The sequence below is a fragment of the Gorilla gorilla genome, chromosome 2 (assembly GCF_029281585.2).
Source record: "Gorilla gorilla gorilla isolate KB3781 chromosome 2, NHGRI_mGorGor1-v2.1_pri, whole genome shotgun sequence".
Lineage (NCBI taxonomy): Eukaryota > Metazoa > Chordata > Mammalia > Primates > Hominidae > Gorilla > Gorilla gorilla.
In genome coordinates this window covers 210,769,831-211,346,546 of record NC_086017.1, presented here as the reverse complement: position 1 = coordinate 211,346,546, position 576,716 = coordinate 210,769,831, and the positions used below count along the sequence as shown (strand labels likewise).

Genomic DNA, 576,716 nt, shown 5'->3' with positions numbered 1-576,716 from the left:
AGGAGCTGTGCGTTGACATGGATGCACCCCTCATGGGTGGCTTCACTTGGATGTTATCCCTGCCTCACATTTGCAGGCACATTCAGCTCTAGACAGCTACAGTTTTGATATATGAAAATTTAAAACTTGGGCAAAGCCGGCAGAAGCTTACTTATTCTCTACCTTCTCAACATTTAGGGAGAAAACAACTGCAGAAAACCCTAAACAGAGATACAATTTGTGAAAAAGAGCAGGTGACTATCAAACACCATATGGAGCCAGGAACATGGCAGGATATAAAATATGGCACGATAAAAAAGGGAAGACTGAGGTCAAGTATTTCCATCAGCGAGTGAGCCACTGGGATGCAGAAACAAATCTGAGCCATGGTTAAAGCTCCTAATGTCTTTAGTTTGCACTTTTCATAGTCAAACCTTTGAACTTTACATCAGAGGCAGAAACAATTTTTTAGGACCCTTTGCTGCAGGAGAGTAGATTCACATTTCACATGGGCTTCACGCTTCGCACTTCTCAGGAGCCCTCACTCTCAGGTGGTGTCAGTTGAGCATCTGAGGCTTCTTTAGGTACACTCATTTCCCCATTTTCCCAACACACTCTCTCTTTTTGTTTAATATTTTATGATTTAATGAAATCTGGGTGAAAGATGATTTATCACCTACATCATTGTGCATGATTTGATATTTCAGCTACGTGTAAAATGCTGATGTGACAAAGTCATAGTCTACTCTTGGTTCCTTCTTAGCAGATTCAAAGTGCTCTCAGATAGATTCAGGTTTAAGTGGAACTGAATGAACAAGTAGATACAAAATTTAGATTCAAAATAAAAGGCACTTCACGTTTCTAACGCACTGGACTGCTTACTTAGGTAGCATGCCTGGTCCATGCTTATGCTTCCTGGTAGAATGCCACTCAGGGAGGCAGCACCTGCTGTGTCCACTGCTGGAAGTCACGGAACTGGAAACGTCCGTGGCACCTTGTCAGTGCCAAGGAATATTGCTTAAATTAATGGCTGGTTCTTAAGGAGTATTTTGCTTGGTATTAAAACTGGCACACACAATAGTTTTGTTTTGTTTTATTTAATAGACACGTATAACACATGGTATATGCCAGGCATTGTTCTAAGGACATTGTATTCATTTAATAATAGTAATTTAAATATATATTATAATCTATATAGTTTACTTGTCTGATATTTAAATTTTTAATACACATTTTCTTTAAACATAATTTTTATTTTATCTTTAAATTATTTTTCACATTGTGACTAATTTTTCTTTTTTGGTTTTTTTGGTATATGTAATAACTGTACATATTTATGGGATACATGTGCTATTTTGAAATATGCACACAAAGTCTAATGATCAAATCAGGATAATTATGATATCCATTACTGTCAACATTTATCATTTCCAAATCTTCTAGGCATTTTGAAATACACAATAAATTATTAGCTATAGTCAACTTACAGTGCTATCAAACATTAGAACGTTTTTCTTCTCTCTCATATATTTATCCCCATTAGCCAACGTTTCTTCCTAAATTATGTAACTCACAGCATCTCTTAATACGTGTCTGGATTACCTATTTCCTTATTCCTTTATCTGGATGATGTTGTTAACAGCTTTTTATATAAAAGAATCTTTTTTTGCAATGATGAATAATATTGCTGCAGTTTACTCTTCAGTATTAAGTACACGCTTTCATTTCTCTTGGCTGATAGGGTTTTGACGCACAAAGACCTAGAGTCAGACATCCATGATGCTGACAGATACTGGGTTTGAACAATCAGATTTCACAGAGTATGCAGAACCTACCTTTTTTTTTTTTTGAATTTGATAATGCTGATCAGGAATAATGACAGTGTGGCTTTGCCATCATGGGTCTTGCACAAGGAAGCTGTGTTTCTGCACATGACTACTGAACTGAAATCTAATAAGTGCTATTTTTCCAGCTTTAAGTTCAGATCTGGGATGTATCACTGAAAACTTCTATAGGATATGTTTCATGAAATGGTGTTCATGTCAATGCCACAGGTGATATAAAATACATTTTCCCAGTTAGAATGGTTATTGTTTATTTATTTGTAGTGCATTTGTTTCTGACATTCTGTCAGATATCTGAGATTCTTAGAAAATTTCTAGAATACGTATGTACAACCATTTGGTCTCATTGCCCTCTTATTGCTTGAGAAAAAGCCATTGTCAAATGAAAATTCTTCTGCCACTCTCCACCCTGGACCATATTATTTAGAAGTCCCCACGTGACATGCTCTATCCTGCCAACTTTGGTTTTACTGCAGCATTTATCACATGATGCCTCTGAGGAAATTAGACTTGTGTGAACCTGGCCCGTAGCTTGGAATGCCTTTCCTCACTCCCCTCACTTGGCAAGTCTTGCGTCTTTCTGGTATCAGTGCGTATCATGAGCCTCCACTGACCCTCTGCTGACCCTCCATGCAGTCTCTGTGATGCTTTGCCATTCTCCTGGCACCTGCCTCCACCACAGCAGCTGGCCCTCTGCATTTTCACCACCTGCGTGCCCTCCTCCCCACTAGACCTTGAGCCCTCAGACAGGGCAGCAGGGGGTTTGGCATCCCCTGACTAAGACAATGCTGATGAAGAATCTTTCGTTAGTCATTAATGCATAATTGATTTATTTATTCACTTTACCAGTATGCTCAGAAGTTGTCAAGTCATGGAAAGACTGACCTACATCTATACAGTGTATATTTCTTCTAAAGTGAAGCATCATTTAAAATAAATAATCGACTGCAAATGGAGAACTCCTTTTTAGGTACTGAACATGCAGAGAGGTGACTCAGTCATTAGAATAATTAATTTGGTAAGGAATAAATGTAAGATACTTGAAAAATCATAAGAGATATTTCACACCATCACAAAACAGTCTCTCCACACAGTCCATCCTCCCTTGCAGAATCTGTCTGGTAAACAGGTTCTAGTGTCCGGAACCAGAGAAATTCCTTACCATAGTCAAGAGCATGAGGATTATTATGCTGTAGACTTTCTTCACTGCAGCTTCTCCCACATTCCCTACTTATTTTACAGTTTTTATTTAAACTCCTTTTGCCACCTCTTTGGTTTCTTATACATTTTCAGGGAGCTATAAAAGTTTTACAGGTTGGAAGAGTGCTAGGAAGCTGATTTAATCTGTTCTGCACTTACTTCATTTCATTTTTTTTATTTTTACTTCTACTTTTCTTTGTCTCTTTGAATTTTTAGTGGTACCTTGTTAAAGAAATTCTTGTATGATTAGATGTACCTCTCTGTGAAGTCAATATTCCATGCCTGTGTCTAACTTAGAACAGCTCCTCTTTCCTCTCTAATCAGCAGGGCTGGGTTCCTAAAAGGGCTCATGTTAGAACTGCAACTGAGGGATTTTCCATCATAAGGGGAAAGGATGGGGATGAGATGAGCCTGCTGGAGCCCATCTTTATATTCTCAATAAGATATCAACAAAAATAATACAACAAACAAATTATATGTAGATGGCATTTTGTACATCATAAATTAATCACAATGGGTATTGTGAAATTAATTCTCTTTTTTGCTTTTCTTGCTCACAAGCAGCTTGTCTTATCTCTTTCCTCCACACTTTCAATGAGAAGCTTCTATATTGTTTTCTTCTACTGCAAATGGGAAACAGGCTTAGTGGGAGTTTTATTTTTTGCCTTTGTTTTCTTCCTGTCTGGTCATCTAACCTTACATGATTAATGCATTTCTGATTTTAGTCTTTGCCCCATTCCTATCTTTTTTTAATCTCAGGGTGTTGTGTGGTCCCACGTAGGTAGAATAACATGCATAGCTGTGATGCTTTGAGCGCGTCTTATTAAAATTCCCATGTGGAGAAGCAGGCATTTCTCAGGCCTGATCTATGTTCATGCCAGGTGCCTCTTCTCCTTTGCAGATCCTCCTCCAGTAGCCCCATGCCTAAGGTGGCTGGGATAGTTCCAAAACCCAGAATGACCTTCCCCTGGAACTCATTCGCACTGTTGACCATTGCAGAGGCCACACTCCTTCTCCGACATCCCCTTTGTTTTTCTATTCTAAAACCCTCAGCTCCTTCCTTCTCAAATAATAACAAGCATCATTAGAAATTCACCAATGTGGCCAGAACTTCCAACACTATGTTGAATAGGAGTGGTGAGAGAGGGCATCCCTGTCTTGTGCCAGTTTGCAAAGGGAATGCTTCCAGTTTTTGCCCATTCAGTATGATATTGGCTATGGGTTTGTCATAGATAGCTCTTATTATTTTGAGATACGTCCCATCAATACCTAATTTATTGAGAGTTTTTAGCATGAAGGGTTGTTGAATTTTGTCACAGGCCTTTTCTGCATCTGTTGAAATAATCATGTGGTTTTTGTCTTTGGTTCTGCTTATATGCTGGATTACATTTATTGATTTGCATATGTTGAACCAGCCTTGCATCCCAGGGATGAAGCCCACTTGATCATGGTGGATAGGCTTTTTGATGTGCTGCTGGATTCGGTTTGCCAGTATTTTATTGAGGATTTTTGCATCTATGTTCATCAAGGATATTGGTCTAAAATTCTCTTTTTTGGTTGTGTCTCTGCCAGGCTTTGGTATCAGGATGATGCTGGCCTCATGAAATGAGTTAGGGAGGATTCCCTCTTTTTCTATTGATTGGAATAGTTTCAGAAGGAATGGTACCAGTTCCTCCTTGTACCTCTGGTAGAATTCAGCGGTGAATCCATCTGGTCCTGGACTCTTTTTGGTTGGTAAGCTGTTGATTATTGCCACAATTTCAGCTCCTGTTATTGGTCTATTCAGAGATTCAACTTCTTCCTGGTTTAGTCTTGGGAGAGTGTAGGTGTCGAGGAAATTATCCATTTCTTCTAGATTTTCTAGTTTATTTGCGTAGAGGTGTTTGTAGTATTCTCTGATGGCAGTTTGTATTTCTGTGGGACCAGTGGTGATATCCCCTTTATCATTTTTTATTGCGTCTATTTGATTCTTCTCTCTTTTTTTCTTTATTAGTCTTGTTAGCTCAGAAACTGGAGCTGGCTGTCAGCATCAAAACACTGCTCAGTGACAGGGGCTGTATGGCCTGGGGCAGTCCAAGAAAATCATCCAAGAGTAGAGGAAAAACTGTTCTGAAGCCTTCCGGCCTCCAGTGAAATTCCTTGGATGGGAAACCCTGGGGAGGGAGGGTCCCCATTCCCCCATCCCCACTCACCCCGACAAGGGACAGCTTCCCTGGGGACGTCCTCAGACCCGCCCTGCGTACTCAGATATTTAGAGGATGTTCTGATATTCAGTGATTTTCAGAGTCATGGTGTTAGAGTTACACACATATATGCAAAAATAAGAAAATAAACAAATTCCTATTCCTCCATCTAGAGAACACTACCCGTTTTACCTTTTTTGGTGTTTCTAAGTAAAATCTTCAAACGAGATCATGCTGTTCCTGCTATGTAGTTACTTTTAATTCTCTCAGCGATGTCTTAGAGCACCTTCCTATTTAAACGAGCGAGCGAGCCCGCGTTCACGGGCAGTTTTACAATGGGATGCCACAAATGCATTTCAAGGCACAAAACAGAGCTCCCCCGCACCCCGCGGGCAGGTGGATCTGAGTTTCCTCTGCTGCAGCGTTTGCTGAAACCGAGCTCCGCCGCACCCCGCGGGCAGGTGGATCTGATTTTCCTCTGCTGCAGCGTTTGCTGAAACCGAGCTCCGCCGCACCCCGCGGGCAGGTGGATCTGATTTTCCTGTGCTGCAGCGTTTGCTGAAACCGAGCTCCCCCGCACCCCGCGGGCAGGTGGATCTGATTTTCCTCTGCTGCAGCGTTTGCTGAAACCGAGCTCCCCCGCACCCCGCGGGCAGGTGGATCTGATTTTCCTCTGCTGCAGCGTTTACTGAAACCGAGCTCCGCCGCACCCCGCGGGCAGGTGGATCTGATTTTCCTCTGCTGCAGCGTTTGCTGAAACCGAGCTCCCCCGCACCCCGCGGGCAGGTGGATCTGATTTTCCTCTGCTGCAGCGTTTACTGAAACCGAGCTCCGCCGCACCCCGCGGGCAGGTGGATCTGATTTTCCTCTGCTGCAGCGTTTACTGAAACCGAGCTCCGCCGCACCCCGCGGGCAGGTGGATCTGATTTTCCTCTGCTGCAGCGTTTACTGAAACCGAGCTCCCCCGCACCCCGCGGGCAGGTGGATCTGATTTTCCTCTGCTGCAGCGTTTACTGAAACCGAGCTCCCCCGCACCCCGCGGGCAGGTGGATCTGATTTTCCTCTGCTGCAGCGTTTGCTGAAACCGAGCTCCGCCGCACCCCGCGGGCAGGTGGATCTGATTTTCCTGTGCTGCAGCGTTTGCTGAAACCGAGCTCCGCCGCACCCCGCGGGCAGGTGGATCTGATTTTCCTCTGCTGCAGCGTTTGCTGAAACCGAGCTCCCCCGCACCCCGCGGGCAGGTGGATCTGATTTTCCTCTGCTGCAGCGCTTACTGAAACCGAGCTCCGCCGCACCCCGCGGGCAGGTGGATCTGATTTTCCTCTGCTGCAGCGTCTGCTGAAACCGAGCTCCCCCGCACCCCGCGGGCAGGTGGATCTGATTTTCCTCTGCTGCAGCGCTTACTGAAACCGAGCTCCGCCGCACCCCGCGGGCAGGTGGATCTGATTTTCCTCTGCTGCAGCGCTTGCTGAAACCGAGCTCCCCCGCACCCCGCGGGCAGGTGGATCTGATTTTCCTGTGCTGCAGCGTTTGCTGAAACCGAGCTCCGCCGCACCCCGAGGGCAGGTGGATCTGATTTTCCTCTGCTGCAGCGTTTGCTGAAACCGAGCTCCGCCGCACCCCGCGGGCAGGTGGATCTGAGTTTCCTCTGCTGCAGCGCTTGCTGGGGGCCAAGGGTGAGAACCGCGGGGACGAACTCACGCGCGGCAGCGTCGGGAAACCCGGCCCACAGCGCCACCGTGTGGTCTCCGCGTCCCCCGTCCGGAGTCGCCCTGAGCCTGTTCCCTTCCTGCCGTCCCCAGGAGCCGACGCTCTTAGGGTTTGTTTTCAAACACTCCAGCTGCGCAAGCATCTTCTCAGGACGTCCTGCGCGCCGCCCACACTCTCCTGTGCATGGTCCCCCGGCTCCGGCCGAGTCCCTCCTGGGAGGGCTTCCCCGAGGCCTCCCTCCGTCCTGGGCAGTGGCGGGGCTTGCAGGAGGCCTCGGAGCTCTGTCGGGGCCGGACGGACCGCTGTCCTGGCCAGTGCGGGGACAGAAGGGAGGACGCCTTGGAAGGAGGTGGAGACCAGAGTCGTGAGCGGCCCTGAGGAAGCCGGCGAAGGCGCAGACATCCATCCCGCCAGCAGGAAGCCGCGCCCGGCGCGGTCGTGCTCGGCCTCAGTGATCCGGGCGGGAGAGACCGAGACAGATTCTTCTCACACCCACCAGGGCCCCGGGCCGTCTACACCCGGGCTTTCCTTCCCAGCTTCCCCGCTCTCAAATTCAGTTGAAAGTGGGTTTGTAAGAAATCACGTTTACAAGCAAAAGCCACCCTCCGACCTTCTGTCACAGCAGTTCTCATCGTGTGAGGTCTCCAGCCCCTGGCTCTCTGCGGCAGCAGCAGCCTTGCGCTTTCCGAGGTAATGGCACCCCCACCCTGCTGGGCGCCCGCCAGCGTCTCCCCGTCACTCGAAAGACAGTGTCCAAACCCCTGCCTGTTACCCCTGGCCCTGTGGGTCTATCCCGGCAGCTCGCCAGCTGTGGCCTCCTCAGACAGCCTCCTTTCCCCCAATCCCAGCCTCAGCCCCTCGGACGCTTCCAGGTGGGAAGGCCCTGGCAGGCTCCAGGAGGCTCAGGTAGAACTCGGGTGATCAGCCACCAGGCGTGGTGGCTCATGCCTGTAATCTCAGCACTGTGGGAATCCGAGGCGAGCAGATCACTTGTGATCAGGAGTTTGAGACCAGCCTGGCCGACGTGGCGAACCCTGTCTCTACCAAAAATACAAAAAAAAAAAAAAAAAAAAAAAAAATTAGCTGGGCGTGGTGGTCTGCGCCTGTAATCCCAGCTACTTGGGAGGCTGAGGCATGAGAATCACTTGAACCCAGGAGGCAGAGGTTGCAGTGAACTGAGATTGCACCACTGCACTCCAACCTGGGTGACAGACTGAGACTGTCTCAAAAATAAAAGGTGATCAGGAAGTCCTTGTTTTTCCTTTTTGTTTTTCCCCCTGTGGAACCCTTTGCTCTGCAAAAGAGAAGCGTTTCTGTGGTGGGGCCCTCAGCTCCCCCCATCCCCCCAGAACTGCTGATCCCACCGTCATGTGTGCATTCTTGAGGCGGCCTGAGACATGGCTTTGAAAAACACTGCTTGCGCCAGGTGCAGTGGCTCATCCTGTAATCCCAGCACTTTGGGAGGCCAAGGTGGGAGGATTACCTGAGGTCAGGAGTTCAAGACCAGCCTGGTCAACATGGTGGAACCTCGTCTCTACTAAAAAATACAAAATTAGCTGGGCGTTGTGGTGTATGCCTGTAATCCCAGCTACTTGGGAGGCTGAGGCAGGAGAATCGCTTGAACCCACGAGGCAAAGGTTGCCGTGAGCCAGGATTGCACCACTGCACTCCAGCCTGGGCAACAGAGTGAGACTCCGAAAGAAAGAGAGAAAGAGAGAGAGAGAGAGAAGGGAAGAAGGAAATAAGGAAGGAAAGAAAAAGAAAAAGAAAAGCACTGGTTGAAACAAGAAAGGAACACAAATATTAAAATCTTAGACTTTTCCGTATACCTGTTGGCCACTTGTATGTCTTCTGTTGAGAAATGATCTTTTGTCCACTTTCTATGGGATTACTTATATATTTTTTTCTGTTGTTTGATTTTCTTGTCTATTCTGGATATTGGCCCCAAAAAGCAAGCGAAAAAATGCTCAACATCATGAATCACTGGGGAAATGCAGATCAAAACCACAATGAGATATCATCTACCCCAGTTCAGATGGCTTTAATTAAAAAAAAAAAACCATAACAAATGCTGGCGAGGATGTGGAGAAAGGGGGCCCATGTACACTGTAGGTGGGAATGTAAATGAGTACAGCCGCTATGGACAACAGGATTGAGTTCTTAAGAAATTAAAAATAGAGCTACCCTATGATCCAGCAATCCCCGCTGATGGGTATTTATTCAAAGGAAAGGGAATCCTGTGTGAAAGGGAATCTGCGCCCCCTGTTTACTGCAGCACTGTTCACAATGGCAAAGATATGGAACCAACGTGGGTGCCTATCAATGGATGAATGGATACAGAACATTCATCTGTATCCATTCATACCACCAATGGATACAGTGGTATCTGTATGCGATGGAACACTCCGCAGCCATACACAAGAATGAAATCATGTCGTCTGCAACAACATGGATGGAATTGAAGGCTGTCATGTTAAGGGAAGTAAGCCGGGGTGGAAAGACAAATGTACCATGTTCTCACTCATTTGTGGGCACTGAAAGAGTGGCTCTCACAGAGGCAGAGAGTTGGCTGGTGGTTCCCAGAGGCTGGGCAGCGTGTGTGGGTGAGAGGCAGACATAAAGTGAGGCTGGTTACGAGGCACAAACATGCAGTCAGGTGAAGGAGTAAGTTCCAGTGTTCCATAGCACAGTTCACAGACCAAAGGCAACAATCAGTTACTGTATATTTTTCTTCTTTTTTTTTTTAGAGTCTCACTCTCGTCCGCCCCCCTCAGGCTGGTGTGCAGTGACGTGATCTCAGCTCACTGCAACCTCTGCCTCCTGGGTTCAAGAGATTCTCCTGTCAGCCTCCCGAGTAGCTGGGATTACAGGCACTTGCCACCACGCCCGGCTAATTTTTGTGTTTTCAGTAGAGACGGGGTTTACCATGTTGGCCAGGCTGGTCTCAAACTCCTGACCTCAGGTGATCCACCCACTTTGGCCTCCTAAAGCGCTGGGATTACAGGCGTGAGCCACCGCGCCTGGTCCACTGTATATTTCAAAATAGCTAGAAGAACTGGAATCTTCCCAACACAAAGAAATAGTAGATGTTCCAAGTGATGGATACACTATATACCCTGATTTGATCACTACGTGCTGTGTGCACAATCAAAACATCACAACTGCCCCATAAATATGTACAATTATGTATCAATAAACACTTTTCAAAAACATTTAGATTTGATTACAAAGACATTAAAACCCGTGACACTTCAAAAAACACCATAACAAAACAAGCAAAATCCAACAAAAACCGGAAGCACGCTGTGACAGTTTTGACATCTGATGTCCTCAGTGCCTAGAGGTCTTAGGGGAAGAAGGAAGGCGCAATCGAATGAAGTTAGATGTGGAAATAGAATCACAACAACCCAGGAAGATGCAATTTGAGTTTTAACAATGAGTTTAGCAACCTGCTTAAAATAGCAATAGTCAATGTTGGCAAATATTCAGCGGAATACACATTTTCAGATACTAGTAGCAAAAGTATCGATTAGTATAATTTTGTTCTGGAGAGGGATTTGGTAATATGCACCAGAAGCCTTCCAATTTGGCTGACCTAGTAATGCTGCCTTTAGGACGATAAACTGGCAAGTGGTCAAAATCTGCTCTTCGGCCTGTTGCTGCACGGCCAAGAGCTCGGAATGGTCCGTGGTTATGTTGGAAGGGCTGTGAAAACAATTAGTGAATAAGGAAGAGTGTGCGGTGGAGACCATCTTCCCCGTCCCCGCCCCCAGCACAATACTGACTCTCTAGCTCTCTGCAGAGCACGTTTGCAGACCCCTGATCTACGTGGAGGAGTAAACAAGTAAACAACAAAACGGTCCAGGTGTTCATTTTGCAGCATTTAGAAAATGTTGGTAAAAATAAAGAAGTAAAGGGCCTAAATGTCCATCTTTCCAACCTCATGGAAGTAGTTCAATCGATTCTGGCAAATGCAAATCCTGTCACGTTCGGCAGTCGCTACAGGTAGACAGTGCTGCCGAAGAACTTCCCGTAACATGAGAAAACACTCATGAGAGGGTCGTGCTAAGTGAGAGCATTGAGTTATACAGACAACTTTATTCCAATTTTAATTTGAAGGTGTATAAATAGAAATTGAAAGAAAGAAAATACTTGAATATCTTAATTACTGGGTGTTCATCCCGGGCGTGGGGAAGCAGGAGCTGCGGGTGAGGGTGATGTGGGGTGTGAGGGGTTTGCGGGGTGGTGGGAGGGGATCCCTAAAGTGACAGAGTCCTGGGAGCCCAGGGCTTTGACTCACCACCTGGCAGTGCAGCCATGGGATCCAGCTGGCCTCACTGGACACTGACATGCTGTGAGAGCTGGGGTGGGTCCCGGGGAGGGCAGGGCCAGAAAAAGGTGGGGCTGGGGAGGGTGGGGCCAGGGGAGGGCAGGGCTAGGAAGGGATGAGGCCTGGGAGGGGTGAGGCCTGGGGAGGGTGGGGCCAGGGGAGAGTGGGGGATGGGGAGGGGTGAGGCCTGGGGAGGGTGGGGCCAGGGGAGAGTGGGGGATGGGGAGGGGTGAGGCCTGGGGAAGGTGGGGCTGGGGAGGCGTGGGGCCAGAGAGGGCGGAGGTGGGGTAGGACAAGGTGAGGGAGGGATGACACCTGGGGAGGGGTGGCCTGGAAAGGCCAGGGCTGGGGAGGGTGAGGCTGGGGAGGGATGAGGTCTGGGGAGGGGTGGGGCTGGGGGAGGACCGGCCTGTGGGGCGGGGGCATGGGGCCTGGGTCCTCGGGGCCTGGGACAGTGTCACTCTTCCCTTCCTTGGCGCATCCTGTGATTGGCAGAACCTCTGCCAGGCCCTGGGCTCCTGCTGAGCTTCTGCTGAGAACAAGGCAGCCTGGTTTTTCTTTGACTTCCTGCCCCCAAGGTTGATGAGGGGATGGAGGGTCTGGAGCAATGGCCCAGACAGAGTGGAAGTTCCCTGGGGAAGAAGAGGGTGCCTGGAGTGGGTGGGTGGTCAGGGACCTTTCCAGAGGAGGGGTCTCAGGGTGAGGGCTCCTCAGGCCCCCGAGTGTGGGGCAGGGTGGGTGCACAAGCAGAGGCCGTGGGGGAGGTGCTGGGCCAGGGGAGGGCAGGGCCCATTCTTAGGAGGAGCCTGAGGGTGGAACAAGAACAGATAAATTCTCGGGAGGAATGGGGTCCCTCGCCATGGGGGGTCCTGGAACAATCCATGGAGGCCTGTTCCTCTCCCTTCTCCCACCCCAGTTCCGTGCTTCTCCAGAGGGCCAGGCTGGCCACGCTGTCCCTAACCCACTCCAGGGACCACATGAATGTAACGTGGATGTTGGAGAGAGCCAGGGCTTGGAAGTCCACAATCTGGCCGTGTGGCCTTGGGATCCGGCAACCTCGCAGGACGCTGTGAGGCGGGGCGAGGGCCGGGTGCAGGGAGGATGCTGTGGGTCCCCTAGGTGCCCTGTGCAGGACAGCAGCTGAGTGCTCCCAGGGGCCACCCTATGTCACACCCAGTGTGTGGGGCCCTGAGGGCAAAGGGTCCAGGGGAGGACATCAGGAGTGCCCTCCCTGTTGCAGGCTGGACTGGCCTTCCTTCCCCACAACTGGGTTTTAGGTTGGGGCAGGAGGGAGGGACTTAGGAATGAACACGATCAGAGTAGCCTCTGCTCCTTCTTCCCTTGGGTCCCCACCAGCCTGGTGACTTGCTGGGGGGACACGAGGAAGATGGGGCATGGCTGAGGCTTGGGCGGTGGGGAAGAACCAGCTTGGGCCGGGTGTCTCTCCGTGAGCGGAGGGACCCTGGCAGGCCACGCCGAGGCCTCACAAGGAACTTATGGTTGATGCTTTCCAAAACAGGCCCTTGGCATTTGGGCGACAGCCAGGCAGAGCTAGCCCTGTGGTGGAAGACACCCTGCAGCGCCAGTTTCCTGATGAAAACTTGACGTTCGTGTTTTGAGAGCTAGCTGGGGGACTGGGAGCAGGGTCCTCTCCGAGTGCCAGGTCAGCTGATGGTGTGTGGCCTCAAGTGTGGGGTGGGGTCTCCTGTCCAGGGGCCTGAGCTTCTCATGCCTCTGGGCCCTCCGTGCTCCAGCGTTCTCAGGTTCTCTTTTTTTGGGGGGACCTTGTGGGGGCCACACATCCCGCGTGACTCCCCAGAGGGCTGGACCTGGCTGCTGCCTCCCCCTCCCCGGGAAGCGGCTGGCCAGTGCATCAGGGAACACAGGTCTCTTTCCTCTGTCTTCCTCCATCAGGCTCCGGAAAGCTTTCCCCAGAGAAGACGCCCGACAGCAGGGGCTGCCTCCCGTGGCTTTTGTGACCCAGCCTGTTTCTCCATCCGAGCTGCAACCTCTGGGTGGGGGTGTCTGCACCTGGGGTGTGTGAGAGAGAGTGAGTGAGGGAGCGTGCCTGTGCCTGTGTGCGTGCATCTGTGTTCCTGCGGGCTGTGCCTCTCTGTGCACGTGTGTGCAGCCATGCATGCGTGTTCACACGTGTGGAGTGTGTGCGTGTGTCCGTGCCTGGGTGTTGCGGGTGGTGAGGCTGGCAGAGCGTCCTGACCCCTCGGGCCCCAGGCCTTGTCCCTCTTCTCCGTGTCCCAATCTTCCTTCAACCGCCCGCCCCGCCCCGCCCCTGCCTTTGGTGGCCTGGAGTCCCCACCAGCTCTGGGTACTAGGGCGCCGGGCAGCGCGGGAACTAACGGGCAGAGTCTGTTGGGTCAGGATGACTGAAAACAGGCCCTGTCTTCAGTTTAGGCTCAGGCGGAAACCCCCCGGGGGCCTCTGGGGGCTGCGGTCGGTGCCAGGGGTCCCGGGCAGCTGCCTGAACGCGCACAGCGGCTCCTGCTCTGCAGCCTCCGCCCCGTGCCCGTGTCCTCGGGCCGGCAGCGCCCCCTGGTGCCGCCTCGGGTCTGTGCAGGGCCGGGCGGGCAGCGCGGAGCACCTGCAGGCGCCTCCATGGGTGACAGAAGACAGAGGGGCTGACCAGGTCTTCTACAGGTCAATGGGCGATCAACAGCTGGACGCGTAGCAGGGGGCAGCCAGGTGGCCTAAGAGAATTCAGCAAGGCCGACTGCAGGCCGAGAGTCACCGGGAACTCACCTGGAAGGAGTGGATGTGGCCGCCCCAGGACCACCCTGTTCCAGGTGCCCGGCCCTGGCCGTGGAGCCCTTGGACGTATCTGTTTCTTTAGCTGCAGTGAGCGGGGTCCCGGTGCTGAGCAGAAGACCCTGTGCTGCGGTCCCTGTGCTCCCTGGCAGCTGTGGGAGGAACTCTGACCTTTGGGGCCCCTGGGCACCTATCCTGTTGGTTCCTGCTCTGGGCTGCCGAGGGCTGGGTGCTGTGCTGCGTAAAAGGCCATATGGACAGGGCTTCTGTGTCCCCTGAGTCACATACTGCACCCTTATGCTCCCCTCAGGGGCCACACCACCTGCAGTGGTCCCTGGAGAGCAGAGGAAAGGTCCCCCTGGGCCAGATGGGGGCAACTGGTGGGCATCCTGCCCACCGACTGGTTGGGGGGCCTGGCTCTGCAGGAACGGAGGGGGGGCAGGCCAGGGGCTTTCCCTCCAGGAGTGGTAACAGATCAAAGAACATCTACCCCAAACCAGACCAGACTCAGCACACACCTTACCCAGGGCTCCAAAGACACCATAGTGGGGAGTAGAGAGGGAAAGAGACCGACAGAGACAGAGAGAGATTCAGAGCAAGGCGGGGTGGGGTACGGAGGAGAGGAGGAGAGACCCCAGCCCTTCTCACCTCACAGACCGCTCGGGCTAACTTGGCCCCACCCCCACCATCCACCCTCCAACCCCACCCCCACCTGCCCCCAGGGCTGAGCAGAGACCTCTGGGACATGGTCACGCACACACAGAACCTGTCCCAGAAGGCAGGACCCCGTCCCTGCCCCAGCTTCCGGCTGGCAGGGCTGTGTCAATGACTTCTGGCCAAGCGACCCCAGGAAATGGCTTTCTGTGGAGTCAGGTGGCTCCTCAGTGCCTTTTCCCGGCTTTTCATGTAAAATCATGGCAGGCAGCATCGGGAAGTGTCCCACACCCCTACAAGCTCAGGGGGAGGCCACCTTTACCCACAGGGCCAAAACGTGGGCGCAGGCTCCCCTCTGGAGTGGACGCACTGAGGGCACACCCAGGCCCCGGCCCCCTCAGTGGCATCAGAGCAGCACACAGGGCCAGGTGAGGGTGGCCTCCACCCCTCCACCACACCAGGCACGGCTCGGAGCCAGGCCGGAGGGTGTCAGCTCTGCAGTGCATCCAGTAGTTTCCACCCTTGGCTGTGAAGAGCGGCGTTTCCCGACAGAAGTTTCTAGCACATGTGTGCTGGCAACGATGCGGTCGTCTACTTGCTGGGCACACACTGTGCCAGGCTGAGTGGAGGCCCCCAAACATGTGCAGCCCCGCAAACCTGTGAGTGCCGCCTCGGATGGCAACATGATGACAGGTCTGGAGCGGGGAGAGTCTCCCGGGTCACCCACCTGCACCCTGTGCTGGGCCAGGTAGTGCCCCCCACCCCACCAAGATTCACATCCCTTCTCCGGGGAAGACGTGCGTGATGTGACAGCCCGTGAGTCCGTCCATTCCGGGGACAGTATGGGGGTCACTGCGGGGGGCGGGTAAACAGAGGTGCTTCAGCCCACAGAAACAAGCTAATTGAGTTTTTCTGTTTGTTTGGTTTTGAGTGAAAACGTGAACATTTATCCAGCTGCTTTTTAGATTCAAGAGCAGGAGCAGCCAGCGCTGCTGAGGCAGTCACACGTATACAGCTTCACGGAGCAAGCACCCAGCCAGGGCCTTGCTGACTGTGGCTGCTAATAAAACAGCAGCAATTTATTTTCATAAAATTGCTAATAGTTTTCTTAAAATGCCATTGCACTTAAGCATACACAGGGACACCCCCATCGTCTCTGCCCTCCAGCAGGAGGATATGAAGCTGGAGACTGGAGACTGGCCAGGGACAGAGGCAACTACTCCCTGAAATGATGTCACCCTGTGCAAGCACCTTCCCCAGGCCAGGCCTCAACACCCCCCAGCACCTTCCCCAGGCCAGGCCAGGCCTCAACACTCCCCGGCACCTTCCCCAGGCCAGGCCTCAACACCCCCCAGCACCTCCCCCAGGCCAGGCCAGGCCTCAACACCCCCCAGCACCTCCCCTAGGCCAGGCCAGGCCTCAACACTCCCCAGCACCTCCCCCAGGTCAGGCCAGGCCTCAACACCCCCCAGCACCTTCCCCAGGCCAGGCCAGGCCTCAACACCCCCCAGCACCTCCCCTCAGGCCAGGCCACACACCCAGGGTCCAGGAGGCAGGAGTGGCAGTCTCATCACCATGCTGGAACAAGCAAGTGCCAGCCCATCTTTTCACTCATTGTCTTATTTCCTCAAGGTCCAAATTCTAGGGAATGAATTCAGACAATCTAGCTTGATCCATATGCCCAACCCTTGGTGATAGGTTTTAAAAAAACAATTGTTGGCCAGACAAGCGGCTCACACCTGTAATCCCAGCACTTTGGGAGGCTGAGGTGGGCAGATCACCTGAGGTCAGGAGTTCGAGACCATCCTGGCCAACATGGTGAAATCCCGTCTCTACTAAAAATACAAAAATTAGCCGTGTGTGATGGCGTGCACCTGTGGTCCCAGCTACTCAGGAAGGTGAGGCACAAGAATCGCTTGAACCCAGGAGGCGGAGGCTGCAGTGAGCCAAGATTGCTCCACTGTACTCCAGCCTGGGTGACAGAGCGAGACTGCGTTTCAAAAAAAAAAAAGTTTCTGATAAAGTGTTTCTGGGGAAAAATGCTATCTAAGGAGTAAAGAGAGGGCTTACTCTGTTCTCTGAGACTCGTGAGTTGACTGGGCACATTGTGGAAAGAATGCAGGCTAGGTAAATATTTCTGTTTGGCCGGTCACCTCTGCCTTTTCGGTTGTAAGACTTTACTTGTACTTGGGTTTGAAGAAGGGTGGCCATGGCCAGTACATGCTACTGAAGGAGTGACTCTGCTTACAGGTGCTTATGGCGGGAGCTCCAGGCCAGTCCATTAGTGCTGTTTGTAGTGTTTGGAATAGTTACAGTCTGGGAACCTTCTGCAAAAGTGTTCAGGTGGCCATTGGCTGAACCTTCCACTCTAAAACCTGACCTTCAAGAAGGCTTTTCCTGAGTCCTATGAGCCCTCTGCCTCCTACTCTTACTCCTGCCCCAGCCTTCCCGGAGACCCTGATGAGTATGAGCCTACCTTGGAAGCCACAGTTCCTCCAGGACTAAGGTAATGCTGAGAACCCTACAAATCAGGGACGAAAACCAAGGTCACGAAACCTGGATTTTCAGGGTTTATGGAAATTCTTAGGTGCCTTCTCCCTGTGTGCTGTCAGGGCAGTGGGGCTGACAGAGGCACCCATTTGCAGCAGAACTGGGGTGAGGCTGAGGGGATCAGAAAGGGAGGAGTAAGGGGTATTATCTGGGTCAACACGGGCCAGCTTATCTTGTGCAGAAGGATGTCTCGGGTATTTTAAAGCAGCCTTTATCTTGACTACCCTTCAATACAGATATACTTTTGTACATTCCCTCTGTATTTCAAGGAAAAGAATTTTTTTCTCAAAACACCTCTAAAATTAACTCTTTAATTTATGGAAAATGACTCATTTACAGCTAATTTAGTAAGCAGATAAGAGGAAAAAATACTCCACAATGCCACCATTCTAACAGAACCACACTAATTTTTATGTATGTTTTCCTTATGTATTTTTTCTAACCATATTTTTGCATAACTGTAATTATGATGTACATATGCTTTTTATATATGTAAACTTCTTAATCTGGAATAATTTTAGATCTGCAGTAAAGTTGCAAAGATAGTACAAATTTGTCACATAGCCCTCACCTGATTTCAGCTCTCCCTAATGTTACCATCTTACATTACTGTAGTACTGGACATTTCCCAAAACTAAGGAACCAACATTGGTACGTTACTTTTAACTAAACTCCAAATTGTATTCAGATTTTGCCAGTTTTTTCACTAATATCCTTTCTCCATTTCGGGATCCCACCCAGGATCCCACATGGCATTCAGTCATCGTTATCTGCTTAGTCTCCTCTCGTCCGTGACGGCATCTCTCTTTCCTTGTTTTCAAGACCTTGGCAGTTTTGAGTATGGTCAAGTGTTTTGTAGAAAGTTCCTCGAATTTTGCTCCTGTGTTTATGTTGTTTGTTGTTTTTCTCATGATTAGACTGAGGTTATGGGTTTCTGAAAGAACGTCAGGGAAGATGTACCCCTTTCATTGTATTAGTAGGTACATGACATCCAGTGACATCTTTGGAGATGTTAACGTTGATTACTTGGTTAAGGTCGTGTTAGCTCTCTTTACTGTAAAGTTGCTAATTTCCTCTTTCTATATCCTTTTATTAAAAAAAGTGAATCACTAATTCCAGTCCACCCTCAGTGGGAGAAGGAATTAAACTCCACCTCCTGGGAGAATTTACGTATTTTGTTTAGAATTCTTCTGTGAGAATTTATTTATTTGGTCATTTATTTATGTAAGTATGGACTAATAAATATATATTTGACATACACTTTTTCTAACTTCTTCTCACATAACATTGTGTTACAAGACTTTTTCCCCATGTTACTATCATAATTTATTTTTTTGTTTGAGACAGAGGCCTGCTCTGTCACCCAGGGTGGAGTGCAGTGGCGTGATCTCGGCTCACTGCAACCTCCGCCACCCGGGTTCAAGCAATTCTCCTGTCTAAACCTCCCAAGTAGCTGGGATTACAGGCGCCCGCCACCACGCCCAACTAGCTTTTGTATTTTTAGTAGAGACAAGGTTTCACCATGTTGGCCAGGATGGTCTCAATCTCTTGACCTCGTGATCCACCCGCCTCAGCCTCCCAAAGTGCTGGGATTACAGGCATGAGACACCATGTGCGGCTCACTATCATAATTTTTATAACTGTCATTTTGATGGTTGCATCAATTTTTTTATTTTCCATTAACTTTTTGCTCTCATAAATTATGCTGCAGTAAACATCTTTAAACAATATTCTGTGATTCTTTGTACTCTCAGCTCTGGCATGGTGTCTGGAACACAGAAGCATCTATAGATGTTTGGGATTGACGGATGATTGAATGAATAAATAAATGCTGGGCTGCCATTGTGAATCAATGGTCCTTGTTTTCCTCTTCAACAGTCTTTCCAATTTTGGAATATGATCATCTAAAATCTAAGTTAAATGTTGAGAACAGAAGTTTGGGAACTTACTGGAAATCAAGCTTTGGCTTCCTGTGAACTACACCAGTTTGTAACAATGAACAAAAGGGCCTTAGAACAAAGTGAAGGTTTTGTACTGTAAGCTATTTTCCTATCTCTAGTTGAAAAACATTTGAACATTTTATCAACTTCAGCAGTCTTTCACATGGCTTTTTCATTCTCCTCTCAGTTTAAATTGTAAATATGAAGATTTTTAAATATGTAGGGTGTGTTTACAGCATATAAATATCATCTTATCTCCTGGTTTAGTCCCTGGCAAGGAAAGAGCTGGCAGTTTAATAATAAAGTGACTGAAGGACATTTGGGATGTGTGTCCTCTGATGATGACTGCTGGACAAACACAACAGGAGCAGTTGCAGACAAAGTAGCTGAGGGAGAAGACAGGAGATGAGGACACGCTCACTACTGCAGAGACTTGGTGGGCACTAAGAGGGGAGGTAGAGGTGGTCACAATCCCGCCCCTCATGCCACAGTGTGCTGGTGCTTTTTTTGTTTGTTTTGTTTTGTTGAGACAGGGTTTCGCTCTTCACCCAGGCTGGAGTGCAATGGAGCAAGCTGGGCTCACTGCAGCCCTCGCCTTCCAGGTTCAAGTGATTCTCATGATTCAGCCTCCCGAGTAGCTGGGATTACAAGCACATGCCACCATGCCTGGCTAATTTTTATATTTTTGTAGAGATGAGGTTTTGTGATGTTGGCCAGGCTGGTCTTGAATTCCTGACCTCAGGTGATCCCCCTGCCTCGGTCTCTCAAAGTGCTGGATGACAGTCGTGAGCCACCATGCCCGGCTCCTCATCCCACGAGGTGCTCCTAATCATTGTTCCACTGAGGAGCAGGGAGGAAAATAATGTATGATCAAGAACACCTGAATTTGTGTGCTAGTCGCAGAAAAGTAATGAGAGATGTATGTTAGAGGAAAACATCCACAGAACTTGATGACAGGGAGTAGGAAGGAGACGATGCATGATGAGCTCAGTGTGCCACTTACAGAGGAAGTTGAAGACGATTAATTTTCAAACCTGGGTGACTAATGGTTAGGTTTTGGGAAATACGGAATTTATGCTGGTTTTAGACATGCTGGTTGGAGATCACATGGGAAATACGGAATTTATGCTGGTTTTAGACACGCTGGTTGGAGATGACACGGGAAACACAGTATTTATGCTGGTTTTAGACACACTGCTTGCAGATGACATGGGAAAGATGCGCATTTATGCTGGTTTTAGACACACTGGTTGGAGATGACAAGGGAAATACGGTATTTATGCTGGTTTTAGACACACTGGTTGGAGATGACAAGGGAAATACGGTATTTATGCTGGTTTTAGATACCCTGCTTGGAGATGACACAGGAAATACGGTATTGATGTTGGTTTTAGACACACTGGTTGGAGATGACACGGGAAACACAGTACTGATGCTGGTTTTAGACACACTGGTTGGAGATGACACGGGAAATATGGTATTTATGCTGGTTTTAGACACGCTGGTTGGAGATGACACGGGAAATACGGTATTTATGCTGGTTTTAGACACACTGGTTGGAGATGACATGGGAAACACAGTACTGATGCTGGTTTTAGACACACTGGTTGGAGATGACATGGGAAATATGGTATTTATGCTGGTTTTAGACACACTGGTTGGAGATGACACGGGAAATACGGTATTTATGCTGGTTTTAGACACACTGGTTGGAGATGACAAGGGAAATACGGTATTGATGCTGGTTTTAGACACGCTGGTTGGAGATGACACGGGAAATACGGTATTTATGCTGGTTTTAGACACACTGGTTGGAGATGACACGGGAAATACGGTATTTATGCTGGTTTTAGACACACTGCTTGCAGATGACAAGGGAAATACGGTATTTATGCTGGTTTTAGACACACTGGTTGGAGATGACACGGGAAATATGGTATTTATGCTGGTTTTAGACACACTGGTTGGAGATGACACGGGAAATACGGTATTTATGCTGGTTTTAGATACCCTGCTTGGAGATGACACGGGAAACACGGTATTTATGCTGGTTTTAGACACACTGGTTGGAGATGACACGGGAAATATGGTATTTATGCTGGTTTTAGACACACTGGTTGGAGATGACATGGGAAATACGGTATTTATGCTGGTTTTAGACACACTGGTTGGAGATGACATGGGAAATACGGTATTTATGCTGGTTTTAGACACACTGGTTGGAGATGACACGGGAAACACGGTATTGATGCTGGTTTTAGACACACTGGTTGGAGATGACACGGAAAACACGGTATTGATGCTGGTTTTAGACACACTGGTTGGAGATGACAAGGGGACATTTAAGGGGAAATGTTGAGAGAGTTGCAGCGTAGAGCTGGAGCTCCAGTGGGCCAGGAGCAGAAGAGAAAGATGCTAGCTGCTCACAGAAGTGGGAACTGAAGCATCTAAGGCAAGTCAGATGTTGCGGAGAGGAAGACACCTCATTTTAAGTGACAGTTACACCAAGGGTATGGGCATGGGCTCATGTCCCACGCACCAGAAACCCAGAGAAGTGAAGTGGTTCGCTCGAGGTCTCATGGCAAGTTAGTGACACAGCCACTCCACCTCACTTTCCTTGATGTGTGTGGTCCAGTTTGCTTTACATTATAACACAGAAACCTTCTCAATGTTCAGATATACCTGCTTTACAGTGGACACATGCCATTTCTTGACAGTCAAGGCAGGCTGACAAAAGACAGAATTTTATTTCCTTAGTTTATTAAAGATGACAATGAACTGCCAGGCTGCACAAGCACCACGGCAGGTGGAAACGCAGTTCAGAGCATGGGCTGCACACACGGGACATCTCTACTAAGACTCGCATTCCTTTTATGTTAATTCAACGAAAGCTCTAAATCCTTGGCAGAGAACGTCAAAAACAGCCTCATTTAAGTGGAAAATATTTGTCTTCCACTCTTCTGCTATGTCTTGAATCTTGTCTCCACCTGGTAAGCAAACTATGTTTTTTTTCTTTCCCTTTACTTACAGAAAGAACACTATCACCTGCCTTCATTTAGAAGGAATTCTCTTCAGTGCATTCAAAGCTTCTCCCCGCAACAGCAGGGGATTTTCAGATAGTGGTAAGTTGCAAAGTGCTTCCAAAACATCCCATCCTCTACCCACTTCCCCCCTCTTGAATAAATAACTGGGTATTTGGATGGTGATGACGGCATCGTGTCAGAGTCACTAAAACAGACGCACGATCTAAAGGGATGGGGTGCGGTTGAGGGAGCTGGGGAAAAATAAGTGACAAGTGAGGAGCCTATGAGACTGTTGGGTTCGGCTTCAGAAGCTGTCAGCATTGTCATCCTTTGATCCTATGCTGATGTGAAACGGGCAGGACAAGACAGCACATCTGTCCTCCAGTGCAATGACCTGGAGAAAGAGCTGGATGTGTGACAAGTGAGGAGCCTATGAGACTGTTGAGTTCGGCTTCAGAAGCTGTCAGCATTGTCATCCTTTGATCCTATGCTGATGTGAAACGGGCAGGACAAGACAGCACATCTGTCCTCCAGCGCAGTGACCTGGAGAAAGAGCTGGATGTGTCACCTTTTTGTTTTTTGAGACGGAGTCTCACTCTGTCACCCAGGCTGGAGTGCGGTGGCGCAATCTCGGCTCACTGCAACCTCTGCCTCCCAGGTTCAAGCGATTCTCCTGCCTCAGCCTCCCAAGTAGCTGGGATTACAGGCGTGTGCCACCACGCCCAGCTAATTTTTGTATTTTTGGAAGAGACAGGGTTTCACCACATTGGCCAGGCTGGTCTCAAACTCCTGACCTCATGATCCGCCCGCATCGGCCTCCCAAAGTGCTGGGATTACAGGCGTGAGCCACCGTGCCTGGCCTGGATGTGTAATTTAAACCAAAACTGGAAGTAGAGCTCATTTTTGTAAACCCCTGGGTCTGAATCTGGGACCTAACCCCTACTTAAACTTGAGTTCTGTGGGGTCATTCTTAAAGCTCCCTGAAGGACCTGGGCACTTCTAGTCACAGCCCTTCAGAACTTCTGGGACTTGGCTTTTTGAGTCTCACTATGAACAGAAGGGAAAACAGCCTCAGGGTCTTCTAGCCCTACATGGCTTTCAGATCCCAACTTTGAGGCAGAGGAATCAAGGGCAGGGGCCAGTTCCCACATGTTCCCTCTCACGCTGGTGGAGCCTCAGCCCTGGCCATCACCTTAATGCCTCTCCCACTTCCCTGGGAGACTCCTTCTTACCGCCAGCTCAAGCTCTCATCAGCTTCCACCAACCACAGGCAACTTTCCGTTCAGCTTCCGGGGCAGCACCCACGCCCATTTCTTTCCTACCAGCAAGCAACTATGAGAAGACATGCCCATGGGCAGAATTCAATCCCAGAACAAAAATGATGCAGGCTTTAGTTCACAGAGCTGCCAGCTCTTGGAGAAGCCACTCTGACCAGTGTTTTCACAGAGGTTAGAAGCTGCATCAACTTAAGGAACATCACAAACACACACATGGCCCCACCCAAGGACTTCACCATCAACCCACACATTAACGGGGGGAGGCAGCACACCAAAATCAGCATTATCAAAAGGACTTCACCATCAACCCACACATTAACGGCGGGGAGGGGGGCAGCACACTAAAATCAGCATTATCAAAAGGACTTCACCATCAACACACATTAACGGGGGGGAGGAGGGAGGCAGCACACCAAAATCAGCATTATCAAAAGGACTTCGCTGTCAACACACACATTAACGGGGGGAGGCAGCACACCAAAATCAGCATTATCAAAAGGACTTCACCATCAACCCACACATTAACGGGGGGGAGGGGGGCAGCACACTAAAATCAGCATTATCGAATGAACAGATAAACATTACCAGGCTACACAGAGTTAAGTGCGTAATTGGCATAAAGGCTCTTGTTACCCCAAGAACACAGGGACATTCACACTCACATCCACAAACCGTCAAGTTCTGTAACAGCACTAATAGCAGGAAGCTTTTCTCCAACTTTGACCAAAGAAGCTAAGGCAAGAGAGACTCGGCCACCAGGGAAGGACCCAGCTCTGCTGCAGGAAGGGGAGAGAACGGAGTCGGGTTGTACTTTTACTCAGAACCACAATGACCATCTAACAGAGGACAGAGTCATCAGGGACACGCTAAGAAGATGGTGGGTGAGGTTCCTGTCCTCACCTTAGGATGGCATCAGGGACCTGCCTGAGCTTCAAAGATCACACCTGCACCAAAAAGCCAGGTTAACTAAGAGACCTTAACACCAAGAGGGGGCCGACCGCTCCTCTGAGTAAGTGCTCCTTCAGCGACAGAGCTGTCGCCTCACGTATGCTTGCGGTGTAAGGCTACAGGTGAGCCTGGCCTAAGCATCAGTTCTGTTCTTTGCTTCAAGATCACCAGGGTAGATGAAGAAAGTCAGCTTGTGGCATCATCTATGCTTCAAATATTTCAAACAGGAAATCCCAGCAACACAGGGACATTCACAGCTGCCTCTGAAGTCTCTGAGGAGTCTAGGATAGTCATGATTGTTCTGTGGCCCCCAAAATACCCAAATAAGTGGACAAAATGCCCATGACGTAGTCCTATTCTCTGCTGCTTCTCCTCGGGGCACAGTCTGACCCCAGTCCAGGACAGGGAGAGGGAAAACGCCATCCCCGTTTCAGCAGCAGGAGGAGAGGTGGTTGAGAAAGGCCTGGCTCAGAAGCTCCAGAACTGAAACAAAGGAAAATTGGAAATGATACCTGACATGCAGGTGAAACCTAGAGGAGAAGGCCACAGATGCTGGAAGAACTTGGTCTTGCTGTCTCTTCCACTGACAGAGGCACTAGAAGCTTCACTGAAGGACCCGCATGTCAGTTCCGATGAAAACACCTGGGGCTTACAAATTATCTGTCACCACAGACTCTGGGCCCATCAACCTGCTGGCGGCTGACTGCACACAGACGTCAGACAAGTCAGTAAAAAAAAAAAAAAAAAAAAAAAAAGAAGCCCCAGGTGGGGCGAGTCCTTCAAAGAGTGGCTCAGTTCTGCAACAGGTGTGACCCGGCCCAGAGGGAGGGCTGCACGTGCTTTCTTCAGGTGGCCTCCAGGACGGTGGCTTCCAGGGCCAGCGCTTCCGCGGGCTCCTCCTCGTAGTCCGACAGGTAAGACTCCAGGCTCTGCCTGGCCAGTGCTTCCCGCCGGGCCTGCAGCCGCTCGCAGCGCGGACAGCTTCCAGACTTGAAGCAGGCTTTATGGTAACACGCTTTACACTCTACTCAGGTTGGGAAGGTGGGGGAGAGAAGAAAACAATTTGTATTATCTCCAGCTAGAGGTCAGTTGCTGCCACAGCCCCTTCTCGCCACCAAGGCATGGTGTCCCCTGGGGAGGCCCTGCAAGGTGCTGAGTGGCACCGAACTCTTGCTAACAGGGGTGGCTCCAGGGAATCAAGGAGCCCTGTGTTCAGGCTCACTTGCCCGATGCCTGCACCTGCCCTCACCTTCACAGGTCCGGCACTTATGGAGCTCAAAGGGAAAGATGATGTCATCCTCATTCTGACAGAACTCACAGATGAAGCCTTTGGCTTGGCAGAGCTGGGGAGGAAAAACACAGATGGCAAAATGAGGAGCGGCACATCAGGAACTGGCACGGGAGAGTGAACACCGAGGAGGGGAGTGGTCTACAGGGTTCTGCTGCCCACAGGGAGGAGGCCTGGGCTGGACTCAGAAGCATGAAAGCTAAACTAGGGCCAGGGCCAGGCAGCGTTAGACAAAGCTTTAGGCAGGGGATCAGACAGGCACCAGCCGGAGAAGCTCCGACCCCCAGCGCGGCTCTCCATGAAGAGAGGAGGAGGAAATGGCCACAAAGGGCTTCCTAAGCCGTGGCTCTCCATGAAGAGAGGAGAAGGAGGAAATGGCCACAAAGGGCTTCCTAAGCTGTGGCTCTCCATGAAGAGAGGAGGGGGAAATGGCCACAAAGGGCTTCCTAAGCCGACAGTCCCATCTGGGTCATGATTTTATTTCAGAATAAGAACCACAAGCAATTAAGATAAAATGTGGAGACAAGGCTGTTCCTCAAATACAGCTCCAAGCCTGGAGTCAGGTTGTAGTGAAGGATTTCCAGTTCCTCCCAGACACACAGGGTTTCCTACCTGTGCCCAGCTCGAATTCTGGGACGGTCACAAGAACATAAACTGGGCATAGGCTAAGACAGGAAGTTCTAAAAGTGTAATTTCTGCATTTTCAACATGTTGAGTAGATCACGACAATAACGACGTGCGTTTGAGGAATACATAAAGTATACAAAACGCTGTCATACAAATTACCCCATCAACCCCCAAAAATACTGAGAAGAAAGTAAATTATTCTCTTCATCTTAGAGCCAAGAAAATTGAGGCCTCAGAGGTGACAAAGTATTTATTTTGGTCATAATGACTGAGAACAACAAATGACGGCCAAGGGTAGACTCCCTCTCCAGATTCCAGTCCAGAGCTCTCCTCTCACATCATGACAACTGCCTTTTTTTTTTTCCACTCTTGTCGCTCAGGCTGGAGTGCAGTGGCACGATCTCGGCTCACTGCAACCTCCGCCTCCTGGGTTCAAGCAATTCTCCTGCCTCAGCCTCCCGAGTAGCTGGGACTACAGGCACCCGCCATCATGCCCGGCTAATTTCTGTATTTTAGTAGAGATGGGGTTTCATCATGTTCGTCAGGCTGGTCTTGAACTCCTGACCTCAGGTGACCCGCCCACCTCGGCCTCCCAAAGTGCTGGGATGAGAGGCCTGAGCCACCGTGCCCGGCCAACACTTCTTGAGTGAAAGTCTACTCGGTCTTGCCCAGAGCTACCCAGGACCACAGCCAGCACCAGCTCCTCCCCTCACTCGAGGTTCTTTAGATGGGGATGATTTGGCTGCTCTCCAGGCTAAGGAGCAGCAGCCCTTTCCAGTTCCTCTCCCAGTGCTGACTGGCCATTTCAACTTCCTCAAGCTAAGTGGCAAGAACCCCAGGTCCACCCCCCTCCCTGTATCCCTAAAAGCAAGGGCTCAGCTGCATGCTACAGTGAGACTTTCTCACCATGCATCTCTCCACATGGGTAGCCCCTGCCCTGGTGAGCTCAGCAAGCCGGGGCCCCAGCTCCCCCTTCCTGGTCGCAGTCAGGTCATTCAGTGAGTACAGGTGGAGGTCCTCTGTCAGGTGGCCTGGGACTGTGTCAAAGGAATCCAGAAGCCTACAGGGAGTGACAGGAAGCAGGGGAGGGAATGAACAGTGCATGTGCCACATCGTAGTAGAAGGATCCCTATCCAGAAACTGCAGAAAGTAATGAGGGTGGGCACCCATCAGCCAGCCCAGGGTTCCAGGCCGCTGCAGCCGTTCCACGCTACTAGGTGTCTGGATGGCACGAGTGACTTATTTATAGGCTCCTGCAGAGTGGTCCGTGTGAGACCCAGCCTGCGAAGAGAGGTGGCCTGTCCTGGATGGAATGACCACAGATCCCCTTCCAGAGAGAAGGACACAGATACAGTTACTGCTGTGGCCTCCTGTTTACCACTTTACATTTCTGCAAAATCTCTCTACTCTCCTTCGTTACATAACAAGAGCCAAGCGCTGGGATGTGTCCCTTTCGGAGACAGCAACATGGCCAGAGGGCTCTAGCTCCACAAAGGACTTACTCCTTGGCCAGTCGGCAAGTCTTGAACATGTTCTTCATGTGACACAGCTGGACCCGCAGCAGCTGAAAAGAAAGAGGTGGGGGCAGGTGTGGGAGGGAGATGTGAGGCGAGGAATCCAGTGTGGGAAGCCCAGGGCCTTTAAACCCTGGGGGTCTAGAAGCCTTGCATGCTGCACCCAGAGCAGACTGTCCTACGCTCTAACTCAACACCCGGCTTCAGAATGTCCTACGCTCTAACTCGACAACTGGCTTCAGACTGTCCTATGCTCTGACAACTGGCTTCAGAATGTCCTACGCTCTAACTGACAACTGGCTTCAGAGTGTCCTGTGCTCTAACTTGCTCTAACTTGCTCTGACAACAGGCTTCAGAGTGCCCTCTAGTCAGGGAAGGCCCCTCCACCAGCTCTGTCTGCCCGAGTCACATAAGCAGTCTGCGCAGAGGAGTGCTCCGAAATTCCAATTTCTTACTCGATACCCGATTCCTCATTCATTCACTAATGTTTTTAGTGAAGGAAGAAATTCTGCTTTTGCCCTCAAGTGCTATCTACAGCTTCCTAGCTGCCATTGCCACGTTTGAGGCTCCAACTAGACAGATAACCTGGGAAATGGGAAGAGATTAAGAAAGTACATAGTGAGGGCATGAATGGAGAGACGGTTATAGCTTTGACACTGCGATAACAAGAAGTGTGGTAATTGTGGGAAGCCCTATATAACCAGGCGAGGGGACAAGGGGAGGAGATGAGGGGAGGGGATGGGGGGAGGGGACAAGAGGAGGGGATGGGGGGAGGGGACAGGGGAGGGACGAGGGGAGGGGATGAGGGGAGGAGAAGGGCAAGACTCTAAGGTGGCCTTTTCCAAGGTCTTACCCGGACTTGATTGAGCAGCTTGACCTTCCTATAGAGGGCACTGTTTATGTCCTGCACGTTGAAGAGAGGATCATTCCAGATCTTAATGAGCAGGTCCTTGGAGAAGTTGCTGACGTAGTACTTGCTGAAGTCCCACTTGCGCAGAACCCGGCTGGGGATGGCCATCTGGGCATTCTCGTGGCAGCACTGGCAGAAGTACTTGCCCAGGTACTCACAGTACCGCAGTCGCTTGATATAATCTGGAAAAACCGGAAAGCCAGAAAGCCAGATGTAACTTTCCCATCTACAAGCTGGGAAGGCGGCTCTGCTGTTCCCTTGAAAGGGCAGAGAGGGACAGCCAATGGCCTCCAGCAACCTCTGTCTGAGTTCCCCAAAGCTTGCAGAAATCCACACAGTGGATCCTGGGGTGATAATGTCCTACCTTGGAGGCCCTGAGGAAATAAAACCAGCTGCAGATAGTAAGATCCAGCCTTACCAGCTAGCTGGAACTACCCAACTTTCCACAGGATACAATCCTGGCCATGTGCTCCCAGAAATCATTGCCCTCCGATTGCCAGCACTCTTGCCTACTACGAACCCTTCTTTCTCCTTCCCTACTTCTGCCACGCCACCTCCTGCTACCGCCTTTGACACGCCACCTCTCCCTACGTGTCGGGGAGGGTACAGAGCCTCTGGAGGCAGCATGGTGGGAAGGGAAGGCACTCACCAGGGTCAGTCCGGATGCCACATCCTGCACAGCGGTAATTCTGCTTGGCCACGGCAATTTTCCTCCTGAGGAAGGGTAAGGACAGGGCATTGGCATAGAGCAGCTGCGTGAGACCTTGGAGGTGTGAAGGAGTGAGCACACATACATACAGCTCCAGTTAAGTATGGGAAGAGAGGGGAATTCACCTATGTTTTAGTTGGGCAAAAATGAACCTATTGGGAGAGCTAACTCCATATAGGATTTAGGTCTAGGCAGTGACTCTGCCCAGTAATGAACCACACATTCTGTACAAATATAAGGAATGAGACGTGGTAAAGGAGAGAAAATGACAGGAGATAAATGCATCCATCCATCTTAGAAAGAGAGGAAAAACCAGCAAGCCCACACAACTACTGGGAGGAAAGCTACAGGTTGGGAATGCCAGCAAAACAAAACCCGCCTCGTTTCCAATTAGCTCCAGGAATTAAGAGTAAGAAACGAAGGACCAAATGGACGACGCCCCCCTCTGCCTTTAAATGAGAGAACCGTGTGGGAAGGACAGCTGGAGGCAGGGACAAGTGGGTGAGACGAAAACCCTGACAATCCAAAGAGGACGGATCTGTGCTCCAAAGGGCACAGACACTGGCCACTCACGTTGGGGCTGGATGAACATTAAAAATTATCTGAGGCCGGGGGGGGGCCCACTCCAAGTTGCCACGAACACGAATCCGCAGCTTGTAGATGTCAGCGTGCTGCCCGTCATCCGGTGAGATGGGCAGTGAGTCAGGAATGGGCAGGAGCTGCAGGAGAAAAGCACAGTTGGGGTAAGCTCGTGTCAGCGTGCTGCCCGTCATCTGGTGAGATGGGCAGTGAGTCAGGGATGGGCAGGAGAAAAACACAGTTGGGGTAAGTTCACACGGACGGGCTTGGGAAACACAAATGCAGGACCCTTTTGGCCATGACAGAGCATAATGAGTGAAAGACATTTCACGAACACCACAGGATAAGGGCTTCAGGGAACCTCAGAAACAACCAGGAGGCGCCAAGGTACTACAAGTGAGGGCCGTGGGTTCCAAGAAGCAAACAGAAACAGCCTACCAGGGCAGTGGCCCCACGGCTCATGCTGTCCCTGCACCCATCCCAGGACCCTTGCTGTGCCAGTGTGTTTCATGCCTTAAAGACAACTGCAGAGCAAAGAATCCAAGCGATTCACTTTTGCGTAGTGTCTCCGAGGTGGTCACAAACCAAACATGACTGAGTCTGGCGAGCAGTCATGTGAATAAGGACCGCGAACGCGCCGTCATCTCTGCTCTGACAAGGTGAGCAAGCATTCACTCGTTCATTTATCACTTGACACATTGTAATGAATGGCTTCCACGAGTAAGGGGGGAACACCCAGGCTCATTCCAGACTAGGGACATGACGAAGGAAAACAAGGTCACAGAGGCTCACGATGGTCCCTGGGTAGGAAGAAGAGCTAAGGACCTACCTTCTGAGGGGCATCATGCTCCGGGACAAGCCACTCCAGCTCCGAGGCGGCTGGAAGCTGCATCCCCTCAAACTGCTTCAGGAGCCCCATGGCCACCGCCTCAGCAGACGTGGAGTGCAGGAAGCAATGGGAGCTGGAAAGGGGAGAATCAAGGACGGCTGAACACAGGGAAAGGATGGGCAGATGGGAAGCTTCCCTTCATGATCTCATCCCCCACGCAGCAACTTCTGGGCTGGGAGAACACCCGCAGCACCCCAGCCTGCATCACCCTCACACATGGGACAGTGAAAGTCCACTAGTCTCACGATCCTAAGACTTCGGTTCAAGCCCCACTTCCTGCCACTGCACGGCACTGCTAATGAAGGACTCTGTCACTTCCTTTCTCTGAACTTCGGCTCCTCTAACAGCAAAATGGAGATTATAATGCCTGCTTACAAAACAAAGTGAGTAAAATTGCTTTGTGGACTACAAAGCGATTTTTCCTCCCAAATGAGCTACTGTTTCCCCTGGTTGGGTCTATGATGTGGAATCTGTTCAGTTTGATTTCATAACCAAAAACCATCATCACTGCTCTCTTTTGAGACCTTCTGAGGCCTCTGGTTATGATGAGAGTCAGCAGAGAAGGAATAACTCACTTCCAGCTTTGCCTCCACGAGAGCCCATCCCACTGGGACCAAACAGCTTCTGCTTTCTTCCTGTGGGCTCGGCACCATCAGCAAGCCCCTCCCTTTAACCTCGCCTCCTCTTACATCTGGATGGCTTTGCCCAGCCATACACCAAGAACTGGGTTTGTTTCTCTACATATCCTAAGGTTTTCTTTTCTTTTTTTTCGTAAAAAAACGTACTCACAAGGACTGGGAGGAAACGAAGGATTTGCTGCTTGAGGCTGTGTTCCTTCTGATGTCAGCATCTACATGGAAACCAGAGATAAGGGGAGCGCAATGGAAAGGAGGTGGGTAAGGGAACCTGGAATCTATTACAAGGTGCTCCCAGCTAAGCTCTCAGGGTAACAGCCAGGTGCCACACTCTATGCAGGAGAAAGGAGCAGGTGAAGCTCTAAACACAGGTTATAATTTGCCTCTATCCAAATCAAAACCAGGCTGAATTAGTAACATTATGCATAGCACTGAAAAGGTCAAAGTGTTACAAACTCAGGCAGAAAGACAAACTCAGCTTTGGTGAAAAACAGTGAATGAGAAGACGAGCATCCTAAGGCACACAGGGACACAACCCCTCATATGCACAAACACAAAACAAAGGACTCAGACCTCTCCCTCATTCTCCACATCTTAACCTTTCTCAAATGGTAAGCTCCCTTAGGCAGTAACTCTGTCTGGCTTATATATATATACATATATATATACACACACATACATATATATATACACACACATATATACACACATATATACATATATACACATATATATACATATATATACACACACATACATATATATACACACACATACATATATATATACACACACATATATACACACATATATACATATATACACATATATACATATATATACACACACATACATATATATACACACACATACATATATATATACACACACATACATATATATACACACACATATATACATATATACACACATATATATACATATATACACACACACATATATACATATATACACACATATATACATATATACACATATATATACATATATATACACACACATATGTGTATATATATATACACACACGTATATATACACATATATAAAAAACATTTAGTGCCTAACACATAACTGGGATCATAGAGGTTCTCATGAAATATATGTGAAATTGGAACTTTGCTTCTAATATTTCACCACTGTTGCCATTACTCCGAATGTTAGAAGTGTTTGCAATTTTGCCTCTAACATGTCATCACTGTTGCCATTTTACCCCTGAATGTTAGAAGTCTTCTATATCCTTAGAAAAGCTTCATGGAGGAAAACGAACTTCTCTATAGCTTTGCAGCTCTCTGGAGATGCCTGGTTACCAACACGTTTTGACAAAGATGGTCAACATGATCTCTGAGGCTAGTTATACAGGAAACTGTGGCAGACTTTCCGTAGCCTATTTCTGACAAAGGATTTAGAAGAGGATTTCTAATAATGATATGCTGAACCTCCAGAGACCTCAGAGACCTCATCTACCCAATACTTTTGATGGAGGGGGATGTGAAATACAGCAGTTATGTTCAAGCCAGGCAGACACAGCCTATCCAGGTCATGAAAACAAGACTGTTCTGATAAATACTCTCTCTCACGTCCTTCGCTGCCCAGCGAAAAGACCTTTCTTTCCTAATTAAGCCGACACAATGACCAATCTACCATGAGCACTCAGAAGGACACCAATCTTGTATGGCGTCTCTGTGCACTGGGCTGTGAGCAGCTCTACTGTTCCTCACGTTTCCTCTGTATGCAGATTTTTGTCTGGACAACTAGATTATAAAATCACCCTAATAAGAAATAAGATTGTGTCTTATTCTTCCCTTGGCTCTAAAATACTTAACACAGGGCTCATATACAAACATATACTCAAATAACATTGTTGACAAACTAATGTCTTCAAAGCTACATATATGAGTAAGATAACAGAAGTAAAATCTGTTGGTTTCCATATGTTCTCTAAGCACAGGACACGACATCGACACATTTTTGCTCGTAATTAGCATAGCCTATTTCACAACAAAGATGTACAAGAATACCATGTTTTCTGGCGGAATCTGTGCCACAAAACCCAGATCCCAGTGCACTGCTCGCTGTCTTATTTCTAGCTAGTTAGTGCTGGTAGAGAAAAGGAAAACAGTAGAGGCGACAGTAGGCCAGACCTTCACAGACTGTTCGGTTTGCAACATTTATTTGGGTAACACTTACACTGCCTTGGGCTGTACCTAAGTCTTGCCTTGCGCTAGGAGCCCTCAGAGTGCTTTGTACATAAAGGTTTTCAGAAAACATTTTCTGAATAAATGATTAATTGGCTAAAAGCAATTAACAGCTATTTCAAATTCCATCCTGTTTGGGAGTAACACAAAAGAAAAAAAAAAATCTTAGCTATCCCTGAATAAGGAGCTAACCAATTTTCTTATTTTCGTGCCAGGCTATTAAAGAAAATACTACATGCCAGAAAGAACAGACAGGTGGTAATTCACGGTTTCTAAGGAAACCATTGCCTTCATAAAACTATTTAGCAGTTCTTTATCCTCACAGAGAAGAAACCTTTTTTTTTCCTTTGAGAGAAAAAATCATTCTCTCTTCAGAAAATACAATTGAGTCACACTGTAACGTGTTTCTTCCTTTTACTAGAGGTAAAGTGAGGTCGGAGGTACATGCAGGGGCTTCCTAGGCAATCATGAATACGTCCAAGAGTGGGGAGGGGCCACCCAGCTTCGGAGGCAAGGCTCTGACCCCGGACTGGAGGGAGACAAGCACACTCATCAAAGGGGCCATGACCCCTGACCCCGGCCAAGGACCACGCAGCTCTGCGGGTCCTGGGCCTGCACTGCAGCCCTCATCACTCTCTGGTCGGTTCAAGCAGACAACTAAGTTGATGCGGGTGAAACCCTACTGAAGATCTGGATAAAAGCAGACCAAGGTCTAAGCCAGAGAACTGAGGAGTGAAGAGAGGGGGAGCTGCCTATCTGGATGGATTCAACGTGTCCCAAGTGAGAGCACTTAAGAAGGAGGTCTGAGACACTCAGCATCCAAGTGGAATTTAACATAATTCTGAAACTTTTTATTGATTTTTTTGTACAAAAACAAGTATTGTTTTGCAAGAGAACTGATTTCAGGTGCTTCTGATGCATCAGATATTAGGTTGAGTCATCGCAGTTTTTGCCATTACTTTTGCACCAACTTCATAGAATAAGGCCATTATTACTGACTGAAAAAAGTTTAAAAATATAAAAACAAGTAACAACAAAAACAATGACAAGTTATAAGGAGAAGAATTTGCCGCGTGTCCAGACACTGGTATTGAACGATCAGAGAAGAGCTGGTTAAAACCTTGGTACCTTAGCAAACTACGCAAATTTTTAAACGAAGTAAGTGAGTCACAAGAAGAGTCAACTTCAGAATGTACTGGCCAGTTTGATGCCGGTTTCCATCCTGCTTTCTTTCTAGAAGATAAGGTGATACCCAACGTATCTGGGAATCCAACTTCAACAAATTTTCTGTAATTGCTGACTCAAAAGGAAACACTTCAAAATGGAGAACCCAAAGTATTCTTGTTTTATAAAGAGAAAAAAAGTAATTAAAAAAGGGATGGGGGAGAAGGAACTGATTACCTTGACCTTGAATTGGATATAATTTTGAAACTTGTCAGAAAGTATAGCTCATCAACGTTCCTTTTTATCTATTATGCCAGCTATCAATTTATTGTCTTTCAACTCCAAATCTGCCCTTGTTTTTGCCTGCTCTGCAATAATGAAGCTGGACACAGAAACATTTCTCCTTTGCCAGCTGGCATGATGTGAGGTTTTGCGGTAGAGGGCACTGGAGGGGTGCTGGAGGCAGAAGGGGTTTCCCCGGCTGGCTCTGGTTGCTCCTCTAAGCTGACTCCGGGGGAAGCACACCTTGGGCAGCTTTGCAGCAGAGTGCCACGAGTGACGCCCTCATAAACAGCTCCCTCGGCACCTGCCAGAAGAGCTTCCCTGGAGAGCTTTACAGTGAGTGCCACTGGCCTACCACCTTCCCACAGAGGGCTTTCACCAGTACCCTTGGGCTCTGAGATAGCACCTCCCATGGGCACCCTCCCTCAGCACCCCAGGGAACAGTTTCCTGGTGACAGCTGCTGGCATGCCACCTCCCTGTGGAGAGCGTCCCCTGGCACCATCTCAGGGCAGCTCTGTGTTTCAGGGAACCCCACCATCCAGCAAGCCAGGACGTCTGGATCTCAGCCTTGGGGATGTATCACTCCTTCACATTTATTCCTACCCCAGATGCTCCATCTCAGCCCCAGGGGTAGTGACTGCTCCTCTCTCTGCTCCTTCTGTGCACCCCCCTTTTTTTTTGAGGTGAAGTTTCACTCTTGTCACCCAGGCGGGAGTGCAGTGGCATGATCTCGGCTCACTGCAACCTCCACCTCCCAGGTTCAAGCAATTCTCCTGCCTCAGCCTCCAGAGTGGCTGGGATTACAGGTGCACGCCACCACACCCGACTGATTTTTGTATTTTTAGCAGAGACAGGGTTTCACCATGTTGGCCATGCTGGTCTCAAACTCCTGACCTCAGGTGATCCACCCGCCTCGGCCTCCCAAAATTCCAGGATGACAGGCGTGAGCCACCGCTGATCTCAAACTCCTGACCTCAGGTGATCCGCCCACCTCGGCCTCCCAAAATTCCAGGATGACAGGCGTGAGCCACCGCTGGTCTCAAACTCCTGACCTCAGGTGATCCACCCACCTCGGCCTCCCAAAGTTTCGGGATGACAGGCGTGAGCCACCGCTGGTCTCAAACTCCTGACCTCGGGTGAGCCGCCCGCCTCGGCCTCCCAAAGTTCTGGGATGACAGGCGTGAGCCACCGCTGGTCTCAAACTCCTGACCTCAGGTGATCTGCCCACCTCGGCCTCCCAAAGTTCCGGGATGACAGGCTAAGCCACCACGTGCGGCTTCTCCTGTGCACTCTTGAGAGTCTTCTTTACTCCTCACGAGCCAGTTTTCCATTCCATGATTCCCACATTATAGTAGAAATAATTCTTTATATTAAACTTTCCCTATTCAAATTACTGTGTAGTTTCTGTCTCCTGATCGGACCCTGACTAGATACATCTATGCACAAGATGAAAATTCAGGAAGAATCTACAAAGGAAGATAAAGAAAAATTGATGCAGCTATAATAGAAGAAGATGGAGATGGGGAAAAAAAATAACAACAACAAAACTCTAAATCCAAAGAAGTTGAAAAGACTGTCTGAGATTGGGAGCTTATGAAAGATATCAAACCAACTTGGCAGACACCATCAGCAGAAGTAGATGACGTGAAAGACACAAAAGATGACGCATCACACATTGGATAATTCCATTTATACGAAGTGTCCAGAAAAGGCAAATCTACAGAGACAGAAAGACGAGCAGCTGAGTGGGGCTGGGAGTGGAGACAGGAATTCACCGTAAACTGACACAAGGGATACTACTGGGGCGATGCAATGTTTTCAGGCTGGATTATGGTGATGGCTGTACAACTTGGTAAATTTACCAACAATCGTTGAGTTGTACACTTGAAGTGGATGAATTCTTTTTTTTTTTTTGAAACAGGGTCTTGCTCTGTCACCCAGGATGAAGTGCAGTGGCATGATCATGGTTCACTGTAGCCTCGACCTCCCCAGATCAAGCAATCCTCCCACCTCAGCCTCCAGAGTGCTGGGATTACAGGCACGCACCACCACACACAGCTAATTCTAAAATATGTTTTTGTAGAGATGGGGTCTCACTATGTTTCCCAGGCTGGTCTCCAACTCTTGGCCTCAAGAAATCCTCCTACCTCAAGCCTCCCAGAGTGCTGGGATTACCGACATAAACAGTCAGTATGCCCAGCCTAAAAAGCAGCTTTTTAATTGAAAAACATTTCACATTCTTAGTGTAAAACCTGTCATGTGTATAAAAATTTTAAAGCCCCCAAAATGGGGAAAGGAAGCATGCTAGAAAGACCAAATCAAGGCCTGCCTGGTGGTGAGAGCAGATTGGACACGCTCTGAGGGAGAAGTGGCTGACACTCAACACACGCCCCCACAAAGGACTGGAGCTAAACACACCGGAAACCAGTTAGAAAGGGAGTCAGGATAACTCCTTCTCAGGCAGGGAAGACTCATGTTAGAATCAATGACAGTCGTTCAGGAGTAGGAAAAAAACAAACCTAATTACTTTTATTTCTCCAATCTTAAAAAAGTTAAGTTGATACCATAATATTTGTACATATTGATAGGGCACAAGTGATATTTTGATACATGCATACAATGTGTAATGGTCAAATCAGGGTATTTAGAATATCCATTGATTGAACATTTATCATTTCTCTGTGTTGGGAATACTTCCAATCTCTTCTAGCTATTTTGAAATGCACAATACGTCAACTACAGCCACGCTACTGTGCTACTGAACACTAGAACTCATCCCTTCTAACTGTATGGTTGAACCCACTAACCAACCTCTCTTTACGCCCCAACCCACCTCCTCCCCAGCCTCTGTAACTATCACTCTCTTCTCTATCTCCATGAGATCAACTTTTTTAGCTCCCACATATGAGTGAGAACACGGGGGCTCCTGTAATATTTGTTTTTATTTCTCTAAATCTTGATCTAATCTTACATAATTATTTCAAATTCTAATGCCCAACAATATTAAAAGTTTTAATAAAAAGTTCTGGGCCTGGCGTGGTGGCTCACTCCTGTAATTCCAGCATGTTGGGAGGCCGAGGCAGGCAGATGACGAGGTCACGAGTTTGAGACCAGCCTGGCCAACATGGTGAAACCCTGTCTTTACTAAAAATACAAAAATTAGCCAGGTGTGGTGGCAGCTGCCTATAGTCCCAGCTACTTGGGAGGCTGAGGCAGGAGAATTGCTTGAAACCGGAAGGCAGAGGTTGCAGTGAGCCGAGATTGCGCCATTGCACTCCAGCCTGGGCAACAAGAGCAAAACTCCGTCTCAAAAAAAATACAAAAGTTCTGAGTTTTGTTGTTTTTGTGTTTTAAAGCCATTCTGAGTAGAAAACTGCTACTTTCTTTCAATTAACCTCACCTACAGGAAACCTACTTGTTTGGATCACAAAGCAAGAACAAACATCTACAGCAGTAAATCCTACTTGTACACAAAGTACCCAGAAGAGATGGTACACAAAGTACCCAGAAGAGATGGCTTTCTAAAAGTTGGCTCTGCAAATTCAAAGTTCTAAAGAGACAGTAAGCTTCATACCATTCTATCCTACTTTTGCTGTCTGAATGTGTGGCAGGAGCTTAGGTATAGGTTTGAACTAAAATTCTTCATCTAACTATTCCTTTCTAAACTGTCCACTACCTCCATCAGTCACAATGGCCACTAAATCTAAATTTATCACCGTAGGGAAAGATCACCAAGGACAAACTTGTGAGGAAGATTGTTGGGGTCACATGAGGAAGAATCAGTGAGTATCTGAATTGTTCCTGGCTTGTTGTTCTGGCTTAGCTCCAGTTTCTTCCAACTAGTTCTCCAGCCCCTACAGTCCTCGTAACCTTGACAGTTATCACATGATTAAGTATATACGAAAGCTGGTGCAACATTCTCACACATGCATCTATAAGCACATCCACGCTTGCAAAGTAGGCTACCTGAGAACATCGAGGCCAGTGACACTGACAGTCCGTTCTTTGATATGTGAGTCAGGTTAGATCCTTCGCTACCATCTGTGTAATAATGATGATAAAAGGGGGCCCTTAGTATTCCAGCAGGAAATAAACTAATATTCTATACCATATGTTCCTGGAATCAAAACTTGCCATTTGCTCCCAAACATGAAATGGCGTTTAGGAACTTGCATCCTTGGGTAGGTGCTCACTCTAGCTTGGAGGAGAGTTACCGCTACTTCCTACGCCAAGCCCAGCCTCAAGGACCTCCTACGACAGTGGTTCTCAGCCATGGGTGATTATGGCAATGACGGAGGCATTTCTGATTGTCTTGATACTGGGGAGGGGTTACCACTGGCATCTAGTAGGTAGAGGCTAAGAATGACGCTAAACATCTTACAGTCCACAGCCCAATCCGTCACAGCAAAGAATGATCCGGCCCACGTGTTGGGAAACCCCGGCCTAAGGTCTTTTACTTTAAGGATTTCTGTTCTGAAACAACTAGAGAATTAGCTGATTGAACATCTCCTCAGGGCCTACAACCACAGCAACAGTTTCTAACAGGAGTGCGCTTTGGGCCTCTCTCTCGGCAGGCTCCTTACAGACTGCACAGCTTCCTGGATCCCTGCTTTGCTGCAGGAAACAGATGTGGTAGTCAAGTGGATGGATCTGAATTTACCTCACTATTCTCCTCCTGAAATTCTGACTGCTGATCCTGGGAGTGAGGTCAGACCCTCTTTCTTTTTTTTAATTAGGAGATGAAGTCAATCACAGACTATGGTATAACAGTAAATAGATATTTTGTCTTTGTCTCCAGTTCCTGGTGAGAATTCCTAAAATTCTTGGAATTTCTTGAATCATTCAAGAAATTATTCAAAAGACGCCCCTTTCAATCATACCTGAGTTTATGCTAATGAGGAGACTCCTGGCAGGCCCCTAGATAGATAGCTTCACATTGGGGCAATTGGGGGCTATCGAAAGAACCAACCACGTCATTAGAGGGTTGGAGCTTTTACTCCCCCATCACCTCCAGGGAGCGGAGAGGGATCGAAGACTCAGCCCAGTCACCAGTGGCCGATGACTTAATCGATGGTGCCTATATAATGAAACTTCAATAAAAATTTGAACAATGATGTCCAGGCTTCCTGGTTGGTGAACACATCAATGCACCTGGGAGGGTGGTGCCCCAGACACCACGGGGGCAGGAGGAGTTCCTGTGCTCGTGATCTCTTCCTTAGTCCCTGTGTACTTCTTCATGTGGCTGCTCATTTGGATCCTTTACAACAGGCTATAATCATAAGCTTTCCCAAGTTCTGGGCATCATTCAAGCAAATTATCCTGCTTTGGGGAAGGGGGTCGTGGGAATCTCTGAATTTGTAGTCAGCCTACAAGCAGAAGGGCAGGTAGCTTGGTGACCTGTGTCTGGCATCTGAAGCAGAATTAATCTCACCGGACTGTAGCTGCAGGATCCGTGCTAACTCCAGGTAGTCAGTGCCAGAGCTAAATTGTAAGTCACCCAGTTGATGGTAGAGAATTGGAGAGGAGTTGGAAAATCACATACAAACAACCAAACACACAAAAGGAGTTTTAAATGACTACCTATTGTTGTCATACATAGAAATCAGAGACATTAAGGAGAACATAGAAGGAAGACTTCCTGAATACCTCGAAAATGTGTGAAAAAACGGAGTTTCTGAATGGGAAGAAACGTGTGGTTCCTCCATCTGGAGGCCTGTGCAGGCGAATGGGCTCTCTAGATTGTGTAAACAGGAAATCAAAGCCTCTTGCAACACAAGACCTATCTGTCATCACATTATGTTATAATGGAGAATTATAGATACAGTTCACCTCTGTCTACATACACAATGTTGTAACAGAGAATTATAGATACCATTCACTTCAGTAAGGAAACTACTCTTAGTTTCACCCATGAAGGAAGAGCGTTTGTCCCTGAACTGTTTTTTTGTTTGTGTGTTTGTTGTGCTGATGGGAACTTGAAGAGATCTATGATTTGCAGGAGTGGGACATTAACCTGATTTAACACAACTGCCTTCCCAGACTGGAACCCCACTGTTCCTCTATGCTGATACTCCCACCCCCACCAATAAAAACAGTCTGTGACTGTGCTGAGCAGTGAGCACCGACCGCAAGGGCAGAAATTCAAGCTCTACTTTGTAAACCTGATGTTTTTCCTTTTGTCCCCCTGCCCCCAATGATTCTTTTTGTCCTTTTCTCTTTTGAACACTCTGAAACAATTTCAGTTGTGTTATGGAACCCAAGAGAATAGGATTCTAATTTCAAGTGGTATGGACCAGCCCTACAAGCTGAAAGGAGGAGTCAGAGTGGGAACCCAGGAGAAAGACATCACTGAGGAGGACGTGTCAGGGTGACATCAACGAGCAGCCACTCCACCTGGAACACCTGCTTCCAGTGTTCTTCCCTACTGAAACTGTGAAGGGGTTTTGTTTTTAGCAGAAGGCTGTCCCTTACAATAGCTAACAACAATCCATAATGAAGATCTTCTACTTAGGAAACACTTCGCAGCTTATCATTCTAAATGGAAAGAAACGGAATAAAAGTTCCCTTGTAACAAAGTGTCACTTCTTACCTTGGATTTCAAATTCATCAACCTCATCAGCAGAGCCAGAGTCAGAGAGCTGTGCCGAATCACGTGAGCTGAACTGGGAGCTGCTGGAGGTGACCCGAAAGCCTGTTATGTTTAAAAACAAAAAGGAATAAACAGGGCAGAAAGAGGTCTTCTTGTCCTTCCAGTGTCACAATATAAGGGACCTGATATGACCTCAACAGAGAGAAATGGAAACTTTCCCTTTAGAAAGTTTCAAGTAAATAGAAGGTACTACTATCTGGGAAGCAAATCTGGGAGCAGTGTTCTTAGGTCTCCTCATATCAGAAAGCTATTCTGGAAGGGAGCTATTCCTTTATTTATATATATACATATATATATATTTAGAGCTGGGGTTTCACCATGTTGGCCAGGCAGGTCTCGAACTCCTGGCCTCAAGTGATCCACCCGCCTCAGCCTCCCAAAGTGCTGGGATTCCAGGCGTGAGCCACTCCGCCTGGCCTGGAAGGCAGGTATTTCTGATGCAGGAAACGGAGCGACTCTAGGATGAGTATTCCTAGCATGGTAGAAAAAAAGTACGACTACATAGAAATATCTGACAGCAGAGGAACCACTGGTTTGGGCACCAGGCCTTATGCTGAAGCTGGGAAAATGTGGGAACAGAAGCATCCACAGGCTCCACTGACTTCCGTGCTCAGCCTCCTGGTACATGGGGAGCAGGTTCTTGGTGCGGATTTGCTGGCGCCGAAGGCGGATCTTCTGCTTCAGCTCCTGGATCTCTCTATCACTGTCTTCCTCTTCCACTTCCTCCTCCTCTAGGCACTGGCTCATCATGTTGCACTTCATTAGCTCGATGGCAGCAATTAAGGACTCTGAGATGCTGAAGTGGGCATTCTCCTGGCGGAAGGAGAGCACCAAACAGGCAAAGGGTTAGAAGTATTGAATGACATACTCATTATAATGTGGAAAGGGGAGTTTCCAAGATAGGAACTGTTCCTGCCAAAAACACCCTGGAGAAATGGACATTTCTACTATGAGGAAAGCTGATGGCTGGAAAACCTATTCTAGGTTTTCTTCACTCTCTTACTTTGCCAAGCCTGTCCCTTCCTGTCTCATTTCTACATAAAAATATGATAGAGAAGAGGCCCAGGATTTCAATCAGGTTCTTTCCCAAAATCATACACCTGTACACAAAATATTAAGGTAAATGCTATGTCTCAAGATAAAAGTGCTTTGTAGTCTATAAAATGCTACACAGATGTCATTTATTGCTTATCTGAGCCTTAGAACAAAAGATAGAATTTGATTCTGGAAACAGAATTTACCTAAGGTGCCAGAGTCAAGGGAACCGCAATCATGCAGCAAAAACAATGCTGCCAGACGCAGCGGCTCACACCTGTGAATCCCAGCACTCTGGGAGGCCAAGCCCAGGAGTTCAAGACCCCAGACGCAGTGGCTCACACCTGTGAATCCCAGCACTCTGGGAGGCCAAGCCAAGGAGTTCAAGACCCCAGACACAGGGCTCACACCTGTTAATCCCAGCACTTTGGGAGGCCAAGCCCAGGAGTTCAAGACCAGCTTGGGCAACACAGGGAGACCTCCCCCATCTCTACAAAAAAATTTAAAAAATAGCCAGGTGTGGTGGTGCGTGTTTGTAGTCCCAGCTACTCGGGAGGCTGAGGCGGGAGGATTGCTCGAGCCCAGGAATTTGAGGCTGTAGTGAGCCATGACCGTGACACTGCACTCCAGCTTAGGTGACAGAGCAAGACTCTTGTCTCAAAAAAACAAAAACACACACACAAACTTGATGCTTCTCTGCCCAGGTTGGCTTCTAAGATAAAATCGCTAATAATTTGGACTCAGTGAGGGGCACATGCTCCCTGCAGAGTTCCTCAGAAACAGAACTTGCTGAGCTTCCCTTTACTGTGAACTTATTCTTTACTGTAATCTATACCCAAAACCTCATCAGAACAAATGGCACCACAGACCTTCAGACCCAATCTCCCAACTCACGAGCTCTTCATGAGGCCCTCAATTTCCCACCTTTTCCAGGTCGGCACAGCTGCCGAAGTCTTGCTCAGAGAGGTAGCTGATGAGGGACTGTCCTTCTGATGGTCTTCGGAACATGCCTTCCCCTGAGCACAGGTACCGACCACCTTCTGTGGGAAATGGAATGTGGATGAAACAGCCAGGCTTCTTCAGGAAGTCTTAAGCTTTTGTCATTAAAGATGCTCCCAAGTCTTCCCAGGTAACTGGGAATTAGAGGTTGGAAGAAGATGTCTACCTTCTAAAAGAATTCCTTGCACTTTGGGAGGCCAAGGCAGGCGGATCACAAGGTCAGGAGTTTGAGAGCAGCCTGGCCAACATGGCAAAACCCCATCTCTACTAAAAATACAAAAATTAGCTGGGCGTGGTGGCACATGCCTGTAATCCCAGCTACTCAGGAGGCTGAGGCAGGAGAATCATCTGAACCTGGGAGGCGGAGGTTGCAGTGAGCCAAGATTGCACCACTGCACTCCAGCCTGGGCAACAAGAGCAAAACTCTGTCTCAAAAAAAACAAACAAACAAACAAAAAAAGAATTTCTTGGAATCTTAGAATCCCAGAGCACTAAGCCTCTTGGTTGGAAAATGGTAGAATAAACAGAGAGAATCCTTCTGCCATCTAAAATTAAAGAGAACATGCTCTCCCTTGAACCATACAGTAAAGAAAAAACAAAATAAAAATGTAGAACTTTGGGCTGGGAGGCAGAAAAGGACACAAATGGCTTCCTCCTCTGCATGATTTCCACATAGAGTCTGTCTGCTGGTTACTAAGCCCAGATACTCCAAGGCCTCTTTTCAAGGTCCGTCTCATCCACTCAGAGAGCCATCCCATCTGGACCAGCCGACATACCCAGTGCCAACACCCAGCACGTAAGAGAGGGTGGGACCCCCAAGTCAGAGAGGAGCAAGAGAAATGGCAGAGCAGTGTGATTTCTAGCACGGGGGTTAAAAATGACAAAAGAGTGACTGAGACTGTAACGGTGTGTACCCTCTGGAGAGCTGAGATGAACCCCAAAACTCAGAGCTTAGCAGGCACAAGGGGTGAGCAGAGAAAATATACAATTTTAGCCCTGGCCTTCCTAGTACTCACCATATTCCATGTACAGAGAGCTGGGTGTGCTGACTTCACTGCTTTGACCAGAGTAGGGCAAAGGGCCTCTCAACTTCGCCTTATCATTGCAGGATTCTAATGATGATGACCACCAGCAAGTAAAAACACATACGAAATGAGCAACAGGTACATTCCCAACTCTGGAGTTTCAACATTTAACTGCACCCCTTCCCAAAGCCCTCCCAAGCAGGAGAGAGGCGGCACACCAACGGAACAGCCCAAGGGTACAGAAACACAGGGAGGGAAGGAGATGGCAGGTCAGTACATTCTAAGTGGAAAAGAAGAAACGTGATCCAGAATGGGGCAACATAAAGGAAAGAATCAAATCAAAATGGATTCATGGAATTTGCTTCTCTTTCCTTACATCTTTTAACCAAATATTACAGGAATATCAGCTGATTCCTATCCTCTTGACAAACCAATTTAGAAAAGTCTTTAGATGGTAAAACAAAGACAAGTGCATTGAAACTTTTCTGACATCTTGACATTAGGTTTTAAAGCAACATCAGAAGATTTACATTCACTAAGGAAATAAAATTCAGCAGCATCCTAAAAAGAAGCATCAAGGCAGTGCTGGAGAAGCCCAGGGAGAGGGCCCTGTAAGCAAAGGGCTCTGTTACGGGGCTCGGCCCAGCCTTACTGAAGAAGGGAGGGAGGGAAGGCTGGCGAGACAGACATTGCCTGGGACAGGAAGAGCGAGAGCTGGGAGGGAGAACAGTAGCAGGCAGGGTTTGCAGGAATGAGAAACTGATATTCTTCACAAGGAAACACAACATTTCCAGGACCACAGAAGGAAGAACAGGTGGAAAAGCAGGTGGGTGCTTGAAAATGAGCAGGATGCTGTGGGAGAGTGAATGACTGAGCTGCATCTAACCCATTTCCCTGACAGATGTTACCAACTTGCTCCTCTCACAAAAAATGCTACTCTGTGCAAGAGACAATTTTGTGTTCTTCTTGGGCCTCAAAGACTTCTGGTAGCCCTGGCCGTGGGCTCTGTTCCTTCCTACTGAACTGAGGACAAACTAGTAGTCGCCACGATGCCTTGGTAAAAAACCATGACATGACTTGGAAGGGACCTTCAAGATTCCCAAACAGCACACAACACAAACTCCACCACGACCTTAACCTCTTTGCAACATGTGGCCATTCAGCCTTTACTTACTGAGTTCACTACCTCCTAAGGCCACCATTTAACTAATTCTTAGAATTCCCTTACAGTCACTTGTTATCTGTCTTCTTACAATTTCTTATCTCCTTAAGAAGAACGCTATTCTAAATGACGGTCCTACAGACTTTATTCCTCTTTAACCATCTGTTTTCCAAGCTAACATACCCAATGGCCTCACCCACTTCCAGGAGGCCACGGCTTTCAGCCCTCTCTTACTACTCTGCCTTGCAGACACATTCCAGTGTTCATGTCCATGAATTATGGTACCCAGGATGGAACACAAATCTCAGTTTGAACACCACCATGAACACCAAGGAAACAGACTGAAATCAGTAGAAGAATCCTATGCAATAGCTGGAATGGGGTGCAGGGATTTATAGGGAAATGAAAACAGGTGAAAGAAAAAGGAAACAGAACTGCAGGAGAGGGAAAAAAAACAAAAAAACAAAAAACAAAAAAACCAAACATGCAAGTATATCTAAGACCACAGAAAGGGGATAAAATACATTCTGGTGTTAATTCAAGGAAAATAAAGTAATCCATAGGAAGTATTCAGTTATAAGAAAAATTCTGGGCCAGGTGTGGTGGATCACGCCTGTAATCCCAGCACTCGGGAGGCCAAGGCAGGAGGATCACTTGAAGCCAGGCGTTCAAGACCAACCTGGGCAACGCGGTGAAACCCTGTCTCTACAAAAAAAAAAAAAAAGTAAAAAAAATTTTAAAAAAGAAAAAAAAGTCTGCTACTGATTCATCATGATGCCTCAGACAAATAGCAGAGGCCTCAGTTTCACCTTTGGGCAAAACTGAATTGATAAGTCTTGACTCTGCCTCCCAGAAGCTGTTGAGAGACTGAACGAGGCATTTGGAATTGTGTATAGAAAACACATCATATGAAACACTGGTATCATTTTATAGACAGTTCCAAGCATCACAACAAGACCAGGCTAGCCAGACTTGATTTGACACCAGACTGAAGGAGGTTCTGAACTAAGAAAGGTGGTCACAGAACAGAACAAAGAGGAGGTGGAGGACCGATTCCCAAACCTGCAATGGGATCTTCAACTATAATGGTGATATTCCTGGGGCCTCCTGCCGGTAGACAGACAGGTGCAGAGGAGAGTCCAGATAGAGCAATGAGAATACAGAGAGAGAAAAAAAGTGTCCTAAATTTTACCCAGCAGAAGTGGGGATGGAACTCCCAAGAGGAAACCCCAGTTGTGAAGGACGGATGGCTTGTCCAAGAAGCTGCGCGTGACCCGTATTTCCTCAGATCCTTCCGCACACATTTTTGCTGGCTCCCTTTTTCCAAGGCAGGATTCCACTGGAATCCATATGGATTCAAGAGTGGGGCGGGAAAGTTTTACATGCTCAAAGGCCAGTGACTTGGAGTACGGCAGACATCAGGCCTGCAGCAGGAGATGTGAAGTGAGGGTCCAGCCCAGTCATCTTCACATCTAAGAAAGCTCATGGGAAGACAGGCTTTGATTTGGAGATTCTTCTCCTCAAGATTTCCAACAAGTTAAATCACATTCTTGAGGGAAAACAAAGACAAAAGTTTGTAATTCTGAAGGTTTCAGATGAGGGCCTTGGCTCTCACCTTTCCAGAAATTACAAAGAGAAAGCAACACTATCTCCAGTTGCTAAAGAAACCGCCCCCTCTTTTTTTTAGGTCCTTGAATTTTTCACATTTTATTTTTATATTTTATTTCTGGGGCTTTCCTGACCCAGAATGGCTTTGAGCACAAAGCTCCATGCTATACTTCCTCTTATGGAGATCCTACTACAAACAAAACCCAACCAAAGCCTGCCGGATACCACAAGCCGGGAAGGATGATGGCAGGGAGATGGCAAAAGCAAGGAGCCCCACCTTCCCCACGAGTAGGCTGCCCCTGCTATCAGCTGGTGTTTGGTGAGGGAGGTCCCAGCTGCCAGGGCCTCCTTATCTGACTGCCTCTCAGCCTGAATCAGTGATGCGGCCGTCAGCCCCACCGACTCAGTTGCTGGATCGCATCACCCTACGCTCACTATAGCCTTCGTTTTAATTAGAAACCCCATTATCTCTCTGCCTCTCTCACATTGGTATTATTACACCCTGGGCAAACTTCTAAGACGTCACAGGAAATGACAGAACTTAATGGGATTATTTTTAAAGCTCAATGATACTTTCCCCAATCCAAGAGATACTTTGAAAACTCGCGCTGTGATGAGTCACGCTATCCTCTGATGTTACCAAACTAGTAAAGAATCCAGGAAAACATTTAATATTAGCAACGTATAAAGAAACAAACATAAATAGACTTAGAGATTTTGAGTCTCGGTATTTCGTTATAAACTTCTTTCATTACAAAACAAGATGTCGTATCGTCAGAAACAGAACATCTCTTTCTGCCATCTGAAAAGTTCCCATAACAAGCCCTCTCTAACTCTCAATTCAGGGTCATCTTGCTAACTAGCAGCAGGTGTTCCTCATTACCTGGAGCTCCTCTGGAGGCAATGCTGGTATCCGAATGGGAGCGAATATGGCTTTTCTTTGCCCCACTGGTGACGGTGAGTGTCTGCCCCTCTGAGAAGCTGGACCTGCGGAGGACACTGGACAGCTGGCTCTCCCCACCTCCTTCTTGGTCCCCTAAGGAAGAGGCAGCAGAATCTGGCTTCTGGGAGCTGCTGGAGGAGAACAAATTGGAACTGCTGCTCTCGGCATTGCTGCTGTGACTCTGACAGCTGGCAGTCCGGCCTCGGGGGTCCAAGTTGCCAATGGCCAGGTACTCAGGCCCCTCACTGGCATCACCTGGGGAATCATTCTGGCTGCTGACCCAGGATGCCTCTATGGGGCTGGTCAGAGTACTGGAGCTCATTTCATTTGGGGTCAAAGGGGAATCCCTGGCTAGTGCAGAGACTGAAACTGGGGGGGCTTGGATGGTTTGATCCTCTGCTGGTGAGACGTGCCCTCTGCTTTCTTGAGGTTTCCGGGGAGGGCCAGAGAGTGAAAAGGAAGTAGATCTTCTCTCTAGAATATAAAAGGAAATGGTAAGGGGAGCAAGGGTGAGGTGGAATCCTGCAGTATGTATGAAGGACTGGGTGACCAGGACATACGATGTCACCTCAGAAACGGCAAGTCAAATAAAGTATAAAATTATTTAGAAGCAGCTAAGTCAAGAGTATGGGCTCCTGAGACAGTGCTTTATTGCTTATTAGTATGCATTCCTCATCTGAAAAATGAGCAGTAAGAGGACCGTTTGAAGGCTCAAATGGGATAACACATACAAACTGAACACAACAGAGCCTAGTACATGATTGGCAATCATTCGGTGTTAGCTAGTATTGAAATGCCTTCTTGGCAATGTGGATTAGAAACCAAGGGGACTCTACAAACATCTCTCTCTTCTGTTACTTCATGATTCTACTGAATTATTTCAAGCTAGTCACTATATAACTTGTAAAGATGTCCCTTAAGAAAAACTACCAACCCAAGTCTCAATTTTCCAAGCCTATGAGCAACCACAAAGTCTTCTTACTTTCCAGGGCTGGGGATAAATGTAATGACCACTTTTTCCTGTCCCCATACCTGAGCCATTGTTGGGCACGGATTGGTGGAGGCTAGAGAAGGACCCAAAGTAGGAATGCTGAGCATAGCTGTTTGGAGGGGTGTATGTGGAACTGGGCAGGGCTGTCAGGCTCTGGCTCTTTGTCACCAGCAGCGGGCTCTCATGCTTTCTGGCAAACTAAAAAGCAAAACAAAACCAAAAAATGTGTCAGAGTTAAGGACAAAGGGCCTCAGAGTGGGGGCAACGCAGTACTGCAGAAATGCCGTAGAAGCTACCTTTGCAGTAGGCCTGGACTTTAGCCAGAGCCTGTAGATACAGCAAGGCTACCTTCTACTACAGTATGTAATTTACAACTGTGAAACCACAGCATCTGCACTGGAATCCTTCCAGGTGTTAAACCAGGAGTACTTTATTACAGAGGCAGCACAACAAAGTGCTGATGTATGTGGAATCAGAAGTCAGACAGACTAGGGTTCAAATCCAGGCCCTGACACTTATCAGCTATTTGATCCAAACTTTGGACCACGTATCTACTCTGTGCCTCAGCAGCCTCCTTTATAAAATGAGATCAATGCCCACTCCACAGGGTTATGAAGATTCAATGAGATGATACATTTATCATACATAGCACCATGCCTGGCACATACAAAGTATTAAATGGATAGTAACCAACAATCAAAATTAAACGAATCAGGCCGGGCACACTGCCTCACACCTGTAATCCCAGCACTTCGGGAGGCCAAGGTGGGCAGATCACTTGAGATCAGGAGATCGAGACCAGCCTGGCCAACATGGTGAAACCCCGTCTCTACTAAAAATACAAAAATTAGCTGGGCGTGGTGGCGTGCACCTGTAATCCCAGCTACTCGGGAGGCTGAGACAGGAGAATCACTTGAACCTGGGAGGCGGAGGCTGCAGTGAGCCAAGATCATGCCACTGCATTCCAGCCCAGCCTGGACAACAAAGTAAAGACTCTGTCTCAAAATAATAATAATAATAATAATAATTAATTAAAAGAATCTGGAGAGATAGGGGATCTGCTTCTCTAAGAAGTGGGGACTCTGATTCCATTCTAGCTAAGGCACTGACTGGAGTATTAGTGATGGGATAAGTTAATTTTAGGCAACGAATTTTCTTTGTACTATAAAATTTTCTTTACATCAAAGAAAAAAACATGAAAAAACTGACCCCGTGTAACATTAAGCTATGCCAGGTCTGACACTAAACCCTACCCGATTCAGAACCATCCCTCTTTTCCCCAGATCTTTGTCAAGGCTTGGTATCCTCTGTCAAAAGATACCACAGGTTTAACAAAATCTACCTCCCCACTAGGTCTACTAAGCACACGACATAAGCCTAGACTTTCTACTTCAATAGGTACTTAACGGTACCTCCCCTCCTCCAAGCATTTTAAATGAAAGCCGGCCGGGCGCCGTGGCTCAGGCCTCTAATCCCAGCACTTTGGGAGGCCGAGGTGGGAGGATCACGAGGTCAGGAGATCGAGACCGTCCTGGCCAACATGGTGAAAGTCTGTCTCTGCTAAAAATACAAAAAAATAGCTGGGTGTGGTGGCGGGCGCCCGTAATCCCAGCTACTCGGGAGGCTGAGGCACAAGAATCGCCTGAACCCAGGAGATAGAGGTTGCAGTGAGCTGAGATTGCACCACTGCACTCCAGCCTGGGCAACAGAGTGAGACTCTGTCTCAGAAAAAAAAAAAAAAAATGCAAGCCTTTCAGCTCACAAAAATGGCTAAGTGAAAAAGTTTGCTGTAGAGGGCTACATCCTGCTGAGCTCCAGGGACCCAGCTTAGATGTGGATAATTCCTTGTCCCCCGTACCATGGACGCGTCGATCTGAGCCAGGAGGCGGGGGTTGTTCTGTTCCACTGCTTCCAGGCACTGCAGCATGGCCGTGACGTGAGCGTCACTTAGCAGGAAGGCAGCATCTGGGGAGAGAAAAGCTGCCACAGTGATAGAGCCCATCAGGGAGGCCTTGAGAGAAGCTTGAGGAAGCAGAAAGGGAGAGGTAAGGATGAATGAGGAGGAGGGTGAAGGCAGATCAGAAACAAAGTAGAGGAGAGGCTGAAGAACGCGAGGTGCAGCAAAATGGCCAGGGCAAGAGGCTTCAACGTCAGAAAAATCCAGATTTGAATCCTGGCTCTGAGTGACTTTGGCCAAGTCGCCTAACCTCCTGGAGCCCTGCGGATTGGAAACAGTAGCACCAATGCCCAACTCTCGGGGCTGCTGTGAAGATACTGGACAGCAGTGACGGGCACACAGGAAACTCGTGGTAAATGGTGGCTATTCTTACGGTTTGTGTGTGTGGCCGTAGGGGACGACCTTAACCTAAAGTTGGATTGTGTCTTACTTGGGAGGTGAGAGGTAAGTCTGGATATATGTTTCTGAGTAGAATCCCTATGGCATCAAGTGAAAAACAGGAAGCCCTGCTGGGCGCGGTGGTCATGCCTGTAATCCCAGCACTTTGGGAGGCCAAAGCAGGCAGATCACCTGAGGTTGGGAGTTCGAGACCTGCCTGACCAACATGGAGAAACCCCATCTCTACTAAAATTACAAAATTAGCCGGGCATGGTGGCACATGCCTGTAATCCCAGCTACTCAGGAGGCTGAGCCGGGAGAATCGCTTGAACCCAGGAGGCGGAGGTTGCAGTGAGCCGAGATCACGCCATTCCACTCCAGCCTGGGTGACAAGAGCGAAAGTCCATCTCAAAGAAAAAAAGAAAAATAGGAGGCCCTGGTACCAGAGGGGTAGAGGATAGTGAGGTGGGTGACAACGAGGAAGCACAGATGACAGTCCTAAGTGGCCTCTACCTACCTGTGTAGAATTTTCTGATATACTGTCTATCCCCGAGCAGGGGCCGGAGCTGGGCTGAGAGGCAGTGGTACTGCAGGCTGTGCTGCAGCCACAGCTCGGCAACAGCACGTTCACTGGCACCATCGGCACTGCTCTGGTCGTTCTCGTGCACGCTGATGAACTGGGAAGCAAAGGGGCATGAGTCAAAACACACATCCTGGTAGATACGGCAAGATTGAGGCCTAATGACCTGAGAACTAAATTGAGACAGGTAAGGGAAATGCTTTGAAAGGCTTCACCCTGGGTCCCATGTAGGCAGGCTTTTTTGAAAATAGCAAAACTTTTTTTCCCTTCCCCAGAGGAGAAAAAGTGGCCTGGACCAATGGGTTTGCATGTTTTTTTTTTAAGCAAATAAAGTCAGTCCCTACAGGGATAATTAATTTCCTTTCCTCAGCTGATAGGCAACTGGACATATTCCCTCCTTGGAGCCTAGAAGATTCTTCTGACAGAGCCTCAAACAGTGAAGACCCACAGCTCTGCCAGCACAGCCGCTCTGCTCTCACTCTTACCTTCTCCACGTGAAGGGCCGAGTGGGGACTGAGCCACCGGATGTCTTTCACGAACTGCCAGTAATCAGTCTGGTGGCGGCACGCCTGCGAAGGGAACACACGATGAGCAAATCACGACCATTCTGGACCAGATCTAGTTCTAGGGTTGGCATTCAAAGACAGGAAAAGGACCACAACCTTCCCTTGCCTCATCAAAGGTTCTTAGCAGCAATCAAAGGATACACACAGAGGCCAGGGGTGGTGGCTCACACCTGTAAACCCAGCACTTCAGGAGGACTGCTTGAGTCCAGGTAGACTGGCCCATCTCTACAAACAATTTAAAGCTTACCCCGAGTGGTGGGACATGCCTTAGTCCCAGCTACTCAGGAGGCTGAGGTGGGAGAATCACTTGAGCCTGGGAGGTCAAAGCTGCAGTGAGCCATGATTGTGCCACTGCACTCCTGCCCGGGCAACAGAGTGAGACCCTAACTCAGAAAAAAAAAAAAAAGGAATTTAAAAAAAAAAAGGAATACTACACTTGACATATGTTTACCCTTTTAAAGAATAATTGTTAAAGATTATTTTAATCATTCTTTTGAACAGGTAACATATGCATATGACATACAAGGTATACAGTAATAATAATGTTTTCTTTTTCTTTTTGTTTGAGACAGAGTCACTCTGTCGCCCAGGCTGGAGTGCAGTGGCGTGATCCAGCTCACTGCAACCTCCCCCTCCCATGCTGAAGCGATTCTCATGCCTCAGCCTCCCGAACAGCTAGAACTACAGGCACATGACATCACGCCTGGCTAATTTTTGTATTTTTAGTAGAGACGGGGTTTTACCATGTTGGCCAGGCTGGTCTCAAACTCTGAGCCTCAAGTGATCTGCCCGCCTTGGGTCACTCGTGTTGGGATTACAGGCATGAGCCACCGTACCTGGCTGAAAATAATGGTTTCTACTCCTTTCTCTCTACCGTTCTGTTTTCTAAAAAATAATTCTTAAAACTGGTAAAGAGCTATTTGTTAAAAGCCAGAGCTGGATGTCTTTAGCCCCTACTGCAAAAGCAAAATCAAATAAGGAAACATCTACTTTTCCACGCCACCCAGGTCAGGGAAGAGCTGTGGAGGCAAAGAAATGCCCAGACCAGATGAAATGGTCTCGCGCTGGGACAGGCCTCAACGTGCAAAATGTTTGTACCATAACAACCCAATTGTTGTTTTTCGATAACCTTTTCTGAGACTACTGGGTAGGGATTTAAACTAAAATCTAAATAATTAAAAATATATAGAGCTAGCACAAGTATCAAGAGACAGACCAGGCCAGGCACGATGGTTCATGCCTGTAATCTCAGCACTTTGGGGGGCCGAGGTGAGCAGATCACTTGAGCCCAGAGAACAGCCTGGGCAACATAGCGAGACCCCATCTCTACTAAAAAATCCAAAAAGTTAGCCAGGTGTGGTGGCATATGCCTGTAGTCCCAGCTGCTTGGGAGGCTGAGGTGGGAGGATCACAAGAGCCCAGGAGGCAGAGGTTGCAGTAAGCCGAGATCGTGCTACTACACTCCAGCCTGGATGACAGAGAGAGATCCTGTCTTAAAAAAACAAACAAAAAAAGAGACAAAGACCAATCAATGGAACAAAATAAATAGCCTGAAAGAGACCTTAAGATATATCAGAACTTAATACACAATCTAAAACCATCTCAACAGTCAGAGGTGCTTCTTTGTAAAAAGTCTTTCTTCTCGCCTCTATACTGGGAGGGTAGAAGTGAGAACCGGAAATGTCAGATGTGCAGGCTCTTTTGACAATAAACATCATGAAGACCTTCAGTATTCTGGTGGTAGTGTGGCAGGGACTGTGGTATCTGGCTGAGTGGATTTTAAGTGGCCAGCCAGGGTTGGGCAGCCGTGGGACATCAACTCCAGCATGTCTCTTGGTTACATCATTTTTAAGTGAAAAGCGTGTAAAATTGTGGCCGGGTGCGGTGGCTCACGCCTGTAATCCCAGCACTTTGGGAGGCTGAGGTGGGAGGATCACGAGGTCAGGAGATCAAGACCACAGTGAAACCCCGTCTCTACTAAAAATACAAAAAAATTAGCTGGGCGTGGTGGTGGGCGCCTGTAGTCCCAGCTACTCGGGAGGCTGAGGCAGGAGAATGGCATGAACCCGGGAGGCGGAGCTTGCAATGAGCTGAGATCGCGCCACTGCACTCCAGCCTGGGTGACAGAGCGAGACTCCGGTCTCAAAAAAAAGAAAAGCATGTAAAATTGGTTTCTTTTCTTCAGACAAAATTTTAAACTAACTTAAACCCTTAAATAAACTACTTTTTTGTTTGGGAAAAAAATGGAAAAAATTGATTATTCAAGAAATATTGTTGAGAAAATTGGCTGGCTAGAAGTAGACCAATTTAGGCATTCTCCTTAAATCATATAAAATAAATATGATTTATTTTATAAATTCCAGAATAAATTCCACCTGTATTGAAGAGTTAAAAAGGAAAAAGGAAACTACAAATCCACTAAAGAAAAGTAAGGATATTGGATTTCTATGCAGATAAAACTTTCATTGTTTAAAAGCAGAAGTGCAAATCAAGCCGGGTACAGGGGCTCACGTCTGTAATCCCAACACTTTGGGAGGCTGAGGTGGGAGGGTCACCTGAGTCAGGAGAAGTTCGAGACCAGCCTGGTCAACATGGTGAAACCCTGTCTCTACTAAAGATACAAAAATTAGCCGGGCATGGGGCACATGCCTGTAGTCCCAGCTACTCGGGAGGCTGAGGCAAGAGAATCACTTGAGCCTGGGAGGTGAAGGTTGCAGTGAGCTGAGATCAAGCCACTGCCCTCCAGCTTGGGCAATAGTGCAATACTCTGTCTCAAAAAAAAAAAATAATAATAATAATGCAAGTTCTGATTCAGCAGGTCTTTCCTTGCTACAAAAGTGCAAATCATAAAGGGAGAGGGATAAATTTTATTAATAAATTTCTTTACATAAAAAAAGAATGTTTAGCATTTTTTATAATAGCAAATAAAGAAAAATATGTAAACAATTTTTTTTTTTTTCCAAGACGGAGTCTTGCTCTGTCACCCAGGCTGGAGTGCAATGGTGCAATCTCGGCTCACTGAAACTTCTGCCTCCCAGGTTCAAGCGATTCTCCTGCCTCAGCCTCCCGAGTAGCGAGGATTACAGGTGTCTGCCACCACACCTGGCTAATTTTTGTATTTTTAGTAGAGATGGGGTTTCACCATGTTGGCCAAGCTGGTCTCGAACTCCTGAACTCAGGTGATCCACCCACCTCAGCCTCCCAAGGTGCTGGGATTACAGGCGTGAGCCACCACACCCGGCCTATATGTAAACAACTTGAACATTTATCAGTAGAGTACTGATTAAATTAGGGTACACTTGTAATATATACACATTAAAAGCAATGCTACAAAGAAAAAAAAAAGACTACAGTGGTAGACTCAAAAAAAAAAAAAAAAGAGCAGTGCTATATTCTTTGCTGAAAGAATGGCTTTCCAATTCTCCCAACCTTGACAAAGAAGCACTCAAGTTGGGTATAGATAATTCTCTAGAATAAACATGCACTTTTACTCCCACCAATTGAGTTGTGACTTACCAAGAATCAGTTATTTTTGTTCCCAAACCTATTCCTGTCAGTTGTACTTATTATAATTTCACATTTAAAGTAATGATTATGCACTTTGAGGAAATGACTGTATTTATAAACACTAGTATGCTCTGAAAAGCCTTTTCAATAAAGGTAAGTCACTATAAAGAGTTGATACCGAATTAGGTGGAGGCAAGACAATTTTCAGAAGTTAGGGGAAAAATGAAAAATGAAAATTTTATATTCATACTACAGGATTTTTTTAATTGCTGGCTCAGTATAAAAGAAATTGAAACTGGAAATTCTATCTGATGTATGAGGGGCATAGTTTATATAAGAAAGATGATACAGACTCCATCAGTGGGCCCATACTCACAGAATAGGCTTTGACCCAATATCCTAACATTGTTGAATAGATATAAATTTATGTTTTAAATTAAAATGTTTGAGTTACATATATTATCACTACTTGATTTCCCTCACTTCATCAATCAGTTAATGATCCAGATCATGCTGCATAAGTAGTTTTTTCCTGTTCTTATCGAAAAATGGTGCGGAGTTCACAGGGTAAATAAAAGAACAAATGTTTGCATGTTGAGGGAAAAACCACCACCATCACCACCACCACCAACAGATGCTGTAAGAATGAGGAACTACCCGCTACCATACTGAAAAGCTACTATGGGTTTTTTTTTTCTTTGAGACGGAGTTTCTCTCTGTTGCCCAAGCTGGAGTGCAATGGCGCGATCTCGGCTCGCCGCAACCTCCACCTACCAGATTCAAGAAATTCTCCTGCCTCAGCCTCCTGAGTAGCTGGGATTACAGGTATGCACCACCATGCCCGGCTAGTTTTGTATTTTTAGTAGAGACGGGGTTTCTCCATGTTGGTCAGGCTGGTCTCAAACTCCCCACCTCAGGTGATCCGCCTGCCTCGGCCTCCCAAAGTGCTGGGATTACAGGCGTGAGCCACCGCGCCCGGCCTGAAAAGCTACTATATTAAAACTGAGTGGTGATGGCAAATAAACAGAGAACAACACACCAGAATAGAAATCGAGAAGTTGATACAAATGCATAGGAAATTAAATACATTCCAAATAAATTACAGATGGAACAATTTGAATGTAAAAAACTAAGCCATAAAAGTAATAGACAAAACCATGGGAAAACACTCTTAATAACTGCAGAATAGGCTGGGTGTGGTGGCACACGCCCGTTTAATCCCAGCATTTTGGGAGGCAGAGTCAGGCGGATCACTTGAAGTCAGGAGTTCGAGACCAGCCTGGCCAATATGTGAAACCCTGTCTCTACTAAAAATACAAAAATTAGCCAGGTGTGGTGGCATGCACCTGTAATCCCAGCTCCTCGAGAAGCTGAGACGGGAGAATTGCTTGAACCCAGGAGGCGGAGGTTGCAGTGAGCTGAGATCGTGCCACTGCACTCCAGCCTGGGCAACAGAGTGAGACTCTGTCTCAAAAAAATAAAAATAAAAAATCACACAGTAGAAAAGCCCTTTCTAAGCACCACACAAAGCCCTAAGAGAAGTCATAAAAGAACTGATTAATTTGACTTACTAAAAGTCAGATATTTTGGCACAGTAAAAGCCACCATAAGAAATGTCAAAAGACGGCCGGGCGTGGTGGCTCATGCCTATAATCCCAGCACTTTGGGAGGCTGAGGTGGGTGGATCACCTGAGGTCAGGAGTTCAAGACCAGCCTGACCAACATGGTGAAACCCCATTTCTACTAAAAATACAAAATTAGCTGGGCATGGTGGCACATGCCTGTAAATCCCAGCTATTTGGAAGCCTGAGGCAGGAGAATCGCTTGAACCCCAGAGTCAGAGGCTGCGGTGAGCTGGGATTGTGCCATTGCACTCCAGCCTGGGTAACGAGTGAAACTCCATCTCAAAAAAAAAAAAAAAGAAAGAAATGTCAAAAGACAAACTAGGAAAAAATATTTGCAACTCCCATTACAAAGGACTAATTTCCTCAATAAATAAAGAATATCTATAAATCAGTAGGAAAAGACTAAATCTATTGAAAATAGGAATAAAATAGGAAAAAGTTCACAGGGAAAAAAAATTCAATGACACTTATAATATCTTTTCATGCTAAGAGAAGTGTAATCTTTTACTTTTTTTTTTTTTGAGATGGAGTCTTGCTCTGTCGCCCAGGCTGGAATGCAGTTGTGTGATCTTGGCTCACTGCAAACTCCGCCTCCCGAGTTCAAGTGATTCTCCTGCCTCAGCCTCCCAAGCAGCTGGGACTACAGGCACATGCCACTAAGCCCAGCTAATTTTTGTATTGTTAGTAGAGACAGGGTTTCACCATATTGGCCAGGCTGGTCTCGAACTCCTGACCTCGTGATCCACCTGCCTTGGCCTCCCAAAGTACTGGGATTCAGGTGTGAGCCACCACGCCTGGCCTCTGGTGAGGGTATTTATATACACAACTTCCTGGAGAGTAATTTAGCAATAGCTATCAAAATATCAAATGCACATGCCCTTTAAGAATTCTAGGAATTTATCCTATGGTAAAGGGCAAAATTATTTATACACAAGCACTGTTACTAATAGCAAATGATTGGAAACAATCTAAATATCCATTCACCAGGGGACTGGCTAAATAAGTGACGGTACATACGTACAATGGAATATTATAAAATGACAGCTGTAAGAAAGAATGAAGAAGCTCTCTATGTAATGATTTCAGATGAATTACAAAACATATTAAGTGAAAAAGGCAAGATACAAAATAGTTACTACAGTATGCTAGTATTTATATTTAAAAACTTGCAGGTATAGCAAAGAAAATCATTGGTAATTGCTTTTATAAGCATAAAAATTCTCTGGAAGGGCTGGGCATGGTGGCTCATGCCTGTAATCCCAGCACCTTGGGAGCCAAGCTGGGAGGCTGCCTGAGGCCAGGAGCTTGAGACCAGCCTGGGCAACATAGTGAGACCCTGTCTTTAAAAAAAATTTTTAATTAAAAAAAAAAAATTCTCTGTAAGGAAACTAGCAAATGGTAGTTTTTTATGTGATCAGAAGGGAGCAAGACTTTTCACTGTATATAGTTTTATACTTTTTTGATTATCTAGCTACGTAAAATAGTGTTCAAAAATTAAATATTTTTCAAGTTATAGAGTGATATATATAGTACAACCTTCATGTTTTTTTTAAAACACATAAATACATAGAAAAAAGCAGAAAATATACCTCAGTGTTAGAGTGGTGACTATCGCTTGGTGTTGGGATTATTGGTGATATTTACTTTCTTCTAAAGTCTTTTAGGTATTTTCTGAATTTTCAACAAAGAAAATATATTACCTACATTACATATTCAGAAAAAAACCACAGAGGTCTTTTTTTCATTATTGATTTTTTTTTTAATTGGACTATCTATGCTGCCAAGAACTAGTTTCTTCTTGATTGTGGCAAAAGGAGGAATCCTTTCACTTCTCCTATTCAGCTGAGCAATCTCAGGGGCTAAATGTCTCCACATTTCTAAGCAACAGAAAAGAGGCTATCAAATATGCCTTGCCTTCTGGAAGGACCAAAAAGGTAGCCCAGATGCAGCTGTCAAGAAAAATGAGATCCCTCTAAGAATACGATCATGATGTTACAGCTTTCCTAAGGCCCTGAGTGAATTTTTAAAAATACAATTCACATTCCATAACGCATCCTCCTGAAAGCCCAGAGGGGACATGAGCAGCATGAATCACTGTATCAGCCCCTCCTCCCGACGAGGGCACAACACCCAGAATAGCTCGGTGATGACACAGCAGCCTGAAACCTTTGAAAGCCCTCATCTTTCAGAGGGAGGAAATGAAAGGGAAAAACAAGTTCTTGACGCAGACTTTAATTCTCAGATCTTTACCAAGCAGAACAGAGCAGCAAGGAAACCGGCACGGATCTTTTGATTCTTCCCACTAGAGCCTGCAGTTGCTAAATGTGTGTGTGTCCATATGACAAATCTGCTGATTTGCTCTGCTTCTGATTACTAACACTACTGGGGTTCTCAGGATAGGAGGCATGTAAAAAAGGAGAGAGAAAGGATAAAATAAAAACAAATGAAAAAAATTAAAAATACTACTGCTATTTTGCAGATGATCATATGCTTTGATATTTTTCATTCTGATGACCAGATACTTTCACAGATATTATCACTTTTTTTTTTTTTTTTTTTCTGAGACGGAGTTTCGCTCTTGTCACCCAGGCTGGAGTGCAATGGTGCAATCTCAGCTCACTGCAACCTCCACCTCCCAGGTTCAAGCGATTCTCCTGCCTCAGCCTCCCGAGTAGCTGGGATTACAGGCATGCACCACCACGCCCGGCTAATTTTGTATTTTCAGTAGAGATGGGGTTTCACCATGTTGGTCAGGCTGGTCTTAAACTTCTGACCTCAGGTGATCTGCCCGCCTCAGTCTCCCAAAGTGCTGGGATTACAGGCATGAGCCACTGTGCCTAGCCAGATATTATCACTCTTAATAACTATAACAAGATATGTGAATAGTGTTTTGCATTTATCAAGCAGCTTTCATTTGAGATTCTCATTGATTTGACTTCCATTTCTCTTTCAGGCACAGATAGTGAAACTGTCTTGTAATATGGTTAAGTGATTACTCTAGATGACAGTTTAGTATTAGTAACAGGGCCAAGAGAAGAACCCATTTGCTATTAGGACACAAGTACCTGACCCATTGAGTGGCAGTGCCACTAATCCGGTAGCTATTTTGGTCAGCAGCCTGGGAAACTTGCACTGAGTTTCTGTAAAACACACTGGCAGGATTCCCAAGTTTCTGACTTGGGAGACTGAGTAGGTCAATGCCACAAATAGGAAGAAGGGCAATCTCATGAGAGAACATAAGTTTAGTTTTGGTCATGTTGTGCTCGGGCCTGAAAGACAGCCAGACAGTAAGGTACAGGAGACGGCTAATCTTCTGGATTTAGAGTTCAGCAGAGAGGTGAACCTGCTGAACCCTGAGGTGGGGGTCATCAATGGGTGAGTGATCGTGCAATGTGAGCGGATGAGACTGCTTCAGGAAAATACACAGAGTAAGAAGAGAGAAGGGCATACGGCAGAATTGCATTAAAAAAATTCCAGGCCAGGCACGGTGGCTCATGCCTGTAATCCCAGCACTTTGGGAGGCTGAGGTGGGCGAATCATGAGCTCAGGAGTTCGAGACCATCCTGGCTAACACGGTGAAACCCTGTCTCTACTAAAAATAGAAAAAAAAATTAGCCGGGCGTGGTGGCGGGCGCCGTAGTCCCAGCTACTCGGGAGGCTGAGGCAGGAGAATGGCGTAAACCCAGGAGGCAGAGCTTGCAGTGAGCTGAGATCACGCCACTGCACTCCAGCCTGGGCGACAGAGTGAGACTCTGTATCAAAAAAAAAAGAGAATACAAAGACAAAAGAGTTATATAATTTGCCCAGCACCACTCAGTTAATGGTGAAGCTGAGATTAAAATGTGAGCAGTCTGATTCAAAAGTCCGTAATTTTAACTGCTACGTCACTTTATTTCCCATGGATGTGAGCAATGAGTCTAGATTCTGATCTAGGTTCTAACTGATTCCAAAGACTTTTGTCAGTCTGTGATACAATGTTGCCTCCTCAGTCCTAGGATGGTGCTTTTTGCTGTTTTGGGTTTGCTTTTTTTGTTGAGACAGGGTCTCACTCTAGGCTGCAGTGGCACAATCACAGCTCACTGGAGCCTCAACCTCCCAGGCTTAAGCAATCTTCCCACCTCAGCCTCCGGAGTAGCTGAGTCTACAGGCATGCACCACCATGGCTGGCTAATTTTTAAAATTTTTTACAGAGATAGGGATCTTGCTGTGTTGCCCAGGCTGGTCTTGTATTCCTGGCCTCAAATTTCTAGTGATCTTCCTGCCTCAACTTCCCAAAGTGCTAGAATTATAGGCATGAACCACCACGCCCAGCCAAGTATACATACTTTAATACCAATTAGTTGATTAGCTCTTTTCCAATGTGATTGCTGGCTGAGAATAAATTCTGATAAAAAAGAAAGATGAGCTTAGAGTTCCAGGTAGTTACACTAGGCCCTGACAGGGGAGGACGTGAGCGAGAACACACAATTATGCCTGTATTTGTGAGGTCTGATTTTTTTTTTAAATAGGAGGATACTAAACCCCAGTGACTCACTTGACAACTTTATCCAGAACCAAAATGTATTTAAAACACTGCAAATGGAGTAACTGCCAAAGAGAAAGCAGAAACCTTTAAGTATTATTGGATTCTACTCATTTCAAAACTCAAAGCTGATTATAGAGTTTTTGAGGATATAAAGAAAAAGAAACTCGGCCAGGCGCAGTGGCTCACGCCTGTCATCCCAGCACTTTGGGAGGTCGAGGCAGGCGGATCACCTGAGGTCAGGAGTTCGAGACCAGCCTGACCAACATGGAGAAACCCTATCTCTACTAAAAATACAAAATTGGCTGGGCGTGGTGGTGCATGACTGTAATCCCAGCTACTTGGGAGGCTGAGGCAGGAGAATCGCTTGAACCCGGGAGGCAGAGGCTGTGGTGAGCCGAGATCGTGCCATTGCACCACAGCCTGGGCAACAAGAGCGAAACTCTATCTCGAAAAAAAAAAAAAGAAAAAGAAACTCAACATCAATAAAGTTTATATTTTAAAAATTTAAGCTACAATCAAACTACCATTCATAAGCATCAACAAGGTATCTATAAAGTAAGACTCAAAGGGTATTCTAAATATGACAATATTTTATAAATAGTTCTTGGATTGTCCTAGGATGCTAGGAGGAAAATTTAATGAGTCATTGTGTCCTCCTCCTCTTCCTCCTCATCATAGCACATACTAGGAGAGCTCTTCCTATTCTCTGAATGCTTTACATACCACACCAACCCTAGAGGTAGACAGATGCTACCTCATTTCACTGGTGAGGAAACTAAGGCACAAAGAGGTTAAGTATTTTGCCCAAGGTTACACAGCTAACACATGAAGGAGCTGAAAACTGAATCCAGGCAGTCTGGCTCTACCCTGAGCCACAGTACCTATTAACTACTCGTGTCGTAGTTAACATGAGTTAACTACTAACTCTTCTTTTCCCTAGTCACTTTTATGCCTGCTAGTTTTCACAGATACTTTGAGGATAAAGTCTCACTATCCTTACAAAAAAAGCACATTAATTCTTTCTTCCCATTATTAATTTGAAGTAAAGATAGTAATAACAAAAGTCTAAATTTAGGGAACAAGATGAAAATTCTAATTCAAAAAGAATCACAGGAAGAGCTGATTATTTTGTCTCAGGAAAGAGACGTTGATTCTAATTACACGAATCTTATCAAGCCTAAGCAATTAATTATCATTAGAACACACTGGCTTCTAGACAAAAGGATTTCCCACAGGGAAGTACTTTTAATGTAACTGAGCACATGGAGTTTCATCTTTTCACTCTTTTGTTGTTGTGAGATAGAGTCTCACCCTGTCGCTCAGGCTGGAGCGCGGTGGCGCGGTCTCGGCTCACTGCAGCCTCCACCTCCCGGGTTCAAGAGATTCTCCTGCCTCAGCCACCTGAGTAGCTGGGATTACAGGTGCGCGCCACCACGCCCAGCTAATTTTTGTAATTTTAGTAGACACAGAGTTTCACCATGTTGGCCAGGCTGGTCTTAAACTGATCTCAAGTGATCTGCCCCACTTGGTCTACCAAAGTGCTGGGATTACAGGCGTGAGCCACTGTGCCTGGCCACCTTCTCATTCTGTAGAAACATTTCATGCATGAAAGTCAGAAATAAGTGAACATATTTTTGCCTTAGCTGTTTTTCTTCCTTTATCCTACCTACTTCTGAAAAAAACCAGCATGGTTTTAAAACCAAAACTAAGATTCAGAAGAAAAAGCTTACTGGCTGTGGTTGGCTAAGACTGGTCCTCCAAGATGTCTACATTCTAATTCCTAGAACCTGGGAATGTTGCCTTTTATGACAAAAGTGACTTTGCAGGTGTGATTAAATTAAGGATTTTGAGATGGGCGATTATACTGGATTGTCCATGTGGGCCCAGTATAATTGTAAGAGTCCTTAAGAGGGAGGTAGGAAAGGTCATAAGGAGGAGGGGAGGCAGGAATGGTCCATAAGGAGAGAAAGGGATGTGAAAGCAGAGAGGGCTGGGCACGGTGGCTCCTGTCTATAATCTCAGCACTTTGGGAGGCTAAGGCAGGAGGGTCACTTGAGACCAGGAATTCAATACCAGCCTGGGCAACATGGTGAAATCCTGTCTCTACAAAAAACACAAAAATTAGCCAGGTGTGGTTGCGTGTGCCCGTAGCCCTAGCTACTTGGGAGGCTGAGGTGGAAGGATTGCTTGAACCCGGGAGGTCGAGGCTGCAGCGAGCCATGATTTTGTCATTGCATTCCAGCCTGGGTGACAGAGCGAGACCCCGTCTCAAAACACAAACAAACAAACAAAGGGGGCAGAAAGCTGGGTGCGGTGGCTCACGCCTGTAATCCCAGCACTTTGGGAGGCCAAGGTGGGCAGATCACAAGGTCAGGAGATTGAGACCACTGAGACCATCCTGGCTAACACGGTGAAACCCCATCTCTACTAAAAAATAGAAAAAATTAGCCGGGCCTGGTGGCAGGCGCCTGTAGTCCCAGCTACTCGGGAGGCTGAGCCAGGAGAATGGTGTGAACCCGGGAGGCAGTGCTTGCAGTGAGCCAAGATCGCACCACTGCACTCCAGCCTGGGTGACAGCGAGACTCCGTCTCAAAAAAAAAAAAAGCGGGGGGGGGGGGGGCAGAGAGAGATTTGAAGGTGCTATGCTGTTGGCTCTCAAGATGGAGGAAGTGGCCAAGAGCCAAAGAATGCAGGAAACCTAGAGAAGCTGGAAAAGGCAAGGAAGTAGATTCTCTGTGGAGCGTCCAGAGGGTGTGTGGCCCTGCAGACACCTTGGTTTCAGCCCTGTGAAACTCATTTTGGACTTCGATCTCAAGAACTGTTAAGATGATAAATCTGTGTTGTTTTAAGCCATTAAGTTTGTAGTTACTTGTTACAGCAACAATAGGAAAGTTTTAAGTTGACCTAATCTTTTGTTGCTGATTTGCTGTCCTACCCAGTGATTTATTCATTCCATCAACATCTATGGTCCATCAGACACGATGTGAAATGTTCTGTATATTAAAAAAATGAATTAAGTCACAGCTGCTCTCAGGAGTCCACAGACCAGTGGCCTTCATCTCCTCCCTGCCAATGCGACTGTTTCTTTTCAACAAGCGAGTCAGCCAATCTGGCAAAAAAAGGAGTTCTGCGTACCTGGTCACGGATAAGCCCGTGATAGAGGATGCTCTGCATGTCCCTGCAAAGCCGCTCCAAGCCACCATACTTAGACCAGACGTTGGGGCTGTTGGTTGATACCAAACCCTCCACCGTCGTCTTCAAATTACCCAGCAACTGCCAGTGCTCCCTCCTGCAAGGGCATCAGTTACACCAATGGTTAGTTACCTTTGCTGTACTTGATCCTGATCATATCAAAGAAAGTCTAAGCCGAGGAGCCTCCTGCCCCACATCCTAACATTCTCTCCCCTCTTAATTTTCACTTGGGCGCAAAACTCGACTCTGAGAGAATTAAAGTTGTGAACGATACTAATTTAAAGACAAAAAACAAAAAGCAAAAACCCTCACATTCAAATGGTACATTATGCTTTGTAAAGGGATTTTCATCTACTATCTCACTCAATCCTCACATAAGTAGCTTATAACCCTAACTTTATAGGGGTATAACCCATTCAGATCCATTTTTATTTTTTGAGACACTTAACTCTGTCACCCAGGCTGAAGTGTGGTGGCATGATCACAGCTCACTGTAGCCTCAACCTCCCAGGTAGAGGTGATCCTCCCACCTCAACTTCCCGAGTAGCTGGGAACTACAGATGTGCACCAACACACCCAGATAATTTTTAAATTTTTTGTAGAGATGGGGTCTCACTATGCTGCCCAACTCCTGGCCTCAAGTGATCCTCCCACCTCGGCCTCCCAAAGAGCTGGGATTACAGATGTAATCCACTGCACTCAGCCTAAGATCCATTTCTTAACAATGACAGTACCTGCACAATATACAAAAAGATGAAGGCATCCACACAGAACCAGACATCTTTTGCCAAACAAAAAAGGCCAAAAACAGCTTCTTATTTCCTATATTTCCAAGCGCTAACTACAGCATCATGAAGGACAGAAACTGTAGGACTAAGGCGGTCACTAAAATGTCATTTATGATTATACTGTAAGAAACGGCCATCGCAGAGGCCAATGGACTGCCAACTTTTGCCCAGTGACTCTGCATATCCTATGCCTCTTCCTCAGAGCAAACTAGCCTCTGATTTCTTAGTGACACAGTTTTCACATGTGCCAGCAGGTTACAATCTGGTCTCACAGGCCTGAGAATCAGTCTGACTCATGACGTGACTCTGCATACCTGTGTTCTGATTCATTCTGTACTGATCTTACAAGGTTAACTGTTAAAGAACATCATGGGGCTGGACGCAGTGGCTCACACCTGTAATCCCAGCAATTTGGGAGGCTGAGGCGGGTGGATCACCTGAGGTCGGTGGATCACCTGAGGTCAGGAGTTGGAAACCAGCCTGGCCAACATGGTGAAAACCCATCTCTACCAAAAAATACAAAAATTAGCCAGGCGTGGTGGCACATGCCTGTAATCCCAGCTACTCGGGAGACTGAGACAGGAGAATCGCTTGAACCTGGGAAGTGGAGGGTGCAGTGAGCTGAGATCACGCCATTGCACTCCAGCCTGGGCAACAAGTGTGAGATTGTCTCAAAAAAAAAAGAAAAAAAAAAAAAGAACATGATAAATCCCAAAAGCAAACATTAAGTACTCTATCATCCTAGGGCTTTGATTCCAAAATTACACAAAGAGCACTGACATCTTAGAAACTTTGAGCATTCAGATCTACCTATAATTTCCTCTGGACAAAGCTGAAGAATTTCCCTTCCTCACAGTGAAGTATCCCTAAGGTGCCAAAGCTACAAAAGAATGTGGCTTTTATTCTAAGATACGCCAAACAATCTATATTTGGTATCTGCTCATGTAGAAGAAAACTTCTGTAAAAATTTGATCTACATAGCTACCGTATTTAGTGTCACCTTTTTAAAAAATTTTGATTGATACATAATTATACATATTGATAGTATACAATGGATACATTGTGCATTGATCACAATAATTAGCATATCCATCACCTTAAATATTTATCATTTCCCTGTGATGAGAACATTCAAAAACCTCTCTTCCAGCTATTCTGAACTACACCATACACTGCTGTTAACCCTCGTCATCTTACTGTGCACCAGAACGTACTCCTTCTGTCTAACTGTCTGTCCCCTTGGCCCTGTTGACCGCTCTCTCTCCATGCCCTTCTCCCACCTTACTGTGCAACAGAGCACCAGAACGTACTCCTCCTGCCTAACTACAACCATGTACCTGTTGACTGATCTCTCTCCATGCCCTTCTCCCTCCTACCCTCCTCATCCTTTGGCAACCACTATTCCACTCTCTACCTCCATGAGAACAACTTTTTAGATTACCGAGTAATAGCATGTGACAGCTGTCTTTCTGTGCCTGGCTTACTGCCCTTAATGTAACATCCTCCAGGTTCACCCATGTTGCCAAAACTGAAAGAATTAAGGTTGAAGTGTATTCCATAGTGTATACACATCCCATTATCTTTAGCCATTAATCTGTTGATGGACATTTTTTTTTTTTAAGACAGAGTCTCACTCTGTCGCCCAGGCTGGAGTGCAGTGGCATAATCTTGGCTCACTGCAACCTCTGCCTCCCAGGTTCAAGTGATTCTCCTGCCTCAGCCTCCCGTGTAGCTGGGACTACAGGTGCAGGCTACCATGTCTGGCTAATTTTTGTATTTTTAGTTAGACGGGGTTTCTCCATGATGGCCAGACTGGTCTCAAACTCCTGGCCTCACGTGATCTGTGCACCTCGGCCTCCCAAAGTGCTGGGATTACAGGCGTGAGCCACCGCGCCTGGCTGTTGATGGACATTTAAGTTGATTTCATACCTTGGCTATCATGAATAGCACTGCAATAAATAGAGGAGTGCAGGTATCGCTTTGATACACCGATTGCGTTTCCCCTGGATATATACTCAGTATTGGGATTGCTTGATCACACAGTAGTTCTATTTTTAACTTTTGGAGGAACCTCCAGACTGTGTCGCATAATGGCTGTACTAACTTACATTCCCACCAGCAGCATGTAAGGGTTCCCTTTTCTCCCCATCCTCACCGACACCGGCTATCTTCTGATTTTTTTTTTTAATGTGCAGCGATTAGATTTGGTTTGCTAGTATTTTGTGAAAGATTTCTGTAGCTATACTCATCGGGGGTACTAGCCTGTATTTTTCCTCTTGTGCCCCTCTGTAGCTTTGGTATCAGGATAATGTTGGCCTTGTAGAATGAGTTTGGAGGAATTCTCTCTCCTTCGATTTTGTGGAATAATTTGGGAAGAACTGGTATTAGTTCTTCCTTGAAGGTGTGGTAGAATTCGGCAGTGACGACATCGGGCCCTGGGCTTCTCTTTGATAGGAGACTCATTACCGATTCCATCTCATTACTCATTATTGGTGTGTCCAGATTTTCTGTTTTGTCATGATTCAGTATCGGTAAGCTGTATGTGTCCACAAATTTCTTCATTTCTTCTAGGTTTTCCAATTTGTTAGCACAGTTACCCATAACAGCCTCTAGTGATTCTTCATAGTTCTGTGCTGTCAGTTGCAATGTCTCCTTTTTCTCTCTGATTTTATTGAGTCTTTTTTCCCCCTTGGTCTAGCTAAAGGTTTGTTAATTTTATCTTCTGAAACAAACAACTCTTTTGTTAATCTTTTATATATATATTTTTTCATTCTCTATTTCATTTATTTCTGCTCTGATCTTTATTATTTCTTTCCTTCTACTAATTCTGGGTTTGGTTTGTCCTGGTTTTCTAGTTTCTTGAGGTGCAACATTAGGTTGAGATCTTTCTGCTTTTTGATGTAGATGTTAATTGCTATTTTCTTCCCTCTTAGTACTACTTTTGCAGTATCCCACTGTTTTTGGTATGTTGTGTTTCCACTGTCATTTGTCTCAATAAATTTTCTAATTCCTTCTTAATTCTTCATTGACCAACTGGTTGTTCAGGAGCATGTTGTTTAATTTCCACATATTTGTATAGTTTCCTAAGTTGTTCTTGTTATTGATTTCTAGTTGTATTGCACTTAGTCACAAAAGATACTTGAATGGCCGGGTGCGGTGGCTCATGCCTGTAATCCCAGCACTTTGGGAGGCCGAGGTGGGCGGATCACTTGAGGTCAGGAGGTCAAGACCAGCCTGGTCAACATGGCGAAACCCCATCTCTACTAAAAATACAAAAAAAAAATTAGCCAGGTGTGGTGGTGCGTGCATGTAATCCCAGCTACACAGGAGGCTGAGGCAGGAGAATTGCTTGAACCCAGGAGGCAAAGGTGGAGCTGGGATTGCACCACTGCACTCCAGCCTGGGTGACAGAGTGAGACCCCATTTCAAAAAAAAAAAAGAAAGAAAAAAGAAAAAATACTTGGTATGATTTCAGTTTTTAAAAGTTTGTTGAGACCTGTTTTGTGGCCTACCATATGATATCATATATCCTGGAGATGGTTCCATGTGCTGCTGAGAAGAATGTGTATCCTGCAGCTATTGAGTAGAATCTTCTGTAGATGTCTGTTAGGTCCATTTAGTCTAGGATATAGTTTAACACTGCTGTTTCTTTGTTGATTTTCTGTCTGCATGATCTGTCCATTGCTGAAAGTGGGGTATCAGAGTTTTCTACTGTTACTGTATCAGACTTTCTCTCCCCATCTAGGTCTACTAATATTCACTTTATATATTTAAGGTGCTCCCATGTTGGATGCATGCATGCATATATACAGGCATCCAACATGGGAGCACCTTAATATATAAACACCACAAACACACACACACACACACACACACACACACACACACACAACTGTTATATCCTTTTGCTGAATTGACTCTTTATCATTACATAATGACATTGACTCTTTTCACAACTTTGGATTTGAAGTCTATTTTCTCTGATATAAGTATAGCTACTCCTGCTGTCTTTTGGTTTCCATTTGCATAGAGCATCTTTTTCCATTCCTTTAAGTCTATGTATGTCCTCACATGTGAAGTGAGATTCTTGGAAGCAGCATATGGTTGGGGCTTATTTGGAAGGTTTTTAAAAATTCATTGAGTCACTGTCTTTTATTTGGAGAATTTAACCCATTTACATTTAAGGTAATTATCGATAAGTAAGGTCTGTTACTTGTTTTCTAGTTTTTTTACAGTTCCTTTCTTTCCGTTACTGTCTTCTGTTGTGGCACTTGATTTTCTCTAGTAGTGTGCTTTGATTCCTTGCTTTTCAATTTTGCTGTGTCATAGGTTTTTGCTTTGTAGTCAGCATGAGGCTTACAAAACACATTTTGTAGTTATAAAAAGTTATTTTAATTATTTTTAATTTTCTTTTTTTTCTTGAGACATAGTCTCACTCTCACCCAGGCAGGACTGCAGTAGCATGATCTCGGCTCACGGCAACCACCATCTCCTGGGTTCACCCGATTCTCGTGCCTCAGCCTCCTGAGTAGTTGGAATTAGAGTTACAGGCACCTGCCACCACACCCAGCTAATATTTGTATTTTTAGTAGAGACGGGGTTTCACTATGTTGGCCAGGCCAGTCTCAAACTCTTGACCTCAAGTGACCTGCCCACCTCAGCCTCCCAAAGTGCTGGGATTACAGGTGTGAGCCACCATGCCAGGCCCATAAAAAGTTATTTTAAACTGACAGTGACTTAAGTTTGATCATAAAGACAGGAAAAGGAAGAAACAAACAAAACCTATACTTTAACTCCATTCCTCCCCAAATCTGGAATTTTTGAAGTCCCATTTTACATATTTTTATATTGCCTATCTCTTTAGTGTCTTCATCTTTTTAGGATCGTTTATCCTAATGATATAATTATCAATATCAGAGAGTTGAAATACTAAATTCAACTGAAGCTCATACACACTGGTTTGATTAAACCATTATGCCTGAATCTTAGATGCAAGTAAACAGATCACAATGGAGAAATAAAATATCCTTTCCCAGCCAGGTGCAGTGGCTCACGCCTGTAATCCCAGCACTTTGAGGGGCTGAGGCGGGCAGATCACCTGAGGTCAGGAGTTCGAGACCAACCTGACCAACATGGAAAAACCCCGTTCTCTACTAAAAAAATATAAAAATTAGCCAGGCGTGGTGGCACATGCCTGTAATCCCAGCTACTCGGGAGGCTGAGGCAGGAGAACTGCTTGAACCTGGGGGGCGGCCTAAGTGGCAAGGGAGAGTATAACCTATCCCTACATAAATAATTTTCATCAACTCACAACGAAGCCAATCTCAGAATAAAATCCCAACTACCTTCTTTTGGGAGGATCTTGACCACATCCCTCCTTTAAAGAGGAACAGAAATTGCTTAAGTGACCCAAATAAGTATATCTGGGGAAAAACAGTTTTCCTAGATGCCAACTCAGTCTTAAGCTCACCACGTTATAATAAGTATGTTATAATAAGTAACACTCAAGATTAAAGTAAAAAGCTACAAAACTCTGTAAAGTATTACACTATATAACTAATACATACCTAAAACATAATCACTAAAAATATATGACATGTGAGTATCTTATATGTGATATATATGAAATATATAATAAATAGTAAATAAGTGAAAGTACTATGCAATTGCAAAGTGTGATTCAAGGTAAGAAATAGATACTGGTCTATCTTCAATCCCCAAATACTCTTTTTAGTGGTAAAGGAAACAGCTTCAGCTTACTGGCATGTCCCTTCCACAGTGAGCTCTTTATCTGGGACAGGCCCATGGATCACAGCTGAAAGTCAGGTTGTCCCAAGTCAGGTAATGATTTGATCCCCAAAGTGGAGGAAGAAAGATGTGACATCCACATGATGGAATACCATGAAGAATGAAAACTTTTGACCAAAAAGTTTCTAAAGCTAATTATAGCATATTAAAGTATAAAAAGCAGAATGTAAAATTAGATTTACGATCTCAACATAAAAATATGAAAAGAAATAATACGTTAATAGTGGTTACCTTTAGTAATATGGGGGAACTGTAGAGAAGAGCAGAATTGTTTAGGGCTTTCCTGAGACTAGCAATTAATAAAGGATCAGTAGACTGGGTGTGGTGGCTCATGCCTGTAATCCCAGCACTTTGGGAGGCTGAGGCAGGTGCATTGCTTGAGCTCAGGAGTTCAAGACCAGCCTGGGCAACATGCAAAATCCCGTCTCTACAAAAAAAACTAAAAAAATCCCTCCCCACAAAAAAAGGATCAATAATCTGAACAAACCAGAAGCTGGAAAGTACCATAAAGGATTTTTAAAATACTCAGTATCAAGGGCTTCGAAGTTGGAAGACTGTGGTCAGGCAAGTGTCCCTGGGACTTTTAATGCCAGAAAGTACTTCCTGGAAAGAAGTAATGGGTTCCTCCTTCAGGTAGAAAAAAATATAATTAAGTGAAATAATTATTGGTAACACTGAGGTAGCGAGAGACTATCACATGTGTGTTTAATGTTTCTTCTTATCTGGCCATATATTTGCTGTTTTTAATTATCTAGTATTTAACTTGCAGGCTGTGTAGTTGAATGTGCTCCTTTTTACATAAATAATATGCTTTAAATAAATAACATGCTTATAGGAAAAACATACTTGACTCTCTTATATAGTCTCTCAGCTCTGGGGCACCTGGGAGAATGTAACCATCGGCCAGTCCCATACATTTCATGGCTGACAGGAGAATTTTTTTTTTTTTTTTTTTTTTTTGTAGAGACCAGAGTCTTACTATGTTACTGAGATTGGTCTCAAACTCTTGGGCTCAAGCAACCATCTGCCTCGGCCTCCTAAAGTGCTAGGATTACAGACGTGAGCCACTGCACGCAGCCAAAGGAGAATCTTAATGTACAGGAGGGAATAAGCAGTACCTGTAGGTATGCTTTGTAATTCGACACCTATTTAACACCTGAGTAACATCAAATGCATTGAATTTCAACAATCAGTGGATTTAACTCACGGACGAAAAATCCCTTATGTCAGAAACCTAACCACCAACAAACTCCTTAGCATGGAGGTGAAAAATTCTCCATCATTGGCCCCAATCTAAATACCAACTTTGCTGCCCAGTACTCCTCAGGTTAGGTACAGGGACCTCATCACACACTATTACAAACGTGCCAACCTCACTCTACTGCCATGATCTTATTCATGCAGAGCTCTCCACCTGGAACGCCTGTTCTCACCCCATTCAGGGACTCAGGTCCAGCTCTAATTCAACTTTCTCTCAAAAGGTTCTAAATAATCTGACCCACTATAGCTCCTTTATTAGAACTCCAAAAGCATATGATGTCGCTATACCATTCCTTCTAAAAATACTTTAAGACTGTTGTTTAATATTATATAGCTTGTTTCCTGAAGGAAAGGGACTATGTATCTTCTATTTCTTTTGTATTTTACTTTATTTTATTTTTTATTTTTATTTTTATTTTTTGAGATGGAGTCTCGCTCTGTCGCCCAGGCTGGAGTGCAGTGGCGTGATCTCGGTTCACTGCAAGCTCCGCCTCCTGGGTTCACACCATTCTCCTGCCTCAGCCTCCCGGGTAGCTGGGACTACAGGTGCCCGCCACCACGCCTGGCTAATTTTTTGTATTTTTAGTAGAGACAGGGTTTCACCGTGTTAGCCAGGATGGTCTCGATCTCCTGACCTCGTGATCCACCCGCCTCGACCTCCCAAAGTGCTGGGATTACAGGTGTGAGCCACTGCATCCGGCCTATTTTATTTCTGAGACAGAGTCTCGCTCTGTCACCCAGGCTGGAGGGCAGTGGTGCGATCTTGGCTCACTGCAACCTCTGCCTCCTGGGTTCAAGCGATTCTCCTGCCTCAGCCTCCTGAGTAGCTGGGGATTACAGGCACCCACCACCACACCCAGCTAATTTTTGTATTTTTTAGTAGAGACGGGGTTTCACCATGTTGGTCAAGCTGGTCTCAAACTCCTGACCTCATGATCCGCCCGCCTCAGCCTCCCAAAGTGCTGGGATTACAGATCTTTTGTATTTTAATAAGCAGGAAGAAAATGTCACCCAGTAGAAAGAAAATAGACACCACAGTCATTCAAACTGAATTTGAATTTGAATCTTAGCTGCTCACAAACTAGATGCACATTCTATTTTTTTTTTTTTTTTTTTTTTGAGACTGAGTTTTACTCTGTCGCGCAGGCTGGAGGGCAGTGGTGCGATCTCAGCTCACTGCAACCTCCACCTCCCGGGTTCAAATTGATTCTCCTGCCTCAGCCTCCCAAGTAGCTGAGATTACAGGTGCCTTACACCATGCCCAGCTAATTTTTGTATTTTTAGTAGAAATGGGGTTTCACCATGTTGGCCAGGCTGGTCTCGAACTCTTGACTTCAAGTGATCTGCCTGCCTCAGCCTCCCAAAGTGCTGGGATTACAGGTGTGAGCCACCTCACCTGGCCTAGATCCACATTCTTGACCAAGCCATTTAAACTCTTGAAGCTTCAATTCCCTCACTGTAAAATGGAGACAACAATTGCTTCACAGAGGAGGGTGTAACTGACAATCGAGGGGAAGCATTATCATAGAGCAGAGAATAATATTCTCTTTTCTCTGTCATTTTCCCCCTGTGAACTTCCATTGCATAAATCTAATAAATCCAACAAAATCAGGAAGGGTACCTAGAATAAAGCCTTCTTACCCATTCTGCTTAAAAAGAAAATTCTGCCAAAAATTGTAAAGGATTGGACAGTCTGCAGCATAATGAAGTTTGGTTACAGTGTTCCACATCCAAACAGTATCTCCACTGCGTTTAAGCCAAGGTCAGGTCTGCGGGTAAGCACGGATTGCAAGGCCCTGTTGATGCTGTTGGTCCTCTCACTGAAGTAGGAAAGCTAGGAAGGACTTCCTCAAATACTGGATATGACTTTTATATGGTAAAGACTTAAATCTGCTTGACGGAATGGAAGAAACTGTCAAGGTGTTACTGCGGCACAATAAGGCTGATTTCATGAGACATATAAGAAAGACAATCTTATTACTTCACCAGGCTCATGTTATACTGTCTAGGTAGCAGAATGCTTTACAAACAAGGTAAAGCAGGCACACAACACCACTTTAATAGCAATGGCACGGGAGGAAAGACAAAGTGTTTCCGTCTTTTCAGTTTCAGTTAGATGATTTAAAGGTAAAAGGCACGCTGGGCACAGCGGCACATGCCTGTAGTCCCAGCTCCTCAGGAGGCTGAAGCAGGAGGACTGCCTGACCTATGCTGGGCACAGCGGCACATGCCTGTAGTCCCAGCTCCTCAGGAGGCTGAAGCAGGAGGACTGCCTGACCTATGCTGGGCACAGCGGCACATGCCTGTAGTCCCAGCTCCTCAGGAGGCTGAGGCAGGAGGATTGCCTGACCTCAAAAGTTCAAGTCTAGCCTGGGCAACAATGTGAGAACCCTTCAAAAAACAAAAACAGCTGTGGGGAGAGGAAAAGCTTCAGGCTTAGAGTCCTTGCAGTCCCCTCCTGGGTTCTGACAACAGCAGCTTCCCCAAAAGCTTCAAGGGTATGTTTCTGTAATTTTTGTACTAAAAATCGAACTAGCAATTGCTAGTTTGCTTTAAAATCATGTGATCATCCTGCTTTGCTACTAGCTCTATGTAAACTGTTAACCCCTAGAATAATCAAAGAGGGACGGGAAAGAAAGAAAACAGGAAATATAAAAACGTGAAAAAGTGAAAATGAATAGGAGAAATGCGAAGAAAGTGGCACTTCCAATGACAACAGTTCCACTAGCATCTGCCCATCTGTAAGAGAGACGACCAGAACGTTAATGTCTTCATTCCTCAAACAAATATTCACTGAACACCAACTACATGTCAGGCACTGGGCTAGGCACTGGTGCTTAAAGAAGCGTTATAGCGGTTAAAGAGGAAGAGTCCCATCTGTCAGAGAATTCAGAACGTAATGGGGGAAATGGACACTTATATAACCATGCTATGAAGGGAGATGTCAGATGTGCTCTAACAGAGAGGGGTGCCTTCTAAAGGAGCGTCATTTAAGGGACGACTAAGAGCTCTCCAGGCAAAGAGGGAGGTATTGCAGTGAGTGTAGAAAAGCAAGAATGAGAACGGCGAGAAAGATGTGAGAGTGGGTGAATGTGCCATGGTTTTGTAATTGGAAACTTCATTAAGTACTAACAGAAAGATTCAGGCCGGGCGCGGTGGCTCACGCCTGTAATTCCAGCACTTTGGGAGGCCGAGGCGGGCGGAGCACGAGGTCAGGAGAATGGGGTGAACCCGGGAGGCGGAGCTTGCAGTGAGCCGAGACTGTGCTACTGCTTTCCGGCCTGGGCGACAGAGCGAGACTCCGTCTCAAACAAAAAAAAAAAAAAAAGATTCAATACCAGGGTGAGGAGTTTTGACATGGAAAATATTCTGTTTTCAATGGGAAAACCACTGAACATTGCTTTTGTTTTTTTTGTTTTGTTTTGTTTGTTGTTTTTGGGACGGAGTCTCGCTCTGTCACCCAGCCTGGAGTGCAGCGGCAGGATCTCGGCTCACTGCAAGTTCTGCCTCCCGGGCTCACGCCATTCTCCTGCCTCAGCCTCCCGAGTAGCTGGGACTACAGGCGCCCGCCACCACGCCCGGCTAATTTTTTTGTATTTTTAGTAGAGACGGGGTTTCACCATGTTGGCCAGGATGAGTCTTGATCTCCTGACCTCGTGATCCACCTGTGTCAGCCTCCCAAAGTGCTGGGATTACAGGCGTGAGCCACCGCGCCCGGCCCCTGCTTTTGTTTTGTTCTGTTTTTTGAGACAGTCTCGATCTGTTGCCCAGGGTGGAGTGCAGTGGCATCACCTGGGCTCACTGCAACTTCCGCCTCCCAGGTTCAAGCAATTCTCCTGCCTAGCCTCCTGAGTAGCTGGGATTACAGGCGTGCACAACCACATCTGGCTAATTTTTTGTATTTTTAGTAGAGACAGCATTTTACCATGTTGACCAGGCTGGTCTTGAGCTCCTGACCTCAGGTGACCCACCCACCTCAGCCTCCCAAAGTGCTGGGATGACAGGCATGAGCCACCAAATCCAGCCAATCTCTGAACATCCCTGAGTAAAATATTACAGTAGCTTTGTTTCTGAAAAATTAAACGAGTAGCAGGGTGAGGCTATCTGGAATTGGGACTAAATTCAGGTTGGAAGATTAGTTAAGAAGCTACTGAGGTAATCCCCAAGAAGAGATTATATGGGTCTACAGTGAATAAACTTCATATCTGCCCAGAATTTGTCCCTTTATTTTGGTCAGAGAACCCTGATTTTCCACAGAGGAACCACCTCTCTACTACTTACTCTGGTCCATGAGGTTCCAAGACCTCACCCTCCCTTAGGATCCAGGGTTGGGCACATAACTTAGGCCTGACTAAGCAGAATAGCCCATACCCTGACCACAAGAACAGAAACATAACTCAAGTCAGTCCAAAAAGAGTCAGCCCCGGGATTTTTGCTTTTGCTGGAGCTGCTGGGACTGCATCTTTCTTGCTGCTGGTATTGCTAAGCTTGGAGTTGCTATGGTAACCTGTAGAAGAGTCTACCTGAGAATGAAAACAACACACCTGGAAGCAGAGCCCAGAGACAGAGACAAATTCTTCATTTGAACACCCATATTTGGGCATTTCTGAAGCAACAGTACACCCTAGATTTTTTAGTACTATAAGCCATTATATTTGGAAACGGAGAGAAAAAGAAGGCTTCAAAAGAAAAATCAGGAACAGAATTTTAGACCCTGGTGACTGCTTAGATATGGGAAACAGAGAAGAGCGAAATGTCAAATGTCACTCTGACGCTCTGGCTTGTTGAGTGAGTGGAAGATGCTATTAACAGAGATCAGAGGAGGGGCAGGTTTTGGTCAGTGGAATAAGCTTAGTTTGGAGATGCTAAAATGGATCTTACTCCTTGAATTCTGACTGTATCTGGATCACGGTGCCAGGAGCACTGAGCAGTGCGTGTACCTGAACTGCAAGCTCAGCAGTAGACTGCATGGCCAAGGCAGTCTAGGGAGACAGTACACTGCATGGCCAAGGCGGTCTAGGGAGACAGAGCAATGCCAGAAAGACCATTCCTTTAGCAGTTTACCAGTCTAGTAGTTTGGGTATTTTTGAGACGAGTCTCACTCTGTCTCCCAGGCTGGAGTGCAGTGGCGCGATCTCGGCTCACTGCAAGCTCCGCCTCCCGGGTTCACGCCATTCTCCTGCCTCAACCTCCCCAGTAGCTGGGACTACAGGCGCCCGCCACCACGCCCGGCTAATTTTTTGTATTTTTAGTAGAGACGGGGTTTCACCGTGTTAGCCAGGATGGTCTCGATCTCCTGACCTTGTGATCCACCCATCTTGGCCTCCCAAAGTGTTGGGATTACAGGCATGAGCCACCGTGCCCAGCGTAGTGTAGTAGTTTTACCAGGCAACCTCAAAATAACTGGCATTTAGGAAACGGAGGGAAAGTGAAGTATCATCCCTAAGCCCCAGAGCATCTGGCTGGAGTGATAGCTAGACGGAAAACAATAGGGAAGCCCATCACATAAGCACACTACTGGGGGAAGTGGGAAGCTAAGCCAACACTCTAGGTCCCAATGCGTTCAACTCGGATGAAGGAGCCACTGAAAGAGGAAGAACAAGTGATACCCTTGCAAACAGTCACTTGTGGGGGAGACACTCGCCTTATTTCAAAAAAACTAGCAAGGGGTGGATTCGACATTTTTCCTACTTCCTACGTATCAGACTCTCAGGAGCTTTATGCACATTGTTTTATTGAATCCTCAGAACTTCTCAGGCAGGAAAGCATTATTCTTCCTACTCAGGCAGGTTACGTAAAGTAACTTGATCAAGTTAAGCCAAATTAATCCGTGAACTAGGATTCAAATGCAGGTCTGACTTTAAAGCTTATTCACATTTCATTATATCAACTACTTAAGGAAAATATACTGAAAAGTTTCATCCTTCATTTTTAAAATGACACTACCGGCTGGGCACAGTGGCTCATGCTTGTAATCCCAGTGCTCTGGGAGGCCAAAGCAGCAAGATCCCTTGAGGCCAGGAGTTTGAGACTAGCCTAGGCAATATGGTGAGACTCTGTCACTACAAAAAATCTGAAAAAATTAAAAATTAGCTGGGAGTGGTGGCACACACCTGTAGTCCTAGCTACTGAGGAGGCTGAGGTGGGAAGATCACCTGAGCCCAGGAGTTTGAGGCTGCAGTGAGCTATGATTGCACTATTGTACTCCAGCCTGAGTGACACAGTGAGACCCTATCTTTAAAATATATAAATAAATAAATAAATAAATAAATAAATAAATAAAAATGATGCTATCTCATCAAGAAGACTGTTTCTGAACTGGGTATTTCATTGGCCATAGAAAGGTTATGTTTGCAGTAACCCAGTCACAAAGCCTCAATTAATAGGCACAAGGAATGTGTATTTACCAGTTGTGTATCTGGAGCTAAGGAGGCCATCAGTACCATGAAGCCTCATTAAACAACGCATTCTGAATTAACCAGCCGCCAACACAGTATGCCTATAACAATGACGGGAGTGACTTTGTGAGGATAACCCCACTACTAAAATTAAGTTTTGATTAAAGTTTTTTGGTTAAGAGGCAATCATAAAAAGAATAAAAGACGGGAAAAGATTCTGCAAAGGAGCTATCCTACTGGCCTGAATGACAGGCACAGAATGCTGTGAAATTTATTCACTATCTTATACTTCCGTTGTTACTATTAGCATAGTGAGAGGCAGCATAGGGTGAGTATTAAAAGTACAGACTCAGGCCGGGCACGGTGGTTCACGCTTGTAATCCCAGCATTTTGGGAGGCGGAGGCTGGTAGATCCTCTGAGGTCAGGAGTTTGAGACCAGCCTGGCCAATATGGCGAAACCCCGTCTCTACTAAAAATACAAAAAATTAGCTGGGCGTGGTGGCGGGCACCTGTAATCCCAGCTACTTGGGAGGCTGAGGCAGGAGAATTGTTTGAACCCGGGAGGCAGAGGTTGTAGTGAACCAAGACGGTGCCACTGCACTCCAGCCTTGGCGACAGAGCAAGACTCTATCTCAAAAAAAAAAAAAAAAAAAAAAAGTACAGTCTCTTGGGCCGGCATGGTCGCTCATTCCTGTAACCTCAGCACTTTGAGAGGCCGAGGCTGGAGAATATCTTGAGCTCAGGAGTTTGAGACCAGCCTAGGCAACATAGTGAGACCCTGTCTCTAAAAAAAGAAAAAAAAATAAAGCGCAGACTCTGGTGCCGAACTGCCTGGGTTTTTTTAATCCAGTTCTGCCAGGGATTTGCTGTACAACCTTGGCAAGTTACTTACCCTGTCCATTTCTCAGCTTTCTCATCTGTGACATAGCGATAACAGTAGTACCGACCACATACAATAGTTATAGGGATTAAAGAAGTTAACGCAGTATTCATATCTTAATACCTTAAAACAATTCCTGGCATGTGGTAAATAGCGTTTGTTACATACATTAAAAAAATAACTAACCCAGCCTCCCTCACATGAAGTGGTAGAGGGAAATCAAAATAATCCTAAAACGTGTTTAGAATTTACATGGGACCTTTCACACGAAGCATGTCACAGACATCTGCACGAAGAATAAATAGTCAAATAGGCAAAGCAGAAACTGAAACATGGAAAAGGGAAGTAAGATGTTCAGTTTCACTTAGCACAAATCATTCTCAGATCTCAGGCAGGAGCCCCAAAATCCTGTCAGTCCAGGTTTTGTTCAACAGGCCACTTTGCACATAAAAGTAGAGTCACCCTTAAAAATAGCAAGTCTTCACCCAGGAACATCTCACACATCTTCCCTTGTTGATATTTTCTCAGAGGTAAATATTCTGCTTCTAGTTTTTGGATTCCAGTTGCTCCTGAGACCATCATTATATCTGAAACTGTTTCTAAATGTCAAGTGAGGTCAGGCCTGGTGGCTCATACCTGTAATTCCAGCACTTTGGGAGGCCGACGTGGCGGGGGAGAATCGCTTGAGCCCAAGAGTTAGAGACCAGCCTGGGCAATATGGTGAGACCCTGTCTCTACAAAAAAGTTTTTTAAATTATTCAGATGTGGTATCTGGCACCTATATCCCCAGCTACTTGGGAAGCTGAGCTAGTATAATCGCTTGAGCCCAAGAGTTGGAGGCTGCAGTGAGCCGCGTTCACGGCACTGCGCTCAGCCTGGGGGACAGGGTGAGACTGTGTCTCAAAAAATAAAATAATAAATGTCAAGTATGACTCCCTTAAGCCACATTCCTGCTCTCGCCTGTCAGCATTCCAGCCTCTTTAAAAGATTAAGACCAGAGTTATTAATGAAGCAAACCCTAAATATGGAAGGCATCTCTACAGACTCCGATTCATCATTTAGTCAAAGTAGTTCGGGGTTTCTTTGGCTTTTTGTTTTTTGAAGACAGGGTCTTCCTCTGTCATCCAGGCTGGAGTGCAGTGGTGCGATCTCGGCTCAATGCAGCCTCGACTTATTGGACTCAAGTGATCCTCTCGCCTCAGCCTCCCGAGTAGCTGGCACCACAGGTGAGCACCACCACGCCGAGCTAATTTTTGTATTTTTGTAGAGACGGGGATCTCCCTAGGTTACCCAGGCTGGTCTCAAACTCCTGGACTCAAGCGACCCGCCTCAGCCTCCTCCAAGATGCTGGAATTACAGGTGTGAGGCACCGCACCCGGTCCAAAGTAGTTTTTATATTTTAAATCCCCCAATTTCTAGAAGGTATGAGCTTTCTGACATGGTTCCATATAAATAAATGTGAACTTGCTTAGTTTGCATTGTGAGGAAGAAGTGACAGGTTTGAAGACGAAAAGGAAATGACGCAGAGGTCCTGCCACTCTCTGACAGGGATTCGGCAATGACAAAGTGCAGAGTTTCTGGTCTCATTAGCAGCCCCCGCCCCCACCGCACTGCCATGACACTCGCTCACTTTCTCCCCAGGCTCTCCTCGCCTTCATCCCCATGCTCATCTCTGCCTAAGCTTCTTCCGAGGCCACTCATAACGCTTCACCTCTGCTCCCAGGAATTCTTACATCCTCTTCGCGTTGGCCCCACTTGCTGTCACGGCAAGTTTCAGTCAGGGTGCTGCCCTGCCCCTATCTGTAGACTCTGGCCTGTAAAACCTCACTGCACCCCTCTGGCCTCTTCGCCCAGTCTCTCAGCAGCCACCTCCTCTCCAGCAGTCTTGGATCTGAGCTTCACCCTCCTCTGCTGCCCTTGCCCTCCGCAAATCCCACCCACCCTCCTCACCCTAAGCCCGTTCCTTCGTCCCATCCCCGCCCCGCCCGTCCCTCCTCTGCGAAATGCTTCCCAAACAAGCCCTCCGCAGCCGTCGTCCTCAAGACTCGTCGCGCCCGGCCCTTCTCTCCGTGACCCCGCGCCCTCCCAAGCCTCCCGGGGCTCCGGCGCCTGTCGCTGCCCCGACTCCGCGGCGGCTCCCAGCCCACCTGCTCTCCTCAGGCAGGCGCTCCTCGCCGCCTCCGAGCTCCATTCCCGCGCCCTCCGGCCGCATCCGGGGCGGTGAGGCCGCCTCTTCGCCCAAGAGAGGCGTCCCTGCCGCTTCGCCCTTCAGGGCTCCCGGGGCCCCCTGGGGCCGGAGGAGGCACCTGCGGCCGGTGGGCTCCGGGTGATGCGCTACACCCGGGCGGCGGCAGCAGGAGGGACTGCCGCCTGGGCTGCGGCTTCTATCCCGGCCACCCCCACTTCCGGCTCCGGGGACTACAGCTCCCGGCGAGCACTCCGAGGCTAGGCCGCTCCCGCAGGACGCGTCCTCCAATCCCAGGCCGCGCTCGCAGACCGCGCCCCTCCAACGCCAGGCCGCTCCCGCAAGCCGCGCCCTCCGATCCCAGGCCGCCCCCGCAGGCCGCGCCCTCCGATCCCAGGCCGCCCCCGCAGGCCGCGCCCTCCGATCCCAGGCCGCCGCCGCAGGCCGCGCCCTCCGATCCCAGGCCGCCCCCGCAGGCCGCGCCCTCCGATCCCAGGCCGCCGCCGCAGGCCGCGCCCTCCGATCCCAGGCCGCTCCCGCAGGCCGCGCCCTCCGATCCCAGGCCGCGCTCGTGGATTACTACGCACCCGGTGGTTGGCTGGGCCGGCTTGCAAGCGGCGGGGGACCTTGGTCTCAGGGATCCGTGCCGGGGCGGACCCTTATTCACCCCCGTGACATTACACGCTGGGGACCGAACTCAGTCCGAGATGTAGACTAGGCAATAACGCTAATCTAATCCCGGTACGATTAACCCCACTCAGCCCGCCCTGGCTTAATGTCCGCTGGTGGTGTTTGGAGACCTCGAGCATTTACATGAAGCGCTCACAAACAAGAGCACAGGTTGCTTTGGGATCATAAAAGAGCAGGAGAGAAAGGCTTCTGGGGGCTCTCGGAAGATGGATGTCAACGCACAGTTTTGAAGGCTGAGTACGGGTTAGCCAGGAGGAAGAAGAGAAGATGGAGAGAGCAACACGGCAGATACAAGGAAGGAAGTGCTGGCTTGGGAACTGCAGGTGCTGGATAGCCAGAGCTGGGAAGGAGTGAGCAGCAGCATGGTGTGGGCATTCTGGGGTGGGGAAACCAGATCATGAAATGCCATTTTAAGGAGTTTGGATTTTATCCTGAAAACAATCAGCAAATCAAGCATATGCAAATCAAGAAGTGATTTAATCGAATCTGATGGGAAAGCCACTTTTGACAATGTGGACAGGAGATGGGGCAGATATAATACTATATTGAGGTAACGGTGGAAGGATAGATAGGAGACTGGTCATCCTTATGGGGGATAACCAAGTAATGCTAAGAAGTGAAGCGAACCAGTTGAAAGAAACGTGGGCCTAGGGTTGCCAGATACTCTGGTTTCTCTTTTTTCTTTTTCAAAGACGGGGTCTCTCTCTGTCGCCCAGGCTGGGGTGCAGTGGCGCAATCATAGCTCCCTGCAGCCTGGAACTCCTGGGCTCAAGCAGTCCTCCTTCCTCAGCCTCCTGAATAGCTGGGACTACAGGTGCGAGCCACCACACCTAGCTATGATATTTTGATTTTTTAAAAGAAGCTAGGATCTGCATTTTTAAGCACAACTTCCAAATTTTTAAACGTTGGCAACAAATTTTTTAAACTTGCAACTTTGCACAGGCCAAACACAGCTTGTCTGTAGGCTGAAGGTGGCCCTTGAGTTGCTAGTTTGCAAACCCAGGCTTAAACTACAGCAGCGGTTGAAGAGAACAAGGAGGCTCAGATTACAGCAATGTGAAGGCAATAGAATCAGCACTACTCTATAAAGGACTGACTGTGGCAAGTGAGGGAGAAAGAGGGATCAAGAATAACTCCGTGAAAAACTAATGACTCTGATAAAATAATATATGGCTTTTAGGTATTTTCAAACTTGACAAAAGTGTTCTGGCAATTAAAAATGAAATGAAAGAGCCTCTTAAAGCCATTTATGATTTCATTTAGGTTAAAAAATACTCTCTTTCAAACTTTCTCATTTTCCTACTAAACGATTATACTTCTTTAAGAAAGGGGCAATATTACTCATTGGGATTTCTCTTCCTTCTGTGACTTTCTTCTCTTTTGGAGACGCAGTCTTGCTCTGTCACCCAGGCTGGGGTGCAGTGGTGCTACCACAGTTCACTGCAGCCTCAACCTCCTCAAGCGGATCCTCTCACCTCAGCTTCCCAAGTAGCTGGGACCACAGGCAGTGCCACTATGCCCAGCTAATTTGTTTTTTTGTTTTTTTTTTTAATTTTTGGTAGAGACAGGGTCTCACTAGGCTGCCTAAGCTGGTCTCAAATTCCTGGGCTCAAGCAGTCCTCCTGCCTCTGTCGCCCAAAAAGTATTGGGATTACAGGCATGAGGCACCATACCTGGCCTTACTTCTAGTTCTATAAATGTATGAACTTTATTTTTTGGCATACAGTATAATCCCAAATTAACACTATATTATTTATTTATTTATTTTTGAGACAGAGTTTCGCTCTTGTTGGCTAGACTGGAGTGCAATGGCGCGATCGGGTTCAAGCGATTCTCCTGCCTCAGCCTCCTGAGCAGATGGGATTACAGGCATCCGCCACCACGCCCGGCTAATTTTGTATTTTTTAGTAGGGACAAGGTTTCTCCATGTTGGTCAGGCCGGTCTTGAACTCCCGACCTCAGGTGATCCGCCGGCTTCGGCCTCCCAAAGTGCTGGGATTACAGGCGTACTAAAAAATACAAAAAAATTAGCCGGGCGTGGTGGCGGACGCCTGTAATCCCAGCTACTCAGGAGGCTGAGGCAGGAGAACGGCTTGAACCCAGGAGGCAGGGCTTGCAGTGAGCCGAGATCGTGCTACTGCACTCCAGCCTGGGCGATAAGAGCAAGACTTCGTCTGAAAAAAGAAAAAAAAAAAAGGCCGGGCGTGGTGGCTCATGCCCGTAATCCCAGCACTTTGGGAGGCCAAGGCGGGCAGATCACGAGGTCAGGAGATGGAGACTATCCTGGCTGACACGGTGAAACCCCGTCTCTACTAAAAATACAACAAAAAATTAGCCGGGCGTGGTGGCGGGCGCCTGTAGTCCCAGCTACTCCGGAGGCTGAGGCAGGAGAATGGCGTGAACCCGGGAGGCGGAGCTTGCAGTGAGCCGAGATCACACCACTGCACTCCAGCTTGGAAGACAGAGCGAGACCTGGGCGACAGAGGGAGACTCCGTCTCAAAAAAAAAAAAGGCAATCAGCTTTATCAGGAAATCCTAGGGGCCAGAAGCGGTGGCTCACGCCTGTGATCTCAACACTGGGAGGCCCAGGCAGGCGGGTCACTTGACACCAGGAGTTCGAAACCAGCCTGGCCAACATAGTGAAACCCTGTCTCTACTAAAAATACAAAGAAAAAATAGTCGGGTGTAGTGGCACACGCCTGTAATCCCAGCTACTTGGGTGGCTGAGGCATGAGAATCGTTTGAACCCGTGAGGTAGAGGTTGCAGTGAGCTGAGATTGTACCACTGCACTCCACCCTGGGTGACAGAGTGAGACTGTCTTGGGGAGAAAAAAAAGAAATCCTAAAACTAAAATTGTAGCAAAAAGGCTGGAAAATAGGCTTTTTCTCATATGTCCAAGTTCAAGTTACATGTACTGGATTTTCTTTAAAGCCATTAATAAACATGACAATAATCTGCACTAGCCATGCGTTCACCTATCCCATCCCTCTACTTTCCCTCATAATCCTGAACCCCTTCTTTTGTTTTTTTTTCTTTTGAGATGGAGTCTCGCTCTGTCACTCAGGCTGGATCATGGATCCACTGAAAATACAAAATACAAAAAATTAGCTGGGCATGGTGGCAGACGCCTGTAATCCCAGCTACTCGGGAGGCTGAGCCAGGAGAATCTCTTTAACCTGGGAGGCGGAGGTTGCAGTGAGCTGAGGTCATGCCATTGCACTCCAACCTGGGCAACAAGGCAAGACTCCGTCTTAAAAAAAAAAAAAGAAAAAGAAAAAAATTTTTTAGTATAATTGGCAAAATTTGAACATGAACCATAATTGGATGATAGTACTGCATCAATGTTAAATTTTCTAAACTTGGTAATTTTAGCATGGTTATGTTAAGGAATATCCCTAGAAATATATTCTCTTTTTTTTTTTTTTTTTTTTTTGAGACAGAGTCTTGCTGTGTTGCCCAGGCTGGAGTGCAGTGGCACAATCTCAGCTCACTGCAACCTGTGCCTCCTGGGTTCAAGCAATTCTCCTGCCTCAGCCTCCCGAGTAGCTGGGATTACAGGTGCCCAACACCACGCCCAGTTAGTTTTTATATTTTTAGTAGAGACGGGGTTTCATCATGTTGGCCAGGCTGGTCTCGAACTTCTGACCTCAAGTGACCTGCCCACCTCAGCCTCCCAAAGTGCTGGGATTACACATGTGAGCCACTGCACACAGCCCTTAGAAATAGATTCTAAAGAGTCATAATTCCTGCAACTTTCTCTCAAATTGTCTAACAACAACTAATATCTCTATACAGAGAGAAAGCAAATGTGGCAAAACATTAATTGGTGAAGTAGAGGATATATGGGTATTCATTGCGCTATTTTTGCAACTTTTCTCTACATTTGCCAAGTTTAAAAAATAGTCAAGGTTCTGCTTTCATGGGGACCTAAAAAAATAGTCAATGATCTTAGTATGGTTTTGTTTTCTTATGACTGTATCCTGCTAAATGTAACAAAAATTTTAGTGTTTCACATGGAAATTTTTAATCTTGTAATGATTAACTTTAAAGATAGTTTAAAATTAATTTATGTTTTCCCCATAGGTAGCATTTCTAAAAGTCTTTTAAGCCAATTTTGCCAAATGACCAATTCACTGACTTTACCAAATTTACTGATTTACCAAAATTCTTTTTCTGTTAGGCATATATAAAGCTTATAGTAGTTCATCTGATGAGATGATTTTAAAAGCTTTTGAAGAATTTTGCCAAGTTTTAATTACTTAGCTTTTATTCTGTCTTTACAGCAACATTTCCATCCCCTCTAAGCATTTAGTAGTGGTTCATTTATTCAATTATATAGGAACTGGCTGGGCGCAGTGGCTCATGCCTGTAATCCCAGCACCTTGGGAGGCCGAGGTGGGAGGATCACTTGAGGTCAGGAGTTCAAGAACAGCCTGGCTAACATGGTGAAATCCTGTCTCTACTAAAAATTCGCCAGGCATGGTGGTGGGCGCCTGTAATCCCAGCTACCTGGGAGGCTGAGGCAGGAGAATCCCTTGAACCCAGGAGGTGGACATTGCAGTGAGCTGAGATCGCACCACTGCGCTCCAGAGATTGCACCACTGCAACAGAGCAAGCCTCCGTCTCAAAAAAAAAAAAAACCCAAAAAACTATATAGGAACACTTTTGCCAGCCACGAACGGTGGATAAAAATGTGTGCTTTTTCTTTTTTTTTGAGACGGAGTCTCGCTTTGTCACCCAGGCTGGAGTGCAGTGGCGCGATCTTGGCTCACTGCAACCTCTGCCTCCCAGGTTCAAGCGATTCTCCTGCCTCAGCCTCCTGAGTAGCTAAAATTAGAGGCGCCTGCTGCCACCTGGCTAATTTTTTGTATTTTTAGTACAGACGGGGTTTCACTGTGTTAGCCAGGATGGTTTCGATCTCCTGACCTCGTGATCTGCCCGCCTTGGCCTCCCAAAGAAAATGTGCAATTTTTAATGTTAAAATGAAAATTTTAAAAATCTTATTTCTAAGCCGAGTGCAGTGGCTCACGCCTGTAATAGCAGCACTTTAGGAGGCCGAGGTGGGCAGATCACTTGAGGTCAGAAGTTCCAGGCCAGCCTGGCCAGCATGGTGAAACCCCATCTCTACTAAAAATACAAAAATCAGCTGGGCGTGGTGGCGGACGCCTGTAATCCCAGCCACTTGGGAGACTGAGGCAGGAGAATCACCTGAACCTGGGAAGCGGAGGTTTCAGTGAGCCGAGATCCCGCCACTGCACTCCAGCCTGGGTGACAAAGTGAGACTGTCTCAAAAAAAAAAAAAAATCTTATTTCTAGACTGAGCAAATCCTTAACATAGTTGACGAATGTTCGTTTTGTCCCTGCCCCAGCTTCCTGCAACTGTCGCTGAGTAATGCTGCACAGAAGGGACCCTCCACTGCATGAAGAGGGTCAGAGCTTGAGTGGCTGCTATGTGCAAGACGCTGTGCTTTAGTTAGTCTCCCCAAGCCTGGGCTCCGCATCCCAGAGCAGGGAACCTGCGGGGCACAGAGAGAAGAAGCCTGGGAGAAGGAGGAATGCCTGAAGACCTGCGACCCAAGAATCCTGGCTCCCTGAGCCTTCCTGGACTACAAATCCATCCAGTACAAATTGAGGATATCTTCAAAAAACAAACAGTTTTATGTAAATGGGGGGAATTTTGCACTTTATGTAAATTTGTTTAGCTTTGGAAAATGCCACAGTTGGTCATTCAGTGAGTCAATCTAGAACCCCTGGTGGTCAAGACTCCTGCCTTCCCTAGGGAGGGCAAGGCCTAATAAGCTGAGAGGTCCCACCCCTGAGTCCAGGAAGAATTCCCCTTCAAGTTCCCTTGTCCACCCAGAGCAGCTTCCCTAGTCACACAGAACTGATGCTCAGGGACTTAGTGGCCAGTAGTGCTCCTTTAAACTTGCTAGCTGAGGCGGGCAGGCTCTCCGGAGCTCTTGAGTTTCTTAAGGGCAGCAGCTACACCTGCAACCCCGTCTGTCATGTTCTCTGCGGTATCCCCAGCCTCTAGCACAGTGTCTTGAGTTTCTTAAGGGCAGCAGCTACGCCTGCAACCCCGTCTGTCATGTTCTCTGCGGTATCCCCAGCCTCTAGCACAGTGTCTTGAGTTTCTTAAGGGCAGCAGCTACGCCTGCAACCCCGTCTGTCATGTTCTCTGCGGTATCCCCAGCCTCTAGCAGTGTCTTGAGTTTCTTAAGGGCAGCAGCTACGCCTGCAACCCCGTCTGTCATGTTCTCTGCGGTATCCCCAGCCTCTAGCAGTGTCTTGAGTTTCTTAAGGGCAGCAGCTATGCCTGCAACCCCGTCTGTCATGTTCTCTGCGGTATCCCCAGCCTCTAGCAGTGTCTTAAGTTTCTTAAGGGCAGCAGCTATGCCTGCAACCCCGTCTGTCATGTTCTCTGTGGTATCCCCAGCCTCTAGCACAGTGTCTTGAGTTTCTTAAGGGCAGCAGCTATGCCTGCAACCCCGTCTGTCATGTTCTCTGCGGTATCCCCAGCCTCTAGCACAGTGTCTTGAGTTTCTTAAGGGCAGCAGCTATGCCTGCAACCCCGTCTGTCATGTTCTCTGCGGTATCCCCAGCCTCTAGCACAGTGTCTTGAGTTTAAGGGCAGCAGCTATGCCTGCAACCCCGTCTGTCATGTTCTCTGCAGTATCCCCAGCCTCTAGCACACTGTCTTGCACATAGGAGGACCTCGAACTCTGTTGAATGAACGAATAAATGAACAAACAAATTTTAAGATTAAAAGGGAGAAGACTAGAACAGGAAAAGTTTACAACAAAGGAAAAGGGCAACACAGAAGAGGGACAGAAAGCTACAGCAAAGTGGCAAAGAAAAGCTACTGCAGCAGAAGACAGTAGCAGACGGGTAGAATGGAAAAAATGGAACAGAAAAGAGAAGAGAACCTGTAGTGTATATATAAGTAGTTTAAGGGAGCTACGAATTAGCTATTGTTTATTAATAACTAATATTGGCCAGGCGTGGTGGCTCACGCCTGTAATCCCAAAACTTTGGGAGGCCGAGGTAGGTGGATCATGAGGTCAGGAGTTCAAGACCAGCCTGACCAACATGGTGAAACCCTGTCTCTACTAAAAATACAAAAATTAGCCAGGCGTGGTGGCGGGTGCCTGTAATCCCAGCTACTTGGGAGGCTGAGGCAGGAGAATTGCTTGAACCCGGGAGGCGGAGGTTGCAGTGAGTCAAGATTGCACCACTGGACTCCAGCCTGGGTGACAGAGTGAGACTCTGTCTAAAAAATAAATAAATAAAAAATAACTAATATTAGCTAATAATTAGTTATTATACCTAATACATATTATCTATATATCATATAATATAAATTATACCACACTCCTTTAATATACCAGTATAATACGTATTACATCAATATGATTTCTAGATATCCTCTTTTGAAAAGCAAAAGGGTTAACATAAGAAACAGACAAATGAATTACAAGAAAAGGAAATTACATACCAGTGTCACTCATGAAAAGACAAAATTCTTCGCAAAATATTAGCAAGTCAAATCCAACAACATGTAAAAAGGATAATATACCATGACCAAGTAGGTTTATCCCAAAAATGCAATATTTGGAACATCAACATTCAAAAACAAAATCAACATTCAAAATTTGATAGCCAATGTAATTCGCCATATTAATACATTTTGCAAGAAAAACCTTTTGATAATCTCTAGATACAGAAAAAGCATCAGATAAAACTCAGCATTTATTCATGATTAACTCTCAGCAAATCAGGAGTAGAAGGGAACTTCCTCAACCTAATAAAAGGCATTTTTAAAAATTAGCATCACACTTAATGTTGAAAGACTGAATGCTTTCCCTCTGGGGTTGGGAACAAGGCAAAGATGTTCACTTTCACTACTCCAATTAAACATGATACTAGAGTCCCTAGTCAGTGCAATAAGGCAAGAAAAAGAAAAGGCATACAAATAAAAAACAGTTATGCTATGTGACATAATCCAGTTAAAAAGTATATACTGTATGATTCCATTTATTAAAAATACCAGAAAATGCAAATTAATCTACAGCAACAGAAAACAGATCAGTAGTTGCCTAGATAGTAGGTGGGGGGTAAGGATTACAAAGGTGAGCAAGAAAACTTTAGAAAATAATGAATATATAATAATATTTATTCAGATTATCGTAGCGTTTTCACAGGTATATATCCTGTACACCTGTATAAACTGCATACTTTCAGTATGTGTCTTTTATTATCAAATATATCTCAAAACTAAGAAAAGGGGGATTTAGGCTGGGTGCAGTGGCTTCACGCCTGTAATCCCAGCACTTTGGGAGGCCGAGGTGGGCAGATCACGAAGTCAAGAGATCGAGACCATCCTGGCCAACATGGTGAAACCCCATCTCTATTAAAAATGTAAAATTTAGCCAGGCGTGGTGGCACGCACCTGTAGACCCAGCTACTCAGGAGGCTGAGGCAGGAGAATTGCTTGAATCCGGGAGGCGGAGGTTGCAGTGAGCCGAGATCACACCATTGCACTCCAGCCTGGGCGACAGAGAGAGACGCTGTCTCAAAAAAAAAAAAAAAGAAAGAAAAGAAAAGGAGGATTTAAAAGGCAAATCAAGCCAGGTGCAGTGGCTCACACCTGTAATCCCAGCACTTTGGGAGGCTGAGGCGGGCGGATCACCTGAGGTCGGGAGTTCGAGACCAGCCTGACCAACATGGTGAAACACTGTCTCTACTAAAAATACAAAATTAGCTCAGCATGGTGGCACATGCCTGAAATCCCAGCTACTTGGGAGGCTAAGGCAGGAGAATTTCTTGAATCCGGGAGGCAGAGGTTGCGGTGAGGTGAGATCATGCCACTGCACTCCAGCCTGGGCAACAAGAGCGAAACTCCACCTCAAAAAAAAAAAGGCAAATCAAACTGATAAAAAGTTAAGGGGTGAAGTGTGTAAGAGTTTACTACCTTTGAAGAAACGTAGATTTCTGTGCACATTATGAAAAAGGAGCCAGAAAGTGTTAACAGAAAACTATGAGGTTGAGCTGGGCGTGGTGGCTCACACCTGTAATGCCAGCACTTTGGGAGTCTGAGTCGGGTGGATCACCTGAGGTCAGGAGTTCGAGACCAGCCTGGCCAACGTAGTGAAACGCTGTCTCTACTAAAAATACAAAAATTAGCTGCGCATGGTGCCATGCACCTGTAATCTCAGCTATAGGGGAGGTTGAGGAAAAGAATAGCTTAAACCCGGGAGGCGGAGGTTGCAGTGAGATCGTGCCACTGCACTCCAGCCTGGGCAACAGAGTGAGACTCTGTCTGTAAAAAGGAAAGAAAGAAAGAAAAGTATGAGGTTGAGAAGGTTGCCAGATTTAGCAAATAAAATAAAAGACTCCCAGTTAAACCTGAATTTCAGTTAAACAAATGTCAACCTTCAATAATGAGATTCAGAAAATATGACTAAGTATAAAGTTTACTGCAGCACAAAGCTTGAGGATAGCCATCCAGAAACATGATTCCAAAGGAATGGGGTCAGTGCTCCAAAGTGAGGAGGCCAAGATTTCACTTATATAGGCAGAAACAGTTGTAACAATTTGATTAGTATAACTTGCTACATTCCAAGGAAGATTCCTTTAATATTCTGTGAGGAGGTGTAATGTTCTCAGGGGTCTTATCTCTGGCACGCCTCAATCATTCCAGATCACTCACAGGAAAAAGCAGAAGTTACAACTGCATGCTGCTTGACTCATGCCATATAGCCATGTCCCTCTCAAAGCTCAGAATAATTTAAAGTTTCAACAGCTTTAAGTTTGAATTTTTATTTCACACAATGAAATGATTCTCTGTTGTAAATATATCCTAAATATTACATGAAACTTACTGTAGTTAAAAAAAATCACTATCTGAAACGTGGGACATATTTGTACTAAACAATTGTCCGTTGTTTATCTGAAATTCAAATTTAGCTGGCCCTGCATTTTATCTGGCAATCCTGGAGGTTGTTTAATCTACATTGTGTGAAACGAAGTCTTTTAAAAGGGCAACTGCTTGGATCCCATGTTTATTTTGACTTAGGTGAAGCTGCAGAACTGCTGTACACCAACAAAGGCTGAATGCCCACATCCAGTCCAGGGCCTCGTTCACAGCAGGTGCTGAGATATTCTTTGCTCTTCAAGGTGTGTGAAGATAGGGTGTGCATCCGTCTTGCTCACTTTTTTTTTTTTTTAATCCCCAGGGCCTATTATAGTGCCTGACGCTCAATGAATATATGATTAAATGAATAGCTACCTCTCCTGCCCCAGAAAATTGCAGGGTTGACCTTTTAACCTTGGCCCTTGTGGTTGGCTGATGGACTTCTTGGACAGGACCCAGTTCCGATTTCTTGCCTTGTCTTCCTCTTTATTTTTACTGTGTGTGTCTCGGGTTGCTATTTTCTGTTTTGTGTATGAAAAGACCTGCCATTACCCACAATGCTTCACTCTTGCTTTCTTGCCTTTCCCTCTGGAATCTGGGGATGGCTCCTAGGCCCCAAGACTCTCAGCCCTTGGGGAAACCTGAAAGTCTGAAACACAACAGCTAGGACTGTTTAATCGAATGCTGCAGCATGGCCTTTTGCACTATAGAGACTGGGGATAAGGCTTTGGTTTGGGGGAGAAGATCAGGATAAAAGAGAATCTTTTTTTTTTTTTTAAGACAGGGTCTCACTATGTCGCCCAGGCTGGTCTCGTACTCCTGGGCTCAAGTGATCCACCTGCCTCGGCCTCCCAAAGTGCTGGGATTACAAGCGTGAGCCACCGCACCAGGTCGAGAATCTTTATTATATTAGTGGCAGGGAGGATTTTATACATTTGGGATTTTTATCTGTCCTATAAATACCTGAAGTACAAAATGCCTCCAAACTCTAATTGCATTAATTTTCTTCCATAAAATTAAGAACTTAACCTAAGGATCCTCTCTGTAGTTTACTCTCACAAATGAGCAGAGATGGTAGAAGTTATTTCTAGTGACAGAAGGTGAATGTGGAGAAAAATGACTTGTGCTTAGAGGATTTTAAATATACTTTTCATACTCACTATTCTTACTCCTTTTTCTGGTTTTGAAGATGGGTATGAGGTCCAGAGACTCTCCCAAAATCATACAGTGAATAACTAAAGTCAGTGAAAAAGTTATCACTCAATAAAACTCAGGTCTGGGCCCACAACCCAGTTTCTGTAGTTTTTTTTTTTTTTTTTTTTTTTTGAGATGGAGTCTTGCTGTGTCACCCAGGCTGGAGTGCAATGGCACGATCTCAGCTCACTGCAACCTCCGCCTCCCGGGTTCAAGCGATTCTCCTGCCTCAGCCTCCCAAGTAGCTGAGATTACAGGTGCCCACCATCATGCCCGGCTAATTTTTTTATTTTTATTTTTTTTATTTTTTAGTAAGGGTTTCACCATGTTGGTCAGGCTGGTCTCAAACTCCTGACCTCAGGTGATCCGCCCGCCTCGGCCTCCCAAAGTGCTGGGATGACAGGCGTGAGTCAGTTTCTCTAGTTTTTAGCAGTCCAGACAAATGAAGGGGCTTCAGGGTGAGACAGTAGTAAAATCAAGCACATTACGCTAAGGACATACATGATATTCTCCTTGACATGCCAAATATTGTTCTTGAGTTTCCGAGTCCAAACTTTCCTCCACTATTAAAGTTTCTTGTGCCCCTTGATAGGTGTGTGGTTCACTCTTCCTATATTGTTATGTCTTTGTCATGAGAAAAAAAAGAGACATCTTAACCTTTGAGAATAAGAAGTTATTTAGAATATTCCCAAAAGCCTAACAAAAATTATACATTTCCCCAAGATAAGACTACTAGGCTTACAAAAAAGTCATGGTTCTTTGATTTCAGCTGGAAACATAATCTGTGTGAAGACTCCTGGTTTTATCCATGCTACATATACAGGAAACGTTCGCATTTACTTTTATTGTTAAGGTGACCGCAAAATTGTCACTGCAAGCTTTGCTTTAAATTCAGGCCTGGAAAGGGGAGCTGGAACAGCTGGCTTTAATTTTTAAGTGTGACATGCATAAGAAATATTTTAAAACATGGGATCCCCAAGCAAAAAATAGTAAATGTGTCATTGGTGTTGAAGTTGGAAGCCACATGACATTGTGACATGACTAAATTAAGCACAGGCTATTGTGGTTTTGAGATGGCTCGTTTCCATGCTAAAGGAATTTTTGCATTTTATGAATTGGAGAGGAGAAAGGCGACAGAGATTTCTAGGTGGACAGAATGCATCTGGTATTGTCCTTAGATGTAAATATCCGAGATAGTTTTAAGCTGTATGAGGGTGATATAACCTAAATGCTTCCACATAAACACAGTTACTTCAGGGAAGGAGAATGAGGTAAGAAGAGAGGTAAATACCGTATGTTGTAAACGGAAAAAAGTTATCATGCAGGAATTCATCAAATATTAAATTGTTTTCCCGTAGGGATGATTAAAAAGTAAACGAACCCTTCCATCCATTCCCAATGCAAATGAATTAGAAGAAAATGCAGCTACATCAACAGAGGTACTTACCCCTCCCGAGGGAAGCTGAGGTCTTATTAGGGTAGTGAACACCGTGCCAAACGTTTTGAGAGTGCCGATTGAGAGAAGGTACAGACGCGGGAAACGTTAGCATTTACTTTGGATGTTAAGGTGACGCAGGAACCGTCACTGCAGCGTTTGCTTTGCGTTCGGATGCGGCAGCTCAGCGCAGCTGTAGGTGGAGGAGCGTGCCAGGGAGAGGGGAGCTGGGATGCAGCTGCAATCTACACTCGCAGGGGTCTGTCCTGCCTCCCGAGGCTGCATTGCAGTGGGCGCGAAAGGCTCGTGTGTACCGAAGTATAGGGGACCTGTGTGCAGCAGGAGGGACTCGAAGGACACGGAGGATTATGATATCACTGAAGGCATAAGATTCAGAGGTGCCCGCGGTCTACCATCCCCCAGTTTGGGCGGAAAGTCGAACTGCTCACAACGGTGGTCCTCGCGAGCGCCTAGCACAGCGGCTGCAATGCCTCGTCCGATCCTGCGAGGGCCGCTAGGAGCGAGTCACGGCGCGGGGCCGCTCTGGTCGCCCGCGAGTGTCGGTGGCCCCGCCCCGCCCACAGCCGCGGGTGGAGACCGAGGACGGCGCCGGCGCGTGCGCGCTCCCTCGGTGCGGCGGGCTGCGTGCGCGAGTGGGAGGTGGCAGGCCTGCGACTCCGGCCTTGCCCGCGCCCGCTCTCAGCGCGACGTCTCCAGCCATGAACCGGTTTGGTACCCGGTTGGTGGGAGCCACGGCGACTTCTTCGCCGCCGCCGAAGGCCCGCAGCAATGAAAACCTCGACAAAATAGATATGTCTTTGGGTGAGGGGCCGAGTTGGACCGAGTTGGAGTGCGGGGGAGGGCGCGGGTGGAACCCGGCGGCGCGGTTTGTGGGGGCAGGGGCGGTCGGCAGCAGTTGCCGGCGGAGTTTTCTCGCTGGTGGGCGGACCCGAGCGGAGGCCCCGAGGACAGCCGGGAGCGCAGGCTCGACGCCAGGTGCCCGGCTGGACCGCGAGGGACCCGGGCGTCCCCTCGGCCGCGGCTGTCGGAGGAGGGGCTGTGGAGGCGGGGGCCGGGGCGCTGCGGGCCCGAAGGTTCGCAGGGTCGCGGGGGGCGTCTCTTCTCCCCAGAGGGGCTACGGCTCGCCGCTCGCCGGCTCTTTGTGAGGAAAGATCTGCGGGTTTCCCCGGAGCGCGTTCGCGGTGGGCGTTATCGGGGAGCGAGGGGAATGGTCCGACCGAGCCGTTCTCTCTGAAGAAACGTCTTGGAGAGCCCGGCCGGGGCTGCGGTCGGTTAAACCAGCGCTTCCGGAGCTTTCCCTGGTCGCCGGGCGTTCCAGGCCGGCGCCGGCCATGGCTGCCGGGCGCGACTCTCGGGGCCACCTCCGGCCGCGGCCCCGGAGCGTCTGTCAGAAAGGAAGCAGCGTTCGGCCGCCTGTGGGATGTGGTTGTGTATTGAGCGCTGCCTAGAAAAGCACAGTCTCCCTCTCCAGGCCTCAGAGCTAGCTAATGGGGGAAAAAGCAAACATCTTTGAAGGAGAGCTGATCGCTGTGGCTCGCTGAGAAGCCAGGTAAAGCGTGGGGTTCTTGAGCGCATCCGAGAGGGTGGCGTGGTTTCTTGCCGATTATATAAAAACCGGGAGGTTGGTGATTCCATTAAAATCCAGCCCTGACACTACCGAGGCACCAGCCGCTGTGGTTAGCTTAGGTGGGCTAAAAGTACGAATATTTTTGTCGGGATTCAAGTGATGGCGTTGGGTGTAAGTCAGCTCTGCCAGGTGTTTGGCCGGCAGTTTTTCGGATATTTGAAAAGTACCTGACTAGTGGATTCCGAGGCGTAACTTTTCCCAGGACGGTCTTTAGAGTGATAACCGTCTTGGAAACCTTCTTTCGGTTTTCATTTCTTCCCATTTGTCTTGTGTGTCTTTTGTTGTGGTTTATCTGGAACATTTTTGGTTCCAGGTGAGATGGGAACTATTGATTTCTACGATTGCCACAGTCAGAATCCAGTATGTGAACTAAGCAAATGATCAGAAATAATAGGTTTGGCCTCAAGTCTTGCCTTGCTGCTGGTTAGTAGTGAGCTTGTAAGAAATGAGAAAGCCGGGGCTGGGCGCGGTGGCTCACGCCTGCAATCCCAGCCCTTTGAAGGCGGAGGCGGAGGCAGGCAGATGGCTTGAGCCCAGGAGTTCGAGACCAGCCCGGGCAACAAGGTGAAATCTCATGTCTACTAAAAATACTAAAATTAGCCGGGCGTGGTGGCCGCGCGCCTGTAATCCCAGCTAAGACATGAGAATAGCTGGAACCCGCGGGCGGATGTTGCAGTGAGCCAATTGCGCCACTGCACTCCAGCCTGGGCGGCAGAGCGAGACCCTGTCTCCCCCCGACCCCCCCCCCCCCCCAAAAAAGAGAGAAACCTTTTGAGGTAAGGCCAAGAAATAATGTAATAATGAATAGTTATTGAGTGCTTACTACCTACCAGGTCCTGTACTAAGCATTTTATATGTTAACTCAGTTTATCCTCATAATATCTCTGTGAGGATTCTAGCGATGGAGAGGCCGGAACCCAGAGCCACATTGTCTCAGTTCAGGTCCTGGACTAAGCATTAAATTAAATTAATTAATTAATTAATTGAGACGGAGTCTGGCTCTGTCGCCCAGGTTGGAGTGCAGTGGTGTGATCTCGGGTCGCTGCAACCTCCGCCTCCCGGGTTCCAGCAGTTCTCCTGCCTCAGCCTCCCGAGTAGCTGTGATTACAGGCACACGCCAGCACTGGTGGCCGGCTAATTTTCATATTTTTAGTAGAGACAGGGTTTCACCGTGTTGGCCAGGCTGGTCTCGAACTCCTGACCTCAGGTGATCTGCCTGCCTCGGCCTCCCCTACAGGCGTGAGCCGCCGCACCCGGCCAGCATTTTATATATTAACTCAGTTTATCCTCCTGATAAGTCTGTGAGGGTTGTACTCCTAGTGATTGACAGCATGGAATCCAGATCCACACTGTCTCCTTTCAGGTCCTGCCTCTGCCACTTTGTAACCATGTAACCGTGGGCAGATGATTTCCCAGTGCCTCATCTGTAGAAAGGTGACAGTAAGTAGTGTTTACCACATAGGGTTGCTGAAAACATTAAACGAGTCAGAAGGCATCTGTGAACTGCTTAGAACAGGACCTGGTACACAGCACTGTATTTTTCCACATACACTATATATATATGTGTATGTCTGTATGTATGCCTTTATTTTTATACATACACTATATGTAGTGTGTATGTCTGTATATATACCTTTATTTTTATACATAGACTATATGTGTGTATGTCTGTATATGTGGCTTTATTTTTCTACATACACTACATATATGTGTATGTATGTCTATGGCTTGGTTATTTTTATACATACACTATATATATGTGTGTATATGGCTTGGTTATTTTTATACATACACTATATATGTGTATGTATATATGGCTTGGTTATTTTTATACATATACTACATATATGTGTGTATGTCTGTATATATGGCTTTGTTATTTTTATACATACACTACATATATGTGTGTATGTCTATATATGGCTTGGTTGTTTTTATACATACACTATATCTATGTGTGTATGTCTGTATATATGCTTTTGTTATTTGTTGTTATTTCCATTTTACAGAAATCAGAGGCATAGAGAAATTAAGTAACTTGCTCGAAGTCATGCGAGGTAGTTAAGTGGTGGTGCCAGGATTTCAGTCTGATTCTAGAGCCTCAAGCTGTTTTACACCTAGATTTCTTACGTTTCTAGGTTTTCTGTTTACTTTTTTGTATGTGTTTTGTTTGATGATTAGTATGTTCAAGTGAAGAAAACTGATGGGTAGTTCTCTTGGAGGTAGCAATGAAGTGCTGTGGAGAGCTGAAACAGCTTGATATCTTTCTTTCCCCCAGGAACATACAGCAGTCCCTCTATTGCCTTTCTTTTGGTGAGAATTTTACAGAAATGGGATGAAGAGATCATCCCATTTCTATCCTAGACATCATCTATCCTAGGCAGTTATTATGCTTTGTGAATGTTTAATCTTACCAGGTTTGCAGAGGTTTTTTTGTTTTAAATCATGGCTTTGCCAGATGTATATGAATTTCACATAGAGTACCAAGTTTACCAATAGCTGGCCTCATGGTTCAATTCCTTGATTTGAAAATCGGTGTTACGATGATACTTATTTCATAGGATTGTTGTGAATTAAGTGAATACATGTCAGAACTGTTGGTACTAACATTGCTGATGCCTGTACTGTAGTACTTACCACCACCACTGCTGCTACTGCTGCTATTACTATTACCATGTATATTCCCCTAGTGCTATGGAAGAAACTTAAAATAGCTCATTGTAAGGAATTTTTTTTTTTAAATTCTGATACGTGTGTATCTATTCACTGGGCAGGAGAAAGCCATTTTCTTTTTTTAGATTGAAAGAATCCTCTCGGCCATGGTAGCTCATTTGACTTATTTGAAGATATAGGTAGTAAAATGTTGAAATGTGAAATGTAATTTTATATTTAATATGCTCTGCTACTTCTGATTTTTAGTTATATTTAGACTTTATATGCTGTATTTTATTTTATTTATTTATTTTGAGACAGAGTCTTGCTCTGTCGCCCAGGCTGGAGTGCAGTGGCACGATCTCGGCTTCCCAGGTTCACAACATTCTCCTGCCTCAGCCTCCCAAGTAGCTGGGACTACAGGTGCCCACGCCACACCCGGCTAATTTTTTGTATTTTTTGGTAGACACGGGGTTTCACCATGTTAGCCAGGATGGTCTCGATCTCCTGACCTCGTGATCCGCCCACTTTGGCCTCCCAAAGTGCTGGGATTACAGGTGTGAGCCACCGCACCCGGCCTATATGCTATATTTTAAGATTAACTTTGTTAGTCAGAATTGTACTTTGCCTCTTTTTTTTAATGCTCCCCAGACCAAATTCATTTTTTTTGGTTTACTCTCAAGGCTTGAGATTTTAGACTTTTGATGAAGAGTAAGTAGCACTTTGTTAAAGGAAAGTAGTGCCTCATAAATAGTGTCTTCCTTGGTATTCCCTTTATGCTTGTTGAGATACATGTTTATATATCTGATGTTGACCTTTTAATTTTTTACAAAAGTTTTTGAGTGCCCTTAACTTCGATGAACTTTTTCATAGTTGGACATTAATTTCAAGAAAACTAAATATTTTGGGGAGATTTGAGATATTTTGTGTGAATATTTGAGTGTAATTAAGAGTCTTAAAGATTAGAGATTGGTTAAGTAGAACAGTAATATGTTACAAAGGACCTTCAAGTTATATTTCCTTCTCTGACTTCTGGAAAGACTAATTATAGTGACAGAAAAATTGAGTTTGATTAGTTTCATAGAGTTTTATTAAGAATTTGTTGACTGTATGCAATTTCTTTGTTTTATTTGCTTTCTCAATTATGAAATAATACTGGAATTAGGACTATGGAGGAAATGTTTGTGGTTTTCTTTTTTCTTTTTTTTTTTTTTTCTGAGAGACAGTCTTGCTCTGTTGCCTAGGCTGGAGTGCGGTGGCGTGATTGTGGCTCACTGCAGCCTTGACCTCTTGAGCTCAAGGAATTCTCCCACCTCAGCCTCCTGGGTAGCTGGGACCATGGGCACGCACCACCATGCCTGGCTAATTTTTAAAAATTATTTGTGTAGATGAGGTTTTGCTGTGTTGCCCAGGTTGGTCTCGAACTCTTGGGCTGAAGCATTCTCCCATCTCACCTCTAAAAGTGCTGAGGTTACAGGCATGTGCCCAGCTGGATATTTTTTAAATGAGTATTTTTGGCTTCTAGTAACCTCTTTTAACAGATATAAATGGGAATCTGGAGTGCATTTAGTTTTCTGGTCTTCACCTTGTTCTGTTGTGTATTTTTGTTTGTGAATTACCTTGGGGCAGTTTGGAAGTATGTTTGGAAGTAACGAGGCTTAGATCAGTGTAGAAAGAAAAATAAGGTAGCCTTGAAGTACTTTGCTAGAGGTGAGTCATTAGTATTTTTTGTACTATGCCTTTATTATGGCACTTGTTTAATTTTGTATTTGCTATTCGCATGTCTGTTTCCATCAGTACTTTTAAACTTATTTAGAAAAGGGACCGTATTTTACTTTTGTTTCAGTTACAGCACAACCTGACACATATATTCGTTGCATGTAGTATATGCTCAATAAATATTTGCTGAATTTCAACATTTAGTATTTTAGTTGAATGGTTTAATTTTTGATTACCTATATATTGGAAGGTGGTCATCTTTTTTTACTTTTTCTTTTTTTTTTATGGAGTCTCGCTCTGTCACCCAGGCTGGAGTGCAGTGGTGCGATCTTGGCTCACTGCAACCTCTGCCTCCCGAGTTCAACCAATTCTTCTGCCTCAGACTCCCGAGTAGCTGGGATTACAGGCATGCACAACCATACCCGGCTTGCTTGCTTGCTTATTTATTTATTTATTTATTTATTTATTTGTATTTTTAGTAGAGACGGGGTTTCATCATGTTGGTCAGGCCAGTCCCAAACTCTTGACCTCAAATGATCCGCCCACCTCAGCCTCCCAAAGTGCTGGGATTATAGGTGTGAGCCACTGTGCCTGGCTGGAAGGGGGTCATCTTTAAAAAATGGAGGCTTCTGTGATTATGGGAAGTAAGTAGGAAAATGGAGGCTTCTGTGTTTTGGGGAAGTAAGTAGGAAAATGGAGGCTTCTGCGATTATGGGAAGTAGGTAGGAAAATGGAGGCTTCTGTGATTATGGGAAGTAGGTAGGAAAATGGAGGCTTCTGTGATTATGGGAAGTAGGTAGGAAATTGGAGGCTTCTGTGATTATGGGAAGTAGGTAGGAAAATGGAGGCTTCTGTGATTATGGGAAGTAGGTAGGAAAATGGAGGCTTCTGTGTTTATGGGAAGTAGGTAGGAAATTGGAGGCTTCTGTGTTTTTGGGAAGTAAGTAGGAAAATGGAGGCTTCTGCGATTATGGGAAGTAGGTAGGAAAATGGAGGCTTCTGTGATTATGGGAAGTAGGTAGGAAATAAGAGGCTTCTGTGATTATGGGAAGTAAGTAGGAAATTGGAGGCTTCTGTGATTATGGGAAGTAAGTAGGAATAACTTTTGTAAACAGGCTTCTGCTTGATTCATCAGGTAAAGAAATACTATGGCCAATAGCACTCTTCATTAATTGGTAGATCTGCTTTGGGCTATTGTAAAATGGCTGATTCTTGTTATTATCCTCTTATGGAAGTGCTTTCAAAGTAGAAAAGAAGTTAGGAACGTAGGACATCTATCAGCTAGAAAATGAAACTGAGTAATTGAGTTAAGTTAAAATGAAAATAATTGGCATTTCCTTTATCATAGATGATATCATCAAGTTGAATCGAAGGGAAGGGAAGAAGCAGAATTTTCCAAGACTAAATAGAAGACTCCTCCAGCAAAGTGGTGCCCAGCAATTCAGGATGAGAGTGCGATGGGGAATGCAACAGAATTCTGGTAAGTTTTGAAAGTAAGCTTTAATGGAAAGCTGTTATTTGTGTGTTTATAGTGTACTGTCTTTAGCATATGCTTAACGTGGAGGAAATGCGTCAGTACTCTTTGTGTTTTGTGTTTCCTCTGTGCCTAGGTTTTTGTTTAGATCTAAAACCTGGTAAAAATTTCAGTAGCCTTCAATAGGTGTAACACTGTTTCTTAAACATTGTAAGTCATTTAAAAGTAACTTCAGTTTATACACAGTCTAAATTATATTCAGAGTTTAGAATTGAAAAGGATCTTATGTATCATGAGCTCCTATCTCCATCCAAGTGAGATGTTCCTTTAACAGTCTGTCTAATGGATGACTAACTCCAGCTTAAATATATTCAGTGAAAGAGCATACTACCTCACAAGCATGAGCCACTGTGCCTGGCCTCTTAATTTGAATTAAAGCACGCCTATCACTTCGGTAAAGTTATAGAAAGCAAATTCTCTTTTGTATATGAGAACTCTTTAAGTATGTGGAGACTACTGTTACATTTTGCATAGAAAATGACCTCCAGACTCCTTATCTTATCATCCAAGAACTTTAGGATTTGTTAAATCTTCCAAAGTTGACACTCAGAAATGAATGCTTTAGATATAATGTGGAACTCTACACATTTAGTTATTTTTGATAATCTGGAAGCTTATTTATAACCATCTTGATTGAAGGCAGTGATTGAACACTAATATATATGGCTTGTTAACTTCTTTATCAGCAATATCAGAATTTTAGAATAAATATTTGTTGAAATAAAAGAACTAAATCTTTTTCAGATATGTAAAAATATGTTTGACAAACTAACTTCCAAATTGATTTTTATTCTATATGTTGAAAAACATAAAAATAATCTCCAGTAGGTTGAACATAATTAGTTCTGTGTTTACAGCTAATATCCCATTATATCCTCAAAATATGCATAACTGAAGCTGAGCACAGTGGCTCATGCCTGTAATCCCAGAACTTTGGGAGGATCAGTTGAATCCAGGAATCTGAGACCAGCTTGGGCAACACAGGAAGACCCTGTCTCCACAAAAAATTTAAACATTAGCCAGGCGTGGTGGTACCTCTTTCTGGTCCCAGCCACTCAGGAGTTTGAGGTGGGAAGATGGCTTGAGCCTGGGAGATCAAGACCACAGTGAGCCGTGATGGCACCACAGCACTCCAGCATGAGACTCTGTCTCAAGAAAAGTACATATAACTGAGATTGGGCCCTTAAAAAAAATTATTCATCTCTAATAATTTTTTGAATAGTTGAACCTAAGGGAGTAAATTTCATGACAGGTATTTAACTGTAGCAAATGAAGTTTAGTTCCAGTGATTTATATTTAAATTTATTTTTGAGACGGAGTTTTGCTCTTGTTGCTCAGGCTGGAGTGCAAAGGCACGATCTTGGCTCACTGCAGCCTCTGCCTCCCGGGTTCAAGCAATTCTCCTGCCTCTGCCTCCCAAGTAGCTGGGATTACAGGCATGCGCCACCATGCCCAGCTAATTTTGTATTTTTAGGAGAGACAGGGTTTCTCCACGTTGGTCAGGCTGGTCTCGAACTCCCAGCCTCAGGTGATCCACCTGCCTCAGCCTCCTGCCTCAGCCCCACAAAGTGCTGGGATTACAGGCGTGAGCTACTGTGCCTGGCCTAAATATTTCTTATAAATGTTATTGAATATACTATATATTTTTGTATTATTTGTTTTTAAAATAACTGTTGAGAGTTCATAGAACCAGAAATATATTTATTAATTAATGTTTATCAAATATTTAACATGAATATATTTCAGTGTTAAATACTTGATAGATACTGTAAACTGATTGGGTCCTAGGGGGTACATAAAGATGTGGTCTTCTACTTCAAGGAATTAATTTCCAGTGTTAGAGATAAGATGGAAAAGGTAGTGTGGGAGAAATGTTGTAAGAGAAATTCAAATAGTATTATAGGACTTTAGAGATTTTGTACTAAGAAGATCAGGAGTGATTTAATGGATAAGGTGAAATATGATCTGGTCCATGAAGTGTCAGAAAAGCTTTCCTTTTATGGATGTTATGATCTGAGCCTTGAAATAAATGATATCTAGGGGCAGCTTAGGATCTCATAAGATTGAGCTTGCCCTTGTGTGTTTATTGCTTACATGTGACACGGGCTAAAATAGAACAGCTGCCACTGTTACTGAATGTACAGAGATAGAGGATTGTCTTAAACTCTGATTGGCTAGGAAAAAGTTCAGATTTCCACGTTGTAATGTCAATGAGGATGTTAGCTTGAGGTAAGAGAAATAAGTAGGACAGGGGAGCTCTTTGCAGATCCGTGGTATGATTTCTGATGGCTGAACAAGTCAATGAATGAAATCTTTAACTTCGTGTGTGAAAAATAATTTAGGCACTCAGTAAATACTTGGAGAAACAACCCAAATGTTCTTCAGTGGTAGAACGTATAGAGTTGTTCTTCAGTGGTAGAAAGTATAGAGTTGTTCTTCAGTGGTAGAAAGTATAGAGTTGTTCTTCAGTGGTAGAATGTATAGAGTGTTCCTCAGTGGTGGAATGTATAGAGTTGTTCCTCAGTGGTAGAATGTATAGAGTTGTTCTTCAGTGGTAGAACATATAGAGTGTTCTTCAGTGGTAGAATGTATAGAATTGTTCTTCAGTGGTAGAATGTGTAGAGTGTTCTTCAGTGGTAGAACGTATAGAGTTGTTCTTCTGTGGTAGAATGTATGGAGTTGTTCTTCAGTGGTAGAATGTATAGAGTGTTCTTCAGTGGTGGAATGTATAGAGTTGTTCCTCAGTGGTAGAACGTATAGAGTTGTTCTTCAGTGGTAGAACATATAGAGTGTTCTTCAGTGGTAGAATGTATAGACTTGTTCTTCAGTGGTAGAATGTGTAGACTTGTTCTTCAGTGGTAGAATGTATAGAGTTGTTCTTCAGTGGTAGAACGTATAGAGTTGTTCTTCAGTGGTAGAACGTATGGAGTTGTTCTTCAGTGGTAGAATGTATAGAGTTGTTCCTCAGTGGTAGAATGTATAGAGTTGTTCTTCAGTGGTAGAACATATAGAGTGTTCTTCAGTGGTAGAATGTATAGAATTGTTCTTCAGTGGTAGAATGTGTAGAGTGTTCTTCAGTGGTAGAACGTATAGAGTTGTTCTTCTGTGGTAGAATGTATGGAGTTGTTCTTCAGTGGTAGACTGTAGACTGTATAGAGTGTTCTTCAGTGGTAGAATGTGTGGAGTTGTTCCTCAGTGGTAGAATGTATGGAGTTGTTCCTCAGTGGTAGAACGTATAGAGTTGTTCTTCAGTGGTAGAACATATAGAGTTGTTCTTCAGTGGTAGAACGTATAGAGTGTTCTTCAGTGGTAGAATGTATAGAGTTGTTCTTCAGTGGTAGAACGAATAGGGTGTTCTTCAGTGGTAGAACGAATAGGGTGTTCTTCAGTGGTAGAACGAATAGGGTGTTCTTCAGTGGTAGAACGTATAGAGTGTTCTTCAGTGGTAGAACGTATAGAGTGTTCTTCAGTGGTAGAACGTATAGAGTTGTTCTTCAGTGGTAGAACGTATAGAGTGTTCTTCAGTGGTAGAACGAATAGGGTGTTCTTCAGTGGTAGAACGTATAGGGTGTTCTTCAGTGGTAGAATGTATAGAGTGTTCTTCAGTGGTAGAATGTATAGAGTTGATCCTCAGTGGTAGAATGTATGGAGTTCTTCAGTGGTAGAACATATGGAGTTGTTCTTCAGTGGTAGAACGTATGGAGTTGTTCTTCCGTGGTAGAACGTATAGAGTTGTTCTTCAGTGGTAGAACGTATAGAATGTTCCTCAGTGGTAGAACGTATAGAGTGTTGCTCTGTGGTAGAACATATCGAGTTGTTCCTCAGTGGTAGAACATATCGAGTTGTTCCTCAGTGGTAGAACGTATCGAGTGTTCCTCAGTGGTAGAACATATAGAATTGTTCTTCAGTGGTAGAACGTATAGAGTTGTTCTTGAGTGGTAGAACGTATAGAGTTGTTCTTCAGTGGTAGAACGTATAGAGTGTTCTTCAGTGGTAGAAGGTATAGAGTTGTTCTTTAGCGGTAGAATGTATGGAGTGTTCTTCAGTGGTAGAATGTATAGAGTTGTTCTTCAGTGGTAGAATGTATAGAGTGTTCTTCAGTGGTAGAATGTATAGAGTTGTTCTTCAGCGGTAGAATGTATAGAGTTGTTCTTCAGGGGTAGAATGTATGAGTTCTTCAGGGGTCTTCAGGGGTAGAATGTATAGAGTTCTTCAGGGGTAGAATGTATAGAGTTGTTCTTCAGGGGTAGAATGTATAGAGTGTTTTTCAGTGGTAGAATGTATAGGGTTGTTCTTCTGTGGTAGAATGTATAGAGTTGTTCCTCAGTGGTAGAATGTGTACAGTTGTTCTTTAGTGGTAGAACGTATAGAGTTGTTCTTCAGTGGTAGAATGTATGGAGTTGTTCTTCAGTGGTAGAATGTATAGAGTGTTCTTCAGTGGTAGAATGTGTGGAGTTGTTCCTCAGTGGTAGAATGTATGTAGTTGTTCCTCAGTGGTAGAATGTATGGAGTTGTTCCTCAGTAGTACAATGTATAGAGTGTTCTTCAGTGGTAGAATGTATAGAATTGTTCTTCAGTGGTAGAACGTATAGAGTTGTTCTTCAGTGGTAGAACATATAGAGTTGTTCCTCAGCGGTAGAATGTATAGGGTTGTTCCTCAGCGGTAGAATGTATAGGGTGTTCTTCAGTGGTAGAATGTATAGAATTGTTCTTCAATGGTAGAATGTATAGAGTTATTCCTCAGTGGTAGAATGTATAGAGTGTTCTTCAGTGGTGGAATGTATAGAGTTGTTCTTCAGTGGTGGAATGTGTGGAGTTGTTCTTCCATGGTAGAATGTATAGAGTTTTTCCTCAGTGGTAGAATGTATAGAGTGTTCTTCAGTGGTAGAACGTATAGAGTTGTTCTTCAGTAGTAGAATTTATAGAGTTGTTCCTCAGTGGTAGAATGTATAGAGTGTTCTTCAGTGGTAGAATGTATAGAATTGTTCTTCAGTGGTAGAATGTATAGAGTTATTCTTCAATAGTAGAATGTATAGAGTTGTTCCTCAGTGGTGGAATGTATACCGTGTTCTTCAGTGGTAGAATATATAGAATTGTTCTTCAGTGGTAGAATGTATAGAGTTCTTCAGTGGTAGAACATATGGAGTTGTTCTTCAGTGGTAGAACGTATGGAGTTGTTCTTCCGTGGTAGAACGTATAGAGTTGTTCTTCAGTGGTAGAACGTATAGAATGTTCCTCAGTGGTAGAACGTATAGAGTGTTGCTCTGTGGTAGAACATATCGAGTTGTTCCTCAGTGGTAGAACATATCGAGTTGTTCCTCAGTGGTAGAACGTATCGAGTGTTCCTCAGTGGTAGAACATATAGAATTGTTCTTCAGTGGTAGAACGTATAGAGTTGTTCTTGAGTGGTAGAACGTATAGAGTTGTTCTTCAGTGGTAGAACGTATAGAGTGTTCTTCAGTGGTAGAAGGTATAGAGTTGTTCTTTAGCGGTAGAATGTATGGAGTGTTCTTCAGTGGTAGAATGTATAGAGTTGTTCTTCAATAGTAGAATGTATAGAGTTGTTCCTCAGTGGTGGAATGTATAGAGTTGTTCCTCAGTGGTAGAATGTATAGAGTGTTCTTCAGTGGTAGAATGTATAGAATTGTTCTTCAGTGGTAGAATGTATAGAGTTGTTCTTCAATAGTAGAATGTATAGAGTTTTTCCTCAGTGGTAGAATGTATAGAGTGTTCTTCAGTGGTAGAATGTATAGAGTTGTTCTTCAGTGGTAGAATGTATAGAGTTGTTCTTCAATAGTAGAATGTATAGAGTTGTTTCTCAGTGGTAGAATGTATAGAGTGTTCTTCAGTGGTAGAATGTATAGACTTGTTCTTCAGTGGTAGAATGTATAGAGTTGTTCTTCAATAGTAGAATGTATAGAGTTGTTCTTCAATAGTAGAATGTATAGAGTTGTTCCTCAGTGGTGGAATGTATAGAGTTGTTCCTCAGTGGTAGAATGTATAGAGTGTTCTTCAGTGGTAGAATGTATAGAATTGTTCTTCAGTGGTAGAATGTATAGAGTGTTCTTCAGTGGTACAATGTATAGAATTGTTCTTCAGTGGTAGAATGTATAGAGTTGTTCTTCAATAGTAGAATGTATAGAGTTGTTCCTCAGTGGTAGAATGTATAGAGTGTTCTTCAGTGGTAGAATGTATAGAGTTGTTCTTCAATAGTAGAATGTATAGAGTTGTTCCTCAGTGATGGAATGTATAGAGTGTTCTTCAGTGGTAGAATGTATAGAATTGTTCTTCAGTGGTAGAATGTATAGAGTTGTTCTTCAATAGTAGAATGTATAGAGTTGTTCCTCAGTGATGGAATGTATAGAGTTGTTCCTCAGTGGTAGAATGTATAGAATTGTTCTTCAGTGGTATAATGTATAGAGTTCTTCAGTGGTATAATGTATAGAGTTGTTCCTCAGTGGTAGAATGTATAGAGTGTTCTTCAGTGGTAGAATGTATAGAGTGTTCTTCAGTGGTAGAATGTATAGAATTGTTCTTCAGTGGTAGAATGTATAGAGTTGTTCTTCAGTGGTGGAATGGTATAGAGTTCTCAAAATGTCATCAGTGACCCTCGGGGATCCCTGAGACATGGGGGATCCACAAGATCAAAACTAATTTCATGTTAATACTAAGGCGTTAATTGTATTTTGACTCTTACTCTCTCAGGAATGTACGGTAGCCTTTCCCAGAGTCTACATGATGTCTGATAATTAAAGTAGATTGAATGCAAAAGCAGGATCTTAGTTCAGTGGGCTGTAACAAAGTACCATAGACTAGGTAGCTTATAAACAACAGAAGTTTATTTTGCACATTTTTGGAGATTAGCAGTTCAAGGTCAGGATGTCAGCAAGGTCAGGTTCTGGTGAGAGTTCTCTTCCAGGTTGCAGACTTTGGACTTCTTTTGATGTCCTTGTGTGGCAGAAAGAAGGCTAGAGAGCTCTCCAGGGTCACTTTTGTAAGGACACTAATCCCATTCATGACGGCTCCATCCTCATGACTTTACCTCCCAAAGCCCTCTCCTGTTAATACCATCACATTAAGTGTTAGTATTTCAACATGTGAATTTTGGAGAGTTACAAACATTCAGTCCTTAACAAGCAGTTGTGAGAATCTAGTTGTCTTCTATTAAGGCAGACACCAAAGAGATCCAAAAACAATATACCACTCTTCTTACTAAATATTTTTATTTGTTTTGGAAAATAAAAATAACTAGGCCAGGCGCGGTGGCTCACGCCTGTAATCCCAGCACTTTGGGAGGCTGAGACAGGCAGATCACAAGGTCAGGAGTTTGAGAGCAGCCTGGCCAATATGGTGAAACCTTGTCTCTACTAAAAATATAAAAATTAGCCGGGCATGGTGGCGGGCACCTGTAGTCCCAGCTACTCGGGAGGCTGAGGCAGGAGAATCGCTTGAACCTGGGAGGTGGAGATTGTAGTGAGCCGAGATCGCGTCACTGCACTCCACCCTGGGTGACAGAGTGAGACTCTGTCTCAAACATAAAAAAGGCCGGGCGCGGTGGCTCATGCCTGTAATCCCAGCACTTTGGGAGGCCGAGGCAGGCAGATCATGAGATCAGGAGATCGAGACCATCCTGGCTAACACAGTGAAACCCTGTCTCTACTAAAAATACAAAAAATTAGCTGGGCGTGGTGGCGGGCGTCTGTAGTCCCAGCTACTCGGGAGGCTGAGGCAGGAGAAAGGTGTGAACCTGGCAGGTGGAGCTTGCAGTGAGCCAAGATCGCAGGCCACTGCACTCCAGCCTGGGCGACAGAGTGAGACTCCGTCTCCAAAAAAAGAAAAAAAAAAAAACTAATGGATACTAGGCTTAATACCTCAGCGATGGAATAATCTGTACAGCAAACCCCCGTGATACATGTTTACCTGTGTAACAAACCTGCACATCCTGCACGTGTACCCCAACCTTAAAATAAAAGTTAAAATTTGTTCTTTTTCATTTAAAAAGAGATGTTTACCCTATGTGTAATGAGTTTATTATTATTTTTTAAGTGAAATGGTTTTTAACTATCTTAATAGTTTTTATTTTGGCCGGGCGTGGTGGCTCACCCGTGTAATCCCAGCACTTTGGGAGCCCGAGGTGGGTGGATCACCTGAAGTCAGGAGTTTGAGACCAGCCTGGCCAACATGGCAAAACCCTATCTCTACTAAAAATACAACAGTTAGCCGGGCGTGGTGGCACATACCTGTAATCCCAGCTCCTCGGGAGCCTGAGGCAGGAGAATCGCTTGAACTGGGGAGGCGGAGGTTGCGGTGAGCCGAGATCGCGCCATTGCACTCCAGCCTGGGCGACAGAATGAGACTCTTGTCTCAAAAAAAAAAAAAAAAGTTTTTATTTTAATTGCAGTAAATATAACCCACAGACACAAAAACTTTGGAGTCCTCAATTGTTAAGCGTATGAAGAGGTTCGTGCTTGTAATCCCAGCACTTTGGGAGGTGAGAGCAAGAGGATTGCTTAAGCCAAGGACTTCAGGACCAGCGTGGGCAACATAGGGAGACCCCGTCTCTACAAAAAAAAAAGAGTGTAAAGAGGTACTGAGACTAAAAAGTTTGAGAATGCTGTTCTTACTAGAGGTAGAAGAGTTGGGAATATTTGTATGTTGCTTTGGAAAGGAGCCAATAATATGATTACATATACTCTAGGATGTGACATTTCCCAGAAAATCCCTCAAATCTTTATTTAGATGATAAGGCTCCTGAAATTATTGGGACAGATGATGTATGTGGAAAGAAATTCATGAATAGATTAGTCTTGGGATTCAAGAGAAAGATGAAAATCTCTTTCTCTAGTTTCAGCTGTTATCAACCTTAGTTGCACCTGTGGAGCTTTATGAAATAGATGCTCTGGCGGTACTTTATTTCTACTGAACCAGGACCTGTAGAGGTAGGGCTTGGGGGATTTTTTTTAAGCTCCATGGATGATTCCGATACCTAACTGGTATTAAACTACTGCTCTGGTGGAGCTGAAAATGTAAAAGCGTCTTCATAAAGGGTGGTGGTTGAAGTACATGGAGAATGTGGGTACTCTGGAACTCTGCAGAGAGGCTCAATGAATGAAAACTAAGAAAAGACTGTTGCATTGGATGATGTCTTCAGTACCCCTTCATAGTGCTTTTTAGAATATAAGACGGTTTACAGAGCATAAGAGGGAAGGGGAGATAATTGGGGCAGTATGTATACGTTTTTCTTACTTTATGTAATGTGACAATGAAAGGGTAAAGAATATAATCATTGCTAAAACAGATACAGCTAATGAAGTTTGTTCAAAGGTAGAAAGGTGGGAGAACGAATCATATAGGCCTGATTAGAAAGCAGAGAAGGAGGCGGGGCCAAGTGGCTCATGCCAGTAATCCCAGCACTTTGGGAGGCCGAGGCGGGCAGATTACGAGGTCAGGAGTTCAAGACCGGCCTGGCCAACATAGTGAAACCCCGTCTCTACTAAAAATGCAAAAAATTAGCTGTGCATGGTGGTGGGCGCCTGTAGTCCCAGCTACTCAGGAGGCTGAGGCAGGAGAATGGCGTGAACCCGGGAGGCGGAGCTTGCAGTGAGCCGAGATCGTGCCGCTACACTCCAGCCTGGGTGACAGAGCGAGAGTCCATCCCAAAAAAAAAAAAAAAAAAAAAACAGGAGGCAACACCTTGGATAAGAGAAAAAAAAAAAACAGCAGAAAGATTGATAAGTATGGGACCAATGTACTGTACTATCGATAGAAATAGAAAGCGCCAAGGGATAGAGTTCTATTCCATACTTTTTTTTTTTTTTTGGGGGGGGATGGAGTCTTGCCCTGTCACCCAGGCTGGAGTGTGGTAGTGCGATCTTGGCTCGTTGCAACCTCTGCCTTCCAGGTCAAGCGATTCTCATGCCTCAGCCTCCCCAGTAGCTGGGATTACAGGTGTGCACCACCACGCCTGGTGGCTAATTTTTATATTTTTAGTAGAGACGAGGTTTCACCATGTTGGTCAGGCTGGTCTCGAACTCGTGACCTCAAATGATCCACCCGCCTCAGCCTCACTAAATGCTGGAATTACAGGCGTGAGCCACGGTGCCCAACCTTATTTCATACTTAAGATCTTGTTTTAATCCATTTGATTCCTATTTATGAGAGTTTCTTGTCAGTCTTTCTCATCTAGTCCTGAAATTTTGGTATAATAATGGGTTCCTCCTCCTTTTAATCTTTTCTTTTTGCCCTACAAACTCACTTATTCTTTTGGAATATTTTCCAGTTTCTTCCTTTCTCAAGGAAGATCGTTAGCATCAGTCTTATCAGATTATCATACAAATTATAGTACTCAGCACAGTGCCTAGCACAGTGAAGGGTAGCTGTTACATTATTTAACACAAATAGCAAGTCATTGTATGTTGGAATTAATTTTAATGTACAGTTTTTCCCAATATGGTTTAATCTTCATCTAGTTGCAATTTTAGAAGGAAACCACACATAGGGCAGCAATAATTTGATTTAAAAACTAAAGACTTTAAGCCAGCTGTGGTGGCTCACGCCTGTAACCCCAGCACTTTGGGAAGTTGAGGCAGGCAGATCACCTGAGGTCAGGAGTTTGAGACCAGCCTGGCCAACATGGTGAAACCCTGTCTGTACTCAAAATACAAAAATAGGCCGGGCGCAGTGGCTCACACCTGTAATCCAAGCACTCTGGGAGGCTGAGGTGGGCGGATCACAAGGTCAGGAGATCAAGACTATCCTGGCTAACACAGTGAAACCCTGTCTCTACTAAAAATATAAAAAATTAGCCGGGCGTCGTATTGGGCACCTGTAGTACCAGCTACTTGGGAGACTGAGGCAGGAGAATGGCATGAACCCGGGAGGCGGAGGTTGCAGTGAGCCGAGATCACACCACTGCACTCCAGCCTGGGCAACAGAGCAAGACTCCGTCTCAAAAAAATATATATATGTATAACCGGGTGTGGTGGCAGGCACCTGTAATCCCAGCTACTCAGGAGGCTGAGGCAGGAGAATTCTTTGAACCCAGGAGGTGGAGGTTGCAGTGAGCTGAGATCATGCCATTGCACTCCAGCCTGGGCGACAGAGCGAGACTCTGTCTCAAAAACAACAACAACAACAAAAAAAAACAGTTTGCTTTACTGTTTAACCTAGCATTTCACCTTCTAGGAACTCACATCTTCAAAAAATAATCATGGGTGTGTTTAAAAATATATCTGTGGTTCTATTGTGATATTATTTATAATTAGAACTAACTGAAATGATTAGTATAAAGTTGGTTTGGATCAAGTATGGCATATTAAAAAGTAATGCGATAAAAGGATGTCAAAAACATGGGATAATATTTTTGCGATATAGGTGTGTGTTGTGTTTGAGACTGGTGTGTGTGTGTGTGTGTGTGTGTGTGTGTGTGTGTGTGTGTTTGAGACAGGGTCTTGCTCTGTCACCCCAGCCTGGAGTACAGTGTGATCTTGGCTCACTGTAACCTCTGCTTCCCAGGCTCAAGTGATCCTCCTGCCTCAGCCTCCCTATTACCTGGGACTACAGGTGCGCGCCACTGCACCCGGCTAATTTTTGTATTTTTTCTAGAGATGGGGTGTCGCCATGTTGCCCAGGCTGGTCTCGAACTCCTGGGCTCAAGCAATCCATCCTCAGTCTCCCAAAGTGCTGGGATTATAGGCATGAGCCACCATGCCCAGCCTGCAGTACAGGATTAGTGTAGGGCTACAAAATAGAATGTAGAGTTGTGTAGTTGCCGAAAGATTGACTCAGTTCACCTTCTACTATAAAATTGAGGCACTACTATAAAATTGAGAATTACTACAGATGATAGTCTTGAGTTGCTTAAACATAGTTAAAACCAAAAATGTTAACTTTTAAAATATATGTATACAAGTAAAAGAAAGACTAGAAAGACAGAATGTCAGTGGTCATCTCTAGGTGGTAGGCTGATGGGTGATGTTTATTTTCTTATTTGTACTTTATGTGTTTCTAGGAATTCTGCAGTGAACATGTCTATTTTTAATTTACCCTTTTTCTATTTTTTTTTTTCTCACAGGCAGCCCCTGAACCAGAATAGGTTCAGAGACACTCCCAATTTATTTTTTATTTATTTACTTTTTTTGAGACGGAGTCTCGCTCTTCGCCCAGGCTGCAGTGCAGTGGCACGATCTCGGCTCACTGCAAGCTCCGCCTCCCAGTTCACACCATTCTCCTGCCTCAGCCTCCCGAGTAGCTGTGACTACAGGCACCCGCCACCACGCCCAGCTAATTTTTTGTATTTTTAGTAGAGATGGGGTTTCACTGTGTTTGCCAGGATGGTCTTGATCTCCTGACCTTGTGATCCACCTGCCTTGGCCTTCCAGAGTGCTGGGATTACAGGTGTGAGCCACTGCACCTGGCTGCTATTTTTTTTTTTTTTAACTAGAAAAAAGTATTTACTTATTTATTTATATATTTATTTATTTTTTAATCTATTTATTTTTTGGAGACAGGGTCTCACTCTTTTGCAGCCTAGAACTCCTGGGCTCAAGCAATCCTCTCACCCCAGCCTCCTGAGTAGCTGGGACTACAGGCATGTGCTACTATAGCCCAACTAATTTTTAGAGGCGAGGCCTCACTATGTTGCCCAGGCTGGTCTTAAACTCCTGAGCTCAAGGGATCTTCTTCCCTCGGCCTCCCAAGTGCTGGGATTACAGGCGTGAGCCACTGTGCCCAGCCTAAAAAAAGTATTTAAATAGGTAAGATATGTAATGGAAAACCAAAGTTGGTAATGTCACATGCCACAGATTAAAATGTGTCTATTAGCACTCACTGGCAACTTTAGCAAAAGCAATTTGAATGGAGTAGGGTTGAAAATGAAGCCAGATTGCAGTGTGCTGTCATAAGTAAATTCGAGATGAGATAGTGATTCCACTCTAGATCAGCACTGTTCAATAAAGATTGAGCACATATGAATATATTTTACTTAGCCCAATATCTTTAAAATATTTCACTATATAATTTATATGAAATCATCAGTGAAATATTTTACCTTGAAATACCTCGATTCAGACTAGTGCTTAACTTCAAGTACTCAGTAGCCACATATGGTTAGTATCTACCATAATGCACAGGTAAAGACTCGACAGACTGTCCTGTTTGTTGAGAAACTAATGACAAAAGAGTATGGCCAGAGGCAGCATGTGAGAATCCTCTAGTTATTTATAGTCCGGTATAGCCACAGAACCCTTCCCAATGCAGCAGATTGCCTTTTTAAAATGAAGTATTTTATGTAATTTAAAAAACATAAATAATAACATAATAAATGTTCATAAGTTCCCCCTTCCTTGGGAAATAGAGTATCCTGTGACCGTCCCAATTGAATTGTTAAATTGACATTTTCTTCTCTTTTTGCCCTCCTGTAGGTTTTGGTAAGACTAGTCTGAATCGTAGAGGACGAGTAATGCCTGGAAAGAGACGTCCTAATGGAGTTATCACTGGCCTTGCAGCTAGGAAAACAACTGGAATTCGAAAAGGAATTAGTCCTATGAATCGTCCACCTCTAAGTGACAAGGTAGGACGATGGCTTAATCCTGGATTAGATATCCTTTTCCTTTATTTGTACTAACATTTCTGTGAATAAGCTGAAGAGAGAATTTTATTTGTTTTTATGTAGTACTTTGGGACTGATATAAAAAAATTTAATATCTAAATAAAAATCATTGCCATTCATAAAGAATACCTAAATTTCCACATTCTCAAATATAAGTAAGTTTTTTGTTTGTTTGTTTGTTTTTGTTTTTTATATATAGAGTCTTGCTCTGTTACCCAGGCTGGAGTGCAGTGATGTGATCTTGGCTCACTGCAATGTCCACCTCCCAGGTTCAAGCAGTTCTCCTGCCTCAGCCTCCCAAGTAGCTGGGATTACAGGTGTGTGCCACCACTCCCAGCTAATTTTCATGTTGGCCAGGCTGGTCTCGAACTCCTGACCTCAAGTGATCTGCCCACCTTGGCCTCCCAAAGTGCTGGTATTACAGGCGTGAGCCACCGTGCCTTGCCGAAAATTAAGAGTTTTTGTTCATTTGTTTGTTTTTGTTTTTTCAAGACAGAGTCTCGCTCTGTCGCCCAGGCTGGAGTGCAGTGGTGCAATCTTGGCTCACTGCAACCTCTGCCTCCTGGTTTCAAGCAATTCTTCTGTCTCAGCCTTCCTAGTAGCTGGGACTACAGGTGCGTGCCACCATGCCTGGCTAATTTTTGTATTTTTAGTAGAGATGGGGTTTCACCATGCTGGCCAGGCTGGTCTCGAACTCCTGACCTCATGATCCATCCGCCTCAGCCTCCCAAAGTGTGGGGATTAAAGGCGTAAGCCACGGTGCCTGGCCAGATTAAGACTTTTTAATGTGATTTAGTCAATGGATATTTATAAAGTACTTCTCATATACTTAATAGAAGAATCCAGATAAAGTATAAGATAAGGTGCATATTTGTCAAGAACTTTAGAGAAGTCTTTATGGACAATATGGATATCTGAATTAGGCTTTAATGATGGATTTAATTTATACATGTGGAGGAAGAAAAAGGATGTTTCATGTGCTTTTGTTTTTTATGATACTTTTCGCCTCTAACCACGTCTACTCCAGCGTCTTTGCTGTCATAACTTCCCCGCTTTTTCTTTTTTTTGGCATGCATTTGTTTTGGAACTTCGCTTTTTTAAATCTATTAGTATCAAAAATCATGTTTATAGAAATTATTCCCTGATTTATATCTATGACTCTCTGATTCTTCTCTTGAGTTCCAGAGCTGCAATTCCCCATCACCTGTGGGTCCCCTGAGCACCTCACGTATTTTAAATATCTCTAGCTCTCTGATTCTTCTCTTGAGTTCCAGAGCCATGATTCCCCATCACCTGTGGGTCCCCCGAGTACCTCACATATTTTAAATATAATGTGGGGTTTTCATCTTTTCAGTCATGTAGACTGTACAGTTTCAAGTTGTTTGTTTCTCCGTCTCCCTTATCTACACATTCAAGCAGTTGTCAATCCTTGTTCATTCTGCATCTGAAATGTTTATTGTAGTAGAGTACATAGAAAAATGCAATTTGATTAACATAGTTTCTTGCCTTCTGATAGAATATAGAACAATATTTTCCAGTGTTAAAAAGGAAGGCAAACCTTCTGAGACAAAATGAAGGGCAGAGGAAACCAGTAGCAGTTCTCAAGAGACCTAGCCAGCTAAGCAGAAAGTAAGTGCTCAAAAATAATAATGTGTTATTTTGCATTAAAAACACTTCCTGCATTAAGTGGTAGGAAGAATGGATTTGCAGTGATTTTTTTAGTTATCTGGTCATTTTCAAGACAGATATTTGGGATGTCTATCTGAACATCCACATGGATGTATCCAGTAATAGCTTGTTTATTAGATGAATTCTTACTGATGAATTTAACCGATATAAGCTTTTTAAAAAGCATCACTCTGCTTCTTTACCTCTTTGACATATGGAATAAAATTGCAAAAGCTGATCACTTTAGTAGAACTCTCTTTTTTTTCTCCCTGTTTTTTGAGACAGGGCTTCTCGATCTGTTGCTGAGGCTGGAGTGCAGTGGCGCCATCACTGCTCCCTGGAGCCTTGGCCTGCCCTGGGCTCAAGCGATCCTCCCACATCAGCCTCCTGAGTAGCTGGGACCGCAGATACATGCCACCATGCCCTGCTAATTTTTTTTTTTTTAATAGAGACAGGGTCTCACCATGTTGTCCAGGCTGGTCTCAATTCCTGGCCTCAAGTGATCCTCCCACCTCAGCCTCCTAAAGTGCTGGGATTTACGGGCATGCGCCCCTGTGCCCAGCCCTAGTAGAACTCTTAACATCTCAGTGGGAATTATTCAAAATTGACAATTCTGAAATCTCAATTTGTTACTCAGTCTGGATGGCTCTTACTAGAACACTGAATCACAATGTATGTTATTTGTGGAAAAATCCAACTAGAAAGGGAGAATTCTTCATGAACACTTGTTAAACTGAAATTATTTTTATACTAAATTGAATAATAAAAACCAAAAATTATGGCCTGTGAGCTGGGTGCAGTGGCATGTGCCTGTGGTCCCAGCTACTTACGAGGCTGAGGCAGGAGGATCACATGAGCCCAGGATTCAGGGCTAATCTGGGCAACATAGTGAGACCCCCATCTCTGAAAAAGAAAGAAAAGAAAAATTGTGATCTGTTGTTATGGCATTCTGTTCTCTATAAGGACAAAGTAGATGAAGTTGATGAGGTGTGAAGTTTCCTTATTCAGTTTCAAGTATTATTTATTTATCTTTCGTGGAAGATAAGTCAGCAAAAAAAACCTGGAATGAGGTTTTTAAAAAATGCAGTGGCTGGGCACAGTGGCTCATGCCTGTATTCCCAGCACTTTGGGGGGCTAAAGCAGGCGGATCACCTGAGGTCAGGAGTTACGTGGCAAAACCCCATCTCTACTGAAGATGCGAAAATAAGCCCGATGTGGTGACCGGCGCATGCCAGCAATCCCAGCACTTTAGGAGGCCGCTGCGTGTGGATCACCTGAGGCCAGGAGTTCGAGACCAGCCTGGCAAACATGGTGAAACCGCATCTCTACTAAAAATACAAAAATTAGCTGGACGTGGTGGTGCATGCCTGTAGTTCCAGCTATCTGGGAGGCTGAGGCAGGAGAATCGCTTAAACCTGGGAGGCGGAGGTTGCAGTGAGTCAAGATGGTGCCATTGCACTCCAGCCTGGGTGACAGTGAGACTCTGTCTGAAAAAAATAAAAATAAAAAAACAAAAAATGGAATGGCTGGAATTGCAGTTTTAACCATCATCTTTTGGGAATCACTTGATAATACCTTTTGTGAAAGGGGACCTTCTCAAATAAGAACCCATCATTTACATGAGACTTACATGTTAATTGGGTTAGCTAGGGCAATTTTGAACTTGAATCTCTGAAAGATTGGAGGTAAGACTAGGGAATCTGTTAAACACTTGTTTATATAGTGTTTCATATTTATCAATACATCAGTTGAAGACATGGAATGTTAGAGGATTGAATATTTCATAGATAAATATGAAATTTTAATTTTTCATACTTCACTGACTTCCTATAGAAAACAAAAGAAATTAGGTGCCGCAAACCACCATGGCACATGTATAGCTACGTAAGAAACTTGCACGTTCAGCACGTGTCTCAGAACTTAAAATTAAAAAAAGAATTGGTGACAGTCATAATTAAGAGCATTGTTCTGTGCATGAAAGAACAAGAAATAGAAGAGTATAAGTTTTTCTGTGGTTTGTATATTTTTTGAGATGAAGTCTGTCGCTGGGCTGGAGTGCAGTGGCGTGATCTCGGCCCACAGCAACCTCTGCTTCCCTGATTCAAGCAATTCTCATGCTTCAGCCTCCTGAGTAGCTGGGACTACAGGCGTGTGCCACCAAGGCTGGCTAATTTTTGTGTTTTTAGTAGAGACGGGGTTTCACCATGTTACCCAGGCTGGTCTCAAACTCCTGACCTCAAGTGATCCACTCACCTCAACCTCCCAAAGTGCTGGGATTACAGGTGTGAGCCATAATGCCTGGCCTCTATGGTTTATGTTAATACATAACGGTTTCTGAGTGAGGAAGGAAGAGAAAGCTGGAGGAGGAGATGCTATTTTTCAAACCTTGCTCTTTATTTTTGGTCTTCAGTTTATTTTAGGTCTTCAGTTTGGCCTATGTGTGGTTTTTCTTTGTACTAATCCTGTAAATTGTAAAGTTATGTTTTCACCAAATATAGGAAATAGCACTAAAAATGTGATTATTAATGTCTTCAGAAGATATATGGGATATTAGAGGATTGAATATTTGGAAGATAAAGTGGTTTGAAATTAACAGGTGGTTATGTGATATGCTTCGGAGGGAGGTATTTGTTAATCAAATCTCAGTAGCTTCATGTTAATAAGGAAATAATTCAGAGTTGTTTCTTGCACCTCATGTTTGCAGCCTATGAATTTAACTATTTTTGCTTATTTTTCCTCAAGATGTTTGAAAGTAGTTAAATGGCTTAGCATGGCCTATGTGTTTTTGTTGCAGAAATAACATTCCAGCTAATTTTACCAGGAGTGGAAATAAATTAAATCATCAGAAAGATACTCGTCAGGCAACTTTTCTTTTCAGAAGAGGCCTGAAGGTATTTAAAAACTTTGGCAGTGTTTTTGTTTGTTTGTTTGTTTTTTCCCAAAGAGGATTCTGAGCAGCCACCTTTAGTAAGCCTCAGTCATAGGCAGCATTGGGTTCAGGATGTGAGGCACGTGGTAGTAGATTAGTTCTTTCTGTTGTATGTTTTTTATTTCCCATCTTTTCTTACCCTCAATAGCAATGTCTTATAAGAATTTAACTCGTTATTTGGGAATAAACCTGTATTTGCCACTCGTTCTCGTGTAGGAATTCCAACAGGGAACTGTTGCCAGAATAGCGTGGGCACCTCCGCTGCACTCACGCACACGCCCCACTGGGTTAGGAAGTTCTAGAATAGCGCGGGCCCCTCCGCTGCACTCACGCACAGGCCCCACTGGGTTAGGAAGTTCTAGAATAGCGCGGGCCCCTCCGCTGCACTCACGCACACGCCCCACTGGGTTAGGAAGTTCTGGAATAGCACGGGCCCCTCCGCTGCACTCACGCACACGCCCCACTGGGTTAGGAAGTTCTAGAATAGCACGGGCCCCTCTGCTGCACTCACGCACACGCCCCACTGGGTTAGGAAGTTCTGGAATAGCACGGACCCCTCCGCTGCACTCACGCACACGCCCCACTGGGTTAGGAAGTTCTAGAATAGCGCGGGCCCCTCCGCTGCACTCACGCACACGCCCCACTGGGTTAGGAAGTTCTAGAATAGCGCGGGCCCCTCCGCTGCACTCACGCACACGCCCCACTGGGTTAGGAAGTTCTAGAATAGCGCGGGCCTCTCCGCTGCACTCACGCACACGCCCCACTGGGTTAGGAAGTTCTAGAATAGCGCGGGCCACTCCGCTGCACTCACGCACACGCCCCACTGGGTTAGGAAGTTCTAGAATAGCGTGGGCACCTCCGCTGCACTGACGCACATGCCCCACTGGGTTAGGAAGTTCTAGAATAGCGCGGGCCCCTCCGCTGCACTCACGCACAGGCCCCACTGGGTTAGGAAGTTCTAGAATAGCGCGGGCCTCTCCGCTGCAGTCACGCACACGCCCCACTGGGTTAGGAAGTTCTAGAATAGCGCGGGCCACTCCGCTGCACTCACGCACACGCCCCACTGGGTTAGGAAGTTCTAGAATAGCGTGGGCACCTCCGCTGCACTCACGCACATGCCCCACTGGGTTAGGAAGTTCTAGAATAGCGCGGGCCCCTCCGCTGCACTCACGCACAGGCACACGCCCCACTGGGTTAGGAAGTTCTAGAATAGCGTGGGCCCCTCTGCTGCACTCACGCACGCGCCCCACTGGGTTAGGAAGTTCTAGAATAGCGCGGGCCCCTCCGCTGCATTCATGCACACGCCCCACTGGGTTAGGAAGTTGTAGAATAGCGCGGACCCCTCCGCTGCACTCATGCACACGTCCTACTGGGTTAGGAAGTTCCAGAGCAGGATCGCTCTTTGGATTCAAATCCTCTGCTTTCTGTGGTACCTACTGCTTTTTTTTCCCCTTCAGGTTCAGGCCCAGTTGAATACAGAACAACTGCTAGACGATGTAGTAGCAAAGAGAACTCGTCAGTAAGTTTCCATTTGTTTTTGAAGATGTTATTTCAAAACTCCCAGAATACTAACTACCCAAATTATCATGTACCTCAGTCCAGAAGAAATTAATTGAAACCCAAAATAAAATTCAGTCTGAAAGCTGGGCGTAGTGGTGCTACACACCTGTAATCCCAGCTAGTTGGGAGACTGAAGCAAGAGAACTGATGGAGCCCAAGAGTTCAAGGCTGTGAAGTGCCATAATCTCACCTGTGTATCGCCACTGCACACCAGCCTGAGCAGCATAGCTCGATGCCACTGCACACGAGCCTGAGCAGCATAGCTCGATCGCCAGTGCGCACCAGCCTGAGCAGCATAGCTCGATGACCAGTGCACACCAGCCTGAGCAGCATAGCTCGATCGCCAGTGCACAACAGCCTGAGCAGCATAGCTCGATGACCAGTGCACACCATCCTGAGCAGCATAGCTCGATGACCAGTGCACACCAGCCTGAGCAGCATAGCTCGATGACCAGTGCACACCAGCCTGAGCAGCATAGCTCGATGACCAGTGCACACCAGCCTGAGCAGCATAGCTCGATCGCCAGTGCACACCATCCTGAGCAGCATAGCTCGATGCCAGTGCGCACCAGCCTGAGCAGCATAGCTCGATCGCCAGTGCACACCAGCCTGAGCAGCGTAGCTCAATGACCAGTGCACACCAGCCTGAGCAGCATAGCTCGATGACCAGTGCACACCAGCCTGAGCAGCATAGCTCGATCGCCAGTGCACACCATCCTGAGCAGCATAGCTCAATGACCAGTGCACACCAGCCTGAGCAGCATAGCTCGATCGCCAGTGCACACCAGCCTGAGCAGCATAGCTCGGGCTATGGAGACTGTCTCCAAAAAAATTTTTAAACATTGAGGCTAAAATAAATAAATCTTGTTTTGTCCTTTGTTAATTTTCCCCAAAAACCTTTTGAGTTTTCATGTGTCGATATTGTAACAGTTTTAGTGCCACGTAGATTACTTCTTTTTTATTATTTTTATTTTTTATTGGCTATTCCATTTTAATGAAACAGCTTTTTCTTTTTCTTTTTTTTTGCTATAACTGCTTTCATACAAATGAACCTATTTAGGGAATGAATAGAATAAAATTCAGTAGAGCTTTTAGAAAATTTGTACAACTTTAAAAACAGTAGTTTTCCTTTTCACAGTCTTTTTTTCTTAGCCCTATAAAAAATCTTTTGAAAATCTATTTTATCCTGTTATAATCACACCTCCTAAGTGTGAGTTGTAACATACTAATTCCATCAGTGTGATTAGGTTTTGAGATTAAACTATTTAAAATTATGACTACTTTTTGGAAAACAAAATATATACACTTGGCCCTCTGTGTCTCAGGGGAATTGTTTCCAGGCCCATGGATGAGATTAAAATCCTCAGATACTCAAGTCCCTTTCAATCGGCCCTCCATATCCGTGGATTGTCTCCGTGTCTCAGGGGAATTGGTTCCAGGCCCACTGAAGAGATTAAAATCCTCAGATACTCAAGTCCCTTACAATCGACCCTCCATATCCGTGGATTGTTTTCATTCTGCGGTTGCAACTGATTGAATACATGGACGTAGAACCTGTGGGTACAGAGAGCTGGCTGTAAAACATGGTCAGGGTCCAGATATGGTGCCAACTGTGGGGCATGATTTTTAGCAATTGGAGTGTTAGGAAACTGTGAAACTGATACAGGTGGTATTCTTTAGCACAGGGGTCATGACATTAGAAACCATGGGGAAAGAAAGAATAATTGTAGCCTTTTTGCTTCTGCAATGAACAATATTTACATAATCGTGATCATATAAATGTTATTTGTTTTGGACTTTGAGAATCAACCTGTTAGACAAAGCACAAAATAGTTAATTTGAGAACAGAATATAATGTAAATGTCCGATTTTGACTAATGTGAATATAAAGGAAGAGCTGACAGAAAGTGAGAGGTACAAACAAAGGAGCAGAGGTGGAGGGAAGGAATAGAGGCACTATTATCCTTTCACATAAAGCTGGGGGTGGGGTCAAGAGATTCTACTGAAAGAAACAGAGATTTAAGTATTTTCAGTTACAAAGGCCTGGAAATAGTGATACAGCCATCAAAGTGTTTCATGGTGGGTAAGGAAACGAGGATAGTTTGACGAACTAAATCTTTATTCATCATAGCAATTTTTTTTTTTTTTTTGAGATGGAGTCTCGCTCTGTTGCCCAGGCTGGAGTGCAGTGGCGCAATCTCAGTTCACTGCAGCCTCCCCCTCCCGGGTTCAAGCAGTTCTCTGCCTCAGCCTCCTGAGTAGCTGGGATTACAGATACCCACCACCACACCCCACGCCCGGCTTAAATTTGTATTTTGGTTTTTTTTTTTTTTTTTGGTAGAGATGGGGTTTCACTATCTTAGCCAGGCTGGTCTTAAACTCCTGACCTCATGATCCACCTGCCTCTGCCTCCCAAAGTGCTGGGATTACAGGTGTGAGCCACCGTGCCCGGCTGCAGCAAGGTTTTTTTTTTACTATGTAAGCATCTTGTTTAGTGAATTGGAAGTAACCAGTAAGCAGTAAAAACATGTTAAAAGTGCTGCCTCTGGAGAGTAGGAATAGAAAGCAGGAGAATAGTGGGGTGAGGGACTGTTGCTTTTTATTAGAAGTTCTTTTGTACTATTTGATTTTTTTTAATTTGTATATATTTATTACACTGAAAAATATTTAATAAATTCAGATGCCCAGTTCCGCACCCAAGATGTTGATTCATTATATCATGGTGGGGTTTAGGTACTTATTTCTTACAAGCTAAGAGAAAGTAATGGCTACTTTTAATGTTCATTTTTATTTTGAGTATACATAGGGTTTATCCACTTACATTTAATGAATTTTTTTGATTTTTTTTGAAACTAGATGGCGGACTTCCACCACAAATGGAGGGATTTTGACTGTATCTATTGACAATCCTGGAGCAGTGCAATGCCCAGTGTAAGTTGTTTCTTTCTTTTTGCAAAAATTATAACCTCTCATTACATGAGATCATAAGAAAGTATTGGACTTCTGCTCAGAGAATGATGTCCAAGTTAGGATGAACCAGGAAGAAAGTAATACCTGTGATACAATATGGAAACAGTATATGGTATAAAGTAAAGTAAGAGCTTTCTTGATTCCTGATTCTGCAGCCCTAAATGACCACGTTTGGACAGTGTTTTTTATGTTTTAAAAATTATGTGTATGTATACTCTATGTACCCTTTTTTTGGAGGCAAGGTCTGGCTCTGTTACCCAGGCTGGAGTGCAGTGCCATGATCATGGCTTATTGCAGTCTTGACCTCCCAAGCTCAAGCGATCCTCCTGCCTCAGCCTCCCGAGTCCTGAGGAGTTGCAACGACAGTTGCCCACCACCATGTCTGGCTTTTTTGTTTGTTTGTTTGTGCCCAGACTGGTCTTGAACTCCTAGACTCAAGCAGTCCTCTTGCCTTGGCCTCCCAAAATGCTAAGGTTACAGGCGTGAGCCACTGCACCTGACCCAATATGTATATTTTTGTGTACAATAATAAACGAGATGATGGTATACATGCTGCTTCTCCCAATCCCTGTAATATTTTCGATGTCTTTATTTTTCAGACCATACAGACCTACGTTCTCTTTAAATTTATTGCTTTATAGACTTTGTCAATTTATGGAGCTTATGTTCTATTCAACCATCTCTTGATTTTTTTAAGAGATAACGTCTCACTCTGATGCCCAGGCTGGAGTGCAGTGGTGCCACCATAGCCTGCTGCCTCGAACTCCTGGGCTCCAATAATTCTCCTGCCTCAGCCTCCTGAGTAGCTGGGAACATAGGCATGCACCACCACACCCAGCTAATTTTTATTTTTTTGTACAGATGGGGTCTTGCTGTGTTCCTTAGGCTGGTCTCTAACCCCTGGCCTCAAGCGATCCTCCTGCCTTGGCCTCCCAAAGTACCGGGATTATAGGCCCGAGCCACAGTGCCTAGCCCTCCAGCCATCTTAATGATTGAAATGAAAAGAATGTAGGATGGGTACCTAGGACTTTAGAGGTTGCTTTATTTTAATGGAAGATCAAGAGTTAGGAATCACCAAACATTCCAACTTGTTGAAAAGTTTGTAGTTCTATTTGAAGAGATATTCTCTGAACAATTATATATTTTAGTCTAGAGTAGCCAGTGACACTTTTTTTTTGAGAACACAAATAAAATGGCCCTAATACATTTGAACATGTGTACAAGATGTCTTAAGTACCAAGTGAATTTATTTTTCTTTTTCATTGTTAAGCTGCTCTGATATTTTAATATTTTTCTAATAGAACTCAGAAACCACGATTAACTCGTACTGCTGTACCTTCATTTTTAACAAAGCGGGAGCAAAGTGACGTCAAGAAAGTTCCTAAAGGTGTTCCCCTACAGTTTGACATAAACAGTGTCGGAAAACAGGTAAAAAAACGTTTTCTGTATTTTCTTGGGTCATTTGCTGAGAATATTTTAATTAACAAAGTATTTATTATAATAGTGAATTATAAACAAGATATCCTAACTGCCCCCTGAAACCTAGGGAACCGCTAATCGGCTTTTGTCTGCCATTTGCCTATTTTGACATTTCATATAAATTAGCTCATACGGTGTATATTTGTGACTGAATTCTTTCACTTAGCATAATGTTTTGAAGGTTCATCTATATTGTATGTGTGTTTAATTTTGTTTTCCTGCTGAACAGTGTTCATCATATGTATATACCACATGTTATTTATTCCTTCATTACTGGATGGGTATTTGGGGTGTTTTCAGTCCTCGGATATTAGGAATAATACTGCTCTGAGCATTTGTGCAGAAGTTTTTGTGTGAGCATCTGTTTTCATTTCTCCCTGGTAAATACCTAGGAGTAGAATTGCTAGGTTTATGGTAACTGTGTATCTAACCTTTTGAGGAACTGCTGGACTGTTTTTTTCCTAGAAGAGTCTGTGCTACAGCTTTATATTCCCACCAGCATCTATGAGAGTTCTGAATTTCTCTACATCCTCACCAACACTCACTATTATCTGCTGTTCGACTATAGCCATCTAGCAAGATTACAGGATACAAGGTTAATAACAAAATTGTCAAAACCAACCAGGTGCGGTGGCTCACGCCTGTAATCCCAGCACTTTGGGAGGCCGAGGTGGGCAGATCACCTGAAGTCAGGAGTTCGAGACCAGCCTGGCCAACGTGGTGAAATCCTGTCTCTACTAAAAATACAAAAATTAGCCTGGTGTGGTGGCTCACGCCTGTAATCCCAGCTACTAAGGAGGCTGAGGCAGGAGAATTGCTTGAACCCAGGAGGCAGAGTTGGCAGGGAGCTGAGATCATGCCACTCACTCCAACCTGGGCAACAGAGCAATACTACATCTCAAAAAAAAAAGGTCAAAACCACATTGACAATTTTGTATTAACCATATTAAGCTTGTATCCTGTAATCTTGCTAAATTCACTTACTTTTGTATTGACTTTGTGGATTCCTTAGGACTTTTTTTTTTTTTTTTTTTTTTTATGAAACGGTCTCACTCTGTCACCAGGACTGGAATGCAGTGGCATAATCATAGCTCACTGTAGCTTTGACCTCCCAGGCTCAAACGATCCTTCCTCCCACCTCAGCCTCCTGGGTAGCTGGGGGTACAGGCACACACCACCACACCCAGGGATACAGGCACACACACCACCACACCTGGGGATACAGGCACACACACCACACCTGGGGATACAGGCACACACCACCACACTTAGGGATGCAGGCACACACACCACACCTGGAGATACAGGCACACACCACCACACCTGGGGATACAGGCACACACCACCACACTTGGGGATGCAGGCACACACCATAACTGGGGATGCAGGCACACACACCACACCTGGAGATACAGGCACACACCACCACACCTGGGGATACAGGCACACACCACCACACCTGTGGATATAGGCACACACCACCACACCTGGGGATGCAGGCACACACATCACACCTGGGGATACAGGCACACATATCACCACACCTGGGGATATAGGCACACACACCACCACACCTGGGGATATAGGCACACACACCACCACACCTGGGGATACAGGCACACACCCACACCTGGGGATACAGGCACACACATCATACCTGGGGATACAGGCACACACCACCACACCTCAGGATACAGGCACACACCACCACACCTGGGGATATAGGCACACACCACCACATCTGGGGATGCAGGCACACACATCACACCTGGGGATACAGGCACACATACCACCACACCTGGGGATATAGGCACACACCCACACCTGGGGATACAGGCACACACATCACACCTGGGGATACAGGCACACACACCACCACACCTGGGGATACAGGCACACACCCACACCTGGGGATACAGGCACACACATCACACCTGGGGATACAGGCACACACACCACCACACCTGGGGATACAGGCACACACCCACACCTGGGGATACAGGCACACACATCACACCTGGGGATACAGGCACACACACCACCACACCTGGGGATACAGGCACACACACCACCACACCTGGGGATATAGGCACACACACCACCACACCTGGGGATACAGGCACACACACCACACCTGGGGATACAGGCACACACACCACACCTGGGGATACAGGCACACACACCATACTTGGCTAATTTTTGTATTTTTTGTAGAGACAGGGTTTCAGATAGGGTTTCGCTACATTGCCCAGGCTGGTCTTGAACTCCTAAGCTCAAGCCACCGCCTGCCTTCTGTGGCTGGCCAGCTTAGGATTTTCTGTGTAAACAATCATTTCATTCTCCTAATTCCTTTCCAATCTTTAAACCTTTTCTTTTTCTTGCTTTGTTACAAAGGCTAGGACCTCCAGTCCAATGTTGAGTAGAAGTGGTAAGATGTATACTTGTATGCATGCCTTGTTCCAAAGCCTGAAGAGAAAGCATTAAATATGTCACCATTTAGTATGATATTAGGCATAGATTTTTTTTTTTTTTGAGATGGAGTCTTGCTCTGTAGCCCAGGCTGGAGTGCAGTGGCGTGATCTTGGCTGACTGCAACCTCTGCCTCCTGGGTTCAAGCAATTCTCCTGCCTTAGCCTCCTGAGTAGCTGGGATTACAGGCATGTGCCACCACACCCGGCTAATTTTACTGTATTTTTAGTAGAGACAGGGTTTCACCATATTGGCCAGGCTGGTCTCGAACTCTTGAACTTTTGATCCGCCTGCCTCGGCCTCCCAAAGTGCTGGGATTACAGGCGTGAGCCACCATGCCTGGCCCAGTTTATTTTTTTTATTTTTTATTTTTATAGATTCTCTTTGTCAGATTGAGGAAGCTCCCTTCTATTCCTGATATGCTGAGAATTTTTATCAAGAATGGGTATTCAATTTTGTCAAATGCTTTTTTGGTATTCCTTGAAATAATGTGAAATTGAAGATACAAAGGATGGATAGAAATTTGACCAAGTTGGCCTGGTGCAGTGGCTCACGCCTGTAATCCCAGCACTTTGGGAGGCCGACACAGGTGGATCACTTGGGGTCAGGAGTTTGAGACCAGCCTGGTCAACATGGAAAAACCCTGTCTCCCCTAAAAATAAAAAAATTAGCCGGGTGTGGTGGCACGTGCCTGTAATGCCAGCTACTCGGGAGGCTGAGGTGGGAGAATTGCTTCAACCCAGGAGGCGGAAGTTGCAATGAGCTCAGATTGTGCCACTGCACTCCAGCCTGGATGACAGCCAGATTGTCTCAATAAAAAAAAAAAAGAAGAAAAATTTGACCAAATTTGTTTTGCTTATTTTTATTTTGTTGCTATTATTGTTTTCCAGAAATGGTATAGTTTGTAGATGCTGTTGTTAATTAAAAAAAAAAACATTTTCATTTGAATTTGATTTGAATTTCTGTGTTGAACTCACCGTAATTCAAGAAAATTTGCTATAAAATATTTACAGGTCTGAAGAGTTCTTACTTTTATCAGTGACATCATGAGTTGGTGGCAGTGTTTACAGAGCCTGAAAATAATTCAGATAGGGGCTTTGGGTGTATGACTTCTAGGCATTATAGCATATGTGTGTTTTATATAGTATATAATGTAGGCTTTATATGAGGTCATATATGTAAATATTTAAGAAATTTTAGCTGTCATTACTTGTAATTAATCATAAGATCACATTATTGTTCCAGAGCAAATATGGCTTTCAGTAAAGTTGTTAATTGTTGATTTGTTGTTTTTGTTTTTTTCTTTTCTCCAGACAGGGATGACGTTGAATGAGCGGTTTGGGATCCTGAAGGAACAAAGAGCCACTCTCACATACAACAAAGGGGGAAGCCGCTTTGTCACCGTGGGATAGGTCCCATGTCAAAGGAACTTTTGAGTGATGACTCTGAGAAGTTGAATTGCTTGAAGAGTTCATCATGGAAATTCAAGAAACTTTACTTCAAAATATTCACAAGGCTAAATAACTCTTATTTTTATTTTTGAAGGTTTTTTTAAAAAAAAAAAGTATAAAATAATGCCCTGAAAGAATAATAGGGATTATACCTATCTGTTCTTAAAGATTTCATGGTTGGCTCAGACAGAACAATCATCTTTTTGACTTCTTTGGTTCCTCATGCAGCAGAAGGAAGACAGAAAGATAGAAATTGATTATTTTTATGATAGTGGTATTCAGGATCTCATCACCTTTGCCCGTGTTTTAGACTTTGTCATGGTAAATCCTGGTCTTCATAAACATGAGTAGGTCCCTTGGTTGCTGTCACTTGCCCTTTAATAGTGTTGATGTAGTCAGTGCCGTTGCCTTTTCTTCATTAGAGACACAGAACAATGTATTAGAATTTCCAGCTGTGGGTTTGAAGATTTAGGGGGACATCCAGAACGTGCTTCCTCTTTCAGACGGTGTAAAGTCCCCTGGAATTACACAGCTTTAGTGCTGAGCTTTTAACAGGAAATGTGGCCCTAGGTATTAGTCTTAGTTTAAAATGTTGGTGTTTAGAGACTGTAAATGCATATTCACAAAGTTATCTGATAGGGCCTTGGAGGAGAAGGTCCAGTTTTAAAAAATGACAGTTTGTGTTTAATAAATGAAGGCATGAGAGGAAGTAAGTAGCAAGTTGAAGGACAGGTAGTTGAGATGAAACACTTCAAAACCCTGGTTATAGGTGTACTGTTTGGATGTAGCATAGTCTTGAGTCTAGCGTCCACAAAGAATTATTCAAATAATATTTAGAAGAATTATAACTATTACATTGAATGGAGTCCCTTGGATATTTTGATTGTAAAATTAATAGCCATAAAGTCCTAGACTTCTTATTTGAAGTTAAAATTTCTTATTTGAAAAGTTGAAATTTATGAGCTTTGAAGATTGCTAAATTAAATAATTTATAGCTCCAAAAACAAAAATATACTTGTATATGTCACAGAGAGAAAAAATGCAAAATTTATAATAGAGTTACATTAACCTTGTTGTTTACCTTTCACTGATTTCTTATATGGTATAAATTAAAGTTCAGGCATTTATGGGGAGAAAAGGCCCTCCCCACCGACCCGCCACCTGCCACCTCTGACGGAGTGGGAGAAGTTAGTCTGTGCCAAGATAGTACTGAGTCCTCAGATGTTGTATACTGTAAATTACGGTATAATGCCAAATGCAGCAAAATCTTCTAGCTGTACGTTACAAGTTTGGTCATTTTGAAGCTTGACATTTTAGTTTGCCATTATGTTAAAAACATCTAAATAGGTGTTAGTTTCTCAGGAGTAGATTGTTAGTGTTGACTTTTCCTGTAAAGCAGACATCGTTCTTGGCCTGCCCTGCGTTGTATACTAGATTTCATTGTTGTCTCTCATGCTTCTTGAGTTGCTTCATGGTTTATGCTCGCCATGGAAAGCTATCAGTAACAGTTTCATGCTTATACCAAAGAATTAAATCTGATCTTTAATATCTGATATTTTCCTGGTACTTGTACTGATAAGGGATTATTGGAAGTCAGTCACAGAATTTGGAAATAAATTCTAGTCTCTCCTTAGCTATTTGATGCTTTTCATATAGGCCAAGAACTCATTGCAAAACATTTTTGCAAGGATGAATGCCTGTATTTGGTCTAGGAACAGTACATTTTAGTCTGATTTAGAATTACTGGTAGCTTATTTTAAAGCAAGGAAAAGCAGCTGAGCTCAAGTTTGCTGTCTTTAGAATGGTTTGTGAAAATATGGTATAAAGGTGTTTTCATTTTCCTGTTGTTACCTATATTGTATAGAGCTATTCATGCCATTTTTTGGGAAAACCTTAAAAATTGCCCCAAATACTGACATTGAGTGCATTAAATAACAAATTATCTTTGGTATATTAAACTTTTATTCTTCATGCATCTGTAATTTAAGTATAATGTTTTGCCTTTGGTACAACTAAATTAAAACTCTTGGTGGTCACATATTGTATATAAACAAAACAATATGCTTTGTTGAAGGAAAATTTTCTTTATTGGAATGTGGTTGTAATCCTTGTTCAGTTCTTAAGTTTCAGTTTTTTTAAAAAACAGGATGCAACTTAAACTTTTCTTTGCATCAAGGTATATGCAAAACATTGGTGCCGTGCATCACCAAATGAAAGTTTGTATTTAATGAGGAGGTGCTTTACACTGTACTTTTTGGTGTTTTTTGGAAAAGTTACATTTAGATCTATTCTGAAGCTGTTCATTTTTAACAAATAAAATGTTACAGGTTTCACATGATTTATTCTCAGCTCTAAAGATTGAGTTGTGGTTTTTAGATTGTTCTATGTTACGAAGAACTTTATAGTGGTTATCTATATTTGTAGTTTTTAGGGTGTAAAACCTTATCTACTAGCAAAATTGGTAAATCACTGTAGACTCTTCTATTAGCATCCCTCTCTCTTTTGATGATTTCATTTGTAGCTCCAACAAATGAATCTAAAAAGAAGAATCCAGGCTGGGCACGGTGGCTCACGCCTGTAATCCCAGAACTTTGGGAGGCCAAGGTGGGCGGATCACGAGGTCAGGAGCAAGACCAGCCTGGCTAACATAGGGAGACTCTATCTTTACTAAAAATACAGACATTAGCTGGTGTGGTGACATGCGCCTGTGGTCCCAGCTACGGGAGGCTGAGGCGGGAGAATTGCTTGAACCTAGGAAGCAGAGATTGCAGTGAGCCAAGACCACGCCATTGCACTCCAGCCTGGGTGACAGAGTGACACTCTGTCTTAAAAAAAAAAAAAAGAATCCAGTATACTTAGCAATGCAGAATATTGGGTTAGATGAGCCTTTAGAGACTAATCCAGTTTAACCCCTCCTTTTACACCTTAGTAAAGTGAGTCCCAGTGTTTTCAAGACTTGCGTGTGGCAGAGTTATTTTTTGAGCTCAGATCTTCTAATTCTTAATTGATAATAAACTGCTTCAGTGAATTAACACCCACAGAAAATAGTGAAATGATGTGTGGTTTTCAAATACCTAAGAATTGGTAATAGCCATGCTTTAGCATTTTTAGCATGGTAAGTAAATCTATTCTACCAGTGATGGTTATACTTTATTACTTTGCTATTCGGGTTAGGTAGACCTGTTAGAAAAGTCCAGTATTCCTAATCAGATATGCATTTTTTAAAAACAGGCATAAACTCTTCACCACAATTTTAATTACAGTCATCCTTCAGTATACACGGAGGATTGGTTCCAGGACCCTTGTATATACCCAACCCTGCACAATACTGAAGTCCCACACCTGTGTAAACGAAAAGTTGGCCCACTGTGTACATGGATTTTGCATTCCAAGATTTTTTTTGGTTCAAAACAATTTGCTTGTAAGTAGACCCAAGTAATTCAAAGCCATGTTGTCGAAGGGTTTAAGCCAATCATAAAATACTGTGTCTGAGGAAACAGGCCTCACTGCTCAGCAGTGAGTTTTTATTAGACTACATATGCATATCATTATTAATATTTTACTGTTAATAGCTTTGTAATTCCCACAAAATATACGGGCCCAGAGTAATTTTTGTTGATTTATTTTTACTATAAGGAGATAAGAGAAAAAATAGCTCACTTGGCAGCACAGAAAATGAATACCATATTGGCAATATTAAAGCAGAAAACCATTTCTGATCAGTAGTGCTTTCAATTTTCATCAGAATTATTATTATTATTTTGCCACTGTGAAAAAGCAGTTAAGCATGTAAAACTTCCCTTTAGAGAGGGTTCTTTTTGGATAGATCAATTTGGAACTAGCTTCTTTTTTTTTTTTTTTAAATGATACTTCAGTAAACACAGCATTTACAACAAGAATTGTGGACTATGGTGGACCATTAATAGGGATTTAAAGATTTACTTAGAAATTGTAGACTTCTAATATCTTTTATTTCCCTTCTCACCACAGTTTATTTTCTTTTTTCTTTTTTTTTTTTTTTTCTTTTTTTGAGATGGAGTTTCACTCTTGTTGCCCAGGTTGGAGTGCAATGGTGCGATCTCGGCTCACCGCAACCTCCGCCTCCCGGGTTCAAGCAATTCTCCTGCCTCAGCCTCCCGAGTGGCTGGGATTACAGGTGCCCACTACCACGCCCAGTTAATTTTGCATTTTTAGTAGAGACGGGGTTTCTCCATGTTGGTCAGGCTGGTCTCAAACTCCCGACTTCAGGTGATCTGCCTGCCTCGGCCTCCCAAAGTGCTGGGATTACAGGTGTGAGCCACCGCACCCAGCCTACAGCTTATTTTCTGCCTATGTTTAACAGGAAGCTTGATAACACAAGCAAATGTGATGCCATTCTGGGACTGAAATGTCTTATGAGTGTATTCAGATGAGGTATACCAGTGTTTAAAGATTAGTTGGAAGTTATTCTCCTAGTGTGCATATTTAATTTCTACTTACTCCATTTCCCTTTAATGAGAAAAGAATCATATTGTCTGAATTTTCCTGTATAAAGTTTAAAAAAGTTAATTATTAGGACTTCTTTTTAAAGGAGTAAGCAATGGAAGGATCAAATATTTATTAAATATATTCAGCAAATACTTAAATGTATTCAGCAAGGAAGAGAATGGGATTCATACTGCTTTGAGTTTATAAAAGCGGAGTTTTTTTATTTTTTGAGACGGAATACTCTGTCACCCAGGCTGCAGTGCAGTGGCACAGTCTCGGCTCACTGCAACCTCTGCCTCCCAGGATCCTTCCCGGGTTCAAGCAATTCTTGTCCCTCAGCCTCCTGAGTAGGTGGGATTACAAGCTTGAGCCACCACAGCCAACTAATTTTTGTGTTTTTAGTAGAAATGAGTTTTCACCATGTTGGCCAGGCTGGTCTCGAACTCCTACCCTCAGGAGATCTGCCTGCCTCAGCTTCCCAAAGTGCTGGGATTACAGGTGTGAGCCACCACGCCCGCCCTAAAAGTGGAGTGGTTTTTTTTTTTTTTTTTTTTTTTGGAGACAGTCTTGCTCTGTTGCCTAGGCTGGAGTGCAGTAGTGATCTTGGCTCACTGCAGCCTCTGCCTCCCGGGTTCAAGCGATTTTCCTGTCTCAACCTTCCAAGTATCTGGGATTACAGGCACGTGCCACTACACCCAGCTAATTTTGGTACTAAGACGAGGTTTCACCATATTGGCCAGTCTAGTCTCAAACTCCTGACCTCAGGTGATCTGCCCGCCTCTGACTCCCAAAGTGCTGGGATTACAGGCATGAGCTACGGAGCCCGGCCTAGAAGTGGAGTCTTAGAAGGAGTGACCATGATATGTTTCTACTGAGTAGAAGGGGGAAGGGAGGACATAACCTTTGCATGATACAGTGAAATGCAGAGCTGGAAAGAACTATTAAGATTTGAGTGAAACTTTTGCCCCCTGTGTTGAATGAGTTAACTTTCAGTCTGTAAAATAAACAGGAAGAAGCTGGGAAGTACACTGTATCAATTGCTAACACTGAATAACCTGCGCTGCCTGTTTTTTCAGCTTCTGCTCCCAGACCACAGACCAGTGGTGGAAGAAGTTACAGATCCTTGTAAGCCACTTTGCTCCTGGCCTTTGTACAACTATCTTTCATTATTTCTTTTATTCATCATTAGACTCTTTGGTGAACTCCCCACAAAGACTCCATTTCCTATATCTCTTTCTCATAAGACGCTGTCACCTACTTTATGGAGATGACTGAGAGAGTAGGGTAAGAATTCCCTCATAGTCTACCTTTACTTTGTAGCTGAAGCCTCAACTCCTTAGAAGTCACAGCGTTAACTGCTCAATCTATCTTTCCTCCCATCCTTCCTTTACCTAGGACTTGTTCTCATGTAATAGTATATATAGCATCTTCAGTTTCCCCCATATGCACAGGTCTTTCTTTTGGCTTTTTAAATATCTACATTTCTTTTTTCTTTTTATTTTTTGAGACAGAGTCTTGTTCTGTCGCCCAGGCTGGAGTGCAGTGGTGCGATCTCGGCTCACTGCAGCCTCCGCCTCCTGGGTTCAAGCAATTGTTGTGCCTCAGACTCCCGAGTAGCTGGGATTACAGGTGCCTGCCACCACGCCTGGCTAACTTTTATATTTTTAATAAAGCAGGGATCTACTGACTTGGGAACCCTGTTTTCCTTAAAAATTGTAATTCTCTCTTTTTTTTTTCTCTAGACGGAGTTTCCCTGTTGTTGCTCAGGCTGGAGTGCAATGGCATGATCTCGCCTCACTGCAACCTCCGCCTCCTGGGTTCAAGTGATTCTCCTGCCTCAGCCTCCTGAGTAGCTGGGATTACAGGCGTGCACCACCACACCCGGCTAATTTTGTATTTTTAGTAGAGAGGGGGTTTCTCCATGTTGGTCAGGCTGGTCTTGAACTCCCGACCTCAGGTGATCCGTCCACCTCGGACTCCCAAAGTGCTAGGATTACAGGTGTGAGCCACCACACCCAGCCCAAAAATTGTAATTCTTTTTCCTTTCCTCATAACCTCTCGTGTGTGTACATAGTCTATTTTGGTTTCTACTGCTTTCCACTCATTTTTATTATTTTTTAAAATTATTTTTCATTTTTAGGGATGGGATGTCATTCTCTCCTAGGCTAGAGTGCAGTGGCACAATCATAGCTTGCTGCAGCCTCAACTCCTGGCCTCAAGCAAACCTACCTCACCATCCCAAGTAGCTGGGACTACAGTCAGTCACCACCACGCCTAGCTAATTATTTTAAAAAATTTTAGAGACCAGGGGGTGGGAGGTGGGGTGCCCTATGTTGCTCAGGCTGGTCTCGAACTCCTGGCCTCAAGCAATCCTCTCACCTTACCCTCCCAAGTAGCTGGGATTACAGGCACAAGCAAGTGTTGACTAATTTTTTAACTCCTAAAAATATACTCAGTCCTAGGATAGCATAGAGTTTAATATATTAAGGACCTTAAAATCTTGTTGAATATTCAAGCATCAATCTATAAGCTTGGTCAGTTCAGGGCTAGCATAGTATGTTGCTATTACAATGGGATGTATTCATACATATAGATAGGAATGAGGCCTATTACAGAGAACTTGACAGAATTTAGTGTAGATGTGGAAGGTAATAAGCAATCAGATGACAATGGTGCATTTGAAAAGGTACATCTGGCAACTAATTCTACAGCGTTGTATCATTAGTGTGGAGTATATGAATAGATAATCAGTCATCGTAGTTGAAATCTCCCTAAAAAGTAAAAAAACTGCCCTTAAATAGCTTAATATCTTTCGAAGAATAACAGTTTTAGGAAGCCCAGGATAACAAAAACCTATATATGCATTGGATAAATGTTATTTGCTGGGGATGACAAATACGTCACCTGCCATTGTGACCCACGCTCATAACATGTATGAGCTCATAACATATGTATGGTTATGTATCATGGAACTTGTTGCCGAAGTAACTAGAATGTATTGAGAGTTTATAGAACAGCTCTCTGGGCAGCTGTTACTAATCAACTTTGGCACTGGGATTAAACATTTTTATACCTTCTAGCATTTAGCAATTCATGCCAATTGAGGTGTCATTGAAGAGTTGGGGCTTGAATGAGAGGATCTCTCCATCCTTATTTTTCTTTTGCTCTCTGACACGAACTTTCTGATCCTGTGGCCTTCGTATCCTCCACGTGTTACCACTTTAAGTCCTATCTGGATGTGTTCATGCTGATCCATCTTCTAGTCTCACCTTCCAGTTTGTCCTACTTTATAATCCTTCAGGTTTAATTCAAAACCTAATTTATCCATGATATAGCTTTCTTTTCTCTGAACTCATAAGTAAGCTCCATCACTCTTAGCCCTTTTTTGTGGGCCTGTCTGGGTTCCATAATTAGATTGTGATCCTCTAGGAAAGGATTGTACCTGACAGCCTCTTCTATTTCCCATAGTAAAACTAGTTGATTAATTGTTGGTAAAATTTACATCATATAGCAGAAATGGCTTCTTCAGTAAAACAGACTGAAGAGTATGCTAGAGACTGGCTGCAATATAAGTGAGGTCTAATTGGTTTTAAATGAAGTATTTTCCACTCTTTCATTACTTGAGTGGTTTCAATTTAGAGCATCTCTTCGGTTCTACCTTTAATTCCCACATTTAGATTACAGTCAGATCATTTTCTGTTCGATTTTGGTTCCAGACCAACATTTTAGATTTTAATACTACTCTAATCTTGCTTTATCCAACAATAAAATCTTGCCAAAAGTACAAGTACTATTGAAGATATTTGTTGTATTTTCATTAAGAAGAGCTATTTTATAAAAGGGATGGATGATATAAAATATTACGTTTTTAATGAGAATTTTGAGCCCAATTAGCACGTTTGTTTGTTTGTTTGTTTTCTCTCCAGCAACAATAGTAAGTCCACCAAACCTTGATTTAGATCATCTGGTAATACAATGAAGTTGGGAAACGGTTTAGGTCGTATCTCAGAGGGTCTTTTCCTCTCACTGTCCAAGTTTCTGCAGCAACAGTGTTAAGAAAGAATCCTTGCCGGGCGCGGTAGCTCACGCCTGTAATACCAGCACTTTGGGAGGCAGAGGCGGGCGGATCACTTGAGGTCAGGAGATCGAGACCATCCTGGCCAACATGGTGAAACCCCGTCTCTACTAAAAATACAAAAATTAACTGGGTGTGGTGGGGCGTGCCTGTAGTCCCAGCTACTCGGGAGGCTGAGGCAGGAGAATAGCTTGAACCCAGGAAGCAAAGGTTGCACTGAGCCGAGATCGCACCACTGCACTCCAGCCTGGGCGACACAGCGAGACTCTGTCTCAAAAAAAAAAAAAATTCTTAATTTAATGCTTAGTCGAATCATCCACTACTGAGGGAGCAAGGCGGAGAAGTTTTGATGCGGAGCGTTGCCTGAAAGATGTTTTTGTAGAGGCATTTTAGAAATGCCCCTGGGAGGTTAGAGTAGGGGGCTGCTCTGGATTTGTGAGGTCCGTTTTAATTTCCCTTGAAAAGCGCATCATGTGGGCGGGGGCAAGCGCCTGGCTGCGCCGGGGGGCACCACGGTGCTGCCCATCACGAGAACCGTCCGGGGTCGGTCCGTGAGCCCCTTTCTCCGCCCACCCAGCGGTCCGGCCGCGCATGCGCTGAGCTGGCGGGCCCGAGTGTTGTCGGCTGGGAAATGGCGGCCGCGGGCTTGGTCGCTGTGGCAGCGGCTGCCGAGTACTCTGGCACGGTAGCGTCGGGAGGTAACCTCCCTGGTGTTCACTGCGGCCCAAGCTCCGGGGCAGGCCCTGGTTTTGGCCCGGGTTCGTGGAGCCGCTCTCTCGATCGAGCCCTGGAGGAGGCGGCGGTCACTGGGGTGCTGAGCCTGAGCGGCCGGAAACTGAGGGAGTTTCCCCGGGGAGCGGCCAACCACGACCTGACGGACACCACCCGGGCGGGTGAGCGGGGCGGGGGGCGTCTCTGCCCGTGGGAGACCGGGCGCCGGGAGCCGCTCCGGCCGGGGGAGGCGGATGCGGGGGAGTTACAGCAGTTCGTCCCGTAGGCGCCGGGTCCGGACCCGGGTAACGGGGAGAAGCCGACGGCGCCAGCCCTCCGGGCCTGCGCCAGACCCAGAGCCTGGGGAGAGGCGGCGGGCGGCGGCATCTCTCGGGGAAGGGGGCTGGAGTGATTGATGGATGATTTTTTAGGCTTTCTGAGGAAAATCAGTTTGTGCCACGGCGGAGGTTTGCCCCGCCCCGGTTTCTGCAGGCCCTTTCGGATTTGGGGTGCCGAATGGACCTGCTAAGACGGGAACGTTAGCGCGAGCTCTTCACAGATCAGAGTAGCAGGGGTGTCTGGACGAGCTGCATTGTCAGGAAGGGTCGGTCTTCAGCCCTGGAGTTTTTTCGAAAGAAGTGTTGGGGAGCGTGTGTTTAAAGTGGACCCGAAAGAAGTGTTGGGGTGTGTGTTTAAAGTGGACCCGAAAGAAGTGTTGGGGTGTGTGTGTGTTTAAAGTGGACCCGAGAGAAGGGTTGGGGTGTGTGTGTTTAAAGTGAACCCCAAAGAAGTGTTGGGGTGTGTGTGAAGTGAACCCGAACGCTGGAACGTCTTTCTTCGCCTCCATCTAGTTGACTTACAAAATAAATACGCTTGTAAAAATAACTAGAGCCCACCTTCCGACTCCCATTAGTTTCCTCTTCCACTCCTCATGTCCTCCAAAAAAAAGTTGAAGCAAATTACTTAGAAAAGATAGTCTAACATATCTGTACTTGCTATTCCTTTTTAAAGCATTACTTCGTTTTATGTATGTTTTCGAACACAGGAAAGAGAATAAGAAAGTAGGTATTATTTGGCTTTCTTAGTTGTGGCGAACAGTGTCTGGTGCCCGAGTTGTTCATCATCATGTTTGCAGTGCCGTCATCACTGCTCACTGCAGCCTCGACCTCCCGGGCTCAGGTGATCCTCCCACCTCAGCCTCCTGAGTAGCTGGGACTACAGGCAGCCGCCACCACGCCCAGCTAATTTTATATATAAAATATACATATAAATATTATATATAAAATATATATATGTATTTTTTGAGACGGTATCTCGCTCTTGTCTCCCAGGCTGGAGTGGAATGACACAATCTCTGCTCATTGCAACCTCTGCCTCCCAGGCTCAGGTGATCCTCCCACCTCAGCCTCCCGAGTAGCTGGGACTACAGGCGCCCGCCACCACACCCGGCTAATTTTTGGATTTTTATTAGAGACGGGATTTCACCATTTTGGCCAGGCAGGTCTCGAACTCCTGACCTCAGGTGATTCGCCCGCCTCGGCCTCCCAAAGTGCTGGGATTACAGGCGTGAGCCACCGCGTCCGGCCAGTATTTTGTATTTTTTTGTAGAGACGGGGTTTTGCTGTGTTGCCCAGGCTGGTCTCCAACTCCTGGGCTCAAGCTATCCGCCGACCTCGGCCTTACAAAAGGTTGAGATTACAGGCGTGAGCCACTGCGGCTGGCAGTACTTGGTGTCTTATTTTATTTTAAAATCTTAGATTGAGCAGGCGTGAACCACTGCGGCTGGCAGTACTTTGTGTCTTATTTTATTTTAAAATCTTAGATTGAGCACATTTTCTATGCTTTGCAGTCATTAAAAGTTTATAAGTATTACATATGATTCACTCATTTTGGAAAAATAAACAGAACTGTTAAACTAAAGAAGCTATTCTTTCCAAAGAAACTTTTGCTGTAGTTTAAAATAGAAGAAATTAAATGCCTGCTTATTTAATCTCTTTTTGGAAACAGTTGAACTGAATATTTTTTAGTGATTTAAAGTTTCTTGCTAAGGTAAATAAGAGCAGCCACTTTCCTTTTGTGTGTGTTCTGGTAGACGGCATGTAAAATTATCATTCACACCCCAAATTTCCTGCTTCTGTTTAGGAGATGGCTATATGGTACAGTGATTTCATATTGGTGTGAGTCATTTCATTGTTACTACATCAAGCCTGAAGCTAAAGAACAAGTTGATTACAGGAGTCTGTCTAGCTCATTATCTCACCTGCTTTTCAGTAGTTCTAGGAGCACCGTGTTTAGTCCTTAAATATTTTATTGACTAAGAAAATCCAAGTGCATTTATGAAGAATAATAAGTAATACCAAAGAGGTTTTTCCTTACTGTGCTCTGAGTTTTTAAGTATGATGTTGCCTACACTTTAATAGTTTTGTATAGAAACCACATTTTTTGTTGGTTGATTTTTCATCTGGTCAAAACGTGTAAAAAGAAAATAAGATTACAAGGTATTTTATAAGCTATTAGACTAGATTCATTTCTAACATGTAGTAATATCACTTATGAAATATAAAAAAAAATCTTTGGCAGACCTTTCTCATTACCCAGTCTCTGAATTGTTTTAAACAGATAATTTAATGCCAATGACATCATTTATTGAGTGTTCACTATTTGTGATTCATTGTGTTAGATATTTTGAAATATACTGCCTTGTTAAATACACACAATAATTTGTGGATTAAATACTATCCCCACTTTACATGTGAGGGATCACCTAGAGAAAGTCCTATGGCTATCACCACTATGTAGTATCACTGGTGGGATTTTGGCCCAGGTTATAGCTATCACCACTATATAGTATCACTGGTAGGATTTTGGCCCAGGTTACAGCTATCACCACTATATAGTATCACTGGTAGGATTTTGGCCCAGGTTACAGCTATCACCACTATATAGTATCACTGGTAGGATTTTGGCCCAGGTTACAGCTATCACCACTATATAGTATCACTGGTAGGATTTTGGCCCAGGTTACAGCTATCACCACTATATAGTATCACTGGTAGGATTTTGGCCCAGGTTATAGCTATCACCACTATATAGTATCACTGGTAGGATTTTGGCCCAGGTTATAGCTATCACCACTATGTAGTATCAGTGGTAGGATTTTGGCCCAGGTTCATCTAACTCTGTTCTTTCCACTGTACCATGCAACCTCTTCATATAGAAGTAGGTGTTGCTGTTCCTGTTTTTACAGATGGTGGAAACCAGCATTTAGAGATGTTCACTAATTTGCTCAAAGATCTGTGGCTAAAGGACAGAGGAGAGGGTGCTAGCCAGGAGTTTAGTCTAGTTTGAGGTGACTCCAAAAGCCATAGTCTGTTTTTATGGCAGGTACTTTGATTAATTTGGGACCAACTTATGGTAGTTATTAGGTATGCTTAGACCTTATAGAAAATTTAAAGCCAAGTAAAATTAGTTGAATGCTAATATATAAAAGTTGCCTCGCATACTGTTTTTTCATAATGTGTAGCATGTACATGGTAGAGCTGTTGTCTACCATTCATATCCTAGGGAACAGCATATATTGCCCATATTTATAATTAGACATGATTTTGAACTTATTGGGAACGTTTTCTTGAGACTTTCTGTGCTGTTTATTTTGAAAGGTTAATCTGGTTGGGCCCGGTGGCTCTCACCTATAATCCCAGCACTTTGGGAGGCCAGGGCGGGCAGATCACCTGAGATCGGAAGTTCCAGACCAGCTTGGCTAACATGGTGAAACCCGGTCTCAACTAAAAATACAAAAATTAGCCAGGCGTGATGGCGGGTGCCTGTAATCCCAACTACTTGAGAGGCTGAGGCACGAGACTCGCTTGAACCCAGGAGGCGGAGGTTGCAGTGAGCTGAGATTGTGCCACTGCACTCCAGCCTGGGTGACAGAGTAAGTGCTGTCTCAAAAAAAAAAAAGAAAAAAGAAAAATATTAATCTTTTGGAAAAGGGGAATATTTATTTGGGAATGGGTGACTTGATCCAGTGGACAAGGAAAGTCTTAGAAGACATCACAGAAGACTTCTTGAAGCAGAAAGGATATAACTTGGATTTGGGCAAGCAGAAACAAGAAGGAAAGCTATTTTAGGCAGTGGTGGACAGCACGCAAAAAATGTTAAGAGTATAAGGGACATCAGTTAATTTTGCCAGTCCATCATTCAGTCCCTTCTGGTAACAGTACTCCAATTTTCCTAGGGAACCACCCCTCTCAGTTATATGAACCCCACCCTGGCATAGAGTATGCCAGTGACTCAGGCCTAGCTAATGGTCAGTCAGTATATAGTCCATTGCTCTGGCCATAGTGATGGTTCAGAGGTGGGCCCATTTTGCAATCAGCACACATGAGTAACTGAATTTTTTGTTGAACTATTGAGAAAGAGGCATGCTTTGAGCCCTGGGGTTGCTGAGAGAATAGGATGTGAGCCTGGAAGTTAGCAATAGGTGGGAAGCAGAGCCAAAAGATGGAAGTTCTGATGGCAGTGTTTGTACCTTTGGGTCAGCCGCCATGCCTAAAGTCAGTGCTATCTCTGTACCTTCAAATTATGTGAGCTAATAAATTCTTCTTTCTGCTTAAGGTGAATAAAAAAGTTTTTTTTTGTTTTGTTTTTGTTTATTTGTTTGTTTTTGAGATGGAGTCTCGCTCTGTCACCCAGGCTGGAGTGCAGTGGGATGATCTCGGCTCACCGCAACTTCTTTCTCCTGGGTTCAAGTGATTCTCCTGCCTCAGCCTCCTGAGTAGCTGGGACTACAGGCGCCCGCCACCACACCTGGCTAATTTTTATATATTTAGTAGAGATGAGGTTTCACCATATTGGCCAGGCTGGTCTCGATCTCCTGACCTTGTGATCCGCCCGCCTTGGCCTCTCAAAGTGCTGGGATTACAGGTGTGACCCACCGCACCCGGCCAGAATTTTTTGATGATAAAAAGGTCCTGACTAATACAGTGAAACTGCCCATGATGATATTGTGGTGAGACAAATTTGGTCAAAATAAATTATTGGATTAGAGAATATAAGAGCTGCCTTTCATATATGAGGAAGCTAGACAGCCAGTAGCTTTAGAGGTCAGCATTCATTCAACAGACATTTAGTGACTAAAGGACTTCGGCAGTTATCGGTGTATGTATGAAGAGGACCCAGACACTCCCTGCCCTGACAGAACTCAAGGGATCTACTGGGGAGATAGACGGGTGGAAGGATTGTTTGAATTGTGCAATAATAGCACAACTACTATGTTTTAGGCATTATGCTGGGTAATGTAGAGGAAACAAAAATGAGGCCTTACGGATATTTTTAAATCTAGTAATCTGGTTGGGTAGCTGCATAACAGAAAGCTGTGAGGGAATGAAATCCTGGTACACTGAGATCATACTGGAAAATGAAAATGTACAAATGCTGATTGAATTTATTTAAAAAAGGTTAGAAGGAGTCCAAGATAACTGTTAAACCCGTAAGACTAGAAAGATGGTAATGCTATTGCTTATAATAGTAGCTAACATTTATTGAGGTCTTAACGTATTCCAGGTATTGTGCTAAGCTGTGTGTGTGTGTGTGTCTATCTATAACATGAACAAAAACAACCATAGTAAGTCGTAAATACTATTTTTGACCCCATTTTACGTGTGAGAAAATTGAGGCTCAGGAGATTAAATAATTTGATCAAGGTCTCCCAGCTAATAAGTGACAAAACTAGGATTCAATTTCTGATACATTTGACCCTAAAATTTGTGTTATTGATCAATAATTATACCAACAAGTTGGGTTCCTGTAATTTCTTTGGTTTGCCCAATATCTTTGAAGGGTTGGTAGCACATCTAGTGAATCATGTGGGACAAATAGAAACTAGAGCTTTAGAATGTAGAGTGACACTTTAGGAGGCTGAGGTGGGTGGATCACGAGATCAGGAGTTCAAGACCAGCCTGGCCAACATGGTGAAACCCTGTCTCTACTAAAAATACAAAAAACTAGCTGGGCATGGTAGCACACGCCTGTAATCGCAGCACTTTTGGGGGCCGAGGTGGGCAGATCACCCGATGTCAGGAGTTCAAGACCAGCCTGGCCAACATGGTGAAACCCCATCTCTATTAAAAATACAAAAAATTAGCTGGGCGTGGTGGTGCATGGCTGTAATCGCAGCTACTTGGGAGGCTGAGGCAGGAGAATTTCTTGAACCCTGGAAGTGGAGGTTGCAGTGAGCTGAGATCACGCCATTGCACTCCAGACTGGGCAACGAGCAAAACTGTCTCAAAAAAAAAAAAAAAAAAAAAAGGATGTAGAGTGACGTTAATTAAGGCTATGGAATAAATTCAAGAGAGTCATAGTGAGAGTTTATAAGATTCTTGGAGGAAGGACGTAGAGAATGGAAAAGGTAGGCACTGTCAACTCAGGGAGATACCAGCATTTTAAAAGGTGGAAAGAGGAACCAGTCTGGGAAAAAACAAAAACAGAAAAAAGATTCAGTAACTAGGCCTGTACTAGAATTCATAGAATCCTAAAACTAGGCCCGGGCGCAGTGGCTCATGCCTGTAATCCCAGCACTTTGGGAGGCCGAGGCAGGTGGATCACCTGAGGTGAGGAGTTTGAGACCAGTCTGCCCAACATGGTGAAACCCACTAAAAATACAAAAAATAGCTGGGTGCCGTTGGCAGGCACCTATAATCCCAGCTACTCAGGAGACAGGCAGGGGAATCGCTTGTGCCGGGGAGGTGGAGGTTGCAGTGAGCTGAGATGGCGCCTCTGCACTCCAGCACGGGCAACACAGCGAGACTCCGTCTCAAAAAAACAAAAAAAACAAAACAAACAAACAAAAAAACAAAACCAGAAAAATCCTAAAACCAGAAGGAACCATAGTGACCTTCTAAGTTATTTCACAAATGAGAAGCAATCTGAAGCTGGGTGCAGTGGCTCACGCCTGTAACCCTAGCACTTTAACACTTTGGGAGGCTGAGGCGGGTGGATCACTTGAGCCCAGGAGATGGAGACCAGCCTGGGCAACATCGCAAACCTCGTCTCTTAAAAAAAATACAAAAATTAGACAGTTGTGGTGGAATGCATCTGTAGTCCCAGCTACTTGGGAAGCTGAGGTGGGAGAATCGCTTGAGTCTGGGAGATTGAGGCTGCAGTGAGCGGAGGTCGCGCCACTGCTCTCCAGTGTGGGCAACAGTGAGCCCTGTCTCAAAAAAAAAATAAAATAAATAAATAAATGAGAGAGAAGCAATCTCAGATTAAATGATATTCTTAAGGTTGTATAGTGAGGTGATACTGTTTTACACAAGGCAAATAAGAGTCATAGCTGAAGCCTGAAGAAAACTCTTGAATGAAATACAGAAAACGAGAAAGCAAAGACTCAGCGTTGGGGTAAAGCCTACAGGTGAGAGCAGGATGCTGTGGGCAGGTGGACTACGATTACACACAGAAAAAGGAAACATTGACATGTGGCGGGTGAGCCAAAGTAATGCAGTGTCATTGGAGCTATGAGAATTAAAATTTTCAAGAAATGAATACTTTCTAGGTAAGAAGAATGAGGACTGCTAAAATGCCATTTAATTTTCCAAGGAGGCAGTCTGTAACTCACAAAATTATGGTTTCATTAGTCTTGGAAATACGGACTAGAGTACCAGGTCTTAATTTGAGATTGTGTTTTTCTTGGATCCTTGTTTATGTCTATTTTGTAACAGTCACAGTATATGCACTATGAATTTTTCTAGAACTGTGCTGTGTAGTATGGTAGCAACTAGCCGTAAGTGGTTATTAAAATAGAAATTTAAAACTTGGTTCTTCATTTGCACCAGCCACATTTCAAGTGCTCAGTAGCCACATATGTCATTTTGGACAGCACCTTGGACCAACCTCCTCTCTGTCATACTGGACAGCACAGATAATAGAACTCTCTCATCACTGCAGGAAGTTAGGTTAGACTCCCCTGAGATTGGTCTTAAAAGGGAAGGGGAGGTAGTAGGATGGTTTCTTTAGGGGAGGCGAGAAGATGAACCATAGAGGACCACTGAACCAGTTTTGAGAGTACGGGAGTGGCAGCAGTGCTGGGGCCGAGGAGTTCCCAGGTTCCAGTTCCTTTTACAGTGGCTATACTTGGGAGCTGGATGGTTAACGTTACTTCATGTTAGAACATCAAGTATGACTTTAAGTGGTGTGGTTATATACATGTTTCGTGTTCTTTCCAGTTCCTCTGTAAAATATCCCAGGTGCGCTTGGGAAAAATGTATGGTCAGTGTGGTAATTCACACAAAGGAATATTATTTTGAATTCCTGAAGCAGCCGGCAATATCAAATGCAGTGTGACTAATTTTAGAATCAAACTAGTAGTAAAAATGTAAAGCATTTCCTTATTCACTTTTAACTTTCTTCTTTGCTCTTCACAATTTCTAAATTTTTATTGTTTGAAGGAAGTCTTAAACCTTGGATTTAAACGGTTTAACTGATTTCTTATTTAAAAACTGGGTAATAGATTTTCCCATTAAAAACAGGTTTTTGGCTAGGCGCGGTGGCTCATGCCTGTAATCCCAGCACTTTGTGAGGTTAAGGTGGGTGGATCACCTGAGATCAGGAGTTTGAGACCAACCTGACCAACATGGCGAAACCCCATCTCTACTAAAAATACAAAAAATTAGCTGGCTGTGGTGGCACGTGCCTGTAATCCCAGCTTCAGCTACTCGGGAGGCTGAGGCAGAGGAATTGCTTATCCCGGGAGGCAGAGGTTGCAGTGAGCCGAGATCACATCACTGCACTCCAGCCTGGGCAGCAGAGTGAGACTCCCTCTCAAAACAAAAACAAAAACAAAAAACAAAAGAACAGGCCGGGTGCAGTGGCTCATGCCTGTAATCCCAGCACTTTGGGAGGCCGAGGCAGGTGGATCATGAGGTCAGAAGTTCAAGACGAGCCTGGCCATGATGGTGAAACCCTGTCTCTACTAAAACTACAAAAAAAAAAAAATTAGCCAGGCGTGCTGGCAGGTGTTTGTAATCCCAGCTACTCGGGAGGCTGAGGCAGGAGAATCGCTTGAACCCCAGTGGTGGAGGTTGCAATGAGCCAAGATCACGCTGATCGCGCCACTATACTCCACTCCAGCCTAGGCGACAGAGTGAGACTCTGTCTCAAAAAAAAAAAAAAAAAACCCACAGTTTTTTAAAAATGATTTTCATATCATAGAGAGTGGGAAGGTAAGCCACAGTCTTCTTAAGATTTCCAATAAATGCAACAGATTAGATCCAGAATATTTAAGAATGTCTATACACAAGTAAGAAAAAGACAATCCAGTAGAAAACTGAGAAAACACTTGAACTAGTACTTTACTAAAGAGGAATTCCAAGTGGCCAATAAATATTTGAAAAGGTGCTGAACCTCATCAGTAATCAAGAGAATGAAAAATAAAACCACAGTGGGTACTACTTTACAAGTTGATGATTCCAAGTACTGGAAAGAACATGGAGCAGTGGAGACACTCATACGATGCTGTGGGAGCTTGTGGGAGTGTGAATTGGTGCCTCAACTTTGAAAATGCTCTGGAACGATCCAGGAAGATTTAAAATACACATATTCTGTGACTCAGAAATTCCACTCTTGAGATAAATCCCTCAGAGAAAGTTGTGTGTATGTGTACCAGGATATATAGTATGATAAGACTGTCCATAGCATTATTCATATTTGACAAAATAGAAACAACTTAAGTGATGATCACCAGTAGAATGGATAAATCAATTGTGTGAAAATGAGCTGGCCAAGTGCGGTGACTCACACCTGTAATCTCAGCACTTTGGGAGTTTAAGGTGGGTGGATCACAAGGTCAGGAGTTCGAGACCAGCCTGACCAACATGGTGAAACCCCGTCTCTACTAAAAATACAAAAAATTAGCCGGGTGTGGTGCTGGGCGCCTGTAATTTTAGCTACTCAGAAGGCTGAGACAGGAGAATCGCTTGAACCTGGGAGGCAGAGGTTGCAGTGAGCTGAGATCACACCACAGCACTCCAGCCTGGGCAACAGAGTGAGACTCCATCTCAAAAAAAAAAGACAAGAAAATGAATGAGCTATAACTATATGCAGTTGCAGGAATGAACCTTAGAAACATAATGTCGAGAAAGTGAAGTGTGAAGCATAATATATACAGTGCAAATATATTTAGTAAAGTTCAAAAACAAAAAATATAAGTGCTAAAAGTACAAAGAAAAGGAAATAATTGCCATAAAAATCAGGATAATGGTTACCTCTAGGGGAGAAGGAAAAAGCTGTGATTAGGAAAGGGGGCTTTGGGTTGGGAGTCAGGGATATATTTCTGAAGTACTGGAAATACTCTGTTTCATGACCTTGGTGGTGATTATATGGTTGTTCATGTTATACTTTTAAAAAATTGAATTGTACGTTTATGATTTATTCACTTTTCTTCATTTATGTTCTACTTTTGTTGAGGCTAACTTCTTCATTGTTAACTCATGTATTTCTCATGGCACCTCTTCTTTTTGGCCATCTCTTTTTAAATTCTCTTCCTTTCTCTCTACCATCCCTCCTCCCCAGTTAGGCACTTATTGTTTTCTTAATACCCTGTGCACATTTTTTTATTGTCACAGTAAACAATATCATCTTTTCTTCTACTAGATTGGCAGCTTCTTGAAGGAGGTATATTAGTTTTCTGTTGCTAAATAGCAAATTATTACAAATTTAGCAGCTTAAAACAGCATCCATTTACTATAGTTCTATAGGTTAGGAGTCTGGACTCAGCTGAACTCAAGGTTTCACAAGACTGAAATTAATGTGTTGTCAGGATGGGCTTTTATCTGGAGGCTTTGGGGAACAGTTTGCTTCCAAGCTCATTCGAGTTTTGGCAGAATTCAGTCTTTGTGGTTATAAAACTGAGGTTCTTATTTCCTTTCTGGTTGTCAGCCTCAGGCCACTCTCAGGTCCTGGATGCCACCTGTATTCTTACAACATGGCCCCCTCCATCCTCAAGCCAGCATTGGTGTGTCATCAAACACTTCTCATGCTTCCAGTTTCTCAGACTTCCTCTGCTGCTGCTGTCCAGAGGGTTGATGTGATGAGACTGGGTTTGCCAAGATTGTGCCTCTTTTGATTAATTCTAAAGTCAACTGATTAGTAGACTTCATTACATCTGCAAAATCCCCTCTTCCACATAAGGAAGATACTCAGGGTATGAGATCCTGTATTCACAGTTCCAGGGATTAGAGTGGTGTCTTAGTCCATTTTGTGCTGCTATAACAGCATACCACAGACTGAGTAATTTATGAGTAGAAATTTGTTGGCTCACAATTTTGGAGGTTGGAAAGACCAAGATCTAGGTGCTGCCATCTAGTGAGGGCCTTCTTGCTGTGTTATATTTTGTTGAAGATTTTTCCATGTGTGTTCATCAGTGATAGTGGCTTGTAATTTTATTTTTTGTGTCTAGCTTTGGTATCAGGGTAATGCTGGCCTCGTAAAATGCGTTTGGAAGTATTCCCTTCTCTTTAGTTTTTTTAAGAGTTCGAGAAGGATTGTTATTAGTTCTTCATATGCTTGGTAGAATTCAGCAGTGAAACCATGGCTTTTCTTTGGTGAGAGACTGTTACTGATTCAATCCTTACTCATTAATCTGTTCAGATTTTCTGTTTCTTCATGATTCAATCTTGGGAGGTTGTGTGTTCCTAGGAATTTATGCGTTTCTTCTGAGTTATCCAGTTTGTTGGCATATAACTTTTGAGTATTTGTTGAATGAATGGATGGGTGAATGATAAAGCGAAAAGAAGTGATTGAGAGCCTGTTCACTTTCATAGCTTCGGAACAGTGACACCTGCCTGCTGTATAAAGTAACTGGTTTCAGTGGGGACCCTGGGAATTTCAATCAGAACATTCTCAAGGATAATACTAGTGAGTATGCTTCTCTTTGGTGTGAAAAAGTCAAGCATTCAGAACTTTTAAAATTGGTGTCATAGAGGATAAGAGAAATGATGTTACATGTGCTAAGAGTTGTTTCCTCAAAATAAATGTCAACTTCTAGGTATTTGGGAACTTTCACAATGGATTCATTGATTATAATAAAAGGAATAAAAATGTTAAACCTTATATGTAGTGAAGGAGGCTTTCTCTGTTTATCCAGTGTTTTCAACTTTGGTAGTTATATGTCTCACTTGTGTAAGGAAAATCTTAGTCAGATAATGTGGTCATGCTTCTTTTAGCCTAGAAAATTTGTGGCTTCTGGCCATCTATTATCAAGTGACAAGCTGTAGCACATTGATTCTCAGGCTTTAGTGTTGTGCATAAAATCACCTGGGGCTCTTTTTAAAAAATACACATCCCTGGGTCTGATTACTAGAGAGATTCAGGAGATCTGGGGTGGAGTCCATTAAACTACATTTTTAACAAGCATCCTGATGGTACTAGGTGCAGGTAGTTAAGAACCACTTGAAAAACATTTCCTTAGAATTTGCTACTTTAGCCAGGTGTGGTGATTTGCGCCTGTAATCCCAGCTACTTGGGAGGCTGAGGCATGAGAATCACTTGAACCTGGGAGGTGGAGGTTGCAGTGAGCTGAGATTGCACCACTGCACTCTAGCGTAGGCCAAAGAGTGAGACTGTTTAAAAAAAAAAAAAAAAAAAGAATTTGCTCCTTTACTCTAAAAGTTATTTTGGAGGATAGTGGTTTTTCACATCTGGTTCTATGGCATGCCATAGAAGGTTCGCGGGACCTTGTGAGAAATGCAGAATTGCAGGCCTCATCTCGGAATAAGAATCTGCATTTGCATTTCAGCTTAAGGAGCACTGCTGTAACGTTAACCAGGTAATTCTTTTTCCAAAGGGTCTCAGTAAGTAAATAATTGGCCTTAGTTAATTTAACCCATATGACATGGGGCGACCAAATTGAATACTTTCAACATCAGTCTATTAAAAAATGAAAAGAGACCGGGTGTGGTGGCTCATGCCTGTAATCCCAATGCTTTGGGGGGCTGAGGCAGGTGGATCAGTTGAGGTCAGGAGTTCGAGACCAGCCTGACCAACATGGTGAAACCCCATCTCTACCAAAAAATACAAAAATTAGCCAGGCGTGGTGGCGTGCACCTCTAGTTAGTTCTAGGTACTAGGGAGGCTGAGGTGGGAGAATAGCTCAAACCCCAGAGGTGGAGGTTGCAGTGAGCCAAGATTGTGCCACTGCAGTGGGCGACAGAGTAAGACCCTGTCTCAAAAAAAGAAAAAAAAAAAAGACCCACTTTGTGGGTGGCAATAAGCAAAGAAGAAAGTTATGACACCAGTTGCCTTGTTCCTAGGATATGATGTGCTGAACATATCATGGATATGTACATGGCTAGAGTTTGATGTTAGCAAGTCCTTTTAGACTGTGCCTTGCCTCAGCTGCACCCCTCCTTAAGTTATACTGGAAAATAAAAAAACCTTCGTATGTCATCCTAGTAGGTATGGTAAGGATCCAGAGTGCAGAAATCCCATCGTGTATCCAGAGCTCAATTATCTTGTCCTCACTCCTATCCTGAGGACTGGGGCTTTCCACCCAAAATTGTTATACCAGAAACAGGGCTCTACTTCTCATTGGTGTATTTGTTTCTAGTACCTACTTTTAAAAGACTGTTACTTGCTCAGCTGCTTATCTTGCTTGTGAAGACAATGTTTAGTAACACGAGGAAAACTACAGACATTATCGTGGTCCAATCAACAGTGACCATCACAGATTTGTTAATTTTGCTGTTTTATCATAATACTTGCAGTTAGTAAACACTTCCTTATTTTCTAATGTAAGAATGACAAATAGAACTTAAAGACATTTCCAATAGAATTTATCTGTACCTCGATTATCCACTCCTTTTTTTTTTCTTTTTTATTTTTTTGAGACAGAGTCTTACTCTGTCACCTAGGCTGGAGTGCAGTGGTGTGATCTTGGCTCACTGCAACCTCTACCTCCCGGGTTCAAGTGATTCTCCTGCCTCAGCCTCCCGAGTAGCTGGGACTACAGGTGTGTGCCACCACACCTGGCTAATTTTATTTATTTATTTATTTATTTTGAGATGGAGTCTTGCCCTGTCACCCAGGCTGGAGTGCAATGGTGTGATCTCGGCTCACTGCAGCCTCCACCTTCCGGGTTCAGATGATTCACCTGCCAGATTCAGATGATTCACCTGCCAGGTTCAGATGATTCACCTGCCTCAGCCTCCCAAGTAGCTGGGATTACAGGCGCCTCCAACCACGCCCGGCTAATTTTTGTATTTTCAGTAGTGACAGGGTTTCACCATGTTGGCCAGGCTGGTCTCGAACTCCTGACCTAGTGATCCACCCACCTCAGCCTCCCAAAGCATTGGGATTACAGGCGTGAGCCACCACGCCCGGCTGCTAATTTTTGTATTCTTAGTAGAGATGGGGTTTCACAATGTTGACCAGGATGGTCTCGATATCTTGACCTAGTGATCCACCCGCCTTGGCCTCCCAAAGTGCTGGGATTACAGGTGTGAGCCACTGCGCCTGGCTTCCACTCCTTTTTTCACACAAGAAGGGGGATTTTTCATAATATGTATTGATTTTTTCATAGTACCCTGCATGTTACCTTTTTAGGATCTTTTTGAATCTGAGAGATTCAGAATGTTGACGACTGACTGCCTGCTGCATTCCATACTCACATATCATTGCTTAAACCATGTGTGGCAAAATTTCTTTCCCGCTCCAACGTTGATTACTACTGATAACCTGGAAATTATATTCCAAAAGCAAAACAATTTTCTAGGTTCATCTTGTTTTCCCCTCTCCTAACAAAGCAGTTATCTTTAAGGAGCCTTGGTTCCTTTTAGTGAGCAGTAGGACCCAGGACTGCAGCCTGTCTCCTGGAGCTCATTGTATAACATTCCACACAGAAACTGATACCAGATAACAATAAAGACTGTTTAGCTTATTTCATCTGAAGGAGCAGGAGCCTTTCAAAATCGTGAATATGGTCAATTTTAACCCCTATTTGACCAAATTCTTTTCTTATCCTAATATAGAAGCTTTTCGATTGATACTCATGTATGATCTGTGTTACCAACTTTTCCCATTTTCATTCCCAGCATAGACACATTTTATGTGCTGTGTTAGTATATATTATACCAAAATATATTTTGAATTAAAATACCATCAAAAGCTTTAGAAACATCAACATTTAAATGTCACCTTGTGATTGGTCATTTTTAATAAGTCTCCTTTTTGTGATGCCGCTGAGCCCATATATTGGAAGGTTCCTAAATTTTACTTACCTGCGTTTACTCAGTATAGTCAGCCTGATTTCCTGTCCATATTCAGCAGATAATTCAAGGCTACTTTCATCAAGGATGTATTTTCTTTCTTTAAACAAAGGATTACTTATGAAATATATGCATAATGACTTTCTAGCATAAACCTGATTTACTTAAACTAACATACTAGGTAACCTAACAGCCATTACTTAATTTCAAGGTAAAATAATTTTATCATTTAGAATACATAGTACTTAATTAGTTCACAGAACCTGTGCTTCTGTGAGCAACTGTGGTCTTTGCAGAATGCAGTGAATTTCTTGCTGTTACATTATGCTGCCGTGTCCAAAAGGCAGTTCTTTACGTTTCCTGAGGTCTTGGTGTGACCCGTAACTTTCCATTTTTCTTGTTATTTTATTAGAGTATGTATCAAAGGTTTGAAGTATTTTTATTCTCATATTTTTCTGGAGGAAGAAACCTTCCTGCAACTATATCACAGTTGCAACTTCTTAGTAATATTATGTTCAAGTTTCTTAGTACAATTTCCAAATGTGGGTCACAGAGACACACAGAGATCATTACACACACAATCATTTAGTTTCTTTCAGGAGGAAACAACTATTGCTCTTAGTTGTAAATATTCAAACCATTTTCTTGGACTAGAAATCTTGACCTCTTCTGCCAGTATACAGTTCTCTTGGGCACACGGTAGCTACCACAGAGCACTGTTCTGGAAGTGGTTCCCAGGCCAGCAGCAATGTCATCACCTAGGAAGTTTTTAGAGGTTTACATTATTGGATGTTACCTCAGACACGTGGTATCAGAAATTCCAGGGTAGGGCTGAGCAGTCTGTTTTAACAAGCCCTCCAGGTCAGTCTGACGCCTGCTGAAGCTGGACAGCCACTGCTGTGGAATGTAGAAAATCTCATGGTAATTATATAATTTATTCATAAAAATTCCCAACAAATTTAGTATAGTAATTACTTTTGACAGTTCACAGAGAAATTTATCTAAATTTTAGACTTCCAGTTTTGGAGGACTAGTATTTTAAGTCTTCATGGTTATAGCTTTGCATCTGGAAGTTCTAGTGCGTTGCTTTTTTGCTCTGTGGAAACTGTGATGCTTGGTTATATCATTCCCCCCAACCCATATTTTTTTGTTAAAAAAAACTGAAAAGCTTCCTGTTACTTTTTAGGAATCATTTTGGGGTGGGGGAGGGATAAAGTGCTGATCATAATATGAAAACATTTTATTAAAAACTTTATTGCTGGGTGTGGTGGCTCACGCCTGTAATCCCAGCACTTTGGGAGGCCGAGGCAGACGGATCACCTGAGGTCAGAAGTTCAAAACCAGCCTGGCCAACATGGCGAAACCCTGTCTCTACTAAAAATACAAAAATTAGCCGGGCATGGTGGGGGCGCCTGTAATCCCAGCTACTCGGGAGGCTGAGGCAGGAGAATGGCTTGAACCAGGGAGAGAGAGGTTGCAGTGAGATCGTGCCATTGCACTCCAGCCTGGGCCACAGAGCGAGACTTTGTCTGAAAAAAACAAACAAACAAAATGTTATTAAATACTTTAAAAAAAGTATAATGATCTCCCTACTGCTACCTCTACCCGTATACAAGAATAAAAATTCCAGGAGATATTGAAAGGTGGTAGGGCAGGGAGCCTGAGTGAGACTCAGAAAATAGCCCCCATTTCTTCCCATTGTATTTTTTTTTTTTTTTTGAGACGGAGTCTTGCTCTGTCACTCAGGCTGAAGTGCAGTGGCGTGATCTCAGCTCACTGCAACCTCCGCCTCCTGGGTTCAAGTGATTCTCCTGCTTCAGCCTCCTGAGTAGCTGGGATTGCAGGCGCCTGCCACCACGCCTGGCTAATTTTTGTATTTTTAGGAGGGACGGGGTTTCAGCATGCTGGCCAGGCTGGTGTCGAACTTCTGACCTCATGATCCACCCGCCTCGGCCTCCCAAAGTGCTGGGGGATTACAGGCGTGAGCCCTCGTGCCCAGCCCCCATTATAATTTTTTTAACTTTTCTCTCTTAAGATCTGAAGGAAAATCCAGTGCAGTGGCATGGCGGGGTGCAAGCATACCATAGTTAGCTAACCTATAATCTCTATGCATCCTAAAGGTAATATTAAGTAAGAATCTCAGTGTCTGAAGAGGTATTTTAATGATGGTATCTAATATTTGTGCTAAATGATATCTTTCAAAATCCCTGATTTTTACTAGGATAATGCAGCTGCCTATTAGTCACATACCTGTTTTTCAGCATTTTAAAATAATTTATAGTATAGTGCTTTGTACAAAAGACCTAGTATACTTATGCATGGGCTTTGAATTCAGAGAAATCTAGGTTTGCATATTGATTCAGTCTCTTACTAGCTTTGTGTGACTCATAGGAAAGTTTTCTAACCTTTGTAAATGGCAGTTTCCTCATCTGTGCAATGTCTACCTCATAAGGAGGTTTTGTAAATTAAATGAGATTATAGCCGTATGGAGCAATAAACAAAGGTTCCAGTGCATATACATGCTTAGCAAATGTTATTTAAAAATTTTCACCTTTCTTTTCCTTCCTCTGCTTGCTTCAATGCTGTATTTTTTTAGTTAGTAAAAATATATTCTCTGCCTGTGTTTCAGTCACTGTTCTAGGCATGGATATACCTTTTGAATTATGCTTTTTGAATGTTAAATAAACCAAGTCCAGTTTGTTATAAAATGTTTTTAGGCCAGGCATGGTGGCTCACACCTGTAATTCCAGCACTTTGGGAGGCCAAGGTGGGAGGATTGCTTGAGGTCAGCAGTTTGAACCAGCCTGGGCAACATAGTGAGACACTGGTTTCTACAAAAATTAAACAGAATTAGCTGGGCATGGTGGCATGCATCTGTAGTCCCAGCTACTTGGGAAGATGAGGCAGGAGGATGGCTTGAGCCCAGGAGTTTGAGCCTGCAGTGAGCTGTGATTGCATCACTGTACTCCACCCTGGGTGGCAGAGTGAGAGCTTATCTCAAAAAGTAGGGGGGTGGGGAGGGTGGAGAGGAAATAATATTAAAAAAAAAATAAAAGTTTTTAGTTTTGTTATTCTTATTTTACGTTTCGTTATGGTGTTGTAAAATATATATAACAGGATTAAATAGCTATATTGTAACTGCCATGATCCTAAACTGACATCTTCCTTCTAATATGAACAGTGAAGATAGTTGACTGGTTACTACTAGTAATTAGTATCATGTTTTCCTGGAGTTTTTTGCTGAAGTCATTTTTTGTAATGTATCATTTAGTTCCCTTCTGAATTGTACTTGAAGGATTTTGTTTTACCTTGAAATTTTTGGTTATCATTTTAAAGGTTTTCTTTTAAAACTTCTAGAGAAAGTCTTTATTGTAGTGATCTATAGCTTTTTTTAAATTTGAAGTGAGAAGTTACCAAATAATAATTTTATGTTTGGCAGCAAAGTTTTCATCATAATAATGCCTCATAAAACACCTTTTCATAGAACAGCTTTCATTTGTTTTTGTTACACAGTTTTTACATTTCACAATTAAGTGACGTTGACCTTGTCCCAGTCCAACATATGTCACCAATTAAGCAAGACTAGAACCAGGTTTATAGATTACAAGGAGAGTCTCTTAGCTAAATTAAATCTGAGTTTGATTTCATTTTTTATTTCTCTGGTTAAATTTCCTTATAAGTTTTCTCATAGCCGAGCTTTGGAAATATGTACCAAAATTTTATCAGCCTACTTACATTTTTCAGCATCCCACTCTCCTAGGGTATGTGGAAGACATAACTGGGGAAGAAAGCCCTTTTTTTTTTTTTTTTTGAGACAGAGTTTCGCTCTTGTTGCCTAGGCTGGAGTGCAACGATGCTATCTTGGCTCACCGCAACCTCCACCTCCCAGATTCAAGCGATTCTCCTGCCTCAGCCTCCTGAGTAGCTGGGATTACAGGTGCGTGCCACCACACCTGGCTAATTTTGTATTTTTGGTAGAGCCGGGGGTTTCACCATGTTGGTCAGGCTGGTCTCGAACTCCCGACCTCAGTGATCCACCCGCCTTGGCCTCCCAAAGTGCTGGGATTACAGGCGTGAGCCACCGCGCCTGGCCAAGAAAGCCATTTTTTCAAGTCATTCAGAATATGTGATTGCTTTTCCTGAGGGGCAAACTGATAAAACATGACATGTGGACTATCCTTGATAACTTTTCCAGTAGGACACATTTTTCTTAAGGGTCTTACCTCTGTCATATTTTTGAAGGAGAAGAACGTGCAACAGAAAAATCAAGGAGGCTTTTTCTTCAGAGGGCTGGGACTAAAACTGGGTCTGGATTTGGGTGTAGGCTTGCTAAAGAGGGGGACACGTCTCCAAATTGAAAACCTAATGACAACCGACATACAGAATGGTAAGATCTCTAGGCATCTCCCCTGCTTGGCTGATATACTCCTCTGATTATTGGAGTTTTTGGAGAAAATCTAGGGGAAAAGAGAAAAGATTTTAAGGTATCGGTACTTACAGAACCCAAATGAAACAGCCAGGTCCCTACACTGTACCTTACAGGGAAGTGTACATACAGAGCTTCCACCCAGAATTTCAATGTTACGGGTTTTTTTTGTTTTTGTTTCTGTGTTTTTGAGACGGAATTTCACTCTTGTTGCCTAGGCTGGAGTGTAATGGTGCGATCTCAGCTCACTGCGACGTCTGCCTCCCGGGTTCAAGCGATTCTCCTGTCTCAGCCTCCCGAGTAGCTGGGATTACAGGCATGCGCCACCACACCCGGCTAATTTTGTATTTTTAGTAGAGACGGGGTTTCTCCATATTGGTCAGGCTGGTCATGAACTCCCGACCTCTGGTGATCCACCTGCCTTGGCCTCCCAAAGTGCTGGGATTACAGGTGTGAGTCACTGCACCTGGCCTGTGTTTTTAAATATGAAAAGAAAACTAAATACTACTAGATAGTTGAAGAACATTTCTCTTTTTTCTTTTTTTTTAATTTTAGTAGAGACAGGGATCTTACTGTGTTGCCCAGGCTGGTCTCAAACTCCTGAGCTCAAATGATCCTCTCACCTCAGCCTCTCAGAGTGCTAGGATTACAGGCATGAGTGCCTGGCCTTGAAGAACATTTCTGACATCAAAGAGAAGAACATAACAAAAGAAACCCAGAGAAAACAGACAGTGCTGACAAAAGAAAAACTTCCAAAAATCTGGAATCAATATCCTAAAAGTCAGAAAAGAAGGTACTGCAGACATGAAATATAATAAGGGTCTCTAAGAAAAGGGCATAGGAATGCCGGACATGGTGGCTCACTCCTGTAATCCCAGCACTTTGGGAGACTGAGGCAGGTGCATCACCTGAGGTCAGGGGTTCAAGACCACCCTGGCTAACATGGTGAAACCCTGTCTCTACTAAAAATACAAAATTAGTTTGGTGTGGAGTTTCACCATGTTGTCCAGGCTGCCCTTGAACTCCTGACCTCAAGTGATCCACCCACCTCAGCCTCCCAAAGTGCTGGGATTACAGGTGTGAGCCACTGCATCCGGCCCCTGAGACCCCATTTTTACAAAAGATTTAAAAGAAAAATTAGCCCGACATGGTTCCACATTCCTGTGGTCCCAGCTACTCAGGAGGCTCAGGTCAGAGAATCACTTGAGCCCAGGAGTTCCAGGTTTCAGTGAGCTGTGATTGCACCACTGCACCCTAGCCTGGGCGACAGGGCAAGACCCTGTGTCAAAAAAAAAAAAAACAAACATGCATACACACATACAAGAGTTAAAAGTGATTGCTTTAGGGGAGCAGGTATTGGGAGTTAATGAGGAATTAGACCTCTCCTGTTTGGGTGCTAATTTTTACTTTCAGCCTATATCCTTCTACTTGAAGTGAGTTTCTTGTAAATAACATAGAGTTGCATTTTTTTTTTTTTTTTTTTTTTTTTGAGACGGAGTCTCGCTCTGTCGCCCGGGCTGGAGTGCAGTGGGGTGATCTCAGCTCTGCCAGCTCCGCCTCTCGGGTTCACACCATTCTCCTGCCTCAGCCTCCCGAGTAGCTGGGACTACAGGTGCCCGCCACCACGCCCGGCTCATTTTTTTGTATTTCTTTTTAGTAGAGACGGGGTTTCACCGTGTTAGCCAGGATGGTCTCGATCTCCTGACCCTGTGATCTGCCCGCCTTGGCCTCCCAAAGTGCTGGGATTACAGGTGTGAGCCACCATGCCCGGCCGCATCATGTTTTTAAATCCACTTTGCTAATCTCTGTATTTTGGTAATTTGATCTGTCTTTTAGATAATTTGTATTTCATATCATTGTTGATGTGTTAGGGCCTAAGTCTGCCATTTTGTTTGTTGTTCCTTTGTTTTCCTTTCTGTGTTCTTTTTCTTGCCTTCCTGTGGGGTTCGTGAACATTTTTTAGAATTCCATTTTTATTTCTCTGTAGTGTTTTTGAGCGTATCTCTTTGTGTAGCTCTCTTTGTTGCTGCCCTAGGTATTACATGAGAGAAGTCTAACTTGTCAGTCTATTGGTATCCTTATTTTATGAGTTTGAGTGACGTATAGAAACCTTACCCCCTTCACGTCCCTTTTCTTTCCCTGTTATAGTTGTCTTAAATATTTTCTCTATAAATATTTAGAATCACATCAAACAATCTTATAATTTTTGCTTCCAATATAATTGGAAAACTCAAGAGAAGGAAAGTCTTTTATATTTACCCATATTTTTGCTTAGTGTTATGTACTGAATTTTGTCCGTCACCCACAGATTCATACATTGAAGTCCTAACTCTCAGTAGCTGCGATTGTGTTTGGAGGTAGTACTTTTAAAGAGGTAATTAAGTTAAGATGGCATCATTTGGCTGGGCTGTAAGTCAATACAAGTGATGTCCCTGTAAGAGGAGATTAGGACAAAGACAAAGAGGAAAGATGATATGAAGACTCAGAGAGCAGACAGCATCTGCAAGCCAGTGAGAGAGACCTCAGAAGAAAGCAACCCTGCTAACACCTTCATCTCAGACTTCTAGCCTCCAGAATTTGAGAAAATACATTTGTATCGTTTCAGCTGCCCACTGTGTGGTATTTTATTGTGGCAGCTCTAGCAAACTCATACGCTGTGTCCTTTCTTGGTGTTTTAAGATTCCTTTCTTTCACCACTTACTTTCTATTTAGAGAACTTCCATTACTCATTCTTTTAGATTACATCTGCTGCTACAGACTCTCTCAGTTTTCATTCATCTGAGAATGTGTTGATCTCCTCTTGATTCCTGAAGGACATTTTGCTGGATATATATACAATTCTGGGTGTACAGTCTTTCCTTTAGTGATTGAAAGATATTGGGCCAGGCGCAGTGGCTCATGCCTGTAATTGAAACACTTTGGGAGGCCGAGATGAGCAGATCACTTGAGCCCAGGAGTTTCAAGACCAGCCTGGGCAATGTGGCGAAACCGCATCTCTCGAAAAATTAACTGGGCATGGTGGCACATGCCTGTAGTCTCAGCTACCTGGAAGGCTGAGGTGGGAGGATCACTTGAGCCCAGGAGATCAGAGCTGCAGTGAGCCGTGATCGTGCCACTGCACTCCAACCTGGGTGACAGTGAGACTGTCTCAGAAAAAAAAAAGGATGATGTTCTGCCACTTCTTTCTGGCTTCCGTGGTTTCCGATATGAAATCTACTGTCATTTCAATTGTCTCTCTCTTACTGCTTTCAAGATTTTTTTTTTCTTGGCCAGGCATGGTGGCTCATGCCTGTTATCCCAGCAGTTTGGGAGGCCATGGCAGGAGGATCACTTGAGGTCAGGAGTTCAGGACCAGCCTGGACAACATAGTGAGACGTCTTCTCTACAAAAAATACAAAAATTAGCCAGGAGTGGTAGTGTGTGCCTGTAGTCCCAGCTCCTCAGGAGGCTGAGGTGGGAGGATCTCTCGAGCCGTAGAGGTTGCAGTGAGCCATGATTGTGCCACTACACTCCAGCTGGGGTAACAGAGTGAGACCCTGTCTAAAAAAAGAAAAAAAAAAGGACTTTTTTTCTCTGTCTTCTGTTTTCAGAAGTTTGGCTATAGTGTGTCTTGTGGATGTCTTTGGGTTTATCCTCTTTGGGGTTTGCTCAGCTTCTTGAATCTACAGGTTCATGACTCTTGCCAAACTTAGGAAGCTTTCACTTCAGTTCATTTTTCAGCCCTGAGAAATGCTGAAGTATTCAGCCCTGACCTCCTTCTCTTTTGCCAGGATTCTGTTGACATGAGTGTTACATTATTGTTACAGTCCCATAAGTCCTTGCTCTGTTCAGTCTTTTTTTTTTTTTTTTTTCCCCAGTCTGTTTTCTCTCTGTTGTTCAGGCTGGGTAATTTCTGTTCTGTCTTGTAGCTCACTGATTCTTTCCTCTCTGCCCTCCACTCAGCTGTTGAACCCATCCATAGAGCTTTTTTTGTGTGTTTGTTTGTTTCCCCTTCATATCTTCTTTCTTGAGACCTTCTGTTTTTTTTGTTGTTGTTGTTGAGGCTTTCTGGTTTTCATTTGTTACAAGAGAGTCTGTAATTGCTCTCTGAAGCATTCTTAGGATGGTCTAGCATCTCTGTCATCTTAGTGTTGGCATTTATTGTTTTTTATTTGGTTTGAGATCTTCCTGGTCCTTAGTATTGTAAATGTTTTCAGTTGTGCATTTTGGGGATTATAAGAGTCATTACAGTCTGGCAAGGATGGAAATTTAGGCTCCCCACATAACCTTTGAGTAGGGGTGAGGCTACTCAAAGGTTGCACGGGAAGCCTGTTTTTTTCCAGCTTTTTTCTGAGATATTTGGGTGGAATAGAGCAGTTATTATCTAAAAGTTTTCTGTCTTGCTAAGCTACCCTTTCCTGGTGCTTTATTTTGTTATTTTTATTTTTTGAGATGGAGTTTCACTCCCAGGTTGGAGTTCAGTGGCACGATCTCGGCTCACTGCAGCCTCCGCCTCCTGGGTTCAAGGGATTCTCCTGCCTCAGTCTCCTGAGTAGCTGAGATTACAGGTGCCCACCACCACGCCCAGCTTATTTTTGTATTTTAGAAACGGGGTTTCACCATGTTGGCCAGGCTGGTCTCGAACTGCTGACCTTAGGTGATTCACCAGCCTCTGCCTCTGAAAGTGCTGGGATTACAGGCATGAGCTACTGTGCCTGGCTATTTTATTTTTAAACTTGGAGAGGTCAGCTCCAAGTCTGGGATGCATGAGGCAAAAAGAAAACCCAGGGAATTCATTGCTATTGTTCCTTGAGTCCTGAGGTTCCTAGCCATCTTCTCTCAACCTTATATCTGTTTTATGTATATTATCTCGGGTTTTTCGTTATAAATTAAAATTTTACATAATTTTAGAGATTTTTAAGGTACATGTCACTAACAAGAGGCAGATTACATTTCTACTTTGAGTATACACATTTAATTTTTTAAATTATTGTGGAGAAAAAAACAGAAAAAGGAAAAAGTACATTTGTTTCATCTTCCCAGAAGCGGAAGTCACTAAAATGGCATTTAAAGTTATATAAATATACTATTTTGATAAAAATAAAAGTTAACAGTTTTTAAAAGATAACCTAAAGTCAGGTAAAAAAAAATATGACTTTTGAATGAAAAGCATTAGAAAAACTATGTTTTGTGATCTCCCTGGGTTACATAATTAATATTAATAGCTAAAATGATTTTTATTGCATTATCTCAGTAAAATTTTCATGGGAATGGTAAGATGGTTGAAAACGAAAAGGAGAAATACCTAAGCAAGGAGTGTTTTTAAATGTGACGGATGTAAACAGAAAGTCTGAAAAGCGTAACCCACTCTCATGACTCATCACGGGGTCTTCAGTGACTGCGCTGCTGTCTATGTTCTTGGTGTTTAAACTTTGGTCTGTGGGACGCACCATGAACAGTATCATTGTGATTTGTTAAATAGCTATCAAATAATATTTTAAATTATTACTTTTATATAATTCTTTAGGGACTTTTTGAAAATAACTTTGCTTTTTAGTTTATTTCATATTGATTGTGTATTTCAGAAATTTTCATAGTTTGCATTTACCATTTCTTTATATGTTAAAGGATATTATTCCTATAATATTCTTTACAGTTTTACATTGCTCAGTGTTGAAAATCTCTTATACAGATTATTTGTCATTATCCCTGGCCATTTTCGCATTCATAGTAGTGTCTGTTCTCACAGAAAATGATGGTACTGTACATGTGGGTTTTGCATAATGGGCTGATTGGGTAAGGATGATGTCACTGCGTGGGACCGCCTGGAGGAGTTATTAGAAGAACACAAGACTTTTGACTGCTAGCATTTCTTAATAAATGCCATACTGTTGAAAACATTAATTTGTGTTTGGACTGGAATGAACCTTGGTTTTCCTGGCTTAGTTACTGAGATTTAAAGAAATAAGTCCTAATGTCGTAATTACATAGCCAAATAGAATGAAATATGAAGCATTTTTCTCCCTGGCAGAGAGAAATGGGGTTAAGAAGGAAAGAAGTTACTAACTGCCAGTCTCTGTTACACAGTTGTGAGACTAATTTTTGAGATTTGAAGTTCAGGAATACTTTGAAATTTTGTTTCTGTAATTTGTGTATTATTCATTTTATTGCTGAGACATAAGATACGGTTATTAGAAAAGTCCATAATTTTAGAGATTTTTAAGGTACATGTCACTAAGAAGAGGCAGATTACATTTCTTTTCTACTTTGAGTACTACGTTTGATTTTTTAAATTGTTGTGGTAAAATATGCCATTTTACCCATTTTTAAGCATCTGTTCAGTGGTATTAAGTACCTTCATACTGTTGTGCAGCTATCACCAACTAAATCCACTTCCAGAACTTTTTTCATTATCCCAGACTGCAACACTGTATGCGTTAAACACTAACTCCTCGTTACTTCCTGGTAATCATTCTGCTTTATGTCTTTTATGAATTTGGCTGTTCTAGGGACTTCATATAAATGAAATCATATTTATCCTTTGATGTCTGGCATATTTCACTCCATAATGTTTGCAAACTTCATGTTGTAGCATGTCAAAGAATTTTATTCCTTTTTGAATGTAGAATAATATTCCATTGTATGCGTATAACACATTTATGGAAATATCTGTTCACCCATTGGTAGACATTTGGTTTGTTTCCATCTTTTGACTGTTGTGAATAATGCTGATGTAAATATTGGCCTACAAATATCTGTTCAAGTCCCTGCTTTCAGTTTTTTTTTTTTTTTTTTTTTTTTAAGGTGGAGTCTCACTCTGTCGCCCAAGCTGGAGTGTAGTGGCGCCATCTCGGCTCACTGCAACCAAGCTGGATCATATGGTGGCTCTGTTTTTAGTTTTTTGAGAAACTTTCAAACAGCCTCCTGGGTTCAAGTGATTCTCCTGTCTCAGCCTCCCAAGTAGCTGAGATTACAGGCACATGCCACCATGCCTGGCTAATTTTGGTATTTTTTGTGGAGACGGGGTTTCGCCATGTTGGCCAGGCTGGTCTCGAACTCCTGACCTCAAGTGATCCACCCACCTCGGCCTGTCAAAGTGCTGGGATTACAGGCACAGGCCACCACACCCAACCAGTTCTTTTCATTCTATTCCCAGAAGTGGAATTGTTGGATTGTATGGATCATAAATATACTTCCGTGTTTGATTTTTTGAGGAACTGCCATATTCTTTTCCACAGTGGCTGTTTCTACCCAGCAAAGCGCAAAGGTTCCAATTTCTCCACATTCTTACCAACACCTGTTGTTTTTTCCTTTTTTAATAATAGTTATCTGAATGGGTATGAAGTGGTATCTTATAGTTTTTTAAATTTCTTTGAGTACGTAGTGGCTGCATATATTTATGGGGTCTGTGAGGTACTCTGATAGAGCCATACAATATGTAATAATCACATCAGGGTAAATGAAGTATCCATTACCCCAAGCATTGATGCTTTGTGTTACAAACAATCCAATTATACTCTTTTAGTTATTTCAAAATGTACAATAAATGATCGTTGACTGTAGTCATTCCCAACAGTGACTTTATGATTAAAAAGAGAAAACAGTGGTAAGCAAATGAATCTCACAGTAATTAATTAAATCAAATGGGTAATGATAGAGGGATGGTTTGTCATCATATTCCTTTGTCCTCTGCATTTTCTGAAAGTTTGCAAGTGATCCAGATGCTTAATCAGACTCAGGTTCTGTTCCTTTGGCAAGACCATAGGTAATGTTCTGTTCTTCTAATGGGAGGCATATAATTTCTTTTCTTTTTTTTTTTTTTTTGAGACGGAATCTCGCTCTCTTGCCCAGGCTGGAGTACAGTGGCTCCATCTCTGCTCACTGCAACCTCTGCCTCCCAGGTTCAAGCTATTCTCCTGCCTCAGCCTCCCGAGTAGCTGGGATTACAGGTGTGTGCCACCATGCCCTGCTAACTTCTGTATTTTTAGTAGAGATGGGGTTTCACCATGTTGGGCAGGCTGGTCTCAAACTCCTGACCTCAAGTGATCCACCCGCCTCAGCCTCCCAAAGTGCTGGGATTACAGGCGTGAGCCACCGCGCCTGGCCTGAGGCATGTAATTTCTGATTATCTTTTGTAAAGATAACAGTCATTGATGTTCAATTCTAGATCCATTAATTCATAGGGGTTTCAAAATTGTGATATTCTATCATTCTTTTTTATTCATAACTAGAATACTTTTATAGAGAGATGCTCCCATCCATCTATTGTTTACTCAGTGATATCTTTATATAGGGAAGGCAGGATAAATGTTTGATTTTTTTCTCTTTATTTCCTCAAATGTTTGATTTTTCCTTCAGTTGTATTAGTTCGTTTTCATGCTGCTGATAAAGACAGACCTGAAACTGGGAACAAAAGGAGGTTTAATGGAACTTAAAAGTTCCACATGGCTGGGAAGCCTCAGAATCATGGCGGGAGGCAAAAGGCACTTACTTACACGGCAGCGGCAGGAGAAAATGAGGCAGGAACAAAAGTGGAAACCCCTGATAAACCCGTAAGATCTCGTGAGACTTAGTCACTATCACGAGAATAACACGGAAAAACCGGCCTCCATGATTGAATTACCTCTCCACTGGGTCCCTCCCACAGCGTGCGGGAATTCTGGGGAATACAATTCACGTTGAGACTTGGATGGGGACACAGGCAAACCGTATCACCAGTTTACAAGATAGTGCATTAGTTCTCTGTCATCTTTTCTGGGTGTGTGTCATAAACTCATGTAGTTCAGTATATGTGATGAATTTCAGTCTACTGCAGTCATCTTTATCAAAGCTTGGATTTCCTCATCTTTGGCCATTGGGAACAAAGATGGTTCCTGAGTCTTTGTGACCTGACCTTGATCATCTTTGGTGAATAAAGGGACAGTGTTTTTTGTTTTGCTTTTCAAAAACCTCAGCATATTTTCTGTGCCTTTAGGAAGGTGGATTTTAGGGATCTATTTGTTTTAGGATATTTGGAACTGATTGATACGATCTTTGATATAATTTGTAAGCAGATATGCCTTAGAAGTTGTGTTACTTTTAAAGAATAATAGTTTTATTTTTTAGTTTATGTGGAAAATCAAAAGATTTCAATAAAATAAGTTCCAAGGACTGATTTTAAACCTAATTTAATTTTTCTTTTAGACCTGTCGCGAAATCGCCTTTCAGAAATTCCTATAGAAGCATGTCACTTTGTTTCTCTGGAAAATCTCAACTTGTACCAAAATTGTATTCGGTATATTCCAGAGGCAATTTTAAACCTACAAGCTCTAACATTCTTAAATATTAGGTAAGAATATTGTTTTCTTATTTTAAATTTTTGGTTTTATGTGATCTTTTCAATTTTCCCCTCTCTTTCCCTAAAATATTTACCTATATATGCTATCTATTCATATCAGCAGTTTCTGTATGTGCTCTTGGATATATTAACAGTATTTCCTATGTCCCTCCAGTTTCTCTCTTTATCTTTGGCTTTGCAGTACAGATGCTCCCTGACTTACTACAGTGGGATTACATCCCAGTAAACCCATCTAAGTTGAAAATGCATTTCCCACATAATCCACCGAACATTATAGCCTAGCCTAGCCTACTTTAAATGTGCTCAAAACACTTATCTTATGCTACAATTGGGCAAAATCTTCTAACACAAGGCCTATTTTATAATAAAGTATTGAATAGCTCATACAATTTACTAGATAGTGTAGTAAAGTGTGGTTTCTACCGAATGTGTATTGCTTTCCCACCATCATAAAGCCAAAAAATTTTAAGTCAGCTGTTGTTAGTTGGGGATGCCTGTAATTAACAAACCTTACTGAGCCATTTGCCTGAGGAGCTTGCAGCAGTCTTGTAGCAGTGCTTCTCCAATTACATTTCCTAATTAGCTTCATTAAATAAGAATAATAGATCTGAAATTACTTTGTTTCTTGTGACCATGTATTTTTGCATATTAAGTTCTGAATGTATGAATGCATTTATTCAACTAGTCTACTCCACTTTCACATCTTAAAATAACTCTTGTTGTTTTATTTCACTATAAAAGTTGCAAATGTTCATTGAATATAATGTGCAAATGTGGAAAAATATAAAGGAAATTCATCAAAATGTATCTTAATTTTATAAGTGATCTTTTCCTTCTGTTTTTCCAGGCTTTTAGTCAAATTTTCAAATGAGTTTTCCTCTTATCATGAAACATTCTTTAAAACTATTTTTGTATGTAATTATTTTGTTGTACAGTTTATATACTGTTGAAAATAAATTTTCCTCTGGGATCTTAGTTTCTTCCGGTTTTTCACCATGATAAAAATAATATTAGTAGAGAATTTTGTATGTAAATGTTTACTTTTCTCTTTCCTTAAGATAGATGACTGGGAGTGGAATTGTTACTGGATTAAAAAGTGTGGCTTATGATCTCAGTAAAAGATCTTACAAATGGGGAGGGAATTGGTCCTAAGGAATAAGAGGTTAAATTTACATATGTAAAGATCTAATTTTTTTTAATCTTGATAGATGTGGGGTTTTTTTTTTTTCTTTTTCTTTTGAGACAGGGTTTTACTCTCGTTGCCCGGGCTGGAGTGCAATGGTGCGATCTTGGCTCACCACAACCTCCATCTCCCGGGTTCAAGCCATTCTCCTGCCTCAGCCTCCCGAGTAGCTGGGATTACAGGCACATGCCTCCACGCCCGGCTAATTTTGTATTTTTAGTAGAGACGGGGTTTCGCCATGTTGGCCAGGCTGGTCTTGAACCCCCGACCTCCGGTGATCCACCTGCCTTGGCCTCCCAGAGTGCTGGGATTACAGATGTGAGCCACTGCGCCCAGCCGATAGATGTGTTTTATTATTTTACTTTTAGTTCTGGTTTGCATGTTTTTGTATAAATAAAAATTCTTTACCTGTAACTTAGTTGGTGTGATCTATGAAATCACAACTTACTGCTTTTTTTCCATAGAGCTACATTTTCACCATTTATGTGCATTTGATTATAATATTGTAATGATGAGGGAAGTAGATTACAAGTTTTGTTTATAAATCTTCAGAAGTAAGGAGGATGATATTATCCACCTTTTAAAAAATCTTTTCCTACATAAATGTTACTTTAATAAAATAATACAATGTTTATGTAGTACCTCATTATTTACAAAGGAGTTTTATTCTGCAAGAGCCCTGTAAGATAGGTAGGGAGATACTAAGATCTTCAGTTTACAGATGAGAAATCTCTGTAAGTTGCAGATTAAGTTCAACACTGTGCCTGTAACCATAAAGCTGACCACCAATAAAACGAAGGCTAGAACTCCAGTACCCTGTTTGTTTCTTGCAAGACTCATATTTGTTATTTTACTGAGTATAGCGTGAGAAAGAGAGAAAATTTTTCTTCAGTGGTGGACTCTGATTCTTCTCTCTTTCTACTTACCCATTTAGTCGGAACCAACTGTCAACATTGCCGGTACACTTGTGTAATTTGCCATTGAAAGTCTTAATTGCTAGTAATAACAAATTGGTGTCACTTCCAGAAGAAATTGGACACCTTAGACATTTGATGGAACTTGTAAGTTAATATTTTTGATTGTCCAATGTGTGTGTGTATGTATTGTGTGTGTGTGCGTGTGTGTGTGTGTATATATATATATGAAACCTTGGAGACAGATATGTATACAAAGTCATACCACAGTCTTTTATATGGCAAAGATTTATTATTGATATATGTTTTTGACTTATTTTCCAGTATTGGTAATGAATCATATACTGAATTTTCCGTACTCAAGTGGTTGGCACACAGAATTAAGAACGGAAAGTACAAGCCTAATTGGCCCACACAGATGGGAAAAGGCCATTAGAATTAGGTTCTAACCAATATTAAATGATTTCTGTGTCATTAAATTTTTGAGATATGTTAATATAATTGAATTTTTCAAAATAAATTTGTTTGTACCATCAATATTCTGATTTTTGATTAGCTCCTGTAGGGGAATGGCACTACAAAGGTCAGCTTTATTTTTTGCCTTACATTATATCTTTAGACCCTATCTCCCACTCTATAAAGTAAAATATACTTCATTGCCATGTTTGTTTGTTTGTTTTGAGACAGAGTGTTGCTCTGTCGCCCAGGCTGGAGTGCGGTGGCGCAATCTCGGCTCACTGCAAGCTCTGCCTCCCAGGTTCACGCCATTCTCCTGCCGCAGCCTCCTGAGTAGCTGGGACCACAGGCGCCCGCCACCATGCCTGGTTAATTTTTTTGTATTTTTAGTAGAGACAGGGTTTCACCGTGTCAGCCAGGATAGTCTTGATCTCCTGACCTTGTGATCTGCCCACCTCGGCCTCCCAAAGTGCTGGGATTACAGGCGTGAGCCACCGCGCCTGGCCCTGTTGCCCTGTATTTTCTAAGACACTTAATTGAACAACTCCTTCACCAAATCACTTCTTGAGTATTTACCTTCTGAGCATGGGAATAACAATTTTCTCATTTAATCACCATAATAATATTATGAATTGATTACTAAAATTATTTTCATTTTATAGCTGAGGAAGCTAGCACTCAAATAGGTTAAATAACTTGCCTAAGGTTATATAACAGAAATAGTGTTTGAAACCAGACTACCTTAACTCTTTCTGAAGTGGTCAAATACAATTATGTCCATTAGGATTTAGGGGTATGGTTTCGTGTAGGTTTATTAACAAAGATGGAAGATGGTTATCATAAATTAATACATATGTAATATAGTTGGATCACTTTTTCCAGGTAGATTATGAATATAAGAGGTTACATGGGAAAATCCACAAATATATTTAAACTAGAGTCTACATTCTAGACCACTATTTTTGGAGCCAGTTAGAACTAGGACATAAAGATCAGAATGTATGTTTATCAGCATCTCTTCAGAACTTGGGTTAAAAACATGAACTAGAAGTAAACTATAATTCAAATTCTTATTTTCAAATCATTTAAACATTTTGTTTCTACTTATTCAATCCTAAATACTTAAAAGATAGAGATGTGTTATAGAAGCTGCTTTTTGTTTTCTACAAAAGAGGTTAGTTGATGTCCTCAGTCATATAAGGAACTTGTGGCAGAATAAGAATTAGTGTCCCAGCCAGGCACGGTGGCTCACACTTGTAATCCTAGCACTTTGGGAGGCCGAGAGGGGCAGATCACCTGAGGTCTGGAGTTCGAGACCAGCCTGACCAACATGGTGAAACCCCATCTCTACTAAAAATACAAAAATTAGCCAGGCGTGGTGGCACGCACCTGTTATCCCAGCAACTTGGGAGGCCGAGGCAGGAGAATTGCTTGAACCTGGGAGGCAGAGGTTGCAGTGAGCCGAGATCACACCACTGCACTCCAGCGTGGGCAACAGAGTGAGATTCCGTCTGGAAAAAAAAAAAAAAAAAAAAAAGAATGAGTGTCCCTAAAGCTCTCCATTCCCATCTGATGGTCGTTCAGCAACATCCTTGTTGGCTTCGCTCTTTTTTTCCTCTTCATTAAGTGAAAGCAAACTGCTGTTTTCAACATACGTATTTTCTGAGAGATTATACATTGCTATTACCTTTTGGCTCAGACTCGATTTTTCTATGCTTTCAACTTTTTTTTTTTTTCTAGCTAGGATTTGAACCTATATCCTTTCAACTTCTTTTAGAACCATTTTAATGCCTAGAGCATTGGACTCAGAAGTCTAGCTTCTGGCCGGGCACGGTGACTCATGCCTGTAATCGCAGCACTTTGGGCGGCTGAGGCAGGTGGATCACCTGAGGTCAGGAGTTCGAGACCAGCCTGGTCAACATCATGAAACCCCATCTCTACTAAAAATACAAAAATTAGCTGGGTGTGGTGGTGGGTGCCTGTAATCCCAGCTACTTGGGAGGCTGAGGCAGGAGAATTGCTGGAACCCGAGAGACGGAGGTTACAGTGAGCTGAGATCGTGCTATTGCACTCCAGCTCGGGTGACAACAGTGAGACTCCATCTCAAAAAAAAGAAAAAAAAAGTCTAGCTTCTGATTCTACTTCAATTATTAATTGGTAGGAAAAGTAAAAATAGTATTTTCTCTAAGGATACTTTAAGGAAATTAACGTTTGAGGCTTATTGAAAAATTTGGCAAGCAGTCTCTTTTTATTCTTTTTTCTTTTTTAAAAAAAGAAAATAGAGACAAGGCCTTACCATGTTGCCCACGCTGGTCTGAAACTCCTGGGCTCACGTGATCCACCCACCTCGGCTTCCCAGAGTGCTGGGATTACTGGCATGAGCCACCATACTCGGCAGCAAGCGGCCTTTTCTAAATAGTAAATGTATTATTTTCTTTTAGTCATATTGGAAGAATTTTAAGTGTTAATGTGGCAGCTTCCCTCTGTTCATATAATGATGGGTTTACAAATTATTTTGGCTGATCTCAGAATTATGGTATTCTGAATTTATTAATCTTTGAACCTGTAGGTAGTCTCTTTTCAGAACCATTGAATTAAGCTATTAAGTGAGATACTAGAAGGTCTCCCAAACATATCTAATTTTATAGACAGTGTAAAGCAGACAAGTTTGTAATGTTAGGACAATCTTTATTTTGTATCTTTTCAAAATAGGATGTGAGCTGCAATGAAATTCAAACTATACCTTCCCAAATTGGTAACCTGGAGGCCTTGAGAGACCTTAATGTAAGAAGAAATCACCTAGTACATTTGCCTGAAGGTAAGAAACTATGAAATAAGAAACTATGAAATAATTGTTTTATTATTTTAAAGCTCTCTCAGACCAATCAAGACAAAAATGTATAAGGGTTACATCCAGGCTGGGCGCTGTGGCTCCTGCCTGTAATGCCAACACTTTGGGAGGCCGATGAGGGAGGATTGCTTGAACCCAGGAATTCGAGACCAGCCTGGGCAATATAGGGAGTCTGTCTCTACAAAAAATTAACAAATTAGCCCAGGGGGCTGGTGCACTCTTGTAGTCCCAGCTACTCAGGAAGCTGAGGTGGGAGGAGTCCCGGAGCCCAGGAGGCCAAGGCTGCAGTGAGCTGTGGTGGCGTCACTGCATTCTAGCCTGAGCACCAGAAAGAGACCGTGTTTAAAAAAACGGGGTGGGGAGAGAGAGAGAGAGTGTGTGTGTATCTGTGTGTGTTTGTGTGTGTGTGAGAAAGTATGTGTGTGTTACCTCCAGTGTTTGAAATCTAATGGTTTATTTAATAGTGTTATCTGTTCCATTGTGGATTTTAAAAGCCTCTTCAATGAAAAGGTTTGATAACTCTTGACCTTTGATTTTATTTTTAGATCTTGTCAACCGATGTAATTAATAACTCAGGGTAGGGTCCCTGGAAATTTCAGTAAGCATGACTGTTTGGGGGAAATGTAACATGTTTGGATAAGGGGATAGTGTAGTCTAATGAAAAACATTTCTGCAGTTAGCACTCACTTAAAAATGGACTTTGACCTGAACTTAACCGGTCACTGGAGATGTTCAAACAGAGGCTAATGAACCATGTGGAGGTGATGTGTAGAGTGAATGATAAATGGGGTGAGAGACTGCGCTAAGAGACGGGTTCTTTACTTAGGCTGACTACAAGCTCTGATATATGTTATTTGATTGATAAAAATGATTAAACATTAAAGAAGTCTAGTTTATCAATCTTTCACAAATTAATGAAACAGAATGCTAGAAAGGAAGATGAAAATGAGAGCTATTATTTTATGAGATCCAGAATATATATTTCTTCCTATATGTTTCTGTTCATCACCCAGCAGTAAGAGTCATCAGCTCATGGCAAGTCTTGTCTCAACTGTGCTCTCATTTACTTTCCCCTGCACTATTCTCTAGATTAATTTGAATCAAATACAGAAATTTATTGGTAAACATTCCAGAAAAACAAGGAATCTTCTCAAGGTATTTTCATGACAGTGCTTTTCTGGGTTCTTTGACAAAATATGACTTACAGTGTACAATCAATATTTTGTTTGTTTTGAGACAGGGTCTCACTCCCATTACTCAGGCTAGAGAGCAGTGGCACGAACATGGCTTACTGCAGCCTCGACCTCTCAGGTTTAAGTGATCCTCTCACCTCAGCCTCCCAGGTAGCTTAGATTACAGGCACTTGCAACCATGCCACCTACTTTTTGTATTTTTAGTAGAGACGGGGTTTTGCCCTGTTACCCAGGCTGGTCTCAAACTCTTGGGGTCAAGAGATCCACTTGCCTCAGCCTGTCAGAGTGCTGGGATTATAGGCGTGAGCCACTGCACCTGGCCACAATACATGTTGAATTAACTAATGATGTTTTCGCTTTCCCTGTGGAATTCAAATATTTATACCAATTTGATCCAGCATAATATTTAGTTCTAACATACTAGTGGAGCTTTGACATTTTGGATTCCAAGTAAATGTGTAAGAACGTGACCTTTTCAGTCCACTTTTCTATACTTACTGCAACCAAAACCTCGTGTGTCTTTCCTCTCACTTGGCTTGTCCAGGAACCTTCACACTTTTTATCCTCAGGGCCTTCCTTGTTTTCTCCTGGTTCTGTTTGCTACCAACTCAGGAATGTAAATGAAGGTTAGCAAAACCAAAATCATGACCTCTAGGACCTTATAACCCCAGATTTCTCTCTAGGGTTACCTCTGTACTCAGGACTCACCTACTGTGGTTGATCTTCAAAGACTTACTCCTGTAATAATACTTAGTGTGAAATCAGTTAATGAGAGTATTAGGGTTTTAATCAAAATGAAAATTGAGCATTTCAGATGACAATGGAAGCTTAATAGTTTTATCAGCTAATTTATTTCTGTATCTTATTTTGATTGTAGACTGCTGACAAAATGGTTTATCACACAAATAGTTTCAATTTTTTTTAACAGTTTATTTTATAATCTCAGCACATATAGTTGAACTGAGTTGGCAAGTGAAGCTTTATTCCAACAGCTACATTCGTTTGTGTGGAAGTTTGTGTTACTTGATTGGTAATTTCTAACATTGCAATTTGGTACATGTCATATATCTTTTGTTATATTGCCATTTTGATTTAAAATTAATTTTTACCAAATAATATGTTACATCATTCAAAAAATATTAAAAAATATTAAGAATCTTTTTTTTTTTTTCTTGAGACAGAGTCTCACTCTGTCACGCAGGCTGGAGTGCAGTGGCGTGCTCACTGCAAGCTCCACCTCCCGGGTTCATGCCATTCTCCTGCCTCAGCCTCCCAAGTAGCTGGCATTACAGGCACACACCACCACACCCAGCTAATTTTTGTATTTTTACTTCTTTTTTTTTTTTTTGAGACGGAGTCTCACACTGTCGCCCTGGCTGGAGTACAGTGGAGCAATCTTGGCTCACTGCAACCTCTGCCTCCCAGGTTCAAGGGATTCTCCTGCCTCAGCCTCCCAAGTAGCTGGGATTACAGGTGCCGGCCACCATGCCCAGCTAATTTTTTTTTTTTTTTTTTTTTTGTATTTTTAGTAGAGACGGGGTTTCATTATGTTGGCCAGGCTGGTCTCAAACTCCTGACCTCATGATCTGCCTGCCTCAGCCTCCCAAAGTGCTAGGATTACAGGCGTGAGCCACCGTGCCCGGCCTTTTTTGTATTTTTAGTAGAGACGGGGTTTCACCATGTTGCCCAGGAATGGTCTTGATCTCCTGACCTCGTGATCCGCCTGCCTCAGCCTCCCAAAATGCTGGGATTACAGTCGTGAGCCACTGTGCCCAGCCAAGAATCTTAAATAATGTTGTTCCCCTGCCTCAAACTTCCCTACACACCAATTTCAATGGCCAAAAGTATGTACCTTCATTAAACTCCTTTGACTCTTTTTTTTTTTTGAGATAGGGTCTCACTCTGTTGCCCAGGCTGGAGTGCATGGCGTGACCGGAGCTTACTGTAGCCTCGAACTCCGTGGGCTGAAGCCATCCTCCCATCTGAGCCTTCCAAGTAGCTGGGACTGCAGACATGCACCGTCACACCCAGAAATTTTTGTATTGTTTTGTAGAGACAAGGGTCTCACCATGTTGCCCTGGCTGGTCTCCTGGACTCAAGCAATCCGCCCACCTCAGCCTCCCAAAGTGCTGAGATTACAGGCATGAGCCACAGTGCCCAGACTGCTGACATATTTCTAATTGATATGTTTTTATAGCTATTGCTGGTTTGGGCAACTTTGACACTTATGTCAGCTTCCTATTGTGATGATAGATGAGGATTTAGTTTCCTTACACTGTCACCATACCATGCCTTTACTGCTTTCCTCCCGTCTTCCCAGTGTAGTTTTAGCACAACTTCTGATTAAATTGTTACTCAGTGTTCACATTACTGTAATTATGTAAACATTGTTCCCTGCCAATTCAAGTGATGTACTCTGATTTTATTTCCTTTCTTGTGCATGTTTTTTTCTTTCTTTTTTTTTTTTGAGACAGAGTCTTGCTCTATCACCCAGGCTGGAGTGTAGTGGCATGATCTCGGCTCACTGCCGCCTCCGCCTCTCGGGTTCAAGCAATTCTCCTGCCTCAGCCTCCTGAGTAGCTGGAATTACAGGCGCCCGCCACCATGCCCAGCTAATTTTTGTATTTGTAGTAGAGATGGGGTTTCACCATGTTGGTCAGGCTGGTCTCGAACCCCTGACCTCGTGATCCACCCGCCTCGGCCTCCCAAAGTGCTGGGATTATAGGCGTGAGCCACCACGCCCGGCTTTTTTTTTTTTCCTGGAGGTAATAGTTTCTTATCTTTTTATATGCTTATTTTTGTGTGTCTATGGCTAATTCCACCCTCTTTTTCCAGCAGGCTTTCTAGTCAGACCAGATTCTCTATCCCTTTTTTCCCTGCACTTCCACCTCACTGAGCCCTTTTTTTCTCTTCTGATATGGACTGGCTGTTCTCTAGTATTGCTGCCCAGCTTTTTTTTTTTTTTTTTTTTTTTGAGACAGTCTCACTCTGTCACCCAGGCTGGAGTACAGTGGCGCGATCTCGGCTCACGGTAACCTCTGCCTCCCCCTCCCAGGTTCAAGTGATTCTCTGCCTCAGCCTCCCAAGTAGCTGGGATTATAGGAGCCCGCCACCACGCCTGGCTAACTTTTGTATTTTTAGTAGAGATGGGGTTTTACCATCTTGGCCAGGCTGGTCTTGAACTTCTGACCTCGTGATTCATCCGCCTCGGCCTCCCAAAGTGCTGGGATGATAGGCGTGAGCCACTGCTCCTGGCCTGCTGCCCAGCTTGCTTTCTTCTGTGTTAAATACTCTGAGTCCTAGACTCTGGATCTTCCTCAGTTACTCCCTGTTTTGCAGGAGGACATCTCCTAGTAGCTTCCCAAGAACACGTCATGGGAGAACATATTTTTGAGGCTTCACTGGAAAATAAATGTCTTTATTCTGTGTCCCCCTTGATTGCTTGATTATAAATCCAGGTTGGAAGCTATTTTCTTTCAAGACTTCTAAGTGTTTTTTCACTTACCGCTTTCAGTGTTTAAAATTGATGGTTGAAAATCTGATGCCATTCATTCTTAATCCCAGTCTTTTGTGACCAGCTTTTGCTCTCTGGAAGATTTTAAGATGGTCCCTGTTTATCTGCTGCTCTGAAATTTTATGTTAATGTGCCATAGTATGAGTTGTTTTAATTTAATGTGCTGGATACTTGGTGGGCCCCTTTCCAAACCAGAGATCCATATCTTCCATTTTGGGAAATTGTTTTATATCTTTTTTTTAAAAATAATTTTCTTTCTTCTGGTTTCTCTGTCCCCTTTTTGAATTATTTTGAATTGGATGTTATTAGACCTCTTTGTTGATCCTCTTTGATTTTTTTTTTTTTTTTTTTTTTTTGAGACAGAGTCTCGCTCTGTCGCCCAGGCTGGAGTGCAGTGGTGCCATCTCGGCTCACTGCAAGCTCTGCCTCCCAGGTTCCCGCCATTCTCCTGTCTCAGCCTCCCGAGTGGCTGGGACTACAGGCGCCCGCCACCACGCCCGGCTAATTTTTTGTATTTTTAGTAGAGACGGGGTTTCACCGTGTTAGCCAGGATGGTCTCGATCTCCTGACCTCGTGATCCGCCCGCCTCGGCCTCCCAAAGTACTGGGATTACAGGCTTCAGCCACTGCGCCCAGCCGGTTTTTCATATATATATATATCTATATATATCTATATATATATATCTATATATATCTATATATATATATCTATATCTATATATATATATATATATATTTTTTTTCCGATTTCTCAATCTTTTCCCCACCTTTCCCACTTTTCTATTCCACAAAACCGCCATTGTCATCATGGCCCGTTCTCAATGAGCTGTTGGGTACACCTCCCAGACGGGGTGGTGGCCGGGCAGAGGGGCTCCTCACTTCCCTGTAGGGGCGGCCGGGCAGAGGCGCCCCCCACCTCCCGGATGGGGCGGCTGGCCGGGCGGGGGCTGACCCCCACCTCCCTCCCGGATGGGGTGGCTGCTGGGCGGAGACGCTCCTCACTCCCCAGACGGGGCGGCTGCTGGGCGGAGGGTCTCCTCACTTCTCGGACAGGGCGGCGGCCGGGCAGAGGCTGCAATCTCGGCACTTTGGGAGGCCAAGGCAGGCGGCTGGGAGGTGGAGGTTGTAGCGAGCCGAGATCACGCCACTGCACTCCAGCCTGGGCACCATTGAGCACTGAGTTAACGAGATTCCGTCTGCAATCCCGGCTCCTCGGGAGGCCGAGGCTGGCGGATCACTCGCGGTTAGGAGCTGGAGACCAGCCCGGCCAACACAGCGAAACCCCGTCTCCACCAAAAAAATACGAAAACCAGTCAGGCGTGGCGGCACGCGCCTGCAATCGCAGGCACTGGGCAGGCTGAGGCAGGAGAATCAGGCAGGGAGGTTGCAGTGAGCCGAGATGGCAGCAGTACCGTCCAGCTTTGGCTCGGCATCAGAGGGAGACCGTGGAGAGGAAGGGGGAGGGAGACCGTGGGGAGAGGGAGAGGGAGAGGGGGAGGGAGACTGTGGGGAGAGGGAGAGGGAGAGGGAGAGGGCTTTTCTTATATTTTTTGTTATTCATTTCTGTGTCATTTTGTGTTACCTTACAGTAAAATAGTTCCAACCATTCTTATGAATTTTTAATTGCTACCATTATATTTTTTCATTTCTACAAACTCATTCTGTGATTTTTAAAAAATATTCCTTTTATGTTTCAGTGATTAAAGACATTCTCTTTCTGAAACTAAAGATACTCTTTCAAAATTTTCTTCTGCTTTCTATAAAATACCTGTTTCTTCTGAGTTCCTTTTTTTGGTTAGTTAGTTGGTTTTGATGTTGGAGATGTCTAAATGTCTGTGGATCATATACTATCTTTATATGGCTGATTAGAAGTTCTCAGTATACTGGGCAGAAATTGTATAATGGTAATTAAACAACAAGCTGTGTATTTTATTAGAAGAAATTCTGTATCATTATATAAAGGCCTTTTATATGGGATTGTGAAGTTTATCCAGAGAAAGAAGCTCCATTTCTTCTTCATTATTGTGTATATTCTTAACTACAGCCATTCCTGGGATGAAGTAGGATAGGGTGGGGTGGGAAGGTGCTGAGGTCTTAAGTGTGTAGACTTTGACTTAACTCCTCCATTTTCAGCTGGCAACTCCTCCTGACTTTTGTCATCCTATTGTGCCTGGGATCCCTGAGTTCAGAGCATTTTTGATTCAATTTCACTAGAAAATAACTTGCTGATTCCTGGGAACATTGGAGAAGGATAGTGCCCCAGCTGTGTTAGTGGGGGCTGTGGACCCAGGCATTTAACTGTTCTTTATGTAGAGTGTTATCTAATCCTTTTGTTATCCTCACCTTCTTGTGGTATCAGGGCCTCCAGCTTCTGAGACTTTCTGTAGTTCTGAGCGGGTCAAAGCTGCTTTTTATTAGTAATCCTGTCTATAGGCAACTGGATCTCATTTTTACCACTTTGCTACCACTTTTCTCATTTTTACCACTTTGCTACCAGTTAATCACTAAAAGAGAATGGGAGTAAATATCTGTGTTAAAATCACATTTAACTAGAAGCTTTTGTAAAAATTCTCTAGTTGTAAAACATCATTAATTGTTCATTTCCATTTTACCTTCTTGCAGAGCTGGCGGAGTTGCCTTTGATACGGTTAGACTTCTCATGCAATAAAATTACCACAATCCCTGTTTGTTATCGGAACCTCAGGCACCTACAGACGATCACCCTAGATAACAATCCACTACAATCACCTCCTGCACAGGTAAACCACAGTGGAAGCATCAGGTAAACCACGGTGGAAGCATCAGGTAAACCACGGTGGAAGCATCAGGTAAACCACGGTGGAAGCATCAGGTAAACCACGGTGGAAGCATCAGGTAAACCACGGTGGAAGCATCAGGTAAACCGTGGTGGAAGCATCAGGTAAACCGTGGTGGAAGCATCAGGTAAACCGTGGTGGAAGCATCAGGCAAACCGTGGTGGAAGCATCAGGCAAACCGTGGTGGAAGCATCAGGCAAACCGTGGTGGAAGCATCAGGTAAACCGTGGTGGAAACATCAGGTAAACCATAGTGGAATCATCAGGTAAATCATAGTGGAAGCATGACATGGACTTTTTTTGGACAAAGGATGAAATTTAAAATTTTATGTACATTTATCATTCGGTTAGAAAATAATTTCTTTTAAAATAGATTCACATACATATGTATTTTTGAGAAGCCGTGAATTAATGGATTAGAAGGTAATGTTTCCAGAAGTATTTTTCCTTTCTCTAAATTGGTATTTCTTTTTAAATTGAAGAATTCTTCCCTAAATTTTTTTCTAATAAAATTTTAGTTAATTTCTTAATTTTTTCCTGTAAAATTTTAGTTAATTTCTTTATTTTTTTCTAGTAAAATTTGAGTGTAGACACCATAAATGCTAGAGACAGGCCAGGTGCGGTGGCTCATGCCTGTAATTCCAGCACTTTGGGAGGCTGAGGTGGGCAGATCATGAGGTCAGGAGATCGAGATCATCCTGGCCAACATGGTGAAACCTCGTCTCTACTAAAAATACAAAAATTAGCCGGGTGTGGTGGTGGGCGCCTGTAGTCCCAGCTACTCAGGAGGCTGAGGCAGGAAAATCACTTGAACCCAGGAGGTGGAGGCTGCAGTGAGCTGAGATGGCGCCACTGCACTCCAGCCTGGGCAACAGGGTGAGACTCCGTCTCAAAAAAAAAAAAAAAAATGCTAGAGACAGATAAAAATACTCAGCTTTCAGAGCTAAAAACTATCAGTACATTTGTTTTTCTGATCATTCTTATTATAACCTTCCTAATTCTAAAGTCACAAATTCCTACTTTAGACAGTTTGGTCATTTGTTTACCAGTGACTGAAATGAAACTATACAGTAATAAAGTAGCTTTACATGTAGATGCTGGACATCCTACAACCTAGAAATTTTTGCCAACTCATTATTTTCCCTCAGCTCTTTTATTTTTTTATTTTTTTGTGAGAAGGAGTCTCGCTCTGTTGCTCAGGCTGGAGTGCAGTGGCGCGATCTCGGCTCTCTGCAAGCTCCGCCTCCCGGGTTCACTCCATTCTTCTGCCTCAGCCTCCCAAGTAGCTCGGAGTACAGGTGCCCGCCACCATGCCTGGCTAATTTTTTGTATTTTTAGTAGAGACGGGGTTTCACCGTGTTAGCCAGAATGGTCTCAATCTCCTGACCTCATGATCCACCCGCCTCGGCCTCCCAAAGTGCTGGGATTACAGGTGTGAGCCACCGCGCCCGGCCCCCTTAGCTCTTTTTAACTTTGCAGTTTATTGACGATTTTGTACAAGCATATGTTACTCTTTTTTTTTTTTTTTGAGGTGAAGTTTTGCTCTTGTTGCCCAGGCCGGAGTGCAATGGTGTGATCTCGGCTTACTGCAGCCTCCGCCTCCTGGGTTCAAGCGATTCTCCTGCCTCAGCCTCCCGAGTAGCTGGGATTACAAGCGCCTGCCACCATGCCCGGCTAATTTTTTGTATTTTTAGTACAGACGGGATTTCACCATGTTGGTCAGGCTGGTCTTGAACTCGTGACCTCAGGTGATCCACCCACCTCAGACTCCCAAAGTGCTGCAATTACAGGCGTGAGCCACTGCGCCCGGCGGCATATGCTACTCTTTATGGCAACTATAAAACTTTATGAGTAAAATTCCTAACAATAGAAGGGTCTTATAAGCCTCAAGAATTTGTGTTTTGACTTCTGGGACAAGTAGCAACAGAAATATATGTAATGTTTCATGATTTCCTGCTCTTCTCTCTCAAAGCAGAATCAAAAACATAGTTGTATATGATTGTTGGATTCCTAAAAGTTGCTTCATGTAATCTAATGAGGAGAAATGCTTTAAATCTCTGACTGTGCAAACTAGTCAGTGTGCTAAGTTTACTTGGTATTTGAACAGTATAATCAAAAGTTATTTATTTATATATTACCGAAATTTATTAGTGACTAGAAAATGAAAACATATTTACCAGTTAAACACCTAAAATAACACTTAACCAAATAATATAATTTATTAGTTTTTAAATATTACTGTATGTACTTGATAGAAATGCCTCCCTTTCCCAATGTATGTTACATAAAATGTTGATATGATAAAAAGGAGCATACTTCAGATGAGTAATAATTTGGCTACATTTGTGTGACTTTATTTAGATATGTATAAAAGGCAAAGTCCACATATTTAAATACCTGAACATACAAGCTTGTAAGATTGCTCCAGATCTACCGGATTATGATAGGAGACCGTTGGGTTTTGGCTCCTGGTAAGTATATTCTGTCCCTTTATCTATCCTATTTTTTGTACAGGGAGTCAAATAAAATGGATACTTAAATTTGCCTGAATGTTTGACTAAAGGGAAATAACCTGTTTTAACACTGTTATTCTCAGAATGCTTGTATTGTAAGGTTGATTACCTAGATCTGGCAAAGTCTAGTTCTAAGGGTTTCTCAACCTTGGCACTGTTGACATTTTAGATCAGATAATTCTTTGTTGTGATGGGCTGTCCTGTACATTGTAAGACATTTAGCAGCATCCTTGGTGTCTGCCCATTAGATGCCAGTAGTACCCTCGCAAGGTGACAAACAAAAATGTCTCCAAATGTCACCTTGGGGCCCTCCAGTTGAAAACTACTGGTCTGAGTGACTTGAATGCTAACTTTAGCTCTGCTGCTGAGGTAATTAGCTGAAGGCAGGTCATTCCTGCTTTTTGAGTTTCATTTTTTCTATAAGGAGTCAAGAGTTGGATTTGTTGACCATTAACATCACTGCAGGATCTTTTAATCTATGAGTCCCTCAGCTACACAGCCTGTGACTTATAAGGTCATCTGCTTGGCAGTCGCAACCATCTGGAACAATCTCTTTTTTTTTGAAACAAGGTCTTACTATGTTGCCCAGCCTGGTCTCAAACTCCTGAGCTCAAGCATTCCTCCCACCTCAGCCTCCTGAGTATGGAGCAGTCTTAAGTAGCAAGAATTAAATTCTTAGGCCTTTAAACAAGCAGGATAGATGTTTCAGTGAAAGTGAAATAATGTTTATGGACTTTACTCAAAAGAGAACTCTCAGGCCTTCTCTTGAACCTCTCAAATTTTGCTTAAAAGCACAGTCCTAGTAAACTCGCCTCATTGGATGAACAAGAATTGCAGAGGTGTGATTGTTTTGAAGCTGGATAATAATGAGTACATGAGGTCTCATGCTATTCTGTTTGCTTTGTTTCTATTTGGAATTTTTCATATTAAAAAATTAAAGCCCATTTAGTTCTAATAGTTAAGTGACTGCCACATTTCTTGTTTTTTAGAAAATTGATCTGTTTAATTTCAAATTTTAATTGTTAAAATAACAAACTTTGCAGTAACAGAGTCTCTTTTCGGCAGCCATGAAGAACTGTACTCAGGTCGCCCTTATGGAGCCCTTGATTCAGGCTTCAATAGTGTGGACAGTGGTGATAAGAGATGGTCAGGGAATGAAGTAAGTGTTTTTTATATTCCGTGTGAGAAATATATTTATATTCCGTGAGAGAAAACAGAATGATGAAAATGAAAAGCGTCTTAACTGGATTCGGTTTCTCACTACATAAAATACAGAAAAGTCAAGGTGGAGGCAAGATTCCCACCCTCTCCAGCAGAACTGGCATTCTGCGTCCTTACCGGCTTTCTGTCACGTGGATTTCCGCCTGTTTCCTCATTGCCTCATGGAAATAGTTTCATATCATAGAAAGGCAAACAGGAGCTGAGCCAGTTGAAACTGAAGCCTACAATCTGAGGTGGGGGGTAATCTCGAGCAGAGGTGCTAGATGATGAGAAAACAAGTGGAACTTTGGGCTGATGGGTAGAGACAAGGACCTTAGTAAAGAGTATTCATGTGCTCAAGAGGAATAACTTCCTGGCTAATTCTGTCGTTTTTCTCGTTTTTAAATTATTGATATTATGTTTTCTGCTCTTAAAAATTACCGTGTCCACAGAGGTCTACAGAAGAAAAAAAGTAAAAAAAAAATAAAAATTACTAATGTGTAATATTTTAGCTATGCATTAAGTTATTAAGTAAACTTTTGTTAGCAAGACTGATAACCTACTATTTATAACATTGTTTTACTGTGGATTGAAACCAAATTAATTTTAGACCACATCCCATTTGAAATTTGGAATTACTTGTGTTTGTATGTCTTGGTGGGTGGGTTCATAAATGTGGCTGTATCAATACAGATATATATGTAGATATTTTAAATCTATATGTATAATTTATGGAGTCATGAATCTTTTTTATTTTTTGAGACAGAGTCTTGCTCCTTCACCCAGGCTGGAGTGCAGTGGCACGACCATGGCTCAAGCAGTCCTCCCACCTAAACGTCCTGAGTAGCTGGGACTACAGGCTTATGCCACCATGCCTGGCTAATTAAAAAAAATTTTTTTTTAGAGACGGGCTCTCCCTATATTGCCCAGGCTAGTCTCAAACTCCTGGGCTTGTCATTCCCACCTTGGTCTCCCAAAGTGTTGGGATTATAGGCATCAGCCACCACTCCAGGCCGGATTTTTATTTTTTTGAAATAGGATCTTGCTTTGTTGCACAGGCTGGAGTGCAGTGGTGGAATCCTATCTCATTGCAGCCTCGAACTCCTGGGCTGAAGCGATCGTCTCGCCTCAACATCCCAAGTATTAGGATTACAGGCATGTGTGAGCACACCTAGCTAATTTACTCCTGGCCTCAAGTGATCCTCCTGCTTTGGTCTCCCAAGGTGCATGGATTACAGGCATGATCTGCCAGGCTCTAAAATGACTGTTTTTAATGTTTCTGCTTCTTTTTTAAGCCTACAGATGAATTTTCAGATCTGCCTCTTCGAGTAGCAGAGATTACTAAAGAACAAAGACTACGAAGAGAAAGCCAGTACCAAGAGAACCGCGGCAGTTTAGTAGTAACAAACGGTGGAGGTAAACATAATTCCGGTGACAGCTAAAGTGTTTGCGATCATTTAACTTTTTAAAGTTGTCTTTTTCATACCCACTCCTTTTGTTGGTGTATCTATAGCTTCTTCACTCTTCTTTTAAAGACTTCTTTTCATATATGATTGAAAAATACTATTTTCCATTGGGATGAAACTATGATTTCTGGTTTCAGTCAGAGTTAAAATACAGTATTTCTCCCTTGTTTTTATTTTGGGAGGAAACTTTATTAGAGACAGTACACCTGGAGTAGATCTTTGTTAATCTGGATTTAACCACGACCTTTTGAAGTACCATTCTCCCTTTTTAAGATTCTTGCTGTGGTCATTATTTGATCTCTTTTAGGAATTTAGTGCTTTTTTTTTTTCAGTGTTTACCTTTTCTTCACCTGGAATTGTCAGATGCTCTTCAAGGTCATCTGAATCACAGTTTTCCTTATTCTGACATTAAAGAATTTGTAGTTCGTTAGCAAGCAGCACTCTCTATACTTGCTTATACTTCCGAAGCAGACTCTTGATTTTCGCATTCAATTCTGTATTGCTTGAATTGGTTTGAATTTAATGTTTAATGTTTAATTTCATATTTAAATTTTGAGGGCCAGTTATAATGGAAAATAACTTTGATTTTCCAGAAACCTATTGCTTACCCGAGGAGAGCTTTCATTTCTCAGCGACGATTTCAATTAAATGGTTTGCTGTCCTTTTCCTTACCATCTTAGATTCTTTACTCCTGTCGTTACCATTTCATTTACGTTTCAGTAGTTGTCTTTTAAGTGTTTCTCTCATATGAGGTATCTTTCTCCATCAGTTTATTTAAGACTTAAAATAATGTTGAGATCTGTGCCGGTATGATAGCCACTAGCCACATGTGATAATTATTGAGTATTTGAAATGTGTTTTTTTAGGCTGGGCGTGGTGGCTCACGCCTGTAATCCCAACACTTTGGGAGGTTGAGGTGGGTGGATCACTTGAGGTCAAGAGTTTGAGACCAGCCTGGCCAACATGGTGAAACCCCATCTCTACTAAAAACCAAAAAAAAAAAAAAAAAAGCAGGGCATAGTGGCATATATGCCTGTAATCCCAGCTACTCGGGAGGCTGAGGCAGGAGAATCACTTGAACTCGGGAGGCGGAGGTTGCAGTGAGCCAAGATCACGCCACTGCACTCCAGCCTAGGTGACAGAATGAGACTGTATCTCGAAAAAAAAATAAGAAATGTGGTTTTTCCAAATTGATATGTATTGTAAGTATAAAATACACATCAGATTTTGAAGACTTCATTTGAAAAAAAGCGTGTAAAATAGTAATATTTTGCATTGATTATATGTTGAAGTGATTTAGACATATTAGACAATGTAAAATATTAAAATTAATGCTGCCTCTTTTACTTTAAAAAATATGGCTACTAGAGAATTTCAAACGACGTATGTGGTTCACCTTCATGGCTTGTGTTATTTTTCTCTTTGGCCACACTGGTCTAGATTGCATGAAGAAGTAAAGTTACTTTCTTCAGAAATCATCTTAACATAAACCATTTATTAGTCAGAAAAGTTTTAGCACATTTAAAAAATGCATTTATGTACCTGGTTTCTAATGTGGATGTAAACTTAGAACCTTTTCATCTTTTTTAGCTATTAATAAAACTCTAATAACTCAAAATTCAATTTTATATTAATTGTATTCACAGAATTATTTATCAATAATTGAGTCAGAAGACTAAATTGAGAAATAGGCTTCCCCAAGTTCACTGTTCCAGCAACTGCGATTTTTAGGCAGCCTGTAGAACGTCATGAAGTAACGGGTTGTGGTTTAATGCATCTCTGGAAAAACTATCTTAGTAGGAAGTTTTTTTTTCTAGTGTGCCATTTTAAGTAGTTGTTTCATTACTTTTAAACTTAAAAATAATGGGGGATTCCCAAACTTAACAGATGAACAAGATGTGGCTAAAAATAATTTATATACGTCTCCTCACCCTAAAGCATTTTGAGAAGAAGAAACTCCTCAAATGAATCCCTTCCCATCCGTAAACTATTATAAAATATCTACATTGCTGACCTCTAGCAGATAGTTTTCCAAACAGGACAATCTTTGTTCTGATCTTTTTTGTTTCTGTTTAATTGACAACAATTACAGGAAGGGAGATAGTAGTCAGAAACTCTTTCTTTCTCAAGTCCAGTTTGCTCCTACCTTTTCTCTTTTTTGTGTGTGGCCTTTGACTTTCTCTTGAGTTGACTGTGTTCGGTTTCCCACCTGCCATCTCCTCACGGAGATATTAAGCCCCAGACCTAAAACACGAAAACACAAAGATGCACCTTTCAGTCTTTAAAAATTGGTCTTCGCTCTTTGTCTCACAAACTGAAACTACTGTGTTTAAAACAGTAAGGAGCTGTCCAAAGAAAAATGGTAGAGGTCTCTATTTCAGTAATTATCATCAATTGCTACATTCTTTAGTGAACTAGGACTAAGGTTTTCTGGAGCCTATTTTTGTGAGTGGCCATGAACTAAATAATAAACACTTGTGTGCCAGGCGTGTTGGCTGATGCCTGTAATCCCAGCACTTTGGGTGGCCACAGTGGGTGGATTGCTTCAGCACAGGAGTTGGAGACCAGTGTGGCCACCATGGTGAAACCCCGTCTCTACTAAAAATACAAAAATTAGCCAGGCGTGGTGGTGCACACCTGTAATCCTAGCTACTTGGGAGGCTGAGGCATGAGAATCGCTTGAACATGAGAAGCAGAGGTTGCAGTGAGCCAAGACTGCGCCACTGCACTGCAGCCTGGATGACAAAGGGAGACCCTGTCTCAAAAAAACAAAACAAAATAAAATATAAGTAAAATTAATTTAATTTTTTTTTTGTTTTTGAGACGGAGTCTCGCTATGTCACCCAAGCTGGAGTGCAGTGGTACGGTCTTGGCTCACCGTAACTTCCGTCTCCCGGGTTCAAGCAATTCTCTTGTCTCAGCCTCCCGAGTAGCTGGGACTACAGGCGTGCGCCACTAAGCCCAGCTAATTTTTGTATTTTTAGTAGAGATGGGATTTCAGCATATTGGTCAGGCTTGCCTTGAACTCCTGACTTCAGGTGATCCACTCACCACCTCCACCTCCCAAAGTGCTGGGATTACAGGCGTGAGCCACCAACCTTGGACATAAAATGGGTAAAAAAAAAAGACTTAAGTAATTTAAAGTTTTTATCATCCCTCCCACTTTCAAAATAGAAAATCATGGGGAAAAGGAAATAAGTAAATGTCTTTTATCGGCTATCTAATTTGAATGTTTTTTCTGCTCTGTGTGTGTGTGTGTGGGTGTGTGTGTGGTGTATACAGTGGAACATGATCTGGATCAGATTGACTACATAGACAGCTGCACCGCAGAGGAAGAGGAGGCCGAGGTGAGACAGCCCAAGGGACCAGACTCAGACAGCCTTAGTTCACAGTTTATGGCGTATATTGAACAGCGGCGAATCTCTCATGAGGTAGTACACAGATTGAAGCCTAAATATGTTGCTATCCCTTCATAAAAATAATTCATAATAGTATAAAGTTTTGTTATATCAGTGATTGGTTGACTGAAGCCTAATTGTTTTCATTATGTTCACTTGTGATTTCAGTCCTGAGTTTTTCAGATTTATTCAGAAAACTCAGACAGCAGCCTCAAGTAGGCTTTAGGTTTATTTTTCAAACAAGAAGAAAGATTTCAGAATTTTGCAGGAGGAATAAAAGAAGTCTAGGTACTGTTAAGGCCTTGGAAGAAAGTACAAAGAAAAATACAGTGATGCTTTTCATTGTTGTTTTTATTGCTTTTTTATTGTTACTAACTGATAAATCATAGTTTGGTCAGTAGTTAATTAACAGTTAAACCAAAAAGTTGACTTTTGTGGCAACATGCAGACTTAACCATAGAATTTTTATAATATGCTGAATTATATTGGAGCTTTTGTGCTAAGTCACACAGAACGTAAATTGTTTGCTATTAAAGTTCTTGGGTATCTCTTAAGTGGAGCATTGAATTGCCTTAGAAAACAAATGTGCATTCAGCCCACTACAGAATCTCTGCCAATTCCCCAAGGGTCTCAGATAGAATAGCATTCTTCAGTCTAGTCAGCATAATAAAATGGCTTCACTTTAGTGGATGTGATGTTGATGTCTGGAGCTGGTTTCAGGCTCTGAGCAGTGATTATTTGAGAAACACTTGGGCCCTTTTAGAGAATGATGTATTATCCGTCTAGAAATAGAGAAGAATCTCTTTGGTCTGAGACAGCTAAAAGGAAAGAAAAAAAAGAAATAGAGAATAATCATTTCAAGTGGGACATGTTGTAGAGTGATATTATCATTCTTTATTTAATGAAGCTGAGTCACTGTGTCGCCCAGGCTGGTGTGCCTTGGCACGATCTCGGCTTACTGCAGCCTCTGCCTCCCAGGTTCAAGTGATTGTCCTTCCTCAGCCTCCCGAGTAGCTGGGATTACAGGCACCTGCCACCATGCCCGGCTAATTTTTATATTTTTAGTAGAGACGGGGTTTCACCATGTTGGCCAGGCTGGTCTCAAACTCCTGACCTCGGGTGATCTGCCCGCCTCAGCCTCCCAAAGTGCTGGGATTACAGGTGTGAGCCACCGCACCCAGCCAGTATTATCATTCTTTTTTTTAAAAAAAAGGGCCTTGGTTTTTCCTATCTGAATACTTTTGAACACCGTATTTTTTGTTGGTAAAGAGACACTCTTGTATTTAAAGTTGGATAAAATTATATAAGTCAAAGTCCTACAGCCCAGAGATAGCAGTGTACTAGGTGACTGATGAAACTACTTGTTGAGGCTGCTGGAGCAAGGGGCAACTAACTATTTTGCAATAAAATTAACAATGACACATTATAATCCTTAAAGGTATTCATTTTCTTTTTTCCTGGTCTTTCTCTTTGATCATGTTATGGTTACTTAGGCTGTATAAATGGAGTATCTCTACTAAAAGTGAAAATGCCTATACTACTACTATAAAAAAATAGTATTTCTTTAATTCATTATATTGTTTTGTAATAATATTTTTAAAATTCTGGCTGCCTGTTACGTATGGTAGTCTTTATGACTTCTGTGTCATAAGCTTTCGTAAAAGTTAGCATCTGTGAAAATGTGATGAGGCAGCATTATTTTAGATGGTTTCACAACCAGTGAAGTATCTTTTTATTTTCCTGAACACTATCTAAAAATGGAATGTTAAAAACTAACGTATGTGAGGTGTTAAACACTCTACTATTATTTAATTTTATTATAATACTTGTCACATACATAGACCATTCCTGTCTGAACATGGTATGATTTTTTTTTTAATTAAACCAGTGTCACATTTTGTCATGAAAATTTCGTGTGCCTCTTAGAATAATTTTAGATAATTGCAGTATCATAAAACTAGGATGGGGCTGGACGTGGTGGCTCACACCTGTAATCCCAGCACTGTGGGAGGCCAAGGCAGGTGGATCACTTGAGGTCAGGAGTTTGAGACCAGACTGGCCAACATGAAGAAATGCTGTCTCTACTAAAAATATATATTAAAAAGAAAACTTAGCTGGGTGTCATGGCGGGTGCCTGTAATCCCAGCTACTCGGGATGCTGAGGCACGAGAGTCACTTGAACCTGGGCGGCGGACATTGCAGTGAGCCAAGATTGTGCCACTGCACTCCAGCCTAGGTGACAGAGCAAGATTCTGTATCCAAAAGAAAAAAAACTAGGATGGTAAGTCACTGATATAACGTCCTAGGAGAGATTTGTGTTTATTTTTTAAAGTGGTATAGCTTGGCCTGGTGGCTCATTCCTATAATCTCAGCCACTTGGGAGGCTGAAGTAGGAAGACTGCTTGAGCCCAGGAGTTTGAGACCAGCCTGAGCAACATAGTGACACTCTGTCTCTAAATAAACAAAAATTTTAAAATGGTGTATTCACTAAAATTAGAAAAATTATTTTTGCGTCAGAGTTGTAGAATTGTAGTTTATTATTTGGGATCTCATGTCCAGACTTTAAGACAGTCGGTTGTTAGCCCTTTGAGGTAACTCACCAAAAGTTTCTAGTGATGTGTGATATACCTGTTTCTTGGAGGTAGATGCTATTTCTTGGAAGTAGATGGTAAGTAGTTTTATGTTTCATTTGTAGATATCCTTTTTGGGAAAGTTGTTTTCTTATTTTTCCCTTGATGAATAACCATTTTGATGATTATTTTTGGTGTTGAAACAAGATTGTATTGCTTCTATAGGTTTTCCTTTGATAACCTTTAATCCTCTACCTTTGATTTATAATTTTATTTTTCAGTGCGTGGTCTGTATTTTAAACCAGTTTAATTTTCCTCAGTAATACTTTTTGAAAATGACCTTTTACTCTTTGGTTTGTAGATAAGTAAAATTGCCAATAATATTTTCCTTTTAAATACGGTATTTTACCATAAATAGAAATTACTTTTTGTTTTATCTTGATATTCACCAACACACTCAACACTGTTTGTATGAGTATGATAAGAGACAATTTGTTGTGATGGATAAATAAAGAAATGTAATCTGCCCAGTGAACTCACTATTACCAGAAATATTCAAGAGAAACTGAGCAAATGTCAGGATAGGGTAGGTGGGAATTTCTGTCCTAAATGGAAGTCTGTTAGTGACCTCTTCGGTTCCTTTCTAATTCTAACATCTTATTATTCAGTAAATATTACTGTGCTTGGTCACTGTAATGTATATAATACAGTGAGAAGGAAATCTACTTATAAAATAAAATAAATGTTTGTGGATTGTGAATGTTTTTGTTTATTAAAGCAGCAGTATAGCATATGATGCTTTTGAACTTAAAGTTTACATTTGAAGAGTCTATTAAAATATTTTTTAGTGTAATATATAAATTAAATGACAAATTGGATGTGAACTGTGTAATCGCAGTGTTCTGGATTAATATACTAAATTTATTTATTTCTGTCCTCTGGCCTAGGGTTCACCAGTAAAGCCAGTAGCCATTAGGGAGTTTCAAAAAACAGAAGATATGAGAAGATATTTACATCAAAACAGGTTTGAAAAACCAATTCTACTTAATTTGTTTCTGTCTTAATCATGAGAGCATAAAGTAATTTTGGCTTTATGCAGATCTGTATGTAATAAAGATGTTTACATGGCATGTATTTAGAACTGAGTGACGGTGTGCTTTTTTGTACTCGTGCCATAGAAAAGGTAAAAACTGATTTGATTCTAAATTGAGACCATCTAAATCATTACCTACATAGTTAATCGATCTGAAGATACTTAGTAGCAATGAGATTTTGTGGTGAAGCTATATGGATTCGTGCACAAAAAAGGCTAAAAGAATTTCAGGACTGGGCATAGTGGCTAACACTTGTAATCCCAACACTTTGGGAGGCCAAGGCGGGAGGCTTGCTTGAGCCCAGGAGTTTGAGACCAGTCTGAGCATCATTCTACCCCTCTACAAAAAGAAAAAAAAATAGCCTGGCATGGTGGTGCATGCCTGTGGTTCCAGCAACTCAGAGGCTGAAGTGGGAGGATTGCTCGAACTGGGAGGTTGAGACTGCAGTGAACCCCCAGTTTGTGCCATTGCAGTCCAACCTGGGCAACAGAGTGAGACCCTGTCTCAAAAAAAAAAATACAAAATACAAAAAACAAAAACAAAAAACGAATTTCGAGAGTTCTAATTTTTTTTTAACTTACATTTTTGACTGGATAACAGAGAGAAATAGTCAGAGACAGTGATATGTATCACCAGTCCTGTCTCCATTAATACACTCTTTCCACTGTACTTGGTGCCTCTCAGAATATTTTGAAAATTAGGCCCTGTGCGGTGGCTCATATCTGTAATGCCAGCACTTTGGGAGGCTGAGGCAGGTGGATCATTTGAGGTCAGGAGTTCGAGACCAGCCTGGCCAACGTGGTGAAACGCCGTCTCTACTAAAAATACAAAAAATAGCTGGGTGTGGTGGCACACGCCTGTAATTCCAGCTACAGGTGGCACACGCCTGTAATCTCCAGGCTGAGGCAGGAGAATCGCTTGAACCCAGGAGGCGGAGGTTGCAGTGAACCGAGATCGCACCACTGCCCTCCAGCCTGGGTGACAGACTGAGACTCCATCTCAAAAAAAAACAAAAAAAGAATATTTTGAAAATTAGCTTGATCATTTAGAGCACTGCTTCTCATTTTTGAATTCCAGAATGTTTCTTGCCATGAAGAATTTTACAGTAGTTGGAAATTTCAGCCTTTAGTTCTTTGCCTTCTGGTTTTATGAAGTCTTGGTACACCTATTCTTAAGTGACGGTGAATTTAGATAGTTCTTATACTTGACAAGGTATTAAAGGCAACTTGGGGGACTGAGCTATAGATGGAATAAATATGTAGGGAGAAAAAAGACAGACATCTCATCACTTTGACATTTATACTCTTATCACTTAACTCATGGAGATTTAATTAAATTTTTTATGCTTTGAAATTTATTTCAGAATGTCTTTTCAGTTGCCATGTGTCCTTTTATTGAGAGTATAGTCTTTTGAGATTCCAGTTTTATGCAGGAGTTTCCAGTTACATTCCCCACCTTGAGTGGGCCTGCATTTTGTATCTCCTGCCCCTCTCACGTCCTGCATCCATCATAGGTGAAGCTCAAGAGCTCCAGGATTTAGTAGAAACCCTCAAGGTAAAAGCTGGCTCTTTCACTCAGTTACCTTATGTGTTAGTTTTCTGTTGCTTGTGTTACAAAGTTAGCAGTTTAGAACAACACCTCTTTATTATATTATACTTCTGGAGGATAGATCCTGGGCAGGCCCCGCTGGGTTCTCTACTTAGAGGCCAAAGTCAGGGTATCGGCTGGCCTGGATTCTCATGTGGAGACTGTGGAGGAGAATTCATTTTCACGCTCCTACATCTTGGCAGAATTCAGTTTGATGCAGTTACGGGTCCCCATTACTGAGGTCCCCATTATTTTCCTGGCTGCCAGCTGGTGGCCATTCTTGGTGTTTAGAGCCCACTCACATTCCTTCTTCATGGCTCCCTCCATCTTCAAACCAGGAATGACAGGCCAAATCCTCCTTATGTTTGGAATCTTTCTCACTTCCCTTTCTGCCACATCTCGCAAATTCTTTTGCTTTTAAGGGCTCGTGATTATATTAGGTCAACCTGGATAATCTCCCCATTTTAAGGCCAGCTGATTAGTAACCTTAATTTCATCTGCAAAGCCTTTTTTTAATGTAATACAACAGCATTCACTAGAGTAAGGCCAGGGACCGAGATCATGGAAGCCAAAAGTCTGCCTACCGCATCTTAGTCCAGAGTTCCTGTTTTTACTTCTTTTTGAAAGTCTGTGGATTCTTTATTTTCATGGCACCTTAGCAATACATTTTAAAAGCTTGTTTTATTTTATTCAGCATTTTGGTTATTTCCATTGGAAGAGTCATTCAGGGTGTTTAGTCTGCCACAGTGCTGGAAACTAAAGCTAGGATTACATGTTTTGTTTTGTTTTGTTTTGTTTTGTTTTGTTTTGTGACAGGGTCTTGCTCTATTGCCTTAGGCTGGGGTGCAGTGTTGTGATCATGGTCACTGCAGCCTCTACCTCCCAGGCTCAAGCAATCCTCCCACCTCAGCCTCTGGAGTAGCTGCAACTTCAGGCGTGTGCTACATACTCAGCAAATTTTTTGTTATTTTTAGTAGAGACAGAAATCTCCCTATGTTGCCCAGGCCGGTCTCAGACTTCCAGATTGAAGTACTAACCCTCCTGCTTTGGCCTCCCAAAGCACTGGGATTACAGGTGTGAGCCACTGCACCCAGCCATGATTACTGTTTAACTCGGGGTTCCATAGCACGGTCCTTGGATAAGAACTCCATACTTGATACTAGTAACCAGTTAGGCTCTAGGATCAATATATACTTCATGTTTTTAATTAGCAGGTATTTGTGAAATATGTACTATGTGCCAAGTTCCTTTCCAGATGTTGGGATATAGCTATGAACTTAGTCAAAATTCCTGCCCTCCTGGAGCTTACATTCAAGTGAAATGTTGAATTCGAACCTAAAAAGACACAGTCGCCTCAGAATGACTGACAGCTCTCAGACCAGCAAGACTTGTCTCTAATCTGAATAACATGTTAACGAAAAGACTCTACCTCAGCAGTCTGTCAGTTACAGCAACTCAAAAACATTGAGTGAGCATAAGGAATCCTCTGCTAGTGAGCTGAAAAGGAAAGCTTGCTTACCCGTTTTTTTCTTCCAGTTCTTTTCCCCTACCCTCATCCACCACGTACATTTCTTCCCACCTACCACTCCCCTACCGCTACCCACATAGAGCCTACCCTACTGGGAGATCATAAACATAGGGAGATATAATAAATAAAAAGTGTGAATGTTTTGTAGTATTTGCCAAGATGGATTATGTAAATTTGAAATTGAAACTAGCAAAAATTATGTTTTAAAAAAATTGTTAAAATAATTTGTTATGGGCTGGGTGCAGTGGCTCATGTCTGTAATCCCAGCACTTTGGGAGTCCGAGGCCAGCAGATCACCTGAGCTCAGGAGTTCCAGACCAGCCTGGCCAACATGGTGAAACCTGATCTCTACTAAAAATACAAAAATTAGCCGGGTGTGGTAGCTTGCACCTATAGTCCTAGCTACTTGGGAGGCTGAGGCCGGAGAATTGCTTGAACCCTGGAGGTGGAGGTTGCAGTGAGCCGAGATTGCACGACTGCATTCCAGCCTGGGTGACAGAGCAAGACTCTGTCTTAAAAAAAAAAAAAAAAATTATAGGGCCTACTTATAATTTGAATAGCATTTTAGTTCAGGAGAGATGATAATACCAGACTAGGTTCTGTAAAGTGTGTTATAGCTTCTATAAGAAGCAATATAGAATTAACATTTAGATAAAACCTGGAAGTTTTTTTGTTTCATGTTATATAGACAAAGCCAGAAAAGCTACTCACATTAATTATGTGATTTTGTAAATAAAGAAAAACAGAGAAGGCAGTTTAGTCTGCCTTATACTGGCCGGGTGTAATACACCTGTAATCCCAGCACTATACTGGCCGGGTGTAATACACCTGTAATCCCAGCACTTTGGGAGGCCAAGGCAGGTGGATCCCCTAAGGTCAGGAATTCAAGACCAGCCTGGCCAACATGGCAAAACCCTGTCTCTACTAAAAATACAAAAAATTAGTTGGGCGTGGTGGCATGCACCTGTAATCCCAGCTACTTGGGAGGCTGAGGCAGGAGAATTGCTTGAACTTAGAAGGCAGAGGCTGCAGTGAGCTGAGATTGTGCCCCTGCACGCCAGCCTGGGCAGCAGATATGCCATCTCAAAAGAAAAAAAAAAAAGTCTGCCTTATAGAGATAAGAGTCTGGTTTACTTAGCTCAAGTAAGTTCAAGATTTAAAGGAGATACATACATGTTACCTGCATTTTTGTTTTTTATGTCTCAATATTCCACACTTTTTCGGGAGAGGGTGCTACTGTCATTCATTCAAGCAATATTTCTTAAGCACTACAGTGGTTCTGTCTCTGTTCCAAATCCCTGATATTTTAGAGTTACTTTTTAGTGGATGTAGACAAATATATGTGACAAGCATGTTTCAGGTACTGTTAGGTGCTATGAAGAAAAATAAAGCAGGATAAAAGAGATGGTAGGGTGAGGGAAGAGTGCAAGTAATGTTAGATGCCATGATAATATTTCAGTAGAAACCTGAAAAAGAGCAAACATTATGGCGGTCTAGGGGTGAAACATTCTAGGTAGAGGTTCTGAGGTAGGAACATGCTTTTGGTGTATTCAAGAAACACCCAGGAGTCTGAGTAAAGCAGGACAAATCTGGGATGTGAGATGAGAGTTCTGCTGTGGTTATGTTCTATTTCAGGTACCTACAAGACATCCAAGTGGAATTATCAAGTAAGCAGTTAGATTTATGAGTTTGGAGTAAGGTGGCAAGAATTGGGAGCTTGAACAACCAGAAAAACAAACTGAGCAGGGGTGGTCATGGGGATAGGAGAAAGAGGGTGGTGTCCTAGAGGCTAAATGAGAATGGTTGTTGTTTTTGTTTTTTTGAGACACGGTCTCTGTCACCCAGGCTGGAGTGCAGTGGTGTCATCATAGCTCATAAGCAGCCTTGATCTCCTGGACTCAAGATCCTCCCGCCTTGGCCTCCCAAAATGCTGGGATTAAAAGCATGAGCCGCTGTGCCTAGCCTTGAAAACAGTGTTTGAAGAAGTATAGAGAGGAATGAACAACATCACTTACTGCTCATCGGTTTTTTGTGTTTTTTTTTTTCCAGATGGAGCCTCACTCTGTCGCCAGGCTGGAGTGCAGTGGCGCGATCTTGACTCACTGCAACCTCCACCTCCCAGGTTCAAGCGATTCCCCTGCCTCAGCCTTTTGAGTAGCTGGGACTACAGGCGCGCCCCACCACTCCCGGCCAGTTTTTCGTATTTTTTTTAGTAGAGACGGGGTTTCACCATGTTGGCCAGGATGGTCTCGATCTCCTGACTTTGTGATCCGCCCGCCTCGGCCTCCCAAAGTGCTGGGATTACAGGCGTGAGCCACTGCACCCGGCCCTGCTTATAGGTTTAATAAGGGGAGGACTAAGAAATAGCTATTGGATTTGGGGATGTCAAGATCATTGACAAACTTGTGAGGTGAAAGAACAGTTTTATTGAAACTGAAAGGACGGGACGCAGATTGGATTGGGTGCAAAATACAGTAATGAGATAAAGTGGAAACAATGGGTTTGACTGGCTTTTTAAAGAAGTATTGTAAAAAGAGGGTAAATGAGTATGTACTTGTAATCCCAGCACTTTGAGAGGCCAAGGTGGGTGGTTTACTTGAGCCCAGGAGTTCGAGACCAGCCTGGGCAACATGGCGAAACCCCATCTCTACCAAAAATAGACAAAAATTAGCCAGGCATGGTGGTGCACACTTGTAGTTCCAGCTGCTTGGGAAGCTGAGGTAGGATTGCTTAACTCTAGGAGGTGGAGGTCTCAGCTGAGATCGCACCACTGCATTCAAGCCTGGACAACAGAGTGAGATGAGACTCTGTCAAAAAAAAAAATACAAAGAAAGAAAGAAACATAGGTAGAAAGAAGATTTAAAGGAGATACATACATGTTATCTGCATTTTTGTTTTTTATGTCTCAGTATTCCATGCTTTTTCGGGGGAGGGTGCTAGTGTCATTCATTCAAGCAATATTTCTTAAGCACTAGAAAGTGCTTAAGAAAGTAGAAAGAAGGTGTGTATTAAAAAATTGAAAAGCGGCTGGGCACGGTGGCTCACACCTGTAATCCCAGCACTTTGGGAGGCTGAGGTGAGTGGATCACCTGAGATCAGGAGTTCAAGACCAGCCTGGCCAGCATGGTGAAACCCCGTCTCTACTAAAAATACAAAAATTAGCCGAGTGTGGTGGCGCATGCCTGTAATCCCAGCTACTCAGGAGGCTGACGCAGAAGAATCTCTTGAACCTGGGAGGTGGAGGTTGTGGTGAGCGAGATCGTGCCACTGCACTCCAGCCTGGGTGACAGGGCAAGACTCTGTCTCAAAACAAAACAAAACAAAAATTGAAAAGCATTTTTAAAGTTTAGTGTTCAGGTTAGGGCACATAAACACACTTGAGTTGGTTTATTTGGTCCTTTCTATGTTTTGTTTCAGTTCATCTACAGATGGCCGCTAAAAGCTATGGGAAATTTTAACAGTGAAATTAGTAATCTAGGGAGAAAGTTGCAGTTAATTCCTGTTACTCTAAATGTGTAATCAGGGCGTGGCGCGGTGGCCCACACCCGTAATCCCAGCACTCGGAGGCCTCGGTGGGTGGATCACTTGAAAGCTCAGGAGTTTGAGAGCAACCTGGGTTAGCCTAGCAAAACCCCGTCTCTACAAAAACTGCAGAAATAAGCCTGGGTTGGTTGACACACACCTGTAGGCCAGCTGTTCGAAAGGCTGAGGCGATATTATCACTTGAGGCCAGGAGGTCGAATCTGCAGTGAGCCATGATCACGGCATTGCACTCCACCTTGGGCCACAAAAAAAAAAAAGGCTGGGCACAGTGGCTCACACGCCTGTATTCCAATTACTTTAGGAGGCTGAGGTGGGAGGATGGCTTGAGGGGCAGGAGTTTGAGACCAGCCTGGGCAACATAATAAGACCCTCATTGCCACAGAAAAATTAAAAAAAAAAAAAAAACAAAAACAAAGACAGCTGGGCGTGATGGCTGGAGCCCAGGAGGTCAAGACTGCAGTGAGCCATGATGACGGGTTTTTTTTTGTTCCCCTGATTAGCACACTGATTTCAGTGCCTGTAGATCAGCCTGATAGGCTAATCATCATAGTTTTGGAGGCCACGTCCTAAACGTCAGACAGTAACTAATCTTGCCAGTTTTAGTTTCAGACACAAAGATGAGTTACAGAGACTTGAGCAATGAAATCTGTTTCAGGAAAAGGATAAATAGTAAACTATAAGAATTAACACTGATAACAGTGAGAAGGAAGTACTACTTTTTTTTGTTTTTTTAAGCATTAAAAAGGGCTTTGTATTTTTCTTAAAAATAAAAAAAGCCAGAATCTTTATTTCTGTGTTAAAATTGCTTCATCGATTGAAAATAAGAGCAGATGTCCTTTATAAGTACAGTTACGAGGTTCTGTAGTTGATAAAAATGACTCTGTATGTAAAAGGATCTCAGTTTACATGTATCGTGTTTTAATCATGGTGGTAACGAAGATAATAGTTATTTGTGTTATAAAGAAATGATACTGTTTGCAAGGTGATCTCAATTAACTGTATTGTTGGTATTGGCTGACGTAGACAGTTGATACCACATGAAACGTGAGTTGGAGGCATCAGATTTTCCTCTGGTTTCACTTAATGACTTGGACTTAGGTTTACAAAATGCAGCTACTCCTTCAATGCTAACTAGGCAGTTTGCTACTGATTAATAGAAAGCTACATTTACAATAAAAATTTCATTTGTTTTTTATGTATCTGTTTGTCTTTTTATCAAAGAGTTTTTTTCTTTCTTTTTCTTTTTTGGGTCAGGGTTCCAGTTGAGCCATCTTCCCTCCTGTCACTATCAGCAAGTCACAATCAGGTAATGTTTAGTAGTTGTGTTTATTTTTGCTTTTTAAACTAAGATGATTTTTTTTTCTTTTATAATACTTAAATTGCCATTAATTGCCAGGTATATTTAAGCATTACTAGCTGTCTCAATCGATTAATATAACATATGTGCATGATACTTGCTAACAGTGTTTTTAGACACTAGATAGAAAATCTTTACCTTCGTGATGGCTTTGTAATATTAGTTTGGTGCAAAAGTAATTGCAGTTTCTCCCATCACTTTCAATGGCAGAAACTGCAATTACTTTTGCACCAACCTAATATATATAAGAACCGTGCAAAGATGGGAAAAGATTAGCAATAAACACATTTCAAGCAATGCTAGGTGACTTCAAAGCAAAAGTTGCATGGGTCAACAGTAGTTCCCTAAATTGATAGGGAATATTGGTAACGTGATCATCATTTTTACTTTCGTATGCACAATAACGCTTTGGTTCCAGCTGTCACACACAGACCCGGAACTTCATCGGAGAAGGGAGCAGTTAGTAGAGCGCACTCGGAGAGAGGCTCAGCTTGCTGCCCTGCAGTATGAGGAGGAGAAAATAAGGACCAAGCAGATCCAGAGAGATGCTGTCCTGGACTTTGTCAAAGTGAGTCGTTTGAATGATGCTGTTCAAGCTGCTGACTGGCTAAGTGCTTATTTGTTTGGTCAGGCCTGTTGGTTTTTATTGTCATTTTAATATTGACATTTAATATTGACAGACGTTTTAATAAATGTCGACCATTTTTCTCTCTGTAAGGAATCTTGACTAAATAGAGTGTCTCTTTTACTTGTGTCTATCTGCATGAGGACAGTACAAGTGATTATCTTATTAACGGTAAATCTGTCATTGGACATGTCACTTTACTATCCAGCTGCCATTTCCTCAATTTCTAGTGTCATAGTAAAGATCGGTAAGATGAAAGTGAAAGTGCTGTGTGAACCATAAAAGGCCCGTGCAGATGCAAACTGTTACTCAGACCTCTTCTCCAGCTTCCTCGCTTTCGTAAATAACAAAAGTTTGCTAGCCTCACAGGCTTAATCCTTTGCAGGAACTTTGATTTGTTCCTTTCTGCTCTCCACACACATTCAATTAACAACGCCATTAATATTTCTTAACGTTTTGCAGCCTCTATAGTAGTGCCTGAAACGTTGTCATTTTATTTTACCTGTATTACTTATCTTTTTGTTCTGAAATCATCATTTTTTCTTCATAATTAATTATTTGTAATTTTGTTTACTTAATATCTGTCTCTCATTTATCTGTAAACTCCATGAAGGTAAGAACCATGTCTGTTTTACTTACTGCTGTGTCCCTAGACCTTAGCAGGTCTTAGCTCATAGTAATGGTCAATAAGTATTTGTTCAATGATTAAATGAATTTTTCTTGTCCACTAAAGACTTTCCTGTATTTCATACTTTAACTAGAGACCATCTTCTTTAAGTACGATGCATATGTCTGTTTTACTGTTTTACCTGATAAACTCTTTTTTTCTGAATGTACCAGACCCTTGGTGATGATGTTTAACTCTCTTTCTCACCTGATTCCTCTTCATCCAACAAGTTCCCTTGTCTATTGTTTTCTATAAAAATGCAGGCAAATCTGGCCGGGTGTGGTGGCTCACGCCTGTAGTCCCGGCACTTTGAGAGGCCAGGGTGGGTGGATCAACTGAGGTCAGGAGTTTGAGACCAGCCTGGCCAACATGGCAAAACCCTGTCTCAAGTAAAAATAAAAAAATTAGCTGGGCGTGGTGGTGCATGCCTGTAATCCCAGCTAACCAGGAGGCTGAAGTGGAGGAATTGTCTGAGCCCGGGAGGCGGAGGTTGCAGTGAGCTGAGATCGCACCACTGCACTTCATGCAGCCTGGTTGACAGAGTGAGACTCCACCTCAAAAAAAAAAAAAAAAAGTAGGCAAATCTTTTGACCAATAGCAAAAATACTAAAATTAATATTCCTACAAGCAGAGGTTCACAAAGGTACCTCCCTCCCTCAAAACCTTGTCTGCCCTGAGATGTTTCTTCTTTTTGTGCCTTTTCAACCCTCATAAGAATTGTTAATGTACTAATGGCCATGTTCTCTTGTCCTCCTTTATCTCTGTCATTGTATTTTCACACAAGTCATCTAATACTATACATACTATATCTCCTAATTTGTCTAACCATTTCTCTTTCCCTTAAGTCCCTGCTTGATTTGTTACTACATACAAACTTTTTTATATAGTTCTCTTGAAACTAATGGAAGTACTTTATTGGTTTATTCTTAATAGGTCATTTGGAGGTGTTCAGGTTTCACAGATGAGGAAGCTGCAGGTCTAGGAAGATTAAGCAATGTGGTCATTTATAGTACATTTGTTTTCTTAATCAGGAGGCAAACCTAGACTTCTGAAAGCCTAACTTTGTTCATCCATTTGACTTGATAGACCTTTATGGAATGCTGGTTGTACAAGGAATATAAAGATGCATAAAATACAAGCCCTGCCCACCAGGCACAGCTTAGACCTTATCAGGGAAATAAACACAAATAAAACAAAATAAGGCAGCTTATAATGAAAGTGCTAGTTTTATATTCAAGGCAATAGAAGACTTAGAGAACAAGTATCATCAGAATTGACCTCAAAAAGAAAAGATAGGGACCCTGAAGAATGAGTAGGTAGGATTTAGCCAGGAAGAAAAGACTGGATGATGGTGTAAAGGGGGGTTCGTTCTAAGCTGAGGAAATCTAAACAGGATGGGAGCTGGGAACGGCCTTGTGTGATTTGTAGATTTAAAATAATGGCACTTGCAGGAAACACCAGCTGGCCTAGAGAGTTTGTATTGAAGACTTATGGGAAAAATGAATTATTGAGATGATGATAATCGTACTTAAAACTTACTGAATGCTTATTATGTAGTAGACACTATTTTAAGTACATTATATATATTTACTCATTTAATTCTCCCAACTCTCTTTAGGTACCATTTTTTCTTTTTTCTTTTTTTTTTTTTTCCTTTTAATTACATTTATTTTAATGCTGAATTTACTCCCGTGCCATAAGTTTTTGTTTCTTCAGTTTCTTCTGGGATATCTTTTTCTTCTGGGCAACCTCCTCTTCTGGTTTAGGAACAATCTGTTCCTTTTCCGTAAGGATCATCTCAATGTGACAGGGAGAGCTCATGTATGGGTTAATCCGACCATGAGCTCTGTAGGTCCGGCGGCGCATCTTAGGTGCTTTGTTCACTTGGAGATGCTCGATGACCAGAGAATCTACATCTAAACCCTTAAGTTCAGCGTTACTCTCTGCATTTTTAAGCATGTGCAGCAAAAACTCAGCACTCTTTCTGCACCACCGACCTTGTGTCCAGCCCCACTGCTTGGCCTGCGCACACCTGCCAACTCCACCATTGTAACGTCGGAATGGTACACGCTGTTTCTGTAAAGTGACATCTTTCAGATACTTCGTGGCTTTTCGTATATGCATACCCTTGGTGGCCTGAGCAGTTTCACGAGTGTTCTTAAAGTGAACACAAAGATTGGAACCTCTTGATTTGCATGATTTCGTGGGGTTCTCCGGGTCAAGTGAATAGCGAACCATTTTTCACAGATTACCTCAGGCTGCTTAGGGAAAGAGCCCATTTTTTCTTTTTATGAACAAGGAAACACGCTCAGAGAGAATAACAGTTTACTAAGATTAAATACTCAGGAAGTGGCAGGATTAAAATCCTGTGATTAGAACAAGGCAGGTTGGCTCTGAAGCCTATTCTGTGAGCACAGTCTGTGCTGCCTCTCGGTAATAATGGTTAACACTGAATCTTAAGTGCTGTTCTATGTGTTTTGCATAAATTAACTTAGTTTGCCTTCTGTAGAAGTCACACAGCCAGTAAGAGATAGTCAACTTGTAGAGAGTCTTGATTAAATGTCAAATTAGTGTTGGATCTTGATCTATTAAGTAAAAGAGAACACTGAGTTTCAAAGCAGGAAAAAACATGAGAAGAGAGAGACTTCTGAAAAACTAATTGACTTGCATTAGAATTGGTTAGGAAGAAAGAGACTAGAAAGAGGAAAATGAAGAAGGAAATTGCAGTAGTTAGACTGGGGTGCAAAATAAGGCATAAAAACCAGATGGTTTCTAAGGGTCCTAAGGGTTGGCAGTATTGCAGTGACAAGAGCCTAAATTCAGAAATCTCTGCATTTGAATCCAGCTTTGCCACTCGCTGTGCGCTTGACTTTCAGAAAGTTACTGAGCCATTTTATGCTGTTAGGTTCCTCCTGTGTGTGATATTTAACTATTAAATATTAACTATCTCAGAATTATTATGGATATACCTAATGCTTAATACTAGTATGGTAGATGCTATATCCCCTATTACTATAATAAAATGGATTTGCTGAATTACCTATAAGAGAGACGGTGAATAAATCACAGATGGTGAATAAATCACTGAAGAGGGTGAAAAAAAAGAAGCTCCCAAAGCGAGGTTTGGAGGCTGAAAGATGGTTTCAAATGAGGGTCTAGCATTGTGGAAAGAACGCAGGCTTTGCAGTCGGAAGGCAGGCGCAAACCAGTTATGCTGCTGACGAACTTGGAGACCTTGCACGTGCCGCATAACCTCTCTTCTCGATTTTCTCATCTCTAAATGAATATGATGATGATATTTTATCTCACACAGTAGAAGAATCACTGAAACACTGTGTACACAGTGAAATACAGTAGAGCACGTTGTAAAGCAGGGACCACACCAATGCTATAATGTTATTACTAGATTATTAGACATCACACGTTGGAGAAAATAGCCAGTTAGTATGGGACATTGTGAGTTTGTTTTTGAATGTGTCAGATATGAGGTGGAGTGGGGTTTCCAAGTAGAGAGTTTCCATAGACAGTTGAAAACACAAACCTGAGATTTGTTTCTAGCTAAAGTTATTAGCATTCGAGTGATACTAAAGCCATTAGAGGGAGAGAATAAGTTCATCGAGTAAGAGGTCAATATTCTGATTGTAAATGTGTTTGTGTAGATATATGTATAGTTTTAAAAATTTCTAACTAAACATTTTCTAACTAGTAAATCTAGAAAAATGCTATATACAAGAGGTAAAAAAATTAATGTGAGTGATTATTTTAGTAAATAGAATTTGTTATTTGCAGTGTTCCAGGCTCTAACCAACTTCCTTTTTTGGGGGGTTTTGGGATTATATAGCAAAAAGCATCACAAAGTCCACAAAAACAGCACCCGCTCCTAGATGGCGTAGATGGTGAGGTAAGTTGATGTAATCTCCTTTTCTTTGGAGTTGGTTATTTTTGCAATGGAAATGAAATGTTTACATGTAATTATCATGTTTTCAGTGCTCGGAATATTGCCATTTTTCTTTTTCCCCCTCACAAAATTCTCCTTATGAGGGAGATGATACAAGCCAAGGAGTTTACTAGAATCTATAGATCAAGGCTTTTTTCAGCTATACACATCCATCTAGAGATGATATTTCCCTCCCTGACCCCCACCAGAGGCACCGTCCCCCTCTCCTCCACCTCCACTTTTTTTTTTTTTTTTTTTTTTTTTTGAGACGGAGTCTTGCTCTGTCGCCCAGGCTGGAGTGCAGTGGCGCGATCTCGGCTCACTGCAAGCTCCGCCTCCTGGGTTCACGCTCTCCTCCACTTTTGAAGCGTTGTGTGTAGAGTCCCGGGAGCTTTACCTGGTACAGGAAAATGGAGCGGCCACTAAACAAAAAAAGACTCTTACATAGGATTTCAGATTCAGTGCTATCAATGATAACACTTATTTTATAATATCAAATAGTACTTTTTTTTACAGATTAACAGAAAATAAATCACTTAACCTTTTAAAAATCTACACACCTCTTTTGATCTGTTAAAATGAAGCTTACTAAATGTTTTTATTGTAGTCGGCTTTCTCATTAACCATTTTCCCTTTAAAAACCTACCAGTTTTTTCTTTTTCTTTTCTTTTTTTTTTTTGAGACAGAGTCTCACTTTGTCACCCAGGCTGGAGTGCAGTGGCGCGATACTGGCTCACTGCAACCTCTGACTCCCGGGTTCAAGTGATTCTCCTGCCTCAGCCTCCCGAGTAGCTGGGACTACAGGTGTGCACCACCACACCCGGCTAATTTTTGTATTTTCAGTAGAGACGGGGTTTCACTGTGTTGGTCAGGCTGGTCTCGAACTCCTGACCTCATAATCTGCCTGCCTCGGCCTCCCAAAGTGCTGGAATTACAGGCACTTAATTCCACTGCGCCTGACCCAGTTTGTTTCAATTTATTATCATTACCTCCTTGAAAAATGCATAAAAGCGTTGTTTCATGTGAATTTTGACTTTGCTTTTCATAAAATAAGTTATTTGAAAACCTAACATGTGGGGCTTTACAAGCAACAATTTTCAGTGTTTTTAAAGCACAAGAGTTTCTGGTATGGAAAAGTGTATTGTTTGAAATGTTTTCAATTGTCCATTAGAAAGGTTTTTAAAAAGTTTTATCAGACATAGAACTACTTCTGTTTTTTTATGTTAGAACATTATATATTTGTATAATACCTCAAAGATTGGCTCCAGCATGTTCACTTGTCTTTTCTTCACCTGGTAATAATTCTAACACATTTTCGACAACCAAAGTTTGATAAATTTAATGTGTGTTTTCTTTTTTACCCCAATATTTCCTTCTTGATGATTGTTTTCAAGTAATTCATTCTCAAGAAAACTAAAGCTCCACAGGAAAATAACATAAACAGTTCTAAAAATTGTAATTGTACTTTTCATTTTGCTTAAGAAAGAAAATGAAGAGATACTTAGACTAGAAATTATGACTCTGGGCTTCTTGTTTGTCACTGGCTCACTAAATGACCACAGGTTCTTTATGTTATTGTTACATCTCTCTCCAGCTTTCTGTTCCCTCCTTGCTTTGTAAGGTTTTAGGCAATAAGATCGTATTTGAAGTTGTTTAAACTCTGGGAGAAGATCAGTACTCAGAACCAACTTACTGACTATTATAATGCATGAATTCCAGATGATTGTGAATGTGGTCCTCTATGTCAGCGTCTTCGAAAGTATGTCTTAATATGTCTCTTCCCTTGTGTGTGTATTCGTGAAATACGTCACACGTGTGCGTAGTTTGTTTCTGACATGGCTTCATTTTTCTCCACCTCTCCAGTGCCCCTTCCCATCCAGAAGGTCTCAGCACACTGATGATAGTGCCTTGTGCATGGTAAGAGTTTTGCACAAAACGGAGTTTCGCATTTCTGTGTTTAGAGATTGTACTTTTTATTCAGAAACTATCTAAATACCATAAAACATGATGAGCATCATTACTAAATGCTTTATGAAGAACTAAACCATTTTCCCACATGACCATTTGTGATTGACCCAGTGTTTCAAAGTTCTGCAGCTCATATCTTTGTCAGTGCCACCGAAAGGAAAACGTTTGCCTTGAGAACCGTATTGGCTTTGTGTGTGCTGGCAATGGAGGCATAACATAATATTCATGTTTTAAATGTGTCTGATTCCAGGAGCACTTACTTTATTAATCATTAATTTGGCTTATGGGTCACCTGTATGTTAAGGTGACTCATGACACTGATTGCACAGCTGTATATTTGGCATCCAATTTTATGATGTATTTTCAGCTACTGAAAATCCTTCACTTTGGTTTTAAATACTTACAGCCCAAGATTATTCCTTCTTGTTCACTTTTTAAACCCAAGGAAACATTAACTGCTGATCGTGTTTAACACTGGCTTACTTTTATTGCCTGTTTCATCAGCTCAAAATAAGTATAAGATGGAAGGTTTATTTAAAGTCTTATTAGCCTTGTGAAAGAATTCTAACCATTTCTAGAATTTCTTTCCCCATCATGTTTTATGTGATTGTTTTCATAGTAGTATATTCAGAAGTCTAGTGCCTACAGTGCTAGTAACTGCTGCCAGGGTGCATCCTGCTGCGTGAGCTGCATGCCTCGGCATGACATTCCTGTTACATCAGCTTCCGTGGTCTGTTCACATTGCTGTGTATTCCACAACCTTCATTTCCTTTGAGATGGATAAAGCACCTTTTAACTGGACGGTCTTATAGGTGAATACAATCATCGCACTCTAGAGTTTTAGTTTAAGTGAATTGGCCTAAGAAGTGAATAATAAGTTAAAAATGTAGACAAATACTGAGAGCCTCCGACGATCCAAACGCTTACCAAAGTTATCTCATTTACTCCTCGCAGCAACCTTAAGAGTGAAGGTTAAACTTATCACCTTTTTACAAATGAGTACTGAGGCCCAGAATGTGACCTGTCCAAGGTCTCACAGACAGTAAGTGCAAGGCTGGGAAGCCACATCTGTCTGGCTGATAGGAGAACCTGCATTAAACACCATACTGAAACTGAAAACCGTTTAGGAAACCGAAGGTTTAATAACACATGGAATAAGTGGTATAAGTCTCAGTGCCAAGACTTTTTTGTCAACAAAACAGTGGAATTTAGAAAAACAACAGCAGCAAAATCCCCTTAGTGCATAACTTGAAATTCCCTTCGGCCGTTTGTCAAAACACACTCACTTAAGTTTTAGTTCTCAGTATTCATATCTGATCCTCCAAATTAGACGGCCTTTAAAACACATCTCACATTTCTTTGTCTGCCAAATAGTGCCCAACCAACACTGTGCAAAAAGAGTCGTATTTTAAATAAAACCTCATATTATCAAAACTGTGCTTCAGAAGGCTCACGTTGCTTAGAGTGAAGTCCGAACGTGGCCTCGAAGCTCCTTCGTGCTCTACTGCCTCCCTCTCCAGTCTCCTCTCTGGGCTTGTGCTATACCAGCATTGTTTCCAGCTCTTCAAATATCATAAGCCCTTTCCCATCTCAGACCTTTGCAAATGCTGTTTCTTTTACATAGAATGCCTTTCCCTCACTGCATGTACCCCTTGATTAATTCCTACTCATCTATCAGGTATTTGTTTAAATGTCCCATCTTTAACATGACTTTTCGGCAGCCCACTACCCTTAAATCAGCCCACAGTTTGACAGTTAAATAAACTGACAGGAGCTCCAGTACGTTTGATGAAAAGGAGGCCCAGGAAGTATACATAGTGTATTACTGTTGTCACGGTAATTTTTTTATCATGGTAGTTTTATTTGGGTGTTTATTATTTTATTTTTTATTTTTTAATTTAATTTTATTCTTTATTTTTATTTATTTATTTAATTATTTTGAGACAGAGTCTCCCTCTGTTGCCGAGGCTGGAGTGCAGTGGCATGAACATGGTTCCTTGAAGCATCAGCTTCTTGAGTAGCTGGGACTACAGGTGCATGCCCCACACGTGGCTAATTTTTTTATTTTTTTGTAGAGTCAGGGTCTCACTGTGTTGCCCAGGCTGGTCTCTAACTCCAGGGCTCAAACAGTCCTCCTGCCCCAGCCTCCCAAAGTGCTGAGATTACAGGCATGAGCCACTGTGCCCAGCTTGTTTATTCTTTTATTATCTCTTTTCTGTTGGACTACTAGACTATAAGCTTCATGAACACAAGGATATTCTATTTTGTCTTAATATACCTTAATACACTCCATCCCTACCACAGTTCCTGGGATATATTAGGTGCTCAATAAATATTTCCTGAATGAACATATAAATTCTGTGCATCTACTGATTATTAAATTGTTTCATGATGAAAAGGTCTGATGAACGATATCGTAAGGTAAATGCTGAATTTGATTTAAAGACCTTGAAACTTACAATTTGAAATAAAGATTTATAACAGCTAATATCAGTTTACACTGACATTGTCTTCGGGCTGCCCCTCAAGCTTCTATTAATATCAGTTTACACTGACATTCTCTTCGGGCTACCCCTCAAGCTCCTGTTAATATCAGTTACACTGACATTGTCTTCGGGCTACCCCTCAAGCTCCTGTTAACATCAGTTTACACTGACATTCTCTTCCGGCTACCTCTCAAGCTCCTGTTAATATCAGTTTACACTGACATTGTCTTCGGTCTGCCCCTCAAGCTCCTGCTAGTATCAGTTACACTGAGATTCTCTTCAGGCTACCCCTCAAGCTCCTGCTAGTTACACTGACATTCTCTTCGGGCTACCCCTCAAGCTCCTGTTAATATCAGTTACACTGACATTGTCTTCGGGCTACCCCTCAAGCTCCTGTTAACATCAGTTTACACTGACATTCTCTTTGGGCTACCCCTCAAGCTCCTGTTAATATCAGTTACACTGACATTGTCTTCGGGCTACCCCTCAAGCTCCTGTTAACATCAGTTTACACTGACATTCTCTTCGGGCTACCCCTCAAGCTCCTGTTAATATCAGTTACACTGAGATTCTCTTCAGGCTACCCCTCAAGCTCCTGTTGCTTTCGTCTATATCAGGTCTCATTTTAAAAGAATATGACATTGAATATATATTTCAATATATTTGACATTGAAAGTAGTTCCAATACCTTTGATTAAAAAGCAGGCCCAGGAAATCTAAACCCCAGAAGCATACACAGTGTATTACCATTGTCACAGTTTTGCTCTTTGGTATATTTTTATCTTCATTATTTGCTGCCTTAAGATAGATTTTGTGATACATGTAATACATTGTGTGTTACCTGCTTTTGTTAAATAAAAATATGTTAATTCTCATTAAAAATACAGTTGTATTTATTTTATTGACCATATACATACCTTTTCCTAAACACCCGTTTGTTTTCTTGTTCATTTATCTCATAGTTTAGAAATTTATGGTCCTAGTTTAAATTTTTAAAAATTACTTATAAAGACTTCACTATTTTTAAGCTCTTGGCATTTTGTTGTTTTAATAGGTAAAACCTTATCCAGGGCTCTTTGTGAAAGTATTGTCTTCTCTGATTTCCACTCTCCATGTGGCAAATGAGAAAAATTGTCATGTTTTGAGCACCTCTTATCTGTAATCAAAATTCTATGTAATACTTTAAATTTTTTTCTTTTTAATTGACAATAATTATATAGATACAATCTAACTATATCTCTAATACCGCTAACCAGTTGTTATGTTGGTTGGTGAAAGATAAAGGATTCGAAGAAAAGGGAAATTCCACCTTCCCCTCTTATAGTCATGAGGAGTTTCACAGAGGCAGAGATGAAATGCCGGTTCCTCCTTTAGGTTGATGCAGAATCCTTATGTCCTAATTATAATATATCTAATTTGGATTAATGTTGAAAAGATATTGTTTTTATTCATCCAGTTCTGCTTGGTTAAAATCCCTCATCACAGGAACAGGACTCATTAGTTTCAAGGCTACTATGCTAACAATGTTGATGTTCTGTTTTATTTCTGTGTAAAATCATTTTTCAGAAATCATGCCTCTTATTTCTTGATTAATGTGGCATGAGGTATTGAGACTATCCTGAATTATACAAGTGGAAAAACTGTGTCCATGGGTTTTTGTCCCCCAAATATTCTCTTCCTGCCCTGTCAGTAGCTTAGTAAACCATTTGAAAGATTGTCAGTGACCTTTCCTTTTCTCATGTCACTAGTCAGATCTGCCTGCCTGACATTTGCTAACATAAATGCTGCCTTCTGTTTCTTCTCTTTCTCATTTGAAATGTAGTCGCTGTCAGGGTTGAATCAAGTGGGCTGTGCTGCTACCCTGCCTCATTCTTCTGCCTTCACGCCTCTTAAGGTATCTCTTGTTATTGTAATTCACCAGGAAGTTTGGGGAGGAGGTGGATGTAAGGTCTTGAATTTTTCGGTGAATTGATCTAACAATCTGAAATATAGGATCGCATAAATATACCTGTTTATGAAACTATTTGTTTAACATTGATTTCCCTTGAAACTTTTTGAAAGTTTTATGATGCTAGAGATAGTCATAGAGCTCACATTAATTCTTCGTATTCAGATTCTGTTTGATGTGTCATTCTGATTTTTTTATCAAAGGTGTTTTTCTTGTGAGTTATTATTTCACTTTGGTTAGTATATAATATTGAATTAACTCTGTTGTCTAATGTGCATGCAAAATAATTTGAGTCCAAAAAAGCTATCACTACCAAAACCTTCTACAGTAGGGGTCAACCAACTATGGCCCCTAGGCCACCTGTTTATAAGTAAAGCTTTATTTTTACATAGCCAGTCCCTTTTGTTTATGCATTGCCTATGGCTGCTTGCACAGTAAACAGCTGAGGTGGGATAATTGTGACCAAGATCATATACCTATAAGCCTAAAACATGTACAGTCTGGCCCTATAAGAAAAAAAATCGCAAACCCCTGCTTTTTATCAGCAATAATGTCATAAGAGATGATACATTCCACCTTCTGGAAAAATTTAATCTAAACTCTAAAAATTAAGAACCTGTAGTATTTTATTTTTTGAAGGCCTCTAGGAGTGGTAATTCCATATTTGTTATCACTGGATATGTACAAAATGATCAGCAATTCTCACTGTCAAGAAGACCTTTGTCTAACTTACAACTGTCCTGCTGTGGTTTATACTTCTTTTCTTTCCAGAGTGGAGATTTTCTAGTTATTTAGCATTTTTTAATGTAAGAATCCTTTTTTTTTTTTTACACAAAATACAATATTTTTTAAATGTAAGAATTTAAAAACAATTACGATGCCATCCTTAGCTTCTTCCTAAATAAACTCAGATTCTTTTACATGCCTTTCCCAGACTGTTCATCTTTAATGAATTTTCATAAGTTCTGTGCCCTCCATTCTGGCTTCATGGTCCAAACTAGAAATACATCCCTCGTTAGAGCTTGCTCATTTAGGGTGATTTTTAAATTTTTGGTCTTCATTTTGCTCAGTATCCACTGCAATTCTCAAATGTTTTAGTTATACCTCTTTTATGTGTTGAGACAGGGTCTTGCTCTGTCTCCCAGGCTGGATCCTCCCACCCTAGCCTCCTGAGTAGCTGGGAATACAGATGCGCACCACCATGCCTGGCTAACTTTTTAAGTTTTTGTAGAAACAAGGTCTCACTATATTGCCCAGGCGGGTCTCAAACTCCTGGGCTCAAGAGATCATCCTGCCTCGGCCCCCCAAAGTGCTAGGTGTCAGCCACTGCGCCCAACCTCCTTCAACTTCTAAATGACAGTTACTTTCCACGTGTTGTATTCTTTATTTTTTCTTGAATATTTAATTTTGCTGTTTGAATATTTTTACTTGTCTCATGTACCAGAATACTTTCAAATTGTTGCATTGAGCCAGGCACACTGGCTCACACCTGTAATCCCAGTGTTGGTAGCCTGAGGGGGAATACAACTGAGGCCAGGAACTCAAGGCTGCAGTGAGCTGTGATCACACCACTGTACCTCAGCCTGGGACAGTGCAAGACTGTGTCTCTAAAAACATTAAAACCGAATTCTTGTATCATGCCCTTTTTTTTTTTAGTTTTTAATTTTTGTGGGTACATAGTAAGTGTGTATATGGGGTTCATGAGGTATTTTGATATAGGTATACAGTGCATAATAATTATATCAGGTAAATGGGCTATCCATCACCTCAAGCATTTATCCTTTGTGTTACAAACAATCCAGTTATACTCCTTTAGTTATTTTTAAATGTACAATTAAATTATTGACTGTGATGACCATTTTGTACTATCAAATGCTGAATCTTATTCTTTTAATTTTTTTTGGACCCATTAACTGTCCCCATTTCCTTCCCCCACCCTCCCACTACCCTTCCCAGCCTCCGGTAACCCTCAGTTTAGTCTGTCTGCATTGTGCTTTTTTAAATGCTGACCCCAACTTTTTTTTTTTTTTTTTTTTTTTGAGACGGGGTTTTGCTCTTGTTGCCCAGGTTAGAGTGCAATGGCACAATCTCGGCTCACTGCAACCTCTGCCTCTTGGGTTTAAAGCGATTCTCATGCCTCAGCCTCCCGAGTAGCTGGGATTACAGGTGCCCACCACCAAGCCCGGCTAATAACCTCAACTTTATAACAACTGTAAATCTGAGAAACCTCCTCTGGTTATTGTTGAACATGCCCTACATACCTGGATGCCTCCTGAAAAAACTTCATAATTCTCTTCCATGTGAACCCTTTGCTAGCCGTTCTCAACTGGGATCCTTATTGGAACAACACAGAAAATTATTTCAGCAACTTTTTTTCAAAATGATCTCAAGGAAGGTCCATAACTGGCACCATTCTAGATTTATGGGAGAGAAGTTAATTTGTTGTACTCCATGAACACCTTCGGGCATTGTGGCTTATTCAGAGTCATAACTGAGAGTTGTTTTGACTGTGCCAAAAGTTGTGTGGTCCAGACAGACCACAGTGTCTTGTTCTACAGTGACTGTCATATGAGATTAAATATAAAACTTCACTAGATTTAAGATAAATAAGTCTTTTTTTCTATCCGACCTGCTGTACTGTCAAATGATTATTTTAAAAGATTTATTCTTTATTTTTTAGTATCTCTATTACTTTCACAGCAATTATACATTATACTTACGAATTTATTTCTTTTATTGCTTAGCCAGGCTTAAAAGTTGAATTTATATCAGTTCTGGGTTTTTTTTTCTTTCCATTGCCTAAATTCTCTAGTGAGAGATTATTTCTTAACCTTTTTTTTGCTCTCCAGTTTTCCAAGAGTTCCCAAATGTAGTTAATGGCCTCACAGTGATTTAAGCTAATGATTTTTAGTATCCTAGAATGCAAGTCACTTAGATTTATAGCTTTAATAAAAATACATTTCAGAAACCATTTTTACAAGTCTCCTCTCTTCTGGCTTTGTTTTCGTCATAGCCAGTTGTATATTATCTGTTGCTGTTTCTTTCTTTTTTTTTTTTTTTTTTTCTCTTTTGAGACGGACTCTTGCTCTGTCGCTCAGGCTGGAGTGCAGTGGTGAGATCTCAGCTCACTACAAACCTCTGCCTCCCAGTTTCAAGTGATTCTCTTGCCTCAGCCTCCCGAGTAGCTGCGATTACAGGTGAATGCCACCACACCCAGCTAATTTTTGTATTTTTAGTAGAGATGGGATTTTACTGTGTTGGCCAGGCTGGTTTCAAACTCCTGACCTCAGGCAATCCGCCCACCTCTGCCTCCCGAAGTGTTGGGATTACAGGTGTGAGCCACTGCACCCGGCCTGTTGCTGTTTCAAACCGAAGGAGAGAACGTTCGCTGCCCTTCATTGTTGTTTCAGCTCTTCTCATCTCATAAAGTTGCCTGTTAACTTTCTCCTTTTATTCCTTAATACTTTTAAATTTCTAGTCTATGTCCTGTTAATAAGTGTTTTTTAAATTTCTAGTCTATGTCCTGTTAATAAGTGTTTTTTAAATTTTTGAAAATATTTTTTCCTCCATTGTCTAGAATAATCTCTACCTTGAATGTTTCTCTTTTTATATTATTGGTCCTTGAACATGTCTTTGTTTAACCAATTTTCTACTTATTCACAGCCCTGGAAAATAAACATAGTCTTTTACTTCCTTGTAAAGATATCTGGCTTTTGCCTCATTTACCTGTTCATTCCTTTTACCAGTTTCTGTTACTCTTGTTTGAATTAAATTTCTTATTTAAATTTCCGTTTTTTCTCAACACCCAGAACTTAGTTTACTTGCATCTATAAACCCGATGAACGTGTCTTTTCCACTTAAGATGTGAACACACTGCCTTATGAGCTCAGCTCACTGTTTAAATCTTAGTTCTCAACCTGTGATATCAAACTAAGGAATTGTTACCAGAAAATTGTCTCCAAGTGAGTCTTGAGAATTTTCTCAACATATGGCCTTGGTTTGTTTGTTTGTTTGTTTATTTATTTATTTATTTATTTATTTATTTATTTATTTTTAGCAGTTAAAATTATTTGTCCTCATTTATCTGACCCAACTGTAAGTAGCGATGTAAGAGTTCTGAAAATATTGAAACCGATGGTAGGGAAAGTATGGGAGCAGATTTGTATGTTTGTGTTAGTTTTAGAGTCATTATGTCCAGAAATGTGCCTTAGTCGTATCATAAAGTTATAATATATTTAGATTATATTTCAAGGCAATTAGATGTCAAGGCCTAAAAAACTATTAATGTTATTCTAGCTTTTCTTTTATTTATTTATTTATTTTGAGATGGAGTCTCACTCTGTTGCCCAGGCTGGAATGCAGTGGCGCCATCTCGGCTCACTGCAACCTCCGCCTCCATGTTCAAGTGATTCTCCTGCCTCAGCCTCCCAAGTAGCTGGGACTACAGGCACCCGCCACCATGCCCAGCTAATTTTTTTATTTTTAGTAGAGACGGGGTTTCACCATGTTGGCCAGGATGGTCTCAATCTCTTGACCACGTGATCCACCCACCTCAGCCTCCCAAAGTGTTGGGATTACAGATGTGGCCCATTGCGCCCGGCCTATTCTAGCTTTTCTTAATTGTACTCCCCTGCCAAGTCTTCAGCAGCTTTAACCTAGTCAACCAACATTTCTTTGTAAATTAGCTTAACTACATTTCCCTTTCTTTAGGTAAGCTTTGTAACTGTTTAGCTAGTTCTTCCTCCTTTTTACAGTTCTTTTGGTCAATGAATTGAAAATGTCTTGGACTCAAATACTAGTGTAGAAAATATATCTATCATCTCTTAAACATCTTCTTTCCTAACCGAAATTAGGAAACCTATATTACTTTTTAAAAATATTAAATTTTATTCTCCAGAGAAAAAAGTACTTTAGAAACTATTATGGAGAAATACTATTAGAAAATAAAATGTTGCTTTTTCTTTCTCATATATTTGCCAGTAACATTTTCTGTCTTAGGATGATCATTTTTCATAGTCTTAGGAAGAGCTTGTTAAATAATGGACTGTCTTTATATAAACACAACTAGGCCGGGCGTGGTGGCTCATGCCTATAATCCCAGCACTTTGGGAGGTCGAGGAAGGTGGATCATGCCTATAATCCCAGCACTTTGGGAGGTCGAGGCAGGTGGATCACCTGAGGGTCGGGAGTTTGAGACCAGCCTGACCAACATGGAGAAACCCTGTCTCTACTAAAAATACAAAATTAGCCGGGTGTGGTGGCACATGCCTGTAATCCCAGCTACTCGGGAGGCTGAGGCAGGAGAATCACTTGAACCCGAATGGCAGAGGTTGTGGTGAGCTGAGAGTGCTCTATTGCACTCTAGCCTGGGCAACAAGAGTGAGACTCCATCTCAAAAAAAAAAAAAAAAAAAAAAAAAAAGCCGGGCGTGGTGGCTCATGCCTGTAATCCCAGCACTTTGGGAGGCCGAGGCAGGCAAATCACCTGAGGTTGGGAGTTCGAGAACAGCCTGACTAACATAGAGAAACCCCATATCTACTAAAAATACAAAAAAAATTAGCTGGGTATGGTGGTGCATGCCTGTAATCCCAGCTACTTGGGAGGCTGAGGCAGGAGAATTGCTTGAACCCAGGAGGCGGAGGTTGTGGTGAGCTGAGATCGTGCCATTGCACTCCAGCCTGGGCAATAAGAGCTAAACTCCGTCTCAAAAAAAAAAAAAAACTTGGCTTTTAAAAATAACAGAATTAACTCATTTCACCAAATCCTCATTTCTTTTTCTTCTTCTTTTTTTTTTTTTTAAAGAGGGGGTCAGGCCAGGCACGGTAGCTCATGCCTATAATCCAGCACTTTGGGAGGCTGAGGCGGGTGCATCGCTTGAGCTCAGGAGGTTAAGACTAACCTGGCTAATATGGCAAGACACTGTCTCTACAAAAAATGCAAAAATTAACTGGGCATGGTGATGTGTGCCTATAGTCTCAACTACTTGGGAGGCTGAGGTAGAAGGATCACCTGAGCCTGGGAGATCATGCCATTGCAATCTAGCCTTGGCAACAAGAGTGAGACCCTGTCTCAAAAAAAGAGAGAGGGAGAGAGAGAGTCTCCCTCTGTCACCCAGGCTGGAGTGCAGTGGCACAATCATTACTCACTGCAGTCTTTAATTCCTAGGCTCAAGCAGCCCTCCCTCCTCAGCCTCTACAGGAGCACACCACCATGCCTGACCAATTTTTTTAGATGTTTTGTAGAGACAGGGTCTCACTATGTTGCCTAGGCTGGTCTCAACTCCTGCTCTCAAGTAATCCTCGCACCTCAGCCTCCCAAAGTACTGGGATTACAGGCATGAGCCACTGCACCTGACCCAAATTCTCATCTCTAGACTTAATCGTGAAGGAGAGTTACCTGTTTTTTGTCTTTTATAATTTCAAAATTACCATAAAAGTAGAAAGTATTTCTTCTTGAATAACAATTATTGATATATGTCTGTTTCTCCACAGAGTGATGACAGACCTAATGCTCTATTAAGTTCACCTGCAACAGAAACAGGTAATAGACGCAAAGGTGCAATTAACCACATCAAGATTATAATTCTTTATTTTTTTATTTAAAAAATAATAATAAATAGAGACGAGGCCTTTCTGTGTTGACCAGGGTGGTCTCAAACTCCTGGGCTCAAGGGATCCTCCTGCCTTGTTCTCCCAAAGTGGTGGGATTACAGATGTAAGCCACAGCACCCGGCTAAGATCATAATTTTTTACCAAGATTTTCCTAAATTACTTGTTAGAGAGCTGTGGCTGCTTTTTCTGAGATAGAAATCAGATACAGAATTGGAAACCACTGGGGTTTTTTTTTTTTTTTTTTCCCATTTTTAAATTAAATTGGTTGCTCAGCTAGTCAGCCATTTGATATGAATAAGTGAACAACAGCCGTAGGTCTGCGGGAGACTGTTCAATATGTTAACATTCATTCCACCTTTATTGATACACCAAAAATAACATGACAATGTAAAATACATACAAGCGGTCCTCCTGCTTTCATGATTATTTTCTGTACCAGACTTTTCATTATTAAATAGAATTATTTTATATCATTGCCATGTTTAATTTTATTTTTTACTTGTTACTTTTGTAACTTGTATGTCTGCTATTATATTTTCTTTTCATCTCCTTTAATCTCATTTTATTTTTCATGCTAATTTAGTTCATCATTCCCCTGCATATTCTTTTCCTGCTGCTATCCAGAGAAATCAGCCTCAGCGCCCTGAAAGCTTCGTTTTCCGAGCAGGTGTCAGGGCAGAAACCAACAAAGGTAGGTGGTGGTGATTTTAAAAGCCAGGGGCGAGGGGAGGTTTACACAATGACGCTAGCTGTTAGATGGATGCTTTTAAACTTCTGCATATAGTATGAAACAAAGCTATCAGCTCGGCAAAAGCATGTGTCTGTGATCTCACTGATACTAAAGCAGGAAAATCTTATCTGAATTTGTTTGGATTAGAAAGTTTCTTAGTGCCACCTAAAAGCAGGTTATAGAGTATTTGAACAAATAAAATGCGCTTTCAAGGCTTTAGAGAATGTTCTTTGTCTTAGTAATGAACTCTTTTTCACATTTTTCTATTGATAAAAGCTGTTTTCTTAAAACAATAATTGTTTTAAAATCTACTTTCAGTCTCATGTTCTTTTAGTTAATAATGACAAATTTCTCCCTGGTCCCCAAAGAAGTTACCTGGGAGTGGAAACAAACATTTCAAGTCAAAAATAACAACTTTTGTCATGGTGGTGTGTGCCTGTGGTCCCAGCTACTTGGGAAGCTGGCGGGGAGGATTGCTTGAGCCCAGGAGTTCAGGGTTACAATGAGTTATAATTAAAAGCACCACTGTTCTCCAGCTTGGCCAACAGAGCAAGACTCTGTCTCTTAAAACAAACAAACAAACGAAAATAAGGTCAGGCGTGGTGGCTCACGCCTGTGATCCCAGTGCTTTGGGAGGCCGAGGCAGGCAGATCACTTGAGGTCAGGAGTTCGAGATCAGCCTGGCTAACGTGGCGAAACCCTGTCTCTACTAAAAATACAAAAAATGGCTGGGCACGGTGGCTCACACTTGTAATCCCAGCACTTTGGGAGACCAAGGCGAGCAGATCACGTCAGTTCAGGAGTTCATGACCAGCCTGGCCAACATGACGAAACCCCGTCTCTACTGAAAAAATACAAAAATTAGCCGGGTGTGGCAGCAGACGCCTGTAATTCCTGCTACTCAGGAGGCTGAGGCAGGAGAATTGCTTGAACTTGGGAGGCAGAAGTTGCAGTGAGCCAAGATGGCGCCACTATACTCCAGTCTGGGCAGTAGAGTAACAAACTGGCCAGGCATGGTGGCAGGCGCCTGTAATCCCAGCTACTCGGGAGGCTGAGGCAGAGTCGCTTGAACCCAGGAGGTGGAGGTTGTAGTGAGCTGAGATTGCGCCACTGCACTCCAGCATGGATGACAGTGTGAAACTTATGTCTCAAAAAAAATTAAAAAATAGGCCAGGCGTGGTGGCACATGCCTGTAATCCTGGCACTTTGGGAGGCTGAGGTACATGGGGTCACTTGAGCTCAGGAGTTCGAGACCATCCTGTGCAACATGGCAAAACCCCATCTCTTAAAAAAATACAAAAAATTGGCTGGGCGCGGTGGCTCACACCTGTAATCCCAGCACTTTGGGAGGCTGAGGAAGGCAGATCACGAGGTCAGGAGATCGAGACCATCCTGGCTAACACAGTGAAACCCCACCTCTACTAAAAATACAAAAAAAATTAGCCAGGCATGGTGGCAGGCGCCTGTAGTCCCAGCTACTCGGGAGGCTGAGGCAGGAGAATGGTGTGAACCCGGGAGGTAGAGCTTGCAGTGAGCCAAGATCGCGCCACTGCACTCCAGCCTGGGCGACAGAGCGAGACTCCGTCTCAAAAACAAACAAACAAAAAAAGGCGTGGTGGTGCAGGCCTGTAGTCACAGCTACTTGGGGGGCTGAGGCGGGAGGATGGATTGAGCCCAGGAGGTTGAGGATGAAGTGAGTCAAGATTGCGCGATTGCACTCCAGCTTGGGTAACAAAGTGAAACCCTGTCTCAAAAAAACAAAAAAAAAACACAACTTACCTTCAATGGTACCAACAGATGGATTCACAGTAAGATTTAAAAGTCAAAGTACAGATGCACTGCTGGTGAGAGTGTAAGAAAGCATGGTAGACTGTTATCAGTCAGCCTCTGTACCCACAGATTCTGTATTTATGGATTCAACCAGTCATGGACAGAAAAGTCTTCAGAAACAAGACAACAATAATAAACAATGCCACAAGAAAGAAATAATACTAATTTTGAAATACAGTATAGTAACAATTTATATAGCATTTACATTGTATTAAGTATTGTAAGTAACAGAGATGATTTAAAGTATAGTATAAAGGAGGATATGCATAGTTTGTATGCAAATAATACTACATTTTATATGAGTGACTTGAGCATCCACAAAGTTTGGTATGAGAGGGGTGATTTCTGGAACTAATTTCCCCTGAATACTGACGGATGACTGTGTACCCTATGACCAGCAGTTTTACTTTTGAGAAATATGTACACACGTGTACCAAAAACGTGTACAAAAATATTCATAGCAGCATTATTCATAATAGCCTGAAACTGAATGTCCATCAAGAGAATGGATAAATGAATTGTGGTATATTTGTACAATGGAATACCATATAAGCAATGAAAATGAACCAATTCCTATATACAGCAACATGGATAAATCTCATAAACATACCATTGATCAAAGGAAGCCAGAAGCAAAAGAATACATACAATACAGCATAATTTATACAAAGTTCAAAAATGAACCAGACCAGCCTACAGTGTTAGAAGTCAGGGTGCGGTTTTGAGCATGTTGGGTACTTATGGGCAAGGAGCATGGAAGGGGCTCCTGGGATTGGTAAGATTGCATTAAAAACTTGATTGTGTTCACTTGGTGAGGAGAATTTATTGAGCACTGTGCTTACGATTTGTATATTTTTCTGTGTATTAATTTTCAATAAAAACATTTTTAAGTGGATGTAATCAAACAAAAGTAGTTGAGTCAACTGGGTAATGAACATTACATATTTTTCTATACTATTCTCTGTTGTGTATATTTGAAAATCTCCATAATAAAAACCCTTTTAAAAAGTCAATCCAGAAAGTGGAAAGCAATATACTGTACTTGCAGGAAGTAGAAACCAATATACTGTACCTGCAGGAAGTAGAAAGCAATGCACCGTACCTGCGGGAGGTAGAAAGCGGTGCACCGTACCTGCGGGAGGTAGAAAGCGGTGCACCGTAGCTGCGGGAGGTAGAAAGCGGTGCACCGTAGCTGCGGGAGGTAGGAAGCGGTGCACCGTAGCTGCGGGAGGTAGGAAGCGGTGCACCGTAGCTGCGGGAGGTAGGAAGCGGTGCACCGTAGCTGCGGGAGGTAGGAAGCGGTGCACCGTAGCTGCGGGAGGTAGGAAGCGGTGCACCGTAGCTGCGGGAGGTAGGAAGCGGTGCACCGTAGCTGCGGGAGGTAGGAAGCGGTGCACCGTAGCTGCGGGAGGTAGGAAGCGGTGCACCGTAGCTGCGGGAGGTAGGAAGCGGTGCACCGTAGCTGCGGGAGGTAGGAAGCGGTGCACCGTACCTGCGGGAGGTAGGAAGCGGTGCACCGTACCTGCGGGAGGTAGGAAGCGGTGCACCGTAGCTGCGGGAGGTAGGAAGCGGTGCACCGTAGCTGCGGGAGGTAGGAAGCGGTGCACCGTAGCTGCGGGAGGTAGGAAGCGGTGCACCGTAGCTGCGGGAGGTAGGAAGCGGTGCACCGTAGCTGCGGGAGGTAGGAAGCGGTGCACCGTAGCTGCGGGAGGTAGGAAGCGGTGCACCGTAGCTGCGGGAGGTAGGAAGCGGTGCACCGTAGCTGCGGGAGGTAGGAAGCGGTGCACCGTAGCTGCGGGAGGTAGGAAGCGGTGCACCGTAGCTGCGGGAGGTAGGAAGCGGTGCACCGTAGCTGCGGGAGGTAGGAAGCGGTGCACCGTAGCTGCGGGAGGTAGGAAGCGGTGCACCGTAGCTGCGGGAGGTAGGAAGCGGTGCACCGTAGCTGCGGGAGGTAGGAAGCGGTGCACCGTAGCTGCGGGAGGTAGGAAGCGGTGCACCGTAGCTGCGGGAGGTAGGAAGCGGTGCACCGTACCTGCGGGAGGTAGGAAGCGGTGCACCGTACCTGCGGGAGGTAGGAAGCGGTGCACCGTACCTGCGGGAGGTAGGAAGCGGTGCACCGTACCTGCGGGAGGTAGGAAGCGGTGCACCGTACCTGCTGCAGGAAGTAGAAAGCGGTGCACCGTGCCTGCAGGAGGTAGAAAGCGATGCACCGTACCTGCAGGAGGTAGAAAGCGATGCACCGTACCTGCAGGAGGTAGAAAGCGATGCACCGTACCTGCAGGAGGTAGAAAGCGGTGCACTGTACCTGCAGGAGGTAGGAAGCGGTGCACTGTACCTGCAGGAGGTAGAAAGCGATGCACTGTACCTGCGGGAGGTAGGAAGCGGTGCACTGTACCTGCGGGAGGTAGGAAGCGATGCACTGTACCTGCGGGAGGTAGAAAGCGATGCACTGTACCTGCTGCAGGAAGTAGAAAGCGATGCACTGTACCTGCAGGAGGTAGGAAGCGGTGCACTGTACCTGCAGGAGGTAGAAAGCGGTGCACTGTACCTGCAGGAGGTAGAAAGCGATGCACTGTACCTGCAGGAGGTAGAAAGCGATGCACTGTGCCTGCAGGAGGTAGAAAGCGATGCACTGTACCTGCAGGAGGTAGAAAGCGATGCACTGTTCCTGCTGCAGGAAGTAGAAAGCGATGCACTGTACCTGCTGCAGGAAGTAGAAAGCGATGCACTGTACCTGCAGGAGGTAGGAAGCGGTGCACTGTACCTGCAGGAGGTAGAAAGCGATGCACTGTGCCTGCAGGAGGTAGAAAGCGATGCACTGTACCTGCTGCAGGAAGTAGAAAGCGATGCACTGTACCTGCTGCAGGAGGTAGAAAGCGATGCACTGTACCTGCAGGAGGTAGGAAGCGGTGCACTGTACCTGCAGGAGGTAGAAAGCGATGCACTGTGCCTGCAGGAGGTAGAAAGCGATGCACTGTACCTGCAGGAGGTAGAAAGCGATGCACTGTACCTGCTGCAGGAAGTAGAAAGCGATGCACTGTGCCTGCAGGAGGTAGAAAGCGATGCAGTGTGCCTGCAGGAGGTAGGAAGCGGTGCACTGTACCTGCAGGAAGTAGCGATGCACTGTACCTGCTGCAGGAAGTAGAAAGCGGTGCACTGTACCTGCAGGAAGTAGCGATGCACTGTACCTGCTGCAGGAAGTAGAAAGCGATGCACTGTACCTGCAGGAGGTAGAAAGCGATGCAGTGTACCTGCAGGAGGTAGAAAGCGATGCAGTGTACCTGCAGGAAGTAGAAAGCGGTGCACTGTACCTGCAGGAAGTAGCGATGCACTGTACCTGCTGCAGGAAGTAGAAAGCGATGCACTGTACCTGCAGGGAAACTGATGAGGTAGAGCCAGATGTTCTCCTAGCACTGCCAGTTGCCTTTCTGTCTTACATATTAATATTTTTATAGGTCATGCTTCACCCCTTCCTCCATCTGCTGCACCTACCACTGATTCTACAGATTCCATAACAGGACAGAATTCAAGACAGAGAGAAGAAGAGCTGGAATTAATAGACCAACTGCGTAAAGTATGTACATTACCTTTGATTTACACTTTTTCAGTGTTACTGCTATAGATCATAATCCTGTGATCACGTCTTCATTTGACACATCATTTTTATTTATTTTTTTAGACGGAGTCTCACTCTGTCACCCAGGCTGGAGTTCAGTGGCATGATCCTGGCTCACTGCAGCCTATGCCTTGTGGGTTCAAGCAATTCTTCTGCCTCAGCCTCCTGAGTCACTGGGATTACAGGTGCCCATCACTGCACCCAGCTAATTTTTGTATTTTTAGTAGAGAAGGAGTTTCACCATGTTGGCCAGGCTGGTCTCGAACTCCTGACCTCAGGTGATCCATTGGCCTCGACCTCCCAAAGTGCTGGGATTATAGGCGTGAGCTTCCGTGCCCAGCTGTAATTTTTAACAGATTCAACGAGTGCCCATTGTGTGCCATGTTTTGTGATGAATGTAAACATTTTGCTATTAAGGAAATTCTTTTCAGCTATTTACTTAGAAAATGAGATAGATGGCTTATTCTATAAAGCTCAATTCCTAGCTCTACTCATTTAAATTTTTTCCTTTTTTCTACTTCCTGTTATAAAGAAATATTGTCAGAGTAATAATTTATATGTGTGTGCACACATATATAAATATCACACTTACACATATATAGTGAGTGATTGCCTCTTTATTTTATTTTGGAATTGAAGGAGAATCTAGGTTTTTTTTTTTAATCAGGAAGTTGTAAATGAATTTATGTTGTACTTTGTACCACTATGCCCTGGCTACCGTCCATATATATTAGATCTCCTTAAGTTAAACTTAGGATAGAGGGATAAAATGGATATTGTGGTACTTATTTCCTTTTTATCTTGATTTTTAATTAGATTTCATTATAACTCCCTTATGTCCTATATGTCAGTCTTTCTTCAATTAATCTATTACATGTTTTTTGTTCTTTCAGCATATTGAGTACCGGTTGAAAGTGTCTCTGCCTTGTGATCTCAGAGCAGCTCTAACTGACGGTGTTGTTCTTTGCCATTTGGCCAATCATGTGCGACCTCGATCTGTCCCAAGCATTCATGTTCCCTCACCAGCTGTAGTAAGTTGATAATCCTAAAAAGCCTTGGCTATTCATCAGACATTTGTTAAGCACAGTGGACAGACATTTCTTAAGCATTGTGCTAGATATTAAGGATACAGATATAAAGAGTCCAGTCTCTACCTTCCTGGTCTCACTTCTACTTGAGAAGAAATAGACATGTATACAGTCACTTACAGCAGTGCGATAAATGTAAGAAAGGCATGTACAGTGTGTGTTATAGGGATACAAAAAGGGGCCACTTAACTCCACCTGGAGAGTTCAGGGAAGCCTTCCCAGAACGGGCAAAATTTAAACTAATTCTTGAAGTTTAAGAAGGAATTTTCCAGCAGTACAGAGAGGGAAGGGGGCCTTCTAGGCATAGGGTTTCTAGATTCAGAAGCTAAGGAAAGTTTGGCTTTTACTTAAGGAATTGGTAAATTGCTCAGAATGGATCGTGCACAGGGTTGTAATACAAATGGTAAGGGGTAAGGCTAGAGACGTGAGCTGGGGCCGTGGTACAAAGGCCTTATGAACCGTGTCAAGGAAGTTTACCCTAGTACAGACAATGAGGATACACTGAATTAAAGAGGGAATACCATGATTATAATTGCAGTTTAGAATGATGAATCTAGGCTGGGCGCGGTGGCTCATGCTTATAATCTTTGCAATTTGGGAGGCCGAGGCAGACGGATTGCTTGAGCCCAGGAGTTTGAGACCAGCCAGGACAATATGGCAAAACCCCGTCTCTACCAAAAATACAAAAATCAGCTGGGTATGGTGGCATGCGCCTATAGTCCCAGCTACTCAGGAGGCTGATGTGGGAGGATCACTTGAGCCCAGGAGTTCGAGGCTGCAGTGAGCCGTGATTGTGCCAGTGCACTCCAGCCTAGGTGAGAGAGCAAGACCCTGTCTCAAAGAAAAAAAAAAAAAAAAAGGAATGATGAATCTAGGTGCTAAGTGAGAAATGGAAAAGTTAAAGGTGGTACACTAGAAAGATGCCCAAGCCAGGCTCAGTGGCTTGTGCCTGTAGTCCCAGCTACTTGGGAGTCTGAGGCATGAGGATCTTATGAGCCCAGGAGTTTGAGACCAGCTTGGGTGATCTTGTTTCTTAAAAGAAAAAGGAAAAGAGACTGGGTGCACTGGCTCACGCCAGAGCGTTTTGGGAGCCCGAGGCTGGTGGATCCCCTGAGGTCAGGAGTTCGAGACCAGCCTGGCCAACATGGTGAAACCCCATCTCTACTAAAAATACAAAATTAGCCAGGAGTGGTTCATACACCTGTAATCCCAGCTACTTGGGAGGCTGAGCCAGGAGAATCACTTGAACCCGGGAGGCAGAGCTTGCAGTGAGCTGAGATCGCAGCACTGCACTGCACTCCAGCCTGGGCAAGACAGAGCGAGACTCTGTCTCAAAAAAAAAGAGAGAAAAGAAAAGAAAGATGCCCCATTAAAAGGCTGTTGTATTAGTCCAGGCCAGGAAGATAACAAGCCGGGACTAAAGCCTGGACTAACTGGGCAGTGAGAGGGAAGATGGTTCAGAGGTAAAACTGACATGATCTGTGACCGACCTCAGGTGGAAGATGAGGGAGAAAATGCATTCAAGGTAACTGGCAGGTTCTCTTTGCACTGCTGGTCAGGTCTGGGCATCAGTTTCAGGATGGCAGTCCACAAAAGAACAGGCTTTGGGTTGACACACTCCTCCTCTGTTTTCCTCACATTTTTATCATGAAAAATTTCAACCTTCAGAAAAGTGGAAAGAATCCTACAACGAACACTATTAAAGTCTGCACCTAGATCTGACATTTCTTGCATTTTGCTGCACTTGCTTTATGTATCTATATTTGTATGTGTATTTTAACTACACCATCCAAAACTTACAGATGTAATATACTTTTCCCCCAGTGTGTTTCAGGGACCTGTCCTAGGCCACCTTGCTCTTCCCCTAAGCCCATAGCCAGTGACGGACAAGCATGGGGCTGAGCCCTCCTACCTCAAGGAGGGAGTGTCGTGTGAGCTCCCTGTGGGATCAAGCTGAAGCTGAGAAGGAGACAGGCAGGAGGATCACCTTTGGCTGGGAGTTTAAGACCAGCCTGGGCAATATAGTGAGATCCCATCTCTACAAAAATACTTAAAAAAAATTAGGCGTGCACCTACTACTCATGAAGCTGTGGCAGGAGGATCACTTGGGCCCAGGAGTTTGAGGCTGCAGTGAGCCACGATCATGCCACTGCACAACAACCTGGGCAACAGAGCGAGACCCTGACCCTAAAAAAGAAAGAAGGGGCCAGGCGCGGTGGCTCATGCCTGTAATCCCAGCACTTTGGGAGGCCCAGGTGGGCAGATCACGAGGTCAGGAGTTCGAGACCATCCTGGCCAACATGATGAAACCCCATCTCTACTAAAAATACAAAAATTAGCTGTGCATGGTGGTGCACACCTGTAGTCCCAGCTACTTGGGAGGCAGAAGCAGGAGAATCACTTGAGTCCAAGAGGCGGAGGTTGCAGTGAGCCGAGATAGCACCACCGCACTCCAGCCTGGCGACAGAGTGAGACTCTTGTCTCCAAAAAAAAAAAAAAAAAAATACTGAAAGGAAGTGAATCAAGTGTTGCAGTTACATTTAAATGATGAACTATGGGTAATTAATTTTTTTGGCTGTTCATCCAAGTTTTCTTTAGTGCAGGGGTCCCCAACCCCTGGGCCACAAATAGGTACCAGTCTGTGGCCTGTTAGGAACTGGGCTGCACAGCAGGAGGTGAACAGCAGGCCAGTGGGTGAAGCTTCATCTGTATTTACAGCCGCTCCCCATTACTCACATCACCACCCGAGCTCTGCCTCCTGTCAGATCAGCAACAGTATTAGATCCTCAGAGGAGCATGAACGCTGGTGTGAACTGTGCATGCGAGGAAGGGATCTAGGCCACGGGCTCCTTAAGAGAATCTAATGCCTGATGATCTGTCACTGTCTCCCATCATCCCCAGATGGGACTGTCTAGTTGCAGGTAAACAAGCTCAGGGCTCCCACTGACTCTACATTATGGTAGATTTCATTATGTATGATTATTTCATTATATATTACAATGTAATAATAGAAATAAAATACACAATAAATGTAATGTGCTTGAATCAGCCTGATACCATCCCCCCAACTCCAGCCCTGTCCATGGAAAAATTGTCTTCTGTGAAAGCAGTCCCTGGTGCCAAAAAGGTTGAGGACTGCTGCCTTAGTGTTACACTGTTTTAAAATGGAAAAAAAAGTTTGTAACTATTCGTTCAAAGTTTTTCTATTTAGTACTTGCCTTCCAAAATCAAAGCCAATGTCTCAAGTGTGGGGTGACAAAGTACTGCCCACAGGCCAGCACTTCTTGTTGTAAATAAAGTTTCACTGGAACCCAGTCACACTTTCTTGTTTGCGTATTGTCTATAGTTGCTTTCAAGCTCCTGGCAGACTCGAGTGGTTGCAACAGTTCTTTTTTTTTTTTTGAAACGGAGCTTTGTTCTTGTTGCCCAGGCAGGAGTGCAATGGTGCGATCTCGGCTCCCCACAACCTCTGCCTCCCGGGTTCCCGGGTTCAAGCGATTCTCGTGCCTCAGCCTCCTGCGTAGCTGGGATTACAGGCACCCACCACCACGCCTGGCTAATTTTTGTATTATTAGTAGAGACGGGGTTTCTCCACATTCGTCAGGCTGGTCTTGAACTCCCGACCTCAGGTGATCCGCCCACCTCAGCCTCCCAAAGTGCTCGGATTACGGCGTGAGCCACCGCACCTGGCGTTGCAACAGTTCTTATGGCCCTCAGAACTAACATTTATTATCTGATCCTTTAAAAAAAAGTTCGCTGACCCCCTAGTCTACAGCATTGAGAGTTATGAAGCGATTGCCAAGAGTATTTCTAAAGTTAGCAAATATTTTTTAATGTTGCTAGTAGGCTGGGCATTTAGCTCATGCCTCTGATCCCAGCACTTTGGGAGGCTGAGGCAGGCAGATTGCTTGAACTCAGGAATTCAAGACCAGCCTGGGCAACGTGGCGAACCCTGTCTCTACAAAAATTGCCCAGGTGTGATGGCATGCAACTATAGTCCCAGCTACTTGGGAGGCTGAGGTGGGAGGATCACCTGAGCCTGGGAGGTCAATGATAGAGCGAGCCAGGCTTGCGCCACTGCACTCCAGCCTGGGTGACAGCGAGACCCTGTCCCAGAAACAAAACTTCTCTAGTAACACATTTTCTTTTCCTCATTTCAGCCTAAATTAACAATGGCGAAATGCAGGCGAAATGTGGAAAATTTCCTAGAAGCTTGCAGAAAAATTGGTGTACCTCAGGTAATAAACTTATCATTTTTTATGTTGCTTAAATAGACTTGGTTGTCCTAAAATTTTAGAAATGCAAATCTCTAAAATCTTATAGGACTAGCTCTGAGCTAAGTCGATCATAATTAACATGACTTTGTGTTACAAGAGTCAGTATACTTTTGAACAGTTTTCCTTGATTATTTCCAAGGACCACACAAAGAAATTATAAATATATAGATTGAAATAAGTATAAGTAATTTGAAATAATTATTCTATTTTCCTAAACTTTCCCACTTGCTATTTGACAACTAAATATATCCTTCAAAAACTAAGTATATCTCAGATTGAGAATGCTGCAGTTGGCTTCAGTGTTCTAACACTTGCTTTGATACTTTTTAAAATGTTTTAGCCTTCCAGAAATGTTGGAAAAATAGCCTAGAGTTCCTTTGTATACTTCACTCAATTTTTTCTAATGTTAACTAACGACTAATACAAACATAGGACAGTGATTCAAACTAAGTAACATGAGAACAATACGATTAACTGAATTACAGGCTTTATTTGGATTTCATCAGTTTTTCCACGAAGCTCTGGTTCTTTGGAGTCTGGCATGCAACAGGCCATTTCTAAGCTGTTGTCCTGCTATGAGGATTTATTGCCTCCAGCTCAGTTATAACTTTATTGCCCTTTAATATTACAAATAGTTAAATTTATTTATAGATGCGATTAAGGGAAATGAACTTGATACAGTCTTATCCAATAACCCCTTTAAAAAGCAATTATATTAAACCAACTAAGTATTATACTATTAAGGAATATTATGTGGTATAAAGACAAATTTAAAGAAATAAATGACTTGGTGCCATGTGATACTTTTTCATTAACCACGACCATTACAAGTCTTGTTAACATATTTTGTCTATAGCCTGCAAGGAGGAAAACATGATTCTTCTCTATCACCTTCTAATTAGGTATCAGTAACTCAGGGGTGGCCCTGGGGCTCACCAACAGCTCCACCATTGCTCTCAGAATTTGGTTCCTGTTCCTGTAGCTTCCATGACAGTGATTCTCTTTACCCAATTCGCCGCACCTCTTTCTAACTAGCCAGGAGTTGAATAGGCCACAGCATCACATGTTACAAAGTGAAAGAGAGAGCGCCCAGCTCCACAGAGCATCTGCGTCAGCCAGCAGGATTCCCAGGATTGTTTTTCTCTTATGAAAGTAGATCATCATTCTATTATTTATTTCTTACTTTTTTCTTTTGCTGTTTTTTTTTTTAACTGAATTATACAAGAATGGAATTTACATGAAGTGGTAGTTAGCAAACACCTTTTTGATTCCTATGGACAAATTGAAAGCAAAATTTTCATTTTTATGTTATGTTGTTTTATAAAGGGTCATCTTTTAGAACAGACCTTTTTAAATATTTTGAGAGCACTGAATATGGCTTCTGAAGAAATAACATACATTCTTTTAAACAAGTTTATTCTAATAGTGCACATCAGCCTCCAGTTCTTCCCTTCTGCTTCCTAAAGAGGTTCTTGCTACACAAACATCCAGTGTCTGCTCTAGTTCCCTGCCACAGTGCCTTTAAGCAAAGAGAGTATGGCATGGGTTGGTGCAGAGAATGGGAACCGCAAAATCGATAGGAGAGTGCTGAAAATGGCCCCACTCAAGCAAGTCATGCTGACTTAACTGATGTCAAAACCTGTTGAAAGGTCATTAAGCCTGTCCGTGGGGCTTTCGGAAGCATCCTCTGAGGGTCTCTGAGATTTAAAGTCCGTACCTTGGAATTATTTCAGGATGTTCCCGCCATCAGCCAACAAAGTACAAAACAGTGTGCCTTGAAATACACATTGAAGTTGGTATTTGCATGCAGTGGTTGACCATGTTTGTTATGGGCCAGCCTGCCCCTGTTCCTACCAGAGCTGTGCTGTTGGAAGGCAAGTACGGAGAAAAAAAAATACAGTTTTAAAAGACTGGGTCTTTTTCCAGAGCGGTTAGGCTGAGGTTTTGATGCATCCTCCCTCCTTCTCTGTCACCAGAAAGAGGAAATGGACGTTCCCATAGGCTGCCCCTTCCTTCTCCCCTTCCGCCTCCCACCCACGTCCCCACCACAACCACTGCCAGTTTACACGGCTTCCTAGCATGCTGCTACTTCTGCTGAAAAATTAGTCATCTGTCTAGAACAAAGTGAAAGAAAATGAATAAACGCACAAACTCGTAGGTTCAAACTAGCCTTCTGAGGTCCCTCTGCCAGAGGAAGAGAAGAAACTTCTACCTCCTCGTCTTCCTTTTTCTCCTGGTCTCCAGGTCATTCTGGCCTTTACTTAAACATCCCCACTTTGCTCTGTGTGACTTGAACATTGGGAATGTAATAATGACCACTTTTGAAAATGTAAAACAGAAAACAATATTACAAATATTTTTGTCAGATTCTATACCCAGGTAAGATAGATAAAGACAAATAATTTCCCTTCTCTGTGTAACTTTTAAAGTGTTGTACAAGTTAAAGTATGAGTGAAATACTGAAGAACAAGGCAGTTATTAAAAACCTCTGATGACATTGGGCATGTGGGTATTTGCTTTATTTTTATGCTTCTATTCAATATGCTACATTCAAAAAAACTAATAGGTGATTAAAAACTTGTATCTGAGTCCAGTATCTTTTGTCCCAGAGTCGTCATGTTATGTGTTAAAGGATGTCTCCCTGTTGTCAAGTCCACTCTTGTTTGTATTTATTTAATGAATTTTGCAATCTGTAAAATGGAGGGTTTGGACGATCTCTGAGGCCCTTAACAGCTCTGCGTTCATTTTGAACACATTCTTGAGCTGGACTTGGTTAAAATAGACACCCCCTGGCCAGGCGTGGTAGCTCACGCCTGTAATCCCAGCACTTTGGGAGGCCGAGGCGGGCGGATCACAAGGTCAGGAGATCGAGACCATCCTGGCTAACACGGTGAAACCCCATCTCTACTAAAAATACAAAAAGTTAGCCAGGCGTGGTGGCGGGCGCCTGTAGTCCCAGCTACTCGGGAGGCTGAGGCAGGAGAATGGTGTGAACCCAGGAGGTAGAGCTTGCAGTGAGCTGAGATCAGCGAGACTCCGTCTAAAAAAAAAATAAAAAATAAAAAAATAAAATAAAATAGACACCCCCTGATTTTCAGAGGAATGCCAAGTCATTGAATGCATTTTGGCTTCTGGGTAGTAAATTACCCCCGGATCATGAGGCTTTCCTCAGTCTTTGAACCTTTTTGATGTACATGGCTTTCTCCAAAAACGTCCGTCTCCTCAGCCTCTGCAGTTTTCGTCCTTGCTTTCTGACCTACTTTTTTTTTTTTTTTTTTTTAAATAGAGAAGAATGAGTCAGGAAAGAGGTTGCTTCACACACACCTCACTACTTTCAGGCCTCACACGACCCTAAACCAACATCCACTTCTGTGTATTGTTTTTTTTTTTTTTTGAGACGGAGTCTCGCTCTGTCGCCCAGGCTGGAGTGCAGTGGCGCGATCTCGGCTCACTGCAAGCTCCGCCTCCCGGGTTCACACCATTCTCCTGCCTCAGCCTCCCGAGTAGCTGGGACTACAGGCGCCCGCCACCACGCCCGGCTAATTTTTTGTATTTTTAGTAGAGACGGGGTTTCACCGTGTTAGCCAGGATGGTCTCGATCTCCTGACCTCGTGATCCACCCGCCTTGACCTCCCAAAGTGCTGGGATTACAGGCGTGAGCCACCGCGCCCGGCCTGTGTATTGTATTCTTAATGTTCAGACCAGTCACCAACAAACGAATTTTATTCTGCTATTTAGTAGTAAGATCAGGCTCAGCATGGAGAAGATTCTTGTAGTTTTGGGTTTTCAGCGTTTTATTTTTGTTCCTCAATGTAAAAATGTTACAGGATGTGTATATGTGAATATGACTAAGATGATCTTATGAATTCTATACTCAAATCTGCATTTCTGATCCACTGACTTTGTTTTTCTGTTTTCCTTTCCTGCTTACACTTTGGACAGGACAATCTTTGTTCCCCTTCCGACATCCTTCAGCTAAACCTCAGCGTTAAAAGAACTGTTGAAACGCTCCTTTCTCTTGGGGCACACTCAGAAGAATCCAGTTTTGTCTGTCTCTCTCTGCAGCTTCTGGGTTTTGTGGCATTTTACTGTACTGTGATGTTAACTCTCTGTGTGCTTTATTACTGGCTCTTCCCCGCTCGCTGAAAGATTGCACTCCGGTGACTTTCTGCCTCATTCCTGTGCTTGGTAAAGGAGGTTTGTTTCTCATCCAGAATTATTTACATAAGTGCTTTTTCTCCCTGCTGGCCCTCAAAGAGCTAACCAGTAAAGGAGGTAAATCCTTTCTTTATATTTGCAGATGAGCACCCCCTCACATTAGTAAACATTTATGATTGCTAACAGAGTAAAAGACCAGCATTTTTTCTCCTGGTCATCCGTCCATTCTCCTGGCCTGTGGCCTTGTTTCTCTTACCATAAATGCTGAAGCATTTTTACTAATAGAATTCTGAACTTGTACTTCGAATATGACATGTAGAGCTTTATTTCCAAGTCACACAATACAACTCCCATCTGGCCGTTTTTCCGTGCCTCAGCACAATTGTTGAAATTGTGGAGTGACTGAACCTTTGCAGCAGCTGCTCATGAGGAGAACCGTCGTGCCTTTTCTGGTTTTGGCTGCACCCGGTCACTTAGATTTCTGCTTTGAACTGTGTCCTGAGATCCTGAATCCCCCCTTTGTCGGTAGGCACAACAGGTCCATCTAAGCATTTGCAGTCTGGACGTTTCAAAGGTATTGACCATAATTTTAATAATTTTAGTTTGGTCAGAATGTTCAGTTTGAAGATCACGCGGATTCCCTAGACTGCTCTTCTGAGCCCAGTCTATACGCTGTATGTGCTGCACACGAGCAGATGGGCTGGAGCTGGCCTCTCAGGGTGGGCACCTTCCAGATTGACTGTGTTTGTTATGTGTGACTGAGGTTCACTCCCAGCATTCTGTTTAAAATTGGAATTTATGTGATTTCTAACATATTCAAACCTTCTTAATAGTGAAACAGTAGCAGGAGAAGTATTAGGGCAGCAGTCCCTGTTCTGTGCTCAAGGCAGTGAATATTGTCTAGCTCTTTCAGAATGCATAGCACTTAGCTGCTAGACGTTAATGCTGGAAAGTATAATTGCGGTTAGATTCTAGTTTCATAAGTGGTGTTTCTGAATATTCAGGAACCTTCTGAACTCTGTTAACAAAATTGGGATAAAGGATGAACTCAAGTGTGAAGAGAGATTGTGAGGAGCATAATATCCGGTTGTAGAATTCAGCCTGAGGGGCTCACTGGTTTGGTTTTCTTCCAGAGGAAATGGGACAGCTATTTTCACAGGTCAAAAGACTGTTCACTATTAATGCTGAAACACTCAACACTGTGATGATGAAAACTTCAGTTTTCTGTGTTAGTAGGTGCCTTTCAGACTTTGGGGGATTGGGTTGGTTTTATTTTTAAGATGTCTCAGAGTTGAAACACCTGTTAAAAAACACATACAGGCTCTCATGTGGTTTAGGGGTTGTAATTGTACATTCTCTTGAGAACACACAGCACTCCCTCTAGTCCAGCTGGGAGGTGAGGGTGCTCCAGAAAGCACAGGTTTCTGAGTGTGAACACCGGCCGCGCAGGTCCTAGGGCGCTGCTGAGAGGAAGAGATCAGGGAATCAGCCTTGGAGAAAGCATGTCTCTTCCGACAGCAAAACACTGGGCAGGTTCATTTTAAATATCATTTATCTAGACTTGCAGTTGCACTCAAAGTATTTCTACAAAGTTGCTAGTTTATTAGATCAAAAGATTACAGTTACCTCATTTTATCAAAATAAGTATTAAATAAAAAGTAAGCACAAGTACCAATAACTGCCTCAAAAATAAATACTTGTTATATATTTTATTGTAACTGGTTTTATAAAATTTCCTAGTAATATTGTCTCAATGAAAAGCAAAAAAAAAAAAAAAAAAAACCAAAAAAAACCCAACTAGTTGTTTTAACAAACATGTATTATCTTTTTTTAGTGGCACCAGAATTCTATATTCTGTTCTTTGTAAGAGCAATCTCTTTTCTTTTGGAATATTTAATCTTAACAGAAAGCTAGTGATAAATGCTGTTCTTAAGATTTGCCTTTTTCTCTCACAAGAAAGGGTTAACCTAACAAATTAACGATGCACACATTAAGGAAGCGTTTAACTTCCCCAAGCAAACATTGTCAACACTTCTCACATGTTGGTAATCAACATGTTCCTGCCTAAGCTTACATAGTAGTTCCCTGGAATAATTCAGGCTGTTAAATACCAGGATATTAAATCCTTTACATTTTCAAATACTATTTTTAATTCTGCAATTCAGATTTTTAATTCAGACAGGCCCTTCCATGAATTATTCAAATTAGGGGGAAGTTTCTCAAGAGCTCAGGATACACTGAGTTTCTTGCTCTATCTGGTCTGGAAACCCTGGTTTTCACAGTCAGGATTATAATGCAGATAGCGTAGAACTCATGCAGGCTGAGTTATGTTTTCAAACTATCGTTCATTCTTGTGGTAGGGAACTTACCCTCAAGTGTAATATCTTTTACTCTTGAGCCATCTGGTAGCTTGGAATTGTTTTTCTATTTTTCACCTGCCTATTTTATAGACCTGTATTGACCTTTTATTCATCAGACATAAAGGATGTTGCTTTCACCCTGCGGTATTGTTTTCTCTCTGTTGTATGTATAGATATATGCTACTTGTCAATTTTCCAATTTTGAAAATGATCTGTATGTACTTTTAGTTGTATTAATAAAGTGACAGTGAGTGTCAGACACCATCTCTCTAACTCATATTTACACTGAGGTCAGTTTCCCAGGTACTAATTTTCATATCTAAGTTGATGATTGTGAAGGGGAGAAGTGCTTATTTTTTCCTTTCAGTTCTATGATATTCATCCGATTTTCTTTTTTGTTTGTTTTCATGTCACGTTGTCCCATTTCAGGAGCAATTATGTTTGCCTCTCCACATTTTAGAAGAGAAAGGTTTGAGCCAGGTTGCAGTGACGGTCCAGGCTCTCCTGGAACTTGCCCCACCCAAGCAACAGCAGCACCAGTTATCTGCTGTTTGAGGATCCCCAGGACCGTGGGCACTGGCCTGGCCAAAAGAAGGAACAGGACACCGTGATTGCTGCTGCCAGCTGTCTGCTTAAACAAAGCTCTTATGTGTTCTCAGAAGGGACCGTTCCCATGATTCCTAACAGGAATATTTTGCTTCATTTCTCCATTTTAGGGGAGGTTATTTCCATTTGCATTGAATTTTTTTACGAAGACACCATTGGTTTTCTCAGATGAAACTTCTCTTACTGAAAACCCAGCACCTAACCTGGCTGTGTTTTCCTGGAGAGCAGGCGTGTTTCACATGCCAGAAAGCACATCTTCTGTGTTAGGCACAAGCATGCTGTGCCATTGTTTTTACCTGGTCTCAAGACAACTGGTCTGCTGGTTTCTAAACTTGGTTGTTCATTAGACTCTCCTGGAGTATTTGTTAAAATACAGATTCACATTCAGTAGATCTGGGGTAAGGCCTAGGAATCTGCGTTTTCAACAACCATTGCACATGTTTTTGTTTTTGTTGGAGAAGGAGTTCTGCTCAGTCGCCCAGGCTAGAGTGCAGTGGCATAATCTCAGCTCACTGCAACCTCCGCCTCCCCGGCTCAAGCGATTCTCCTGCCTCAGCCTCCCGAGTAGCTGGGACAACAGGCACCTGCCACCATGCCTGGCTAATTTTTTTGTATTTTTAGTAGAGATGGGGTTTTGTCATGTTGGCCAGGCTGGTCTCAAACTCCTGACTTCAAGTGATCCACCTGCCTCAGCCTCCCAAAATGCTGGGATTACAGGCGTGAGCCACTGCGCCCGGCCTCCCAGAGTGCTGGGATTACAGGCGTGAGCCACTGTGCCCGGCCTCCGAGGGTACTGGGATTACAGGCGTGAGCCACTGCGCCCGGTGCCCGGCCCATTGCACGTGTTTTTCATGTAGTGGAACCACTGTTCAAAGCTAGATATTTGTATGTTTGCGGGGGAGGGTAATGGCCCCCTGCATTTTTCACCCACATTTAAAATCAAAAGCTATATTATGAGGAGTTGGACTGTTCTGTCAAAGGCAAAACAAAAATAATACAGAAGGCCTAGGTTTTGCATAGTCTTCTTTTTTTTAAGAGTTGGGGTCTTGCCGTATTGCCCAGGCTGGTCTGAAACTCCTGGGCTCAACTGATCCTCCCGCCTCAGCCTCCCAAAGTGCTGGGATTACTGGAGTGAGCCATCGGGCCTGGCCCAAATTTTGCATAGTAAAACAGTGAAACAGATACAGTTGTATTTAAGGTCAGTATTCTAGGCCTCCCTTCAACTGCAGTCATACCATCATAGAGGATAGTTCTATGTCATCCTGTTATCTGGACATTATAATAAACAACAAGCCCTCTATACACAGTTTCCAAATCCTGAAGCTGATAGCGCACTTGGTCTCACTGAGCCTCCCTCCCCGCCCTCCTGCTGCTCCTCGGACATCTGGGCCTGCAGACACATTGCAGTCACTGCACGTACACTTCTAGCTCGGAAAAGCCTAGTTTCTTGTATTTCTTTCAGGTAACTGCCAGTTTCTGTGGCTGAATTAAAGCACTTACAGCATCTTCCTAGCTGGGTGTGGTGGCTCACACCTGTAATCTCAGCACTTTGGGAGGCTGAGGCGGGCAGATCACCTGAAGTTGGGAGTTTGAGACCAGCCTGACCAACATGAGAAACCCCGTCTCTACTAAAAATACAAAATTAGCTGGGCGTGGTGGTGCATGCCTGTAATCCCAGCTACTCGGGAGGCTGAGGCAGGAGAATTGCTTGAACCCAGGAGGCGGAGGTTGTGGTGAGCCAAGATCATGCCATTGCACTCCAGCCTGGGCAACAAAAGTGAAATTCCATCTCAAAAAAAGAAAACGCGCCCCATCTCGCTCCACCACAAGCGCCTTTATATACTCGATGGGTGGAGGAAAAGGGCCCAAGGGCTCACACCTCACAGGAGCCTTTACTCAAGTTTCAGCTAGTTTTCCTTCCCCTGCATTTTGAACTCCTTTTAGTTGTTGGTGATATCCTTTGGTGTTCACTGCCTTTGTAAAGCAAGTAAATAAAGTAAGCTGAAGATATCTCTTTTGTTTCTGTAGTTGTTAACTGTTCTGGATTTTCTTTACAATGCATCCATTTGGGCATAATGTTATCCCTCTTTTTATCAGGTAAATGTAGCATCTAAAAGTAGCTTTGGATCAAATCATGTTGAGTACGTGGTCAAAGTAATGTTTTCTTCCTTGTTCTTGCAGAGAAACAAATTCATCAGAACATTACCACTTGACCAGGTTTAAAATTGTATAACAGGCTGGGCATGGTGGCCCATGCCTACAATCCGAGCACTTTGGGAGGCCGAGGCAAGAGGATCACTTGAGCCCAGGAGTTTGAGAGCAGCCTGGGCAACATAGCAAGACCCTGTCTCCCCAAAATTAAAAAAAAAAAAAAAACAACAACCAGGTGTGGTGGCAACTGCCTGTACTCCCAGCTACTCAGGAGGCTGGGGTGGGAGGATCACTTGAGCCTGGGAGGTTGAAGCTACAGTGAGCCATGGCTGCACCACTGCACTCCAGCCTGGGCAACAGAGTGAGACCCCATCTCTAAAAATAAATTGTATAACATAGAACATCTAAGTTCAATGCCCAATCTTATAGAACAAAAGTAAAATGTCTTTATGTAAGACCCCATTATATTTACAGTTCCCAACAGACCCACCAACTCTTATATACCCTTATATAACTTGTTTAGAATTTAGCCATGTGCATTTTTAAACTGTGTTTGTCAACATTAAGCCTCAGTACAGTCTCCAAATTATATGCCACCACAAATGAAATTCAGCAAAGGACAGGATTGTTTTTAACATACGCAAGCCAGCCTGGCCAAAATGGTGAAACCTTGTCTCTACTAAAAATACAAAAATTAGCTGGGCGTGGTGGTGGGCACCTGTAATCCCAGCTACTTGGGTGGCTGAGGCACAAGAATCGCTTCAACCTGGAAGCCGAAGGTTGCAGTGGGCTGAGATTGTGCCACTGCACTCCAGCCTGGGCAACAGAGCAACTCTGTCTTAAAAAAAAAAAAAAAAACCCCACCAAACCAAAAATATACTATGCAAGGAATAATTCTAGAAGACATTACATAATGCAATACTTGCAACATTTGCAACTAATTTTCCCATAGGGATAAATGGAAATTTCAACTTATTTCAAATTTTGCACATATTATGAAACCTTATTAATGTATTTTTATCAAACTAAATCAGATTTGTATTTGAATTGTTAGGAAAAACCACGTGCAGTTTTGGCTGATAATTGAAGGAAAAATATCAAATACTTTGAATTTTTTTTCTCTTTTTTCAAACCCTCTGCAGAGGTATGAAGGTATGAATTTTTTTATGTCAAGATGCAAAAATAAATCATGATGCTTTTGTTGGGAGAATTTTTGTATTCAGTATTTTGTATGTACCTTTTTTTTTTTTTTAAATTGGAAAGCACAATTCGGTTTAACATTTAGCTTTGCTTGACTCCAGTGTAAGATGAAGATGACCTTGTCACAGCTCCCCTGACCTGAAGCAGAGCCCTTCCCATCACTGACAGTGTCGGGGGCTGAGAGCCCCCCAGCAGAGCCCTTCCCATCACTGACAGTGTCGGGGGCTGAGAGCCCCCCAGCAGAGCCCTTCCCATCACTGACAGTGTCGGGTTGAGAGCCACCCCCAGCAGAGCCCTTGCCACCTACAGAGATTTTCTGTCAGCAGTTTCCCAGTATTTCAGACTCATAATCTGTGTTTAGCACTCCAGTGTTCTCTTGTAATAGCCAGGTCTGGAAACGACCCATGGAAAGAGGGGCCTTTGTATTCTGCTAGAACACAGAGCATAGTAGTAGCTCACTTTTCTGAAGAGCTTTTTAAAATACAGCTAATCAAGGAGTTTGCGATTTCTCTTACTTTCTACAGCTCAGCAGTGACTAATGATGTGTGACTATGCTAATGAGTTTGATCAATTCGTAAAAACTAAGCGCTTAAATGGTTATAGAAATGAAAACATGGATATTTAGAAGCCTTTCTATATACACAGTGCAGTGAGATGGCTTACAGCAAATTTCGTTTTATTTCTGAAAATGTTGTAAACATGTAATTAGTGAAAGATTTTGTAAAACATTGTCCTGTATTTTTATGTCTGTAAATATATTGCATAAGTTCTAAGTATAAATATGTCAATATCATGTATGTTATTTTAAATTGCCTGTACGCCACTTTATTCGTTGACATTCAAATAAAAGCCAACACTTCAGTGGCGTGTAATAAAAGCTGATTGGAGCGTGTTCATACCTGAGGTGTGGTTCCCTTGGCAAAGGTGAATCAAGGAAAGGGCATCTCATTTCCAGAGGGAATGTCAGTGGAAATGGGGGCTTCGGGACAAACTTTTGAGATCAAATTCATTTTTTAAGGAAGTACAGATATCAAGACTGAGCTTTATTTGGAGTGAGATAGAAGGCTTAATTCATGAAATGTATGTGCCACATTAGGACAACTTTGCTCTTGGAAACCTTTAGCATCCCAAGGCATTGTTTTGACTCATCAAGGCAAGCATGATCTGGTGGGTGCATTTTTTTTTTCCTAGGAGAAGAGGGAGAGTGACAGCTTTCCTATTTGCCAGGTACAAGTTAGATATTTTCACACCTGATTTCTTTTCATCTTAACACTCCATAAAGTGGGGATTGGTGGCTCCAGTGTTTCACTTGTCAAAAATATCTCCAAACTAACCTTCCAGAGAACCTGTGTCCCCATCTTTATAGTTTGTAAAGTTGTATATCCTAACATCCTATTTCTAGCTTGTATTTATAATTTGTATCCCTGTTTCCTAGAAAAGTTGCTGAAGCAGCTTATAACTGGATATGTATTCCATGCCATTTTCACCTGAATAAAAACACCAAAGTGACGATAAATCTAAAAGGCAGGCAGGAACCAACATTTATTAAAACTTTGCTGTGTATATATTATGCTGGACAGCTAATAACATTATATTGTAATTCCTACTGAATACTTTTGCTCATAAGAGTTTTTTCACTACAGACAATTTGGGTAAAATCAGAATCTGACATTACAGGAATTACTCAAGTTTTAATGCGTCACTGTAGCTAAGCCAGTGAACTCCTTTGTTCTGCTGAGAAAGAGCAAGAAGAATGAATCTTCACAGGACTACCAGAAACTTCTTCCCAGCAAGGTATGAGGAAGCCCTAAGTCAATGGTGTAATCCTAAATCAGGGTTTGAAAACCCACCTAACAGGTGAAATTAACAGGCCGAGTGACATTATCAGGCAGAGTGAAATTAACAGGCCCAGTGAAAGTATCAGGCGGAGTGAAATTAACGGCCCGAGTGAAATTAACAGGCAAAGTGAAATCAGGCTTCCCTGGGAAAGTCTCAACAGGAAACAACCTGTAGATGAGTCATCTTTGAGGTACCAGGTGTTTCTTAACTCTCTCCAAGTCCTTCCCACCTCCAGAATACCAGCAGAAAACACAGAAGAGAACTTGGTCACTTCTTCTTGCCTCTCCTCTTATCCTTGCCTTTACCTTTGCCTTTTGAATCCTTGCTATCAACTTTGTCTTTAGGCATCTTGAAACCACCAATTTCTCTCCGTATCATAGTGCCTCGCCACCAGGCCTGGAGCTGGAAGAGAAAAGGGGAGTGAGTACGACATATGCTATGCCTGACAAGCTGCATTCTTTCCACATAAAGGGACTGTTGAATAAAGTAACTTCTGTCTGACAAACAGTCTCTCTCCAGGACATGGAAGTAGCCAGGCACGTAATCACTTCAGCGATGCTCTCCTGTCGTGCAGGACCCGGAGCTTAAGCCATGGACTCAAGAGTGAAGTTCTCAAGTAAAAATAAAGAAAAGGAATCTGATTTGGCCTATTTTTTCTTTACCCTTAGAAATCTGACTTCCTTATACTGCTTTCCTTGAAGAAAGTCCAGGTTCCCCGTACTTAACAGCTATTTGAACCAAAAAGAATGTTAGTTACCTGGGCCAAGGGCAAAAGCACTCGGCCAAAAATGCACAGATAATGCCAGGTGCGGTGGCTCATGCCTGTAGTCCCAGCACTTGGGAGGCTGAGGTGGGCAGATCACTTTGAGCTCAAGGGTTTGAGACTAGCCTGGGCAACATGGCAAGACCCTTTCTCTACAGAAATACAAAAAAGAAAAAAAATTAGGCCTGGTGGCTTGTGCCTATAGTCCCAGCTGTTTGGGAGGCTGAGGCGGGAGGATCTCTTGAGCCCGGGAAGCAGAGGTTGCAGTGAGCAGAGATTGCGCCACTGCACTCCAGCCTGAGTGACAAAGTGAGATGCTGTCTCAAAAAAAAAAAAAAAAAAAGCACAGATAAGTCTAGATGACTTTTATAGGCTTGCTTGTGCATTTCATATCTTTAGTGATTGCTTAAAAGATCAGTTGTCCTAGTACTTTTAAAAAAGATTTAGTTAGCTTTCTTGAATATCTTGGTTTTTAGATAACAGTTGTTCTCAATACGGTCTCTACTGCTTTAAAGTCAGACTAAACCCTAAAGACTGGAAGCAAATCCACTAGTGAAAAGAAAGCAAACGTGCTCTTCAGCTCGTTCTTAACATGTTTGTTGTAAATTCAGGAATACTGACAAGTTTTATGGGGAAACACCATTGAAACTTGATAAATACTTGCTACTTACACATCTGACTCCTTATGGGAAGCTCAACTTTGGGTCTGGATACCTGGTCCAGAATGTGGTATAAAACTTAACTATTTTAGATCACCCTAATATACAACCCAAACTACAGTGTACCCACTAGGGCCTCGACCTTCAGAGAGAAGGGCCAGCTCCAGACAGGTGCCGTCCAGCTTTCAGTTTTTGCTTGCGAGTATTTCACGTGATCTGTGACCTGCCAGTTTCATCATCACTGAGACACACAAGTTCACATAAAACTAAAATATCTCTATTTTTTTCTAACTTGCTGCTTATCCTTCCCACCTAAGCAGCTTGTATCAGAACCCAGCAGATAGTCTGGGCTGATGTATAAGCAGGATTTTAAGAAGTAGGAGGATATTAAAAAGAATCATTCTGTCAAGAGCTGGTTTTGGCTAGACATAGTAATCTTATATTTCGTCTCTTGGCCTAGGTTTTGCTTCCGCTGCTAACCACCTCTTTTTCCCCAGATGAAGAGCTGGGGGCACGTCCTTTTCTATGTTAACTGTCTCCCTGCACCATGGACTGTTGGCAAATTCTAATAATAACAAAAGTCCTTGCTTCTTCTCAGATCTGCAGTTCCTTGGTATACTGAGATGTGTTTGATAATGAATTGGAAATGCTTTTGTGTTCCTCAGTGTTAAGCCAGCTGTGGCAAGATACTGATTATGGTTCTTTACCTTTATAACGCTCTTTAATTCCAAGAGATCCTGTTCTACCTTCTTCTTGCTCCTCTCCTTTTCTATACGATCTTCAATGATGACCTGTTCATACTCTCTTATCTGCAAAGATAGACATTCATCATTTATTATAGTACTCTATTGGCTAAGCTGTAGCCCAGCCAGCCCTGAACTTTTACTATAAAATTTCAAAATAAAACATGTTCAATCTAAAGATAAACCAAAGAAAAAAAATGTAATAGATTCCTAGATGGTAAATATTCACATATTAACTTTATAATTTTTCCCAAAACTTTTTCAGTTTTAATAATTCAAATTTAAGTTCTATCTTTTATAAAAAATGAAATATGAATTAATGTGTGATCAATGATCTCAAAATAATATGGATTGTTTTTTAAACTTTGGGAGAATGTACATACACAAATAGTCAGCTGTCTTTTTTGTTTGTTTGTTTGTTTTGAGACAGAGTCTCACTCTGTCTGTCACCCAGGCTGGAGTGCAGTGGCGCAGTGTTGGCTCACTGCAACCTCCGCCTCCTGGGTTCAAGTGATTCTTGTGCCTCAGCCTCCTGAATAGCTGGAATTACAGCCGCGTGCCATCATGCATGGCTAATTTTTGTATTTTTAGTAGAGATAGGGTTTTGCCATGTTACCCAGGCTGGTCTCAAACTCCTGATCTCTAGTGATCTGCTCGCCCCGGCCTCCCAAAGTGCTGGGATTATAGGCGTTAGCCACCATGCCCAGCAGTAGCTGACTTTTGAAAGAAATTTAGGAAGTTCTGCACTTATTCCATAATGAAACCATAATCATAAGCTTGTTAGAAATCATCACTGACTCTCTCCAGAGGTCATAAACTAAGAATAATCACAGTATCTGTCTCAAGGGGCTGCGTGGGTAGCACCTTGGACAGAGTAGGCACTATGTAAGTTAGCTACTGCAGCTGTCCCCGTCAGCAGCAGCAGCATCTAAAAAGAATCCTGGTGGTTTATAAGTGCACCTCTACTTTTGACCCCAAATAGCAATACCCAACTACTGTGGCTTATTTGCCACTCCCTCCTCGGTGAGCGCCCTGATTCCTTCCACTCCCTCCTCAGTGAGCGCCCTAATTCCTTCCTTACCATCTTTGCCAGGTCTTGAAGGTGTGCTAAGTCACTGGCCTTTGCGGCTTTGAGAGCATTTAGTTCATTCTGTTTCATTTCTGTGTCCTTATCATATTTCTCCATCCAGAACTCTAGCCTCTCCTCAAGTTTCTATTTGGAAAGAACATGAAAACATGGCATTCAGCAGACACAAAACGCTGTATACTGTATGATTCCACTTATACAAGTTTCAAGAATAAGCAGAATTTTCCATAGTGAGAGAAGGCAGAACAGTAGTTACTTACCTGGGTGGAGAGTTGGATTTCTGATTGGGAATGGGGGTGAGGGAGACTTTGGGATGCTGTAAATGTTCTCTGTATCTTTATCCAGGTGGTGGTTACATGAATGTGTATACATAACTGTTCATCAAACTATACACTAAGTACTTACACATTTTACTTGTATGTTAGTGAATTTTAAAATAGGGGGCCAGGCGCGGTGGCTCACGCCTGTAATCCCAGCACTTTGGGAGGCTGAGGTGGGTGGATCACCTGTGGTCAGGAATTCGAGACCAGTCTGACCAACGTGGAGAAGCCCCGTCTCTACTAAAAATACAAAATTAGCCGGGCATGGTGGCACATGCCTGTAATCCCAGCTACTAGGGAGGCTGAGGCAGGAGAATCACTTGAACCCAGGAGGCGGAGGTTGCGGTAAGCCCAGATTGCGCCATTGCACTCCAGCCTGGGCAATAAGAGCGAAACTCCGTCTCAAAAAAAAAAAAAAAAAAAAAAATAGGGGGAGAAGGGTAATCTAGATGTCTGGATAAGGGAAGTTGCAATGAAGAGGAAACAAAAGGTATGTAGAAAAGTCTGGAGGATAAGGAATAGCATCGGATCTCTCTTTGATTGACAGCACTAAATCCTAGTCAAGAAGGATACAATGTATTCAAAATTCTAAAAGAAAATGAATGTAGGGCCAGGCGCAGTGGCTCACGTCTGGAATCCCAGCACTTTGGGAGGCCGAGGTGGGCAGATCACAGAGTCAGGAGATCGAGACCATCCTGGCTAACACGCTGAAACCCTGCCTCTACTAAAACTACAAAAAAAAAAAAAAAAAAAGCCAGGCATGGTAGCGGGCACCTGTAATCCCAGCTACTTGGGAGGCTGAGGCAGGAGAATCTCTTGAACCCGGGAGACAGAGGTTGCAGTGAGCCAAGATTGCGCCACAGCACTCTAGCCTGGGTGACAGAGCGAGACTCCGTCTCAAAAAAAAAGAAAAAGAAAGAAAAGAAAATGAATGTGAATCAAAGATTCTACACATAGCCAACCCAGCATTCAAATGTAAAGGAAAGAAAGACTATACTCAATCTTTCTGAGAGAGTTATTCAAGGATGTACTACTGTAGCAAAATAAAATGAAAGAGATATATTAAGAAATGGAAGAGAACCAGTAAAACATGTATTTAAGCTATGTGATAGTTTTTAATCATAAATCATAATTCAGAATTAAAATCCCAAAGTAGGCAGGATAGTCTAGTTGAAAGAGCACAACTCTGGCACTGAAAGAAAGTTTTACTTAAATTCTCTAAGCTTCTGGTTCCCTCATATAAAATTCTATACCTAGCCAATAATACAGTACTATTTGTACTATTACAGTCATAGTACAAACCTCAGAGGGTTGTTGTGATGCTGAAATAATCCTTGTGAAGTCCACCCACAATGCGCATATATATACATAATATCTGCATATGTATTATCACTATATATATTTACATATAAAGTGAATGACTTCAACATGGGATGAAGAGAGAGAGAAGAGGTAAGTGAAGTCTCTTTGCCTTAATAAAGGCAAAAGAAGGTATAAACATTGACTAACTCTCAACAGAGAAATTTTAAAAGTATAAAAATATATGTTAACATTTTAAGAGTTGTGCTCACTTCAGTAACATATATACCAAAATTGGAACAATACAGAGATGATTAGCATGGCTCCTGCGCAAGAGTGACACACAAATCTGTGAAGCATTCCATATTTGTGTACTTTCTAGAAACAAAAAATTTAAAGGTTACCCCTAAAAGGACAGAAATGTGTAACTTTCAGACTCGGGTACAATGCACCTCAAGAGTGAAACACTGAGAAGTTCTTTAGGTGGCACATAGCATAGAATTTTTTAAAAACATGGCTATAGTCAATCATTGCGATTACACTGAGCGGGGTGGCTTGTGCCTGTAATCCCAGCGGTTTGGAAGGCAGAGGTGGGAGGACTGCTTGAGGCCAGGAGTTTGAGGCCACCCTGAGCAACATAGTGAGACCCCATCTCTACAAAAATGTTTTTAATTAGCCAGGTGTGGTGGCGCCTGTGGTCCCAGCTACTCAGGGCCGAGGCAGGGTGATTACTTCAGCCCAGGATTTGAGGGTGCAGTGAGCTATGATTATGCCACTGCACTCCAGCCTGGGCAATGGAATGAAGCCCAGTCTCTTAAAAAAAAAAATCTGATTATGTTAGAACAACATGTCAGTTTGGTGCTGTCACATCTCTTACATCTTCTCTTTCTTCCTCTTGTTAACACTTAAAACAAAACCAAAAAACAAACCAACAAACAAACAAAAACAAAGAGGGAACAGGCTCCAGACAGGCAAAAAGGTCTGGCTACAAGGTACTAACATCATTTGGTATTTTTTGCAATTCTATTTACATTATTTTATTTATTTATTTACTTTGAGATAAGGTCTGGATCTGTCACCTAGGCTGGAGTACAATGGCACAATCTTAGTTCACTGCAACCTCCACCTCCAGGGCTCAAGTCATCCTCCCATCTCAGCCTTCTCAGCAGCTGGGACTACAGGTGTGCAACACCATGTCCGGCTACTTTCTTGTATTTTTTGGTAGTGATGGGGTCTCATTATGTTGCCCAGGCTGATCTCAAACTCCCAAGCGATCCACCCACTTCAGCCTCCCAAATTGCTGGGATTACAAGTGTGAGGCACCATGCCCAGCCTATTTATACTAATTTCTATTTATGGAAGGTGATACTGGTTTTTCCTTTTATAGTAATGATATAAAAATCTTAATTTAAAATGAATTGATTTATCTGTTTAGGTGAGTATTTAGGTAGAAAATATTGACCGGGTGCCGTGGCTCACACTATAATCCCAGCCAGCAGTTTGGGAGGCCGAGCAGGTGGATTACTTGAGTCCAGGAGTTTGAGATCAGCCTTGGCAACATGGCAAAACCCCATCGCTACAAAACATAGGAAAATTAGCCAGGCACGGTAGCACGCATTTGTAGTTCCAGCTACTTGGGAGGCTGAGGCAAGAGGATCACTTGAGCCCAGGATGCGGAGGTTGCAGTGAACTGAGATTGCACCTTTGCACTCCAGCCTGGGCAACAGAACAAGACCCTGTCTCAAAAAAAAAAAAATTAAGTAATTACTGCAACTGGGATGCATTGTCGGAAAAAAAATGAAAAGTTAAAAAAAAAAAGGCTGGGCGCGGTGGCTCACACCTGTAATGCCAGCACTTTGGGAGGCCAAGGCGGGCAGATCACCTGAGGTTGGGAGTTTGAGACCAGCCTGACCAACATGGAGAAACCCCGTCTCTACTAAAATACAAAAAATTAGCTGGGCGTGGCAGCACATGCCTATAATCCCAGCTACTTTGGAGGCTGAGGCAGGAGAAATGCTTGAACCCAGGAGGCGGAGGTTGTGGTGAGCCAAGATCGCGCCATTGCACTCCAGCCTGGGCAACAAGAGCAAAACTCCGTCAAAAAAAAAAATTAATAAGTAACAGGTGGTAAACAGATATTACAAAACTATGAGAATGGCATGCAAATAACTAGAGTTTGGCAAAAAATTGAACAATAAAAATTCTATCAATCCAAGAAAAGAAGGAAACAAAATAAAGTATAAAAATTAATTACAAACAAATGAAAAATCACAATAAAAGTAAGCTGGGGTAAATCCTTTTGTCTTAGTCCATTCCAGCTGCTATAACAGAATGCCGGAGACTGGGCAGCTCATAAACAAATTGATTTGTCACAGTTCTGGAGGCTGGGAAGTCCCAAATGAAGGCACTGGCAAATCCCGTGTCTGGTGAGGGCCTGCTTCCTAGACTGCCATCTCTGTGCTGTAACTTCACTTGGCGGAATGGGAAAGGGATTTCTCTGAGGTCTCTTTTTTAAGGGCACTAATCTTATTCATTAGAGTTTCACCCTCTATCACCTTGGGAATTTGGATTTCAACATATGGATTTGGGTGACATAAAAATTGAGCCCACTGTACTACCCTCTGAAAGAAAAACTTCTTTCCCCTTCAAAAAAAATCCAGCTATGAACTACTTAGAGAACTACATGCCCTTGACATGTGGGGATTATTGCAATTCAAGGTGAGATTTGGGTGGGGACACTGAACCAAACCATGTCAGATGGTGTTTTTGTAAAGATCAATAAAATGGTCAAATCTTTAACAAGTTTCAGTAAGAAAAAAGGAAAGAAGACACATCTTTTTAAAAAGTTAATGAAAAAGATTTCATTACTACAGAAATAAAGGACTTTTTAAAATTGTAAAAAAAAGCTATACAGCATAGCTTTATGCTAATAAATTTGAAATCAGTGTTTAGATGAAATGGATTATCTTCTAGGAAGACATAAGTTACAAAAAAGACTCAAAAAGAGATAAAACAACCAGAGCAAAAGGAAAGCAGGTTTGACAATTAATATCTGGCAAAATATAAATCAATCAAGCCAAATATAATTAAGTGAGACAAGGGATATTTTATACTAATAAAAGACAAATTCTAGATATTACAATTATGAACCGCTATATTCTTTTTTTGGTTCTGTTTATTTATATTTGCCTCAGGCCCAAGATAGCTGCTGATGGAACTTTTATGTTGTAATAACATATTTTAGAATATATATAAAGCAAACATTATTAGAAATAATTTCTGTACAAGATATTAACAGATCCACAATCATCTTAGGAAACTATCACATGACTCTGAAATTAATAGGTCAGGTAAGCCAAAATAAGTAACAAAGTGAAAAATCTGACAGCTAGACTAATAGACATTTATAAAATGTTGTCTGTAACAGAGATTGCACACTGTTTCAAGTACCCATGGAATATTTATATAGTCTGACAATAACCATAAATCCAAATAAGAGCTTGACAAATTCCAACAAGCATAAACCTTTTTTTTTTTTTTTTTTTTGAGACAGAGTCTCGCTCTGTCACCCAGGCTGGAGTGCAGTGGCCCAATCTCTGCTCACTGCAAGCTCCGCCTCCCAGGTTCATGCCATTCTCCTGCCTCAGCCTCCCGAGTAGCTGGGACTACAGGCACCCGCCACCACGCCCAGCTAATTTTTTTTTTTTTTTTTTTTTGTATTTTTAGTAGAGACGAGCTTTCATCATATTAGCCAGGATGGTCTCGATCTCCTGACCTCGTGATCCACCCGCCTCGGCCTCCCAAAGTGCTGGGATCACAGGCATGAGCCACTGTGCCCGGCCAAGCATAAATCTTACACTTCACATTCTGAGACCACAATGCAAGACAGTAAGAATAGAACCTCCAGTGACAGGGCTGTTGTGAGGAATAGGAAGCCTACGCTCTTCCCTCACCTCCTCCAAGGACCCAGACATTTAAGAAACACCCTTTTAAATAATTCTTGAGTTACAAAGGAAATTACAAATTATAAACTAAAAATCATTTGGAAAGGAATGACAATGTAAGCATTATATATCAGATCCTGTAAATTACAGCCAAATAGTACTCAGAAAATATATTGGTTTACATGCATTTACTAGAAAATAAAAAAGTAGAAAATAAATGAACTGAACATTTAGGAAACTAGACAGATTAGCAACATAAACTCAAAGAAAGTGCAAGAAAATTACTCAAAACAAAAACCAGTGTGGTAGAAAAAAAGCAGATTTGCTCAAGAAAAGCAAAAGATGGTGTATTAGTCTGTTCTCATACTGCTGATAAAGGCATATCGGAGACTGGGTAATTTATAAAGGAAAGAGCTTTAACTGACTCACAGTTCAGCATGCCTGGAGAGGCCTCAGGAAACTTACAATCATGGCAGGAGAGAGAATGAGTGCCAAGCGAAGGAGGAAGCCCCTTATAAAGCCATCAGATCTTGTGAGAACTCACTCACTACCACGAGAACAGCATGAGGGAAACCAACCCATGATTCAGTGATCTCCACCTGGTCTCGCCCTTGACATGTGGGGATTATTACAATTCAAGGTGAGATTTTGGTGGGGACACAGAACCAAACCATATCAGATGGTGTTTTTGTAAAGATCAATAAAATGGCCAAACCTTCAACAAGTTTCAGTAAGAAAAAAGGAAAGAAGACACATCTTTTTAAAAAGTTAATGAAAATGATTTCATTACTACAGAAATAAAGGACTTTTTAAAATTGTAAAAAAAACTATAGGGCATAGCTTTATGCTAATAAATTTGAAATCAGTGTTTAGATGAAACAGATTATTTTCTAGGGAGATGTAAGTTACAAAAAAGACTCATAAAGAGATAAAAGATCAATAATCTTTTTTTTACAGTTGAAAAGGTAGCCAAATAGCTCCAATTAAATATAACCAGACAAAATTGTTTATGATTGAATTTTATCAAGCTTCAAGGAATAGATAATGTTTTCACTGAAGAAGGCATTAGCTAAAAAATAAAATCATAATAATAATCTGGTTTGTTTTATTTGTGTTTTTATGTTTCAGAGCATAAAAAGATGGAAAGCTTCCAATTCACGCTGCCAAGCATAACTCTGACAGCAATACAACAAAGCAGCACCAAAAAATACACCTACAGGTTAATCTCACTTGTGGAATATATAAACACAAAGTAAAAGTCTAGGCTGGCTGTGGCGGCAGTACCTAGAATCCCAGCTCCTTGGAGGCTGAGGTGGGAGGATTGCTTGAGCCCAGAAGTTCAAGACCAGCCTGGGCAACACAGTGAGAACCCCTGTCTCAAAGAAAAATTTTAAAAATCCATGGTATTGATCTTGTGTTTACCCAAGAATGCCACAAGACAACACAAAATAAGGGAGAGATAAGATATCAAAAGGAAAAAAAGAAAAATGAAAATCAGTAGAAAGAAAATGCAGCAGAGGCTGTGCAGAGTGAGAGGGCAAAATAGAAGCCTCCACTGATAGTTCCCCCCACCACCCAGAAACACTAAATTTGACAACTATCTGTACAAAAAAGCACCTTCATAAGAACCAAAAATCAGGTAACCAATCGCAGTACCTGGTTTTAACTTCGTTTTGCTGAAAGAGGCACTGAAGAGGGTAGGAAAGACGGCTTTGAATTGCTGACGACACTCTCCACCCCCTGGCAGCAGCCACACGGCACGGGTAGGATCTGAGCAGCTGTGGGAGGGCGGGCGCGGCACCTGAGATGTGCATTGAACTCAGTGCTGCCGTCAGTGGAAAAAGCAAAACCGGGTTGAGCTCGGGTGACACCCACCCATGGAGGCAGCACTGAGACCAGCCCCAGCCAGAGGAGAACCGCCCAGCCCCGTGGTGGGACCCGAGTCCCAGCAAGCCTCAGCATCTCGGGCTACGCCGCTCTGGGGTCCTCAATACACTTGAAAGGCGGTCCAGGCCAGGAGGACTACAACCCTCTACAACCCTTATGCAAGCCCTGGTCCTGGTGCCTGTGGACTTGGGGGACTTGGACCTAGTGAGACACCAGCCGTGGTGGTTAAGGGAGTGCTTGTGTCACCCATCCCCCAACCTCAGGCAGTGCAGCCTCTAAAAGAGACTTCCCCTTCTTCTGTTTGAGGAGAGGGAAGAGTACAGAGGACTTTGTCTTGCATCTTGGATACCAGCTCAGCCACAGCAGAATAGAGCACTGGGCAGAGGACACCAGCTCAGCCACAGCAGAATAGAGCACTGGGCAGAGGACACCAGCTCAGCCACAGCAGAACAAGGCACTGGGCAGAGGATACCAGCTCAGCCACAGCAGAACAAGGCACTGGGCAGAGGATACCAGCTCAGCCACAGCAGAATAGAGCACTCAGCAGAGGACACCAGCTCAGCCACAGTAGAATAGGGCACTGGGCAGAGGATACCAGCTCAGCCACAGTATAATAGGGCACTGGGCAGAGGATAGCAGCTCAGCCACAGCAGAACAGGGCACTCGGCAGAGGACACCAGCTCAGCCACAGTAGAATAGGGCACTGGGCAGAGGATACCAGCTCAGCCACAGCAGAACAAGGCTCTGGGCAGAGGATACCAGCTCAGCCGCAGTAGAATAGGGCACTGGGCAGAGGATACCAGCTCAGCCACAGTAGAATAGGGCACTGGGCAGAGGATACCAGCTCAGCCACAGCAGAATAGGGCTCTGGGCAGTCATGAGGCCCCCACTCCAGGCCTTAGCTCCTGGGTGGCCTTCCTAGACACACCTTGGGCCAGAAGGGAACCCGCTGCCTTGTAGGGGAGGGCCCAGTCCTGGCAGGATTCATCATCTACTGACGAAAGAGCCCCCGGGCCCTGAATAACCAGCAGGGGTCCACAGGGGTACACCATGGGCCTTGGGTGAGACTCTGAGATGTGCTGCCTTCGAAGACATGGTAGTGGCTATGGTGAGAGACCCCTGCTTGAGCAAAGCAGAGGAAAAAGTAAAAGGGGACTCTGTCTTACACCCTAGGTACCACCTCAACTACAATGGGGTAGAGTACCAAGAGGCTCTTGGAGTCCCCAGTTCAGGCCTTGACTCTTTTTTTTTAGATGGAGCCTCACTCTGTTACCCAGGCTGGAGTGCAGTGGCACGATCTTGGCTCACTGCAACCTCCACCTCTGGGGTTCAAGCGATTCTCCTGCCTCAGCCTCCAAGTAGCTGGCATTACAGGCACCTGCCACCATGCCTGGCTAATGTCTGTATTTTTAGTAGAGACCAGGTTTCACCATGTTAGCCAGGTTGGTCTCAAACTCACGACCCCAGGTGATCCACCCCCTCTCAGCCTCTCAAAGTGCTGGGATTATAGGCGTGAGCCACCGCCCCCGGCCCAAGGCCTTGACTCTTGGATGGCATTTCTGGTCCTGTTCTGGGTAAGAGGGTAGCCCACTCCCCTGAAGAGTAAGTCCCAGGCCTGGCAGCATTCACCACAAACTGACTGGAGAGTCCTTGGGCCTTAGCTGAACATCAGCAGTAGCCTGGCGGCACTCTCCATGGGCCTGTGGTAGTAGTGGCCATGAGCAGCAGCTCCTCCGCATGTGGAAAGCAGATGCAAGAGGAGGAAGGACTTTGTCTTGTGGCTTGAAGGCCAGCTTAGCTGCAGGAGTTTAGAGCACAAGGTAGACTTCTAAGGTTTTTGACTCCAGCTCTTGGCTCCCAGACAGCATCTCTGGACCTGCCCAGGGCCTGGGGGGACTAGCCACTCTGAAGGGAAGGATACAAGCCTGGCTGATTTCGCCACCTGCTGATTGTAGAGTCCTAGGGCCTTGAGCGAACATAGGCAGTAGCCAGGTAGTGGTTACCGCCTTGGGTGAGACCAGGTGCTGTGCTGGCTTCAGGTCTGACCTAGCACAGTCCCAGTGGTGGTGGTCACCAGGGGGCTTGTGTCACCCCATTCTCAGCTCCAGGTAGCTCGGCAAAGAGTTAGAGACTCTGGGAGAAAGTAAGGAAAAAGAACAAGAGTCTCTCCCTGGCAATCCAGAAAATTCTTCTGGATCTTATCTAAGACCACCAAGGTGATACCGCTACATGTCTGCATGAACCACAGAATTAGGGGCTTGGAGTGTTCCCTAATGAGGTACGGCTTAGACCACAACACTCAAGTCCCTTCGTATGCCTAGAAAGCCTTTGCAAGAAGGATGAGTACAAATAAACCCAGACTGCAAGGACTACAATAAATACGTAACTCGTCAATGCCCATATACCGATGAACATCCAGAAGCATCAAGACCATCCAGGAAAACATGACTTCACCAAACAAATGAAATAAAGCACCAGGGACTAATCGTGGAGAAACAAAGATATGTGACGTTTTAGACAGAGAATTCAAAATAGCCATTTTGAGGAAACTCAAAGAAATTCAAGATAACACAGGGAAACAATTCAGAAATCTATCAGATAAACTTAACAGAGATTGAAATAATTAAAAAGAAGCAGAAACTCTTGAGTCAAAAGATGCAACTGACATACAGAAGAAGGCATCAGAGTCTCAAGAGCAGAAGTGATCAAGCAGAAGAAGGAATTCGTGAGCCTGAAGACAGGCTATTTGAAAATACACAGGAAAGACAAAAGAAAAAAGGATAAAAGAAATGGAAAGATATTCCATGTTCATGGATTGGAAGAGTCAATATTGTTAAAATGTACATTACTACCCAAAGCAATCCACAGATTCAATGCACTCCCTATCAAAATACCAATGACATTCTTCACAGCAATAGAAAAACAATCCTAAAATTTATATGGAACCACAAAAGACCCAGAATAGCCAAAGCTATCCTGAGTAAAAATAAACTGGAAGAATCACATTACCTGATTTGAAATTATACTATAGAGCTATAGTAACCAAAACAGCATGGCACTGGAATAAAAACAGACACATAGACCAATGGAACAGAATAGAGAACCCAGAAGCAAATCAATAAATCTACACTGAATTCATTTTTGACAAAGGCACCAAGAACAAACACTGGGGAAAGGATAGTCCTTCAATGAATGGTGCTGGGAAAACTGAATATCCATATGCAGAAGAATGAAACTAGACAGCTATCTCTCACCATTTACAAAAATCAAATCAAAATTGGTTAAAGAGTTAAACTTAAGACCTCAAACTATGAAACTACTAAAAGAAAACACTGGGGAAACTCTCCAGGACATTGGACTGGGCGAAGATTTCTTGAGTAATACCCCAGAAGCATGAGCAACCAAAGCAAAAATGAACAAATGGATCATATCAAGTTAAAAAGCTTCTTCACAGGCCAGGTGTGGTGGCTCACACCTGTAATCCCAGCACTATGGGAGGCTGAGGCGGGTGGATCACTTGAGGCCAGGACTTCAAGGCCAGAGATGAAACCCCACCTCTACTAAAAATACAAAAATTAGCCGGGCATGGCAGTGCACTCCTGTAGTCCCAGCTACTTGGGAGGCTGAGGCACGAGAATCTCTTGAACCCAGGAGGCGGAGGTCGCAGTGAGCCAAGATTGTGCCACTACACTCCAGCTTGGGCGACAGAGCAAGACTCTGTCTCAATAAATAAATAAATAAAATATAAAAGGCTTCTGCATAGCAAACAAAACAATTAAAGTGAAAAGACAACCCACAGAACTGGAGAAAATATTTGCAAACTACCTATATGACAAGGGTTTAATAAACAGAATATATAAAGAGCTCAAACAAGTCTATAGGAAAAAATCTAATAATGTGAAAAATGGGCTAAAAGGGCCGAGTGTAGTCGCTCACACCTATAATCCCAGCACTTTGGGAGGCCTAGGCTGGAGGAGTGCTTGAGCTCGGAGTTCAAGGCCCGCCTGGGCAACAATAGTGAGATCTCGTCTCTCTCTCTCTCTTTCTATGTGTATAACATATACATACATACACACACACACACACACACACACACATATATATATACACACATACATATATATATATATATACACACATACACACACACACACACACACACATATATATATATATATTTTTTTTAAAGGGCCAAAGATCTGAATAGGCATTTCTGAAAAGAAGACACACAAACACCAGACATATAGAAAGGTGCTCAGCATCACAGATCATCGGAGAAATGCAAATGAAAACTACGAGACATCATCTCGCCCCAGTTAAAACGGTGTGTATCTAAAAGACAGGCAATAATGAATGCTAGCAAGGCTGTGGAGAAAAAGGAATCCTTGTACAGTATTGGTTGGTGGAAATGTAAATTAGCACAACCACTATGGAGAACAGTTTGGAGGATCTTCAAAAAAATAAAAATAGAGCTACCATATGATCCAGAAATTCCATTGCTAGGTATATACCCAAAAGAAAGGAAATCAGATGTTGAAGAGATGTCTGCACTTCTATGTTTATTGCAGCACTGTTCACAATAGCCAAGATTTGGAAGCAATGTAAGTGTCTACCAACAGATGAACAGATAAAGAAAAGGTGGGGCCGGGCGTGGTGGCTCATGCCTGTAATCCCAGCACTTTGGGAGGCCGAGGCGGATCACCTGAGGTCAGAAGTTTGAGAACAGCCTGGCCAATATGGAGAAACCCCATCTTTACTAAAATACAAAAATTAGCTGGGCATGGTGGCGCACACCTGTAGTCCCAGCTACTCGGGAGGCTGAGGCAGGAGAATTGCTTGAGCCTGGGAGGCAGAGATTGCAGTGAGCCGAGATCGTGGGCAACAGAGCAAGACTCCCTCTCAAAAAGGAGTAAATAAATAAATAAATTTAAAAAGGTGGGACATATAAACAATGGCGTACTATTCAGCCCAGAATGAGATTGTGTCATTTGCAACAATATAGATGGAACTGAGGTCATCATGTTAAGTGAAATAAACCAGGCAGGGGAAGACAAACTTCACATGTTCTTCTTTGTGAGAGCTAAAAATTAAAACAATTGAACTCATGGAGGTCGAGAGTAGAAGGGTGGTTACCAGAAGCTGGGAAGGTAGTGGGGGATGCGGAGGGTGTGGGGATGGTTAATGTGTACAAAAAGGTAGAAAGAATGAATAAGACCCAGCATTTGGTAGCAAAACAGGGCGACCATAGTCAATAATTTAATTGTAAATTTAAAAAGAACCAAACGCGTGTAATGAGATCATTTGTAGCACAAAGGATAAAGGCTCAAGGTGATGGAGACCCCATTTCCCCTGATGTGACTCCCACGTGTCGCACGCCTGTATCAAAGTACGTCATGCACTCCATAAGTATATACACCTACTATGTGCCCACAAAAATTAAAAATTAAAAAAGAGTTTAAAATAGAAACAATTTTAAGTCTATAAATCAGTTTTTCAGCAGTCTATTAAAAGGAATAACAGGCCGGGTGTGATGGCTCACACCTGTAATCCCAGCACTTCGGGAGGCTGAGGCGGGTGGATCACCTGAGGTCAGGAGTTTGAGACCAGCCTGACCAACATAAGAAACCCTGTCTCCACTAAAAAAATACAAAATTACCCAGGCATGGTGGCAGGCGCCTGTAATCCCAGCTACTCGGGAGGCTGAGGCAGGAGAATCACTTGAACTCAGGAGGCGGAGGCTGCGGTGAGCTGATATCGCGCCACTGGGCAACAAGAACAAAACTCCAATCTCAGAAGAAAAAAAAAAAGGAATAATGATCGAGTAAGGTTTATCCCAAGAATTTGAAGATGACTCAACATCAGCAAGTCTATTAATGTATTTCCCTTTATTAACATATTAAAGAAGAGAAAACAATATCATCTCAATTAATGAAAAAAAAATCCATCTCAAAATTGAGTACTCATCCTGATGAGAAGAAAAACTTTTAACAAGAACAAAAAGATACTTCCTGAAGTTGATAAAGCTTGTCTACCAGAAACCTACAGAGTAAATCTCACAGTTGATGATTAAAAAAAAAAAACTCATTTGTGGCAGTTACCAATTTACTGCCTGTCAGCTCCAAATCCACCTCTTTGCTTTGCGAAAGTGGATGCTTGCTGTGAACGTTTTTCTTGCCAGCTGACAAAATGCTAAGCTGTGTCAGTAGAGGGCGCTGGAGGCACACGACAGGAGGGCGTCTCACTGTCCGGTCACCAGAGCGCGGCTGCCAGCGGTGTGTGGGTGGGACACCCGGCCGCACTTGTCCACCCACACGTTTTACTGAGACCGCGCAGGAGGATTCCTGCTGGCCAAACACGTTATGACCTAGTAGGGTTTATCCCAGGAATTTAAAGATGACTCAAATCAGCAACTCTCTCAATGTATTCTACTTTTTTAACATATTAAAGGAGAAAAAATAACTCAATGGACAAAAAAACTGTTTTTCTTTCTTGTTTTTTTTTTCCCTAATTGAGTACGCATCCAGATTAGGAAAACAAAACAAAACAACAAAAAAAACTTTTAGTAAGGTCCACAGTTTCCTGCTTGCCAACCTTATCCTGCCAGCTGTGAGTCAGCTCTGGCCCAAGGCAACCCAGCAAACATCGCCGCCATCCAGCGGGCACAGCCGCACCCTCTCCAGTGAGGCCTGCATCTTACCCGCCGCCATCCAGGTGGCACAGCCGCACCCTCTGCAGTGAGGCCTGCATCTTACCCGCCGCCATCCAGCGGGCACAGCCGCACCCTCTCCAGTGAGGCCTGCATCTTACCCGCCGCCATCCAGCGGGCACAGCCGCACCCTCTCCAGTGAGGCCTGCATCTTACCCGCCGCCATCCAGCGGGCACAGCCGCACCCTCTCCAGTGAGGCCTGCATCTTACCCGCCGCCATCCAGCGGGCACAGCCGCACCCTCTCCAGTGAGGCCTGCATCTTACCCGCCGCCATCCAGCGGGCACAGCCGCACCCTCTCCAGTGAGGCCTGCATCTTACCCGCCGCCATCCAGGTGGCACAGCCGCACCCTCTGCAGTGAGGCCTGCATCTTACCCGCCGCCATCCAGGTGGCACAGCCGCACCCTCTCCAGTGAGGCCTGCATCTTACCCGCCGCCATCCAGCGGGCACAGCCGCACCCTCTCCAGTGACGCCTGCATCTTACCCGCCACCATCCAGGGGGTACAGCCGCACCCTCTCCAGTGAGGCCTGCATCTTACCCTGGGGAAGGATCCTTCCCCTTCCACCCCCAAGTATGTCTAGTCCAATAACAGCTTCAGTAACTGAGGAAACAATGACAGAGAGGGTCCACGGAACAGGTGGGCTCACAGTCAGACTAGTTAAGGCTCCATCTGTCACCTAACCACCATAATCTCCCATTTTGACTAGTGGCCATGCTGTCACTTTGGGTCCCCGTGCATGAACATCAATTCAGAGCCAATGCTTCAGTCATCTCAGAAGGCCTGGGTAGTTTGCTTTCCCCAGTGCACAGTCACTCTGTAAATAGCACAGGTCTTCTGAGTAGGGCCTAGAGGGAGACTTACAGTAGGTACTTGCAGCAGGGCTGCAGAGTTCATTCTTTGGGGGAAATCCCCCCACGCCCTCACACCCCAGTTCATAAAGGGGCCCTGGGGCTGTGAACTGACTCAGTCCTAAGAGCTAGGGGAGAGGCCGTGACTCTCTGCTGTGGTGATTCAAATCAGGTTTCTGGCTACCAGACCCAGAATTTTTTTCTGTTATACTTGAGTAGGCAGCCCATCAATTTTGTTCCTAGAGATACCATCATTCATTAGCCTTTGCCAAGAATCCCAGTGGCCAAAGGCATTCTGATTACGTCTCTGCCGCCCTTCGTGGTAAATGTGCCCACCTTATCTCTGACAATTAAGTGCTCCCAATTATCCGGAGGCACTTCAGGATCCCATCACCCCACTGATACCAGGAAGCTCATCTCAATGACAACATCCTTAGGGTCACACCTGCCTACATAGGAAAGCAAGCACAGAGCTTTTAGAGAGGCAGATGCTCCCCTCACTATTCTATTTCTCAATGTCTTAGTAAAGAAGTGTCTTCTGGGCCTTCTCATGGTTATGAATGGGTGCTTGGTGGTAGACGTGTAAGTCACACATGTTAAATCCACTGTGACATTCCTGTCTCCCTACATCTTTGGATTCTCTACCCCAAATCATAGCAGGGAAGCTCTGGCATCTCTACCTCATCAAATGTAGGCAAATGTTGAGTCACCTCCTGCTGCTCAAGCCAAACCATGAAATCCAGACTCTCTGGTAAGTGCATCTATATCAATGAATTAAACAAATGGAGTGTGATAGCCTACCCTGTTGGATCTAACACTCTTAGAATCAACTCGACATGTTTCCCAGGTTTCTTCCAATATTTATAAGCAAAATCTTACCATTCTTTTGGTGTGTAAGTGATTTCCTTCTGAGTTAGTTATCTGAGTTTTATGTCCCCCTGTAACATGCTAAGATTTGACCCTAGTTATGGATCCAGTGACAACAGGGGTGACTGTACCAGGTCTGAAGAGCGAGCCCTTGCCAAGGCATCCTCCCAGATGAAGTTATCACAGGGGTGACTGTACCAGGTCTGAAGAGTGAGCAACCCTTTCCAAGGCATCCTCTCAGATGAAGTTATCACAGGGGTGACTGTACCAGGTCTGAAGAGTGAGCCCTTTCCCAGGCATCCTCCCAGATGAAGTTATCACAGGGGTAGCTGTACCAGGTCTGAAGAGCGAGCCATTTCCAAGGCATCCTCCCAGATGAAGTTATCACAGGGGTAACTGTACCAGGTCTGAAGAGTGACCCCTTTCCCAGGCATCCTCCCAGATGAAGTTATCACAGGGGTGACTGTACCAGGTCTGAAGAGCGAGCCCTTTCCCAGGCATCCTCCCAGGTGAAGTTATCACAGGGGTGACTGTACTAGGTCTGAAGAGCGAGCCCTTTCCAAGGCATCCTCCCAGATGAAGTTATCACAGGGGTAACTGTACCAGGTCTGAAGAGCGAGCCCTTTCCAAGGCATCCTCCCAGATGAAGTTATCACAGGGGTGACTGTGCCCGGTCTGAAGAGCGAGCCCTTTCCAAGGCATCCTCCCAGATGAAGTTATCACAGGGGTGACTGTACCAGGTCTGAAGAGTGAGCCCTTTCCCAGGCATCCTCCCAGATGAAGTTATCACAGGGGTGACTGTACCAGGTCTGAAGAGCGAGCAACCCTTTCCAAGGCATCCTCCCAGGTGAAGTTATCACAGGGGTGACTGTACCAGGTCTGACGATTGAGCAACCCTTTCCAAGGCATCCTCCCAGATGAAGTTATCACAGGGGTGACTGTACCAGGTCTGAAGAGCGAGCCCTTTCCACGGTACCCTCCCAGATGAAGTTATCACAGGGGTGACTGTGCCAGGTCTGAAGAGCGAGCAACCCTTTCCAAGGCATCCTCCCAGATGAAGTTATCACAGGGGTGACTGTACCAGGTCTGAAGAGTGAGCCCTTTCCCAGGCATCCTCCCAGATGAAGTTATCACAGGGGTGACTGTACCAGGTCTGAAGAGTGAGCCCTTTCCCAGGCACCCTCCCAGATGAAGTTATCACAGGATCTTCAGGCAAAGGAAGTGCGGTGTCCTCAGACGCAGGAGGGCAGGGTACTTCCGCTGCCAAGGGGGCTTTAAAGTGATTTGCCAGTTTCATCCGAATCTGAGCAGGTGTTCCCATTCCAAGTTTCAGGGTCCTGTTCTTTCCCTGTGAGTGCTCTAACTTGCATATCAGAAACTTGGCGTGACTATGACAAATTCATGTGTAATCCTGACTAAAACACCAGAACAGTGGTGTTGTATTAACAACCAACAATAGAAAAAGGATGCCCCATTATCACTGCTACAACCAACAAGTACACTGGACTTTTTAGCTAGACAACAAGCCATGAAATGAAAACAGACATATAAATAATAAAAAGGAAAATATAAAATTGTTATTTGCATGCAGTAAGATTTTCCACCTAGGAAATCCAAATGAATCCACTGAAAAACCATTAGAGGGTTTAACAAATCCACAGCAATACACAAAAGAAATACCTTTCCACATACCATACACTTAGAGACAGAACCAAGAAGGTTTTGCAATGTTATCACAGAAAAACCTGGAAACAACCTAAATCTACTGACAGAATGGTTCACTAAATTTCAGTATATTCTGAGTGCGAGATATATTCTATCAATCAGCTGTATTGCTACAGAAAACATTAAAAACAAAGTAAATGTAAAAAGAAAACAACAGGCTCTGGAACACTATATATAGCATGATCCAATTTACTTAAGAAACAAATACTAGGCCGGGCGCAGTGGCTCACACCTGTAATCCCAGCACTTTGGGAGTCTGAGGCCAGCAGATCACTTGAGGGCAGGAGTTCAAGACCAGCCTGACCAACATGGTGAAACCCCGTCTCTACCAAAAATACAAAAATTAGCCAGGTGTGGTGGCAGGTGCATGTAATCCCAGCTACTCGGGAGGCTGACGCAGGAGAATCACTTGAACCTGGAGGCAGAGGTTGCAGTGAGCCGAGATCGTGCCATTGCACTCCAGCCTGGGCAACAGAGCAAGACTCCTCTCAAAAACAAAACAAAACAAAACAAAAAAACACCACTGAGAATAGGTATGTTTTTAGGTATAAGTATGTATATGAAAAGAAATACATGTGGAAGAAACTTCCCTTCAGAAAGGGGAGTAATTTAAGAGGGCTTTCACTTTCTTTAACCTACGTATTTCCGTCTGAAATTGTAGCTGGACGTGGTGGTGCACACCTCTAGTCCCAGCTACTCAGGAGGCTGAGGTGGGAGGATCACTTGGGCCCAGGAGTTTGAGGCTGCAGTGAGCTATGGTGGCACCACTGCACTGAAGCCTGGGAAACAGAGAAAGACCCTGTCCCTAAAAAATGAAAAATAAAAAAATATATACTTATGTATTGCTTGTGTTATTGGGCTGAAGATCTGGGAAACTCTGGCGTCATCCCTTCGTGATCCATTTATCCACCAACTCACTGATAAATATCCAACACCTGCCAGGTATCTCACACTTGAAACAGGTAACATGATACATAATTCTTAAAGTGCAAGGCTACAGAACCCTAATTCTAATAGCCTACCAGATATTTTTTTCAGTAAAGACCTGCAAGAGAGCATCTACAAATTCTCCTCTTTAACCACACATTTGGAATCCTTGACTGAAAACTCGTTAGCTTTTTCGAAAGGCAAGCTGTATTATAACTAAGCTGGAAAATTTTCTCTTTATTCATCCAACAGGGATATTTTGAAAGACTCCAGCTGGGGCTGGGCACGGTGGCTCACGCCTGTAATCCCAGCACTTTGGGAGGCTGAGGCAGGTGGATTACCTGAGGTCAGGAGTTCTAGACCAGCCTGGTCAACACGGTGAAACCCCGTCTCTACTAAAAATACAAAAATTAGCTGGGCGTGCGCCTGTAATCCCAGCTACTCAGGAGGCTGAGGCAGGCGAATCGCTTGAGCCCAGGAGGTCGAGGTTGCAGTGAGCCAAGATCACGCCACTGCACTCCAGCCCGGGCAGTAAAGCAAGACTGCATCTCAAAAAAAAAAAAAAAAAAAAAAAAAAGAAAGAAAGAAAGACTCCAGGTAGACTTAGACATAATTCTAACCTTAGATATATTATAGACCCAGCTTGGTTATTAGTATTGAAAATGCTCTTAAAACCACAGCGTCATATATATTTCACACAAGAAGAAATAAATTGAGTAAACATGTGGAAAAATGTTATGTTCACCTGTTAATAAGCAAAAATAAAAAATAAAACAACTCATTAAATTAGCAGACTTTGAAAAATATTGAAAATGGCTACTAATATTGAAGAGACCTTGAAATTACTGCCTGCAACACTGCTAACGGCAGCACAGATTCGAGAGTATTAGCAATGTTTATTAAAAGTCACATAATACCAGTCTCTGAAACAAAAATCTCATGACTGAGATTGACTTTTAGTAAATAGTTGCCATGAAGAAAAACAGTTCTTTGGGCAAAGCTTTAATGAGTGCATTATTTATAATAACAAACTTTAGAAACAATCTAAATATAAAAAAAAGTGTAACAAATAAACTGTGGCACAACCATTCAATGGAACATTAAACACAATTTTCAATTATTTTATAAAGAAACTGTAATAACATAAAAAATGAAAAGCAATGAGTAATTTTAAAAATCTCCACTCAACTGGGAATGTTATTTTTATAGTGTAAAAGATTAGTAAATTTTTTTTTTTTTTTGAGACAGATTCTTGCTCTGTTGCCCAGGCTGGAGTGAGTGGCATGATCTCGGCTCACTGTAACCTCTGCCTCCTGGGTTGAAGCGATTCTACTGCCTCAGCCTTCTGAGTAGCTGGGATTACAGGCGCCCGCCACCATGCCCGGCTAATTTTTGTACTTTTAGTAGAGACGGGGTTTCTCCATGTTGGCCAGGCTAGTCTCGAACTCCTGACCTCAGGTGATCCGCTGGCCTCTGCCTCCCAAAGTGCTGGGATTACAGTGTGAGCCACCATGTCCAGCCTCTATTTATTTTTCTTTTTTATTTATTGGCCACTATACTATTGGGAAAAATTTTTAAATATAGTCATAATTTAAAAATAATTAATTTAAAAATTATGTCTTTTTTTGGTTTTTGTTTTTGAGACGGGGTCTCGCTCTGTTGCCTAGGCTGGAGTACGGTGGCGTGATCTCAGCTCACTGCAGCCTCTGCCTCCCAGGTTCAAGCAATTCTCCCACCTCAGCCTCCTGAGTAGCTGGGATTACAGGCGTACCACCATGCCCGGCTAATTTTTGTATTTTTTAATAGAAACAGGGTTTCACCATGTTGGCCAGGCTGGTCCCAAACTCCTGAACTCAGGTAATCCACCCTCCCCGGCCTCCCAAAGTGCTGAGATGACAGGCGTGAGCCACTGTGCCCAGTCCATAATTGTAGGTCATAATTTGACTTAATAAATTTTAAGTCATAAATTAAGTCATAATTTGAAAATTATGAGTATACAGCAATATAGAAATCGAAAATTTTCTTATGTAAGCTCAATGATAAAAGCAGAAAACAAAATTTTACCTGTACTCTCTCAAATTACAGCTATATAAGATATCTATTCAGATGCATAACCCTGAAAGAAAACATGAGCTAAAGTTCATTAGGCTGAAAGAATGATGGTTGGTTTTTCTTCAAAATATTCTTTTTGTTTCCTCAGTATAAGCAGAGTACAAAAAAAAAAGTCAAAGCATAGAAAAGCTGTGGGGACCCACCTGTTGCTCCTTTCTAAGGAACATTTCAATCTCTGTGTGAGTCCGGGCCTCTTCTTCGGTTTTCATCCTGAGTTTCTGTAAGAACAATCAGATACCAGTACGTCTTCCCCGCCAGGCTGGGAATCAGAAGTTCTCAAGATGAGAGGAGCAGCTCGGTCGGTAGCTGAGGCTCCCTTTACCAGCTGGGATCCCGGGCATTCAGTTCCCTGCAACTCCTGTTCACCAACACTGCAGAGCCACGTGGCGCGGCACTGTCTGGACTGTGTGTGTCCCTAACGAGAGGAGCACAATCCCATGAGCTGAATAGAGGTGCCCACTGAAGGACAGAAACGGTGCTCCAAGGGCACAAGGCTGTGGGGCTTAAAAATGGGGAATTCCGGAGTGCCAGGAAGAGTGTTGACGTGGCCTTGAGCCACGTCAGTCTCAGAGCGAGGAGTCCTCCCACACACAAATTCCACGATCTAAGGACGTTTGTTCCTTCTTCCCTCTTCCCATCTGCCTGCTGCTCTTTCTTGTTTTCTTTTCTCTTTTTTTTTTTTGTGAGAAGGGAGTCTCCCTAGTTGAAGTCTGAATTTGCCCAGGCTGGCTTCAAACTCAAGGATCCTCCTGCCTCACTGCCTCACCTCCGATTAGCTGGGACTAGTGCCTGGCTTTGCGTGGGTGCGTGCGCGTGTGTGCGTGCGTGCGTGTGTGCGTGCGCGTGTGTGTGCGTGCGTGCGCGTGTGTGTGTGCGTGCGTGCGTGTGTGCCATTTAGCATTCCCCTCAAAGAAGATCTACCACTTCTTTCTTCCTCCTGGTATTTTTCACCGTGACTTCTCATCTCTATAAACTCAGGTTTGAACGAAGTTCAGCTCTCTCGATGCTGTATTTCTTACTGGAGGAGTGAAAGGTACTGGTTAGATGAAAGAAACAGCAGCAAAATCCTGCCATAACTAAGCACCTCGTTTTGCCCTCTCCCTATAATTAGTCAGAAAAATGGTGATTGGTTTGCCAAAATAAGAAGAAGTGACCAAGGAGAGAAAGTGCAGCCAATTTTCAAAGTCATTATGAGGCAGGAGATGGAGGCTACAGCCCACTGGAATCTCTGCTTGCGAACACGCATATCCTCATTTAGGCTTTTATTTCCAACCTCAAGTGGAGGGGCTGTTGCCGATAGAGATGGAGGGAAATCTTTGTCTCCCTCCTTTGTTAGCTGAGATGGGATCAGGAGTGACAGCTCAATTGCCATCTCCTGGGTTCTTGGCTAATGTCCCAGGGATTACCTCAATCTCTTCCAGCAAGAGTTCCTCTGTTCTGTTACACTTTTTCTGGGTCTGGGCAATCTGCAGCTCGGTATTGGTTTTCATGTAGCGATTCTCCAAGTTGGATTTTGCCTTCATCTCTTGCAGTTGGTCCTTGAGGTTAGCAATATACTCATTCTGACTCTGTAGTGGAAAGACCAGGTTTCTAAATTGAAAATACATTCTACCTCCATTCAGTTCAGTCAGCGGCTTACGGTTCCCTTTTATGCGTATAAATCAATAAGGAACTGGAACTGTTTTACCACTGTCATACAATGGGAAATTTAGCCAACAATCATGAAGAGTATAGATGAAAGTGAGTAACACAGCATTTCTAAGAATCAGGGCGCATCAGGGCTGTGAGATTAGTTCCCAGGCACATTATTGCTGTACTCCATATGTCCCACACAGCTTTCTCATTTTGGTAGGAAGAACACTGGTCAAAATGATCAAAAGAACTGACTTCCCACCCAGGCCTCCAGCTGTGTGAACTTGGCCAAGTCAAATCTCCAACTTTTTACTTTCTATAAAACAAACAAACACACAAACATACAAACACCCAACCTGCCTGAAGTATCTCAGAGAGTGATTATTAGGTTTCCTTGAGAACACGTGTGAAAACGCTTTCTTTTTGCAGGTCACCAAGTGCTTGGCAATTGTGAGGACTCAATAGTCATTAAGAAAAATATTTATTCAGCACCAGGCACTGAGCTAGGCTCTAGGAAAATTGTGGAGATCTAAACAGACATATTCCCTTCCCTCATAGAGCTTACAGTCTAATAGAAGAGAGGTGGTAAAAAAGAGACAAACACATGTGTAAACTTTCAAAATTGTGCAAAATGATAGAAAAGGAAAGCTGGACAGGCTGTGGGAGGAAATAACAAGGGAGGAGTACATTAGACTCTGGAAGGTCTGAGAAGGACTCTCTCAGGAAAGCGATGGCTCATTCGATACCTGAAGGACAGGTAAGACCACCACATGAAAAATAGGCTTGGCCAGGCACGGGGGCTCACGCCTGTAATCCCAGCACTTTGGGAGGCCGAGGCATGGCGACCACCTGAGGTCAGCAGTTTGAGACCAGCCTGGCCAACATGGTGAAACCCCGTCTCTACTAAAAATACAAAAAATAGCTGGGTGTGGTGGCGGGCGCCTGTAATCCCAGCTACTCGGGAGGCTGAGGCAGAAGAATCACTTGAACCCGGGAGGTGGAGGTTGAAGTGAGCTGAGATCATGCCACTGCAGTCCAGCCTGGGTGATAGAGCGAGACTCTGTCTCAAAAAAAAAAAAAAGAAAAAAAGAAAAAGAAAAAAAGAAAAGAAAGAAAAAGAAAAGAAAAATAGGGTTAAGGGAACTCTAAAAAAAAAATAAGAAAAAGTATATGCCCAAATCCTGAAGCAATCAAGACCTGGATACATTCCAGGAACTGAAAGAAAGCTCCGGAGGCTCTAGCCTAGTGAGGGTTGAGGGGAGGACAGGATGAGGTTGGAGGTCGGTAAGGGCACCACACAGGACCCTGGAGACCCAACTGAGAAATTCAGATTTTATTCCAACTGTCATGGGAATCCTTGGAAAGCTTTTAGTCAGGGAGGTAACATTTGTTTGAAAAGAACTGTTTGGGAAGAATCAGTGTGTGAGTAAGTCCACAGGGAGGTGACCTGACGGCACAGCAAACAAGCACACGACTAGCAACAAAAGTGCTTCAGCCCGAGACCTGCTCCTCTAGATACCAACCGCCTTTCTTCTCTTTTTACATTTTTTTTGAGACGGAGGCTCGCTCCTGTTGCCCAGGCTGGAGTGTAGTGGCGTGATCTTGGCTCACTGCAAGCTCCACCTCCTGGGTTCAAGCGATCCTCCTGCCTCAGCCTCCTGAGTAGCTGGGATTACAGGCGCTCACCACCACACCCAGCTAATTTTGTATTTTTAGTAGAGATGGGGTTTCTCTACATTGGTCAGGATTGTCTTGATCTCCCGACCTCAGGTGATCCACCTGCCTCGGCTTCCCAAAGTGCTGGGATTACAGGCATGAGCCACCACGCCCGGCCTCCAATTGCCTTTCATCTTAACCATGTAAGTAGGGTAGAATTAGTTCTTTTGTATTAAAAAAATTTTTTTGTTTAGAGACAGGATCTCCCTCTGTCACTCAGGCTGGAGTGTAATGGCTCGATCACAGCTCACTATAACCTCCAATTCCTGGGCTCAAGCGATCTTCCCAAGTAGCTAGTACTACAGGTGCATGTCACCATGCCTGGCTAACTTTTTAATATTTTTAGAGATGGGGGTCTCACTCTGTTGCCCAGGCTGGTCTCAAACTCTTGGTTTCAAGGGATCCTCCTGCCTTGGTCTCTCAAAGTGCTGGGATCACAGACATGAGCCACTGCGCCCGGCTTCTTTGTTGTTGTTGTTGTTGTTGTTGTTGTTTTTTTGAGACGGTCTTGTTCTGTCACTCAGGCTGAAGTGCAGTGGCATGATCATGGCTCACTGTAACTTTGACCTCCCAGGCTCAAGAAATCCTCCTGCCTCAGCCTACAGAGTAGTTGGGACTACAGGTGCATGACATCACACTCAGCTAATTATTATTATTATTGTAGAAACAGAGTCTCACTATGTTGCCCAGGCTGGCCTCGAAACCCTGGGCTCAAATGATCCTCCCACCTCAGCCTCCCAACGTGCTAGGATTACAGGCAGGAGCCACTGCTGCAGCCAGCCTCTTTTCTTTCTTGAGATAGGGTCCACCGTGTCCCCCAGGCTGTAGTGCAGTGTCACCAGCATAGCTCACTGTAGTCTTGAACTCCTAGACTCAAGGAATCCCCTCTCTTCAGCCTCCCAAGTACCTAGGGAATTAATTCTAAGTAACTATTGGAAGAAAAAACAAAGTGGTAATTGGACAAATCCTCTGTTAAGGAAAGCAAGCATAGGCAGCGGTGTCCAATCTTTTGGTTTCCCTGGGCCGCATTGGAAGAAGAAGAATTGTGTTGGGCCACACACAAAATACACCAATGATGAACTAAAAAAAAAAAAAAAATCACACAAAAAAATCTCTCATAATGTTTTAAGAAAGTTTACGAATTTGTGTTGGGCCCCAGTCAAAGCCATCCTGGGCCGCATGTGGCCTGTGGGCTACAGGTTGGACAAGCTTGACTTAAAGTATCATTAGGCCCCAACCTGGTGGGGTGGCTCACGCCTATAATTCCAATGCTTTGGGAAACCAAGGCAGGAGGCTCGCTTGAACCCAGGAGTTCAAGAGCAGCCTGGGCAACACAGTGAAAACCTGTCTCTACAAAAAATTTAAAAATTAGCTGGGCCTGGTGGCATGCACCTTTAGTCCCAGCTACTAGGAAGGCTGACGTGGTAGACTCCCTTGAGCCCCGGAGGCCGAGGCTGCAGTGAGCTATGCTCATGCCATTGCACTTTAGCCTGGGCAACAGAGCAAGACCCTGTCTCAAAAAGGTCCCTAAGATGAATCAGAATGGAATTCTTCAAGTTATTTTGTCTACTAGCTTCTTGATATAACTCTGCAGAATCATTCTAATTGTATGACAGTTATTCCAACTAGATCAGAATCATTCCTAAGAGACTGAGCATCTCTGGCACAGAATATGCTATAGGCCCTTTGAAAATATGTCTTAGTATTTCATATTCTCTTACAAGTTGTAGGATTGCAGGCAAATTACTGGACCTCACTAAGCCTATTTTCTCATCTGTAAAATCCTGCCCAGGCTGGAGTGCCTGGCACAACTTATATGCTCAATAAATGTTGATGAAATGAATTTTAAGAGATGTCTGCTTTTGGCTCACTGTTTTTCTTCCATTCTTTCTATACGCACTTCCCTTCTCCCCTGTCTTCCCCATTTCTCTTTTTTCTTTTTTTTTGAGACAGAGTCTCGCTGTGTTGCCCAGGCTAGAGTGCAGTGGTGCGATCTTGGCTCACTGCAACCTCTGCCTCCCGGGTTCAAGTGATTCTCCTGCATCAGCCTCCCAAGTAGCTGGGATTACAGGCACGTGCCACCACGCCTGGCTAATTTTTTTATTTCTTTTTAGTAGAGATGGGGTTTCACCATGTTGGCCAGGCTGGTCTCCAACTCCTGACCTCAGGGGATCTGCCCGCCTCAGCCTCCCAAAGTGCTGGGATTACAGGCATGAGCCACCACGCCCAGCCCATTTCTCCTCCTTCTTCCTCTTCCCTCCCTTCTATTTCCAAATTGTATGGCAGTCAGTGAATCTTTTTTTTTTTTTTTTTTTTTTTTGAGACAAGGTCTCTCTGTTGCCCAGGCTGGAGTGCAATGGTGCGATCTCGGCTCACTGCAACCTCTGCCTCCCACCTCAACCTCCCGAGTAGCTGGGCCTACATGTACATGCTACCACGCCACCACACCCAGCTAATTTTTTGCTTTTTTTTTTTTTTTTTTGGTAGAGATGGGGTTTTGCCATGTTGCCCAGGCTGGTCTTAAACTCCTGGTCTCAAACAATCCACCTGCCTCGGCCTCCCAATGTGCTGGGATTACAGGCATGAGCCACTGTGCCTGGTATAGGTTTGAATCTTTAGGAAGACTAGAGTTAAAGCAAAAATGTGATGGTTTTACTTCTTCATCAGCTGGAATCCTTTTACCTATATAATCCCTTAGATTTCCTTCAAGGTCCACCTTATATATCACTCAAGTAAATAAAGCCTTTTGCAGAAAACCTCAGCCCATATTGAACTGTAGTTTTGTTTCTCACAGAATCTAAATAGTGTTAGACAGGGATTTATTGAATAGTGTCCGTACATACAAAAATATACTTTTGAAAACTCAAGAGCATGTTCTGGTAATTTTTCTTTCTCAAATGGAATATTAAGACTTCAGAGTAACAGTCTGAAGATCAGAAATGCAGAGTTAAAAGTCTTTAGCTTATGCCCATGGTAAACAGAAGGTACTGCATCATGGAAGCGTTTTTTGTTGTTGTTGTTTTAGACCGAGTTTTGCTCTCATCATCCAGGCTGGAGTGCAGTGATGCAATCTTGGCTCATTGCAACTTCGGCCTCCCAGGTTCAAGCGATTCTCCTGCCTCGGCCTCCCAAGTAGCTGGGATTACAGGCACCCGCCACTACGCTGGGCTAATTTTGTATTTTTAGTAGAGACAGGGTTTCTCCATGTTAGTCAGGCTGGTCTCAAACTCCTGACCTCAGGTGATCCACCTGCCTCGGCCTCCCAAAGTGCTGGGATTATAGACATGAGCCACCATGCCCGGCCAATGTAAGTGTTTATAAGGACGTACAACATTGGCTGTGCCAAGCCAAAGGCATCTGGTTTTAATGCCATTGCCATGGGCCTCTGAGTACCCTGAGTTCCTTCCTGGATTGGTATTTTGCACAAACATTTTAATGGCCCTCCACGGTGACAGTGTGGAAACACAGAGGAAGATATAAAATCCTGACAGGCTATGATGGTAAAACCAAGATCGAGGCATACTAACAAGTGAGCGGAAGTGCTGTTCCGTGTCCTCTTCTCCCCAGTGTGCGAGAACAGCCAGCCTAGAAGCAGTGGGGTACAGGCTCCTTTTCAGAGTTTCACTAAGAAAAGATTTGCCTTCACTACAACCTCGAATCCGAGTTGTCCATGGTGTCGGGAACCTTCCTCGTGGTCAGGTCCATGGACTGATGCATCACAGTTTTGGGTTTTCATGGCAGACCAAACATTACTTCCAAATCCCAAAATTGCCTTCAGATCTGGCTCTGTGGACTTGTTATTCGAATTCAGAGAAGCATGATTTACTAATAAAAAGAGGCAGTCTACCAACTCAAGTTAATAAGGCTGTGATGGCTGCCATAATAACGTGAGCCAAGGGCTTTAATGGTAGTGTCTGCTTTCATAACTGTACAAAAAGTACAGAACGGAGTACTGGTTCCTGGAAGTTTGGAAGCTACTATCTGGGAAGTTGGCACTTGTCTTAGACCTCAGGTTTCCCCTCTGGTTGGGTAGCAAAAGGAAAATGGTAATGTTGTCTATTAAAGAGACAAAAGCCACAGGAAAAAAATAGTTCTCTATTAAATTAACATTTACAGCCAGGCACGGTGGCTCACGCCTTGTAATCCCAGCACTTTGGGAGGCTGAGGCGGGTGGATCACTTGAGGTCAAGAGTTCGAGACCAGCCTGGCTAACATGGTGAAACCCCATCTCTACTAAAAAAAAAAAAAATACAAAAATTAGCCAGGTGTGGTGGCATGCACCTGTAATCCCAGCTACTTGGGAGGGTGAGGCAGGAGAATCACTTGAACCCGGGAGGCAGAGGTTGTAGTGAGCTGAGATCGCGGCACTGCACTCCAGCCTAGGAGACAGAGTGAGATCACATCTCAAAAATAAAATAAAATAAAATAAATTAACATTGCTATTTGCTGTCTATGACTTAGAATACCGGCTGATACTATACGAGTCCATAGACTCAGAATAAACTCTGAGCTCCAGTAATCCTAGTTACTTGGGAAGCTGAGGTAGGAGGACTAGTTACTTGGGAAGCTTGAGGCCAGGAGTTCAAAACCAGCCTGGGCAACAAAGAGAGAACCCCCCCATCTCAATTAAAAAAAAAAAAAAAGGCCAGTCGTGATGGCTCACGCCTGTAATCCCAGCAGTTTGGGAGACTGAGGCAGGTGGATCACCTGAGGCCAGGAGTTTGCGACCAGCCTGGGCAACATGGCAAAACCCCGTCTCTACTAAAAACACAAACATTAGCTGGGCCTGGTGGCATGTGTTTTACTGTTGTTTTTGTTGCTGCTGTTAGATTCAATGCTAGGCATTGATAGTTTTGATGCTATTGTAAATAATATATATACATTTTCAATTTTCTATTCTAAATCTGTTGTTGATGTATAAAAGATAGATTTTTATACATGAATCTTGGTTTTTTTTTTCCCCAGGAGTTTCATTAAAGTGCTGATCCATTGTTATCTTGCTTTGGATGTTGATGTTCAGAAGTCTGACACTTTTTTTGCTTTGTGACTCTTTTTGCTGAGTATCTAAGGCAATTAATCCTACACATCTAAGCTACCACCAACACTTTCATATACAAAAACCTGCCATTCTTGTTGGCATCATTTTCTGACCCACAGTTCCCTAATGTGCATATACTTCCTATCTTCTTTTTTCCAACCTTGACCTGACTACTGGTTTTCAGTAACACCAGGGATTTAACCTGATTTCATCTTGGTCGACCCGACTACCGGTTTTCAGTAACTCTGGGGATTTCACCTGATTTCATCTTGGTCGACCTGACTACTGGTTTTCAGTAACTCCGGGGATTTAACCTGATTTCATCTTGGTCCACCCGACTACTGGTTTTCAGTAACTCTGGGGATTTCACCTGATTTCATCTTGGTCGACCCGACTACTGGTTTTCAGTAACTCCGGGGATGTAACCTGATTTCATCTTGGTCGACCCGACTACTGGTTTTCAGTAACTCCGGGGATGTAACCTGATTTCATCTTGGTCGACCCGACTACTGGTTTTCAGTAACTCCGGGGATTTAACCTGATTTCATCTTGGTCGACCCGACTACTGATTTCCAGTAACTCTGGGGATTTAACTTGGTTTCGTCTTGGTCGACCCGACTACTGGTTTTCAGTAACTCCGGGGATTTAACTTGATTTCGTCTTGGTTGACCCGACTACTGGTTTTCAGTAACTCTGTGGATTTAACTTGGTTTCGTCTTGGTCGACCCGACTACTGGTTTTCAGTAACTCTGGGATTTCACCTGATTTCATCTTGGTAGTTCTTTTTTGTTCCAAGGCTTGCCTTGGATCTTCTAGTCTTGGTTTCTTTCTTTCTTTCTTTCTTTTCTAAGACCCACTACTAAGCAGAATCTTGGTTTCTTAACCTATTTTTTTGCTGATGATCACAATATCTGAGTGATATTCTGCTTTAATTTTACTTTGGCTGAATGTAATGGCTGAGAATATAATTAAGAGGATACGTCTCAGGAGCAAGGGTTGTTGCTGTTAGGAAAATTCTACCATCAACAGGTGTGGTCCTTATGGTAGAATGGGAGTTAACTGGCAAAGTGCTAAATCTGAGGTTTCTTTTGACATTGCTTTGGAGGGCTTAAAAGGAGACTAATATAAATATCTTCTGGCCAGGCACAGTGGCTCACATCTGTAATCTCAGCACTTTGGGAGGCCGAGGTGGGTGGATCACCTGAGGTCAGAAGTTCAAGACCAGCCTGGCCAATATGGTGAAACCCCATCTCTACTAAAAACACATAAATTAGCCGGGTGTGGTGGCCTACACCTGTAATCCCAGCTACTTGGGAGGCTGAAGCAGGAGAATTGCTTGAACTCGGGAGGCGGAGGTCGCAGTGAGCCAAGATCGAGCTGCTGCACTCCAGCCTGGGCGACAGAGCTAGACTCCATCTCAAAAATAAAAATAAATAAATAAATAAATAAATATCTTCTATTTTAAAACATACTTAAAAGATACTTCTATAAGATAATGTCAAAAGATTCATGACTTTTAAAATAGAAGATATTTATATTAGTCTTTTTAAATTATGAGTGTTTTTCAGGGAAAAGAGTTAGGAAACCTCTGAAAAAGTCTATTCATTACAGAGAAAACTTAAACACAAACTAGTTTTCATGAAGTTTCCCAGAGAAGAAAAGTAGTTTTTAAAAAATATAAGCTACATGCAGAGGGTTAAGAGGGATAATGACATCAAGACCTAGAGCTACCTAAGGTGCTTTGTAATTGGCAAATACAAAATAAGAGAAGGCTTTAGGCAATTTGCTTGGAAGACTTACAGATAATATCTTTAAAAAAAGTCTAGTGACTTTGTTTTTGAGACGGTCTCACTCTGTCGCCCAGGCTGTAGTGCAGTGGGGAGACCATAGCTCACTGCAGCCTCAACCTCCTAGGCTCACGCAGTCCTCCTACCTTAGCCTCCCATGCAGTTAGGACTACAGATGTGTACTACCACATCCAGATAATTTTTTTACTTTTCCAGTTATTTTTATAATTTATTTATTTATAGAGACAGAGTCTTGCTATGTTGCCCAAGCTGGTCTCAAACCCCAGGCCTCAAGTGATCCTTCCACCTCCTAGTGACCTTTTAAAAACAATTCTTCCATATAAACTTACAATATTCTCAGGCCCAGTGCAGTGGTTCACACCTATCATCCTAGCATTATGTGGGGGGGCCAAGGCAGACAGATCACTTGAGCTCAGGAGTTCGAGATCAGCCTGGACAACATAGTGAAACCCTGTCTGTATCAAAAATTTAAGAAATTATCTGGGTGTGGTGGCAGGTGCCTGTAGTCCCAGCTACCTGGGGGCTGAGGCAGGAGAATCACTTGAGCCTGGGAGGCAGAGGTTGCAGTGAGCTGAGATCACTCCACTGCTCTCCAGCCTAGGTGACAAAGTGAGACCATGTCTCAAAAACAAAACAAAACAAAAAACAGTAAAAAATAAATAAATAAAAATATTCTCTCAGCTGGGCATGGCAGCTCATGCCTGTAATCCCAGTGCTTTGAGAGGCCAAGGAGGGAGAAACACTTGAGGCCAGGAGGCTGAGACCAGCCTGGGCAACAAAGCAAGACCCCACCTCTATGAACAATTAAACCGCAGCCTGGCGTGGTGGCACGTGCCTGTGGTCCCAGCTACTCAGGAGGCTGAGACCAGCCTGGGCAACAAAGCAAGACCCCACCTCTACGAACAATTAAACTGCAGCCTGGCGTGGTGGCACGTGCCTGTGGTCCCAGCTACTCAGGAGGCTGAGACCAGCCTGGGCAACAAAGCAAGACCCCATCTCTACGAACAATTAAACTGCAGCCTGGCGTAGTGGCATGTGCCTGTAGTCCCAGCTACTCAGGAGGCTGAGGTGGGAGAATTGCTTGAGTGCAGGATTGCAATGAACTATAATTGTGCCATTGCACTCCAGCCTGAGTGACAGAGTGAGATCCTGTGTCTACAATAAATAAATAGGCTGGGCACAGTGGCTCACACCTGTAATCTCAACATTTTGGGAGGACGAGATGGGCAGATCACCTGAGGTCAGGAGTTTGAGACCAGCCTGGTAAACATGGTGAAACCCTGTCTCTACTAAAAATATTTTAAAAATTAGCTGGGCATGGTGGTACATGCCTGTAGTCCCAGCTACTCGGGAGGCTGAGGCGGGAGAATCGCTTAAACCCAGGAGGCAGAGGTTTCAGTGAGCCGAAATCGTGCCACTGCACTCCAGCCTGGGTGATGGAGTGGACAGGGTGAGACTCCATCTCACTCCACCAAAAAATAAAAATAAAAATAAAATATATAAATAAAATAGTTTTCCAACGTCTATGTAGGAAATAACGAAAATTCCCTTCTGTGAAGCATAAACTTGTCCAAACAGCTGGTCAGTGAAAAGCTGATAACAGGCCATCCTCTGTAACTTTCTCTTTTCTTTTTTTGAGATGGAGTCTCGCTCTGTCACCAGGCTGGAGTGCAGTGGCACTGTCTTGGCTCACTGCAACCTCCGCCTCCCAGGTTCAAGCGATTCTCCTGCCTCAGCCTCCTGAATAGCTGGGACTACAGGTGCGCACCACCACACCCGGCTAATTTTTGTATTTTGAGTAGAAACGGGGTTTCAGCATGTTGGCCAGGATGGTCTCGATCTCTTAACCTCGTGATCCGCCCGTCTTGGCTTCCCAAAGTGCTGGGATTATAGGCGTGAGCCACCGCGCCCGGCCATCCTCTGTAACTTTCTAAACTGCTCCTAGAAAAGTTGTCAGTCATCCTAATACAGCTGGTTTCTAACTGCTTAGGTTGTAGCCCCAACTTTGTTTTGCAAGTCAGTTCCTTAAAACTTGGGATGCATTTTCTTATAAAAGTAAACTAGATACGAGGTTAGGTCCTAATGACCACAAAAGCTCGCAAATCCACTTTGTCCTCAAAATACAATACAAATAACATGATGAAGCCCAACCACTATGTATGAGAAGGTTCATAATGTGCTGAATGTCTTCTTTAGGAATATACTTTTCCATCTGGGATGTGAGAGTACAAGAGACTGCCTGAGACAAGGCCCCCTGTGGGGGAGGGTGGGGGTGTATGTGGGGTGGGATATGAGGATGGGCCGAGGTCATCCGTGGGGAGGGTGGGGGTGTATGTGGGGTGGGATATGAGGATGGGACGAGGTCATCTGTGGGGAGGGGTGGGGGTGTATGTGGGGTGGGATATGAGGATGGGACGAGGTCATCTATGGGGAGGGTGGGGGTGTATGTGGGGTGGGATATGAGGATGGGACGAGGTCATCTATGGGGAGGGTGGGGGTGTATGTGGGGTGGGATATGAGGATGGGCCGAGGTCATCCGTGGGGAGGGTGGGGGTGTATGTGGGGTGGGATATGAGGATGGGACGAGGTCATCTGTGGGGAGGGGTGGGGGTGTATGTGGGGTGGGATATGAGGATGGGACGAGGTCATCTGTGGGGAGGGGTGGGGGTGTATGTGGGGTGGGATATGAGGATGGGACGAGGTCATCTATGGGGAGGGTGGGGGTGTATGTGGGGTGGGATATGAGGATGGGACGAGGTCATCTGTGAGGAGGGTGGGGGTGTATGTGGGGTGGGATATGAGGATGGGATGAGGTCATCTGTGGGGAGGGTGGGGGTGTATGTGGGGTGGGATATGAGGATGGGACGAGGTCCCTGTGGGGCAGGGTGGGGGTGTATGTGGTGGGATACGAAGATGGGAACTAAGAGCTCCAGGGGGTTGGGGTCTCGCAGGGCTCTATATTCCAGACACACCTGTACGACCCAGGCCAGCTCTCTAGTTGCTATCTTTATATTTTCTGTTTTTTTTTTTTTTTTTTTTTTTTTCTGAGACGGAATCTCACTCTGTCACCCAGGCTGGAGTTCAATGGTGCAATCTTGGCTCACTGTAACCTCCCAGGGTTCAAGTGATTCTCCTGCCTCAGCCTCCCAAGTAGCTGGGATTATGGGCACCTGCCACCATACCCGGCTAATTTTTGTATTTTTAGTAGAGATGGGGTTTCACCATGTTGGCCAGGCTGGTCTCAAATTCCTGACTTCAGGAGATCCGCCCGCCTCAGCCTCCCAAAGTGCTGGGACTACAGGCGTGAGCCACCGCGCCCGGCTATGTTTTCAATAGTAAAGGAACGCCAGAGGAAACAACGATATTTTACGTGTAACTCTTCTCTGCTTGAGAAAGATGGCTTCCATATATTTAATAGCTGTGTTAGCTCAGTCACTTTTGGTGTTAAGCAGGTAATTCTTACCTGGACTTCAAATTGCCATTCCTTTTTGACATTAATTAGCTGTTTTTGAAGTGATATTATCTGCTTTCTTCCTTTTTCCTCCCTAGAAGATATAAGAATGATTTGTGTTTAGAGCAGTGCTTCTCAAACCTTACGTGCACAAGGACCACCCCGCACATAAGAAAACCAGACTCCTGGCCCCTTCCCCAGAGAATCTGACTCAGCAGGTCTGGGAGGGGCCTGAAGTGTGCATCTCTATCAAGTTCCCAAGCGATGCTAACAGGGCTGGTCCACGTCACATTTTCAATAACACGTTTTAAAAGACAGATTTGTTTTAATAGATTGGAGGAAGATTCTCTGGCTTGTCAGTGTTGAATCTAAAAATAGCTGCTGCTGAGAAAAAGGGAAGAAGAGAAGGACAGTAAGAGGAGAAAGAACAATCCTTTCTACTTTGGGCACTTTAATTACATATTCTAACCCTCACAATAGCCTGATTTCTATTTTACCAATGAGAAAATGCGGTGTAGACAGCTAAGGTAAGTTGATGTGCTGGATGTGAGAATGTGCCTCACCGATCTCCAACTACAGGGGGCGTAAGTCAGCAAGGGTCCCGGCTTCTAGGCTCTGCAATCCTCCTCTGTGTGTTCTGAGGCCACACTGCCCACAGACTGCTCCCATCCCATTATTAAGTGTGGCAGGAATCGCATGGGATGGGCCTTTCCTGGGGAGTCAGGGCGTCTCTGATGGTTGACTTTGGCTCAAGGACTCCTGATGACCTTGCCAAACACAGCCGTGTCTTCCAGCCTGTCCTTCACTGGGGGTCGGCCTTGCACTGGTTCTGAAGGTTCCCTCCCCATTTTCTCTCATGCAGATCTTTCCCCTGATAAAATCTTTGCATGAATAATTCCATCTCAGCATCCGTTTTTCAGAAGACCTGGACTAACACACTTGCCATGGTCACACAAACAGTAAATGGCAGAAAGGGGTTCAAACTCAGGACTGTCGGACACCAGAGCCTGTGAACTTAACTACTTTGTATGACTGTTCCTCAATCTACTCTGAGAAACAGCCTTCTGCTTCTCTCCAGCAATCCCATTATTTAGGTTTAAAACAAACAAAAAATAGCAAAACAATACCAGAATAAACAAAACAAAACAAAAGAAGACTTCTCAGTAAACTGCAGCTAGGCAAATATTTTTACTCAAGAATTTTTATTTTTATGTATTTATTTTTCTTTTTTTGAGACAGAGTCTCACTCTGTTCTCCAGGCTGGAGTGCAGTGGCACGATCTCGACTCATTGCAACCTCCGCCTCCCGGGTTCAAGCAATTCTTCTGCCTTGGCCTCCTGAGTAGCTGGGATTACAGGCATGTGCCACCACACTGGCTAATTTTTGTATTTTTAGTAGAGATGGGTTTTTACCATGTTGGCCAGGCTGGTCTCGAATTCCTGACGTCAGGTGATCCACCTGCCTTGGCCTCCCAAAGTGCTGGGATTACAGGTGTGAGCCACTGCACCCGGCCAGGAATTTTTAGAAAGCACATAGTTAATTAACTAGAATCTTGAGATTGTCATTGCCAAAACAAACTATAGATTATATACTTCCCACTCATAGATCACATAAAATAGATAAGAAAGCTACAGAATGAGTATTTTCCGTCTACTATTAATTCAATATCCCAAGGAAAGGTTTATTGAAACAAACAAATATCATTTACATGAGATTATAAAAGTGCCCATTTTACACATATACACCATGGAATACTATGCAACCATAAAAAAGGATGAGTTCATGTCCTTTGCAGGGACATGGATGAAGCTGGAAACCATCATTCTCAGCAAACTGTCACAAGGACAGAAAACCAAACACCGCATATTTTCATTCATAGGTGGGAATTGAACAGTGAGAACATATGGACACGGGGAGGGGAACATCACACACTGGGGCCTGTTGTGGGGTGGGGGGCTGGGGGAGGGAGAGCATTAGGAGAAATACCTAATGGTGATGACGGGCTGATGGGTGCAGAAAACCACCATGGCACGTGTATACCTATGTATCAAACCTGCACGTTTTGCATACGTGCCCTAGAACTTAAAGTATTAAATGCAAAGAAAGTATGAAGAGAAATAAAAATCACCCATAATCCCACTATCTGGAGTTAACTATCATTGAAATTTTATTATATTTCCTTCCAGTCAATACACACTATACTTTTTTTCTTACAAAACTAAGTTATATTATGAGTATTATTTTTATCCTAACTTTTTCACTTGACATAACTATGTGCTCTTTCTCATTTTATTTAGCAGGCAGACACATGCATTTATTTCTGTTCCCTCTTTTTTTTTGTTTTTTGTTTTTTTGAGGCAGAGTCTTGTTGTGTTGCCCAGGCTGGAGTGCAGTGGCGCGATCTCGGCTCACTGCAACCTCCACCTCTCGGGTTCAAGTGATTCTCCTGCCTCAGCTTCCTGAGTAGCTGGGGACTACAGGTGCGCACCACCATGCCCGGCTAATTTCTGCATTTTTGGTAGAGGTGGGGTGTCACCATGTTGGCCAGGCTGGTCTCGAACTCCTGACCTCAAATGATCCACCCACCTCATCTTCCCAAAGTGCTGGGATTACAGGCGTGAGCCACCATGCCCAGCCCTCTGTTCACTCTTGAAACAATACTAAAATAACAGGCAAGAAATAATGAAAGGTGTAAACCTATAAACACAAAGAGATTGGGAGAAGAAACGATGCAGCTGACAGACATCAGCAAAATTAAAGAAGATATAAAGCAGACAAGAGAAAAATGAGATCTAAATGTGTACAGAATGAAAAGCTAAGAAGAAGAAAACAGAATAAAGCTACAGGCCCCCAAGAAAAGCTCAGCACATGAAGGCACTACACATCTTCGAAGGCACAACTGTGCCACAGGGCTAAATCCAGGTGGAGCGATCAAAAGTCTGGCAAAGGAGCAGGATGACCTGATTCCCTTCCCCAGCCCTGTGGCCAGGCAGCTGCCTTTCCTCCTCTCGGGAGATCATGGGTGTTTGGTTAGTTTTGGCCAGGTTGCCTGGAATGGTTGAACCAAGGATTTGGACTTGCAGACGGACACCAGACACAGCTGGAGGTGGAGATGAAGGACCATGCTAAAAACAGGGGGACCAAAGAACATTCTGCTTAGTGGATGGTGAGTTTCCCCAGCCTTTCCCTGGCTAGCTCTCAACACATGGGTAGCCAGAGAATAACCACTGACGATAACCATTACTTCTTCACTGCTCCTCACTCCTCCCAGCAAAGATTGGTAGATTCTTCGAGAATGCTGACTACACCAAGGGAAAAGATGTACTTTTCTTTTCTGCCCAGCCATGCTACAGTGCAGTGTTGTCCACATGCACAGAGCAGAGCATCCATCAGCTTCTTGGCACTTCACTCTTAAATACAAACAGACAGCCAAAGATGACCAAACACAATTCCCCTAACATTAAAAACAGAGACTAGAGCCAGGTGCAGTGGCTCACACCTATAAGCCCAACAGTTTGGGAGGCCAAGGTGGAAGGATCACTTGAGGCCAGGAGTTGGAGACTAGCCTGGGCAACATGGCAAAACCCCATCTCTACAAAAAAACACATAAAATTAGCTGGGCATGCCTGGGTCCCCAGCGACTTGAGGGGGCTGAGGCAGGAGGATTGCTTGAGCCCAGGAAGTCGAGGCTGCCGTGAGCCAAGATCATGCCACTGAACTCTAGCATGAGTGACAAAAAAGAATACTATAAAAAATGAAAAACTCAGGGAAGAGCTCTTAGAAATCAATGTTAGCATAACATTTTGAAAAATTAAACACAAGAGTTGGAAGATAAGGCCAGTTGTGGTTGGGGTTACAGGCGTGATCCTAGCACTTTGATTACAGGCATGATCCCAGCACTTTGGGAGGCCGAGGCAGGTGGGTTGTTTGAGCCCACGATTTTGAGACCAGCCTGGTTAACACGGTGAGACTCTGACTTTACAAAAATAAAACAATTAGCCAGGCATGGTGGCACACACCTGTGGTCCCAGCTACTCGGGAGGCTACTCACTTGAGCCTGGGACCCAGGATGAGGCTGCAGTGAGCTGTGGATCGTGCCACTGCACTTCGGCCTGGGAGGCAGAGCGAGACTCAGTCTCAGAAAAAAAAAAAAAAAAAAGAAAAGAAAAGAAAAGAAAAGAAAAGAAAAGAAAAGAAAGAGCCTGTGTTCCCAGCACTTTGGGAGGCCAAGGTGGGCGGATTACGAGGTCAAGAGATCAAGACCATCCTGGCCAACATCGTGAAACACTGTCTCTACTAAAAATACAAAAATTAGCCAGGTGCAGTGGTGGGTGCCTGTAATCCCAGCTACTAGGGAGGTTGAGGCAGGAGAATCACTTGAACCCGGGAGGCGGAGGTTGCAGTGAGCCAAGATTGTGCCACTGCACTCCAGTCTGGTGACAGAGCGAGACTCCAGCTCAAAAAAAAAAAAAAAAAGAAAAAAAGAAAAGAAAAGAAAGAAAGAGTTGGAAGACAAAGTTAAGGAAATCTCTCTAAGAATAGAATAAAAACAATGCAGATGGTAAATGAGCGAAAAAGGACAAGAAAAATGCAGGATCAATCATTACAGGATCAACATCCAAAGGGAGTTCCAGGCCGAGCGCGGTGGCTCACGCCTGTAATCCCAGCACTTTGGGAGGCTGAGGTGGGTGGACCACTTGCAGTCAGGAGATCGAGACCAGCCTGGCCAACATGGTGAAACCCCATCTCTACTAAAAATACAAACATTAGCCAGGCGTGGTGGCAGGCGCCTGTAATCCCAGCTACTTCGGAGGCTGAGGCAGGGGAATCGCTTGAACCTGGGAAGCGGAGGTTGCAGTGAACTGAGATCGTGCCACTGTACTGCAACCTGGGTGACAGAGCAAGACTCCATCTCAAAAAAACAAAACAAACAAACAAACAAAAAAAAGAGTTCTAGACAGAATTCATAAATTGAAAGGTTCTGGAAAAGAAAAACTTTCCTTGGCATTCATTTGTTATTGTTCAGTGATTTTTAATGAATTCAATCTATTTTTTTTTTTTGAGACGGAGTCTTGCTCTGTCACCCAGGCTGGAGTGCAGTGGTGCGATCTCGGCTCACTACAAGCTCTGCCTCCCGTGTTCAGGCCATTCTCCTGCCTTGGCCTCCCAAGTAGCTAGGACTACAGGCGCCCGCCACCACGCCCAGCTAATTTTTTGTATTTTTTAGTAGAGATGGGGTTTCACCGTGTTAGCCAGGATGGTCTTGATCTCCTGACCTCGTGATCCGCCCACCTCAGCCTCCCAAAGTGCTGGGATTACAGGCGTGAACCACCGCGCCCGGCCAAATTCAATCTTAAGAAAGGTTACTAGAGAAGGAAGAATGGTCTTGATATATTGTAAATACAGATAATGAAGGCCTAGAAATCTGACTTATTGTCCCAGCAGAACTAGGAAGAAAACCCAAATTCTGACTTCTAGTTATCTTCCCTGGAAAGCACACGGTTGGTTTGCTTTAAAATTCAAGGATTTCCAGTAAGAGTGTTTTAGCACTTTAAAATACAGCAAAGCAAGTAAACCTAACATGACTCTGACCTGGCAATGATGTCATAGAAATGCATTTTGTTTTCCCTTTCTTTGCTCAAAGCTTGCAGGAGACTGTTGTAAGTGGCCGAATCTTGCAACTCCTTAATGGTATCTGCAATCACATCGCTGAGAAACTGCCTGTAAGGAGAAACAGACCAACAAAAAATGAGTTAATAAATTCTGTTTTCAGCCGGGCGTGGTGGCTCACCCCTGTAATCCCAGCACTTTGGGAGGCTGAGGCAGGCGGATCATGAGGTCAGGAGATCAAGACCATCCTGGCCAACATGGTAAAACCCCATCCCTACTAAAAATACAAAAAAATTAGCCAGGCGCGGTGGCAGGTGTCTGTAATCCCAGCTACTCGGAAGGCTGAGGCAGGAGAATTGCTGGAACCCGGGAGGTGGAGGTTGCGGTGAGCAGAAATCACCACTGCACTCCAGCCTGGCAACAGAGTGAGACTCTGTCTCAATAAATAAATAAATAAATAATATTTTCAGGCCAGGTGCAGTGGCATGTGCCCTAATTCCAGCTACTTGGGAGGCTGAGGTGGAAGAATTGCTTGAGCCCAGGAGTTTGAGATCAGCTGGGACTACACAGCAAGACCTGGTCTCAAAAAATATATATATGTATTATATATATATATATATGTATTTATACATGTATAATATATATGTATTATATATATAATATACATTATATATGTATAATATATGTATTATATATGTATTATATGCATATTATATATGTATAATATATATTATATATTATTATATATATTATATTATATTGTATTATATATTACATATTATATATTTATAATATATATTAATATAAAATAATATATATTATACATATATATATATATAAAATACATATATTATACATACGCAATTCCCTACATTCACAAAGGACTACAGAAGTCACACAAGTTAAGACCCAGGCCAGGTGCAGTGGCTCACGCCTGTAATCCCAGCACTTTGGGAGGCCAAGGCGGGTGGATCACTTGAGGTCAACATAGTGAAACCCCGTCTCTACTAAAAATACAAAAATTAGCCAGGTGTGGTGGTGCCCACCTGTAATCCCAGCTACTCGGGAGGCTGAGGCAGGAGAATCGCTTGAATCCAGAAGGCAGAGGTTACAGTGAGCTGAGATTGTGCCACTGCACTCCAGCCTGGGCAACACAGCCAGACTCTTGTCTCAAAAAAACATAAAAAAACAAAAAAAACGCAAAAGTTTGATTAGGTCTTTAAAAAAATTTTTTTAAATGATTTAACTTTTTCAAAATTATGAAGTATTTCAAAAATTCAGAAAGTATAAAGAATAAAATAATGAATATTTATGTACGTAACACCAAATTTAAATATTTTACCACGGTAGAGACTTGGTTTTTTTAAAGATTACATGTGTCAGATATATCTGAAGTCTCTAGTCCCAGTCCCTCAATCTTCCCCAGAGATAAACACTCTTCTGAATTTGGTGATTATTATTCTCTAGCATGTTGTGATACTTTTATTATGTTTGTGTGTTTTATTTAAATAATACATGTAGTTTTACATGTTATTATTTTTATTTCATTTTTTTTTGAGATGGAGACTCGCTCTGTTACCCAGGCTGGAGTGTGGTGGTGTGATCTTGGCTCACTGCAACCTCTGCCTCCTGGGTTCAAGCGACTCTCCCGCCTTAGCCTCCTGAGTGGCTGGGAGTACAGGCACGGGCCACCTCACCCAGCTAAAAAAAAAGAAGTTTTCTTTAATTTCTAGTTTGCTAAGAAGTTTTTAGTGTTGGTTTTTATATGTTGAATTTTGCCAAATGCCTTTTCTGCATCTATTGATCTTTCTATTTATTTATTTTTTTACATTTTCTAATGCTAAACTATTTTTGCATTCCTGGGATAATTCCAATTTTCATTATGATGTTCCTTCTGGGTCTTTTTTTTTTTTTTTTTTTTTGAGACAAGAATGTCGTTCTTGTCGCCCAGGCTGGAGTGCAGTGGCACGATCTCGGCTCACTGCAACCTCCACCTCCCAGGTTCAAGCGATTCTCCTGTCTCAGCCTCCCGAGGAGCTGGGATTACAGGCACGTGCCACCACAGCCAGCTAATTTTTGTATTTTTAGTAGAGACAGGGTTTCACCATGTTGACCAGGCTGGTGTGAAACTCCTGACCTCAAGTGATCTGCCCACCTCGGCCTCCCAAAGTGCTGGGATTACAGGCGTGAGCCACAGCACCCGGCCAAACGTTCACATTTTCGAGATGAGTAAACCAGGTTCAGGAAACATTCACATTTTTGAGATGAGTAAACCAGGTTCAGGAAAGTTAAGTGACTTGCCCGTGGTCACATACCTAGTTTGAGAAAGAGCTGGAGACATATAGCCCAGGTTTCCTAACGCGTAGTCTGCTGTTCTTCATGATCCTCTCCTAAGTGGAGCTGTTTAGGCCGGGCACAAGAGCTCACACCTGTAATCCCAGCATTTTGAGGGGCCGAGGCAGGAGGATCGCTTGAGTCCAGGAGTTCAAGACCAGTCTGGGCAACATAGTGAGACCCCCTCCCCCAACCCCATCTCACAAAAAATAAAAAAAAAAAGGCTGGTCATGGTGGCACGTGCCTGTAGTCCCCGCCACTTGGGAGGCTGAGGTGGGAGGGTCGTTTGAGGCTGTAGTGAGTCATGTTTGCACCACTGCACTCCTGCCTGAGTGACAGAGTGAGACCCTGTCTCAAAATAATAATAATAAAATAAAAATTAAAAACGGCTATTTAATGTTTTGACACAGTTGGCAAGAATTATAGTTACTATTTTACATAACAACTCAAGGGAGAGGGAGATTTAGAGAATAGCCAGTTTTAGCTGGTATGGTAAGGAAGTCCCCTTTGCTCTAATCTTTCCAAGAAAAGTAATTTTGTGGCCGGGCGCAGTGGCTCATGCCTGTAATCCCAGCACTTTGGGAGACTGAGGCGGGCGGATCACCTGAGGTCGGGAGTTCGAGATCAGCCTGGCTAACATGGTGAAACCCTGTCTCTACTAAAAATACAAAATTAACCAGGCGTGGTGACGCATGCCAGTAATCCCAGCTACTCGGGAGGCTGAGGCAAGAGAATCGCTTGAACCCAGGAGGCGGAGGTTGCATGAGCCGGGATTGCACCACTGCACTCCAGTCTGGGCGATAGAACGAGACTCTGTCTCCAAAAAAAAAAAAAAAGAAAGAAAAGTAAATTTGTGATTTTTTAAAATTGTTAATTAATTAATTAGAGACAGGGTCTCACCCTGTCACTCAGGCTGGAATGCAGTGGCATGATCGTAACTCACTGTAACCTCAACCTCCCCGGCTTGAGTGGTCCTCCCCCACCTCAGCCTCCTCAGTAGCTAGGACTAAAGCACGCCACCACGCCCAGCTAATTTTTTTTTCATTTTTGTGGAGATGAGGTCTCGCTATGTTGCCCAGGCTGGTCTTGAACTCCTAGCTTCAAGCACTCCTCCCACTTCAGCCTCCCAAAGTGCTGGGATCACAGGTGTGAGCCACCGCCTGCAGCCAGGAAAGTAACTTCAACATGACCATTCACGTTATAGTCTCTGTTTCTGCTTTCTTCAGCCCTTTCTGCCTGTAAAGCCAACCTCCTCTGCCCAGGTCATCAGAACAGTACTTCTACTTCATAGAATGAGGTGTTGCCTGATTTAGAATTGCAAATAAAAGCCAATTAAGATGTTTAGATTTGTGGCCGGGCGCGGTGGCTCACGTCTGTAATCCCAGCACTTTAGAAGGCTGAGACGGGCAGATCACCTGAGGTCAGGAGTTCAAGACCTGCCTGGCCAACATGGGGAAACCCCATCTCTATTAAAAATACAAAAAAATTAGCCGGGCGTGGTGGTGGGCACCTGTAATCCCACCTACTCGGGAGGCTGAGGCAGGAGAATCACTTGAACTCAGGAGGCGGAGGTTGCAGTGAGCCAGGATTGTACCATTGTACTCCAGCCTGGGCGACAGAGTAAGACTCTGTCTCAAAAAAAAAAAAAAAGATATTTAGATTTGTTGTAATTTTGTCTTTTGACAGTAGTATGTTATAAAATAATTATTAATTCAATGCAATAAGACAATAATGCATAAAGATGAGTACAGCAAGGAAAGCATACACAAGCTTCCTACAAATTCCCATTTTAAATTCATAAAGAGTTGTAGTTTTTTTGTTGTTGCTGTTTTGCTTTTTAAGTTTTTTTTTGAGATGGGGACTCACTGTCACCCACGCTGGAGTGCAGTGGCACAATCACGGCTCCCTGCAGCCTCAATTTCCTAGGCTCGGGTGATCCTCCCACCTCAGCCTCCAGAGTAGCTGGGACCACAGGCCTACCACCATGCCCAGCTACTTTTCTTGATTTTTAGTAGAGATGAGATTTCACTATGTTACCCAGCTGGTTTCAAACTCTTGGGCTCAAGCAATCCTCCCACCTTGGCCTCCCAAAGCATTCGGATCACAGGTGTGAGCTGCCACGCCTGGCCTGTTGTAGTTTTTATGTCCTTGATATTTTGATTTCCACTTGATTCTGGATAACTGATGGAGATGTACATTTTGTGAATATACCCTGGGTTTCAGATGGAATATAAATCTAAAACTAATCCCCTACAAATAATTGCGACTGGTATTTGGGTCTTTCAGGAAAAGATACGAGCCACACACTGAGAATGAAAAGGACATGAACCGGGCAATTTCTGTCCGATGCAGATCTGGGCCAGGGTGACTTTAGCAAGATCTTACCCTTGGTTAGGGTCGAATACCGAGGTCAGCAAACTTTTTCTGTAAAGAGGCACGTAGTAAATATTTGGCTTTGCAGGGCATAAGTTCTCTTTGGCAACGACTCAACTCTGCATTGTGGCATGAAAGCAGTCACAGGCAACGTATAAACAAATGGGCAATGCCGTATTCCAATAAAGCTTTTCAAAACCAGACTTCAGACTGGATTTAGCTAGTGGCCCTGGGTAATTGCAGTAAAAACTCTCATTTACCAAAAGTTCTTAACGTAATGTTACACCCTCTTAACAGGCTTATTTGTCATCGAGCCAGCTGACAACAAAAAATTATGAGACAATGGGAATTTAGACTGCCTTTAAGAAACCTTCAGGATAAAAACACAGTTTGGAATTTGGCTATATAGAATAATAATAGCTACATAGTAGCTATTAATGGATAAAGCATCACAATAGCTACCAAGCTGTGCCAGGTACTAAAGCCTTATTTCTAACCCTTACACTAAGGTTGCAAGGTTGCTATCACGGTCTTTTTTTTTTTTTTTTTTCAAGACAGAGTCTTGCTCTGTTACCCAGGCTGGAGTGCAGTGGTGCCATCTCAGCTCACTGTAACCTCCGCCTCCCGGGTTCAAGCAATTCTCCTGCCTCAGCCTCCTGAGTAGCTGGTGCCGAGGCACCTGAGATTACAGGTGTCCACCACCACGCCTGGCTAATTTTTGTATTTTTAGTAGAGACAGGGTTTCACTTTATTGGCCAGGCTGGTCTTGAACTCCTGACCTCGTGATCCACCAGCCTCTACCTCCCAAAGTGCCGGGATTACAGGTTGAGCCCCCGCGCCCAGCCCATTCTCATTTTTTTTTTTTTTTTTTTTTGAGACGGAGTCTCGCTCTGTCACCCAGCCTGGAGTGCAGTGGCACGATCTCCGCTCACTGCAAGCTCCGCCTCCCGGGTTCACGCCATTCTCCTGCCTCAGCCTCCCGAGTAGCTGGGACTACAGGCGCCCGCCACCACGCCCGGTTAATTTTTTTGTATTTTTAGTAGAGACGGGGTTTCACCATGTTAGCCAGGATGGTCTCGATCTCCTGACCTCGTGATCCGCCCACCTTGGCCTCCCAGAGTGCTGGGATTACAGGCGTGAGCCACCGTGCCCGGCCCCATTCTCATTTTTAATAATTGAAAACAGCCAGTGTGGCTGTAGTCCCAGCTATGTGAGAGGCTCACTGGAAGCCAGAAGCTTGAGGGCGGCAGTGCTCTATGATATCTCCAGTCAATAGCACTGGCTTCCAGCCTGGGCTACAGAGTGACCTCGTCTCTAAAAAATAAACAATCTGCAGGTATACAGCTGAAGGAAAAAGAAAAAAAGAAAAAAATTTAAAAAATAAATAAAATAAAAATTGGAAACAAAGACAAACGGCCGGGCGCGGTGGCTCACGCCTGTAATCCCAGCACTTTGGGAGGCCGAGGCGGGTGGATCACCTGAGGTCAGGAGTTCAAGACTAGCCTGGCCAACATGGTGAAACCCGTTGTCTACTAAAAAATACAAAAATTAGCCGGGCATGGTGGCGGGCACCTGTAATCCTGGCTCTTCAGGAGGCTGAGGCAGGAGAATTTCTTGAACCCGGGAGGCGGAGGCTGCCCTTCACCGAGATCAGGCCATTGCACTCCAGCCTTGGTGACAAGAGCAAAACTCCATCTCAAAAAAAAAAAAAGACTTAATAACTTATGCAATATCATATAGCTGCCTTGCTTTCCATTCATATCACCCTGCCTCTAGGCAGTCTTTAGCTAATTCTATTCTCAGCAGTCATTTTGCATACACAGTAATGACTAACCTGTAGACGAGAGCAGTCAGCCACCTGGGCGCCCCTTTGCTCATCTATGTGTAAATACATTATTCCACTGCCAAATGTCTTCCTTCCTTACCTATCAATCTGAATTTTCTTCAGTGTCTCCGTAGTCATGATGGTCTGCCTTGCAGGCTTTTTGAAGACATGATCCTGCATTTTGTTAAACTCCACAGCGAACCGGCCTCTGTGTCTGATTTCTGGCAAGTTGGGTCCTTCCTCAGTTATTAACGGACTGGGTATTTTTGTGATTGTTGAGGCCATTGGAAGTTTGTCTAGATTCGTTCCTTCTAGATTCATTTCTCTGCTTTTCTTTTAAAACAATAAACAATTAGAAAGAATTTTTTTAAAGAGACAATACAACAAGAAAGAGGCCTTTGTGTACATTTTTCAACATTATCTTCTCTGACTTCTACTCTATACTCCAAGAAAATGTGCCCCTTTCTTCAGCCACACCAAACCACACACGCCCTGCGGCTAACTTCACACAACATTCCTCTTCTCCGTCATTCCCCAACTTACCACCTGGTACACTCTGCTCAAAAGTAAAGTTCTTTGTGAAATATCTCTGTTAGCAGGCATTTCTCATATTGTAATTTTTTATAAAGTATCTCCATCAGGTCGTTGTTTCTAGGGTGGGGGGACAGTGTCTTAGAGATCTTGGTTCCACTTCAAGAAAATCTTTTTTTGAAGACTAGTCTCAAGTTATTTTTGGAACAAGATTGGATATTCAATAAATGTGGCCATCTTTGTAGTCCCATTGCTTAGAACAATGACTAGCATATAGCAGAGATGCAAATGTTCCTTGAACATATGAACTTGAAATACAAATTTAAAAAGGAGAAACATACTAAAAGCAGAGGTTGATAGTACATTTAGTGGTGTGGTGTAGACTTTGAGGATCATGGAGGGAAAAGCCAAAATAATTTTTTTCAGATCCAAACTTGAATATTAAGGGACGGCAGGAACGGCATATGCCTTTCAGCTGATGGCGCTGACTATTAAGGGACCGCAGGAACGGCCTATGCCTTTCAGCTGATGGCGCTGACTATTAAGGGACCGCAGGAACGGCCTATGCCTTTCAGCTGATGATGCTGACTATTAAGGGACCGCAGGAACGGCCTATGCCTTTCAGCTGATGGTGTAAACTAAACTGTGGCTAAAAGCTTGAGCCACTGAGGCACATGATGCAGCGACTACACATATGGATTCTGAAGCCATGTTTGAATCCTGCTCTGTCTCTCAACTGTATTGACCTTGGGCAACTAGTTAACATCTCTGTGTCCCCATTTTCCCACTGGTAAAATAAATGGTTATTATTTTAGATTTTGCCTAAGGCAATAAGGGGAAATGTAAGGTCTAGGAGGCTCCACTGTCTTTTTTTTTTTTTCTGAGACGGGGTCTTGCTCCGTCGCCCAGGCTGGAGTGCAGTGGCACAATCTCGGCTCACTGCGACCTCTGGGATGCCCCATTTTCTGAGTTCCCTAACCACTGTTCCTCTACCTTTATACTTGGACATCTGGAAAAGGAACCAAATGTGTCTCATGGCCTGATTTATTGATTACTAGAAAGAAATGTGAATTTTTAGAATAGAATTAAAGAAACGAGCTAAGTGTTCCAGTTGACGCACTAAAAAAAATTTTTTTTTGAGACAGAGTCTCACTGTGTCGCTCAGGCTGGATTACAGTGGCACCATCTCCACTCACTGCAACCTCTGCCTCCCGGGTTCAAGCGATTCTCCTGCCTCAGCCTTCCAAGTAGCTGGGATTACAGGCCCACACCATCATGCCCGGCTAATTTTTTTGTATTTTTAGTAGAGATGAGGTTTCGCCATTTTGGCCAGGCTGGTCTCAAACTCCTGACCTCAGGTGATCCACCTGCCTCGGCCTCCCAAAGTGCTGGGATGACAGGCATGAGCCACCGTGCCTGGCCTCTAAAAATTTACATATATATAAAATAATATATTTTATATTGCACGTGCTATGTACAAGATAGGGTTTTTTACCGTAAGGAAAAAGAGAAGAAAAACAGTATTCCCTGCAAGAAAACTCTTTCCAAACTTTGGTCAAATCACTCTCATTTCTGGCAGAACCACGTATATTAATATATTTTTCGTCCTTTCATTTCATAATTCTAATACATGAAAATGTATCTGGAGATGGCCTTAGCCGTAAAAACGGCTTTAAAAGAGGGAAAATGCTAACCTTTCCTCTCAAGGTTGTTAAAAGGCTCAAGGATGTCAAGCCTTTGGGAAAGGAAACATCCGTATACTAACATTTAAAAATATACAGCCTAGGCCCTACAGGGCAGCGGCATCTTCAAATTCATGAGTCAGAACAACTATAGTACCATGAAATACAAACCAAAAAATATTTTAAGAGATTCACAATTTTTAAAAGATATGAAGCTAACATATTGAGAAATGGGCTTTTAAATTGCTATTAATCAACATGATTAAAGTTACTATAATTATACATATTATATATTACTATTTACACTACAGTAAAATCACAAGGAGGGTTTCTGTTGAGTCAGAAAATTTTGTGGGTAAAAGATCACTATGATAAACCAGAAAAAAACAGCGCAAAAGTTTCATTCATTTACTGGAGTAGTGACCGCTGCTGAACACTGTGGATTAATTTAGGGTTTTCATTCGTGATATTCCATGATGGCAAATTACTCTTTTCAAAGGCTGACAGCAGGTAGCATTGAAAAGACTTCATTTATTAACTGAATGCCTTCCCATTTGTTTGTCCTTCCTTCCTTCCTTCCTTCCTTCCCTCCCTCTCTCCTTCCTCTCTCTCCTCTCTCTCTCCCCTCTCTCCCATGTCTCTTTCTTTCCCTTCCTTCCTCCCTCCCTTCCCTCTCCCTGCCCTCCCTTCCTACCTTCCTCTCTTCCTTTCTTTCTTTTCCTCCCTCCTTCCCTCCTTTCTTCCTTCCTTCCTCTCTCCTCTATCTCTTTCTTTCCCTTCCTTCCTTCCTCCCTCTCTCCCCTCCCTTCCCCCCTCCTCTCCCATCCCCCTCCCTCCTCTCCCTTCCCTCTCCCCCTTCCCCCTCCCTCCCTCCCTTCCTCCCTTCCTTCCTTCCTTCCTTTCTCTCTTTCTCTTTCTTTCTTTCCCTCCCTCCCTCCCTTCTTTCTTTCTTTCTTTCTTTCTTTCTCTTTCAACAAGGTCTCACTCTGTCACCCAGGTTGGCGTGCGGTGGTGTGACCTTGGCTTGCTGCAGCCTCAGTCTCATGGGCTCAAATGATCCTCCCATATCAGCCTCCTGAGTAGCTGGGACTACAGGCGTATGCCACCATTCCTGGCTAATTTTTGTATTTTCTTGGTAGAGACGGGGTCTTCTATGCTGCCCAGGCTGGTCTCAAACTCCTGGCCTCAAACATTTCTCCCACCTTGGCCTCCCAAAGCACCCATTTTATTTTTTATTCTTGCTGAAGGAGATAATAAATAGGAAGAATACACCAGTCTCTTCTGTACTATTTGTTAGCCAGCTTAAATTGTTAAGATTAGCCTCTTATTTTAAATGCAGTGGAAGATTTTGTTCTTAGATTCTTATCTGTTTGCCCTTCATAAGTTAACAAGGAAGTTAACTTACATTATACAATTCCTGTGATACTTACAGCATTTTAAAACTACCCCAAAACTCACAGAATGCCAGCTCTGGAAGGGATCTATAGGTCATTTAGGTAAAACTCCATTACAACTTACAAATGAGAAAACTTAGACCAAAAAAGTGAAATGATTGCTAACAGCACGTAACTATATCCCAAATGTCTCCTGACTCCAAATCCATTGTTCTATAAAATCTTATCTAAACTTTTTAAACTTTAATGAAAGCTTTAAGAACCCGGGCTGCTCGGGAGGCTGAGGCAGGAGAATGGCGTGAACCTGGGAGGCAGAGCTTGCAGTGAGCCAAGATCGTGCCACTGCACTCCAGCCTGGGCAACAGAGCAAGACTCTGTCTCACCAAAAAAAAAAAAAAAAAAAAAAAAAAGAACCCAGGCTGTATATATAACAATAATAATTTAGAAAATTTGAAATTTTAATGGAAAATTAAAGGGAAATTTAATTTTCTTCTCTTGATAAATATGGACTTCTTTACTGTTAGAAATGAAAAGCAAAAACAAAACAAACAAAACGAAAAAAAAAGCAATTTACCCTCTTATTTATATAGCAATTTTCAATGGTCATAGAATCAGACATAAGAATATCTTCTGGGCTGGGTGCGGTGGCTCACGCCTGTAATCCCAGCACTTTGGGAGGCCGAGGTGGGCAGACCACCTGAGGTCGGGAGTTCAAGACCAGCCTGACCAACATGGAGAAACTCCATCTCTACTAAAAGTACAAAATTAGCTGGGTGTGGTGGCGTAATCCCAGCACTTGGGACACTGAGGCAGGAGAACTGCTTGAACCCGGGAGGCGGAGGTTGCGGTGAGCCTAGACACTCCTGGGCAACAAGAGCGAAACTCCATCTCAAAAAAAAAAAAAAAGTATCTTCTGAACAAGTTATATAATGTTATTATTTATAACTTGATAAATGTGTACTTCTATTTATAAATTGTTTCCATTTTATATCTACAACCTAAGTTACTGAAATGTACAAGAGCTTAAAAATGCATAAAGACTTTGCTCACTACTAAGTTAATTTTCTGATAACTCAGTGCTGCTTCACAGAGGATTCATCAATGACAACAAAGTCATTTTAGATTAAAGCGTTAAGAGTGGAGTTGAATTTCCTCCCCCTAGTGTTCAGTTAGGTTGCAGCAGCTGAGAAATACAAGTTGGGTGGGACAACTCAGTAATTCCATCTCTTCAGTATATAGGTTGTATTTATACTGATTTCAGTAGAGGCCTTTTTGGGTAAAACCAATATACTGGAAAAGGATATTCTGTCTGGTAATATACCTTGAGTTATGGCAATTTCACTCCATCAGTTGAGAGTGCATATCTCAGATAGTTATTGTAGCCCCTTTATCTGAAATAAAGGTGCTATTTCCCACGTGATATTTAATGGCACCAGCCTGGACAACATAGTGAGATTCCATCTCTATAGAATTTTTATAAAAAATTAGCCGGGTTGTGGTAGTGCAGGCCTGTAGTCCCAGCTACCCAGGAGGCTGAGGTGGGAGGATCACTTGAGCCTGGGAGGTAGAGGCCGCAGTCAGCCATGATGGCACCACTACACTCCAGCTTAGGCCACAGAGTGAGACCCTGTCAAAAAAAAAAAAAAAGAAAGAAACAAAGAAGGAAAGAGAGAGAGAGAAAGAAAGAAAAATAAATACATTTAACGGGATAGGTACTATAAATGAGGGAGAAATAAAAAATAAAGCAAAATTAACTCATGGTGAGTGGGTCTATACCACGCAGATGCTCTGTCTCCCTTCGTACTGAACAGGCATGATGTAGTTCAGAATAGACAGCTGGTCTGTGGTGTCCTCCAGAACTGCCAAGATCCTCAGCACATCTGGAGGGGACAGTGGCTCTAGGGTTTCCGGGATTTCTGGGATGATTTCTATGTCTGTTTCTTTAGGCATTCCTTCTTCTTCTACGGTACTAGGTGGTTTGCCTGTCACTGACACCGTCATCTCAGAATGCCAAACTTTTGGAGGAAGGTTTGAGTCTTCCAGGCTGTCTCTAAGGAAAGAATAAAGAAAAAATAAGTCAGCAACCAATATTTAAACATTACTTTAACTCAAAAGCACAGGCAGCAATGTGCTGGGCTCCTGTGATATTCACGTTGTCATATAATAGAACCTAGATGAAAAAAAAGGAGGATTTGGCGTGTGATTCTGCTAAGTATCTTCCATTTTGACCAACCAAAGGCAAACAACTTACTCTTTTTTTTTTTTCTTTTTTTCAGACGGAGTTTCGCTCTTGTTGCCCAGGCTGGAGTGCAATGGTGCTATCTCAGCTCACCGCAACCTCTGCCTCCCAGGTTCAAGCGATTCTCCTGCCTCACCCTCCCGAGTAGCTGGGATTACAGGCATGTGCTACCACACCCGGCTAAGTTTGTGTTTTTATTTTATTTTATTTGTTTTTCTTTTTTTTGAGACAGAGTCTCGCTATGTTGCCCAGGCTGGAGTGCAGTGGCGCGATCTTGGCTCACTGCAACCTCTGCCTCCCGGGTTCACACCATTCTCCTGCCTCAGCCTCCCAAGTAGCTGGGACTACAGGCGTCCGGCAACACGCCTGGCTAATTTTTTGTATTTTTAGTAGAGACGTGGTTTCACCGTGTTAGCCAGGATGGTCTCGATCTCCTGACCTCGTGATCTGCCCACCTCGGCCTCCCAAAGTGCTAGGATTACAGGCGTGAGCCACCGCGCCCGGCCAGTTTGTGTTTTTAGTAGAGATCGGGTTTCTCCATGTTGGTCAGACTGGTCTTGAACTCCTGACCTCAGGTGATCTGCCCAACTCAGCCTCCCAAAGTGCTGGGATTACAGGCGTGAGCCACCGCGCCTGGCCTACTGTTTAATAAAGGTATGTAGTTCATGCAATTTGGCTATTCTGATCAATTTGAATTTGAGCCAAAATTAACTTTTTTTTCCCTAGGAGTATCTTTAGATGCTAACCAAAAGTATCTCATGATGAGTGAAAAACAGAATGTGGTATCCAGCCTCCAAGGCGGCCCAAATGATTCTCACTTTCTAGTGTTAACGCCTCTGTGTAGTCTACGCCACACCGAGTAGGACTAGCCTATGTAACCAGAAGGTTATGGTGGGAATGACGGAGTGTGACTTCCAAGGCTAGGTGATAAAAGACATTGCAGCTTCTGCCTCACTCTCTCAAATCTCTCACTGTGAGGGAAGACAGCTGCCTTGGTATGAGGACACTTCAGCAGCACTGTGGACACATCCATGAAGGTAAGGAACTAAGGCCTCTTGCCGGCAGCCTGCACCAACTTGCCAGCTCTGTCAATGAACCACCTTGGAAGTGGATACTCCAGCCCCCATCAAGTCTTCAGATCATTGCCACCCCTGGCCAACTTCAAGTTCAGGAGAGACCTCAAGCCAGCACCATCCAGCTAACCTGCTCCTAACCTTGGGACCCACAGAAACTGTGGGAAAGAATAAATGTTTATATTTTAAGTCACTAAGTTCTGGGGTAATCTGTTACACAGCAATAGATAAGGTATACACAGAAATTTAACAGAAGGCATAATTTAAATACATGTATACAAAAAACATTGGAATTTTAAACATACTCTTCCATTCTTCTGTAGCTTCGTTACCCTCCGTGGTATATTTATAATCTCACAAAAGTGCAGTTACCTAAAATGGGAAAGAAACACTGAGATTAGTTTATGGGCGTCTTGAATGATGTTTCAGTTATTTCTATACCATTTCATTAAGAGAAAATTAAATGACTACGGGAGCTGTGACTATCGCCTCTTTGTGCGGAGTGGAGCAGTCCCAGAGGCGAAAGAGCCTCCGACATCATGGAGTGCAGGTCTATGAAGAAGTCGACTGAGTTATTACTGCTCTACCAAACTCAAGACACATGCACTCTGTGAGCCTCTTCTTTAGGTAAACTAATGTTCAACTTGGTTTTAGTATGTTCTATTATATCACCGATTTTTAATTGGTAATCTCTATATACTTGATTTTTTCTATATTCTGATTACTGTAATATTTAATTAGGTCACTCAATTCATCTTCTCTGCCAGATAACAGAATTTGCTCCACATGGACTTGGAGGAATAAGTGAGATGACACTTAGAAAAACTGTATTAATTGGGGCCGGGTGCGGTGGCTCACGCCTGTAATCCCAGCACTTTGGGAGGCCAAGGTGGGCGGATCACGAGGTCAGGAGATTGAGACCATCCTGGCTAACACGGTGAAACCCCGTCTCTACTAAAAATACAAAAAATTAGTCGGGTGTGGTGGCGGGCGCCTGTAGTCCCAGCTACTCAGGAGCCTGAGGCAGGAGAATGGCGTGAACCCGGGAGGCAGAGCTTTCAGTGAGCCGAGATCGCGCCACTGCACTCCAGCCTGGGCGACAGAGTGAGACTCTGTCTCAAAAAAAAAAAAAAAAAAAAAAGGAAAACTGTATTAATCCTGGAAATCAGTTTAACACTGCTATCAAGATGTTACCCCTCCTCAGTAAACCAAAATCCTTTCTGCTTAAATGAGCTTTACAGTGAAAACCCCTATGGAGAAGTTTGCGTTGTACTGAATGGACAGTGAGTGGTGAGTTTCCAATGTAAATTTGTCCACAATAAAGTAACTCTGAGAGAGGTGGTGCAAATATGACTCTTGCAACAAAAATCTTACATGCAAAAATTCAAACACACAAAACAGAATCTTCATATAAATTTGAAAAAGTACTTCAGACTAGCCAAATGTCCTGATGCAGGGGCAGTTTTAGGAGGAAGTAGCACGGTATTAAGCAGAATATCTTTCTTTTTTTCTTTTCTTTCTTTTTTTTTTTTTTGAGATGGAGTTTTTCTCTTCTTGCCTAGGCTGCAGTACGATGGCGCGATCTTGGCTCACTGCAACCTCTGCCTCCCAGGTTCAAGTGATTTCCCTGCCTCAGCCTCCCGAGTAACTGGGATTACAGGCTCACACCACAATTTGTATTTTTAGTAGAGACGGGGTTTCACCATGTTGGCCAGGCTGGTCTCGAACTCTTGACCTCAGGTGATCCACCTGCTTCAGTCTCCCAAAGTGTTGAGATTACAGGCGTGAGCCAAGGCACCCAGGCGGATTTTACTTTCTATTTCCATATCTCCTAAGCTGGACCTAGTTGTTGCTGTGTTTGTTTGTTTGTTTGTTTCCTTGTTTTCTTTTTTGCTTGAACTACTCCAACAACCTCTAAATTGGAAGTGATCTTTTAATTTTTAAATTTTTTTTTTCTGATATCCTGACAGAAGGTTCAGGAAGTGATCTTTTTAAAATGAAAGGGTGATCTTTTAAAATGGAAAATCTGATCATGTCCTTCCCTAGAACCCTTCAATGGTTTCCCGTTGCCTTAGGACAAAGAACAAAATTCTTGACTTGGTCCACAAGGTCTGTATGATCTGGGCCCCTCTGTTCCTCTCTAGACCCAACTACAGCTGCGCTTTCCTTGCTCTCTGGGCTCCAGCCACAGTGGGCTTCTTTCAGTTCTTCTCTGGACTCATGCTCCCTTGCAACTCAGGGTCTTTGCACCTGCTATTCCTTCCAGTGGAGCCACTCTTCCCTCACCTCTTCACCGTGTAAAGTCCCACTGACCCATCACCAGCTTAAGACAGTGTCACTTTTCTAGGTGAAATCTCTAACATTTTCTGTGCTCTGGGAGATGGACCCGTATGGAGTATATCCAGGGGAGATTTCAGAAAGAGATTCAGTGTAGAGAAGTGAGATCAGACATTTATTCTCCCCGCTCCTTCTCTGCCAGAATATAATTGGTTGGTTATGTTCCTCTATCAAAGGTCATGGCTCCTGTCAGGCAATTCTCTCCAAACGTCTCTCTCTGGGCTTAGGTAACTATTTCTTTCCTAGGTCCCAGGAGACTCCATCATCCCTTGTAGTTTCATTCCTGCTTTACCTTTTTTTTTTTTTTGAGATGGTCTCACTCTGTCACCAAGGCTGGAGTGCAGTGGCAGGACCTCAGCTCACTGAAACCTCCCCCTACCAGTTTGAAGCGATTCTTGTACCTCAGCCTCCCAAGTAGCTGGGATGACAGGCACACACCACCACCCCTGGCTGATTTTTGTATTTTTAGTAGAGACAGGGTTTCACTATGTTGGCCAGGCTGCTCTCAAACTCCTGACCTCAAATGATCCACCCACCTCAGCCTCCCAAAGTGCTGGGATTACAGGCGTGGGCCACTGCGCCCGGCCCATACTTTGTTTTAAAAAGTATTCTTATCATGCTCTACTAATGGTCATCACCTGCAGTTTGAAAAATGCCTTAACTGACACTTGTCCAAGTGATCCTTTCGCTGACTCGTCAGGCCAGATCAGGCTTCTGGGCATTCATGCCACTACTTTCCCGCAGAGCTGTGTTCACAATTGGTTATGTTAGTGTCAGTTTCCCCCCACTAGACAACTGTTCCATGAAAGCAGCAACATGACAATGATGCTCACAGTTGTATCAGGTGCTAAGTCTCAGTGCTCAATAAGTATTTGTGGAACGAATAATACACGAGCAAACGAATGAAACTCACACTTAATGTGTTATTCCTCCCAGGAGGACTTCCATATAGAACTTTGACAAATTAATATCTAATAGTGAAATTTCTAGCACATTTCTTTCTGGGACAGGGAACACTGGGTGGGGTAGTAGGCTACAAGGTACAAGTTCTATCCTGTTGTATTTAAGAGAGGATCTGATTTTAAAAGTGACTTATATACATCTATTTCATACAACTTTGGAGTCATACTTTACTCTCTCTCATTCCTCATCCACCAGCAAATCTTGCCAGAATTTAAATATATTCAGAATTCCAGTACTCAATATCCTCTGTTTACACACCATCACCTGTCATCATAGTCACTACAGGAACCTATAATTATCTTCCTGCTGATACCCTTGCCTCCCTTCAGTTTCAACACAGTGACTTTGTCAATATAGAAGTCAGATAGAGTCACCCTTCTGTTCAGGACCCTTAAATAGTTCCCATCTCAAAGCAGGGATTTTACATACTTCCCATCTTCTTTTACATACTTCCCATCTCAAAGTGGGGAAAGCCTCTTTTACAGTGGCCTCTCTGCTTAATTTTCTCCACAGAAATTATCATCTTCTAACGTGTCATCTATTTTACTTGCTTATTGTCTTGCTCCGCCTCGTAGGATATAAGCTCCACGAGGGCATAGATTTGTTTACTGCCGTGTCATCCTACACAAACCTTGGTACAGGGTAGCCATTCATTAAACTATGTGTTAAATAAATGAATGAATCCATAGGGTAACCCAAATAAATATGCAATAATTCGGAAATGTGAATCTCTGGCGTCCACTAATCCACCTCTACAAGTATCTACGGAGGACCTACTAGGTGCGGACACGAGGCAGCTAAACGAGTTCTCCTAAAAGGGCGATAAAGCCTCCTGCAGGCAGTCCTCCTCATACCTCGGATCCAAAAAGAAGAATGGAAGTAAGAACTTAAGTCATTTCATTCATTTTTTTTTCTTTTGTAGAGGTTGGGAGAGGTGGTCTCACTATGTTGCCCAGGCTGGTCTCGAACTCCTGGCCTCAAGCGATCCTCCCGCCTCGGCTTCCCAAAGAGCTGGGTTTACAGGCGTGAGCCACTGTGCCCAGTCTCATTTCTTTAAAGAGATAAATAAGTAGAGGGGAGAAAAGAAGTATAGAAAAAGAAAACAGAGAAAGAAGAGGTCCTGCTGCCTTCGTGCTCCCGGCCTTTCTCTTCCATGCTAGGTTAGGATCCCAGAATTTCCGTTCTGTCTATTGCTGTGTGTATCGAGGGAAAAGCACCCCACTGTTGGCAAATCAATCTTACAGTCAATCATTCTTTAGGCAATGGGAACATCCTCCACTCAGGGTTCGCCTTTCCACCTACGGCGTCCGCGGACGCAGGAAGTAAACTAAGTTGTTTCTATGGCAACGCACAGCTTTGGCGGATTTAGCTAGCTACCATTTTGCCTTCCCTTGTTCCCAAGTAGTACATTTTGCAGCCTACCAAGATGAAAGGACTTAGGAAAATAATTGTAAGAGTGCTATTGAATGTGGCTTATTTCAGTGCGAAGCCGATTTCCGAGGATTGCTTTTCTGGCGTTTGGAGAAGACGCCTAAATTGAGGGCGGAGTCCAAAGATGTTTAATCCCACAAGGCCACGCGGCGGGGCCTCGTCCTTCTCTTCCCGCCATCTTGGCTCCTGTGGAGGTGAGTGAAGCGCCTGCTGCTTAAATTTGGGGGCAAATAACCGGAGTACGTTTGTTCCTGTACCTTGGCGAGTCGCCGGTGCGTATCGGAGTCTCTGCCAGCCATTGATTTCTACGGGTTTCAAGAAGAGGGAGAACAGGATGGAGGAGATGTTGGGCTGATGGTGCTTGGACCCCTGACACCCGGAGAACGGCTGCCCGGGTTATCCCAGTTAAATTCCTGGGCCTGAACGGAGTGAAACGAGGTTTTTGTTCGTCTGCAGTTGTCCGTGAGGCAGTGCTTCCTTCATCCGTTTCCTCCCAGTCCATACCTTCCTTGGCTTGTCTGACCAGTCTCTTTTCTCATCTTTTCTCCCCCAGCCATTGCATAAAAGTCTTACGTGTGTGTTTCTGTTTAAGTCTTCATTTCTTTTCGTGAGTGTTGCCTACTGATAACGGCATGCATTTTCTCAGGCTTTCTGAGAGTCATTTTTGTGACTCCTGTCCCTTAGTTTTGTCTTCATTCTGAAGTTTGCTTAGGTACCAGCTGTTCTCTGAGGTTTGAATGTCTTGCCGGACCCTGCGTTTCATATGGATGTTCTGGCATAGTTGTCCCCGAACTCTTACATGAAACTCCGATCCAAAAGGAATTGGCTTTAGGGGCTTAAACGAGAGGGGACGAGGTGGGAAACTTGTGTGGCTTGGTTTTAAACTAATCTTTTTGTTTGTTTTAAGGCCTGCTGGGAACGGGACTTCTAAAAGGAACTATGTCTGGAAGGTACGCGTTTTAAATATAGTTGTTTATTTTTGTGTGTTAGACGTGAACGTAAATGCGAGCTTAAAATTGGCAAGAAAAAACTTAGATGTTTGCTCTGAGTAACTTTTGGGTGGGGGTGATTACAAGTCAGATTGGTTTTTTGAAGCTTATGTTTCATGTTGTGTATCTTTTGTGTCTTAGACTGTGGTCCAAGGCCATTTTTGCTGGCTATAAGCGGGGTCTCCGGAACCAAAGGGAGCACACAGCTCTTCTTAAAATTGAAGGTGTTTACGCCCGAGATGAAACAGAATTCTATTTGGGCAAGAGATGCGCTTATGTATACAAAGCAAAGAAGTAAGTTTATGACACTGGTAGGTTTTGGGTTTTTATTTGAGATCTGCCTCATTTTCTTTTTTATATAACGGAGTCTTGCTCTGTTGCCGAGGCTGGAGTGCAGTGACTTGGTCTCCCTCACCGAAACCTCCGCCTCCCGGGTTCAAGCAAGTGTCTGTCCTGTCTCAGCCTCCCGAGTAGCTGGGATTACAGGCGCCGGCCACCACGCCCGGCTAGTTTTTGTATTATAAGTAGAGACAGGGTATTGCCATGTTGGCCAGGCTGGTCCCAAACTCCTGACCTTAGGTGATCCGCCCACCTCGGCCTCCCAAAGTGCTGAGATTACAGGCTTGAGCCACCGCGCCTGGCCTCATTATCCTATTGAAATAATAAACAAAAGATTTAGCTGAAGTACTTGGTAATAGTTTTTTTGTTTTTGTGACAAGAGTCTCTTGCCCAGGTTGGAGGGCAGTAGCGCTATTTTGGCTCACTGCAGCCTCTGCCTCCTGGCTCAAGCGATTCTCCTGCCTCAGCCTCCTGAGTAGCTGGGCTTACAGGGTTGTGCCACCACGCCCGGCTAATTTTTGTATTTTTACTAGAGAATGGGTTTCCCCATGTTGGCCAGGCTGGATTGGTATTGCTATGGCTTCTATTTTGCGTCATTAAGGAACTTAATGGGGAGTTTAGAAGGACGTTACTTCTGAGGGTGGTGTTGGATTTAGGTACCTTTTGCACTTGTAAGCAATAAAGGAGGTAATTCCTTACATTGTGATCCTTTTAAGGTTTCTAATTTTTTTTCTCGGCTCCTTTTGCCAGAATTTAAGGATTTTTAGAACACTTGTGCTTAATGCATTTTGTTAATGCCTTAAAATTATGGGTTTTTTTTTTTGGAGACGGAGTCTCACTGTCACCTAGGCTGGAGTGCAGTAGCACGATATCGGCTCACCGCAACCTCCGCCTCCCAGGTTCAAGGGATTCTCCTGCCTTAGCCTCCCGAGTAGCTGGGATTACAGGCGCCCGCCACCATGCCTGTCTAATTTTTGTATATTTAGTAGAGATGGGGTTTCACCATTTTGGCCAGGCTGGTCTTAAACTCCTGACCTTGTGAGCCACCCACCTCAGCCTCCCAAAGTGCTGGGATTACAGGCAGGAGCCACTGCGCCCTACCCCTTGTTTTTTCTTTTCTTTCTTTTCTTTTTTTCTTTCTTTTTTGAGACAGAGTTTTGCTCTTGTTGTCCAGGCTAAAGTGCAATGGCACGATCTCAGCTCACTGCAATCTCTGCTTCCCGGGTTCAAGCGATTATCCTGCCTCAGCCTCCGAGTTAGGTGGGATTACAGGCGTGTGCCACCACACCCAGCTAATTTTATGTTTTTAGTAGAAACGGGGTTTCACAGTGTTGGTCACTCTGGTCTTGAACTCCTGACCTCAAGTAATCCACCTGCCTCGGCCTCCCAGAGTGCTGGGATTATAGCGCAAGTCACTGCACCAGGCCAAAATTAGTTTTTATGCATGCCTAAAGATGTTTATGCTGTAGACTTTTTTTTTTTTTTTTTTTGAGACAAAGTCTTGCTCTGTTGCCCAGGCTGGAGTGCAGTGGTGTGATCTCGGCTCACTGCAACCTCAGCTTCCCCAGTAGCTGGGATTACAGGCGCACACCACCACACCCGGCTAACTTTTGTATTTTTAGTAGAGACAGGGTTTCACCATGTTGGCCAGGCTGGTCTCGAACTCCTGACCTCGTGATCCACCTGCCCCAGCCTCCCAGAGTGCTGGGATTACAGGTGTGAGCCATCGTGCCGTTACACTTTAGCCTGGACAACAAGAGCAAATCCTATTTTCTTCACCCACTCCAAGCCAATTAAAATCTCTGGGAAAGTGTTTTAATCATTGCCCCACCTTTTCTTCTACAGCCAATGTGTTCCTTTAAAATTTTAAGTCAGGTGCAGTGGCTCACACCTGTAGCCCCAGCATTTGAGAGCCCTCGGTGGGAGGATTGCTTGATGCCAGGAGATAGAGGCTGCAGTGAGCTATGATTGGGCCACTGTACTGCAGCCTGGGTGACAAGACAACCCCGTGGTCTTTAAAGGAAATATATATAAAGTCATATCCTTTGTACATTGCTCGAACCTCAGTAGTTTCTCATTCAGTAAAAGCCCGTCATTAAGAGCTCCATAATTCTCTTTATCTCAGCTGGGATTAACCCCTTGGTGTCTTCAGTCTTTCCTCCGGCCAGGACACACACTCCTTGGCCCCAGTGCCTGCGCTAGTCATCCCCTGATCACTTCATGGCATTCCCCCTCCCTTTCCAGTCTTTGTTCCATGGTCACCTCAGTGAGACCTTCCTTGGCTATTTAAAATGGCAGGTAATTCCTCCTTTCTGTACACACAAATATCCTCACACCTGTCCTTTTTTGCTATTTTTTCAATATTGCCTCTGTTATCATCTGACCTAAGTATTTTCCTTAAACTTATTTGGTTATCATGTGAAAGATTTTTGTTTTATAGCTGATGTATTTTACAGAAGGGCCTGGCATACAATCGTTACGCGATAAGTATCTGTTGAATGAATGGTGTTCTAGGCATTTAAAGTTTCTCAGGTGATGAAGTGGGTAACCAGGGTTGAGAGCCACTCGTGTAGAGGTCACCTTGAATTTGTATCCAACTATATCAGCTTGTATTCCTCTTCTTTCCCTTTTTAAAATCAGCAACACAGTCACTCCTGGCGGCAAACCAAACAAAACCAGAGTCATCTGGGGAAAAGTAACTCGGGCCCATGGAAACAGTGGCATGGTTCGTGCCAAATTCCGAAGCAATCTTCCTGCTAAGGCCATTGGACACAGAATCCGAGTGGTGAGTATGGTTTTTAGCAAAATGGACGTCTGATGAATCAGACTAAGTTCAAGGTGTTGCGCTTTGACTTCTGAGGACTTCTGTGGTTGTGAAATTGACACCAGTAAATTATGCTGCGAAATTTGTGTATTGCAGAACACTGGAGAGATAGTAATTGAAAGAATAGGTGTTTGGTGGTTTGTTTTTTTTTTTTTTTTTTTTTTTTTTGGGAGACAGGGTCTCACTTTGTCACCCAGGCTGGGGTGCAGTGGCATAATCACAGCTTATTGCAGCCTCGACCTCCTGGGCTCAAGCAATCCTCCCACCTCAGCCCCCCAAGTAGCTGGGACCATAGGCGTGTGCCACCACACCCAGCTAATTTTGGGGGTTTTTGTTGTGTTTTTTTGAGACAAGGTCTCACTTTGTCACGCAGGCTGGAGTGCAGTGGCATGATCTCAGCTTGCTGCTACCTTTGCTTCCAAAGTTCATGTGATTGTTGTGTCTCAGCCTCCCGAGTAACTGGAATTACAGGCGTATACCACCATGCCCAGATAATTTTTTGTATTTTTGTATTTTGTTTCTCCATGTTGCCCAGGCTGGTCTTGAACTCCTGAGCCCAAGTGATCTGCGTACCTTGGCCTCCCAGAGTGCTGGGATTGTATGCTTGAGCCACCACAGCCAGCCTTGAATAAATAGTTTTCTGGTGAAGATATTTATTGGGCACTGAAGTAATTGTTAGAAAGCAACAATTCAGCAGTTACGCCTGGCATAATTGTTAATATTTTGCCATTTCCATCATGTCAGTCTTGTTAGAACAGGTGTTAGTAGCTTTATTTTGTACATGAAGAAAACAGACTCTCACGTTCCTAGGTCTCAGGTCTTTGGTGCCAGCCTTGGACTCTAAATTTTTCTCAATTTTCTCCTGTAATTTTTCTCAAATAGTTCGTACTTTTTCTTTAGGGTCCATTTTGGAATGTAGACTGTATATTCTTGGGACCAAGAATATATGCATACCATGTATTCTTGGGGCCAGGGGGTACTGTTGAACCCTGCTAAGTGGTTCATTAGGGTTTATCAACAGAGGAGGCTTTTACTCTGTCTTTAGAAGAAGCAAAATTAAATGTACCTTCAGTACATGTTTTTCTTTTTCTTTTTCTTTTTTTTTTTTTTTTTTTTTTTTTTGAGACCAGTCTCATTCTGTCACCAGGCTGGAGTGCAGTGGCGGGATCTTGCCTCACTGCAAGCTCCCAGGTTCAAGCGATTCTCCTGCCTCAGCCTCCCGCGTAGCTGGGACTATAGGCATGCATCACCATGCCCAGCTGATTTTTGTATTTTTTAGTAGAGACAGGGTTTTACCATGTTGGCCAGGATGGTCTCTATCTCTTGACCTTGGGATCTGCCCGCCTAGGCCTCCCAAAGTGATGGGATTACAGGTGTCAGCCACAGCACCTGGCCAGTACATCTTTTTTTATGAGTGCTGGTTCTTACGGTATGTTCACGTAGAGACTGAAGGCTATAAAAACTTTCCTTACCACTAGAACATGTAATTGGTAGCCTTTCAGAGATTTATCCGTATTACGGTTCTTGATTTGTAGACGTATATATAACATTCACCTAATGTTTTATGTGTTCTTTTTTCCCCGCAGATGCTGTACCCCTCAAGAATTTAAACTAACGAAAAATCAATAAATAAACGTGGATTTGTGCTCTTGTATTTTTAAGTGGATTAAAAAACTTACTACCTTAAATTGATTTGCTACATGCTTAAAATGATGGAGGTTGCCCAGCATTTTTGGAGTACAAGGAGGTCAGAGAGACATGTGATGAAAATTACAGGGCGAGTACAGAGATTTAGAAGGGAACGGGTTTTAATGCGAGTATCTTTGACAGAGTCTTGCTCTGTTGCCCATGCTGGAGTGTAGTGGTGCTCACTGCAGCCTCACATTCAAAGGCTCAAGCAATCCTCCCTTGGCCTTTGAAGTAGCTGGGACCACAGGCTCATGCCACCATGCCTGGGTCATTTTTAAATTTTTTGTAGAGAGGGTCTGACTCTTGCCTATGCTGGCTTCAAACTCTTGGGCTCAAGCAATCCTCCTTCCTTGGCCTCCTGAAGTGCTGGGATACAGGTATGAGCCACCACACCTGCCAAGTGCTTTGTGATACTGTGCATTAGTTCAATACAGATTGGGAAACCTAAAATTTGAATGGACATTATGTTGATGGGCTTTGGCAGTTCATTTTGATAGACTGGGATGAGAAGCTCTTGGGACTTGTGACTGGACAAAGCATTCCAGTATATTAAAATAAAATTAAGCCATATTACTCCACTCATAAAAAGCAATCCTATGGTAGGTACATGGAGGTTGGGAATAGTGCACGGAAAGGTGGCAGCTTTCTTTGGCTTCATGTTTTAATCTGGTAAAGTGCAAGATTGCACTTTAAGCAGGCCTCCTAAATATTTTAGATTTCTTGGGGATATGCTAAAATAAAACAACTAAGGCATCAGTTTTGCAGTATGGTTTTTTTTTTTTTTTTTTTGGAGACAAGGTCTTGTTTTGTTGCTTGGGCTGGAGTGCAGTGGCGTGATTACAGCTTAATCACCTCAGTTGCAACTGAGCAGTACTTCAAGGCCGGAAGTTGGAAGTTGTATATTAGAATGCTAATGAAGTTGAACTTGGGAATTACGCAGTCAGCGGGAGGAAGTGCTGATCTTGGACACCCACTCCAAAAGGCCAACATAAGCTAAAAGCACCTACTGTGTTCATTGTGCCAGTTAAGTAGATGTGATCAGTAGTACTCGGGGTATTCAGAGATAGAGGCATGTAGGTATACTGGCTGCGTAACATAAAACCGTTAAGTGTAGAGGAAGAAATACGGCGGCATCTCAAAGAGGAAATGGCAGGAAGATTTTAAGAACACAAGTGGCTGACTGGAAAGTCCAGAAAACTAAAATGCCACATGAGAGGTCTCCTGTACTGTACTGAGGATCTTAGGCTTAAGATTGTTCTTGAGTGTAATACAATGTCACTGAATAGCTTGATTCACGGGAAATTTTAAAATTTACTTTGAGACAGGGTTTCTGTTGCCCAGCCTGTAGTGCAGTGGTGTGATCATAGCTCACTGCACCTTTGAACTTCTAGGCTCAGGCAATGCCCTGCCCACAACCTCGAGAGAATTTGGGACTACATGTGCATGCCAGGCACGTCCAGCCAATTAAAATTCTTTTTCGGGGTCCCAGGCTGGTCTCAATTCCTGGCCTCAAGTGATCCCCCTGCCTTGTTCTCCTAAAGTACTGGGATTACAGATGTGAGCCACCAGCTCAGATTATTTCAAATCCCAATGGCAGCCCAGCATAAACAAGGGAAAATTAGGTGGGCTTTTCAGTCTCAAATGGAGAATTCTAACATGTTGCTGGCTTTGGGGGCTGGATGGGTAATGGTGCATTTACAAAGTTGGGGAATCAGGAGATGGTTTTGTGGGAGGAGCTAAAGTTGAATTTGAGGAAGCTGTAAGATGTTAACCTGTGGACATATCCACGAAGACAGATGGGTATTTCAGGTCTGGGTCAGGCATATGGAGAAGTGGATGGTATTCTGAGTGAAACAGACGAGAGCAATGGAGGTGCTTACACGGTAAGTGGTAGGCATCTGAGCACAGCGGGGAAAACACGGTTGAGACTTTAACTTGAGTAACTTACATGTGCAATGGCAAATGAGACTCAAAAGCAAATACATGCTCTTCCTTACTGAGATGATGCAGCATTTGTAAATAATAAATGTATGTTTTTATGTTTTTCTGCTCCCATATGGAAATTAAGTCAAAAGTACTCAAGTCACCGTTGCCAAAGGAGGAGTCCCGTGGTTTACAGGAAAGGGCTTGCGTGGCTGGTAACTTGTCCACTACGCCATTGAAACAGCTTTGCCTCCTGGCTGGGCGCGGTGGCTCACGCCTGTAATCCCAACACTTTGGGAGGCGGAGGCGGGCGGATCACCTGAGGTCATGAGGTTGAGACCAGCCTGGCCAACGTGGTGAAACTACGTCTCTACTAAAAACATAAAAATTGGCCGGGCGTGGTGGCGGGTGCCTGTAATCCCGGCTACTCGGGAGGCTGAGGCAGGGGAATAGCTTGATCCCGGGAGGCAGAGGTTGCATTGAGCCGAGATTGTGTCACTGCACTCCAGCCTGGGCGACGAGTGAAACTCCGTCTCAAAAAAAAAAAAGAAACAGCCTTTCCTCAGCATAACACTATTGTTACAGCCAGGAGCTTAGGATGACTGGTTCCATTCTTTATTCACAATAGCAATTTATTTGTGGTATTGTAGTGGAAAGGGCACGTTTCCTAAGTTACAAATGTGGTTTGGAATCCCACCTTCCACTAGTTGTGGGATGATACACACATTTAGTGAGTATTGTAAAATGGTAATACTTAAAACACCACCCCATCGTATCTGAAGCTCCACCCATAGTTTGTAACTTGAGGTTTTCCTTCTTTCCTAATCCTTCATTTCCCAGTATAGTAGCTTACCTATTCAATTCCCGTTGAATGACTTCCAGCTCAGTGAGTTCGTAATTTTACTTCTTAGTGTCATGAGCCACTGGGATTTGTCCCAATTTCCCATTTTGTATAGTTCCTCACGGCTCAGTTTCGAAGGCAAGGTTTCCTTAATGGCCAGGATCCCTCTTATCTCAGGTGCAGTGGCAATTCTTGGCTGGAAACTAAAAGATGGAGTTGAGTAAAACAGTAAAGGGTGTATCATAGACTTTTATAGGAAATGGCGTTAGTTAAGTAATGGGCCTAAAGTTGGTGACTCAGGATAAGTAAATGAAAGTATTCCACTCACCTTTTCATACAGAGGACTACACTGAAAGATTTTGCAGAGGGTTGTATGTACGTCTGAACACCTGGCACCTAGTAGGTGCATGTCACTTTGGTAAATGAAAGAACTCAAAAACTGCCTCAAGACACCCACATACGGCCAACGCCCGCTAGCCTTTCTTCCTCCCACAGCCCCGCTCACGTGGGCCTCCAAACAGCATTTATTGGCCGGCTTCGCGCCACGAGACGCGATGGACGTGATCGCCGCCCTCATCTTCTGCGGCGAACTTCTAGCGGGTGACGCTGTCCAATCGCAAAGCGCCTTTCCGCCGGCTGGGCCCTCCGTCTGCCCCCAGCGGCGAGGGGCGGGGCCGGCGCGGGCGCAGAGGCGTCACGCACTCCATGGTAACGGCGCTCGGCCCGAAGATGGCTTCCGAATGGGGCGGAGGAGTGGGTTACTCGGGCTCAGGCCCGGGCCGGAGCCGGTGGCGCTGGAGCGGGTCTGTGTGGGTCCGAAGCGTTTTACTCCTGTTGGGCGGGCTCCGGGCCAGCGCCACATCTACTCCCGTCTCCTTGGGCAGTTCCCCTCCCTGCCGGCACCACGTCCCCTCTGACACTGAGGTAGGGCGACAGGGGCGGGAGCGGGCCCTCTCAGGGTAAAGTCACCCAGAAGGAGCAGGCGTAGGAGATAGTGACTGGGAGAAGGTGTCCTGGATGAGAAAGCGAAATTGGGGCAGAGCCTGAACTCTTACAGGCCTGGGACCCGCTCTCAGCTCCCTACACCCTGCAAGTTGGCTGTTAGGCGCTCAGAACAGTATCACTTCTGTGCGGAGGGTTGTGCTTGGCAGTAGCCCTCGAGGAGTGGTTTTCAAACTTGAGTGTGCATCACAGTCACCCGACGCACATGGTACAACACAGATTGCCGCCCTCAGTCCCCCACTTAATGACTCAGTAGGTCTGGGATGAGTCCCCAGAGTTGACAGTTTACGTTCCCAGCTGGTTGGTGAGATATGCTTGTCCGGGGACCACTTTAGGAACTGCTGACCTGAAGTTTCGGGAAGACATTGAACGGAGAGCCAGATAGAGGCGTTGGAGGGATGTTGGGGGCTCACTGGAGACAAAATTCAGGTTTCTTTTCACGTTATGTCGTCACTTTGTTTGCTTTACCCGGTTCCTCTGCTCTGGAAGTCCCTGCCCGCCTCCCATCCCATTTTTCTCCCTGCTTAAATTCTTTGTCTCATTTCAAATTCCCTAACCTCAAGGCAGCCTGCTGAAACCACCACAGCGCAATGTTCTTTTCAATAAAAAGTACATCGTGTCTGTACTCCCTCCTGGCATTTAACCAAGTACTGCTATGGGATAATGGCTTATTTTTTAGGCGTATCTTGCCTTTGCAGTTAGATTATAAGGTTCCGTGGGATAAGGTTTGTGTTTCATACTTTGATTCCTTCACAGTATTTAGGTCAGAGGTGGGTCCACGATAATCCATATTCTTTGAGAAAGGGAGAGTACCTGGGGCAGGGCTGCATGCTGATATACTTACACATGTTCAGTTCAGCCCAGAAATCTAAAGACACTCATGGTAATTTCCCAAAATGTTACATGCATACTCTTCATAACCAAGTGAGCCAAAATATTAACTTCGGAGTTTATAGCTTTTTTGCAGCTTTTGTCATGACACTGCATTTTGGCTGAATTCTTTAAAAAAAATTTCCCACAAAACCCTGCACTTCTGTCTTTTAATTTGGATTAAAATAAGAGAAAGAGTCCTGGTCCCTAATACGTTTCGCTAGTTCCTCATAGAGTATATAAATACCCTGTCGTCCTCACTATTCTCCTTGTTTTAACCTGGACACAGAGTATAGCCAGGAACTACAGTGTTCACTGTAGTTACGCTAATGACTATACCTCTGTTCAATGCTACAGGAAATCACATAACTTTTTTGGTTTTGGTGGTGTTGGGGAGCTACAAAACAGTTTTACTTTTTAACTGGTTCTCAACTAAAACCTGTAAGTTTTGTTTTTACCTTTTATTACGCCGGTACAAACAACATCAGAATAATTTAATGAACCCGCATGGACCCATCACCTAGCTTTAACACCTAGCTTTAAGGTTCTGCCATTCTTGTTTCATATACTTTCAGCCATTCCCCAACCCCCTACTTGAGTTACTGTTCTTTTGAAGTTTTTTGGTAAAATTTACATATATTGAAATGCCACAAATGTATCCATGCACATCCACATAAAGCATACAACACATCACAACATAGAACGTTCCCACATCTCCAGACGTTCCCTCCTGTCCTGTGCCAGTCTCCTGCCCACCCCAGGCAACTAGTTTTCTAATTGTTTTTCTTAAATACTAGATTAGTTTGGCCAATTCTAGAGCTTCGTGTATTGAATGGAATTATATGGTATGTACTCCTCTGTATTTGGCATCTGCTCAGCATTATGTCTGTGAGATTCGTGTTGTATGTGATAGTAATTTATTCCTTTGAATTGCTGAGTATTCCGTTGAATACTTACATCACAATTTGTTTTTCCATTATCTTGTTCAAAGATGGGTATTTTGGTTGCTTCCAGATTTTAGCTATTATAAATATAGCTGCTGTCAATATTCTTATACAGTAATTTTTGTGGATATATGTTTTCATTGTTCTTGGATAAATACCTAGGGGTGAAATTACTGGGTCAAGGGTAGGTGAATGTTTATAAAAAATACTAACCCTTTCTCCAAAATACTCTACCATTTTACACCCCCATCAACAAAATATTACTTATGGTTGCTGCATATCCTCACCAACAGATGTCCTTTCTAAGAAATCTTTAAATACCCCCTAGGTCATAAAAATATTCTCCTGTGTTCTAGAAGCCTTCACTTTTAGGATTATGATTCATCTGAAATTAATTTTTATATAGGATGTGAGATAGGGGATCAATATCCTTTTTTTTTGCACCATATGGGTATTCAGTTGCCTGGATTATGTACCTCTGTAATAAATATTGAAATCAGACAGTATTGTTATTGTAAGCATTCCTGCTTTGTTCTTCCTTTTCAAAATGATTTTGGCTATTTTAAGGCTTTTATATTTCCATATAAATTTATTTATTTTTTGGCAGGGGGAGGCTCAAAGACAGATCCATATAAATTTTAGAGTCAGCTTCTCAGTTTCTTCAAAAAAGCCTGATGGGTTTATGATTGGGATTGCATTTACTCTATAGATGATTTGGAGATAATTGACATCTAACAGTATCAAGTCTTTCAATCCATGAACATAATGTATGTTTCTCCATTTATTGAGGTGATGCATAATTTTTCTCTGCAACAATGTATAGATCTTGCATTTTTTCTTCTGTTTTCTTTTCTCTCTCTTTTTTTTTTGTTTTGTTTTGAGACAGTCTTTCTCTGTCACTCAGGCTGGAGTGCAGTGGCAGAATCATAGCTCACAGCAGGCTTGAACTACTGGGCTCAAATGATCCTTCTGCCTTAATCTCCCAAGTAGCTGGGACTCCCAAGTATGCGCCACTATACTTGGCTAATTTTTTATTTTTTGTTGAGACAGAGTCCAGGCGGGTCTTGAACTCCTGGCCTTAGGCGATCCTCCTGCCTCAACCTCCCAAAGTGCCAGGATTACAGGCATGAGCCGCCGTGCCCAGCCAGATCTTGCATGTGTTTTGTTAAATGTTTTCCTGAGTCTTTTATTTTTTGATGCCATTGTCAGTGGAATTATGGTTAAAGTTTTCCAATTGTTTGCTGCTAGTATGTAAAAATACACTGCTAGTAGGTAAAAATAATTTTTGTATATTAACCTTGTCTTCTGAGACCTAGCTAAACTTATTTATTCTACTAGGGTTTCCTCCCTTACAATTTTTGATGTTAGCAATGTATTAACTATAAATAGGAACAATTTTTGTTGTTGTAGTTTTGTATCATTTATGTATTTTTCCCCCTTATTGCTCTGGTGAGGACAGGCAGTTCCAGGCTGAGCAAAAGTGAGATAGCACGCCTCCTTGCCGTTTGTTCCTGATCTTAGGACCAGTCTCTGACCATTAAGTATGATGTTAACTTTACATTTTTTTGTAGTTCCCTTTATCAGATTGAGAAAGCTCCCTTTGGTTTCTGGTTTCCCGAGGGTTTTTATCCTGAATGGGGACAAATTTTGTCAAATGCTTTTTGTTTTTTCTGGTAATTATTGAGATAATCATATAGTTTCTCACTTTATGAACTGTTATGTGGTAGATTACATTGCATTTTCCAATAGTAAATCAACGTTGCTTTTTTGGGATAAACCTTACTTGGTCATGTTGGCTTTGGTAATTTTCTTTAATGTTTGTTTCTATTTCATTGTTTTCTGTTCTTTGTTATTTCCTTTTTCTACTTATTGTGGATTTAGTTTGCTTATATTGTTAGGCGGAAACTTAGATGACTGTTTTTTAACCTTTTTTTCCTTCTAATATAAACATTCAAAGATATAAATTTCTAAGTACAACTTTAGCTGCTCTTCACAAATTTTGACACTTTGCATTTTAATTATCATTTAGGTTAAAATTTTTTTTTTTGTTTTTTGTTTTTTTTTGAGACAGAGTCTTGCTCTGTTGCCCAGGCTGGAGTGCAGTGGCGCAATCTCAGCAGAGCAACCTTGGCTTCCCGGGTTCAAGCGATTACCCTGCCTCAGCCTCCTGAGTAGTTGGGACTACAGGTGCACGCCACCACACCCAGCTAATTTTTGTATTTTTAGTGGACATGGGGTTTCACCATGTTGGCCAGGATGGTCTTGATCTCTTGACCTTGTAATCTGCCTGCCCTGGCCTCCCAAAGTGCTGGGATTACAGGCGTGAGCCACCACGCCCGGCCTAAAAAAGTTTTTTAAGAGACAGGGTCTCGGTCAGGTGCAGTGGCTCATGCCTGTAATCCCAGCACTTTGGGAGGCCGAGGTGGGTGGATCACCTGAGGTCAGGAGTTTGAGACCAGCCTGGCCAACATGGCGAGACCTGTCTCTACTAAAAATACAAAAATTAACCAGGCATGGTGGTGGGCACTTTTAATCCCAGCTACTCTGGAGGCTGAGGCAGGAGAATTGCTTGAATTCAGGAGGTGGAGTTTGCAGTGAGCTGAGATTGTGCCACTGCACTCCAGCCTGGGCGACAAGAGCGAAACTCTGTCTCAAAAAAAAAAAAGAAAAAGAAAGAGACAAGGTGTCCCTCTGTCACCCAGGCTGGAGTGCAGTGATATATGATCGTAGCTCACTGCCACCTCGAACTCCTGTGTTCAAGCAGTCTCCCCGCCTCAACTTTATGAGTAGCTAGGACTTCAGCCACATGCCACCACACCTGGCTAATTTTTTATTTTTATTTTTGTAGAGACAGAGTCTTGCTGTGTTGCCCAGATTGGTCTTGAACTCCCAGTTTCAAGCAATCCTCCTGCTTCAGCCTCCCAAAGTGCTGGGATTACAAGCGTGAGCCACTGCACCTGGCTGAGATTATTTTATTTATGGTTTAGAATATGATCTATCCTGTTTAATTTTTCACGTGTACTTGTGAAGAATATATATTCTATAGTTTTTTTTTAATTTTATTGTTTTAGAGATGGGATCTCAGTATGTTGCCTGGGCTGGTCTTGAGCTCCTGGACTCAAGCAATCCTCCTGCCTTGGCCTCCCAAAGTGCCGGGATTATAGACATGAGTCACTGTACCTGGCCTATTCTGTAGTTATTGGATATAGATTTCTATACATGTTAATAAGCTGAGGTGATTGATACTTTACTTCAGATTTTCTCTATTAAAAACTATTGGCCAGGTACAGTCACTCATGCCTATAAGTCTAGCTCTTTTGGAGGCCGGGATGGCAAATCGCTTGAGCTCAGGAGTTCAAGACCAGCCTGGGCAACTTAGTGAAACCCCGTGTCTACAAAAAATAGAAAAATTAGCTGGGTGTGGTGTTGTGCACCTGTAGTCCCACCTACTTGACGGGGCTGAGGTGGGGGGATCAGTTGAGCCCAGGAGGTGAAGGCTGCAGTGAGCCAGGTTTGCACCACTGTATTCCAGCCTAATAAAGACTGTATTAATACAAGAGAAAATAGGTGTATTTAGCTTGCTTGTGGTTCAAGCTTACATGTGTATCTTTTCAGTTTCCTACATTTACCCGTGTGTATGTGTGTGTGCTTGTGCATTTTAGGCATTACAATATATATCTTTTGTTTACTGCATGTTTTTATTTTTGAGACAGAGTCTCTCTCCGTTGCCCAGGCTGGAGTGCAGTGACACAATCTTGGCTCACTGCAACCTCTGCCTCCTGGGTTCAAGCAATTCTCCTGCCTCAGCCTCCAGAGTAGCTGGGATTACAGGCGCCTGCCATCATGCCTGGCTAATTTTTGTATTTTTAGTAGAGACAAGTTTCGCCATGTTAGCCAGGCTGGTCTCAAACTCCTGACCTCAAGTGATCCACCCGCCTCAGCCTCCCAAAGTGTTGGGATTACAGGCATGAGCCACTGCACCTGGCCTATTACATCTTTAATGTTAATATTATCACACTGTCTGGGGCATGATGTTGAGTAAGAGTGGTGAGAATAGACATCCTTGTCTTGTTTCTGATCTTAGAGGGAAAACATTGTCTTCCACTATTAAAAATATTAATTGTGGAGTTTTTGGGTAGGTATGCTTTATAAAATTAAGAAAATTCCCTTCTATACCTAGTTTGCTGAGAGTGTTTTTTTTTTTTAATCATGGATGGATGTTGAATTTTGTTAACTGTCTTTCCTGCACCAGTTGATACAATCATGTGGCTTTTCTTCTTTACTCTGTTGATATTATGAGTTACATTGATTGATTTTTTTGAATGTCAAATCAGCCTTGCATTCTTGAGATAAACCTCACTTGGTGATGATTTATTACCCTTTTTACATTTTGCTGGGTTTGAGTTGCTAATATTTTGTTGATGATTTTACATCTATGTATTTTTATTTTTTTAGAGACAGGGTGTTACTCTGTCATCCAGGCTGGAGTATAGTGGCACAATCATAGCTCACTATACAGCCTTAAATGACTTGGCTTAAGCAGTCCTCCTGCCTCAGCCTCCCAGTTAGCTAGGATTACAGGTGAGAGCCACCACACCTGGTTCATTTATTTTCATGTTTAGTGGATATGGGGTCTTGCTGTGTTTCCCAGTCTCGTCTAGAGCCACTGGGCTCAAGGAGTCTTCCTACCTTGGCCTCCCAAAGCTCTGGGATTGTAAGTGTGAGCCACTGCACATTTACATCTATATTAATAAGGGATATTGGTCTGTAGTTTTTTTAATTTTATTTTTAAAATTTTATATTTATGGTTTTTTACCAACTACCTGCAAGGATATTGGTCTGTAGTTTTCTTTTCCTCTCTAATAATAACTTCAGGTTTATCGGGGGAACCTGCCCCCAATATTTCAATGTAGGTTCTTTCTATTTTCCCTAAGTGTCAGCCAGCTGAGAAATAAAGAGAAAGAGTACAAAGAGAGGAATTTTACAGCTGGGCCTCCAGGGATGACATCACCTATCAGTAGGACCGTGATGCCCGCCTGAGCCGCAAAACCAGGCTTTTATGAAGGACTTTAAAAGGGGAGGGGGCGTACGAAGAGGGAGTAGGTCACAAAGATCACATGCTTCAAAGGGCAAAAAGGAGAACAAAGATCACATGCTTCTGAGGCCAGTAAAGATCACAAGGCAAAGGGCAAAGCAAAGATCACAAGGCCAAGGGCGAAATCAAAAACTCCTGATAAGGGTCTGTGTTCAGCGGTGCACGTATTGTCTTGATAAACATCTTAAACAACAGAAAACAGGGTTTGAGAGCAGAGAACTGGTCTGACCTCAAATTCACCAGGGTGGGGTTTTTTCCCCACCCTAATAACCCTGAGGGTACTGCAGGAGGCCAGGGCATATTTCAGTCCTTATCTCAACCGCATAAGACAGACACTTCCAGAGTGGCCATTTATAGACCTCCCCTCAGGAATGCATTCCTTTCCCAGGGTCTTAAATATTCATTGCTGGGAAAAGAATTTAGCGATATCTTCCCTACTTGCACATCCATTTATAGACTCTCTGCAACAAGAAAAATATGGCTCTATTCTGCCCAACTCCTTAGGCAGTCAGACCTTATGGTTGTCTTCCCTTGTTCCCTAAAATTGCTGTTATTCTGTTCTTTTTCAAGGTGCACTGATTTCATATTGTTCAAACACACATGTTTTACAATCAGTTTATACAATTAGATACAATTATCACAGTGGTCCTGAGGTGACGTACATCCTCAGCTTACGAAGATAACAAGATTAAGAGATTAAAGTAAGACAGGCGTAAGAAGTTATAAGAGTACGCTGGGCGCGGTGGCTTACGCCTGTAATCCCAGCAATTTGGGAGGCTGAGGCGGGCGGATCACGAGGTCAGGAGATCGAAACCATCCTGGCTAACACGGTGAAACCCCATCTGTACTAAAAATACAAAAAAAAAATTAGCTGGGTGTGGTGGCAGGCACCTGTAGTCCCAGCTATTTGGGAGGCTGAGGCAGGAGAATGGCATGAGCTTGCAGTGAGCTGAGATTGCACCACTGTACCCCAGCCTGGGTAACAGAGCAAGACTCCATCTCAAAAAAAAAAAAAAAGAAAAGAAATTGTAAGAGTATTATTTGGGAACTGATAAATGTCCGTGAAATCTTCACAATTTATGTTCAGAGATTGCAGTAAAGATAGGCATACGAAATTATAAAAGTATTAATTTTGGGAACTTTATGTGTCCATATTAAAATGAAATCTTCACAATTTATGTTCCTCTGCCGTGCCTCCAGCCGGTCCCTCCGTTTGGGGTCCCTGACTTCCTGCAACACAGGTTTGGTATCAGGATAATGCTGGTCTCATAGCATGAGTTGGGACATGTCCCATTTTCTTCTATATTCAGGAAGAGTCTCTGTAGAATCAATGTTGTTTCTTCCTTAAATGTTTAGTAGAATTCACTAATTAAGCCATCTCAGTCTGGAATTTTCTTTTTTGAAAGTCATAAACTATGAACTCATATACTTTGATATTGGACTATTCAGGTTATTTATTTCTTAACAGTGTTTTATTAAGTTATGTCTCTCAAAGAATTTCACTTCATTTAAGTTGTCAAATTTATGGACATGAAGTTTTTCATAACATTCCTTTATGATCATCTCTAAATGGCTGGAAAGTCTGTAGTGATATCTTCTGTGTAGTTTCTGACATTGGTAGTTTGTATTCTCTGTCTTTTTTTTTTTTGAGATAGGGTCTCACTCTGTTGCCTAGGTTGAAGTGCAGTGGCACGATCACTGCTCACTGCAGCCTTGAACTCCTGAGCTCAAGCAGTCCTCCCACCTTAGCCTCCCAAAGTGCTGGGATTATAGGTATGAGCCACCGTGCCAGCCTTAGTGCTTTCTTTGAGTTTAATATATATATATTTTTTTTAGTATCTTAAGGTGGAACCTTAGATCATGAATTTGAGATCTTTTTTCTAAAATAGGCATTTAAAGCTATCAGTTTCCTCTAAATACTCCTTTAGCTGTATCCCACAAATATTAACTTGTAATTTTATTTTCATTTAGTTCTATTTTCTAATTTCCCTTGTAATTTTCTCTACTAACTAAGGGTTATTTAGAAGTTTGTTGTTTGATTTTTTCAAAAAGTATTTGGAGATTTCCCAGATATTGTTCTGAAATTGCATTCTAGTCGAATTTTGTTATTGATAGAGAGCATCCTTTTTACCAGTTCTTTTATGTCTTAAAGTTTGTTTTATGGCCCAAAATATGATCTAGCTAGGTGAATGTCCCACACGTACTGAAGCAGAATGTACAGCACAAAATATTGAGTGTTTGCTCCAGCGACTACAATATATGTAGTGTACTTATGATATCTATTTAAAATAGTCATGTTAAATATAGGACATTTTCAACAGCATAATTTCATTCATTTTGCTGTTGTCGTAATATAATATTATAAATATATTAATATATGACTTCTTTATATATTTTAAAGCTCACAATTAGGCCAGCACCATGGCTCATGCCTGTAATCCCAGCACTTTGGGAGGCCAAGGCTGGCGGATCACCTGAGGTCAGGAATTCAAGACCAGCCTGGCCAACGTGGTGAAACCCTGTCTCTACTAAAATTACAAAAGTACAAAAATTAGCTGGGCATGGTGGCAGGTGTCTGTAATCCCAGCTACTCAGGGGGCTGAGGCAGGAGAATTGTTTGAACCCAGGAGGCAGAGGTTGCAGTGAGCCAAGATTGTACCACTGCACTCCAGCCTGGGCAACAGAGAGAGACTGTCTCAAAAAAACCCAAAATAAATAAATAAAATAAATAAAAAAAATAAACTTCACAATTAAAAATTTTACAATTTTTGCTTTAAATTTTATTTGTCTCCAAAGAAATTAACAGAAGAAAAGAAGTGTGTATAATTGTGTTGAGGATTCCCAAGACCACTCCAGGTTTGGTGATTGCTAGGTGGCCTCGCTAGATTCAGCTTGTCGTCATACTCACAGCTGAGACTTATTACAGTGAAGGCATACAAAGTAAAATCAGCAAAGGGAAAAGGATCATGGGACAAAGACTAGAGGAAATTAGGCAAAAACTTCCAAGAGTCCTCTCCTAGTAGAGTCACTTAGGACCTGCTTAATTCCTTCAGCAGTGAGTTGTGACAGCGTGCACAAAGTGTGGTCTACCAGGGAAGATTACCTGATTCTTAGAGTCCAGGGTTTTTATTGGAGGCTGGTCATGTGGACAAAATTTCAGCCACTGAAATTTCAGACTCCAGAAGCAAGCAAATGTTCAACATAAACCATATTGTTTCTGCAAATAGTTTAGACACAATGAGCCATCCTTATAACCTAGTGAAGTTTTAAATTACACTTCCAGATGCCAGCAAAAGGTCAACCTTGCAAGCAGGACTTCCTACAGAGAGCAGCAATCTCTGACCTGCTGTGTTGACTCTTCTGCACAATAGTCTTTCATATCTATTCACATATTTACCATTTCCAGTAGCTTTTATTCCTTCTTACAGAAACAGGTTACCCTTTTGTGTTATTTCCATTCCCACGAATAACTTCTTTTAGCATTTCCTGTAGTGTAGGTCTGCTGGTGATGAATTTTCTCAGATGTATGTGAAATGTCTTTATTTCCTCTTCATTTTTTAAGGGTACTATCATTGGATATAGACTTCTGTGTTGAATTTCTTTATTTTAGCCCTTTCCTGTTTATTTCATTGTCTTATGTTCTTTATTGTTCTTCACAGAAAGTCAATGCCATTCGTACTTCTCTTCCCTTCCTATGTATAATGTTGTGTTAGTTCTCACACTGCTATAAAGATGCTACCTGAGACTGGGTAATTTATAAAGGAAAGTGGTTTACAGTTCCACATGGCTGGGGAGGCCTCAGAAAACTTACAATCATGGTGGAAGACGAAGGAGAAGCAAGGACCTTCTTTACATGGTGGCAGGAGAGAGAAGTACAAGCAGGGGAAATGCCAGAGGCTTGCTTATAAAACCATCAGATCTTGTGAGAACTCACTCACTGTCATGAGAACAGCATGTGGAAACACCCCCATGATCCAGTCACCTCCTTCCCTTGACACATGGGATTACAATTCAAGATGAAATTTGGCTGGGGATGCAGAGCCAAACCATATCAAATGTGTTGTTTTTCTCTCATTGCTTTCAATATTTTATCTTTATTTTTAGATGTCACAAGTTTGCCTATGATGTACCTGGTTGTTGTTTGTTTGTTTTTGGGGACAGAGTCTCACTCTGTTGCCCAGGCTGGAGTGCAGTGGCACGATCTTGGCTCACTGAAACCTCTGCCTCCTTGGTTCAAGTGATTCTCATGCCTCAGCTTCCTGAGTAGCTGGGATTACAGGCGTGAACCACTGCGCCCAGCCTTGTTTGTTTTTTGTCCTGCTTGAGGTTTACTGAACTTCTTGGATCTGTAAGTTGATGTCTTTCACCAAATTTGAAATTTTTTAGCTGTTATTTCTTTCAAGTATATATTCTGTCTCATATTTTCTCCTGTCCTTGTAGGACTCTAATTACATATCTGCTAGACTGCTTGGTACCCATTCTCTGAGGTTCTGTTCTTTTTTTTTTTTTTTTTAGTCTTTTTCATTTCTCTTCTTCGGATTGGATAATGTCTAGATCTATCTTCAAGTTCACTGATGCTTCTGCCATCTCCAATCTTCTTTTAATTCTTTCTAGTGAATTTTTTTTTTGAGACTGTCTCACTCTGTCACCCAGGCTGTAGGGTGATGGTGCAGTCTTGGCTCACCGCAACCACCATCTCCCGAGTTCAAGCAGTTCTCCTGCCTCAGCCTCTGGAGTGCTGGGATTACAGGTGTGCACCACCACGCCTGGCTAATTTTTGTATTTTTAGTGGAGACAGGGTCTCACCATGTTGGCCAGGCTGGTCTGGAACTCCTGACCTCAAGTGATCCACCCACCTCAGCCTCCCAAAGTGCTGGGATTACAGGCATGAGCTACCGTGTCCGGCCCCAATGAATTTTTCATTTTAGTTGTTATACTTTTAAGCTCTAGAATTTCCATTTGGCTCTTTTTTCTTTGGTTCTTTTCATAGTGTCTCTTCTGAGGTTCACTATCTGCTTACTCATTATGTATATGTTTTCTTTTAAGTTCCTGAACACATTTCAGCTGCATTAAACTAGTTGTTTAAATTCAGGTCATCTTAGGGTCTGTTTCTATTCCCTGCTTTTTCCCCCATTGTGGATCTCATGTTCCCATTTTGTTCTCATTGCTGCTGATTTTTTATTAAATAATGGACACCATAGATAACACATTGTAAAGTCTGGATTCTGTTATATTTCTCTGAAAATTTTTTTTTTTTTTTTGGAGCTGGCATTTAACTTAACTGTGTTCAAAATTCCAAACTCTTATCTCCTCTTGTTGGCAACATTTATTCTTTGCTGGGTTTTATCACATACATATGTAATTTCATTGTCAGCCAAGGAATTTAGTGGTCAGTCAAATATTTGACTGGGTTTCATATGCAGATTTTGTGGTACCTTCTGTGGCTTCTTCTCTTGCAAGATTTCCTCTCTAACTTCTAATTTTCTGGTGATACAAGTTCTGAACATTTTGCTGTAGCTCCTCAAGCCAGTGAGGCTCTGACTTCCTGTCACTACAAGAGACACAGATTAGGTAGTGCTCTCAAGCAAAAGTTAGACTTGCAAATCTCAGAGATATAATTCCTGTATTCCAAGAGTAGATTCTTCCAGATTCTGTCTTTCTCCCTCCCCCAAATACTGTCAGACAGTATATTTTGTCCGGACTTTGTAATGTGTTATCTGTGGGGAGGTTAGTCATGTAATGGGTTCCTAAAATGTACCATATCCATTTGCTGTGCTCAGACATTTCTGATTTTTTTTTTTTTTTGAGACGGAGTCTTGCTCTGTTGCCCAGGCTGGAGTGCAGTGGCAAAATCTCGGCTCACTGCAAGCTCCACCTCCTGGGTTCTAGCAATTCTCATGCCTCACCCTCCCAAGTAGCTGGGACTACAGGCACCTGCCACCATGCCCGGCTAATTTTTTTGTATTTTTAGTAGAGATGGGGTTTCACCATGTTAGCCAGGATGGTCTCAGTCTCCTGACCTTGTGATCTGCCTGCCTCAGCCTCCCAAAGTCCCAAAGTGCTGGGATTACAGGCGTGAGCCACCGTGTCTGGCCTCTGATGGTTTTTTAAGGGTGATAAAATAATCTGTTACCTGGAGATAGGTTGGAATGGAATGAGTAAAATACTGGAGGTAGGGTGTCAGGCCATCGTAGCAGAGCAGGCAATACGTATTGTGAAAATCTATGACTGTTACTATGTTATGTTAATAGATCAAACATGTAGTTTTCTACAAAATATAGAATTCTATTTTCTTGTATAAATCTGCGGAAATAGTATAAAAATAAAAATGTGGTTGTCCATTGCTGGAATTATATGAGTGAGATAGTATACAGCTTACTTTTAGTTAAGCTAACACAATTTTTTCTTTTGTACATCAAGAGTTTCCTAAAGTGTTGATACTGCTGAGACCTTTCTTGACTTCTTTTGTTCATCCCTGAAAAAATCATGTAAATAGTAAATGAGAACTGGAGAAAAAATTCAAAATGGAAACCTCTTTCATAAATAAATTTTTGTCCTCTTTTAAAGTAATTGAAGATACTTTTGGTCTCTTCCTGCCATTTTCTCAAGACTCAAAATTGGCTAAACTAGAAATTATACAAGAAACTACAAATAAGTGACAGAGAACCCTAAAAGCTTTTTGGCAGCTACTGTATCCATAATGATTTAGTCATGTGACTTGAATTTATGGTTCTTGCCTTCCAAATGGCAGCCCTTGCTTGGGAGAGCTTTGAGGTTCAAGAATGCTGACACGGTGGAATATGGGCCACAGAACTTTTTCTCTGGGTATTACACTTGAAATTTAGTTCATTAATTTTAAGTTTGGATCGCAGTGGGTTAATCTGTATGTCTTAAAAAGTTTTCAAATCCGTTTCCTTTTTTCAGGTCATAAATAAAGTTCATCTTAAGGCAAATCATGTGGTCAAGAGAGATGTTGATGAGCATTTAAGAATCAAGACTGTCTATGATAAAAGTGTTGAAGAGTAAGTACACCATTGTATTGTCATCTTTTTCATTATTAATCTAAATGTTAAAGATATTTTTGTCTGTTACCTGAAGTTCTAAGAATCCATAGATAAAACTTAAGGACTAGTGTAGCTTCAAAATGGAATTAAGCTGAAAATGCATTTTAGTCTGAAAATATGAAAGCCACGGGATATGATTAAAGTCTTTATGAATAATTTTCTTTTACCATCTTCCTTTCCTGGTCAGTCATGAATAATTTAAGCAGAACAAATGTGGATCTACTTGGACGTGGACAGTAACAGACCTGGAAGGTACTCTTCAATAAGTACTAGTGTTACCAGAAAGAGGTCTGGCCCAGACTCCAGGAGAGGGTTCTTGGATCTCTCATGAGAAAGAATTAGAAGCAAATCCATAGAGTAAAGTGAAAGCAAGGTTATTAGAAAAGTAAAGGAATAAAAGAATGGCTGCTCCATAGGCAGAGCAGGCCCAAGGCCTACTGGTTGCCCATTTTTATGGTTATTTCTTGATTACATGTGCTATGCCTCTGAGAGGTAATCCTTATGTTTTTATGTCATTATTTTCAGGTTGCTCCCTGAGAAAAAGAATCTTGTAAAGGTATGTAATAAATACTCATAACCTGAATTGGACACTTAAAATTTTATTGCATGGAAATTCTACTTCAGTAAAGAAAAATATATACATGACTTTTGTGACTGAGTGAAAGGTGTTGGTAGTGAAAGTGCTGATCATTTCACAAAAGGTGTCTTTGTGATGCTCTCATGAAAACTTTGTTGGTATTGGGCATTAAATTAGTCTTTTTTTATAATTTGATAATCAGTCTTCTCATTTTTCTGCTTGCTTTCTCAAGTTTTTGGGGAGCAAATCATGCAGAGAATAGGGTGAAAAACAATTTTTGAAACACATTGACAACACTTCTCTTGGTGGAAATGTTCATTTTCCTGAGGATTGATTGACCTGATAACCACATCAGATTTTTAACTGTATGGAGACACACACACACGCGTGTGTGCACACACACACACGCACACGTGCACACACGCACGCACGTGCATGCATGCACACACGCACACACACACACGCACACATGCACACACACAAAGCCAGTTCACTATGGGCGACAGAAATTGGTGACTTTAATTAAAGGTAAGATTTTCTTAACATAAACTATCTTAGTGTTGGAATCATCTAAGTCAGTCCATCATTCATAGTAATCTAGATTAATAGTTGAGATATATCGCAGTTTTGTTAAAGGTGTAGTATCGAAGGAAATTAATATTCAATTAAAAATAAAAAATAGTTGAGATATATGTTTTCTGGCTTTCTATTTAAATGGGGCTAGGGAAGGAAATTTCTGCCTAATGCTGTTTTCCCAAGCTGACCTAGAAAATGGGGGAAATTCTTTTCCTCCTAGACTTACTCTCTTCCTACCCCTTGCCATACAACCTTGACTAACTAGTATCTGTATTCCAGAATTATAAAGCTTTTTTTCATTACTATCCTGTGTTTGCTTCTTTTAAATATAATTTATCTCTTCCTTATAATTCTGTTTCTTTTTTTTTTAACTTTTATTTAGAACAAGCTTTTCCCACAAGCGATTTCTTATTTAGAGAAGACTTTTCAGGTCCGTCGACCTGCGGGCACTATCTTACTTAGCAGGTATGTCACATGGAACACAGATCATTTTCTTCAGCCGTTTAGTACTCTGCCTTTCTCGTTCTATGAACATGGCAAGGTACGAAACTTATACTAGAATTTTATTATGCTTGTTCTTAGGGACCTAACTGCAAGGTATTTAAAAAGAATAAAAAAGCACCTGCTGGATAATCATTCTTTCCCTGACCTTTCATTGTGAGATGGTCTACTGAATTTTTTCTGGGTGTAGTTGTCCCCTGTTCTCCAGATCACCTTTTTCCCTCTTTCATGTGGATACAGTGTTGGCTTTATGAAGTATTTGGGTGTTTAAAAACCCAAATCAAGAGGATTTCCTATAGAACCCAAATTCTTTCTTAGCTACTTTCCTGACTAAAATAGTAACATTGTTAATGAAGTAATATAGCAGCTACCAGTTGGTTTCCATGTTTTTAACTGCTATAAAATATTCTCTTTTTTGTATTTAAACTTTGATGTACAAATGGACTGAAGACAATGTGCAACAAACCAATACCTCCGGAAGGAAAACGATCCTCACAGGTACTGCACCGGGGAGTGTGCCGCACACACAAAGTGTGGCCCTGTCATTGTTCCTGAGGAACATCTCCAGGTATTTCACCCTGCTCTTGGCAGTGCTTTTACACCTGAGGAGATTTTGAATTTGTGAGTGTCACAAAATTTTTACAGATTCAAGTTCAAAGGCTTAGTAGCTTCCTTGGTCTACAAAAAGTAATCACAGATATGCTGATTTTATTCTTTCATTACCTTTCAAGTGAGTTTAATGGTATTTTCTTTCTTCACTCCTCCCCACAGGCCTCCCTGCCCCTGTTTATCTTGGTCTGCTGAATCAGTTTAGCTTAGAACATTATCTTGTCTTCCAAAATATCTTTTTAGCAAGGCATATATCTCAGTTTTTTAAAGGACAGTCTGACATCTCTTAAGATAAAAAATATGTATGCCTCAACCCAACCTAGAAATTTATTCCACAAAATACTAATGGCTACGTAATATATGTTTAAAGGTGTTCTTTGCAAAACTATAAATATGCCTATTTAGGGTATATTTATGTTAAGTTATGGTATACCCACGTAGTAGAATACTGTGCAGTTGTTAAAAAGTGAAGGAGATCTCTATGTACTGACTTGGAAAGATGTTTAAGCTCTTACCTGAAAAAAAGGTTGCGAATCAGTATGCAGTTAGCCCATTTTGTTTGAAAGTATAGAAACACAGACAATAAAAAATGATCAAACAATCTGGAAGTACACACGTTAAATCTGGATACATATAAAAATTATCAAACTATCTGGAAGTACACACGTTAAATCTGGGTACATATAAAATCATCAAACAATCTGGAAGTACACACATGTTAAACCTGCATACATAAAAAATTATCAAACAATGTGGAAGTACACACGTTAAATCTGGGTACATATAAAATCATCAAACAATCTGTAAGTACACACATGTTAAATCTGGATACATAAAAAATTATCAAACAATCTGGAAGTACACACACGTTAAATCTGGATACATATAAAAATCATCAAACAATCTGGAAGTATACACACGTTAAATCTGGATACATATAAAAATCATCAAACAATCTGGAAGTACACACGTTAAATCTGGATACATATAAAAATCATCAAACAATCTGGAAGTACACACACGTTAAATCTGGATATATATAAAAATCATCAAACAATCTGGAAGTACACACACGTTAAATCTGAATACATATAAAGATTATGAAACAATCTGGAAGTACACACGTTAAATCTGGATACATATAAAAATTATCAGACAACCTGGAAGTACACACGTTAAATCTGGATACATATAAAAATTACCAAACAATCTGGAAGTACACACACGTTAAATCTGGATACATATAAAAATCATCAGACAATCTGGAAGTATACACACGTTAAATCTGGATACATATAAAAATGATCAAACAATCTGGAAGTATACACACGTTAAATCTGGATACATATAAAAATCATCAAACAATCTGGAAGTACACACGTTAAATCTGGATACATATAAAAATCATCAATCTGGAAGTACACACGTTAAATCTGGATACATATAAAAATCATCAAACAATCTGGAAGTACACACGTTAAATCTGGATACATAAAAAATTATCAAACAATCTGTAAGTACACATGTTAAATCTGGATACATATAAAAATCATCAAACAACCTGGAAGTACACACGTTAAATCTGGATACATATAAAAATTACCAAACAATCTGGAAGTACACACACGTTAAATCTGGATACATATAAAAATTATCAAACAATCTGGAAGTACACACACGTTAAATCTGGATACATATAAAAATTACCAAACAATCTGGAAGTACACACACGTTAAATCTGGATACATATAAAAATTACCAAACAATCTGGAAGTACACACACGTTAAATCTGGATACATATAAAAATTACCAAACAATCTGGAAGTACACACACGTTAAATCTGGATACATATAAAAATTACCAAACAATCTGGAAGTACACACACGTTAAATCTGGATACATATAAAAATTACCAAACAATCTGGAAGTACACACATGTTAATTCTGGATACATATAAAAATCATCAAACAATCTGGAAGTACACACACGTTAAATCTGGATACATATAAAAATTACCAAACAATCTGGAAGTACACACACGTTAAATCTGGATACATATAAAAATTACCAAACAATCTGGAAGTACACACACGTTAATTCTGGATACATATAAAAATTACCAAACAATCTGGAAGTACACACACGTTAATTCTGGATACATATAAAAATCATCAAACAATCTGGAAGTACACACACGTTAAATCTGGATACATATAAAAATTACCAAACAATCTGGAAGTACACACACGTTAAATCTGGATACATATAAAAATTACCAAACAATCTGGAAGTACACACACGTTAAATCTGGATACATATAAAAATTACCAAACAATCTGGAAGTACACACACGTTAATTCTGGATACATATAAAAATTACCAAACAATCTGGAAGTACACACACGTTAAATCTGGATACATATAAAAATTACCAAACAATCTGGAAGTACACACACGTTAAATCTGGATACATATAAAAATTACCAAACAATCTGGAAGTACACACACGTTAAATCTGGATACATATAAAAATTACCAAACAATCTGGAAGTACACACACGTTAATTCTGGATACATATAAAAATCATCAAACAATCTGGAAGTACACACACGTTAAATCTGGATACATATAAAAATTACCAAACAATCTGGAAGTACACACACGTTAAATCTGGATACATATAAAAATTACCAAACAATCTGGAAGTACACACACGTTAAATCTGGATACATATAAAAATTACCAAACAATCTGGAAGTACACACACGTTAATTCTGGATACATATAAAAATCATCAAACAATCTGGAAGTACACACACGTTAAATCTGGATACATATAAAAATTACCAAACAATCTGGAAGTACACACACGTTAAATCTGGATACATATAAAAATTACCAAACAATCTGGAAGTACACACACGTTAATTCTGGATACATATAAAAATCATCAAACAATCTGGAAGTACACACACGTTAAATCTGGATACATATAAAAATGATCAAACAATCTGGAAGTACACACACGCTAAATCTGGATACATAAAAAATTATCCAACAGTCTGGAAGTATACATGTTAAATCTGGGTACATATAAAAATTATCAAACAATCTGGAAGTACACACGTTAAATCTGGATACATATAAAAATGATCAAACAATCTGGAAATATACACATGTTAAATCTGGATACATATAAAAATTATCAATCTGGAAGTTTACACACACGTTAAATCTGGATACCTAAAAAATTATCAAACAATCTGGAAGTACACACATGTTAAATCTGGATACATATAAAAATCATCAAACAATCTGGAAGTACACACACATTAAATCTGGATACATATAAAAATTATCAAACAATCTGGAAGTATACACATGTTAAATCTGGGTACATATAAAAATTGTCAAACAATCTGGAAGTATACACAGGTTAAATCTGGATACATATAAAAATTATCAAACAATCTGGAAGTATACACACGTTAAATCTGGATACATATAAAAATGTTAATCCTTTCTTTAAGAGATTGTTGGGGAAAGTGCTTTTCTTTCGTAAGTTATGGAGATTTTTGTGATGTTCTGAGTTTTCATATTGAACATCTATTACTTATATCAAAAAAATAAAAAATTTAGGCCGGGCACAGTAGCTTATACCTGTAGTCCCAGTACTTTGGGAGGCCGAGGCAGGCAGATTGCTTGACTCCAGGAGTTTAAGACTAGCCTTGGCAACATTGTGAAACCCTGTCTCTACAAAAATTACAAAAAGTTAGCCAGGAGTGGTGGCGTGCACCTGTGGTCCCAGCCACTTGGGAGGCTGTGGTGGGAGGATTGCCTGAGCTGGGGACGTGGAGGTTGCAGTAAGCTACGATCTTCCCACTGTACTCCAACCTGGGTGACAGAGTGAGACCCTGTCTCAAAAATAATTAGATAAATAATAATATCTCAGACTATGCCTAAGCTAAGCTATTGCTTAATAAAAAACTACAAGGTCAGGCACGGTGGCTTACGCCTGTAATCCCAGCACTTTAGGGGGCTGAGGTGGGTGGATCACCTGAGGTCAGGAGTTCAAGACCAGCCTGGCCAACACGGTGAAATCTTCTCTCTACTAAAAATACAAAAGTTAGCTGGGCATGGTGGTGGGTGCCTGTAGACCCAGTTCCTCAGGAGGCTGAGGCAGGAGAAGCTTGAACCCAGGAGGCGGAAGTTGCAGTGAGCCCAGGTCACACCACTGCACTCCAGCCTGGGCACCGAGCAAGACTCCGACTCTGGCTCAAAACAAAACTAAACTAAACTAAACTAACTAAATAAATAAGAATACAGCATATTGTCATTAACCATAGTCACTGTGCTTTACAATAGATCTCTTGAACTTATTCCTTCTAACTATAAACATGTATTCTTTGACCAACATCTCCTCAGCTCCCACTCCCTAAAGTAATTGATTTTAAAAATTATAAATGCATGTGTTAGAGAAGGAAGAATAAACAATGTGTATTTTCTATTAAATGAAATGAGAATTTGTTTTTTTCCCTCTACAAGCATTGCTTACACCTTAAAAATAATAATTTACTGATTTTTCTGTTTCTAATTTGGAGATTATGATTACTTGGGAATTCTGATAGAAGTAGCTTTCAAAAAAGCGACCATTACAGAGGCAAATAAGATTTGCTGGGCAAGGTGCGGTGACTCACGCCTGTAATCCCTAATCCCTGCACTTTGGGAGGCCAAGATGGGGGGATTGTTTGAGGCCAGGAGTTCGAGACCAGCCTGGTCAATATAGTGAGACCCCGTCTATATATATTAAAAAAATTTTTAGGCTGGGTGCGGTGGCTCATGCCTGTAATCCCAGCACTTTGGGAGGCCAAGACAGGCCGATCACAAGTTCAGGAGTTCGAGACCAGCCTGGCGTATATGGTGAAACCCTGTCTCTACTAAAAATATAAAAATTAGCTGGGCATGGTGGCAGGCACCTGTAATCCCAGCTACTTGGGGGGCTGAGGCAGGAGAGAGCCGAGATCACGCCACTGCATTCCAGCCTGGGTGACAGAGTGACTCCGCCTCAAAAAAAAGTTTGTTTTTAATAATAAAAGATTTGCTTAGAAGATTAGAAACAAGGGGATATGACTCATACCTTTATATTGTTTGAATTTTTAACAAGATGTGGATTACATTATAATAGGAAATATATTTCCATTAGGTAAGATTTTTTTTACCACTTAGTTTAGAATTAATTGTAGATTCAAAGAAAGTTGAAAAAAAAAGCTACTTTTAGGGAAATCCCTTCATCTAGTTTCAGAGTTTTAAAACCTTTTATATTTCTGTCTTTTCAGCATCCTGTTTGGTTGGCCTTCCTTTGTAAATAGGAATTATTTAATTGAGATATAGGTTTATGATCATTTTATGTAAAGTGGACATTTCATTAAAATAAATTCAGAGTTAGAGCTAGGTATTGAGTAGACAGGGAGGTACGGATTTTGATAAAAGTTTAGGGATAATAAAGATTAAATTGTGTTTATAGTGTAGATTTTACTATAAGATTAAATGCCACTACAGCTAACTTTGTCTCTGTTCTGGCTTTCTGATGTCTCCCGTGGGTGCAGCAATGCCGGGTCTACCGTGGGGGTAAGTGGCCTCATGGAGCAGTGGGTGTGCCAGACCAAGAAGGCATCTCAGATGCAGACTTTGTTCTTTACGTTGGTGCTCTGGCCACCGAGAGATGCAGCCATGAAAACATCATCTCTTATGCAGCCTATTGTCAGCAGGAAGCAAACATGGACAGGTAAACTTTCCTATGGGACTTGGTTTCCAAGATCTAATGTGGGAACTCTTAAAGCAAACTGTATTTTTAGTGTTAAGATTACAGGAATCTTGCATTTGCCAGATTGCCTCTGGTAGACAGGAATAGCATGCTGCCTGGATTTGGAGTGGGGTTAGGAGACCGTGATTAGACTGTTATTAATGTGATAACCCAAGTTTTTAATCAAAGTGAAAGAGAGAAAAGTGAAGCACTTCGTTTGACTTTTCTCCCTGCCGTTCCTCTTCCATTTTGATCCTATCGTTTTTGCCAAAATTCCAAAGAAAAAGTCTGCTGTCAAGTGGGCCAAGTGTGGTGGCTCACGCCTGTAATCCTAGCTCTTTGGGAGGCTGAGGTGGGAGGATCACGTCAGCCCAGGAGCTCGAGACCCGCTTGGGCAACATAGTGAGAACTCATCTTGACAAAAAATAAAATTGGCCAGGTGTGGTGGCACACACCCGTGGTCCCAGCTACTCAGGGGGCTGAGGTGGGAGGATTGCTTGAGCCTGAGAGGTTGAGGCTACAGTGAGCTGTGATCATGCCACTGCACTCCAGCCTGGGCACCAGAGTGAAACCTTGTCCCCCACAAAAAAGAAAAAACAAAATGGCTGGGTGCAGTGGCTCACACCTGTAATCCCACCTCTTTGTGAGGCTGAGGCGGGTGGATCATAGTGAAACTCTGTCTCTACAAAAAATGCAAAAATTAGCCAGGAGTGGTGGCGTGCGCCGGTAGTCCCAGCTGCTCAGGAGGCTGAGGTGGGAGGATTGCTTAAGCCTGGGAGGCGGAGCTTGCAGAGAGCTGTGATTATGCCACTGCACTCCAGCCTGGACCACAGAGCCAGACCCTGTGTCCAAAAAACAACAACAATAATAATAAGTCCACTGTCAAGAGAATTTTCTTTCCAGGTGACTCCTGCTCTAAGGAAACAATTTGAACTTTAATTTTAGGACTTCTGTGCTAAAACTGTGAAGAAAGGTGTTAATAATGACTGTTCATCTAATTGTCATGTAATTTGTTATATGTGATTCACTTAGCTAAACATCACTTAGACATTCAGAGTATGTAATTTGTTATATGTGATTCACTTAGCTAAACATCACTTAGACATTCAGAGTTCTCTTCCTTTACAAAAGATTTCAAAAATTTTTCCTGTGAAGCAGCTCAGCTTTGAAATGAAAAGTTATATATGCAGAAGATTGCCTGTCACACACCAGACAAATCAAGTAAAGGCAGTAGAAATTGCCATATGTCTCAGAATAGATTGTATGTAACATTCTCAGATCTAGGTGAGATTAGATTTGAGATTAGCGATTAGCTGACTTCAAAGGGAGTCAGCTAGTCTTTTTTTTTTTTTTTTGAGACAGAGTCTTGCTCTGTCACCCAGGCTGGAGTGCAGTGGCGTGATCTTGGCCCACTGCAACCTCTGCCTCCCGGGTTCAAGCGATTCTCCTGCCTCAGCTTCCCAAGTAGCTGGGACTACAGGTGTGCGCCACTGTGCCTGACTAATTTTTGTATTTTTAATAGAGACAGGGCTTTCACTATGTTGGCCAGGCTGGTCTTGAACCCCTGACCTCAGGTGATCTGCCTGCCTTGGCCTCCCAGAGTGTTAGGATTACAGGTGTGAGCCACTGTGCCTGGCCTCAGCTCGTGTTTTGACCGATAGATGGATGTTTAACACCTCAGCAGTGGTCCTTTTATGCACATGAATTAGTTAACTAACTTCTCCTAGATTTGTTAGAAGAAAAAGCAGTTACCTTCATTTTTTTTTTTTTTTGAGACGGTGTCTCACTCTGTTGCCCAGGCTGGAGTGCAATGGCATGATCTCGGCTCACTGCAGCCTGGACCTCCTGGGTTCAAGTGATTCTCCTGCCTTAGCCTCCTGAGTAGCGGTGACTACAGGTGCACACCACCACGCCTGGCTAATTTTTGTATTTTTAGTAGAGACAAGGTTTTGCCATGTTGGCCAGGCTGGTCTTGAACTCCTGACCTCTGGTGATCCACCTGCCTTGGCCTCCCAAAGTGCTGGGATGACAGGCCTGAGCCACCACGCCCGGCCTTAAGTTCTTCTTTTTCAAGGAAGTGAAACCTTCCTTCACAATTGCTATATAGCATTAATTCATTTCATGAATATTTGAGCGGCCAACAGATGAGGTAAACAAAGTATAGATGTGTATCTGCCTCATGGAACTTATGAATTGCAGAGGGAGACAGGTATTAAATATTCCTGCAAATAAATATGTGATTTCAAAGTATGATAAATACTTCATAGAAAATAAATAGAATGTTGTAACATAGAGGAGAATAAAAGAGGAAACACCTTGTAGATCAATTTAACAAGGAAGACCTCTTTGAAAAAGTGAAACGTTAGCTGCAACCTGAACATTGATAGGCTGTAGCCAAATAAAGAGATGTGGGGAGAGCTTGTGAAGGCAGAAGCCATGTGCACCTGTTGCTTCAGGAGCCCGTCAGTGGACACTGTCGGAGGACAGGTGCTTTGACAGGCAGACAGGATTGTTTTCTTCCAAGTGCTGCAGGAAGCCCCTGAAGAGTTTTAAGCCTGGAAGTGAAATCCATTTTATATTTTAGAGGTCACTGTGGCAATTTTTAAATAAAAGAATTGTTTTCATACTTTTTCTAATTCTATGTCTCTTGCTATTACCTATGAAGAAAATATAAAGTATTTAACAATTTAAATAAGATAAATGTACTTTATAAATAGGCAGTTATACTTTGATGAGGTTTGTGGTGTTTCTATGTAAGATGTTAAGATAGTGGTAGGAGAACTGAGCTTGGGGTTCCTCAGCATTGTTCATTGGCCACAGCTTTTGAAAGACAGGGAGGCGCATGGTGGAACTGAATTACTCTGGACTCTTGAGTCCTAGTCTGCCTTTGGACTTGCAGGTTCTAGGCACAGAGAGAGATGTAGAAGTGTGTAGATTCTAAAGGGTGTAGAATTTGGAAGAAGATGATGGGAAGGTAGAAATATTTATGTGAATGTAGGCAGTGTTGGAGCAGGAGAAAGGGAATAGCAAACAGATAAGAAGGGCCAGCGACTTTCAGCAATCTGAACCACTCATTTATTGCCCCATTTGATAACTGCTTTCCTCTCTACCTGCTTGTCTCTGTGCCCGTAGATATACTGAAATGCTGAAGTAAAATATGGATTTTGCAACTAAAATAGTGTTAGAATTTGAGCCTTTCAGTTCATTCTTTTTTGGGTATTATATTGATATATTTCAAAAATTCACATTAAAGTATAATCAAGTATGTCCTTTTGTGGAAACGGGGGTTGATTTTCCATGCCATAGGAAAGCAGAGGATACATATCTTAAAAGTAAGATAGTGATGGTACAAAATTGCATTGGATACTTTGCAAAGATTTTTCTGTCCTTGAGCAGTATTTGATGGAGAAGTAAATGTTAATAAATATTGTTCTGGATTGTAATTTAAAAATTCAATGTCTGTTTTGACAGGCCAATAGCAGGATATGCTAACCTGTGTCCAAATATGATCTCTACCCAGCCTCAGGAGTTTGTTGGGATGCTGTCCACAGTGAAACATGAGGTTATTCATGCCCTGGTAAATTGTAGCCTTACTGTTCTTTCCTTCATGCCTTGATTTTCTGCTTAGTATGTTCTCATTTTTATACATATATTCCACTTTAAGATGATGTGGATTCCTAGACTCATGTTCGTGCACATGTACCCTAAAACTTAAAGTATAATAATAATAAAAAAAAATTCAAAAATTAGCGGGGCATGGTGGTGTGCACCTGTCGTACCAGCTACTTGGGAGGCTGAGGTGGGAGGATGGCTTGAGCCCAGGGAGGTTGAGGCTGCAGTGAGCCAAGATTGTGCCACTGCACTCCAGCCTGGTGATAGAGGCCAACTTTGTATCAAACAAACAAACAGAAAGATTTATGAAGCTTTTTCCTCTTTTAAAATTCTAAGATTGAAAAATGAACAATACTGAAAGGCTTATGGAAATATATAGACACGGCAGAGCCCTGGGCTGCTGCTGCTGCTGCTGTTTGTTTGTTTTTTGAGGCCCCATGATGGCCCACTGCAGCCTCAGCCTCCTGGGCTCAAGTGATCCCACCTCAACCTCCAGAGTAGCTGGGACCACAGGCACGCACCACCATGCCCTGCTAATTTTTGTATTTTTAGCAGAGATGGGGGTCTCGCCATGTTGCCCAGGCAGGTCTTGAACCCCTGGGCTCAAGTGATCCCCCCGCCTCAGCCTCCAAAAGTGCTGGGATTACAGGCGTGAGCCACCGCGCCCAGCCCTTCTGCTGCCACTTCTGATAACCATGTGAAAATCCTTATAGGGAGAAAGTAGTAATGACTTGCCACTTCCTCAAATTAAAGGAAAGGAAAGTGTCAGCTAAATATTTTTTTACATGTTTATTTGAACACATACGAATGTTTATTTTCCCAGTAATTTTTAGTTAAATTTATTGTAAGCAAGTGTCAGTCTTGGCCACGTATCTCAGTGTCCAGCTTCCATCTTTTCAGCTCTGGTCCAGCTCTTGTTCAGAAGTGATACCTGATAGCTGATACCTTCTCAAAAAAGGAAGAAGGGCCGGGCGTGGTGGCTCTCGCCTGTAATCCCAGAACTTTGGGAGGATTCTTCTATATATATAAGAAGGCCAAAATAACTTTAAAACGCAGACAGACTTTCAAAACCATTTCATAATGTACACACACACACACACACACACAGAGCAAACAGGAATTAAAAACACAACAGCTGGTGTTCTTTATGGTTTTAAAATTCTAGTCGTGCTTGGAAATGTAATTATACGACAGTAATTAATGTTTGTAGTATTTCTACCGAATATAAATTTAAAATATATCATACATTTTAGAAAATTTCTTGTTAGAAATATTTACCTCAAGTAATCAGAATTTAAAATTTATAAATATGGAACACTTAATTGTTGTTCAATTCCAGCGTAGGAGAAGTTCCTACAGAAGCACTGGCGTGGTGCTTCTACGTTCCCGTTAGTATCAGTGCTCTCTTTTGATCGCAGGCCTGTAATCAGCCTTGATGTTTTTCACTTGAAGACATTTTGAACTTCTTCTTATAGGGTTTCTCTGCTGGGCTGTTTGCATTCTACCATGATAAAGATGGAAATCCTCTCACTTCAAGATTTGCAGATGGCCTCCCACCTTTTAATTATAGGTATTTTTGTTGTTGTTGTTCTTGTTCTCCTCTTTTAGGAGGGTGCTAAGACTAGAATCTGAGAATCACAGTATATTAGATGCCATAAATAATAATGTCTTCATGGCAAACCTAAGGAAATTGTAGATATTAAAACAAAATGGGATATAAGAGGCCATTTTATGAAAACATAACTTGTGAGATGTAAGTAAGGAGGAGAGAGATACCCACACACAAGAACCATTCGTAAGCTGATAATTTGCAGTGCTTCCTTGCATTGAGGATATTCCTCAAAAGCATCAAACCTTCTGGCCAGGCACAATGGCTCATGCCTGTAATCCTAGCACTTTGGGAGGCCAAGGTGGGCTGATTGCTTGAGCCCATGAGTTCAAAACCTGCCGGGCAGCGTGGCAAAACCCTATCTGTACAAAAAAATACAAAAATTAGCTAGGCATGGTTGCATGCGCCCGTAGTCCCAGCTACTTGGGGTGCTGAGCAGAAGGATCAATTCAGCTCAGGAGGCTGAGGCTGCAGTGAGCTGTGATCACGCATCTGCACTCCAGCCTGGGTGACAGAGCGACTGTCTCAAGAAAAAAAAGAGAAGCCTTCCAGTAAAAACGAAGATAATAGAGTAATAAATTTCAGTTGTTACAGATATAAAGAATTGGATTTTGCTTTAACTGTATTTGGGGAAACTGTTAATCTTGAAGTATGAATGATAAAGAGAGATTGGAGTGATTAATAAGGTAAAAACTTTATTTTCTGGCTGGCTTTGTTCACTACTTGTGTGTAAACATTGCCTTGCCATGGAAAAACAGGAATTAAAAACAACCTCTCTAAGGCATGGGTAGATGAACAGATACGTGATAACAAATACAACAAAATGTTAATTACAGAATCTAGGTGAGCTGGTTGATTATAAGGGTGTTTAGTAAACAATTAATGTTCTGTATGTTTGAAAATTTTTTTTCTTTTTCTTTTTTTTTTTTTTGAGACAGAGTCTCGCTCTGTCGTTCAGGCTGGAGTGCAGTGGTGTGATCTTGGCTCACTGCAAGCTCCGCCTCCAGGGTTCACGCCATTCTCCTGCCTCAGCCTCCCTAGTAGCTGGGGACTACAGGCACCTGCAACCATGCCCGGCTAATTTTTGTATTTTTAGTAGAGACGGGGTTTCACCATGTTGGCCAGGCTGGTCTCGAACTCCTGACCTCAGGTGATCTGCCCGCCTCGGCCTCCCAAAGTGTTGGGATTACAGGCATGAGCCACCGCACCCGGCCTATGTTTAATATGTTTGAAAATTTTTTTTTTTTTTTTTTTTTTGAGACAGAGTCTCGCTCTGTCGCCCAGGCTGGAGTGCAGTGGTGCAATCTCGGCTCAGTGCCAGCTCCGCCTCCCGGGTTCACGCCATTCTCCTGCCTCAGCCTCCCAAGTAGCTGTGACTACAGGCGCCTGCCAACATGCCCGGCTAAATTTTTGTGTTTTTAGTAGAGACAGGGTTTCACCATGTTAGCCAGGATGATCTCAATCTCCTGACCTCGTGATCCACCTGTCTCGGCCTCCCAAAGTGCTGGGATTACAGGCGTGAGCCACCACGCCCGGCCAAAATTTTTACAAAACAGTATTGGAAAAGAAAACCCTCTTTATATTTTCTGTTCTTTTACTGAGAATGAAAGATTTATAGGGAAAATGGTAGAAGTAGTCTAGGGAATAAGCCAGAAAAAAAATGACTTAGGTTACAGGGAAAAATAAAAATTGATATCCATCGTAATTTTCTATAATAGATAAATGTGTTACTTTTGTAGTAGTGCTTTTATTTATGCAGGGTAGATTTCCCAAACTGGGATTGCTGATTTAAAATCTGTTTACACTATAAATTTTAATAGAAACTGCCATGTTACGTTTTTTTTAAAAGGTATAGCAAAGCACATTCCCACCAGGTGTGTATGAGTGCTTTTGTTACCACTTTATCAGTATTGGATATTCTAGATCTTTTTTATTTTTAAGCCCAATTTGATGGATTAAAAGATGGTATCTCGTTGTATTTCCAGGACTATAGTGAGGTTTTAGCCATTTGCATTTTCTCTTTGTACACTGCCTATTTATTTTCCTTGTCCAGTCTTTTAGGTTAATTTTCCCTTTCTAATCACGTTGTAGGAGTTCTTTATAAATTAGAGATATTACTCCTTTTTCATGCTTATTATAACTATTTCTCCTAGTTTATCTTTTTATTTCATTTATCATGCTTTTGCCATGTATAGAAAAGTTTTTAAGTTTTTTATCATTAAATTCATCTATCTTTTTTTTTTTGAGATGGAGTCTCACTATATTGCCCAGGTGGGTCTCGAACTCCTGGGCTCAGGCAAGCTTCCTGCCTCTGTCTCTCAAGCAGCTGGGACTACGGTCACGTGCCACTGTACCCCGATGTTTTTTTCTTTGTTGCTTAAGGCCTCAAAAGATTATAAAAATATTCTCCTACATTTATTCTAGTAAATTATTATTCGATTTCTTTACATTTATAGCTTCAATGCATTTGAAATTTTTTTTGATTTATGTATTTTGGGATTCTTTGTAAGGTGCATATATGTTTATAATTGTTATATCTTTATGCTGGATTTACCCTTTTTTTTTTTTTTTTTTGAGGCAGGGTCTCACTCTGTTGCCCAGGCTGCAGTGCAGTGGCACAATCACGATCACGGCTTACTGCAGTGTTGATCTTCCCAGGCTCAGGTGATCTTCCCACCTCAGCCTCCTGAGTAGCTGGGACTACAGGAGTGTGCCACCATGCTCATCTAGTTTTTTATTTTTATTTTAAATTTATTTTATTATTTTTTGAGATGGAGTCTCACTCTGTTACCCAGGCTGGAGTGCTGTGGCGCGATCTCGGCTCACTGCAACCTCCATTTCCCAGGTTCAAGTGATTCTCCTGCCTCAGCCTCCCGAGTAGCTGGGATTACAGGCATGTGCCACCACACCTGGCTAATTTTTGTATTTTTAGTAGAGGTGGAATTTCACCATGTTTGCCAGGTTTGGTCTCATACTCCTGACCTCTAGTGATTTGCCCATCTCGGCCTCCCAAAGTGCTGGGATTACAGGTGTGAGCCACTGCACCTGGCCTGTGTAGTATATCTGTTTCTCCTTTTACTTTCCACGTATTTGTGTTCTTTAGTCTAAACTATGTCTCTTGTAGATATATAGTTAGAGCATGTTTTTAAATTCATTTTTCCAATTAACCCTGTTCTGCCTGCTACAGTGGCTGTCAGGTTGCTGGTTTTCACCATGATTGTGGGCTGTCGGTTTTCAAGGCTGCCCGAAAGCTGGAGAGAGGGCATGGAAACGCACCACACCGCTCCTGTTTCTACGGAGATTCGTCGATTTTTCATGAATAAATGCTCTCTGCATTGCTATAAATCTTTGATTAATTTCCAAAGTTTAAGAAGTTGATTTCACCAAGTTGGGTGGTTTTTTCATTGCTTTTTTCATAGAGGAGAGAATTTTGAGAGACTTTTACTCTGTCATTTTTGCTTCTGACTTTCTGGAATTTATTTTTGTATGTGGTGAAAAAGGGATTTAACCTTTTTTTTCTAAATGGATAATCAGCTTTACAGCACAGTTGTTAGATAAATTCTACTTTCCCACTAAATTAATATGGCATTTTGTTGGTTATGTTTCCTTATATACTTGGATATCTGTGAACTTGCTTTCATTTTATCCTGTACACTTCTCAAAAGGAAGTAATTCATCGTCATCTTAGCCAAGTGCTAGCTATGTGAACTTGAACAAGTTACTTCATCTCCCTGAACTTTTGTCTCTTTATCTGCAAAATAGTGATGATAATCTCATAGGGTTGTTGAAAAGATGAAATTTAAAACACTTATCAGGGCTAGGCCCAGTGGCTCACGCCTGTAATCCCAGAGTTTTGAAAGGCTGAGGTGGAAAGATGGCTTGAGGCCAGGAATTCGAGACCAGCTTTGGCAACATAGCAGATCTTGTCTCAACAAAAAATAAAAAATAAATTGAAAACAATTTTTTTGGACTGGATTTCATTCTGTCACCCAGGCTGGAGTGCGGCTGTGTGAACATAGCTCACTGCAGCCTTGAACTCCTGGGCTCAAGTGATCCTCTTGCCTCAGCCTCACGAGTAGCTGGGACTACAGGCACACACTACCATGCCTGGCTTATTTTATTTTATTTTATTTTATTTATTCTGTTTTTGAGACAGGGTTTTGCTCTGTCACCCAGTCTGGAGTGCAGTGGCACGAACATGGCTTACTGCAGCATCAACCTCCTGGGCTCAAGTGATTCTCCTGCCTCAGCCGCCTGTGTAGCTGGGACCACAGGCCTGCACTACTGCGCCCAGCTAATTTTTAAATTTTTTGTAGAGACAAGGTCTTCCTGTATTGCCTAGGCTGGTATCAAACTCCTGGGCTCAAGCAGTCTTCCCACCTCGGCCTGCTGAGGTGCTGGGATTACAGGTGTGAGCCACTGCACCCAACCAAAAAATTAAATTTAAAAAAATGTAGAAAGGAAAATACTTATCAAGTACTTTGTTTGGACTTGATACATAGGAGGTTCTCAAACATTTTAATTTCATATTGATATTTATAAAGACTTTTTACAGTAAATGTAAATATTTTTACATTTAAAATGGTGAATTTTCAGTAATAATTGTGTTTAATTCTATAATTACAGTCTGGGATTATATCAATGGAGTGATAAAGTAGTTCGAAAAGTGGAGAGATTATGGGATGTTCGAGATAATAAGATAGTTCGTCACACTGTGTATCTCCTGGTAACGCCTCGTGTTGTTGTAAGTATTATCAGACTTCACGTCTCATGAGCCATCTGTTCTTTTCCTTTACTGTGGTCCTTTCTTTACTCATCATTATTGTTTAAGAACTTATAATATTTTAGAGCCTATAGTAGGAAAAGTCATATAAAGGGAATGCAATGAAGCTACGGGCCACAAGAAATCTGAGGAAATGGAAACTTGGCAATGGCTCTCACGGCTCCTATCCCACCCAGTGCTTTAGGCCAGTGCCTCCCCTGTTGTGATGCCTCTTAGGACCACTGGTACTATTTCTATAATGACTGATCATTTTCTTTGGTGTCTGTATTAGTCAAGGTTCTCCAGAGAAACAGAACCAATAGGATGTGTGTATATATCTATACATCTGTATACACAAAGAAACAATACGAGAGAGGAGGGAAGGAAGAGATTTCTTTTTTTCTTTTATTTTCTTTCTTTCTTTCTTTTTTTTTTTTTTTGATACAGGGTCTCACTCTGTCACCCAGGCTAGAGTGTAGTGTTTTCGGCTCACTGCAACCTCTGTCTCCTGCGCCAAAGTGATCCTCCTACTTCTGCCTCCCAAGTGGCTGAGACTACAGGCACGCACCACCACGCCCAGCTAATTTTGTTTATTTTTTTGTAGTGATGAGGTCTCACTATGTTGCCCAGGCTGGTCTCGATCTCCTGGGCTCAAGCAGTCCTCCTGCCTCAGCCTCCCAAAGTGCTGGGATTACAGGCATGAGTCACCACACTTGGCCAAGAGGTAGCTTTTGAGGATTTGGCTCACATGACTGTGGAAGGTTGGCGAGTTCAAATCCGATGGGATAGGCCAGCAGGCTGGAGACTCAGGGGATTGTTGCCCTTGGAGTCCAAAGGCAGAATGACTTCTTATTCAGGGGAGGTCAGTCTTTGTTCTCTTCTGGCCTTCTCCTGATTGGGTGATGCCTACCCACATTATGGAAGGTGATCTTTACTTCAGAGTCCACTCATTGCAATGTTACTCTCATTCAAGAAAACACCTTCACAGAAACATCCAGAATATCTGAGCCAAATATTTGGGTACCATGGCTATTCTCCTTTCCCCTTTTCCTTGACTTTGTACAGCTCTCTGACTTCTAAAGTTCTGCACTGCTCTTGGGCTATTTCCCATCTCTGAAAATCTCTAACTAAAGGACAGATAGAACCCAATGATCAAGGTTTTATTCTACTGAGCAACTTTTTTTTTTTTTTTGAGACAGTTTCCCTCTTGTTGCCCAGGCTGGAGTGCAATGGCACGAGCTCGGCTCACTGCAACCTCTGCCTGCTGGGTTCAAGTGATTCTCCTGCCTCAGCCTCCCAAGTAGCTGGAATTACAGGCTCCCGCCACCATGCCTGGCTAATTTTTGTATTTTTAGTAGAGACGGGGGTTTCACCATGTTGGTCAGGGTGAGACCCTGTCTCAAAAAAAAAAAAGAAAAAAGGAAATTTCTTCCTCCCCTCATCTCATATTCTTTCTCTGTGTGTACATACATATAGATGTATACACACATCCTATTGGTTCTGTTTCTCCGGAGAACCTTGACTAATACAGACACCAAATGATCAGTCATTATAGAAATAGTACCACGGATCCTGAGGTATCACAACAGAGGGGGCACTGGTGACCTCAGGTGATCCGCGCGCCTTGGCCTCCTGAAGTGCTGGGATTACAGGCGTGAGCCACTGTGTCTGGCCAGAATAGATTTTTTGGACAGCTAAAAGTGACAAACCTTTAGTTAGACTAAGAAGATGCAAATAACATAAGAAATGAAAGAGGAGACATTACAGCTGATACCACAGAAACACAAAGGATCATGAGAGACTATTATAAACAATTATATACCAACAAACTGGATAACCTAGAAGGAATGAACAAATTCCTAGACAAATACAACTTATGAAGACTGAATCATGAAGAAATAAAAAATCTGAACAGGCTAATAACGAGTAATGAGATTGAATCAGTAATAAAAGTCTGCCATCAAAGAGAAGCCCAGGACCAGGTTCACTGCTGAATTTCACCAAATGTTTAAAGAAGAACTAATAATCCAGTCCTTCTCAAACTTTTCCAAAAAATTGAAGAGGAGGGATTACTTCCAGACTTTTTTTTAACAGGGCAGCAATACTCTAATAACAAATTTAGACAAGGCCATAAGAAAAGAAAATTACAGGCTAATATTCTTGGTGAGCATAAGTACAAAAATTTTCCAACAAGATACTAACAAGCTGAATTCTACAACACGTTAAATAGGTCATCCATCATGATCAAGTGAGATTTATCCCCAGGATGCAAGGATGGCTGAACATAGCAAATCAGTAAATGTGATCCATCTCACTGACAGAATGAAGGACAAAAACCATATGATCATCTCAATAGATGCAAAAAAATCATTTAGCAAAATTCAACATCTTTTTATGATAAAAAACTGACCAAATTAGGTACAAAAGGAAGATACCGCAGCACAATAAAGGCCATATAAGAGACACCCACAACCAATCTTATACCCATTAGTGAAAAATGGAAAGCCTTTCCTCCAAGATCTGGAACACTCTTACCACTTGTACATAGTATTGGAAGTCATCGCAAGAGCAGTCAGGCCATAGAAATAAATAAAAGGCATCCAGATAGGACCAGAAGAAGTGAAATAGTTGCTGTTTGCTGATGATCTTATATATAGAAAACCCTAGAGACTCCATCAAAAAATTATGAGGATTAATAAATACAGTAAAAGTTGCAGGGTACAAAATCAACACACAAAAATTAGTAGTTTTCTATATACTAACAGAAAACTACCTGAAAAAGAAATCAAGAAAACAATCTCATTTACAATAGCTACCAAAAAAAAAAATTCTTAGGAATAAATTTAACCAGGGAAGTAAAAGACCTGTACACTGAAAACTAGGTGAAAGAAATTGATGCAATAAATATAAAGGTATCCCATGTTCATGGAGTAGAAGAATTAGTATTGTTAAAATGTCCATACTACCCAAAACAGTCTACAGATTCAGTGCTATCCCTATCAAAATTCCAATGTCATTTTTCACAGAAGTAGAAAAAAAATCCTCAAATTCATATGGAACCACAAACACACCAAAAAAAAAGAAAAAGTAGCCAAAACAATCATGAGCAAAAAGAACAAAGCTGTTCAGGCAGTGTGATGCCTCCAGCTTTGCAGTATTTCAAACTGTACTGCAAAGGAATAGTAATTAAAATGTCATGGTCCTGGCATAAAAATAGGCACATTGATGAATGGAACAGAATAAATTATGATTAATTTATTGACTTGATTATGATTAACCAATTATGGTTAATTGATTTTTAATAAAGGTGCTAAGAATACACAATGGGAAAAAGTCTCTTCAATAAATGGTGTTGGGAGAACTGGATATCCATATGCAGAAGAATGAAATTTGACCTTTATCTCACACCATATATACAAAAACCAACTCCAAACATATTAAATAAACTTAAGACCAGAAACTGTAAAACTACTAGAAGAAAACATAAGGGGACAACTACATGACGGTTTGGGCAATGAGTTTTTGGATTGGACCCTCAAAGTGCAGGCAACAAAAATAAAAACGGACAAATGGGATTACATCAGACGCAGAAGCCTCTGCACAGCAAAGGAAACTAAAGTGTGAAGAGACAGCCTAGAAACTGAGAGAAAATATTTGCAAGCCATACATCAGAAAAGGCATTAATATCCAAAATACGCAAGAAATGCAAACAGCTGTGTACAAACAGCCCATTTAAAAAAATGGGCCAAAGACCTGAATAGACATTTCTCAAAAGAAGACATGCAAATTGTGAACAGGTACGTGAAAAAATGCTCAACATTACTAATCCTTAGGGAAATGAAAATTAAAAGCACAATGAGATGTCATTTTATGTCTATCAGATGACTGTTAGCAAAAAGACAAAAGAGCTCTCGCTTTGGCAGCACAAAGACTAAAATTGGAATGATACAGAGAAGATAAGCATGGCCCCAGTGCAAGGATGACATGCAAATTCATGAAGGATTCCATATTTTAAAAAGAAAAGAAAAGAAACAAAAGATAAGAAGTGTTGGTGAGGATGTGGAGATAGTATAAATTAGTACAGCCATTATGGAAAACTGGAAGTTCTTCAAAAAACTAAAAATAGAATTACCATATGATCCAACAATCCTTGTTCCGTGTTTACACAACAGATTTGAAATCAGTTTGTCAAAGAGATGTTTGCACTCCTGTGTTCACTGCAGCGCTATTTACAACAGCCACATTCCAGAATCAGCCTAAGTGTCCATCAGCAGATGAGTGGGTGAAGAAAGTGTGTTATACACAATTGACCCTTGAACAACATAGGTTGGAACTGCTCAGGTCCACTTATTTGTGGACTTTCTGTCACCTCTGCCACCCCTTAGCAAGACCAACCCCTCCTCTTCCTCCTCCTCAACGTGAAGACAAGGATGAAGACCTTTATGAGGACCCACTCCCACTTGATGAATAGTGAATATCGTTTTTCTTACTGACGATATTTTTTATAACATTTTATTTTCTCTAGCTTTATTGTAAGAATACATCACATAATACATAACATATACAATATATGTGAGAATTGACTGTGCAGTTACTGGTAAGGCTTCTAGTCCATGGTAGGCTATTAATAGTTAAGTTATGGGGAGATCAACAGTTATACACGGATATTGGACTGCACAGGAAGTTGACGCCACTAACACAATGGAATACTATTCAGCCTTAAAAAGGCAGGAAATTTTGTCATTTGTAAGAACATGGGTGAAACTGGAGAACTGATGCTAAAAAAGGAACAGAAAGACAAATACCTAATGTTTTCACATTTCACATGTGACATCTAAAACTATTGAACCCCGAAGCAGAGGGTAGTGGTTATAGAGGCTGGGGTGGGGGAAAATGGTAAGGTGATGGCCAAAGGGTACAAAATCACAGATGGGTGTAACACTTTTTTTTTCTTTTTTTTTGAGATCTGTTGCACAGTGTGGTGAATATGGTCAATAGTAGTGTATTGCACAGATTTAAATTACTGAGAGTAAATTTAAAATATTCTCACAAAAAATAAGTATTTGAAATGATGGCTATATTAGCTCGATATAATTATTTCACATTGTATTCATAAATCATAACATCACTCTGTACTCCATAAATATATATGGTTATAACTTGTCAATTTAAAATAAAATAAAAAATTTTAAATTGTTATTGACATGAGTTACAACTGTCAATCATCCTAGTCTATAACATTTTTTAGCTATATGTTACAAAAGTGAAAATCTTCAGAGAGAAGAAAAGATACTAAGAGAAGTAGTAATTTCCTAGCAAAGAAGAGTGTGACTGCATTAAAATATTTAGTTATATTAAAAACCATATTTTAAAAAGAAATTCTCCTTTCTCAACGAAGTAATTCTTTAATGTTAACTTATTATATTCATGTGATGAAAAGTTTGCCATTATCTTACGGTACTTTTGTACCATATTTGTTTCTGATTTTTTTTCTGGTTCTTAGGAGGAAGCACGAAAACATTTTGATTGTCCAGTTCTAGAGGGAATGGAACTTGAAAATCAGGGTGGTATGGGCACTGAGCTCAACCATTGGGAAAAAAGGTTATTAGAGGTCAGTTTGTTTTTAAGTTTTCCTAGACTTTATTTAATGAAAATAATTCATAATTATGGTAAAAGTTATTCAAGCAGGTTATAAACTGAAAAATGTTTACGTCCCTTTACCCCTTCAGCTCTCCAGATGCACTTTCCAGATACAACCACTCCTTAGTTTTTTTGTATATACTTTCATAAATGTTACATATGTATGTGTGTGCAAACACATGCTGAATTGTCTGTTTTTTCATTGGTTCACATATTTATGCAACTTTTTTCACTTTTTCCAAGGCACTATAGGTGCTTCTGCTGTAGTGCAATGTATGCTTTCCTGAAAAACCTTTTTCTTCACAATTGGACACTAAAAATAATAAGACTTGTGGGAAAAACAAGTAAACAGATCACTAACAGAAACAAATAAGTCATATAGAACTATGAGCTCCGTTTTAAAAAGACATCAGATTTTCAATAAATGAAGTCCTGTATCTACTCTAGTATTTTATTAAAATTTTTATATTTTTTAGAGACAGGGCCTCACTGTGTCATCCAGGCTGGAGTGCTACAGCTATTCACATGAATGATCATAGCACACTTACAGCCTCGAACTCTTTTGGGCTCAAGCAGTCCTCCTGCCTCAGCCTCCCAAGTAGCTGGGACCACAGGCAAACACCACTGCACCCAGCCTACTCTAGTCTGTGTGTTCATTCGTTTGTTCGTTCTTTTCTTTTGTTTTCTTTTTTCTTTTCTTTTCTTTTCTTTTCTTTCTTTCTTTCTTTCCTTCTTTCTTTCTCTCTTTCTTTTTCTTTTTCCTTTTCCTTTCCTTTTACTTTTCTTTTTCTTTTTCCTTTTCTTTTAACTTTCTTTTCTTTCTTTCTGTCTCACTCTTCTTGGTCAGGCTAGAGGACAGTGGCATGATTTCAGTTCACTGCAGCCTCAATCTCCTGGGCTCAAATGCTTCTCTCACCTCAGCCTACTGAGTAGCTAGGAATACAGGCAGGTGCCACCACACCCAGCTAATTTTCTTTTTGTTCTTTCAGTAGAGATGGGTTTCACCATGTTGCCCAGGCTGACCTCAAACTCATGGACTCAAGCAATTCACCCGCCTCAGCCTCCCAAAGTGTGGAGTTACGGGCATGCATTCCGCACCTGGCTACTCTAGCATTTCTTTACCTTCAACATCAGCAGTAATAATAACCCATGGTAGCTGGATGAGGGATTGTAAATCTGAGTATTGAGGACAGGGGTAAAATGTACATAGACTTGGGAGAACCATACAGTAAACACTTGCACGCAGAGCCGCTGGCTACACCGAGCAGCACATTATACACAGTACAGCATTTTTGTGTTGCTGTGTTTGGCTGTCTTAGTATACTTGGTGTTTAGGCCTCATCACAAAATAGTCATATGCAGGGAAAAATCAATGAACCAACGTGATTCCTTGTTATACTGATGCCATTCCCTTATTTACGAATTTCACATGAGTTCATTCACATCGCAGAAACACATGCTTTCACAGAATAAACTGTATACTTGGATCTACTCATTTTTTCTATATGAATGTAGCAAAATAGTTCTGTGTTAATGAACACAGTTCATGGTTTAAATTTTGTGTTTTAGAAAATGTAATGAGCAACTTATCTGTGATACCCAGGATGGGGTTTCAGGTGGTGTTTTTAGATTCAACTAAGCAGTCAAACTCACAGGACCTAATCAAGCCATGTTGAGAAAAGATTCCCTTCGAGAAGGATATTAGAAGGAATACACAGCGTGCCAGCGCAGTAGAGCCAGGCATTCCTCTTGGGCTCCACATAGCAGTGGAAGGGCTGTCATCTGTGCCTCTCTCCCTCCCCATGCAGCTCAAGTACCAGAGCACAAGACCACAATAGACAGATGGGAGGACCAGCCTGGCTTAGAAAGATCATGTCCCAAATAGGAACCAGTATCTTTTTATTTTTAGAGATCTTCTTAAATAGATAGTTGCAGCTTATATACATCATGCCTAAAGTTAATACAATTCTGGAAAGAATGAAATTAGTGCTTGTGATTACTGTTCTTGTCTAGGTGACCACAAAGTAACAATGATGGAAACTTATGGAAGGGACATACATTTATTCCTCCCATGGGAAGTGTGGTTTTTTTTTTCCTTAAGAAATGTTCTTAAGTGACTCCCTTTAGAAAGCTGTAGATTGGCCAGAAATGAAAATGTTTGTGCTTTTCAGCAGAAGCGCTGAGAGTAGTAATTTCATTAACTTCTGTCAAATCAACTTTGTGTCCTTGAACTATTTTTTTTTTTTAAAGCGTGGTATCACAGTACTTGAGATGGCCATCTGGTGTTCAGTGGAAATATTTAAAGAACACTCAGAACTGTCCAAAGATGAAATAAGCTCTGTAAGAGGCATTGAAGTCCTCATCATTAGGTGACCTCCTGATAGGAATTGTATGATGTGAATTAAAATATTGGGTAGATGGTAGAGCATGATGATATTTTAGACCTTTCAAGGAAATCCTTTTACCCCATGATTCTGTCCCACTTGTTTTGCATGTTACACATGTTTCTGTGATCACAGAGTTGAAGGTGATGAAAACATTTTCGGTGTAATTCAGACAGCTGTTCTCCCTGACCCCAAATTATCTGTGCATTTGCCTCAATCACCCACTTTGCTTTACCTGGAGAGTATAATATTTCTGTAGTATTTCTGTTTCCATATAGATTTATCTTCATTCATCACAGAGTTCTAAATGCCAGCTTCCTGCCATTCCAAGGGAATTGAACACAATGGAAGCACTTAGGGCAGAAAATAGATTTCACTTCAAGGTTCAGTCTAGTCATCTTAAAGGTTTATGTATTTCACCACTTTTAAGTGAATGTCTTGTCAGCCTCTCACAGTTGAAACATTTTAAATATGTATATCAGAGGAATTGCAGAAAATATTAGGAGTTGCAGAGAATCTAGTCTAATTAAACTCTGTTGGTGATTTTCAGAATGAAGCGATGACTGGTTCTCACACTCAGAATCGAGTACTCTCTCGAATCACTCTGGCATTAATGGAGGACACCGGGTAAGACAGCTGTGACAAGAGGATATGAATTGTTTATGAAAATGAAATTAATACTGAGCTTATAGCTTAAGAAAATGCTGACATTTTATGCTGAAGCAAAATATACTTATTAATTATTTGAATCTTGTACAGTTAGCTGTCCGTTATTCATACCAACTCCATTCATTCATTCATTCAATAAATACTTTTGTTGTTGGTTTTAAAATAGGGTCTCACTCCTGTTGCGCAGGCTGGAGTGCAGTGGCAATCTGGACTCACTAATCCTGGACTTCCCGGGCTCAAGCAATCCTCTCACCTCAGCTTCCTGAGTGGCTGGGACTACAGGCACGTGCCACCATGCCTGGCTAACTTTTTGTATTTTTAATAGAGTCGGGGTTTTGTCATGTTGCCCAGGTTCACAAACTTCTGGGCTCAAATGATCCACCCACCTTGGCCTCCCAAAGTGCTGGGATTACAGGCCTGAGCCACCTCACCTGGCCTCAATAAATGTTTGAGGCCCCGAGACATAGTAATAATTAGGACATATCCCTGATATGATTTGTTTTCGAATAAGCAGGGACTGAGCCCATATGAAGGAAAGAGTAAACAATTTTTAAATTATAAAGGAAAGACTAAACAATTTTTAAATTATGAAGGAAAGACTAAACAATTTTTAAATGACTGTTTTTTTATAAAACAGTGGAACTTTCAGGTAAAGCCATGAAATACTGTTTTGTTTATTTTTTTAAGTAGAGACAAGGTCTCACTCTATTGCCCAGGCTGGTCCCAAACTCCTGAGCTCAAGCAAGCCTCCTGCCTTGGCCTCCCAAAGTGCTGGGATTACAGGCAGGAGCCACCACGCCTGGCAGAAATACTGCTTTTAAATGAAATCTTTTATACAACCCCTACATATAAAAAAAATGAAAGCTGCTTTAGTAAAAGCATTGTTACCTCTTACTCTTTCTAAGACAGTCTGAGAGAAAATGAGAAAATTGAATCAAATTTGAAAATTAATGGTAGAGGTGCTGTTAAAACCATGAAAGTTGTTGACACTACCTTCACTGTTGAGAGGTGAAAGAGGTAAAAGCATTTAAACATATAGAGGTTATTCTTTTTTTTTTGAGACGGAGTGTTGCTCTGTCACCCAGGCTGGAGTGCAGTGGTGTGATCTTGGCTCACTGCAACCTCCACCTCTCAGGGTCAAGCGACTCTCCTGCCTCAGCCTCCTGAGTAGCTGGGACTACAGGCGTGCATCACCACACCCAGCTAATTTTTGTATTTTTAGTATAGATGGGGTTTCGCCATGTTGGCCAGGCTGGTCTGGAACTCCTGACCTCAGGTGATCTGCCCACCTCGGCCTCCCAAAGTGCTGGGATTACAGGCGTGAGCCACTGTGCCCAGCATATCTCATCGAGTTTTATGAGACTTAAATGAGTAAATATCTGTAAAGCTCTTAGTACAGCGCTTGGCACATTGTGAGTGCCAACTAAGTATAAGCATCATATAAAAACCTGAGCTAAGGCTTCATGAAACAATACTTACCCTGACCACCTACAGTGCAGCCCTTTATTGTATTGAGTTTTTATTTTTATTATTTTTTTTTATTTTTAGTTTTTAGTTTTTAAAGAGAGAGAAGGAAATGTTAATCAAGATCCGCTACGTTGGTTTCACAACTCACTAATACTCAGAAACTCTCTGTTTCTAATGCCCCCTCTACTCCCTCACTAGTGCTCATCCTTCTGAGTTGAGCTAAAGTTGCTTCCTCAGAAAAACCTTTCCGAATTCTTCAGACTAACATAGGTTTTTCTGTTACTGTGTTCCTGTTAGCATCATATACTTCTCCTTTGGAATATTCATCACACTTCAAGTGTTTTGTTTTAGTATCTGTCTTCCCTACTAGGTTATGATCTTCATGAGAGCAGGTTCTGTTTATTGATTCACTACTGTAGCCTTCATTTAACAAAGTGCCTACCATGCGACAAATGCTTAGGAACTGTTGACTGCTAACACAGAAAGAGCTGCAAAGAAACGGTTATCAGGAAGGTCTCATGATGTGTAGCTGGAGTGCCCACCTGGGGATGGAATAACAGCACTGATAAGATATTCTGTGCTCATCGACATGTACCTTCACAAAGGAGTCTACTTACTCCACATTTTATTCATAGGGCTAAGGGCTTCTGAACCTGAGCACTGCTAAAATAATTGCTAGTGCACAACATTAGGGGCACCTGTCACTATCTGGACAGTTTGACCTTGCTGTGATACCGAGTTAGCTAGTAACGTAACTCACATTGTAGTTGCAGAAGTTGCAGGCATTTTGGCATTGGAGCACCGCGACTCCTTCAGTTTCTGTCTGAGTGAGAGTTTTGTTCTTTGACAGGAGAGAAGTTTTGGAAGATGCTACATTACATTTGTTTGATTTTGTAGTAAGGTGGTATAAGTGGAGGGGATAATTCTTATCTCCCCAACTTTCAAGCCTATTTTTTTCAATATTATTATTTTTTATTATAGAGATGGGGTTTCGCCACGTTGCCCAGGCTGGTCTCAAACTCCTGAGCTAAAGTGATCCACCCACCTTGGCCTCACTAAGTACTGAGATTTCAGGCGTGAGCCACTGGGCCCAGCCCTGAGCCTATGTTTTTATTTACTGTTTTGATAATGCTAAAGGAACAAAATATAATACACACAGGTAAGAGACTATTTTGTATAATTTTATAACTTTTGCAAGCAAATCTTGTCTCTAAAAATAAATAAAAACTAAAACAAATTGATTGCTTTCAATTAAATTTGTCTGGAAACTCAATCAGTGCTTTCTTTTTTCTCTTACTAGAACTTTTTTTTTTGAGACAAGGTCTCACTCTATTTCCCAGGCTGGAGTGCAGTGGCATGATCCTGGGCTGAGGTGATCCTGCCACCTCAGCCTCTCAGGTAACAGACTATAAGTACACACCACTGCACACCTGGCTAACTTTTTGTATTTTTAGTAGAGACAGGGTCTCACCATGTTGGCCAGGCTGGTCTCGAACTCCCAACCTCAAATGGTCAACCGCCTCAGCCTCCCAGAGTGCTGGGGTTACAAGTGTGAGTCACTGCGCCCAGCTAGGACATTTAAAAAGTATTGGACATAGGCTGGGCACAGTGGCTCGTACCTGCAATCCAAGCACTTTGGCAGGCCAAGGCGGGTGGATCACCTGAGATGAGGAGTTTGAGACCAGTGTGGCAAACATAGTGAAACCCCGTCTCTACTAAAAATGCAAAAATTAGTCAGACATGGTGGTGCATGCCTGTAGTCCCAGCTAGTTGGGAGGCTGAGGAAGGAGAATCATCACTTGAACCCATGAGGCAGAGCTTGCAGTGAGCTGGGATCATGCCACTGCACTCCAGTCTGGGTGACAGAGCAAGGCCCTGTCTCAAAATAAAATAAAGTGAAAATTACAATAGAAATTTTATACTTATGTCAAAGTATAAAAGTATTTAATACCTCCATCATAAGCCTGGTTATGGAATCCCTGTGTAGCAGTCCCTGTGTGGCAAGAACGTTGTGAATGATCACTTACAGTGATGGCCTCTGGCCTCCAAAATCTTTCTTAAGGTCCTAATGTCCTCATTGTTGAGATTCTCAATTGTTATGCTAGAGTTGTTTTTAAAAGGACAGCAGTAAAAATTGCTTTGTTTGAATTATTCCACAGCTGGTATAAAGCAAATTACAGCATGGCTGAGAAGTTAGACTGGGGCCGAGGAATGGGCTGTGACTTTGTCAGGAAGAGCTGTAAATTCTGGATTGATCAGCAGAGACAAAAGTAAGAATGCATTTCCTCACAGCGTCACTGATTACACAGTTCCTTTCTGACTTTATTCTTTATCCTAAGCCTAAAATGCTATTTTCAAAATGTAGTCTAAGCAGTTCAATTTTAAAATATATAGAAAACCATCTATAGATGGTTGGTAATAATATAGTGAGAAGTGGCTGTAAGTGGTTTTTAATCATACACTAAAGGAATCCACAGTGAAGGGCCCAGAGCCATGAACATTTCTATTCAGCTTATTAGAACTCATAAATATATATATTTTACAAACCTTTTGTTTCCTCTGTCATTTGTGGTGTTTTCTTCAGAGAATGCACCTGTAAACATAGATGCAAATATTGATTCAGTTTCAAAAAAACGGCACTTTTGAATAGGGGTTTCCAAATCCAGATGCATATTATAATCACCTAGCAAGCTTTTAAAAAATACAGAGTAAATTTGACATCTATCTATATATCATCTATACAGATATATATCATACAGAGTAAGTTTGACATCTATATATCATCTATACAGATATACATCATACATAGTAAGTTTGACATCTATATATCATCTATACAGATACATATCATACAGAGTAAGTTTGACATCTATACAGATACATATCATACAAAGTTTGACATAGATATATATATAGATGATATATATCTATATATCATCTATACAGATATATATCATACATAGTAAGTTTTCCATCTATCTATATATCATCTATACAGATATATATCATACATAGTAAGTTTGACATCTATCTATATATCATCTATACAGATACATATCATACAGAGTAAGTTTGCCATCTATCTATATATCATCTATACAGATATATATCATACATAGTAAGTTTGACATCTATCTATATATCATCTATACAGATATATATCATACAGAGTAAGTTTGACATCTATATATCATCTATACAGATACATATCATACAGAGTAAATTTGACATCTATCTATATATCATCTATACAGATACATATACAGAGTAAGTTTGACATAGATATATATAGATGATATATATCTATATATCATCTATACAGATATATATCATACAGAGTAAGTTTGCCATCTATATATCATCTATACAGATATATATCATACATAGTAAGTTTGCCATCTATCTATATATCATCTATACAGATATATATCATACATAGTAAATTTGACATCTATCTATATATCATCTATACAGATATATATCATACATAGTAAGTTTGACATCTATCTATATATCATCTATGCAGATATATATCATACATGTATATATACAGTTGTTCTTTAACCATGGAGGATTGCTTCCAGGACCCCCCTAGATAACAAAATCCATAGATGCTTATGTAAAAGTTTCTTATATAAAATGGAATAGTATTTGCATATAACCTATGTATATCCTCCTGTATACTTTAAATTACTTCTGGGTTATTTATAATACACAATACAATATAAATGCTGTGGAAATAGTTGTTATACTATATTGTTTAGGGAAAAATGACAAAGAAGAAAAGTGCCCATGTTCAGTACAGATGCAACCATCATTTTTTCCCTGAATTTTTCTTTTCTTTTTCTTTTTCTTTTTTTTTTTTTGAGACAGAGTCTCACTCTGTTGCCCAGGCTGGAGTGCAGTGGCGCAGTCTCAGCTCACTGCAACCTCTACCTACTAGGTTCAAGCTATTCTCATGCCTCAGCCTCCTGAATAGCTGTGATTATAGGCGTGCGCCACCACTCCCGGCTAATTTTGTAATTTTAATAGAGATGGGATTTTTCCTTGTTGGCCAGGCTGGCTCACACCTGTAATCCCAGCACTTTGGGAGGCCGAGGCGGGTGGGTCACTTGAGGTCAGGAGTTCAAGACCAGCCTGGCCAACATAGTGAAACCCCATCTCTACTAAAAATATAAAAATTAGCCAGGCGTGGTGGTGGGTGCCTGTAACCCTAGCTACTCAGGAGGCTGAGGCAAGGAAACAGCTTGAATCCAGGAGGCAGGGGTTGCAGTGAGCCAAGATCGCGCCACTGTATTCCAGCCTGGGTGACAGAGTGAGGCTCTGTCTCAAAAAAGAGAAAGCAACAACAACAACAAAAATGTTACATGAATGAATTCATATTGTATGTGAACTTTTGAGCATGGCTTTTTTTACTCAGCATAATTCTCTGGAAATTCATCCAGGTTGTTGTATATATCAATAATTTCACTTTTTATGGCTGGTTAATATTCCGCAGTATGATACACCACAGTTTGTTTAAACATTCACACTTTGAAGGACATCTGGATTGTTTCCAGTTTTGGGCTATTATGAATGAAGTTGCTATGAACATTTATGTACAGGTTTATGTGTGAACATATATCTTTATTTCTCCAGGAAAAGTGCCAGGAATGCAGTTACCGGCTCATTAAGTAATTACAGGTTTAGTTTTGTAAGAAAATGCCAAACTTTTTAATTCCTGACAGTGACGTGTAAGTGATATAGTTTCTCCACATCTTTGCCAGCATTTGGCGTTGTCACAATTTTTTGTTTAATCGATTCTGATAGGAGCGTAGTGATATTTTATTTTGGTTTTAATTTGTGTTTCCCTAACGGCTAATGATGTTGAACCTCTTTTCATGTGCTTACTCACTGATAATATATCCTCTTTGGCAAATTGTCTCTTTGTCTTTTTTTTTTTTTTTTTCTGAGATGGAGTTTTGCTCCGTCACCCAGGCTGGAGTACAGTGGCGCGATCTTGGCTCACTGTAACCTCTGCCTCTCAGGTTCAAGCAATTCTTTTGCCTCAGCCTCCAGAGTAGCTGGGACTACAGGCACGTACCACTATGTCTGGCTAATTTTTGAATTTTTAGTAGAGATGGGGTTTTACCATGTTGGCCAGGCTGGTCTGGAACTCCTGACCTCGTGATCCACCTGCCTCAGCCTCCCAAAGTGCTGGGATTATAGGCGTGAGCCACTCTTAAGCCAATTTTTTAATTGGATTGTTTTTTACTGTTGAGTTTTGAGAGTTCTTCATGTATTTTGGGTATTTTGGGTAGTAGTCCTTTGTCAGATATGTGGTTTGCAAATATTTTCTCCCAGTTCATAGCTTGTCTTTTTGTCCTTTTAACAGGGGCTTTTGTAGGGCAAATGTTTTTAGTTTTGACGGAGTCCAGAATATCAGTTTGTCCTCTTACTGTGTCTTTGATGTCAAGTCTAAGAAGTGTTTGCCAAGCTCTAGATCTTGAAAGTTTTCTTATGTTTTTTTCAAAAGCTTTGTAGTTTACACTTTACATTTAAGTCCATGATTCATTTGAGTTAAGTTTTGTATAAGCTGGGAGACTTAGATCAAGGTTTGTTTCTTTGTGTACGGATAGGCAATTGCTTTAGCACCATTTGTTGAAAAGGCTATCTTTCCTTCATGGAATTGCTTTTGTGCCTTTGGCAGAAACCATCAGTTGGGTGTATTTGTGGTGATCTGTTTCTATCTGTTTCTGTGTTTTCCGTTCTGTTCTAGTGATCCATGTGTCTATGCCTTCACCAATAACACACAGTCCTTAATTACTGTAATTATTTAATAAGTCTTGAAATTGGGTAGACTGATTCTTTCCACTATTTTAAAATTGTTCTGGCTGTTTTGGTTCCTTTGCATTTCCATCTACGTTTTACAATTATCTCGTCTGTATCTGCCAAAAGACTTGCAGGGATTTTGCTAGGAGCTGCATTAACCCTGTGTGTCAGTTTGAGGAGAATTGACATTTTTACTGTGTTGAGTTTTCCAATCCATAAACATGGGAGAAAACATTCAGTCTTTCATTATGAAATATAATGTTAGCTGCAGATTTTTTATACATGTTCTTTATCAAGTTGAGAAAGTAGCTGTCTATCCCTGTGTTTCTGAGAGCTTTAATCATGAATGGATATTGCCTTCTGTCAAATGCTCTTTCTACTGTAGTTGCTATGCATAATCAAGTGATTTTTTTCACCTGTTAATATGGTGGATTTCATTGGTTGATTTTCAAATATTAAATCACCCTTGCATTCCTGGAGTAAACCCCACTTGGTCATGGCTTATAATTATTTCTGTATGTTGCTGAATTCTATGTACTATTATTTTGTTGTGGATTTTTGTTTCTATATTTATGATGAATATAGATCTGGAGTTTTCTCTTTTTTCCCCAATTATTTTACCTTTAATTAATCAGTATGGCTCTCAGAACAATTATATTATGTCAGTTAAACTTGATCTTTTTCAAATCTGACACATTTTGAAAAACAGGTATATCCTTCCAGTAAGAGAGATTTAAAAAATAATAGAAGAAATTTATGAAATACATAATAATTATTACTAAATGAGCAAATAATGGGCTCTCCTGTCATACTTAATATTGACTTGATTTAAATTATTATTTATGGCCAGACATGGTGGCTTACACTTGTAATCCTAGCACTTTGGGAGGCTGAGGCAGGCTGATTGCTTGAGCCCAGGAGTTCAAGACTAGCCTGGACAACATGGCGAAAGCCCATCTCTACAACAAAATACAAAAATGAGGTGGGCATGGTGGCACATGCCTGTAGTCCCAGCTACTCAGAAGGCTGAAGCAGGAGGATCACTTGAGCCCAGAAGCTCAAGGCTGCAGTGAGCTATGACTGCACCACTGCACTCCATCCTGGGCATCTCTACATAAATAAATGATTTATATAATACTCTGAAGAATAAATCCCAGTATATGATGAGGTGTTTATCATGTTTTATTTTTATTTTGATTCAGTTCAAAATATTTTTCTCTTTCTTTTAATTCAAAACTCTTGTGTCACTTCGAGTTCAAAATATTTTTAACTTTCTCTTGAGATTTCTTCTTTGACCACTGTATAATTTAAAAGTGCTTTGTTTAATTTCCAGCTATTTTGAGATGTTCCAGCTATCTTTCTGTTACTGATTTCTAGTTTAATTCCATTGTTGCAAGAGAGCAGAACATGGTATGATTTCTCTTTTACATTTGTTAAGGTGTGTTTCATGGCCCAGAATGTGGTCTGTCTTGGTGAATGCACTGTGTAAGCTTGAAAAAAATCTGTTGTCTGCTGTTTTTGGTTGAAGTAGTCTGTAGAGTCTGCTATATCCAGTTTGTTAATGGTGCTGTTGAACTCAACTATGTCCTTCCTGATTTTCTGCCTGCTGCATCTGTCCAGTTCTGAGAAATGGATATTCAAATCTGCATTGATAATAATGGATTCATCTATTTCATCTTGCAGTTCTATCCATTTTGACTTACATATTTTGACACTTTATAGTTAGGTGCACACATGTTTAGGATTGTTATATTTTCATAGAGTACTGATTCCTTTATCATTTTGTAATTCCTCTCTTATCTCTGATCATTTTCTTTGAAAAGAAAAAAGTTCTTTTTTGTACCATCTTTGTCTAGTTTTTGTATCAGAGTAATACTAGCTTTATAAAATGAACTAGGAAGTTTTTCCTCCTTTTCTATTTTTCTGGAAGAGATTGTATAAAATTGGTGTTAATTCTTCTCTAAGTGTTTCGTAGCATTCTCCAGTGAAACATCTGGGCCTGGAGATTTCTCTTTTGGAAGTCTTAAAATTGTGAATTATTGTGAATTAAACTTCTTTAATAGTTACAGGGCTATTCTTATCATCTGTTTCATAGTGCATGAATTGTGGTAACATGTTTTTTGAGGAATTGGTTCATTTTGTCTAAGTTATCAAGTTTATGTGTATAGGGTTTTTTGTAGTATTCCATTATTATTCTTTTGACATCTGTAGGGTCTGTTTTAATTTGTAATTTTTGTTGGTACATACTAGGTGTATATATTTATGGGGTAAATGAGATATTTTGATATAGGCATACACTGTGAAATAATCTCATCATGGAGGATGGGATATCCATCCTATGGGGTCTGTTGTGATATATCTTTTCAGTCCTGATATTGGTAATTTTGCATGTTCTCTTTATCTTTTTCTAGAGGTTTGCCAATTTTACTGATCTTAAAGAACGAGCTTTTTGTATTGTTGATGTCTTCTATTGTTTTTTTGTTTTCAAATTCATTGATTTCTGCTCCCTGCTATATCCTTCCCACTGCTTGTTTTTGGTTTATTTATTTAATTATTATGATGATGATGATTTTTTTAGATGGAGTCTCACTCTGTTGCCCAGGCTGGAGTGCAGTGGCACAGTCTTGGCTCACTGCAGCCTCCGCCTCCTGGGTTCAAACAATTCTCCTGCCTCAGCCTCCCAAGTAGCTGGGACTAAAGGTGCACACCACCACACCCCGCTAATTTTGTATTTTTTAGTAGGGATTTCACCATGTTGGCCAGGCTGGTCTTGAACTCCTGACCTCAAGTGATCTGCATGCCTTGGCCTCCCAAAGTGCTGGGATGACAGGTGTGAGTCACCATGCCCAGCTTTTTTTGTTTTGTTTTATTTTTAAAGACAAGGTCTGTTGCCCAGGCTTGAGTATAATGGGTGCGATCATGAGGCTCACTGCAGCCTTGACCTCCTGGGCTCAAGCAAACCTTTCTCCTCAGCCTTTCGAGTAGCTGGGACTACAGGCACACACCACCACACCCAGCTAAATTTTTGTATTTTTGTAGAGGCGGGGTTTCACTGTATTGCTCAGGCTAGTCTTGAACTCCTGGGCTCTAGCAATCGGCCCACCTCGGCCTCCCAAAGTGCTGGGATTATAGTCGTGAGCCACTGTGCCTGGCCTATTTTTCTCTTCTTTTTTTTTTTTTTTTTTTTAATTTTTTTTTTATTATACTTTAAGTTTTAGGGTACATGTGCACATTGTGCAGGTTAGTTACATATGTATACATGTGCCATTCTGGTGTGCTGCACCCACTAACTCGTCATCTAGCATTAGGTATATCTCCCAATGCTATCCCTCCCCCCTCCCCCCACCTCACAACAGTCCCCAGAGTGTGATATTCCCCTTCCTGTGTCCATGTGATCTCATTGTTCAATTCCCACCTATGAGTGAGAATATGCGGTGTTTGGTTTTTTGTTCTTGTGATAGTTTACTGAGAATGATGGTTTCCAGTTTCATCCATGTCCCTACAAAGGACATGAACTCATCATTTTTTATGGCTGCATAGTATTCCATGGTGTATATGTGCCACATTTTCTTAATCCAGTCTATCATTGTTGGACATTTGGGTTGGTTCCAAGTCTTTGCTATTGTGAATAATGCCGCAATAAACATACGTGTGCATGTGTCTTGAGATTATTGATTTGAGATATTTCCTGTTTCTAATGTAGCTATTTGTTGCTATAAATTTTCCTCTCAGCATTTCTTTAGCTTTGTCTCACAAATTCCAGTATGTTATATTTTTATTTTCATTCAGTTCAATGTATTTTTAAAAATTTTTCTTTGAGATTCTTCTTTGACCCATGGATTATTTAGAAGTGTGTTGTTTAGTATACAAATATTTGGAAATTTTTCTGTTATTTTTTGTTGTTGAATTGTATTTGGAGAATATATGCTGTATGATTTGAGTTCTTTTAAATTTGTTCAGGTTTGTTTTATGGCCCAAGATATGGTCTTATCTTGATATAAATTTTTTATTTTTTTTTATTATTATACTTTAAGTTTTAGGGTACATGTGCACAACGTGCAGGTTTGTTACATATGTATACATGTGCCATGTTGGTGTGCTGCACCCATTAACTCGTCATTTAGCATTAGGTATATCTCCTAATGCTATCCCTCCCCACTCCCCCGACCCCACAACAGGTCCTGGTGTGTGATGTTCCCCTTCCTGTGTCCATGTGTTCTCATTGTTCAATTCCCACCTATGAGTGAGAACATGCGGTGTTTGTTTTTTTGTCCTTGCAGTAGTTTGCTGAGAATGATGGTTTCCAGCTTCATCCATGTCCCTACAAAGGACATGAACTCATCATTTTTTATGGCTGCATAGTATTCCATGGTGTATATGTGCCACATTTTCTTAATCCAGTCTATCATTGTTGGACATTTGGGTTGCTTCCAAGTCTTTGCTATTGTGAATAGTGCCGCAATAAACATACGTGTGCATGTGTCTTTATAGCAGCATGATTTATAGTCCTTTGGGTATATACCCAGTAATGGGATGGCTGGGTCAAATGGTATTTCTAGTTCTAGATCCCTGAGGAATCGCCACACTGACTTCCACAATGGTTGAACTAGTTTACAGTCCCACCAACAGTGTAAAAGTGTTCCTATTTCTCCACATCCTCTCCAGCACCTGTTGTTTCCTGACTTCTTAATGATCGCCATTCTAACTGGTGTGAGATGGTACACCAAAAGCAATGGCAACAAAAGCCAAAATTGACAAATGGGATCTAATTAAACTAAAGAGCTTCTGCACAGAAAAAGAAACTACCATCAGAGTGAACAGGCAACCTACAGAATGGGAGAAAATTTTTGCAATCTACTCATCTGAAAAAGGGCTAATATCCAGAATCTACAATGAACTCAAACAAATTTACAAGAAAAAAACAAACAACCCCATCAAAAAGTGTTTTTTTATTTTTTAAATTTTTTCGAGATGGAGTTTCACTCTGCCACCCAGGCTGGAGTGCAGTGGTGCAATCTCGGCTCACTGCAGCCTCTGGTGCCGAGTTCAAGCTCTTCTCCTGCCTCAGCCTTCCAGGTAGCTGGGACTACAGGCACCCACCACCATGCCCGGCTAATTTTTTTATTTGTAGTAGAGACGGGGTTTCATTCTGTTGACCAGGCTGGTCTTGAACTCCTGACCTCAGCTGATCCGCCTGCCCTGGCTTCCCAATGTGTTGGGATTACAGGCGTGAGCCACCGTGCCCAGCCAATCTTGATGTGCATTTCATGGGCACTTGAAAAGAATGTACATTCGGACGTTGGGTGAAGTGTTGCATAAATGTCAATTACATCCTGTTGGTTGATGATGTTAAGTTCTTCTATATCCTTGCTGATTTCCTGCCTAGTTGGTCTATCAGTTGTTGAGAGAATTCACCACCATATCAGTCTTTGAGTCCTGAAGTCTCTAACTAGTCTGACTTCTCTGTACCCTTCAGAGTCCCCTAACTAGTCTGACTTCTCTCCACCCTTAAGAGTCCCCTAACTAGTCTGACTTCTCTGTACCCTTCAGAGTCCGCTAACTAGTCTGACTTCTCTGTACCCTTCAGAGTCCGCTAACTAGTCTGACTTCTCTGTACCCTTCAGAGTCCCCTAACTAGTCTGACTTCTCTCCACCCTTAAGAGTCCCCTAACTAGTCTGACTTCTCTGTACCCTTCAGAGTCCGCTAACTAGTCTGACTTCTCTCCACCCTTAAGAGTCCCCTAACTAGTCTGACTTCCCTCCACCCTTCAGAGTCCCCTAACTAGTCTGACTTCTCTGTACCCTTCAGAGTCCCCTAACTAGTCTGACTTCTCTGTACCCTTCAGAGTCCCCTAAGTAGTCTGACTTCCCTCCACCCTTCAGAGCCCCCTAACTAGTCTGACTTCCCTCCACCCTTCAGAGCCCCCTAACTAGTCTGACTTCCCTCCACCCTTCAGAGTCCCCTAACTAGTCTGACTTCTCTGTACCCTTCAGAGTCCCCTAACTAGTCTGACTTCTCTCCACCGTTCAGAGTCCCCTAACTAGTCTGACTTCTCTCCACCCTTCAGAGTCCCCTAACTAGTCTGACTTCCCTCTACCCTTCAGAGTCCCCTAACTAGTCTGACTTCTCTCCACCCTTCAGAGTCCCCTAACTAGTCTGACTTCCCTCCACCGTTCAGAGTCCCCTAACTAGTCTGACTTCTCTGTACCCTTCAGAGTCCCCTAACTAGTCTGACTTCCCTGCACCCTTCAGAGTCCCCTAACTAGTCTGACTTCTCTGTACCCTTCAGAGTCCCCTAACTAGTCTGACTTCTCTGTACCCTTCAGAGTCCCCTAACTAGTCTGACTTCTCTGTACCCTTCAGAGTCCCCTAACTAGTCTGACTTCTCTGTACCCTTCAGAGTCCCCTAACTAGTCTGACTTCTCTCCACCCTTCAGAGTCCCCTAAGTAGTCTGACTTCTCTCCACCCTTCAGAGTCCCCTAACTAGTCTGACTTCTCTCCACCCTTCAGAGTCCCCTAACTAGTCTGACTTCTCTGTACCCTTCAGAGTCCCCTAACTAGTCTGACTTCTCTCCACCCTTCAGAGTCCCCTAAGTAGTCTGACTTCTCTCCACCCTTCAGAGTCCCCTAACTAGTCTGACTTCTCTCCACCCTTCAGAGTCCCCTAACTAGTCTGACTTCTCTGCACCCTTCAGAGTCCCCTAACTAGTCTGACTTCCCTCCACCCTTCAGAGTCCCCTAACTAGTCTGACTTCCCTCCACCCTTCAGAGTCCCCTAACTAGTCTGACTTCTCTCCACCCTTCAGAGTCCCCTAACTAGTCTGACTTCCCTCCACCCTTCAGAGTCCCCTAACTAGTCTGACTTCTCTCCACCCTTCAGAGTCCCCTAACTAGTCTGACTTCCCTCCACCCTTCAGAGTCCCCTAACTAGTCTGACTTCTCTGCACCCTTCAGAGTCCCCTAACTAGTCTGACTTCTCTCCACCCTTCAGAGTCCCCTAACTAGTCTGACTTCTCTCCACCCTTCAGAGTCCCCTAACTAGTCTGACTTCCCTCCACCCTTCAGAGTCCCCTAACTAGTCTGACTTCTCTGTACCCTTCAGAGTCACCTAACTAGTCTGACTTCCCTCCACCCTTCAGAGTCCCCTAACTAGTCTGACTTCTCTGTACCCTTCAGAGTCCCCTAACTAGTCTGACTTCTCTGTACCCTTCAGAGTCCCCTAACTAGTCTGAGTTCTCTCCACCCTTCAGAGTCTTCTTTTGTTTCTTTAATTTACAGTGTCTGGGTTTTTAGTTGTACTTAGAAGGAGGAATAGAGAAAAGCACATCTAGTCCATCTTCCAGGAATTAGAAGTGGTACTTATATTTCTATTTTTATATTTAAAAAAAAAAATTCCCCAGGTGGGCCGGGTGTGGTGTGGTGGCTCATACCTGTAATCCCAGCAGTTTGGGAAGAGGGAAGATGGCTTGAGCCCAGGAGTTTGAGACCAGACTGGGCAACATGACCCGATCTCTACAAAGTAAAAAGATTAGGCTGGCTTGGTGGCATGGCCCTGCAGTCCCAGCTACTTGGGGGCTGTGGTGAGAGGATCCCTTGAGCCCAGGAGGTCACAGCTGTGGTGAGCTGTGAGCATGCCACTGCACTCCAGTGTGGGTGACAGCAAGACCCTGTTGCAAAAACAAAAAAAAAAAAAGGAAAAGGAAATACTATTCTCATCTTTTCTCACCCAGATTAGGCCATGAAGCAATTTAAATTACTTGTAGTTTCTACTAAGGAGTCTGACCTCTGAGTTGTAACCCTAATGTGAAGATAATAGGCAGTAGCCGGAAGTACCGGCAACCACTCTGGGTGTCCCCAACTTGTTACCCCTGCACTACAGCTTGACCTGCCAGTTCTCAAATTTTGCTGCTTATGAAAATCGTCTACAGAACTTGAAAAACTCTCCATACCCCGGTTACTAATTAAGTCATGACTGTGCTAAGAGCCGGGCACTGGCATTGTGTGAGTTTGTTTTAATAAATTCCCAAGTGATTTTATGTGTAATGGAGTTTGGGAACCACTGTTCTGGTGTGTCAGAGGAAGTATGTAACTCACACTGCAGCTGCAAGAGCTTAGGGAAGTTTTTATTTGTTCACTTTTCTGTTAACAGTTGCAACTCTGTTTATTCCCCTTTTGGTCCCAATTATAACATCACCTAAGACCAGAAACAGAAGGGACTTCTACTTCTTTATTCTTAAAAACTAAAACTGTGGGTCCCCTGAATTCTCTCCTGTCCTTTGATTCTTAAGCCACTGTCAGCAAGGTTTTTTTTTGAAGTCCAAATAGTAAATATTTTAGGTTTTGAGGGTTATTACAGTCTCTGTCACAACTACTTACCTCTACTTTTATACAGCAAGAGGCAAAACAAATGGGCATGGCCATGTTCCTGTCATCTTCCCCATCTCTACAGAAAGTAAATGAGCATGGTGGCACATGCTTATAGTCCCACTTGCTTGGGAGGCTGAGGTGGGAGGATTGCTTGAGCCAAGAAGATCAAGGCTGCAGTGAGCAATGGTTGTGCCACTGCACTCCAGCCTGGGCAACGAAACCCTGTCTCAAAAACAAAAAATCGACAAGGAAAAAAAAAACAGGTTGCGGTCAGGATTTGACCCAAGAGTTGAGTTTGCTGACCCCTGTCACAGTCATTCAAATGTCCCACTTGTGAGGCATTGAAGTTCAGAATCATTTACAGGATAGAAGCCATCTTCTGACATCACAGACCCAGTCCTCCTGTATGTATGTTAGAGATTCCAGTGTGGCTGTTCTTGAGCACAGGGGCTGATGCTTAACTTCTGGGCTTCGTCAATTGTGACTCTTCTCCCAGACCCAGTCTGCCTGTATGTATGTTAGAGATTCCAGTGTGGCTGTTCTCGAGCACTTCTGGGCTTCGTCATTTGTGACTCTTCTCCATTGTTGGGAAACCAGGGTGAGAAGGGATTGGTTGAGTGAGCGTAGGCAGAGCCATACTTCTTTGAATCACTTGAATCTACACCTACTTAAAATAAGGTTCTTTCTATGTTCGAAGCAACTAAAACTGATAAATCGCCCAACTCCTCTGCCTAGCTCATTTGGTGTTAATATTGGCTCTAGAGCTATAGTGTCTAATATGGTACCATTAGCCACATGTAGTTAAACTTATATTTAAATTAAAGTTAAATACCATTTAAAATTTAGTTCCTCAGGGCCGGGCATGGTGGCCCGTGACCGTAATCCCAGCACTTTGGGAGGCAGATGTGGGAGATCACGAGGTCCAGAGATTGAGACCATCCTGGCCAAGATGATGAAACCCGGTCTCTACTAAAAATACAAAAATTAGCTGGGTGTAGTGGCACACACCTGTAGTCTGAGCTACTTGGGAGGCTGAGGCAGGAGAATTGCTTGAACCCGGGAGGTGGAGCTTGCAGTGAGCCGAGATCGCACTACTGCACTCCAGCCTGGCGACAGAGCAAGACTCTGTCTCAAAATAAATAAATAAATAAGTTCCTCAGTTAACTAGCCACCTTTGAAGTGACATACATGATTAGTGGCTACCATATTGGGCAGCACAGATGTACACCTTTTCCCGCTCTCTTTGACAGTGCTTCTCTGGAATTTGTAAGCCATGAATCTTAGACAGCTCTAACTTTGGAATGTTTAAAATCACTAACTTTTAACTTCTTTTTTCCTCTTTATTCATTTAGCCAAAACTCATTTTATATAATTTAAAGTAAATATAATATGGCTTTTGGTTTTAGACAAAAAACAGAAATGACTTTCATGGTATCAAGAAAGTAACTGAGTAAGAACTATTGGAACATGAGCTTCCGTATTCATTGGAAGCTTTATCATGGGAAGTTAAAATATTGCCTTATATGAAGATTTTACGAAAATGGTATAAACAGCGGAAATCACATTTATCAAGTAGCCTGCATGTGCCAGGCACTGAGTGCTTTGTGGTTGAAGCTGAGGAAAGTTAAGTAAATTCCACAGAAGTGTGGCTGGTGCTGGTGTTTGAACCCAGACCTGTGTGACGACTTCAAAACCTTTGCTTTCCTGTTGCGCCGTGCTGCTTCCCATTTGCTGAAGACTGTGGCAAGTATTTTATGTGTTTCATCTTAGGAAGCTGTAACTCCCTAAAGATGTATGCTGAGACACCATGTTCATTTAAATAAGACAAGTCATCAATTTTCCTTAAAATAAGAAATATTTAATACAGGCTTTTTTTTCCTTAAGAAATATGTGGAGGAAGAGGAAAATTGTCAACAATTCGATTACAATTTGGTAGACCAGTATTAATAGGATTTCTATTATTTAGGAATACTGAGATTTTATCTATGAAGCTGCTATTGTGATATTAATATAATTTTTATATCGTCAACTGTCAGTTTGATGACTGCTAAGAATTACAGGTTTGTTTGAAGGTTATTTTTGCAAGACAGTGCAACAGACTCTGATATCTTTTGATAATTTACATGCCCTTTTTTCAAATTATACTTTCAAGATTACATTTAACGGACAGAACAAGTTGGTAACAATTAGGAATATTCACACAATCTTTATTTTGCACAGGAAAATAAGATTGTCTGGTGAAGGTGGTCAATTAAACAAACTGTCAGATTATTGAGCAGAGAAAATTCCACTCTTTGTAGCTGCAGGGCAGAGGGGACATTGCCTCCATCTCTTTCCGAGAATCCCATTTGTTAATTATGAAGGTTTGTATTTTCAGGCCAGGATCTGGAATTCCATTTGTTGGCTGTATAATGGACTTGCAGTATTTTCTTTAAAGTTTGATACCATGGTACTTCTCTTTGTTTGCAGGAGACAGATGCTGAGCCCTTACTGTGACACGCTCAGAAGTAACCCACTGCAGCTAACTTGCAGACAGGACCAGAGAGCAGTTGCCGTGTGTAATTTGCAGAAGTTCCCTAAGCCTTTACCGCAGGAATACCAGGTAAAATGGGGCTGGGGCACAGTTTCAGGAATCAGCTTTTCAAAAGTGGTCTCCATTTTAACTAAAAGAGTAAATTCTCTTAAGTTTCTTCATTTATAAGGCCTTGTTTGTTTTCTGTAGGTTAGAAAAAAATGTAATAATGCTTCCATTTCTTTACAACTAATGTCCTAATTGATAGCACTTAGTTAAAATCTAGCAGTGTCTTATAATAATGGCAAGAATAATTTGAATATTTGATCTGTTTTTACCTGTTTATGTTTTCTAATTGTTTCCAAAGCCTTGCTATTTAAATTCCTCTAATTTACACAGAATAAAAAATCTTTAAAGAAAATAACTTAAGTACTCTAATCCAGTTAATTAGAAGACTTGGAAACCCTGCTTTGGAAAAGATTTGATTCATGGGATCTGAAAGATTAAGGAAATGGTCCCACATATCTTGTCTGGATCTCTGATTTGACCTTTATGTTTCTTTTTATCTTTTATCTTTTTTTCCGAGACAGAGTCTCACTCTATCGCCCAGGCTGGAGTGCAGTGGTGAGATCTCAGCTCACTGCAGCCTCCCCTTTCCAGATTCAAGCGATTCTTGTGCCTCAGCCTCCCGAGTAGCTGGGTTTACAGCTGCAAGCCACCATGCCTGGCTAATTTTCATATTTTTAGTAGAGTTGGGGTTTTGCCATGTTGCCCAAGCTGGTCTTGAACTCCTGGCCTCAAGTGATCCATCTGCCTCGGCCTCCCAAAGCGCTGGGATTACAGGTGTGAGCCAACATGTCTGGCTACTTTTTGTATTTCTAATAGAGACAGGGCTTCACCATGTTGGCCAGGCTGGTCTCAAACTCCTGACCTCATGTGATCTTTCCGCCTCAGCCTCCCAAAGTGTTGGGATTACAGGCGTGAGCCACCATATGCCTGGCCATGACCTTTAAGTTTCTTGTTGCCAAAGCTATCTTTAAAAAGCCTCAACTTTACCTGCCATTTATAAAGGAACCTTTTGTCAGAAATGATGTCTCAGAAGCTAATTTAAAATAAAGCTGCTGAATTTTAAGCTTCCTACACATATTTATGAGCTCACTGAATGCTTCAGATACCATAAAATAGTAAATATATTCATAGGCATAGTGATATAACTCAATAAGTTGGTGGAAAATGTGACATCTTTAAAAATTCATCTGGTGCATCCAGGGGTGTGAAAACACATACAATTATTTTATTTTTATTTATTTATTTTTGGAGATGGAGTCTTGCTGTGTCACCAGGCTGGAGTGCAGTGGTGCAATCTCGGCTCACTTCAACCTCTGCCTCCCAGGTTCAAACTATTCTCCTGCCGCAGCTTCTCAAGTAGCTGGGACTACAGGTGTGCACCACCACACCAGCTAATTTTTGTTTTTTGTTTTTTTTTTTTTTTTGAACTCCTGACCTCAGGTGATCCGCCCACATCAGCCTCCCAAAGTGCTGGGATTACAGGCGTGATCCACCATGCCCGGCCATAAAATTAATTTTAAAAAAAAGGAACAATAAAATTTATCTGGTGCCTTGTACCTTTGGTATTCAAAGTATTTTATATATATGATCTCATTTATTTTCTCAGATTTTAATTTTTTCAAGTTTGTCAAAACAACGTATAAACTGCCTCCTAAAAACTCTTGAAAAATTTATTTAAAATGTAACTTTATGCATTAGTTCTGTGTTTTGTCAACCCTTAAAACTTCTTTTTGCTCAGTGTAATTAAAACTACATGCTGTTAAAACATTAGTCTAATTTAACATTATGATATATAACTTAAGACTCATTTACTTACCTTGCTTATTTGTAAAACTATAGCAACCTTTAACTACTCCTCTGGTGGTTTATTACTGTGTTCTTTATTTGATGCCATTGATGAAGAAAGGTACATTAGTATCTTGTGTTATGTGGCATTAAAGGATTGTGAGAAATTGCCTGTGCACTTCCTCAATTTTATACAGAATGTTTCTTACTTTCTTGTCTTCCCAATATTTTTTCTGCAGTACTTTGATGAACTCAGTGGAATACCTGCAGAAGATTTGCCTTATTATGGTGGCTCCGTGGAAATTGCTGACTACTGCCCTTTCAGTCAGGAATTCAGTTGGCATTTAAGTGGTGAATATCAGCGCAGCTCAGATTGTAGAATATTGGAAAATCAACCAGGTTAGTCGGCTAGTGAAATGAAGTATTATATACATATTAAAATTATGTATTAGCAATATAGAATCGTGGTTAAGGGCACAGACCCTAGAGCAGGACTGTCTGAATTTGCTTCATAGTTCAGCTGCTATCCGTATGTAAGAAGTGACTTAACTTTTCTCTGCCTGTTTCTTCATCTGTATGATGGAGGCAATACTTAGAGAGTTGTGAGAATTAAATGAATTAATGTAGTAAGTACTTACAATTGTGCCTGACCCATCGAAGGGATTATTCGCGTACGCATGCACACACGCTATATTTTGGTCATACCTTCTAGCTGCACGGCACTTTCCATTTGCAAAGCACTTTCATTCTTAACATTTTATTCTTCTGAAAACATGATGAGAAACATAAGGAAGATATTACTGTATTTCCCAGATAGGCGGATAGATACTAAGTGATATAGTTAATTTGTGTCAGTGCAAGATCCTCCAATGCCATCCTCTTTTTATTAAAATACCTCAGATAAGCTGCTTTTTCCTCTCGTGGGGAATGTGCATTTTATGTAAGATAGAAGCAACATGTCACTCTTCAGATAGCAAAACAATGTTCTTGTCTCATGGCCAGTAAGATATACCACCATATTATTTGTTTCTTCTTAATACATATAAATGAACAAGATATCAAAGGAATAAACAGTATGGCAATTGGGTATTCTGCAATAATAGTTACAGCTCATACTAATTACCTTTGTAAACAGAAATGTTCTCACATCTGATGTAAGAAAGAGCAGTAAGTAGTTTTTCTCTCTGTGTTCATCGGAAGTTTTAACCTAGTCTGCAAACCCCCACCCCATTCCATACTTTATTACAGACTAAGGCATTTACATTCTAAATTTTTGTATTCTTACCTTTTACTCTTAAACTTGGCAGATGTAACTGGATTCCTGCAGTCATTTTTCCCCATCATTCATCTATTTAATAAATGTCCTGGCCAGGCGCAGTGGCTCACGCCTGTAATCGCAGCACTTTGGGAGGCCAAGGCAGGTGAATTGCTTGAGCTCAGAAGTTTGAGGCCAGCAGAGCAACATAGTGAAACCCTGTCTGTATCAAAAATACAAAAAATTAGCCAGGTGTGATGGTGCACACCTGTGGTCCCAGCTATGGAGGAGAACGAGGCCAGAGGATTGCTTGAGCAGCCCAGGAGGCGGAGTTTGCAGTGAGTCGCGATCATGCCACTGCACTCCAGCCTGGGCAACAGTGAGACCCCATGTCACATAAAAATAATAAATAAATAAATATCCTAACAACTTATAACCACTCAGCAGTTCCGTATTAAAGCAAAAGAAATGCACAGATCTGTCAGTTATGGATTTGCCAGAGATGTACTATCACATGTTATTGTTTTAGAGCTGGAACTGGCAAACGTTTTTTGTTAATGGGGAAAATTATAAATATCTGGGGCTTTGTGGGTCATAAGGTCTCTAGCTTTCTGATTCAGCTCAGCCGTTACCGTCTGAAAGCAGTTACAGACAGTATGTACGTGAATGAATGTGCCAGGATTTGGCCTGAGGGTTGCAGTTTGCTGAATTCTGTTTTATTAGTATTATTATTATTTTTAGAGACAAGGTCTCACTCTGTCACCCAAGTTGGAGTGCAGTGACACCATCATAGCTCACTGTAACCTGTAACTCCTGGGCTCAAGTGATTCTCCTGCCTCAGACTCCCCGGAGCCAGGACTACAGGCATGCACCTCCACACCTAATTTTTAAAAATTTTTGTAGAGATGAGGCTTGCTATGTTACCCAGACTGGCCTCAAACTCCTGGCCTCAAGCGGTCCTTCCTCCTTGGCCTCCCAAAGTGGTGAAATTATAGGCTTGAGCCACCACATCCAGCCCTGAACCCCATTTTAGACACTGATCACTATAGTTTTGAAAGACTCTGATACTCAAAAGAAGTAAAGAATTCTGTTTTATTCTAATTTGCATTTTTTAGCTTATATAATTCAGATTTATCAAAACTGACATAAAACACTTATCTTTATAATATTTTAAAATGGGCTAATTGAACTCTCTACTTCCCCAAAGAAAACTTATTGTAAAGAGTCTAAAGAGAGCAAATTACTGCTCGGGTTTAAGAGCTTTGTCCCTTTGTCCATTAGAGGCCTTTCATTCCTCTGCAGGTTTGTGCTGAATGTGAGATTAGATCAGCATCTTACTAGGTTGGTGGAAGAGTAATTGTGGTTTTGCCGTTAAAGTAATGCGAAAACCTCAATTACTTCTGCACCAGCCTAATCTTTATGGACTTCCAGGAGGTGGCACAAGTTGAAGATATAAGGAAGTTTTCAAATGTTGCAACAGCCCCCAAAGTCTGCATTATATGAATCGCTTGGCCTCATCCTGTCCTGAGTAATTTGGAGGCGCCTCCTGTTTAGGCCACCAGCGAAGATGATTTTGTCTTGGTATCTCGTGGTCTAATGATTCTTAGTGCTACTTCTTCTATAGATTTAACCTAGGAAACGTTGGGCCCAGTTTTACTCCCTTGTGTCTGATGCAGTAATTTTCTCCCATTAATTCCTTTATTAAGAACCTAGTGTGAGTTTGGAATCCTGTGGATCCTAATTTTTTTTTTTTTTTTGAGATGGAGTCTCGCTCTGTCTCCCAGGCTGGAGTGCCGTGGCGCGATCTCGGCTCACTGCAAGCTCCGCCTCCCGGGTTCACGTCATTCTCCTGCCTCAGCCTCCCGAGTAGCTGGGACTACAGGCGCCGCCACCACACCCTGCTAATTTTTTGTATTTTTAGTAGAGACGGGGTTTCACCGTGTTAGCCAGGATGGTCTCCATCTCCTGACCTCGTGATCCACCCGCCTCAGCCTCCCAAAGTGCTGGGATTACAGGCGTGAGCCACCGTGCCCAGCCTACCCTAATTTTTTAAATTTAAAATTTCCATGAAACATGTCTGATTTTTAAAGCAACTTTTAATCATAAAAATGGAATGGTTCAGTTTCTTGTTCTTTGAGCCAAAAGTCAATTTTTAAGGAGACTTTTCTTCTTTGCCTCAGAAATTTTTAAGAACTATGGTGCTGAAAAGTATGGACCTCATTCCGTTTGTCTAATTCAGAAATCAGCATTCGTTATGGAGAAGTGTGAGAGGAAGCTGAGTTACCCAGACTGGGGAAGCGGATGCTATCAGGTAAGCTTATGTTTGTTATTAGTTGTGCCAAATATTATGTGATTTTATCTCTTTTATGGTTTTATATTTTAAATTATATTTTCATATTTTATGTCATTAATTTACTGATCAATACTTTATCTTGTTTATGTAAATATTAGTTTGGATGCTTATGTTTTATGAAAATATTGTCATTTCTTTAGAAAAAGTGCCTCTTAAAAATATATATGTAATTACTGTAATGTTACTTCTGGGCATATATTCTGAGGAAGTAATGGTAAATAGGTAATTTTGTTCTTGAGCAAATATTACTTTGTAGTGGAAAACATGTCAATTTTATTTCAAAAGGTCTGAGGACCTCATGGGTTATAAGAATTAGTAAATCAGGCTGGACGTGGTGGCTCACGCCTGTAATCCCAGCACTTTGGGAGGCTGAGCCAGGAGGGTTGCTTGAGCCCAGGATTCGAGACCATCCTAGGCAACAAAGCGAGACCCTGTCTCTAAAAAAATAAAAAAGAATTAATAAATCAGTTGCTGATTAATAATAGGGTGTTTTTTCCTTTGTAATTAGAAATCCAAAAAGGGCAAACTACAATTTTTTTTCCTTTTTCTTTTTCTTTTTTTTGAGACAAGGTCTTGCTCTCTCAGCTAGGCTGGAGTGCTGCTGCAGTCACGGCTCACTGTATCCTCTACCTCCTGGGTTCAAGCGACCTTCCCACCTCAGCCTCCTGAGGAGCTGGGACTACAGTGTGCACCACACACCCGCCTAAGTGTTTGATTTTTTGTAGAGAAGAGGTCTCACTATGTCGCCCAGGCTAGATTAGAACTTCGGGGCCCAAGCAATCCTCTTGCCTTGGCCTCCCAAAGTGCTGGGATTATAGATGGCGGCCGCCATGCCTCGCCTACTATTTTCTTAATTATCTTATTTGCACATCTGATATTATATGACATCACCTTATTAAGGACTTATAAAGATGTAGCCATTCTGTGACTTAGGAGCATCCAACGGAATGAATCTTCTGCACCCTACAGATGGATGTCAGGGAGGACAGCGTAAGCCTGAGAAATGCAGAATAAGCATTCCTGTGCCATTTCAGCTGCAAGAGCTAAACGGACCTTTATAACTGGAAATTTAATAACTCTTATCATTAGTTACTTATCAAATTAACTTTTTTTTTGGTAACTGCTTTTTTTCTTTTCTGTTTTTTTTTTTTGAGACAGGGTTTTGCTCTGTCACCCAGGCTAGAAACAATGGTGTGATCATGCTCACTGCAGCCACGAACTCCCAGGCTCAGGCGATTCTCCCACCTCAGCCATCTGAGAAGCTGGGACTACAGGTGCACACCACCACACCTGGCTGATTTTTCTTATTTTTTGTAGAGACAGGCTTTTGCCATGCTACTCAGGCTGGTCTTGAACTCCTGGGTTCATGTGATTCACCTGCCTTAGCCTCCCAAAGTGCTGGGACTGCAGACATGAGCCACTTTGCCTGACCTGGTAATAGCACTATCAAGATATATTTTACATACCATACAATTTATGTAAAATTAACTCTTTTTTTCATTTTTTCTCTTTTGAGACAGGGTCTTACTCTGTCACCCAGGCTGGAGTGCAGTGGTGCAATCTCAGCTCACTGCAACCTCCACCTCCCGGTTCCAGAGATTCTTGTGCCTCAGCCTCCTGCACAGCTGGAATCACAGGCGTGCGCCACCATACCCAGCTAATTTTTGTATTTTTAGTACAAAAATTGACCAGGCTGGTCTCAAACTCCTGGCCTAAACTGATCCTCCTGCCTCAGCCTCCCAAAGTGCTGGGATTATAGCATGAGCCACCACTCCTGGCCAAATATTTCTTTTCTTTCTGTAACAAGATATTCTAAGCTCACTTTGTTCTTTGTCTACCCCTGACGTGGAATTAACCATTTCTCCAAAGACCCCTAGTTACTTTTAATGGAGTGTGGTGTTTAGAGACTAAGATCTGGGCGCTAATTATACTGTTGGTTGCTTTTGATGGAGTGTGTGGTGTTAGAGACTAAGATCTGGGTGGTAATTGCACTGTTCATTGCTTTTAGTGGAGTGTGGTGTTTAGAGACTAAGATCTGGGTGGTAATTATACTGTTGATTGTCATTGATAATAACATTTGGGAATTGGGAATACCAGCTCATCAGGCCCTCTTAGTAAGGTAGGAAATATATGTATACATATCAGTACACTCTCCTGTGAGTGCGTGTGTGTGTGTGTAAGTAACCATGAGTTCGCATCAGTAAGGTTGGTTTGATTCCATCAGTTGGAGACCTTGTCTGATACCAAAGCATTTATTTTAGTTTTCCACCTTTTCATATGTGTACTTCCTTCACCAACAGTGAGAAGTCCAGCTGCTGTCATCTCAGCATGTTTACTCATCTGATCTATCCACATCCCGTCCACTTTCTCCCACTCCCATTACCCTCGTCACCCGGCCAACTCTGCGTGACCTCCCGGTCACACACCTCCCCCACCCCTCCAAACAGATCACCTACCTTGCCTCACTTAACGGCTTTAGACGTAATTGCTTTTGAGGAAGGGGAAAGGAGAAAGGGAGGGATCACTGAGCTTTTTTTTCTTAAAATTGTGGCAAAATATATATAACACAAACATTTCCATTTTAACTGTTTTTACGTGTACAGTTAAGTGGCACTAAATACATTCACGTTGTCGTGCACATTGCCACTGAGCGTCTCTGAAACTCTGTACTCACTAAACAATCCCTCCCTCTTCCTCCTCCCCCAGCCCTGACAGCCTCTATTCTACGTCCTCTCTCTGTGGATTTGCCTAATCTAGATAGTCCTTATAAATAGAATCATACCGTGTTTGTCCTTTTGTACCTGACTCCTTTTACTTAGCGTGGCATTCTCAGGGTTCATCCACCTTGTGCCATGTATCAGAACAGTATTCCTTACGGTGTTCCTTTATGTCTCAATAACACTCCATTGTATGGATCTGTCACGTTTTGAATCAGTTGATGGACACTTAGGTCGTTTGCGTCCACCTCTTGGCTATTGGAGTCTTGCTGCAGCGAACACTGGCTTCCGCGTATCTGTCTGAGTCCCTGTTTTCAGTCTACTCAGCAGTAGAATTGCTGTATCATATGGCAATTCTATGTTTAGCTTTTTTAGGAACTACCAAACTAGGTTTTTTGTTGTTGTTGTTGAGGGGTTTTTGGTGTTATTTTGAGGTTTCTTTTTTATTATTATTAATAGACTTTATTTTTTAGAGCAATTTTAGGTTCACAACAAATTTAAGCGGAAGGTACAGAGAGTTCCCATATACCCCTGCTCCACACACACGTGGCCTTCCGCACCGTCAGCATCCTGTACCACAGAGGCATTTTTGGTACAATCGATGAACCCACATCATCATCCAAAGTCCATGTTCACATTAGGGTTCACTCTGGGTGTTTTCGATGAACCGACATCATCATCCGAAGTCCATGTTCACATTAGGGTTCACTCTGGGTGTTTCGATGAACCGACATCATCATCTGAAGTCCATGTTCACATTAGGGTTCACTCTGGGTGTTCTACATTCTGTGGGCTTTGACACCTGTAGGATATTCGTCCATAAGATAAATGAGTTGTTGAAATGGACTTTGTTATAAGTGAAAGATTGGCTATCTGTGGCTAAATAATTGCTGAGACTAACATAAATAAGAAGAAATGAAATAAAAAGTGGGATGAAATACTTCAGGTGAAAGTTCAAAGGGAAACTGTATTATCTCTGTACAAAAGAGACCTTTAAGCGTGTGTTTTCATGTCAACCCTTTGTGTTCTTAACATGTTTTTCCCTGATGAAACTGAGATCATGGACCTTATCATATCACCTTTTGTGCTGATGGCACCTTTTAATATAAATTTTTAAGTAATTTATATATTGATTAAATAAGTCAGCAATTCACATGGTGAAAAATTCAAAAGATGCAAAAGAATGTACAGGGTACAGGAAAAGCCTTTCCCAGCCCCGTCTTTTAGTCACTCACTTCTCCCTTCGGAGGGAAGTAATATTACCAGTTTCTTGTGTCCTTCTAAAGATAAACTCTGTGCAGGCACAAATTTATATTTTTGTTTCATTTTTTACACCAATAGTATCAAGTTACACATACTGTTCTGTGCTGTGTATTAAATAAAGAGTCGTTCTTAGTATCATCTTACATCATTCCAGCCCCATGTCTGAACTGGCTGTGGAAGTCTCAAGTACATTTGGTTGTACTTTGATCATTCTGAATTCAGTTCCTCCAAAATCCAGTTTAGGAGCCCTCTCTCAACAACGCTGCATTTCGGCTGTGTTGCTTCCAGCACTGGTCCCAGTCTCTCTAATTAGAAACCAGAATGATCATTTTCTACTCTCTGTTCTATAAAGATGGATCAATACAGACCAAGTCTTTAGATTACTCTCCTATTGAAATCTCTTATATCTATTTTATTTTAGGTTTACCTTCATAGTTCAAGCCATTATCACTTGACAGTTTCCTAACTAATTTCCCTCCTCTCATCTTACTTCCACGACCACGTTGATCCTTTTAAAATTTTAGTTTTGATCAAACTTATACATGCAAATAGTTTGAAACAAATTTGTTGTCTTCTTCCAAAAAACTACAGCCTCAGGCCAGGCACTGTGACTCATGCCTATAATCCCAGCACTTTGGTTGGCTGAGGCTAACACTTGAGGTCAGGAGTTTGAGATCAGCCCAGGCAACATGGTGAAACCCTGTCTCTACTAAAAATACAAAAATTAGCCGGGCATGGTGGCCGCCTGCCTGTAATCCCAGCTATTCAGGTGGCTGAGGCATGAGAATCGCTTGAACCTGGGAGATGGAGGTTGCAGTGAGCCAAGATCGCACCACTGCACTCCAGCCTGGGCAATGGAGTGAGACTACATGTAAAAACAAACAAACAAACAAACAGAAAAACACACAAAAAACTAGAGCCTCTGTTATTACTTCCCTAATGTTTATTACTTCTTCCCAGAGTCTTCACTTTCAATTCTTAGTTGTTGTTTTGTTGGGGGTGGAGGAGTCAGGGGAGACTTACTATTTGCTTTCTTATTTTTTTTATTATTATTACTTTTTTGAGATGGATTCTTGTTCTGTCTCCCAGGCTGGAGTGCAGGTGGCATGATCCCTCGGCTCACTGCAACCTCCGCTTCCCAGGTTCAAGTGATTCTCCTGCCTCAGCCTCCCAAGTAGCTGGGATTATAGGCGCCCGCCACCATGCCTAGCTGGTTTTTTTTATTTTTAGTAGAGACAGGGTTTCACCATGTTGGCCAGGCTGGTCTCAAAATCCTGACCTCAAGTGGTCTGCCTGCCTGGGCCTCCAAAAGTGCTGGGATTACAGGCGTGAGCCACTGCACCTGGCCTGCTTTTTTATTTTTAAAAAGCTTATATTATTCTTTCATAAGGTTTGAATTTCAAATGTTAGCTGTTGACTTTGGAAAATAAGAATTTAGTTGGTTCGCCTTGTCCTCTTGCTGTGTTCACTTCGTCTTTCCCCATCGTACACTTCTTGTTTCCCATCCTCCCAGTGGTGATTATGGATAAATACGTATTCACTGTTTACATTACCAGGACTATGCAAACGTGGCGCCTGGTAGCATGCGATCATTACTTCCCCGTTTTCCCCAGTATTTCGTTTTCTCTGGATTTAAGATCTTGTTTTTTCATGCAATTAGTTTTCTTTGTATTTAGCACTAATTCAGTTCTAAGCTCTTCTCCCAGTTGGGCTCATCTCCTTTCAGTAGAACCAGATACCTGAGGTATTCTATCCATTTCATCTTGAGGAAATCTCTTCTGGACATTTCTGGCCTGTGCTAATCTCGACTATATAATCCTTATGTTGGCAGCATAGCTGGCATCTTGGGATCTCGAGTCAGGATCATCCTGGAGGTCCCTCTGGTCCCTCTGTCTCTCTCATATTGGATCCCCTCCTTCATGGATTTTGTGTCATATTCTTTTTTGGATTTTTTTTATTTTAATGGAACATATCTTCTAGTGGAGACTTGAGGAGTATGTGACGGAGAACAATGTTGAGACTTGCATGTCTGAAAGCATCACTGTTCCACCGTGACGCCTGCTGACAGCGTGGGAAGGTTCCACCGTGACACCTGCTGACAGAGTGGGAAGGCGGGACCTCACCTCTGCCCTCAGGGCCCTCAGCTAGGTTCCACCTTGATGTGCCGCTTGCTGACAGCGTGAGAAGGCGGGACCTCACCTCTGCCCTCAGGGCCCTCAGCTAGGTTCCACCTTGATGTGACGCTTGCTGACAGCGTGAGAAGGCGGGACCTCACCTCTGCCCTCAGGGTCTTCAGCTAGGCCTGAGAATGAAATAGGCATAAGCCCGATGAACAGGAGGAAAACATACACATTTATTTAATCTAAGTTTTACATGACACAGGAGCCCACATGAGTAAATGAAAACTCAAAGAAGTGTATAAAACCTATATACTTTTATACTACATTGAACAAAGGGAGACAGTTACAGAAAAGTAAAATGTATGTGGAGGCTAAAGGAAGATAAGAATTATTTTAAGAAGGTCTGTTTATACCAAATTCTTTGGCTTTGACTCCCCGTATTGGTGATAAAAATGTTTGTTTTCTCCTGGAAAAGGAAGGGTATTATTCATGTGGGAGTTGTGTCTTCTGCTTTCAGGAGGAAAGGGGATGTCAGAACAGTCTTGCTGGGTCTGCTGTGTTGAAGTCCCTTTAGCTGGAAACCTTCGTGCCAAAACAGCACATTTTGGGGTGGCGTGTTCTGCCATCCTTCAATAGCTTGGGTGGGTATAGCTTTATTTTTGAAAATTATTTTCCTAATGGATGATTGGGTGCAGGAAAAAAAGAAAGAAAATTATTTTCCATCAGAATTCTGAAAGCATTTTTCCTTTGTGTGCTGACTGTCAGTGTCATTCTGAGTTTCAATTGCCAGAATCTTTTTTCTTTCTTCTCTGGAAGCTGTAAATTCTTAATTTTAACTTCGCATACCACATCCTCACCTGCCACAAGCCCCAGTATTCCAAAATTTAATGGGTTGATTCTATGTTTGGTGATCATTAACAGCCTGTTCATATTCAAGAAGTGACTGGAGCCTGGCACAGTGGCTCACACCTGTAATCACAGCACTTTGGGAGCCCGAGACAGGCGGATCACTTGAGGTCAAGAGTTTGAAAGCAGCCTGGCCAACATGATGAAACCCCTCATCTACTAAAAATACAAAAATTAGCCCGGTGTGGTGGTGGGCGCCTGTAATTCCAGCTACACAGGAGGCTGAGGCATGAGAATCACTTGAACCCAGGAGGTGGAGGTTGCAGTGAGCTGAGATGACACTATTGTACCACAGCCTGGGCGACAGAGTGAGACTCTGACTCAAAAAAAAAAAAAAGAAAAGAAAAGTGCCTGGAAGCCAGTTTGGAAGCTCTGAGCACACACATAGGGCTTGTTGACTGTGGTCTCACTGTGGGGCTCCTTCCCTACAAAACCTTTGACGTCCGTCCTTTTGACGGGTCAGATTGGTCAGAGAAACTGCCAGTGACCTGCCTAAGTTTATATACTGTCAGAGTTCTAGGAAGGAAGTCGATTTTGAATGCTTTAACCTGTAAACTTCGAGTCCTTATTTTCATGATGGCATCCCAGCTCTCTGCTGTACTTAGTTTTCCCAAGAACAGAAAAACTCTGTTTTACCCTTTCCAAAAAATAAATCTCCAGTATGCTGGTGTATTAGTCCATTTTGCGTTGCTGTAAAGGAGTATCTGAGGCTGGGTAATTTATAAAGAAAAGAGGTTAATTTTGGCTTACAGTTCTGCAGACTACAGGAAGCATAAGTGCTGTCATCGGCTTCTGGTGACGGCTCAGGAAGCTTACAGTCATGGCAGAAGGCAGAGTGGGGGCAGGCTTATCACATAGAGTGGGAACGAGAGAGGAGGGAGCTCCCGACCTCTTGAACAAGCAGATCTCCAGGGAACTTATTCCTGTGGGGAGGGCACCAAGCTATTCATGAGGGATCCGTCCCCATGACCCAGACACCTCTCACTAGGCCCCACATCCAACACTGGGAATCATATTTCAACAGAAGAGTTGGACAAATACTCAAACTATATCAGCTGGGTTCGGAACGAACTGGTCCAGCTGCTCGCAGTGAGGGAGAGGAATGCTGGGGTCTGTTTCTGAAACAGACGTTTATCTAATCCTTTTGATTGTAGCTCTTACTTCTTGGTACCAGGTGTGGCTGTGGCAGTCCTGAGCCCTCTTTGTGTTCTGCAGATCAGTTTCTTCCTGGCTCTTCCTGTTGCTGGATTTTGATTCAGCTTTCCTGAGTCTGTTATGTCTGCTGCTACCTGTACATCTACCCTCCTGCCCACACTTAATTCCCAGAATTCCACAATGAGAATACTTCAACTTCAGCAAGGGAGTTTTCCTCTTGTCCTATCAACACTCTCATATCATTCTCATCTCTAAGCCATGTGCATTCTGCTTCCCAACCTGTAACATCTGCCCGGCAGTGATCCAAATCCTGTGTACATCCTTAGGATACAAATGCTGTCTTCCATGAAAGTTTCTAATATTTGTTCTTGTTTCTACCGTTTATTGACTCTTAATCATAAAATAGTCTGGTACTGTTCATTTTTTGCTTTTTCTTCTAATTTCAAAATAGTATTTTATAAAAAAATATTTATTATTATTTTTATTATCTTTTTTTTTTGAGATGGAGTCTCACTCTGTCACCCAGGCTGGAGTTCAGTGATGGGATCTCAGCTCACTGCAACCTCTGCCTCCTGGGTTCAAGTGATTCTTATGCCTCAGCCACTCGAGTAGCCCACCATTACGCCTGGCTAATTTTTGTATTTTTAGTAGAGACGGGGTTTCACCAGGTTGGCCAGGCTGGTCTCGAACTCCTGACCTCAGGTGATCCACCTGCCTTGGTGTCCCACAGTGCTGGGATTACAGGCATGAGCCACTGTGCCCGGCTGAAAAAAATTTTTATATCCTACTCCTCCTTCCTCAATTGAAACTGCTAGAGGGCAGGCACTGTATTGTGTACTTTTTTAGTGTCCTTTTCAGCGCCAAGCACGGCGCTTGATCAAGTCTCGCTTTAAAGAATAATGATGTTGCACTGTAGCTGTGGTGATGCTTACTTGATGTGGATCACGGAGTGACAGACTTAGAGAAGAGGTCACACTTCATTGTTTGTTTTTGTGATATCTTAAAACAAATTTTCAAAAGAGTGATATATTTCAACTTAACTGATGATAGAGTTATTTCAAAATGACTTCAAATATACTTTTGAACTCTTCTTTTGAAATTATCTTTAGTAGTTTAATAGTCACCTAAGGAAATCAATCTTAGTAATTTTGTGTCACACCTTGTCTTAACCAGGTTAGTCAACTACCTTTGCTGGACTTGCTTCTGGGCAACCTTGGGCTATTTCCAAAAATTATATCTACTTGCTACATAAAAATTTGCTACCATCAGACAGGTTCAGAAGCATGCACTGACTTTGAAGATAGGTCCAAGAGAGAAGTTTCAGAAGTGTTTAAAGGGAAGTAGCATAATTGAATGTGAAGTCTTTGTAGAAAACAACTTTGAGGTTGTTTTTTTAAATAGTTAAAATTTTTGGCTGGGTGCAGTGGCTCACGCCTGTAATCCTAGCACTTTGGGAGGCCGAGGCGGGCAGATCACCTGAGGTCAGGAGTTCAAGACCAGCCTGGCCAACATGGTGAAACCCCATCTCTACTAAAAATACAAAAATTTAGCTGGGTGTGGTATCACAGGCCTGTAGTCCCAGCTACTTGGGAGGCTGAGGCAGGAGAAGTCGCTTGAACCCGTGAGGCAGAGGTTGCAGTGAGCCGAGATCACGCCACTGCACTCCAGCCTGGGCGACAGAGTGAGACTTGGTCTAAAAAAAAAAATTAATTAAAAATTTAAAAAGTTACTATTTCTAAATGTTTTCAAAGTTAGCATTAATGTGTTTTCTTTTGCTTTTAAAAACTGATTTCATTAGCTATCACGTGCAAATGAGCTATGAGTCTTGCCTTTAAAGATAAAGTCTGGATAAAATTCCTGTGACTGAGCAGAGCATTCAGGGCAGGGAGAAAGAATGAAGAACTTTTGCTGTGTTGCGTTTCTATGCTGTATACATTCTTGTTTGTTTATAATAAACATTTTTATAATTTCAAACCCCAATTAAAATTTGACTTACGGCCAGGTGCAGTGGCTCACACCTTTAATCCCAACACTTTGGGAGGCCAGGGTGGGTGGATAACTTGAGTCCAGGAGTTCGAGACCAGCCTAGGCAACATGACAAAACCCAAACCCCATCTCTACAAGAAAATACAAAAATTAGCCAGGCACAGTGGCACATGCCTGTAGTCCCAGCTACTCAGGAGGCTGAGGTGGGGGGATCACCTGAGCCCAAGGTAGTCAAAGCTGCAGTGAGCCAAGATCGCCACTGTATTCCAGCCTGGGCAACAGAGCAAGACCCCATCTCAAAAAAAAAAAAAAGCTGTATGTGTGTGCCCCCTTGTAATTTTTGGGAAAAGTGTCCATAGCTTCCATCAGATTCTTAAAAAGGTGCTAGATTCAAAGTTTAAGAACTCCTGCCACACAGAGTGTAATTCTTTTAGGACCTAAATAACCCTCTTTTGTTTTTGTTTTTGTTTTTTTTTTTTTGACACGGAGTCTCGCTCTGTTGGCAGGCTGGAGCGCAGTGGCATGATCTCGGCTCACTGCAACCTCTGCCTCTCAAGATCAAGCGATTCTCCTGCCTCAGCCTCCTGAGTAGCTGGGACTACAGGTGCATGACACCACGCCCAGCTAGTTTTTGTATTTTTAGTAGAGACAGGGTTTCACCATGTTGGCCAGGATGATCTCGATCTCTTGACCTCATGATGTGCCCGCCTCAGCCTCCCAAAGTGCTGGGATTACAGGTGTGAGCCACCATGCCCGGCGAACTTAACTCTTTATATGAGGTTAAAGTTATGCCCACACTGCAAATTGTGCTTTATAGCCAATGTTTTTAGTAAGTTTTAATATATTTTCCTGAAGTTGAAGGAGAAATCTCTTAGAATCTTACTGACCTGATATTTATTATTTTTATATATCTATTTTTTTCCTGTTTGAAGGTTTCTTGTTCTCCTCAAGGTCTGAAAGTTTGGGTCCAAGATACTTCATATTTGTGTAGTCGGGCTGGGCAGGTCCTCCCCGTCAGTATCCAGATGAATGGCTGGATTCACGATGGAAACCTGCTCTGCCCATCATGTTGGGACTTCTGTGAGCTCTGTCCTCCAGAAACAGATCCTCCAGCCACTAACCTGACCCGAGCTCTGCCACTGGGTGAGTGCTCTCTATGGTTGGAATAAAGAGGGAAAAGTGAAGGGGGTGAACTTCTCTTATAAAATGTTGGCATTTCCCTTCAAGGAAGCTCTAAAACAAGTTGAGTTTCTTCTCTGCTGATTGCATTTTTATGGGAAGTTCCTCCTTCCCACCATTATCGGAAATCTAAGGTAGGTCAACTTGACACTTTTGAGTAAGAGCAAGGGTGAGGAACCTTTCTGGTGAAGAACCTCTGAGTTGCACAAAATTATTCATCAAAGATCACAAAAAGTGAACGTTGTATCCATTCATTTGGAAATTAAGGTTAAACAAAATTCTGCTCATTAAATACAAAAAGTAATTAAATATATTTTAGTCATATCATAATCAGCTGAAGTGAAAGTGAGGGAAAGACCTGGAAAAGATACCGAAAAAAGGAATTGGCATACCCACAAAGAGGAGAAAGATGCAATAACACACATGCGAAATGAGACAGAGAGATGTGGGCTGGCAAAGACCGGGGGGTTCATTGAGGAGTAGGACCGAGTGCTCGTTCTGTGAGACTCCAGAGAATGGAACTGGCAGCAAGAGATTGAAGTTATGAGGAGACAGATGCCAATTAAACCCTTTAGAAGCAGGAGGGGAATGCAGAAAACACCCTTGAGAAGAACGCCTTCCCCATGAAATTGACGGTGTTCAAACTGAGGCTGATAATGCTTTGCTGAGAGTATAAAAGCAGAATTCATCAATTCACAATTAAAATTTTGATTTAAATGACCTATGAGATTTTTATGGCAGTTTGACATTTCAGATTATGAACAATAAAAATCTTATGCAATGTTTCATTTTCTCAACTAGAGGTGTTTTTTAGGTGGAACTGCATTGCCCTTTGCCTAGTCCATGGTGTGATTGAAAATAGAGGGCCACACTCAGTTTTCAAGTCAAAGTTTCTCCACCTCTAAGATTAACTTCCCTTCTTTTCCAAATCCTGAGGACCTCATCCCCTACGGGCTGTAGGCAGAGGATGAGTTTTGGAAGATGAATACTTGTGTTGGGGGTCCCCAGGAGCACCTTAAATTTGTTGGTTCACCAGAAGGACTCACAGGACTCAGCTGCTCATCATAGTACTCATGGCTAAGATTTGTTAAAGTGAAATGATGCAGAGCAAAATCAGCAACGGGAAGAGGTGCGTGGGGCAAAGTTGTGAGGAAACCAGTTTCCAGCCACCAGCAAAGGCCCTCCTTGCATGCAGAACTTTCTAAAGATAGCAGTTTCAGGCCTGCTGTATTAACTCTGCTCTACACAGTACTCCAAGTGAGGCAGCTGAGTTTTCTGCAGTTACAATCATAATGACACAATGAATTTTATTTGATGTAAAATCTTAGGTCAAGGCAGGTGGATCACTTGAGGTCAGGAGTTCAAGATCAGCCTGGCCAACATGGTGAAAACCCATCTCTACTAAAAACACAAAAATCAGCCACATGTGGTGGTACGCATCTGTAATCCCAGCTACTCAGGAGGCTGAGGCAGGAGAATCACTTGAACCCGGGAGGCGGAGCCAAGATCACACCACTGCACTTCAGCCTGGGCAATAGAATGAGACTCTGTCTCAAAATAAATAAATAAAAGCTCATCTTTATTGTTTAAAATATTTAAAAGGACAACTCATCCTAAAATAAGGTCAGGTTGGCCTCATCTCCCTACTGCTATAAAAATATTTTCATTATGAGAACTGTTTTAACCTATGAGGACACCTCATGGCTGAATTAAAATATACCTCTAGTGCCCAAAATCTGTAGAATCTTCTGCTGTTTCAAAATCAAGTCTGATTGATTGGTGATATGAATGTATGGGTAGATATTTAGAAATAGGGGACCATATGTTCTGGTCTGCCTGAGACCATCCATATGCCTGTTGTCATTATTAATAGTCCTCTCCCTTGCATCCTCACAGTCCGTCTGCCTGTTGTCGTTATTGCTGGTCCTGTCCCTTGCCTCCTCACAGTCTGTCCGCCTGTTGTCGTTATTGATGGTCCTCTCCCTTGCCTCCTCACAGTCCGTCTGCCTGTTGTCGTTATTGATGGTCCTCTCCCTTGCCTCCTCACAGTCCGTCTGCCTGTTGTCATTATTGATGGTCCTCTCCCTTGCATCCTCACAGTCCGTCTGCCTGTTGTCATTATTAATAGTACTCACCCTTGCATTCTCAAAATGTACTAGTTTGGGTTGATAAATTATATGGTCACCCTACTTAGAAGGTACAAAGAAAGAATAAAAGAAGAAAGTTCTTCACCCCATCTCAGAATAACCAGGATCTTTATCTTTGCTGGGGTACTACCCCAAGGCAATTTTTTTTGGATACCATTTTTTAACCTTGACATAGTGGATACATCATTTCTTCCTCCATATATATTTTTCCTCCATTAAAAAAGAAACAAAAACTTTTTTATACCTGGGTTTTGCTCTTGATTTAGCTCTCAAGGTGGTCTTTGTTTACTTTTTAATAATCACTGCTCTTCATCTGTCAATATTTAATTGGTATGATTTATCCCAAAATTGTTTATAGAGAGTCAGTTTTTTGTTTTCAACTCTAGATCTTTGTTCCTGTTCCTCGAGCCTGGTGGTCACCCTCTGGCTTCTGCTAGGCAATCTGTTTCCTCTGCTGGCTGGATTTCTTCTGTGTATATGGCACTAGGAATGGAAAAGTGGATCTTCCAAGATATTCTTTTATGTTATGTTCTTGTGAACAAAGCACAAAGTTTGAGCGAGTGCCAACCTATGCAGATGGTAGAAGTGGCATTCCTGGCTTTGGCTTGGAAGAATTGACGACCATCAGACCTTGAAGCAGAACTTCACAGCAGCCTGTCCTCATCAGCAACCCAACCACCTTCATCAGCAACCCAACCACCTCATCAGCAACCCAACCACCTCGTCAGCAACCCAACCACCTCGTCAGCAACCCAGCCACCTTCATCAGCAACCCAACCACCTCATCAGCAACCCAGCCACCTTCATCAGCAACCCAACCACCTCATCAGCAACCCAACCACTTTCATCAGCAACTCAACACCTTCATCCGCAAGCCAACCACCTTCATCAGCAACCCAACCACCTCATCTTGGAGAAGGAGAAGGAACTGCAAGCCACCAAGTCTTCATTTTTCAGGGTTTGTAATCTTCCTAAAGTTTTCCTTTGAAAATAGGATAATGGGTGGAATTTTCAGAGTGATTACATACCTCAACATTTTTATTAACATACAACAATGGGAAAGTTCATCATCCATATACTGCAGTCACTTAAACAACAGCCAATTATTGCAAGATTAGAATTGGAGATCTTGTCCTCAAAAGTATAAATTGTCCTTTGATTTATAGAAAATAATGGAATTGGGATTTCTACATATCATTATTATACCTATTTTAAATTTAATGGCAGCCAGGCATGGTGGTGCCTGCCTGGAGTTCCAGCTATTTGGGAGGCTGAGGCAGGAGGATCGCTTGAGCCCAGGAGTTCAAGGCTGCAGTGAGCTATGATTGCACCACTGTATTCCAGCCTGCACAATAGAGTTAGACCCTGTATCTTAAAAAAAAAAAATTAATGGCTGGTATATAGTAAACTTAATTCACTGTTCCCATTGTTTGTTCTAAAGAATTTTTTAAAATAATGTTTCATTAAATCTTATGATTTAACCGTGCTTGCCCTTTTTGCCAGCTATGTGGCAGTTTACGGCAGAACTGCTGTCAGTGTGCTGGTAGCCCTCTGTATTCATCCCTCTTCAGAGCTCAGCTTCTGGTTGTATTCTCCATGAGTTTAATAATGACATGAAAAAATGTGGAAGCTGAGAGAGTAAAATACTCTGCTCTGTAAAAACATGGAAGACATGCAAACAGAAAAAAACATGATTGTATTGTTTTAGATAATACTTAAGACAACTGTGAAACAACAAAAACACAACTATTCCTTTGTGACCGATGAAGATAAAAAAAAATTCTGGTAAAGACAGGTATGCAGTTTTTTAAAATGGGTTAAGAAATTGTTGCAGAAGAATTTCTAACATCTGAAAATGGTTTTATGTTTAAGAAGGATGGTCTGAATTGTGTACTAATAGCAAGGTATAAGTTTGGTGTAGAGCCTATCCAGTAGCGTCCACTGTACCACTTTTAAGTAAGACTCAGTCCACAGAAGCTGGAAGATTGCCTTCGCTTTAAATATCCTTTACCTTCTGCATTTGACACTCCTCCTATTACTACATAGATTCCAGTCCCCAGAAGCAATTTTACACTGGTACTAGAGCTTACCAGCCCCATTTAGTAATTCCTATTTGAAATTTTTTAATGGCTAGATGAGGTTTAACAAGAATATGAAAAGAAAAAAGAAAAAATATATTCATGAATGATAGGCGATGCCCATTCTTTCTCTCAAGCTAATGAAGTCCTATGGCATTCTAACCACAACCCTCGGACAGACTCCTCATATTCCTCCATGGCATTGTAACCACAACCCTCGGACAGACTCCTTCTGTTCCTCCTTTCCTCGTCCTTCCCTGCTTTTCGTCCATTCAGCATATCCATTGAAGAAATTATGCTAAGTGAGCTAAGCAACATAATTACTAAGAATTAATTCTGATTATTTGGCACTAGAGCCAACAGCAACCCCAGCATAGAGGAAAGTCGCTTTTTTTTCAAATGCATAAATTTAAAGTATGTATTTGCATGCAGTTTTAAATGGGAGGTATTTGTCATTGTGAAAAGCTGGGAATCTCAAACATAGTCAACTTAACTAAAAAGAAGCTAATACAGGTTGAGCATTCCTAATCCAAAAATCCGGAATCCAAATTGCTCCAAAATCTGAAACTTTCTGAATGCTGACCTGATACTACAAGTAGAAAATTCCACATATAAGTACTTAACACAAACTTTCTTTCATGCACAAACTACTAAAAATATTGTATAAAATTACCTTCAGGCAGTGTGTGTAGTTATATATGAAACATGAATTTCATGTTTAGACTTGGGTCCATGCCCAAGATACCTCATTAGGTATCTGTAAATATCCAAAATCCAAAAAAAAGTCTGAAATCTGAAACACTTCTGGTCCCAAGCATTTCAGTAAGTGATGCTCAACCTGCGTAATGGTCTGCGGGCCAGTGCTCATTTTCTGCCTATGTTGTACATACTTTAAATTGTGCAAAGTCAAAGCAAAGAGTCTATTTTTAAAGAAACTTACAATAATCTAAACATATACTTCTTATGATTATGAATCATCCTGCAAAGCTGTATGAAGAATTTTACCAAAAATACAATGAATTAATCATATATTTGAGAGTCACAGTGATAGGTTCGACTATATTTTGACTGTTGTGTAGTGGCACCATTTAGGTAGTGTTGTTTCTGAGCATGGTGCTTTTTATACTTGAAATATATTTTTGCTTTATTTTTTATTGATATAATTATATTTGCACTAATGGCTTTCTGAAGAAAATATTATAGATGACATTTTTTGTATATATATTTATTAAGCTTGGGAACCTGGTCGCCCAGTGTTTTCTCTGGACAAATGTGAAACTGGATAAAGTATGGATAAAGTCTTGAGTTCCTCAGGGTAACTGTGTTGATGTCTCCCGTCCTCTTCAGTAAGGCTTGAATATGATTTTACTCATCATTGATTCTGCATAGTGTACCCAGCAAGACTTAGAAGGACACTGAACCTGTCAGAGATTTTAAGAGGCACATTTTAGTCACTTTGAATATGGTAGTGGCGGGCGTGGTGACCGAAGCCTGTAATCCCAGCACTTCGGGAGGCCAAGGCAAGCAGATCACGAGATCAGGAGTTTGAGGTTACAGTGAGCTGATCGCACCACTGCACTGCAGCCTGGATGACAGAGTGAGACTTTCTTGGGAAAAAAAAAAATGACAGTGAAGCAGACTTTTAGAATCCGAGATGTCATTGCAGAATTATTGGTATAAAATTCAGCTGCAAAGTGAAGAAATTGAAATGGCCCACACGTTGATATCCTGTGGCAGGTTATACCCTTCATGTTAGCAAAGACAAAGCCACGTCGCTGTGTTAAGAGGGACAGGCTGGGCCGGCTGCAGCTGTAGTGGAAGTGAGGGACACAGGGAAGGAATGGGGAGCAGCAATTTGGGGACAGTAGACTGGAGTCACTTTCTGACTCAAAAAGGGTCAAGTACTTATTAAAAACTGACTACCTTGGTTTTCTGTTCAGACTTAGGCTCATTTTGATCATTTTAAGGTCCCCAGTTGTCAAAAATATCAAGTGAATTTGTCTCAAGTTTTCAGAAACAAAATTTACAGGAAGGAAGCAAAAGCCATGTCAGTAGCCTTGAGCTGACAGCTTTAAAGAAACTGGCAAACAGGTAGGTTGTCCTCATATAGATCCTTCCAGTATTCTGAAAAACATCCTTTTATTTCTTAAAACCAGTAACCCTTACATTTTTCCTATAGGATACTTATTTTTGTTGAGATCAAATAGACATTCTATAAATGTTATAAATTATGCTTGCAGTTATTCAGCCTATCTAGGCTTAAGGTTTATCAGTATTTGAAGTTGAAACATCATTTTATGAGGTTTAGTTTTAGGAAGATAAATAAATATATCAAAGTATTTCATAAAGTTGTATCAATGTTCCTTCTAATATTAGAAGACTTACTGACTGAGGCCATCTGTGAACGACTAGGCGATCTCTCAGAATCCTTCCAGCTCTAATACCCTCTGACTAACACTCACCCAGAATTGCTGTCTGTGCTGGCTGTGATCTGCCTCCAGGAGCATACGCCATCCTGCGTGCTGTGTCTGTCACAGTGTCTGTGCTCGGTGCCTTACCACTGTCCGTGTCCTTGGACGCTGACTGGACAGAGAGGAGCCTGTCTCTTAGGGCACATGAGTCTTCGTGGCAGGAGGAGACGGGCCTCAGTCACAGCGTCACAGACCCTTGTCACAGTGGACACTAGTCATTCCTGCCATGTCCTTGCAGCCCAGGAGGACTAACAAGATTTTAATGAAGTCTGTGTTACTCATTCTGAAGAAAAGAACTTACCTGAGAGGAGTAATATTTTTTTAATATATATTGGGTCAGGGATGGGGAGGGAGTGGTTGTTTTATGTTTACATTTTTAATAAGTAAAATAGAAGATTTAAGAACTAATATTTATGGTATTGAACTTTAAGTGTAATATGTTCCTTAGAAAAACACAACTTTAATAAAAATGGAAACTAATTTGCATCCTGTCTTTATTTAACACCATCAGTTTTTTAAAAACCTGGATGAGGGCTGGTCACTGTGGCTCATGCCTGTAATCCCAGCACTTTGGGAGGCCAAGGTGGAAGGATCGCTTGAGCCCAGGAATTTGAGACCAGCGTCTCAAATTCAAATAGGGAGGCCGTGTCTCTACAAAAAATAAAAATAAAAAATTAGTCAGGTGTGGTAGAGCACACCTGTAGTCCCAGCCACTTGGGAGGCTGAGGTGGGAGGATCACTTGAGCCGGGGAGTTAGAGGCTGCAGTGAGCCAAGATCACACCACTGCATTCCAGCGTGGATGACAGAGCAAGATCCTGTCTCTAAAACAGTCATGGACTCTCTTTGGGGAAGACAAGGTGTTTATTACGAAATACAATCAGTTTCTACTTAAAGGTGAGTAAAATTGTCCTACTTAAAGAGTGGAGACAGGTCTAGTTAAGCAGGAAAGAGCAGACTAAAGCAATTCATAGACAATTTGGTCTATGCTGTGGGCCAGAAGGTTCGTTGCATGACCACCCTGGCACATTCAAGCACCACACTTGACACAGTGGCATCAAATAGGCTGTGGCTGTAGTCCTGGAGTGTGGTTCCTTCCCATAACCTGCATGTAGCACAAGAGAATGTCCCAGGAGGTCCCTTCCTCATGTGCATTTAGAGCCGTTCTGCCTGTGACTTGGAGCCAAGTGCTTTGTGAAATTGATCCAGTATCGTGTGCGTGACTTAATTGCTGGACTGAGATCTTTGTGGGGATTTTCTGATATGTTGTGTTTTTAAAGTTTTACAGGTTGCATATAAGTAGCTTAAACTATATACAATAAATTACCTCAGATAAATACAATATTATTTGCCCAGCATACTGAAGATAAAGCTATATCTCATATATTACTTTGTTTACACTACCTTTGGATATGTTCATAGAATATACTTTATTTTAGGGGGCATTACTACATAAGTCTTTTCTTCACAACCTCACCAGTAGATATGCAGAAATGGAGGAGTTTATTTAAATCACCTTTGTTGGGATCCCATTAGAAGTTCATTTTTTTAAATGTTCAAAATGAATTAGGGAGATGGGTCCAAATACGTGATCCAAATATTTGTCCAAATATTCTGATAGTTGATGCTCTTTCCATTTTATATTACAGAAATATTCTAATGCCTATAGATGTTATGTCTTAGATGCAAAATCATTTTAATTCTCAGTGCCACTCAATGTTTTCAATTTCAGTAGAGACATTAGTGACTCAACAACTTTCTGACGTTGCCTTATTCGGAAATACTCAAATCACAGTATCTGAACATCTGGCTTTCCCCCACATTAGGTGTCTCCTAGTGACGTTTCAAGAGTGTACAGGCAGATGAGAAGAGGGTTGCCATGTGTTCACACTCATGAGTGTTCATAAGTGGAGATTTGGATGTATTTGGTTGAAGATACAATGTAAGTGAGGTTGCCACAAAGAACATAAAGAATAGAGTAATTGCTTCTTCAGCACAGCTTGCCTGCTGTATGAGTCTGTTTTCATGCTGCTGATAAAGACACCCAAGACTGGGCCGTTTACAAGAGCAAGCGGTTTAATGGACTTCACATGTCTGCATGGCTGGGGAGGCCTCACCGTCATGGCAGGAGGTGAAAGGCACGTTTCACAGGGAAGCAGACAAGAGCAGAGAGCTTGTGCAGGGAAACTCCCCGTTTTAAACCCGTCGGATCTCATGAGACTTATTCAGTATCACAAGAACAGCACAGGAAACACCTGCCCCCCCACCCCCCAATTCAGTTGCCCCCCACTGGGTCCCTCCTGCAAACATGGGAATTCAAGATGAGATTTGGGTGGAGATGAAACCGCCTTCTCAAAATGATGACTGAGCCAGTGAAAGAGATCTAACTTAGCCGACTCCATCTTGCGTGTAACCTCCAAGCTGTCCTTGTTCATTCCTGGGCGAAGGCTGAACTAACTTGGGGGGGAAACTTAGTTTATAGTTTATAGTTTAAAACAAAGATGATAACAGCCCTCTCCCAAAGCAGACCTCCTTCTTGTCTGGGGACTAGACGACCTTTGTAGGACTAACATTAGTCACAAGATTAGAAATTATGGTTTAGGAGCCATGCAGCTGGAGGCTACAAGATTCTGACCCTCCCTACGCTGCTCCTAAGATCAGCGCTTGAAATATTTTGCAGACTCCACACTTGATGGATCAGCTGGCACCACCCAGATCGATAAACTGGCTCATCTGGTCTTGTGGCCCCGACCCAGGAACTGACTCAGCACAAGAAGACAGCTGACTCCCTGTGACCAATCAGCACTCCCAGCTCACTGGCTACCCCCACCCACCAAGCTGTCCTTAAAAACTCTGCTCCCCGAATGCTCCGGTAGACTGATTTGAATAATAATGAAACTCCAGCCTCCCGCACAGCTGCCTCTGTGTGAATTACTCGCTGTCTCTTGCAGTTCCCCTGCCTTGATAAATCAGGTCTGTCTGGGCAGCGGGCAGGGTAGAACCTCTTGGGTGGCTCCAGGGACACAGCCAAACCATATCATTCCACCCCTGGCCCCTCCCAAGTCTCACGTCCTCACATTTCAAAACCAATCATGCCCTCTCAACAGTCTCCCAAAGTCTTATCTCAGCATTAACTCAAAAGTCCAGTCCAAATTCTCATCCCAGACAAGGCAAGTCCCTTCTGCCTATGAGCCTGTAAAATCAAAAGCAAGTTAGTTACTTCCTAGATACAATGGGTGTATAAGCATTGGGTAAATACAGCCATTCCAAATGGTAGACATGGGTCAAAACAAAGGAGCTACAAGCCCCATGCACCTGTAATCTTAGCTACTCTAATAGCTGAGGTGGGAGAATCGCTTGAACCAGGAGGCGGAGGTTGCGGTGAGCCAAGATCGCGCCACTGTGCTCCAACCTGGGTGAGAGGGCGAGACTCTTGTCACAAAAACAAAACAAAGCAAAAAACCAATACCAATTACTTCAGCCACCTCTTTTGTTTATTCTTTCAATAGGAAAATGAGGCCAGGCGCAGTGGCTCACGCCTGTAATCCCAGCACTTTGGGAAGCCAAGGCAGGCGGATCACCTGAGGTCAGGTGTTTGAGACCAGCCTGGCCAACATGGCAAAACCCCATCTCTACTAAAAATACAAAAATTAGCCAGGTGTGGTGGCAGGCGCCTGTAATCCCAGCTACTCAGGAGGCTGAGGCAGGAGAACCGCTTGAACCCGGGAGGTGAAGATTGCAGGGAGCCAAGATTACGCCACTGCACTCCAGCCTGGGTGACAGAGTAAGACTGTCTAAAAAAAAAAAAAAAAAAAAAAATTGAGTTCTTACTATATTCCATGCATATTTTGCAACAACTCTGTCAGGCACTTTATTAGGGCATGGAAACACAGGAAACAGAGATCCTTGTCCTCCTGGAGCCGGTGAGGCAGGGGACAAGCACGCATTTACACTTGCATAGATGTAAAGTATACACTTGAATTAGATGGATAAACTTCATAGCATGTGATGAGAAGCAGTCAGCATGAGCAGCAAGGTTACAGATGCAGGAGACTGAGACACCCAATCATGCCAGGCTCTGAGAAAAAAGAAGCAGCTGGGACCCGAGCGTGGGGGCTGGACCGCCCCCCTCCCCCCCCCCCCCCAGCCCATCCACTGTAAGGTAGGACGCAGAGGGAAGGATGAACACATTTGTTAGGTTTAGTATTTGGGAGCTGGAAAGGAAGTCACCACTGTCTGCTGATCCGAAGAGTATTGAAGGCTGAAGACGGCGTCTGCAAAGAGACGTGTTTTGGTGGCAACTCTTTTGGGACCAGTGACTGTCCTGGAAGGCAGTATGTGCCTTTTCAGTCTACAGATTCACTACTTATTTTAAATACTTTTTTTTTTTTTTGAGACACTGTCACCCAGGCTGGAGTGCAATGGTGTGATCTCGGCTCACTGCAACCTCCGCCTCCGGGTTCAAGCGATTCTCCTGCCTCAGCCTCCAGAGTAGTTGGGACTACAGGCGCCTGCCACCACACCTGGCTAATTTTTTTTTTTTTTTTTTTTTGTATTTTTAGTAGAAACAGGTTTCACCCTGTTGGCCAGGCTGGTCTTGAACTCCTGACCTCAGGTGATTCACCTGCCTCGGCCTCCCAAAGTGCTGGGATTACAGGCATGAGCCATCACGCCTGGGTCAAATAGCTTTTCTTAAATTTGATCTTCAGTTACTGTTTCCAGGGTTCCTCTTCAGGAATGCCGGTTATGTATGTGCTGTCTTCAATTGCTGTCACTTTCCCTCTAGTCCTTAATTCTTTATTTCTATTTTAGTGTCTTTTTTCTCATGTCTGCCTCATGTCCTTTATGGTGTTTTCAATAACGTCTATTGTGCCAAGTGTCGTGGCTCACAGAAGTAGCTGGCACCTGTAGTCCCAGCTACTCGGAGGCTGAGGCAGGAGAATTGCTTGAACCCGGGAGGTGGAGCTTGCAATGAGCTGAGATCGCGCCACTGCACTCCAGCCTGGGCAACAGAGCGAGACTCCGTCTCAAAACAAAACAAAACAAAACAAAAGTCTATTGTCCCTTACACTCCCTTCATTTTGTCTCTTTTTGTTGCATGTTTTTCCTAAGCCCACACTATCTGTCAACATCCACGGAGCTGACGACTGGAACATTGGAACTCAGTATGGCTGCTGCTGGCTCCAAACACCTCAGTCTCTATCATCTTGGTTGCTAACAGCAACAGTGGCAGAAAAATGGAATATGCTTCATATCTGCCTTCTAAATATTGAGAGTGCATCTGATTGGCAGAACCTAATAGCCTTCGGAATCCTAGCTGCAAAGGGGTCTCAGAAATGCATACCCTTGGCTGGGCACAGCAGCTCCCTCCTGTAATCCCAGCAATTTGGGAGGCCGAGGCGGGAGGATCACCTGAGGTCAGGAGTTCGAGACCACCTTGGCCAACATGGCAAAACCCTCGTCTCTACTAAAAACACAAAAATTAGTCCAGTGTGGTGGGGGCACCTGTAATACCAGCTACTCGGGAAGCCGAGGCAGGAGAATCGCTTGAACCCGGGAGGTGGAGGTTGCAGTGGGCTGAGATCACCCATTTCATTTTTTTGTGTGTGTACTTTTTTTAAAAAATTCTATCAGCAGCATTTCCCATTTTTACACCGCCCAAAACAAGTTCTTGGCAGCTCCATTAGGCGAGATTGCAGGGTGCATCTGTGATTAGATGCGTGCAGCTTGGAGGTCGGTTCCGCACGCGGGAGGGTCCCGAAAGCCGGGTCTGTCCAGCATCTTGCTGCAGTGGTTGCAGGGGCTCAGCAAGCTCGCGCTGACAGCTTCAATATCGCTGACCAAATTCTGGGCCAGGAAGATCCTCAAAATCTGCAGCATTGCAGCGCCTACGAAAACACCAGCCATGGCCTTTCGGCCGCGCTGGTGAGCAGGACCCGCCGCGTGGGCCCGTGATCCGTGGACAGAGGACGGGCGCCGGGTCTGTGTTCCGCGCACGTGAAGCACCGTCAGGGATTTGGCCGAGCGGCGCGGCCACATCAAGGGCATCGGGAAGGGCATCATCCACAACCCGCCGCGGCTGCCCCTCGCCAAGGTGGTCTCCGGGATCCGCCGCGGCTTCAGAAGCAGACGCAGCCGCCGAGGGCTTCACAGGGGCCCGTTTGTGAGCCCAGCTCCACCTGGCAACGCGCGCCCTGTGGGCACCGCGCCCGAGGGTCCGCGTGCTGCCTGGAGGAGATGCCCGGAGACCGTGGCAAGCTGCGGGCATCGGGGAACGATGCCACCGTTATCTCCCCCAACCCCGAGATCCAGAGGACCGTGAGGAGCTGCCTCCGCCTCTTCAGCCAACAGAGCTTGGTTGCTGTGGTGGCTGGAGGTGGCCGCTCGGACAAACCCTCCTTGAAGGCTGCCGGGCCCACCGCAAATATGAGGCAAAGAGGAACCGCTGGCCACGAGGACGGGGAGTGGCCGTGAACCCTGCGGAGCATCCTTTCGGAGATGGCCGCCACCGGCACCTCAGGCGCCCCCCGCGATCCACAGAGAAGCCCCTGCTGGCCTCAAAGTGGGTCTCATTGCTGCCCCCCGGACTGGACGTCTCTGGGAACTAAGACTTCAGGAGAAAGAACTAGTGCTGACAGGCTCAGTAAAGTTTGTCTTTATGCAATAATAATAATAATAATAATAATAATAATAATAATAATAATAATGATGATGCCAGGCGCGGTGGCTCACGCCTGTAATCCCAGCACTTTGGGAGGCCGAGGCGGGTGGATCACCTGAGATCAGGAGTTCGAGACCATCCTGGCTAACACGGTGAAACCCCATCTCTACTAAAAATACAAAAAATTAGCCGGGCGTGGTGGCGGGCACTGGTTGTCCCAGCTACTCAGGAGGCTGAGGCAGGAGAATGGCGTGAACCTGGGAGGTGGAGCTTGCAGTGAACCGAGATTGCGCCACGGCACTCCAGCCTGGGTGACAGAGCCAGACTCCGCCTCAAAAAAAAAAAAAAAAAAAAAAAAAAAAAAGATTGAATTCATTGAAAATCCCTGAACAATAACAAATGAAGCAGACAGACGAGGCCCCTGCCATCCTGGTGCTCCTGTCTGACGAGGGAAGCTAACACGTTTTAAGACCAGGTCAGACGGTGCTGGTGATCAAAGCCATTAGCAAAGTGACATGAGCTAGGAAGACAGTGAGGGAGTTTCCAAACACAGTGACAGCAGAGACCCCTCCAAGAGGTGACTTTCGGGCAGAAACTTGAGAGATGTGGAGGGGGCCATGGAGAAGGACCAGCCCCTTAAGCCATTCCAGAAGTAAAGACCCAGCACCAGGAGGGCGATGGAATGTCCTGTCCTGACCTGTGCGTCCTTCATGCTTCCTTCCTCAGTGGTGCACAAACAGAAACATGGGGCAATTCCACGCAGGGTCCATGGAGGAAGCAGGAAGCAGCCGCACTGCAGAGCCGTGATGCAGATGAAATCTGGCCCAACAGTGAAGCTAGAAGCAGGTGCTGCTTACTGCTGACCACAACACAGGTCATGAAGCATAACCACCCCCTGAAGGCACGTCGAGGGCCAGACCAGCTGGCCGGGCTGCCAGCATCTTAGTAGAGATCCCAGGAGATCAGATGAGCTGGTTGGAGGGAGTGGCGGGGAAAACAGGAAAGCTTCAGAAAATTCCACAGGACCCATGACACTTAGCATGAACTTCCCCCAACTGGGATCTGTTTGGTGTTGCTGGTTCTAAAGAGTTGGTCCCACCACCCCCACCTGCCTGTTGCCCCATCAGGGGAAAACTCAGGGTGGGGTCCACAGAAACAATCCCCATGGAAGGGGAAAGGGTGTTTCTCATCCAAAACCAAGGGAGGAAACCCATAAAACATCACTCATAAGAAGCAGAGGGGCCTGCAGGGAGAAACAGGATTCTGCTGCTCATTTGGGTACCTGCTTTCCAGCGGGAAAGGGACCGTGCAGGATAGAGGGGCTAAGTGGACCCTGGGCTGTGGGGTTAGGGGAGCAGGTGCTGACTCACTGTTGGAGGTGAGACACAATAGGAGGCTTAGAACCCCTCCCTGCAGCCTCTCCAGTCTAAGAAGGAGATGGTAGTGTGGTCAGTGGGGGCATCTGGATGCAGTCAAAGGGCATAGGGAATGATGTCTCCTCTGGCCTCCTCTTTCAGCTGCAGATTCTCCCTCTGAGTTCCTGGAACAGCTTCTCTGTGGCCCCACCAGCCTGGGGGGTGGTGACATCCCAAACCAAGGGAGGAAACCCACAAAACACCACTCATAAGGAGAAGAGGGGCCTGCAGGACGAAACAGGATTCTGCTGCTCATGTGGGTACCTGCTTCCCAGCAGGAAAGGGACCATGCAGGATAGAGGGGCTAAGTGGACCCTGGGCTGTGGGGTTAGGGGAGCAGGTGCTGTAGCTGACCTCAGGGCCCTGGGCCATACCTTCTGGTTCCCCCTGGCCCTGTCCACACCTTTGTAAACAGCTCCTTCTTAATGACCCTTCAATCGCTTAGAGGTCCCTGCCAGCACCTGACTGCCACATTCCCCAAAGGGACCAGGGTCCTTGGCACAGGAGCTGAGGTTTCTATAGGCACAGGGAAAACACTGTCCCAACTGTTGGAATGGAGTCAGGAGTGGAAAAAGAGAATGTTTGTTCTCAATGCTTCCACTGATCAACTGTTTCCTTTTATCACATGAACCTGTGTGGCATTCTGAAGAATTCGTAATCTACATAATGACAAATTATGTTCTTAAAAGAAACTGCTCAGTGTGATGCCTGACACAAGATGGAACTCCTGAGGTGTGTGAGAAGCCAGGGTGCCATGATTACAAACAAGGACTCCAGGTGCAGACTGCTTGGTTCAAACCTGGACCAGCAGTATGAATTTTTGCAACTCTCTGTATTGCTCTTTGCCCCAGTTTTTTTCACCTAAAAACTAGAAGTAAAAACAAGGTTATTGTGAAAATTAAATGAAATAAAGTCAGCAAATTGCCTACAACAACACCCTCAGGCACACAGTCAGCACTGAACGTGTGTTTTTCATTATTACTCTTAATGAAGTAAGAGTGGCACCAGCCATGAGCCCGGGGTTTCTCTGGCACAGGCATCAGAGACCCTACCTTTAACATTCTCCTTTCATTCATTTGACCCTGATATGGGAGGAGTCTCACGGGAGAGGAGCAAGCATCCACCTTGGGGCCAGACGGTCCATGGTCAAAGTTGCACTCCACCACTGTTCAGTTGTGTGACTTTGGGCAAGTGACTTTCCTTCTCTGATCCTCATGTTCCTTTTTGGTAAAAACAGCACAATGACAGGGATTGGAAGAGCCAACAGAAAAATGTGTGTCTTAGTTTGGGCTTCCTGGAAGTAGAACCTGAGGCAAAGATTCAAATACAAAAATTTTATTTGGAGAGGACTCTAGGACAGTGATTCTAGTGCCAGTTCTTCCTTAGGGTGCTAATCCCAGGAAACACCAGTAGAGGAGTGAGGAACTGAGACAGGAAAGGAATGAAGCAGTTAAAGGGTCCTTCATCAAGAAAGTTTCCACTGTGGGCAGCCAGGACTCAGCCCGGCCGGGTACCTCTAAGACACAGCATAGAACATGTGCCTCAGAGTCATCCCACCCAGAGCAAGGAAGTTGGGGTATTTATCCACCAATACTCACCAGTCGCTCTTCAGGGCTCCTTCCAAGGGCACAATTCCTCCAGAATGCCCTGCCTGCACTGCAAGGGTCAGACCTGGTGTTGAGGGCAAGGTCCCTGACAGCACCTCCAGCAATAAGCAGACATGCATGCATGACTGTTGCCCACTTAGATCCTGGTGACTCCATGGAATAGACAATAAGGCAGGAATTGAGGGAAGAGCAAAATTAAGGAGAGTGAAGGTCTTGGGAACAAAATGCAAATTTAGGCAGAAAATCAAGGGGGAAGAGGAGTGGCTTGGACAGCAAATGCCTGCTGGATGGCACCTGCTCTACATACGCTGTCACTAATTCTCCAAGCAGGCTCGTGGGGTAGAAGAAATTCACCTCAATTTACAGATGGCAGAAATTTAGTTCAGAAAACAAAACTGATTTTACTAATGTCTCAGCAAGTTAGTGGGTGATAGACATGGATTCCCATATCTTTCTGTCCACAAAGCCTACAAGTTCTCCCCTTGTTAGGCAGGCTGGGTACAGGCCCTGCTTCTGGGCTCTGCTCCTTTTCCTGCTAGGCAATAATGGCAGAATTGACAAAAACGTTTTCCCCCTTCACCACCTGGAGCAGAGCCAATGAGAAGGGCTGGGGAACAGGCCATTAGGCCCCGCAGCCACCATCCAATGTCTTCAGGATTGTGGTCTCTCAGGACTCTTGCCCCACGTGCTGGCAGCACTCCCGGTGTCTGGGTGTCTTGTGAGGTTGTACAGGACCCAGTAGAGGCCACTGGCTATGCTGTCATATCCTAAGAGGCAGCCAGGCAGGCTTGTGTCTCTTGGCTGGCTCAGCACCAGAGGATGGACAGCGCCCATGCACTGAGGCCCTCGGGAGAATGGGAGGAGGGAAAGGAGGGGCAGAATGGAGTGATGCAGGGTCTATCCACCATGTCCCTGGATGGAGAGACCCCTGTTCCCGTAGTAGTGCCACATCGGGACCACCACCAGCACTCATGAAGATGCCAGCCTCCATTTATAAGTCCTCATCTGACAACTCCTTCCCATTTTCATTCTAGAGACAAGACCTCTGAACACACTAGCTCTGAGGGCACCTGAGTCTAACCTGAGACAGTCCCATATCTGAGTGTCCCCCTCCTTTATCCAGTACCTTCCATGGCTCCCCAGAGCCCTCCAGATTAAGTTCAAGTCCTTTGATCAGACACTTGATCTCAAGTTCCATTCTACTTCCTAAGACCCCAGAGCAGCTCACCTTGCTCGGCACAAGTGCATCACTGAAGTCCGAAGTCTTGAACGTGGCCTTGGCCTTGAGGAAGTCATCAACACCGTGGCTAGTGAGGGTGCAGTCCTGCTCCAGGATGATGGTGTCTGAAGTTGTCACCAAGTCATAGGCCCTGCAGAAGCATCCCTCCTCAGGAGTGAGGTAGTACAGAAAGCTCATGCACAGGCAGATCACTATGAGGGCACTGAGCTCCAAGATGGTGGCAATATATTCACTGGGATTCCTGCAGGGTGAGGCTGGGAAGAGGAAGCAGCTCCATAACACATATGAAACCCTGGAAGCACTTCCCAGCCAGAATCTCAGGACTACATTACACCCAGAAATGAAACAGGTGCCCTCTGAGTACACTTTTCTCTCTGCCTCCCACTCTGAGCTGCCTTCTGGCCCCACATGCCCCAGCCTGGCCCAGGGCTTGGAGCCCAGCAGGTCTTCAGTCCATGGTGTTGACTGCTCCCTGGACCAGGAGAGCCCTTGGTGGCTCTGTGACTCCTCCTGTTGAACTGCTGCCTCTGCCTTGGGATGTCCCAATTCCCATGGGAAACTCCCATAGCTACGGATTGCCCCACCTGCCCTGGGACCCTCCAGCCCCACAGGCCTTACTTGATTCCTTAGCCCTCCCAGAACATGACATGCCTCTTAGAATGTGGCTTGTGTCCAGAGCCACCTGTGGATGTTTGCTGGGGACCTCTTGCTGTTCTCCTTTATGGTCTGTATGGCAGGGCCAAGAGGAGGAACCAGCCCAACCTCAGAATGGACAAGAAGTTCACTGCCACAAATGGCAACCACCAAACAGTCAGCAATGCTTCTGGAAGGAAAGGAGGTTTCATTCTGCAAAAAGCTCCTTGTTTGACTTCTTTCCGAAGCCAGGGAAAAGCACCAAGCCCAGCTTACTTGTGGTGCCTACATTACCATCTGTGCATAGGATGTGCGACGGGCCCCTCCTCCCACTGCAGGGTTGACGTTCCTTCCAGCTGGAGACCTGGGCTCCCGGCACTGCCTGGCCTTTTTGTCTTGCTCTGGATGAGCATGGAAAGGCTGTACCTGGTATTTCCCTAGGTCCATGGTTTCCACCTTCAGACATCCAGCAGGAGTGACCATGCCCAGCTCCACATCTGAAAGTGGACTCCCTTGTAGATCAGCCGAGACATCGACAGATGGAAGAGAGCTTGGTGGGACAGCCTACAGAGGGACCCCGGGGAGGATCGGGGCCAGAGGATTCTGGAGGTTACCAGCCTTGGGCTCTGTGGTTCCTCAAAGAGGTTAGGTCTACCTAGGACCAGCCTTCCCTCCCATGATTCAAAGGCTCAACATCAGGAACTCTGATCTGGGCCTGCTTTTTCATTTAGGTCACCAAGAGATAACCCCTAACCCCTGAGCTAGGGATGGTCCAAGCTCTGGCATGAGATTCTCTTCTAGCAACATGATGCTTGCAGGGACAGGTAGAAAAGCTGATGACCAGGCCTGCTGTCCTCCGGGTAAGGACAGTGTGCCACCCATCCTCTGAGAGGCAGGTGGTGCCAGGCCACAGAACTGGGTGCCAGTACCCCTGGCTCTGCAGACTCCAGTCATAGAGGTCCTGCCCTCTCCACATTATTTTCTTGCTGCTCCTAGATTTCTTCTAGTCATTAAGCATTTTGAACTGTCTTTCTGTGCATCCAATCTGACATTTTTGCTCTCAGATAAAACACAATGAAGTAAGCTGGGCCGGCAGGATTCCTGGAGGGGACCTTGGATGCTGGGTCTCGGGTTCCATGGCCCTGATAGGACTGAACCAGATGGATCCAGGGAAGGACAAACCCTGGGGCTGAGGCCCTATGACCCAATGGCCATTGGTGGCCTGGCCTTATGGCCCCAAGACACCCTGTCCTCAGGCCACAGACACCATGGGCTTTGGTCAGGTCCCAACTTCCCAGTAGTGTTCTGACACTAGCGGGTGCTGACCGCTGAGCCACAACCACAGTTCTGGGTTTTGGGTTTGGTAAAACCACCTCAGGGACAGAGTTCTGGGGTTGGGTTTGGCAGAAACTATGGCACCTCCCAGGGATGGTGTGTCACTCCTGCTTGCCACCAAATGTGCACATAGGCTGTCCCCCTGTCCAGCCCATCCTGCTGCACAGATGGAGGAAGTCAGGAACAGACAGGGTGGACAGCTGGGGTGCAAGGAGAGGCAGGTGCATGCTGGGAGGTCAGACCCCGTGAGGGCTGTGGGGGCATCAGGTGGAGTGGACTCAGGTGCACCCTCAGTGCACTGGTCAGGTCTCAGGCCAGGCTCCCTGGACCCCAGCTGTGTGATGTGGTCACTCCCTGAGGGACTGCTGTCAGGCCCCAGTCACCCACCCTGGGCAGCACCGTCCCATCTCAGGGCTGGGCTTTCTGAGTCCTGAGACAGAACAGTACTGCCCAGGCCTGACAGACCGGGGGGCCCTGCCAAGTCCTCCATCCCTAGATCAGCCTCGCACACAGCACGGACAGTCTCAACTTCACCTTCAGGGCACTGACTGATCCTTCTCATTCTAAGGCAACCAAGGCAGAGCTGAGGACCTGCGCCAGGCTAGGAGCCAGTCCCCTCCCTAAGTGGGCCTGATGGAAGCACCATCCTTGTCCCAATCCACTGCAAGTTTCAGCCCAGGAGACACACAGGGAAGGGAGGACGGGGTCTCCCTGCTGGCTGTCACTGGAAAAGCAGGATCTGGGAGCAGAGGGAGCTCAGGGCTGGCAGGGGATGCTCAGGCCCATGGAGAGCCTAGGCTGCACCCCGGGGCTGCCCCTCCTGGGCTAGAGGCTGTGCCCTCTGCAGGATCTGAGAAAGTCCAGACCTGAGATGGGACAGTGCTGCCCAGGGTGGGTGGCTGGGGCCTGACAGCAGTCCCCCAGGGAGTGATCACATCACCCGGCCTGGGTCTAGGGAGCCTGGGCTGAGACCTGCCCAGTGCCCTGAGGGTTCACCTGGAGCCCACCCCACCTGACGCCCCCACAGCCCTTGCAGGGTCTGACTTCCCAGCATGCACCTGCCTCTCCCTGCACCCCAACTGCCCACATGCCTATTCCCTGGCTTCCTCCATCCTGTGCAGCACATAGACTGTGACCATCTCTCCAGCCACTCTGGCCTTTCCTTTAACTTTGTCCTGTCAGGATCTCTGAGCAAGATCCTCCAGGTCCATCCAAACACCTGCTTTGTCCACTTTTGACTGGGCTGTTGGGTGCCACTGGGCCATCCCAGCTGTCCACAGGGCCCTCAATAACATGCATTGCACCTGTGATCTCCCAGCAGCGCTCATCACCCCCTAATGACCAAGCCCCTGCTGGCCAGACCCCACACACCAGGTCCTCCCCGACCAAACCCTCACTGATTAGACCTCCATCAGGAGGTCCCACTAACCAGGCCTCTGCTGCCAGGCCCACAGTGACCAGGACTTCACTGACCAGGACCTTACTGACAAGGCCTCACTGACCAGGTTCCACTGATCATGACCCCATTGCCTGGCCCCACAGATGAGGCCCCACTGACCAGGCCTCCAGGGAACAGGCTGCCACTGACCAGGCCCCTACTAACCAGGACTGAGGTGACCAGATGCCCCTGACCATGACCCTAGTGAGTAGACCCCAATGAACAGGCACCCACTGCTGAGATCCCTGCTGACCAGGTCACCCCATAGACCAGTGCTACAAAAGCCACAACTGACCAAGTCTTCTCTGACCAGGCCCCCATTGATTAGGTTCCACTGACCAGGCTGCCCTGACCAGGACCCCACTGACAAGGGCCTCACTGATGAGGACACGCCCACCAGGCCGTGCTGACTATGTCCCTTGTGACCAGGCCTCCAATGAATAGCACCCCTTGACCTGGTCACCAGTGACCCAGCCCATGCTGACAATGCCACCACTAAGCCCCAGTTGACCAGGTCTCCACTGACCAAGCCCCACAGCCCAAGTTTGCACTGACCAGACACCAAACAACTGGCTGCCACTAGGTCTCCACTCACTAAGACCCCACTACTAGATCCCCCTAATGAGACCCTCTCCAAAGAGACCCCTGCTGACCATGCCCCCATTAAATAGGCCTCACTGACTAGGTCAGTCCCAACTGACTAGGTCCACTGACCAGGCCCACGCTGATCAGGCCCCTCCAAACCATACCAGAAGGCCAAGCGGCAATGAGACGTTTCATATGACAGGAGTAGGAGCAAGACAGAGAGAGGAAAGAGGAGCCACATCTTGTTATAAGACCAGATCTCAGGATAACTCACTATCAGGAGATCAGCATCAAGATTAACCATTGGTGAAGGATCCGCCACCCACACCACCGCCCACTGTTTCCAGGCAGAAGCCTCCCGCAGAGGCAGAGCCTCTTGGAAAACCTCTGCTAGGGCAGTGCAGAAGGAAACTATGGGCTTGGAGCCCCCACATAGGAGGCCACCATCCTCCAGAGCCCAGATTCATAGACAAACCAATGGCTCACACCCTCAGTATGGAAAAGCTACAGGCACTCCACACCAATCCAGCCCATGAGAGCAGCCATGGAGGCTAAAGCCTGCAAAGCCACAGGTGCACTGCCCTAGTAGAGGTTTTCCATGAGCCTCTGCCTCTGCAGCAGGTTACCCCGCTTCCTGCTACCCCCTACCCTCTCACCACCCTACTGCCAACATACTCCTCCCTACCCTACCCACTCCTTTTTCTTCCACCCCAACCCCCTCCTGTCATGATTAAATCACCTCCCACCAGGCCCCACCTCCAACATTCAGGATTATAATTCACTTGAGTTTTTCTAGGGAAACACAGACAAACCATATTATTCAAACCCTGAGCCCACTGAATCTCATGTCCTTCTCACAGAGCAAAATACAATCAAGCCTTTACAAAAGTTCCCAAAAGTCTTCAATCATTCCAGCATTAATGCAAATGTAAAAAGTTCCACATCTCATCTGAGACAAGGCTACAGTCCCTTTGCCTATGAGTCCCTGAATGTAAAAGGGAGTTCTCTTCTTTCAAGGTACGGTGATGGTACAGGCATTGGGTAAGCTTTCTCAATCCAAAGGGAATAAATTTCCCGGGAAAATAACACAAATGGGACCACAGGCCCAATGCAAGTCCAAACCCAGAAGCCCAGTATCCATTCAATCTCACAGCTCCAAAATCATGAAGATAACTCACTATCACAAGGACAGCAATAAGGAGATGGTGTTTAATCATTTGTGAAGGATCCACCCCCCCCACCGCTTTTCACCCCTCACCCCCACCATAATCCCCCATTTTCCCTATGCCCCCACCTTCCAACCCCCACTCTCCACCATGATTAAATCACCTTCCACCATGCCCCACCTTTAACAATCCCGATTACAATTCCACATGAGTTTTGGCAGGGACACAGAGCTAAATTTTATTATTCTGTCCCTGACTCCTAAAATCTCATGTCCTTCTAACATTGCAAAATACAATGATGCCTTCCCTACAGTCCCCTAAAGTCTTATATCATTCCAGCATTTATACAAATGTCCAAAGCTTAAAGTGTCATCTGACACAAGGCTACAGTCCCTTAGGCTCATGAGCCTCTGAAATATAAAGCAAGTTAACTACTTCCAAAGCACAGTACTTGCACAGGCAATGGGTAAGCATTCCCAGCCAAAAGGGAGGATTTTGCCAGAAAGAACAAAGCACAGATAGGACTTACAGTCTCCAAACCCAGAAGGCCAGTCATTCAATCCTACAGCTCCAAAATCACCCTTTTTGAAACCTTGTCCCACATCCAGGGCACAGGGCTGTGAGGGCTGGGCTCCCAAGGCCTTGGGCAGCTCTGCACCTGTGGCTTTGCAGAGTTTCCACCCCACGGCTGCCCTCATGGGCTGGGCTGGTATTGAGTGCCTGTAGCTTTTCCCCACTGATGGTACAAGCTGTTGGGGGGGGGGTGGTCTATAAATCTGGGGTCTGCATGATGGTAGCCTCCAGTGCGGGGGCTCCAACCCCATATTTTCCTTTCGCACTGCTCTAGTAGAGGTTTCTTATGAGGCTCTGCCTTTTGGGGATGCTTTTGTCTGGACACCCAGGCATTTCCATACATCTTCCAAAATCTATACAGAGGCTCCCAAGCCTCTAGTCTCATGCTCTGTCCACCTAGTGGCTTAACACTATGAGGAAGTTACCAAGGCTTCTAGCTCGCACCGTCTGAAGCAGTGACACAGGCTGTATCTGTGCATCTTTCAGCCATGGCTGGAGCTGGAGCTGGAGCTGCAGGGATGCAGGCAGCTGTGTCCTGAGGCTGCACATAGAGGGAGATCATGGGATTGGCCCAGGAAACCATACTTCTCTCCTGGGCCCCAGGGCCTGTGATAGCAAGGGCTGCTGTAAATGTCTCTGAAATGCCTTCAAGGCCTTTTTCCTATTGTCTTGGCTATTAGCACTGGACTCCTTTTTATGCACATTTCTGAACCCTTCCAGAATTTTCCCCCTGAAAATCAGCTTTTCTTTTTGACCAATTGGCCAGGCTGCAAATTTTCCAAACTTTTGAGTTTTGCTTCTCATTTAATATAAAAGTTGGGACTCCTTTAATATAAGTCCCAATCAGAGGTCATTTCCTCGGTCACACATACAAGCACAGGCTGTTCGATGCAGACAGGACACATCTTGAGCTTTGCTGCCTAGAAGGTCATTCCACCAGACATGCACTAAGTCATCACCCTCAAGTTCAAAGTTTCACAGTGTGGACGGCAAGTCATCCAGGTGCCTAGGCAAGAGACCGAGGGCACGAGCTGTTCCAGTATAATAAAATATATAAAACAACAAGAGTTATACTAGATCTAGATCATAGACATGATTATCTATGAATATCATTCATCATTAGTTTGTAGCAATGACTCTTTATTCCAATATTATAATAATCCTCGCTCTATAATCATAACCTAGGAAAAGCCAGCCTATACAGAGACAGGGGCTGAGGACACATAGTGAGAAGTGACCGAAGACAAGAGTGTGAGCTTTTCTGTCATGCCCGGACAGGGCCACCAGAGGGCTCCTTGGTCTAGCGGTGACGCCAGTGTCTGGGAAGATGCCCGTTGCCAAGTGGACCGTGGTCTAGCGGTAGCATCAGTGTCAAGGAAAAACACCCACTACTTAGCAGACCAGTAAAGGGAGTCTCCCTTTCTCCGGGGGAGTTTAGAGAAGACTCTACTCCTCCACCTCTTGTGGAGGGCCTGACATCAGTCAAGCCCGCCCGCAGTTATCCGGAGGCCTAACCGTCTCCCTGTGATGCTGTGCTTCAGTGGTCACGCTCCTAGTCCGCTTTCATTTTCCACCCTGTACACCTGGCTCTGCCTTTTAGATAACAGTAGCAAAATTAGTGAAAGTACTAAAAGTCTCTAATATGCAGAAATAATGGTGTAAGCTGTCTCTCTCTCTCCCCCTCTCTCTCTGCCTCGGCTGCCAGGCAGGAAAGGGCCCCCTGTCCAGTGGACACATGACCCACGTGACCTTACCTATCATTGGAGATGGCTCACACTCATTATCCTGCCCCTTTTGCTTTGTATCCAATAAATAACAGTGCAGCCAGGCATTCAGGGCCACTACCAGTCTCCGCATCTTGGTGGTAGTGGTCCCCTGGACCCAGCTGTCTTTTCTTTTATCTCTTTGTCTTGTATCTTCATTTCTACACTTTCTCGTCTCCACATACGGGAGAAAACCCACTGACCCTGTAGGCTGAAGCCTACATCACAGATCTCCAGGGCAGGGTCGCCGTGAAGCCATGTTCTTTGCTACAGCAAATCAAAAGTACCCTTGGCTTCTGTTCCTAGTAAGTTCCTCATTTTCATCTGAGACCTTCTAAGTCTGGCCTTTACTGTCCATTTTCCTGTCAGGCTTTTGATCACAAGTATTTAACAATTCTTTACAAAGATCCAAACTTTACCTCATCTTCCTGTCTTCAAAGCCCTCCAAACTCTCCTGACCTCTGTTTGCTAGCCCCTTCTGAACTTGCTTCTGCATTATCAGCTATCTTTGTTGCAGCCTGGCAATGTGGTAAAGGAAGACAAGTCCATTTTGAGGGGGAAAATTCAAGAAGCCTTCAGATACTTGAATGAAAAGAAGCTGAGTGCTGATTGTCAAGACAACAGGGAAAAGGCCTTGAAGACATTTGATAGATCCACTTTGCAGTACTAATATTCTCTATGATCATAAAGAAAAGAGGTTTAATCGGCTCATGATTCTGCAGGACTCAGGAAGCCACCCAATCATACCAGAATATCAAGGGGCAATGAGACGAAGGAGGTGGCACACCCTATTATACAACCAGATCTCATGAGAAAAAGGAAACAGGCAGTTTTAGAAAAAAAGGAAAGGGGCAGAGATATGTGTTGACTTAAAGACTTTGAAGAAGAGATCTAGAGATCTTTCCTGACAAAATGTCAACAAAATGAAAGATATGCAGAACCATGTAGAGAAAGGCAATGACAGAAAAATGTTCATTAGAATCAGAAAACCAACTTAAGTGCTCAGTAAATAAATAGAAAAATAGCTGTGTTCAGGGCTTCAAAGACACATTCCATTTAAAAAAAATCTGTGATCAAAACATGAATGCTCATTTTACTCTTTTTAAGTTATGCATATATTTATATATATATAAAATTTATTTCTGTAAGACAGAAGTTTAATAGCATGTATACTTCATGTATACAACAGAAGGGCCCATGTAAAATGAGTAAATTTCCATGATATGTTTTATATTTAAAAGAAAAAGAGGCAGAAACAAAATACAAGCTACATATCAAGATAAATTTTGATGTTAAAGAATGACATGAATAGGTCTCCTTTAAAGAATTTGAATGCAGCAGAGAAGGATACTGCAAAAGAAAGATGACCAAAGACAGCAAAAATATCTTCAGAAATTAAAATTGAAACAAGATAATGAAGAGTGCAGTTGACATTACATGTCCAAGGCTTTGTCATTATTGTTTTCAAAATCATTAAAGAATAAATGGCCGGGTGCAGTGGCTCACACCAACTTTTTGAGACCAAGGTGAGCAGATCACAAGGTCAGGAGTTCAAGACCAGCCTGACCAACATGGTGAAGCTCCGTCTCTACTAAAAATACAAAAATTAGCCAGGTGTGGTGGCACATGCCTGTAATCCCAGCTACTCAGGAGGCTGAGGCCAGAGGAATGCTTGAACCTAGGAGGTGGAGGTTGCAGTGAGCAGAGAATGCACCATTGCACTCCAGCCTGGATGACAGACTCAGACTCTGTCTCAAAAAAAAAAAAAAAAAAAGAAGTGTAGCATTTTGGCATTCAAAAAAAATTCAGATTGTGTTGTTTCTTTTTTAATATGTTTTTAATATACATTTTTCATCCCAACCTTGCCCCAGCAGCTCAGCTGACTCCCGCCCCCATGACGCGCATGCCTATAATGTTGTGCGTTTCCAAAATACATTTTAAAATAGATTTCATTTAATTATGAAAATGCAGACATAAAATGAATTTGTATCTAGGTTTTAATCAAGTAATATTAGAGTTAAGTCAATTAATAAATGATTAAAATGTTCTACAATATGAAAACCATACCCAGATGCCTCTTCCTCTAATTCATTATTTTTCTTCCTTATTTGATCCACATTATACTCCAGTGATGATATTAACTCAAAAAAAGTTTTCTTAATTCTTCATTTTCTTCTTCAGGTTTGAAAAAGAAAGTGTTGCAATAAACATGCACACCTATGTTTATTGCAACACTTTCTTTTTCAAGCCTGAAGAAGAAAATGAAGAATTAAGAAAACTTTTTGAGTTAATATCTTATTCACAATAGCAAAGACTTGGAACCAACACAAATGTCCAACAATGATAGACTGGATTAAGAAAATGTGGCACATATACACCATGGAATACTATGTAGCCATAAAAAGTGATGAGTTCATGTCCTTTGTAGGGACATGGATGAAGCTGGAAACCATCATTCTCAGCAAACTATCGCAAGGACAAAAAACCAAACACCGCATGTTCTCACTCATAGGTGGGAATTGAACAATGAGAACACATGGACACAGGAAGGGGAACATCACACTCTGGGGACTGTTGTGGGGTGGGGGAGGGGGGAGGGATAGCATTAGGAGATATACCTAATGCTAAATGATGAGTTAATGGGTACAGCACACCAACATGGCACATGTATACATATGTAACGAACCTGCACGTCGTGCACATGTACCCTAAAACTTAAAGTATAATAATAAAAAAATTTAAAAAAAGCCTTTTATTTGGCAATAGTTTTAGATTATTCTAGGCTGCAGATAGTACAGAGAGTTCTTGTATAACCCTCACCTGGTTTCCTCTAATGTTAACATTTTACGTAACAATGGTACATTTGTTGAAATTAACATTGGTACATTACTATTAACTAAACTCCAGACTTTATTCGGAAAAAAAAAGAAAAAAAAGAAAGTATTTAAAATTATTTTTGTAAAATCTAGAGACCCTGTTCTATCTTAAAAATGCTATTTCTCATAAGTTGATGAACAATATGTATTTAGGCAGGTGTATAAAGCACATTTTATAAACCTGATGCCAATAAGGACAGATTTCAAAAATAGACACTTTTCTTAGAACAGCTAAAAATGATTTATACTTTTATCATTATCTTTTCTGAAATTTAAGCTGCCAAAAATGAGGGTTAAAAGTGGGGGTTTTTACACATAAAATACTAAGGGTTAGTAAAAAAAAAAAAAGAGTAGTTATATTTACATTTTAGTTTTTAAAGATGCTTTAGAAACATTGTCATTAATAGTTAAAGATATTCCAAGTTTTGTTAAATTACATCTTACTAAGATGATTTTTAGAAAACTCTTATCTAGTTCCCATTACATTTTTGATCCTCATCTGTCTTCAGGCTGATCTACATATTCTCTGTTAGTATTCACCCATAGATTTCAGTTTTTTCCCTTTCTCTTAATCATTTCTCTTTAAATAAAGATTTTTTCTATAACAAAAACATAACTTTTGTCTACTTTTTGTAGATTTTCTATTATCCTGCTTCTCCCCTTCCACTGGACTCTATGACACATGGTCTCATCCAGAGATCTATTTTTCATCACTTATTGTGTTTTTTATACCGCAATCTGATTTTTAAATAATTCCAATAAAAAAGTGCAAGGGTCATGAAGGACTTTATCCTGCTTTACTCAGCAGCAACTGCGAGTAGACCAAATGCTCCCTCTGCTCCTCTGAACCCACTTTGTTTCTAAATGCAGCAACCTCTGATGTTCAGTCCTATCCCTTTCTATTCCTGTTTTTTTGTTTGTTTGTTTTGAGACGGAGTCTTGCACTGTTGTCCAGGCTGGAGTGCAGTGGCGTGATCTCCGCTCATTGCAACCTCTGCCACCCAGGTTCAAGCGATTCTCCTGCCTTGGCCTCCCACGTAGCTGGGATTACAGGTGCCCACCACCATGCCTGGCTAATTTTTTGTATTTTTAGTAGAGATGGGGTTTCACCATGTTGGCCAGGTTGGTCTTGAACTCCTGACCTCATGATCTTCCCACCTCAGCCTCCCAAAGTGCTGGGATTACAGGCATGAGCCACCACGCCCAGCCACTATTCCTCTTTTAAATTCTCTCAGGACTCCTGAAATCTCAAAATTTTGACCCAGATTCCCTAATCTACATTTCCAGCTCTGACCTTCTTCTTGAGGCCTCTTCTTTCTAGTACACATATTATAGACAATATTCTCAACCGCACACTCAGACATTGCCACTTGGTGCAGGTTACTTTTGTAGATAGTGAATCATGTCTATTTTATGTTGATTCTTATCGATGTTACTGTGCATATAGTGTTATTTTCTAACCTCGAAGGGGGATCGTCTCACCCTTAGGATATTGACCAGCATACTTTGTCCTTTTTTTTTCTTTTCTTTTTTTTGAGATGGAATCACACTGTGTCATCCAGGCTGGAGTGCAGTGGCAACATCTTAGCTCACTACAACTTCCACCTCTTGGGTTCAAGTAATTCTCCTGCCTCAGCCTCCCAAGTAGCTGGGACAGAGGTGCACACCATCATTCCTGGCTAATTTTTATATTTTTAGTAGAGACAGGGTTTCACCATATTGGCCAGGCTGTTCTTGAACTCCTGACCTCAGGTAATCCACCTACCTTGCCCTCCCAAAGTGCTGGGATTACAGGCTGAGCCACCACACCCGGCCCTTTTTTTCTTTTATAATGAAAACTTTCCCATGAGAATCAGATGGTCTATTATTTGCCTTTGTTTTCTTGTGAAGAATTTCCTTTCCATAGAGATATAGCATGATGAAAGTCTTGTTCTAAAGTTTCTTTTGGGGGACACTCAATGATATCACTGGGAAGCTCCAGTCAAGTAGAGGTCTCCCTTCTTCCCAATCGAGATTCTTCAACTCAAAATGGTGCCCACCAAATGTCTTAATCCAGGTAGTCTCTTGCTGAGAAAGTAATGAAATAAGAATCTTCTGAAGAAGTTAGAGGCTATTGACTGAGATGGTTTAGAGCTGTCCCTTATTAAATGTTTTACTCCCAAGGCAGAGATCAAAGTGGCTAATAATTCTGTGCCTGATGTCTAACTCACTTCTATGGGAATCTATACAAAACGTTTTATTTATGAGACAGAGTCTCACTCTGTTACCCAGGTGGCCTGACCACTGCTCACTGCAGCCTCAATATCCTGAGCTCAAGTGACCCTCCTACCACAGCTTCCCAATGTAGCTAGGACTATAGGCATGCACCCCTATGCCTCAGATAACTGTTAATTTTTTTTTTTTTTGGTACAGGCAAGGTCTCACTTATATTGTGCTGGCTGGTCTCAAATTCCTGGGCTCAAGCACTGTTCCTGCCTCAGCCTCTCAAAGTGCTAGGATTACTGGCATGAGCCATCTCACCCAACCAGGTGTTTCATGGAATGGTTTGAGAGGCAGTATCTACACAGAAGCCAGAAGGTCTGTGTCTGAATCCCAGCTCTACCAGATACTAGCTGTGTGACTTGAGCAAATTAACTTTCTGTGTCTCTGGTTCTTTATCTATGAAATGGAGAGAATAATACCATCTACTTCACTGGGATGTTGGGAAGATTAAACCAGGGACTGACATGAAGCACTTAGGAAAGTACATGTGCATGGAGAGCTACAGATAAGATTTGCTTAGAAGCACTTAGAAGAGTACATGGCACATAGTGAGCTACCGATAATATTTGCTATTAGCATAATAATTTTTACTGTTTTTTATATCTTGACAATTGTATGTGTTAGGCAGGTGGCATTCCAATGGAAGTGGTCTCCTATAGCTGCACTGAATCATTCTTCACACTACTGAAAACGGCAGCAAATGGGGAGGGGGAGCATATGATTTATAGCTTACTTTTCTCTCTGTATGACTCAGTGGGCAACAGTCACATATGTACTACAATGTAAATAGCACCTCCTGGATAGAGTAGTACATAACCGACATGACCAGCAGAGACAGGCTGAGCCACGGAGCTGAAAACCCTGGACTCTACTGCTAAAGCAAGGCTTCCGAATCAATTTCCTCCCAGCAGCTGTTGCTGTGGCACTGCTTTCACGAGCGCTCTGCTGAGCGCTAGGATTAAGGGGCTGTGCTGTCAATCGTCAGACAAGCTGCAGCCAGAAGTGTTCAGCTGACAAACGCAGCCATCCAGGAATACAGTTCCGTCTACACAGTGAAGGAAGGCAAATTTAGATTCCTTTTCCATACTGAGAAAAACATGAGCATTGGATTGAACAATTCTCCTCTATTAGACTAATTGGTTTTCATTTCATATTTAATTGCTAAAAACACACTTAGAACAAAAGATTTACTGTGTCAGTGTCTCAAAGAAGAAATAATTGGTATGGTACATTTTGTTCTATGCTGAAAGCTGCCAAGCTAAAATATTTTCAATTTATACAAGGATAGGTGACATGCATGTCATATATTATTTTCCCTTTAATCAAATTTATGATGAGACAAAATTATCTTCCATTAAAATTAAAGCCATGTAAAATCAAGGGCTAAGTTGTTCTGCAGACTGGACAACAAGCGCTGAGTCGTAAGGTGAATGAGAGTCAGAGCAGGCAGAGAAAGCTTCATGAAGAGGAAATTGCCTGCCAGGTCTGAATGAATGAGGCTAGATGAGCAGAAACTGAGAAGGCAGGAAGGACAGCATGGGTAAAACTGGTGCTGAAATCTGCTCAATTAACTCTGAGGATAAAGTACAGTGGCAGGGAATTAAAAACATATGTCCATATAATAACCTGTAAATGAATGTTCACAGCAGCTGTTTTCATAATAGCCAGAAAGTGGAAACAACCTAAAGGTCCATCAACTGATGAATGAATGGAAAACTGGTGTAGCCGTGAAATAGACTGTTATTTGACAATAAGAAGAAATAAACTACTGATATGTGCTACAACATGGATAAAATTCTGAAAACATTATGCTAAGTGAAAGAGCCAGTTAGAAAGGACTTCATATTGTATGACCCTATTTATGTAAAATATGCAGACGACGCAAATCTTTGGAGACAAAAGCAGATGGTGGTTGCCTGCAACTGGGGTAGGTGGAGAGACATGGAGAAGGGTTGCAATCATGGCTAAGAGATGTGGGGTTGCTTTTCAGAGTGGTGAAAATGTTCTAGCATTGATTGTGGTGATGGTTACACAATGCTGTGAATACACTAACAGACACTGAGATGTACATTTTAAATGGTTGAACTGTATGACATGTGAATTATCTCTCAGTGAAACTTTTTAAAATCCAATGGTAGGATCAAGGTAATTTTCTCAACTCTCTATTTTAGAGGTACATACTCTATCAGATCTGAATATTTCTATGCCATTACAGTATATTTTAAATGAAAGGGAGATGAAGGCAATGCCTAACTTTTCAAGTAGTTTGTAAATTAATCCAAAACATGTGCATTTCAAAGAACAGTATGATGGCCTTTCTGTACAAGTTAACCTAGAATCTATGAAATGAATAGGCACAGCTTCTGTGTCCATTCATGAAAGTGAAGAAATAAGATCAACTTTCTGGAACATTCCATTAAACACTCTCCTCTGACTTAATCTGGCTTGCCTCACCAAGGCAATAAGGAAATTATCTAAAAATACTGTTTAACAGGAAAAAAGCCAATTTTCTGTGAGGAATGATGTATAATTCTCAACTTTCCCAAAAGAAAATATTGTAAAACGTATGCAATTATTTTTCAAAATGGCAGAATAAAAGCCAGAGTTTAAGAAATAAGTACATTATAAAGGTAATAAAATGGTAATAATTAATTATAATAAAAATAAAAAATCAAGCTGTCCACTGAAATTAGTATCCTAAAACAGTTTATATTATTCAACCAGCTACAGATTAACTGTCGACATGTTAAATTCCATACATATTTGACTTCCTACTTGAAATATAATTTCTTCTTTGAAGCCCATGTCTCATCCAAATTAATATGACAATGTGATGTACCTTCCAGTGGAGACTCTGACATAGGAAATTTTTTAAGATGACTGGCCAGTTGTTCTTGAGGTTACCTTACAGTCTCCTGATAAAATATTTTTGTTATTAATTTTATAAATTGCATTATTAAATTATGTTAATATTTAACTCTAACATGCATACTTTGAAAATTATTACCACACACATAGATTAGCTTTCTTTTTCTCATATGTATACATTCTCCTCTATTACTGAATTCAGTGAGGAACATAGAAGGTGTTGTCTTCCTGCCAAATTGGTATTCTCTTACATGACAGATTGATTCAGCCCACTATTCATTCATCTCAGACCCTCAACTCAACCTGAGTTCCTCACACATTCAGTCACCTGTTCAAATCCTTCCAACAGATTCCTATCTCAGAATAAAAGTAAAATTCCAACGGCCTTCAAGTCCCTAGATAACATGGCCTCTACCTCCCTCCCTGAGCTCAGCTCCTACAACTCTGTCCCATACTCACTTCATTCCCACTCTACATGAACTCTGCCACCCCTCATTAGTCTGAAAATGGGGATTCAATGTCAAACTCACAAATCACAGACACCTACAAGTATCTTTGTACTGGACAAAGTTATATCCAAATGACAGTCATTGAGACTTGAAATGTAAATTATGAGCTAATTATTAATAAAAATATTCAAAGTAAATTATAAATACCTACCAGTGGGAACATTAAATCAAATATTTTTTGCTAAAATTTACCACATTTATTCCAAATTGTGATTTTATAACAAGTAGATGTCTTTAAAATATTAAGTGGTCAGAAAAATACATAATGTGAGACTGACATATTTTCAGACTTAAGTCACATTGATATGAATCAAAATAAAGTTATGCCAACTAAAATACATAAAAGAGCCACTGAAGGAAAAGCACCACAAGACAGAGCAACACACTTCAGTTCATCTGGGAAATCTAGAATTAAGTGTTAAAGTGGCTCACTTAATTGAATCTTAATTTCAAAATACTTATTTCAGGTACAAGATATCCATTTATCTGCTTCATTATGGTCTTAAATTGTGGCAACATAAAGACATTAAATTTATTATTTCAGCAGTATAAGACTACATACCTTATGAACATTACTCTGTAGCTACTAAAATTTCATAGGTGACATAATGTGTTTACTCAAAGGAAAGCATCTGTCAGCTCTACTTTTTATTTCCTGGAAACAAGGTATGTTTCCAAGCTGATACAGTAAACATATTTTTTTTTGGTTTTTTATTAAAACAGCTTTGCTAAAATATGATTTACATACTACAGAATTTATCTGTTTTAACATACAGTTCAAAGATTTTTAGTAAATTTACCAGTCGTGCAGTCATCTTTACAATCCAGCTTTAGAACATTTTCATCACTCCAGGATGATCCCTCATGCCCATCAGCAGTCACGACCCATTTCCAGCCCCAGCCCTACAGAAACATTCATCTTCTTTCTGTCCCTATACATGTCTTTTCTGGATGTTTCATGTTAATGGAATTATACAGTATGGTAAATACATTTTCATCTATTTATTATTATATTGAACTAGATTCAACATACAGCCACAATGAAATGTTTAAATTTTCTTTCTGGAAGGTTAAATATATTTATCTTTCTTCATACTTACTTCTCCTTCTCCTTCTTCTTTTACATACTGAAACAGTTTTTCTTTTATAGAATTATATTCATTCATTAGTTTCTTATTTTTCTCTTCTAGAAGATCTTTCCATTCTCAAGACAGCCTCCTTGGATATTAATTACTATCTCTTTCTTTATCATTGCCTTCCTTATGAGCACCCTCTAGTTGTCGTTTAAGCAAGAGACTTTCACATTCTAGTTGACATAGTCTCTCCTCTACACAGTTGTGCTTTCCGGTGGATCGACTCCTTTAGCTTCCTCGTTTGGATGAATCTGCTCCATTTCCTTTATTCGATGCTGTGCTTGCCTTTGGTCCATCTGTACACTTTCTAAAGCCAATGTCTTTTCCCTGAGAGCATCTCTTGTCTCATGGAGCTTACCTTTTAAGGTATTGAACTTCATCTGAGCTTTAGAAAATTGTTCAGTAAGCAATTCATTTTTATCTTTTAGTTGAGAAACAGTAGAACTTATTTTTTTATGTACAGAAAAATTATGTGCTCTCTGTAAAACAAGTTCTAGGTCTTTCGTTTCTAAACTTTCATTGTGCTCATTTATAGCAGCAGCCAGCCTAGAATGGAAGAATTCAACTTCAGCTTCCAGTCCATCTGTGTGGCATTCTTCCTTCTCCAATTTTGAATTCAGCCTTGTATTCTCAGCTTTGAGGCCATTAAGCTGTTGACAATACTGGGACATTGTTTTTGTTATCATTTCCTCATTGAGTCTTGCGCTTTTTTCAAAGTTAGCATTTATTTCTCCAATACTCTTAATTTCCTGAATATATTCCTTTTCCTTTTTGAGACTGTCATTTTTTATTGTGTATTATTCCCGTTTGAGTGTGGCAATATCTCCCTTCAATATGCAATTTGTATATATCACATCCTTCTTTTTTCTATAACTTTGAAAATCTTAAATAAAACAAAAGAAATTTTCAGCTAGCACTCAATAAAATAACATATCATGGTTATCTCTGAAGTGAAAGAACAACCTGTACATTCATGCAATTAAAAGTTGCTGTAAGTGGATATCCAACTGGAGAAAAAGTTGAAGAAAAACCTTGAACTTTAAAGAGCATAAATTTCAAAAAGTTCAAAACTTTATTTGAAGTCAATGAATCCATAAAACTAAAAACACACACATACACACTAGAGAACTGTTAAGAATATCAGAATTGGAAAAGCCTTTCTCTGAATTACAACAAACTCAAAGCATAAAGTAAAATATTAACAAATTTGACTAAATTAAAATATTGGAAAAAGGAAATTGCATTTATACTCTGATATCTAACCCAGATACCACCCTGTAGTAAGAGCTTTACCTCCACGTGTATTTGGACAGATAAAATTTCTCAAAGTTTTAGAAGTTCTGTTTCCCTGATAATATTCTATTGTGATTTGACTCAACATTTTTAGTCAAAGAATTTCATTTACTAAATCATAAATCTAGACATTGTACTAAGCACTTCTACGTACATACATTGATGAATTTATTATCACAATTCTTAAAAAGAGAGGTTAAAAATATAAGCAAGCTGCAGGATGTTCCCAGGGCTTCTGACTCTACTTCTAGTTCTCCACCAGATCACAGTTACTTCTGTGGTGTAAATATATCAACACAAAAACAGAGAAACAAAAAGACACAGACATAAAATGTGTCTTCTGTCTTTGTCACCTGGATTCTCCATGAAATAGCCAGATTGAGAGGAGGTGACCTTGTGGGGCTTCAGAAACAGAAAAGCAGCTTTCCCTGTTCTGCACTAAGCTGTTATTTTCCCCACTGCCTTTTATCCTTATTTTTTCACTTGGATCCTGGGATATCAAAAAAGTGAAGTTGCTCACTGAAATAGAGGAACCAAAGTTTACCACAACTCAAGGAGCAGAGTGACACTGCTGAGTTGCTAGTGCAGAATCCTAGAAAATGAGATGTTCCCCAAGTTTACATTCAATCACCACAAAAGTTTATAGCTGGAAGATATACAGAATAGTTGTCTACTCTAGCCCCATTATCTACTTGATAATAGAAGTAAAACCAAGAAATATTAAATAATTCACCCAAAGCTCCTAAGGTGGCATTACCTAGCACTTCATGGCACCAAAAGGGAAGATACAATTACTTATTGCTGCATTGCATAAATTACCAGATAAATATATCAAATTAGTCAGACAAATTAAAAGTGTGACTTTGGCAAAGCAATTTAATGCCTCAGAGGATGGCAGGAGGCCTCATCTGCTTTTAAGAAAATCTCTAGATTTTTGTCTATCTTTAGAACACAATGTACAGAACTCAGCTTTCTACTATAGAGTCAAATGATAAATATTTGGCTGAGAAGTTATGCTACTTACATGATAAAATCATACATGTCAAAACTTACCATATTTTATTAAACAACATAATGTAAAAGTGTGATTCAACAGAAACATTGGAGAGTGATTTTTTTTAAATATGCAAAAGTATATGTATTTGTTTCCAAAAATATTTAAAATGGCCATTATGGAATTATAAGTTTAAACAGCTTGAGTTAGACAAATAAACTTGCATGCATGAAAGCACATTAAACAGACGTCTTTGGCTGATAATATTTGTTACAAGTCTCCAGGCTAGATACATTTTCATGTCTCTTCTCAGTCATTGTTTCCCTCCCATCGTGTTACCATTTTATCATTTAAATAAATGTAATTCATCTTTAAATGAATACAGTAAGAAGAATCTAGAGCTTATTTCTTTAGCAATTTTCTTTATGTTTAGCTGATTCAGAAGGTCACATGGTATACGGCTAAATTATTTTCCCAGCCCATGTGCCACTTGGAAGACTGATAGTGAGACTCAGGTTGACTAATGAACAAAGATTATGAGAGTGTTTTCCAGAACTGTCATTTAGATAGCCGCACTGATCTACTTAGACACATAATTATGCATTTAGATAACCACACTGTAACTAGACACATGAGATTTTCTTGAGTAGAAAACCAGAATGAATCAGATAATTTATAAAAAGAGAAGCAGCAAGTGAACCTCTTTCTTTTTATAGTGGAGCTTCCTTTCTTCAAAGCCAGGAACTCTACTTGTAACATGCCCACCTCATTCTTAAGCCTTTGCAAATCTTGCTGTAAGTCTTCTTCTAGATATGCTTTTGATGTTCTGTCACTATGGGGTGGAGAATAACTCACATTTTCTCATGCAGGTTTCATGCTTTTATAGCTATTAGCAGTGGGACTGTCTTATGTGGCTCCCTGAAACATACTTGCCAGTCATCTTCTAAGCTTTAGAAGAGCTTCTAAGTTCCATATGGCTTGTGGAACAAGTGCTTACCGGATTTTTGTTTTTGTAAGTGTCTGTAACAGCAGAAATACTGTGGCTTTCTATCTGTATCACATGCTTCATTTCTTTGGAGTAAACAAACCACAAATCAAACAGACTTTTTGGATCTCTAGACTGAGGCCAATGTCTAATGTCTAATTTCCAATTAACGGTATTTTGGTTTATATTTTTTTTGTCATTTGCATATCAAACTCTTGGTCCTCTTTCATTTCAACCATAACTACTGGGTTCCCTAATTTTTCAATTTCTGTATCATTACAACAATTCTCTTCATCTCTGAGAAACAGGCTACATGTCTGGTTAGTTATAAGTTTTACAGTCTGATTTATTTTCATTTGAATAAAGCTTAGAAGATGACTGGCAGGTGTGTTTGAGGGACCCAGAGTATAAATACAATGAAAAGACAGGTTTGTGATGTTCTCCTTCTGTTCAGGCAATGCCTGGGATACTACAGAGTTCGACACTCCAAGATGCATCTGCTTCCTTGCAGTCAGGGATATGATTCATTGGGTTAGAGGGCACTTCCTTTAATTTTGTCCCTCTTTAGAGTTACTATGTAAGAGCTCTTCCTCAGGACAAACAGTAATTTTGGATTTTTCAAAACTTTCACCAATTTTCAGTTGAACTTTCTTGTAATTAATTTTAAAGGAAGCCCTGAATATACAGATAAACACTCTTTATCACAATTCCTACTCAGTTCTGGTTCTTGAGACATTTTTTGCAGGTGCAAAAGTGGAAAATTAATTTGCTTGTTTTGTTTCTCAGATGTCTTTTCTGTTAGGGTGCATGTTTTAAAATTAACTTTATTCTGAATTAAGTATGAATAAAAAATAGAAAATAATTAAAATGTAACTGTAAAACTTAATCTATGTTTTGCTATCCCTAAGTTACTGGATTATAACTAAGAAGTAAAAAATAGTTTGCCTTGGCTTAACATAGGAGAAAAACATGAACCAGCAAGCTTAACTCTCACTGTTAGTTTGGACTAAACTTAATTCATTACGAATTAAATCTGCCAGAAATGGGCTCACAGATGACATGTAGTATTCTAAAGGCTTTCTCTCTTAAAAGGATTTTGACCTCAGGATACCATAAATAGTGAACCCCTACAGTAAATTCATATTTCTGAAGATTAACTGGAGAGTAGGCAAATGCTAAACTATTAGAAGCCAAAATGAACACCAATCAGGAAGAGAATAAAATTTTTAGATTCTACTTCAAATGCTATACTGTAATATGAGTGTTATCTAGATAGATTATCCACTTATATCCAGTTCTAATATACTCTAAGTCCCACTAGTGACAATGGATTAAAAGATTTTAATAACATTTACTATTTATACTAAAATAAGAAGGTTATTGTTTGTACCCTGATACCAAAGTCCCATTCTGGAAGTCATAATTCTCTTAATAGGCAGCTGGGTTGATTTTATGACCCCATTCTCTCCCTGAACATAGACACTGAAGGCAACCAGAGACCAAAAAACAGAAGAAGTCTTTAACCTCAGCACTGGTGACTGGCAACATAAAACTGCAGAGTTTGAACCACTAGCAACGATGACTCCTTTAACACGAGTTGAACTCAGTGGCCATCACTGTTAAATTGTTCATAATTTCTCTTGCTTAGTAATACAACTCAATTTTTGATGTTACTTTCTTTATCATGAAGAAGCTTATAAAAGTAAAAGAGCAAAGAGACTTCTGGAAATTTCTGGCCTCAATTCCAAGGGTACAGATAGCTATGAGTTACTGCAGACTGTAAGGATATTTTAAATTTTATAACTGGCTAAAATGTTTTAAAATTAAGTAAGAAATTATGATCTGTCTGTTGGATTCTAAAAGGATAGTCTAAAAGGTCACTTCTTTTGGACTATGCTGTGTTATTAAAGAAAAACCAACCAACCAACCAACCAATATTAAACCAGAAATTTAAATTGTTACATACCTCTGGCTCTTTATTTTCACTTCTTTCAAGCGTTTCTTGCTTTTCCTGTGAAGCCACTTTTAAGTCGTGTTCTGCAGACAAATCCATATGTTTAGTTAAAATGAATGACTTAGAACACTTAGATAAAGACTATAATCTTTATAAAAATGGATACAAAATAACATATACTTTTATTTTATAAATGGAGAGTTTAAATGAAGCTTAATGTTTACTGGAATATTTACATTTTAAAGAAATACTTCTAATTATCTAAAACCTCAACAAACCACTTAAGGAGACACTAGATATCAGCAGGTCCAAGCCATGCAAAAGTCTCAGGGTCACCCACAAATTATTCCACGCAAAATAAATAAGCAAAACTGCTGGAAACAAAGTAAAATTTAAAAATATATTAAAAACATATAAAGTAATACTTTATTCTCTACTTCATAATAGTATCTTTTCAACAACATGCTAAGTGAGTTGTTATTTACTAATAATTTGCAAAATTTTGTTACCATTATACCTTTATTAGTGTATATCCTGATTTTTACATCTGAAATGTTTTCCTCTACTATTCTGACAAATTTATTTTCGTGTTTTAAGACTCTGAATGTAGGCTGGGCACAGTAGCTCACACCTGTAATCCCAGCACTTTGGAAGGCCCAGGAAGGAGAATTGCTCCAAGCCAAGAGTTTAAGAGCAGCCTGGAGACCATAGTGAAGCCCTGACTCTACAGAAAATTTGCCAGGCATGGTGGTGTGTGCCTGTAGTCCCAGCTACTCAAGAGGTTGAGGTGAGAGGATCCCTTAAGCCCAGGAGTTTGAGTTTGCAGTGAATCTCGATCATGCCATTGCACTCCACCCTGGGTGACAGAGTAAGAACTTGTTTCTAAAAACAGAAAAAGAAAAAAGAAAACATGACTCAGAATGCTATGTGAAGTCCTCCTTGAATCTGGCTCTCTTTCTCCACATACACAGGCGTCTCCTTCCTTGGGGCTCCCTTAGTACTTTGTCAAGTTTTCTAGTGTCACTCCACCATCTGAACTGCACATCATGTCTTTGCATGTCTATCCCCTTTGCTGCTAGACTGTAGCAATCATCTTCATATAAACAGTCTTGCTTTTACTAGATATTCATGGAGTTCCTGCTAACTGGTAGGCACTGGGGTTTAAAGAACGGGAATAAAAGCCATCGGGGATGGCTTTTCTAGAGACCATGCCTGAGCTGAGACTTAGACAGAGAGGCTCAACAGATTAAAGGAGGCAGAGGGCAGGAAAGGTAGAACATGCCAGGCAGCAGCAAGAGAGGGAGAGAAGCCTCCCAGAGTATATTTGTCTACATGAGAGGGATGGTGATGGGGGCATTACCAGCAGCTCAGTAATGCCAGAAAAAAGAGCAGACAGAGAAGGGGCTGCAGATGGAGATTTGGGCAGAAGCCAGTTTCTGAAAGCCTTATATAAACCAACTATTATTGTCATTTCTTAAATTTTTTAAAAAGCAAAATAAATTTAAAAAGCATAATTCCAAGAAAAAGACCAACACTTTATTTTATCTTTTCTTATTTGACTTTATTTTTATCAGAGATGGGGTCTCACTCTGCCACTCAGGCTACAGTGTAATGTTGCTATCATAGCTAGCTGCAGCCTCAAACTTCTAGGCTCAAGCAGTTCTCCTGCTTCAGCCTCCCAAGTAGCTGGGATTACAGGTGCAGAACACCACACCCAGCAACATTAAAAAAAAATAGACATGGGGTCTCGCTATGTTGCCCAGGCTACTGGACCTCCTGGCCTCAAGGGATCCTTCTGTCTCAGCCTCTAACACTGCTGGGATTACAGGCAGGAGCCACCATTCCCGGCAACACCAATATTTTCAAATGAATAAACTGGAGCTCCATCATTTTATTGTATCATGGATGGGTGAAAACCTTGTAATAAGACATATGTACTCCATGGATTTGTGACAAGGAAACTATAGCATTAATTATGGCTGAAGCTTCCCTTGTCTCCCAGTCGCTTTACATGGTTAAGAGTAGACACACATAAGTGTCTTACCTTTTGCACCTTCTTCTCCTTTTTACAAATTTGCAGGCTTCACAGCTGCTGTTTCTGTCAAACGTGCAAGTTGTTAGATATTCCTTCTGCAAAACATCACCCCTCTGCCTCCTTACATGGCAAAGTTTCACTCACTCTGCACGCTTACCCTAAATCCCATCCATGTTTCAGAAGCTTGTGCTCATCACCACAAATTTAAAGGTGGATGGCATCTCACGAACATAATAAATACCTAGTAAATAATAACTACACGCTCCCAGGTGACATCTGTCCTCCATCAATCCTCTACATAAGGGGTCAGTACACTGCAGACCACAGGCCAAATCCTGCCTACCATATGATTTTTCTCAATAAAGTTTTATGAGAGTACAGTTGGGCCTACTCACTGACATGCTACCTGTGACTGCTTTCACACACAATGGCAGGGTTGAGTAGCTACAACACAGACCACATGGCCTTCTGCTGCTTAAATCTTTCTTGAAAAGAGACAGAGAGAGACCACATGGTCTAAAATATTTCCTACTTGGCCCTTTACAGAAAAAGCATGCCAATCCTTGAACAGAATGCCCTAATTCTCAAATCTAATCTAATGCCTCCCCGGCTCACCATTTTCCAATGAATTTCTAGACCAAACACTGCTGGCTCCCTATCCAAGAGCAGTTCCTTATTGTTTCTTGCTGGAGAAACACAAATCTATTTGGATATTTATTATCCCAATACCCCTCCCCAGCTTCAAAAGAGAAATGATTATTCTAAGCTAATCACATTTGCTTTCCCAGTGCCTGGTTTAGGAATGAGCATGTGGTGTGACCCAGCCAATAAAATATTACAAAAAGGGCCAGGCACGGTGGCTCATGCCTGTAATCCCAGCACTTTGGGAGGCTGAGGTGGGCAGATCACAACATCAAGAGCTCAAGACCATCCTGGTCAACATGGTGAAACCCCATCTCTACTAAAAATACAAAAATTAGCTGGGTGTGGTGGCACGCACCTGTAGTCCCAGCTACTTGGGAGGTTGAGCCAGGAGAATCGCTTGAACCAGGGAGGTGGAGGGTGCAGTGGGCCAAGATCATGCCATTGCACTCCAGCCTGGTGACAGAGCGAGACTCTGTCTCCAAAAAAAAAAAAAAAATTACAAAAAGTCCCCTGCATACTTCTGGGTTTTCTCCCAATTTAACAGACACATGTGAAGAAAAGCAGCCCTTGTGAGAACATGATGTTTGGAGCTGTTGCTAAGTAGCCAACCGTGAAAGGGGAAATGAACAAGATACTGCCAACATTGTAGCTGAAAGAGGAACAAGTGGGACCCAATTATATCACTGGACAATCAAAAGAAGTCTGGTTCTTATGGTTTTGGCCACGGTTAGTTAGGTCTTCTAGTATTTGCAGCCAAAAGCATTCTACCTGAGAAGTTTCCCCTGGCCTACAGGATAAGATCTACTCATCTCTATACTATTAAAAGTCTTTTATTAAACTTGTTTCTAGACACAGGTCAAACAACAACAACAAAGTCTTTGCTAAGCTTGCCTTCACTGGCACATACTGAACATAATAAATAATAACTATAAGCTATTTCCACCTCATTACCAACCACTCCTATACACTTTTTTTGCACTAGTAAATTTGAACTGCTCACAAATGCTACAAAGCTCACTCAGGTGTCATACATTTTTAAATTGCTCCTCCTTTTCTAAAACTTTCGTTCTTCGTGGCTGCTGCTTCTGTCAAACATGCAACTTGTTAGATATTCCTTCTGCCAAGCATCATCCCTCTGCCTCCTTATTGGCAAAGTTCCACTCACTCTGCATGCTTACCCTAAATCTGACCCAGATTTTAGAAGCTTGCATTCATCACCACAAATGTAAAAGTGCCTGGCACATACTGAACATAACGCATACATAATAAATTATAACAATAAGCTCCCAGATGACATTGGACACACAGTAAGCACTACATAAGGTAGTAAATAAAATAAATGACAATGGTATTCACAGTCTCCTAAGTGTATTTTTAAAATGTATTTTGTAACATTGGAAAAATGCTTAGTCCACTAAAGACACATGGTAGTTATTTTTTAAGTGGAAAAATGTATGAATGAATTAAAATATTTTTTCTTAAAAATTCTGGTTAAAAAACACAAAAATTAAATAGTTATCTGTATTCTATTATGAACACCTTAAAGACAAAAACTATTCAATTCCATCTTTGTCTGCCGCAATTTGCCAAACCTAACTTATAGAAGTAGTTTGATAAATATGTACTAAATTAATGGTGTCTTTATACAGTTTAGATTGTACAATGCATTAGGTGTTATATTTTTGTTACTGTGAACCATTTTTATAATTTTATTATAATTTTTTGAGCCTAGAGTTTGGCTAATGGAATATTTATTAAGATCGTCTTTTGCCTAACGGTAACAGAGTATTTTTTTTTTTTTGAGATGGAGTCATGAGTCTTGCTCTGTCACCCAGGCTGGAGTGCAGTGGCACAATCTTAGCTCACTGCAATCTCCACCTCCTGGGTTCAAGCAATTCTCTTGGCTTAGCCTCCCAACTAGTTGGGATTACAGGTACCTGCCCTCATGCCTGGCTAATTTTTGTATTTTTAGTAAAGATGGAGTTTCACAATGTTGGTTAGGCTGGTCTCAAACTCCTGACCTCAAGTGATATACCTGCCTCAGCCTCCCAAAGTGCTAGGATTACAGGCATGAGCCACCATGCCCAGCCTGGTAACAGAGTCTCTTGTTCCAACAAAATTAATATTATTATGATAATTGTCCAGCACATTTTTAAAAACAGCTTGTTCTAAGAAGTGAATATATCTCATGAGGTTCCAACCTATGGAGAATGAGGAAAAAAATAGACCTTGTTTGTAGAAGAATATGTAACATAACTTCTGCTTCTTGTAAAGGAATTACTTTCCCATCTTCTGCATTCAATAGGTATCTTCAAAAATAATCTCCTATTTGTATGGGTGCACACTGGCTCAGTTTTATGGTCCTTATTGCCATTTGTTTATGGTATCAGAAAGGGATTTTTGAGTTCCCAGTTCTAAAGATAGTTACTTTCTTAGTGACACAAATTCCTGTGTAATACAGTTGACCCTTGAACAACAAGAGTTTGAACTGCAGGGGCCCACTTATATGTAGATTTTTCTTCTGCCTCTGCAACCCAGAGACAGCAAAACCAACCTTTTTTCTTCTTCCTCAGCCTAATCAACCTGAAGATGATGAAGATGAAGACCTTTGGGAGGACTCACTTCTGCTTTATGAATAGTAAGTACGTTTTTTCTTTTCTATGATTTTCTTTATAACAGCTTCATTCCTCTAGCTTACTTTATTGTACAAACATAGTATATAACAATGCAGCACATACCAAATATGCGTTCATGGACTGCTTGTGTTATCAGCAAGGCTTCCAGTCAATGGTAGGCTATTAGCTAAGTTTGGAAGGAGTCAAAGTTATACTCAGATTTTCAACTGCACAGGGATCAGAGCCCCTAACCACCACATTATTCAAGAATCAACTATAATTAATATTTATTTACTAAATACAAACCATTTATTATAAAAATTAAATAGAAGATCCATTTGCATCACAAGTCCAATTTGTAATAACGTGATTATAGAGGAAAATACAACATACTAACTTAAAAATCTAATTTCTTATTTATATTAATACAAAAATATCACGTCGAATTTCAGGGAACATAAGTAGGTAAATGCATTGTTTTCAGACAATACTGTGAGATTATGAATTAGCTACAACTAACTTCTTAACTCTGAATTCTAAACTAAATAAATTAAATTTAAAAAATTTATATACATATATATTTTAAACTGCTCTTTTATGATTAAAACTATGTAATCTTACTTTTTTTTTTTTTTGGAGATAGAGTCTTGTTTTTTTTATCCAGGCTGGAGTACAGTGGTGCGATCTCAGCTCACTGCAACCTCCACCTCCTGGGTTCAAGTGATTCTCCTTCCTCAGCCTCCTGAGTAGCTGGGATTACAGGTGCCTGCCACCACGCCCAGCTAATTTTTGTATTTTTAGTAGAGATGGGTTTTGCCATGTTAGCCAGGCTGGTCTCAAACTCCTGACCTCAGGTGATCCACCTGCCTTGGCCTCCCAAAGTGCTGGGATTACAGGCATGACCCATCATGCCTAGCCTGTAATCTTACTTTTTAAAATCAATAAGACCACCGAGAGAAATGAGAAATTTACTAAAGGAAGTCCTACCTTAATTGTCATTTTGAAGATGATTTTAAAGTACTTATTTTTATGTTCCAAAATTTGTTGTTGAATGCTATGCATAATAAATGTAATAAAATTACTATTTTAATAGTGACATGAAAAATATTTACCAACTATGTTAAATTCTTAAAGCATTTCAGACAATATCAGAGCTAATATCAGAACTCTAATGTCCTATACACTTTAAAATTTTAAGCTCTATAAACTTACTAAGCTTCTAATTAAAGAAGAAAAACATGAAGTACTCATAAACTGAGAGAAGCATAGCTCAGTAAATTAATTCTAGTTAGCTTAACATCCTGGAAAATGTCCTGCACTCACAATAAGTCCTCACTTTGTAACCAATAGGTATTTTGTTTTCAGTCCAGTTGCTTCTCTTAGGCTCCATGGCTTTTTCTAAAAAATAAGGATTTTACTACCTTACTTCACTAGGCTGTTAGGAGGATGTAATGAGATAACATGTTTAAATATTCAGAGAAATAGTAAAGCAATGGAATAATTTATCTTGAAATGTATTGCTGAAACAATTTTGGAATCTCAAAACCTGATGGGTGTTTTTTCATAGGTTCTAATATTTGAATGTCACAGTTTTCAGAAAATGTTATTAAGTGCTAATTTTGGTTATTAATTCTATTCATTGTGGCTTGTAGTTCAGAGCATTTTAGCTAATTCATAACTTGTAACTAAATTTATATATAAATATATTATTATCTCATTAAAATAGATTACCTAATTGTTCCCTATTACTGAGCTCATCAATCACACCAAGGGCAGAAAACTAATAAATATCAAAACCTGGCTTGGACAAGTACCATTCCTTCTCTACCTCCTCAAACTCGGAGCCAGCAGGTCTGTGTTAGAGGCTGCATCTTCTTGGTCCTCTCCAACTGACATACAAGACAAAACCTGCTTGTCTTGTTTTTCAGTTCCATGAAAGAGATGCAAGTTGACGTTTCCTCATTTCCAAGTCATGGACTAACAACATGTTTGCATGTAACATCCCATATGTTACTCAGCGCTGTTCTCATTTCACAGATCACCTTACGTGAATACTTTTATCATAACAGTAACAACAATTTCAATATTGGATTTCCTGTTTTGGTCTGACTTGCACTGTTTCCTTGGAGCTAGTTAACAAATAGTCAAATGACCTTCTGGGGACTGTGCAAAATGTGGAATGCTTGCTGAATTTGTGTGCCATCCTTAGGCAGCAGCGATGCTTATCTGCTCTGTGTTGATCCAATCTTAGAATATACGCTGCTGAAACAAGTATAAAGCCCTGTTTTATACATGGATACTCATGAGTCATGGATGAGGCTTAGCTCTGTTAAATCCAAATTACCTAGTTTATATATGATAATTCTATTGAATGACTTCCTGTGAGGTAGAATTTTTAAATATTTTAAAAACTTGAGGTAGAGATGCAAGTAGCCTGAGAGATTTTTGTTGTTATGGAAACACATTACTTGAGGGGCCAACTGCAAGTTGGTGCCCACTACTCTATTGCAGGATAATGTGGAACCTTCTGCTATCTAACAAAAGCTGCTACACAGGACATAAAAAAGCCTCAAGGTACAGATGTGATAACAAAAGGGAAAGGGACCTCTGATCTCTTCCTGCCACATTATTTGAATGTCCCTGACTGCTGAAGACAATCCCAACTAACATTTGCTAGAGAAAAGATGAATACAGGTCTCAAAGGATAACGTACCATCAAGGTCTAGGCTAAGCCTAGCTAAGAGGTGGGCAACAAATAAGGTTTTTAGTGTTAGGGGAGGGTCAATTTACTCACTATGTGTGTGGGTAAAGCCAGGAGGCCTCACTGCCAGAGCAGTGTGCTGGGAACAATGGCTGAGCATACGTACATGAATTAAAAAACACTGTAGCTGTGAACTCTGTGTGTGAGTCACCACGAAGAGTGAGGGGTCTGAATCAGGAAAGGCATCCTGGTGGCAAAGGTCAGTCATTACCAGATTGCAGGACCAGTTACAATGGCAGCAATACAAGTGAATCAATGGAAACAGAATATTTAGAATGGCCTTTTCCCCCTATCTTCTGACTTGTAAAGCAAGATTGTCTTCCTTGGACTTAGGGAACCCCTTAGCTTTTTGAAAAATTCAAAGGATGAAGGCATAGGAGATAGCCCCAGGGGACAATCCAAGACTTTCTGCTAAACTGGACATTTCAAGACCCAATAACTAATTAGAAAAGTCAGGCCAGGCATGGTGTCTAGCAGTTTGGGAGGTTGAGGCAGGAGAATCAGTTGAGCTCAGGAATGTGGGCAACATAGTGAGACCTTGTCTAAAAAAAAAAAAAAAAAAAGAGAAAGAAAGAAAAACAAGTAAAAATGTGACGCTATTTATATCTCACATATAAGGTTATATATAAGGTTATACTTGGAATAAAATGAACACTGAGATCCCTAGTGATAAAGGTCTTTAAAAGTCCTGAAAGAATCTTGCACTCATTGCTACTTCTAACTAGTCTAGCTTTCTGTGTGATTTCTGGCTAAAAAGTGGACTATCATCAACAGCATGTGCACTTGCCTGGTTCTTCACTAAAAATGCCACCATTTACTGTCTCTTACAAATTACAGCAAGCGAAAGTGGTGTATTTCCCTCCTGTAAGAAAGCAAAAACAATGTACAATTCACAAAATTACATATTTCTCAATTGAACTAAAAATCTCCTATACGATGCTATGAACTTAAACTTACAATATAGCAAGTAAATGTGAAGCAGTCCCTTCCTTTTCACTCCTCTGTGCTTTCCCACACACTGCCTTGCAAACACCCCTCCTCTCCCTCCCCACGTTAACTTTGATCATCTCCAAAACTGACTTTATTTACCAGTCCTGAAAATCCTTGCTTCTATCACAGCATTTAGCACAATATGTTGTAATTATTTCACTGTTTCCCACTGAAACCAAGAGTTTCATGAGGGCAAGGGCTGTGTCCTTTTTCTCTACAACCCTAAAACCTAATACATAGTAGCAAATGCTTTAGGTTTTTAAAATAAATTAATGATGAAAATTATTATCTTTAGAGCAGTGTTTCTTAAACTATGTTCCAAGGAATATTTGTTTTACCAGAAGAACTGTACCCCAACAGAAAGATGCCATGATCACCTGCATTTGAGAAGTATTACAAAACTGTATTATATGGCCAACAATCAAGAAATCCCTTCAACTTTGCCTAATTCCAATTTGACAATACTTTTTGTGGCAAACGTTAACATTTTAAGAACTAGAGTTTCAGGGATACAGTTGCCAGAACTTCCCAGTTCAGGTGGAGGTTTCCTCTGGGTGGTACAAACTTGCTTGATTTACTTCTACAAATAGTGTCAGGATCCAATGTCAATGTCAGGCACTCCTGATCCAAATGGGTCACTAAGGAAATGAGCTCTTAATTGAGACAGACTGGCTTCAAATGCACTTATTTTCATTATTATTAAATAGTCCATGGGATTTCTCCTAATACAAGAGGATAGATTTTTATCTTAACTGTTAGAAAGCTCAGTATATTCTGTGTAAGAGAGACAGGTTAAAAGTGTTTGAAAGTAAATATTAAAAAAGCAAAGCTCAGTAAGAAATGTTATTCTCAATTATAATGATAATCCTGGGATGCTAATGCAACTTTACTTTTTAAATCCATTTGTATTGGTTTCCATTCAAATTGCTATTTAACATTTTTTTTTTTACTTTAGGCAAAATGTAAATCAGACAATGGCTTATCAATAAAAGTTTTAATATTGATGTATATGGCTTATTTCTAGCATAATAAAAGCCAATAAGTCACTTGCATTTTTAAGGGACATTGTTGAGAAGCATGATATAATGTCTGCAATATTCATAAACTAGCCAACTCTCACCAGGAATAACCTAAAAAGGCTTCCAGGCATTCTTATGAGCAGATGACTATTTGTGGTATACATATAAAAAAGAGCTAAAAAAAACTTTTGAATTCTAAAATTGAACCCCATAATTGAGGGATTTATAAACTATAGACTATATATTATAAACCAATATACACTGTCTTGAAAATCTTGAAATCTTTATGAAAATATACTATAAAACAGGAGTTGTAAACTCAAATACTTATAAGGATGAGGAGGTTACCTAAGTAAGTGAAGTACTCAGGTGGGCACAGCAGCAAACTGGAGAATATGTGCCTCCTACACAGGGCAACCTCTGCACAGCAGACCAAGCAGTGATGCGGTTCCGGGGACACCAGATTTGATTCTTAAGACAGGCCTGAGGTCCAGATTTCTGCATGAGTCTACTAAATTTTACATGCTAACTCAATTTAAAGAGGCAAATGAACAAATCTATGTGCCATAGTTAGACTATAGCCCTTGTGTATTTATAGTTTCCATGAATGTGTACTAAATGATTTTGTATAAACCAAGTATTTGCATGTGAAACTTTTTCTGTCTCTAGTATCATGTGTTTTATATAAAAATCAGCCCCAATATATATATAATAAAAATAAAAATTGCTGTTAAGACTCATAATACCCACCTGAAGAATTTTCCCAAAATTTATTCATTTGAAATCTGTTTGTATATTATTTTCCCAGATTGTTAACCAAATAGATAATTAGCTCATAAGACTGCTGAAACTAACTTATTAAAAGAATTCCTATAGTATTCTCACTGACTTCATGGATTTAGTGTTTAAAACTGACATCCTGATTGTGCCAAAGCTCTATAAACTTAACAGACATACTGAGATAGTCCATAATACAACTTCAACTGAAAAAAAAAAGGTTCAGGATTTGCTACTAATCTAATTGAGAAAATTTCACTTGTAATGAACATTTGTTGACACATAATCACTTGAAGGGTGACAAAGGAACATGAAATTGTGAAAGGGTCAGCCTTTACCTATTGAAAGATTACCCACAAGCAAATTGCTAAAGGCTCTCTGAATGGCAGTGAATGATTCCTGGTGGGAAGGAAAAGGTGTATTTCTGTAAGCTGAGATATATTGCCAACAATATTTCCTTTTACTTTCCAGTCACAAATGTAGAGAAAGATAAGTCAGGCTAACATTATTGGAAAGGAGAACTTTGAAGAAAGTAGCACCTATCAAATGCCAACTCTTTTAGAGATTTCTTATGTTTTTGAGACACGGGAATTTAAATACTGCACTTACCTATTCTGTGGTTCTTAATCAGGAGTGTATTCAAACCCTGAGGTGTTTTTTTTTTTTCTGTTGTTGTTGTAAGAGACAAGAGTCTTACTATGTTTCTCAGGCTGGACCCAAACTCCTAGGCTCAAACAATCCTCCCACCTCAGCCTCCTGAGTAGCTGGGACTACAGAAACAAACCACTGTGTGTGGCTTCAAGAAAATATTTTTAACCATACCTGTTCAGACCTTATTAGCTCGGTTACATCAAAATCTTCAGGGGAAAGCCTACATTTGTACACTTTTAACAAAATTCCCCCAGGTCACTATAATGCACAATTCTAGCTGAGAATTACTGCAGAGAATTACTACTGCTGAGAATTACTACAATCACTTCACTTTCATCACTGACCCACACCACCAATATCCTTTATCAGCTTGGGATGTGGCCAAAAAGAGAAAAGAGTATGAGAGAGTTATTTATTAACACTCCAGTTAATTTTCCTGGGTATGGGTAGAACAGGGACAAGTAAACTCAAAATCCCACTTGATTTTGCTATTTATAAGCTCCTTATCTCCCACCTTCCCACCAAGACATTCTAGATTTGAGAGGAGTTTGGACTCTTAACTAAGTGGCTGTTTTTGCCAGGATGGGTAATAAGTCAGTCACTAATTCGTTCGATCATTTGCTGAAGTGTTTCTCACTTCATCACCAGCTATTCACAGCCAATCTGGTTTCCTCAGAGTCCTCTAAAAATTAATCTTTAAGCAAGTTTCAATCACTTTGTTTACCAAACCAAAAATAATTACCCCAAAGCTGAAGAGCACTTTGTCTCAATATATTCAAACTGGAAAAACAACAAACTAAAAAACAAAACCTCTTATTGGCATTTTTCCTCATTACCTAATTTCCAAGTGACCTACATGTTTTTGATTGCTCTCCTTTTCCTTCCCCATTTTTCCCTCTTAAACTTTGCCACTGAAAGGCACATTTTTTTTTTTTGAGAAAACTGTCAGCAGCAGCAAGATTTCCATTTATTGCAAGTTGCTTCAGTTTTGTTTTGAGTTTTAAGATAAAGCCTATTTCCAGGGTAAATTCTTTTCCTGTGTCTGCGTGTGTGTGTGTGTGTGTGTGTGTGTGTGTGTGTGTTTTACATAATTAGAAAAAAAATACACCTGGGGTAGGAAACAAATACTTGAAGAAGTTTTACCTTAACAAATTCACAAATACTTCCCATAAGTGCACTAAACAAGCTGTGCCCTCTAATGCTTCTTTAAAAGTATCAATATTTAAAGTAAAATCTGAGACAATTAAGCTATTTCAAAATATTTTCATTCAGGAATGCCTGATCATCCAAATATGAAAAATTGACTCTTACCTATGTCAATGTTAAAACAAATATTTTGAAAAGAAAGTTGATTGATCTATACCTTGTTTAGTGCTTCAGTATTTGCATGGTGGGAAAGCAGGTTTCCTGCCAGTGAAGTCCCCTTATCATACACAGCATCATGAAGAGCAGTGTTGCCGTAGACATCCTCAATGTTTACCACCATGAAGAGCAATGTTGCTGTAGACATCCTTAATGTTTGGATTGGTGCCATGTTCCAGCAGAATAATGGAACACGTCTCTTCCTGGCAATATACAGCCTATCACTGTTAGATGAAAACTTAGACTATAAATTCTAAGAATTCAAAATACGTATTCCACAGGTTTCACCAACTAGTTATATTTAAATGAGATAAATTCATTTTAATTCTATGTATTTAGTGAAATCCTTTTCGTGCTGAGAGAGTTGGCTACTGTATACCTTCATTAAAGGCATCCTGTTTAGTCTGTCACAGATGTCGATCTGGCATTTTCTGCTCAGCAAGAGAGTGACCACTTCCACACGGCCATGGGCACAGGCCAAATGTAGAACAGTCCTAGGAGAGCGAGAGGAGTTTTCAGGAAATTGTAGTGCAGTATCTCAAAACCTACAATAGTTCATGTAATTGTAAACATTGAAGAGCATTCCTCTGCCTTCAAAACAAATAATTTTCTTTTGAAGAAAGTACATTTATTAGCTCTTACTGCTCACCCCCTTAATGAAATAGCAGCCTATTTGGACAGAATGAGCTTGTTGTTTGGATTCAGTTCAGCCGGGGCTTGAGTTCTACTTTGAACTCAGTCACATACCAGGTATTGCTTAGCCTTTCTGTGCCTCATTTTCCTCATTAATAAAATAAAGATGACAATAGCAGCTAGTTCACAGGACACCATTGTGATGCTTAAATGGGAATCTATGTAAAGTATTTAGAACCATTTCTAGAACAAGCAACAACTCAATAATTGTTAGATTGTTGGTTTTTTTTTTTGAGACAGGGTCTTGCTCTGTTGCCCAGGCTGGAGTGTAATGGTGTATTACATATATTTCATATATTAATGGTGTATTACATATATTTCATATATTGCCTCACTGCAGCCTGGAACTCCTAGGCTCAAGTGATCCTCCTGCCTCAGCCTCCTGAGTAGCTGGGACCACAAGAGTACACCAGCATGCTCAGCTAATTATAAAAAAAAACTTGTAGGAGGAATCTTGCTTTGTTGCCCAGGCTGGTCTCAAACTCCTGGCATCAAGGGAACCTCCCATACTTCTATATCTATTGTCACTTTCAGTGGTCACATATTATTCCATCCTATGGATGCAACTGAAACTTATTTATAGGACACATTCTGAGGGTTCTTTTTAACATAAATGCTGAGAAAAACAAAGTACATGTATCTCTATTTTCTAAAAGTATTTTAATACAATGGAATTGATAGGTAAATGGCATATACATTTTTAAAATGTGGTAATTACCACCAAATTATCTATTTGAAAAGTCATCAGCAACTTAAACTGTAAGCAGCAGTATAAGTACCACTGCTGTTTATTCTCACAAACATTGTGGATAGAAAAGAGTCTCATTCCTCTTTTAACTTAAATTCTTTTACGAGAAACACTAAGGATTTTTTCCTATGTACATACATAACTTGTGGATCTGCAAAAAAGTACTTTGCTCACTTTTAGTGTTCTTTTCTTGTGGATTTGATTTGAAAGAATTCCCTATAAAATAAAGATGTGCTTTTTATCTGTATATAAATAACTGATATATATAACATTATATCAGTATTATATACAATTTTTTATATGTATAATCAGTTATATAATATATATAATAAAAAGTAAATTCCCTGTAGGATGAAGATACACTTTTCATCTGAATCTCTCTCTATATATATATTAGTAAAAACATATACATAGTAAATATTTTTCAAGTATGTTATCGTTTGTTAATTTTTTTCTTATACACAGGGGGGTTTTAATTTTTTTTTTTTTTGAGACAGAGTCTCACTCTGTCACCCAGGCTGGAGTGCAGTGGTGCGATCTCGGCTCACTGCAACCTCCACCTCCCAGGTTCAAGTGATTCTCCTGCCTCAGCCTCCCGACTAGCTGGGACTACAGGCGCGTGCCACCATGCCAGGTTCATTTTTTGTATTTTTAGTAGAGATGGGGTTTCACTGTGTTAGCCAGGATGGTCTCGATCTCCTGACCTCATGATCCGCCCACCTCAGCCTCCCAAAGTGCTGGGACTACAGGCGTGAGGTACTGCGCCTGGCCTGGGGGTTTTAATTTTTAGTTTGCTAAATCAACCTTCAGAATGCCTTAGGAAGGCCTATGGCCATGTAAAATGTACCTGTATAAATAAGCATTTGTGTTTTCTTCTGGTACTTTTCTCATTTTGCATATGTAAAAATTTCAATCTGTATTCCATCAGGAACTCATTTTTGTGACATAAAATTTCATTAGTTTTCTTCAAAGAGCAGGCATTTTATTAACAACTCAACCCTTCCTACTCATCTGAAATGTTACCATTATCAGTCCTTACATCTATATCTTACATATATTTCAGTGTTTCTGGGTTTCCATTCTGTTCCATGTATTTATGTCTTTTCAGCTGTTAGTAAATAATTGCGGGAATTAATAGCACATTTTGATATCTAGAGGAGCAAGTCTTTTTTTCACTCCGTTATAAAAATGTTTAAATGTCATCACAATAGTAAGACAGCAGATGTAGTGCAAAAATGATAAATCCTTGATATTTTCATTCGGTTTATGTAAAACTGATAAACATGGAAAGAGCTCATGTTTTGAGAAAACTGAGTCTTCCCATTCAAGGAACCCACCTCCCGCTTCCAAGTGTCCCTCTAAGAAGCTCCAGTAAAGAACCTAGCTACCTGGGTGGATTCGGATGTAAAACCGACACAGGCTTTTATCTGAGAACTTTCCGCCTATTGAACGTGACTCACAGTATTTTTGACATGGGAATGAGTTCTCATTAAGCACCTCCATGACCCCACGTTTTAAACGTGTATATGCTTAACTTTGTGAGTTAAATCACTCAACTTCTCCACCAAGTGCTCCAGGCGGGGAATTGCCAGCGATGGAAAGCGGCTGAGGCTCCGTTTGGCTCCGCTGCTCTGAGGGTGCCCAGCGCCCTCCAAGGCCCCCGTCCCAGGGGCTGCGGGGCTGCGGGGCTGCGGGGAAGCCGGGCCCGGGGACCCCCTCCCACCCCGGCTGGGCCCCCGCTACCTGTCCTGGGCATCCACGTCCCGGCGCCTGCGCGCCAGGCGGCGCTCCACCTCCGCGGCGTCGCCCTTGAGGGCCGCCCTGTGGATCTTCCGCAGTTCCGCGTCCCTGGTGTGGTACCCGGGACCCGGGTGCTCGTGGTCGATGGAGCCCAGGACCGCCTGGCCCAGGCGTCTCCCGAAGCTGAAGAGCTTCCTCATGGGGCGACTTCTCCTCAGACGCTCACCACCGGCTCCTGAGCCCCGCGGCTCCTCGTGGCCTTTCCACTAACCCTAACCCCAAACCCGAGATGTAGCTCAGAATCCGCGACCCAGCCGGGTCCACCACAGCCTTCAGCAGCGACACTCGCGGCCTCTGACCTCTCAGCCCGCGAAGCCGTTAGGCGCGCGCCTGCAGCTCAGCGCCCGCGCGGACTCCGGAAGCCGCTCCCAAGCCCGGGCTGCTGACAGGGGGCGGCTGCGGCTCGGGCGCAGGCGCCGCTGGCTTGCGGATTCTCCTGGGCTCGCCCGGGACGTCCCGTAGTCGCAGGCGCGCAATCCGCCCGGCCTGAGGGCCCGCCTGGCCGTGACCCCCGCCGCGCTCCTCCTCCGAAGAGAGATCGGGGCCGCTGGCAGGGGCCCTCCGCAGCCACCAGGGATGGGTCTGTGGGCCAGTTCCCGCCCCGGTGCAGCCGCCGCCGGGCAGACCGCCTGGCTTGGCCGCAGCCGCGGCATCTGGCTCCGGTTCTGCGAGGCTGGGAGCGCCAGCGAGCTTGGGAGCTGCCAGGCGGCTGCTGCGAGCAGGCAGAGGGCGCCTGGAGCTTGGGCCCTCAGGCGGCGGAGCATGGCCCGGGCGGCCTCTGGATCGCGAGTGCACCTGGCCTGAGAGCCTGCCAGGCCCTGCCCCCGCTCGGCTCCTCCTCTGCCGGAGCTCCGGACCGCTAGCCAGGGGCCCTCTGCAGCCACCGGGAATGGGGCTGAGGGCGGGTTCCCGCCCCTGTGCAGCCGCCCCAGGGCCGACTGCCTGGCTTGGCCGCAGCCACTGGTACATCTGGCTCCGGTTCTGAGATGTTGGGAGTGCGGGCGGGCTCGGGGGTTGCCTGGAGGCTGCTGCCTGCACACAGAAGGCGGCTGCAGCTTGGGTGCCCAGGCGGGCTGGAGGGGCGTGGCCTGGGCGGCCCCAGGATCGCCAGCGCGCCCAACTGAGGGTCCCCAGGACGTACCTCCCGCCCCACTCCTCCACCGCAGGGAGTTCGAGGCCGCTGGCATGGGCACTCGGCATTCACCCCGATGGGGTTGAGCGGCAGGTTCTCAGTTCTCGCCCCTGTGCAGCCGCCGCCGGGCAGAATGCCTCGCTTGGCCGCAGCCCCCGGGACACCTGGCCCTGGTTCTGCGATGCTGGGAGCGCGAGCAGGCTCGGGAGTTACCAGGCAGTTGTTGCCTGCACACAGAGGGCGACTGCAGCTTGGGCGCCCAGGCGGCGGAGCATGGTCTGGGTGGGCTCCAGAACGCGTGCGCGCCAGGCCCTGTGGGCCCCAGGCCTGTGGGCCCCCCTGGTGGTGCCACCCGCCCTGCTCTTCCTCTGCCGGAGCCTGGAGCAGCTGGAATGGCCACTCTGCAGTCACTGGGGATGGAGTTAAGTTTTCTTCTCCCATGCATGCATACAAAAAGGTAACTATTATGTGAGGTAATTAACATGTTAATTGCTTCATTTTGGTAATCATTTCAGAATGTGCATATAAACACATCACACTGTCCACCTTGAATATGTGCAATTTTTATTTCTCTATTAAACCTCAGTAAAGCTGAAAAAATTAAGAGGATCGAAAGGATAACCCCACAGTTTTATAGTAGTAGTTGGACACTTCAATACCTCATTTATGGGCAAGGACTTCATGTCTAAAACACCAAAAGCAATGGCAACAAAAGCCAAAATTGACAAATGGGATCTAATTAAACTAAAGAGCTTCTGCACAGCAAAAGAAACTACCATCAGAGTGAACAGGCAACCTACAAAATGGAAGAAAATTTTCGCAACCTACTCATCTGACAAAGGGCTAATATTCAGAATCTACAATGAACTCAAACAAATTTACAAGAAAAAAAAAACAACCCCATCAAAAAGTGGGCAAAGGACATGAACAGACACTTCTCAAAAGAAGACATTTATGCAGCCAAAAAAACACATGAAAAAATGCTCACCATCACTGGCCATCAGAGAAATGCAAATCAAAACCACAATGAGATACCATCTCACACCAGTTAGAATGGCAATCATTAAAAAGTCAGGAAACAACAGGTGCTGGAGAGGATGTGGAGAAATAGGAACACTTTTACACTGTTGGTGGGACTGTAAACTAGTTCAACCGTTGTGGAAGTCAGTGTGGCGATTCCTCAGGGATCTAGAACTAGAAATACCATTTGACCCAGCCATCCCATTACTGGGTATATACCCAAAGGACTATAAATCATGCTGCTATAAAGACACATGCACACGTATGTTTATTGCAGCACTATTCACAATAGCAAAGACTTGGAAGCAACCCAAATGTCCAACAATGATAGACTGGATTAAGAAAATGTGGCACATGTACACCATAGAATGCTATGCAGCCGTAAAAAATGATGAGTTCATGTCCTTTGTAGGGACATGGATGAAATTGGAAATCATCATTCTCAGTAAACTATTGCAAGAACAAAAAACCAAACACTGCATATTCTCACTCATAGGTGGGAATTGAACAATGAGAACACATGGACACAGGAAGGGGAACATCACACTCTGGGGACTGTTGTGGGGTGGGGGGAGGGAGGAGGGATAGCTTTAGGAGATATACCTAATGCTAAATGACGAGTTAATGGGTGCAGCACACCAGCATGACACATGTATACATATGTAACCTGCACATTGTGCACATGTACCCTAAAACTTAAAGTATAATAATAATAAAATAAATTAAAAAAATTAATGGATAGAAAAACCAAATAGAAGCTTGATGAGAAATGGAAGACCTGAACAACAGTATAAGCCATTTAGAGCTAATACACATATGCAGAACAGTCCACCCAACAACAGCAGAATATACATTCTTTTCAAGCGGATATGGAACTTTCTCTAGGATAGGCCATATCTTCGTCCACAAAATATGTCCTAATCATTTTTAAAAGCTTGAAATCATACAAAATATAATTTACAATCACAATGGAAGAAACAACAGATACATAAAAAATGAAAACTGGAAAATTCACAAATATGTGGGAATTACAGAATACACTCAAACTAACAGTGAGTGAAGGAATAAATCACAAGCAAAATTATAAAACATCTTGAGACAAATTAAAATAAAAACAAAACATACCAAAACTTATTGCATACAGTGAAAGTAGAATTCAAAGGAAAATGTATGGCTATAAACAACTACATTTAAGAAAAAATCTCAAATCAGTAACTTCACTCTATACCTACGGGCAGTAGAAAAAACAAAAAAAGACTAAATCCAAAGCTAGAAGAACGAAAGAAATAATAAAGATTAGAGCATAAATCAATAAAATAGAAGGTTGAAAAGCAGTGGAAGAAATAAACATAGCTAAAAGTTGATTCTTTGAAAGATCAAACCTTTCACTATATTTACTGAGCAAAAGATGGAAGACTCAGTATTAAAATCATAAATGAAAGTGGCACCATTACTACCAACTTTACAGAAATAAAAAAGGATTATAGGACTATACTGTGAACAACTGTATAACAACAAATTAGGTGCCCTGGATGAAATGGATGAATTGCTAGAAAGACACAAACTACCAAAATGGCTCAAGAAGAAAGAGAAAATCTGAATAGACAAGGAGATTGAATTAGTAATCAAAAGCGATTTAACAAAGAAAGATTTATGACCAAATAGCTTCATTAACTGGTGAGTCTACCTAACATTTGAAGAATTAACACCATTTCTTCCCAAACTTTTCCGACAAAATGTGTGAAGAAGGAATACTTGCTAATTCACTTTTTGATAACAGCATTATCCTGATACCAAAGCCGAGATCGCGCCATTGCACTCCAGTCTGGGCAACAAGAGCGAAACTCTGTCTCAAACAAACAAAAAAAAAATTCAGTGTAATATACTATAATAGTAAAATGAATAAGCACATGATTATTTCAGTTGATGCAGAAAAAACACTGATGAAATACAACACCCGTTTATGATAAAAATACTCAATAGGCATAGAAAGGAACTTCTGCAGTATGACACTAGGATATATAAAAAACTGACAGTTAATATCATGCTCAATGATGAAACACTGAAAGCTGTTTCCCTAACATCTAGAACAAGGCAAGGATGGTGGCTTTGCCACTTCTATTCAACATAGCACTGGCAGTTCTAGCCAGAGAAATTAGGCAAGACAAAGAAATAAAAGGCATCTAAATTAGAAATAAAAAAAGAAGTAAAATTATATCTAAACATGATCTTATATGTATGAATCTCCAAAGAAAACACAAAACCCATTAGAACTAATAAAAGAGGCAGGATGCAAGACAAACATATGCAAATTAGTTTTGTTTCTATATAGTTGTAATGAACTATCAAAACATTTTTAAAATCCCATTTATAATAGCAACCAGAAATAAGATATTTAGGCATCAATCTAACTATGGTGGTATACACAAAACTTTGCTGAAAGAAACTAAAGAGAGTTGAAATAACTGGAAAGATATTCTGTGTTCATGGATTGTAAGACAATATTGTTAATATGAGAATACCATCTATAGTAATCTATAGATTCAATGCAATACCATCAACACCCCAAAGACCTTTTTTTGCAGAAACAGAGAAACTCATTCTAAAATTCATACAAAGACTCAAATGATCTGACATAGACAAAACGATCTTGAAAAAGAACATTGGAAAACTCACATTTTCCAGATTCACAACGTGCTACAAATCTACCGTAATCAAGAGAGTGTTTTACTGGCATAAGACCAACTGACATTTAGACCAAAACTCACATTTTCCAGATTCACAACGTGCTACAAATCTACAGTAATCAAGAGAGTGTTTTACTGGCATAAGACCAACTGACATTTAGACCAAAACTCACATTTTCCAGATTCACAACGTGCTACAAATCTACCGTAATCAAGAGAGTGTCTTACTGGCATAAGACCAATTGACATTTAGACCAAAACTCACATTTTCCAGATTCACAACGTGCTACAAATCTACCGTAATCAAGAGAGTGTCTTACTGGCTTAAGACCAATTGACATTTAGACCAATAGAATAGAATTGAGATCCTAGAAATTAGTCTTCACATATATGGTCAACGACTGTTCAACAAGGGGGCCAAGACCAGTCAATGGAGGAATGAACAGTCTGTTCAACAGCTGGGTATCAGTGCACAGGAGAGAAGTTAGACCCTTGCCTTGCACTATATACAAAAATTAACTCTAAATTAACAGAAGACTTAAATATAAGGACTAAAATGTGTAACTCTTGGACGAAAACACACAGGAAACCTTTATGACCTTTGAGTCTTAAGTGTTTTTTGAAATATGACAGAAAAGCACAGATAACAAGAGAAAAAATACATAAATTAGATTTAATCAAAAACTTTCATGCATCAAAGGACACTATCAAGGAAATGAAAAGACAACCCATAGTATGTGAGAAAATATGTATCTGATAAAAGCAAAATGTGTATCTGATAACAGCTTAATATCTCAAAACTCAACAACAGAATTTCTAACATCCCAATTAAAAAATAGGCAAAGGACCTGAATAGACATTTCTCCAAAGAAGATAAACAAATGTCTAATAAGAACAAGAAAAGATGCTCAACACCATTATTCATTGATAAAATGCAAAACCAAACCAAAATGAGATGCCACTTTGCTTCCACTAGTATGGCTTTCATAACAACGACACAGAAAATAAATGTTGCTAAGGAGGTGGAGAAATTGGAGCCCTCATGAACTGGCTGCTAGGAACAGAAAATGATGCACTTGCTGTGAAAAACAATTTGGTACTTCCTCACAGAATCACACAGAGAACCAGAAATTCCACTTCTAGGTATGATACACAAAAAAGTTGACAGCAGGGTCTTGAACAGATATTTTTACACCAAAGTTAATTGCAGCATTATTCGCCATAGCCAAAAGGCAGAGACAACCCTTGTCCATCAACGAATGGATACACAAAATATAATACATAAATAATAGAATATTATTCAGCCATTAAAGGGGATGAAGTTCTGATACATGCAACATGGGTGAAACTTGGAAACATGATGCTGAGTGAAGTAAGCCAGACATGAAATGACAAATGTTGTATGATTCTGCTGATATGAAATATCTAGAACAGGCAAATCTGTGAAGACAGAATGAAGATTAGTGTTTACCAGAGACTGGGGAGAGGAAGTAATGGTGAGTTACTGTTTTAAGGGTACTTTATTTCTTTTTGTGATAGAAATGGAGATGCTGGTTGTACAACACTGGGAATGTACTTAATGCTATGAATTATGTACCTAAAATTGTTAAAATTTTAAGACAATTAAAAAATTTAAATACAGATCTGATAATTATTTCTATATCCATTGTTATTTAAAAGTTATTTGCTCAGTTGCCAAATATTAAGGTTTTTCTGAACATATTTTTGTTATTGATTTTTAATTTAGTCCTGTTTTGCTCAGAGCACAAACTGTCTATGATTTAATTTCTTTTATATTTAGTGAGAATTATTTGATGGTCCAGTACTTGATCTATCTTGATTAATGTTCCACAGACATTTGAAAAGTAGATCTGATTATCATCACCTTTACTCTGTTGATGTCTGTTTCACATTTTGAAGTTTCATTAGGTTCATCCATTTAAGATTGATAATTTTATGAGCTGGCCTTTTTGGATTATGACTTGGCACCTTTATCTTTGGCAGTACTCCTGTTTTGAAGACCACTTTGTCTAATATGAATATGGGCACACCATGTAGGGTTAGTATTTGCATGGCACATTTACATCCATACTTTTGCCTAAGTGATATAATAATTACTTTCCAAAACCACCTCCAAAGATGTTCTAAAACTATTATAATTAGGGATAGTTGCACCAGATCTTTCAAGAACTTTTAAATACCAGGGCTTAGATGACACTGATACCAGGGTACACAAAAATGCCATTAAGATACCTATTATAATTGGAATTTTCAGGGATCAGCTGATAAATGGCTTTCTAGTCCACCTTTCTCTCACGTTAGTCGAATGGGTTTGTTAAACTAACCTGTGTTCATTGCCCTGGTCATCGAGGACATAATTGAAATGGATGTACACAGCAACTTACAGAAATTGCATTGGTTTGTTGAAATGTAGAATAAGATCAATTATGGTAGGGAAGACCAAGCAAAAGTTCCGGTATTAGGCAGCACTTTTCATAGAAACAGAATCAATAGGACACACACACACACACACACACACACACACGCACACAGAGAGACAGAAGGATAGAGACAGAGAGAGAGAGAGACAAAAAGAGATAAATAAAGAAAATTTATTGTGGAAATTGGCTCACACAATTATGGAAGACAAAAAGTCCCATGCTATGCCATCTGCAAGCTGGAGAACCAGGAAAGCCAGTGGTGTAATTCAACGAGTCTGAAGACTAAGAACCAGAAGAGTCAATGGTGTAAGTCCTGGCATCCAAACGCTCAAAAACTGGGGCTTCTCAGGGGAAGAGAAGATGGATATTGCTGTTATAGAAGAGGAAGCAAATGTGCCTTTCCTCTGCCGTTTTGTTCTATTCTGGCCTTCAAAGCTTGCATGATGCCTGCCCACACTGCTAAGGGCAGGTCATCTTTACTCACTTTACTGATTCAAATGCCAAGTTCCTCCAAAATCAGTCTCACAGTTTTCTGGGTACCCCATAAGCCAGTAAAAAAATAAAAGTAATAAAACATAAAATGGAATAGGAAATGGTAAAATAAAACATAAATGGTTAACATAAAATTAACCATCACATTCTCTAATGAAAACAGAAAATCAGCAACGAATAAGATGGCAGTAATAATAGCATTCTCAAAGATGAAAGGGGTGCAGGTGTTGAAGTCCCTAGCACATCCCCATTTAATGTACTGGAATGACCCATGCAAAATTTTGAATCTGGAGGATGATGGGGGAATCATGTAAATGTCAGCAACTGATAATTCCAAATGCATCTGCTGTGTACTGATATTATGTAGTATCTGTATTTTAACAGCTCAACCCAGCTTCTACTCTTGGTTTTGCATCTATGATCTGACAAATATCACTTTATATCCCCTTCATGAAAACAGATAAAAGGTATTTTCATTCACCAGGGTAGACCACAGAACATATTTGCTGTCTTGCCCAGGGCTGTGATTGTGTTTTCTTATAATATGACCTGAAGTAACCTTAATAGTCTTAAAGTTACAAAGACCAAAATATTGATCACTATATTGATGATATCAGATTTATCAGCCCTAGTGAGCAAGAAATGTCATTTTCCGATACTCTTGTACAGGAATGTGAACAATAAACCATAATCTGAAACATAAAACCTACAGTCTTGAGACTGGCCTTTCACTGGTAAATATTTTAGGTTTGTGGTTGCCCTCAGTAATTCAGGATACCTTCCATGTAGAGGACAAGATGGTAAATTATTGCATTTTGTACCAGCTGACATATAAAAGCATTGCAGTGTTGGTTATGGTTCTCTGGATTTTGGGCACTATGTAAACACCCCACTTGGGAATACTGCATCAACCCATGTCTCCAATTTGTAATGGCTTTCAGCACAAGCAAGTCCTTTGTTCTCGTGAATTGGCAGAATTAAGAGAGCTCATCCTGACTGAGGAGGTTAAACAGAAGCTCTGGCAAGCCCCCATGAGAAAGTTTTAAGTTATGTTTATATATGTATATGTAATAAAAAGTAATAGAACACAAAAGGGAAAAGTGTCTCAAATTTTCTTACTCTGTGTAAAAATAAGTACTATTAATAGCTTTCATGCAGCGTTTAATTATAATAAATATTATAAAAATTGTAAATAATACATATGCATATTCTTCCTTTCCCATAAGGTGCTTTTATCTTACATATAAAATACATCTATTTTCATTTTCCTATTTGTGACTACAGGACAATTTAAAAATTACGATCTGTATTTATTTTACTTCAGTGATCTTCGCTGAAAAAGTTTCAACTGATTTTATAGCGAATTGGATATAATCTGATTAGATGTATTAGATATAACCTGAAATAATCATATAATTTAAGAAGTGGAAGAGAACTTGGGTATTACTGTTTTATGGCATAAAATAGGGCTGAAGTCAAATAATAATAACGAACGTTTCTTGATCATTTACTATTTGTTAGGAACTTTGTTACAATTAATTTTCACAACAACCCCATGACCCACGTAATAGTTTAATCTTGTTTATTTTTTGCAATAAATCTATGGTATAGGTACTATTAATATTACCAACTTCCTGGCTAACACGGTGAAACCCCGTCTCTACTAAAAATACAAAAAATTAGCCAGGCGCGGTGGCGGGTGCCCGTAGTCCCAGCTACTCGGGAGGCTGAGGCAGGAGAATGATGTGAACCCGGGAGGCGGAGCTTGCAGTGAGCCGAGATCGCGCCACTGCACTCCAGCCTGGGAGACAGAGCGAGACTCCGTCTCAAAAAAAAAAAAAAAAAAAAAAAAAATATATATATATATATATATATATATATACATGTATATGTATATATGTATCCAGCTAGCAGTTTTCCACAGGGATGATTTTGTCCCCCGAGGTAAACCTGGACATTTTTGGCTGTCACGACGATGGGGTAGGAGACAGTGGCATCTAGTGGGTAAAGACCCGAGACGCAGATAAACAAAGAATGGGACAACGTCTGGGAGCAAAGAAATGTCCAGGCCAAATCTCAATGTATCAAGGCTGAGGAAGATTATCATAGAAGAAGAAACTGGATCTTTGAAAATTTACATTTGCCTAAGACTCTTAAGTAAACAATGACAACCCAATAGTTTGTGGGGAAAACTTTGAAGCTACATAATAATAATTGATAATAATAATAATATAGATACTAATTTTCAAGTGACTAATAAAAAACCCTTAAATATCTAAAGTAAGGTTTATTCTATTTTTCTGACCCCCTTTCTTTGCTCTATGATATTTTGGTTCAGTTATATATTCTTTTTATTTAAACTTAAATAATGAATTTTCTTAATCTTTTCCAAATTAGATTCCATGAAAGCCTTCTCATATTGGAATTAGCAAATATTTGAAGACTCTTCTTACATGTTTGATTTGAGCACTGCTTAAGCATAGTATATATCTTCATGTTATCATACTTCAGTCTTTCTTATTTGAAGGTACATTATTTTTTAAATAACCTAAATTAGGCATATTTTTATTTTTAGTACCTATGTGCTATGTCATTGATTTTTATTTTGATCTATCTTCTCTACTAATATTGCTGTCTTGATTTTAATATCCCAACATATATTACATTTCATATAATAAATACTTTGTGTTCTAGGATTATTGCTCCTCCTATAGCAAAGCAATAGTCTATTAAGGATATGAACTATCTGTTAAATCTTACATGTATTTTAACTTTGTTGAACATTTGAAGACATTTCTATATTTATTTTTCATTAATGACTCTTCATTATTGAGAGTGAATGTCAGTATCCAGGTGCTCAATGAGTATCAGTGGTTGGGGACTGATCTAGAGCTCATGGGATTTAGCTCATAAGTTACTTTTGTCCAGAGATTCCAAGACTGAGGGAAGGGTACAAATTGCTGTCTGCTGTAATACGGAGTAAAATATTGGGTGTGTAGTAAAATCGTCCTGCCAGACTTGTCTTACTATAGAATGTTGAGACTTTGTAAAGAAATGTTTAAATTAACATAACTTCAGATGACATATCTAGTAGTATAATGAGCTTATAATTTAATGGAAGTAAAACATTAACATTAAAAGATTATAAGGTAGATTGCACTCAGGGTGTTACCAGAGAGAATCATTCTAATGCACTAGATAGAGGTGGATAGGATTGTAGTACAGCCATCCCTCAGTATCTGTAGGAATCAGTTCCAGAAGCTCCCAGTCACTGAAACCCTGTAACATTTACATATAACCTATGCACATACTTCTGTGCACTTTAAATCATCCCTAGACTATTTGTAATACCTAGTAAAATGAAAATGTTATGTAAATATTTGTTATCATGTATTGTTTAAGTAAGAGAATAAAGTCTGTACATATTAAGTATGAACACAATTTTTAAAAAATGTTTTTTATCTGTGGTTGGCTAAATAGATGGGTGTGAAACCCACAGATATGAAGGGGATTTGAAACTGGTAAAGTTTATTGTTTATTTTAAATTTAAAATATAACCATTACTTCATATTAGGAGTATATTAATAATAAATGTTTACTGCAGAATAAAATAAAGACAAAAAAGTAGTTATTTATATAGCTATATCAATATTTTTCCAAACACACTTGTATTATTTTGTTTGCAAAAAATGGAGAGCATACAGAATAATTGGATTTAATTCTTATTAATTCATTTATAATTTTATGAGAAAGATACTTTTGTTCACTCGACATTTTTCAAAATACATTTTAATGGTTACATAACATTTGATGCAATTCTACCATATTAATGTACTATATATTTAGCCATTTCTTCATTATTAGGCATTTACATTACTTTTAATTATTTTCTTCTAAAATTTTATAAATATCTTCACTCAGAAGTATTTGTTTTTTTAAAATTTATGTAGATTGGAATTACTGGGCAAATGTCTTGAAACTTTCTTATTTATTAAATATTTTTCCACCATGGGATTTTAACAGGTATTTGTCTTTGAGTTATTTGATTTTTATTTGATTACAGTTAACTGTTGTGTCCATCTGGAAATTATTTTTATATTAAATGTAAGTTCAAATTATAACGATATATTTCAAATATATAATTGAATTTTTAAAAGTAATATTTAATAATTCTTCATTCACTGATCCAAATGACACTTAAAAAATAAGTTTAACAAAAGCTTACTCTATTATCATGATTTTTAATTAATACAGTTTTTTAAATCCGATTTTCATTTCCTATAAGGGCACTCATCATTTTTTGTTACCTCTGTTCCCCTCTTATTTTTCATTCTTTTCTTTTTAAATTTCAACTTTTATTTTATATTCCAGGGGTACATGTGCAGGTTTGTTACAAAGATACATGGTGTGATGCTCAGGTTTGGAGTATGATTGAACCCACCATCCAGAAATAAGTAGTTTCTCAGTCTCTCCTCTGGTATCCCCAGCGTCAGTTGTCCCCATCTTTATAACCATGTGTACCCAACGTTTAGTTCCCACTTATCAGTGAGAACACATGGTATTTGGTTTTCTGTTTCTGCTTTAGTTCACTTAGGGTAATGGCCTCTGGCTGCATCCATGTTGCTACAAATAACAGTTTCATTCTTCTTTATGGCTGTGTAGTATTACATGTTGCATATGTACCACATTTTCTTTATCCAATCCACTGCTGATGGGCACTTGGTTTGGTTGCATGTCTTTGCTATTGTGACTAGTGTTGCAATGAATGTATGGGTGTGTGTAGTGTATCTATCTTTTCGGTGGAACAATGTATTTTCCTTTGGGTGTATATCCAGTAATGGGGTTGCTGGGTAACTTGGTAGTTCAGCTCTGAGTTCTTTAAGATATCTGCAAACTGCTTTCTACAGTGACTGAACTAATTCACATTCCCACCAACAGTGTACAAGAACTCCCTTTTCTCCGCAGCCCCACCAGCAGCTGTTATTTTTTGACTATTTAACCAAAAGCCGTTCTGACTGGTATGAGACTGTATCTCACTATGGTTTTGATTTGCGTTTCTCTGATGATTAGTGATGATTAGCATCTTTTCATATGTTTGATGGTTGTTTGTGTGTCTTCTTTTCAATAGTGTCTGTTCATGTTCTTTGACCATTTTTTAATGGGGTTATTGGTTTTTTGCTTGTTTACCTAAGTTCCTTGTAAATTGTGGATATTAGTCCTTTGTTGGATGAATAGTTTGTGAATATTTCTCCCATTCTGTAGGTTGTCTGTTGTATTAGTCCATTCTCACACTGTTAATAAGTACGTACCAAGACTGGGTAATTTATAAAGGAAACAGTTTTAATTCACTCATGGTTCCACATGGCTGGGGAGGCCTCACCATCATGTCACGAGGCAAAGGAGAAGCAAAGTCATGTCTTACATGGTAGCAGGCAAGAGAGTTTGTGCAGGGGAACTGCCCATTATAAAACCATCAGCTCTCCTGAGACTTACTCACTGTCATGAGAACAGCATGGGAAAAACCCACCCCCATGATTCAGTTACCTCCCACCAGGTCCCTCCCATGATACATGGGCATTATGGGAGCTACAATTCAAGATGAGATTTGGGTGGGGACACAGACAACGATATCATTTTGCCCTGGCCCCTCCCAAATCTCATGTCCTCACATTTTGAAACACAGTCATGCCCTTCCAACAGTCCCCTAAAGTCTTAACTCGTTTCAGCATTGACTCGAAAGTCCACAGTCCAAAGTCTAATCTGAGACAAGGCAAATTTCTTCTGCCTATGAGCTTGTAAAATTAAAAGCAAGTTATTTACTTCCCAGACACAATGGGGGTATAGGCATTAGATAAATACACCCATTCCAAATGGGAGAAATTGGCCAAAGCAAAGAGGTCACAGGCCTCATGCAAGTCTGAAATCCAGCAGGGCAGTCAGTTCTTGAAGCTCCAAAATGATCTTCTTTGACCCCATGTCTCACATCCAGGTCACTCTGATGTAAGAGGTGGGCTCCCAGGACCTTGGGCAACTCTGTCCCTGTGGCTTTGCAGGATACAGACCCCCTCCTGGGTTGAGTTTCTGCAGCTTTTCCAGGAACACAGTGCAAGCTGTCAGTAGATCTACCATTCCAGGGTCTGGAGGAGGGTGGCTTTCTTCCCACAGCTCCACTAGGCAGTACCACAGTGGGGACTGTGTGGGGGCCCCGACCCCACATTTCCCTTCTAAGTGAACATAAGCAACTTCTTACCAGTTCTGCATGAGTTGTTTTAGGTAATATAAATACAAGACCAACAATCTCTTATCTCCAAATTCATATTTCATTTTCCTCCAAGATATCAGGACCTTAGATACAAGATGGTGATTACACCACATAAATACAATAAATCCAGAATGTGTGCATGTGTACAATCTGTTTAGCTGTAATCTGTTCTCAACTTGCAAACTGGTTATGTTTGAAAATGAAGTTTTGAGCTAAAAATATATTTTCTTAAAAAATAGTGATTAGATTTCCAAGTGAGTTCATAAGACTCCATTTAACATATAAAGTATATAAAAGGAAAACGATTAAAGGAATAGTAAGGATGAGAATGTGGATCCTGGGAAATTAAGGAGCAGTAGTTAGAAGAGGTTTTTTTCTCTCAGCCCTTCTGTTTGCATTCTCTTCATTTTTGCTGCTCAGGTTATCAAGGACTGCAATTACAGAAGATGAATAAAGAAGTCTAAGAATAAATTGAGAAATACAAGTCAAGACCTTTACATGTTCATTATATTTCATAATTCTAAGTTGGCAACAGACAGATGTAGTATCCAAAAATAATGATGGGCTTTTTAAAATTTTTCTTTTCTTCCTCATTTCTTTCATATCACATCAGATCAAAATTCTAGTTCACTGGGATTATATCAAGGTAAGAAGTAACCACCAGGCTAATGTGTGTGTGATAGTGTAGAGTGAGAAACTGCATCTTGCCAGGGAGAGGATTTACAGTAATTAGGAGAAAAGTGAGCAAAAAATAGAGAGTTTGCAAAGCAGAGAGGAGGAAATGGAATGAGCTCTTTCTCTGTAGTGCATAAAAGCAAGTGTTTACAAAGTCTTACAACTTAGAACTTTAAAAGTAGCTGTAAGTCTATCTTGTACAATATTTTACTAAATTCAAGAATTTCTTCCGAAATTTTCTTAAAAGTTAGTCTTAAAAGTGTCATAAGACACTTTCTCAGTAGGAGTTATTCTCTCAGTAGCAACAAGGGAGGGAGGGAAGTAAGTGGTTGAGCACATGGGCTCTGGAGGAGATTGTTTTGTTCGAACTCTTGATCCCATTGCCAACAGGACCCTAGTCAAGGCGTTGAATTTCTTTGTACTTCAATCTCCTCATTCCCAACCCCCACCCAAAATGGACAAAATAATAAAGTATGTTAAGTAGCAAACCTATAAATTTATGTAAAGTGATTAGAAAATACTGAACAGATCAAAATCATTGAAGAAAAAATTAAAATTTATTATCTTCCATTAAAATAATAGCAGAAGAATATGGTAACTTTGACATATTTATTTCATACTGCCCCAAAACCTTCACTTAGCTAATAGAAAATGAATAATAATAACAATAACAACAATAGTCATAATAGCAACAATTAAAAAATATAAACCCATACAGACAAAGAAAACAGGAGAAAAATTAGTAGGTAAGAGATGGCTACATTTTGGAAATAACATTTGTGAATGAAAAATTAAAAAAGATGATTGCCTACAATGCAGATAGCTCAAAAATTATATTTATCCTAGCAAAAATCTCTATAAAGAAGTGCTATTAGCCAGGTGTGGTGGTGCGTGCCTGTGGTCCCAGCTACTCGGGAAGCTGAAGTGGGGGATCGCTGGAACCCGGGAGGTGGAGGTTGCAGTGAGCAGAGATTGCACCACTGCACTCCAGCCTTGGCGACAGAACAAGAATTTGTCTAAAAAAAATAAATTTTTAAAAAATTAAAATAAATAATACATAAATAAATAAAGTAGTGCCATGGGAGGTGATGCAAGTAGAAAAAAAATGTTTTAAGAAACTGGAATCCTGTATACACATCCTCAATCTAATATTGCCAGGCTTCTACCTCTCTGAAATCAGACAGCTGGTGGTTGTTATCCTGGAAAACATCTTATGTCCTATAAGAAGAGTTCTCTGAGACAGCAACCACAGCTGAGTAACATACAGAAATCAGGGAAGTTAAGGGTAGAAATTCTACATACTAATGGGAGAGACTTTATTAATCACCTGTTACTGCTAGGTTCCTACAAGGAACAGTGACAGTGGTACCCTCAGAAGGAGATCAGAAGATTGCACTGTAGTAGCCTGAACCACTCAAGAGAAAAGGCTTGGAGATACTGATATTTGCATGCCATCCCTCAAAGTCATGATCTATCTATAGTCAATACTTAAAATTCATTCAGGAATTAAAATGAATAAAACAGAAATAAATGAAATAAGATGGATAAAATTTCATAAGCATTATGTTGAGATAAAAAATGTTTCAGGATATATTCAATTTACAAACATTTTTCTCATACAAAACAATAATATATATTTGAGGAATATGCATATGTGTATGAATGTATGAAAACATGAATGGGAATGTATCAAACCATCTTAAGAGGCTATCGTTAAGAGGTGATCTCTAAGAGGAAAGAATGGAATGTGTAAGTCTTATCTGTATCTCTGTCATTTTGTTATAAAAGAAAACTGAAGCAAACCTGGAAAAATTATTTTTTGTATTTTAGGATTTTTTAATATACAAAAAAATAATTTAAAAAATAAAGATATTTCTTCTGCTTAAGGATAGAGTAAATAACAGCATCTGGCTATTTCAGGACACTAAATTGCTGAAAGAGAAATGGGTGCTAGGTAAAGATAGGGCACCAAAAGGCCATTTCCTGAAGCATTCTCAATGATGGTTGAGCAAGATGACAGTGTCCTCTTTCAGGACACCTGAAATCCAAGAAGGGCACCTTTTATATTACTTAAAAGTATCAGGATCAGGATGTCAAGAACATGGGAAGATAATGAGAGCGCTAAAGCATCAACGCACAGTTTTACACAAGTAGATGAAAAGACCAAAAGACACTGATAATAAAACAGTGAAGAAGAATTTAAGTAAAAGGAAGAAAATGCTAATTCTGATTTGATGGCTAATTTAATACAACTGTTAAATTTAACCTAACGCTGCCTCCTTACATATTTTAAATTCGGCTTAATGATTTCTTTGTACATAGTGAACTATATCTAACTGAATGTGTAAACAGACTGTAATCTACTCTTGTGCCAATCACCGAGTTTCAGCCAAAGATGGCCAACTGTTACAACTGTTAAAATACGGCAAAAGCCAAATTGTCTGTTTTGGTACTTCACTTCCGTTTTCTCTATGTCACTTTCCTTTTTCTATCCATGAATCTTCTTTGACCAAGAGACAGCACTGGATCATCTCTGAACGTATTTTGGTTCAGGTGCTGCCCAATTTGTGAATCGTTCTTTGCTTGATTAAATTCTGTTAAATTTAAGATTTTTCTTTTAACACAACTCTACATAGGCTAAAGTGTGGGTATTCTTTTCATTCAGTAACAAAGAACCATCAGTCTTGATAAGAAAATGGTTCAGAAAGAGGCATATAAAGAAATGGGTACAGTTAAGAAACAACAATAGGATGGTGGGTTTTGTACTGTTCTAAGGAACAATGACATTCTGTAGAGGTGTTGCAGGATCAGTCAAGTTATATGAGAAGGAAACTGGGGAAGTGTCTTTCAAGTTACCTCTTCTGTGTTCATCAGAAAAACTCCATTTTTTATTTGTTTTACGTATTAGATATATATATATAATGTTTGTAGGAAAAAGGCTATAATACTTAAATACATATTTGAAATAATAGACAAAAGGACACATAAATTATAGGATAGCTTTATAAGTCTGCCTGACTTCAACATTTTTCATTTTTATTTATTTATTTAGTTATCTATTTATCTATTTATTTATTTTTGAGACGGAGTCTCGCTCTGTCGCCCAGGCTGGAGTGCAGCGGCGCGATCTCGGCTCACTGCAAGCTCTGCCTCCCGGGTTCACGCCATTCTCCTGCCTCAGCCTCCCGAATAGCTGGGACTACAGGCGCCCGCCACCACGCCCGGCTAATTTTTTTTTGTATTTTTAGTAGAGACAGGGTTTCACCGTGTTAGCCAGGATGGTCTCGATCTGCTGACCTCGTGATCCGCCTGCGTTGGCCTCCCAAAGTGCTGGGATTACAGGCGTGAGCCACCGCTCCCGGCCCAACATTTTTTAATTTTAATGATTTAGTTTTAATTTTAATGAAAGTCTTACAGATACTGCATTTAATTAATCTAGCCAAAACTGATTATTAATTCCACATGAAGTAAAATTCTGCTTTGTTTCTAGATTGTCAATCTTTTTAAAAAATGAATTTGCAGAAGAGATAATAACTTTAAGTAGTAGCAAATTAAACAATATGGTGAAAATTCAGTGTCTCAATGATGACAGCCAATGAGTCTGAAAACACACGTATTTGCATGCGTCTCCCCTCCCACTGTCCACATCGTGTAGCAGAATCTAAATTTGCTAGATTCTGACACAAGAAAAACTAGTTAGAATAACTCTTATGTATTAAAGAAATACTATCAATAATTAATAACTTCCTAAATATAAAGTACCAGTCCCAGATGGGTCCACTGGTAGAATCTACCAAACATTTATGAAAAATATTATAACAATTCCTTACAATCTTTTTCAGAAGACAGAATCAGAGGGAATACTTCCTAACTCATTCAATGAGGCTAATATTAAAACAGCACAATGATATTACAATAAAAGAAAACTGCATACCAATGTCTCACATGAGTGTGTATGCAAAAATCCCCAACAAGACAAGACTAGGCATTGTAGTTTCACTGATTGGAACAAATTTAGATTCCCCTGCAGGATGTGGACAGTGGGAGGGGAGACGCATGCAAATTTAGATTCCGCTGCATGATGTGGACAGTGGGAGGGGAGACGCATGCAAATTTGGATTCCACTACAGGATGTAGTGGGAGAGAAAACGCATGCAAATTTAGATTCCGCTACAGGTTGCAGTGGGAGAGAAGACGCGTGCAAATTTAGATTCCGCTGCAGGATGTGGACAGTGGGAGGGGAGACGCGTGCAAATTTGGATTCCGCTGCAGGATGTGGACAGTGGGAGGGGAGATGCATGCAAATTTAGATTCCGCTGGAGGAAGTGGACAGTGAGAGGGGAGACGCGTGCAAAGTTGGATTCCTCTACGCGATGTGGACAGTGGGAGAGGAGACGCATGCAAATTTAGATTCTGCTACAGGATGTGGACAGTGGGAGGGGAGACGCGTGCAAATTTAGATTCTGCTACGCGATGTGGACAGTGGGAGAGGAAACGCGTGCAAATTTAGATTCTGCTACAGGATGTGGACAGTGGGAGGGGAGACGCATGCAAATTTGGATTCCGCTACAGGTTGTGGACAGTGGGAGGGGAGACGCATGCAAATTTGGATTCCGCTACAGGTTGTGGACAGTGGGAGGGGAGACGCATGCAAATTTGGATTCCGCTACATGTTGTGGACAGTGGGAGCAGAGACACATGGTAACTTAGATTCTGCTACACGATGTGGACCGTGGGAGAGGAGACGCATGCAAATTTAGATTCTGCTACACGATGTGGACCGTGGGAGGGGAGATGCATGGATGTGGATGGGGATTTGTGGAAACTCTCTGGATTTTGTGTTCAATTTTACTGTGAACCTAAAACTGCTCTAAAAAATAAAGTTTATTTAAAATATCTTGAAGACTATTTTTATTCATTTCAAAGTTTTATAACGAGTATGTTCAAAATTACTGGTGTAATTAAAATAAATCTGTATCTCCATGTTTTAATCTTACATTGTCATTCCCTTTGACGGATCCTCCAGATACTCTAATATCCCATCTTACCTGCTTACAGCCACTGTCTCCCCTTCCCTGCCTCCATCTTTCTCCCTCTTCCTTTTATTTTTTCTCCTTTCTTCTGTACCTCTCAGCTTTCCTTCTTTTGGATTCTTATGCTGTGAACAGTAGACTTTTTTTAAATTACCGTAAGTATTGAGGGCATATGACACAAACTTATGGTGGAATTAGGGCAGCCGAGCACAGTGTCTCTGCATTCACAGAACCGGGTCTTAGTTCGGGCCTCAGGCAGGACTGGGTCTGAGTTCAGGAAACTATCGTCAGATAAAACCAAGTGTCTGGCTCTGTGATTGCCAGTCGGGTGACTCTACTTTCTGTCTCTATCTGCTCTTATAACCATATGACCCACTACTTCTCTTTGCTTGCCTGACATTTAGACTAGTTTTAATAAAGTCCATTTGACCCTACTAATTACCAGGAAAATAGAACATGCCTTTGGGCACATACACCTCACATGAGCCCCTGTACTAGCCAATTAATGTGTAAAAGCTCTACCAAATGGTGTCTTTTCTTGGTCTATTAACCAATTATACAAATATCCCTCCTCTAACAGTCTTGATAGACATTCAATCTAGATCCAAATTCTATGAAGTTCATGTGTATTAGTTTACCAGTCCACTTCAGTTATCTGCTAAAGCCTTTGCGTTGTCCAGTTTTCTAGTTTTAAACGATCAGAGGAGACTGTCCGATAGATGAGACACTTTGGTAATATGTGGTAGTAGTACCAAAGGCCACCTATAGAGAAAAATCATGAAATTCTTTAATTACTTTGAATTCTGTATAAAAAGTAGAAATATAAGAATAGTTTCTGTGATTTAAAGTTGCTATTAAATAAAGACTTGTCATGTATGCTTTTTAAAAAATTGTCCTTTTTAGGCAGAGAAGTAGTGCATGAGTTGACAATATTTAATTTATTGGTATAGATACATCTATATTTGTACTTATATGTATTTGTGGAGTGTGTGTACTTGTATGTGTATACATAAAAGAACACTAATGACTAAATATTGAACTTGATGACTTACATTGGAAACCCCGAGAAAGAAGGACGTCTTATTTGCGTCACGTACTACACCATAGCACACACTTAGTACTCAGAAAGTTAAATAATAATAATAATAACAATTGTGTAATAAAAATGGTCACAGGGACAGACTGGTAGAGGTAGAATGAAGTCCAGTAATAATAACTGATACAATACTAGTCTCCAGAAGAACATGTAATTTTTTATCTCTTTTACCCCCAAGATACTCTTAAAATTATTCAGGTGAAGTCTGACTCACAGAACTCCCAGCATACACAAATGCAAGAATTTATAGTCCAAGTTTGTTGTAAGTAATGGACCAGTGCACATCTGGGAGAAAAGCATAAAAGAACAGTCAGATTGAGGTGCTTTATTTTTCATTCAATCTCATTTATTTGAACATTTATTAAATCTGCAGTGGATGGTTAACTCATACTGTGGATGTCTCCAAGCCCTCAGGAGAGTGTTCATCCAAGAGACAGAGAGAGCCCCTGAGGGTCTATTTGGCAGAGACTGACAAAGAGATGAAAATATTTGAAAACATGCTGTCTTCTCCAGACATTTGTCTGTACATTTGTATAACAGCTGTGGGTGAGACTTTTTCCCACTACTCAATGTTCTTTTCTCCCAAGCTGAGTGTAATTTTAAATATCTACACACACTGTGAATAGACATAGGGCATCACCTAAATTTAAATGAACAGTCTCTAGTCAGTGATGGTTTATGTGTAACCTAAACACTTTCTGGCCAAACTGGGGAGGGAGGGAAGGAAGGAAGGAAGGCAAGCTGTTACAATGATGGTTTATGTGTAACCTAAACACTTTCTGGCTAAACTGGGGAGGGAGGGAGGGAGGGAAGGAAGGAAGGCAAGCTGTTACAATGATGGTTTATGTGTAACCTAAACACTTTCTGGCTAAACTGGGGAGGGAGGGAGGGAAGGCAGGCAGGCAGGCAGGGCAGGCAGGTAGGGCAGGGCAGGCAGGGCAGGGCAGGCAGGGCAGGGCAGGCAGGGCAGGGCAGGCAGGCAGGGCAGGGCAGGCAGGGCAGGCAGGGCAGGGCAGGGCAGGCAGGCAGGGCAGGCAGGCAGGCAGGGCAGGCAGGGCAGGCAGGGCAGGCAGGCAGGCAGGGCAGGCAGGGCAGGCAGGCAGGGCAGGCAGGCAGGGCAGGCAGGCAGGGCAGGCAGGCAGGCAGGGCAGGCAGGCAGGGCAGGCAGGCAGGCAGGGCAGGCAGGCAGGGCAGGCAGGGCAGGCAGGCAGGCAGGGCAGGCAGGCAGGCAGGGCAGGGCAGGGCAGGCAGGCAGGCAGGCAGGCAGGCAGGCAGGCAGGGCAGGCAGGCAGTCTGTTACAATGATGGTTTATGTGTAACCTAAACACTTCGTGGCCAAACTGTGGGGGCGGGGGTAAGGAGGGAGGGAGGGATGGAGGGAGGGAAGGAAGGAAGGAAGACTGTTACACTAGAGATTTCAAAATAAAATTTAGGGGAGAGTAGTAGTACATAAACTATTAATAACCAATATGATATAATAATTTAACTAAAATGAACAAAATTCCTATTATGGTATCTATGAACATGCTTTCTTAGAGTAAAATGTTCTCATATCTTGGTAGGGCACTGGTTAAAAACAGCAAGGATTTAGAAGTCGAAGACTTATCAAGTAAGTAGCAGACCCGTCTTCAGACCCTTTACAGAGTTATCCAAAAAGCAGTCATTTAAACAAGAGCAGATAATTTTTCTAGCTTCCTATTAAGTTTAGATGTTAATGTTACTACAAAATTTAACTTTCTTATAAAATTACCTGATAAAATTTTATACAATATTATGATATCATAGTATATCAAAATTTATTTGTATGTCAAATAAATTTTACATGATATTGGAGACGCATGGATTGATGATGCGTATATGATGATTTTATGATAAGTTCCATTTAAATTCAGACAATTTCATTAGGCAGTGTCTGTCGACCACTAATTTTTTTTTTGGTTCCGCTATTTGCACAGACAGCACAGCTGGGAAAACAGATTCACCCGACACAGTATCTTCCCCGCGTCTTTCTCCTCCTCAGGGAATCAGTTCATCAGTCAATCAAGTCATTTGGGACTGGAGGCTGAGTACTCCCTAACGTAGAAGGTCTCATTCCTGCATGCTTTCCTCAGCAGAGGGGGAGACGAGAAGGTCCTTTTAGGGGACACTTGCTTGGACATAGACTAGGCTAGTTGGAGGGCTCCCACCTGCAGAGGCAGATTCTGCCGCAGTAGGAAGGGATGAGGCAGCTATTCTGAACCTGGAGCTCCACCACACCTTGTCCCGTCTCACTGAGGCAATTTTGAGAGGCTGCCCTGGAATACGTCTTGCTGGTGGATGTTGAGAAACAACGTGGGCTTTGATGGGATTCGGGTGGTGTCTGCGGTGTGAAGACAGGAACTGATGTTCAGCATCTAGGCTGTTTTTCTTGTGATCAGTTGGGTTACCTGTTTGGGACCAAGTCCATCTTTACTAGGGGGGCTGGGTAAATTCCACAGAACACAGTGGCGCTCCCAGGATGACTGAGGCAGGGTGAGAAAGGTGGAAAGTTTTTCCACCTACACTTTTTGCTACCTCAGGAAATAGGGGCCAATTAGGTTACATCCGGCTCTAATCTAATCAATTCGATTTTGGTGCGTTTGATCTAATTATCTTCCCTATTTTTTAGGCAGGAAGGGCCATTTTATTTGGTATTTACTTTTTCTCTGCAGTTTTATTTCATCATATATGTATGGATCTAATACAGTCAACCATATCTTGATATTTGTTGTTTCCAAGCATTTGAGAAATTACAATATCTATGTATATAATTTTAACACTATAATAAATTATCTTCTGTGCAAAATATATAACATATATCAATATAGGTATGTTTAATTCTGCATCTTGAAAGGTGAACAGGATCATAAATCTTTCCAGGTAGGAACTGGGACAGAAATCGGAAGAAATGATTCCCCAGTCTTCTGATCCCTGTGCTCCCAGTTCTTTGTTTCTTGTCACTATGCCAGGATCCTGAAAATGTCTCCCCTTAACTGTGTCTAGGTCCCCAGTAGAACTACAGCAAGAAACTTTTCTTATTGAGGCTCTAATGAGTGGCAGGAAGGAGAAACCGTTCAGCCAATAAGAGTAAGCCAAGCCCAGCCGAGGGACCTATAAAAGGCAGGTCCAGCTGATAAACCCACACTCTGCATTTGGACGTGTAAGATAGTAGAGAAGGGTCTCTACAATTTAAGTAGCAGAGGGATAAGACAGCGCCCCTTTCACTTGAGCTTCAACATGGGAAAGGGAAATGAAGACCCCGATCTCCACTGCTCCTCCATCCAATGTTCCACTGACCAGCCCCCTTTCCAACAGATCTCCTTTACAGGAAAGGGCTCAGATGAGAAGAAACCGTTCAAAGGAAAAGGCAAGACCGCCTCTTCCCATTCCAGTGAGAAGCACATACAAAGGCAAGGTAAGGCCTTGGGCTGCTCCTATGGAGGCTGGAAGGAGGGTTGGAATTAGGGATACTGAGCTATGTGTCTTTGGTAGGGTTTTATTTTGAGATTGGGGATGGGAGATGGCTTAGCGCCCTCAGGGGACTTTGAGAAACGTGTTCACTCATGACGCTGGCAAAAGAGCTTCACTTGAAAGACTGATCCGCAAAAATGCATCAGAGATAGAATATGGGACCCTGCCTAGGGAGAGGTGAGTCACCTAAGCTTTCTTTTGCAGTAGGATTAGAGCCAAATCCAAAAATCCAAAAGAGGAGAAGTCCCAGGAGACCAAGCCCAAAGCCAGAAACAGCACTACTAGATTAGGTAAGATTTGACTCTTTGAAGGTGAGAAGGGACAGGGCAACAACACAGGCTCTCCTGGCAAGGAAACTGGGAGCTCCTTGGCAGCCAGGGCCGTACAGATCCTGGACACTGCAGAACAGAAGAGAGCTGGGGTTTGGTGGCAGCCTGAGCTCCTGCGTGTCCAGGATGGACTAGGAATTTCAGGGTGTCCAGTTGGAGGCACTTTTTCAAACTCTCATTGGATTCAAAGAACCAGAGTCCAGCTCATATTGGGGAAACTTCAGGAAAAGAAAAATCAGTTCCAAGGACAGCTGCCAAGACAGAGCAGGTAGAATCTTGGTGTTTTTTCTTGGTAATGGTGGTGTTTTTGTTGTTTGTTTGTTTGTTTTTTGTGGCCCCAAAGGGCAAATAATCAGGAAACTTTTATACATGTCTTCAGCAGGATGGGAGTTTCTTAGTGACAAGTAAATTTTTGAGATCTTAGCTCTGAGAATATTTGGGGACTCACAAGGGGTTCAGCCTCACTTCATTCCAGTGCTGAGATGGTCAGGAAGGAGTGGGAGAGACAAGTGGGGTTCACCTGGGTGCACAGGAGGTTCTGGAAATGAGGGTCTGTGGGGACTGCTCTGACGAGTCTCTCACATGCATTCTCTGCAGGGAACTGTCCAGAAGAGGAACGCAGCTTCATGTTAAAAAAAAAAAAATCAAAGTCCTCCACTGCTGTGCACTACAGTGAAATCCAGGAGACCTGTGATGCCCACCATAGGGAACATTCGAGCGCTTGCACTGGGCACAGCCAGTGGCACAGGTCTGGGGCCCTAGGAGTCCAATGACCGGCACTTGGAAAAAGCTTGGTGACCTCTGTTGGAGCTATGTTGGAGGCTATTTATCAAGACCTAGCCCAGGTGTGGGCACAGCAGGTCCATTTTCCACTGACCTGAGAGCAGCTCACATTGCTGACTTGGATCTGGGGGCCTCTGTGTGCCCAGGTGCAGACCTTCTATGCCATTTCCACCCAGGGAGCTTAAGTCTTACCTGCTGAGGGTTGGCTTGTCTCAGCCACACTGTCTGGTCCTGGGGATAGAGGCCCGAATAGAGAAGCTCACCCTTTTTTGGGCATGATGTAACTGAGCATGTCAGTGGATCAGATGAGGCTTGAGCTGAGAGGACCCTGACCCTATTCAGCAGAGGATGCAGCTCTGAGAACGAGAACAAGGACCTGCTACTGCTCAGATTTTTCTAGATGACCAGCAGTGACAACATTAGATGCACTGTGTTAATAAATGACAGAACATGAAGAAATCATAGGAAATAAATTTGAACAATATAATCAGAATGGTAAGCTCTGCATTTTGTAAAAGGCTGATGCTATAGACAAATTTTATATTTCATGTTAGATGTGGAGGTCTGATGACAGTCACGCATTTCTATGTAATCAGGAAAATATTAGAATGTGACCATATGAGTTTGCATATTTTAGATTGTAGAAAAGAAATGTTACCCAGGATGGAATGCAGTGACACAATCTTAGCTCACTGCAACCTCCTCTTCCTGGGTTCAAACAATTCTCATGCCTCAGCCTCTCAAGTAGCTGGGACTACAGGCATATACCACCATGCCTGGCTATTTTTGTTTTTTGTGTATTATTAGTACAGACAGAGTTTTGTCACGTTGGCCAGGTTGGTCTCGAACTCAAGTGATAACACCAGCCTTGACCTCCTAAAGTGCTGGGATTACAGGCATGAACCGCCTTACCAAGAAATTGCTCCTCTTTTATTTCAGAATAGGTTGTAGGCTCTCACTATTCTAGCCTGAACCTGTGAAGTACTAATATCCAAAAAACATTAATAGCACTTGCTGTGGAAAAATGATTACACATTTTAAAGTTTGATATAATTATAGTAAAATTGCCATGCAAGGTGTTTACTTTTAATATTTTTACAAAAAAATTAAGTAACGATATATTAAATGGTAAATGATTGTACTCATTTATTCACCTGCCTCATGTTTTCATTATAAACATCCCAAATTAAATCCTATTGTATCTTACACATTTCAATTGATTGCATTGTATTGCAGGATATGGAGATTTCATAATATACTACAATAAAGTGTATTTTGTTATATTTAACATACATTCTACTTGTATTTTATATTGAGGTCATACAATCTTTCATTATTTGTTGTAATTATTTGGTTGCTTTATAATTTTCATTATATGTAATAATGTACATTGATGTTGTTTGGAATTTTAAATTTCAAGATAATTTTGTCTTACTTTCATATGGAATTAGTGTTTACTATAGATGTGAAAAAGAGAATGACTTATCTTTATTTCTGTGTCATCCTAACCCTGACCTTCCCACAGCCCATAGCTCTTGTCGTAGTCAGGACATCGTGTTCTGTCACTCCAGTAAATGGGGCAATTCAATGATACCACACAGATATAAATTGCTGATATAAAGCTTTTGTTCAAGACCAGTGCAACAGAAAAAAATCACAGGCATGTGAGTCACACAATTTTCGGGTTGTCAGTGCTTATAAAAATTATGCTTAAACTATGCTGTAGAATAAGTCTGAAACACCCTTACGTCTATTAAACAAATGCACATACCTAAATAACGTGTCTAAATAGGAATGTAAATATCTTAACGAAATGTACTTTGTTGCAAAGTGCACTTGCAACAAATAACAATAACACGGAGATACAATAGAATCATGTAAGGTTGAAAAAATAGAGATGAGAAGAAAAACAGAGACAACGAGAAAGGGAAAGATGGAGAGAGGAAAAGACAGACGGCGGCAGGGACATTGGAAAGGAGAAAAGAGAGAGAGGGAGGAAGAGAGGCAGGAAAGATAGAAGAAAGGGAGCGACGGAGCGAGGGACAGAGAGGAAAGCGGTCTTCTGCCTCCAGGAGCAACAGCGGCCCGGCGCCCGCGAAGGCTGTTCGGCGCCCAGGGCGGGCCAAGGGCTGGGCCCACAGCGGCGTCGGCCCGCGGGGCGCTCACGTCCCTCCGGATCGCCTGCCTGGGTTCCCTCGCTGTGGAGAGATTCTTAGGAATTCCGACTCCCAAGGAATGGGCGATTTCCCAAAAGACCAAAGACCAAAGAGCCGTAGCTCAGGCGGCCGTCCGCTTTTCACCCGCGTGGTTTACAGACCACACATCCCCAGGCTGAGCCCTGCCACGGAGCGAGAGCCGGATGGCCCCGTCCACGCAGGAGTCACGTCAGGGCGACCGGAGCGTGATTTCGGATTCCACGTTGCTTTGCCCTCTGCAAGGGGGCCTGCTGGTCACTATCAAGGTATAGTAATTAAAGCAGCACGACACTAGAATAAAAACAGACATAAATACAAATGGAATGAAATAGAGAACTTAGAAACAAACTCATACAGCTAAACTAAACTTATTTTCAACAAAAGTGTCGAGAACATACAACAAAAAATAAGACAGTTTCTGTAACAAACAGGGCTGCGAAAACTGGCAAGCCATAGGCAGAAGAATGAAACTAGAACCCTACCTCTTGCCACATACAAAAATTAAAATGAATTAAAGACTTAAACCTAAAGCCTCAAACTGCCAAACTTTTACAAGAAAACATTGGGGAAACTCTTTAGGGCATTGGTTTGGGCAAAAATCTCTTAAATTATGCCCCATAAGCACAGACAACCAAAGCAAACATGGACAAATGGAATTACAGCAAGTAAGAAAGCTTTTTTAAAGTGAAGGAAACAAAGTGAAGAGAAAACCCACAGAATGGGAGAAAATATTTGTAAATTACCCACCTGAAAAGCAATTAATAGCTACATGATATGGTTAGGCTTTGTGTGCCCACCCAAATCTCATACTGAATTGTAATCCCCAGGTGCTGAGGGAGAGACTTGGTAGAAAGTGGTTGGATCATGGGGGTGGTTCCCCCCAGGCTGTTCTTCTGATAATGAGTGAGTTCTCATGAGATCTGATGGTTTTATAAGGGGCTCTAACCCCCTTTGCTTCACATACATGCTCTCTCGCCTGCTGTTGTGGAAGGAAGTGCCTGCTTCCCCATCTGCCATGATTGTAAGTTTCCTGAGGCCTCTCCAGCCATGTGGAACTGTGACTCAATTAAACCATTTCCTTTATAAATTACCCAGTCTCGCCAGGTGCAGTGGCTCATGCCTGTAATCCCAGCACTTTGGGAGGCTGAGGCAGGTGGATCACGAAGTCAAGAGTTCAAGACCAGCCTGTCCAAGATGGTGAAACCCCATTTCTACTAAAAATACAAAACTTAGCTGGGCATGGTGGTGGGTGCCTGTAATCTCAGCTACTCAAGAGGCTGAGGCAGAGAATTGCTTGAACCTGGGAGTTGGAGGTTGCAGTGAACCAAGATCATGCCAGTGCACTCCAGCCTGGGTGACAGAGGAAGACTTCATCTCAATACATAAATAGATAAATAAATAACCCAGTCTTAGTTTTTTTATAGCAGTGCAGAAACAGACTAATACACTACAATATACTGAGTTCAAAATATTCTATAGAAAAATTCTAGTAATCCAATTAAAGAGTGGACAAAAACTTAAATGAACATTTATGAAAAGAAGACATACAAATGGCAAACAGGCAAATGAAAAGGTGCTCCACATTACTATCATCATAGAAATGCAAATCAAACCCAAAATGAGATACCATTTCACCCCAATTAAGGTGGCTTTTAACCAGAAGTCAGTCAAAAACAAATGTTGCTAATAGCCAAGATTTGTAATGTCCATCAACAGATGACTGGATAGAGAAAATGTGGTACATATACACAGTGGAGTACTATTCAGCTATAAGAAAGAATGAGAGTCTGTCATTTACTGTAACATAAATGGAACTGAAAGTCTTTATATTAAGTGAAATAAGTCAGGCACAGAAAGACAAATGTCAGATATTCTCACTTATTTGTGGGTGCTAAAATTAGAAACAATTGATGTCATAGAGATAGTATAAGGATGGTTACTGGAGCTGGGAAGGGCAGTGTGGGAAATGGGTGATAGTGGGGATGCTAAATGGGTACAAAAAATTTTTAGAAAGAATGAATAAGACAGTATTTGATAGCATAACAGGGTGATTATAGTCAAAAATAATTTAATTATAGATTTTATAAAAACTAAAATACTATTTTAATTGGATTGTTTATAACACAAGCTATAAATGCTTGAGGGGACAGATACCCTGTTTTTTATTATGTATTACTCATTACATGCCTGTATCAAAGTATGTCATGTACCCCCATAAATATATACACCAACTATGTTCCCACAAAAATAAATTAAAAATTAAAATTAAAATTAAAACCAAAGTGAGGAGAGTATAATGAGGCATGTGTGACCCACGGCTTGAACTAGCTTTTCAGGTTAACTTTGGAATGTCCTTATCCAAGAAGAGGGGTCCATTTAGTCAATAGGGGTTTAGAAATTAATTTTTAGTTTATAAGTGGAAAAAAGAAGGATTTTTAATCCTGAGCCATAGCTCTCAATCAATCCCTGCAGGGAACCCTGTTCTTTACTCTGGAGATAAACACTAGTTTTCTTTCCCACTGAATAACACCACATTTCAAAGTGAGGGGAAACATCTTGAAACTAAGAGGTACAGCCTTATTAAATTTGATTTGATTTCAATTGTAATTAATTTAATCACATATGTTCTAGAGTTTGTCTTCAGTCTTCTCCTACTTTAGGCCCATGATCTGTTGAATTTGCTCAGCTCCCTGCTCAATAGCAGGAAATCAGAATTATCTAAAAACCTCATTGTGGCCGTCAGCGGTGGCTCATGCCTGTAATCCCAGCAATTTGGGAGGCCAAGGTGGGCAGATCACTTGTTGTCAGGGGTTTGAGACCAACCGGCCAACAGAGTGAAACCCCGTCTCTACTAAAGATACAAAAATTAGCTGAGTGTGGTGATTCATGCCTGTAATCTCAGCTACTTGGGAGGCTGAGGCAGGAGAATCACTTGAACCTGGGAGGCGGAGGTTTCAGTGAGCCAGGATGGTGCATTGCACTCCAGCCTGGGCAGCAGAGCAAGACTCTGTCTCAAAATAATAATAATAAATAAAAATAAAAATCTCATTGTGTTTCAAACAAAATTTCTTTTGCATATCAACTGTGTCAACTTGCATATTAACTATAATCATTCGGTTTACTTTATATCCAATCCTGAGAAATCTCTGAGGACTAATTTCACTCTTTTCTGCCATTTTGGTAAACATACCAAATGCCATCAAACAAAATGCCCAAAATTCTTGAGAAATACATTTTCTCCTTGAGGAGTAGACCTGCTGTGTTAGAGGAGCTCATGAATACCAAGCTTCTAGTTTAGTAAACATGACTAGAATACTCTATCTTAATATGAGTAGCTAGGTACTCACCAGGCATCTAGAAGGTTAATGCTCATGGTCTGAAAATAGCCACATTTTTTAGCTGGCCACAAATTACAATTGAAGAATATTTATGGCCATACAAGACATCTTCCACCAAGCCTGAAAAATGTATAAATGTCCTAGGAGTGCAGCATTTTTTCTTAAAGATAATATTAATGAGCTAGCTTAGGTCAATGGGTTAAATAACCCCGACTTTAGTGAGTACATCTGCACCTTCCAAGTTTAATTATAACTCTTTCTCTTTATAGTTACTTATAAGTACAGACACTAACAAAAGACAATGCATTCCTGCTCTTGTTTTCTGAGGATGTCCAACTCCGTAATGGAGTCATTTCTAATAAACTTGCTTCTTTCACCTCAAATTTCTTCCTGCACAAGATCTAAGAATCCTACTTTGTGGTCTGTATCAGGACCCTCTTTTCCAGCAACATCTTTCAGCAATGCCATGAAGGGACACCAAGACAAGACCCCCACTCCAAGGAAAACAGTCCGCACAGAATCAATCAGCTGGCAAGTGGGCTGTCTTTTAGAATCGCGAAGCCATTCAGGTGGGCAAGAATGATTATCCACTATTACTTAAGTGAGAGGCCCTAGGGTATAATGTTAGGGTGAGAGACTCAACCCAAAGTTAGAGACCTGGGGGTGTCATACTCAGATTAGAGGCCAAGCTCACAAGGTTAGAGGCCCTGGGGTATATTGAGAAGAATGGATTTGGCTAAACAAGATGTTTGCCACTTTCTCTTTTTGGACTGTCCACCTTGTGCTCTCTGTCCCTCACCTGAGTGCTCTGCATCTTGTCACCTTTCTGCTCACCTCCTCTGTTTTGTAGTAGCCTGGAGGCTGCCCCAGGAAACAGGCCCCAAACAGTTTAGCTTTTACTTTTCTCAGTGATCCTCTGACTTTTAGCTGACTGCTTATTTAATTTGCCACTGGTCCAAGTGACACAAAAAAAGAGATGTCTTGGAACCTAGTATTTTTGTATCTTAATTATCAGAAAAGATCAGCAGTAACCTCTCCATCATTATGACTAAAAGTTGAAATGTATTTAACAGCCCTACATGATAAGATCAGATACGCCTGTTTAGTGAGAGCCTGTTTTATGACAACCCTCTGCAAACAATTAGCCTCAAGATGGAGAACATGAGACTTTTTCTTAACAGTTTTCTCTCATTTCTTAACCATAAGGCCATCTTTGATGAGCTAGTATAGGGCAGCTGGACCCTATTTTCTAAACCCAGCATGTCACTTTTTTCCTGAAAGAGTTTTGTCAGTTTTGTCATAGCAGTTTTGTCATAGCATAGTCCATTTTGAAAATGGACTAATACATTACAATATACAAGTTACAGCCTTCCCATTTCCCCTGTTTGGCCTGACTTCTTTTTTTGCAGCTTAATTTGTTTTATAGAAGAGAAACTAAATGGGAGGAAATACATTATATACAGGCTTCTCTGATGCTTGGTCAGGATAAAAAATTAAATTGGGCTTCTATATGTTTGATGGAGGAAAAGACAAAATAGGGACGGCACATAATTGATTACCCTTTTAATGCAAGTGCCTCTTAATATCAGGCTTTTCTTAGCTGGGGCTGAACTCCCCCTGCCAGTCTGAGCACCCCATAAGAACACTGTCAGACTCCTCCCAGTTCTGGTGAGGTGTGCAACATGTTATTAATTCCTTCTAGTTTTCCAGGGTTATCTACTGTCTGGTCATCCTCTCCTCCCTGCCCTTCAAGTCCTGTCTTACATACACACCCCACTCTCGAAACACCTGAGCTTCACCGGAACAACATGCAGTGGGGCCTCTTATCAGCTGGCAAACTTGAATGTTTGCCCTCTCTGGGAAGTGACAGATGATAATAAGGACACTATATAGGTATATGTACCCTTTTCTATGTCTGAATTAGCCATATGCAAGGAGAAACTAAAACAGTTTTCAGAGGTTCCAGGAAAATTCATAGACTAATTTAAGAGGCCAACCTGGATGTATGATTTGACCAGGCAGGATTTGCATATATTTATGTTTACCTGCTGCATGGTAGAAAAGCAGTGCATTATAGGAGTGGCTAGGGCACATGCTAATAGGGTGGCAGCCTGCAACCAGGGACATGACACCTATTAAGTAGGAGGCACAGCAGTGCCTGACTAGGACCTGAAAGAGAACTAGAATCTAGAAAAGACAAATGAATTAGGAAGAAAGTGGGATATAGAGAGATATAGAAATTGGGATAAAAAATTATGATCATTTGACTCCTTGAAGGAATAAAAAAAGTGTGATAAAGCTTTTTAATTTTTATAAAGTCTGGAAAATTACTCAGGGAAAAGATGAAAACCTAGCCTTATTACAAGGGTGGATAATTTAGACTTTGAGGAAATACACTGACACTGACCCTGACTCCCAGAAGGGACAGGCATTGCTAGCAGTTTACTTTATAGCCCAGCCTGCTTCTGATATCTGCAGGAAGCCGCCAAAAGCAGCCTTAGGCTTCCAGACTCCCATGGATCAGATTTTAGACTTGGATTTTGCAGTTTTCCATCACAGGAATAGGGCAGAGACAACGTAAAATAAAGCAAGTCTCGCAAGAGGCCCAGCTTCTAGCTGCAGCCTTGTGCTCTCCACCACTTCAGAAGCAGCCCCTTAACCCCTGGCCCTCACAGAGGAAGTGAGAAGGTGAAAGTCCCATTCTGTGCCTCTGGGCCACTGTGCCTTGGATACAAATCAATGTGCCTTCTGTAGGAAGGTCGGCCACTGCCAAAGGAAATGCACTGTGCTTCCAAGGGAGCCATCCTCAGAGCCCAGCAGACTCAAAAGTGGCAGGGCCTGATACTTCCTGCCTCCACTCCCATTGGACTATTAGCTATCCAGAGATGGAGGAGCCTCAGGTGACTCTTGAAGTAGCAGGTAGGAGTATTAACTTCTTATTAGGTGTGGGAGCAGATGACTCTGTCCTGATTCAATACAATGGGCTCCTGTCTTCTCATGATGGACAAGCCCAAAAACACTGCCTGTCTTCTAAGTTGTCCTCCAGGGCCTCTGGATTTCTTGCCTGCCTTTTTAGTACTGTCTGAATGCCTGACCTCTTACTCGGGAGAGATTTATTGACTCAGGAGACCAAGTCATGGTCACCTTCACAGATCATAAAGCATAGAAAGTGTTACTTTTGTTCCTGACCCCTCAGGGGAAAAAAAGAAGTTAAGAATGAGCTGTCACACTTACCATCTGAGGTGCTGTCTCAAGTAAACCTTGAGGTTTGGGCCACACAGGCTCTGGGAAATGCACTAAACACCTTCCCCATTCAAACCAACTTCAGCCTAGTTCTCCTGCCCTCAGAAGAGACAATACATTTTAAGGCAAGAAGCATGAGGGGAAATTCAACCCCTTATTGCCAAATTCTTGCCATATGAGTTATTAAGGCTATGAGAGTCTCCTTACAATACTCGCATGTTACCAGATAAGAAGCCTAATGGCAAGTACAGATTTGTCAGAACCCTTAGAGCATTAAGAAGTGCAGTTGTCTCCAAACACCTCATTGTCCCCAATACTTACCAAGTCCCAGGGGATGCAAGCTGGTTTACATTCTTAAATCTGAAAGACACATTTTTCTGCATCTCAATGCATCCAGATTCACAATATGTTTGCCTTTGAATGGACTGATCCAGATACACATTCTGCCTCAAAACTAACCTGGACAGTTGTCTCTGAAGGGTTCTGGGATAGCCCCAACTTATTTGAAAATGGCCTAGCTAAGGACTTAAGAAATCTACAATTGGAAAGGGACGCAATTATTCAGTATGTAGGTGACTTGCTCATGGCTAGCCCAACTAAAGAAGACTGAAATAATAATACTGTTAAGTTGGTAAATTTCTTGGAAACTTGCAGATATAGGGCATCACAATACAGGGCTCAGATTTTGACTCAAAGACTTAAATATTTGGAATCTGTCTTAACCTCTGGAACTGATCAACATCCCTAGAAGATAAAAAAGTTATTTTAGTCACCCAAGGGTCCCAGTCCAACAAATGACTGTGGGCTCTTTTAGGAGATGGCTGGGTATTGCTGCTTATGGGTGCCCAGATTTGGACATGTAGCCAAGTCTTTATATGATACACTAAAGGGAAAGATTTAGAGCTCCTAGAACGTAATGAGAACTGCAAACAAATCTTCAATACTCTCAAGGAGAAATTGGGCTCTGCTGCAGCCATGGGAGTCCCCAAGTTGGATGCACCATTTTTTCTTTATGTGACCAAAAAGCAAGGCATAGGCCTTGGGTAATCTTGTCCCAAAACTGGGGGACATTCCAAGGCCAGTAGCCTAATTTTCTAAGCAGATAGACCAGGTGGCCTCAGGGTAGTCTTGATGTCTTAGAGCTATTGCTGCTACCACTTTTCTAGTTGGCAAAGCTAATAACCCAACATTAGAACAGCACCTACAGGTTTTTGACCCCACACCAAGGGAAGGTGGTCCTAGAAGCTAAAGGGCACCAGTGGATAATAGGAGAACATTTATGAAAGTATCAGGCCTTATTGCTAGACACTCCAGACAACCCTTAAAGCCTGCCAAACCATAAACCCAGCTACTTACCTGCCAGAGTCCTCAGGTGCTCCTAGCCTTTCTGGCATACAGGCTGTATTAGTCTGTTCTCACGCTGCTAATAGAGACGTATCTGAGGCTGGGAAATTTATAAAGAAAAGAGGTTTCATTGACTCACAGTTGCACATGGTCAGGGAGACCTCACACTCATGGCAGAAGGCAAGTAAGGAACAAAGTCACATCTCTTACATGGCAGCAGGCAAAAGAGCTTTGGAGGGAAACTCCCCTTTATAAAACCATCAGCTGTAATCCCAGCACTTTGGGAGTCCAAGGCAGTGGATGACCTGAGGTGAGGAGATCGAGGACAGCCTGGCCAACATGGTGAAACCCCATCTATACTAAAAGTACAAAAATTAGACAGGCATGGTGGCAGGTGCCTGTAATCCCAGCTACTCAGGAGGCTGAGACAGGAGAATCACTTGAACCCAGGAATCAGAGGTTGCAGTGAGCCAAGATCATGATAATGCACTCCAGCCTGAGCAACAGAGCAAGACTCTGTCTCAAAAATAAATAAATAAATAAACCATCAGATCTCATGAGGCTTATTCACTGTCATGAGAACAGCATGGGAAAGACCCATCCCCTGATTCCATTACCTCCCACTGGGTCCCTCCCATGATATATGGGAATTATGGGAGCTACAATTCAAGATAAGATTTGACTGAGGACATAGCCAAAGCATGTCACAGGTTATGAAACAAATTTATTCTAGCAGGCCAGACTTAAGACAGATGAATCCCTTGACCATCCCAAGGAAGAGTGGTTAACAGATGCAAGTTGTTTTATACATCAGGAAAACAGGAGGGCTAGATAGGCTATTAGCAGTCAGCACAAGAGAATCAAGGCACAAGCCTTGCTGGCCTCGACCTCAGCTCAAAAAGCTGAGTTAATTGAACTTACTAGGCCCCTGCCGTTGGGAAAGGATTTAAAAATTAACATTTACACTGATTCCAAGTATGATTTTTTAGTGCTTCATGCTTATGCTGCAATTTGGAATGGGTAGGGACTCCTGACCCCCAAGGGCTTTTCCATACAACATCATTCAGATTTTGAGCTTGTTAGAATGCTGCTTTGCTGCCAAAAAGTGAGTATAATTAATTGCAGAGGACATCAAAAGAGAGACTGACCGTGTAAAAGGAAATGCCCTTGTAGATGCCACAGCCAAGGCCCCTGCAATGAAAGGGCCAATGAAGCTTGTGGATGTGCTGGTCAGCATACATAGAACTGGGCCAGAATACTCTGAAGAAGAACAAAAATGGGCCAGGGATTGCATTTCAGTCCAGGGCCCCTCGGGCTGGCTGAATGATGGTAATAAATTACTAATGCCAAGTACCAGTCATAGGAACATAACTCAGCACTTTCATGATTCTTTTCACCCTAGAAGGGATTCTTTGTTTCTGTTAATGTCTCATTTGTTCATAGGGGTAAATCTTTTCAAGACAGTAAAATAGGTGACTCAGCCCTGTGAGCTCTGTGCCTGACATGATCCAAACGGCCAGCAATTTTCTCCTCCAGTTAAACCTGTCCAAAATTGAGGAACTTATCCAGGTGAGAACTGGCCACTCTAATTTACCCCGAAGCCTTTCTGCAGGAGATTCAAATATTTGCTAATGCTTACTGATACCTTCACTGGTTAGATAGAGGCGTTCCCCACTCCATCTGAAAAATGTTTACCAGAAGAAATAACTCCTCAGTTTGGGTAATCTAAAAGCCTGCAAAGTGACAATGGCCCATCTTTCACAGCAGGCGTAACCCAACACCTATCCTCAGCTTTAAGATTCCAATATTACCTTCACTCTCCGTGGAGACCGCAGTCCTCTGGAAAGGTGAAAGGGCTAATCCTACTGTAAAGAAGACTCCAGCTAAATCAGAGGCCTGACTCTCTCTAACACCCATAGCTTTCTGCGGGTTAGAACTGCTCCAAAGTAAAACGTATAATCAAGTCCTGTTCAGTTAACATGTGGAAGGCCTTTCCTAACCACAGATCTCCTGATAGATGAAAAGACTCATCAATTACAAAAATACGTCATCAATCTAGGACAGGTGCAAAGCAGGTGCAAAGGCACTCCGTGAATATGGAAACAAGAGTCTTCCCCTCCCACATGGGAGGAAAATTCAGTTTCAGCTCAGCTAGGGATTTAGTCTTACTAAAGATGTGGGAGGAAGTTCTCCAGCTGAGCAGCTTTCCCCAACGTGGAAAGGACCACGCAAGGACACCTGAGCTTTCCAACAGATGTTCAACGCCAGGTGGATACACCTGTGTGGAAATAAAGCTGTTGCTTATTCTGGGAGCCCAATCCCAGGCTGGGGGAGGTGGGCGCGGGGCTATTTAAGCGTTGGCGGAGGGCGGGCTGGGTCGCTGCGCGTCTGCTTCTCCTTCTCGTGTTTCTCCTGCCGCCCTAATCCCGCCTCGGCCATGAGGGAAATCGTGCTCACGCAGACAGGGCAGTGCGGGAACCAGATCGGCGCCAAGGTTGGCAGCTGGGGCTCTGAGGGCCCAGCCCGGGCCTGCCCGGTGGCCGGGGAAGATGTTGGCAGTGGCGGGAGAGGTGCCCCTGCATTGCGGCCCCTGGGCTCCCTGCCGGGGACGCGGTGGAACTGGGTGTTGGCGAGGCGGCCGCGGTGGACCCCAGGGACAGGGCGGCCTAGGGATGGGGGTGCTGATGAGGGTGGGGGTGGGAGAGCGTCTGGGGCGCCTCCGTGACTCAGCCCCGGCCTGTCTGGCCCCTCCCGTCTCCGCAGTTCTGGGAGGTGATCTCTGACGAACATGCCATCGACTCCGCTGGCACCTACCACGGGGACAGCCACCTGCAGCTGGAGCGCATCAACGTGTACTACAACGAGGCCAGCGGTGAGACCCCCGTCCTTCCCCCACCGCCCTCCTGGGAACGCGGCTCTCCCCTCGCTCATGCCCTCCCGCCCCACGCAGGTGGCAGATACGTGCCCCGCGCTGTGCTCGTGGATCTGGAGCCGGGCACCATGGACTCTGTGCGCTCGGGGCCCTTCGGGCAGGTCTTCAGGCCAGACAACTTCATCTTCGGTGAGCTGCAGGCGAGGACTGGGGTGTGGCTCCTTAGCCAGGGCAGCTCAAAATCCAGGAACGCCCCAAGGTCAGCCTGCGGGAACTGTGGCGCCAGGGCCCTGAACACCCTCCTGTCCTCAATCCGCCTCCTAAACGGGCTTCGGGAGGAAGGCCCGGGTGTCTCCTCAAGGTGAGGAGCTACTGATGTAAACTCCCTGCAAGGACCTGAGCTGGGGCCGTGGCTACTGCCTTCCCTGAAAATGGGCAGGAGCCACCTGCAGCGAGGTCTGTTGGCCCGTCTCAGGTTTGACTCCTGACTTAATTCCTAACGGGGGAAGCTGCTGTCCTGTAACTCCGGGGAGGGGGTTTTATGTGCTCCACCTGCAGGGCGAATGGTGCTCTCACCTCACGCGTGACACTTGGCCCTTTCTGCATTATGGTGGTGACCACTGATGACCGTATATCTGGCCATCGAGTGACCGGCTGTACTGTCTTACAGGTCAGTGTGGGGCCGGAAACAACTGGGCCAAGGGGCACTACACAGAAGGCGCGGAGCTGATGGAGTCAGTGATGGACGTTGTCAGAAAGGAGGCTGAGAGCTGTGACTGTCTGCAGGGTTTCCAGCTGACCCACTCCCTGGGTGGGGGGACTGGGTCTGGGATGGGTACCCTTCTCATCAGTAAGATCCGGGAGGAGTACCCAGACAGGATCATAAACACATTCAGCATCCTGCCCTCGCCCAAGGTGTCGGACACCGTGGTGGAGCCCTACAACGCCACCCTCTCAGTCCACCAGCTCATAGAAAACGCGGATGAGACCTTTTGCATAGATAACGAAGCGCTATATGACATATGTTCCAGGACCCTAAAACTGCCCACACCCACCTATGGTGACCTGAACCACCTGGTGTCTGCTACCATGAGTGGGGTCACCACGTGCCTGCGCTTCCCGGGCCAGCTGAATGCTGACCTGCGGAAGCTGGCCGTGAACATGGTCCCGTTTCCCCGGCTGCATTTCTTCATGCCCGGCTTTGCCCCACTGACCAGCCGGGGCAGCCAGCAGTACCGGGCCTTGACTGTGGCTGAGCTTACCCAGCAGATGTTTGATGCTAAGAACATGATGGCTGCCTGTGACCCCCGTCACGGCCGCTACCTAACGGCGGCTGCCATTTTCAGGGGTCGCATGCCCATGAGGGAGGTGGATGAACAAATGTTCAACATTCAAGATAAGAACAGCAGCTACTTTGCTGACTGGCTCCCCAACAATGTAAAAACAGCCGTCTGTGACATCCCACCCCGGGGGCTAAAAATGTCGGCCACCTTCATTGGGAATAATACGGCCATCCAGGAACTCTTCAAGCGTGTCTCAGAGCAGTTTACAGCAATGTTCAGGCGCAAGGCCTTCCTCCACTGGTACACGGGCGAGGGCATGGATGAGATGGAATTCACCGAGGCTGAGAGCAACATGAACGACCTGGTGTCTGAATATCAGCAATATCAGGATGCCACGGCCGAGGAGGAGGAGGAGGAGGAGTATGCTGAGGAGGAGGTGGCCTAGAACTCTCCTTTTCTAGGTAAAGGGGGGAAGCAGTGTGGATTCTTCACTGTGTTCTGACAGCCATGTGTCACTATGCGCTTGTTAATTTGTGTCTTCACATCTTCTGCTGCATTTTAAAGCATTTCTATAGTGTACAGTTTTGACTAATAAAGTACTCTCACAGCATCTGGTTTCACCTCCATCTTCTTTCCATGGGCCCTCTGGCTACTGCTGCCAGATGCGCATAGTTGTCCTTCAAGGCGGAAGCTGTCTGGGTTTATCACATGCCCAGGAACAAGCATTCCAGTGGCTCCAGAAGGGCTCAGCATGGGCTGTGGACATGGCAGGCAGGCTTCACATGAACTTGGGGATGCCCTGGGCCTTGGGCAGCGACATGGTGGAAAACCTGTTCCTGAAGGCAAGCCTTAGCTTATCCCAAGTACCAAACTTCTAGGGGACCAGCTGGCCATGTTTCTGGAATTTTAAAAGGGGTCAGTGAACCCTGGTGGACAGTGTCCCCAAAGTCCCATCTCGGGGTAGGAATGTGGTCAGACGGCTGGCTCTGAACCAGCAATGAAGGGTGGGCAAGTGGGTCCCCAGCCACTCCATCACCACGATGGCCTGGGTGTGTTTGTGTGGCCTCATTCTCTTAATGAGGTGGGTATGGGATATCTGGCAGGGACTAGGCAGGAGTCAAGCCCAGTGTCTGCTAACATGCACTGAACCCTATGTAGAAGGGGATTACGTCCTGGGGCCGTAGATGGTGGTTGCTGGGCCAGTGACATGCACTGAACCCTATGTAGAAGGGGGTTAGGTCCTGGGGGTGGTAGATGGCAGTTGCTGGGCCTGTGTGCTCAGGGCAGTCCCTCCAAAGGCACAGATGGGGTTTCTGAACAGGACCTGGGGAGACAGGCAGGTGCGCACAAATGCTGCTTCCCCCAACTGGCAACCAGTGAGAAAAACGCCTGAGTGGAGGTCTGACCTGCCCCAGTCTGGAGGGCTGATGCTCTTTGGAAAGGTGGCTAATGCATACTGTCTGCTGTCTCCCTGTCCCCCACTCCAAAACTTCAGGGCAAAAATAATCCAAGATTGTCAGGATGAGCCTGGTGAGGGTGGCACCTTTGGGGACAGGCCCTTCAGCCTGGCAAAGTCTCCTCCCCAGGCTTCTTGGGGAGCCTGGACTGCAAAAGCCTGCTTTGGGGAAGCTGTCAAATGAGAGCTGTGTGTGTGAGCTGGGTGCTGGGCAGCATGCACGGACAGTGTTCTTCTCCCTGGCTCTTGTAGAACTTGTCCATGGCCTGTGTGATGGTCTCTTGGTAATTCCCACCCCCACCCCCAGCCCTATCGCACAGATAAGATGAAGCCAGCATTGCCTGGGTGTGGGCAGATGTACAGGTTCTACTCCAGGTCCCCTGGGAATGCCCACCTGCCTCCGACGTGTCAGGGAAAACAGGTGAGGCCCCTTCTTGTTCTCTGAATGTTGTCAATGGTCTATTGCAGCCAAATGGGAACGGGCAGGCAGGAAAGTGTCTCATCTCGAAAGAAGTGGCTCCTAGAAGCAGCTGGGAGGTGGGAGAGGTCCCCCATACTCGCCCAACCTGTTCTAGGAGCAGGAAAAGGGCCTCTGTGACAGCCCCTCTCAGTGGCTGTCACTGTCTGAGGGGTGTCCTTGCCCAACCCAGGTGAGCACCCATCTGAGATGGTCTTGCATGGACCTGGTTAGGAAGGTTCAGCTTCAGCAACCACCGGAACCTGCCCACACCTGGTGTCTCCACTCACGCGTGGGGCTAGATGTTCCTCCCTCCTGTAGTGGTACAGCCAGACTGGCAGAGGGGGCAAGCACCGCTGCAGTTCCCACCTGGGTCTGAGCGGGAGGGGTGGGGGGTCAGGCTTGGTGCCCATGTATTTCCCAACTACCTGGTTCCATGTGGGGGCTTCATGGACAGGAGTGGTGCTTTTCCAGGCCTCTTTTCCACATGCCAGCTATAGGCCCAGGTTTCCCAAGTTTCTGGAGCCCCTCTTCCAGCCTGGCAAGCAAGTCGTGTTGTAGGGGAAGGACATCAAGCCTACAGGCAGCAGAACCTGTCTAGGTATGTTCTCTCCACCTGGAGGCCCCTGGTTGTTTACCTCTTTGGGTGAGAGTCAGCTTAGGATCTCAACATTCTTGTAGGACTCCAGAACTGTACAGACAGGGGCCCAGGAGGGAACAGGGGCTGGGACTGGCAGCTAACCAGAGTGGTGGGAGTTGTAGGGCTCAGTTTGGTCTTTCGGGGAATTCAGGGAGGCTTGGATTTGCTGAAGCTCTAGATGAGCTTGGGCTTGGATATGGAAACAGCATAGAGCAGGGGCCCTTCTGCACACTGGACTCTGAGTAGTTGCACCCTGGTGCATCCACAGGTGTTCCCCACCTGGAGCACAGCTGTGGATAGAAGCCGGGAGAGCTGTGGAGGGAAGAGGAGGAGGAGGGAGTCTCAGGGCAGCCCCAGCATCCAGGCAGGGCCTCTGCAAGTGAGATGCAGATCCCGCCTGTTGGCCACTTAGCAGCTGCTCGGTCGGCTGCAGATCACCTGTCCTCTGTTCACCAGTAAATGGGGGTTGCAGCAGCACTTACCTTCTGGGACTCCTGCAGATTGAAGGGGCAGCACACGCCACGTGCTGAGAAAGCGCCGAACTCAAGCAAGCTTCTCCAAGAGCACCACATCAGATTAACACCCAACCTGTACGGGACACCACCAAATCTCCCCACCCCTCATTCCAACGGAAGAAAAGGGAGTCTCTGTCCTAGGGGAGCAAGCACAGGCCTATTTATGCAGTGGGCACATGGCCCAGGTGGGGGAAAGGCTCTTGGATACATGCTGGTTTCACCAACCATCTGTGCGTTGGGCTTGGCCTGGACACCTGTACCCCAGGAGGCCGGCAGCCCCCTGCATGGGAGAGGACTGGGAGGTGGGTGGGAGGGCTGAGCTTTGAGGGAAGCCATTATTTGGCCTCATGGGAAGTGGTGCAGGTGGTTGTTGGTGGCTCAGTTTTGCAGGACCTGGGTGATCACCCAAGGAGTGAAAATTGCCTTTTTATGAGAAACTGCCAAAATTGATGCAAGCTTATCAGTTGAAAAGGTGAGTAATGCTGACAGTTGGCTTCACCTGCCCCTTCCCCACAAGTAACTGGTGTTCAGAGGAGGTGGATTTGGTTCCTTCCAAGCCTTTTCCCTTTGCATGTAGCTGTGTGCATGTACTTTTGTGTGTACACACACATTCCCTGGAGGGGTTACTTTTATTTTTTGGGGGGGGGATAACTAGTGAGGCAGCCTGACACTTGCTGATCTTGTCTTCTAAGTGTGGAGTCCTCTATGGAGTGGGCATCAGGTACTTCCTAGCTGGCCTCTGCCAGCTGTTTGGCTGCCCCACTTTCTGCCCTTCACAGACATGCTGGCCACCTGGTGTGACATTCAGTGGCCTTGTTTGCAGCTAGTGTGATGAGACAAGTGGATCAGGTACATTATAAACTGAAAAAGCACACAACATGCAGAGGGAAAGGATAAATGACCATGTGTGTCCTGCTCTGCTGAAGTCCACATCACATGACTGAGATGACAAACATTTTTTCGCCTAACATTTGGGCCCTGAGAAAAGGCATTTATGTTTTACTTTTTATTTATAACAGAGTTAGGAGAAATACTACCAGGCTTTCTTTTCCATTATCCCCAACTCCCACTTTACCCCCTCAAGTTTACCTACCTCAGAGAGAGAGCGGAGCTCGCCTGGTTAATGACAGCCTGAAATTATTTGAACCAGGTCACTGTGTAAAGGTCAGACTGCTTGTCTCCTTGTGCATCACTTGCGCAGCTCAGATATTTCATAGCTCCCTGTATACAGGTAGATGTGTTACCCTCCTAGCCTGCTTTCTTGGTTTGATATATGCCTGGGAGCATGTGAGAGCACTTAATGTCTAGGCTCATGGGAAGACTGTTCTGCTGACCCCAGCTCATCTCTCCAGCTCAGCCTGCATGCACGCCTTCCTCCAACTGATTCCAGAGTAGGGGATGGGAGGTCTCACATTGACCTCAAGTTTATGTGACTTTTTCCACCTCTGCTTTCCCAGACAGCCCTTGCTGTGGGACTTGTAAGGAGATTTGTGAAGTCAGTATCTACTTTTCTTGTGTGGGTGTTTATAAATTATTCCCCTGGAGGGGAATAAATGTTAGAGGTACTCCAAACCCCTAACATATAAAAATCTAAGCCTGGCCCTTTTTTGGTGGTAAAATATACACAACATAAAACTTACCATGTTAACCATGTTTAAATGTACAGTTGAGTGGCATCCAGTATAATGTGTTGTACAACCATCTCCTTTATCCATATCTACAACTTCTTTATCAGCCTAAACTGAAACACCAAACCCATAAATAAGTCTTTGAATAGAAGACTGATGCATTTGACTCCATACAAATTAAAACTTTATAGGCGACAAAAATGCCTCAAAGTCAAAAGTCAACAGACTGGGGAAATAGATCTGCAACATACATGACAGACAAAAAGCTAATTTGGGTAATATATATGTATATATATAGCTATATAGCTATCCTACATTATTAAAAGACCAACAGCCAAATTGAAAAATGGACAAGGGATGTAAACAAACAGTTCAAAGAAACATGTAGATTTTTAAATATTTGCTAATTTTTTTACTGTGGTAAAATACGTATAACAGAAAAGTACATTAAGTATAAATACATTGTTGTGCAACTGTCACCACTATCCATTCCAACCCTGTCTTATCATCCCAAAGTGAAACTCTGTATCCATGGAACAATAGCTCCCCTTTCCCTTCCCCCCCATCCCCTGGAAACCACATCCTACTTTCTGTGTCTATGAATTTAACTGCTTTAGGTACACTATAAAAGTGGAAAGCATGGAGTATTTGCATTTTTTTGTTTTAATCTTTTCAAGGTTTATGTTGTAGCATGTATTAGAATTTCTTTTCTTTTTAAGGCTGAATAATATATCATTGTGTGTATTGATCATATGTGTTTATCCATTCATCTGTAGATGGACATTTGGGCTTTTCCTACCCTTTGGCTCTTGTGAATGCTGCTATAAACATGGGTGTGCAAATTCCCACTTTCAGTTTTTTGGGGTATATACCCAGATGTGGGATTATTGGATCATATGGTGATTACTGTTTTCCACAGTGGCTGTGCCATCTTACTTTCCCACCAGCAGTGTGCAGGAGTCCTGACTTCTCCACATCAGCATTTGCTGTTCTCTGGGGCTTTGTTGTTTTGCTTTGCTGGTGGTGATTTTTTTGATGGCAGCTATGCTTACATGTGTCAGTTGGTATTGCATTGTGGTTTGGATTTACATTTTTCTCACGATTAGTGATGCTGAGCACCTTATCCTGTGCTTGCTGGTCATTTGCATATCTTCTTTAGAGAAATGTGTATTCTAAAACCTTTGCTCATGTTTAAATTTGATTGTTTTGTTGTTGTTGTTGCTGAGGTCTTTATATAGCCTGGATATTAGTTACTTATCAAATATATAATGTGTGAATATTTACTTCCCCTCCGTGAATTGTATTTTCAATCTATTGATCATATCGTCAGATACATAACAGCTTGTCACTTTGATGAAGTTCTTTTTATGTATTTTTGTTGTTGTTGTTGTCTGTGCTTTCACTGTCATATCCAAGAAATTATTGCCAGATTCTATGTTATGAAACATTTTTCCTATGTTTTCTTCTAAGGGTTTTATAGTTTTAGCTCTTACAATTAGATGTTCAGTCTATTTTAAATTAAGTTTTTTATATGGTGTAAAGTAAGGGTCCAACTTTATTGTTTTCCATGTAAATATTCATTCTTAACACCATTTAAAAATATACTGTCTTTTCCCCACAGTTTTGACTCCCTTGTTAAAAATCATGACCATGTTTTTTGGTTCTTTATTTCTATTGCATTGGTCTTTATGTCTGTCTCTATGCTGGTACAGCATTGTTTTGGGTACTGAAGCATTGCAGTAAGTTTGAAACCAGGAGGTGTTAGTCCTCTAACTTTGTTAGTTTTTAAGATTGATTTGGCTACTTGGGGTTTTTGGAGATTTCATCTGAATTTCAGAATACGTTTTTCCATGTTTGCAAATATTGGAATTTGTATAGTGATTTTATTGAATCTGTAGATGACTATAGATAACAATGGCATCTTGATGAGGTTTTGTCTTCCAATCCATAAACACATGATGTCTTTTCATTTATTTATGTCATCTTTAATGCTTTCCTGCAATGTTTATAGTTTTGCTGTACAGGTTTTTCATTTCCTTGGTTAAGTTGGCTTCTAAGTATTTTATTCTTTTGATGCTGTCATAAATGATACTGTTGTCTTGATTTCTTCTTCAGATAGTTTGTTATTGTAGAAATACAGCCGACTTTTGTGTGTTGATTTTGTATCCTGCAGTTTTGCTGAATGTTATTTATTGCATCTGATAGTTTATCTCACAGAAACTAAAAGATTTTTAAGATTATGTCATCTGTGAACAGAAAATTTTACTTTTTTAAAAATTGGAATATCTTTTATTATTTTACTTGCCTTATTGTTTTAACTAACTAGAACCTTCAGTACTATATTAAAGAGAAGTAGTAAAAGCAGGCATCCTTGATTTTGCTCTTAGGGTAAAAGCTTTCAGTCTTTCATAAAGTTAGCTATGTGTTGTTTTTAAATATAACCTTATGTTAAGGTGTTTTATTCCTTTTTATAGCTTATTAAGTATATTTTATCATGAATGTGGGTTAAATTTTGACAAATGCTTTTTCTTCTTTGATTAAGATGATCACATGAGGTTTTTTCCTTCTTTATGTTAATGTGATATTATGCTGATTTTGATGTGTTGGAACATACTTTTATTTCAGGAGTCAATTATACTCATTCATAGTGTATAATCCTTTTAATGTACTGCTAAAGTTGAATTGCTGGTATTTTGTTGAGGATTTTTGCATCGGCATTTGTAAGGGATGTTTGTTTGTAGTTTTCTTATGGTGCCTTTGTCTGACTTGGTGTTGGGGTAATACTGTCCTCGTAGAATAAGTTAGAAAATGTTACCTTCTCTTCAACGTTTTGAAAAAGTTTGAGAAAAACTGGTGTTAATTCTGCTTTAAACGTTGGGTAGAATTCAACAGTGAAGCCATCTGGTCCAGGCTTTTCTTTGTTGCTGGGTTTTTTATTACTGATGTCATCTTCTTGCTGAGTCTCCTTGCTGAATAGGTTTATTCAACTTTTCTGATTCAGTCTTAGTAGTTCTTTTGTTTCTAGGAATTTGTTCATTTTATTTAGGTTATTCAATTTTTTTAGTGTATAGTTCCTTATGGTACTCTTGTACATCCTTTTTTTACTCCAAAAATTTGTTAGTAATGTACCCATTTTATTTTTGAGTTTAGTAATTTGAGTATTCCCTTTTTTCCCTAGTCAATCTAGATAAAATTTTGTCAGTTTTGATCTTTTTCAGAGAACAAACTTGGTTTTGTTGATTTTTGATATTGTTTTTCTGTTCTCTATTTCACTTATTTCCACTGCTATCTTTATCATTTTTAAAATTTTGCTAGCTTTTAGTTGTCTCTCTTTAATAGTCCCTCTTTTTCCCTCTGTTTTTAGTTCCTTACGAGTAAAGTTGTTGATTCGGTATCTTATTTTTTATTATCATTTATAGCTATAAATTTTTCCCTTATGGTACTGTTTTTGATGTATCTCTTAACTTTCGGTATTTCATATTTTTAATTTGTCTCTAGATATTTTCTATTTTCTCTTGTGATTTCTTTTATCCATCCTTGAGTGTTTAATACCTATATTTTTAGACATAAAATGTGAAACCTACAAAATTTTCTTGATTTGTTACAGTTTTATTTGTTGTAAGTTTTTATTTTAGAATTAAATGTGTGTATCAACATTTGTCATGTTCTCATAAACTTTGTAATACATGGAGATTCCTGGTCCACATATATAAGCCTCTACATGAATATTATTTTGAAGCACTTAACCTTCTGTTTTAATATTTCAAAGGTCTAAATGAAATTGAGATTTTGGTTTCTGAGATGAAATCATGGTAGGTGACTGATAAATGCTTAAAAATTAGCCAAACCTTAAAATTAAGTTAAAGTTTACCTTCAAGATTCAACCTGAATGAGTTGCCCTGTATTGCTGGTAATAAAAAATAAGTCTTTAATGGTATAAAAGCAAACTTCAGAGAATGTTTTTTTCCCCCATTGACATCTAAATTAAAAGCTGTAAAAAATTTTGATGGCCTTATGCATTTTTTACTTTAGAATTCCATCTTTTTCTGGTTAAAATTTTTCCAAATAGATTCCTGTGTATTTGAAAGACAAATAACTTTTTAGTTGAAATGCTTAAGCAGTTAAATAAGGCCATGAAACTTTCTTGAACTTGTGGGAATCCATGAGAAAATCTGACATTATGTTCTATTCTCTTGGAAGGTAGAAATATCGTTTGACTTCTGTTTTGCTGACAAGAAATGTGGTCCTGAGCAAGGCTACCTGGGACAATGACCTCACACATGGAAAATGCTGGAGCCCATCTGTATCCAATCTGCTGTTTTCCAAAAATTAGGGAAGTTCAGTTTTCCCTTTGATACTGTCTGTTTCTACCAACCCCAATGCCAGGGCTGTCCTGCTTCTACAAGTGACAATGACAAATATAGGCCTGAAGGAAGATGAGCTGATGGCATTCCCAGCTTACTACCACTCCTTGGGGGCCTTATCTCACATACGTGGATTCAATTCCTAGACTCAGCTGGGTGAGGATCTATTGTTCAGCTACATTAGAAGTGACTGCTTAAGACTCTGGTGTGTGGTGAAATGAGGCAGAATTTTCTCAGTGGAGTGTTGGGAGAAGTTTCTCCTCATAATTACCATCTTACTATCACTAAATCATAGCTAAAATAAGGATATTATTCAAGAAGAAATAGAAATGTAATCTTATGAAGACATAAATTTAGAGATTTGTGGAAAGCCCTTCATAATTTTATGGTGTTCTCTTTGAGATGGGATTATAGTTGACATTTCATTATAATATATTGGCTGTTCTAGACTTTATGCATTTACGTAAAGTTTTCTTTGTTGTACTTTAAGTTCTGGGATACATGGGCAGAGCATGCAGGTTTGTTACATAGGTATACACGTGCCATGGTGGTTTGCTGCACCCATCAACCTGTCATCTACATTAGGTATTTCTCCTAATGCTATTCCTCCCCCAGCCTCCCACCCCCCGACAGGCCCCAGTGTGATGTTCCCCTCCCTGTGTCCATGTGTTCTTATTGTTCAACTCCCACTTATGAGTGAGAACATGCAGTGTTTGGTTTTCTTTTCTTCTTTTTCTTTCTTTTTTTTTTTTTTTGAGACAAAATTTCACTCTTGTTGCCCAGGTTGGAGTGCAATGGCATGATCTTGGGTTACTGCAACCTCTGCCTCCCGGGTTCAAGCGACTCTCCTGCCTCAGCCTCCCAAGTAGCTAGGATTACAGGCATGTGCCAACATGCCTGGCTAATTGTGTGTATTTTTAGTAGAGACGGGGTTTCTCCATGTTGGTCAGGCTGGTCTCAAACTCCTCACCTCAGGTGATCTGCCCACCTCGGCCTCCCAAAGTTCTGAGACTACAGGCACGAGCCACTGCTCCTGGCCTGGTTTTCTTTTCTTGTGTTAGTTTGCTGAGAATGATGGTTTCCAGCTTCATCCATGTCCCTGGAAAGGACATAAATGTGTAGTATTCCATGGTGTATATGTGCCACATTTTCTTTATCCAGTTTATCATTGATGGGAATTTGGGTTGGTTCCAAGTCTTTGCTATTGTGAACAGTGCTGAAATAAACATAGAGTGCAGTGTCTTTATAGTATAATAATTTATAATGCTTTGCGTATATACCCCATAATGGGATTGCTGAACCTTGAGGAATTGTCACACTGTCTTCCATAATGACTGAACTAATTTACACTCCTACCAACAGTGTAAAAGCATTCCTATTTCTCCACAGCCTCATCAGCATCTGTTGTTTCCTGACTTTTTAATAATCGCCATTCTAACTGGTGTGAGATGATATCTCATTGTGGTTTTGATTTGCATTTATCTAATGACCAGTGATGATGAGCTCTTTTTCATATGTTTGTTGGCCGCATAAATGTCTTCTTTTGAGAAGTGTCTGTTTGTTTCCTTTGCCCACTTTTTGGTGGGGTTGTTTTTTTTCTTGTAAATTTGTTTAAGTTCTTTGTAGATTCTGGATATTAGCCCTTTGTCAGACAGATTGCAAAAATTTTCTCCCAATCTGTAGGTTGTCTGTTCACTCTGATGAGTTTACTTTGCTGTGCAGAAGCTCTTTAGTTTAATTAGATCCCATTTGTCAATTTTGGCTTTTGTTCCCATTGCTTTTGGTGTTTTAGTCATAAAGTTTTTGCCATGCCTATGTCCAGAATGGTATTGCCTAGGTTTTCTTCCAGGGTTTTTATGGTTTTAGGTCTTATGTTTAAGTCTTTATTCCATCTTGAGTTATTTTTTTGTATAAGGTATAAGGAAGATGTCCAGTTTCAGTTTTCTGCATATGGCTAGCCAGTTTTCCCAACATGATTTATTAAATAAGGAATCCTTTCCCCATTGCTTGTTTTTGTCAGGTTTGTCAAAGATCAGATGGTTGTATCTGTATGGTCTTATTTCAGAGTTCTCTATTCTGTTTCATTGGTCCATGTGTCTGTTTTTGTACCAGTACCACACTGTTTTGGTTACTGTAGCCTTATAGTATAGTTCGAAGTTGGGTAGTGTGATGCCTCCAGCTTTGTTCTTTTTGCTTAGAATTGTCTTGGCTATTTGGGCTCTTTTTTGGTTCATGAGAATTGTAAAATACTTTCTTCTAATTCTGTGAAGAATGTCATTGGTAGTTTAATGGGAATAGCATTGAATTCTTTTATAAATTACTTTGGGCACTATGGCCATTTTCATGAATTAATTCTTCCGTATCCATGAGCATGGAATGCTTCTCCATTTGTTTGTGTCCTATCTGATTTCTCTGGGCAGTGGTTTGTAGTCCTCCTTGAAGAGGTTCTTCACTTCGCTTGTTAGCTGTATTCCTATGTATTTTATTCTCTTTGTAGTAATTGTGAATGAACTTCAGTCATGATTTGGCTCTCTACTTGCCTGTTGTTGGTGTCTTTTTTGTTGATGTTGTTGCTTTCTGTTTGTTTTTAACGGTCAGACCACTCTTCCCTAGGGCTGCTGTGGTTTTCTGGGGGTCCACTCTGGACCCTCATCACCTCAGTCTCTCCTGCACCTGGAGGTATCACCAGTGAAGGCTGAGAAACAGCAAAGATGGCAGCCTGTTCCTTCCTCTGGGAGCACCAGTCCAAGGAGGTACCGACTTGATGCCAGCTGGAACGCTCCTGTAGGAGGTGTCTGGAGACCCCTGTTGGGAGGTCTTGCCCAGTCAGGAGGAACAGGATCAGGGACTGCTTAAAGAAGCAGTCTGGCTGCCCTTTGGCAGAACAGGTGTGCTGTGGTGACTGCCAGGAGTCTCCAGAGCCAGCAGGCTGGAAAGGCTCAGTCGGCTGAACTGGGGAGACAGCAGCTACCCCTCTCCCTGGGGACTTCAGCCCAGGGAGAAATCAGAGTTCTGTCCATAGAACTCTGGCTGGAGTTGCTAAAATTCTGATGGGGAGGCCCTGTTCGGTGAGGAGGGATGGATTTCGGTCTCACTTAAAGAAGCAGCCTGGCCACGATCAGGCACAGCAGCTGTGCTGTGTTATCGGGGACTCCTCCTGGTCCCTGGTGCCAGCAGGCTAGAGTGGCCAACTCAAACCACAGATAGAGTGGCTGCCCTCCCCCAGGAACTCGGTCCCTCTCCGGCTGTCTCCAGCCTGCTGCCTCTGGCCTGCTGGAATTCCAAGCCAATGGGACTTGTGAGGTGCTGTGGGAGTGGGGCCTCAGAATGATGTCACTTGGCTCCCTGGATTCAGCCCCCTTCCTAGGGGAATGCACGGATGTATCTCCCGCTTTGCTGGAATTCTCGGGGCAGAGGATGCAAAACTCCTGGGCTTTCACGCATGCCCCAGTGAGCCAGCGAGCATTCCGCCCAGACTCCACACAGCTCTGTGCTTCAGACCCAAGGCCATGGCTGAGCTCACCAGGGGACCTCCTGATCTGCAGGTTGCAAAGATCCGTGGGAGAAGCATGGTTTCCCGGGCAGAGTCGCACAATCACTCACCGCCTCCCTTGGCTGCGAGTGGGGGCGCCCCTAGCTCCATGCCACACCTGGGTGGGCCATCGCCCCACTTGCTTTTCCTCACTCCCTGTGGGTCGAGCTGTCTGGCTAGTCAGTCCCAATGCAAGAACCTGGATACCTCAACTGAAGGTGCAGAATTCACTCGCAGTTTTCACTGCTCTCCGTGAGAGCCGCAGGCCACAGCTGCTTCTAATAGGCCAGCTTGGCCCCATCTAAAGTGTGATTTCTTAATACATGAGATGTTTTAAATACGTAACAATATTTATCACAAATAATATTTTGTCTCAATGTGATATAAAAATTGCTAATAAATCAATTCTTTTTGGTTACCACAAAGCTATCTGGAAATGTAACATCTGCCATTTAGAAAATTTTTGTAGAGTTAATAGAACTTTACCTGAAGGGAGGCTGGCAATATGCATCATGATTTCAAATATTGTATTAATTGTTTCATAATTTTGTGTTTTTTAAAACTAAACTTATTAAATTGGTTGTATATTACTTTAGGTAGCACTATTTGGTGATGAGAGAATAATAATTTGCAAAATATAAGAGTTCCTTATTATAAAAATGTCCTCTGTTTTATATTACTACCACTTCCTCTGAAAGTTTAAAATTGTAATTTTCTAATTAAAATATATATTCACAAATGTGACTTGTAAATGTGAATGTTTATAATTGTAGGGTTTTTTTTTGCATTTGGTAGGGACAGGGTTTTCTGGTGTCTATGCTTCTTCAAAATAAAAGGTAGAGAGAATGGAATCAGGAAAGGTTAAAACACAAAGGAACACAATGATGATGATAGAGATTATTCATTTGTGGCTGGCCAGGGCCTAAAAATATCAAGAAGAAACATGATCAATAGAAAACCTGCATGTCCTTGAACATTATAGAATTTTTAATTTCTCTTAAAATTATTCATGATAAAAATCTCTGTACTTTGCACATTTAAGAGAGATAAAATCAGAGGGCAGGGGCCTCCCTGATCCTGATAAGAGTGCCCAAAGCAGAAAGGATGTGTCTTTATCTCCTCCCAACTCCACGGTGGAAACAGTTGCTCTGGTTATCTTATCGCAGTGATGCACAGAGACATGATGGTCAAAGAGCTTGCACACTTTAAAAAAGAAATGTTGGCTGGGCACGGTGGCTCACATCTGTTATTCCAGCACTTTGGGAGGCCGAGCCGGTGGATCACAAGGTCAGGAGTTTAAGACCAGCCTAGTCAAGATGGTGAAACCCCGTCTCTACTAAAAATACAAAAATTAGCCAGGCACGGTGGCAGGAACCTGTAATCCCAGTTACTTGGGAGGCTGAGGCAGAGGAATCGCTTGAACTAGGGTGGTGGAGGTTGCAGTGAGCTGAGATCTAGCCACTGCATTCCAGCCTGGGCAACAGAGTGAGACTCTGTCTAAAAAAAAAAAAAAAAAAAAGCTATATTATGTTGAGATTAAAAAAATAAATGACATGATTTGTCTACAGATCTTTATTACTGTACCTCATTTACATTAAATTTATGAACAACTTTAATAACACACGGGGCTTTTATTATTATTATTGTGATAATTTCTTTGTCAACATCATTTTTACCATATTGTACAAACAGCATTGTAAGACCTGTGACTGGTCATTGACAGTATATACAATATGTGTATATTTGTACACAGGAGCTAGCTCTGTCATTCTTGCTGGAGTGCAGTGGCACAATCACAGATCATTCCAGATTCAAACACCTAAGGTTAAGCCATTCTCCCACCTCATCCTCCCTAGTGGCTGGGACTACCGGCATATGCCGCCACAGTCGGCTAGTTTAAAAAGAAATTGTAGAGACAGGGTCTTGCTATGTTGCCCAGGCTAGTGTTGAGCTCCTGGCCTCAAGTGATCCTCCAACACTGGCCTCCCAAAGTGCTGGGATTACAGGTTTGAGCCACCATGCCCTGCCTGCTCATATATTCTTCAATAATGAGATAAGAAAAACCTATCACAAGGCAGGATTTTTAGAGGTTTCCAAAATTGGAACATATGACTTGTGATCAAGCCCTTCCACTGTTTTCTGTCTTTTATCTCTGCAATAACAGTTCTACTACTGTTTTCCTCAACCAGCTAAGAATTAAATGTCTCGAGATCGTAAATGTCTATGTTTGTAAACATCATGATTCTGGCTGTACCCTGCATTAAGTTAAATTGTCAGAGAAATTGAGATGTATTTTAGTTATTTGGTTATTATCTTATAATTATTCTTTTGGCATTTCTGCATTTCACAAGGTTCTTTTCATGGAAATATCTAGTTAGAAAGAATAATACTTTTCTAAAATTGTGAGCTCAGTTTCTCAGGTTGCCAACTATTGCCACTGCACTAACCAACCTTCCTTCATCTGTCACATGAAACTCTCATAATCACTTTATGTTGTTGATAACCAGTCACAGGTCTTACAGTGCCGTTTATAGAATATGATCAAAGTAGTGTTGACTAAGAAATTATCAATATAATAATAAACCAGCCCAGTATTTTATTATATAAGTTGTATATATATTTAATTTAAGCCAGAGTACAAAGATCTGTAGACAAATCGTGCCATTTAAAAAAAATCTCAACAAATTTGACATTATTATGAAGATGAAGAAACAGATTTATGAAGCTCTCTTTTCTTTAAATTATTTTTTTATTATACTCTCTTTTATTATTTATGCTCTTTTATTATACTCACGTCCTCAGGTGCAGGTGCCGGGCCCTCTTCCAACAGTGATCTCCGGCTCCCTCCCCGCTCAGGGGCCACTCTGCTCTGATATGGGCTCTGATGCCGGCCTGCAGCTCCCCTGCTCTTGGTTTCTGCCTGGTGTCACCTTCTTCCACGACACCCAGTCCCAGGATGACTGACGCCTAGGGAGATCTGTCGCCTCTCCGCAGAGACCACGTGTGTTCACCCTCGGCAGCAACACGCTGCTCCTTCCTCAAGGCGTCCTGAGGCATTGTGCATTTTCACCATTTCTGGGATGTAAAGAAGGAGGAATATTTGTCAGATAGAGAGAATACCGGTTCAGATGGTTGGTGGCTCAGATAGAGGTGGGGTTTGTTCCAGCCAGCAGCCCGTCCTGAGAACCAGGCTGGAAGAAACACCCTTCCCTGTGGCACCACAACACCTACACCGAGGTGTCTGTGCTGCCTGGAAAGCACAGCGGGTCTCCCCAGTGCTGGGGTCATCCAGAGAGCCAAGCACCTTCCAGGGGGGCCTTGAAGTGGGGGCGCAGGCCCCCCAGGGTGCCCAGGCCAGACTGCCTCCTCTCAGGTGGTTCAGCAAGAGCTTCCTTCTGCCTCAGATCCTTCCAGGGTGTGGACATTCTTTTCTTATGATTCTTTTCTGACTTCACCTTACGTTACTCCTCTCCATACCTAGATGGTAAGCCCGGTGAGGGCAGGGACCCAGCCTCCCTCATTTGCAAAGCAACCACAGTCCCTGCCTTTGAGCTGGGCTGCGGGTGCCAAGCTGGAGAGCATTTCACCCTCTCCCACTGCTGCTGAACAGAAACCACAAATTTAGTGGTTTAAAATAGCACAGATTTCTTCTCTTGCAGAGCTGGAGGTCAGAAGTCCGAAATGAGTTTCACTGAGCCAAAGCCAGGGAGTCAGCGGGGCTGGTCCCTCTGGAGGCTGCAGAACACCTGCTCTGCACCTCCTCCGACCTCTGCAGCTACTCGGCACCTAGGACAGCTGTGCGGCCTCTGTTGTGTCTGAGCTGCTGTTGTTCCATGGCCCTCTCTGTGAGCTTGCTGCCTCCCTCTCATAAGGGCCCTCTCATAAGTCGTCTGGATGACCCAGAACAACCTCCTAATCTCTAGACACTTATCCCAACTCCATCCATAGAGTGCCTGTTGCATGTAAGGTAACGTGCCCACGGGTCCGTGGGATTAGGATGTGCACACCTTTGGGGGCCTGATGTAGCTGACCATGCCCACATCTGGTGGGAACCCACCTTCAGGGTTTCTTCTCCTTGGACACAGGCTACAGCCCAAGCCAAATGTCCCAGAGCCTGGAGCAGGGCCCCCCTCCCCCACTTTCCCCAAGGAGGCTGGCGTGGGAACAAAGCCCCTGTGTGGTCAGGAGCTGGGAGGGCAAGACAACAGGACAACAGGACAACAGGACAAGAGGACAACAGAACAACAGGGCAACAGGGCAACAGGACAACAGGGCAACAGCCATCCCAGCTGGAGAAGATTCTCAGGGCTGAGGTGGAGGAGGTCGGGCCTCAGCCGGGCTCAGAGTGGACCTGCTGGTCCTCCTGTCACAGGAGGGAGGGGCGGTGGGACGGGAAGAGAGGGCCTTGAGATCAAGCCGTGCCCTGCTGAAGCCTGGCAGAGGGGCTGTGCCTCTGGGCAGCTGGTGTGAGCTGTCGTCTCGTGCAGCTGGTCTAGGATGGGGCAGAGGCTCTGCCTTGACCTCTCCCACCCCTGGTGCCGTTTGCCCCTCCACTCCAGGTGAGCACAGCTGGAGCAGCAGCTACCTCGAGGACTGGTGGCCTTTGAGGTTTTCCCGATGGACTTTTCAGGCTTCTACCAGCGGGGCCCCGTGACTGCACTGCCTCCTGGGAGCTGCTACTGGGAGAGGCAGCGGTACAATCCCCCCTGCCTAGAGTCGACAAGGGGCTTCCCCCACTGAGCTGAGACAAGGCCTTCTGTCTGCATCATGAAGCTGCGATCGCAGCTTCCTACAGCTATGAAACTCCCAGCTCAACCCACCCAGACTCAATTCTGTTCCCTGAGACCTTCGGTCACAATGGCACACCTTGCCTGGGGTGGAACCTCCTGCTGTTTACAGCGATGAGCCCAGGGTGAGCAGAGACAAAGCACCAAGACATGCTCATCAGAGAAGGGCTGGGCAGGACAGACACAGGCGGACAGGGTGGCCAGAGAGGCCGTGAGAAATGGACAAAACAGAGGGGGTGCATTTATCATCCCTTCCTCAGCGCCTGACGCCAGGCAGGCCCTGTGCCTCCCCAGTCCGACTCTTCCAGGCATGGCAGATGCTTGATAATTCCTGCGACTGACCCAAAGGCTTCACAGGTCAGGTTCCAGCCAGGCCGAGCCTGTGAAAAGACTTTCTTCTGAAAGTCCAGACCATGGTGATCATGGCCATTATGGCTGGAAATGTTGGAAGACCTGCAGGGCACTGGGCTTGTACCTTGGCCTCTTGGACATGCCCCCTCCTCCCTCGTCTCTCCCCAGGGAGAGTCAGTGATGGTTCACCTGGTGCCAGGCTGTTCCCCATCCAGCAGGAGCCATTAGGGAGGAGCAGGTGGGCTGGGCCCCACAGACTGAGAGAGTCAGGTCCCCAGCCCTGGAGAAGGGCATTTTAATGAGTGTATTTGGCCAATGGCCAGTCACTGAGGCTGTGGTCCTCCCCTGTCTCCAAGAAGCCCCAACATGGAAGGCTCAGGATAGAATATCCCCACGACCCTGCTCACCACCCTTCCCATGAGGCTCTGTCATGGGAGGCTGGATGCAGTGTGTCTTTAAAATGATCTGCCCATCTCAGTCTCAAACTTTGGAAAGGGTTAACATAGCATTCCATGACCAGGATGCTGGGACTTTGAAGTTTCCCCTGCTAAACAGGACAGAGCCTCAAAAGAGCTCTTCCTCCAGCTGATTTAACAAGTCATTGGGTGGCACAGGCCATCAGCACTGAAGGCCGGCAGCAGAGAGATAAAGGGATGCAGCATCATTTATGCAAAAGCAGAATAAGATATTACCCCTTGCAGATGGCTTCTGGCATTTACCTTGTTGGATCTCATGTTAGCAACGACCGCCAACACTTCTGAACGGCAACACTTAACGAGTCTTTTCATTCTCCATGAAAAGAGTTGTCACAGAAAAATTTAAAGGGAAAGTGGCTTTAAACTGCCCATATCAAGTAGGAGTCTCCGGGGCTTGGCTGAGCCGGCGTTCCTCCTTTTAACTCTTCCATGTCATTAGAGAGCCAGAGTTTGAAAGCCCTGGGACAGAAGGGGAGGAAGAAAAGGAAGACGAGGAGGACAAGGGGGAGGGAGAGGACAAGGAGGAGGCAGAGGAGGAGAATTAGGAAGAGGAGGAGGAGGATGAGGAGGAGGAAGAAGAAGACAAGGAGGAGGATGAGGAGCAGGAGAGGGAGGAGGACAAGGAGGAGGTGAAGGAGGAGGAGTCGGGGAGAAGGAGGAGGAGTCGGGGTGAAGGAGGAGGAGTCGGGGTGAAGGAGGAGGAGTCGGGGAGAAGGAGGAGGAGTCGGGGTGAAGGAGGAGGAGTCGGGGAGAAGGAGGAGGAGTCGGGGTGAAGGAGGAGGAGTCGGGGTGAAGGAGGAGGAGTCGGGGAGAAGGAGGAGGAGTCGGGGTGAAGGAGGAGGAGTCGGGGTGAAGGAGGAGGAGTCGGGGAGAAGGAGGAGGAGTCGGGGAGAAGGAGGAGGAGTCGGGGAGAAGGAGGAGGAGTCGGGGAGAAGGAGGAGGAGTCGGGGTGAAGGAGGAGGAGTCGGGGTGAAGGAGGAGGAGTCGGGGTGAAGGAGGAGGAGTCGGGGTGAAGGAGGAGGAGTCGGGGAGAAGGAGGAGGAGTCGGGGAGAAGGAGGAGGAGTCGGGGTGAAGGAGGAGGAGTCGGGGTGAAGGAGGAGGAGTCGGGGTGAAGGAGGAGGAGTCGGGGAGAAGGAGGAGGAGTCGGGGAGAAGGAGGAGGAGTCGGGGAGAAGGAGGAGGAGTCGGGGAGAAGGAGGAGAATAAGGAGGACAAGGAAGAGAATGAGGAGGGGGAGAAGGAGGAGAAGGAGGAAGAGGAGAATGACAAGGAGGGGGTAAGGAGGACAAGGAGGACAATGGATGAGGAGGAGGAGGGAGAGGAGGAGGAGGGGTGAGAGAAGGAGAAGGGGAACAAGGGGGAGAAGAAGGAGTGGGGGAGATGGAGGGGCCAGAGGAGGAGGCAGCCGTGGTGGCTTGGGCGAGGCATTGGATCCAGGGCGTCCTTGGCTGTTGCCTCCCTCTAGACCTCAGTCTCCTGTCCTGTGAAATGGGCAGGCACTGAGGACCCTGTAGCATCCCCAGCCCATGAGTGCTCACCCCCATGATGAGCAGCATCACTAGCATGTAGAAATACGTTGGATTTAAGATATTTCCAAGCCATGGTCCTAAGTGGTGGCCACATTCCAGGCTCTTCCCAGAGGCGATGAGGATCCAGTTGCTTGGCATAAGCCTCACTGTCGTGTTGTCAGCCTTTCCGCCTGCACCCTGGCGGGCGTGCAGGGCGTCCCACTGAGATTTTCAGTTGCACTTCCTGATCACTACAAGGATGAGCAGCTTTTCTCAAACTCATCAGCTATTTGTGTATCTTCCAAAGTGTTTGCTCAAGTCTTTGCCCGTTTTTTAGAATTGGGCAGTAGTCTGTTGATTGCTGGGTTTCCAGAGTTGCTTACACATTCTTCATGGAGGTCTTTCATCAGGTGTCCCTGTTGTGTGTATTTTCACCCAATGACTTCCATTTTCTTGAAGTCCAATTTATCAATCTCCCTCCTTCCCCTGTGGCTGGTTTTTTAAAATGAAGTTTTTTTTTTTATTTTAGAGCCATTTCGAGTTTACAGAATTGTTATAAAGATAGTGCCGGGTTCCCATATACTTCACACAGTTTCCTTATTATTAATGCCTTACATTATAATGGTACATTTGTCAGAATTAGCGAACAAACGTTGCTACATAATCATTGACTAAAGCCCACAGTTCATTTGGTTTGTTCTCGGGTGGCCGTTTTGTGGGCCAGGATCCCATCCGGGATCCCATCCAGGATCCCGTGTGACATTTGCTTGTCACGTCTCCCTAGGGTCCTCTGGGCCGTGACAGTTTCTCAGACCTTCCTTGTTTTCTGTGATCTTGAAAGTTCTGAGAAGCTGGGCTCAGGCATTTGGGGGAGTGTCTGTCTGCTGGGATTTGTGTGAAGTCTTTTTTTCATGATCAGATTCCGGCTGTGGGCTCCTTGGAGGAAGAGCAGAGGTGAGGCGCTTCTCATGCCACCACATCAGGGGTCCTGCCTCGGCCCGGCTCACCGCTGATGTCGACCTCGGCTACCTGGCAGAGTGTGCTGGCCAGGTTTCTCCAGCATGAAGTCACTCTCGTTTCCCTTGTAAGTTATACTCTAGTTTATCAATCTTCTAGTTTATGGCTTGTGTCTTCTCTATGAAACCCTTGCCTAACCTCTCAGTTTTGAAGGTATGAGAAGGAGGAGTCAAGATTCTTTTTTCTTTTCATGTGGATATCCAGTTTTGTTTTATTTATTTATATATTTTATATTTTAGAGACAGGATCTCACTCTATCGCCCAAGCTGCGATCACAGCTTACTGCAGCCTAAAACCCCTGGGCTCAAGGGATCCTCCTGCCTCAGTGTGCACCTCCGTGCCTGGCCTACATCTCTGTGTAGAGACACAGAGTCTTATGACGTTGCCCACGCTGGTCTCAAACTTCTGGGCCCAAGCAACCCTCCCACCTTGGCATCCCAAAGTCCTGGGACTACAGGCATGAGCCCCACTACGCCTGGCCTGATATCCAGTTATTTCAGTACCATGTTTCCCCCTGTGGTTTTGGTTTGCTTGTTGAAAATCATGGGATGGTGCCTGTCAGCCTATTTCTGGACTCTCTGCTCTATGCCAGTGAGCTATTTCTTTATGGCCTTACTGGTGCAAGATTTGACAACTCTTCTGATGGTGCCGTTCCTTTCCAGATGGCTGTGGCTGCCCTTAGAACTTCACTTCTCTATGAACTTCTAAATCATCCTGTTAATTTAGAGGAAAAGTCCACAGGGACTCCAACTGAGATTTCATTGAATGATTAGATCAATTTGTGAAGAATTAGACATGGTATATTTAGAGATATATCTCTCAGATAATTTTTGGTGTAGAGGTTTTCACATATATTGTGAAATTTATCCCTAAGTATTTGATTTTACTATTATAGATAGTATTTTTTACTTCATTTTAAATTAGTCATCAGCAGTATATAGAAATACAACCTATCTTTATATGTTGACCTGGTGTCCTGTGATGTTTTAAATTAGTCATCAGTAGTATATAGAAATACAACTGATCTTTACATATTGACTTGGTGTCCTGTGATGTTGCAGAATTCACTTATTGGTTCAAGTTGATTTTTTGTGGATCCCTTAGGATTTGCTACCTCATTTCACCTGTAAATGAGGATAGTTTTACTTATTTCTTTCCAATATTTATACTTTTCTTTTCCTCATCTCTTTGCACTGGCTGGAACCTCCCAGCCCAATGCTCACTAGAAGAGATGAAAACAAAAACAGAAACACTTCCCTTTCTCCCCGTTTTAGGGGGAGTTATTGAGTATTTCATCATTTGTTATGATGTTGGCTATAGAAAAAAAAAGTCTGTTTTAACAGTGCTAGCCACTGGGAGAGTAAGCACCTGCCCTTATCTGAAGGCAGGGACTTCTGAAGGCCTCTGTGCTGAGTTCCGAATGACTTCCAGGTCACAATTAGCTACTGGATGTTTACAGATAGAGTTGCAGAGACGTTCCTGGGTCCCATGACCCTCGTTGGACCCCAGGCATGCAGAGGAGAAAGCAGCATCCTCAGGCCCAGCCCAGGCGAGTGTCCTGCCTCTCTCACTGTCAGGGACACCAGGAGCTTGCAGCAATGGTCCTAACCTCTCCCTGCTCCTTCTCCACTTTATGATCCTTATGACTAGGTGATCCCCTGCTCCAGGATCTCAACCATAAAGGGTAGAGAAGCATCTGCGTGAGGCAAAGGTGGACCTGAAAGCCAGGCCAGTGTTCGTCCCCACTCGGCCTTGTTGCTCCGTCTCCTCCAGGCTAGGACCTGCATGTGTCAGGGAAGCAGCTGGCTGAGCTCATGGGGGCAGAGAACCACCAATGAGGTGGGGGAAGAAGGGCCATGCTTCATTTAGAGGGGCACACAGTGCAGAGGAGGCCAAGCCTAGCCAGGCAAGACGTGCATCCTGAGTGAGGTGGGTGAGACCACCTGCATTCAATGTGCCCCCTGTGTCTCCCCACTTCTCAACTCTTGTCACACACTGGACAAGCAGAGACAGGAGAGAATCACTCCATGTCATTGAATAAACTGGCTTAGAGCTCTGTCTGATAAAACCACAGTGAACAGAGAGGAAAAGAGCCTTCACGTTTTCACGTGTGGCCGGCCTGGGTGCAGCCTTCTGAGGGATCCCTGGAAGCCTCAAAGCTGTTTCATCTCGGGCGAGGTTTGGGGTCCTCTGATATTTGTGGATTCTCTACCATATGGGAGACCTAAAGGCTCAGAACATGAAAAATGTTGGGAGCTTTAAACTGCTATCTTCTCTTTTCCTTTGGTATAATGCACGAGAGCAAAATGTACAAACGGATCTCCGTATATTCAAGGTACAGACTGAGGAATGAAACCCAGGGAGCAAAAGGCATGGCAGACAGCAGCAGGGCCAGGGCTGTGTCCAGTCCTCTGAAGACTGCGGGGTCTGCATAAAGGAGGCCCTGTCTCTTCCCCTTGGGCTGCTCGAACCGCACAAGCTGATGTCAGGAGTGACTAAATCTACCCTAATTAATAAACCATTTGACTCAAGTCCGAGCTAGGAAGCAAACACACAAAAGGGGTTCCTATAAAAACACCAGCAGAGGCGTGGAGCCATTTCGGCGTGCCGTGGAGAGAGCTGACTCCTGGGTGCTGATCTCTTGAGGCCACGTGAGGGCTCCATCCCTGGCTTGGCCACTCACACCTCCCCTGGGCCGACACCTTCTTATCTGGATGAAAACAATTCCCACCTCACGGGAAAGTTTTAGGCACCATTGTTTATTGCCTGCAAATCTCCCTGTGTGGTCTTGCTGAGGGACCAGCAAAAGCAAGTTGCTTCTGCTCTCTGTTGACTTTGGCCAGAGCATCTTTTGACCGAGATTTGACCGAATCACCACCGTCTGACAGTTATGAAGGATTTGATTTATTCTGGACACTGGCCTTCTCCAAGCTGGCGGCTAATAAGGTCTTATAAATGTTGTTAGCTGTTGACTGTGGACCACATAATTTCTCAGAAATTCTGCACCTCTTTGGAGCACTGGCTGTGCGCTGCCCAGAGGAACTTTCTGATGGTGGAAATGTCAACAGATGGTTAGATGTTCAGGGGCACCCCATCCACCAGGCGAGCTCAAAGCAAATGTCCTTCTGGAGTGAGTGCATGGGTCCAGGAAGGCCAGGCATGTCGTTGTGTAGGGCCATGAGTCCACGAGGAAATGAGGTGCCAGTCCCCCTGCTCCTCACAGGGATGGGCCGGGACTCACTTCCGACCAGTTAATTAATGGACTGGAGACTTGTGACCCACCTGAGGACCAAGTCCTCGCAGGACACTGGGTAGAATGGTAAAGACAAGCAGTGGCATGACCTCTAATGCCAGAGTAGGAACGTGTGCCCCATGCCCACCCGGGTCGCTAGGCCTTTACTGTAGCCGAGGCACTGCCTCTGTCTGGTCTTGGGTGCTGAGAGGCCGGGACCTGCTGTGGCCTGTTGGATGCAGCTCATGCTCCCTCCCTAGTCTGTGGCAGAGAGCAGTAGGGGCTCAGGGCAGCAGAAGGCCCAGGGAGAGGAGGGGGTCCTCCCTGTCCAGGTGACAGCCTTTGACCATCCCAAGAGCCGGGATGCCCAGTCATCCTTCAGCACTGGGCCTTCCAGCGGGCCAAGGGAGACACTATCAGAACCTCATCATAGGCTGTTTAAGGCTTAAGTGAGGTTGACAGGTGAAATGCTGAGAACAGTGGCCCCTTGCAAGCGTTTTATAGAGGTAGTGTATTCTCTGTGTGGATGCAGGTGGGGAGAAGTGGAAGGAAGGACGCACGAGAGCCAGCCTGCGACACCTAAGGACAGAAATACCTCCCTCAGCCCAGCCGGCTGCTGACTCCATGTGAAGAGGGACACCGACCCTTACAATCTCACAGTGTCCTGCCCCTGCCCCTGCCCCTGTGAGGTGGGAATCATTATGCTTATTTCACAGATGCAGAAACTCAGAGGGCTTAAGGGTGATTGAAGGTTGCTCCAGGCCTGGACTCGAATCTGTGTCTTTGCCTCCTAAGGCGATGCTCCTTCCATCAAAACCAGAGTGTCCCAGCTCTAGATTCCTCACCCAATCCCCTTGGCCCCCACTCACCACCTCCTGTGGCTGCCTCAGCACCTCCGTCGTGAATCCGTGCATCCCTTCAGACGACTGCCTTCCGATGCGGCCCCTGACCTGCACCCCTTCCCATCACTGAATAGGACTCCTTTTCTCCTGGATTTCCTGTAGGAAGTTTCAAAATGCTCTCCAGGTTTTCTGTGGGTGGATTCTCTCTCGGGATCTTTCTAAGTGAGTCCTGTGTTTCACCACAGCTCCCCCTCACAGTTGAGCAGCTATACCGTGGGGAGGCTTGGTCCTCTTGCCCCATTTGTGTGATGTCTATTGTAGTCATGCCAGGGTCCTGACATCAGAGCTCCACCCTGACATGTGCTCATGCTGGTTTACAAACCCTCCCAGGACCAGGCCCCCGTCCCTCTTCCAGGACAGGCTCTGGAGCTCCAGCTATTAACAGAAACATTCCAGCCAGCATCCCCAGCGACCCTCAGCCTCCCACGCTGCTGTGTCTTCATGACCACAGCCTGGCCACCACACAGCTCCCCCTCGAGGACTGTGACCACTTCCAGCCATTGTCTCTTTGGGCCATGCGGGATATACTCCCATTTCCCCATTCAGCTAGGAGATTTTACCAAGGGATTTTTCTCTCCTGGCTCCAGAGCCAGCAAGACCACGAACAGCTGTGTCATTTTCACTTTCAAGCCTCAGCTTCTGTACATAAAAGAATACAGTTAATAATGATTTCCTCCTCCTGAGTTGCTATCGAATGAAATGAGGTTATGCACACACACGGCAAGGACCTCCGTCTGGCAGGAACAACATCTCGTTCATCGTCACGAATGCTTCCCCTTGTGTCTTCCCTCCTGTGTGTGAGATGGGGGCTCCCAGGCCTCCCCAACAAAATACACTTTTCCAGCTTTTAGAGGCCAGCATTCCTAACTCCTTGCAATAAATCCCTATCACAGTACAAATGTAAACACATCATGGTATTACTCAAATCAACTGCCCCTGATTTTGCCATGTTTCAACCTTTTGTTGCCATCGGCCTCCTAAACAATGGCTTTAATGGAAACACAGGTATGTAAGCTTGGAAGCTACTCAAACATCTCAGTCATTCAGAAATAAAACACTTGTTGAGCAGCTAGTCTGTGCCAGTTGTATTAGAGTTCTCCATAGAAACAGAACCAATAGGATGTACACAGAGAGAGGGATGAGCAGGGATTTTTCATGTGACTTGGCTCATGTGATTATGGAGGATGAGAAGTCCTGCTGCCATCTACAAGCTGGAGAACCAGGGAAGTTGCTGGTGTACGTCCCGGAGTCCAAAGGCCTGAGAACTCCGAGTTCTGATGTTTGGGGGCAGGAGAATATGGATGTCTCAGATCCAGAATAAGGAAAGAATTCACCCTTCCTCTGCCTTTTTGTTCTATGTGGGCCCTCAGCACTTTGGGGAGCGTGGATTTTCCCACTCACTCCACTGATTCAAATGCTGATCTCTTCTGGAAACGCCCTCTCAGGCGCACTTAGAAAGCACGTTTTATCAGCTATCTGGGTTTTCCTCAGCCTAGTCAAGTTGACACCTAAAATTAACCAACCACTAGGCAATGCACTACCTAGGAATACAGAGCCAAGGAGGGCGGGATCTTCCCAGGCCTCAAGGTCTCTCATCTGCTGAGCAGACAGGCATGAGGCAGACTCTCACAAGTAATGAGGTTGGTGGCAAGGGCTACAAAAGAGAAAGACCTCTGCCAAATGCAAAGTTGCACTAAGTGCTAAGATAAACCCAAATCTGAACTGCAGAATTGTGTGCTGTGATGTTCGCCCCCACCCAAGTGGCTATGTTGCCACATCGGCTGCAAACACACGTGAATTTGGGCTGGGTATCAGGAAATGAAGTCATTCTGGGAATGGAAATTTAAGTTTCTTTAGGGAACTGTGAAAATCTGCATTGGAAAACAGATACTGCGAGAGAACAGGTTCTGCAGACCAGCAAACAGTCCAGACACTGGATTTCTTCCCTGCTCGCTGTCTGGCCGCAGCAGGGGACAGACAGGCAGAGCAGGAGTGTGTCAGAAGGTGTTTTCTAGGGGAAAGAAGGAATAAAAGAAGACCCAGAGGAGATGCAGTGGCATTGGGAGGTTCAATAATTTCCCTGCAGTTGAGGGCCCCTGGACCACTGTTTCCCCAGCAGAGACAAGGTGGTGGCTGGCATGGAGGGAGCTTCCTTACAAGAACCCAGAACCCGTGTATTCCCCTGAGAAGCGTCATGAAACCTCTCAGATCTCTAATCCCTGCACTGCCCTGGAGCATCAAGGCCCAGCGCTGCTTTTGAATATTGTGAATGTGGTTTTTCCTGACTCACCATAGAGTCAATAATTTCCAGTTTAAACGAGTTTGTTAAATATCCTTCCAGATTATGCCATTATCCAAGAAAGTCTTAGCTGGCTAAGCTGGAGCAAGCAATTCTTTTAGGAATTTGGAGAGCAAGTTTATTGTCAGAATCTTGCAGCTGTGACAGACAAATGTCCACAGAGAGAAGAGACACCTTTGAGAGGTGGTGAGCCTGATAACTGAGCACGGGGAGGGCTGCAGAGCCGGACGGCTCAGCCTCGGGATCCAGCCCAGCCTCTCCTTCCCCACAGTGAGCTCCTGCCAGACCGCAATACCCTCCAGCATTCCTGACATGAATCTGACCTGCGGGGAGGATCCGGGACAGACCCAGCACAGTGGAGCATCTCGGATGCCATGAGTTTCCCGGTAAGCAGCACCCAGGGGCAGCACCAGGGGGAGCAGCTTCTCAAGCTCCCAAGGGAGCACGTGGGTCGACGAACAGCAGCCTCCTCTGACTTCTTCCTGGTGATCTGGGGAAGGAGGAGGCAGCGTCGGCTCTTGGCCGCATTGATATATGACACCTTGTCCCTCCTTTGCATCGCCCCCTTTTCTCCAAATCAGGATTGTAAGGCCCATTGACTAACTTCTACAGATTGCCACAAGCTCGAAACATAGTAATTGAGGGAAAGAACAGCATTGCTGATGTTATTCCTTCAATCATAACACAAAAATTCTGAGTGTGTGCCAGGAAATGTCCTACCCAATGGAGATTAAAATTTTAGAGGGAGGAGACACGCAATAAACAACTAAATAATTAAAACATGCAGTGTGCAAGGCAATGATAAGGGCTTTGAAGAAAAGTAAAGCAGAAAAGGGGTAGACAATGTGAAACCAGGAAGCAAGTTCAAAGGTATGGCCAGGGAAGGTCTTCCCAAGAGGTTGTCACCTGCACAGAGACTGAGACAGGCGAGGGCCAGGCGAGCTGGGCCTGGGAGAAGTGGGAGCACACCCAGATCATTCCAGGAGCAGGGAGGCCAGTGAGAACCATGAGCTGTGGAAGATGGAGTTGAGAGGGAATGGGGCAGGGCCGGCGGGGCCTTGCAGGCCACTTGGAGGCATGGAGAAGTTCCTGGATGTTTGGAGCAGAAAGCTGGCATTCCCTGACCTGTTTTAACAGGAACATTTTGGCCAATGTATTGGCCACAGATCCACGCTGTAGGCCTGAAGAACAGAAGTCTGACTCATGTCACCACAATAGAGTCACAGCATCTCAATTCTCAGACTTAAACCAGTTTACAGACCCAGAGCCCCTGGAGGAAGGGCCCACCACACTGCCACCTGGTGAAACCATAGAGGCTTCACCTTCCTCCCAGCCTTCCCTGAAGACGCTGTGGCCGCTGTCTCCACTGTGGAAGGGAACTGATCAGACTCTCCAAGCGTTACTGGACACTGGCTCTGAAATGACACCAACTCCTGGAAACCCCAAATGTCACTGTGGTTCACAGTCAGGGTGGGGACTTTTGGGTCATCAGAGTTTTGGCTCGGGTTTGATGCATAGTGGGGCCCACTGCACCCACCCTGTGGTTATTTCCCCAGTTCCCAAATTCATGACTTGAACTGACATATTCAACAATGGGCAAAATCCTCACATTGGCTCTCCGGGCCACAGAGCGAGAGCTGTTATGGTCAGAAAGGCCAAACAGAGGCCGCTGGCACTGCGTCTTCCTGTGAAAATAGCAAACTAAATGCAATACCACATCCCTGGAGGATTGCAGAGATGAGGGCCACCATCACAGACTTGAGGAGGCAGGGGTGGGATTCCTACCACATCTCCGTACAGCTCACCTACTCGGCCCGCAAAGAAGGGAGACAGCTCTTGGAGGAGGACTGAGGATTATCATAAACTTAACCGGGGTCACTCTAGTTGCAGCTGCTGGTCCAGATTCAGTTTTGTTCCTGTTTTAAATCAACCAGTCCTCTGGCTCCTGGTCTGTAATGTGTATTGGTCACCCCAGGGGTGGATGAGCCTTGGCTGTTGGTTCTAATTCAGAAATTCCCAAGGAAGGTTCGTGGTTGGCCCAGTGTGGGGCAGACACTCCCAAGAACCAATTGTCCTTGGAGAGGGTAGCAGAGCACTTTCCCCGGTTGAGGCCAGCGTGGGGCTCGGAGGATGTTTCAAAGGAGCACTTTGAAAGTCTTGGAAGAGGTGTGTGAAATCAAGAGCAGGGCTTCAGCCCACCGGCCCTCTGCTGCTCAGTGCAGCTCATGCCCCATGACCTCCCAGGAAAAGAGAAATGCCCATCCCAGGAGATCCCGCGCTCCACCGTGGTCAGAGCAGAGGAAGGCGCCTTCTGTGGCCAGGCCAGTTCACGACCGGCAGATTCCCCGAGTGCACAGGCAGGAGAGGGGCTGGCCACTGCCTTCGCTCTCTTCTGAGCAGCACTGCTGTCTGAAGAGTCCAGCTGAGGTGAGGGATGGTGCTGATGCGGAATGTCAAGTGAGATGCATTTGTTTTCAGCTTGGAAGACGCTGTTTACTGCTAATTTGACCAAGTGTTAGAGCGCATCTTGGAGAGAAGATAAGACGTGGTCAGAGATGTAAAATGATACTCATTGTGCCTGTAGAGGCCGGGCTCAGGGCCCTGGTGCTTCTCCCAGCTCTGGGTGACCGTCTGCAATGGAGGGAGTGTGTGGGCTGGTTTGCCAACGGAGAGATTTGCCTCACGTCACCAGGAGCCTGGCCGAGCACCACGGTGACCGTGGCCGGGTGGAAGGAGATGGACGCCCACTTGTGCAATTTGCTTCCATTCTTTCTCCAGGGGCCATTTCAGAATAAAATGTAATGGCCCTTTCTTGTTCAGTGTGGTCTCAAATGGAAGTTTCTTGCTTTGGATGCAGTTTCCATGGAAAGAGAGAGTGAAGGGTGCCACCCATGGTTCTTGTCTGGGAACAGGCTCTGTCTGGGCCTGGATCCCCGAGTCTCCCCAGACCCCTGGATGGCCCCTAGCCTCCCTCAACCAGAGGGCATGAATGATGCTGCTTCCCCAGCAATTTGTCTGTTTTCTGAAAGTTGCTGGTGATTCTGCACAGTGCTTGGAAGTCCTCTCTGTGCTCAGAAGCACTTATGACTCAATGCAGCAGCGACCTGTCTCAGGGCACCAGCACAGCGGGGAGAGAAACTGAGGTGGTCAGGGTGGGGGGACTTCACCAGTGAGTCAGCAGGGTTGGTTCAGACCAGAGTGTGGGGAAAGGCTCAAGGAATTAGAATTCTCACCTGATTGTGCCTCCAGCTGTGGACAGTGGCCTCGGCTTCCTTTTCTCTATGATGACACAGTTGGGAAAGCTGCTCTCCAGGGTCCCCTGGCAGCTCTGATGGCCGGGAACACCCACAGCCTGGCCCCAATCAGAGACGGTCAGCAAGGTCACGCCGGCAGGGCTCAAAGAACCCCAGAGCTGAAGGGTAACACTGCACACTGTAACAGCTGCTTGCCCAGATGGTGACTGACGGCAGCTTCGAAGATCATTGCCTCACTGGTCTCAGCCCCGTAATAGGAAAATCCTCCTGCAAGCATGTGACTGTCCCCACCTGAGGAATGGGGGATGTTTACTAACCCCCATCATATAAGGAAGTGTTCATATTACAGACAGAAATGCCACATCTTGGCTAAAGGACGTGTCCATTGAATCCCTTAAGTCTCCTGTGTTGCCGTCACTTACTGGGAGGTGTTCAGGTGGGACCTTGGGGCGTGGCCCCTTGCTCTTTTGTTGCCACTCTTGATTTTTAAAAGCATCATCTTGTTCAGTTAGTACCCCTGAAATCTGCTTTTATACAAACGAATTAAAGCTCAGCCTTAGCCGTGGTCCAGTGGGGCCTGGGGAGCGCCTCTGCACGAGATGCACGGGGCAGACCCCACAGCACCCGGCAGGCCAGCACCCGGGGCCCAGCGGCCTAGTTTGGCCACAGCAGGGAACATGCTGCCTCCACCCCTTCCCCAGCTGGACCACAGAGACCTAGATAGTAACTAAGCAGAGACTCATGTCCTTGCTGTCTTTCATGGCGTGATTAAAGGGCCCTGCCCCACCGGGCGCTGAGAGCTCTGAGAGGAACGTCTGCTCCTGGCTTCTCTGGGAAGTGGGGCCCAAGTGAGGCTGAGCTGTGTGCAACATGCAGGACATACAGGCTCAGAGTGGTGGGGACAAAGCAAGGACAAAGCCCCACAACAATGGAGCAGGTTACAGAGCTGGCTGTGACTTCAGATGAGTCACGTGAGGCTGGCATGGCTGTGCTCCCTTGGGCATGCAGTCTCCCAAGAAGCAGCAAGAAGAATCCACCCTTCAGAACAGCCTGCAAGGGAGAGCACCCTCCCTGCCTGCTCCTCTGTCCAGAAAGCTGCCTCCCCACCCTTCAGCAGTTCCAGGAGGGGCGACTCCTCCAGGCCTGAACTGAAGGGACTGGGAGTATGGAGCACTGAGCAAGAAGAAGGGAGGGGCGCTGAGAGGAGGGGGCAGTGCACATGTCTGTGCTCTCAGAAATGGTGGAAAGTGACAGCCCTGGCCCCTAGATGTCCAGAATTTAAGAAAGATTCTTGGAATTCACACACACAAGCACAGAAACGCACACCCAACACCCGTTAGCCCCTGCTGGTCATGAGACTTGTTATTGGATACCTGGGAGTCTGCATGTGTCAGATCCCAGTGGTGACAAACCCGCTGGGCCCCCTTCCCATCACTCACTGTCCCCAGGACAGAGGCATCACCAGGCCTTTGTCCCTCTGCTGGGGCAGCTGGGTTGGTGGGGAATAGAGGGGCAAGGGAGAGACCTGGGGCTTCTTTTCTCCAGCGTCACTCTGGGGGGATGAACATACTATGCATTTCTCCTCCTGCGATAATCAGGCCCCCAGGCCTGCCCCTGCACTGCAGCTCCCACCTGGTGCCTGGCTGCCTCAAGCCAGCAAGATGCCTCAGCCTCTGGAGGTGAAGAGGAAAGCTAGCTGTGCCCCCTCGTGGAGAGCTGCTGGTTTATTCCTTAGTGATGGGTCCTGAGCATTGGCCTGATTATTTTATAACAGACTGATATCTTTCTGGAGCCCCTGAAAACACAATTTGCTGCCATGAAGCATGTTGTTTCCTTGCTAAAACAGTAAGTTGTTTTCCCCAGCAATTCTAACAGGCAGAAAACCCCATCTCAGCACATCAGCAACCCTTCCCTGCCCCAGGAAGGTAAGAGAGGGCTGCAGGAGGAGGAAGGAAGTGCTAGAAAGCAGCTCTTCCCCGGGGAGCAGCGGTCAGTCGTTCTGCATCCTCCTGGGAGCCTGGTTCCTGCAGTTCCCACGGCCGCGCTGGGTAAAGCTGGCAGGGAAGACAGACCTCTACCGGGGTAGGGCCCTGCAACTTCTTTCTCCTGTGTTAAACTGTTCTCAATGACAGAGGCTGCCACGATGGTGACACTGAAGAGCACTGGCAAACGCACTAGCTGACTAACAGACACTGTAACCAGCTGGCTGCAGCATTCGGAGTGGGCAGGTGCTGCCTGAATGCAGGGGCAGAGGGCCACCTGTCTTCTCTACACCCTCCTGGCATTTCAGAGCCCTGGCCGGAGCCTGCCTTCCTGGCCATGGTTGTGAGCAGGGAGGCCTGGGTGTACACGTGTCCATGTGTGGATCAGCAGAGGGGTAGAATGGGGCCTGTGTTTTTTTACCCCATCCCACCCAATGGCCTACACCAGAAAGTCATGTAGGAATGAGGAAGGTGAAGAGGGTTCTTGCAGCTGACACCAGGCTGCCCAGCTTAGGTTGGGCCTGACCTCAGGACTGAGCCCAGCCCCCAGGGTAGCCCCAGTGCTCACCGTCGTACCCCATGATGCCCTACTGTGTTCACAGGGGAATGAGGCAGCTCCCCACACACAGAGGGCTCCCAGGACAGGTCCTGCCAAGGGTGTGACTGATGACCTGCTCCCCGAGTCCAAAGTCCTGGCTGAGGTCCAGGCAGCTGTGTCAGGGAGGGTCACATGGCACAGGCCAGGAAGCCCCTGCCCATGGGGCTAGCATTTACCATCCACAAACGCGCTCCCTTTCAGGGTGCCTGATAGTGGTGAGGGTCAGATCGGGGATGATGGAAGTCATGGCCAGGGCAGGAGGTAAAGAGGATGCATGGCCTCCTGGCCTCGGAGAGTTTGCAAAGTGCCCCTCGGATCTGACACGGGCTGGAGAGCAGAGCACGCGGTCACTGCGCTTGGTGGCTCCTACCTGTGGGGGCTCCTCGCCGCTGGACCAGAGACAGCTTTCTGGGGGGCCTTCTGCTGCTCACTGATATGGCCAGCCTGGCCTCTGTCTTAGACCGGGCACCGCAGTCCCCAGACCCAGGTCCTGGCCCCTGACTACCCAACACCTAGCATTGCTCTGTGTCAAGTAGCAGAGGCGCTTCTGTTCGTTACTTAAAGAATGGATTTGTTTCTGCTGACTCCAGAAACAGCAGTGCACATGAACCACTGTCATCGAGGACAAGGCCCCCCTTCTCCCAGGCTGACCACAGGTGGGCACTGCCAGGAGCTCTGATCACTGTGTTCTCTGCACATGTAGGACAAGCTGAGCAGGCCCAGCTCTTTCCTCACGACTGCGTGCATGGGGTAGTTCAGCACTCTGAGTCCCCTCCTGAAAGACCCTGGTGGTGCCCTGCCATCACTTCAGTGCCTGTGTGTTTCGTGGAGCACGTGGGCAGCCCTGTGATCCCCGTGGGCCTGGCAGCAGTGCCATCTACTTGTCTGCTTATCTCAGGCCATCTACTTTGTGCTGAGCCCTGAAGTGAGCTCTGGGTCCCAGAAAGGAGCTGGAGGGGGGACCCCTACCCCCGAGGAGTGCACAGCCTGGTGGGGAAGGGGACAAGGACACCTACAAGTCAGACACGGGATCATAGGGTCTTCGAGGAGGAGGCCTGGGCTTCCACAAAGACAGCAGCGCCCCATCCTATTCGTAATCTACCCCCAGGACGCTCCTCCAAGGCTGTGTGGAGGTAGACCTGGAGAGCTGGAAAGAGTCTCCACCCCTTTCCTCGTAGAAGTGGGAACACAGAAAGGAAGGAGCAAGGACGTGACCCCTCCACAGACCCCAGGCCCCGGGATGGCTGTTAGAGGGCCCTGGCTCAGGGGCCCCTTCTGTCACTCAGGGAAGGGGGTGCTTTGGATTCCCCAAGCTGCAGGGAGTGGTCAGGCCCCATGAGGGTGGCAGAGGAACTGGTGTGGGGAGGAGGAGAGTGTGGGGGCTGTGCCTGGCCCTGGGGGTGCAAGCAGAACCCTCTGGGAGGGATCACAGGGAGCCTTTTAGCCCTGAACGGGGAGTTGCCCAGAAGACCTTTGGGGGGCTTTAGTCTTGGCTTCGGCATCTCCTCTGGTCCCAGCCCTGACCCCAGAGATGGAAGGTGTCCAAGGTCAGCATGTGTCCGGCCTGTGGCCTCTGTTGGGCAGGCCATGCGCAAAGAGGCCTCATTTATCCACAAAGACACCCTCTGTCGCCGAGACACAGACTCTTCCCTTCCAAGACCAGTGGAAAGGACTCGGGGATGGCTTCTTCGAGCCAGAAAACCCTGTCATTGCAAGGCTGCTCTCAGGCCCACTGTGCTCAGAGAATTACACCTCAGCACCAAGCTCTTTTCACTAAGGGTCCCTTCCATAATTGGAACTTGAACAAATGGCAGTAAAGTATACAGGAGCTTGCCTACCTAGAACAAGGCTCTCAGAAGAAAGATAAGCTCCCTCAGGTTCAGAAATGGCAGCAAAGCACATTCCCCCATGCTCCAAGGCCGGCACGTGGTGGGTTGGCAGTGGGGCCAGGCACGTGGGGGAGGCCCCTCTCTGTGAAGTGAGTCAAGGCAGAAAAGAGGAAATGCCTCTACCTATCCTGTCCGGGGCCAGGGGCCTGGGAGGTGAGGAGGGACATGGGAAGCAGACTGGTGCCGACCCACAGGCGTGAGCCTCCCCTACCCATGGGAGCAGGAAAGCCCCATGGGGGTCTCCAGAGTCACGGGCACGTATTCACTGCTAACCAAGCTCCCTTTAGATGGTCAGTGTGGTGATATCTGGAGCTTGCCCTGGAGTTTGAAAGGGCAGGTGCTGGAGAGCATGGCTATCAGGAGCCGTGGGCAGATTTGTGGAGGGAGGTGGCATGAAAAATTGCCCTCAAGATCTCTCCACCTGAGGAGGCCACCCTGTCTCCTGCCCATCCTCCACCTGTCTTGCTCCTGGTTCCGCTCATTTTCTTCTCTCTCAGCCGGCCCAGCTGACTCACCACCAGTAAGACCAGGCCCACCGTGGGCCCTGCCCTGGGACTTGGCCTCCATGTGCCCCACCTGGAGACAGAGCCACTGCCCATGGAATGAGGCTCGGGACTCAGTCCAGACGTTGGCTGAGCAGGAACAATAGCACCTGGCATCAGTGACCAAGGAAGGCGTAAAGACCCCATCAGACAAGGCAGGGACGAGGCTTCTGCCCCAGTGATGGTGTGAACCCAGGGCCTGGGCTTATGGAAAAGCTCCTCGAAAAATAATTTAGAGAAAAATAAAACCAGCAACCTCTTTATTAAGTACCTCCACCTGGGACACTGCCACCCCTCGTGGCCAGCAGGGATAGAAGGGTATCCACTGGTTCCCTCTCATCTCCTGAGGCTGCCTGTGCTGAGCCAACCGTGGTCCCTGAGCCAGAAGCTCTGTCCCTTGGGTGGCTTGACAGGGCACTCATGCTGAGCAAATAAATCCACAAGGAAACGCCGAGAGCCTTGTCCTCCCAGCGCGAGGCTTGCTTCCACTTGGCGCTTCACGGTCAGTACGAAAACCTGATGCACAGAGATGTTCCGATTATGTTTCTCTGCTCCCTGCTTCCTCGAGATCAGGCCACTTCGAATTAGGTAATGAGACCACAATTTTCTCCCCAGGAATTGTTCTCAACATCCTCTTTGCTGGCGTCTCCTCATTCATCCCAGCCCTGCTCAGATGCTCCCCCATGAGGTCCCGGGTGCCCGTCAGGGCCCGGCTCAGCCCCGGCATCCTTGTTGACTCAGGTCCCTCAGGATGGACCACTTTCTAGCCAGTAGGGCATGGGTCCCAGCTCTCCCCATGTGGAGTGTAGGGGGCTTCTAGTGGGTTCTACTCCCATGGCAGCATTAGCCAAGGAGTCTGCGTTTCCACCAGGTCTGGGGGAGCTTGGAGTCATCAAAGGAAGCTTCTGTGAAAATCTTGGAGTTGTTGTTACTTTGGGGTTCCAAAAACAGCATTACCCGAGGAAGGTACCTAGACTGAGTCTGAGCTCCATAAATTAGCTGCCCCTGTGTGGGTAAGAACAGATTTGTTGAACTCGATTTTTGCATTACATTTGCATAATACTCTCATTTAAATAATGACAGGAGAAGGTATGGAGATGGGAGGTGGGAGGGACGTGGGCTCTGAGCCTGAGGGCTCCCAGTAGAAGGAGCTCAAGAACAGAGCTGCCCCTCCCACAGTACGACCTCCACTGCCCAGAGATCATACGGCAAATGGTGTTTTCTGGTGGGGTCAGGGGTGCGGGGGAAGAAGCGTGCCACATGGCCCAGTCTCTGTTGCCCATTGTCACCGCATGGAGAGGTGGAGAAGTCCCAGGAAGGCAGAAGGCTTGGACCAGTGTGAGGTCTGAACGGCATCCCCAAAACCCCATATGCTTCCTCCAAGTTGTATTAATCATATTTTTTTAATTTCTGTATTTTATGATGCTCTGACATCCTGGGGCCTCACTGACCAGAGAAGGAACTGCCTCTCCCAGGGGTAGCTAATTCCTAGGGACTCCCTGGTGAGTGTGCCTTTCATGTGCAAACCGCCCAATCCAAGCCCTTGGCTCCAGCCACCTCCTATATGGGCTCCTGCACTCCCAGGCCAGTATTTCCCTACCCTAAATCACACAGGGCCAGGAACCAGACAACTAGAGGCCACACCTGCAGCCCAGAGCCCTCCAAAATTGCTGAAACGCCCAGCCCTAGGCCTGCTCAGCTGATCACCACACCTCCCCAGCTCCTTCCCACGATAAAGGCTCTGGGCCTGCTCACCCCTCACTCCTGCTGCCTCCTGGCTGAGCTGGTGCTTTCCTGCATGGCCTTGCCTGGTATGCCATGACCCCTCCTCTTGGGAACCTTAAGTAATAAACTCTCCTTTCAAGACAGCTGTCTCCATGTTTGTCATCTTATCATACCTAATTAAAATAAACCATTGGTACATCGCAAAACACAAGCCTCTGTCACCCTGGCAGCCTGGAATGAACAGGAGATGCCTTCCAGGTGCCCAAGCACTGGGCTGATAACACTGATGGGCACAGAACAAGCTGAAGGTGCCACCCCCAGGAAGACTGCAGGAACTCTGAGAGGAGTAGCTTGTTCAGGGACCCCCTGCCAGGGATTGAAATAATTACCACTAACACCATCTTCCAAAATAGCATCTTGCATCTAGATCAGGGGTGTCCAATCTTGTGGCTTCCCTGAGCCACATTGGAAGAAGAAGTGTCTTTAGCCATACATAAAATACATTAACACTAATGATAGCTGATGATGAGCTAAAAAAATCGTGAAGAAATTCTCATAGTTTTAAGAAATGTTACGATTTTGTGTTGGGTCCCATTCGAAGCTGTGTCTGGCTTCACGCAGCCCGCAGACTGCAGGTTGGAGAAGCTTGGTTTAAGTAGTAGCCCATGTGGGGACAGCTGCTCTATTTGCAGAGTGACTGTTCCACGTCACACATAGTGGGCTGTTTGTACATAAGCTGGCCTGCCTGCACATATGCTGTGCCCTATGCAGAAAGGCTGGCCTATATGCAGATCAGCTCACTTCTGGTTCCCCCAAATGCGAAGATGTTCTAATAAACATGCTACCCAGATTGGCTGGTCAGAGGCAACTCACAGAGCTGACATCAATTAGTTGCTCTGGACCTGACCTCAGTGTCCATCCTGAGGACAGCTGCTGGCCCAGGACGCATACATGCCGATTCTCTCACCGTGGACCCCACCAGCTACGTGGGACACCACCACAGGCTGTGGTTCATTTTCATGCGTGTTAGTGCTGTTCTCTGTCCATCCTTGCAAAGCAGGCAAAGCAGGTGGTCAAGAGGGAAGCAAATCAGGGTGTGGTTCATTTTCATGCGTGTTAGTGCTGTTCTCTGTCCATCTTTGCAAAGCAGGCAAAGCAGGTGGTGAAGAGGGAAGCAAATGTCAGAACTGCCCTAGTTGTCTGTGGAGTCCCCCAGGCCTCAGCCTGTGGCTCTGAACCCGTTTTCCTGCCATGATGCTGGGCAGCATCCAGGATGTGCATCTGGGCTTCTGCCAAGCTTCCTGCAGGACAGTGTGGGGAAACTCTCCTTCCACTTCTGAAATGATGCTGCTAAACGCCTCTGCCCACCCAACAGATAAACTGGTACTTGCAATATGCTTGCAGCTTTGGTGTGGGAATGGGGTTGCCTATTACGCATAGTTATATTTAATAAGAAACTAAACTGAAAGCTCACTGCAGTAAACAAGCATTTGGATTCTCATCCTGGCTCTGAAACGACTGGGAAATCGTTGGAGATTGATGCATCCCTACAGGCATCTCTTGAACCCAGGGTCATCTGGCCTCCATGTGGCTGTGTGTGCACAGACGATTCTTCTCCAAGATGATCCTATGGGTCCTGAAAGACCTTGGCACAGGGGCCTCCAGACTGCGGTAACACCATCCTCCCTTCTGAAACCCAGGCAGAGAGGCTCGGAGAGTGGCACTGGGGAAATACCACGAATGGCCAGCAAGAGGAAGAGACCCTCTGCCTGCCCAGTCACTGTGTGCCCAGAGAGAAGTGTGGGTGTGTAGGGAGGGACACAGCCCTGCCGCTGCTAAGGGAGAGATGTCCAAGGCCACTGCCTATGGGGGCTGTGTGGAGGTACAGCCCCCACCTCTGCCCTGGGCCCCCAGCACCCAGCCTGCCATGGTCAGTCACAGCCTTCCCATGCCTTGAGTGTCTGGGGAGGGCTGGGAAGACCAGGAGGCACAGGGATGGAGTCTTGGGCTGATCTTCCTTGGAGATGCCCCAGCTTGTGGCCTCGCATTGGGCCTCTCCACGTGGCCTGTGTGTTGGGCCTGGCTCACCCCAGCCATCCTCACATTGCACAAGAGACCCTTGTCCCCACCGTGTTGCACCGTGTGTGGCACCCTGGCTAGAGGCCCAGCTCTGGAGTCAGACTGGGGAAAAATACGTTGGCTCTGCCAATGCTCACTGTGTGCTCCTGGACAGGTAACTAAACCTGTCTGTGCTTGTTTCCTCCTGTTAAAATGGAGACAATAATCAGGTATACTTTAAGGTTTGTGCTTATTTTGAATTACACAAGAAACAGAGCTGGAGTCAAGGATTGTTGGCACTAATCATTTGAGAGACTATCCCAGGGAGAGCTGGGAATGAGTGGTGATGTCATGATCCGGCGCTGCTGAGCCTGGGGAGGTCTGAGAAGGCCCAGCGGAACCCTCTTGGGGGCCAGCACTCACAGCACAGGGAAATTCGGAGACCGGGCCAACCCCGAAGGACTCTCCCTCCAGAGTTTGTCCATTGCTGGGGGGCCAGCACTCACGGCACAGGGAAATTCAGAGACCGGACCAACCCCAAAGGACTCTCCCTCCAGAGTTTGTTCATTGTTGGGGGGCCAGCACTCATGGCACAGGGAAATTCAGAGACCGGGCCAACCCCGAAGGACTCTCCCTCCAGAGTTTGTTCATTGTTGGGGGGCCAGCACTCAAGGCACAGGGAAATTCGGAGACCGGGCCAACCCCGAAGGACTCTCCCTCCAGAGTTTGTTCATTGTTACGTGTGTCGCCCGGCACTGCTCTCATGGATGGACTCTTGGCCTTTAGTGTGCTGTCTCGCCAAAGGGAGATGAGGGCAGCTGACAAAGGCTCCCTCTGGGATTAACTACATGGTGTTCAGGCATCTCAGAATCGTTCAGTAGGAGGCAGCACCTTGGCCATGGAGCTGGGGACACCGACACAGGGAGGGGAGGCCTTGGCGGTGGAGCAGAGTGACTCCTAGTAGAGCCGCATGGGAAGCTGTGGCATATGGGTGCTGCCTGTACTCTCTGGCTCACTTGCTTACTCATGTATTGCTTATTTGCTCAGCACCTGCTCTCTGCCAGACACTCTCCTGGGTACAGGGATGCAATATTCCTCGTGAGCTCAGACACATACAGGACAGCCAGACAATACAGCAAAACAGAAGTGAACACTGTTTTAGATGGTGAGGAGTGGCAGGAGGGGAAATCATGCGAGAAAAAGCAGGAGTGCAGATCATGATGGAGGGAAGTGCTGGCACTCAGAGGGGAGGCTTCAAGTGGTCCTGGGCTGAAGCAGGGGCTGGGTCAGGAGGAACAACTGAGGCTGGACGCAGAAGAGAACAGGGTGACCGGGCATAAGGCGGGGGGACACTGTTTGAGTCTTGGATGGAGAGAGTGTGAGTTGGGCGCAAAAATCCTAGAGAAGTAGCTACGGTCTGAGCTGCCAGGCACCAGGAGCGGGAGCTGTGAGCATACTTGTGGCCTCCCACCTGAGGCCACAGGACGCAGACTCATAGGACGTCCGCCCTTTGCACTTGCTGCTTAAGGTCTCAGGGTGTCAGAGATGAGGACGTGTGTTCATGTGATCCTGTCCCTAGTGGGTCAGCTCATGAAGCAGGGAAGGCTGCCCAAGCTGACGCTAAACTCCCATAACTACCCTTGACCAAGCAGGTCTCTGAAAGGGGACTGTGAGTCCCACTGCAGGAAGGGACAAAGCTTAAAGCACCAATTCCCATTTTATCCTGAAGACCTGAGAGTCTTTCAAATTTATAGAGGTTTTTTTAGTTAAAGAAGAGGACAAAATGTAAAGAAAAAGGAAAGGATAGGAATAAAATAGTCCTTGAAAACCCAATGGAAACAAACCAAATTTGGCTTCTGATAATATAATTTCATAATGCTTCATTGAAATATCATGTACTTACAGAAAAGTGCTCAGTAGATTTTGAAAAACCAAGCTCACCCTGTGGCCATTACCTGGACACTGGAGCAGGGTGTGAGCTGCCTGCAGTGCTTCTGTGGTCCCTCCAGCGTGGCCTCCTCCAGGGAAAACACTGTCCTTACCCCAGCAGCACAGACTAGTTTCTTCATGGAATTTCTTTTTCCCAAGGACCACAAAGGAAGCAGGGAGGCAGGGAAGGGGGGGCAGTTTCCCTTCTTAAAATGATGTGACTGGAGGGAAAGTGGATACAGGCGGGAACCCTCAGCAAGCTTCAAGGAGCCCCACCGCCATTCAGCATCCGTCACGGAGCAGCCACAGTGAGGCCAAAGTTGCAGCTCACATTAAGAACAATTAGCAGTTTTACACCACTTTTCCACATTCTTTTTAAAAAATTATGTTCTTGCATTATTTTTCCTATATGGATTTTTAAACATGAGAGTGTTTAAGTCGATTGGATGGAAGTTCAATCTGGTCTTGATTACCTTTGACTTCGTGAGTTAATGAGTGCTAAGTAACTCACCTTTCCTTTAATCTGGAAGCAGTGGCCCTGCCTGTGGGGTGGGGGACACAGGCTGAGAGTGGACCACAGGCTCCGAATCACCTCTTCTGGTGCATGTGTCCTACCCTCAGGCCACAGATCCACAGGGTCAGACTGAGCTGCGGGGAGTGTGTCCCCACCCTGTTTCCCTTAAAGCAGGTTACAGAGGATTGACCTAGTGGGGTCACAGAGAGCACCGTGAGCCTGAGACCCAGGTTGTGGTCCTACCTTATCACGAACTCACTGTGGGCCTCAGCCTGGCCAGACCTCTCTCAGGGTCTCTGTTTCTGCATCTGTATAATGAGGCCCCATCTGCAATGTTAGATGGAAATTGAGTAAGGACTAGAGGGGTTGGGGGTGATTCACCAACTCTTTACCCCTCAACAGAGCAGAAGGACAGCTTCCAGAGTGTGCTTCCAGAGGGCCCTGGGCCCGTTGAGTCCTAAGAGGAAGAAACCCCCATCATCATGGTACATGCTGTGTAACCCCACAGCCTGGCTCACTGTGTCCACTGGAACCCACGTCCTTGGGGTCAGCAACCTGGAAACAGCCACTCTGTTCACAGAGAAGCAACCTTTCAGTGTTTTCCTTTCCCCTTACCACAGGGATGGCCGTGTTAGAATTACACTTCTCTACACCAGCCAGATGAGTTACTGCAGCCTTATGACTTGATAGGTCACCCGGCATGCATTTGTAACAAAATCTATGATGTGATAAAGCAACAGACTCCATTGCAAAAAACATTAGCAATCTCTCCTCACTAAATCACAACTTTGATAAAGTGATTTCTATTCAAAAAGCTTAGTGCAATTATGGTGCAGAGCTGAGATCCCAGCACAATTTCATGTACAATCAACCTGGCATCTCCAACGCACTAACTGAAGCATTATCACTATTGTCTTCCGTATGAAATATGCGCAAAGTATATTTCTTTCCCTTTATCCCCCCAATAAATAGCATATTCTGGACATGTAGCATTTCAATGAATGTGGCAGTAGGCCACGGGGACCACTGACCCTCACACCTGAGAGGACACTGAGGCCCATGGAGGTGGAGAGACTGCCCAATGCACACAGCTCATGTCAGTGCCTCTGTGATGGCTTTCCCCCCAGGTGACTGTCACCCCAACATTTTACTGACACACACAGAGTTCCTGGCTCTGTCCTCCCACCAGCAAACTCTGTGCATAGCCAGAGTCTCCTCCCACCTGCTGCACTTGGGGTTTATAGAGAGCACTTAGGCCTGCAGTAGCTAAGATTGCATGACTGCACTCCAGGCTGGGCAACAGAGTGAGACTTCATTTTAAAAAAAAAATCCACAGCTAAGTTGATGCAAGAGCAGCATCTAAATCATAGACTAGAAAAAGCAGCCATCACATGTGACAGTGAAGCTTCAGAAACTCCCTTTGGGATGTAGGAGCAAGGCAAAGATATGCCCTTCTACCCTTTCTATACAACCTCTGGTAGAGTTACCGGCTTGTGCAATAATGCAAGAAAATGAACTAAATGTGGAAAAATGGGTCAGGAATAAAAGGAAACCATCATTCTTTATTGACCCTATAAAAATCTACATTTTAAAAGGTCATAACAAATAAGAGAGTTCAACTGGACACAAGACTAGTAAACAAAACCATCAGCAGTACCCAATTCATAATTATAAAAAGCAAACAATTTCATTTGACATCAACAAAAGTTATCAGTTACCTAGGAATACATCAACTAAGACAAGGGTAATAACTTTATGAAAAAATAAAGATATCAGTGAAGGATATTTTTAAAGATGTCTATAAATAGGGAGGTGTGGTGAGACCTGCACGGTAAAGCGATCAAGTCTCCCCAAGTGAGGCGATGGATTTGACGCAGTTCCCACCAAGCACACACCCATGGGGACATGTTCACATGCGTCTGTTTACATGTTTTTTCAAACTTGACTGGCAGACTCCAAAAACAATATGGGACAATAATAACCAAGATAATTTTAAAGGAGAAAAAGTAAGTCGAGGATACATTACACCAGATACAAGCACACCACATAAATCCATTGCAATTACAGCCACATGATATCTTGGTAGAAGAGAAAAATAGACCAATGGAAAAGAGTACAGAGCACCAAAGAAGACCCTCTTCTGTGTTGAAACTTAGTCTATTAGAAAATAAATAAATTGCCCAATCGTTTGGGCAATTGGCTCTTCATTTGGAAAAAAGATACCTTTAGATCTATACCTCAAGACATACACAAAGGTTATTTTCAGGTGGACTGAGAAACTTTATAAATATAGCAAGACTCTTTAGATGAAAACATAAGAAAATATATTTTGAATACATTTCGTGGACTTCGCAAAATACATAGAAAAATCACATGATCAAAAGATTAATAAAATTGACTAAAATTTAATAATAAATATATCTATAATAAATTTTTTAAAAATAATAATAAAATCTAAACTTTCCCTTCCACAAATGATACGGAGACTAGGATAAGGTATTTGTAAAACATCTTGTGAACTAAAGATTTCTATTGAGAGTACTTAAAGATTTTTAAGTGATGCTGGCTCCCCTCTTAGGGGACTCTGAGTTCAAACAGGTTTCCTCGCATGGCCGAAGTGTTGAGTGCCTTTTCCACTCCCATTCTCTCACAAGTGTGCAGAGGCAACTGACGTGTGATGTCACTGCAGACTGAGTACAGAATTCCACATGGGAAACTTGTTTCCCAGGAGCCAGGCAGCAGGAGCATTCACACATCTGAACAATGCTACTCCTGTCACCAGTTTCTAAAGAAAATATAGTTATTTTCATAACATGTTATGTGATGAACGTAACATAATCCTTGATGTTCATTAGCATGATGGATTCACTATGAGTTTTCACTAATTGGTTACTTAATGTGATGGTTAATATTGTCAACTTGATTGGATTGGAGGATGCAGAGTATTGTTCCTGGGTGTGTCCGTGAGAGTGTTGCCAAGGGAGATTCACATTTGAGTCAGTGGACCGGGGAGAGGCAGACCCACCCTCAATCTGGGTGGGCACCATCTCATCAGTTGCCAGTGTGGCTGGGATAAAAGCAGGCAGAGAAATGCGGAAGGACTAGACTGGCTGAGTCTTCCGGCCTTCATCTTTCTCCCATGCTGGATGCCTCCTGCCCTTGAATACCGGACTCCAAGTTCTTCAGCTTTTGGACTCTTGGACTTACACCAGTGGTTTGCCAGGGGCTCTGGGGCCTTTGGCCACAGACTGAAGGCTGCACTGTCGGCTTCCCTACTTTTGAGGTTTTGGGACTCAGACTGGCTTCCTTGTTCCTCAGCTTGCAGCCTACTGTGGGACTTCACCTTGTGATCGTGTGAGTCAGTACTACTTAATAAACTCCCTTTCATATACACATCTATCCTATTAGTCCTGTCCCTGTAGAGACTAATACACTTAAGATTTTAAATTGTTCTCCATTTTCATCTTTAACATGGTAAATGTTAATAGATAAACAATACTTATTAGGGTTCTCAATTACTTTTTATTATTTTTTTAATTGACACAATATGGCACATATTCGTGGGGTTCACAGGGATGCTGCAGTACATAGAATGAATCAAGGATTAGATCAGGGTGGCGAACACATCCATCGTCTCAAACACGATAATTTCTCCTCCTAGCTATTTGAAACTATGAATTATAGTCAACTATAGTCACCCTACAGTGCCAAAGAACCATAGGACTTATTTTTCCCATCCAGCTGTAATTCCATATCCTTTAAAAAATCTCTCCCTATCCGTCCCCTCTCCCTCCCCTTCCCAGCCTCTAATATCCTCTATTCTACTTTTTACTTCTATGAGAGCAACATTTTTTAAAGTTTCCACATGTGAGTGAGAACATTCAGTATTTAACTTTCTGTTCCTGGCTTATTTCACTTACCATAATGTCCTCCAGTTCCATCTGTTTTGCCATGAATGAGAGGACTTCATTTTTTTTTACAGATGACTAGTATTCCACTGTGTGTATATACCACGTTTTTTATCCAGTCATCTGCTGTTGGACACCTAGGTTGATTCCATGTCTTGACTATTGTCAATAAACATGGGGTTGCAGATATTGGTTTGATATACCAATTCCTTTCCTTTGGATACATGTCCAGGAGTGGGATTGCTGGATCTTATGGTAGTTCTGATGTGGGGCAGGTGAGCCCCAAGGTGGAGTTTAGTCTGCAAGGGTTCTTGCCTTTACCCAGGAAAGAATTCAAGGGCAAGCCAAAGGAAGAAGAAAACAGCTTTATTTATTTAGAGACGGAGTCTTGCTCTGTCACCCAGGCTGGAGTGCAATGGCACGATCTCGGCTCACTGCAACCTCTGCCTCCTGGGTTGAAGCGATTCTCCTGCCTCAGCCTCCCAAGTAGCTGGGATTACAGGCACGCACCACCACGCCCACCTAATTTTTGTATTTTTAGTAGAGACGGGGTTTCAACATTTTGGCCAGGCTGGTTTTGAATTTCCAATCTCGTGATCCGCCCACCTCAGCCTCCCAAAGTGCTGGGATTACAGGCGTGAACCACTGTGCCCAGCCAAAAACAGCTTTATTAATAAAGAAGCAATGTTACAGCTCTGAGACTGTTCCTGCAGAGCAGGGCTACCCTCTCTGCCCTGTAAGAAGAGAAGAGCAGCTCGGGGCAGTTTTGCAGTCATGTTTAATCCACTTTTAATTTCACACGGATTAAAGACGGTTTATGCAGAAATTTCTAAGGAAGGCATAGTAACTTTTGGGTCATTGAGTCATTGCCATGGAAAGGAGCGGGTAACTCCCGGTGTCGCCATGGCAACGATAAACTTCCATGGCACTGGTGGGTGTGTCTGATTGAAAGCTGCTTCCGCCCCAGCCCTGTTTTAGCTAGTCCTCAATCTGGTCCGGTGTTCGAGCCCCACCTCTGGAGTTGAGTCCCACCTCCTACCTCAGTTCTGTTTGTAGTTCTGTGAGGAACCTCCACACTGCTTTCCACAGTAGCTGTACTGGTTTACATTCCCACCAACAGTGTCAAGAGTTCCCTTGGTTATTTTTTGTCTTTTTGATGAACGCCATCACAACTGGGGTGAGATGATATTTCAGCATTGTGGTTTTGACCCTGAGAAGAAACAGTTTGAGCATCTGTGGTGCTGGGAAGTTCTTGAATGCCACCCTCAGGAGTTCTAGGGTCACCCTTCTGAGGACGACAGGAGTGGAGGAAGGGCTTCCAGCAAGGGGCAGACCTTACCAGTGAGTAGAACCTGGCAGCAAGAGAAGAACTAGATGTGGGGGCAGGAGGGTCAGATGGGAGAGGACCTGCTCACGGCAGGTGCCCTACCTGCAGATGCTGCAGTCCTCCCCGCACTCCAGGCCCACCACACCACAGGGCACAGCCTGGCAGCCTTCTCTCAGCCACGGTCCCACTCAGCACCTCTTGTACATGTGGAAGGGGCTCCATGCTCTGCAGAGGAGCAGAGGAAGGGGAGATGTAGGGAAAATACAGAGCGGTGGAAAACTGGGTGGGCCACAAATGGCCAGGATCTTCCCTCAGCCATCGTGTGTGGGCTAGGTGGTCACAGTGTCCTCAGAGCCTCGACATCTGCACCTGTGAGATGACACCTGCCTGCCCACCTCTGAGCATCCCAGTTGTGCCCACAGCCCCGGGTGAGGGCAGGGCTGAGACTTGTGCCCAGATTGCTGTATTGATGTTGAATAGACCTGCTGGAAAGTGTTCCAGATGCTATCACACATGGAGTGGGACAGGATGAGCATTCCAACCTTTCATTGAAAGTTCTGTTTATATGTAGCTGCCAAACACCTTGGTGAGTGGACTATTCTTCCAAGATGGAAACGAACTTGTCCCACCCAAAATGGGGTAGTGCTGTGGCTCAGCAGGAGACTGTCACACCCCCAACCCAAAGCAGGTGTGTGAGGAGGGGGCGGCAAAGGGGATGCATGCCCCTATCACAGTGGGTTTTCATTCACAGCAGGACTCCCCGGAGGTCCTCTACCAGGTGGCACCTGAATTGGGGCCTGGGGACTGGCTAGAGTCAGCTGACAGCAGCTGGAGCACAGGTCAGAAAAACACAACCCACTGGCCTAGAGCTCCCGTCCCTGCCCTGTCTCTAACTTGGCCTTTGATGCCTTTTATTTTTCTTTCCTCAAATGCACATTATTAACTGCAGAGGCCCAGCTGAGAAGATGAGAGAAAGTTAATGAAATTACATGAGTGCTTTGCTGAGTTCCCTTTCAAACTATAGCTTGTTAAGTTAAAACAGCAGTGTGAAGGGTGTAGCTCTCTGTGAAGTTTCTGGATGTGGCCCTGGCCTCAGGGAGGCTTGTGGGGTGGTCAAGGAAGCCTGGCAGAAGGTAGTTCATGGCAGAGACACCAGCCACATGTGGGCTTTCCTGTGTGGGCCTTGCCTGTGTGGGCCTGTCTTTCCCTTGCTGGTCTCCTGTCTCAAGTTCTCCCATCCCTGCTTCTCACGTCTGTGGGCCTGACCACTCACTGCTTTGATACACCCAGCTCCTTGCCCTCCAGCCTGGGCTCAGGTGCACTGTCCCACAGGACTACAGGGTCATTTCCATGACTCTGTTCCTGGTTTGCCTGTCATAAGCATAAGTGTGTGTCATAAGCCCTTCAGCTGTGAGCACTCTTGCCCAGACCTCGGCTCTGGTCCTCGTGGTCACACCTGAGTGGGTGAGGTTGACTAGCAGAGAAAGAAGAGAACCGATGAATGTTGACAGCACAGGAATCAGGTCATACGGCCCTCCCGTCTCCTTCCCTCAGCTTCTTGCTGTGTTTTACGAATGGATTTTATAAACCTGTGATTCGAGCATCCTCAGTTGCTTCTCGAGCCTTTCCGCTCCATGAACTCTGGGACAGCTTGCCTGGTACTGCAACTGGAGGACATCATTGCATCCAGAGAGCTTCCCACATGACAGTCTGTGAGCAAGGGACTTCGCCTCCCTGGATGGTGGTTTTCTTTTATGTAAAAGATGTGATCATAGTCTCTATTTCTCAAGGGCGCTGTGAGAAACACACAGAATAAGGCCATGTGAAAGTGTGTGGCAGGTAGCAGATGCTCAGTAACGTGAAGCCTGCCCTTCCCGTAGCCTTTCTCTTCCTGCACTGGGTCTAGACTTCACATTGTCCCATGGTTCGAGATCCTTGGTTCATCCCGAGTCTTATCATCATCCCAGAAGCTTGGAGGGAGCTCCTGGGGAAATCCAGCTTCACGGTCCCACACTGATCACTTCCCCTGGGCATGGCCTGGTAAATGCAGCTCAGATCCGCTCCCTAGGCAAGTCAAGGAAGTTGCTGCCCAGAAACCAAGTGAGGACATTTACAAGAACCGGCGGCGGCAGCAGCAGCAGCAGCAGCAGCAGCAGCAGCAGCAGCAGCAGCAGCAGCAGCAGCAGCAGCAGCAGCGGCAGCAGAAGAAGAAGAAGAAGAAGAAACTGGATTTGCTTTTTCACCAGAGGATCCAGGTTTCCCTGTGGCCTCGCAAACAAAAAAGAAGGAAGACGGAGCAGCACAGTCATCCCTTTGTGAAAAAGGCATTCAGGTAACTGAGTGACTTAGCAAGCCTGGGTCTTGGGGCAATTACGAATACCTGGTTGAAGGGCAGTCCTCAGGCAGAGCCCCTGAGACCTGTTGAACTCTAGAGTGTGGGAGCAGAGGAGATTCAGGGCCTGCCCAGGGGCAGTGTCCACAGGGGCAGAGTGCCCCCAGGACTCACCCTGGCTCAGTTAAGGACTCCCCTCAGGATCTGCAGAGGTGCAAGGCAGGGTGCAGCTCTGCCTGGACTGAGCTGGAAATGCAGCCGTGTGGCTGAAGTGGCCACTTCCTGCTTTCTGTAAAGCAGCCACAGGGACCTGTGAACAGGTAAGACCCTTACTCTTGATTACTGAAGAACTAGAACCCAGGCTCCCTTGACCTTCTCTCCAAAAACCCAGATGACACGAGGACCCTCTCCCAGCTGAAGGGGCAGATTCATGCTTTAGAGTGTGGGGAGTCAGCGTGGGGGCACGTGAGTGTTTAGCTTAGGTGTGGGCCTCACAAAAGAGTCAAAACAAGTCAGCCAGGACTCCAGCAGCCTTCATTGTGTGAGAGATGCCAGCACTGTGGCCACAGCCTGACAGCTGCACAGGCCACATAATGTGTGGGGCCGAGTGGAAAACGTGGGTTTTTTTTTTTTGTTGTTGTTCAAAATCATGAGCTTCCAGGGGCGGCGGCAGAACCTTAAACTGCTCTGAGGCCCTTCTGAGCACAGGACTTGGTATGACTGCACAGGGATACCTGGCAGGCCAAGTGCAGGGACAGAGCGGTCTGCCCAGAGGCCAGCAGGTCCCCAGTCAGTGTCTGGCACCAGCTCCCTTCATGACCTGGGCTGGCTCAGTTCCACGGGACTCCCAAGGCTGGGGGCTTCCCCGGAACATCATCCTCAGGGATTTCCCAACAGGAGCAGCCTCTGGCTTCAGATCTGTCCTTGTTTGACTCATAAATTATCACTCAGACTGAGAAAATTAACACTCAGTGATTCCTGAAAGGGTGCCCAGTGCAATAGATAATTTTCAAAGTGAGTTCATCGGGGGATTTAATAGCCAGGCAATGTCCATTAAAACAGCGACAAACATGGGGAGAAAAGGAAAAGTTCCAACTGGAAACTCATGCTGGCTTGACAGTTGTTCTCAGGGAGCAGAACAGAAGTGGGCATTTTCATTCTGGTTACACCATCAGCGATACCTCCACGGAGCCTCTCAGCTGGTTCCTCCTGGGTCTGGGCCACAGGCCTCCCAGTATTGCCGGTCTCGGAAGACATCTGTGGGCAGGTTCTGTAGAGGGAATCTGAGGCTGTGTGGGATGAGCTGCAGGACCCCATGTGGGGAAAGTCAGGAGGCAGCACCAGCTCCTTCACCAGGACCTGAGGGTACTGTGGCTCATCAGGGGCCATCGAGGACATGGAGACCCTGCACAGTGTTTGAGGAGTCCTGCTACATCAGTTTATTCTGGTTTAGGTGGTTGAGGGGAGACTCAGTGAAGTCTTGGGGGTTCGGGGATACACTGCCAGCCTCTGGGACAGCAGCCCCAGTGTCCCCCGACCCAGGCCTTGCTCCTCCCTGCTGATGAACGCCCAGTCTGCTCCCAGATGCACACCTGTCCTGAAGACATCCGGTTCTCAGGCTCTTCTCTGCAGCACCTGAATTGGGCATTCCTGGGTAAAGCAGTTTAAGTTACTTTCACTTTTATCCACCTTGTTTCCGTTATTTCAACCATGCATGTCCCTTGTGTATGTAGGATAAAGGTGTCTAAGAATAAAGGTCCATGATTTAAAGTTTTTTCCTCTTCTTTCCCTGTCCTGACCACCTGATCATAAACTTGTAGAAATAAATTGTGTCTCATGTTGTGTATCTTTTGATGCATCTAGAGAGATGGTTATATTCATATAAATAAACGGGCACATCCAGCACATTATTTCTAGTTGTCGTCTGCTAATAAGTTTACATCTGGTAAATGCCAGTGTTTCATCAAATGGCTGCATTGCACATGAGTCAATCTGTGTGACAAAGAATATGGCAGGTTTTGTACAGCCTTTGTAAAGACATTCTTCAATGCTGCCTTTTAAAATAGAAATGTTAAATCCTGTAACTAATCAACCTATGCCTTGTTAGAGGGCTGACATTTTCAATAATTCCTTTACAAAGGGTAGTGAGATGCATCAGATCCCCCAGTGGCCCCCAAGTAGGGACAGTGACAGTCAGCAGTTCTTTACGGACACCTGTTCCGTGGCAGGTTCTCTGCCGGCCCTGGCTGCGGGCGGCCCTCATCTAACAAGATGCTTCGGTCCATGGGTGGAGGACAAAGGCCTATGGGCTTGGGGAGCGAGTTCTTTCGTCTCCTATATGACCTTCATCTGCTCGCGTTTCCCACGAAGTGCATCTGGGTTGGAAGGAGATGGTGGTTTCCCACGGAAGTCTGGTCCCTAAGTGACGCCTCTACTGCCTACATCAAAATCTCCCCGGCTTGCTCCACAATGGTCCCGTCACGTGGTGCAGACTCAGGCGCTGTCTTGTGTGTGCAGAGGCAGGCTTGGTCTTGTGTGCTCTTGATCATGCACCTAGTCACTTCTGTTCTACAGTGTTGCATTCTTCTAATTTCCATGCACATCTTTGCATAGGCGTGTTCCCATTGTTCCCATGCCAATAAGTGGTGTGCAAGGTTCCAGAGTGCACCAGTATTTCTTTAGTCGGTGTCATGCTGTTGGATATTCAGGTTTTTTAACCTAGTGTAAATAACATTCACATTTCTAAAAACCAGAAGAGTGTTTGTGATTAAGATATCATCTTAGTGGATATTAAATTGCTGCATCTGATTTCATTTCTCTTTCCCAAATAAAGAGTCAGTTGTGTGGGCTGGTCTCATTCTGAAACTGCACACTCCCATCCCAGAGGTAGAAAGCGAGATCTCCTGCCTGCATTTCATGGAGCATGTGATTATGGAGGTGTCCAGTCCCAGCAAACAGACCCCACATTCTTTTCCTTCAGTGACTCAGACGCAATATGTGGAGAGTCCCAGACAGTATCGCTCCCTCACGTTCATTAACCTCCAGAGATTAAACATCACCTGATACACAGAACTGTGGGCTCCCTGTTTGGCTAAGCATCAGGAGCAGCCAGGTTCTTACCTAGGTGCACGTGACAAGGTGCTGCCAGATGCCACCAGCGCAGACAGTCAGTGAGCCCACCTCATCAGAGGGCACATGAGATCCCCAAATGAGAAAGAACTCTAAGGAGCCAAAATCTGCCAAGATGGGTACATTAAAGCTTGCAACTTTGCACGTGAGTGCACCCTCAGACTCAGCCAGTTTATTCTCCTTTGCAGTCCATTCTGAAAAGTCCAGCCAGATGATGGCTAAAGAGTAGAGAATGGAAGGTGGAAGGCGGTTGCTGCTTGCAGAAGAGGCACGCTGGCAGCATTGGCAGGGAGGAAGAGACTGGAAACTGAGTAGCAGATCCGAGAAACCAAAATGCTCAGCAAATGAGGGCAGGTGGCATGGAGCTACTTCCCTGGGTCCAAGAGCCTAATTACCTTATTGTTCCATAAGTTCATGGCCTGCGGTCATCAGGGAAAATAAAACACGGACTGGGGGTCAGTCTTTTCTGTTTAGAGGAGGCTCCCTGAAACCTCCCCCTCCCGGGTTCAAGCGATTCTCCTGCCTCAGCCTCCCGAGTAGCTGGAACTATAAGGCGCCCGCCACCACTCCCGGCTAATTTTTTTTTTTTTTGTAGAGACGGGGTTTCACCGTGTTAGCCAGGATGGTCTCGATCTCCTGACCTCGCGATCCGCCCGCCTCGGCCTCCCAAAGTGCTGGGATTACAGGCGTGAGCCACCGCGCCCGGCCTCAGCTGGTTTTTCAAAAGTCATGGCGTGTAATTGTCAGAACAGTGAACTTCGGAGATCCACCGGAGGGGCGAGGCCACAGCTCAACCGCGAGCACCTGAGCATCCTGCACCGCCTGCGACGGCCGTCAGGGGGCGCGATGCCGCCTCACAGAACCTCAAGAGGCGCCCGGGTTCCGGCACAGAAGCCCGGCGGCTCCAGGGGGCGGAGCCGAGCCGCCTCCTCAGGACCTACGCAGGAGGCGCCGTCATCCCTACAGGGACACCTGAGAGGACCCAGCCTCCTCCTCCTCAGGACCCACTCGGGAGACGCCGCTGGCTCTATAGGAACACCTGGGGACCGTGGCCAGGGACCACCCAGCCTCCTTCTCCTCAGCTCCTCAGGAACGACTGGGGAAGCTGTGGCTTCATGGTCCCCGAGGCTGCCCGAGGAAAGGTGAGGAAAAGCTTTCCCTCCCGGCTCAGTGCTGAGGCGGCCGCGCTGCCTCGCGCTCCACTTTCTCAAGTTGTATTTATTTTATTTTACAAAGTGGCCCATCATTAAGTGGCTTTGTTATTCATTATTACAGCATACCTGAGTTGTTTCGTTTTTAAATTTTTGACCAATTTGGGTTTGTTTGGGGTGGATCCGGGACAGAGAAGGGAGAAACCCTGAGGGCAACATGGAGAGCCCCAGGGAGACGCGCACCCCACGACTTGCTTTTATTTGCGTTCCAGTGGCTCGTTTTTCTTAGAGTGTTAAAGTACTTGAAAAATATTGAAGACCAGATGTAGATGTGAGTTTTCACAACCGTATTTTAAGTGTAAATACTGGACTTTGTCTGTTAACAGGATTTTAGGTAAAATAAATTTAAGCGGAGTTTATTTCGGCAAAGGAATGGTTCATGAATCACGCAGGAAGCACCAGAACGGAAGTCGGCTTGGGGCTTCGAGCTCTTAGGGTGGCCCGTAAGTGAGGCTCCTCAGTGGCTCCAGCTAGGCGACCGCCTGTGGTGGGGATGCTTCCCTCAGCGTCCCTAGTCATACAGCCAACTGGCTGCTGGGCTTTTTGGCATTGACTGTGGTTGGTTTGTGAATTTTTTTAAGTCAGTTCACATGCCTCCAAGTTCGGTTTCTGTTTGCTTAGGGAAGGCCTCAGGCTAACCCCCGCCGTATTTGCTTTAACATGTCAAAACCATAATTTATTTTTCATTTTACTTTCCTGGCATTAATAGAAGTAAATTCACATTTGTGCGTTATTCAGAAAGTCAGTTTAATTGGCAACCTATTTGTGATGGTGCATAAAATAATGTCTTTTAATCACTGGCATCTTAGATTAGATGAAATATGTTAACTCTCTTAAGCTTTGTTATTAACCCATAACAAGAGTTAAGTTTCTTTTTTTCTCCTAGGCTTTGACCATTTAAAATACACTCAGGCATCTCGTAACGATGTTATACTTTCTGAGAAATCTGTCCTTAGGTGATTTCATCTTTGTGTGAACACTGTAGAGTGTCCTTATAAAACTTAGATGGTGTAGCCCACTCCACACCTAAGTTACATAGTATAGCCTATTGCTCCCAGGCTACGAACCTGTACAGCATGTCTCTGTACTGAATGCTGTAGTCAACCATAACACCATGGTGATTGTAGATCGTGATCCCAGAATATCTGAGACAGGTCTCAGTCAATTTAGAAAGCTTATTTTGCCAAGATTAAGGACACGCCCGTGACACAGCCTCAGGAGGTCCTGACGACGTGTGTCCAAGGTGGCCAGGGTAGAGCTTGCTTTTGTACATTTTAGGGATACATGAGACGTGTAAGATGTACAGTCATTTGGCCCAGTAAGGCGGGACAACTGGAAGCAGGAAGTGGGGGTGCTTCCAGGTCAGAAGTAGGTTAGAGACAAAAGGTTGCATTCTTTTGAATCCTTCATCAGCCTTCCACTGAATACACAATTTAGTCTGGCTCAATGAATCTGCATTTTTACATAAATAATAGGGCAGAGGAAGCAATCAGATATGCATCTGTCTCAGGTGAGGGATGACTTTGAGTGCTGTCTGTCCTTTGTCCAAAAGGAAATTCTTTGTGGGCAAATTGTGAGTGAGGTATGTAGCTTTTTATCTTTGCAGCTATCTTAGTTAGGAATAGAATGAGGGCAGGTTTGCCTGACATAGCTCCCAGCTTGACTTTTCCCTTGGCTTAGTGATTTGGGGGTCCTGAGATTTATTTTCCTTTCATGGTATCAGAACAAAGAAAAGGTAATGCGTTGAGCCATGAGCTTATGACAAGATGGCTAGGAAGGAATTTTTCAGCTCCATTTTTATCTCATGGGACCACCATCATATGTATGCAATGCACGAGTGTAAAATCACATTTAGTTAAGTCAGCTTACACTAAGCTATGGACCCAGATGGTCCTGGGGCCTTTTTCCACTGGGAGATCTTTAAGGACCTTTCTTAGCTTTTCTGTGCTAATTGGTATATTCATAGTTGCCTTATTTCAGTGCCCATTTTGTTAATGTGTATTTTTACTAGGAAATCACCCATTTTTTCTAGGTTTCCAGTTTGATGCAATTATTTGACTTTTAATTTCTCCTCTGTTTTTAGTTTTGTACATAATTTTCCTATCTACTTTTGCACTCTTTTTTCCATCAACAATATTTTTAAAATATACTTTTTAGCTTTTTTTGAAGAATTGTTGTGTTTGACAATTTTTTATGACCTAATCATGACCGTAAATGATTTTTAATTAATTTCAGCTTAATGTCTTTTGTAGGGCACAACTGTTAAAATACAAAATTACAACAAATGTGGGTTTGCAGATCTTAATTGGCTTTTTTTTGTGGTTCTAGAATCAGGCAGCAGTCCAGACCAAAAATGGTTCAGAATGATCTGCCACACAACTTGTGCGGGTTATGTTTATAGCCAGAGAAAAAAAGTGACATACAGAAAACAGAAGTGAGGTATAGAGGTGGCTGGATTGGTTACAGACCTGGTTACAGCCCGGATTTGCCTTCTTGGAACTTGTTTTGAACAGCTGGCTGCCGGCCATTGACTGACACTCGGCTGATGTGATTGGCTGAACCGCCGCAATTTGTTACCATGATACATTCCCAAGTCAGATTTTCAGTTTGTTTCTATACTAAATTAGGTTGCGATTCTTCTTCTTCTTCTTTTTTCTTTTTTGAGGCGGAGTCTCGCTCTGTCGCCCAGGCTGGAGTGCAGTGGCGCGATCTCAGCTCACAGCAAGCTCCGCCTCCCGGGTTCATGCCATTCTCCTGTCCCGGCCTCCCGAGTAGCTGGGACTGCAGGCTGCCGCCACCAAGTCCGGCTAATTTTTTTGTATTTTTTTTTAGTAGAGACTGGGTTTCACCTTGTAAGCCATGATGGTCTCGATTTCCTGACCTCATGATCCACCTGTCTCGGCCTCCCAAAGTGCCGGGATTACAGGCGTGAGCCACGGCGCCCGGCCGCGACTCTTTACAAGGACTCCTTGGGAGGCTTCTAAAGCCCAAATGTTGTTTGATGTAAGAATTCCTCCCTTTTGGTCAGCCTCTCAATTTTGAGATATTGATCAAAACTTTGGGCATTGGTGTCACTCTGTTATCGTTGTAAATTGAGTTATTAGGACTTATTTGCTTTCAGTGTGGCATTTTCAAGTTTTATTTGGTCTCAGTGCCCTCTGGGCAATAGCAGAACACTGTGTTGTGTAAGGCGGAAATAGAGCAATAGAAAATAACAACTGATTTGTTAATATCAGATTACTTCAAGTTACTTGTTTTGGTAAGAATTAAAGCAGAGGGGACTTCTTCATGCTGACTCAGGTAGACTGGAATCTCTTCAGGGAAAAAGGGAGCTCTTTTGGGATCTATCTACTTCCTTAAAGTTTCAGCTTTGTTGTGTGTCATTCAGCGTGAGTGTCTCCATTCTGGTTTTGCCTACTCAGTGTGGCCTAATGCGGGAGTTGTGACCAAAACAATGACCTCCCGTAATTTGTTCAACAGTTCTCCCCTTTTGGTTAGGTTCCTACCTAGGTGAGGGTGTGACTAAAAACTTAGGGCATTAGCAGTATTCTCAGTAACTATCATTTTAGGTTTCCGGTCTCAACACATCATTTAAGAAGTCAGTAAAGCTTTCTTCTATTGTGACAGCATATTTAATACTGAGAAAGAAAAGAAAATTTTTATCTTGCAAATGTGAGCTTCCTCTAAATTATCAGGTCCAGAGAGGCGTGGGAATGAGGCAGCAGTCACGTCCCATTTCCCTCTTAGCTAAGTAATCATATCTTGAAGCTGCTTGCTATGTAGACTAGACTGACTGTCATCAGCTATAGATTAACCTAAGAGTGTCTTTGAATATTTTTTCCAGTGGCAAATATTTGCTTCTGTTGTATTGTAGCTGAGAGGAATGCTGGGAAACAAAATAAAGACAAGCATTCATGAGAATAAGTGATCCAGTCACAATGAATCAATTTGAACTTTTTTTTTTTTTCACAAAGTCATACTTTGAAAACGTCCAGCCATAAATTGAAATAGTCTCCAAAATGTGAATTTTTTTCCCTGGTTCTAAGATGACCAGCTTTCTTAGAGAGTGAACTACACCATAAGAAAAATGATATGACCATGTTTACACATATATGTTATCTTAACATAAAACATGTAAAAGGGGCATTTCTTTGAAAGTATATATTAGTCTGTATAATTTACTTTGCAGTATCATGAATGCTTTTATTTTTAAAAGTAGGAGTAGTTACTGTCAATTACTAATTTTTAGTACAAATAATTTAGCAGATAACTGAAAAAATTACAATTTTTAAATAGAGGTTTTATTTTAAATTAGTTTTAGATTCATACAGAAATTGGGAAGAAAATGCAGATTTCCCATGTAGACGCAACCTAGTTTCCCCTCTTTTTAACATATCAACATGTATCAGATAGGTTTAACATTTTTTTTTTTTTTTTTTCCAGACAGAGTCTCAACGAGGCTGGAGTGCAGTGGCGTGATCTCGGCTCACTGCAACCTCCGCCTCCCAGGTTCAAGCGATTCTTCTGCCTCAGCCTCCTGAGTAGCTGGTATTACAGGCACCTGCCATCATGCCCGGCTAATTTTTGTATTTTTAGTAGAGATGAGGTTTCACCACGTTGGCCAGGCTGGTCTTGAACTCCTGATCTCAGGTGATCCGCCTGCCTCAGCCTCCCAAAGTGCTGGGATTACAGGCATGAGCCACCACTCCTGACCAACATCTTACATCATTTCTTGTCATACTTAATGACTGGATATTACTATATTATTAAATAAGCTCACATCTTATTTGGTTTCCCTTAGTTCTGCCTTTTTCTCTCCCAGGATCCTATCTAGGATCCCATAGGACATTTAGTCATCATGTCAGGCTCTTCTTGGCTGTGACAGTCTCTCAGACTTTACTTCTGAGGACCTGGAACAGTGTTAGGAGGATTGGTCAGGTATTGTGTAGAATGTCCTCCATTGTGGTTTACTTGGGGTTTTTCTCATAATCAGCCTGGGTTTAGGGGTTTGCGGGAAGCAGAGCAGATGTGTAGTGTGTCCACAAAAAGAGTCAAAGACTGTAAAATATTTGAAGAGATGTATTCTGAGCCAAATATGAGTGACCATGGCCCTTGACACAGCCCTCAGGAGACCCTGAGAACATGTGCCCAAGGTCGTTGGGGTGCAGGTTGGTTCTATACATTTTAGGGAGATAGGAGACGTCAATCAAGTGTATTTAAGATATATATTGGTTCGGTCCAGAAAGGTGGGACAACCCAATGGATTAGGGTGGGGTGGGGCTTCCAGGTTATAGGTACATTTAAAATTTTTCTGATTGGCAGTTTGTTGAAAGACTTACTATCCATAGAAAGGAGTGTCTGGGTTATGATAAGGGGTTATGGAGACCAAGGTTTTGTCATGGAGATGAAGCTTCCAGGTAGCAGGCTTCAGAGAGAATAGATTGTAAATGTTTCTTATCAGATTTAAGGTTGTGTTGATGTTAAATGCTGATTGGCTTTTCCTGAATTCCAAAAGGGAGGAGGGCATAATGAGGCATGTCTGACCACCTCTTCCCCATCATAGCCTGAACCAGTCTTCCAGGTTAACTTTGGTGTCCCCTGGTGGAGAGGTGGTTGTGGGAAAGATCTTTGAATTTTATTTTTGGTTTGCAAGTGCTAGTGTAGTCACTTCATGCTGTCACTTCATGCTCTCAAGATGTGTTATCACCATTAATGTTAACTTTTATCACTTGGTTGAGGCAGTGTTTTCAGGTTTTTCACTGTGAGGTTACTTTTTTCCCATGTCTATATTGTATGTATGCTTTTGGAGGAAGTCATCATGCAGAGCTCATACTTAAAGGAGTGGGGAGTTAGCCCCACCTCCTTGATGGCTGTCTATATCAGGTATTTGGAATTCTTCTGTATAAGAGATTTCTATTCAGCCCATTTGCATATCTGTTTAATCATTTATTTATACCAGTATGGGTCCACAGATAGTTACTTTAATCTTTTGGTTGTTATCTAATTGTACAGTATTTTGTTGCTCTTTGTTCATAGCTGTGGCCATTGGTAGCTCTTTCCACTGGCTCCTTTTACATAATTTCATGGTTTTTTTTTATAATTTATTTCTGTTACTTCAAAAGTACCCTGGCTCATATATTTTCTGTCCCAGTCCTAGTTTCAGCTATTTCTTCTAATAGCCCTGATTTCTTTTGTTAGAGAATGGTATGAAAAACTTACATCTGGCCACTAAATGTGGTCATTGCATCATGACACTTACAGCTGACAGTGCAAAGAAATATATGTGTGTCTTCTAACTTATATGTACCCACTTAATTATAAAGGTTTCTATGTGGAACCATCTATGTATATGTTAAGCTAAATGTGAGTTTATACTTATGTTGTATATATATATATTCTGACTCATTATGACAGAGATCATTCTAGACTTCCCTATTTTTTATCTGTAACTTCTCACTGTAATAGTGAGGAACCTGGCTCCTACTATCTGCCATTTATTTCATCCCTTGTACCATTGGGAACAAGGAGTTCATTCTTGATCAAGATTCCAGGTTGGGACTTAATAAGAAATATATGTTTGGTCTGTGTCTGCAGTTCCTGGTACAGAGCTTCTAAAACTATTATAATTTCCTGAACAGTAGGGGTGCTAGGAGCATCTTGTGTTCTAATATTTGGTCTTTGGCCCTGGTTCCTGATGCAGAGTTCCTAAATCTCTTGGAATCTCCTGGATAATAGGAATGGCTTCTGTTCTAATAAGGACACTCTGTGGGTTCCTGGATGGTTTCAGGATGGGGATGGTCACCAGAAAGACCAAGCCATGATAAGAAGGTTGTAACTTTTAGCTTAACATGCAATCCTTTGAGGGTGTGAAGGGACTGGAAATGGAGTTAATAATCCGTCATGTCTACATGATGAAGCTTCCATAAAAATTCCTAAAATATGGAATTTGGAAAGTTCCAGATCAAGGCTGACAGATTTGATGTCTAGTGAGGGCTCATCTATCATAGATAGTGCCTTCTAGCATGTCGTGACATGGCAGAATGGGGAAACGGGCTCCTAGATGCTTTTATAAGGGCACTGGTTTCATTCATGAGGACAGCACTCTCATGATCCGATCACCTCTCGGTTACCTCTGAATACCATCCCTTTGGGGATTACATTTCAAAATAGGAATTTGGGGTGGGGGTGTACACACATTGAGACCATAATAACTAGTAAACATAAGTAAGTATTTCCTAGTTCCATAAGCCATCATAGCAAATTGTCAAACCTGAAGAGGGGGTGTAGGAATACCTAGTTTCTAGCCAAGTCATATAGAAGTTTGGGTAAACTGGGGATTCACAACTTGTGATTGGCATCTGAGGTTGTGGACAGTCTGGTGTTACTAAGCCCTTAACCTGTAGGGTGTATACTAACTCCAGGTAATCAGTGTCACAGTTGAATTACAGGATACCCAATTGTTTTCCAGAGAGTTGGAATATCGGTTGGTATGGGAAACACCCCCCACCCCCCACAATTTGCTGTTAAAAGTGGAGTGTTGATAGTATAGAGGAAAATCATGGTTATTTTTCTTTTTACAGATATAGTAGTTTCAAAATTAACTATTATCCCTATGGGAAATAACTTTATAAAATAGAGTCCACTGTTCGTGTATATAGTACGTTTTGTTTTTAGTCTATGGATTCTACTCATTTCCAGCTCAGCACCTTTGGCCCACCACTTGCAACATACATTGGTAATACAGTTAGATTCTTGGTTGCACTCTGTATTTTGTCCTTAGATACTTCCACATCCTAAATAATTTAATTTGTGTAGATTGTGATTTGTTCTTTGTGCATTAAAATTCTGTGGGTTTTATCAAATGCATAGTGTCAGATATCCACTACTGAAGTAGCATACAGAATACTTCAAATCCCCACCCCAGACAGTCACTGATCTGACTATCATCTCTTTGGTTGTGCTTTTTCCACAATGTTATATGAATGGAGTCATATAATGTATAGCATCTTCATACTGCCACCCTTTACTTAGCAACATAGATGCAAGATTCATTCATTTGTTTTCATGGATTGACAGTTCATTCCTTTCTGTTGGTGAATGGTATTCCATTGCATGGTTGTACTTCAAATTGATTGTGCATTCAGCTATTGAAGAACGTTCTGATTACTTCAAGTTTTGGCCATTATGAGTAGAGTGCCTCGTATATAATTACATGCTAGTGTTTGTTTGAACATAATTTTTCAAAGCAGCTGTCTAAACATACACAATTTAGGGGTGCATTTGTTGGATTGTAAGGTAAGACTTGTTTATCTTTGGGAAAAACTGTCAAACTATTTCCCAAAGTGGCTGTACCCATTCATGCATTCTGCCAGTAATGAATGGCCGTACCTATTGTTCTTCAACCTCCAATTGTTACTGTTGAGCTTTTTTAAGAGTCCCACAGTTGTACTAGGTGTGCAGTGATATCTCAGCATTATTTTAATTTGCAGTCTCCTAATGAGATATATTGAGCATCCTTTTGTGTGATTATGTGCTATCTGTATATTTTCTTTTTTTTTCTTTTTTCTTTCTATTTTTATTGAGATAGAGTCTCGTTCTGTCACTCAGGCTGGAGTGCAGTGGCGTGATCTTGGGTCACTGCAACCTCCACCTCCGATGTTCAAGCAATTCTCTTGCATCAGCCTCCCAAGTAGCTGGGATTACAGGCACCCACCACCATGCCTGGCTAATTTTTTTGTATTTTTAGTAGAGAGGGGGTATCACTATGTTGGCCAGGCTGATCTCAAATTCCTGACCTCGGGTGACTCACCCGCCTCAGCCTCCCAAAGTGCTGGGGTTATAGGCATGAGCCACCACACCTGGCCTGCTATCTATATATTTTATTTGGCTGGATGTCTGTTCAGATATTTACCCAGTTTTATTTGGGTTTTTAGTTTTCTTAGTGTTCGTTTGAAGAGTTCTTTGTGTATTTTCAATACAGTTTTTAAAATCACGTTTGTATTCTGTAAATATCTTCTCACAGTGTGTCTTGTCTTTTTGTTCTCTGAATAGGGTTTTTCATAGTAGAAAATTTAGCTTTATAAAGTCTGTTCTCAGTATTTTCACGAATTGGCACTTGATGCTGTGTGTTAAAACTCAACACCAGATCCAATGTCTCTTAGGTTTTCTTTTAGATTATTTATAGTTTTGCATTTGAAGTTGTAGTCTCTGGACTATTTTGAGTAGGTTTTTGTGTTTTAATTTGTGTATAGAGTCATTTCATTCTATATGGCTTCCAAATAATTCTTCCATCACCATTTATGGGAAGGGTGTGGATATAGTGGCCTTTATTTCGGTTTGAATTTGCAAAATTATGACACTGAATAAACTGAATATTGAATTTTATAGGTATTTCAGGACAGCCAGGAGGGGGCGCACATCCGCCAAGAAACTGTGGGGCACATCCGCCAAGAAACGGTCTGTGCTGAACCATGGTGCCACCAGAGGGCGGGCGATCCCGCCCCAACCAACTTCCCGCGGAGGTGCCAGAAGCAGCAAGGAGCTTCAACTTCCCCACTGCAGCACGAGGGTCGTGTTACCTTGGTGTTCTTCATTGGTGAGTAAAAAGATCCTGTCCATGGCCCTGAGTGCCAAGGAGTGAGTCTTTAGAGTACTCAGCAGAGGAAGAAATTCATCTAGAAAAATAAAATCCCGAAATCTCACTGTTTGGAGTACACCTTAATATCATTGTCAACGTCCAAGACACAGTCGCTGCTAATATATATTCTTACAGTGGCCTCCAATATAATAATCACACTGTGCCCTACATTACTATGATATCCACACCGTGCCCTAACACCGATATAATATTCACACCATGCCCTATCACTGATCTACTCTGCACCATCGCTTCCAATACTAATGTAATAATATCCACACGATGCCCTATCACTGATCTAGTCCCCACCATCGCTTAAAATACTAATGTAATAATATCCACACCATGCCCTATCACTGATCTAGTCCACACCATCGCTTCCAATACTAATGTAATAATATCCACACCATGCCCTATCACTGATCTAATCCACACCATGGCTTCCAGTACTAATGTAGTAATATACACACCATGCCCTAACACTGATCTAATCCACACCATCGCTTCCAATACTAATGTAATAATATCCACACCATGCCCTATCACTGATATAATCCACATCATCGCTTCCAGCAATAATGTAGTAATATCCACACCATGCCCTAACACTGATCTAATCCACACCATCGCTTCCAATACTAATGTAGTAATATCCACACCATGCCCTAACACTGATCTAGTCCACACCATCGCTTCCAATACTAATGTAATAATATCCACACCATGCCCTATCACTGATCTAGTCCACACAATCGCTTCCAATACTAATGTAATAATATCCACACCATGCCCTATCACTGATCTAGTCCGCACCATCGCTTCCAGTAGTAATGTAATAATATCCACACCGTGCCCTATCACTGATCTAGTCCAGATCATCGCTTCCAATACTAATGTAATAATATCCACACCGTGCCCTATCACTGATCTAGTCCACACCATCGCTTCCAATACTAATGTAGTGATATACACACCGTGCCCTATCACTGATCTAATCCACACCATCGCTTCCAATACAAATGTAATAACATCCACACCATGCCCTATCACCGATCTAATCCACACCTTCGCTTCCAATACTAATGTAATAACATCCACACCATGCCCTATCACTGATCTAATCCACACCATCGCTTCCAATACTAATGTAGTAATATCCACACCATGCCCTATCACTGATCTAATCCACACCATGGCTTCCAATACTAATGTAATAATATACACACCATGCCCTATCACTGATCTAGTCCACACCATCGCTTCCAATACTAATGTAATAATATCCACACCATGCCCTATCACTGATCTGGTCCACACCACCACCTCCAATACTAATGTAATAATATCCACACCATGCCCTATCACTGGTCTAGTCCACACCATCGCTTCCGATACTAATGTAGTAATATCCACACCATGCCCTATCACTTATCTAGTCCACACTATCGCTTCCAATACTAATGTAGTAATATCCACACCATGCCCTATCACTGATCTAGTCCACACCATCGCTTCCTATTGTAATGTAATAATATGCACACCATGCGCTATCACTGATCTATTCCACACCATCGCCTTCAATACTAATGTAATAATATCCACACCATGCCCTATCAATAATCTAATCCACACCATCGCTTCCAATACTAATGTAGTTATATCGACACCACGCCCTAACACTGATCTAATCCACACCATCGCTTCCAATGCTAATGTAATAATATCCACAGCACGCCCTACCACTGATCTAGTGCACACCATCGCTCCCAATGCTAATGTAATAATATCCACACCATGCCCTATCACTGATCTAGTCCAAACCATCGCTTCCAATGCTAATGTGATAATATCCACACCATGCGCTATCACTGATGTAATCCACACCATCGCTTCCAATACTAATGTAGTAATATCCACACCATGCCCTAACACTGATCTAATCCACAGCATCGCTTCCAATACTATTGTAATAATATCCACACCATGCCCTAACACTGATCTAATCCACACCATCACTTCCAATACTAATTTAATAATATCCACACCATGCCCTATCACTGATCTAGTCCACACCATCGCTTCCAATACTAATGTAATAATATACTCACCATGCCTTAACACTGATGTAATCCTCACAATCGCCTCCAGTACTAATGTAATAGTATCCACCCCATACCCTATCAATGATCTAATTCACAGCATGGCTTCCAATACTAATGTAATAATATCCACACCATGCCTTAACACTGATCTAATCCGCACCATCACTTCCAATACTAATGTAATAATGTACACACCATGCCCTATCACTGATCTAATCCACACCATCGTTTCCAATACTTATGTAATAATATCCACACCATGCCTTAACACTGATCTAATCCACACCATTACTTCCAATACTAATGTAGTAATATCCACACCTTGCCTTAACACTGATCTAATCCACACCATCGCCTCCTATACTAATGTAATAATATCCACACCATACCCTATCAGTGATCTAATCCACACCATCGTTTCAAATACTAGTGTAATAATATCCACACCATGCCTTAACACTGATATAATCCACACCATGACTTCCAATACTAATGTAGTAATATCCACACCATGCCTTAACACTGATCTAATCCACACCATCGCCTCCAATAGATATGTAATAATATCCACACCATGCCCTGTCACTGATCTAATCCACACCATCGTTTCCAATATTAATATAATAATATCCACACCATGCCCTATCCCTGATATAATCCACACTATCGCTTCAAATACTAATGTAGTAATATCCACACCATGCCCTATCACTGATCTAATCCACACCATCGCTTCCAATACTAACGTAATAATATCCACACCATGCCCTGTCACTGATCTAGTCCACACCATTGCTTCCAATACTATTGTAATAACATCCACACCATGCTCTATCACTGATCTCATCCACACCATCGCTTCCAATACTAATGTAATAATATGCACACCATGTCTTAACACTGATCTAATTCACACCATCCCTTCCAATACTAATGTGGTCATATCCACACCATGCCTTAACACTGATATAATCGACACCATTGCTCCCAATACTAATGTAGCAATATCCACACCATGCCCTATCACTGATGTATTCCACACCATCGCTTCCAGTACTAATGTAATAATATCCACACCATGCCCTATCAGTGATCTAATCCACACCATCGCCTCCAATACTAATGTAATAATATCCACACCCTGCCCTCTCGGTGATCTAATCCACACCATCGCCTCCAATACTAATGCAGTAATATCCACACCATGCCCTATCACTGATCTAGTCCACACCATCGCTTCCAATAGTAATGTAATACTGTCCACACCATGCCCCAACACTGTTCTAGTCCACAACAGCGCTTTCAATATTAATGTAATAATATCCACACCATGCCCTATCACTGATCTAGTCCACACCATCACCTCCAGTACTAATGTAATAATATCCACACCATGCCTTAACCGTGATCTAATCCACACCATCGCTTCCAATACTAATGTAATAATATCCACACCATGCCCTATCACTGATCTAATCCACACCATCACTTCCAATACTAATGTAATAATATCCATACCATGCTCTACCACTGATGTAATCCACACCATCGCTTCCAGTAATAATGTAATAATATCCACACCATGCCCTATCACTGATCTAGTCCACACCATCACTACGAATAACTAATGTAATAATATCCAGAGCATGCCCTAACACTGATCTAATCCACACCATCGCTTCCCATACTAATGTAATAATATCCACGCCATGCCCTATCACTGATCTAATCCACAGCATCGCTTTGAATACTAATGTAAAAATAACCACACCATGCCCTAACACTGATCTAATCCACACCGTCGCCTCCAATACTAATGTAATAATATCCATACCATGCCCTATCACTGATCTAATCCACACCATCGCTTCCAGTACTAATGTAATAATATCCACACCATGGCCTATCACTGATCTAATCCACACCATCGCCTCCAATACTAATGTAATAATATCCATACCATGCCCTATCACTGATCTAATCCACACCATCGCTTCCAGTACTAATGTAATAATATCCACACCATGGCCTATCACTGATCTAATCCACACCATCGTTTCCAATACTAATGTAATAATATCCAGAGCATGCCCTAACACTGATCTAATCCCCACCATCGCTTTCCATACTAATGTAATAATATCCACGCCATGCCCTATCACTGATCTAATCCACAGCATCGCTTTGAATACTAATGTAAAAATAACCACACCATGCCCTAACACTGATCTAATCCACACCATCGCCTCCAATACTAATGTAATAATATCCACACCATGCCGTAACACTGATCTAATCCACACCATCGCTTCCAATACTAATGTAATAATATCCAGAGCATGCCCTAACACTGATCTAATCCACACCATCGCCTCCAATACTAATGTAATAATATCCACACCATGCCCTAACACTGATCTAATCCGCACCATCGCTTCCAATACTAATGTAATAATATCCACACCATGCCTTAACACTGATCTAATCCACACCATCACTTTCAATACTAATGTAATAATATCCACACCATGCCCTATCACTGATCTAGTCCACACCATCACCTCCAATAGTAATGTAGTAATATCCACACGATGCCTTAACACTGATCTAATCCACAGCATCGCTTCCGTTACTTATGTAATAATATCCACACCATGCCCTAACACTGATCTAATCCACACCATCGCTTCCAATAGTAATGTAATAATATCCACACCATGGCCTATCACTGATCTAATCCACACCATCGCTTCCAATACTAATGTAGTAATATCCACATGATGCCTTAACACTGATCTAATCCACACCATCGCTTCCAATACTAATGTAATAATATCCAGAGCATGCCCTAACACTGATCTAATCCACACCATCGCCTCCAGTACTAATGTAATAATATCCACACCATGCCCTAACACTGATCTAATCCGCACCATCGCTTCCAATACTAATGTAATAATATCCACACCGTGGCCTATCACTGATCTAGTCCACACCATCGCTTCCAATACTAATGTAATAAAATCCACACGGTGCCTTAACACTGTTCTAATCCACACCATCGCTTCCAATACTAATGCATTGGGGGAGTAACCTGATGAGATTCATGGATTAGAGACATGGCTGTGGCTGCTGTGGAGAGGGCACCAGGGAGAGCAGATGGCTCAATGGGTGTGCAGGAGACCTCTCCCTGAGTTTAGGGAGAGGTTTTTAAAACAGAAGAAGTTTGAGTAATTTAAATGATGATGGGAAGGAGCTAAAAGTGGGGGATAGGTTAAAGATACAGGAAAGTGGGAGGAAGAACCGACAAGTGAGGTTCCAGAGAGGGCAGGAGAAGAGGAGATTCCCATAGGGGGATTAACACTTTCTTTTCTTTTTTCTTTCTAAGACAGGGTCTCACTCTGTCACCCAGGCTGGAGTGCAGTGGCACAATCTTGGCTCACTGTAGTGTAGACTTCCCAGGCTCAAGGGATTTCTCCCACCCCAGACTCCCAGGTAGCTGGAACTACGGGTGTGCACCACCACCACACCTGGCTAATGTCTCTTTTTTTTGGTAGACACAGAGTCTCACTATTTAACACTGATTGGTCTCCAACTCCTGGCCTCAAGCGATCCTCCTGCCTAGGCTTCCCAAATTGCTGGGATTACAGGCATGAGCCACAATGCCTGGCCTCTGCTAGTTCCGTATTCTCTAGAGTTGTCTTTACTTTTTGCTAGTGTGTCCCTCATTGTGCTGATCCTCTGTAAAAATTAATACCTTTTGTTTTTTTTTTGAGATGGAGTTTCACTCTTGTTGCCCAGGCTGGAGTGCAATGGTGCTATCTCTGCTCAGCGCAACCTCCACCTGCCGGGTTCAAGTGATTCTCCTGCCTCAGCCTCCCGAGTAGTTGGGATTACAGGCATGTGCCACCATGCCCAGCTAATTTTGTATTTTTAGTAGAGTTGGGGTTTCTCTATGCTGGTCAGGCTGGTCTCGAACTCCTGACCTCAGGTGATCTGTCTGCCTTGGCCTCCCAAAGTGCTGGGATTACAGGCATGAGCCATTTTGCCTGGCCAAAATTAATACTTTTTATATTAAATTTACATATATATATATATACGTTTTTTCTTTTTGATACCAGGTCTCACACTGTCACCCAGCCTGGAGTACAGTGGCACAACCTCTGCTCACTGCAGCCTCCACCTGCCAGGCTCAAGCAATTCTCCTGCCTCAGCCTCCCGAGTAGCTGGGATTACAGGTAAGTGCCACCACACCCAGCTGATTTTTGTGTTTTTTGTAGAGATGAGTTTTCGCCGTGTTTCCCAGACTGTTCTCAAACTCCTGAGCTCAAAGCAGTCCACCCACCTTGGCCTCCCAGAGTGCTGGGATTACAGGTGTGAGCCATCTTGCTCATTCTAGTTTAAACTTTTGAGTGGTTTGTGTCTCCTGATTGGACTCCTACAAATACAGAATTGATGCTAGGAAGGGTACCAGGAGATAGACACACACAGATGGGATTTGGGAATAGGTTTGGTTATCCAAGGAGCAGTGCTGAGCTCCTCGCTAATGGGATATGGGATGCTGGTGATTTCCAGGAAGTGAGCTCACAATGACTCAAGCTGCCACATACTGCTGATTGTGAAATGCCAGTTGAAGCATATGTCCTGCGAGCTTAGGGGTGCTACAAGTTGACCACTGCAGCAGTAAAGATGACTCTGAAGAATGGCGTGGGATGGATCCTTTCAAATGCACTTGAGCAGCGGTCTCCAACCACAGGGCCACAGAGCTGGAGGTGAGCAGCAGGCGAGTGAAGGGAAACTTCATCTGTATTTCTAGCCCCTCCCATCGCTTGCATGACCACCTGAGCTCCATGTCCTGTCAGATCAGCAGCAGCATTAGATTCTCATAGGAGCACAAACTCTGTTGTGAAGTGTGCATGTGAGGGATCTAGGTTGTGTACTCGTTATGAGAATCTAATGCCTGATATTCTGTTACTGTCTCCCATCACCCCAGATGGACAGTCTAGTTGCGGGAAAACAAGCTCAGAGATCCCACTGAGTCTACGTTATAGTGAGTTGTAGAATCATTTCATTATATATTACTATGTAGTAATAATAGAAATAAAGTGCACAATATATGTAATGCACTTGAATCATCCTGAAATTATTCCCTCACTCCCAGTCTGTGGAAAAATTGTCTTCCACACATTCACTCTGTTTTTTGGTAGAGGCAGGGTCTTTATATATTGCCCAGGCTGATCTCAAACTCCTGGCCTCAAGTAATATACCTCTCTCAGCCTCCCAAAGTGCTGAGATTACAGGCATAAGCCACCACCCTCAACCAAGACTTTCTTTAAACCAAATAAAAATTAAGTGAGATTACTTGAGCCCAGGTGGTCAAGGCTGCAGTGAGCTGTGATTTCGCCACTGCACTCCAGCCTTGGTGACAGTGAGATCTTGAAAAAAAGAAAGAAGAAAGTAAAGAAAGAAGAAATGAGCATGGTGGGCATGGGGACAAATGGCAATGTTAAATAGAATGGTCAGGGGTGGCCTCCTAAGTGAAAATTGAGTAAAGATTTGAAGGAGGGGAAGGAGGTGGCCAAGGTGCTGAGGGAAGAGGATTGTAGGCAGAAACAATAGAATAAACTGTCTGAGGTGTGTCTCTGGCTCTGGAAGGAGGCCCATGGAGCAGATGGAGAGAGGAAGAGAATTAGGGGAGGGAGCCAGGGAGTTGCTGGGTGGGGATCAGTACAGATCACATAAGCCCTGGGAGGTTATTGGTGGGGCTTTGGCTTTTACTCTGACTCAGATGGGAACTGCGGGAGGGTTCTGAGCAGAGAGGCGACATGATCTGTCTCCCGATTTAAAAGCATTCTCTGGCTGCTGAGTTGAGAAAGACTGTGGGAAGATGTGATAGAAGCATGGGGGCCAAGCTTTGGCAACATCCAGGCGGGAGATGATGGTGGTCCTGACCAGGGTCGTGGTGGTGTTGAGAGATGGTCAGAGGGGAGAAGTAGGGGAGGAGGCCAGGGAGTTGCTGGGTGGGGATCTTTAGTAGATGTCGAAGACAATCAACAGGATTTCCTGACAGACTGGATATGGGGTGTGAGAGAAGGCAGGGGTCAAGGTTGAGTTTGATTGTTACTGAAATTATTAAGTAATTTTAAAAAACACTACTGCCTTTCCCAATCCTACCAAGTATGGGATGCTAGATTAAAGAAATCTCTTCAGGCTCATTGCAATGGCTCATGCCTGTAGTCCCAGCTCTTTGGTAAGCAGAGGTGCGAGTATCTTTTAAGGTCAGGTGTTCAAGACCAGCCTGGACAACACAGCAAGATCTGCTCTTTACAAAAATATTTTTCAAAATTAAATAAATGTAGCTAGGCATGGTGATGTGTACTTGTAGTTTCAGCTACTCAGGAGGCTGAAGTGGGCAGATCTCTTGAGGTCAGGAGTTTGAGGCCAGCTTGGGCAACATAGCAAGAACCCTCACTCTACAAAAAAATTAAAAAAATAACCAGGCATGGTGACACTCAACTGTACTACCAGCTACTGGGGAGCTGAGGCAGGAAGATGGCTTGAGCCCAGGAGGTCGAGGCTGCAGCGAGCTGTAAATGCACAGCTGCACTCCAGTCTGGGTGACAGAGCAGTACCTGTCTCACAATACAAATAAAAATACAAGTAAAATAATATCTCAAGTCAGAGCCTTTTGGCTCTGCAGCCCTTGCAACCCCTCAGCCGTGCAGTGGGGTTTGCGTCACTGGGAATGAGGAGACCCCTGCCCGGTGTTGTTGCCTGACTAATCAGTGTTTTAAAAGATACATTAATCGGGGTGGGCGCGGTGGCTCACACCTGTAATCCCAGCACTTAGGGAGACCCAGGCGGGTGGATCACCTGAGATCAAGAGTTCAAGACCAGCCTTGCCAACATGGTGAAACTCCTTCTCTACTAAGAAAATACAATAATTAGCTGGACATGGTAGTGGACGCCTGTAATCCCAGCTACTTGGGAGGCTGAGGTAGGAGAATCACTTGAACCTGCGGGGCGGAGGTTGCAATGAGCTGAGATTGAGCCACTTCACTCCAGCCTGGGCAAGAGAACAAGACTTTGTCTCAAAGAAAAAAAGTATTATATCAACATGTAATGGTTTTATTATTAATATGTAATGAATATTAAATATTTTTAAAATCTTATATCAACATGTAATGGCTTTAATATGTGATGAATAATATTTAAAAATTTGGGTCTTATTTTCTAGTTTTCATATAATTATCTACAGAAAGAAATAGTCTTAGAGATCTTCAATAAAGTTAAAAAAGGTAAAGGGATGTTAGACCCCAAAAGATTGAGAATTTCTAGTTTACAAATATTCAGACTAAGCCACATACAACTTGCTACTTGAACTATTTTTTTTCTTTGTTTTTTATTGTAGGAGATGGGGTCTCACCCTGTCACCCAGGCTTGAGTACAGTAGTGCTATCACAGCTCACTGCAGCCTTGAACTCCTGGGCTAAGGGTACTCCTACCTGAGCCTCCTGAGTAGCTAGGACTGTAGGTATACATGATGATACTTGGCTAATTTTTAAATTGTTTTACAGACATGGGGTCTCACTTTGTTGGCCAGGCTGGTGTCAAACTAATGGCCTCAAGTGACCCTTCCACCCCTGCCTCCCATCCTCAAGGTATGTGCCACCACAAGGAGCACTTGTTCAATTTTCTAAAGAAAAAATTTCTAAAGTAAGGCTGTGGGATGATGGCAGGAAGATAAAAGAAAAACAGAAGAATAAGTTAAAATGACTTATTCACACATATTCTTTTGACAGCAAGAAGAACTTTTAGTATATACATTCCTTACAAACAAACAAACGGCAGGTAAACAATGTTGTATAGGAACTTCAACACACACTGTACAATATTCCCACTTTGCTGACATAAGTTATGGAAATTTCGTGGTTTACTTGAGTGTCGCTACCAGTATTTTGCTTCTCTGATGATTTTTATGAACTTCCTCATCTGTTAACTACTCTCCAAGGTATGTCATGTCACGACATACTGCCGCTGCACGAACACGGCCAGTGTCTTCCTATTAAACATGTAGAATGCGTTCCTAATTTCTCTTTTTACTCTCTGTCTTTGTGTTTTGCATTTTCCTTACTTTTATTGTCAGAAACTCCAGAAAGTCAGTCGTACTAATTTATCACGATTTGCTTTATTAATTTATACTTTGCTTATATGGAATTTTGCCCAACAGACCTCATTACAATTTGGGCCAGGGCCCAAGGTTAGGGTTGTTTTAGGGTCAGGTCAAGGGCCCAGGGTTAGGGTTGTTTTAGGGTCAGGGCCAGGGCCCAGGGTTAGGGTTGTTTTAGGGTCAGGGCCAGGGCCCAGGGTTAGGCTTGTTTTAGGGTCAGGGCCAGGGGCCAGGGTTAGGGTTGTTTTAGGGTCAGGGCCAGGGCCCAGGGTTAGGGTTGTTTTAGGGTCAGGGCCAGGGCCCAGGGTTAGGGTTGTTTTAGGGTCAGGGCCAGGGCCCAGGGTTAGGGTTGTTTTAGGGTCAGGGCCGGGGCCCAGGGTTAGGGTTGTTTTAGGGTCAGGGCCAGGGCCCAGGGTTAGGGTTGTTTTAGGGTCAGGGCCAGGGCCCAGGGTTAGGGTTGTTTTAGGGTCAGGGCCGGGGCCCAGGGTTAGGGTTGTTTTAGGGTCAGGGCCAGGGCCCAGGGGTAGGGTTGTTTTAGGCTCAGGGCCGGGGCCCAGGGTTAGGGTTGTTTTAGGCTGAGGGCCGGGGCCCAGGGTTAGGGTTGTTTTAGGGTCAGGGCCAGGGCCCAGGGTTAGGGTTGTTTGAGGGTCAGTGCCCAGGGTTAGGGTTGTTTGAGGGTCAGGGCCCAGGGTTAGGGTTGTTTGAGGGTCAGGGCCCAGGTTTAGGATTGTTTTAGGGTCAGGGCCCAGGGTTAGGGTTGTTTTAGGGTCAGGGCCCACGGTTAGGGTCTTATGATCAGGGCCAGGGCCCAGGGTTAGGATTTTAGGGTAACGGCCAGGGCCCAGGGTTAGGGTTTTAGGCTGAGGGCCAGGGCCCAGGGTTAGGGTTTTAGGCTCAGGGCCAGGGCTCAGGGTTAGGGTTTTAGGCTCAGGGCCAGGGACCAGGGTTAGGGTTTTAGGGTCAGGGCCCAGGGTTAGGGTTGTTTTAGGGTCAGGGCCCAGGGTTTGGGTTGTTTTAGGGTCAGGGCCCATGGTTAGGGTTGTTTTAGGGTCAGGACCCAGGGTTAGGGTTGTTTTAGGGTCAGGGCCCAGGATTAGGGTTGTTTTAGGGTCAGGGTGCAGGGTTAGGGTTGTTTTAGGGTTAAGGCCCAGGGTTAGGGTTGTTGTAGGGTCAGGGCCCAGGGTTAGGGTTGTTTTATGGTGAGGGCCCAGGGCTAGGATTGTTTTAGGGTCAGGGCCCAGGGTTAGGGTTGTTTTAGGGGCAGGGCCAAGGATTAGGGTTGTTTTTGGGTCAGGGCCCAGGGTTAGGGTTGGTTTAGGGTCAGGGCCCAGGGTTGGGGTTGTTTTAGGGTCAGTGCCCAGGTTTAGGGTTGTTTAGGGTCAGGGCCCACGGTTAGGGTTTTAGGATCAGGGCCAGGGCCCAGGGTTAGGGTTTTAGGGTAAGGGCCAGGGCCCAGGGTTAGGGTTTTAGGCTCAGGGCCAGGGCCCAGGGTTAGGGTTTTAGGGTCAGGGCCCAGGGTTGGGGTTTTAGGGTCAGGGCCCAGGGTTAGGATTTTAGGTTCAGGACCCAGGGTTAGGGGTTTAGGTTCATGGCCCAGGGTTAGGGTTTTAGGGTCAGGGCCCAGGGTTATGGTGATTTCCATGAAGAGACCTCACAGTGACTCAAGCTACCACTTACTGTTGATTGTGATGAAATGCCAGCTGAGGCACACGCCTTGGGAGCTAAGTGGTTGCTGCCCTTGACTACTATGAAGACTGGTGTGGGAAGGGTCGCTTTGGATGCACTTGAGCAGGGGTCCCCAACCCCTGAGCCATGGAGCCGTAAGGAGCCACACAGCAGGTGAGTGGTGTCGAGTGAGGGAGTGAGGGAAGCTTCATCTGTATTTACAGCCACTCCCCTTTGCTCACATTCCCGCCTGAGCTCCACCTTCTCAGATGAGCAGCAGCATTAGATTCTCATAGGAGAACGCACCCTGTTGTGAACCGTGCATGTGAGGGATCTAGGTTGCGCTGTTCTTGTGAGAATCTAATACCTATTGATCTGTCACTTTCTCCCATCACGCTCAGGTGGGACCATCCAGTTTCAGGAAAACAAGCTTAACACGCCCACTGATTCTACATTATGGTGAGTTCTATAATTATTTTATTATATATTCCAGTGTAATAATGGAAATGAAGTGCCTAATAAACGTAAATGCGCTTAAATCTTTTGGCCCAGCTCCTACCTCCCGGCAGCCTCGCCAGGCCCAGAACTCTCTCCGGTCAGCCTCTACAGACCAAGCTCATGACTCACAATGGCCTATTTAGGCCCATACCCTACCTCACGGCAGTCTCCGCAGATGAGCCTACTGCCTCACAACAGCCTCCACAGGCACAGCTCCATCGTTCCAATGGCCTCTTTAGACCCAGCTCCTGCCGCCCAGCCTTCTCTCCAGGCCCTGAACTTTCTCCGTAAGTTGAGGTAGCTGGGACTGTAGGTATACATGATGATACTTGGCTAATTTTTAAATTGTTTTGCAGACATGGGGTCTCACTTTGTTGGCCAGGCTGCTGTCAAACTAATGGCCTCAAGTGACCCTTCCACCCCTGCCTCCCATCCTCGAGGTATGTGCCACCACAAGGAGCACTTGTTCAATTTTCTAAAGAAAAAATTTCTAAAGTAAGGCTGTGGGATGATGGCAGGAAGATAAAAGAAAAACAGAAGAATAAGTTAAAATGACTTATTCACACATATTCTTTTGACAGCAAGAAGAACTGTTAGTATATACATTCCTTACAAACAAACAAACGGCAGACAAACAATGTTGTATAGGAACTTCAACACACACTGTACAATATTTCCACTTTGCTGACATAAGTTATGGAAATTTCGTGGTTTACTTGAGTGTCGCTACCAGTATTTTGCTCCTCTGATGATTTTTATCAACTTCCTCATCTGTTAACTTCTCTCCAAAGTATGTCATGTCACGACATACTGCCGCTGCACGAACACGGCCAGTGTCTTCCTATTAAACATGTAGAATGCTTTCCTAATTTCTCCTTTTACTCTCTGTCTTTGTGTTCTGCATTTTCCTTACTTTTATTGTCAGAAACTCCAGAAAGTCAATCGTACTGATTTATCACGATTTGCTTTATTAATTTATACTATGCTTATATGGAATTTTGCCCAACAGACCTCATTACAATTTGGGCCAGGGCCCAGGGTTAGGGTTGTTTCAGGGTCAGGGCCAGGGCCCAGGGTTAGGCTTGTTTTAGTGCCAGGGCCCAGGGTTAGGGTTGTTTTAGGGTCAGGGCCAGGGCCCAGGGTTAGGTTTGTTTTAGGTCAGGGCCAGGGCCCAGGATTATGGTTGTTTTAGGTCAGGGCCAGGGCCCAGGTTTAGGGTTGTTTTAGGGTCAGGGCGAGGGCCAAGGGTTAGGGTTGTTTTAGGGTCAGGGCCAGGGCCAAGGGTTAGGGTTGTTTTAGGGTCAGGGCCAGGGCCCAGGGTTAAGCTTGTTTTAGGGTCAGGGTCAGGGCGCAGGTTTAGGGTTGTTTTAGGGTCAGGGCCAGTGCCCGGATTAGGGTTGTTTTAGGTTCAGGGCCAGGGCTCAGGGTTGGGGTTGTTTTAGGGTCATGTCCAGGGCCCAGGGTTAGGGTTGTTTTAGGGTCAGGGTCAGGGCCCAGGGTTAGGGTTGTTTTAGGTTCAGTGCCCAGGGTTAGGGTTGTTTTAGGGTCAGGGCCAGGGCCCAGGGTTAGGGTTGTATTAGGGTCAGGGCCAGGGCCCAGGGTTAGGGTTGTTTTAGGGTCAGGGCCAGGGCCCAGGGTTAGGGTTGTTTTTGGGTCTGGACCTGGGCCCAGTGTTAGGCTTGTTTTAGTGTCAGGGCCCAGGGTTAGGGTTGTTTTAGGGTCAGGGCCAGGGCCCAGGATTAGGGTTGTTTTAGGTCAGGGCCAGGGCCCAGGATAAGGGTTGTTTTAGGGTCAGGGCCAGGGCCCAGGGTTAGAGTTGTTTTAGGGTCAGGGACATTGCCCAGGGTTAGGGTTGTTTTAGGGTCAGGGCCAGGACCCAGGGTTAGGCTTGTTTTAGGGTCAGGGCCAGCGCTCAGGTTTAGGCTTGTTTTAGGGTCAGGGCCAGGGCCCAGGGTTAGGCTTGTTTTAGGGTCAGGGCCAGGGCCCAGGGATAGGGTTGTTTTAGGGGCAGGGCCAGGGCCCAGGTTTAGGCTTGTTTTAGGGTCAGGGCCAGGGCCCAGGATTAGGCTTGTTTTAGTGTCAGGGCCAGGGCCCAGGGTTAGGCTTGCTTTAGGGTCAGGGTCAGGGCCCAGGTTTAGGGTTGTTTTAGGGTCAGGGACAGGGCCCAGGGTTAGGGTTGTTTTAGGGTCAGGGCCAGGGCCCAGGGTTAGGGTTGTTTTAGGGTCATGTCCAGGGCCCAGGGTTAGGGTTGTTTTACGGTCAGGGACATGGCCCAGGGTAAGGGTTGTTTTAGGGTCAGGGCCAGGGCCGACGGTTAGGGCTGTTTTAGGGTCAGGGCCAGGGCCCAGGGTTAGGGTTGTTTTAGGGTCAGGGCCAGGGCCCAGGTTTATGGTTGTTTTAGGGTCAGGGCCAGGGCCCAGGGTTAGGGTTGTTTTAGGGTCAGGGCTAGGGTCCAGGGTTAGGGTTGTTTCAGAGTCAGGGCCAGGGCCCAGGGTTAGGGTTGTTTTAGGGTCAGGGCCAGGGCCCACGGTTATGGTTATTTTAGGGTCAGTGCCCAGGCTTAGGGTTGTTTTAGGGTCAGTGCCCAGGGTTAGGTTTGTTTTAGGGTCAGGGCCAGGGCCCAGGGTTAGGGTTGTTTTAGGGTCAGGGCGAGGGCCCAGGGTTAGTGTTGTTTTAGGGTCAGGGCCAGGGCCCAGGGTTAGGCTTGTTTTAGGGTCAGTGCCAGGTCCCAGTGTTAGGGTTGTTTTAGGGTCAGGGCCCAGGGTTAGGGTTGTTTTAGGGTGAGTGCCCATGGTTGGGTTTGTTTTAGGGTCAGGGCCAGGGCCCAGGGTTAGGTTTGTTTTAGGGTCAGGGCCAGGGCCCAGGGTGAAGGTTGTTTTAGGGTCACAGCCAGGGCCCAGGGTTAGGGTTGTTTTAGGGTCAGGGCCAGGGCCCAGGGTTAGGGTTGTTTTGGGTTCTGGGCCAGGGCCCAGGGTTAGGGTTGTTTTAGGGTCAGGTCCAGGGCCAGGTTTAGGGTTGTTTTAGGGTCAGGACCAGGGCCCAGGGTTAGGATTGTTTTAGGGTCGGGACCTGGGCCCAGTGTTAGGCTTGTTTTAGGCTCAGGTCCAGGGCCCAGGGTTAGGCTTGTTTTAGGGTCAGAGCCAGGGCCCAGGGTTAGGGTTGTTTTAGGGTCAGTGCCAGGGCCTAGGGTTAGGGTTGTTTTAGGGTCAGGGCCAGGGCCCAGGGTTAGGCTTGTTTTAGGGTCAGGGCCAGGGCACAGGGTTTGGGTTGTTTTAGGGTCAGGGCCAGTGCCCAGGGTTAGGGTTGTTTTAGGGTCAAGGACAGGGCTCAGGTTAGGGTTGTTTTAGGGTCATGTCCAGGGCCCAGGGTTAAGGTTGTTTTAGGGTCAGGGCCAGGGCCCAGGGTTAGGGTTGTTTTAGGTTCAGTGCCTATGGTTAGGGTTGTTTTAGGGTCAGGGCCAGGGCCCAGGGTTAGCGTTGTTTTAGGGTCAGGGCCAGGGCCCAGGGTTAGGGTTGTTTTAGGTCAGCGCCAGGGCACAGGGTTAGGCTTGTTTTAGGGTCAGGGCCAGGGCCCAGGTTTAGGGTTGTTTTAGGGTCAGGGCCAGGGCCCAGTGTTAGGCTTGTTTTAGGGTCAGGGCCAGGGCCCAGGATTAGGGTTGTTTTAGGGTCAGGGCCAGGGCCCAGGGTTAGGCTTGTTTTAGGGTCAGGAGCAGGTCCCAGGTTTAGGGTTGTTTTAGGCTCACGGCCACGGCCCAGGGTTAGGGTTGTTCTAGGGTCAGGGCCAGGTCCCAGGGTTAGGGTTGTTTTAGGGTGAGGGCCAGGGCCCAGGGTTAGTGTTGTTTTAGGGTCATGGCCAGGGCCCAGGTTTAGGGTTGTTTTAGGGTCAGGGCCAGGGCCCAGTGTTAGGGTTGTTTTAGGGTCAGGGCCAGGGCCCAGGTTTAGGCTTGTTTTAGGTTCAGGGCCAGGGCCCAGGGTTAGGCTTGTTTTAGTTTCAGGGCCACGGCCCAGGTTAAGGGTTGTTTTAGGGTCAGGGCCAGGGTCCAGGGTTAGGGTTGTTTTAGGGTCAGGGCCAGGGCCCAGGGTTAGGGTTGTTTTAGGGTCAGGGCCAGGGCCCAGGGTTAGGCTTGTTTTCGGGTCAGGGCCAGGGCTCAGGGTTAGGGTTTTAGGCTCAGGGCCAGGGACCAGGGTTAGGGTTTTAGGGTCAGGGCCCAGGGTTAGGGTTGTTTTAGGGTCAGGGCCCAGGGTTTGGGTTGTTTTAGGGTCAGGGCCCATGGTTAGGGTTGTTTTAGGTTCAGGGCCCAGGGTTAGGGTTGTTTTAGGGTCAGGGCCCAGGGTTAGGTTTGTTTTAGGGTCAGGGCCCAGGGTTAGGGTTGTTTTAGGGGCAGGGCCAAGGATTAGGTTTGTTTTAATGTCAGGGCCCAGGGTTAGGGTTGGTTTAGGGTCAGGGCCCAGGGTTGGGGTTGTTTTAGGGTCAGGACCCAGGTTTAGGGTTGTTTAGGGTCAGGGCCCACGGTTAGGGTTTTAGGATCAGGGCCAGGGCCCAGGGTTAGGGTTTTAGGGTAAGGGCCTGGGCCCAGGGTTAGGGTTTTAGGCTCAGGGCCAAGGCCTAGGGTTAGGGTTTTAGGCTCAGGGCCAGGGCCCAGGTTTAGGGTTTTAGAGTCAGGTCCACGGCCCAAGGTTAGGGTTTTAGGCTCAGGGCCAGGGCCCAGGGTTAGGGTTTTAGGCTCAGGGCCAGGGCCCAGGGTTAGGGTTTTAGGGTCAGGGCCCAGGGTTGGAGTTTTAGGGTCAGGGCTCAGGGTTAGGGTTTTAGGGTCAGGACCCAGGGTTAGGGGTTTAGGTTCATGGCCCAGGGTTATGGTTTTAGGGTCAGGGCCCAGGGTTATGGTGATTTCCAGGAAGTGACCTCACAGTGACTCAAGCTACCACTTCCTGTTGATTTTGATGAAATGCCAGCTGAGGCACACGCCTTGGGAGCTAAGTGGTTGCTGCCCTTGACTACTATGAAGACTGGTGTGGGAAGGGTCTCTTTGGATGCACTTGAGCAGGGGTCCCCAACCCCTGAGCCATGGAGCCGTAAGGAGCCACACAGCAGGTGAGTGGTGTCGAGTGAGGGAGTGAGGGAAGCTTCGTCTGTATTTACAGCCACTCCCCTTTGCTCACATTCCCGCCTGAGCTCCACCTTCTCAGATGAGCAGCAGCATTAGATTCTCATAGGAGAACGCACCCTGTTGTGAACCGTGCATGTGAGGGATCTAGGTTGCGCTGTTCTTATGAGAATCTAATACCTATTGATCTGTCACTTTCTCCCATCACGCTCAGGTGGGACCATCCAGTTTCAGGAAAACAAGCTTAACACGCCCACTGATTCTACATTATGGTGAGTTCTATAATTATTTTATTATATATTCCAGTGTAATAATGGAAATGAAGTGCCTAATAAACGTAAATGTGCTTAAATCTTTTGGCCCAGCTCCTACCTCCCGGCAGCCTCGCCAGGCCCAGAACTCTCTCCGGTCAGCCTCTACAGACCAAGCTCATGACTCACAATGGCCTATTTAGGCCCATACCCTACCTCACGGCAGTCTCCGCAGATGAGCCTACTGCCTCACAACAGCCTCCACAGGCACAGCTCCATCGTTCCAATGGCCTCTTTAGACCCAGCTCCTGCCTCCCAGCCTTGTCTCCAGGCCCTGAACTTTCTCCGTAAGTTGAGGTAGCTGGGATTGTAGGTATATATGACGATACTTGGCTAATTTTTAAATTGTTTTGCAGACATGGGGTCTCACTTTGTTGGCCAGGCTGCTGTCAAACTAATGGCCTCAAGTGACCCTTCCACCCCTGCCTCCCATCCTCAAGGTATGTGCCACCACAAGGGGCACTTGTTCAATTTTCTAAAGAGAAAATTTCTAAAGTAAGGCTGTGGGATGATGGCAGGAAGATAAAAGAAAAACAGAAGAATAAGTTAAAATGACTTATTCACACATATTCTTTTGACAGCAAGAAGAACTTTTAGTATATACATTCCTTACAAACAAACAAACGGCAGATAAACAATGTTGTATAGGAACTTCAACACACACTGTACAATATTCCCACTTTGCTGACATAAGTTATGGAAATTTCGTGGTTTCCTTGAGTGTCGCTACCAGTATTTTGCTTCTCTGATGATTTTTATCAACTTCCTCATCTGTTAACTTCTCTCCAAAGTATGTCATGTCACGACATACTGCCGCTGCACGAACACAGCCAGTGTCTTCGTATTAAACATGTAGAATGCTTTCCTAATTTCTCTTTTTACTCTCTGTGTTTGTGTTCTGCATTTTCCTTACTTTTATTGTCAGAAACTCCAGAAAGTCAATCGTACTGATTTATCACGATTTGCTTTATTAATTTATACTTTTCTTATATGGAATTTTGCCCAACAGACCTCATTACAATTTCTAACCTGTTTTATTTTGTTTTTTTTTTTTTTTTCTGAGACAGGGTCTCCCTCTGTTGTCCAAGGCTGGAGGGTAGTAGTGCTATCGCAGCTGACTGCAGCCTCAACCTTCCAGGCTGAAGCGATCCTCCCATCTCAACCTCCCACGTGGCTGAGACTACAGGTGCTTGCCACTATGCCCAACTAATATTTGGTATTTTCGTATACTTGGATTCCAGAGGGGTGACAGCGAAACGTGAGTAAGCATGGATTTTGGTATATGCAGAGATGGGGGGCTGTAACTAATTCTGTATACTGAGCGACGGCACCTGTATATGTTTTTACAATTACGCTGTAGGATACATACTGTTGCATAGCCTGGAAAATAATAATTTTTAATGGAGTGGAATAAGAATAATAATATTGCTAAAAGTAGCAGCTGGCCAGGTGTGGTGGCTCACACTGGTAATCGCAACACTTTGGGAGGCTGAGGCAGGAGGATGGCTTGAGGCCAAGAGTTTGCGATAGGCCTTGGAAACAAAGGGGGAGTCACCATCCCTACAGAAAAATACATGAATTAGCCTAGTGTGGTGGCACGTTCCTGTAGTCCCAGCTACTTGGGAGGCTGAGGTGGGAGGATCACTCAAGCCCAGGGAGGCTGAGACTGCAGTGAGTCATGATCAGGCCTCTGCACTCCAGCCTGGGTGACAGAGTGAGACCCTGTCTCAAAACAACAAAAAAGTAGCAGCTAACATCAACTGACCTTTTATACCAGGTGCCTATTGATACCATAGTTTAATTTCTTAGAACTCTTTCTTATTTCACTTACCAACTCTGTCTTCAGTTACTCCCAGATTTTTACTGTGTGTGTACAGATGACCTTTTGTTTAGATTGAATTGTCTCCCCAGAAGTAAGATTACTGTGAGTCATGGTGAATGGACATTCTCATTACCCTTGATGTAAATTGACAGGGTTTTGGGTGCCTCCCAGCTATAATCTTAGCACTTTGGGAGGCTAAGAGAGGAGGATTGCTTGAGGCCAAGAGTTGGAGGAGGCAGTATGGCAGTATGGTGAGACCCTGTCTCCATTATTTTAAAAAATTGACAAGCTTTACCTGGGAAGGCTTATACACAATTTAAACACCCCTCATAGTATAAGAAAGTGCCCATTTCACTGCACCTTTGCCAGCACAGGGTATTATAATTTAGTAAGTCATTTTTTGTTTGATTATTTTAAATAGATAAAAGACCTCATATTACTTTACTTGTCACATTTCAACATCTTTCCTTAGCTTATTAGCTCTACCTCTTTTCTGTCTGTAAATGGTTGTTGTTTTGTTGTTTGAGACAGGGTCTTGCTCTGTCACCAGGCTAGACTGTAGTGGCATAATCATGCCTCGCTGCAGCCTTGACCTCCCAGGCTCAAACTTCAGCATTCTGAGTAGCTGGGACTACAAGTGTGCACCACCACTCCCAGCTAACTTTTTTCTTCTTTTGGATAGAGACAGGTTCTCACTGTGTTGTCCAGACCGGTCTCTAGCTCCTGGCCTTAAGCAATCCTCCTGCATTAGCTTCTCAAATTGCTGGAATTTCAGGCATGAGCCACCATGCCTGGCCTGGGCTAGTCCTGTATTCTCTAGAGTTCTCTTTACTTTGTGCTAGCCAATCTCTCATTATGCTGTTCACCTGTTATAATGAATAATTCTCCGTATTAAATTTTACCACTTTAAACTTTTGAGTGGTTTATGCTTCCTGATTGGACTCTGACTAATATGTTAGGAAGGGTCCCAGGAGATAAACCCACACAGATGGGATTTGGGCATAGGTTTGGTTTCCCAGGGGGCAGTGCTGAGCTCTTTGCCAGTGGGAAATGGGATGCTGGTGATTTCCAGGAAGTGACCTCACAGTGACTCAAGCTACCACTTACTGTTGATTGTGACGAAATGCCAGCTGAGGCACATGCCTTGGGAGCTAAGTGGTTGCTGCCCTTGACCACTATGAAGACTGGTGTGGGAAGGGTCGCTTTGGATGCACTTGAGCAGGGGTCCCCAACCCCTGAGCCATGGAGCCGTAGGGAGCCACACAGCAGGAGGTGAGTGGTGTCGAGTGAGGGAGTGAGGGAAGCTTCGTCTGTATTTACAGCCACTCCCCTTTGCTCACATTCCCGCTTGAGCTCCACCTTCTCAGATGAGCAGCAGCATTAGATTCTCATAGGAGAACGCACCCTGTTGTGAACCATGCATGTGAGGGATCTAGGTTGCGCTGTGCTTATGAGTATCTAATACCTATTGATCTGTCACTTTCTCCCATCACGCTCAGGTGGGACCATCCAGTTTCAGGAAAACAAGCTTAACACGCCCACTGATTCTACATTATGGTGAGTTGTATAATTATTTTATTATATATTGGATATATAATATGTATATATATTTATATATATGTAATAATGGAAATAAAGTGCCTAATAAATGTAAATGTGCTTAAATCTTTTTAAGCAGATTCTTCAGGCCTAGCATCTGCCTCACTGTGGACCCCCCAAGCCAAGCTCCCAACCTTTCAGCAGCTTCTACACACCCAGCTCCCGCCTGCCAGTGGCCTCTTCAGGCCCATGGGGCTCATTCCTCACAACAGCCTTTCCAGTCCCAGTTTTTCCCTTCCGGCGGCCTCTCCGGGCTGAGAACCTCCTCAAGTCGGCCTCTCCAGACTCACTTGCACCCTCCAGGCGTCCTCTCCGGGCCAAGCTCCTCTTCCTGGCTGCGTCTCCAGGCCCGACTCCTGCCTCTCAACAACCTCTTTGGACTCAGTGCCTACCCATCTCCTGGCGTCCTTGGTCGGCCCACAGCTTCCTCAAGCCAAGCTCCCCAGGCCCAGGTCAGGCCTCACGGTGCCCCCTCCACGATGAGCTCCTGCCCTCCAATGGCACCTGCAGGACCCAAATGGTCTCCGGTCGGTGGGCTCCTCCACACCAAGCTTGGGCCTCCCGGTGACCTCTGCAGGCCCAAGTTGTCCTGAAGTCGGCATCTCCCAGCCGTGCCTCCCAGCAAGTAAGCAAGCTCTTTTGGCTCAACTCCTGCCCAGCTCCCAACCGCCTTTGTAGGTCCCGAACTTTCTCCAGCCAAGTTCTTTGGGCCTCATTCCTGCTGCCCGGTGGCCTGTACGGGCCCAGCAATGGTTGGAGAACGGCCTCTGCAGGTCCCGCTCTTGCCTCCCAGGGGCCTCTCCAGGCCCAGCTCTTGCCCCCACGGCGGCCACCTGGGGCCAAGTCCCTGCCTGCCTCCCAGCAGCCCCCATGCGGCCCAGCTCCTCCCTCACGGTGGCCTGTTGATGCCCATGCCTCTGGTACCCTGCCCAGAGGCATGAGCCCCTGCCACACACTGGCTCCTCCCACGCTGAGAGAGGTCAGCGTGAGCCCTTGCCTCACACTGGCTCCTCCCACGCTGAGAGAGGTCAGCGTGAGCCCCTTGCCTCACACTGGCTCCTCCCACGCTGAGAGAGGTCAGCGTGAGCCCTTGCCTCACACCGGCCCCTCCCACGCTGAGAGAGGTCGGCGTGAGCCCTTGACTCACACCGACCCCTCCCACGGTGAGAGAGGTCAGCGTCAGCCCCTTGCCTCACCCCGGCCCCTCCCACGCTGAGAGAGGTCGGCGTGAGCCCTTGCCTCACACCGGCCCCTCCCACGGTGAGAGAGGTCAGCGTCAGCCCCTTGCCTCACACCGGCCCCTCCCACGCTGAGAGAGGTCGGCGTGAGCCCTTGCCTCACACCGGCCCCTCCCACGCTGAGAGAGGTCAGCGTCAGCCCCTTGCCTCACACCGGCCCCTCCCACGCTGACAGAGGTCAGCCTGAGCCCTTGCCTCACACCGGCCCCTCCCACGCTGAGAGAGGTCGGCGTGAGCCCCTTGCCTCACACCGGCCCCTCCCACGCTGAGAGAGGTCGGCGTGAGCCCTTGCCTCACACCGGCCCCTCCCACGCTGAGAGAGGTCAACATGAGCCCCTTGCCTCACACCGGCCCCTCCCACGCTGAGAGAGGTCAGCGTGAGCCCCTTGCCTCACACGGGCCCCTCTCACTCTGACAGAGGTCAGCCTGAGCCCTTGTCTCACACCGGCCCCTCCCACGCTGAGAGAGGTCAGCGTGAGCCCTTGCCTCACACCAGCCCCTCCCACGCTGAGAGAGGTCAGCGTGAGCCCCTTGCCTCACACCGGCCCCTCCCACGCTGAGAGAGGTCGGCGTGAGCCCCTTGCCTCACACCGGCCCCTCCCATGCTGAGAGAGGTCGGCATGAGCCCCTTGCCTCACCCCGGCCCCTCCCACGCTGAGAGAGGTCAGCGTGAGCCCCTGCCTCAACAGGCCACCGTGAGGGAGGAGCAGGGTCGCACGCGGGCTGCTGTGAGGCAGGCAGCGACTTGGGCCTGGGAGGTCGTGGTGGGGTGAGAGCTGGGCTTGGAGACTCCCCTGGGAGGCAACCGCGGGGTCTACAGACTCTGTTCTCCAGCCGGAGCTGGGACTGTTCAGGTACTGGGAGGTGGGATGTGGGTCTGAAGAGCTTGGTTGCAGAAACTTCGGGGTCTACAAACGCAGGCGGGAGCTGAGCCAAAGAAGCTTGTTTGCTTTGAGGCGGGAGATGCAGCCAGGAGAAACAGCTGTGCCTGCAGAGGCCGCCATGTGGGAGGCGGAGGCCGGGCCTCCTCAAATCGGCCTCTCCAGACCCACTTGCAGCCTCCCGGCATCCTCTCCGGGCCCAGCTCTTCCTCCCGGCTGTGTCTCCAGGCCTGACTCTGGCCTCCCAACAACGTCTTTGGACTCAGCTCCTGCCCAGCTCCCAGCAGGCCCAAGTTGTCATCAAGTCGGCCTGGAATTGGGCCCGGAAGAGCAGCAAGTCGGCCTCCCCGGGCCCAGCTCCGTCCTCTCGGCGGCCTCTCCAGGTGCAAAACTTCCTCGAGTCAGCCTCTCCAAGCCCAGCTCCTCCTGCCTCCCAGTGGCCTCTTTCAGCCCAGACCAGCTCATGGCTCTTGGCGGCCTTCCCAGGCCCCGCTTTTGACTTTTGGTGGCCTCTTCAGGCCCAGAACTTGACCTCCAGTGGGCCTTTGCAGGCCCGGCCTCCTGCCTCTCGAAGGCCTGCACGGGCGCGGACTCACAGCCGACTCACAGCGGACTCTCCATGCCCAGCTAGCTCTCGCCTCATTGCGGCCTCCCGAGTCCAAAGCTCCTGCCTCTCGGCCGCTTCGGCAGGCCCAGCTCCCGCCTGCCAGTGGCCTCTTTAGGCCCAGCTCATTCCTAACAACGGCCTTCCCAGGCCCCGTTTTTCCCTTCTGGCAGCCTCTTGGCCTCTAATTTGTTTATCTTTTGTGTATAAATCCCAAAATATTGAATTTTGGAATATTTCCACCATTATGTAAATAGTTTGGTAGGTGATTTATTTGGGGTGAGTTTCTGCACCAAGCCCGAATTTTTTATTTTATTTTCCTTATTATTTGGTGTTAAACAGGTTTAATGACGGTCATGGCAACTGTTTGGCACAATGAAAAATATCGCCCATGATCCACGTGTTCTGTTCTGGGGAAGGGGGCAAAGGCAGGGTGAATCACTTTCTTAAAAAGTATAGCTCAAGTTGGGAGTGCAGAGGGAATGGGGAGAAAACCCTCCCGCTGCCTGTGTCGAAGTGCAGGAGCCCCCACCCCCATACTCACCTGAGTCCAGCCCCTCTGGGGAAAGAAGGGGTGCATGAACTCCCCCTAGTCCACAGGCATCTCCCTGTGGCCCAAGGCCCTCTTCACACTCCATCTTGTAGCCCCAACAGGAGCTATTTTCGGAAAAGTGAAAAGCTCTGAAGGTCCCACAATTCATGGTATGTACACCTCCCTCACCAGGGGCTGCAAAGTGGCCTGGAGCTCCATACTGAGTAGAAGTCTTTGGGCCAGAGTCAGCATCTGGCTGACGGTCCGGATATCCTGGTTGGAGTGACCCTGGTGCGCCCTGCCAGGGCCTGGTGCCGCTTGCTGAAGATCATGACCGCCACTCATGGGCCACCGATGTGGTCCTTGTCCTATTTGTTGGGGCTGCGTCCATCCTTCTCAGAAGATGAGTCCTGTTCCTTGCGCAGGGCACTGAGGGACTGGGCCTGACATCATCTGAGTGGTAGAGGCAACTGGGTGTCAGGAGACATGATGGAGAGGAAAGCATCATCATGGTCATTCTCTGTCTCACTGTCCAGCAGGGACTCCCCTGAGGGGCCCAGGGCTCCTCCTCCATGGTGGGAGGTGAGCTTTTAACAGGTTCCACCACCCCCAAAGTGTGTAGGGTTGCGGGCCCTGGGCTTTCAGGGCAGGTGGCTCCAGGGGGCCGCCCAGGGTCAACACTCCCTGTGCCACCTGGTGGATGCTCATGAGCAACAGCTGCCAACTTGGCAGGTTGTTTTCTCTGGTTGGAGGCCACTGAGTAACTGGCAGGTTGCTGGGCCTCGTGTGGCTGCAGGGAGGGGTCAGGAAGGGGATGGAGTACCAGGGGAACACGGCCACAGAGTGACCTTCCACATTCCTCCACACG

The 576,716-nt window shown here is 43.5% G+C and overlaps 10 protein-coding genes, 2 long non-coding RNA genes, 3 other non-coding genes and 3 pseudogenes across 54 annotated transcripts; 10 read left to right on the top strand and 8 right to left on the bottom strand.

The window, feature by feature from the left end:
* Window positions 1-21,893: 21,893 nt before the first annotated feature.
* On the bottom strand, window positions 21,894-96,700 carry RUBCN (rubicon autophagy regulator). 6 transcript variants are annotated; one of them, XM_063704547.1, is made up of 22 exons: window positions 96,523-96,700; window positions 65,901-66,054; window positions 53,028-53,111; window positions 52,480-52,639; window positions 51,486-51,592; window positions 49,669-49,825; window positions 48,577-49,110; window positions 47,148-47,192; window positions 44,915-45,010; window positions 43,824-43,939; window positions 42,467-42,677; window positions 41,805-41,906; window positions 39,182-39,256; window positions 31,707-31,767; window positions 30,858-30,990; window positions 30,023-30,168; window positions 29,390-29,454; window positions 28,684-28,922; window positions 27,819-27,880; window positions 27,223-27,376; window positions 25,651-25,744; window positions 21,894-25,425 (listed from the first exon to the last, which is right to left on the bottom strand). In XM_063704547.1, exons 2-22 carry the CDS (start codon window positions 65,937-65,939, stop codon window positions 25,247-25,249), a joined length of 2,859 nt encoding a protein of 952 aa, XP_063560617.1. In that variant the 5' UTR covers window positions 65,940-66,054; window positions 96,523-96,700; the 3' UTR covers window positions 21,894-25,246. The 6 variants fall into 6 exon arrangements, with proteins under 6 accessions (XP_063560617.1, XP_018878927.3, XP_063560618.1 ...); XM_019023382.4 differs by lacking the exon at window positions 96,523-96,700 and adding an exon at window positions 83,240-83,517; XM_063704548.1 differs by lacking the exon at window positions 65,901-66,054 and having other exon boundaries at window positions 96,523-96,615.
* A 375-nt stretch (window positions 96,701-97,075) lies between these two features.
* Window positions 97,076-134,536, top strand: FYTTD1 (forty-two-three domain containing 1). Of its 2 annotated transcripts, none has more exons than XM_004038281.5 (9): window positions 97,076-97,332; window positions 103,878-104,009; window positions 117,485-117,633; window positions 119,189-119,301; window positions 122,135-122,231; window positions 123,727-123,788; window positions 126,686-126,760; window positions 128,101-128,227; window positions 132,061-134,536. In XM_004038281.5, exons 1-9 carry the CDS (start codon window positions 97,230-97,232, stop codon window positions 132,157-132,159), a joined length of 957 nt encoding a protein of 318 aa, XP_004038329.4. In that variant the 5' UTR covers window positions 97,076-97,229; the 3' UTR covers window positions 132,160-134,536. The 2 variants fall into 2 exon arrangements, with proteins under 2 accessions (XP_004038329.4, XP_055238775.2); XM_055382800.2 differs by having other exon boundaries at window positions 97,095-97,332; window positions 132,065-134,536.
* A 6,615-nt stretch (window positions 134,537-141,151) lies between these two features.
* On the top strand, window positions 141,152-242,548 carry LRCH3 (leucine rich repeats and calponin homology domain containing 3). 18 transcript variants are annotated; one of them, XR_008678428.2, is made up of 22 exons: window positions 141,251-141,633; window positions 170,297-170,441; window positions 172,568-172,694; window positions 175,716-175,821; window positions 183,183-183,319; window positions 185,737-185,846; window positions 186,954-187,047; window positions 188,384-188,504; window positions 191,837-191,985; window positions 195,470-195,546; window positions 203,529-203,580; window positions 204,050-204,199; window positions 208,765-208,824; window positions 210,724-210,777; window positions 215,137-215,208; window positions 221,754-221,802; window positions 222,457-222,564; window positions 227,889-228,007; window positions 228,943-229,080; window positions 233,298-233,375; window positions 240,362-240,977; window positions 242,302-242,548. XR_008678428.2 is itself a non-coding variant. In XM_031013314.3 (22 exons), the coding sequence occupies exons 1-21, from the start codon at window positions 141,372-141,374 to the stop codon at window positions 237,558-237,560; spliced, it is 2,412 nt and encodes an 803-aa protein (XP_030869174.3). In that variant the 5' UTR covers window positions 141,251-141,371; the 3' UTR covers window positions 237,561-237,602; window positions 240,362-240,450. The 18 variants fall into 18 exon arrangements, 12 of the variants coding, with proteins under 12 accessions (XP_030869178.3, XP_030869174.3, XP_030869173.3 ...); XR_004071013.3 differs by lacking the exon at window positions 242,302-242,548 and adding an exon at window positions 237,357-237,611 and having other exon boundaries at window positions 240,362-240,450; XR_010133087.1 differs by lacking the exon at window positions 242,302-242,548 and adding an exon at window positions 237,357-238,146 and having other exon boundaries at window positions 240,362-240,449.
* On the bottom strand, window positions 204,988-207,622 carry LOC101141368 (large ribosomal subunit protein uL22-like). The gene has a single exon (XM_055382801.2). The coding sequence runs from the start codon at window positions 207,159-207,161 to the stop codon at window positions 206,607-206,609; it is 555 nt and encodes a 184-aa protein (XP_055238776.2). The 5' UTR covers window positions 207,162-207,622; the 3' UTR covers window positions 204,988-206,606.
* A 2,859-nt stretch (window positions 242,549-245,407) lies between the features above and the next one.
* On the bottom strand, window positions 245,408-316,277 carry IQCG (IQ motif containing G). Of its 4 annotated transcripts, XM_019023391.4 has the most exons (12): window positions 315,990-316,277; window positions 315,674-315,864; window positions 302,631-302,697; window positions 300,790-301,063; window positions 295,507-295,739; window positions 288,857-288,985; window positions 283,277-283,358; window positions 271,026-271,187; window positions 269,763-269,837; window positions 248,975-249,106; window positions 247,858-247,959; window positions 245,408-246,130 (listed from the first exon to the last, which is right to left on the bottom strand). In XM_019023391.4, the coding sequence occupies exons 3-12, from the start codon at window positions 302,636-302,638 to the stop codon at window positions 245,996-245,998; spliced, it is 1,332 nt and encodes a 443-aa protein (XP_018878936.2). In that variant the 5' UTR covers window positions 302,639-302,697; window positions 315,674-315,864; window positions 315,990-316,277; the 3' UTR covers window positions 245,408-245,995. The 4 variants fall into 4 exon arrangements, with proteins under 4 accessions (XP_018878936.2, XP_018878937.2, XP_018878938.2 ...); XM_019023392.3 differs by lacking the exons at window positions 315,674-315,864; window positions 315,990-316,277 and adding an exon at window positions 306,868-306,954; XM_019023393.4 differs by lacking the exons at window positions 315,674-315,864; window positions 315,990-316,277 and adding an exon at window positions 306,480-306,949.
* Window positions 250,864-250,970, top strand: LOC115935556 (U6 spliceosomal RNA). The gene has a single exon (XR_004071164.1). It is a non-coding gene; the product is annotated as a U6 spliceosomal RNA (small nuclear RNA).
* On the top strand, window positions 307,013-312,896 carry RPL35A (ribosomal protein L35a). Of its 3 annotated transcripts, none has more exons than XM_004038287.5 (5): window positions 307,013-307,250; window positions 307,964-308,006; window positions 308,187-308,339; window positions 311,025-311,169; window positions 312,795-312,896. In XM_004038287.5, the coding sequence occupies exons 1-5, from the start codon at window positions 307,181-307,183 to the stop codon at window positions 312,816-312,818; spliced, it is 435 nt and encodes a 144-aa protein (XP_004038335.1). In that variant the 5' UTR covers window positions 307,013-307,180; the 3' UTR covers window positions 312,819-312,896. The 3 variants fall into 3 exon arrangements, with proteins under 3 accessions (XP_004038335.1, XP_004038336.1, XP_055238777.1); XM_004038288.4 differs by lacking the exon at window positions 307,013-307,250 and adding an exon at window positions 307,253-307,328; XM_055382802.2 differs by lacking the exon at window positions 307,013-307,250 and adding an exon at window positions 307,384-307,494.
* Window positions 316,278-316,332: 55 nt separating the features above from the next.
* Window positions 316,333-401,936, top strand: LMLN (leishmanolysin like peptidase). 11 transcript variants are annotated; one of them, XR_010133084.1, is made up of 19 exons: window positions 316,354-316,585; window positions 330,497-330,594; window positions 331,162-331,192; window positions 332,172-332,254; window positions 332,741-332,858; window positions 338,510-338,688; window positions 342,178-342,283; window positions 343,794-343,888; window positions 348,554-348,671; window positions 354,193-354,300; window positions 357,264-357,340; window positions 361,009-361,119; window positions 375,499-375,631; window positions 377,635-377,794; window positions 380,831-380,961; window positions 392,083-392,293; window positions 394,863-395,434; window positions 400,850-400,965; window positions 401,704-401,936. XR_010133084.1 is itself a non-coding variant. In XM_055382792.2 (17 exons), exons 1-17 carry the CDS (start codon window positions 316,367-316,369, stop codon window positions 394,961-394,963), a joined length of 2,079 nt encoding a protein of 692 aa, XP_055238767.2. In that variant the 5' UTR covers window positions 316,333-316,366; the 3' UTR covers window positions 394,964-399,505. The 11 variants fall into 11 exon arrangements, 7 of the variants coding, with proteins under 7 accessions (XP_055238767.2, XP_030869294.3, XP_055238769.2 ...); XR_010133085.1 differs by lacking the exon at window positions 394,863-395,434; XR_008678426.2 differs by lacking the exon at window positions 400,850-400,965.
* LOC115935555 (U6 spliceosomal RNA) lies at window positions 352,595-352,703 on the top strand. The gene has a single exon (XR_004071163.1). It is a non-coding gene; the product is annotated as a U6 spliceosomal RNA (small nuclear RNA).
* Window positions 401,937-406,894: 4,958 nt separating the features above from the next.
* On the bottom strand, window positions 406,895-429,691 carry LOC134756419 (ankyrin repeat domain-containing protein 18B-like; annotated as a pseudogene).
* LOC109026167 (putative ankyrin repeat domain-containing protein 19) lies at window positions 427,856-448,557 on the bottom strand. The gene is made up of 5 exons (XM_063704545.1): window positions 448,353-448,557; window positions 445,548-445,662; window positions 445,170-445,386; window positions 432,326-432,396; window positions 427,856-427,970 (listed from the first exon to the last, which is right to left on the bottom strand). Exons 1-3 carry the CDS (start codon window positions 448,547-448,549, stop codon window positions 445,276-445,278), a joined length of 423 nt encoding a protein of 140 aa, XP_063560615.1. The 5' UTR covers window positions 448,550-448,557; the 3' UTR covers window positions 427,856-427,970; window positions 432,326-432,396; window positions 445,170-445,275.
* Window positions 439,777-439,881, bottom strand: LOC115935444 (U6 spliceosomal RNA). The gene has a single exon (XR_004071075.1). It is a non-coding gene; the product is annotated as a U6 spliceosomal RNA (small nuclear RNA).
* A 151-nt stretch (window positions 448,558-448,708) lies between the features above and the next one.
* On the bottom strand, window positions 448,709-449,986 carry LOC115935293 (basic proline-rich protein-like; annotated as a pseudogene).
* Window positions 449,987-467,591: 17,605 nt separating this feature from the next.
* LOC101152323 (protein FRG2-like) lies at window positions 467,592-474,296 on the top strand (annotated as a pseudogene).
* Window positions 474,297-486,347: 12,051 nt separating this feature from the next.
* On the top strand, window positions 486,348-491,530 carry LOC115935411 (tubulin beta-8 chain). 2 transcript variants are annotated; one of them, XM_055381772.2, is made up of 4 exons: window positions 486,348-486,462; window positions 486,732-486,840; window positions 486,919-487,029; window positions 487,511-491,530. In XM_055381772.2, the coding sequence occupies exons 1-4, from the start codon at window positions 486,406-486,408 to the stop codon at window positions 488,566-488,568; spliced, it is 1,335 nt and encodes a 444-aa protein (XP_055237747.1). In that variant the 5' UTR covers window positions 486,348-486,405; the 3' UTR covers window positions 488,569-491,530. The 2 variants fall into 2 exon arrangements, with proteins under 2 accessions (XP_055237747.1, XP_055237749.1); XM_055381774.2 differs by lacking the exon at window positions 486,919-487,029 and having other exon boundaries at window positions 486,406-486,462; window positions 487,511-488,726.
* Window positions 491,531-503,445: 11,915 nt separating this feature from the next.
* On the bottom strand, window positions 503,446-506,971 carry LOC115935260 (uncharacterized). Its single transcript, XR_004070925.3, has 2 exons — window positions 506,573-506,971; window positions 503,446-503,790 (listed from the first exon to the last, which is right to left on the bottom strand). It is a non-coding gene; the product is annotated as an uncharacterized lncRNA (long non-coding RNA).
* A 34,100-nt stretch (window positions 506,972-541,071) lies between these two features.
* Window positions 541,072-564,660, top strand: LOC134758144 (putative protein FAM157A). The gene is made up of 4 exons (XM_063704544.1): window positions 541,072-541,616; window positions 551,073-551,280; window positions 563,661-563,718; window positions 563,812-564,660. The coding sequence occupies exons 1-4, from the start codon at window positions 541,590-541,592 to the stop codon at window positions 563,879-563,881; spliced, it is 363 nt and encodes a 120-aa protein (XP_063560614.1). The 5' UTR covers window positions 541,072-541,589; the 3' UTR covers window positions 563,882-564,660.
* On the top strand, window positions 556,578-558,357 carry LOC134758022 (uncharacterized). Its single transcript, XR_010132720.1, has 3 exons — window positions 556,578-556,919; window positions 557,546-557,662; window positions 558,000-558,357. It is a non-coding gene; the product is annotated as an uncharacterized lncRNA (long non-coding RNA).
* Window positions 564,661-576,716: the final 12,056 nt, after the last annotated feature.

Coding starts and splice junctions, on each gene's coding strand:
- RUBCN (XM_019023382.4), bottom strand. CDS start 83,304: ATGCGGCCGGAGGGCGCGGGAATGGAGCTCGGAGGCGGCGAGGAGCGC. Junction 43,940..44,914: donor CTCTCTGTACATGGAATATG/GTGAGTACTAGG, acceptor CATTTCCCACAG/AAGGTGGTCGGTACCTGTGC. Junction 41,907..42,466: donor CCAGGAGGCTGAGCACGGAA/GTCAGTGGAGCC, acceptor TAAACATAACAG/GCTTTCGGGTCACCTCCAGC.
- FYTTD1 (XM_004038281.5), top strand. CDS start 97,230: ATGAACCGGTTTGGTACCCGGTTGGTGGGAGCCACGGCGACTTCTTCG. Junction 119,302..122,134: donor CCTAGCCAGCTAAGCAGAAA/GTAAGTGCTCAA, acceptor TTTTTGTTGCAG/AAATAACATTCCAGCTAATT. Junction 128,228..132,060: donor TAAACAGTGTCGGAAAACAG/GTAAAAAAACGT, acceptor TCTTTTCTCCAG/ACAGGGATGACGTTGAATGA.
- LRCH3 (XM_031013313.3), top strand. CDS start 141,372: ATGGCGGCCGCGGGCTTGGTCGCTGTGGCAGCGGCTGCCGAGTACTCT. Junction 204,200..208,764: donor CTGTCCTGGACTTTGTCAAA/GTGAGTCGTTTG, acceptor GGGATTATATAG/CAAAAAGCATCACAAAGTCC. Junction 233,376..237,356: donor GAAAAATTGGTGTACCTCAG/GTAATAAACTTA, acceptor CACTTTGGACAG/GACAATCTTTGTTCCCCTTC.
- LOC101141368 (XM_055382801.2), bottom strand. CDS start 207,161: ATGGTTCGCTATTCACTTGACCCGGAGAACCCCACGAAATCATGCAAA.
- IQCG (XM_019023391.4), bottom strand. Junction 269,838..271,025: donor TCTTGCTGGAAGAGATTGAG/GTAATCCCTGGG, acceptor TTGTTCTTACAG/AAACTCAGGATGAAAACCGA. Junction 249,107..269,762: donor TCCTTAGAAAGGAGCAACAG/GTGGGTCCCCAC, acceptor CTTTCCAAATAG/AAACTTGAGGAGAGGCTAGA.
- RPL35A (XM_004038287.5), top strand. CDS start 307,181: ATGTTTAATCCCACAAGGCCACGCGGCGGGGCCTCGTCCTTCTCTTCC. Junction 308,007..308,186: donor AAAGGAACTATGTCTGGAAG/GTACGCGTTTTA, acceptor TTTGTGTCTTAG/ACTGTGGTCCAAGGCCATTT. Junction 311,170..312,794: donor TTGGACACAGAATCCGAGTG/GTGAGTATGGTT, acceptor TTTTCCCCGCAG/ATGCTGTACCCCTCAAGAAT.
- LMLN (XM_055382792.2), top strand. CDS start 316,367: ATGGTAACGGCGCTCGGCCCGAAGATGGCTTCCGAATGGGGCGGAGGA. Junction 332,859..338,509: donor TTCCTGAGGAACATCTCCAG/GTATTTCACCCT, acceptor CCGTGGGTGCAG/CAATGCCGGGTCTACCGTGG. Junction 361,120..375,498: donor ATTGATCAGCAGAGACAAAA/GTAAGAATGCAT, acceptor CTTTGTTTGCAG/GAGACAGATGCTGAGCCCTT.
- LOC109026167 (XM_063704545.1), bottom strand. CDS start 448,549: ATGAGGAAGCTCTTCAGCTTCGGGAGACGCCTGGGCCAGGCGGTCCTG. Junction 445,663..448,352: donor GACGTGGATGCCCAGGACAG/GTAGCGGGGGCC, acceptor TCGCTCTCCTAG/GACTGTTCTACATTTGGCCT. Junction 445,387..445,547: donor ACAGGATGCCTTTAATGAAG/GTATACAGTAGC, acceptor TAACAGTGATAG/GCTGTATATTGCCAGGAAGA.
- LOC115935411 (XM_055381772.2), top strand. CDS start 486,406: ATGAGGGAAATCGTGCTCACGCAGACAGGGCAGTGCGGGAACCAGATC. Junction 486,841..486,918: donor GTACTACAACGAGGCCAGCG/GTGAGACCCCCG, acceptor CGCCCCACGCAG/GTGGCAGATACGTGCCCCGC. Junction 487,030..487,510: donor GCCAGACAACTTCATCTTCG/GTGAGCTGCAGG, acceptor ACTGTCTTACAG/GTCAGTGTGGGGCCGGAAAC.
- LOC134758144 (XM_063704544.1), top strand. CDS start 541,590: ATGGTCCCCGAGGCTGCCCGAGGAAAG. Junction 551,281..563,660: donor TACCTTGGTGTTCTTCATTG/GTGAGTAAAAAG, acceptor CATCACGCTCAG/GTGGGACCATCCAGTTTCAG. Junction 563,719..563,811: donor CCCACTGATTCTACATTATG/GTGAGTTCTATA, acceptor CTTTTGGCCCAG/CTCCTACCTCCCGGCAGCCT.